At 37.0% G+C, this 494,664-nt stretch overlaps 1 protein-coding gene, 1 long non-coding RNA gene and 1 pseudogene across 4 annotated transcripts; 2 read left to right on the top strand and 1 right to left on the bottom strand.

Moving 5' to 3' along the window:
• The first annotated feature begins 12,035 nt into the window (after window positions 1-12,035).
• PPP3CA (protein phosphatase 3 catalytic subunit alpha) lies at window positions 12,036-326,663 on the top strand. 3 transcript variants are annotated; one of them, XM_041759350.1, is made up of 15 exons: window positions 12,036-12,491; window positions 15,328-15,385; window positions 162,164-162,364; window positions 243,357-243,481; window positions 252,187-252,298; window positions 253,822-253,967; window positions 256,829-256,968; window positions 266,506-266,583; window positions 268,508-268,602; window positions 290,136-290,261; window positions 292,402-292,476; window positions 311,196-311,280; window positions 317,951-318,048; window positions 320,867-320,896; window positions 324,048-326,663. In XM_041759350.1, exons 3-15 carry the CDS (start codon window positions 162,256-162,258, stop codon window positions 324,242-324,244), a joined length of 1,416 nt encoding a protein of 471 aa, XP_041615284.1. In that variant the 5' UTR covers window positions 12,036-12,491; window positions 15,328-15,385; window positions 162,164-162,255; the 3' UTR covers window positions 324,245-326,663. The 3 variants fall into 3 exon arrangements, with proteins under 3 accessions (XP_041615284.1, XP_041615282.1, XP_041615283.1); XM_041759348.1 differs by lacking the exon at window positions 15,328-15,385; XM_041759349.1 differs by lacking the exons at window positions 15,328-15,385; window positions 320,867-320,896.
• Window positions 33,464-35,077, bottom strand: LOC121493460 (annotated as a pseudogene).
• Window positions 326,664-398,114: 71,451 nt separating the features above from the next.
• LOC121492780 lies at window positions 398,115-425,412 on the top strand. The gene is made up of 3 exons (XR_005988272.1): window positions 398,115-398,216; window positions 414,559-414,648; window positions 424,847-425,412. It is a non-coding gene; the product is annotated as an uncharacterized LOC121492780 (long non-coding RNA).
• Window positions 425,413-494,664: the final 69,252 nt, after the last annotated feature.

Below are 494,664 nucleotides of genomic sequence, written 5' to 3'. Positions count from 1 at the left end.
GTGGAGGTGGGAAAGGGAGACTAACTTGAAGTGACATAAGAAGAGGTATATATTTTTTAGCTGCATACCTTCAAAGAAGTGATTTGGTTGTTTTCCTAATATCATCCCTCTATCCACATGGCTTATGATCCTGACCAGCAGATTATCCATGTCCACCCATACCTTCTACCAACTTTTTCCAGTTCCATATACAGCAGCCTGCATCTCTGTCCCAGCATTGTCCTTGGACTCCCCAGCACCTTCCCTGAATGTGAAGACTGTTGAAAGTGCCTAGGAATTTGCATCTCCACCACTGACAGCATGGGTAAATACACTCAGCTCCCTGGTCCCTGATGGGAACAGCTTAGGGGTGTGACTTATAGGCCTGCAGAGGTCCCCTGAAGGAGTTAGTCAAATTTTCCATCTCTGGGTCTTGATTTGACATCTTACCCTTGCCTTGTTTACTTCCCTTATCTGTCACTTTCCCTATTTTCCTTTGGTTGTTTCCTTGGGACACTGCTTAATAAATCACTTTTATAAGAATCTTCACCTCACAATCTATATCTAGGTACCCCAGCCTTAGGTAACTGAAAACCCATTAGAATTACATGGAGATTTGGTATACTGGGGAGAATAGAAATTATTTATCCAGGCCATGAGTGAGAAAAGCAAAGTGAATTTTACCCTAGAAAATTAAACCAGAGATTTTATATTTTATTCAATATACAGTGTGTTCCTATGTGATGTGTTGTGTGTGTGTGTTGTGTGTGCACTTTGTGGATGCATGTGTAAGAGACAGAGACAGAGAGACGGAGAGCTATAGATGCATAAATATTAATGACATTTATAATAACTGCTGATCTTGAATCAGAAAAAAATACACATTGTGAGCATCAGTCGAGGTTTGAAACAAAACCTGAAACTATATAGGTATATATAATATACATATGAAATTATATACATGTATATAACTTTATGTGTTACGTGCATATAAAGAGATTTAAAGAATTAGCTCACACTCATAGGCTGGTGAGTCTGAGATGCATATTGGCTGGCTGGAAACTCAGGCAAGAGCCACTGCTGGAGTGCTGAAGGAGAATTCTTTCTTCTCTAGGAGACCTCAATTTTTTCTCTTCAGGCCTTTAACTGATAGGATGAGGCCCATCCACATTATCAAGTCAATTGATTCTAGATATAGACCACGTCTACAAAATACCTCCACAGCAACATCCAGACTAGCATTTGGTTAAATAACTGGGTATTGGGCAGCCCTGGTGGCGCAGCGGTTTAGCGCCGCCTGCAGCCCTGGGTGTGATCCTGGAGACCCTGGGATCGAGTCCCATGTCAGTTTCCCTGCATGGAGCCTGTTTCTCCCCCTGCCTGTGTTTCTGCCTCTCTCTTTCTCTGTGTCTCTATGAATAAATAAATAAAATCTTTAAAAAATAAAATAAAATATTAAAAAAATAACTGGGTATTGTGGTCTAGTCCAGTTGACACAAAAAACTACTCATCACACTGTAGAACTAACAAAGTAAGAAAAAAATGTTTTTTTCACTGTACCAGAACAGTACCAAAACACAGCATTCACAGAAACCGCTTAGCATTTATGCAGTATAATAAATGTGCATAGTATTATTAAACTGATCATATTAACTTTTTACAAAAGGCAGTGACTCCTAAACAACTCTATATATGTTATATATATATATATACATAGATATATTCATATTTCTGAGTAATCTGCACACATCTTTGAAAATCAGAAAAGACCTCAGTGCTTCTAGGTGTGCCTAAGACACATTAGAAGGCATTCTTTCTCAAGTCCAGTTTGTATAATATTAGTAATTATTCATTCTTGTCCAACACTGCCCACCTACAGAGGCACTGGAGTGCAGAGCATGAGGGAGAAACTAAGCCTTGTCCTGAGAGGGAGCTGGTGAGGTTATAAGAAGTGGTGGTAGTGATACCAGGAATCTGCTGTGGGACTGCAGGCTCAAGGAAGATGTAGTAATAACACAACTGGTCGAAGCGGAGTATATCTGATTCGGCCCAGTAGAGGCTATGCAACAGGGATGGAAGAAGAGTTCAACACAAGAAGTGGATCAGGATCCATAGTCATTCCGGAGTATCTTAGCACATGAAACAGAAATAAGACACACGCCTTAGTCACTGGGTGGCACACAATAGAATGGAGGTCCCACAGGGTTAATTGGGTTACTTAGAAATGCTGACTGGTATTATTATTCTTTATAAATATTTGATCTCTCTGTAATATTGGATATGTGGGAGGATCACATACCTCTTGAAATTAGGTGTGACCAAATGAGGAGTTCGGGTCAGTGAAATGTGAGTATAGTCATTTGAGAGAGTCACTTCCAGGCAAAAGCACTTGATTGCTGGAGCCCAACTCCCCAAGGCTCCCTCTCATGCCCCCCACTTTGCCTGTGAAAGCACATGCTGATAGGGGTGCCTCAGACCTGCAGGTGACTTCAAACTTTGTTAAGTTACTGAGATTTTTCCTGTAACCTGCCTGTTGCTGACATGAAAGCAGGCATAGAAAATAATTTAATAGCTCCAAAACGTATCAAGATTCCCCAATCAGTCTCTCTCTCTCTCTCTCTCTTTCTATATATATATATATATATATATATATATATATATATATATATATAGTTTTGCTCTTCCTATTTTTGGCATTGGATGTGCTATGGAAACAACTGGGATGAGCAAGGATGGGAACATATTATAGTTAATTTTTGAATGAAGAGGAGGATTTCTGTAAGCACCAGATTCAGAAGATGTTAACTTTTAAAAACTTACAGAGACATGGAATGACAATTTTAGTTGCTCTTGTATCTTCCATATGCTACAGTGATGGGTCTTTCGGTTGAAAGGAACATAACACTCAAACCAGCTCTAGAAAACGGGGTTGATTTTAAGGACAATGAGGGGTCTCATAATTCCAAAAAAAAAAAAAAAAAAGTGGAAACAACCAGGTCTTAGGAAGGACCAAAAAGAAAACAGATTTAGGATAGTCTCTCTCTCCCCTCCTCTCTTTCCCTCCTCCCCCCACCCTTTCTTTCTACACCCTTGCTGAATCTGACTTAGTCCCTCTGGCCCAAAAGTTGCTTCATGTGTTTATTCACCTGACATATGAGTCATTTGCTAGTCGCCATTTCAGTCCCAGACTATAAGATCTTTCATTCAAACAACCACCACCAACTTTCTTTTTTTAAATCAAGTTCTTCCCAGAGGTTATCGGATTAGCCTAGCTCACTTTTGCCAAATAGGTCAGAGAGGTTAAAGATCATTGGTCCTGAGGTACCTTTCAGTTAGATGTTCAACCATCTGGTCCAATTTTCCATGATGGATAACAGCAGGTGAACCTGTGTCCTGATGATCACTCAGCAGGTACTATGGCTGGGGCATTTTTAAAGATGGATATGGGTAGGACACGTACCCTAAGTCATATCTAGCACAATTTTCCTGACTGTCTAAATTCTTTGGGCTGGACATCAGGGATACCCTGAAAGAGAAAAAAAAAAAAACAGTCTTTTGAGGGACTGCTTCTAAACAATCATAACCCACACCCTGCTCACTTCCTCCCTGAAAATTGCTAATGTCTGCCCTAATTTATCACCAGGGAATAGCGTAGATGATGCAAACAATAGAACTCTTTGTGTATTTGGAGAAAGAGGAGCTGTGAGTAATACTATGCCCTCCTCTGGATTTACAGACATAATTATTCTTGCAGTGGGGACATGTGAGAGACACACCTCATGCTAAACCTAAACTCCTGAATTCCCGTTCCATTTCTCGTCTTCAATGCCTGAGTCAACACTTTACTCCATGAAAATTGATTTTATAACTTAAAAAAAATCTGAACATGAATTTTCATTTTTTCCTATAGATGCTTTGAAATGCTAATTTCTTCTTCTCCCAGTTTTATTCAGATATAATTGACATATAACATGGTATAAATTTAAGGTGTACAGCATCATTTGACGTATGTGCACATTTCACAAAATGATTGCCACAATAAGATTCATTAACATCCATCATTATCACATAGTTAGAATTTTTTCTTTATGATTACAACTTTTGGGATATACTCTTAGTAACTTTCAAATATTCAATACAGTATTCTACACTATAGTCATGATTACATCCCCAGAGCTTATTTATCTTACACATGGAAGTTTGTACCTTTTGACCACCTTCATCGAATTCCCCCATTCCCCACCCTATTGTGATGCTTATTTCAACTACTGAGAAAAGCAGAAAAACTAAGCTTGGGTAATACTACAAATAAATATTCATTCTCTCAACAAACACTTATTAAGCACCTCCGTATGCCAAGCATATGTCAGGCACTGGAAATTCAATGGGGATAAGATAAGACACCTGCTCTCAAGGATCATATCATCCAGAAGCTGCCCCTGTCCATTAGCATTGCTGATCCCTCCTCCTCTTCCCACTCCTTAGCTGAAATAAAGTACTGCTAAATTGCCATGACTTCCAGTTTTATACATCACCAGCCTGGCTCTCTCCTCTCTATAGACTCATATATCCAACTATATACATGTCTTTTCCACCTGCATGTATAATACGCATCTCAAAGTCAACATATCTAAAACTCGTTTTAGATCTTCACCACCAAACATGCTCTTCATTTTCAATGTTCCTTTTCTCAGTAAATGGTAACTCCATCTCCCATTAGCTCAGACCCAAAACCTTAGAGTTCTTGACTCTTTTTTATTTTCTCACATCCCCTATCCAATCTGACAGCGAATCTGGTAACCCAACTTTTATAATATATCTGGAATTGGATACTTTTCACCACTTACTTTTAAACTCTACAATCCCAACCACTTTATTTCTAGCCTGGATTAGGACAACAATCTCTTAGGTTGTGTTCGCATTTCTAGCCGTGCTTCCTTCCCACAACTACACCCAGAATCAGTTCTTACAAAAGAGTGACTGTTTTCTTTAAGCTTAAATCATATCATTTATCTCTTTCCTAACAAATACCTTTTCATTTCACCAGAGTAACATTTGGAATCTTTTCTATGGTCTATAAGGTCTTATACATGATCTGACTCTACATCATCTTTCTGACGTCATCTCATACTACTCTCTTTAGTTTACTGGTGCTGTAGCTCCACTGGCCTTCTTTGACATTTCTTTAAAAATGTCAGACTCTTACTCCAGGACCTTTGCACATGCTTTTCCTTTACCTAGAATATTTATGCCATCAGTTCATTTGAAGTTCCACTGAAATATCACATTCTCAGAGATGAACCCCCTAAACAATCTGCCTGCAGCAGTGAGGAGTACCCCTTCACCCATCACATCTTACAGTGCTCTTACCACTGTACATTATTTTCATGTTTATCATTTAGTCTGCCTACCATGTTGTATGATTGTAGTTGTTTTTAATTGTTCCTTTTTTATCATCTGTTTCTCTTTGTTAGAATGTAAGGTTTAGGAGGGGAGAGATTTATTCATATTATATTTAAATTGCTTGATATGTATAAGTAAGTGTTCAATAAATGTCTGTTGAATATATGCTTTCCAATAACCGTAAATACCAACAGAGTAAAACCTCACTGACTAGAAAAAAATGGAAACATGTCTTGTCTGAGTACAAGATTCCTTTTTTATAAGAGAATATTTCCTCACAAATTCATGAATTTTCAATCAATAATGGGCAAAACTTACCTCCAGTAAAGTTAAATTTCTGCTAGTGTTGATGAGTGAAACTCATTTCTAATACTATATTGATTTTGTATATGCAAATGTACTTTTAAAGGGCTTGATGAACTTTCTCCTAAATTGATTTATTAAGTCTCCTTTAATTTGATTACTAAGCCTTTTGCCATTGCTGTTGACATTGTTTTCAAAGCACTTCAAATATCAACTTTAGCTCATTTCCTTTTTCATTTCATTTCCCTGAAAAAACCTGGAACAGATAGTAACCTTACCAAAGAAGTAAATTACCTCCTCTGTGCCCAGGCTTCAATGACCTCAATGAAACAGATATGACAATGTCTCCAAAACTGAACAGACTGTTGATGAATGAAGGCCCATCAGTAACCAGGTGATTTCAAGCAGGATGTAGTCATCCCAATGATCAGACAACGAAGCAGCTTTTCCAGGTCACGTTTGCATTCTCTCTCCAATGGGGAGACTGAAGCTAAGTAATCTGCCTACAGTCACAAAGCTGGAATGTGCCAAGGATGGCATCTGAGCCCAAGATGTCTTCTTCTAGACAGCGCACTTTTAAACTGCTAAACCACACTACCTCTCTTTGGGGAAAAGTCCTCAGATTTCCCAATCTGGAGGAGCCAGCCACCATGTTGTAGAGATATTCAGGGGCCTTTGGAGAGTCCACATGGGAAGCAGCTGAGGCTTCCTTCCCAACAACCAGAATCAACTCACCAACCATTGAGTGAGCCATTTGGGAGGTGGGTTTTCAGCTGCAGTCAAGCCTTTGGTAGACTGCAGCCCCAGCCTACATCTCAACTCCAGTATCATGTGAGAACCTAAGCCAGAACTATCCAATTAAACCACTCTCAAATTCCTGAACTGCAGAAACAATTAGATAATAAATGTATGTTATTGTTTAAAAAAAATTTTCATTCTGAAATTCTGAGTTTAGAAAAGCCAGAATACATAAAGTTTTATGCCACGAATATCTCTTGGATTTTCAATATAATAGCACACGTGTATCTATTTTAAACATGAACATTTATGACTTGGCACCATTAACCTATTAATGATTTTAAAAATAATAATAATATTAGAATTCAAACTCTCTAGGTGACAAGGCTAATGAGACTTCTTTCCAGTATCTATCTATATAATAGACATATACATAGATATATATAGAGATACATATATATATACATACATATATATATGTACATTAGTAATATTAAAATATCCTTGAGAGCAGATACTGTGGTATTTAGCCTAGGGCTTCACATATTGGATGCCAATACTTTTTAAAATTTCACTCAACAAAATTTGTTGAGCACCTACTCTGTGCCCCAAATTGGGATACGAGATGAAGATACAAAATAAATTTATTTATTTGTAAATAAAACAAATATGAATATATGTTTGTTAAATCCACATAAATATAATCACCTGATGTCAAATTTTATGTAAAATATAGCTGCTCCATATTAAACTTAGCATATAATTCCAGAAGTTATAGTTTGGTCCCTAATAGAAAAAAATAAATTTTTTCCTGAATACATTTGGTATAACAATTTTTTTATGTTCTCAGAGAAGTAACTTTTCTAAAATGAATAAAACTGCCTTCTGAAAAATATAAGGCTCAACAAAATTTTAAGTGCAAATCAGAAGATAAACAATGAAAAGCCCTTTTAATTTAAACCTAAAATAAAATCCATTTTCAATAATAAATTTTCTAGAGTCTCTATCGTGAAGAGGGTAGAAGTTCACACGTTAGAAGTGGAATGTCAGAGGAATTAGCTTTATGATAATAAGTCAAATTCTTGTACACATTCATGGTCCCGACAGGACTGGCTGTGTACGCTGTAAGTTCTTTAGTGCTATGCTTTCCAATGCAGGTGAGAACAGGTCAGACATACTGCTGTCGACCATCAACTACTCAGAATGAAGTATATGCCTCAGAAGAGCCAAAGCCAGAAGATATTATGCAACTCTTAATGTCAAAACGATAGAACACTCGTCCAAGACCGGAAAGGCCAAATTTTCAAAAGCAGGTTATTCTCAAAACAGGATATAAAATACAACATCTTTATTTCTTTTCTTCAAAACAAAAATGCCTCTAGATCTAGCAGAGCACTTAAGAGCAAGCTAAAATATTGTTCATTTACTCTGATTTGCACCAAAGGAGGTAAGCTGTGACATGGAGCACTTGAATGCATGGATTACTCCATATCTTCAATATTTTTTTCCACATATACTTATCTTTGTAATTAATTTAGATGAAGTAAAGAATAAAATTAGTCTGAGTTATTCAATAGTGAGAGGAAGTAGCACCTTATACCTACATGTTTACAAAGATGTGTATAATTCTCATAAGACTTTAAGATCCTTGAATGGACTAAATCTTTGAGATCTTTATATACTTTTGCATCCTCTAGCACAATACTTTGCACAGAATATGTGTTCAAAGCACAACTGGTATATGAATAATTCATTTCCAAAAAATAAAATTTTGATGCTCGTATATTAAAAGAAATAAGAATATTTTTGTTATTCTGGTAGTGCTGTTCTATAACAGGTACACAACAATTCTGGATTTTACTTTTTGAGTTAAACATAAAAAATAAATAATAACTCACTCTTGTGTATTAGTACCCTACCCTAAGTAATATATCCTCAAGTTTCAATGGAGCAATATGATAAAAATTTATTTTTTCTTTTTGTAAAGTCTAAAGCAGATTTTCCTTGTAGGTGGGCAGGATTCCTTAATGTGGTAATTTGGGCATTCAGCTCTGTCCCTAGTGCCCTAGAAGCTTCTGCATTCAGCTAAAGGATGGGAGCTTTTGACTGAAGAATGCATAATTGCTGCTTAACTGCCTTGGCCTGAAACTGTTCAAACACTTTAGGCCTCAATCCATTGGCCAGAACTGGTCACATGTACCCACTCAGATGCAAGCAGATGCAAGCCAGGGAATAAAACCCCTAACTGGGCAGACCCTCCCCAGAGAGTATACTAAGAAAATGGAAATATAATTTTTTAGCAGATTGCAAGTTGTTTTTTGCCAAAATGGGCTTCCCCTTTTTTCTCCTTTCTTTTTCTTCATAAGCAAAGGACATTGTGTACGTGTATCTGTTTGAAGATTTTATTTATTTATTCATGAGAGACACAGAGAGGCAGAGACAACAGGGAGAGGGAGAAGCAGGCTCCCTGTGGGGGCGCCCAGTGTGGGACTCCATCCCAGGACCCCTGGGGTCACCCCCCCTCCCCCCCACCCCACCCCCAAAGACAGACACTCAAGCACTTAGCCACCCCAGGTGCCCCAAGCAAAGGACACTGTTGAAGTAACTTCTTGAAATTGTAAATTCCAAATGTAAGGTAATTTTATGTAAGTGATAATATAATCAAGGACTACTTGGACAATTTAACAGAATCTTTAAAAATGGCAGCAGATCGTAGGACATCTGAAAAAGTATCTCAATACAAAAGATTTGGCTGTTCTGTATGCCAGGTATGCAAACATAACCAGTCCCTAGTTAATTTCTGCTGGGTAGTTTTCCTTTGAATAGGGTCTAATTTGGGATCAGAAGATGTGTTAGTGTTGCAACAGTATGGGACCATACACAAGCATTGAAGGTGAGTGATGATTATAAGAAGTGTTATAAAGTGATTATGATTCATAACTTTTTTTTCCCACACATACCTCAGCTAGGAGGTGCCCCAAACTTGTAGCGGACTAAAGGGTGTGCCTCAAAGGTGTGCCTTTATTTCCTATTTGTATCGTAAAACTTTTCTATGGTGCTGACATTTTCAGTCTTCTGATCTTGGTTCAAAGGTGTTTTTCCTAAACCTGAAAACTGTGTCCAAATAACGGTGGGGACTGCACCTCTGTTTACCACATGTGGGATTAAAACATTGTGGCCTTGGAAGTGAGCATCGCTGGACGTGGTTTCCTGGTCTTTCCTTGGGCAGGCTCTCTTCTTCACCCATAGGTCTTGGCATCTCTGCCTCACTCTGTGCCATCTGGCCAGGAACCAACTTCCCAAATCTGCCTTAGCAACTAGCTCTGCTGGTGCTCCGGAGACTGTTTTCAACAACCACTTCCTGAGGCGATACAGTGGCCTCTCCGAGCTCATATTTTTATGACAGTTTTACTAGACTCTAGGCTTTATTGAGGGCAAGGACCATTTTCAAGTAACCCATCTCCTCCCCCCCGCCCCCACACGGTACACACACACACACACACACACACACACACACACCAATTACCTACCACAGTGTCTCACATATAAAAGGAACACAATGCATATTTAAATGCACTGTCTGCCTAATTACCACACACTATCCTGGGGTTGTGAATTGGGGAGCAGAATCTTGGAGCTGGTGGCAGCCTCCCCGAGTTCCTGGGACACACCCTACAAGGTCTCCTTTTGCTAGAGGCCTCCACGGAGGCTCCCCTGCCTGTTACTATGCCCTCCTATTCCTTGCAGGCTATACTGCTCGTCATACTCCAGAGCCATCAGTCAAGTTCTCAAACTTACTTTCGAGTCTGAACTCCTCTAATCTGTGTCTCCCAAAACACTTTTGGCTCCATTTCCTTAACTCCCCTAAATCTTTTATTAGGCCTTTTCCTGGGCTCATTGTCCAATTCTGGAAATAGGAAAAAAAACCCTGATATTTAAGGAATTAAGCAATGTAGCGGGAAGGAAGGAGGGTGAGAAATTCATCCAGCTCTTTGTTATCCACAAAGAAGCCAGCTCCAGTCCCCTTGCCCCGTTGGCCAGAGAGAGGGGTTGTGCCAGGAAGTGACTTTCGGGCAGAGGGAGATCTTCTCCTCATTCTGGGGCGAGGCAGGCAGGTCAGAACGGAGTGGCAGTGACTGCCACTGTCACTCTGTGTCGTTACTCTCCTTCCAGCGAAGGCACCAGAGTGGGGATGGCCTTGGGCTTCAGGGCCCGCACACAGCGGGAGCACCAGGTGGACGTCGGAGGGCTGGAAGGAGCAGGGAAGGGAGGTGTGGCGCCACCAGTCCCGACCCCTGGCTGCGTGCGCGCGTGACCGGGGAAGGCCAGGCCCCCTCCCTTCTCCCTGGACACCGTCGGGGCAGCCCTGGGTCGCGTGGACGCCCGTCCCCAACCTCCTTGGCGAGCCCGCCCCGCACCCTCCGCCACGTCCCTGACCCCCGCCGCTCGGAAGCGGCCCCCTCCTGAGCAGGTGTGGGTGCAAGGGTGGGGAACCCCGAGGAGCACCACGCCGCCCCCCAAAAAGCCCCAGTAGCAAACACCACCGTACGCCCATCCCAGGCGGAGCCCGTCTCCCCCAGGTAAGTTGTTCACTCGTCGCCGTCCTGGCGATCCTCCCCGACTGTCCGCCGGCCGCGAGCCCCCGCGCTCTCCCCTGCTCCGCCCTCTCTCGGTGCCCCCCCGCCCTTCCCGCCTCTCCCCGCCAACCCCTTGTTGCCCTCTCCAGGGCCACGCACACGCCCGGAGACGCCCGGAGACGCCCTCCGCACCTGGCTGCTCGCACTGCGGCTGAACGCAGCCGACCGGGCTCAGCGGCCAAAGCGGCGCCGGGAGTGCGCGGGGCCAGGGCCGACGCCCCCTGGGGCTGCAGGTGCCGGGCCACGGCCCCTCCCCCCCCTCCCGGGCGCGACCCCCGCCCATCCGCGGCGCCGACTCCCGGCCGGCCGGCCACGGCGACACCTGAGCGGCCTGCGCGGCGGAGGCGGCGGGCCCGCGGGACTGGCGGCCGCGAGAAAACAGAGCGGGGGCGGGGCCCGCGGGGAGGGGCGGGAGGCGGGCCGAGCGCGCAGGCCGCCGCCAGCGGTGAGTGACGCGCACGCCAGCCAATGGGCGCCCGCAGCCCTGACGTCGGGGCGGGAGCGGGGGCCGGCTCCGCGGGGAGGTGGAGGCTGCCGGGGCGCTGGAGGCGGGGGCCGGGAGGAGGAAGGGGAGGAGGCGGAGGCGGGCGCGGTGGCGGAGGCGGAGGCGGAGGCGGCGGCGGCGGAGGGTAGGTTGCGCCCGGGACTGTGTCTGCCGAGCTCCGCGGCGGTGCCTGTGTGAGCGGAGGAGCGACGCGGGGAGGCAGAGGCGAGCGCGGGGGAGCGCAGCGGCGGGACGTCTCCGGCGGCCGCGGATCAGCGGCGGCGTCCGGCGTGGGGAAGCGGCGGCGGCGGCGGCGGCGGCAGCGGCAGCGGCAGCGGCAGCGGCAGCGGCGGCCGCCTCTCCGCCGCCGGGGACGCCGAGGCACGGCTGGCGGCGCTGACATCGGCGGCCCTGCCTCTTCTGTCTCGCCCCCGGCCCTCCCCATGTGATCGGTCTTAATCCCGGCAGAGTGCGCGCGCGGGGCTCCATTCCGCGGTGCCCGGTCTCCTCGCCAGGGTGGGTGCTCGCGTGTGCGCTTCTCCTCCCCATCCCCCTTCCCCCAAGAATAAAAGAAGAACCAAGAGGCGTGCTTAGAAAATAAATAAATAACCGCCACACACGCGCAGCCCGGAGCGGAGCCGGCGGGGCTGGCGGCGGCGGCGGCGGAGTGAAGGCGGCGGCGGCGGCGGCGGCGGAGGAGGAGGAGGAGGAGGAGGAGGGACGCGCGAGAAGGCAGTAACTTTAAAGCCAGCTCAGAGCCCAGACCTCCAGCCGGGCGGCTTGCAGCGCGGCGGCGGCGGCGGCGGCGTTGAGTGTGTGGCCCGCCGGTCCGGTCGGGGCGTGCAGTAGGACGGACGAGCAGCGCGTCGCTGTCCCCCGGCGGCTGGAGATGTCCGAGCCCAAGGCCACTGACCCCAAGTTGTCGACGACCGACAGGGTGGTGAAAGGTAAGCGGCGCGCCGCGGCCGCCCGGTGCACCGTGTGCCGCAGGGACCCGCGCCGCGGGCCTCCCCTCCCCCCGCCTCCGCTTCTCCGCTCGCTGCAGCCGCGGACCTTCTAGGATCTTGTGCAACCCTCGAACCCCCCTCGCTTGCGCGCCCTTCCCCCAAGCCTCCCGCCGGGCCCCGCTTGGGGCGTTTTTATCCACGGGGGCGTCCGTTGGCAAATGGCTGAGCGGCGGGGAGGCGGCGGCGGGGAGGCGGCGGCGGCGGCGGCGGCGGCGGCGGCGGCGGCGGCGGGAGGGGGCGCCGGGGGGTGGCTGCTGGCAGGGTGTAGCTGCTGTGACAGAAATAGGAAGTGGGTGGCTGCTCGCAGGCTTGCATGGGATCGAGTTTATGATTTTCTTTTGCAGAGGGAGGGGTGATTTATGGCTTTTAAAAAATTAATATGGCATTTTTATGTGGCCGTGGCTTCCCACCGACTGCCTCGCTCGGGCTGGGCTCGCTCCGCGCTCCATTGCAGCAATTCCCTCCGCGCCCCCTCCCCCTCCCCTCCCCTCCCCTCCCCCTCCCTCCCCCTGAAAGGGCCTGCACAGGACTCGCGAGAGAGCGGGAGAGCGTGGGGGGAGCCCGGCGCTTCCTTCCGCGCGGGGCGGGGGCGGCCGCGGGGGGGGGTGGCCGAGGGGACGCGCGGGGGCCGCGGGGGCCGCGGGAGGCGGGGACCGACCCTAGAGCGGCGGCTCCGGGATTCCCCCGCAGGCGGGGAGGAGGACGCGCGGAGCTGCCCTGCGGCCCCCCGCCCCCGCCCCCGCCCCCGCCCCCGACCTGTCATTGCGCCCGATCGGTTCCCCGCCGGAGCACACCTCCCCCGTGGTAACCTCAGCCCGCTCGCCCCTCCCGTGCCCCTGGCACCCCCTGGTTAACCGGCTGTTTGACTCCTGTTACCGGCCCCTCTCCTCTGCCCCGGGATCCCGGGCTCCTGCCTCTGGGCTTCTGGCGGGGAGAAGCCGGGATGCGTGGGGCGAGGAAGGGGCCGGGCAGTGGTGGTTCTCGTTGTGTTTGGCGGGGGCGAGGGGGAGGAACGTCCTGTGAACCCTGGAAGGATGGGGCGACAGAGCGGGTCCGCCAGGACCAAGTAGTGTGCCTCGTCCCTGGTGTTAGGATCCGGAGCGGAGCAGGGATGGGGTATGGACCGGGCGCGCAAGGGGCCTCTGAAATGGGAAACAGCAGTTTGGTGTGGGGAGTGTGTGTGTGTGTGAAACTTAGTGTCTGTTGTGGCCGTGCAAGTGGAGTGCAGGGCAGTCAAGTCATTTGCCCCACGAACACTTAGGTGAAGTAACTCAGCAGCACCCAGACCGTGATCCTGAAGTCCTTCTGGGGCGTTAGAACGGTTCATTGCTCCATTCACGTTGGACGTTGGCTCAGTTTCTAAAGTTGAATGTGTGTCTGTGTGTTCGTGGTGATGGAGAGAGTGAAATATCTTTTCTCCTTTTGGTTGTATTAGAATCATTCCTGCGTGAATGCAGTATTTCATAGACTCATCAAAATAAGGAGGAAATTCCTTTGCAAACATGACTCAAAGTAGGACTACAGATGCACAACTGTTCTTTGTGCAGGGATGGTTCCTCATGTAAAAACAGTGAATTCAAATTCATTCAAAAGAGCTATGCTTTGTATTAAGGGGTTTCTGTTGACGTTTTCAAAAATTAAGACCTTCTGCTGAAATATCAGAGTATCTCCCCAATGTGTGAAGTTTAGGTGTAACTCCAGTCTTTACGTTTAGATTGCATGTTCTCAAAACGAGTTTTGTAAAGCTTACAATTCAAATGATAGCCGTAAATGTGTAATGATTTAAAAAACATTCATATGTGCATACGTAAGTTCAGGTTCCCTGTTTTAAATCACAAAGTGTGGACTCTCCCTGTGAATGTAAAATTGTCATGCAGGGAAGAATGTAAAAATAATTGTCCACACATTCTGACTGGTGTCTTTACCAATTAGTGTGAAGGAGCCAATTCAACCATTCCGTGATTATTTTGTCTTGCTTTTTTTCCAGTGTTACAATATTTTTATAAATGGTTCTTTATTATAAGGAGACAACCCTCCCCCATAATTCCAAAAGAAAGATTTACATATTTTTGCAGAACTGAAACGCACATGTGGATAATATAGGAAAATAGGAATGTCTCAAAATAGGAAAAGGTAATTTTGCATTTGTTTTGATAGGGATCTTGATGTGAATTTTGAATGTGAAATTTGTTTATAGGAAAAAAGTTTAATCAACGAATCCTGATCTTAAGATGGGCATGCTATTTTTCTTATGCTTATTTTAGACTTTATTTTGTTGGCTTAAAAGGCTTATGGAAGGGTGGATCCAACATTTTGTCACATATATGATTTTTATGACTAATTATTTGAAATGGTAATCTATTTTGATTATCAGTTCTCTAAGAAGTCTTATTTCCCTATGTACACACGTGCTTAGTGAGTAGAAAGTGCATGTATGATGAATGGAAAACAGATGACCAAATAATTTTTCCTATTTATAAAAATTAGATAAGACATAGTTCATGGAACCATGACTTTAAATTTTGTTAAAACTTCATCTCAGTGGTCTGAGATTGACTCTTTAATGCAGAAAAGGGATTATCCGTAAGCTTTCCCTCCTTTTACAAAGTACAGATAGTGGTATTTAGTTACATACAGAAATAAGAAGTATTTGGATCATTATTACCGTGGCATGCCATGGTGTTGTTTACAGTTATCTGCATTAGTGTCATCTGGCTTTTGTTGTATAACAAATTGCTATTTACAAATAAAGCTGTGCTTGTGGTTTTGTTTGTAGTAATACCATGATGTGACGGCTTTCTTGATTTGTACTTCCAGAGTGCAACTTTAGAAAGGTAGGTTGAGTTTAAGTCTCAACTAACTATGCAATTTTTCAGGTTTGTAGCATCTTTTAGAGTGTGTCCAGAACCCCTGATCAGTTTTCCAAGTCTTAAAAATGAAAAGGAATGGCAGCTTTGGAGATAAAAAGCATTCATTTAGATTACCTCAGAAAAAAAAAAAAATGATACTTTGTTTAGCAAAGCTGGTGCTGTTTCATTTTGACTGTTTTTGGATAAAAACAATGGAAAGTACAAAAACTCATAGAAAAGAGCTTGGTAATGCCATTCATTGGCAGTCAGAATAATTTGATCCATTTACTATTACATTTTTTTAAGGAAACAAAATATATGCCTAACTATATGACGAAAAGATGGAGGTCGGTAAATAGAAGAATAACGACTCTCTCCTCTTTCCCCCAGCATGCCACATAGTCTGGATTTTCTCTGCCGTGGTGCTCCACAAGCCTGGTTCTAAACTTTGGCTTTGTTCATTTCTTCCTTCCTGTTCCTCCTACCTTTAACTCCTTGACTGGCCTTAACATTCCCTACTGGCTATAGGGAAAGTCATACACTTAGAGGAAGTTAAATTTTATGTGATAAATGTCTTGCTTTGTTACATCTCTTTTCTTTTCTTTTCTTTTCTTTTCTTTTCTTTTCTTTTCTTTTCTTTTCTTCTTTTCTTTTTTTCTTTTCTCTTTCTTTTTCATTTCTAAGCATCTTCCAATGGGCCTCTTACGTTAACCCAAACTGATTTTAATGGTAGAAATTCCAGATACCGAGGCAGGTTGATGGGGGGGGTAAATTCCTGGGAAGAGTTTAGGGGAATTTCTCAAAAGTTCTGGGTAGGGAATTCCGTGCTCTATGTCAGGTTACTTTTGGCTGTGAGGAATGCAGAAAAAAAAAAAAAAAAGCTGTCTTTTTCTGTTGTCAGTTTATATACTATTTGTATATAAATTCTGGAAGAATATCTAAGATTGTACAATCAAGAAGCTGGTAGCCGAGCAAAATATTAAGTAAACAGTGTTTCAAGCCACTAGTGTTTCTAGCTGAATGAGATGGTAATATTGCTTAAGAAGAAAATAAAAATATGCTACATTTAGTAATAATCATCATGTTTGGATATTGAAACAAAATATTAAATAATGCCATTTCTTTGTAGTGTGTCAAGAAGAGCAGCTCATTGTGAATTTATTTTACTTAGATTTGTTACCATCAATTCAGTTTCATGTATATTCTATGTATCTGGTTTTCTGTTTGAACATTAAATCCTTATTAATTCAGTGTTATTAGATGTCAGTGTTTGGTGGCTAAAGTTTACACTGGATGTGAAGAAAGGGGTCTGCTGATCTAATTAATATTATAATGACACAATATGGGCATGGCTAACAGATTCTTTTCAGAATCAACTGAATAGCATGTAAATTAATGCTATTAATTACAAATTAGCTTGATCTGTTCATTAGTATTTTCTCTCAGGATTCCCACTATAAAGTAAATCTAACAAAAATGCATTATTTTCAAAACATTTTGTAACTTAAGGCTTAAGGCAACAATTGAGACTGTGATTCAGGGAAATTCCAGTGATTCTAAAATGCCATTAATTATTAGATTAACATTTAAAAGATAATTTTTTTCTGAAACTGGAGGAAAGAACCTCTACTTTAAATGAACAATGTATTTTAAGACATCCAGTTAAAATGTGTGAAACAAGTAACACTAGAATACCGTTAGAGGTTTACTTTGACATTTGTTTATATTAGTTTAAAAATATGTCTTGTGAATCTATTTGTTTCTATAAATATGACCTGTTTTTATTTGTAATCTTAGAAATATGAAATATGACTTCAATACACTATACACTTACAGCTTTTATAATTGGCTTCTTACAATTTTCCTTATCTTTTCTGTGTCAGCCATGTGTAAAGTTGGAACTAATTATGAAACCAAATAAAGAATCCATTTAGAGTGACCTCATTGGAAAACAGCGTTTTTCTAGACATACCCTCCTTTTAGCAAATCCGGTTAAATTACTCTTTTGAAAGTTTTGCGAAAATATTGGACACTCCAGAACTATTGAGAATGATGATTCGTGACCTGAAACTTTCATAAATATTAAAAAATCATTGGTTTTTTTTTTCAGCAACTTTCTTGAAATTCAAGAGAGATATAGTGAGATTTTGAATTCAGTCTTTTTGTAATTGCACTGTTATATTATTTAAGTCACAGAGTGTTTCCCTCATGTGTAAAATTCTATTCATCCCTCACTTGTGTGAACCAAAGGAACCCCTAATGGAATTTGAGAGCTCAGGTGGTCTGACCTGGTCCACTTGCCTAGAAATGGCAATTTGGTCACTGCTGATACAGAATTACAAATGATAACGTGTTAATGTACTTTGAGGGTCACTCAAGAATAGTCAGAACAATTAATATTGGAATCTGAATGCCTTGGGTCTGCAATAGTAGCGTATGGTGGCATTTATTTTATAATTGAAGAAATGGAGACACTAGATAGAATGGTTGGTCACAGGTGGGACTAGAATGCAGGTAAGTGTAAGCACATTATTTCCTTTAGCAGAGATGCTCTTCTCTCTTGAAAATCTATTTGAAACTTTTGGTATATTTAAGCTATCACATTTTATTTCAAATTTTGCTTTACTGAATGACTAGCTACATACAATAGTTGTAATAGGAGAAGAAGTTGTGTATTTAGTAGAGATATAAATTCTGATGATAAATGTTATAATCTGGTTTGGTCTTGACATGAGGTTTACTAAAGGAAAACTCTTAAACGTTATTTTCTGTTCAGGTACATACACAGAAATAGAAATAGCATATTCTCCTGCTCAAAGTTTTACTTTTATTTGGAAGGTTATCAGAAGTGTTTTTGTCTGAACTACAGATGATGGCCCACACAGTTGGTCTGGTTTGAGGATTTTATTAATTTCTAGAGAATGCTCAAATGAAAATACCAGCCGGTGCTTCATAGGTGTTCACTCGGTTTTTAAAAATATAGTCATCAGGTGGGAATGTAGGCACTGAAACATTATTTCAGTTTGTAAACTAAATCGTTAGTAGTCTTGATATTTTCAGTATTTTTAATTCATTTTATTTTTACCATGTTCCCATCTTCTGTTTTCACAGAGGCTATATAATTGATAAGCCATCAGTTATATTCTATATAAGAAGTCAAATAAAATATTTCATATTCCTCTATGGTTAGGTGATCTGAATCATGGCTTAAATCAGATGGACTGTCAGAGGACCCAGACTATGGCTGGGATCTCAAATGCATTTCACAAATATACTTGCAGTAACTAAAACCTTGAAATTAAAAAAAAAAAAACTTAGGAAGCAGTAATCAGTTATTAAAATACTGCATTTTTTGGAATTAGATATATTCTTTATAAGACCGTCGTAGATTGGTCTTTTCTCTTTATCTTATTATTTCCTTGATCCATGCTTTTGCCTCACAGCAAAGTATGATGGTCTATCTGACTTTCTTTTTTTTAAAGATTTTATTTATTTATTCATGAGAGACACACACACACAGAGAGAGAGAGAGAGAGAGAGAGAGGCAGAGACATAGGCAGAGAGAGAGAAACAGGCTCCATGCAGGGAGCCCGATGTGGGACTCGATCCGGGATTCCAGAATCACGCCCTGGGCTGAAGGCAGGCACTCAACCGCTGAGCCACCCAGGCATCCCATCTATCTGACTTTCTATGAACTCTTGGAACTCAAAATTCTGCTAATGTCTGCAGATAGCAAAATGAACAAATAGATACTGGTGATTTTTGTTAATAGCTGCCTCCAGATTATGACATACCTACCACCTTACAGTGTTTATCAGTTTGAGGAACCTTTCTACAGTTATAAAACCAGAAGAATGATGATTGATTTTGAGAGTTTTATTTATATGGAGCTAAATTAAAAAAAAAAACCCATCAGCTCTAAGGTTCTAATAAGACTTAGAGTCTCTGCATATAGTAACTATCTAGATCCACTTTATTTATTTTTTTCATTTTCTGGGGGGAAGAGCTGCTATTCCTGATTTAAAATGTTCAGTTACCGGGGATCCCTGGGTGGCGCAGCGGTTTAGCGCCTACCTTTGGCCCAGGGCGCGATCCTGGAGACCCGGGATCGAATCCCACGTTGGGCTCCTGGTGCATGGAGCCTGCTTCTCCCTCTGCCTATGTCTCTGTCTCTGCCTTTCTCTCTCTATCATAAATAAATAAAAATTAAAAAAAAATTTAAAATGTTCAGTTACCCCTATGTAGCATTTGAATGTTTTGGAGATTCTAGTTATGTTAGTGTCTAAACTGTGCTGCCTAGGATGCTGCATAAGCATAGAAGGTACATAAAGTTTTTGTTAATATGTATATCAGAGTTTTAGTTTGAAAACTATGATCATTGAACGAGTGGTGCCTAGCTCAGTACCCTACTTCTTATGCACTGCATCAGTTCTTGTCAAATGACTTTGGACATTGCACAGTTCTCAAGTATGCCTCCCGAAGCAATAAATGGAGACAAATTATATATTTATTTTGAGTTCATTTTATTAAGTTCTGATCCTTTGTAAATGGTTCTGTACGATGACTGTATGATTAATTGGAATGCTTCCTTCTCCAGCTGTATCAAGGAATATAGTATGAGAGGGAGGTATTAATAAGGTGATATAATTAGATTGAGGGCAGTTTTGTTGTTTGGTCATTTGGACTGGCATTATGCTCGTTGAGTTTAAAAGGCTAAATCCTTTTCACCGTAGCATACTAGCTTAAGCTTGAAAGCTTTCTTTCAATTTTTGTTATATTTCCCCATAAACTGATCAATTTTTGACAGGTAAGAAAAGATATGTTAATCATCAGGGTTGGATGTATTGGGTGATATATATATTTAAAATTATTTAGATTTGAACTTGAAGAGAAAATGACTTGGCAAATTCCATGAAAAAACAAAACCAGAACCAGGAAAAAAACCCTCTTCTTTGTTTACGTCTCAATTTATCATTTTCTGTAATGTTTTTGTAATTCAGAAATGCAGCCTTCTTCAGCATAACCTCCTGCCCTCCTCCTGCCCTCCCCTGGCCCCCAAAATGTCATTGGATTCTATCCAGTGGGAAGATAACACGGGCTATGAGAAGTTAAAAAAATGTGGCACCAACTCTGCTGACTCCTTATATTCTCCTAAGTGGGCTTTAAGCCATTCGTTGACATTTGTTTTTAAACATCCTGTAAGCTGTGCCATTTTATCAAATTAAATTAAAGCACAATATATTCTCTTACAATGATGGAACCTGAGTCAGGACTTCCAAGTTTGTGTTGTTATTAATATTATTTTGCTTTTTACAAAGGAATTAAAATTTTTTTCATCACACCTGGCATTGTTGGTCTGCTCTGCATATTTAATGCTAATAAAGTACATGCATACCTTCTTTGTGTGGGTTTGATTATTGTCATGGTAACACTTGCCATCATTTAATTCTCATCATTCAAGCCTTGGTTCATATGTCACCTTTTCTGGGACCGACATCTCCTGATATCTTCAATTGGAATAAAGGGACTCAGCCTCTTTATTTTCATGGAAGACACCTTGAATAGAGCATGCTCTGTGAAGATTTGTTTACCTATCTGCCTCCTTCCCAGAAGGAGCAGAAGAGTAGGGCCTGGCTTCATTTATCTTTGTATAATTAACCCTAGTACAATGCCTCCTGTAGAATAGACCTTTGATATGTGGTTGATAAATGAACAAAATAACAGATAAGAAGTAAGGGGGATTTAAGTTTTTAAATTATAGGGTTCTTTTCTGTTTTGAAACTTTGTGAATCCTAAATCAGCTCACAAACTTTTGGTGAGTTTCTTGATTCATAAGTGCCAATCACGTAGAAGGGTTTTTTTCACCTGAGTTTTTGAAATACTTTCTTTTGTTAATTGAGGTTATATATTTTTTGCCTAGTAGACAGCCTGCAGAAGCATAACTGTTGGGAGTGGCTTACCCAGGGTGTGCTTGATTTTCAGTGGGTCATTGTCAGTCAAAGGGGTATAGGTTGAGTTTCTCAAAGGTAGGTGACTTTTTGTTTGTTTTTCTTCAGGAGGACTGGTGGTGATGCCAAGTTGAAGGAGAACCACTATGACAAGCCTCTGGGAGGCCCAGATTAGACTTCAGAATTAAATATAATGGCTAAGAAAAATTGCTTGCTTAGAAAAATACACAAACGTGAATGAATAAAGTTAATACATTTAGGAATCAGAACAGAGATGTAGAACATACTGCAGGCCTAGATAAGGGATGTCTGTATAATACTAATAAAAAATCTTTCAGGCACATCACGTGAGTACAGCCAGCTTGTGAGTCAGCTCTCCTGATGGCACGTTTGTGTGCTGAATCTTTTTATAAAAGTTCAGCCCTGGAATCCACATCAACTGGGAGGAAGTATGGTGAGGCACTTGCTGTCAACTTGGTTCTTACAAAGGACCACTGGTCTGCTAGCCTGAACTTACATGCCTCGCCACTAAAGCAGGTTGCCGGGACTTCCAAGCTCCCATTTATGGGCTAGGATTTTATCTGTCTCCCTAATGCAAAACTACTTTTCCTTGAAGGAGTTGAAGGCTAGGGAACTAGTTTCCCACATAAAATCACATCTTTGTCAACTTCTGCCAATTTGCATTCAGCAGTCAGGAGGGATCTCTCTGTTGCCTTCACCTCTGGTCAGAATTCTGCTAGAATATTCTGTCTCATTCACATGGACTTTCAGAAATAGGTGTAGAAAACTTACAGTATCTTAAAAAAGGAAAAGGAAAAGGAAAAAAAAAAAACCCAACAAAATCTTCCTCCCCCTTTCCCAAGTGATTAGAGAACTTAAAATTGTGACAGGAGGGATCCCTGGGTGGCGCAGCGGTTTAGTGCCTGTCTTTGGCCCAGGGCGCGATCCTGGAGACCGGGATCGAATCCCACATCGGGCTCCCGGTGCATGGAGCCTGCTTCTCCCTCTGCCTGTGTCTCTGCCTCTCTCTCTCTCTCTCTCTCTGTGTGACTATCATAAATAAATAAAAATAAAAAAAAATTGTGACAGGAACTGAAAGGTCATTCAGTCTGAATAATAAAAGGTTGAGTGGTAATTTATAGTTTTTAGGTATTAAAAAGTCTCTTTCTCCAGTGGATCACACTCATACATTTTCTAGCACCACTATCACCTGAAGAAGAGAATACACTACTTGGAAGCATCTGGGATTAGGTGACTTTAAAAAATTTTTTTAAATGAGTCATGGACATTTAACACTGGCATGGATTATGGGGGATGTGGTATGGATTATGGGGGATCTTTTGAATGGAGAGAATAAACGATTCTCATTTATTTGGGTTGTAAGTGTGACAAACCTAAAATTGAGAAATTTTGAAGCTGGAAGAGATCTTGGAAATCAACTCCTCATCTGGCCTGGAGCCATTTCCCTGATTCTGTACTAGTGAGAGGGATTGTGAGATGAGCAGGAAACCTTTTCTCTCTTGCACTCACTGTGTCTGAATCAAAGCAAAACAAACCAACCAAACTCATAGAATTGAAAGGTGCAGCAGTGATCCAGCTCAGGCCATCCTCAATGTGGAATGTCCTGTGCAGCCTCTGTGATGGACAGTAACCCCACTGTTTCATGAACACATCTAGTGAGCAGGAGCTCCCTACTTACTAAGACCTGCTCTCACCTGGTTATTTCTGCTTGCCAGAGTGTTTACTTGGGGTTGACATCAGTCTAATGCTCCGGGGTACACAGTCATTATTTCTATGACTATTACAAAGTTCCATAAAATAGGCCTTATCTGCCTTTCACAAGAGAGCTTATTTGATATTAAAAGACAGCTTTCATGTTCTTATGTGTTCTAGCCACTCCCCACATGGCATTTCTGGTTTCTTCCTTGGCCCTGTACCCTTCCTTTAAAACCATGTAGGGGATCCCTGGGTGGCGCAGCGGTTTGGCGCCTGCCTTTGGCCCAGGGCGCGATCCTGGAGACCCGGGATCGAATCCCACGTCGGGCTCCCGGTGCATGGAGCCTGCTTCTCCCTCTACCTGTGTCTCTGCCTCTCTCTCTCTCTCTGTGACTATCATAAATAAATAAATAAAAATTAAAAAAAAAAATAAAACCATGTAGGTTTGTTGAGGTCTTTGGAAAACGGAGAAATGAGTAAAAGTACATCTTGGCTAATCTTTTATTGAACCTCCAGCACTTTTGAGCTTGGTTTCCAAAGCACTTTGCTTTGGCTTTCTGTGTCCTTATGCTGACCCTTAAACTTCTTGAAACTCAAGTTCTTTACTCGTGGACCCAGCCTAGTATCTATCCCATGATGTCCCTTGGCTGGGTGAGGATTGACACTGTCATGATGCTCTTACTCCTTCTTCCCTTCCTGTTGAACTTCCCTTCAATCCCATTTATCAACTCCTGCTACTGCAGCTCTGAGGCAACAAATACCTACCTTGCTCTATATGTAGAGCTTTCCAGAAAACCTGAATAGCAGATGCATTTTAATAGTGACTTTCTGGAGGTGTTGCTTTCATTTTACTTGCTTTTATTGGTAGTATTGGTAGTACAGGTAATAAAGACAGCATGATAACATGACACCATGACGATATTAGCATGGTAACTGAGGACAGGCCAAGTCCCTTGTTTATTTTTCAAATCATACCATGGAGGCAGCTCTGCACCCCACTCGTCTAAAGCCAAACCTGCCTCCTCTGCCAGCCACCCAGTCTTGGAAGGTTGTTGATAAACAGCTCCTAAGGCCATCGAGTTTGGCTAATCCAGTGATTTCTATTGTAATTTGATAACTAGTTTAAGTTTCACTGAGGCCTAAAAGGGGCCAGTGCCTTCCAACTATGGTGTCACAACACATTTCTGTGTTACGCTCAGCTGTGAGGTATTAACAGCTACTGAAAACAACATACAGAAGTTTGCAAATGACTTATTTAAAAATATCTCTATATAAACTGGGGTGGATTAACATTTGGCCTCAAAATATGACTTTTACTTACATTCTGATGTGTTTCTTCATGCAGGAGAGGAAAGGATGGAGCTGCAGATGTCATGGTGGGCATCTTGCATAACCTGCAGTCTTCTTGGTCTTCTGATGGACCTTTTTTTTTTTTTTTCTGATGGACCTTTTAATCACAGTGGAAGTGATACATCATTGTAATCTGTGGCAGTGATTGATGTATTCCAATGAACATTTTTGAGGAGAGTTTACTAGAATTTGGATTCATGCATGCTTGTGTTTTGTGCAAGTGAATATCCTGTGCATCTTGACAGAAAGGTGCAGTTAGAGAGTATACCTTTACTAGCCAGATCTGTAGATGGGTAGATCTTGAAACCCATAGAGAAAACACCTCTGGGGTGATTTCAGAGTGCTCTGTGCAGCTTTTTCTCCTCGAACATCTCCCAGGGGTCATGCCCAAAATTCCATGAGTAGTTATTTAGGATGAGTGTGGCCACCTTTGAAAGAAGTTTCATAAGTAACTGATCTTTAAAAAATACTTTGATGAATTGACTAAATTTTTCTTGGCCTTTGGATAGTATTGAATTCAAGAAAAAAAATCTGCATTTCAGGAGTCTTTCTGAGAGTAAACTTTCATGTGTCTTTTTGAAGAATTCATATCCCATCTTCTTGTGTCACTCAACTTTCTATCTGTTCCCCTCAAATGTGATTTAATTGTAATATCACAGTTGGAAAATAGATTAAATAATCAATTATTGAGTATAAAATGGCTGTTGAAAAACTAATATTTCCTTCACTTATCAGGCCACTCATCTACCCATCCATTCTTCTATCCTGTCCATGCATGTATTATTACTTGCCTGGCTCTCTGCTGTGTGTTGGGGTTTAAAATAAAGTAGGTGGTCTCTGAAGGTTGCTATCCAGTGTGTGTGTGTAGCAAATCAGAATGTAAGTGGTAATTATTTTAATAGCAGAAGATGCAACATGCTGTGGAGTGTGGGGAAGGGAGTGATTATCTTCATAGATTGTATTTTCATTTTTGACAGAAACACATGGAAACTTTTTTTTCTGTATGTATTATATATAAGCACAATGATAGGACATGGGCTTATTTGTAAATGAAGATGGTATAAAAGGAACTACAGAAGGAGTGATGAGTCTTTATATGTGGAATTCTGTAGCTTTTATAGTTCACCTGTGAGCAAGGTGTATCCTGGGTTGTAGAAGGTGGAAGAGGCTTTAAAAGTACACTAGTTCAACTATCTTCCAAAAAAACAAAACAAAACAAAACACCCAAAACAAAAAACACCAACCTTCCTATTAAGTGGTTAATCACCCCCACTGACCCCACCTGTCCCAGGATATTTACAGCAATGAAGAGGCAGCATCAGAGTGTGGAAAGAACAGCTTACAGTTTGACAAAACCTGCGTTTAAATCCTGTTTTCTCTGTGTGCCAGCTGTGTGTCTATGGGGAAACCATGTAACAAACACCCTGAACCCATTTTTCTTACTGAAAAGTGGAAATCATAGTATTAACTTTGCAAGGTTATTGTTACTGTGAGAGGAATTATAGTTGAAATGCCTGGCTTACTGCCTGCTCAAAAAGAGCCCTTAATACATATTAGACATTGTAGGGTTTTTTTTTTTTTTTTAATTGTTGGACAGCTCCTTTGAAATCAAAGCTTTTGCTTCTTGAAGTAACCTGCATTAAAGTATTCCCCATCTCCTACCCATTGTCAAATCCACTTCAGCTTGAGATCCTCTGCCTCTGAGACTGGCAAAGGTCACCAATGACTGTCCAGTTGTTGGCTTCTGTGATATGTGACATAATGGGCCTCGTCTTTCCTCTTAAAATGCTTTCTTCATTGGCTTTCATAGATTTCCTCTTTGACTTGTTTGCCAGCTCCTCTCGACTGAATCCTAAATGTTGATGTTCCTTTTCTTTTTTTACAAGTTCTTCTAGACAATTTCATCTTGTTACACACATAGGATTGACTACTGCTTATATAGGCTGATGAGTAACACATCTATATTTGTAACCTAGTCTTTTCTCTGTGGAGCTTTCTCTCAAACTCTATACAGAACAGTTGCTGTGAATGGGTATGGTGAAAATAAAGTGGGGTGTTTCTTCTGCGTTTCCTAGCCTGGTTGATGTTATCACTATCCATCCAGTTAAATAAACCTGTCATTCAGTTCAGGTCTTCTAAATATTTCACCTAGTGTTGCAGTAGCCTCCCAGTGTTAATCTTTATGCTTTCAAACTTGTCTCTTCTTTTAATTTTCCCATATTGTCACTAGAGGAATCATTTAAATATGAACATCTGAAAAAAATGAAAATGAACATCTGACTATGCTAATTTCATATTTGATTGGTGATCTTTTTCTTACTGGTTTGTAGGAACTCTTTATATATATTATGGAATTTGACCCCTATTGCATGAATTTTGAAAATATCTTTAATACAGCATTTGTCACATTTAAGTCTCTGTGGTTTATTAAAATACAAGTTCTTGAGAGCAGATAGAACATTTTTATTTATATGTGTATTCTGAATGCGTGTTTGGTCTATATAAAGTTGATTGAACTAAACTGAACTACTTAAAAATTCCAATGATACTTTCCATAGCTTTGTATTTGCTTAACCCCAGTACGGAACACTCTTGCTCATTATCCTGTCCTTCTTCTGTATAAAACTTTTCTGATATCCTCAGGCACAGTTGTGTGCCATATTTCTTATATTTTGTGTATACAATATATCATAAACATTCACAACAAAATTTTCTCTTTGTTAAATTATCCAGGACAAGGCTTTATCAGCTTCATCTCCCCTGTGCTTAGCATGATGCCTGGCACATAATTAATCATAGTCTCCCCTCCCCTTTAGCAAATTGACTGGAAGAGATATACCTGTTCATCACAAAGGCATAATGATGTTAGTACTTCTTTTTCTCCCTCTCTAATAATACTTTTTATTAATGTAGTTCAAGTTGGATTATTTTTTCCTAGTACTCTCAACTGAATGGAATACCTGACCTGTTCATCCTCCTCCCCAGGCATGTTCATACAAATCTATTAAGCCAAGTCTCCTTCACTCTGGATTTTGTAGTTGCTTTATACAATTCTAAGCACAACCTTTAAAGGAATACCTTAGTCTGATTTAAATCTTGCTTATCTTGTCCTCTGGTTCTAGCCTTCTTAGATCTTTTATTTAAAAAACATCTGGATTCTTTTACTTCTTCTGTTTAGTTATTTGCCCAAGTTTTTGTCCTTATTAGATTTTTCTAGGCCTTCTACTTAAAACTGGCAACCAAATGCATTTTTGAGGCCAATTTAGATGAATAAGTTTACAAATCTTTATTTAAGGTTCTGGATACATAACATGGGAGAAAGTCCCACTTGTGTTAATAAAAAGCTTATGGCTTCTGTACAAAAAAAAGGGGAGTGCTTGAACAATTGCTTGTCCTTGATCTTTTCCTTACCTAATTAGTGTATTTTTCTATGACCGTACTTTGGAATGATAATTTTTTTTTTTTAAATGTCCAATGCTTTTGCCAACCCTGAGATTTATTTTAAGTTTTTGTCATTTTAGGCAGTAGAAGATTGAATTTTCCAGACATAATAATTAGAGAGTTGGTATACTTATTGCTGGCATATGGTTTGTCATATATTACATTGCAATTATTTTTGAAGAGAATACTTTAACTTGTCAGGTACTTCGCTTCTTCTTCATAGGATCTTCCTCAAAATAAATAAATAATCAAATGCCTTTATATATTTTTGAGATTTCTATTCTAAAAATGTTAATAATATTAATGTATATGCCCTGCACATGCATTATATAGTTTTATCCTTCCAGTCACTCTAAGGCTAGAAGAGATGCAGTACCTTTTGAAGGTCACACAGGAGGTAAGTAGTGTAGCCAGTATTTGGATTCCAACAGTGTTGACTGGAAATCCTGGGCCTTTACCACCATAACAGTATGTTGAATTGCACATAAAGTCAAATTCATTAGGTAGCATCAATGAGTTGATAGAAAATAGACTTTATTAGGGATTTATTTTCATATAAAATATTGTTACTGCTGGCAGTCATTTTAGTATATTATCATTGGCTTTTTCTGTGAGAGAAGAATCTAGCACTTTTGTGGGACATGCATTTCTGCTTCCTTTTTAGAAATGTATATCCAGGGCTCACAAACAGTGGGACTAGATTGTAAACTAGTCTTTACTTGGGATTAATGACTTAATCATGATGTTACAGGACAACCTAATATAAAACATAAGAAGAAATGCTGTGAGTTACATAAAGAAAGTATTTTTATTGGACCTTGAGTTTTTCCTGTAATCAAAACTATGAAAAAGTAGCTATTGTGTATATTGTTGGCCTTTGTTTTAGAGACTTTGCTGCTTTATATTCATTTTCGTATTTTTGTCACTAAAGCAAATAAAGGAAGCCACACATAGCTAAAGTGAAAGCCACTTCAAGGAGACGTCACATGAAACATTTTGAGGAGGGAGTTATGTGGTTTCATTGTGACATTTTAGATGCAAATGCAAATTATTTTGAGATCAGAATTTTTCATTTACCACTTATAACTCTTCTGTACTATGACAAATGCTTGGGACTAGCCTAGTTACACTTTCAAGTGATGTTGTAATTATTTAAAGGAAAGGGTGATGATTCACATTCAGAATTTTGATACTTCTCTGAGGCAGTTGATTAAGTAAATTTATATATTTGTTCACATGATTACTGAACACACATCTTATCCAACTGAACCTGGTTTGACTGATTTTGAGAAGTCCTGCAGCTCAATTAGTTGCAGTTACAGGCTCAGGTGGAATGGAAGATTTAGCACCCTGCCTTGATTCTCTGGGTCTGTAAATTCAGGGAGCTTCAATTTCATTCTGAGGCCTCTCAGAATGGCTGTCCCTTGCTTCATGGCTAATACCTCTATATGTGGGAAAATTTCTTCCCTGCTGGAATCAGTTTGGGTTCGTATTTCCTTTTCCTTTCTTTATTTCCCCCTGTGACATTTCTGTGAACCTTAGACTTCAAATATGACCTTTATTTGGTGGTTTCTTAAAAGAGTTCATTAACACATAGAAGAAAAAAAGTAGGTAACTTTAATTCTTAGATGCCAGTACAACTAGGGCATTTTATTGACAATTCTTGTTTTTATTAATTTATACATATTGAAGTGTAAGGCATTTCGTGGCCTAAAAAAACCAAAATATATATTAAAAATTTTCTGCTATGTATGTTTATTTTAATCCTTGGCCTAGACCTTGCCTGAAATAAGCCTTGCCTTTTAAGGAAACTGGTACTAAGATATGATTATGCCTGGAGTTTATTACTGTACACATAGATAATTTGAATGTTATTAGTATAGGAAAAAGTGTCAGGTAAATCTGTATTTAAAAAGGACTAAGTAAAATAATCAATGACTAAGCATTCCATTTGCGTGAGCAATATGTAAGAAATATGCATTTTAAGTATGGCTTTCATTTGTATCCTAAGAGTGTAATTGTGAAGTAGAAGATTAACTTAGTGCCTTTTTAAAAAAGATACTATTTATTTATTCATGAGAGGCAGATGGAGAGAGGCTCTCTTGTGGGGAGCCCAATGTGGGACTCGATCCCAAGACCCCAAGATCACGACCTGAGCCAAAGGCAGATGTTCAAACACTGAGGTACCCAGGCATCCCAAGAGTGCTTCTTTTGAGGATTTCCCTAGTAAATACAACTTCTGAACTCACCTATTTTTACTCTTTCTTGAATAATGAAGGAGGCTAACATATTTGTAGTACGTTCCAGATTGTAGAATTTTTTCTTATGGAGAAGAGGCATTTCCCTCTGAGTCCCGTTGAATTACAGTATTTGATTACAAGTCAATTGGAATGGACACAAGTGAGACTCAGTATGACATTGCTTCTACATATTCTTAAAAAATGGAAATGTGCTTAAGTTGTTTTTAGTATACTATTTTTAATAATTTTCCTTTCACTTTTATGCTAAACTGTGTTTTATGAAATTGTGTACTTCTGTACAAAGTTTCCAGCTCTGAGGTTTTATGAATGATTTCTTTCTGGAATCATGGAATTATCTTCAATAATGGATATTTTTAAATGATTGTATAATCATGTTGTAATTACATTACAGGTAATAAAGGTACCATCTGCTCTTATTTGAACTTCTGTCCTATGAGGAGATAGCACCAGAAGTGATATTTTGCTTTTGATTATTTGGCATGTATTCAAGACATTACTTTCTTCCTGCACTGCTATCCCCAGCTACTGTTCAGAGATTTTCATAAATGAAGGGAGTGAGTAGGAGGAAAAGCCATGTTACTTGTAGTCAGGGCAATAGTGAAGCAGTTAGAAGTGGTGTCTGTCTATAGGTCATCCTTACTTGATTTGTGTTTTCAGGAAGGAAACCTTTTTATGCATTTCTCTCAGGATATGCATTCTGGAGAATTCACTATATGCTACTTGTTGCTCGCCCTTTCTTTCTTGTTCGTCTTCTTTTTTTTTTTTTAAGTCTTATTTATTTAAGTAATGTCTATACCCAACGTGGGACTTGAACTCACATCCCTGAGATCAAGAGTTGCACACTCCTCCAACTGAGCCAGCCAGGCACACCATACTTCTTGCTATTTCTGATGGAATCTGGTCTAGAATGTTAAGAAAGAGGTAATGAAAAGCACTAGGATGGTAGGGTGATGGCACACCCTCTTCTGTCTTCACAGCCCTGCTTGTTTCCATTTTAGAAACATAATGCCATTCTTTTTACTCCTCTTTAAATTGATCTATTGGGTTAAATTAAATTTATCTTTATGATGTGACCTGCTTGATATTTATTTATTTATTTATTTATTTATTTATTTATTTATTTATTTATTTTTAATGCTGTTTCCTTTAATCCCTGTAGTTACCCTTATAAGGTAATTAATATGGTGATTAATATGGCATCCTCTTCTGAAGAGGAGACTGTGGGTCAGGGAAGTTACTTGTTCATCATCACAGAGCTAATCAGTGGTGAAGCTGAGATCCAAAAACAGAACATTTAAAAATTATTTTGAAGGATATGTGAGCATTCATAGAAGGTGAAAGAAGAGCAGTTCACGCCGTATACAGGTTAATAAGCACTGACATACCAAATTTCACTATATTTGGTTTCCCTATCCTTTTTTTCTTTTCTTTTTCTTCACTGAAGTGTTTTAAAGCTGCTCCCAGATACCATGGTATCAATAATGCAGATTTCAGCTCTAGAGCAAATGTTTTATCTCTGTACCAAATCTTAAGTATAAGAGAGAATTACATAATATGAAGACTGAACAAGTAGAAGCCATATTTTTCCAGAATACAAGTTATGTATCTGCGATGAGTGTTTTTTTTTTTTTTTTTTAAGATTTTATATATTTATTCATGAGCGACAGAGAGAGAGAGAGAGAGAGAGAGAGAGAGGCAGAGACACAGGCAGAGGGAGAAGCAGGCTCCATGCAGGGAGCCTGATGTGGGACTTGATCCCGGGTCTCCAGGATCATGCCCTGGGCTGCAGGCGGCACCAAACCGCTGTGCCACTGGGGCTGCCCCAAGCGATGAGTGTTTTTGATATGGGTGGTCGTCATTTGCTGCTCATTTATGAATAAGATAGTAATAAAACAGATAATACTTATTGAGTACTGATTCTGGGCTAGGAACAGCCCCTTATGCTTCATGCATATAAGTTCACTTAGTTCACAGGAACCCTGTGTTATATAATCATTTCTTGTGGGTTCAAGTTACTTTTTAAAAATAATTATCTTTTTACATAGAAGTAAAATATACAAATTACCTTAAATTGTAATATCCCTTCTACCCCTTTTCACCTTTCATACTAGTAAGTTACTAATGGAGGAATGGAAGGTTGATGCTCAAAGTGTGGTCCATAGGCCAGCAGTATCTGCATGGCCTGGGAGCATGGGAGAATTACAATCTCAGGCCAAATCCTAGAACTTTTGAGTTAGAATCTGCATTTTAAGTAAGATCCTTAGGTGATGTGTGGGCATATTAAAGTTTGACAAGCCCTCAGTAGCATTTAAATGGTGCCTGCCAAGTGTAGCTGCACATTCCAGTCACCTGGGAAATTTTTAAAGCTACTAATGCTCAGACCTATCCCTGACCAATTGAATTAGGCTCTTCAGGTGAGGCCCCAGCATTATTTTTAAAAGTAAGTCTCCCAGATGATGCTTATGTTGAGCCATGCACTGGTTTAATAAGACTGGAGTATGTGTCCATTCTGTTTCAGCTACTCTGAACAAAGAATCTCATTTCACAAATCATATTGAAAATGATGCCATCAGTATAAATGAGAATTGAATATGAAAGAAATTCTAGGCTTACACTTACTTTGGTGATGGTAATTAATTGATGACTCTACAGAAAATAATTCCTTTTGATGCAGGACTGAACTTCACTGTTCTTGGCACTAGGGGATGAAAAAAGAAAAATTTCTTGTCTATATTTGTTGCATTTTTTTTCCTTCAGGTGAAGAATTACACAGAGGGAGGCAGGGAGATATGAAGAACAAAATGTATAAAAACTGGACCAAGATCATTAAATAAATTCATGAGGTTATTCTAAATGAGATTCTAAGTATTTTAATTTTCTTTTCCTGTGTGTACATGGATGTTTGCTTTTCCTTAAGTCAGTATCTCCAGTTCCAGGCACAAATTTTGTTCATTTAGCTGTATTGAGTGCTTAGTAAATGCAGCCAAACGAAGTAGCAGAAGGAAACTGAACAGTGGAAAGAGATGGGTATTTTTGTGCTCCTTACCCTGACTTGCATATGGTGGAGTGGTTGAGAGCATGGGCTCTGAAGCCAAACTACCAGCATTGCATGCTACCTCTGCTGCTTATGTACTGTGACCAGGGGCAAGTTAATTATATGCCTCAGTAGTTCATTTTTCTAATCGTGAAACAGGGTAATAATAGCACCTACCTGTAGAGTTGTTGAGATGATTAAATGGATCGATATATTCATAAACACTTGGAAGAATGTCTGGCACCTAGTAAGCACTATGTGAGTTTTTGCTGATGACAGTACTGTTGTAAATATTTCCATACCTCAAGTAAAGGTGGCCTATAAGTGAAAGCATAGACCCTTATCGTAACGGTTTTACCATTTGAGAGATTCTTTGGGGTTAAAATGGGATTTTTTGTTCAGGAACACTGTATCCCTAATTTAGATCAGGGATACAAGCTGTTCAGGCATATATTCTGACTCCATTTCTTCCTTATTATGGTGGGTAAGTGGGTTAATCAGTCCACCCTTGACTGAAAGAGGGAGGGCAGTTAACACTTAACATACAGACACAACCTGAGTTTGTTGAAGTACTTTATTTTTTTCTCACTTGAAAATATTACTGGTCAAGGAGAAAGGAAGTCAGGCAGCCCCCCAGCTTCCCACCCAGGGTTCCATAAGCTCTCACTGCTTCCCGTTGCCATTGATGCTCTGGGGGAGGCCAGGAATGCCTTGAGCTTGGGTCTGGCACTGAGGCATACCACATAGGCTGAGAGCAGGGGGAAGGAGTCCAGGCAGCTGTGGGCCAGGACCTGTTGAATCAGCAGCAAGTCCAGCAGGTTGTAGTCTGTGAAGGAGATCTGGTTGACCACGATGAAGCCGTGGCCCCCCTCATTCTGGGACAGCAGCGTTTCAAAAGGCTTCAGGTAACCTGGTAGTGCCTTCACATACTCCTCCTTTCCTGCTTCATAGTTAGTGTAGATGAGGATGATGTATTTGCAGCGGAGATCCTCTACAACATCGTTCACTACATCCAGCAAGGCCGCCTCCTGCTGGCCCTTCCCGTAAAGCCCAAGGGAGTAGCCCAGGTGTCCTAGGATGGCATTGGACTGGTACAGGGTGAGGTTTCTGTCCTGGAACTTGGGGAGCTGCCCATACAGACAGAAGGCCTTGAGTGAGTCCTTCATCCCAGTCTCCATGGTCACCACCTCCCCCTTTCAGCTCTGGCCCTGGTCAGCCAGCAGCATATGCATGGCCTTGCAGCGCCTTTGAACAGGGAAGAAGATGGTGGTATAGGGTAGCATAGTTGCAGTGCAGGTGGTGGTGGCAGTAGCTGTGGCGGTGATGGCAGCAGAGCTCTGTTGAAGTACTTTAAATTCCTTAAATAAGAGGACTGAAAAAATTCACATTTTTGTCTTTAAAATAATTGCTTTCCCCAAAGCCCTGTAGTAGCATGTTTGAGTATTTTTAAAGCTATTCATTAGATTAGTAGCAGTTTATGGTTTGGCTTCATTTGAGCAATGATTGTAGACATGGAGGAAATCTGGCAGACAGATTAGAAGGCTGGCACAATAGACCTGGGGTCACTGGAATATTAGAATCATCAAAGGTGGATACCGCAAGGGAGCTCAAGGTGACATTTTAGCCCAATACCTTTATTTCACAGATGACCAAAGTGTGGTGGAAGTGTGAGCTTAATGGTCTTAGGGAGAACTGCATGTTCTCCTTTCACTCATTTTTGATACTTTTTTCATTAATCAAATACTTTGTATGCATATATGGTGCATACATATGACAGATGTAGCAAAAATCAGGTAATAGCAACATTGAAATTTTCTGCAGTAATATGTTTTTGTGTCTTTTAATGTCTCCCTCTTCAAAGTTGTGATATCAACTAAATATGTTACTTCTTTGTTGCATGCATTTGGAATAGACTGTGCTATCTATTTTTTTTTTTTTATGGGCAAGATTAGGCATGTTTTTGTTGGCCTAGGAAAAGTTGCTATGTGAAGAGAGTGACTATTACATTATTTATTTAACATTTAACCTGAAAGTCAAAATGTGTTCAAAAGAGCTCATTTGACAAGGGTTCTGAGTCAGAAGTATTAAAGGACAAATGAAACAAGGATTTCTTATTCTTAATCAGGTTTGGTGGAGAGGGCCAAGCTTCTGCAGGGGAAATGACTATAAATGGTCTTTGCATTTAAGACATCCTCTGTTGCAACAGCTGCCTTTCTGGTTGGCCTGGTTTTCCCCTTTCTTCACAGAGTATTGCTGCTAAAAACACCTTTCTCTTGGCACTTGAACTCTACCATTTGACTCTTCAATTTTCTGTTTCCTGCATAAAATTAAAGTTTCTTCCTTTAATTTTGAAGCTTTGTGCAGCCTTGGTGCCAAGCTGCTTGCCTTTGTTTTCATTGTGATATTCCCATCTTGGGGGCTAGTTCACACTGGTACTTGGTATCTTTGGAAGGAGTCCCTCGTTTTCCTGCCAGATGACAACAACAAATGATCCCAGCTCCTTGGTCCTTTTATAGTTAGCTTCTTTGGGAAGAAAATTTAGAGAAAGAAAATTAAAAATAAATTGTATTCAACACTGAAGATGGAATGACATTCCTCCCACTGATGGACTTTTTGGTCCCTGCTGATATTTTTAAGCCTGTAGGGTAAGAATTGCTTTTTCTTGCTTTGGTGATGTTATAATGCTGCCAAAGGAACACCTAGCTCTAATTCACCTGTGAAATACTCTTGTGTTTGTTTTCTCAAATAAATATATGTAGTTTCTGAACTCTTGTTGTTATTGTTTTTTTTTTTTTTTTTAGGTGTCAGTTGTACCAATAGATTTGTGTTTCTACTTTTTAATTCTGAGTTATAAATGTACAAGAATAATATGTATGAACATGTTTATTTCTGTAGCTGTGCTGTCCTGGAGTTTGCTTGTAAGCATTATCATTTGTGACATATAGGTGAGAAAATGGAATCTTTTTGATCACACAGATCACTGATGGACGTAAAAGCACAAATCATATCCACTGTAGAAGAGTTTTTTGATAGAAAATAGCATAAATCTCATGAAAAATAGCATTTATTGGAATTGGAATTCCTTACCCCTCTGGGATGCTTTCCTCTTCTCTGGCTTTTAAATCATGCAGGCTTTATTTATGTTGGAGGAAAGATACCCACCAGCAAATCTAGACTTAAATGGTCTTTCACTAGAGGTCTCAGAATAGGCCTCACCCATATATATCAAAATTCATATGATCCCTCTAAAAAGATTTTGATTAGATCTTATGCCTATTCCCCCTTGGACCAGTCTTTATATCCAGGTCTGCCTATTGACAAAGTAATGACAGCCTAATTACAAATTAGGATATTGCTTGTTGAACTAAAGCTTAAAATGAAGGAATAGCTGTGATGTGTCATGTTTTGGTCAAACTCTTGTAGTCTGAAACTTGTCCTTTTTCTACTACAAGTAATTTCCTTCCTAAAACCATGACCAATCATCTGGAATCTGAACCGTCTCCACTGCAGGAAACACATTGAAATATTATATCTTTTTTTTAATATACCATTGAAAATATTCTATGGCCATGCTGATTTGTTTTCAGAACACCTTCCTTTAGCACCTATACTGTCTTAATTTCAATAAACTGTGTAATTTGACAAATAAATTTCACTTGATTATGATTCAAGGTAGCTGCTTTTGGGTAGCTTATAGGGAATGCCTCCCTAATGCTAATATCTAATCTCAAATGTAAACTCTTTTAATCACATTTAGGATAAGTTACTTCTGGATTTTTTTTTTTTAATGTACTACAAATTTGTATTTGTAAATTCTCAGTGGTTTCTGTAAGACAAAATCCTATTTCCTGATCTTGTTCTTAAATTTGATGATTGTTGTGTACTTTTGAATACTAAGACTTGTAGTTGGTCTAGAGATTTGTTGAAATTAATGAACACATAACAGATGTTCATGGGTGTGAGTTACTCTTCCACTAATTAGTAGCCTTTTCTTGGAGTCATGCCTAACAGCTAAATATCAGTAGACCATAACCTTAGTCACGTTTTAAATAACATACCACGAGCTTTTAAAAATAATAATGTAATTTGTTCCTCATTCTTTTTGGGGGCCACCCATTATTGAAGGAGGATAAGATAATTTTCTCTTCTGTTCTTCCTTTTTAAGCCAGGCAGCTTTTTTCAATCTGATGTAATTCTGAGAGAGAATTCTTTGCTTTCAAAAGCTGAGCAGCTCATAAGAAATTTTCTCAATGTGTGCTTGCTTTTAAAATATTTTTTCTCGGGCAGCCTGGGTGGCTAAGCGGTTTAGTGCCACCTTCAGCCCAGGGCATGATCCTGGAGTCCCGGGATCGAGTCCCACGTCCGGCTCCCTGCCTGGAGCCTACTTCTCCCTCTGCCTGTGTCTCTGCCTCTCTCTCTCTCTCTCTCTCTCTCTCATGAATAAATAAATACAATCTTTAAAAAATATTTTTTCTCTTTATTATATTCTCATTTGCTATTTATTTATTTATTTATTTATTTATTACTTTTTAGTCAAGAGGTTGCTAGTCAAGCAGAAATGCACCTAGTATACCTTGAGAGCTGTAGAAGCCTGTGTGGAAAAATTTAGCAATATAGAGAGTTTGGAAAAAGAATCTCCAAATTATCGTTGTGCATTTGTTAGATTTTAGGTCCTTTTGTGCAAAGTTGTGTGCAAGTAGTAATATATAGTGGGCAGAACTTTGGACTATGAGGATTCTTTTGGAATTTATAGTGGATTTTATATTCACATTAAAAACAAAATGCTGGGATCCCTGGGTGGCGCAGCGGTTTGGCGCCTGCCTTTGGCCCAGGGCGCGATCCTGAAGACCCGGGATCGAATCCCACGTCGGGCTCCCGGTGCATGGAGCCTGCTTCTCCCTCTGCCTGTGTCTCTGCCTCTCTCTCTCTCTCTGTGACTGTCATAAATAAATAAAAATTTTTAAAAAAATGCTATTAACTTATATTCAAGCATAAGGTTGTAGACCATAACTTTAAGAGAACTATCAAATCTTAAACTATCTTTTAATGACTCTGTTGCTGGAAGACATCTCTTATATTTCCTTTCTTGGCATCTACTTCATATCCTTATTTTAGTGCTGTGTACTGATATACAAAAAGAGCAATTATTGCAGTACTGTGTGTGTGTGTGTGTGTGTGTGTGTATACATACATATATATCTCCCCAAAAATACAATATTTAAAAATAAACCTGGGCAGCCCTGGTGGTGCAGTGGTTTAACACCGCCTGCAGCCCAGGGCGTGATCCTGGAGACCCTGGATCGAGTCCCATGTCGGGCTCCCTAGGTTGCATGGAGCCTGCTTCTCCCCCTGCCTATGTCTCTGTCTCTCTTTCTCTTTCTGTATCTCTATGAATAAATAAATAAAATCTTAAATAAAATAAAAATAAACCTAATAATTTTAATAAAGTTCCAAGATTAATAGTTTATTTTAAGATTGGATAGGTGAATATGATGCCTACCTCTTATCAAGTTGACCCAAATCTAAGTACATAATTAATAAAGCCTGTTTGCTTACCACTTCCATGATTTCTTTAAAAAATATTTCATAATTTTAGGATTTTTTTTCACGAAATATTATTTTTACTTAAAAATATTTAATAGTTGAAGTTCCTTTTGTTCAGTGTGCTATAAACTTATTTAAGAGAATAATTTAGTTGGTACTGGTATTTTGTGAGGCCAGGCCTTTTATAAACAAATGTTCAGAGGTTATTTCAGTAGTTGAACTTTTTTCATACCATTCAGTGGTTTACGTTTTACAGATCCATTTCTTTAAAATACAGATTCAATATTTATTCTAAAACATGCATGTATGCTATTACTTTTAGTGGGTGATTTATATCCCAAAGTGGCTTTAATGTATTATTTACTACAATAAACTTTTGTTAGACAGTGAGAAGTAGCAATAGAGAACACTTGTTTAATAGTTATATGTATTAGGTATTATTCCAAATTGTTTTTCATGTCTTAACTTATTTAATTTTCAGAACAATTCCAAGAGGTAGGTAATAATATTATCCCCATTTTACAGATAAAGAAACTGAGTCACGGAGGAAATAACTTGCTCAATATCACACAGTTTATAAATGTTGACATGGCGATCTCAACCTATAGACTGTGGTTCTGAAGTCTACTGTTATACATTATGCCTCCCTAGAGTGTAAGAATACTGGGCTGTCCCCAGGTGGATCATCAGGTGGACCTAAATCCACAAAAATGCAGTCTGTTAAATAGGATCCTCTGATTTTGTTAAAAGGGCGCTGATAATATTGCCAGTATCCAAATATTATGTGATATGATAAGTAATACTATTATATCATGTATATTTTGATATGACATTATTTCTACATTAAATTTTGAGCCACAATCCTTAGAAATCTAATATAAAGAATGACTGAATACACTAATATGCATAGAATGGAACCATATAAAGAGAGCTTGCAGAGGCAGGGAATGTTTAGTCTAGTATTTAAGATCATAGGGAGATAGGGAAATTCATTTGTCCACTAACTTTACAGAAATACATGAAATTTAAGGAAAAACTTTACTATCTTGATTATGGATTGAATTAGTTGAAATTACATCACCTTACAATTAAAGAAATCGCAGGGTTGCATGTGTGAATGTGTGTATGCATGGATGTGTTGGAAATGCTGAGACAAGAAGCCCCAAGACCATGTTTAAGGGACAACGCATGATCTAGTTTTATTTGAGGATTATTTGGCAAGCTTTGTCTCACTGAGTGCAGTTGGATTATATAAAGTTATTGTGGGAAGTTGGGAAGTTTTCTGAGAGGAGGGTAGGGTAAATACCATGAGTGGAATATTAAGGAAAAAAATATTTAAAGACAATTTCAAAGATATTTGTTGTCTGTGAAGTGACTTCTGTCTTCTCAAAAATCTTTTGTAAAAAGTAACTTTTTGGGGGTATCAGTGCTTTTGAAGTTAATGCATGTGTTTTTCTCAAATGCTTCATCATGAAAGAGAAAAGACTGCCTTGTGCATGGCATCAGGGACTAAGGAAGTCTACTGACATTCAAATTACAGATGTGCAAATTTTCTGATAGTGTTTTTAAATACTAATGTAACTAAAACATGTTTGAGGATAGTTGTAAATTCATATAAGTACTTGGGCCTAGATTAATGATTGAAGCACCTTTCAGATTTGATTACTTACCAACATTTGCATTTTCTCCCATCCACCTGTGTTCTCTATTTGGTTATTTGACCTCTGGACATTAGAAGAACTTTAGAACATGGTGGATTGTTTAAATTCAGTGACACCCCCATTGGTAGAATTCATCACCTAATCCAGTGTCCTGTATTCAAAAAGGGAACCTTTTTTCCCTTGTTTCCCCTGAATATTCATTAATACCTTCCATTTCAGTAATAATAAAACTCTGGTTTTTAGTTGAGCACCTTGCTGCCCAGCCAGAGAGCACATTTCCCAGCCCCCTTTATAGCCAGGTGAGTGCGTGTGACTAAGTTCTATGTAGTAGGAAGATATTGGAGTATTGAGTGGTGCTTTGAGATACAGCCTTTAAAAAGAGAGATAACACATCCCTCTACCCCCATTCCTTCATCCTGCTTCCTGGAATGCAGTTATAATGGCTGGAGCTCTGACAGCCATTTGGGGTGAGAATCATACACTAGAGAATAGGAAGTAGTCAGCTAAAAGGAGTCTGAGTCCTTGATGACTTTGTGGAATTGCCATACTAAATCTGGATTACCCTGTTTGATTTATTTTCTATGAGAGAGGCTTCAACTTCTATCTTATTTAAGCCATTGTTATTTTGGGTTTGTCATATGCAGCTGAATCTAATTCTAGCAGATGTAATTCCTTTTCCATACAAAAAAGTCAGTGAATAGGATCTTTTTTGGATACTTTATTTATTGGCTTTATTCTCATGGGCATATTTCTGCATCCTAAATGAGGGACTCGGATTCCCACATGTAAATGTTAGTGCATAATCAGAAACAGCAAAGTACATATAGGAAGAAGAGCATGAACTTGACTTCAAATTCTACTAATTATGTGATCTTGGATTATTTAAACCACACTGAGTCTCAATTTTTTTTTTTTTTTTTTTTTTTTGCAAAACTAAGATTGTAGTGTTTTCTGAAGATTATTGTGGAAGAAAATATAAACACTTGGCTCAGTGTTTAACACTTACTAAGTTCAGAATTTACATTTGTTAATTCCTGTTATTCCATTATATTGAAGGATCTGAGATCATGTCAAATGGCATAGTCCTCTCATGGCTTTGAGGAAATAAAGAAGGCAGAAAAATGGACCATTTGAGGCATTGGCGGAAAAAAAAAAAAAGTGAAGGAATCTTATGCCAGGTAGGAGGGCCTCCACTAAAGGACAGTCCTAGAAGACTACCAACAAAAAGGTGGATAGCAATTCATTGAGATGTGAAATGAAAAGTGGGTTTTGAGGACTTAGTATTTATGTCTTAAGGCTAGTTTTAGGATTTTATATACAGAGAACAGACAATGATGTAAGTTCGTAATCCTCTCACTAAATAGGACTGTGATGCTTAAATGAAAAATCATTTGAATCAAGAACTCGTTGTTTCTAATTATTTTGAAAAAATACAAATAAAATATAGTTGGCCTGTGAACAATGCAGGCGTTAGGAGTGCTGACCCACCATGCAGTGAAAAATCTGCATACAACTTTTGACTCCCCCAAAACTTAACTGCTAATAGCCTACTTTTGACCAGAATTCTTACCAATAATGTAAATAGTAGATTAACACATATTTTGTGTGTCATATGACTAGAATTCTTACCAATAATGTAAATAGTAGATTAACACATATTTTGTGTGTCATATGTATTGTATACTGTATTATCACAATACAGTAAGCTAGGGAAAAGAAAATGTTAAGAAAATCATAAGGAAGAGAAAACACATTTGTAGTCCTGTACTGTATTTATTGAAAAAAAAAAACCCATGTATAAGTGGATCTATACAGTTTAAACTATGTTGTTCAAGGGTCAACTGTATATTGTCCTGCTGCAGATCAGTTTTTATGAGAAGAGAATAAGCAATGACTCTTTTTTTTATTATTATTTATTTATGATAGTCATACAGAGAGAGAGAGAGAGGCAGAGACACAGGCAGAGGGAGAAGCAGGCTCCATACACCGGGAGCCCGACGCGGGCCTCGATCCCGGGCCTCCAGGATCGCGCCCTGGGCCAAAGGCAGGCGCCAAACCACTGCGCCACCCAGGGATCCCCAGCAATGACTCTTATAATGAAGGAACATGGTCATTCAGATAATTTGAAGAAATAGTTTGGAGGAATTTTTTTTTTATTGTATTTTGCTTCTAATCTCTTTGTGGTTCAAATGAAAAAGTAGAAAGCATCTCATAGGGATTTTTTTTTATTCCTTTAAAATATATTGAGTTAGGTATTTTTTATTAAATTATTTAAAATGATAAATGGTGACAGGGGTGTTATAATGCCATGTAGTTTTCACCGAAGAGCAACAAGCAACTCAAGGTTTACCATTTTGAAAATTAAATCTTTTGGTTACTTGGCTGGTAATATCTTCCTAATTAAAATGTAATATATTAGAAGCCTAATTCCAAAAGTTATTCTATAAAATCAACATATGTTGAAATATGTACAGTAATGTTGCCAGTACAATTGTTAGATAGTGTAGGGCAAACATATTTTAGCAAATATCTGATTCCCTTCAGTTTCTGGATTGTGTCCCAATTTTAAATGTAGGGTAGGCAATGAAATTGCTGGGCATTAAATGCACTTAAAAATTGCAAATTCAAAAAAAGAATTGCAAATTCATTCTATTTTCTCTCACAATTTCTTGACAACCTCTCTTTTTTCTTGTTGTACAGTAATGACTCTATTCTCCTAGTGTTTGTCCGTCAAGTGAAGTGCTTCTTAGAATAGGATCAGTTTCCTCCTTTTTCCTGGGTTCATTAATCACTTCTGGTTGACATTTAATTATTCCAACCTTCATATTCACAGCCATTTAAAAATTAAGTTTAATAGAGTTTTAAAAAATCCAAACAAGGTGTATCTTACATAATTTTATTCTCACTTAAAATTCAGTTACTAAAAAACCCAGCATGGCCATTTGCTGATAATAAATCATGCCTTCTTCCAGGAATTTTAAAAGTCTGTTTAATGGGACTCTTGAGTAGACAGCTGTGCAGTCTGAGTTGCCTTAGACTCAATACATTTCAGATGTAAGGTTCTACCAACATGTGCTGATCTCCACACATACTGCTAGAAGTGGATTGGGAAAGTTAGGGCTGGCATGGTCTCTTGCAACACAAAACAACATAAACTGAAATTAAGACAATATTGTATAACATCTCCATGTCTACCATATTTGCAGATGTCAGCTGTACAAATGAGAGCATTAATTTGAAACTTTAGAAAGTGACCCTTCTAAAATGAAGTACATCTGAGACAGGAAGGTGACTCTCCAATTGCTTTACATCAGAATTTCATTGGTTTGGCCCAGAGATTAATTCCAAATATCGAATTCTCTAAGAACTCACAATTTCTTGGTATTAGAGACTAAAAGAGAGGTGTTTATAATAGAAAAAGTGCATCTCCAATTGATTTTTTTTGTAATGAAGAATGATGTAGCTTCAGGAAGATGCAAGAATTTGGAAGGTCTAGGACAAAGGATTTGATTAGATAGGAAAAAAAAGGAAATAAACTTTTGAAAATGTATTAGAATGCTCTTAATAACTTGCCTTATTTTTTGGTTTACATTTTCAAGGTTCTTTTTATATTTCATTTGTCTTAATAACTTGCCTTATTTTTTGGTTTACATTTTCAAGGTTCTTTTTATATTTCATTTGTCTTTCTTTGTCCAAAATGTTGGTATGTCAAAGACGTTGGTTTTGCCTCTGAATACTTTTTAAATATCTGTATTGTTGTTGCCTGGTGCGCTATACTCATTTTGTTACATGTTTTTATGCATTCTTTTCTTTGTTATTTGTCCCTGTAGTACTAATTTACACAGTTTCTTTTAAAAAAATCTAATTAGGGATTTCTAGAAATTTTTTCAGAAAAGAATTATACGGCTTAACTTTCCAAACAAAATTTTACTAAAGAGCTATTTTAATTTTTTTCATTTTAAACACTGAGTGAATGGTCTTCATCCAATATTACAACTACAGTAATTCATGAATTTTAGTTTTATAATAATGTAAAAATTGGGTTGTAGATACCTTATTTCAGACATTTGATTTTTCTTCTTAGATAAAATCTCTTCTCCAAGGTGAATTCTTCTATAAACTATTTATTCACAAAATAATATTTGGTAAGTTTTAGATTTCTTTTGTATGTCTCATATACCATAAATTTAAGTTATAATTGTATACTCAAAATGAGTATGGAATTGATTATAAAGATCCATGTTACATAATTGCAATATTTGCATCAAACAATAAGTATGCCATATAGATGTTTATCTCCTTTATCATGTATTTAATTCAGGAAGAGTATATAGTTTAAATCAAAATTATATGTGATCTTTTTATATTCTTCTCATTCACTTCTGATTATCTTTTTGCATATAGATTAAATGAGGTAGCTGTGTGATCCACCTAAAATGATGCTTGGCAGTTAAACATTCATTAAATGTCAACTATTTTAATATTTTAATGACATGTGTATATATATACATATATATCCACACACATGCGCATACACACAAGGATATGTAGTAATATATATATTACTACATATACATATGTATATATGTGTGTGGATATATATGTGTGTGTGTATATATATATATACACACACACACACACACACACAGAAGAAGAGGGAGAAGAAGAGGGCAGAAGAAGAGGGAGAGAGTCTTAAGCAGACTCCCCGCCCTGAGAGCAGAGCCCCATACAGGGCTTGATCTTACCACCCTGAGTTGAAACCAAGAGTGTGACAATTGACCAACTTCACCCAGGTACCCCATGAATGGATTTTTTACATATCTCTATACCTACATTGAGTGGAAAGAGATTAACTTAAAAATATATAATAAATTGATTTGCTTATGCAAGTTGCTAATGTACATGTTTGTTCAGAACTTGAGCTTTACCAACAGAAAAAATGCAACAACATTCTGAAAGATGATACCACAGTGTTTAGTACTATCTTATAATATAGAAATGGACCATGGCTTGGGGATCAGAACACCTAATAGATAGCCGTGTGGCCTCAGATAACTTATTCAATCTTTATGATTTCTAAATTTCTGGTTAGAGAAGTAGGATTAATACCAGTAAATTGATAGGGCTAGTTGTAAAGACTAAATGGGATAACTTAGGTAAAAAAAAAAAAAAAAAAAGGCATGGTGCAAACTTTTTACTTCTCTTTCACCTAGGCAGAGAAGAAAAAAATGGCAGGAATGTATTAGAGCAAAACTGAATACATAGCACTGTATTTTCATAATTTTTGAAAAACATACACTGACCTCTTAGAATTTTAGCTATAGTTGGGCTCGTTGGCAAGTAAGAAAGCCAGAAATGATAGATTATCTGTTCCTTTTCTATGATTTATTTAACGTAGTGAGAATTGACTAATTCTTAAGTTTTAAATGAGTCTCCTTTCATAAAACTTAATTTTTTTGTGTTTTTATTCTTTGCTTAAAAAAAGATTTTAGCACTTCTCACTATTCCATTTAGTTTTATTAAATTTTCTACTCCTATCTTTAGGATGATGAATTTCAAGTAATCTATTCCATCTCAAATATATTAATATAAATTGTATCTTGCCAAGTAAATCTGTAATTTTTATTTAATTTGAACAAGATCCTTGGATCAAAAAATGTTTATGTATGTGTTAACTCTGCTAAAATTTGTCATGGATTTTATGTATTATTCCCAAGTAATTTTGTTTGATTAAGGCAAATAATGTTAATTTATGAAATCAGACATAAATCCTTCTTTTTCTTATAAAATAGAGTTCTGTAGTTACATTCCTTATTATTCTTGCAGGACAAGTATCACTTTTTGAAAAGGTTTAATGGCTTGTATGATTACATTAATAATTCCATAAGCTAAGTTGATCAGCATAAAATAGAGCTTAATAATTGTCATTATGGGTTACTGAGAATTTGTTTTTAAAAAACATTTAACCCTATTTACATTTTTGTAGATTTGTATTAATTGTGAGAGATTTAAAAAATCTTGGCAGTGAAAAACAAACTATGTAGAAAAACAGGAAGTTAATCAGTGACGGCTTTTCTTTTTACTTATACAAATACAATTATCAGTAACACTGCAGTTAAAGAAAGTGCAACCGGCATACTTTAAACTGAGTAGATATAGGTAGGTAACTTGATAATTCATTGAGTTTTCATAATTGTACTTGGCTTAACAAATCTTTATATATTGATCTTTTCATATAAGACACAGGATATAGAATTAAAGTGTTTGGGTCTATTGAATCATTGCGATAAGTTGATAGATACATGCTTTTAAAATAGAGTAATATGAAAAAAAAATAAAATAGAGTAATATGTAACATACCCTTAACAATTATTTTTTCTTAGTGGATCAGTGTGTGTGTGTGTATGTGTGCGTGTGTGCGCACGTGCATGTGCATGTATGTCTTTATTTTATTTTTAGGCAAGGCCACATTTCTTTCTTTGTAGTTAGTGTCTCAGTTTGCCATATTTAAGAAAGTTTTCCCTGAGCCCTAGAGCAAGATGAAGTTTATGGGACTGTGAAGTGTCTTCCCTTTGCTACCCAGTATTTTGCCTTTTGGGTTTCAAGTGTATATATGAAACCTATATCAGAACATAACTACTTCAGAGCTTGGATGTACCTACTTCAGAAGGACTATGCTTCTTATATTCTATTATTTATGCATTATTGTCAAGTAGAAAGCTTTCTTATTTTATAATCTCCCCAGGAATAAAGCCCCTTACAACTGAAAGCCACAGGAAGTACCAAAATAACACCTGGTGTGTACTCTCTTTTTTCCTTTCTGTTCCCTTAACTTTTATAAATCATAGATGACAAAGACTTTGGTCTCCAAGTACAGAAAGGGAATGGCGGAGGAAAGTGGGGCCGAGGCTGAGAGAGCTCTTTATTATAATATCCTGGATTCCTTTTTCTAGGAAATAACTTCCTCTCATTATTATAAAAGTTTCAATCTCATGTGTATTTGTGTACAAAAGTTCACATTTTCAGGAAGTAGGCTTTAATTGAATAATGAAGTGTTTTGTGAATCTAAGATTTTTTTACTAGTAGTTTTTTTTTGTTAAAAATGATTCTGAAATATTGCATTCAAGGGGATCTTGTGAACAGTCCATATGCCAGGTCTCAGGATAACAACACTAAGTAAGTACACTGTATATATTGTGCGATGATAAGAACACAAAAAACATTGGGCTTCTATAGAGGAGTTTTCCCTTTCTAGTTTTAAAATCTAGATAGAGAGGCACCTGGGTGGCTCAGTGGTTGAGTGTCTGTCTGCTTTTGGCTCAGGTCATGATCCCAGGGCCCTGGATCGAGTCCCGCATCAGGCTCCTCGCAGGGAATCTGCTTCTCCCTCTGCCTATGTCTTGTCTCTCTCTCTGTGTGTCTCTCATTAATGAAGAAATAAAATCTTTAAAAAAAATAATAAAATCTAGATAGAAATACTTTGGCTCAGGTAAAGTCATCTTGGAAGAAAATACTTTTTAAAAATTCCATGTGCAGAGCACGAAGAACTTTTGAAGGTGAAAAATACATAAAAATGTTGATAAATTACTTTTACTTTCTCATTCCAGGCCAGAATTCAAGTATAGGAATCTTTAAGAGCATAAATAAGAGTCCTTGTAATTGTAGACATGAGTCATTACAAGATGTATTGTTAAGTTATTTGGGACACACCCAATAGATGAAAAGGCTAAAAAATGTGTAAGATGTAATTAGGAAATTCTCCCTTGATTACTCAGTTACCATTGTGCTTTCTTAATCATTAATTATTTCTGGATAACAGATTCAATAGATTTATAGTAAGAATTCATATTATGAAGTGACAGTTTGTGTTTTTTAATATAAACAAACTTATCATAGAATGGAGTACAAATCAGAATTAGAGTATATATCAGAATTAGAGTATATATCAATAAGATTTTTAAAGAAGAGAAGTATACCTTTTAAAAAGCAGTATGAATACTTCAGTTATAACCTCATTGGTTACTGTGGTCTGGGAAAAAACACTGAGCATAGTATTTGCTCCAAAGAAAGATTGCACATGCCAGGCACTGAGTGTCCAAGTGTCAGCCACAAGGTACATCTGGTAGATTTAAAAACATAGAGGAAATTCCAACCAAAAAATGTCACGTAGTTGACCGTGTTTTAACACTGGATCAGTTATAACTACATTTTGTAATCAAGACAGTAACCATTTGTCATATAATCTAGACAAGCCATTTGTTAGGACAAAACTCTTTTAGGGTGTTAGCCTTTCTCTCTGTGGCCATTAGAACTGGACTAAAGGAGGTTCATTGTCAGCTGATAAGTCAGCTAACCATGGTGGCCTAGCTGGTTTCCTAGGTTGGTGCTGCCAAACTGCATTCTCAGAATTGTTTTGCAGAGGTAGAAGCTCCAAAACACTGGAAATATGGCAATTATTCATCCTCATTTCAACATACTCCTTGTTCAGGTTCCCACGGGGCAGGAAAAGTGAAGCTGTAATCACAACATTGACTGGGGCAAAAGTTTACAAGGCAGAATGCTACCCTCAGACATTCTTGTTTTTCACATAATGTGGCATCATTTGCATAAATACAAACAATGCCAACAAAATCTGGTTTTCTTAATTTAAAATGAAATTAGGGGAGTGATTTCTTTAAGCTCTACTTTGGATTCTTGGAGTGTACACCTTGGTCTAAGTTTAAGTGTGTTTGCTGGGGAGAATTCTTTGGTCATTTGGTAGAGCTGTGATACCTGCAAATGCCACCTGCATTGTCAGTACTTCAGAGAAGGTCAGAAAAGGTAGTGTATTGACTGAGATATTGAACAAAAGCTTATGGAGTGGAGGTGTTCCAGGAAGGCTAAGAGTTCTGTCCTTTAACTCATGTTCCTGGTCTAGCTCTGAGACCTTGAATGCTCTGTTTTTGTCTTGCTTATCTGTGCCATAAGTCTCACATGTTAAACTAAAGGAGACAACAATACCACAACAAAACAAAACAAAACAAGAATGAAAATGTGAGTACACCTTCACAAAACAAGCAGTCTATATGAAGTAAGGGATTTGGTCTTAGAATCAATAATTCTATGATGCTTGACACATCCACTTAAGAATTACAGTAAAACTTAAGAGCAAAAAGAATGAAATCTGTAGCTCAGCCTGTTGACTTTAAAATTTTTTTCCAGTTTTATTCAGAAATAATTGACATGTATCACTGTATAAGTTTAAGGCACACAGCATGGTGCCTATCATATATACACATATATTTCACATATATTGTGAAATGATTACTACATTAGGTTCAGTTAGCATCCATCTTCTCATATAGATACAATAAAAAGAAAAGAAAGAAAAAAATTTCCTTGTGATGAAAACTCATAGGATTTACTCTCTTAACAACTTTTTATATATCATGCGGTAGTGTTAGCTATAGTTGACATGTGGTACATTATAGCCCTCATACTTAGTTATCTTATAACTGTATAATTGTATCTTTGACCACCTTCCTGCAATTCCTCCTCTCCTGCTTTTCCCCATTTGTAACCACGAATTTGATCTCTTTTTCTATGAGTTCAGGAATTTTGTTTGCTTTTAGGTTCCATATTTAAATGAGATCATACAGTATTTGTATTTCTTTGTCTTTTGTTGCTTGTATTTTAGGTTTTATATTAAAAAAAATCATTGTAAGACCCACATCAAAGAACTTTATTTCTGTGTTTTCTTCTAGAAGTTTTGTGGTTTATGATCTTACATTTAGGTCTTTAATCCATTTGGGGTTATTTACATGAGTTGTATAAGATATGGGTCCATTTCATTCTTTTACATGTGAATACTTAATTATCCCAGCACCATTTATTGAAAAGACTGTCCTTCCTCCACTGAGTATTTTTTGGCTCTCTTGTCAGATATTAGTTGACTATATCTGCTTGGGTTTCTTTTGATTCTATTCCACTGGCCTATTTGTCTGTTTTTATGCCAGTACTATACTGTCTTGATGACTCTAGCTTTATGGTACTGCTTGAAATCAGGAAGTATGATGCCTTCTGCTTCATTCTTATTTCTCAACATTTCTTTATATCTTTGGAGTCTTTTGTGGTTCTGTACACATTTTAGGAGTATTTTCTCTACTTCTGTAAAAGAAAAAAAAATGCCATTGGAATCTTGGTAAGGATTGCATTGAATCAATAGATGGCTTTTGGTAGTATTGACATTTTAACAGTATTAGTTTTCCCAGTCCATGAACATAGAATATCTTTCTGTTTATTTGTGTCTTCTTCAATTTCTTTCATCAGTGTTTTTTAGTTTTTGGAATAGAAATCTTTCACCTCCTTAGTTCAATTTATTCCTAAGATTATTGTTATTGATGAAATTTTAAATGGGGTTGATTTATTTCTCAGAAAATGTGTTGTTAATGTATCTTGTTTACTATTTGATTTACTCTTGCTGAATATCTTTTCCTTTGGGGTCAGAATATGAGTCTTTTGGTGTTCTCTCAGTTTCCTGAGAAGTGAAGATTGTAATGGTATATAGTCCATATTTGTTTGCTTTTTATATAGCTCCATGTATCAATCATTACTGCTGACTTCTTAGTGGAAATTTTTCTTTCAACCTCATTTTGGCTTTACCTCCAAATGCCTTCTACTGTTGGCTGAAATTTAGCACTGTAATTTGTGGCTTTCCGGAGAGGGAACCTCCGTGGTCAGGTGGAGGAGGAAGGCTGCATCCCAACAGTGGAATAGTAGGTGTTCCAGACAGAGCGCTGATTCTGGAGTGAGTAGGGGTGCAGGGTGAAAGTTGGCTACTAATTCAAGCCTTACCTGAGGCAATATTTTTTAAATAGAAAAGTGCCCTCTCTAATTAGCTGGCCCACTATGTAATTAGATTAATGACAGCCAACTGCGTTAGAAACTTCTTCCAGAGTAAGCTCACCAAACAATAGATGTTCCAAGGATATGACAAAGAGCTAATTTTCCTGCAGTAAAGAGTTTGTAGCTTTACCTCTTGTGTTTGTGGTGGACTGCCTCATCACCTTATGAAGATAAATTGAATTCTCATTTTTGGGAGGTAGGCATAAAGCTTTTCTTCAGAGGATGTCGTGTTGGATGAAAGAAATCTATTTCTTAAATGTACGTTTTTTGGTAAATCCTGTGCTCTCAAAGCATTGTATAAAGCTGAAATTAACTAGTTTGTGCATAAAGTTCTTAGATACTAGGAATGGGTGTATTTCCATCATTTAAGATTCAGTGAATTTATAATCACTTTTGTGAGCCATGAAAAACACATAGAAAACTAGTTTTAGGCTAGATGTATTTTAATGATAATTATACGTTCTTAAAACTATTGTTATATTATTAGATGCTAAAATATACAACATCATTGATTTTTCTAAACGGGCCCCCAATACCTTTCATAACCGGCTTTTAAAGTAGGAAAGTTATGAGAAATGATTTCTTTCTGAAGTTGCACTTGAGTAAAAAGTTTTCATATTACTAATCTCATTTTATTTCTATTCGCAGAATATAGTCATCTTTTACTTCTTAATGGGAAGAAAAGGATGGTTGTTACCACTTTCCGTCCATACTTGCACTCTAAAAGAAGTATGTTCTAGGCTTTCTCATCAGTTAGCCTGGCCCCAAATTAAATCATGAAAACAGATTGTTATAACTCTCGTTCTAAATATTTGTTGGTTTGCTAGTAAACTTAATTATGATTAAAGTAGCCATTTAAGTTCATTTCACTGTTCTTGAGATATGAAATACTAATTCTGTAAATGCATTTTCATAAACCATAATTCATGGGTGCAGACTACAGTACTTCCAAAGTTATGTAGAAAGTATTCTTTATTTCTTTTGATCACCTCTTAAAAGTAGGACTAAAAAAATCACAGATGACAAAAAGACAGAATAATGCCTTTTGTAGTCTTAAATGGTTTAGTTTTCAAACATGAGCTTTTATGGTCCACATGAGCAAAAGAGTTCCTACAAAGCAGTTAAACTGCTTGAAAACCAGGCAGTTTTTCTTGCCTAGATGCTGAGAAACATTTTTGAGCCATTCCAAACCACTGGGATCATTTACTCTGATTTCAGATAAGCAAAATAAAATAAACAAACTCTTGCCCATGTGGGAACTGGTTCTGCTGTCTCTTGTTCTAACTCTGCAAAGCCTAAATGTCTCCCCAGTATCTTTGAATGGGTCTCATTGTTTATTTATTGTGCTTTTCACAAGTGCTTGTAACTTCACCCTTGTTTTACTAATAGCTTTCTTCTAAAGTGGGTTGACATTTCAGTTAATTTTCAATGGCCTCAATGTTTTTCTGTAAATTAGGCCAGACTGATGGGTCTGTTTAAAGTGCAACAGTCTCATAGAAGTTATAAAATATAAAAAATAAGGAATGTTTATTAGAGATTTGTTTTCCTACTTAAAAAAATATAAGGTCAAAGACTATTTTTCTCATATTCTTTAATTAATTGTATTGGTAAATTAAATAAATGGATATAGAGTTTAGAACATGTAGAAATTGTAACTTTTTATATTAAAAAGTAAATGTAATATATTAAAAATATAATGTATTAAAATGTAAATACTGTACATTTTTACTTATTTTTGAATATAATACTTAAAAAATCTTTACACTGGGAATTCAGAAGATAGAGTAACGGCTTCCATTATTACCTAGATGATCAAATTTGAACTCTTCATAATATTTTATGTTTAGATTTTTATTGTATTAATTTTCAAAACCATAAGAAAACTTTTTCATCTGTAGAAATGAAACTAAAAGTGAAACTACAGGAGAATACGGTCTATACCAAGAATTAAAACTTAAAACTACATAGCAGTATTAGCACAGAAATGGGCATCATTAGGCAAAATCTTGAAACAAGTTCTAATACATAGTAAAACTTACTTAAATGATAAAATGGCATTTCAATTAAAAAGAAAAAGCATGGAATATTCAAAAAAGTATATGGCATAGCTTTTAGCCTTATTTGATTTTAGTTTTCGTTTTTTTTTTTTAATTGAAATTCAATTAGTCAGCGTATAGTACATCATTAGTTTCAGCCTTATTTGATTTTATATATAAAAATAAATTCCAGGGGCTCCTGGCTCAGTCTGTAGAGCATGCAGTCTCAGGGTTTGAGCCCCACAGTGGATAGAGAGATTACTAAATAAATAAATAAATAAACAAACAAATTCCAAGTATACTAACAACATAAATAAAACCAAAAAGCAATTTAAGTAAAAATATTGGGAGAAAACATAGTATAGGAAGAAAATATCTTGGTGAAAATGATCGTCATAAGCTTTTTAACAAACTTTGATCCAAAAAGCAAATATTGACAGGTTTGGTTACATAAAAAGTAATATATTCTCATTTGCAAAGGCACCATGAACAAAGGCAGAAAAATCTTTTCAAAAAATGGTAGAAAATTAACATACTTATTATGTAAAGGGTTTTTAGCACCTTAATAAAAAAAAAACAGTTTGGAAAGGGTATGAACCATAAGCAACATGCAGATAAGACCAGTGATGATTTATAAATGTACTTACTCTCAAGAGTAGTCAGGATAATACAAATGAAAACAATAAGATGCTATTTTAACCCATCAGATTGGTTAATTTAAACCGACCAACTTGTAATATCTAATGCCAGTAAGGATATGGGGAAATTACCATTTTTACATCCTGTCCATAAGACTGGGAATTTTTAACACCCAAAAACACTTACTCTTTGCCTTACTGACCCTATTATTCTAGGAATCCATCCTTCAGAAAAGACCAATACATAGGGATAAAGTGTATGATGTCTGTTGTTACTAAGACCTGTATGTCGTAATCTAATTGTTAAAATGTATTATCAGCAATTAAAAACCCAGTGAAAATGTCTTGAAGCAAATATATGTTCAAACTATAAGTAGAATGTAGCTATATTAAAAAGAACTGGTAGATAGGCGTATTCTTGGGAAAGTGTCCATGATCTTTTTTAAGGGAATAAAGGAAACTGTATATAGGTCTGTATATGTAACTATAGGATCATATATCTTATATCATTTTTGTTAATAAAATATCCTATTAAATGTATACATATGTATATCTTTGTGTACACATAGTGAAAATATGGATATTTCCCTGGACGGAAGGGGTGGTTACTGAAATTGTTAGAGAAGTAGCCGTAAAAGAAATACAATTACCCTGCATCTGTAATGTTAGAAGCATTCAGAATAAATTTAATGGCCACTTCTAAGTTTTAACTGAGACGTAAATTTGCCTTAACCTTTTCAACTTGATTCCTGCCCTTAGTTTATAACTGCTTTAGAATGATTAGATACTGTGATAACTCCCAAAAGGTAGAGGTTGAGAGCCCGGAACTTTTGACTGGTCATGTCAGGCTCTGCCTTGCTGACACAGAGCTAGATTATTACCACGGCCCAGACTCAGTTTTTCCTTTTGTCAAATGGGAATGATAGTATTGAGAATTAATCAAAAGTTAGTACTTTTAGGTTATTTGGAGCTCCGTATAAAAACATATTAGGTAATGGCAGACTTGGAGATGGCATGTTCTATTACTTATCTTCTTAGTAGATGTTATAGAGCAAGCTGATATTATAGAGCAAGAGTTATTTATTACTTTGTGGCAGTAAACTAACTTAGAAAGATTTGTCCTTGATTATGGGATTATGTAATACTAAGATATTTATGATGATATACCACTGCAGCTTGATCTTCTCCTAGTGGTAGAGTCAGAAGGGATCTTGAAGATGGAGACGACTACTACATTTTAAAGATGATCAACTGAGGTGAATTCCTTGTCCATGGTCACACAGCTGGGACAGAGTGAGACTTCATCCTAGAAACATGCTGGGGACTATTTCTGGCATGCATGAATTAATAAAGTCATTCTTTACTCTCAGTCTGGGGCATTTTCTCCAGCATTTATACATTTTACTTAATGTTTCCTCATTATAATACGTCGAATGAACATTATAAAGAAATCTAAGTGATCTCTACCAGTGAGATTGCTATCTAAAAGAAAAGGATGTGGGATCCCTGGGTGGCTTAGCAGTTGAGTGCCTGCCTTCCGCCCAGAGTGTGATCCTGGAGTCCCAGGATCGAGTCCCACATCGGGCTCCCTGCATGAAGTCTGCTTCTCCCTCTGCCTGTGTCTCTGCCTCTCTCTGTCTCTCATGAATAAATAAATAAATAAATAAATAAATAAATAAATAAATAACAGAAAAAAAAGGAGAAAAGGATGTACCCTGTTAGAAACTAGGTAGCTTTGCTTTCAGTTTTACTTTTTTTTTTCCTTTCAAATTGAGATTTCTTTAGGATATTTTATAAACTATACTAAATGGATTAATTGTTGCAGGAAACACATAGATAATGTTTAATTATTTACATGTTTTATTTTAATTGGGCCATTATTTGGTGTTTTTTTTTTTTCTGAATTCATGTGTGATTTAAAAGTATATATAAATTTATTTATTTATTTATTTATTTTATTCATGAGAGAGAGAGGCAGAGGCATAGGCAAAGGGAGAAGCAGGCTATTGCGGGGAGCCTCATGCAGAACTCGATCCCAAGACTCCCGGGATCACGACATGAGTCAAAGGCAGTTAAAAAATCCTGTTCTTTGAAGTAAGTGCCATACTATTAATTATGTACAAAAGTAAAAGGTAATTTTAAAAATATGTAAACGAATCTTCACAAACCTAAGCAGGATTACTTTTCCTAGAAGCAAGCATGGTTGTTGCATCACTTGAGTGAAAAATGATCAAGGGAATTAGGTGACACACACTAATTTCATTGGAAATATTTGGGATCCCGGGTGGCTCAGTGGATTAGCCCCTGCCTCCTGCCCAGGGCATGATCCTGGAGTCCCGGGATTGAGTCCACATCAGGCACTCTGCATGGAGCCTGCTTCTCCCTATGCCTGTGTCTCTGTCTCTCTTCTCTCTCTCTGTGTCTCTAATGAATAAATAAAATCTTAAAAAAATAAAAGAAATACTTAAGCAGGGAGGGCCTAATATGTAAGAATCAGTGTATCTTGTTTTCAGTATTAAATGAGTTGAGTTTTGTAGTCTCAATAAGTTTTGGACATTTGAGGACATGAATGCTTGCTTTATATGTCATTAGAGTTTGTGTGTGTGCATACTCAAAGAAGGGAGAGAGTTTTATATATAAATGTATAAATATATATAAATTTTTAGATAGAATGTGTATGCATTTGTTTACTATGTTGGCCTTTTACTTATTTTTATTTATTTATTTATTTATTTAAAGATTTTATTTATTCACTTGACACAGAGAGAGCGAGTGACCGCACAAGTGGGGGTGAGAAGCAGAGGGGAGGGAGAAGCAGGCTCCCCACTGCGTAGGGAGCCCAATGCGGGGCTGGATCCCAGAACCCTGAGATCATGACCTGAGCCACCTAGGCACCCCCTGTATTATTAGCCTTTTACATGATTCTTTTTGTGATGAATGATGGTGACTTCTGTTAAGGACCTTTGAAGTGGTCTAAGATAAAATCCTACATCTTAAATTATTTGGTAAGATTGAGATACATTTTTAGTTTAATGCTTTCCTCCCCTTCTCCTTTTATCTCTAAATTATTCATGAATAGTAATAGAAACAATGATATTTTTAAGGTGGAGAGAACTTAGAATTTCTCAGATACATTACTTTTGGGGAAGTGAATATACAATATAGTCTGGGATAACATCTAAGACCTCTGCATGAAATATTATCTTTTGTGGCATAAAGAGATTTAAAATATTAACTTAAAAAGTAGTAACAAAAATTGTTTCATCACTATGGTAACCCTAATGCCTTTTCCCTAGTAAATTGTCATCACAGTTTATGTTTTTGATCTGATCTTTGTTCTTTTTGTGTCAAGAAAACCAAGCCAAGATGTGTGACTTTGCCAATCTTTTATTCAAACAGGTTTTCTGACTAAACATGTTTTATGATGTTATTATGATTCACATCTTCTGGATACAAAGTGTTTATATGGGTGGTTTGACTTGACAGCTTGAAATGTTTATTTAATACATATGTGCACTAATTTTATTAGTTTATCTCTGTTAAATAAAGCTGCTAATATTTTAGTTTATTTATCCTTATGACCCAAATTATTTGTCTGTCTGAAATAGTAGTTTGTATGTTAGTCTATTATTTGTCTTTTTTACTTTACATTTTTTCCTCCTTCTTAGTAGACTATCTTTCTGGAGGGCAAAGATCATTTAATCAACTTTATAAACCTAGTGGCAGGCTTAGAGCTGGGCACGTACAGGTATTTGGTAAAAGTGTGTTGAAAGAATGCCTTTTTAAAGTAGCTGTCAGAACGTGTAGGATGCCAGTCCTTGATGATAATGAGAGATAGTAGTATAAATGTGTCTCTACCTACTATTGCCTATGCCTTGATGAAAATAAGTTCGACATTTTGTAATAGGAATTATAAATCATTTACTTAGTATCATTTATTGATGCTTACTACATGTTTGTTGCAGTGGGGTATTAAGATTTAAAAAAAAAGCAAGCCTCTTATTCTGTAGCATTTCAGAGATATAAAGAACAAAATTAAAAAGTCTGGCATATAACATTTATTAAAAAAAAAAAAAAACAATAAAATGTCCCTTGTAGGTGTAGGTATTGACGGCCAGTTTTTAGGTGACCATGAATGAAGGTTTATTTGTGTTAGTCTGGTTTGGAAGGGAACGTGAGTCTTTGTGGAGCTGAATGACTGGATTGCACCTTAGGGACTATTGAATTTATCTGAGGGAGTGCTTTCTTGTGAAGCTGGCATAGAAGGAGCGGTGAGACCTGCTGGCTTGAGCTGATTCTAAGACTTATAGGGGAAGATTTTTGGAACTGAGAGGAAGCTCTGGAGTCTTTCATTAGAGTTGGCCTATACCTGCTGAGAATGCCCACAGTTAGGTCTGCAGAGCCAGTCCCTTTATTTTTTATTTATTTTTTAAAAAGATTTTATTTATTTATTCATGAGAGACAGAGACATAGGCAGAGGGAGAAGCAGGCTTCCTGCAGGGAGCTTCCTGCAGGGAACACATCAGTGAGGGATTTGATCCCAGGACCCCAGGATCACGACCTGAGCTGGTGACAATTGCTCAACCACTGAGCCACCCAGGTGCCCCAGAGCCAGTGCCTTTAAGAGGAGGTTCTCTGATTGCTGATCCAATCACTTTGCAACAGCAGTGGTGGAGATAAAAGTAAAAATAGCTGAGAATTCAAACAAAAGGAGCTGTAATCAAAACATTATGTTAAGGCATGAAAACCAATCATCAAAACTACCTTCATGGATTTAATTAAAAATGACTTAAACAGTATGCAGTAGACCTTTGGTATCTGAGATTTAGGGCAGCGGATCCTCATCACCAAGGCCACTATTCCTGCACAGAACAACAGGAGGAACAAACTGTACAAGTTTCTGTTATGCTGTATTCTGAGTTTTCTGCAAACATCTGACTATGTATGTGGGGGCCGGCATGGCTGGTCCTTTTCCAGGATGGGTCACCCAGTGGATTCCCCTTCCTGGCGACATGTAATTGACCAGGACATTCTCTGCATAGTCAAGTTATATGGTTCTAAAAGACCTTGGGCCAGCTTCAATCACCTTATATCCATCTGCTGATGTTAATCTGGTTAAGTTAAACAGTAATTTGTATTATGAAGCCAATTCATAGTGTCCATATAATAATTACTTAGGACATGGTAAATGAGTGTGATGATGATCGTTTTGCTCCATGCCTTTTGAAATGGAAGCTTATAGTTACTCTTGATCTGACTGTTAGGTACTGTGTTAAAATAGGTAGTATTTATGATCTGTAATAAATCCCATTGCAGCTCTAAAAGAAATAATTCAGAAAAGATTAAGAAGGGACCGTTAAGAAAAAAAAAAAAAAGAAGGGACCGTTAAAGAAACATTAAATAGTGTGGCATTGTTTTGCTCTGAGTCATTAACTTCAACTATAATTTTAAGTCTCTTAATTTAGATCTATACTTGTTTACTTTATCGGTGGTAGTCCCGTATGCATAAATGGAAATTTTTGCACATATTTGCAATAATAATCTTCAGAAAAACTATCCCTTATTAAAAAAAAGTTATTGGGAAACAAAAACAGAGAAATCTCTTTGAAACCCTCAGAAAAATAGGTCTGTCACTAAAACCTTTAAATAAAATGACATAGTCACCAGAATCTATGGGAATAATGAGGACATGTGGGATTTGATCTTTAAAGAGCAAATATATACATTCTCCTAATTACCTCCTGATTATTTTTGAGGAAGTTAATTAAAAAAAAAAAACAAACTCAAAAACCAAAACAAACAAACAAAAAAAAACCTGCTTTGTCAAAACCAAGATTGTAATGAAAGTAGTTCATTCAACTTATCTTTATTCTTCCTTAGCTTTTTCACACAGCTATGAAGGAGCAGTAAAATGAACAAAAATAAGCACTTGGAGAAATGTGGACTATGTTAGACTCTAGATGAATAATAAAGGTAAAAATTTGCATATATATAATACCTATACTTATTGTAGAAACAAACATACTAGTCTATAAATAAGTTAACTCTTACGCTATGAATGAGACAAATAGAATTAAAAATGATTTAAAGGTTACTTTAATTGAAATCAGTTGAATTTTTTTTTAATAAATTACCCACACTTTAACAAGGTTGGAAATTCTCATGCTACCATGTAAATATATCTTTAAAGTGTATAATTTTATTTTTCTAAGGTTAAGTGACAATGTGTTTCTACACATGACACATTTTCTTGAAAAACATAGAATATTCCTTAAGAAATAAAAAAAAAAGACTTTGCCAGTTTTAAAAGGAAAACTCAATAACAAAAAACGTTCCTCGAGGCCTTCCAATTGCAACAAATTTTATCTAATATTCATAAGATGTTGGGTCTGGTCCATCCAAGTGAAAGATCACACTCTCCAGTGTGAGACCTGCAGAATTCAAATGTTTTTCTTTTTATACCTTCCTCTGGAATTTAGAACCAGCTAAGAGGACTCCTGGAAAGAGGTATAAACATCTAAATCATTAGAGTAGGTAGTGCCTAGATAGCAAACAGTCACTGTAGATTTGCTAATTTCTTGTTAAATTTATTCATGTTGACAGCAAAAAACCATAATTTAGATCCCAAAGAGAAAAGTTTGAAGCAAAATAAGAGTATCAAGAGAATTGCCAAATCTCCATTTTGTTTTTCTATTCTAGACATAGAATAGACATGGCCTTAAACCATGAGATCTACAATGAGATTTTGAATGAGGGTGTCCAGTTTTCCAAAAGGAAAGTTCCAGAAATGTTATTTAGAATTCCTTGATAGTCATAGAATGTACATGTGCTCATCTTTGAGGTTTTCCACCTGTGTATACTTTATGCACAAACTAGAAAATAGATGCCTATTTTGATATAACTCATATCTCATTATTCATAAAGTCTTTAAGGTACTAACACATGAGCAAGTATTTTTTTTTTCCCAGATAAGTTGCTTTTTCTCTTAAGTAATTGCCTGTTGGTACCATAATGGATGTCTATAATGGATGTTTTGGATTCTGAGATTCTAGATAATTAAATTATTTTAATGTTATTCCCTGAGTGGTTCCCAATGTGGTAGGGGTTTGGGGTAGAGGGTGTTGGCAATGTCTGGAGACATTTTTTACTGTTGTAACTAGAGATAGGGATCAGGCACTAATATTTAGTGGGCAGAAGTCAAGGATGCTCCTAAATATCCTCTAATGCACAGGACAATTTCCCACAACAAAGAGTCATCCAATCTAGGATGTCGATAGTGCTGAGGTTTAGAAATCCTACTCTAGATGGAAAGGTTTCTCTTTCTTGCCATATGAAATGTATTTATTTTTTTCATTATTTTTTTAATTTTTTTTAATTTTTTATTTATTTATGATAGTCACACAGAGAGAGAGAGAGAGAGAGAGAGAGAGAGGCACAGAGACACAGGCAGAGGGAGAAGCAGGCTCCATGCACTGGGAGCCTGACGTGGGATTCGATCCCGGGTCTCCAGGATCGTGCCCTGGGCCAAAGGCAGGTGCCAAACCACTGCGCCACCCACGGATCCCCTATTTTTTTCATTATTAAAACTCACAAAAAATACTCCTAGAATGTAGTAGTTTTAGGGACTAAAATTTAGTCCTTAATGAAATAGATCATTAAATTCGCTATGTATAGGGAATAAACTTATAGCACCTGGTTAATGTGTGGATATGAAATTATAATATTGAAGTACAGATAAGCAATAAAAGTGAAGTAGGAGTATGCAAAAATGAGAACAAAAATATTGAGCAGCAAGGGGCCTACCAAACACTTGGATCATCTGAGAACCAAGCAGTTGAAGTGACTTGAACAAGGTCACCTAATGACATGTTGAGGTGGAGATTGGAAGGAGAGCATGGATGTCTACTCACAGTACTGCTCTCACACTCTGCTAGTAGACATGTAGGGTGGGAACAGGGGCATCTTCTAACTCTGGAAAAATACAATGGAATGTACTGGAGTAGGAGTAGGTACTTCAAAGAGAAAGTGACCAGCCCTTCTTCCTTTCTTAAGAGGACACAACCACGGTTGGGTGGTGAACAAAGAGTTCCCGAGTTTGTCTCCTCCTTTGTACTCAGCTCTGGGCAGTCGGTAGCTGTCCAGATTGTCTCTTCGAAAGGGGAAGCATGGAAAGGTGGAAAAGGCGGATTGTAATATTGCCTTGGATGGAGCCAGGAAGTAAGGGAGGAGGACACAAAAGGCTAGTGGGATTAGATTGGAGAGAAGTCAAGAATATATTTTCCATGCTGTTTACCCTTTCCTACCCTTGAGCTTCAAAATGCACTTGCCCATAGGCCACATTATAAATCTGCATTTTGTTTCTAGACCAGCCTCCTATAGCCTACTTCACCTATAATGTGTTTTAGCTATAGCACTAATAGCACTATAATACCAACATTTTAGTATAACATTTTGAAATGGCAGACATGATTTGGGCAATATGGCTAGCAAGTTGATTTATTAAATGTATAAATGAGAGCCTACAAATGACCACACAGATTTGGAAAAAGGATTTTTAAAATAGTTAAATTTTATGATCTGATATGTGAGATTATCATATGGAAAAACACTTCAGTACAAACTAGATTCACTCTTTACCATATGAGAAAAACATTTTCTCTTCCCCTTTGAATCATATCAGCTCTTAAGAATGCATAAAATTTTGTTCAGGAACATGCTGTGCCCTCCCCTTCCCCCACCCCTCATTTTTTGGTTAATTGTTGTTTGCTCTATTGTAAATACTAAAAGCTGTACTTAGTTCCACTTAGTTCATCATTCTTTACTTTTTTTTTTTTTTCTAAATTGAGAACAGCCTGATTAAGGAGTACCGTGGCAGTAAAAATTCTCTAATTCATTGCCACAGGATTGTGGCTCCTGTGTACAGTGCTCAAAAACAAAATGCTCCAAAGTAATCCTCTCCTTGGCTACTGAGAGAACTCCTGTTAATGAAAGCGAAGCAGGAAGTTATTTGAACCCTCAAAGAGGCTGATTTAGGAGCCACGTGGAGATGCCATGGGAAGAGGCGGCACCTGTACTGGTGGAATTTAGGATGAGCAATTCTGATAAGCTTTCAGCTGTCAAAACAGGTAAGAGGAAATTAGTAGTCTGTCAAAAAGCAAAGCTTAACGAGGGCTACATATAGCATTGATGGTCCTTTTCAAAAGTTTGAGTACAAAACACCCATATTTGAATTAATAAATACTTATTGGTGATTTGTTCTGTATTATATGCCGGAAAGTTGGGAAGATAGAAAAGAAGGATTGGACATTGTTCCTGGCTTCAAGGACCTTTTAAAGAAGAGAGGACTCTCATGTTGGGGGCCATGTGTATAAAGAACAGGAAATTGAAACCGTCAGTGGGCTCAGAGGAGGTGAGAGAAGTTATGGGCCATCCAAAAATACATATTTGATCCCCTCACCCTTTACACTGCCATTGTCTCCTACACATGATTCTGGTTAATTAGTCTGCATTTGCTTTTGTAGGTGTTATTCAAATATTTCCCTTCCTTTTTGAGATGTCCTTGAGAATGAGGACTGTGTCTTATTAGTCGTCTTCTTCTAGTGCCTGTCAGTGCCTGCCAACGTATGTTAGTTTTAATGAGTGGATGAATAATGGATGGGTTAATAGGTGAAGCTTTGTGAAAGAGATAAGGAAGTAGGGTATGGCTATCTATGGACTGATGGAGAGTTGAGGCTGGGAATGGAAAGTAGAGGAAATATTCCAAATTCAAACAAGGTCATACTGATGAGCATGAGGTGCTGAGAAGGTAATTTATGTTAGATTTATATGATACATTGGAATGCATGTCGGTACAGACTCCTTAGATTGCAAGTAGTAGGAACCCCAGCTCAGAGGAGATTAGACAACACCACATCAGTAACTGACTTTCAGATGAGGAAATGGTCCATAAGAGAACTGCTGTTAGTGAAGCAAAGCAGGAATTATTTTGCTGCACACAGAATGCTGATTTAGTGGATACAGAGGCTCTTACTGCCCTCCATAACTGAAGAGCCCGGTCAGGGGGCAAATCTTCAGATATCATTTGAACTAATCAAATGCTGTAGCCAGTGCTGGTTGTTTTGCTCTCCTGGGCTCTGCCTTCCTACCTACATGGTTTTATTTTTATGACTGCAAAATGGCTGTAGTAGCTCCAAATATAATGGTCTTGCTTGCTGTAATGTCTCTTGCATCTGACTGTGATCTTGTTAGCTGCACATCTCAAAACCAATCACTGTTTCCAGGGAATTGGGATATGCTGTTTAGCTTTTAGCAGTCTGGCCTTATCCCATGAATCAGTATTTATCTATTGGCTGTATGTTCTTTTTCGTGCTGGGGATGGTGTTTAAACTCTAACTATACACCTCTACCCTCTCCTTGGCACTCTCTGTATCCCTTGTTTTGTTTTTCTCTACAACACACATTACCTTCTAATACACTACATATTTTACTCCATGGTGGACTGTTTATCTCTTCTTATTGGAATGTAAGCTTCACCAGGGAGCACATTTTTTCGCTTGTTTTGCTCACTACTCTATCCCCTTTGTCCAGAATATGAAGGAGCTCAATTAATATTCATCGACATGAATGAAATTATGGAGAGACGATGCTCTTACTTTCTTAAGCCTACATTCTTGTGGAGGAGGACATATGTTAAATAATTAAGTAAACAAAAAAATACCACATAGTGATAAGGATTGTTAAAAATAAAATCTGTCAGAGGTGCCTGGGTGGTTGAGTGGGTTAAGCATCTTTCTTTGGCTCAGGTCGTGATCTCAGGGTCCTGGGATCAAGTTCCACAGATGGCTCCATGCTCAGCAGAGAGTCTGCTTTTCCATCTCCCTCTGCCCCTCTCCTGTGCTTGTGCTCTCTCTCTGTCTCTCAAATAATAAGTAAAATCTAAAAAAAAAGTCTATTGATGGAACAGCCAATGCAGGAGAGGTGGTTTAATTTGGTTGGCAATTCTGCCTTGATTGTATAGCTGATAACAGGAGAGGCATGGGACTTCTACGGACATTCCAGAAAGAGTCAAGCTGATACAGAGATAACAAACATGATGTTCTTTATAGAGACTGTCATGTGATTCAATCAAATTAGGAATACAGTTATACCCTTTAGAGAAACCACTATTCCATGATTTTTGCTAGCTTCTTTCTGGCAGTTGTCATGAACTTTTGTCAACTTTTAACTTGGTGTCATTCATTTCCTTTGAAACTGTAGGTGACTTTTGCGCTTGCCTTAATTAGTAAAGTTTTGGCATTATACACTCTTAGTTATCCAAATATGTGTGATACATTTCTGATGCCAGATTAGCTTCTTTCCTAAACACTTCCTTGTATCATCCTAGCACCAAGATAATAAATACCATTTTATTATGGTATGCTAGCCCATTTTAGTAGTGGTCTTAAATATAACTAGGAAAGTAACTCTGACACACACGCATAGACGCATATACACACACCAGTGTTTAAAGTAATTTGAGGTTTATTTTCTGTTTTAGGTTTATGAGTGGCAGTTAACCATAAACTGGTACGGTGCTTGTGATATTTCTCAATGTGTTACTGGAACCAAGTGATATTTGAATGAGGAAGAATCATATTATTAAAGTCATGATATGAAGTCATAGAAGTCATATGATGAGCTCATTATTGAAGATAGGGAGAGATTTTGTGTTGTAAAATGAAGATAAAGTTTAGAAATCTTTTTTTTTTTTTTTAGGATTTTATTTATTTATTCATGAGAGAGACACACACAGAGAGAGAGGCAGAGACACAGACAGAGGAGAAGCAGGCTCCATGCAGGAAGCCCGATGTAGGACTTGATCCCGGGACTTCAGGATCACACCCTGGGCCAAAGGCAGGCGCCAAACCGCTGAGCCACCCAGGGATCCCCAAAGTTTAGAAATCTTATATGTATACGTATATGCTTCTATATACAGAAGAAAAAAAATGTGAAAATATATGTACCAAATTGTTAACAGTGCTTAAATCCGAGAGTAAGTTTTAGGAGTTGGGTGACTATTGATTTTACTTTAGACTCTTGCAGACACATTCTTGAAGTTTATCTAGAAGCGTTCATTATTTATTTAATTCTAAAAATTAAAAGATAAACTTACGAGCATTTAGAAAATTGACCCTGGAGTGGTTTTAATACTTAAAATAATTACTGGATAATTTGTTTTACTTTACTACTCCTGATATTATAAATGGGTATGAACATTTTATAAAACAATGAGGCATTATAGTTATTAAGAAAATTGGTTACAGACTTTGACTCCTTCAAAGAAATAATTCAACTGAGAAAGGAAGCTATATTACATGAAGTTGCTCATTGCAAGTTTAGTTACAATGGGAGAAAAAAAATACTAGAAACACTGTAAGTGTCCAACAAAAGAGTAATGCAAATAATAATTGTCAACCTGAAAAGATAGTGATTGCACTGTAAGTCCATTCTGTAAGAAGGCAGGGTAGAAGTAAGTAAGGAAGTGACTAAATAGCTTATTAAATTTTTGGAATATTAAGGAATTCCTAATGGAATCATAACTGGAAATACGGGGGGCATATGGGAATGTTATGATGAAATGTTAAGTGAAAATGCAGAATGGAAAATTATAAGGGAACCATGATTGCAACTATGCAACCAAAATGTATTCTGATACATAAAGATGAAGAAAATATGCAAAATAAAAATGCATATTTTAGTTGGGCTATTTTAGTTTGGAGCTATTTTGTTTTACTTTATAAGTATATTTTAATGTAGATTCATTTTTAATATAAAATCAGTCTGGCATGAACTCTGTCATGGTGGTTTATAAAAGATAGCATTCCCATGTCATTTTTTTATAATTGAAACCATAAAGAAAGGGCATTTTTTTTCTTTTATCATGTACAGTTGGAGTGACATAATTGTTGGTGACCCTCACTTTCAGGATTTCCTTTTTGTAGCCAAGTTGAGAGGAAATGCCTCAAATCAAAAAGGGGAAGGAGGAAGGGACACAAGGCACTGCATTGTGTGTGATTTGTGTGTGTGTGTGTGTGTGTGTGTGTATGTGGTGTGTTCCAGTGATTTAAAACATTGCCTCAACTTGGATTATTTCTATCCTTAGACCAGTGCATAAACATTTTTTGGAAAAAAAAAGCTAAAATGTTTAGACAGCTGCTTCCTTTATTTTTTTTAATATACAGATAATATTTTTACTACCTCCCAGACATTATCATGCCTTTGTAACTAGCATGATTTCAACTCCTGTAAACTCCTTAACTTTATTTCTGAATTTGGGAGCACTATTTTGATATCAATCTCCTCCTCCTCCATCTTCCTTTTAAAAAATTATTGTTATCTATGAATTTGTTTGACCTTGGGGTACCTGCAAATTGAAATGACATGAGTAATTAATTCCGTGTTTTGTATGCTGTATTGTTATTAATTTCATATTTAGTTTTCTGTATTGACAGCCTTGCAATCTTCTTTGGGGGGTGTAGCCATTATTTTACCTCAGTGAAATAAATAGCTCTTATGTATGAACTAAGGTATGTAAAAAAGTAGAAGATTAATGTCTTTTACCTGTGACTCTGCAACACCAAATAGTCCACTTACTTTAGTTTTTTCAGCCTAACATCTGGATGTTTTAGTGATTTATTAATTTAACTGATTAATGTGGTAGGAGAGGTTGGTTCTATTGCTCATTTAGATACAGCCTTAATCTTCTATCACCTCTTTTGCATTGTTGGCCATGTGACCCTTTGGCCTTTAATGTGCTTTGCTTTCCCTGAATTCCTTAGGCTCCTATTTTTATATCAGATTCTACTTTGGTTGCTGGCATGATTTTAACCTGGCAGGGCAAAGGACTTTCTTGAAGGTGACCTCAACCTGTCTGACTTGAGCAGTCTGAGGAAGGAGGGGAAAAAACACTATAAGGCAGCAGGAACTGGGTTGTTGGAAACTGTTGTGTTCATTTGGATTTTCTGAGATTGCATAAAGCTTAAGTTACCAACCATTGATTAACAAAATAACTTTAAAGTTTGTCTTTGGACAAATTTACTGAAAAGACATTTAGGAATTTTGTCCACATTCATTAATAAAGAGAGGCTAGTTAATAGACAACTAGCTACTATTATGTTTCCTTTTTTTATGTCACATGATGCATAGATCTTGAAAGGCAAAAAAATAATAATAATTCTGTGTATGTCTTATTGGAATGGTGCACACCTTTCCTGCCCTGTATGTAGAATGATGTGGGTTCTTTAAACAGAAGCTTGTGCACTTGAATAGAAGGCTGCAGAGGGCATCTGAGCTTCATACTCCCAATACTGAAAACTAGACTGTGTATCTAAGAAAATTAATTTGCTGCTGTTTTGATCAGAACCTTGTGTTTCTATGCAGAATATTTTCAAAACAAGATCTCTGTCATGAAGCAAAAGTTAATGTCAGTTCTTTCCAAAGATTCTTCTATTTCTTTTGGTGGTACAGTGCTAAACGTATATATTAAAAGGAATTTAGATAAATGTGACTTTTCAATTGCATTTCTAATGCTTAAGTATATTTAAATATGTTTGGAAGAATCAAAAGATGTACAGCTGATGGCTATTCCAAAACTTTTAAACTTTGTTATAACAAGATAAATTAGCTAAGGTATTTTTGGTAGTAGCTATTTTTTTTCCCCCTGGAATTGCTGGGTTTGAGAAATGAAATACACATTTGAGATCATCTTTTTGTTTAATCTTTAAACATTAAGTGTTTAGTAAACATAGCTTTAAAGTACTTTTTTCCCTTATTTTAAAACAAAAGATATATTAATATTATACACACACACACACACACACACACACACACTTTTTTCCTCAATGTGTACAACCTAAAATCTCCTGGAAAAAATATATATGCTTTCCACTAGGAAAAAAAATTACTAACAACTTTTAAAAGCCTACAGATTCAAGTTTGAGCTGTCAAAAACTGATCCTGGGCTGCTGCAGCTAATACATTCTCTTTAGGCCGAACCCAGACACAGGTGACAGTGGATCCACTAACTCAAACCTTGTCAAAGGACCAAGTTCTTCCAACTTCTCTCTAGATGGCCTGTCATCACCAGCCAGGGCTGCTGCTGCTGAATCTCTGATACTTATTTATTTATTTTTTTTATAGCTTTAGTGTAACCAGTCAGTATGGGAATAATGGTTAAAATGAACCTTTGTCAAAATTCTGACATATAGAGCAGCCTGTAAGAGTATTTAGAGTTCCATTTCAAAATGAGGATAGGGCTCCTGAATGCTAAGAGTTTGATTATAAGAGCCCTTTCCACTGTGTAAGGAGGTTTTTGTTTTTTAATGAGAGGTTTGACTTTCATTAAAATAACTCCATAACTTTCATTCATAATCCATCATGACTTTTCTATCTTCTTGGTAATTTATTAGTATAGTAAATATTATCAGGTGCTTTATGACCTAATTAATTTGTGATCCCCTCCATGATGTATGCAAATGTTTCAAAGGAGTCAGATGTCTCTGTAAAAGCCATGCCAAGATTGTGGTTGACATTTGTGCTCAATTGCTTTAAGATATATTTATATGCTTTTACTCTGAAGAATAGACACTTTAACCATGCAATTTAGGGTTGGAGTTTATGCTGTTTTGCTTTTTTGTTTTTGTTGTATAATGTATCTGCCAAAACCTTTGTGGAAGGAGTACAAGTTCTTAGTCTGTGTTCTCTGGACTGCTTTTTAATGATTCACACTACCATTGATTAATGGCATGTTTCAAAGCAGCAGCCACTAAGTTCAGGAGTCCCTTTGTTGACTTTGTGGGTCATGCTTGGTAATCTTGGGAGAGGTGTTTCCTCAAGATAGGAATGGCCAACACCCTGTGTATTAGAAAACTTTGTGGAATGTGTCTGTGTGTGTATGCTTATATATGTATGTATATATACATATACATGTATATATATGTGTTTGAAAGGGAAGGGAAAAGGAAATAGACTTGGTTAATTCTTTGAAATGTATATCATTGTTTTGGAAATTTTAGAAAATTGGTTTATGTGATGTGATAGGAACAGGGGTAAATCTTTGTTCATTTACACTTAAGGAAAAGACATACAAAAATAGGAGTCTGTAATGATGTATTATATGCAGGGATCATCACCATTTTGCTCCATTTTCTTACAAACCAGTCATATTAGATTCAAATCTGTATAGGGGAAAACATATAAGTTGTTTATTTTTAATAGAAGTGATGGTTGGGAATTCATAAACTCCCCTAATGCTTGACAGCATTTGACTTCAGAGAAGAATACAGTATACGGATTGTTTAAAAATAATTCTTTATGTCAAAATTAATATTGCATAAATATTGCATTCTATATTTAGCTGAAAACAACCTGCAAATTCTTTATTAGGTGGACAATCAGATTTCACCACAGTTAGGTATGAGTCAGTGCATATGACAGAGGGTTAGAATCCTTTTTTATTGTATTCGGATTTATGTTATAAACGTTTATTTTTATGGTTAAAGATAGCACATTGCTTTATGAAGATAGCAAGTTTAAATCCATTGATGCATAGGTATGACATTTTAATCCACATTTAAAAAAAATTATTTATTTATTTATTTATTTATTTATTTATTTATTTATTTATTTATGATAGACATAGAGAGAGAGAGAGGCAGAGACACAGGAGGAGGGAGAAGCAGGCTCCATGCCGGGAGCCTGACCTGGGACTCGATCCTGGGACTCCAGGATCATGCTGTGGACCAAAGGCAGGCGCTAAACCACTGAGCCACTCAGGGATCCCCCTAATCCACATATTTTAAATGATGTTTGGTTACTATTTGTTTAAAAGCAATGGAATAAAAACATTTCTCGCTATCCAGATTCTAATCTGTACAGATGACTAATCATGTAGCAGATCTGAACATAAAGGTTCTAGTGAAAAAATAAAAATTACAATAAAAGTGTATTTGCTCCCTGATTTGAAAGTACAGAATGTTTTCTGTGCCTTTTAGATATGGGGAACTCTGACACTCAAAACAATGGTAACCATGGCAAAAGTACCTTACAAAATAAATGAAAAAAAAAAGAGAGAGAGAGAGAGAGAGATGTGGGGAAAGAGTAGGAAGCAGTTGGTGTAGTAACAGGCTGGTGAGTAAATAAATATTTAAACTTCATGCCTGGTTACTTGGGTAATCATGAGATTTGCAGAGTTATGTTGCATATTACATTTTACTTGATACTTTATATATCTTGTCTTGATTTATACTTGATTAAGCCAAATTTAGTACTGTTCAGAAACAAATGTTAAAAACTTCTTGAGTCTTAATTTTTCTACGTGTAAAAACCAAGAAATAAAATTAGATAATTGATAAAGTTTTCCCAAATTCTTAAATTCTACAATTCTGTGACCCAGGAGTCCAGGAGTGGTATGAGTAAACTTTAAGTTTTGAAGGGACATTAACTCTAAGACTTAGAATCCTTGAGAGTACCCAGAAATCCCATTAGGGATTAATTTTTTGGAAATCCCATTAGGGATTATATCATACCTCCTGTTAACCTCATGTTAAGACTCTGTCTACTAGGTGAGAGTATAAAAACATACAAACAAAACACACACACACACACACACACACACACACGCAAATCCTGATCCTAGCAGCTTAAGAAAAGAGGAAGTTTATTAGAAGTGTCCAGGGCAGCATTATTCAAAACAACTTTCTTTAATGTTGGAAATGTACTCTAAACCTGGGCTGTCCCATGTGGTAGCCAGTAGACATACATGACGTTTGAGTGCTTGAAATATGACTAGTCAAACTGAGGAGCTGGATTTTTAATTTTATTTAGTGTTAATTTAGATATATATATTTTTTCAATATTTAAAGGAATCCTGAGAATAATTTAGCCATCAGCCTTGATAAAATTAAGAAGCCAAGGTGGCCCTAGGGACACAGGACTGCTTTGGGATCTTTAGAGAAGCAAGGGTGGTGGACTCTTCAGAGTTATGGTAACTATTTACCATGACCCAGATATTAGTGACTCCCAGCCTGTGTTTATAAATCAAAACCACAACTTCCAGGAAGTGACAACCTGATTGTCTAAGTTTGGGCCTGACGTCGACCCCCAAATCAATCAACTGTGGGTTGGGTTGCAGAATTAGTGTTCATATGGGAGTGCTGATGACAGTTCTCAGGGGAAGAGGAAGTGTTTTCCAGGCAGCAATCTCCAGAATTGTCTACCATATTACTTAAACCTTTTTTCCTTGCAAGCACTGATTTTTCTAAATTTAAAATACTCTGAGTTTGTTAATTCATTTGTATTGCACCTGGCATATTTAGCTTTTCATTGCAAATTAAAATAGTTATGCTATTTGTTGATAAAACCTTAGGAACCTGAGAGACTAATAATTTATAATATTGTGTGGAAGGAAATCATATGTATTACAACTAAAGGCAACAATATGAGTCATAGGAGTCAGTGGTCTTTTTTTATAGATGAAGGAACCAAGGCTTAGATGTGTTCCCTCAAGTTACAAAATTAGTTGCCACATTAAGGCCAGATGCTTACTTTCATCTGAACCTATGCTGTGGACCAGTGAAACAGTAAAACCAACTGTTTGAAGAGCATCTTGCTGAAATTTGGGTGTTTCCTGTACATTATTTTTTGGTAAAATGGTAATGTGAAAAAAATTTGTGAGAAAGCAAGAGTCAATGCACATTTTGAATTTTTGTAGTTTTTTTTTTTTAAAGCACGAAGGAAGTTTTGATTAAAATGAGATGTTTGTGTCATGTGAACTTACAAAATCATCTCTTCTCACTTAATACATTTGAACCAGATATTATTTGTCCCAGGTAAGTTAGGAACAACTAGAAAGAAAAGGTACCCACTTACTATGATTGCTGATTTCTTGGAAGTTAAGAGTTTGAATAGCTGTTTAAAAACCTATGATACATGTGTTGAGGACATCCCTGGGAAGAGATTGTCCTCTCTATGCTTCAACCAGAGAGTATAAGGGGTTTGAGAGCCTGGCTTTGCTTCCTGCACCTTCTTAGGCTCAGGAACTGAAACTTGCTAAGGTACTAAGCACCTACATCTGTTGTATTAAATTATGTTAACTGCAGTCAGTGGACATCTCTTGACAGTAGAATTATTTGGGATACAAAATTAACAGATGAATAGAGCAGAGAAGAAATGAGATTTAATGGCATAGAATCCAGAGCAAGTGTGTCAGACATCAGCTTTCAAGTGGGTTCTAGAAGCTCAGGGGTCAATGCACTCACAGAGAATATGCTACTTACCTTCCCATGTGCACCAGGACATGGGCCTGATATTCCATGTGTTTCTATCAAATCAAAGCAATCATCTAGAGAACTCTAGATGCATACCTCAGAGCTTTAAATCCTCTCTTGATCTCCACTGAGGCCAATCCATCACATTTCTCCCATCCTAATCTCCTTTGCCATCTTCTGGGTTTCACAGATAGGATAGAAAAGCTGATTTTTGTTATTGTTGTTTTTTCAGCCACCTCCTCGTGCTGGCTTTGCTGCCACCAGTTGGGTGTGAACTGGTCATCCGTGCTTAGACTGTCAAAAACACCCTCACTCAAAATAGGTTTTAGCCGTTAAGACAGATCTAAATTATATTGGTAGTGGTATTATCTGTGCTCATATAGAATAACTGCAAACCACATTTAAACTATTCTTTAAAATACTGTTATCTGGAGTAGCTCTTCCCAGGAAAAGATATGTGGTGAGGGCTATCAAACTTAAATGTCAATTATTGTAGACATGGAAAGTCCCATGAAAATGTACTTATAGGCTGATATTTGAGAGTGTATTGAGTGCAAATTCTTCTCCTGTGGTTATCCTGCTCCTGGTTTGTTATTTGTCACTTGGGAACCTAGTTAACTAGCAAGCCTGCCTTTGTTATATTAAGTCAAGCATTTTCACTAACTTAGAAGAAGATTATTATTTTATGCATAAGAGGAAGAGTAAAGGAAAAGAAATTTAAATACAGACAGCAGTTTGTTTTACTGAGTTGGACACTATGTGTTTCACCACATTCCGATTATTACATTTGATTCATTTAAAACTCAGCCGGGTATAGCCTAAATAGCTTAAGAACTTCAGACAGTCGTGGCAAGATCTTTTTGACCCAGTCTCATTAATAGCTAACATAATTTCATTAAAAAACAAAAAACAAAAACAAAAAACTAAACAAACCAAATAACCTTGGAACCTGCACACATTCAATTTCACTGAGGCCAGGGAAGGGCCAAGCCTTCTTCACTAGATCTCACTCCCCATTGCCTATATGAGGGCATTGCCCCAGCAAGTCCCTTTCTTTTCTGTATCATTGTTTTCCCTACTTACTGGATCATTCCCATTAGCAGAAAAACATGCTGTAACTTTTTGGTCCTATAATCAACCATCTCCTGAGGCCACATTCTTACCCAGCTACTAGCAGAACTTCTTGAAAGAGTTGTGTACATTCGCTGTCTTTGGAAGGTTGCCTCCTCCTATTTTCTAGATCCTCCTCAAATGCTTTTCCTCTCTCTCTGCTCTGCTCAGAGCCTGATCTTGTTCTACTAGATTTCTACTAACATCCGTGTTGTCAAGGCCAGTGGTAGGCCCATCTAACTTGATGTGGCAGCAGCCTTATTATACAATTAATCCTATCATCTCGGGCAGCCTGGGTGGCTCAGCGGTTTAGCACCGCCTTCAGCCCAGGGAGTGATCCCGGAGACCCGGGATCCAGTCCCATGTCAGGCTCCCTGTATGGAGCCTGCTTCTCCCCCTCTGCCTGTCTCTGCCTCTGTCTCTGTCTCTGTCTCTCTCTCTCTCTCTCTCTCCTTCTGTGTCTATCATGAATAAATAAATGTTTTTAAAAAATCCTATCATCTCCCAGGGAGCACTTTTTTTTTTTTTTTTTTTTTGCTAGAGTATCAAGGCATCAAACTCTCCTGCTTTTCCTCCTACCTTCTAGACTATTCTCTCTTTTTTTCCTGGTTCATCCTTTGTTCAACCTCCATTGGGATGTCCCTCTTCTCTTCTCCATCTATATGCACCGGTGGGGTGGGGTCTCTGTTGCACATCATCTATACACCCATGGTTCCTAATTTTTGTCTACCATTTGACTCTTTTCCCAGAGTCTCTGGTCTCATGTGTCCAAATACCTGCTTGACACCTTTGCTTGCATTCTGAATTAACTTGTTCACAAAGTCTTGCTTCCCTTTGTTCTTTCTGACTGGTAGCACTGGCCTTCTTGGTGTTCCTCAAACATAGAAAACACACTCCCAGATCTAGGCCTCTGTACATACTGTCACCTTTGCCTGCCATGCTTTTCTCCCAGACTTGCACACAGCTCGTATCCCCACCTCCATTGTCTATGCCCATGCACCACCATTGGTGCCACCATTTTCTCTTCTTCATTGTTTCCTGTAATCCTTATTTGACATGGTGTATATTTGTCCTTTTATTAGTTTTCATTCCATGATCTGTGAAGCAGTGACTTTTGTCCATTTTATTCACGATCATATTCCTATTTTCTACAGCAGTTCCTGATCCATAGGTGTTCAATTAATATATGTTGAGTGAGAGACTACATGATGAATACTATTACCATGATAATGTTGCATCTACTTCATTTCCAGGAACTGAAAATCTGAAATAGCTTAAATCCATTTCTCCTTTGAGTCTTTGCTTTAGATAACATTTGTCTTCGGGAGACAGCAGCCCCTTGCTCTTAAGGGGAAATTTCCATCGTGCGCCTTTTTCTTCTGCAGCTGTCTCTGAGCAAATTGCTCATCCTAGCTCCTTCTTGGAATGAATCTCTTCCTCTGAACTTCACTTGGCTCTTCCCTCTTCCATCTTGGCTTCTGTTCACGGAGCTTAGTTCTGCTTCCTGACCTCACAGAGCTTGCCCTTTTTATAGTAAAAAGCCTGTGGTGATGTCATGGGCTCAGCTGGTTTCAATCAGGTTTCAGGCTGAGCACAGTTGAAGCTGGTGAATGACTCTGCAAGTTATCTTTTGCTGGGCCAGACTAATTCTGACACAAAACATCACATTATATGCAGCACTAACCATTTAGCAATCATCACACACCAGTCATGGGAAAGGATTTCTTCACCCATTACTAATGGAAATTGTAAATGATTGTGGGTTTTTTGTACAAATGCAGGATTCTCAAGTATCTGATGCTGCTGGTCATCTGCTTATGGCCTCCCTCTGCTTCTGCCCCTCTAGTACCTCCTAACACATGTGTGTTGCCCTGACTTTTGCTTTCTAAATCTCATTCCTCAGACCCTTAATTAAGCTACCCCAAGCTCGTTTCCCACCTTGTTCTTACTCATCACTCTGTTGCTTCTGGATTTTTTTTTTTTTTTTTGGCCTTGTCATCTGTAAAATGAAATTGAATTGTGTGTTTTGTGGCCAGACTATTTCCTTTTTAAAAATTGACTTGAATTCTAGGTGCTCATCTTTACTATTAAGCTTGGATCCCTGACAACAATTCCAATTTTCACTTTAGAACATTGAGCAAATTTATCTTGGTGAGAAGGTGATTGGCTTGAGATTCTTTTTTTTTTTTTTTAAGATTTTGTTTATTTATTTATTCATTAGAGAGAGAGAGAGAGAGAGGCAGAGACATTAGGCATCAAGAGAAGCAGGCTCCCCAGGGGGAGCCTGATGTGGGACAAGTTCCTGGGACTCCAGGATCACACCCTGAGCCGAAGGTAGACACTCAACCACTGAGCCACCCAGGCATCTGTAGTTTGAGATTCTTCTATTCAAGAAGAGTATCATACTCCTAAGTCTGATGCAAGACCTTTTAGTTGCCTTTTTTTTTTTTTTTTTTTTTTGGGACAAATGCTTTATTAGGAAACTACTCAGGTTTCTTAAAACAAATATGTCATATTTAAAAACAGTCTTACATAGAATATAGTGTGTATGAAAAATAGTATTTGCAGAATTCTTGTACTCAGAGCTATGGAAGTTTTGATAGCCAGTGGCATGAAGGGGCTAGGTGTCAACAGAGTGTTTGTTTACAGGGATGGTAGGGAATATGTAAAGTGAATGGGTGGGGGAGGGAATGCTTATGGCCAGCGTAATCACATAATTTGTTGTCTAAATCAGGATGCTTTGAAGATGCAAGTACTACAGGCAAAAACTGGGACTGCCTTATATAAACTCTACTGTGACATTGCTAACACATGTCAAATTATGGGTAGCCCTGGGTGACCTGTAAGATCTCAGGACTCAGTGGAGCTGATATCCTACCTTTATGGCATTCATGATCTACCTTATAACAAATAGAGAGACCCAGGAGGCATGCAGTTCAAGAGCCCCTAGGTTAGCATGGAGAAATCTGTTTCTGAGTAGGTCTTATTTTTAAACCACAGCAGATGGGAACATGGTGGAGGGAGTGCATCTAGTTTCTCATTGGGTAGTTAATGGATCTAATTCTGAGAGCTAGCAAGAGATAAAATTTGGAGTAATGGGGTAATAGTGAAAGTTTGACAATTGGTAGGAGACAAAGTAACTTTTAAATGAAATAAAATATGAAAATATGCTGACCATAAGATTATAATTTTAAAAAAATTGTATAGGATAAAATAAATTCAGTGTTAAATTTTTCTGAATCATTGAATTTTAAAGTCGTAGTTAAAAGAACTGTTCTTAATTTTTCCATAATGGCTTTTACTTATTATTCATTTTTTATGTTTGTTGCCGTATTAGAATAAAGAAGTGGCTCTCTCTGCATATTAAAAAAAAAAAGCCCTTTCTCTATATTGGCAGGTTCCACATTGTGACTTAGGAAAAATTCCTGGCTAACTTAGGCTTTAAGAAAAATCAAGATGGATCCTAAAAAGATTAAGAAGAGAACTTAAAAGACTGCAATAAAGTCTCTATCTTAGTATTATAACTAACTGCTTCATTTCTCATGGAAATTTCTGTTTGGAGGGAGCATTCTGTGTCCTTGAAGTAGACAGAATTGTGAAACACTCTTAAACCATTGAGCAGCAGAAATTAGAGACCAAGTTTGCAGCCAGCCAGTCACTTGCAATAGTAGATACTTAGGAATTTGACAAATATTGTTGGCTTGATTTGTCTGAGGGTTGTCAATGAAAAAAAATTAAGCCAGTGTACATTTACCAATCCATTTTAATTTTTGATGAACATTTTGGCAAGGATGTACATACATCTCTATAGAAAAAAGTCAAGGTTAATTTTTGTTTTTGTTCTAATAAGAATTGTGTGCATGTGTGAATTGGATGTGTACCCTCATTCTGACCTAGGTAGTGGATGAATTTCTGAGGAGACAAGAACCATTAGAAACTCTTGCATAATTAGTTATCTAATTTTTTAAAAAGTCTTAGATTTGTTAGTAAAAAAAAAAAAAAATGAAACAAAAAAAAATACAACTGTGCTTCTAGGTATTTACCAAAAGGAGTTGGAAACTTCTGTCCAAGGGCTTCTGGGTGGCTCAGTGGTTGAGCATCTGCCTTTGGCTCAGGGTGTGATCCCAGGGTCCTGGGATTGAGTTCCACATCTGGCTCCCCGTGGGGAGCCTGGTTCTTCCTCTGCCTGTGTTTCTGCCGCTCTCATCATATCAAGCCACACAAAGAAGTGAAGCAACCTTCAATGCTGATTGCAAAGTGAAAGGAGCCAACGTGGAAGGTTTATGTCCTATATGATTCTAACTATACGACTTTCTTGACAAGACAAAACTGTAGAGACAGCAAGAACACCAGTGATCCTCAAGAATTCCAGGAGAGTATGGGAGAGCAGGAGGGAAGAACAGATAAAGCACTGAGTGTTTTCAGGGCATGGAGACTACTCTGTGTGATATTGTAGTGGTGAAAATATGATTATGTATTTGTCAAAATCCACAGAACTATGCAGTACCAAGTGTGAACCCTAAATTACATGTAGACTTATTTAATACTGTATCGATATCAATTCAATTGTAACAAATATGTCACACTAATGCAGGATGTTAATAACAGGAAAACTGGAGGGGAGTCAGGAGGTAGACGGAAACCAGGTGATAATGGATGTGAAAGTACCATATAAATTATAAACGACTTCACAAATGTGAAGAAAAAGAAAAAAAATTAAAAAAAGAATATGATCATGAAAAAACTTCAGTGCAAAAGATTGAGATGGCATAGAGGAATTAAAATTTGAATTAAAGACAAACTATTTTTAAAAGATCAATCTTCAGAAAAAAATAATGAGTACAGTTTCCTTTAGATAAAGGGTGATAGCGATGCTTCTACATTGGGTGAATTAGAGGCCCCCTCATGAATCGAGATGATGCTTCTATCCTTTGGTTGTGTTCTAGGGATTTCAGGTTACAAATTTCAGAGGGGGCACTTCTCTGGAGGTATTTTTAAATTTTCTTCTGTGTTTCATGTGGTCAAGTTTCCGTAACCGTATGATACAAAACCTTGATAAGACATAAATGTGACCTCTTTACATAATCAGCTTCTCTCAAAGAAGGTTGAAAGGGAACTAAAAGAAATAGGTGGATTCTCATTTGCATCATATTTTATAATTTTGGGTCTTTGGTCTATAGAAAGCTTATAACATCTTTTGTTAAGTTCTGCATACATTTTGGAAAGACCCTGTTTTTTTTTTTTTTTTTACTTTTATCTTTGATAATATTAAGTGCAAAAATGTTGAAGGTGGGCTGCTATTTTTCCTCTAATGAGCCTTTTGTTTTGTTGGAAAATAATTGTGGAAGGAGCTTTGTAATGATTTCTTATTGATAAAAGTGTATTTTCCCCAGCCTTAGGTCATCTTTGCAGTGGTCTAGAGGCATGAGGGGGGTGAAAGGTGGTACCGTGTTACCAATCACATTTCTGCAGGGTTGGCTGTGAAAGGCGGTATAACTTTCTGTAGGCTATTACAGGGTAGAGTAACATGCTGTAGGAGCAGAGGGCAGACACTGACCCCCAGCCCTGAGGCATCAGAAAAGGTGTCCTGTGGGAAGTGACAGCTGAATGGGACCTGAGAGACAGGTGGCAGTTAGCCAGGTGAGGAGCTGCTAAGAGAGGAAGGGCTGCAGGTGAAGGACTAGGCAGCCCGTGCAGAAGCTTCTGTTAGTCAAGGCAGAGGAGCGTTTGCAGAACAGAAAGTTGTGCTTAGTGGCTGGAATACATACCGTTAAGTGAGAGGTTATGAAGAAATAATGAGGCTAATGAGGAAGTGAGGTCGGAGGCTAGGCCTGCCAACCATGTTAGGTAATTAACCTTTGGAGCCCAATCAATGAAAACCATTCAGTTTTATTTTTGAACTTTTGAACATCTTATGATTAAGAAATAAAAACTATGTATTAATGACTGGCTTTTTAAAGGCTTTGAATGCTATTATTCACACATCTTATCTGATACTAATTGTCTTATTGCTTGAAATGGCTTGGAATATAATAAATCACCTGTTAGATTTATAATAATCTAAATGAACCTTCACTTTAACTTGATTAAAGTGTTTTATGAAGCGAAACATTAAATAAATTATATAGACTAGACTTGTGGAAAAGCAGGCTTTCTCTAAAGGCTGAAAAAATGCTGAAGATTTTACAAATGTGGAAAATGCTCCAGGTATTCTTTTTATATAATCCACGACCTTCATGCCATAATACAGTAAATGAAAAGATTAAGTTATAGAGGCATGTTTATGAACTGGAAGTGTCTCCTTTCTTTAGAGAAGTTGGGAAATCAGAAATTAATGTTGGGTAAGCATTCATGCAGAATAAATTTTGTTCTAAATTACTAAATAATTCAACAGATCTTCAGTATCATTAGTTGAATTAAAGTAATTGAAGAGTTTGGAAGTTGTAGCAAAATGATAGCTGGGATTTTTTTTAATAATAATTGGGTAATGATTATAAAACACTGAAATTTAAATATATTTTTCATCTATAATGTTTTCTTTTAATCTACTCTATGTTATTTAGGGGGTTATTCTATAGTTTCTTTATATAAAGCTTTTATATAAAGCTTTTTCAGGTGTTTATTTGCTTAAATACATTTTTAAAAACTTAGGTTATGATAGCTTTCTATTGCTTTTTGATCCAGCATGTTTTCCTGTTTCATCTTTTTTTTTTTTTTTGCTTTTAGTCTGCAAATACTGTCATTCCTCTAGAAGTGGAATTCCTCTAGTAGAAGCCGCCTTAGCCATCTTTCTGAAATAATTCCTCCACTCCATTCCTTCATCCATTCTGACCCTAGAGGTTCAATATATATTGAAGCTTATTTTTAAATAGAAGGGAAGTAAAACTACTTACATCTGAGATTCAGGCTTATAAATATATATGAGTTGTCTTAATAAAATGAGTGGTTTTAATTATTTTTTTAAAATTCTTTTTAAAAAATATTTATTTATTCATGAGAGACACAGAGAGAGGCAGAGACACAGGCAGAGGGAGAAGCAGGCTCCATGCAGGGAGCCTGACATGGGACTCTATCTGGGGACTCCAGGATCATGCTCTGGGATGAAGGCAGGTGCTAAACTGCTGAGCCACCCAGGGATCCCCCAAGTTTTAATTATTATTATTCTCTATTAGAAATAGAATCTAAGAGTGAAGAAATTATGCTCATTAATTCAAGAGTAATAGATATCCTTGTGTGTTGGGAAGTTGCAAACTAACCTTGATTTAGGAAGTAACACATACCAGTTTGTGTTTTCAAAATATTAACTAATATATACCACTCTTAAATTGATAATTATGCCACCAATTGGAGGATCATAATCAAAACTTTTAAAATTCATCCTACTTTGAAGTAGGGATGCTCTTAAGGTCTGATGCTACTTCAAATGATTTAAAATCAACCTGGAAAAAATTATTTTGAAGAAGGTCTGAAGCCATTTTAGTTTCTCTTCTGTTGTCTTTTCACCCCAGCTGCTAGCTCTTCATTCCTACCTGGGAACAGTTTGCTCATTGTCTACCTTGTCAACTAGTGCCCTTGCCCTAAGGGAATGTTTAAAAGTATTTGTGTTACAAGGTGTTTCTCTATAAATAAAGTACATGTTGTGCTGTCAACAGAGTTTGCCATTGAGCAGATTTGATACAGTCTACCCATGGAGAGTACTTTTGTTTAACAAATGCTTACCTAGTCCTTGACTCTGCCAGGTACTATTTCAGGTACTTTACAAATACCAACTTATTTAGTCTTTTTTTTTTTTCAACTTATTTAGTCTTATGAAGTAAATTGGTGTTATTATTAACCAAATTGTGCAGGTGGGGAAACTGAGGCACAGGTTTTTGGACTGTATGTGCTTCTTCTTGCGTTGCCTTTAAGTAGAAGTATCAGTACAAAAGAGAAATATGCTAATGGTCTGTAATGTTGGAAACCTCTTTCTTAGGTAAGTTTGTATTGAATAGATAAATGAGTCTTGATATGATTACCTTATTATATTATATAGTACCCTGTACTTCTTGTGCATGATAGGATGAGACAGTCCATCTCTGGAAGGTACCCAACAACTGGGTTTAAATTCTGACTACTGCTTAGTTATAATTCATATTATAATTCATATAAATTCTTTAATGGGTAGATGTCTTGAATATAAAATGGAACTAAATGTTCCATAAAGTAGTTATGGTTTTAAATGAGATAATGAATGTAACAGGCCAACTCTACTGAAGGTATTCACTAAATGGTATATACCATTATTAAATGCTATATAACCAGAATAACAGAACTAGAAGACGTAGAGTGGAGGAGAAAAATATAAAGCAGAGTTTCAATGGGACTAGGGATGTTGAATGAAGTATTCCAAGCAAGTGTCAAATTACTTAACCTAACTTGCAGGTATAGGGAGTGGGGTGTCAGGGAAGTCTTTTTTTTTTTTTTTTTTTTTTTTCAGGGAAGTCTTTTTGAAGCAAACTAGGCCTAACTACTAATTTAAAACATGGTATTATTCCCAGTTATTAAGTGAATTAAAATAGTTAAATCATTACATTATTGTTAAGAGTGACAAAGATAGTTGCAGTATGTTATATTTTAAATTTTGTTTTAAGAAGATGAATTGCATCAAAGTGACATTGACATTTGTTTAGCGAAGGCATTTTTGTTATTGTGTGTGTGTGTATGTGTGTGTGTTTAATCCCCCCCATGTTTTTGGATGTATCTTTTATCCTTGTTTGTGACTTAGCTACATTGTATCATTTCATAAGGGGAAGACTTTTTGCCTCTTAATAAACAGCAGGAAGCTGTCCATTTCCGGTGGTGCTGACTCATGCAGTAACAGGAAGAAAAATAGTGTCTGAAGATGAGAGGGGGAGGGATAAGATCCCCTCCCCCAAAAGGAGACAAATTCAATCCAGAATTAAAAGCAACATGGGTGATAGATAAACAAGGCATAGGTCAGAAGTTTTATCCTTATTTATTGCATTTTTATTTGTGTTTGATTCGTATTCCACTGGCTCATCAATGAGTAAACAATTGCCAATGCTTTCTGCCTTTTAAATTTATGGTTGCTTTGTCCAATTAGAAGGCGAAAAGAGAATATCATATTTATACATAAAACATTAACTTCTGCTTCTAATTGATGATACACACACACACACACACACACACATAATAGAGACTAGCACTTACCAATTACACTTGGCACCAATAAATTATTATTGGTTGAATGAAAAAGGATTTGTTGAGTGGATTTAATTATATAATTGTCTAGCTAAATGCATAAATTGTTAGTATTTCTAATGAATTTATTGTTGACTAAATGCTACTTTTTACTTAAGGTGGTTTAGAAAACATATGGAGTCCTATAAAGAGAAACCCAGAGGACTTGAAAGGGTGGGTGGGGAGCACCTATATTTGGAAACCAGTGTCTGTATGACATTAGGACCCTGAGGAGCACATATATGAAGTGGTAGGTATATTTGTCGGTAGCTAAAACTAGTGACCATCCCTAATCCTCACAGAATCACCACTCTCTGCATACCTTTCAGGTAAAGAATTTCTTCTGTTTTCTTTGTTTGATATTTATAATGTAATGCATATTAATTACATTTTATAAGTTTGGCTACAAAGTAATGTCTTTTAGAGGGAAGTGTGACTTGACGTAGGTAAAATGAGTAAGTTTTATAGTAGCTTTGATAGGATCACAGGTCTGGCTTGTTTTGGAAGCCAGAAACTTGGCATTCCATGTAATATGGGAGACTAACAAAAAATTATTTAAATGATTTCCACACGTAGATTATGGAACTATTCCTAAATATTCATAGAATCACACTAAACTTAACCTATTTTGGAGTAAAAAATGCCAAAAAGGACTTCTATACCATGATTTACTTGAATGCAAATGATGATACTGGTAATTAAAAATGGATCTTATCCAGTTGCTAAAGCTTATGTAGGGAATCAGGGTCTGGACCAGCCAACCTGTAAATTAATAAGTTAAAACCAATCAATTTAAACAAAGCGAGTATAAAACAAGTTGGATGGGTCCTTTTTGTCAGTATACCAATGTGCCATTTCTAGGAGATATTCCTTAGTATAACTATTTAAATAGACCAATAAGGTCTACTTGAAAACAGTTTTTGGTACCTCATTTCCTATAGCTTAGTGCATCTCAAATAATTGGTAAGCCATTGTTTTGTTTCTCTAAACATACTTTTAGGAACTTACAGTATTTATACAGTGAGCCTTTCCTTTGTATCTCAGAGTTTGAAGTCAGCTTAGTTTGAACATCCTTATCTGGCACCTGAAGTTAGACATTCCTCTATCCTGTGATGGAATAATAGTCTGAGATACACATTTACAACTAATGAAACGTACTTCTAGAACGTGTGTTCACATGGGCACATATGCACGTGTGAGTGGACTGTGTCTTTCATGGATCTCATCGATACTTCTTTTTATGCAGTAGCTATAGCCATTTTATTTTATTTTTTTTTAAAGATTTTATTTATTTATTTATTCATGAGAGACAGAGAGAGAGAGGCAGAGAGAGAGAAGCAGGCTCCATTGCAGGGAGCCTGACGTGGGACTTGATCCCAGGTCTCCAGGAACAAGCCCTGGGCTGAAGGCAGCGAGCACTAAACCACTGAGCCACCGGGGCTGCCCGCTATAGCCATTTTAAAAGTTACTGATGTTAGAAAATAAAATTGCTATAAACTCAGCACCTTCTTTTTCATTTTGTACTCTTGGACATTGCTGCCTTTATGTAATATTCTCAAGAACCTGATCTCGACGTAGCACACTCTGAAGCACATGAAGTGTATTCTCATTACATACTACTCATATGTTATGTGCCTTTAAGTCCATTTATTAGGTACACTTCCTAACATTTAGTGAAATCCTCTGTAACCCATCTATGCCACAGAGATTACCATAGGAAAAATGAAAATTTACGAAATGTTAGCATGTTCCAGGAGAGATGTAGGCCAGCTTATGGAGGCTGGCTACGTAAAAGCCTTCCTTCTGCTAATACTACATTTCTGGAGTACTGCCACATTTGGTCTCTTATCTTACAAATACTTGTGTGTTATCTTTCTTATGATGTTCGTGTTTAAGAGCTTAATTATGACAGCAGTACACTTTCTGTGCTTCACAGCTGTAAAACAAAGTGGATAGCACCATGGTACACTTATGTTTCCAACAATCTAACTTAATGAGTGCTTGTTTGTTTTATAATTTATTTAAAAAAAATTTAATGAGTGCCTGTTAATACCAGCAGGTATTCTGGAATATGGGGATGTAGCAGTTAAATACACACACCAATTCCCTCTTTGAGGCTTAGATTCTTTTTTTTTTTCTTTTGAGTAGACTGTTAATTCAATGGATAGCCCATTGAATGATTATTATTCAACAGTTTTTCGAATAATGACGCTTCTGTGTATGATAGGAGGTAAGAAAATTAAATAGCATTTTATCCCTGCCTTCATGGATGGGAACAAACAACTTAATGTTGTTTACTTGAATTCTAGAATATGAGTTAGAGAAAAGTAGATTTCATAGAGACAGTTTGGGCCCATACTGTGCAAAGCCCTGAGTAACAAGCTAAAATGATTGCATTTAATTCACTTGTGAATATGGAGCTGGTAAAGGTTTAGAACGAAAGTGGCATGATTGCGGTTGGGCTTTGGAAGAATATTCTATAATCAGGGTATATAGGAGTTTATAGTCTAAATTGTAAGTAAAACATGGTCTGGTATATGTCTGGGAAGATTTATTATAGCCCGTGGTAAGCAATGGATTGATAAAAGTGGATAGACCAGTTAGGGAGGTGTCACCATGTTTTAGGTGGAAGTAAAAATTACCTAAAGCAATATATTGGCCCTGAGAGATATATTTGAGACAAATGATAGAAATACCAACTAAATAGGAGACGTTGGTAACTGACTGCATGCATGAGGTGACAACTGAATGGGTCTTGGGTGACCCCAAATTTTTATTTAGTAGTTAGAGTAATCGGCATGTAATAAAATACGGATGCCAGGAGTTGGGAGAAGGTTTTAAGAAAACTGGTATACAAGGAGGTGGGCAGGAAGAGAGGAGAGGAATCAGCAGGCTGGGGCAGTCCGCATTTTCAAGACATTCCTATGGGAGGATAAGTGATCACAATGGTATTACGTCAGAGGGAACAGGATCAGAGGACAGGCTTTACCCTCCCTCCTTCCTTCTCTGTCTCTTTCTCCCTTCCATCCTCCCTCTTTTTCTTTCTTTCTTTCTTTCTTTCTTTCTTTCTTTCTTTCTTTCTTTCTTTCTTTCTACTTTCTTTCTTCTTTCTTTCTCTTACATAGAAGGGGCTTGAGAATTTTTGTACAAAGAGTGAAAAAGAGTCAATCCCCAGGGAGAATCTGAAGTTGTAGGATAACTATTCTACATAATTGATAAAAGAATGGTCTAGACTGGGCAAAGAAGCACTTTCAAGCAAATGAATGAAAGATTCCCTTGGCAAAGAGGAGGGATGCTTGGAACTCAGAGAAAAGAGTGAAGGGAGAGGGAATGAGAGAGCAGATGGTGTTTGAATTGGTGAGGACAGGATGAGTTGGTGAGGACAGAACGGAGTCTGTGGAATCTCAGTGAGGGGGGATCTGCTCAATGGTCTTGGCAAAGCTTTTTTAAAGGCAGAATCCAGCATTGATAAAAACTAACAGCAAAAATGAAAAATGCTGACTCATTTGGTAGTAATAGACATAATAAGTGAAGTTGGTGACTGCATTCTATAATTTTTATAGAAGTGGACTGAACAAATAATGTTTATGAACTTTGGGCAGCTGATATTTAATGCAAGTCCCACGAACCAACTGAGTTAAAAGAATCAAGTGCCAAGATCAAGTTCATGAACATGACATAGTAATCAAATCATGATAATGTCCTTGGCTTTTTCCCCAAAGCTGCTAAGGAAGATACTTTGGATACAAACAAGTCTCAGATTTGGTTCACAGGTATGTTACTTGCCTGTGGTGCTAATGAGTTAGTCCTAGTGTGTCTCAGCACATTCATGTACATGATATGCTCTGTGGGATTTGAGTCTTCCTTAACTTTGTTTAGTTATGGAGGGGAGGTAAAGGTGAAATTGTATCTTAGGTTCACCAGGAGTTAAATGACTACAGTGTTACTTTGTGTTGTGGACTCTGACCTGCCGCTCTTTCTAGTGATTCTGACTTATCCAGGATGCTGTTCTAGATGAAGATAGTTTTATGTGTTCTGGTTGAGTCTAGCCTTGTGGTCGAATTGCACTGGAGCCAGAGAAAGAACCGAGAGATCAGAATTCTCCCCTGCAGTTGTTGAAATTCCACTTTGTCAGTATGGACCAACTGAAGAATGTGATCAGTAGAATGTGACAGACTTTTGCTTCCTTGTCTCAGATTTCTTCCACTGATGATTAACTGTGTGCAGATATTTTTGTAGAAAAGGAGTAATGTCTCTTTCCCATTTGCGTTAGTTGAAAATAATTATAAGAATATATAGATTGTTCTCCATATTGTTTTTAATCCAGGCCATTTAGAGTATCCCTGAAAAAGAGGAAAGTATTTATTTAAACTGAGAAAGTTAACAAGAACCTTAAAAATTCCCTTATATAATTCAGGTGTCCCCTACACACTTGTCTGCAGACATGGCACGTTTTCTCACTTGTTACTGTTCAGTTTATAATATTTCAGTTGTTTCTCATTAGTGGCTGAATTAAATTGAAGCATTTAATCTCTCTTTCCACCTTATCATTTTTCTATGCTAAGGTTTTTTGTTTTTTGTTTTTTGTTTTTTGTTTTTTTTTTTCTGAGACTGAAATCCTGTTACACTTAGAAGGAGGCTTAGTTATTTGCTTTCCGGAGCATGCCACGTCCTTTCCCGTGTCCTTCTTTCTGTGCTTTTGCTTATCCTGACTGCCCACCCTATCCCAGTACTCAAAGATGTTGGCTTTTCTTCTTCAAAGCACACTTCCACCTTCAGAATATATTGTGTCAATTAACTACAACAGATGGGAGTAGGATTTTAAAAAATTATGTGTCATCTAATTCTAGATGTTGCATGGATCTGTTAAGCCAGTGTTTAATGTAAAGGCAAATTTTGAGGCAGCTCAGTAGTTGAATTATGCCATTTAGAAGTAGCCTCATGTATTATTACTTTGCTTAAAGTCTTTTGATGGTTTCTCTACTAAAGGACAAAATCTAAGCTCCCACTATTATGGAATCTTTGTTGCTTCTCCACCAGGCCTGCTGTTGCTTCAGAGGCTTGGCACACGGTCATGCATATGCCTGGAACACACTTCCGTCCACTTGTTTGCCAGAATAGGTGTCCCCTCCTTTAGAAACCATTCTTCCTTATACTTTTCTCTTCCAGTCTTAGTCTAGTGTGGGCTTCAAGTATTGCTATTACTAAACCTTAGGCTTATAACCTTCAAAGCAGATGTCATAGTACCATTTCTGTACTGTAATTTTTTGATTACTTGTCATTCCCACTAGAGTATAAGCACCTGGCATTGTAATCCCAAGTATATAACACAACTTTTAGCAATTCATCCACCCTGAATAAATATTGGTTGGAAAAAAAAAACCCTTTATTCGCATTTATGGATAATTCATACATATTATGTATTATATTGATTTACGAAAACTTTTTAATTTAATGGAAGAATTTTATTCAACTTTTAAATGAATCATTAATTTATCCTGTATTTAATGTATATTCTGTTCAGTACATGAATTATCTACTAATATATTTTTTTTTCTAACAATTAGGCAACTGAGTTTCATTTTATAGAGTCCTCACTCAGAATGAGGGTGTGGAAATCTATACATACATATTATTTCATCTCTAGGTAACCGATGAAGCCCCAGGGGAGAGTCAGACTGGTGAAAAGATGTTTATCTCACCATGTCATAGCCCTATCAGTTGTTTGAAAAAGATAGCCAGGGTGGTAATCTGGTACAGGGGTGCCTCATGCTCTTAGAGTATTTGGCTTGTTTATAGACAAGAATTAGTTGGTTAGATACTATAGATGGGAGAGGACAATAGTACTCAACAATTATTGAGCACTTATTATATGTTCTCTCCTTTGAGAATATTGTACAAATAACCCTTAATTGAAAATGCTTTCAGGAGTTGAAGTCAGGTTCAGTTGGGAGATTTCAGCGTGGACTATACTCTTATGTATCATCATATTGTCTCTGAGTCTGTCAGTGTGAAGATAGTGTCTTCATGTTGGTCCCAACCTTGACTTCTCTTTGAAATTGTAGTAGTAATTCTTGGTTATAGGTTTTAAATTTTGTTTTTAAGCTGTGGTTGGTGTAGACTGGGTAAATAATACCATGATTTTAAATGAGAGGTATTGGATATAATAAACTGATTTTTATAATTTATTAGCAGCCATCACATAGCCAGTTCAATATCTGAATTAAATAACCTCATTGAAATAGTATATTTACTTTAAATTGTATTTACTTGTTTATACTTTTGATACTGCATATAAATCATAAAAGCATAAGGATGTGTATAGCCATTCTTTTTTAAAATTTTCAGTAGTTTGTCCATCTTGACAGAGTTTAGGAAAAGAGTAATATGCATGTGGGGTAAATGAAAGAAAATGTAGAGTTTTGGTAAAAAGTAGAGTAGATGGGAGGAGGAAAGAGGCTTTAAAAACAGCGTGGAATTATTGTGATTCTGTCTAAAGCACTGGATAAGAAAGTAGGTTTGTTGAAGTATAGCATCATTCTACTTTCTGTTTGTATAAGTAAACATAATTTTTCCATCAGCAGAGATAACACATAAATTCCACATTTCCTCTAGCATGATGTCACAAATACATTTGTAAAAATAGAATACTTTTTCCAGGTAGAACATATAAACAGCATTACTGTAGAAACATTTGTCTACACACCTTTCTTTGATTTATTTACCTGTGTTATGTAATTAAGTCCTCTATCTTGTGAGTGAATGATCAGTGCAGTTTGTCAGTTCAGTTTTACGCATTTGGAATCATGGTAAATGTGTTATGTTTGATTTGAGGCAATGTTTGTTGTTACTCTTGTATGATTTTTATTTCGCTTATGATTTTACTTTGGGATTTAGTCACTCCTTACCTTTCATTCAGCTTCTTTCAAGCCAGATGTTGATAAAAAAACAGAGAGAGAGAGCATGAGGAGCAAAAACTCACTGTTTATATTTATTCATGTTTCTAAGTGATTCGTGTACAGTTATCCATTGCCTGAATCACCATTCATAAAAAAAGGGGTTCACTCTTCTTTTTGTCCATATTATTTGTCTATATTTATTAGAACATTCTTCAGGGTTCAGGCCAAACTAGTTAGGAAAACTCAAGATGAAATACTTGAATATCTTAAAGAGGCAGACTGTAATGCATTGGCAAATGGTTTGACAAACTCGACTGTGAGCAGTATTTATGGAAATCGGTGGTAATGTGAAATTTTTCTGATCTGTTCCTGAATTGCCTTTCTTTTGATAACCTAGATCAGAGATGAAGGCTGCCTCCCAGCTCAGATAGAATTATTTGGCCTACAAAGAGATTTATATAGTTTACATTAGTCTCAGCATGCAGGATTCAGAAGTTTTCACAACAAATCTGATTTTTCATGGCTGCCTCCTCTAATTAGAGCATGTGTGGCCAGAACCTTGCTTTACCATCTTTATGTCCTCTTCCCTCCATGTACACATTCAGTTACACTGCTCCTCTGGCTCCCATAGGTATGTGAGTTTGCTACCCTTTCTTGGGTGGCTAAATGAGATAATTGTTTAATGATATTTTTGAATTTGACAAAATGCTGTGAGAAATGAAGAGTCATTGGCCTGCTGGCCTGTGCAACTGGGCATTTAGAATGTAGATTAACTCTGAGAATGAGAGACCAGGGTTAGCACAATAAACTGAATTTTATGAGGATTTGTACCATGTGCATTTTTCCAACTGTTAGAGTAACTGCTTTCTGATTTCCAAAAAAGTAGTTCATAAAGAAGATTCAAGAGGAAAATTTTTGCTTTCCTTAATAGCCCTCAAAAGTCATTTCAGTTTTTGTTTTAAAGATTTAAAAAACCCAATTCCTATTAAAATGTAAAACTCCAAAAATTCAAATGTAATTGTTAAGTATATTACCATAGTAATATATATATACTATTACTATAGTAGCTTCTTATTAGCTAATTAAGTGCTGGGTCATTATGAAAAAAAAAAAAGCGAGATAAACAAACAGTACCTCCCTTGCAGGAATTTATGTGGACCAAAAATATGGAAATATATTTATGCTTTATTTGATTAAATATGAATGAAATACTTTAAGTAAAGGAATAGTACTTTTTTTCTGCCAGGTTCAGAGTCTATATTTAAGGGGAAATTTGCGATTTAGTATGAGAATCAATGCATTAAGACAATCTGGTGGAAAGATAGAGACTTAGCAATTATGATATATACCAAGTAAAGACGCTTGTCACCATTGTGTCAACCCAAATGGCCTCACTTAGTAATTTGGTAAAGTGAGAAGAGTGATCAAAAGAAGACAGTATAGCAGATCTAAATTTCTGTTCCACTCTAATAAAACTCTTGAATGGTACCTTCCTGGGCATGATATACAGTAAAACCCATATGGATTAGATGATAATGTGGTTGAACAGATTTTTCCCTGCTCGAACGGAGGAAAAGCCCATTTAATTAATGGATCATCGTCAGTCTGGAAAGGTGCTTCTAGTGGTGAACAGAGGGCACTGACGTTTTTGTGTGCATGGGGTGGGAGGTTTGAAATTTTGGCATTAATGTAACAACAACAAAAAAACCCAAAAACCTTAGGGTGGTATGAACGTAGAAATATAAAGTTGACAATGGAAGGTAATAACCCAGAATTTTAGAAAGCTCTCCTCCTTTCAGGTAAGAAACACATCTTATCTGTCTTCTTCTTATTATTTTTATATTCTTGATTGACCATCATCTTGTCCTCCATGAATGAGGCATTCAAAAACATTCGTTTGTTGATTAATCACTGAATGAGCTGTAATATTTATTTCTGGGTACTTGGGACAGGAATGGCACCTAGGCCAAGGCCCCACTCTTAGAAATTCTGATGTCATTGATCTCTGATGGGCATTAGCATTGGCATTGGCATTTTGTAGAAGCTCTTCAGATAACTTGAATGCTCAACTGGGGTTAAGGACTAACAGTTAAGTCATTTATAAGTCTAAAATCTTCTGAGATGGACAGAAGTTTGCATATTCTCATGAACTCTGCTATAGCAATTGCTTAGTGGTATATATTTGCCCTAGGACTTTGCTTGTTGAAATTGAGAGCTGAGAAAATGAAACTATCCCTGTGAATATGTGATATAAGCTTCAACTTAAATGTATTTTCTCAAGTACATACACACAACATACCTGGGTGTATGTACGCATGGGGCATCATAAGTGTGTTAACTTCATGTGTGCTGTGAATTGGAGTGGTTTTTGGCCTTGTTTCTCTCTTCAGTTGCTTGCTCTCTGGCATCCCTTCCTCCCTCAGGCTCCTTTGAGCCCCCCCTGCCTAAGAGAGCATACCAGGGCTACAGGGTCAACCATGGGCATAGAGTTTAATGCAAATTTTCTTCTCAGCAAAGTAGCTGGCCCACTAACTATGGGAGTAAGGTGGTCAGGTGGATAGTTACAGCTAACAACAGCCTGATTTGCATTTTTCTAATTATTCTTAGAAGGCAATATATATAGTTGAAAGTTATGGAGCATGATATTGTCCCAGGTAATTAAAACCATGAGAGTCAGGAGACCTGCATCATAGCCTCAGATGTGTAGGGGCCACCTAACTTTGTGACTTTCACTTACCTGCCTTTGTGTCAGTTTCCTTTTTGTAAAATGAGAAGCACAAATTAAGCAATCACTAAGGTTTTTGCTTAAAACCTTATAAAAGTTTTATATATAATGGCTTTTAAATAATATAAAATTCTGGCTTTTAAAATATAAAATTCTTTTATTATTAACTTAAGAAAACATAAGTATCCAGTTGTAGCTAAATACTATTTACCAACCTAAAAAAAAAATTTCAAGCTCAATAAAGCAGTGTGGTGAATGATGCTGATAATGCATGTGTGGGGACAGGGAACTTATAAGACACCTTTGTATCTTTTCATTTTTTCTGTGAATCTAAAACTGCTCTAGAAAAATAAAATCTTTAAAAGACCCCAACAAACAAAAACTAAATAAAAATTAATGACTTCAACAATTTATGTAATTTCATGCATACCCTTAAGTTTGGGATATTTTAATTTAACTATATCTCACTGTTATAAATTAAGACTACACCAGTCTAGAACATTTTTAGAATCTGGAAGAAGATGAGGGCCATGGGGATATGTGTGTATTACTATTATTGACTTCACTTAAAGTGCTTCTATAAAATGTAAATGACATTGACTTTGCCTATTTGCAGAGTGGTTATTAGTAAAGGGAGGGGCTTGGTGAGTTCCTCCTATTCTATGAACCATGAGAGGTTAACCACCTCCTATTCTACTAAAGAAAAAACAATTTATTTATTTATTTTTAAAGATTTATTTATTTATTTATTTATTTATTTATTTATTTATTTAGAGGCACAGAGACACAGGCAGAGGGGGAGAAGCAGGCTCCATGCCAGAAGCCTGACGCAGAACTCCATCCTGGGTCTCCAGGGTCACACCCCAGGCTGTAGGCGGCGCTAAACCACTGCGCCACCGGGGCTGCCCAAGAAAAACAATTTAATATAAAAATTGTTATGTTAAAAAGTCAGTCTGTATATTCAACCTTAGCCCATGGTCAATATTTAATTCACTGAATGATTCTTTTTTTTTTTTTTAATTTTATTTATTCATGAGAGACAGAGAGAGAGAGAGAGAGAGGCAGAGACACAGGCAGAGGGAGAAGCAGGCTCCATGCAGGGAGCCAGATGTGGGACTCGATCCGAGGGTCTCCAGGATCAGGCCCTGGACCAAAGGCAGCGCTAAACCACTGAGCCTCCTGGGCTGCCTTCACTGAATGATTCTTAGGAAAATCTTTGCAAATCTTTTTTTATTATTATTATATAGCAAGATACTATCCCTGAATATCTCCTACTGTAATCCTATAAAGAAATAGAAATAGATTAAGTAATTCAAAGGAGAATAAGCACTCATACTTGATTCTTTTTTTGATAGTTTTTTGGGGGGTTTACCCACACACATATAGTTCAAGTATTTTTAAAATGAGATCTTTAGAAGAATGTGTATGAAAAGTCATGATGATTCTGTAATTAACTTGCAGAGGAAGGAATTTGCAGAGTTGATGATTAATTACATATTTCTAAACTAATATGTAAATCTTTGGCCAGTGTTTTGCAATGGGATCATCCATTTGATACCTGTGAAGAAAATAGAATTCTGATTTTTTTAAATCAGAATTCTGATTTTTTTAAGTGAAAAAATTGTACTACATCAGTAATTTATAAAGAATCGTGCATGCTTTTTTCAGACCGATGTACTAAAAGCAATTACTTAGGTGTTGTTTGCAAATGCTTTGAAAGAACTAGAGATCTTTGAGACATGCCTTTAAAGAGTTTGGAACAGGGATGCTTGGGTGGCTCAGTGGTTGAGCATCTGCCTTCTGCTCAGGTTGTGATCCTGGGGTCCTGGGATCGAGTCCCACATCGGGCTCCCTGCAGGGAGCCTGCTTCTCCCTCTGCCTCGGTCTCTGCCTCTTTCTCTGTGTCTCCCATGAATGAATAAGTAAAATCTTTTAAAAAATAGTTTGGAACAGTTAAAAGAATTATGGAATGATCATGTTACATTAAGATAGAATATTTTGTTATGAAAATACTAAAGAGTAAAGAAAGTTCTACTGTGGTTTCAAATGTAAGGATTTGGTTCTGGAGTGCTCAAGGTTAATTATGTACATTGCTGTTTCCTTGTACGGAATTTTCTATAATATCTTTTCATCATGACTGAAAATGGTCTATAGAACTTTTCTCATTCTTGAAGAAGCATACTCATATGCTGTGGGAGGGCCTTGACTTTGACACTTTTACCTGTTTTGATCTTGGCTAAGTAACTTGAGTTGCCAGACCTCAGCTTCCTTACCTCTAAATTGGAGATATTCTCTATAACTTACATAGTTTCCTGAAAATTAAGTAAAACAATGCATATAAAGTGTTTACCTGGAGACTGCTCTATAGTAAATACTCAGTAAAAGTAAGTGAGAATGTTGTTGTTATCTTGCCTGTGAGCTAAAAATTATTAGTTCCTTTGTTTTAGTGGCTGGTGTTCTCTCTCTGAAAATGATGCCTCTAACCTTTTTCTTTCTTATTCCTTCTTTTAAGAGCTCCTGTATCCCTGCGACACTGAAAGTAATTAAGTGGTTTACTTTAATGGATCTTCCCTTCTAGCTTATTCTAGATGGGAATAATCAAAAAGTAGGTGACAATGTTAATTAGAAACAGAAATTAACATCTTTTATGAGGATAATTCACCTGATGATAATAATTGAGACGTGATTGTAGGATTGTCAGTAGTTTATAGGATGAATCACTTTAGATGAACAGAGGTTGTTTCAGAGGAAGAGGCAGAAAGTTTGGACTTAAATTTTAAGAGAGAGATAGAGAGTTACAGTATGTTGCTGGCATTTATTTATTTATTTATTTATTTATTTTTTTAAATTTTTTTTTTAATTTTTATTTATTTATGATAGTCACAGAGAGATAGAGAGAGAGGCAGAGACACAGGCAGAGGGAGAAGCAGGCTCCACGCACCGGGAGCCCGACGTGGGATTCGATCCCAGGGTCTCCAGGATCGCGCCCTGGGCCAAAGGCAGGCGCCAAACCGCTGCGCCACCCAGGGATCCCTGGCATTTATTTTTTAATTAGTAATTTGGCTCACCAGAGTCATACCTAAAGGTTGAAACAGAGTTTGCCTCTATTGAAAAGCCGCTTGAAAGCTCTATATAAAAGTTTTTTTAAATGACATATTCATCATTCTAGAAAGATCTTGGGTAGTCATATATGGAACAGAATAGTACTAGGAAAGTAAAAATTCTTGTTAAGTCAGAAATGCTATTTTGAGAAATGGGTTTATTAGGTCATTTAAATTTTGTGTTAAACTTCAAATTCTTTTTTTTTTAGGGGCAGGAGTTATGAAATGCTTTGTAAAACCATAGAGGAGGCCAACATGTTAAGAGAGTTCTAAGTTATTACATCCCTAATCTTGCACGCACACACATAGGCACACACACACACACATACACACCACAATTTCTATGTCATTTCAGAATTATTGAAGAGAATGTTGAAATGAGACAGTATGAAATCCCATGATGTCAAGATCTTTATTAAAATAGAAATGTTGCACCTTTCTTGTTGGTATAATTTGCTGTGTCTTCAGAAGTCTGCTGCTGAAGATGAGTCATTAAGAGAAACCGGTATCCATGAAACTGCATTTTTACAGTCATGCTTTCTAAACTGGTCATCTAGTTAAAACTGGATGAATCTGAAAACAGCAATTTCTGCCTTGCAAGGAGACTAATTAGTATTAAAATTGGTCAGGAAGTTTCTTATGTTCTGTGTTCTGACAGTTTTTAGCATTTTATTAGCATATATTTCAGAGATGGATTGTGTGGATCCTAAAGAGAATCCTAGGGACGTAAGACTACACAGGATGCAGTGGTCTCAGAGAAGGGAGCATGTGACAGAAAATTCACATTCTTATTTCAATTTAGCACTCTAGATCTATTGCCCTGAGAAGAAGTCAACATCTTTTAGGATGGTGTGATAGTTTTTACACGAGCAATTCAAAACACCTTTCAGAATTTATAAGTTGAACATAATGATTTCAGTGTAGCACTGTGAATAAATCTGGTTTTATAGTGATGTGCTTAATAATTCTAACCAAGTAACTTTTTACACAGCAGGTACGCTCCAATGAGTACATTTGTTAAGCTAGTACTGAGATACATCAATTTTAGCTCCCATGAAAGAAAATTCTTAGCTGTTATAACAAAGCCTAGGCTGTAAGTTATGCTCTATACTGTAGGGATGGTCTGTGGCAGTGGAGAAGGGATGGAAGTTGCTGGAATTTATTGATATCTCTGATGATCTTGGTCAGAATGGCATCCAAGCTCATTGTGGATGTTTGTCGAATGAATGATTGCCCACTTGTAGACTGAGAGAAAGAAGGATGGTATGAAATCGTAAAGAAAATGTTCCGCAGTGAAATTTGTAACGGTTGAGGTCATGACCCATATTCTGATGAGTTTCCAAAGTTGAATTTATCTCAAGGACACATGAGAGGAAATAGTTGGCATGTGGGGTGATGGAGAACGATGATAGAGGAGGAGGAAAGTACTTGTAGTGTTGTTTTCTTCGGAGTAAAAGAGAAGGAAGTGTTCAGAGTAATAAAAATACTTAAATATAAACTGAAGAAAACCTCTGGTTCCTGTTTCTGGTAGATGGGGAAATCCAGAAGAGATTAAAAGGTATAATCTTACCTCTCGATGTAGTCGACTAAAGTTTCAAAAATGGAAGCCAGGTCTTCTGACTCCAGCATAATGGATACTTCCTTCGGCACTGTGAAAACCTTGGTAGAAATTCTAAATTGGAGTGGTTTGTTGGATTTCCAGAATCAATAGCATGCTTGTCTGGTTTCTTTTCAGAGACTTAATTTTTCAGAGATTGACTTTCTTTCAAGAAAGAAAACTGAAGAATACCTTGCCAAGCTTGAGAGAAGGGGCAAGTTTTCTCCTTTCTGAGTTTTATTGAAGGAAGACTCATTAGAACCCTGGGGAAGAGACAAGCAGGAGACCTGGAAATAAGTGGTGGCAGAAAAATGTTTTTAGCCCTACAGTAAGCAAATAAGAAAGAGATTTCAAAGGAATGGACAGATTCCCAGAGAGAGATATTTATGGCTTTGTGACAAAATCAGACATTTCCCACCAAAGTGGAGGAATTTAGATGGTATTGGCTGTTTCCGCCTTGGAAGTTAGTGTCTGAAACACTGACAGATTTGAAAGATCATAGAGATTACTTTCTTATCCAAGAGGAAGACTTATGTGCTGACAAAAGGCAGCAGCCCTCCTCTTCGATATTATTTTCTCTTTCTTTTGCTTGCTAGTGGTTCGTTGGTTCATTAGAATTTTTTTTTTTTAAGATTTTGTTTTTTTATTCATTAGAGACAAATAGAAGATAGAGGAAAAAAAAGTTGAAGATTTTCCTGGATATGTTCTAAATACAAGTAATCCATAATCAGTAATTAATGTTTTTAGACCAATTTTAAACAAATAAATAAAAGATATGTTTGTGGGTAAGCATGAATCCTTTCACACAGCCATTAATATTGTCTGTCAGGAATTATGTAATATTCTGTATGTTTCATGGGTGAAGGGGCAAACTATCCAACATAATAAAAATAAATAGCACTTTACAGAGCATACTGCATGCCAGACACTGATCTAAGTATTTTACATATATTGCTTCATTTAATGATTAGACCAGCCTTGTGAGATAAATATGGTTTATATATTGAAGGGATAGTCCTTGATTTGCACACTGTAGGTAAGGTAAACACAGCCCACAAAACAATAAATATTGGTGTCTTTTTTTTTTTAAGTGAAAGTCCACTCTTCCATTTTATTTTTTTTTTTTAAGATTTTATTTATTTATTCATAGACACAGAGAGAGAGAGGCAGAGACACAAGCAGAGGGAGAAGCAGGCTCCATGCAGGGAGCCCGATGTGGGACTCGATCCTGGGTCTCCAGGATCACACCTCAGGCTACAGGCAGCGCCAAACCGTTGTGCCACCAGGGCTGCCCAAATATTGGTGTCTTTACAACAAATTGATAACAAATTCTAAATGTCAAATAAAATGATGATTCAGTCACTGAATCTGAAGACTGACAAAATGTCTTTGGTAAAGAGATGGAAACTCCTAACTCTCTAACTTAGGAGGAAGGTAACTCACCCACTCATTTCTTTAATGATTTTCCCTTTGAAACAATAATACACCTTATCTCTATTAAGCAAACTTCCCTTAGCACTTATAAAGGAATAAGAAAAGACAACAAAATGAAAAAAAAATCAGGAGTAAATAACATGGAAGCAGCGTTAGAGCTCATTGTATAGATGTGGTAACAGTCTCAGAAGGATAAAGTGACCTGTGAAAGGGCACACAGCAGGGCAGGGGTGGGTTCCGTAATGAGAAATATCTAGATCCAGGGGTGCCTGGATGGCTCAGTCGTTGTACATCTGCCACCGGCTCAGGTCATGATCCCAGAGTCCTGGGATCAAGTCCCGCATCAGGCTCCCTGCAGGGAGCCTGCTTCTCCCTTTGCCCATGTCTCTGCCTTTCTCTCTCTGTCTCTCATTAATAAATAAAATCTTAAAAAAAGAACGAAGTATTTAGATCAATATTGTACTCCTTTCCCCATGTGAGTGACCCTGGCAAAATTAATCTTCCACAGCTTCTGTTTATTCATGTATAAAAAACATGGCAATGGTTAAAATTTCAACATTAACGAGAGTACTAAAATTCATATGCTTGAAGGTATCTAGTTCAAGCTTTAGTTCATAGTAGGTGCACAGTAAATGCCAATTTTCCTTTGTCTCTCTCACTCTGCGTGAGTAACTGCTACCCTAGGATACAACTCTGAGATTACCATGCTGCTTATGGAACCAGACAATCCCACTGGCAGACGTTCCCAACACACACAGCTGTTTTATATCAGGTCTATTGACGCCTTCCATCATTAAAATTCTGCAATCATCATATCTCAGTTTAACTTCATCAGACTTGTTAACAGTCATTTAAATGGAAATTTCTGTTGTGGATATGGTTTATTTGATATCAGTGAAAACTAACACTAGTGAACAGGCAGCCTTGCTAACCAAATATTTGCCTTTGGAGTCAGCCAGTGATCGTGATTGCTCTACTTTTACAGCTCATGTAGTTACACTTCTAGCAGGTGGACATTTGAAATTTCTAGCAATGTTTATGTGCTATCATATAATTAGTAACCTGTTGTAAATCATCCAGCCACTGGTGATTTGCCAGAGTGAACAATAGCTGAGATTGTGCATTGCTGACTTTAATATTGTAACCTGAAAGATAACATCCTTTTTCCTGGTTGGTTTCAAACTCTTCTGACAGTAGATGATTTTTTAAAAGTTAACTCTATCAATTCTGACTGTTGTTTGATAGCAAAGTAATACAGTAGCTATACTGAGCTAATAACAAATCTCTATTAAGAAGCCATGCCTGTATTTGTTACCATTTGTAACACGTTTTCAATAATACTACTACTATAGCAAGAGTAGTAAGTAGAAGATAAATGCCAGATCCAAAGGCAAAAAAGAATATAAATTGTTAGACATATTGCTAATTTACCAATTATCTTAACCATTCAGTGACCATAGTGTAGACAACAACAACAAAAAAGACAAGAAAATGATTTAAAAGGATTCATTATCCTACTTAAAAAGCAAAAGAGGTGGAAGAAAAAGGTAAACATAGGTTTGAGGGTTATTTTATGATTTCCTTATGAAAAAGTAACATTAACAGAGTACCAACAATGATGAGAGTAACAAAACAAAGGCTGGGCTAAACATACCTGTCATGTGTTGGTACACTTTAGAACAAATAATTTATTTTTATGAATATATTTTATTTTGTTTTAGTCCTTTTTTAAAAAGTGTTTCTAAAAGATTTTATTTATTTATTCATGGGAGACACAGCGAGAGAGGCAGAGACATAGGTAGACGGAGAAGTAGGCTCCCTGTGAGGAACTGGATGCAGGACTTGATCCTATGACTCCAGTGTAATGACCTGAGCCAAAGGCAGACTCCCAACCACTGAGCCACCTAGGTGCCACATTTTTAGTTTAAATTTATGTTTTGTAATGAAGTCAGATGGGACAATGAAACATACTGGAGTCTTAGAGCCTTGGCTCATATGTGGTTCCATCTGCTACTACCTCCTCATTTCTCTGGAGGGGTTCTGGCTTGCCCCTTCTCCTGCGTCCACTGCCTCCTTTTGCCTTCAGTGGGGCCTCGGCTCAGGGTCCAGCAGAGTCAGATCAGCCAGTGATCAGCCAGCAGTGATGTCTCTGTATCAGAGACCAGAGAGGGCCCAGGCACCAGTGAAGATCTGCTTTTTCCCTGCAAACATCTCATGATAGGTTGAAAGAATGGAAGAAAGGAAAGAGCTCTTGTATTGCAGTTTTAACAATACGCCATACATTTTCATTTTGCCTTGGGGTCTACAAATTATGTAACCAACTCTGGATAGGGTGTTTGGAGGACTGAATAACTAATAGATGTAAAGCAATCAGAACTGTGCCTGGCATACAGGAGGCACTGAAGATGGATTTGCTGTTCTCATGATCTAGCATATTTACATGTCTAGCATATCATCTGGTTAATTTACAGGTGCTACATATATATATTATAATACATTTATACAACATGATTTTATAAAAGGAGGTAATTAGTATACTTTTCTTGTACATGTTGCCATGAATAATATTTATGGCATTCACATGGACATAGATTTTAAAAGAAAGGATAGCCTGTAATTGGTCTTAAATATATGAGGTCTCCTATGTAGCACAGATTTCATTTTTGGAAATTTCAGGACAATAACTGTGAAAAATAATTGTGAGATAAAAGTTATATGATGGTGCAGAATCTGCCCCCCTTTTGTACTACAGTTGGCTATGAAGCCAGCATACTGCAAAAATTTTCCTTCATTAACACACTTCATGTTTTTTAGCAGCAAACCAAAACCAAACTCAGCAAGAGTATTTATGCTTTGCTGTTTTTCTTGTTATGTATCCTCCTGAAGTATATGCAATTTATTTTCTTTATCCTTTTTTTTAAATTATGAGTTTTTAAGGATCTGTTACTCTTTCTTGACCAGAAAATATCTATGAGGGACTTTAGAAATAAATGTTTTTATCTAGATTTTATTTAATAAAGTTAAATTAAAACAGATTTTCTGTGTCACAGATAAGTTGTTACCCTGCAAGTACTTGGTATATATATATATATATATATACTGCAAATGTTGGGAGAACTCAAGGAAGGAGACTACCTTTGGTTTCAACAATATCATTGTCTTTCTTTACTCTTTATATAACACTCTGAACTTGACTAGCAATACAAAGAGCAGATGGTGGAATGGTGCCAAGCTGACATTCACCATCTGCTTCTCACATATATAATGTGTGCTGAAAAAATAATATAGCAGGGGTCTTCTGTTTAGTCGTTGTTGGTTAGAGAAGCTGTACCGTTTGGGACGATCCTATTTCTACACAAAATAACTTCATTAAATAAACATAAGCAAAAAAACTTTCCGTGATCAATCTCAGTGTGTGGTTTGATCTATTATTTGCATGTATCAGGCTTTGTTATTGTTTTCAATCAAAACTTGATATGGGGCCAGGAATCTTAGAAAAGTATGTTTGACAGTTGAATTAGACCAAATGACAGATTAAAAAGTGTCTTTGCTTTAAACTAGTAACAAGTATGGTTTTTTCCAGGCTTAATTTAAGCTGAGATGGAAGGAAAGATGATTTTTCACCAAGCAACTTAATTCTTATACATAACATGTAATAGAACAGTAGAAGTTTCAGAACAAATGAGAATTGATCAGGAACGAACCCAGGCCATCCTATTAGAGGAAAAGTGGGGATGAGAGGGGAACTTGGGTTCACTCTGGGACCCCACTAGCTTAATCTGAATTGGTTTCCTAGTCTCTGTTAAATTTCTCAGAGTCCTTTTCTCTTTGTGTGGGAGCCACAGGCCTTAGCAAGAGGCAAACTCCTGGAGTCAGCTGCAGGTCTGAGCCTGGCTCCTGCTCGGTTTTGCCTCCTCAGATCTTGAATGTACTCTTAGCAATAGAGTGAGACAGCAAATGTCTGTCAATCAAGAGAAATAATTGTCAAGAAATACCTCCAGGGAGGGGAAGAAAAAGGCCTACGTGGTTGAACCTCTGAGCCAGACTATCCATTTATAAAGAATGAGTTAACAATAAAAATAATTGGCTTTGGACTTTCAGGTACCCATAAAACTGGGTTATATGTGGACCTGGATAGAGCCAATGAATGGTCTTCAGAGGGTTAGGAACTCCAAAATTCCATGGAGCATTTTTTTTTTTTGTTATAGGTGCACATAGTTAAACACAACTGCCATAAAGTTACAAATATGAGTAGAGGGATTTTCACCAAACCATTTCTTTCATGGGTTCTACACTGATATGTCTTAGTTTTCATTGTTGAGTTATCACCAACTTAGGGAAAAAATAATGCATAAGTCAGAAAATAAAAGGTGAGAAGAATTGTATTTTATTTATTTATTTTTTTAAAGGTTTTATTTATTCATGAGAGACACACAGAGAGAGAGAGACAGGCAGAAGGAGAAGAAGGCTCTATGCAGGAACCTGGATGTGGGACCAGATCCTGGAACTCCGGGATCACATCCTCAGCCAAAGGCAGATGCTCAACCGCTGAGCCACCCAGGCATCCCAGAGTTATATTTTAATTGAGTGGATTTATCAACATCCCTGTAGTAATTCTCTGCTGTGTTTACAGCCCTACCAAAGTCTGCATTTAGTCATACAGAGAAGTAATTCATGCTTCTTTAATCTTTTGACACAATGGCAGAAAAATAAAAAAAAGTTTACAATATCCATATACTGATAACATGGAGACTGGTAAGGTAATTTTAACTAAGGGTAAGGACTGAAGAGTCGATGTCTGGATTTTGGGTCTGGGTTCTGCTGCATATTACTGGTTGTTACTGGACATGTAGGTAGTTACTTCAAAATTGGACATAGAGGCACTGTCCTTATTTGAAATTTGAGGGTAATAATGTTGCATGTTCAAAACTGATTTTATCTTAAAACCATAGCTTCGGGAATGAGAAATGAGGGCTATGGCTGTCTACCTTTTTAGCTTGTGTGACTTTCTAAAATGAGGACCTTTCTTGCAGGAAAATCTGATTCTGAGTTTTAAAGGGATACCTATTTAATCCTTTGATCAAGGAAGTGGCATATTGGCTTATGACTATACTGTAACCTTCACAGATGCTACCGTTGGTATTTATATTCATGATTTTTTTATAGGCAGAGAATGAGATCCTATTTTGCTTTTTGCTTTTGGGAATGGTAAACGTTTCTTCCAGCTGGCTAAAATCGATGTACACTTCATCTTTGAACCTCTTGGGAAAGGAAAGAAAGAGGGTGTTAAAATGTACTTTCCTAGAAGTGGCTCTTCTTATTGTACACCTTTAGTTCTTCTGGGACTCACACATTGCTTTTAATCTCTACAACATTTTGTTTTCTATTATTCAGGAAGAGCATTAGAGAATCCCCGTGGTTATCAATTACAGGGCATTTAACAAATGGTCTGATTCTAGAGGGCAATATGTCAGTGCACTCTGTTCCAAAGGAATCGTTGTTATGGCATCCAATTTAGTTTTTGTCCTGTGTAACTTAGTGGATATTTCCATTTACTTATAGCCACTAGAGATACGGTGTCAGTCACATTTCACACAGTAGAAAAGTCTCTGGAATTGAGTTTTGTGGCTCGCAAAACATAAGTAACAATGTCTAAGATCGTTTATCTGTAGATACTATTTATAATTAAAGAAATTTGTGGAGAAACATAGGGAGAAGTAAAAAATATATATGTATGTGTATACACATGTATGTATAGAGGTACATTCTTTTTCTCTGATAATGAAACAGTAAAGAACTTTCTTCAGTTCTCCGCTGTCATTTTCTTCTCACCATGACACATTTTTTTTCTCTGTAGAGACATAACTTTATGATACTTTGAAAACTAAGAAAGTCCTTGCTGGTGTTCTTCCTTATAAATTAATATTAATGCATAATAGAAAATTTAAAGGTAAGTAATAGGAAATTTTTCTTTAAGTGAAAATACATTTTCTTTTATAAAATTGAGAGCATTCTTCTCTTTTAGGCTGTAGTTAGGCATACTTTATTTGAAAGAAGGAACAGTTTTTGTTTTTATTTTCCTTTTTAATCATTGCACTAAAATAATTTTTTCAGAAAAAAGACTGCTTGGTAATCACAGTCAAGATATTTTACTTGACTTAAAATTTTTAATTCCCCCTTAGGATAAAGGTTAGCAATCCCTTGTATTTACAAAGAGAGTTATACTCAGTAATTAACCCTATTAAAATTTTTGCAGATGGAAAAAAATATTAACCTCACTTAGGGAGAAAAAGGCAGAGGCTAATGAATGGAAAAGCTTTGTTAAAGTCCCTTCAGATTAGCTAATTATGCTAATTTAATATGTAGATGGGAAAAGGTACAGTTTTAATTTTATGAGATTCACATAGTTGGGATGAGTTTAAAAACTATATAGGAAAAATATGTATTTTGAATTTTAAGCAAGTCCTAAGCTATGTAGAATATCATCTTCGTGAGTTATAGATAAGAAGGCAAGAGAAACCTAGATTGTATGTAGTTATTTTTTAAATAAGGATAGAAGTTCACGTGGGTTTAATGTCCTTGTAGGTACCATGATAATACTCTTCAATTTCATCTTCATGGAAACGTGCTGATTACGTCTTTTTTACAGATGCAGAAACTCAGGCCTTCAGAGATACAGTAGGAGTGCCTGGGTGGCTCAGTCAGTTAAGGGCCAGCTCTTGATTTCTGCTCAGGTCATAGTCTTGGAGTCCTGGGATCTAGCCCAGTGTGAGGCTCCTTGTTTAGTGGGGAGTCTACTTGAGGATTCTTTCTCTTCCTTTTCCTCCGCACCTTCCCCCACCTGCATGCAGGCTCTCTAATATAAATAAATAAAATTTCAACTGAAAGATACAGTAACATGCACACTGTAACACAGTAAGGGAGTGGAGCTTGGATCAGTATCCAGGTGTGACTAAATTCTAGGTCTTCTCACTACACTGCACTGTGTGATCTTGACCAAGGGGCTTACTTATTTGGGAACTGTTTCTTCATCTATAAGAGAAGATTTAGACTAAATCTAAATCAGGACTCTCATTGCCTCTCAAATTCTGATAATTCAGTTTTGTTTTTTCTTGTTTTTAAAACCGGGAACATAAAGTATTACAGAAGTTACATGTGAAATAACATATTCATTAAACTGTTACCATGATACTTACATAGCATTTCACAATCCCAGTGTGTATTCATCCCAAATTGAATGTTCGAAGATTCTTTACTTGCATTTTAGCACTGAGAAAGTTAGAGAAACAGTAATATGCTGTATAATTTATTTAAAAAATTAACTAGAAAATTAGTTTGTTTCTATTTTGTATTATGTTGAAAATGTATTGAGAAGGAATCCTCTTCAAAATGTAATATAATATTTATGTGTTATTTTGCTTTATGGTAATTTAGTTTTGTCATGTATAAACTGTGCTTGTTAGTGCAGGATACAGTTAAACAGAGGAAGTTGATAATAGGTCATCTTTCTCCTACATTAAAAATAAAGCAAATAAGTTGTAAAAATTCTAAAGATCTATCTCCATAAAATGAAATTAAAACTGAATGTCTGCTGCAAGGTCTCTGTCATATTCGTAAAACTCAATTAGTTGTGATAACTGAAATGAATATATCAAGAAATTGGAATGTTAACAATTGCCCTCTCACAAAATAATAATATTAACTCCTTAACTTCTGTGCTTTCTCTTTTCTGTGTTTAATTTTGGTATTTCAGTGGGACAAGTGCTATAAAAAAAGACAGTCATCTTTCCTCTTGCAATGGGTGAAACATTTCTAACAATCTTCAAGAGAATTTGTTATGCTTTTTAATGAATGGCTCAGCATAAAGATAGATGGCAAGAAATGCATTATTTAAAAAGTATTTTATATTATATAACAAAGTAAAAATATAGCTAAATATATTTGCCTTGTTTTTATTAACAGTGTATTAAAGTGGACAAAGTATCTATAAAATAGAAAAATGAGATCATCTAAGTTTGTAGTAATGTGTGCATTCTTTTAAAATATACTAAATTCTAAAAAGCAATTAGTATTTTTTTTTCCTGTTAACCATTACTTAACACTTAAGACTCTCTGACAGATGTCTTGAGGGATCTTTCAATTCAGGTTTGAATCGCAAAGATAGTTACTAATGAGGAACAGATAGATGAAAGTAAATAGAATCTCACTAATTAGAAGTTTCATAATTTTGTCAGCATCTAGCCATCGGACATCCAGATCTGCATCAAAGGTACTAATAGTACCTTTGGGGGAAATGTGCAGAGTATACTTTGAAATGCGAATAGATAATCCAACACGTATCTTTGTCATATCAACGTTATCGATTCAGTTAATCTTCTGGGTTGATCAGTCAGTATAGGTGGTGATGGCAGAACCCCTCCCCCAGAACAGTTTCCTGTCCTCCTCTGGGCAGTACCCAGGCAAGTCGCATATAGAGAGTAGCCCTCCATGCATATTGATTAGCGTATTGCTACTGTTTTGTGTCTCTGTTCCTTCAGTGTTTTGCTCCTATGGGCCCTGCAACAAATATAACAATTCCTTACTTTAAATTTCTTTTGTTGACATACTTACTATGATTTCTAGTTCCCGCACTGTAACCTAACACAAAATAAATGACAAACTGTGTAAGCAATATTAAATATATATGGGAAAGCTATTAAACTGGCTTGCTTAAAATTTTTGATTTCTTGGCTCATGACAGAGAAATGATGCTCATGCTGTGCTTGGTGCGAAAGGCAGGATACTATAGTATGACATAGAAAGGGTCGACGAGGAAGGATGGCCAGTGCCAGCAAGAGGCAGACATATGTGGAGACCATACATTTTTACCATCACCTAAGAAGGACAGTACCACATGTCTTTATAAATTAGGCTTTAAAAATATGTAATATCCAGTTTTCCACAAGTTGACTTTATAGTAACGAGTGCTGTATTCTAGCTAGTGAGTTTTTATGTGATTTCCATTTGAATGCAAACTGATTTTTTTTTTTTTCTCTCTAAAGGAAGCACATATACTGTCCTCATTATATACAGTGTTTTTCTGGTAAAGTTGGTGGATTTTTCTCTTTCCATTATTTTGTAAGATAGCTGGAAGACCAAGGTGAGGGTTATAGGAGAAGGCTAAAAATTCAAAAGTAAGCCAGTTGGCTTAGGAGAAGTTCCCATTTTCACTCTTGCCTCATTAGCACCACAATTTAACTAAATGTATTTATAAATAACAACTGACAAAGCCCTTTATACATATAGCAAGAGACCTCAAGATGACCACATATATGTTTGTATATGTACGTATACACACACATACACATGCACAATTACTGTCTACACTGATTTAACTTGTAGTTGTTTTATACTTAGAGTGATGTATAGGGTTTATTTTTTGTTTAAATAAAGAAAGATAAGAAAGAAATCTCTTAACCCTAAATAACCTAAATAATTTGTAATTTATTACTAGTTAGTTAAGATTTGATTATTTTTTGACCAGAAAATAGTTATCTTGCTTGTTTTAAAAAATTCTTGGTCTTGCATGTGCTTTTCACTCTCTTAATGCAAAATGACCTAAAGCTTTGTTTTCACATCATTTTGAGTTTCCATGTTTCTTAGACCTTATTGGTTGAACAGGATCATAATAAAAAGTAGTATCTCCCTGGCTTATTCCTTCCTTAAAAACATAACCAGTATTAGAGTATGGATTGCAGTTGGTATCTCACTCTAGTTAGTCTAGTTAGCCATTTCTTTGTGCCAGATAATAAAAAATATGGCTGACAACCCAAACTCCTTCAGTCCCTACCATGCATAGTTTACAAACATACAAACAAACAAACAAACAAACAGACAACCTAGAGGATGTGGTGGTGAATGGAATTAAATACAGGGATGGTTAAAGTATGTGGTGTATAGTGATCGAATATAGTGCTTGTCACTATTAGTGATAAAAAGGTGAAAAATCAGAAGCCAGTCTTGGGTGTGTCATTCGAGGAGATGGCAGATATGGTGGCACCACTAACAAGACTAACTAGCAGGGAAGTGGGGCTAGTGTTCTATGGAAGAAGGTGATGAGTTTAATATGAAGTAAGCTAGTGCAGTTGGTTCGTGAGACTGGGAGGGGACTGGGCAGCTCAGGGTTGGAGATTGTCCTTTGCAGCCTGCGAGCCTTTTCTTTTGTGTAGTCAGATTCCATTGCTTTCTCTTCTTCTTAAAAGCCTTGATAGGAAGCCATTTTTAAAAAATCTATTCAAACAAGTGTAGAGAAACTCCTCACCAATCTTGTTAAATTTCATTAGATTTCTTTGAAATACATGCAGGCTGACAGCTATGATAGTCCAATTTCATAGCTAGAGTCAATTTTTCTCCCTTTTCTTTTTTATCAGCAACATGTGCAAACACATGACATACCTTGGAAACGGTTTCCTTCTTACGGAGCTGTGTATTCGCCATCTCTACACATTTTGTAGGCAGGCAATGTGGTGCAGAATAGAGAGCTTTGATTTGTGTCGATTTGACTTGAAATTCTGTGTTAACTGATTCCATACTTAACTGGATGGTACAACTTCAAGGAGCAACTTTAAACTCTAAACTCTTGTCACCTCAGACAACAGAATCTATTCCTCCAGAATCTATTCTCTATTTCCTGTGTAACTCTAGTGTGTGCCTGTCTAGTGTGTATGTGAGCCGTTGTCTCTCTCATCTGCCTGGGGACAGCATACTCTTTATTGTGGTGTTAGTCCTCATTAGCACTATGGTGAGGAAATGATTTCTCACTTCCTCTTATTTCGTGGACGTGATTAAAATCAGCACGTTATGTGTTCTTCGTAGAATACTCCATGTGCTGACTTTTTCATATGCTGTTTCCGAGTTGTTCAGCTGGCAGACTGAAGAAGTTAATTCTATTTCCATTTTTCTCTCGTTCATTTTATAGAAAGTGATTAAGAAAAAGCAGATCCTGTAGGAGTGTGTAGACCTCAACTTACTTTTGTCAGGTAATGAGGAGACATTGTCTGGTGGAGAATGAAGAAATGCATTATTACTGGACATTGGTCCTGGTCTGACTTTTCTACAAAAGGTATTTTGAGAAAAAAAAAAAAACTTATATACAGGAAACATGCTTTAAAAGAACACATTAGAACTGAAAATCAGGTAGTTTAGAAGCAGAGTGACTGATGAATTCCTCTAATGTTTCCAATGTTACCAATATTTGGAAAATGTAATCTTGCCTTTTGCATGGGGAAGCCGGTATGCTACTCAGTAAGAAACTATGATCCAACCATTACGAGATAGAACATTTTTGATCCTATGAAAAAAGATACAAAAACTTCATCATATAAATCAAAGCTATTCTGTCTCCCTTTGAATTCACATTTACTCTTTTAAGAATTAAGAGTTTTGAACTAGAAAGTGTATTAACTTTTTCTTCATTCAGGATCCAGTAAATGAGGAAAGTGAGGGTCGGAAACATTAAATAGCCACCCAAGACCACATAGACCTGAGGAGAACTGGGCTTTGATTCAGGATGTCTGACTCCTGGCCAGAGCTTATTAACCACCTATTTATTTTTACAGCCCTGCTCTATAACTTGGTGTGTTATTTCTCAGCCTAGAGCCTATAGCTGACTGAGAATGGATAGTATTTTCTTAGGTATACCATAAGAGCATGTACTGTGTCTATGAGGATGTGTGTGCTTGCATGCACAGATTTGTGTGTGTACGTGCATTATATGGTGTAAGGGAGTCAGCTGCCTGACAGATTGATAGGGGTGGAAATTGGGCAGTTTTAGGAAGATGAACAGAAGGGGAAAAAAAAGGAGGATTCTTCTAGTTTGGAGATTGTGAAAGCTGGGATATAAGAGAAAATGGTTTTGTTCTAAATGTCTTCCAAATTTTTGAACCACTCCTGATTTAGAGCCACTGCAATGCTCACCATCAGCCTTTCTGCTCATTTTAACCCAGTAATATTCTACTGCACAGGTGGCTGCCATATTAGCAGGCTGTTATATAGACTATAGATTCAGCAGCAGCAGAAGGCCTTGTTTAAGGGCTCGGAAACACCAATTTCTTAATTTAATTCTAGTAATGACACTTACAGATAGCCTGGAAGTCATGTGAATCCATGATGTGGGAAATGGGTGGAGAATCCAGTTTGTTTTTTAAAGATTTTTATTTATTTCTGTGAGAGAGAGAGAGAATGCCCAAATAGGGGGAGAAGGAGACGAAGAGGGTGAAGCAGACTCCCCGCCGAGCAGAGCTGTTCAACAAGGACATGAGGCTTGATGCCAGGACCCTGAGATCATGATCTGAGCCAGAGGCAGACACTTAACCTACTGAGCCACCCAGGTACCCAGGAGAATCTAGTTTTACTATTATTTCTTAAGCTTATATTTTTCATACTGAACAATCTCAAACACCTATATTTAATTTCTATTCTCTGGAACTTAGTTCCCCAGAATTTGCCCTTTCTTATTTCTCTCCAGAACTTTTTTATTCAACTAGTATCCTATCTGTTTTCAGTTGGAGATAGTGGTTTTGTTTTGTTTTTGTTTTTGTTTTTGTTTTTTTTTAATGTAATTTCTGGGGCAGCCCGGGTGGCTCAGTGGTTTAGTGCTGCCTTCAGCCCAGGGCCTGATCCTGGAGACCCAGGATCGAGTCCCACATCGGGCCCCCTGCATGGAGCCTGCTTCTCCCTCTGCCTGTGTCTCTGCCTCTCTCTCTCTCTCTGTCTCTCATGAATAAATAAATAAAATCTTTGAAAAAAATAAAATAAAAATGTAATTTCTGGGCTTTCTGGCATAAGTTTTGTGCCTTAATTAGATTTTTTAAAATCATTGATTAAGGTTGTATCTTTAATTGCTAGTCTGTTCCCACTCAGTACCTAATACAATGTTTATTGCAGTCAGTAGTAAATATATTGTTAATGAACTGATGACTATCTGTAAATATCCACGTAGTCCAGGTGTTTCTACCAGGATTCTTTAAGAATCTCTCATGTTTAAACATTTTCACATCTGTACAATACTACTTAAGATATGCAATTATGAGTATATCTGGGGATAGATGAAGGAAATATTTTGAAGGCAGAGCAATGCTTCCCATGCCAGGGAAGCCATGTAATTGATATAATGCCGTTGAGTTAGCTCCAAAATATAAAAGAACTATGACTGTGTAGCATAATTAACAATGATCCCGAATTAATTTGATCTAAAAATACTATTTTGGTTATGCACTGTAATATTTATACAGATATACTTAACGATTTACCACTGAGTATATGTGTTAATGAATTCATTTTAGTTTAAAAGCATAGTTACTAGAGCCAGATTTTTTTTTTAGATTTGAATTGAATCCTCCACTTACAGAGTGTGCTTTTTGGTAAATTATTTAAATCTGTATTTTGGGTTAGGTATTTTTCTTCACATGTAAATAAGGATTTGTAGATTAGGTAGATTCTAATAGTAGATTCAAGCTCTTGGAGTTCTTGTCACATTATATTTCTAAAGTCTTTAGAACCGGGTCTGGCAAATAGTAAGCACTGGGTTAATATTGGCAATTATTATAGAAAACTGGAACATCGCAGAATAGAATGTCAATCTCATGTTATGTATTGGCATCATTTAGTGATTTAGCTCTAGGTTTTAAAAATTATTTTAACATGTTTGTCCTTTCATTGAACAAATGTTTCCTGAGCACTTGCTTTGTGTTAGAGATAGCAACAATACCAACTCTCCTATCAACACTACCTTTTATCTGTTTCATGCACTAACATTTACAGAGCCCTCCAAGTATTATCTCACGTGTCTTTCCTGTCAAAATGAGGAGGTAGTTAAGATAAAGGATATTGCCAGTTTATAGATGAGGTAACTTTTAGATGTAAAAATTTGCCTTATTATCACAAGTAAGGCTTATTAGGCCATTGGTCTCTTCACTCTGCCTCACCATCTCAGCAGAGACAGTGCTTGCCCACACTCCCATGGAGCTTACTGTTGTTGCCTGTGCAGATTTCTTTGTGGATCACGTGGACCTAGGGCATGGATCCACATTGGTTTGGTTCTTCTAAGTTTGGATCACAGTAATTCTGCCCTTCGGCTTAATCTGTTTTTTTTTTTTTTTTTTAACTTTTTGGAAGATTTTATGAATATCGTGGAATTTTGCACTTTTAAAATAAATAGAAAATATTTGATTTATTCACAAACTATTTTAACATTTCTGACATATCTTTTTATCCTTTTGTGTCTTTGGCTTATCTGAATCCTAGTTTTCTTTTAAAATTTTTCCTTCTTTGCTATCTGACTTCCCAGCCCTCCAGATTTAAATTCAAAGATCAACCTGTTTATTTTTCTTTCAACAAAGAAATTGGAATAAGGAAGTGAAAAAAAGTACAACTGCCCATCAGACATGTAATGGGCCTCTCTAATAGACCTGATTGAATTGATTACTCTAGCAGTTCACCCACTGGAATAAAAAGAATAAGGCACTCATCATTTAGTTATAAATTTATTCCTTGTGAAGAGCCACATCCCATTAATTTTATGTAATTTGGTTATTCTCAGTAGCTGTTGGTTTTATGTGGTGGTGTTCTCTTGAGAGAGAAGAACCATATGGTGTGCATAAACTTTAAAGGGCCAAAAGATTTTCATAGTGTCCATAATCTTAACTGTTGCTTTGATCCTATTTGTAATCTCTCTCAGAAATGCTTTCCTCTTCAGTATTTCTGGATAGAAGTAGGTATAGAAGCATAGAGTAAAATGATGTGCAAACCAGCTACTGTGTTCCAGTGGCTTGCTCTAGCCTCCTTTTACCCTAAGTCTCCTTAATCAAAATCATTCTAGATTAAATTCACTTAAGATATAGCTGATGTCGGTGTATAGTAAAATGTGTGTGAATCCACCAGGACCAGGACTTCCACCACCACCACCACCACCACCACAGGGGAGCCACATTTTAACTATTATTATGCTGAAGAGTGAGCTTTTGGCTTGACTGGACATGCATATAGAATTCCTGATGCACCTGAATCCCTAAAGGAGCAATGACTTTGAGAAGTCAGTTCTAACTAGTGTTGGCATATCAACTTCTCATACTAGGTACCTATTCTATATTCAAGGGCCATGGCAGCCCTAATATGCCTTCATTTTTATCTTAACAGTATGATTGGAGAAGAGTTGGAAAGCAGAGATGAATCATTAACATGATCATCATTTTCAACATTTTCTGATTTTCTCGTGAATTTGTATTTAACCATTATTCTCACGTTTACTACCTATTTGCTTTTCTCTGTTGCTGCTTCTTGCTTCCAAATTGTGATAATTAAATATGCTGACTCTCTCACTCTCTCTTTTTTCTTTTCTTTTTTTTTCACTCTCTCTTTTCTGAGGAGAAATGTTTTCTCCTGGAATTGCTTTTCTTCTGTTTGTAATGACACTTTTATTTATTTACTTATTTTTTAAGATTTATTTATTTATGATAGACATAGAGAGAGAGAGAGAGAAAGAGGCAGAGACACAGGAGGAGGGAGAAACAGACTCCATGCCGGGAGCCCCACGAGGGACTCCATCCTGGGAATCCAGGATCGCTTCCTGGGCCAAAGGCAGGCGTCAAACCCCCGAGCCACACAGGGATCCCCTGTAATGACACTTTTAAATTTATTTTTTGCTTGATATATTTGCTTTAAATGAGACTATTGAGATTTTGACATTACTTTGAGAAAGAGAAAGGGAGGTGTCAACAGTGACAATACTCAAAAGTGATTTAGTGCTTTAAGGAATAATACTGAACACCACGTATAAGTTTTATTGTGAAGTAGAATTCAGTGATACTATGACATTTTAAGAAAATTTTTTGTTTATTTGCTTCTGACGAGAGGGAGATGTTTCTGTTTGCATAGAATAAGGTGCCAGGGAGAGCAGAGCAATCTAAGTTACATATGTAACCTCTTGCTGTTATTGTTTTAAGTTCTGCTTATGGGATTCAGTAACTTCTCACAATCTGTTTCCTGACCTTCACTAAACTTTCTTTGAATAATAGCGTTAGTTGATAGAGGAAGTGAATTTAATTGTCAGCAATAGACGTGTATGTTTCAGTTATACTAGGGTAGACTGGCAAATGGGAGGATGGTTACTAACGTTAGAGTTTTGATCCTAAAAATAATTATGAGTCATCAAAGTGCCAGTAAAGCAATAATTGTGTGAGACATTCAAAACATCTTAGGTCAGAGAGAGAATTCAGTCTCAGAAGGCTAGTTGAGGGATAGGTGATAGGATATATTTGAGAACATAGTTCTAGTTTCTGGTGAACAGAGTACATTCTTTTTTTTTTACATCCATTAAAATTGAAGAGCTTCCCACCAAAACAATTAAAATTCTAGCTTGTGGTCAGAGATAAATATTGATTTTTGAAGTAGAAAAACTATGATTTTTGAATCCCACTTTTAAACTATGTACTTTAAGACTGTAAATAGCCCTAGGGGGAGTTTAGTATTTTATATGGAGGAAAATAAGCTCAATGTATTTCCCTCATCTCCATTTTTAGTATTTTTCTTTATTTGTTGATCTTCAAGCTAAAACTTTTTATTCCAATGTATTCATTTTTTTCACTTTATATAATAAAACTAGAATTACACTCAAGAGTTTATAAATGAGTCCTTTAATTTAAAAATAATGCCTTAATTTCTCTTAAAGAAACTGAGTTCTCTATTTCTTGAATTAAATCATATTTACCTGTAAGTAAATATGAAATCCATTCTTCTGGAAAAAAGTCATTAGGTGTGCAAGTTTAAAAGAAATGGACTGGTCCAAGACATCTATTTTAACCATTTATTCTTTTCTCCATTAAAAATAATAACTTTTTAAAGGTCCTTATGGAATTAATATCATCAGCCTTTTATAATTGGCTTGTAGTCTCAGAGTAAAGGACAAGATATTAAATCAGGTAGTAAATATTTACTTATTTTTTTGGGGGAGTAGTAATTATTTTTGTTTGACAAGTTAACATTAAATAAGTAGTGAACTGAAATAATATGCCTATTTTTAAAGCTTATTCATGGGATGCCTGGGTGGCTCAGTGGTTGAGTATCTGCCATTGGTTCAGGGCATTGTCCCTGAGTCCAGGGATCGAGTCCCACATTGGGCTCCCTACATGGAACTTACTTCTCCCTCTGCCTCTGTCTCTGCCCTCTCTCTCTCTGTGTCTCTCATGAATAAATAAATAAAATCTTAAAAAAAAAAAGAAGCTTATTCACATATTTTGGATATCAGTGTAACTGTTGGCTTATGCTTTGAGGATATTTTCCTTTTGAGAGAAGGTGTATATGGATCTCATGGCAAAGTCATCCGTGTATTCTACAAGCACTTGTTAGATGAGTTGCTGGGTAAGTCTGAGAATTATTGTAGCAGGTGTTCTGGTGAGCACCTTCAGGACCAACACCCATGGGATCTGATGGCAGTGAAGATGGAACTGTGATGCACTTGTGGCAGTGGTGTGAACTGGTCCCACAGTGAGCCCCACAGTTGGGATGGCCTTTCACAGTTGTCCTCAGTGCTAGCAAGGGGATTGGGCCTTGACTCTCCTGCATTGACCAGGGAAGTGATGTGACCCAGGAGAGGTGCATTTATGTGCAGCCAGCAGCCAGCAGCCAGCGCTCCTGGAAGAGGTGGAGGGGGAGGGGGAAGATGAGCCTTGATCCTGAAAAGGAGTCCTGACCTGAGGATCTGGATGGTGCATTGTAGCATCTACTACAGTTGCCCACTAATAATCTGACTTTGATATAGGTAATGGGGACACCATGTTGAGCAAAAGCAGACATTGCTCTGTTCTTCCAAGAAGTTGATGTCTAATAGGGAAGAGACATGATTCAAAAAACGACACAAACGGGATCCCTGGGTGGCGCAGTGGTTTGGCGCTTGCCTTTGGCCCAGGGCGCGATCCTGGAGACCCGGGATCGAATCCCACATCAGGCTCCCGGTGCATGGAGCCTGCTTCTCCCTCTGCCTATGTCTCTGCCTCTCTCTCTCTCTCTGTGACTATCATAAATAAATAAAAAAAACAAACAAAACAAAACAAAAAAAAGAACGACACAAACAAAAGCAGACTTGTGGTCGTTATAGATGCTAATACATGGTATTAAAAAAGCCTATATTAAAAAACTAAAACTCTGTTTAGAAACTACAGGTAAAATACTTTAAAATATTTTTTGAAGGTTTATTCATTTATTGGTGGGGGGGGGGGAGAGAGAGAGAGCACGCAAGCGAGCTTGGGGGAGAGGGAGTGCAGAGAGGAAACCAACTCCCTGCTGAGTGGGGTTTGATTTCCCCACTGGGAGTTCATGACCTGAGCTGAAACCAAGAGTCCATGACTTAACCGACTGAGCCACCCAGGTATTTCACCCCAGATAAAATACTTCTCAAATGTATATTGATGGTGGTCAACCTAACCCTTATGCATGTTTATTATTGGTTTGCTTTCCCTACAGTAAGCTTATCCTGTATTATATCTTCATGTTATTTTGTGGAAACATTGTTTAACTACTCAGTAACTGAAACTCCACATGAACACCCAAGCTCTCTACTCCTCAGAATGCTGGGTGAATCTAATTCAGATGATTCAGCTGACACAAGGATAATGTTGCATTCACCCATTCACGGGGAAGTGTTTCTGTATACATGTTAGACTTGAGGAGTTGGGAAGTCACAATTGCAGTTGAGATATTTTCTGCTGGACCTAAGGTTTCAGGAGAAATTGTATTTTCAACTGAATAGAAAACATATAGCTGAGGTTGCTGCTTTTTAATAATAATTAAAATTATAATTAAAATAATAATCATTACTTCTGATTGTAGTCATTTAGTTGCTAAGTGCTTTATATGGATTATGATATTTAATTCTTATTAGGCTAGTGTTCTAAGAGGTTTACACAGATTATGTGATATAATCTCCATAACATCTCTAGGAAATAAGTTTGATTATTTATAGTGAGGAATTTATATTCCTCACTTTATAGATGAGGACAACTAAAACTAGAGTCTTCACAAAACTAGTAAGCAGAAGAGCAAAGAGTTTTTTTTGTTTTGTTTTTGTTTTTGTTCTTTTTTAATGGCTATCTGAGTCCAAAGCTTTTCTTAGGGACGTAATATGTTGACATGAAATAACCTTTTGGTAGTAGAAAATTCAGGGATGGTTGAAAAATAGATGTCAGGAATTTGGAGGAAAATAAACCATTTTAGAAAGTGCTCCCTTGCCCTATACATATGTTGAAATTTAATAAGTGTATCAAGGTAAGGCTTTGGCCATTCTCAGTTTTTATATTTGCTCCCCACTATCATTTTCCACATGGCAAAGAGAGATTTTCTATTGAATCTTGTTACTCCCCTACATAAATCCCATATGGCTTCCTATATACTTGCATATATATTCTTTGGTGCCAGCTCATTCCACCACAGATGGTGTCCCCACTCCTACCCCCTTCAACTTTGCCCAAGTCAAGAAGGATTCTTTCAGTTCTTCTAAATGCTAAGCTCTTTCCCACCTCAGGCTTTTGCTCTTGCTGTTCTTCTATGCCTAGAATGTGCTTCTGCTTTTCACATGACTGAGTTTTACTCATTCTTCAGATCTTGACTCAAATGTCACTTCCTCAGCAGAACCTGTCCTGGCCATATTATTTTAAAGTTGGTTTCCCCTTGTACTCTTTATCTTTGCATTCCATTTCCTTTGTAGTACTTTCCATACTGGTGATTATTTTATTTGTTCCTTTGGTTATTTGTTATCTGGGTCCTCTACAATGCTACAAACTCTGGGAGTACTTCGCTCGTGTCTGTTTTTTTCCTTTGTCTTTTCAGACCGTGGCAGGGTTGGTGTTCTGTGTTGTTTGAATGACTCATCCGTGGTAATGTAATGGTCTTTCTAGTCAAGCCATGGTGAATTTGACTTTTGTACTTTCTCTTCCTTTTTTTAGATCCTTTCAAGATAGAACATAGATTTAAATTTAAATATAGAAAATATTGTCAATCTTATTGGACAGTCAAGTGGGCCCTGTGCAATGTAAAGGGCATGTTACTATTAAAAGAGTTAATACTCCTTTTAGTTAAAAGTATATGTATAACCTTCTGTAAGGTTATAACATAACTGATGCAGGAAGCATATTTCTGAATATGAGGTAAAACAATTTTAGATAGATTGGCTGTCGAATGATTATATATGTTGTTTTGAGTCAAATATTATTATATGAGAAATTGCAGCCATAAAAAAGTCTGATTCTTTCAATTACTTATGAAATAAAGTTCTAAAATGTTTACCATTCTTTTCTAAAAGATAAGATTTCAATGATTATAATATGTTATATTAATGAAACATGTTTACTGAGCAGCTACTGTGTGTCTGGGCCCTTTTCTAGGTTGTAAGGATATGGTAGAGAAACATAAGCAAACCCTGTCCTCACGAAGTTTATAATTTAGGGAGGAGAGGAATGTTTTAACAAATAATCATTTTCCATCTTACATAATTTTATATCAGTGCTAACACTGATGCAAATGTATATACCCATATTGTGTGTGTGTGCATAGGTGTGTATGTGTATATAGAATACCAGTATGGTTTATTATCTGCATATTAGTCTGGTAACCTTTTCGAAAGTCTGAGGTTACATGATTGAAGCTGATTGATGGGGAGAATACTCCACCTCAGTAATGTTCTTTGAGTCCTGAATGAGAAGCCTTAGGAAATTATTTTCATTTACATTTTCTTCTAAGGCAATTCAGCCCCCACCCGCAATGGTAGACAGACTTAACTTGTAAAAAGGGTTTGATTTCATTGACATATCCTCCCAATAAGATGACCAAACACTTCATTTTCCCTTTCTCATGATATCACATTCATTCTTTTTTTTTCTTTCCAAGTTTTTATTTAAATTCTAGTTAACATACAATGTAGTATTAGTTTCAGGTGTACGATGCAGTGATTCAGCACTTCCATACAATACCTGGTGCTCATCATGACAAGTGCCCTCCTTAATCCCTGTCACCTGTTTAGTCCATCCCCCTACCTACCTCCCCTCTGGTAACCATCAGATTATTCTTTATAGTTAGGAGTCTTGGTTTGTTCTCTTTTTTTTTCCCCCATGCTGTTGCCTCTGCCGGCTCTGGACAGCAGTCTGCCAGTACAGAAGGGCTCAGGGGTCTCCGGCCGCCCGAGATGAGGCTGAACTGGTCGGCTTAGGCCAGGGGACAGAGGGAGCGAAGAGCTGACATCCTTCTTAAGATTTCTGTTAACATATACCCGAATTCCACTAAGTTTACATACGGAAAACCCCGTTATTTAAGAGTTCGAAGTTTTAAAGAATTGCTGAAATGGGATGAGCTTTTTAAATCTCTTACCAACATGTCTTAAAGGTGAGTAGAACTTACGTATTGTGAGAACAGTGGCTGAACTCTAATTTGACATCCCAGAATATTATGGAATCTTTTAAACAAATTTCAATATATACCCTAAAGTAACAGGCTGGGCCTCACTGTTTTAGACCATAGCTTACTATAAACTGGCATTGTACTTAAGAATATGCCTTGTATTTAATGTTTGATATGAATGTAAATAGAAAACTATTAAGAAAATAGCTTTGTATTTAATGTATAAATGAAGAAAACTAAGTTATTTGGCCTTTGAAATGATTATGGTCTTATTTAAAAATGGCATTGTTGGGGCACCTAGCTGGCTCAGCTGATGGAGCATTCGAGTCTTGATCTCAGAGTTGGGAGTTTGAGCCCCATGTTGGGTGTAGAGATTACTTAAAAATAAAATCCTTAAAAAAAAAAAAAAAAAAAAAAATGCATAAAAATGACGTAAAACCTTTGAACCAGTAAAGGACACACCACTATTTCGATGATAGTTTTCAGAACTGCCTCAATAAACACAATGAAAATAAAAGGCTCATCCAAAACCGGTTCCATAATCTGCCGCACATCTAAATATAGTCCTTGTGAGGGTATTTACTCTTTCTGGAGGTCTTCGCCCACGTCACACAAGGCCAAGTGGCTACTCTTCTGGTAGCTAGCAGGTAGCCCCTGCTAGCAATGTCTCCCACACCGTGGTCCTGCGCCCGCTCAAGGCTGGCTATTTCAACTTTACTTCGGCTACTGTTACTTACCTGGCTCAGGAGGATGGGCCTGTCGTGATTGGCTTTACCAGCGCCCCTGGACAGGGAGGGATCCTGGCCCAGCGGGAGTTTGATAGGAGATTCTCCCCGCATTTTCTGGACTGGGCAGCCTTCGGAGTCATGACCCTGCCCTCCATCGGCATCCCCCTGCTGCTGTGGTACTCCAGCAAGAGGAAGTATGACACTCCCAAGTCCAAGAAGAACTGAGGGGCTTCCGAGGCCGCTGCCTAGGAGATCCAGGTGCTTTCCAGACTCTGGAGGGCCTCTGGAGTGCAGTCTCTCATCCCCAGCCCCTGCCACCTTCTCCAGGATCCTGCCTGCTCTCAACCAGAGTCGGGGACCAGGCCTCAGTGTCTGTGAAAGCCTCCTCCTTCCGTCCCAAAGCCATATGAGCAGGAACGAGCAGGAATGCCTCCAGCAACAAGCCTCGGGCCCTCATCTGTGTGCCTTGTGGTGCTGCAGTGTGAACTGAGGGGCCCAGGAGGGGGCACTAAGGAGACTGCCTGACTCTACCCCCATCCCCTGCTCTCCCCTCTCGGAAGAGGGTGGAAGATCAGATGAAGGCCAAGTGACTCGGAGGCTACCCAATCTCTGTTCTGGGTCAGGGGAGCTGACCAAATGGGTTTTTCTAATAAAAACAGATGCCACAAAAAAAAAAAAAAAAAAAAAAAAAAAAAAAAAAGACTTTTTCTTTCTTTCTTTTGTTTTCTTTCTTAAATTTCACAGGTGAGTGAAATTCTATGGTATTAGCCTTTCTCTAACTTATTTTGCTTTCTTTTGTTTTCTTTCTTAAATTTCACAGGTGAGTGAAATTCTATGGTATTAGCCTTTCTCTAACTTATTTTGCTTGTATCTAGTTCCATTCATGTCTTTGTAGATGGCAAGATTTCATTCTTTTTTATGGCTGAATAATGTTCCACTGTAGATATAAATTACCACTTCTTTTTTTATCCATTCATCAGTCAATGGACACTTGGGATCTTTCCATAATTTGGGTACTGTTGGTAATGTTAGTATAAACATCAGGACATCACCTTCATTCTTATAGCCTATCTAGTAAAGGTTAACTCAGTAAGTCTAGGGGACTTTTACCTTCCAAGGAAAGGTCTAGCCCTTGACTGGATCCTGGAAGAGAACATCTAAGCCCTTAAAATATTTTACCTGATAAAAATGTTTTGTATATGTGGAGGCCTGTCAGATAAACTACCAGATGGTTTATACTGACCGTGTGATTTATGGTAAGGGACCTGGGCTATACCAAATCAGTTTGACTTCTAAAAGGGCTGGAGTTTGAAGTTACTAAGATCAGCTGTGTAAGCTTTCCATGCCCACATGACTGCCCTCACAACAATAAGAACACTGGACACCAAGGCTTGGGTGAGCTTTCATGGTGGGGTGGGGAGTAGCCCCAAATGTGTTGTCAGACATTCTTTCTGGGAAAATTAGATGCTGTCTGTACAACTCCACTGGAAGAGAACTGTTGGAAATCTGTGCCTATTCTTTACTGGATTCTAGTCTATATACATTTTGCTTTTGCTAGTTTTAATTCACTGTAATAAACTGTAGCTTTGAGCATTAAAAAAAAAAAAAAAAAACCTAAACCAAAAAGCAAGGTTTAGTTTCTTATCCTATAAAAATTACCTATAATTGGGGCAGTTTCAATTCAGGTATATAATTTTTTTGAAAGTTTTATTATTTTGAAATAGTATCTCAAATAGTATCTTTCATGCATTAATAATTTATGTTAAGAAACCAACTAAATACCCATGCTGTGTTTTATGGTTGAAATGTATACATATGATTGTAAAGTCTGTTGTAAAAAAAAGCCTGTTTGCAGTAGTTATTTCTGAATAACTCTATTGAAGGCTTCTCATTTCTTTTAAGTAGATTAGTCTTTTGGTTCTCTAGTAATTTTAGAATAATACTCAAACTGCATGGTCATGGTTAGAAAATGAACAAGAGAATTTCACTTTCAGGCAAAAAGCTATGATTCAGTAAAAGGTAATCATGCCACACTAATATTTATCTTTGCATATTTTTCACTTGAACATGTACATTTCTCACTGTGTTAACTCACATTAAAATGGCTGGGCTTTCTATTTTAATAATTTGTCAAGCTAATTAATACCACTTTGTGATATAAGAAATAAACATTGATTAGTGAGTACTTAACTAAAGCATTTAATAAGAGACTTGAAAATTCCTAGGTTGAGGCTTTTTTTTTTTTTTAGGATTTATTTATTTATTTATGATAGAGAGAGAGAGGCAGAGACATAGGAGGAGGGAGAAGCAGGCTCCATGCCGGGAGCCCGACGCGGGACTCGATCCCGGGACTCCAGGATCGCGCCATGGGCCAAAGGCAGGCGCTAAACCGCTGAGCCACCCAGGGATCCCCTAGGTTGAGGCTTTTGAAAGTTTTTGAGTTAAATACTTAATATTTTATTTATTTGTTTTTATTGCATTACTTTTAGATTCACAAAAAAGGCCAGTTAACTTGATAATAGAAAGTAAAAGGTACACATTGTTCACTAAATTCTCTAATTTACAGAGTAGATGTTCAAAAACCTTTTAGGGTCAATTTACGTTTTTCCTTAAAATACAAACAAAACAACCACTATTCTGAAATGTTATAAAAATCAAATTGTTAAAAACATATATTTTCCCTCTAAAATGTTTATGAATTCCTTTCAGTTCACTGTTTTGTAAAGAGAAACTGAAGATCTCAGTTTCAGCTGGCTATGTCAGGTAGGAAGACCAACTGGTCCCAGTGTGCTGGAAACTTTTCTGACTTTATCACTGAATCACTAGTATCAGGGACAACTCCTTTTTTTTTTTTTTTTTTTTTTTTAGTTATTTATGATAGTCACACACACACACAGAGAAAGAGAGAGAGGCAGAGAGGCAGAGACACAGGCAGAGGGAGAAGCAGGCTCCATGCACCGGGAGCCCGATGTGGGATTCGATCCCGGGTCTCCAGGATTGCACCCTAGGCCAAAGACAGGCGCCAAACCACTGCACCACCCAGGGATCCCCTCAGGGACAATTCCTCCAGTTTCAGGCAGATTAGGATGATTGGCTACTCTAATGTCAAGTTTAAAATCCTTCTTTATTTATATACTGTTCCGTTCATGTCTGTATATTTAAAAATTCTAATACAACTTTTCAGAGACTCATTTATACTTTAAGCATGGTGTCTTCTTCAAGTTTACTTATTAGGAAAATGGCATTTACTTGGAAAGGTAGGCACATATTAAAAAAAAAGAATAGAAATCAAAACAAAATCTTATTTGTGTAACTCACATTAAGTGTAGATCATTTATCTTGAGAGAGGGCAGACTAATGTGTGAAAGTGACAAATAAAGAAAATGAGAGATGAAGGAGGCAGTAGTGGATCGAAAAGTGTCATAGTGATGACCTTGCATGGAAGCCTGGCATCAGCTCCTGCTGAAATCCTTTAAATGAATATGAAGGGAACTCACTGGTGCATTTAAAGTACTTTAATAAACATTAGTATATGTGAGTAGCATGAGAATATTTTTCATTCATTCCTCAGGATTTCTTTTCTGTTGTTGGAGTAGCAGACTATACACTATTGAAAACGGAATAATGTATTCTTAAAACTGGTATTTTCATTATAATGAACAAAAATAACAATGGTACTTTTCTTTAAGGTCATGAAACTAGTTCAAGAATGTTAGGAAGGAGGTTCTATATAAAAATTGGAAAGCAGTGAGATATTTCTTTTTTTTTATGAAGCGGATCTGTGGTAGGACCAGTAAGCAATTGAGAGGAAAACATGTACTATTCAACTCATGAGTATTTGGTTTACATGTAGTCAGTCATGAGACATTGAGATCAAAAACTGACTCAAGTATGAAAGAATTAGAGATGGTCAGAAAGTCTAATGGCTCCCAACAAGAGATGAAGTGTTGCTTCTGCATATGCCCTTGGTTACTTTATTTTGCTTTTTATATTGTCACTTAGAGTAAAATAGCTACAACTTTTTTTTTTTAAAGAAAAACATTGTCAACCCTACTCGGTGACCAAAAATTGTATCTTAGGTCCTGGCAGCCTATATAAAAAAATGTGTGCCACTGGTCCCAAGAGGAACTGAATGGCTCAGTCAGCACAATTCATCATTAGTACTGGAAAAAATAACTCAGCATGCCTGCCCTGCTCATGGTGAGTCAGTGGCATCATATTCATATACTGACAGCACTTTTTTCTTTTTAGGAATTACCCTCTCTATCCTGAGCCAAAGCACATAGCAGTAAGATTAAATTAGGTATCAGTGTTCTGAAGAGCAAAGGCTGATAGATTTATTTTAAATAAATAATTCACTCAAAAATGTTGAGTCAGGTGCTGAGGTATCTGGCAGAGGTCAATCTGATATGGGTCTTAACCTTGGGGAGCTTTTCATCTTCTAGAAAATGTGAAATATACTAGAGTGATTTTTTTTCTAAACTATGGATTGCTGAATGAGTTACAGGTAGTATGCAGTGGGAGTTCAGAGAGAGAGTGAGTGCTTCTGGTTGGGAGGGCTTTTGTTTATTCAACAATGTGACTGCTACTGTGTTCTAATAGGAATTTTTAACAAGGAGATCTGTTTGTAGCCCTGATCCAATAACCCATCAAAAATTTATTGAAAAGCTAGAATAAAAGAGATAGTTAAGGGAATAAGAGATAACTAACATATAGTTTGAGTTTTTCTAAGTCATAGTCCAGTGGAGGGGGACAGACATATATATATAGAACACAATTATTTACAGCAAGATATGAAAAGTACTATGATGTATCTGTGAAAGATATAAAAATTCTTGTTTCTGCTATGTTATATATATGCTTTAAATATTTATCTGTCTATATAGTTTTTGGCCAAGACTACAATATAGTTTGAATTGGAAAATGTCCACATTACCTAATAAGAAAAGCTAGTCTTTATTTGTCAAACTAATAGGCCGAATCAGATTTAACTTTTGGTAAGAAAAAGTATGACTTGATTTTTTAGTTTAAAGAAACTACCCTTTCCCCAAGCATCTCATTTCTGATTTCTGATTCTAAGATAGATGGACCAATAGATGAACAGTCGATAAAGATACACAGTCTGGCCATGAGTTAGTGGCCAGATGAACGAAGATGCTACCTTCTGTAGTTCTTGCTTGGTTCTTAAAAGACTCTCCCTCCAGCCTAGAGTTCTGAGTTGTCTCTAGTTGCTTGGTACTCTGGAGGTTTTCAACCTGGTAATGCATCATCGTAAGATTTGTAAGGTGGAGAAGAACATTTATGAAAGACAAGGTGTGTGTGTTGGGGTAGGGGGGGAGGCGGTGGCGGGAGAGTTTGTTCTCAAGGAGTTAGTTCTAAGAAAGAGGAGACTTGGGAATTGAAGTTCTGGAAATTGATTCTTAGAGAATTATTCATACCCATGTGCACTCTGAAATGACTTTGTGCTTTAAAAATGCTTCATAAATAACAGGTTATGAAGTATGAAGATGACTGATCTTATTGGAGAAAGTGGGGGTGGCATCAGTTCATGGAAAGGAATGGTGAATATAATACTTAAAAAGTCTTCAAAAGAGCATTTTGTACTTATGGAAAGTAGAGATCCTCATTGTGGCTTTAGAATTGAGCAGGTTCAGTCTATGAAAAGCTGTGCATGCTATTAATATTGAGTTTAGCTTTTACTTGTGCAGGCAGAAGGGAGACACAGTGGTTTTTTAGCAGGACAGTGCTACTGCCTGCAGATAAATCACATGGCAGAGTGAGGGATAGTGGGGAAGTTGGGAGATGAGATAGGTGTCAGACAGCCAGTTGGAGATTTCATCCATTCTGAAATGAACATTCTTCCTCTCCCCACCCCTGCCTTTTCTGAATTGGGGTGCATCTTACAATTAATGGAAGTTATACTTGTCAGTATTTCTTTCTTAGAGATACATAATATAATGATATATTTTTAAAGTTAATGAAAACTGTTACTCAGGTAGAGATGATGTTGGTCTTACAAGTAAGACTTGCAGGTGGGGATAGAACTTAAGATCCATTTCTGTAAAAATAAAAAAGTCCATTTTTGTAAAAGAAAAGTCTGACTGGTACAGTACACTTGTTTTTTGATGTATGATAAAAGGTTTTAAAGGTCATTAGGATTTAAGAATTGTTAAGAATTCTTAGGTAGAATTCTTGTTAAAAACAATTCTTAACACGAATTGTTAAGGTACTTTGATTAAAGTCTTTTATATCTCAAATCTGTATGATTTCATGGGAGTTTGATTGTTTTCAAAAATAATTTTTGATGGCATAGGAGATATAGTCAATAATACTGTAATAATGTATGGTGAGAGATGGTAGCTACATTTATTGTGGTGAGCACTGAGTAATGTATGGAATTGTTGATTCACTATGTTGCACACTTGAAATAAATAAGACATTGTCTATCAACTATACTTCAATAATAAATCAATTTTGTGGCTAAAAATTTTAATGGAGAGAGAATATATATAATATATAATAAGATGTATGTAAACATACACACACATGCAAGACTAGTGACAAATGGTTTCAAATATAAACTTTTCCCCTTGAATATCTTTGAATGTTTTTCTCTCCTTTTTCCCATTTCTTGGAATTTTTCTTCCATCCTTTCCTAATTCTCTATTTATCTTCTCTTTTTTTTTTTCTTGTGCTATTTTGCTGGAAAGAAAACCCTACAATAACAACTAGTATCACTCCTAGTGAAAAGCACTGTCTACATTTCATTCCCTTCTTTTCAACCTCTCCCTTTCCCTGCTGCCCTTTTTTACATGCTGCTTTGTGGACAACCCTGGGAATAATATATAATACTGAAGGGAGCAATTATCTCAACATTTGGCTCAGGGATGATAGTAGACACTGACTAGCTGGTGATTAAGTCCTAAGGGCTCAATTTGTATTAATGCTGCCTTTAGATTCATTTTTTCTCCCTGATAGCATACTACTCAAGTCAAGGTTTACTTTTCCAAAGAATAAGTAGATCAAAATAGGAAACAAATACATTTCTTGAAAAGTCTCTGTTAGGGAGAATCTATCATAGAAACACAGTTTTGCTAGACTACATTTCTGTTTCTCATACTCTTGGAAACGGAATCCTGAAGAATGATTAGTGTTTTGGCACAGAGGAATCTGCAGAGGCAAGACCCTTGCATAGATAGCTGGCTTCCTAGAACTAGCCTAGAAGCTCTAGCTTTGGGACTGTGTATTTGCAATTCCATTCAAAGCTGAAAGGCACTGTCTCCCAAAAGTATTGTTTTTGTGTATGTGTAAATAATGTAAAGACGATAATGGATAAAAATCTTAATTCTGAAAATTATATTACCCTTTTACCATTTCAAAGTATTGCTTCTCTGTTATTTATTTCTTAGATTGTGTTTATTTTTAGTTGGTCCCTAGAATATATTCTGTGTTTTATACCACTCTGCAGCACATATTTGGAGAGAGCGTGATTAGACTCAGTTTATCATTGTATTTTATACATTAGCCATTTGCAAGCCAATATAATATTACTGTAAAAACAGCTTATTATTTCAGTGCTGTTAAGTGGAGTGTTAAGAGCTTACATGCTAGATGTCCAAGCAAAAAGAAATCCTCAAAAGAATCTCTCCCACTTTGTTAATTGGAAAATCAAAACTAATATCTAATGGGACCGCACCCACAGGACCTTCCAGGAGAAGTTGTCTTTGTAGAGTGTATATCTATTTCCAGATCTTTTCTAATTAAATGGCTCTTTTTCGCAGTATTTTGTCATTGCCTCTTGTTCCCTGGCAATTAATAAAAGAGAGTATTTTACCACAAAATAGATTTCACTTCTGCTAGATTTGTCTGACCCTATCCTAGTTCCAAAGTTTAAATCTGTAATAGTTGGTTCTTTGTGTATTTCAGCAAGTGCTTTTAATTCACAAAAAGCATCTTTGGGAAAACAGTCCCTTGGCCTGAAGATTTTTTTTTTTTTCCAGATATGCCTGGAGAGATTTTGTTTTGATTTTGTATGAACCAAATGAAAGAGTTCTAAATTAAAGCAGTTTGAAAAGATAAAATGTAACACTCCTTATTGTGTACTGTTTTTAGTCAGGGCTTTTTAATGTTATTTAAGTGTTTGGTTTTTAAGATTGAAATGGTTTTTATTCAAAATAAATTCCATTACTTTGTAAAAATTTCTACAGACACTGTGGATGCTATCCGTTCATAATTTTAGATTGTGATTTAATCCTCATAAGACTTTCCACATATTAGCATTTCAACAGTTTTCACTCAGAACTTGAGATTTTTATAGTTCTTTAGCAGAATCTCTGGAGATATGTCTTGAAAGAGTAGTCTCATGGCGATGTCAAAGAGAATTCCCTATTTAGGTGACTAGAGAATTCTTGTCATAAAAAAGAACTGTGTAGGTTCTGGCTCCCTTGAAACACAAGTATTTTGTCCTTCAGTCAGACTGCATAAAAGGAGATTGCATTTATCTAAATTTATTTATCATATAAAATCTTAGGTCTTATACCATCTTACATTTATTTGGTCAAGTATAGCTTGAATCACTGATGAAAGTATCCCCTGAAAAGGCCTGTTGGATCATTAAAGGGATCTGGCTTTACTGTTTTTGGAGCATCAGTAGTATGATTGAAAGATGAGAATGAGAACTTAGGATTAAATATTTATTTATCTTTCATTTATTCACTTAGTTCATCCAGTAAGTACTTATTGAGTGGCCTTCCACTTGCTAGGTACTAAGTTAAATATTCCATGATAGATAATAAATTATTTCTTGCCTTTTCAACAGTTACATTGTAGAATGAGAGAAAAACTGATGAATAATAGTAGCATTATACATGATAATGCTACACAGTCTTGTGTATAAAACAATAGCAGAGAATTTCCAAAGGAGGAGAAATGGGGTCAGACTTCAGGGAAATATTTACTTGGATTTTGAATTATACAGTGAATGTTTAAGAAATCTATTGAGTGTTTATTTTCCCTAAAGGGAATTTAAGTATGAGGTGTGAGCTTCATTTCCTCTTACAAGTTTATTATTTATTAAATAATATAATTTATGTGTGTATAATATATAAGTAAGTGTGTGTGTGTGTGTGTGTGTGTGCTTGTGTATGAATACAGAAACCTGGGTACCAGTTCCCAATAGCATCTGTATTCTCAACACTGGACTCACCAATAAGACCATATTTATTTTATTTTTGGAATGCTTATTTACGGTAGATCCTGTTTAATTGTAAAGAAAATGTAAACGGACACCTCGGTGGTTCAGCAGGTTAGGTCTCTGACTCTTGATTTCAGCTCAGTTCATGATCTTGTGTTGGGCTCTGTGCTCAATGTGGAGTCTGCTTGTCTGTGCTTCTCATGCTGCTCCCCTCCCTCAAATAAATAAATAAATAAATAAATAAATAAATAAATAAGACTTTAACAAAATTAAACATTTTTATCTTTGATACTCTGCACTATCATCATATAAAATATAATCCTGGGCAGCCCGGGTAGCTCAGTGGTTTAGCGCTGCCTTCAGCCCAGGGCGTGATCCTGGAGACCTGGGATTGAGTCCCACATCGGGCTCCCTGCATGGAGCCTGCTTCTCCCTCTGCCTGTGTCTCTGCCTCCCTCTCTCTCTGTGTGTGTTTCTCATGAATGAATAAATAAAATTAAAAAAATAATAATCTTACTGAACCATAGACAGACTTGTGATTTTAAGTGTGTTTTCTTTTCCCTACTTAAAGTAATGATGTTTCATGATATCGATATTTCTCAAACTTTTCTGTCAGAAGACATCATGACTAGAGGTGAATGATTGTGTTCTTCTGGGTCACATGAGAGATACAGCTCTGAAAGGCCTTGTAGTAGGAACATATGCTGAAGTCTTAGGTTGTGTATGAAAAAATTATGCAAGCATTTCATTTTCCTCCAAATATAGGTGTTTGTTTTAATGCATAAAAAGGGCTTTACCTGTTAAGCCTTTGAGTAAAACCGATGGTTAAAAGATGTGCCCAGTAATAATTATTTCCTAATAACTGTAGTGCAAGAAACACTTCCGTGCATTTGGAACTTCAGTTCAGTGGTATTCTAATTTAGTTGATACTCTGGTGAGTTCACTGAGTTAGAATTTGTTTTGCTTTTGACAGTTGTTGAAAGAGTCCTTAGAGAGACCCATTCATCTTCCCAGTATCAATCATCTGCTGCCTCTGACTTTGGTCATTATGTTCCAAATGTGCACCATCTATCTCAGGGAAGCCTGGGTAATCGACACCAGTGCGTATTTCCCACCTACTGTTTCAGGATGTCAGGAGGCCCTAAGTTTTTAATTTTGTCACCTCTTTTCGAGAATTTTGCCTAGGGGTTGGAAGTAATAACAACAAGGGTGGAGAAAGGAAGGAGGCTCCGTGTATACGCATGAGCCCGATTGTGAGGAGCCTGGATTATCAGAAAATTCACATCTCAGGTCTTGGCAGAGTGTCTCAGCACAGAGCTATTCACCACCTACATTAAAACCCTTCCAAGCTCAAGTCCCATGTTTATAAGTTTTTTTTCGCATTGAAAGAAGAGTATTATCCGTTAAAATGTCAAAATTTCAGGTATTTCAGCATCACTATAATGACAATACTATATAGCACACTTTATTACTCACAAGTATTTTCTATGCAAAGCAGACAGTTTTGCAGTTGCACATCACCATTTTTTCTTATTCTTCATACTCACATACAAATGTTCATTTTAATGGAGAAAACTGAAAACTTAATTGTCAGTGTTTCCAGTGTCAGTATTTGCACTTTAATGTAGTTTGACACACAGTGCTCCCTATTAAATCTGCATCCATTCCAGATTCTTTAGTGATGAAAAAGGACAATCTTTGTTTATCTCTTAGTATTTTATATATAAGTTTCTGTATTTTTATGTATAAGATAAACGAAGGAACCTTTATTTTTCTGCTTTAAATTCTTAACTGTTGGCATGCCTCGGTGGCCTAGCAGTCAAACATCTGCCTTTGGCTCAGGGTGTGATCCTGGAATCCCAGGATTGAATCCCACATCGAACTCCCTGCTTGGAGCCTGCTTCTTCCTCTGCCTGTGTCTCTGCCCCTCTCTCTCTCTCTGTCTCTCATGAATAAATAAGTAAAATCTTAAAAAAACATAAATTCTTAACTGTCATAAAATGTATATGTCTAATATTGCTTTAAAAATATACTTAGATACATAATAAAATTCTAATTTGTTGTACTTGTTACTGATAACAATATAGAACCGATAAATTCTATAAAATCCACAGAATTCTGGATCTCAGAGACACCCAAAGGGACACTTGGAAAATGGCCAACATTTTAACTATGAATTTTAAATCATCTTTAAGCAACCAAGGAGGATTTGTGACCAGTGTGCCTGATTGCCCACCATTTTGGCAAGCTTAGTGCACTTCAGGGCTACATTTTTTATATTATTAGTATATTTATTCAACAGATTTTTGTTGAGCCATTTTTATGGCATTTTGTAGGCACTAGAGACAATAATAATGAGTAGATTAGACAAAACATCTTTGTCCTCACGAAGCTTGCATTCTAGGGGGAACATGACAGAAAAAAAAAAGTAAAATGTAAAATGTATGAGAACATCATGACTAGAGGTGATTGATTGTGTTCTCTGGGTCACATGAGAGATACAGCTCTGAAAGGCCTTGTAGTAGGAACATATGCTGAAGTCTTAGTTGTGTATGAAAAAATTATGCAAGCATTTCGATTTTCCTCCAAATATAGGTGTTTGTTTTAATGCATAAAAAGGGCTTTACCTGTTAAGCCTTTGAGTAAACCGATGGTTAAAAGATGTGCCCAGTAATAATTATTTCCTAATAACGTAGGTGCAAAGAAACACTTCCGTGCATTTGGAACTTCAGTTCAGTGGTATTCTAATTTAGTTGATACTCTGGTGAGTTCACTGAGTTAGAATTTGTTTTGCTTTTGACAGTTGTTGAAAGAGTCCTTAGAGGGACCCATCATCTTCCCAGTATCAATCATCTACTGCCTCTGACTTTGGTCATTATGTTCCAAATGTGCACCATCTATCTCAGGGAAGCCTGGGTAATCGACACCAGTGCGTATTTCCCACCTACTGTTGTCCCAATAAGCGCCCTTTCATTCTCCAGTGCCTCTAATTTATGTGATAAATTATGTGGTCATCCAACATATAAGTCCATAACTATGTGTGCTTTACATCTTTTGTTTTATTTAAAATCATTTCAGTTTTTGATATTTTCATAATCTAATTTGATTTGGGGTGTTATTAGTGTTCATTGGTTCAATATTTTGTTTATTCTTTAAATTATTTTCCTCCATGGGAATAGTTTTGTAGATTTGTGCCTAAAGAGATTGGAGATTGCCGACTTTCTAGGCAATCAAGAAAATTTTTTTGAAAAATTTTCATAACATTTTTGAGAGACTATTTCAGATTCAAAATTACATGTAGTGTTGCTATTAAAATAATATTAACTCATATATTAAAATTGTTATGTGTTTTTTTTTTAAGATTTTATTTACTAATTCATGAGAGACACAGAGAGAGAGGCAGAGACTCAGGCAGAGGGAGAAGCAGGGAGGGAGCCCGATGTGAGACTCAATCCCAGGATCTTGATTATGCCCTGAGCCAAAGGCAGACGCTCAACCGCTGAGCCACCCAGGTGTCCCTGTGATGTGTTATATATTATTTAAAAGCATTAGAATTTTGGTTTGTGGAAGGAGATTGAAGAGAAAAAGAAAGGTTTCATTTTAAAGGGAATTTTCTGGAATGGATGCTGTATATGTGTGTCAGATTTACTTTGCTAATACATAATCTCGGTTAGAAACATTGCTACACTATAAATATTGGGGTAACATTCTAATGGACGTGGCATTGTGGAGTGAGGAGAAAAGGAACAAACTAAGAGTTCAAAACCTTGAATTTGAGTTTTGTTTCATCTAGGAAGTGGCATGATTTTGCGATATAATTTACCCTGTCTCTGCCTTAGGGCTCTCTGACTTGAACTAAGTCATGGGCTATAGTGTGGAGCCAAGGAGCTAATATATTTAAAAGAATTTTATAAATTATCATTTCTATCTAAATTTGCGATTGCATTAGATCTGCAGCAAAAAGGAAAGTCCTTTTAAGTGAGACAGTTACATTTCTTTCCTAAGGAAGTTCTGAACCAGTAAGTTAATTACCTCTTTCCCCTGGGGAATGAATCAGCTAATTATAAAGAGAGAGCCAAGGTCAAATTTAAGCCAATCTTTCCATTAGTCTAGGAGACTACTTAGTTCATCCCTTGAATGGAGGGAATGCAGGAGCCAATGTGAACAGTCTGACAGGCTTGGAAACCTGGGCAAATAGATTTGCAGAGGTGTTTCAGAATGACTTCATTATTTTACTGAAAATAATTTGCATTAATAGGCTATCAGAGGCACCCAAATGTCATGTTTCACATACATATACTTTTTGGATTATGTGCACCAGTGACCTGTACAGTTGGCATAGATAATTACATTTTAACTGTACCTTTGCAGCTAATCTAGCTTGATAATCTGTGTTTTAGTGTAGGACAGAGCTTTTATCATTGACAATGGACCAAGAATGACTATGTTTAAATAGGTTTAAGTATATTCCCTTTTAATAATGTTCATTCATATTTTTATCATTTAAGAATAGATCCTCTTACAATTGGCCTATCTTTGATATAAATAAATTTTTATGAACCACATTTTCATCAGTGCCATGAATCATCCATTCCTGGATACCTGCCAGTAGATAGTCATGACCTCGGGATAAAATAACCAATTGGGAAAAATAGATTTCCATATATAATGTTGGGTAATGTAAAGAGTATAAGGGGTGCCCTTTCCTTAGTGCAAACTTACTGAAACACACAGAAATGAAGGACAACTGAAGTTAATTTTTTGTGTGCTATTATTTTTAAGAACTGGAAGAACAATGAAAAGAGCAATTATGGTGTGCCACTGTTATTGAGTATATTTTTAATGTATGTTTGGAGTGGGGTTGGGGGTCGAAAATTTTATAAACTTGGGTATCTGATACAGTGTGAAAGTGAATTCTGTTCATTTATATTTTAATGTGTTTCTCATATCAATTTTTTGAAATCCAGTGGCTCTCCTATACTAAAAGGAGAGGAGAGGAGAGGAGAAGTGAGGAGAAGGAGGGGAAAGGAAGGGAAGGGGGAGGGAAAGAGGGGAGGAAAGGGAGGGCTGGAGAGGGGAGATGAGGAAGAAGGAAGGAAGGGAGAGAGAGGAAGGGAGGAAAGGAGAGAGAAAAAGAAAAAGAGGATGGAGGGAGGGGAGAGAGGAAGGAAGGAGAAAGACAAAAGGAAGGAAAAAAGGAAGGAAAGAAAAGGAAAAAAGTAAGGAAGAAAGGGAAAAAATGAACAGAAAACACCTGAATAATCCCTGGGATTAGTTTTTGGTATAGTTTGTTCTGGGCTTGGTTTTTGTTTTACTGGTCCTGGTGGTGGTGGTGCTTACAATGATCATGAGAAAGGATGTATTTAGATTTAAACAGGATGTATCAGTATAAATAAATACAGATTTTAACACGGAAGACTTCAATAGGTCAAGATTTTGTAATTCTCAAATATTCATCCTTAATTTCATTGAACCAAGTGACAGGAATCCATACACAGATTGCAAGAAAGCATTGTCTGAAATGTATATTGAATTAAGAAAATTAAAAACCTGGTTAAAAACATTAAGCAATTTATATATTGTGAAGTTTAGAAAAATTTTTAATTTGCCTCACAATATTATTTCTCAGCTGATAATAATTTTTATGGAAATATTCCAGGGATGTTCATTTTTTTTCCCTGTGCTATTCAGAAAATGATCCTCTGAAAGTAGATCTCTATTATATTGAGTCTAATTGATTTCAGGTATCTGTGCTGTCTCTTTTAGAAAAAGGGTTTGTCAGGTTTTCTTATTTTCAGCTTTACCTAATAAAATTGGCATGAGAATCTAATTAGATAATGTGTGTTGAAGCATCCAGCATTGTAGCCAGCTGGTTAGCCTAGTAATGTTGGGCCTTCCTTTTATCTTTGACTCTCAGTGCAAATGCCTCGCTGAATTCTTCGGGTTCTGAAAGTGTACTTGCCACAGGGTACCACTGTTTACTTCAAGTGACTTGTGAAGTGATACACACTAACAGAACAATGGTTTTCCAAGTGGTTTAAAATGTTTGATAAGTGTTTATGATATTTTTAAGAATTTCAGAATTCATTTATAATCCGGACTCCTAAATTTAAATACAGGTTATTTTATATCTAATGAGAAGGAATGAGAAAAATCCAGTAGGATAGATTTTGGAAGAAAACAGAAACAAATTAAAGATTAGTAGGATTGCTCCTCTTGGTTGGATATCTCCTATTTTTAAATGTGTTTTGATAGTGTTAAAACATAGTCTAGAAGAGTGACCATGTGTGAACTTTATATTATCTTAGCTACTCATTTGCAGCCAAGACATGAACTTGCTTTCAGAGGGAAGTGTGTTTTATTCCTAGAGCAGTTTAAAAAGTTACTAGTTGCTACTGATGTATATTATTTTTGTGCAGTAAATATATTCAGACTTGTAGATCTTACCATATACTACAGTGTGTCCAATCTGATGAAATGCAGTCATCCCTAAAGGTTGGCAATCAGGAACCAGGAATATGCTTTAGATTTCTAGCTATGGTCCTGTTGCTGATGTTGGATTTGATTTTATAATATGTTTTTTTCAAAAATAATCTGTTTGAAATAATTTCTCATACGTTCACATGATTTTTTAAGCAAAATGAGCATACAATATGATTTATCTTTAAAGCAAACTTTTAACATACCAGATCTGACAAAATTAGGAATCATTTACGTTGATGTAAAATGTTATTTTTCTGAGCATGTTAATATGAACAGACTTATTTAATTTATTATATATAACAACCACAGAGGCAGCTGTGTATTTCATATAATACCATGTGAAGCCCTTATAAGAGGCACTATAGTATGATTTTTTTTTTTCTATCATAGCACTCTTCATTTTACAGAATGTACCGTTGGAATTAGTACTTTCTACCACTTAGCAACTAATAGAAAATACAGATGCAACCTTGAATCTATAGAAGCAAGTCATTTCATAAGAAGACTTCCATCCGGCTTTCTTTCACCAAATTATAATATAAATGATTTTTTGCTTAGAATTCCTGAATTCTGTTTGACATAATTTTTGATAGTAAAAAAATCTCTGTTCACTGAAATTTCTGATACAAGACTGGTGTGGAGTGATTTAGAACAAAATTCTTGAGTTTTTTAATAGTGTAATTCTGATAGGACAAAGTGTCACAATGGAATCATAGGAGGAATTTAAGGAAAAGGGGGCCATTTGGGTTTAGCCAATGTTTTATATTGCAGATCTTGAGGTAAAGCTGTAAATTTACCAAGCATACTTAATTTACTAGCATATGGGCCATAATTTCATATGAATGGATAGTTTAACCTGTGAATATGTGAGAGTGTATGTGAGTTACTGATAATGCACAATAGGGTCACTAAGTCACAGGCAATATCCTCATGTGAATAGGGGCAATTGGAGAGGTAAAATAAACAAAGTGTTTCATTTGCATATAGTAGGTATGCAAAAAAAGGAAGAGAAAGAAAGAAAAGCTCTTTTCATAGTGCCAGTTGCATCCAGACAAGTATATTTTTCCTTGAATATCAGAAAAGCTAGATCTTTTTATTAAAACCTATTAATTTCCAGTTGAGAAAGCATCACTAATTCTGTTAAATAAAATTTAATATCAGTACTGTCTAAGATATTATATTTTAGTTTGGTTATTAAAAATTAGGGGATGAAAGTAGAAGTAGAAATGTTTCTGGTGAAAACTAATAGGGTAATTTTCCCTTTCTCATTCGACTATTACTCTAGCAAAGAAAAGAAACAAAACAAAAGGGAAAAACTGCAAAACATGCTGCCAAGTAATTGTGAAAAGCAAAGCATTGGGTATACATAGTATTATTTTAAGAATGTATTCCTTCACCTAATCTCAAAGGATTTGAAATTTTAAATCTGCTGTAAAAATTAGTATGCTAAATAATCTGATTTCCTTTATGATGAAAATATTCATACGTATTTATAATCTTAACTAAGTGGCAGTGAAACATGTTTTCTTCCTAAGTGTGATCATCTGTTTTATATTTAATTGGAGAAAATTTCTTCCAGTTTTCTGATTATAATGATAACATGGCATGCAAGAAACCAGAGCATGTTAATCAAACCTCATGATTATAAGTATTTAACTTCATGGAAAATGATCATTATGGATGTTCAATAGCATTCATTTGGCTACATTTCATGTAAAGTTAGTTCCATTCTTAATGCTATAAAGTTATGCATTTGTATATCTTGTTAATGAGGGATATTTAGGGATCCGATCTGGAGTTTGAATTCTCTCATTTCATTTTGCAACTTACACAATACATTTAGAAATCAGCCCACATTGTTAGGTGGAATACAATTTGTTAAGTGGCCTTTCCCAAGATGACAGTTCTGAAATCTGCCATGTGTATTGAATATTCATTTCATTCTAGGTGTTGACTACTTTTAAGATTGCTCTAAAATAAAAAAAAAAAAGAGCTTCTAGGAATAAGAGTTTTATTGTTCACCATGGATGATTCAGAATAATATGATTTAAGTTCTCTTTTGAGGTAACTTATAAATGGCATTTCCTGATAGGCTGGTCTACCAAAAGCTTAGATGAAAAAGAATATACGTTTGGCTTAATGGTGAGATTTTATTATCACAATTAATTATTTTTAAGAAGAGATTAATTCTCTTCTGTCTTTGCCTCCATGTGAGTATTATTACTATTAAGATTTGATTTAGAAGCTGTCTTTTGAACATGATATACTAGGGCTTTACTTTTAAATGTATTTCAAATTATTTGCAGTGTTTATAATAATGTAGAATACTTTTTAAGGGGATTAAAGATTTTATTAAAATTTCACGCATATTTTGTTTATTGTTGGGTGGTCTCTCTCTCTTTTTTTTTTTTAAGATTTTATTTATTTATTCATGAGAGAAACAGAGAGAGAGAGGGAGAGGCAGAGACACAGGCAGAGAAGCAGGCTCTGTGCAAGAAGCCCGAGTGGGACTTGATCCCAGGTCTCCAGGATCCTGCCCTGGGCTCAAGGCAGCGCTAAACTGCTGATCCACAAGGCTGCCCTGGGTGGTCTCTTTTATATGTAGAAGAATCTGCATATAAAATATTGATCATTAAGGAAGTGTGAGTTTTAAATGTCACAGATATATCTAATGACCACCATTGAGGCAAATATTTTTCTAATGGAAATAATATCAACAATATTCTGTGTATTTATTTCACTGCCAACTTTACTTTAGATTCTTTTTTAAGTGATTTTAAGTATCTCTGTGCTTTTCTATCAAGAGCTCACTTGTCACTGCTGTGTATGAGGATATTTGTCACTAACTCAGGCGTCTTTGAAATTTTTTTTACTGTGGCACTTCACTAATTTATTTTTTCTTATTACATGAGCCCACATTATTGATAGATTGCAAATTTAATATTATATATTATATAATTTATATATCATTAATGTTATAATATTAAAATGTCTCATTTAAATATTATACTTTCTAGATGTTTGTGTTTGACACATGAGATTTAACAAAAGGCATTTAACCAAAGCCATTTACATGCATGAGTAAACTCAGGTCTTTAGCAGATGTTCTCAAAAAGACTATTTTTGATACGAAGGAGCATACGGATATCCACTGAAAACTATGGAGGAGAAATAGAGAACATTTTTCGTTGGTTGGTAATTGCTTATTTCTGGTTTGGGACTTAAAAAATAAAATCTAGAGTTCTGCTCATTTCAGCCTTTCAAATCTGTCAGTTTTCCCTTCGCATCCATTTACTCCATTAGTTCTGTTTCTTTTTCCCAGAGAACAGTTTGTTTTAGAGTTTATCCTCATCACTGAAATATTCTTATTATTTGTGTTCCTATCTTATCTGGATGTTGGATGAACTGTATTTTCCATTGTTCACATGATTTTTCCTTTGTTTTCTCTAAATGAATTGTTTCTAGAAATAAATCTAAACCATGGATAATTATTATTCAGCCTTGCTAGTATTTGTGAAAGCAAAAATTGACCTTATACAGTGAGGAGCTATGGGAAAACTTGGGTGGAACAAAAATTGTTTTTGAAAGTGAGAGGAAAATATTCAACAGTGAAGGTAAGAGAGAGTATGCTTTAGTTTTTAATTTGAAAGGGGAGGGGAAGTTGTTCATTAAAATACTGCAGTTTTTAAGGAATTTTTCTCAGAGTAGTTGATGGCTCTCTTACTCCTTTTTTCTTTCCCCTTCCACTTAACACTCTTTTTTTTTTTTTTTTTTCATTTTCTCACTCCCATCACCCCCCTCTCCTTGCCCCAGTATTCATCAAGAGTTTTCTCCTTGATGGACTTTTCTGCAAAATAAAGGGGTTCATCCTCAAGCTCCAGAAAGTGGAAAGGAGTAAATAGGACCATTGATATTTTTTTCTTGTTCCCCTTGATAAGACAAACAAATCCTTTATTGAAATGTAGATCCCTTTAGCATCACTTGGGGACTCTTGCTGCCCTTATCCACTCTTACAGGAAGTAGGAAAGATAAGGGTTTGACTCATCCTGTGGGGACAGCATTTGGGCCTTCAGTTTCTGACTCCTTCAGACACTTTTTGTGCAGTAGCCACACCAGACAATGGAACACATAGGTGGTCCTTATGCTGCTTTCTGTTTTCTGTTTTTGATGGTGTTCCTTCCAAAACCGTAGCTCTGGGGAATGTCCCTGGGATTTGTTAGGCAGGTAAAATGATAATGTATTCAGTGGTTATATATCAGAAACCACTATGTGGCTTCTATTTTCAAAATGGAAAGGGATCTGGAGCCTACTGGTATTATTTCCTCCCTTTACAAACAAGGAAACAGCAATTGCATAGTGAAGTTATGTAGCCAGTGACAGTCTGCCTGAATCTGTCTGCTAACTTCACGACCAGTAAACGTAATACCATATTGTTTCACTTACTCAGCAGAGAGACAAAATTATATTTAATAGTTAAAAATTGACTATGTCTCTGAAGGTTATTTGGCATACCAATTTGATTTGATATTAAATTAGGTAGTTTAGCATGGTACACAGTGTGAAGAATTGAAAACAGATTAACCTGGTTGGGCATCCAAACTCTGCCACTTTAATATTAAGTGGACTTGGACAGAGTGGACTTGGACAGTATATTTAACCTCCTTTTCTTAATCTGTGAAATGAGGGCAATAAACACTTACTTTACATGGCTATGGTAAAGCCAGATTTCAAATCCAAGTATTCAAACCTCTTGACACCAGGATAAAATGCTATAGGCATAAATGATATCCATATAGAATATCTAGCCTCAGTTTATCCACTAGCATAGCTCATTTTTGCAACAAATTTTAAAATCTTTTCTAAAACCTTTACTTATATATTTTTTGGAACATTTCTATTTTCCCTGGTCATTGAAGGCATATTGTTGATATTTGAATAATAACCTAGGGAAGGGATTTTTCAGAACTTTTTCATTCAAAATGGTTTCTGATATAATTTACCACAGATACATGTGTTGACTTTATTTAATCCTAAATTGGCTGTTAAAATCATCAGAACATTTTTGTAGCAATTGAACAGCTCTAGAAAATAGTTTTGAAGGACTCACTTTTTGGAATGCAGGGTCCCAATCTGGTGATCAGCTGAGGAAAATAGGGTTCATAGCACCATGACTAGCAACAGTAAAGTGAATTCAGGATTCAAAAAAAGGATAATTGTACTTGTTATCACTGTTAATTCCTTAATTTGAGACAGTGCCATTCATTCTGCAAATGAGAGAAAAATACTTTATATAATTGAGGTTCATTTGAGGACCGTATTACTATTTTCCCTCACATGGTACAATGGCTAAATAATGTTTCCAAATGAGAAGTCATATATAATGCCATGTATTTATGTGTTTATTTCATTTAGAGAGAGCAGGGGCGGGGAGGGACCGTTGGGCAGAGGGAGAGGGAGAGAGAATCATAAGCAGGCTTCATGCTTAGCACAGAGCCCCACACAGGGCTTGATATCACTACCCTGAGATCATGACCTGAGCTGAAACCAAGAGTTGGAGGTTTAACAACTGAGCCACCCAGGCACCCCTATAATTTATTGATAGTGAAATATCTTTGCTTTGCATTCATATGTAGGTCAGCGAAAAACTACCTCCAAAACACCTTCATTCTTAGATTTTTAGATATTCATTGTTGCCACAAAGGTTCAAGACTTAGGGACTTTTTTCTTTTAATTAAGCTAGATATTCATTTAATAAAAGATTCTCTAAATTTGGTGAGAATACAGTCTGCTATATACTGAATATATCTTATATTTCTCTGCTACTTAAGTGCTATTTTTATTGAGCTTTGGTAATACAACTGTAATCTTAAACCAATCATGTTATATTTCTAAATTTTTGCTAAATGGCAAGCATTTTTAATACTATATAGTTAAGTATATTGCACATTTTAAATAGATTAGCAGTGTTTTAGAATAAATTCAGTCTATCAGCAATATGAAGTATATTCTAGAACAAATTGAATTAGCTTTATTAAATTAAGGTTTTTTAAAAATGGCTAAATGAAAACAACTGAAGGTAGTTTTACTTAGTTAAAAGGGACATTTGGATTAGAATGGTGAACAACTCCTTGTTTCTGAAACACATAAGTGAGCTTTTTCCCCCTTTCACTGTTGTTTACTTTTCTTTACTGGGAAGGAAATGCTTGCACTGTAACAAATTAAGAAGAAATTATATTTTGCTTAATAGGTAACTGTATGGTTAATAGTTAATTAGGTACAAAGGATAATTGAGAAAACTTGATTTCTTTTCTCATATTAGAAATGAGGAATTTGAGAGAAATCAATATAGTGCATTAATTAAAACCATTCAGTATTTTGTTAATAACAGTCTTTATTTACATGTAAGTGTTCCTTAGGAAGAGAAATCTACTTATAGTCCTTTATATTTTGCTTAATATCTCTTGGTTAGATGAATAGTTATTTTTTTCTTTAATTTTAGAGTAATTTGCATTTATTTTTAAAATTTTTGAGATAATTTTCTCTTGGCATGAAGGCACATATTTTATTTGGTGCTGTAATATTATATTTTATATTATATTTTACCTCATTATAAATATTGTCATTGTAAATTACAATGTAATGTAAATGTAAATGTAAATATTTTGTTGGGTAAAATGACATTCCTTCAATGCAAACTCAAGTCAATGAACATACAGGTTAAAATCTAATGAAAGGACATGAGAATTTTCTTAGCATAGAAGTACACAGTTATGCAGTTACACCATAAGAATGAAAGCACTTGCTTTCATTATTGCTTTTAGAGTGAGTAGACTGGGTTCTCTAACATTTTCTCTTGGATTTTAGCTAAGGAATTCTATTAATTTAAATGAAAATAAAGGAAATGACTAGGAGGAAAATTGCTATGGCTAACTTTAGGCATGTGCCTGATCTGTGTGCCAATGGTTTGGCTTTCTTTCTTTCTTGCTTGCTTTCTTGCTTTCTTGCTTTCTGCTTTTTTGGAGGGTGAGGTGGGGGAAGGGCATTTGCAGGTTAATGTGAGCTTTGGTGGGGAGAGCATGGGACTTTGAGTCTAGACTCCAAGATTACATCCTGGCCCCACATACTACCTGTGTTATCTTTGTCATGCAATGTAAACACATTTTTCTTATTCCCTTGTTCTATAAAATAATGAACATTGTATCTATCACAAAGGGTTATCATGAAGATTGAATGGAATTGTATAGATGAAAATGTTCAAATATGTTAAATATGTATAGATAATTGTTTTAATGTTTAGGACTTGACTTAGAGTTGAAAATCTTCTATTCATAAAATAGTTCTTTGTTCCAATAATATCTCTGCCTAATAGAGCAGTCAGATGAAGATAGCTTGAGTGATTTTGAAACGAGGTGAAATACAAAGAGTTTACTCATTTTTGATTTGATAATAGCATTTAGTATCTTCACATCATATTGAACTTAATCCAATATTATAGAGCTGTATTCATATATCATAAAGTAAACACAATGTGCATTATAGAGTAAAAAATGTTAACTTTTGTTGCCTGATAGTACATTTTTTAGTACAATGCCTATATGAATAAGGAGAAATCAGAAATAAGCAGGTTTTCCCCTTTTGTTTTTGAAATTGACAGACACATGTTCCTCAGCTTAAACAAACTAACATGTTTATGATTTTGATTAAAATTTCTGCCCAATTTTACTGACCCTCTGTGTTGGATATTTATGTCTGTGTGAACTGATTTACTTTATAAAAATAATTGAATTGGTTTTTTGTGTATTTTCACAAAATATGGTGTGTCAGGAAGACTGAGTTTTATAGGAAAAAAGTTGTGATGATTGCTCTCCCTCCTAGATAGTCATAAGATACAATAACATATTCAAGGCTCTAAGAAAACTTGCCATAATTAAGCCCATTTAACCGTATTTTACATAGAGGTTCTAGAGCTTTTTTTCTCTCCCAGAATTTTTTTTTTTTAAATAATACATCTATTGGCCTAGAACTGTTGTATACATAAAATCTGATGGTCTTGAATAACCCAGTCATCTCTGGGCTATCATATGTATTCCTTTGCTGATCTTTCCACTAAGGTCACATTATACTAATAGAAAGAATTTCATATTTTCCCATAATGATGAATACAGTCCTTGATTAGACAGCAATTTTGGATCATACTTAATGTCATTTCTTCCTGTTAGGTCACATATATTATACATACATTTATATAATAATACTTGGGGTTTTTTGAGGCATAAATATTCCAAGTGTAAATGAGAGTTTTCAGGTGATACAATGAAATGCTGGTAAATGGAACAAGAGTAATCCTGTGGGAATTCCCTGAAGCACAATAGTAATAAGTAATACATTTTTATACTTAGTAAATTTGAATTCATATTTCATACCAAGTATTGCACTAAGTGCTTTTATAAATTCATTCTCATTTAATCCTTTTAACAGCCTCTTGAGGTAAATATCTCCATTTTACAGGGGTGGAAACTGGTTTCTCAAGAATTTCTTAGGGATACAAAGCTGTTAAAGCCAGAATGTGAAGATAGTTGATTAGGGACTTCATAACTCAGAACCACTACATTGTATAACATTGAGAGCTCAGATCCTGCTCTGTATCACTGGTAATTGTCAATGGCAGCAGACTAACCAGGCTTTCTAAGGAACAAATGTTGGGGAGGCACACTTTAACCAAAATCACAGACTACCCTGAAAGGTGGCCAGCAGTCATTAATGGGAAACTTTAGGCTTTGGATAGAACCTGAGTTCAGCAGTCATGTATGGAAATACTTTGGAGGTTCATCCATCAGAAACCAAATTACAACAGAGACATTGTACTTTTTACCAGTTGAGTACTGAACCAATTATTCCTTGTAATATTCTGGTCTCTTTCAAGACTGGGAGCAATTAAATAAGAAGACAGGAAAACCAAATAAGATGTTCAAGGAACAAACTGCATTTGGGATAAATATTACTGCATTTAGAGAATTAGGTGGTGAGATGTGAATGGTCGGTCTATCCATAAATCATTGGATGAATGTTTTTTGAATGTTTGCTATGGCCATCTCTTTGAGTAGGGAATGGTGAACTCCTAAGGAAAGAGTGTCACCAGGGAATCCAGAGAACTATGTGTGTACTTCAGGCTTTGCTATTAATTACCTCTGGATCCCCTCTTATTTATAGAGGCAAAGTCACAAGGATTGAAAACACAACTCTAGAGCCAAAGGACCTATTTTGAACCCTGGCTTCCTTTATTTACTTGCTGCAGTGTGAACCTGGTAAATTTATTTAATTTCTTTGTGCCTGTGTTCTTGCATATAAAAATAGAATAACTGCATCTGCATCATGGGATTGTTATGAAGACTTAGTGAGTTAACACATATATTATGTAGAACTGTCTGAGAATAGTAAGTACCATAGATGTGATTGTTGTTATTTTTTATTATTATCATTGCTACTCTTACTCTCTTTGAGCCTTAGTTTCTTCCGAGAGAAAATTGAAGGCTGAAATTAAATGGTATGTAAGAACCTAGTTTCAGTTTTGTGCACATTTGTAACTTAGCCTACACCCCTTCAAATGATTGGTGGGTGTCTTATGAGTATTAAAGGATGAACATTAATACAGGCAGCACGTGCTCTGTGTTTTCAGAGCAAAGAGATCAACACAAACACAAAGTAAAGAAAGCTTGGTATCTTGTTGATCCAAGGACATTTTATTAAGTAATCGATAGTTAAGGATTGGGGATTCAGATAGAAAGCACACTTTGAATAGGCATGATCTGGAGGTTGTATGCCTAAGGAACTCAGCTAGGCATTTGTTAGTCATAAGGAATACTTAATGACGTATTTGCTATGCTAATAATGTTCCCAGCACTTTACAAATATTAGTTAGTTTAATCCTCAATTAACAGATCTGAACACTTTTGCATAGAGAAGTTAAATAACTCACCCAGGATGATATAATTTGGTGAAGTTGGGGTGTAAACCCAGGTGTTCTGGCTTCTGAGTTTGTACCTTTAGCCCCTTTGCCTTATTATTTCTGAAAGGCTTGAGGAAGAGTAAAGAATTATATGGAATACTTGGGGTATTGAGTAATGGGGTATGACCAGACCATAGGGTTTGGGGATTAGGTGGCTAGAGGAAAGATTACTGGGGGCTTGGAGAAATCATCTGACCATTATTTTAATAATCTAGATGAGAGTGTCATTGAGCAACTAGACTAGAACGGGTGTCATAGTAATGGTGAGGAAGCTGTGATGAAGGGAGGCTTAGCCCCTTTAGCTCAAGGACCATTTTGAGAGTCTGTTAAACTGTAGATTTTCTCCCCAGAAATGTGTGCAACACACAGCATTGCCACAGAATTTCAGAGTTTCACAAAACTTTTAATTTATTTGATGCTTTATCTAGCTTGGTTTTTCTCCCTTGTAATAGTTGTGTATTTTCAGAAGTCTACAGTTTTTCTTCTATTTATTTGGTGTTCTATATTTTCTTTCAGTAGTCCTATTTTTTAATATTTCCTTTAGATACCTGTTTTTTGGTTATTAAGTCTTACAAAATCTAACTTAAGTGAGCTCTTGATAACTTAATCAACTTTGTCTCCCCACTGTATGAGTATATATAAATAATTGCAGTGAAATTTTCCTATAGCTGTTTTCCTTTGTTGCTTGAGTACCAAATGATGGTAGACCTTGTGGAGAGCAGATGGACTCTACCAGGATCCACATTATTCGAATGTGTTTTTTCGTGAACAGTTTGTTATTTGAATAGTTATATCCAGGATGGGGAAATTATTTGCATTAAAAAGAGGAAGATGAATCCTATTTCCAATGCAACTGCAATGGCTTCTTATAGAGAATCAGATCCAAGATTCTGTCCTTGCTTCTAGGACACACTTTATGGTCCCTGAAGCATGAAATCCTTTGGGTAATTAGAGTCTAGAGGTAAGGAGTTCAGAAAAGATTGGGTGACTGATTATCATTTGTTTTGTTTATCATTTGGTGTAATAATTGGGTCCCCTTTGGCTAGGTGGGGAGTAAGCAATGCTGATACCTATGGGAAATTGTTCTAATAAAATTCACATGCTATTTAGGATTTGGCTTTTCTTTTCTTTACTTAAGTGGGGGAGGGTCAGAGGGAGAGAGAGAATCTTAAGCAGGCTCCATGCCCAGTGCAGAGTCTGATCCCACAACCTTGAGATCCTGACCAGAGCTGAAATCAAGAATTGGACACTTAACTGACTGAGCCAATCAGGCACCTCATTTTTTAAAATACAATCTAATTTGGCAATTTAGCGAACTGAAGTCAAACTTATCATCCTGAAGTGATGAAAACCAATTTGGCCTTTCTCCTTCTCCTTTAATTTTCCTTGAACTTCTACTGAACTTTGAACTCTTTAATTCTCCATTATAAAAGTAGAAGTTATTTCTTTGCAAAATTATAACTTTGTACAAATATAAATAACCTCAAAAATGATGATGTTATTGACAGTTAGTTTTGAGCTGGATATTTTTTACAAAACAACTTCAAAGGTTTCTGTATTTTCTCAGACTTTAGGCTCATAAAGGAAAGTTGCTTTTAGTTAATTTGCATGTAAGTAATGGAGAGAAGCTTCATGACATTTTACTTTTTCCAGTACTTACTGAATGCATATCATTTTAAAAAATACAGCTGCTTTGTGTAGAGTATTAGCAAATCGAAGACTATTTTGAGTTTCATTATGAATGATTGGATGCACTCTTTTCCTGATTCTAATTACATTAAAAAATTGATTATATATATATAAGTCTTCACTTATGTGTTTCTATCACAGAGGGGAACATTTCATTGGAAGTGAAAGTATCCCATAACTGAGCCATACCTCTTTTAAATATTACATCATTTAAAATTCCCTCTTTGTAACAATGTGTTTTCTAGTAATCTGGAATAAGAGATATTTATGAACTGTGGAATGTGTAGTTGACCCTTAAACAACATGGGTTTGAACTGCACGGATCTACTTAAATGTGGATTTTAAAAATAAATATAATATAGGAATGTAAATGTATTTCCTTTTTTTTTTTTTTTTTTTTTTTTGAGAATCTTAAGCAAGCTCCACACCCAGCACAGAGCCTAATGTGGGGCTCGATCTCATGACCCTAAGATCATGACGTAAGCTGAAATCAAAAGTTGGATGCTTAACCCAATGAGCCACCCAGGCATCCCACTTCCTTATGATTTTCATAATAAAGTTTTCTGTCCTCTACCTTCCTTTAAGAATATGGCATATAATACATATAATATACAAAGTATGTGTTAATTGATCGTTTATGTTATTGGTAGGCCTTCTACTCAATAGTGAGCTAGTGGCAGTTAATTGTTATATGCAGATTTTTTGGAGTCAAAGTTATACGCAGATTTGCAGACACATGGGGTGTTGATGCCCCTAATCCTTAGGTTGTTCAAGGATCAACTGTATACCATCATGAGTATTTATAGAAGTACCCTGATAACTCCAAGGGCTGTTGTAAAATATGGAACTGAACACACATCCTCAATTTTGCTGGGCCATCATTCTTTTCTATTTATGTAGTGAGAATGGCTCCATTCCTTTCCTATGAAATAACAGGCACAGATTTTGTGGTGAGTGATCAATTTTCGATTACCTCTGGGTGTGTGACTTTACTGTGGCTGGTTAAGAAGTGGAGCATTGTCAAGGGCCTTATAAAAAATATACACAATCATGTTGTTAAATTGACACACACTGTATGACACCATTTGATTTGTGGTATGTGTGTGTGCGCACGTGTACATATGTGTTTAATTTTCACTGGACATGTCCTGTATCTTACATTTGTGTTAATCTGCTAGTAGTTCTACTTTTCATCCTAATTACTTTTGGGGTGGTAATTTGAGGCAAGGAATGACTTTAAATGATGGGGTAATAAAAAATATTCTATTTCTTGTCTGCCACTTGTGAATTCTGCACATGTAACTCTAAGAAAAGCAATCTCAGTTCTGCCTGCATGGCTCACTGTCATGCCTACTTGGATAGTGAATAATATATGGAAGTGAAGCTTTTTGGATGTCTTTGGGAACCATAACCCAAGGTCATATGTCATGGGAATCATATTGTTCTATAATTCTGTACATGCTTAGAAGGAGTTAGATAAGTGAGGTTTTAGCTATTTTCAACAACTGCATTTCACAATATATTTTTTATTTGTGTCTGGTAGTAAGATTTGGATTCCTTCTGAATAGTAGTGATAGTCATTTAGCAAGTAGTTAAAAGCAGGCAAAAGAGGACTCTGTCCTCCTGAACTACTGTCATTTAGGGATGCTGAGAAAGTGTTAGTCTAATAAATCTCAGATATTCCAAATCTGAAAATTAAAACGAGTTTTTTATTTTACTGATGCGTACTTCAATAAATATATACTACTAGCATTTTTTAAACTAAAAAAAATGTTCTTTTTAAAGGAAATATTTGAGCTGCTTTCTGAAATTTCACAGGATAGTGCTTTATGAGTTTAAAAGCACTGAAGCACTTTTGTCCCCAGATGGTACTATTTTTATTGTTATTGGGTCAATTTTACATCACAAATCACTACAGATTTTATCTATGATCTTGTATTCACATATGGAATTAAAAACATTTAGCATTTTTTTTTTCTATTGCTCACTTTTGACTGTGTCTGTTTCATCTTGAAGTGTGGCCTCTACCTCCACCTCACCACCTGGCATCCATGGTCTCTTTCCTGTAATGAGTACTTCAAAAGAGACGTTTACTAAATGAAGGTTTCAGTTTCTGAGTTATTTTGGTTGTTGACTATCTTTTCATAATTACATACTTTTAGACCTGAACAAGGCATTTTTTTTCCTCTCTTCATAAACTAATACTATTATCACAGAAAATTTCCCCAAATTCTCAGCAAGGAGGAAAAAAATCCATTCATTGTTTTCATTCATTCAGAAATACATTGATTGAATATCTATTAATGCCAAGGCACCTGTTTTGCTGAAGCAAATTATGCTCAGAGAGTGAGATTGTCTTTGCCAGTAATTTATTTAACACAGGCTCACTGCGGGAAATATAATTTATAATGGTAATATTTCACAAGCCGATAGCATATGGGATAATGTCCCTTAATAAGCCAATAAAGAAATAACACACTCTAAACCAATGACGGATTAATTACACTATTGTTCCAGGTTAAGGGGAGATGAAAGAAATAAAATCCAGATTTAGTTGACGTATGACTGTCTAGGAGTTGGTTCTCTGAAGAGTTGGCTTAGCTAACCAAGAGCTGACGTCCAGCTGCCAGGGTAAAGCAGAAGTCCCTTGTTGCTAGAGCATGTTGCTAGGAAATGAAGGTGTTGGTGTTGGCGGCCAAGATGATCTCCTTCAGAGGGCCCCTGCATGGTTTTTACCACTCCACCAAAGAGTCACCTTGCCATGGCAGAAGCTAACCCCCAAAATCATTGTATAAGCGCTGCCAAAGCGAGCACTGCCCAAGGTCTGTGGAGAGCTATTTAGATCAGCAAAGGGTACCCTTGCCCAAACTGAATACTCTTGCTAAGTCCTCACAAATTCTTGGTATTTAATGTTTAAATGTCCATTACATCATAGCAGCTCTTCCCTGTGCTCTCATTGATAAGCCCCCAGTGGCACCCATCAGCAGATGAGCTACTTAGTGTTTACTGACGCCAACAGATGTTGATGACGACATTCTAACAGTTTCCTCAATGTGAACAAATTCATCCTTAATTCAAAACAACTTCAATTAAGCCATAGACAAGTGGATTTGAAATCATAACAACCAATATGCAACAGTACTGGACTAGACTTTCAGTGGAAATTATTGTTAATCTTTCTACTTAATTATTCTGATGTTTCTTGAGTAGTCATGATTGATTGATTTCTTTAAAGAGATTTGGTGTTAAATGTAAATTTGAAATTGACATAATTTTTTTTAATTTTTATTTATTATAGTCACAGAGAGAGAGAGAGAGAGAGAGGCAGAGACACAGGCAGAGGGAGAAGCAGGCTCCATGCACCGGGAGCCCGACACGGGACTCGATCCCGGGTCTCCAGGATCGCGCCCTGGGCCAAAGGCAGGCGCTAAACCGCTGTACCACCCAGGGTTCCCTGAAATTGACATAATTAATCTGTTTCCGTAATTATTTGAGAATTTCTCTTATGTGTACAAGATATTTAAGAGTAGAAAATCTCCCTTAAGTGTGGCTCTTTATTAAGGAAGGGAATGCAGTCTGTGGCAGTTTTATTATGAAATTAGCAATTTTCCATTTGATAGATTAAGAAATGCATGTTTAATTTAACATCAAAATTGATAAGTACATTTTAAAGATAAATGAAACAAATGAAAATGAAGTTTCAGAGGATATAATTGTCAGTGGTAGTTACTAAAACATTCCAGTTTTTAAATAGATGTGTGAAGATTATGATTTGGAGAGCACACATTTGAGTTACTAAGAACTGGGTTCTACTGTATGCTTCTGTATTATTTGTGGGAGTGAGTGTTTCTTAGAAATGGTGGACCAGAAAGAGTGGATGAGAGCAGGTCTGGTCATCAGACTGAAGCAAATAGTGTAATTTGGTGTAAGCATTACTGAAACACGGAGAGGCCCAAAGGACCTGATATTTCACTATTGAGCCGATAGGGAGTAGGGAGCACAGAGCCAGGTCAGGGGGGAATTAAATACAAACCTGAGATTTTAGCTCCCACCCTTGGCTCTCTAGAGGGTGACTCTGAGGCAAAATATTGATCTCTGCTTTGCTGCAGCAGACAGATACAAGGCTGTATGCCAGATTTATCATTTTAAACCAATCATCCTTTATGTGCAAAAAGTGGTAACTCAGTAATATCCTTAAATTGTCACTTAGATTTACATTATTCGATATTTGGGACATAGATTTGCCATTTCCTCAAGACCTTTTAGAGAAGAGAAAGCCTATTCATTAAAAAAAAAAATTATTCTGATGCCTGTAGGTGTTTTAACCACAGGGATGGGGACCGTGGGTGGGCATGTGGGCATAGAAAATGTGTGGGCATCTAGAGCTGAATGATGAATTTGAAAGAATTGTGTGTGGGCATAGATTGATTTATCATATCAACTCCAAGTTTAATTGAAAGCTAAGTTTTGCTATTTTTAATACAGAGTTTTCTGAAGTTTACATTTATTAAAAAATTTCTAATCAAATAGTTTAGCTCCAGTATAGGTAAGGTCCTTGCTTATAGTTCCTGTCTTAGGCCATTGAGTTGAGGATTTCTGAATGATAAAGTATAACTTGGGTTAAATAAAGTTTTATAATCCCTAGATACTTTTCATTTCTCAGGGAAAATTACCATGTTCAAAGGGACCTACCTGCTCACTTGGGAAATAAATTCAAATTGTCTTATAGTATCTTGTTTGTTTCTTGATTTTAATCTCCTCCTGTGACATAGTTCTCTCGAGAAAAAGAAAATGTTCAAGGCAAAAGCAAAAAAAGTAAATAAATAAAAAGCCCTCTGCTTAAATTTATCTCAATGAATAGAATTTTATTCATTACTGTAAGTTTGCTTTTAGATTAGAGATTTTAGATTTAGAGATTACTGTAAATACTGTTTGCTAAAAATATTGCTGTAGTCACTTCATCTAATACTGAGATCCAATACATATAGTTGGGAAACCTGCTAGTATAACTGAGTATGACTGATTATATATATTTTTTCTAAAATATTTTATTTATTATAAATAATTATTAATTATATTTATATTTATATATAAATATATAAATAATATATATTTATAAATATTTATAATAATTATTAATTATTATTTATTCACGAGAGATAGAGAGAGAGAGAAGCAGGCCCCATGCAGGGAGCCCGATGTGGGACTCGATCCTGGGTCTCCAGGATCACGCCCTGGGCTGAAGGCAGGCGCTAAACCTCTGAGCCACCCAGGGATCCCCTGATTATATATTTTTTAATTAAAAAAATTATATAGAGTACACTCTTATAAAATGACACATCTTCAATTTTATTTTTTAAAATTTTCAAGTAATTTAACTTAATATTTAAATTAAAATATTTAATATTAAATTAGAATTTGTAATTTAATCTTGATAGTCAATATCATATATTAAAACCCAGCAAGTATAATTTTGTTTTAATCATGTATATGTATAAAGTAATTTTTGATTGGCATGGCCACCATGTTAAGCACTGGACTTGGGCATTTAACTTTTTTATTTTAACAACAAAAAAATCAGATTTTATTTAAGCTTTTCCGTAATGCTGAACTGTTTTGAAATTCTTAAAATATAACTTCCGTCAAATCGTTTCTCATGTTGAATCATTATTACATAATTTATTATGTAAGCCAGTTGCAATTTTTCTAGTAATTAAATGAACTAACCAGAATATCAAAACTTCAAAGGAGTTTTGTGATAGAATTATCATACATGTGGAAGGGTAATAGAATGTCACCCATCCCTGTGTCCTTGAGTCCTTAGACTTAAGAATGCAGTGTCCAGAGAACAAGAATAACTGTACATAGGAAGGATAAAGAGTAGCTATGTATCAATAAGCCTATTTAAATGGAAAGTATTTTGAAATTCAAGTAATAAAAAAAGGTCTGAACTGTTAAGGTACTCATTTTCACTAATTAATTATTAAATCTCTTGGAGTTAGAACAATAAATCTTTCAATTAATTAGTGTCCAATCTTTATTAAAGAATTGCTTGTAGCACATTTCAGATTTAACTTCAAAAATGCTATGTATAATAAAAATTATGTAAGCCAGTGGAGAAAAAGATGGGTTATTTTAATAAATTCTTCGAGTATCATACCGCCCTTTTCTTAACACTTTGGGGATGTTATATAAAATACCAGTGTGTTATATTTGCATGGAAACATTCAGGAAAACCAAATGGAGTATTCAATTTGCTAGTGAAATGATCAGGACACATCCTGTGTCTAAAACTGAATATATTTTAAGGCTCAAAATCTGGGTGGTAGTTTCAGAGGAGGAGGGTAGGAGGTCTTTGCTCTAAAGATGGAGGAGCTCATCATAACTGTAGGGAAAAAAAATGAGTAATAAATTGGGGTTTTATTTACAGATTTAGATTTACTGTGAATATTTTTTCTTTTTCTTTTTTTTAGTTTAAATGCGATCGAATGTTTCTATTTACAAGATTAATATTCAACCACACTTGATATGGGCAAGCATATTTTAATTTGACAGACATTAATGTCTAAAATGAAAGCCAGATATTTTCAAACAAACAAGTGATGAATGTCCACAGGAGTAGCATAAGTAGGGCCCTAGTAAATAAATTCCTACAGTGTTTCTTAGAGGCTAGCTGTGGTTAATTTTTAAGCTGTCTCTCCTAGACAACATGGTTTGTATGTCTTTGCATATAGACATTATGTGCATGGATGAACATATATCCCTGTACTGAAAGAATTTTTTAAACCCATAAGAATATAAGCCAAACCTAATTGTCCAATGTTAGAACCCAAGTAGAATTTAGTGAAAAGTCAACAGTACTTCCATTCACTTATCTCTTCACTGTTTATTCAGAAGCAGGATCAGTTTTCAGAATAATTTTATTTACTGACATAGGAATTACTTTTGTGTAGCTGGCATATAGTATCTTAAAATTAGCATATTATATTTTTCATTACTTACCTTAAAGGCAGAACATCATCTTCTGGAGTCACCTAAAAAATTGAGATATTTATTATATACTTTAGATGGCAGAAAGGTGTGTTTGTACCTAAAGCTTTTTTATAGAGGAATCCAAGCATGAGCTTTAAGTAGATAGACATTTTTTTCCCCTTACTAATTGCATTGTCTTCCATTTTCTTTAAATTTTGCTATTCAGAGTTGCAGTTTCATGCTTTTCCAGGTATTTCAAGCAAAGACTAATTGTATATATATTATATACATATATATCACATGGTAATCTCCTCAGAGTCTAGATCTGTTAATATTTGTTTTCTCTTGCGCACTTCTTCGTGGTCCTCCTCACTGCCTCACATTTAATACAATGCATAGTGGGTGCTTTCTAGGTGCATGATGATTGATTGATTGGTTGATTGGTTGAATGATATGGTTTGATTAGAATAGTAGTTAGTGACATATACAAATGTCCATGAGGGAAAAATGAAGTGCCAGCTTATGGAAGTCACTCAGAATGTATTTTAAATTATGTGTGTGTTTTAATTTTTTTTTTTTTTTATTAATTTATTTGGCAGAGAGAGTGAGAGAGAAAGAGAGCACAAACAGAGAGAGTGGTAGAAGCAGAGGGAAAAGCAGACTCTGCTGTGCAGGGAGGCTGATGTGAGGCTTAGTCCCAGGACCCTGGGATCATGAGCTGAGCCGAAGGCAGATGCTTAACCCACTGAGCCACCCAGATGCCCCTTAAGTTGATTTATGATGTAATATCCTTAAGATGTTCTCTTAACATGCACCAACGTAAGTATCTTAGACAGCCTTGGTGTAGACAGTGTCAACATGAAATATGGGACAAGCACTGTTTCTGTACACATTCTGATTACAGAGAAGGATGGGATAAACGTGTCTGGACTTGCAAAGACAATGCATCTGCTATGGTTGATTGACATTGTGGAACATGTTTAGGGAGTGGGAATTAAGTTGCCTGGTATTTTATATGTCCTTCCTTATGGTATAGATTAGCGAATCTTAATTTGGACTTCACATCAATTTATTCTGGGTTTTAAAAGTGTGCCACTGCCCTGATCCTTTCCTAGACAAGTTAGATCAGAATTTCTAGAGGTTGCACCTCAGCATTATTTATCTTTAAAAGGGATTCTAACGTGCTGTCAGTTTTGAGACATCTTTGTATGCCTGTTTTGTATCTTTCAAGTTTTTTGTAGAAGCTGAAGATGAAAAAGAAGAAAGATTCCAGAATATACTTTCTACTCTCCCTATTCTCATTTCCTTTTTGAGAAGGATGCATCATGGTCCAGTAATAATCTAGTACAAACTATTTATGAAATTTTAAATGTTCTAGTATCCATTTTAAAAAATAAAGAGGAATAGGTGAAATTAATTTTAATAAATCTTATTTAGCCCAATATATCCTAAATCTTATTTCAATATGTAATCAACATAAAAAGATTAATGAGATATTTTGATTTTTTTTTCTTGTATCAAATGTTCTAAGTCCATTGTACATTGTAGGCTTGCAGCCCATCTCAGTTTGGACCACCCACTTTTCAAGTGTTCAGCAGTCCTATGTTGCTAGTCAATTGGACAGAGCAGATTTAGAGGGTAAGATGCTCAAATACAAACCAGGAGACCTAAAATTTAATGTTGGTTTTGCCAATGACTTAATCCTGTGATCCTGAACAATCCATTTATCTTCTCCCTGGACTTCAGTTCCTTCTTATTTAATATGAGAGTGTCAGGAGTCTAAATTGAGAGAGTTCTAATTTTCTCCCGAAGAACCCCAGGATTTTGTGAGCATGCTCTGACATTCATCATAGGGAAGAAGAGAGGCAAGTGAGCTGCTTTCGGATCTTTTTTCTTTGGATATACTTGAGGTGCAAATTTTTTTTCTTTCTGAGTAAAAAAAAATTAAAGCAAAACAAAGGTTTGCAAAAAACCCCCTAGGCTAAGTGTTTTCTTCATTCGTGCTTCTTTTTTTGTCAGCATTCATAAGACTATTCCAGAAAGAGGTCAGGCAGCAGGTATGCTCAGATTTGAGGAATCTTTAGATTCCTCTGATCTACCTAGATTCCTAGATCTACCTCTGAGTAAAAGCAGATGACTTTTGGCTATTGAGGCACATAGCGGTCATTTAAAACTGATTTAGCCCAAATCACAGGAGGAGACCCCTTGACTCATTCAGAGGTATGGTCCCCATTGTCAGCCAGAACCCGGAGCCAGGGAATCCCTGGGTGGCTCAGCGGTTTAGCGCCTGCCTTCGGCCCAGGGCGTGATCCTGGAGTCTGGGGATTGAGTCCCATATCGGGCTCCCTGCATGGAGCCTGCTTCTCCCTCTGCCTGTGTCTCTGCCTCTCTCTCTCTCTCTGTATCTCTCATGAATAAATAAATAAAATCTAAAAAAAAAAAAAAAAGAAAGAAATAAAAGAAAAAAACAGAACCCAAAGCTAGAATTACTCTGGCTCCTGGGCTTTTCTGACTTGGAATGTGTTTCTCTCTGATGGATGAGTAATTGACAACTTCAGTAATCATTATATAGATGCCAATATCGGATACATGTGATTTTAGTTCCCAGATTAGTAACCTTTCTCTGTATCAAGTAGATGAACTCTCTGGTGGTGTCAACAAATAGTAAATAAAAACACAAGGTCTTATCTTATTCATTGGAAATCCGTCTCTGCCAGATTTCCACAGTCAATGACATGGGAACTCTATCCTGGTCCAGTATATTGCCTTTAGAGCTGTCAGTATGATTTATGTTTGTAGTAAGTTGAGGACATATTTATCCAAAATTTTAGCTACTTTGAGGAAAAAAGAGTGACATTGAATGACAGTTGTAAAGTGGAGAAAGCTGAGAGGGTTTATCTCTACTTTCAGGTTATTTCTAAGTACATTATTACAACACCATAGTCCATACTTAGGAGGCAATTATAAGAAAATTGTTTTTGGAAGAGTCAGCCAAATACCAACAGATATTTCTAAATTTTATTAGCATGCACAATCTTAACTACTTCAGTCCTGGCATGCTCATGTAGCAATGAAAGCAGCTTGTAATACTTAAAGCAATGGAGGGGAGGGAAAATCCAATTTCATTATATCAAATGTAGCCATTTTTACGAGTTAATGAAAGACATGTTTTCTATGTACATTGTATTTTCGCTCCATATTTGGCACACGTCTGCATGTAGAATTCTAGGTGAGCAGAGGAAGCAAATAAATGTGACCTCTGTAAGGCTTATGAAGCCAGAGGGTAGGGTGCACAGGCACACAAATATTAGCCCACTCTTATTTTTGTCCCAGAAAACTTTTCTCTGGCTTACAGCATCTGTGCATTCCAACTTCGGCATCATCACTTGCGCATCTTGGTTCCCTGGGGGCCTTACCATCTGTTTAACCGGTTAAAGGGCCCCATCTCACCAGTGTCCCTATCATCCAGCTGGAACTAGAGCCTTCTGGTTGGCCTTTTTCCTCTCTTTTTGCTTCTGTTTATTTGGAACCAACTCCTCTATGTCAGAGCAGGTGGCTTCACCTTAGCCAGTTACCTAGGATTAGCAATTACTGGAAGGTAAAAGATTGGCATCAAAGAGGAAACATCTGTTACTGCAGTGATCTTGGCGTTGGAGAGAGCCTAGGGACTGGGAGAAAGTATAATTCATGAAGGTAATGCCTCTCTGGGTGCTCTCCTTTTGCCTCTTAACCTTCTTAAATGCTTTAGGTCTTTCAGGTTTAACCCTTTGACCTTTCCTTTTTTTTTTTTCTTAAGATTTTATTTATTTATTCATCAGAGACACAGAGAGAGAGAGGCAGAGACATAGGCAGAGGGAGAAGCAGGCTCCCTGCAGGGAACCTGATGCAAGACTCTATTCCAGGACCCCAGGATCACAACCCAAACCAAAGGCAGACTCAACCATTGAGCCACCCAGGAGCTCCCTTTGATCTTTCCTAAGTTTAATGAGGCCATCTAGTTCATGGATGGCAGAGACCCCTACTTTTATATGCCTGACAGTAAACCAGCCTTCTACCCTCTGTGCTCCTATGATTCTTGCCTGACAGTTTTTCAGAGTCACTTAAACGTTCACAGTTGTCCAACTCTCATCTCATCTTAGGAAATCACCAAAAAAAAAAAAAAAAAAAAATCAGATCTTTGCCCTACCTTCCTTTAGAAGTTTCTTCCTTTCCCTTCCCCAACCTGTGTCTGGGGGATTTTGAGAAGTTACCAGGTAAGATATTTTCTAATTTCAAACCAAACATAAAGACCCATGTAAAAAAAAAAAAAATGTGGCCAAAATGAACAAAATTATGCCCAAATGCCTAACGACCTAAATTCCTCTTTTTTCCTGCTTCTTGTTTAATTCTTGCACTTGCTCTTATAGTACTCTGCTTTGGCATTACATCTTTTGTGTTTTTATTTACATCATGGTTTTGTATTATCTATCTGTTCTACTAAAAGCTGCCCAAAGTAATTTTTGAAAGTAAAAGCAGTCTTTGTAAGAAACACCTCTCAGTATTTGTTAGAATTGCAGTTCTAAAAAATGATCTGCTCATGACTTTACAGTTATTAGACACTGTCTTAAGTACTTTTTGAGAAGCAGTGTAGTATAGTTGTTGACACAGGGCATCGCACTGCTGGAGTTTATACTTGCTGGGTCAACATATAAATTGATAGGTGATTGTCTTGGGCAAAGTGCTTAATAAGTTTAAGCTTCATGTTTCTCCCCCACAGTTGTGCTGTGAGGACTAAGAACATTGATATGTAAACACATGTACATATGTCTTACTCATCTTACAGCTTTACTGTTGTGTCTGACTTTATTACCCAAACAATACTTGGCATAAAGTAAACACTCTATAAATGTTAATTACAGATATTACTATGTACTTTAGTTATTATAACAGTGCTCAGATAGATGTAATCCCCAATCTACAGGTGAGGTAACTGAAACCAAAAGAGGTTATTTGACTTGCCCAAGGTCATAAAACTGGTGAGCATACAAAGCCAGGCTTGCACCCTGGCTCATCTGACCACAAAAGCCTCATGCCACTTCATTTTGGCAGCAGAGTTAAATAGACATGCTGGGGGTATTAAGATAATCAAGTTGCATCCATTAGCATAGGTTCACTTCTTGATTTTTCTTTTCTTTTCTTTTAAGTACTTATGATTTCTCTTGGATAGCAATCTATGCTATTAGATTACACAGAATTTCTTGCTATAGCTCTACTGTAAATCTTGCTTCTTTGAGAGACACTTTTAGCAAGTTAGGGGGCTAGGTTTATTCCTTAAAATTAAGTGTTCTTAAAAAAGGAACTGTCATATGGAGATGTTCTTATGCATATGGCATAATGCACATGGCAAATGAAAATTTCATGAAACTGTGTATGGTCCTTCTAGATATTTCTGATAGATATGAGTTGTTCCATTATTCCAGTAATGAATCTTTGTGTAAAATAGATAATGACTTACCCTCACTTATGGGGCTTATGGTCCATTTATCAGAAATTTGACCTTTATGATACCATCTCTAACCATGGACCTTTGGATATCTTGGCACATTGTAGAAGTTCAGTGAATGTCCTTCAGCTGAATGAGTGAACAAATGTACTCACAAATGTAAAGAATGATGGTAGCTACAAGAGAGCTTCTTACTGTTAAATTATTAGGGTGTGGGTGAAAGAAAGAATGGTTGGTTCTGGTTCTGAGTGGTAAGTTGAGTTTGTCATATCATACTCCTAAATATCTTTGTCTCTTCCCTGACACCATATTGTCCTTTACTGTTCTCAGGATGTTCCTTTGTTATATGTACACACGAATCCTGATTTCTGTTTAATATTCAGTGTATTTTTGCCTTTTTTGCTCTCAGATTCCTGCTGTCTTCTTAAACAGTGAGTCCGTCAGTTTACTCAGAGGTGTGACTTTAGTTAAAGGAGTAAATCTGGTCTGGCAGACCTTTTTCCAGTGGAGAAACATCTTCTCGCGAGTTAGTTATGGTTGGATGTATACAAACTGTTTTCTTTTGTTGAATTGATTATTGCCTAACAAATATCTCTCTCTCTCTTTTTTCTTTATTCTCTTAATCAGGATCTTCTAGATGTAAGAGACAGGTACTGGGTGAATAAGAAACGTAAATTTCCTTTCAGCAATCAAATTACATCTAGAATCAAAGAAAGAAGGCAGTCTTTACTTCTGGATAGCCCTTGATTTTATTTTAATGTGGGAACTTTTAAAATACTAGGTCATTAGTGATAGAGATATTTAGTGATTATTATTCAGTTTTAGTTGGATTTGGCTAATGTAGTGATTTGACTTTTCCTTTTTCAGCTGTCCCATTTCCTCCAAGTCACCGGCTTACAGCAAAAGAAGTGTTTGATAACGATGGGAAACCTCGTGTGGATATCTTAAAGGCACATCTCATGAAGGAGGGCAGGCTGGAAGAGAGTGTTGCATTGAGAATAATAACAGAGGGGGCTTCAATTCTCCGACAGGAAAAAAATTTGCTGGATATTGATGCACCGGTCACAGGTAAGTCCTGAGGATGGAGATTCCCACTTGTACCCATGCTTTGTTGTTAACATCAAATCAGAAATTCCTAGATACCAGTGAGTCTTCAAATACTTTTTTCATCTTACTCTTTCACTGTCAAATCTGTACATTAAGGACTCTAAAACTATTATACACATATAATAATATTTTTTATTTCATATATTGAATATCTATAAGATTGTGATGCAGTAAAAAGTGTACAACTCTGAGGTGATGAAGATACTCTGAAGTAATACTTTGCTTTGGAAGTGATCGTGTTTGTTGGTAGAAATACTAACTGGCACAGAGGACACAAAACATTCATTGTGGGGAGGATTGGACAAGTTACACTGAGACTTTCACAGTGGTTAAGTGACTGAGGTAAAGCAGTGGTTCTCAAAATGTCCCCAGACTAGCTTTATCATCTCATTCTTTGGAAATTTGTTAAAATGTAAATTCTTAGCCCTTCCCTGAATGACTGAATCATGTTCCCTGGGAAGAGGCCACGTCTGTTTCATCAAGTCCTCTAGGAGATTCCAATGCACATTCAGGTTTGTGAACCATTGAAGTTTAGTTAGAGGCCAAATTTCTGCCTTCCTATAGTATTTTGTGCCTAGAAAATGTCTTCACTTTGAGGTTTTTTCCTCTGTTACTTCTTATAGGTGGATAAATATTTCACATAAGTGTAACTTCTCTTAGTCCATCAAAATTTAATCTTGTCCAAGAAAAATGTTGTAGAGGGTCAAATATTAGAGACTTTTGATCTATCCTTTGTGCAGTTTGCTAAACTTGTAGGTTTTCATTTTTTTGAGAAGCTGAAAAACATTTCTTTTCTCCTTTATTATTATCATTCTGGTAAAGGAAAAAGAATCAACAAAGAATATTGTCCTTTTCAAAATAAAGGGGATATTTTAAAATATTTCACATATGCTACTGATTGCTTCTGTCTTGTTACTTACATGATTGGCCTTCAAAGGTATATTTGAGTGTTACTATTAAGAGAAAAAGCAGCTCTCTAGAATACCAGACCAGACCTTCCTTGGTCAAAATATCTCTAAATATCTTCTTATTCCAAAGAAATTGACCTTCTTGATGTTTTATTTTTGGTTGGCAATACAATTTTTCTTGTTTGTAATTCAGTAAATAATAATAATTATAATGAATGTGTTTGGGCCCAGGCAGCAGGAGAAATTAGCTCTAGTGGTGTTAACTCAGTTTTGGCCAGTGGTAAGCAAGTCAAGCCATGGATTTACTCTGTATATATCACTGTGAACCCCATTTTCCATGTGTTAAAATGAAGTCATGCTTTATTATCTCCAACTCATAGATACTGTGAAAAAAACAAGACAAAACACATGTGAACATGCTTTAGTTTCTTAGATAATAAAATACTAAATATTTTTAGTATTTAAATACTACTTTGGAAGCCACCAGCAAAAAACAAGCAAACAAACAAAACAAAACAAAAAACCTATTTTAGTGATGCCTGGGTGGCTCAGCAGTTGAGTGTCTGCCTTTGGCTCAGGGTGTGATCCTGGAGTCCTAGGATTGAGTCCCACATCGGGGGAACAGGGGGAAACAGAACCTGCTTCTACCCTCTGCCTATGTCTCTGCCTCTTTCTCTCTGTCTCCCTCTTTCTCTGTCTCTGTGTCTCTCATGAATAAATAAATAAAATCTTAAAAAAACAAAACAAAAACCTACTTTAACAATTGACTATAAATTCCATTTATAAATTAATGGTAAAATACTAGATTTAAATGACATCTTTATCATTAAGCTTATTTGTTTTTGTTAAGAATGAATGGCTTGATATTTTGAGTTTTTCTTTACTTCACATGATAATGTGTGACTTGCAATGAAGAATTCATGGTAAGTTCACTAATGAGCCCAGTAGGTGGTAATGGAGGTGATAATTATAACTTAAAGAGACATGTAAAATATATATTTAGGGCAATGTATTTCCTGGGATGCAGTCAGCTCCTCTGTTTGATTGTTCTTCTCTAAGAACACATAGAAAAGATTCTGAAAGAGTCAGGCTTAGGATGTTTTACCCCAGAAATCTGGAGTCCATGGACTAATTGCCCCCATGTTCAATACTGATCACACTTGGTTCTTTCTAATGAGATACCAGCTGACAGTTTGGCAAAGTTTGGGATGTGGCTCTGAAGAGACTTTGGAAATCAGGACCCAATTATGCATAGCTTTCCTGGTGGAGAAAAACCCAAAGCCTTTTAGATAGTGACAGAAGCAGCTATGGAGACATCACAGAATATGTAGCACTAGTGAAATATAATCCAAGCAGGAAAAACCTTTCTTTAGAGGAGTGTTTATATTTCATAACAAAGGCAGGATCCCAACGAACCTCTAGTAGATTCCATTGTAGTGATCTCTTTTCCTCTTTTCTGGGAATATAGGGGTATGGAATCATAGTGACAAAGGGGATAGAAAAAAACTATTTTAACATTTGAGTAAAAGGGAAAAAGAAAAAACTTTTTGCATCTAATTCAGCAGAAAGTTAAATTTATAGCTTCATATCCCAATTCATGAGTTTCTAAGCAAAAGCTGAAACATGCAGAAATGGAAAATGAAAGCAGTATACACTGATCAGAGCATATTACAATTCCTTTTATTTCAGGATACTTCCTATAAGAATCTGAACCAGCAGTGTCATGTGTATGTGTATGTATGTATATATGTATGTATTTATTTATTTATTTTGAGAGAGAGAGAGAGAGAGAGAGAGAGAGAGACACCAGGCAGGGAGGGGGGGAGAAGGAGAGAGACAATCCCAAGCAGACTCCCTGCTGAGTATGGAGCCTGACAGGATCCAGGGCTCCATCTCACAACCCTGACATCATGACCTGAGCCAAAATCAAGAGTTGGAGGCTTAACCAACTGAGCAACACAGTGCCCCATGGATTTTTAAATTTAAAATATCTGCTGCTTAAATGACTGAATCAGTAAGGTTGTACTTTTATTACTGGTACTGGGATATGCGATAAAAGGTATAGTTTACACTTAAAAATCTTCAGCATAGAGTATTCTTTATGTAGTTCAGAAATCCACAGTTAGGAAAGATGGAAAACTTAATTCAGAGGAGAAGGAAGAAGAGGAAGAAGAAAGAAGTAGAAGAAGAAGGGGAGAAGAAAAATAATACAGATATTATTTTACATAATATTCAAATTATATATATATAAATATACAAATGAGAATAATGGGTATAATATACAAATGCGAACCTGTGAAAAAGACTAAGAGGAAAGAAGCAAGGACTTTTAATGTAGCAGGAAAAGCCTGAAGCCTGACAACATGGTGGTATTCAAGTGGTATTAGAAATATGTGAGATGGACGACTAGGTGGCTCAGTGCTTGAGTGTCTGTGTTTGGCTCAAGTTGTGATCCCGGGGTCTTGGAATCGAGTTCTGCATCAGGCTCCTTGCGGGGAGCCTGCTTCTCCCTTTGCCTGCATCTCTGCCTCTCTCTCTGTGTCTCTCATGAATAATAAATAAATAAAATCTTAAAAAAAGAAGAAAAAGTAAAGAAATACGTGAGATTTCTGAAAATGGTGAAGCGAGTGAGTCCTGGCAGAAACTGACCAGCAACTTATGTGGAATTCACCTTTAAGAGAAATAGATATATAAACTTTCAGAATGAAACAAATGGCAAATATTTTGTAATTGTATACAAAAGCCTTCCCCTCCTTTCCCTCTAGTCTTCCCCACTCCTAATTTTTATTCATAAAAATGTTTCACTCACAAATGTTTAGAAAAAATTCATCCTAACATCAGTTCTATGGTTTGCCCCCACATTGAGAAAAAACCTAGAAATTAGTATTCTAGTTTTCTGAAATCTGGACATCATCGCATTCCTTTAGCAGGTCTTTAATGTTTAAATGTACAAAGCTGCTCAAATCACCTTCCCCAGCTAAAGTGTTTATAAAGTAGTAAAAGGTTTATATTTTTTAGGATCTTCTTTGCCCTTCAAATTCGGTACATTTTATTTTGGGGAAGAAGAACCAGGAAGCTGTCTAGTCCCAACCTGGCCCTTTGAATGTGTCCCTGTGGAGGAGATTAAGGACTGTGCACCATGTCCTCCTGGAGGTGTGTTTAGGTAAACCAGTAACCGTCTCCAGGAGAGTAGAGGTGAAAATTGTGGAAAATGTTCCACAATCAAAACAATGGAGGTATGAGGCATATTTTGCCCTTTTCTGTAAAGTAATTTGCCTGATTAGAATAGTGGCTCTTGGGCAGCCCCGGTGGCTCAGCGATTTAGTGCCGCCTTTGGCCCAGGGCATGATCCTGGAGACCTGGGATCAAGTCCCATGTTGGGCTCCCGGCATGGAGCCTGCTTCTCCCTCTGCCTGTGTCTCTGCCTCTCTCTCTCTCTCTCTTTCTCTCTCTCTATGTGTCTCTCATGAATAAATAAAAAAAAAAAAAAAAAAAAAAAAGAATAGTGGCTCTTCCAGAGATTTGATGTGAAAAATGTGTTTCTTTGTTGAAGGAAAGTATTTTCCTCCTTTGATTCTTTTTTGGAAATCAGTTGAATTTATCTTTGTTTACTTATAACATACAAAGGAACATTAAAACATGCAGCCAGATATCAATGTAGCAACTTGCTATGGACTGAATATTCGTGCCCCCCTAACCCACCCCAATATTCAAGTGTGGATGCACTAATCCCCTATATGACGGCATTTGGAGGTGGGCCTTGGAGAAGTAACTAGGTTTAGATGAGTTTTTGAGAGTGGAGCCCCAAAAATGGGATTAGTGCCATGTGAATAGAAAAAGAAATGAGAGCTCTCTCTCCATCCTCCACCTGAGGGTACAGTAAGAAGGTGGCCATCCAAAAACTGAAATAGAGTCCTCATCAAACACTGAATATATGCCAGAACCTTGATCTTCGACTTTCCAGCCTCCAGAACTGTGAGAAATGTTTGTTAAATGTACTCATCTATAGCATTCTGTTGAAGCAGCCAGAACTAAGATACAGTTCCTTTTGGGAAATCAATGTAATGAATACTTATTAACATTTACCTTGTACAGGTGGTGTGGGTTATACACAGATGAATAAGATCTGGTCTCTGCTCTCTGAAGCCTCAGAAAAGAATAAGGACAACAGATATTTTGGCCAAAGAGATGTACATCAAACTATTGATTAAGGGGACGCTTGAGTGGCTCAGTGGTTGAGTGTCTGCCTTCCGCTCAGGGTGTGATCCTGAGGTCCTGGGATGGAATCCCATCCGTATCAGGCGCCCTTCAGGGAGCCTGCTTCTCCCTCTGCCTATGTCTCTGTCTCTCTCTGTGTCTTTCATAAATAAATAAATAAAATCTTAAAAACCTATTGATTAAATTACAAGGTATAATCTAGATTTATTCAAGCAAATTAAGAAGTATCCAAATAGCTATATCGAATTTAAACCCAAAAGCTTTCCTATCTTCTAAATGGCTAAGATTTTCCTGACAGTGCTCACTGATCATTATTTTCTATCTTTGAGTGAAAAAAACTATTAAATAGCTGAGATCGTAGCTGTCTATATTAGGGGTTGAGAACCCCTTTAGAAGTTTAGGAACTGTGGATGATAAGCACAAAGGTGGAGTCCTTGGCCAGAATACTCAAGGTCTAGTCAGAGAGTCAGACACAAAAACAGATCATTACTATATAATTTGTTAAGAACTGTAATGAAGGCACCTATGAACTTAGTGTGGGAACTCAGAAAAAGGAATGCAGGGAAGCCAAGAAAGTTTTGACAGATTTCGTGGTATTTGAACTGGATCCCATCTGAGAAGTAAAATTTTACTATGTGAAGGATATTCTCAGCAGAGACAACAGCATGTTAAAGGCACCATTGTTTTTTGTTTTCGTTTTTGTTTTTGTAAAGTGGTAAGACATGGTTTTGGAGGTTTGCTGTGGGAAGCCAGGGTCTCAGAAGGGTGTGAGGGGCGAGGGGGTGAGGGGTGAGTCTCATTACATTGAGACTGAGGTTGGAAGGTCCGGGTTGGATTGGAGTCTTTCACAGGCAGCACTGAAATATTCCCATATTGTTCTACAGCCACTGGAGAGTCTAAGGGTCTTTGATCAGGGAGTTACATAATCAAGTCTGTGACTAGAATCACATCCTGGAAGAGCTGAGTGGAATGGAATGGGAAGGAATTCTTGGAAGACACTTTGGTTAGGAACGTCTCACACTCTCCCAAGGAAGCCAAGATGATGCCTTTGGCAGGATAGGAGATTTGGATATGGTTTTGATTACAGGTCTTTTAAAAAATGACAGTTAATACTAATCTTAAGCCATCCGATAGTTGATACATTTAAAAATCAGTGTCTACTAAAGACTTTTTGAATAGGGTAGTTTATGCAAGGACCTGATTTACTCCGTTTTTCCTTGAAGTTTTCATACTTTCCTGTTTTCTCTTTGACTTAGCAGAGAACGTTCTCCTCATTTATAAAGCAAAAGCAGACCAGAAGCTTAGGGTTTTGAATAGAGTGATTTAAAACTCATTTTCTGCTCTCTGGACGGAGGGGATCGGCCAGCATCAGTTGGGCAAACTGCTAATCTCTCGAGTTTGTCTGTTTCCTGCAGGGGGGGATTTGTCCCTGGGGCAGCAAAGGATTCCCTCAGTGGCTGTGCCTGCCATTTAGCATGTCAGGCAGTTGCCAGGAGAACCCTCTGGCTTTGTTCCTGGATGTGAGAGTGGACCAGTAGCCAAGTTTAAGGTCATGGCATTCCTTCCCTTACAGCAGCTGACGTCAATTAGGAGAATTCCCCATGCCTTTACTCTGGGGAGAGTTAAGTGGGAATAAGAATCCAGTGTCTTTGAGACCTAAAAGATCAGTGTTTATTCTCCTCATACTATCGTTTGTCACTATCAAAGCCTAACGTGGCCTTCGTTTATATGGGAATAAAATATTACCTCTGGGGCATTTTGCCCACTTAGATGGCAGTGGCCAAATCTCGAGGGCCTTCCCTTCAGCCAGAGGCCTATTTTGGTGCCCAGCCCACTGCTGGCAGTAAGCACATTTCAGCCCCAGCCTGTGGCAGTAGCACATCATTTTGAAGTCCTTATTCCCCTTAATTTTGACCCTTGATTTAAAAAAAAAAAAAAGTATAATATTGATAAAATGTCACTGCATGAGAGCCAGAGTTCTTTCCCGTGAAGTATTTACCTCTCTGGTTTTGCGAGGTTGGTTTTAGGAAAACCATCTTAAACCAGAGAAAAGGGAGTCTCAGCCATTTGAGTCAGTGTTTCTCAAAATTGAGCATGGATCCGAATCACCTGAAGGACTTTATAAAACACAGATTGCTGCATCTCACCCCCAGAGTTTCTGGTTTAATAGGTCTGGAGGTGGACCTGAGAATTTGAATTTCTAACAGCTTCCCAGGTGCCAATGATCCCCTTGATCTGGGACCACATTGTGAGAACCACTGGCTTCAGTGACTGGTTTGAGGTGTCCTAGCTAGCCAGTAAGCTGAAAACCTTGTTTGGAACATGCATCTACATAACTGATGCTTCCCTATAATACTCCATTATACACACTATTCTGCCTCTGTAAGATTTTTAAAAATCAGGCATTTTCACTTCATTTCATTAGAACTTGTTCTTGCTTATTACTGGGAAAAAACATGCTAAGAATGCTATTTAGGATGCTCAAGAAATAGAAAAAAATAAATTATTTTGGTTGCTGATTATATAATTGGTCATATTTTAAATCAAAATGTATTGCTATAATACAAGAGGGCAAGACAGAACAATAGTGCTTAGCATATTCGGGGCACAGAATTTATATAGTTTTTTTCTCAGTGAAAACAGTGAAAAACCTTCACAATATTTTTCTTTTATAAGCTAAGAGTTGACCATATAAAAAGCTATGGCTGGGACAGTTTAAAAAGGAAAAAATATGAAGACTGAGATCAAAAGTCTCTTTAAGTGAATTGTTTGGTAATGAATAGAGTGTGATATTAAAGAAGAGCTAAGCCATACCTTCAGCCCTTGAGTGTAATGCCAAGTCAGTAATAATCTATTGACATCAATAAACATGTAACACCATCCAGAGGAAACATTTGACAATCATTACAATTACATCATAATTACTATGAACAGATATTTTGCTTTAAGATTCAGAGTACTCGGTCCTTTTCAGTTTGCCATAAATGGGTACTTTTCACAAATAGTGTTTAGGCACCACTAGTAAGGAAATGCCTGTCGTCGTTTTCATAGAAAGAAAAAAGTCTCTAAAACTATTATCCTTAAAATCTGAAAGTTACCACTTGGAGTGATAAATATTCTGATTGTTTTGGAAAAGGTTGAAATATATTAATATAATCAATATTACCATGGCTTGAAGAGAAGTAGTGTTTCAAATAATACTAGAATATCTCCCAGGAAAACTAAAGAACATCCTTCCTAGGTATCTCCAGAGAAAAATGTAGATGCTCTTCCTTATGTCTAGCCAGATTACATCCAGGTATCCAATCTCATCTCATGTTACATTTTCCCATTGAAGCATCCTTAATAATTTCAAACTCCATTGATTTTCTTTTCTTCTAAGTCAGTAATGTTTATAGGTTTTATTCCATTTTATTTTTAAAAATTTTATTTATTTATTCATGAGAGACACAGAGAGAGACAGAGACACAGGCAGAGGCAGGAGAAGCAGGCTCCTTGAAGGAGCCTGATGCAGAACTCAATCCTGGAACTCCAGGATCATGTCCTGAGCCGAAGGCAGACGCTCAACCACTGAACCACCCAAGCATCCCTGTTTATAGGTTTTAAAGGACATTGCCAAATACTGGTCATAGACTGGTTCTGGTTTATGATGAAGTTTTTGTTGATCCAGAATGAAATTATATTTTTCAATTTAGTAAGAATGCTTTCTTTTTGTATATGAAACTATGAAACTACTATATATGATAGTAGATAGTAATTTTTTACAGCTTTTTGGTGAATGAATTAATGACTTATTTTGTTGTAAGGCTAATATTTATATTCTTGTTTTTTCCCAGTTACTGTCATAAACACTGTACTTTCTCTTAGTTTTTACATAACCCTGTGAAGGAAGTACTTTTATCAGCTCCATTTTACAAATGAAGAAACTAAAGCTCAGTGGAGTGTCAAATCTAAGTATACCCATCTAGGAGGTGCCAGAAGTGGCATTAAAGCCCAGACAGTCAACTGTGTCTATTTCTACTTTACTTGGGGACAGAAGCAGACTTCACAGGTCCATGGAATCATTAATTCTGGGAGTAATCATATAGCATGGCATTTAACGATATTGTCCTGATTTTTTTTAATTGTTTCATACTGCCATCCTATTAAATGTTAACATCTGAGGATATAGATTTTGTGTTTTGGTTTTGTGGATGTTCTTTTGTTTCAAAATAAATTTAATGTAAATACACTGCTGATTTGCATATAGTAGCAAATTATGAAAATAATATAATGGAAGCATACAGGCACCTCTAAAACAGAATGTATCATGTATGTGTGTGGTTATGTGTGTTTCCATGTGTGTCAGCATAATCATTTAAATGATCAGTTATGTTTTTATTCTGCTCTTTTCTCCTGAATAGCTATTTGCTTATTTGTGTCTTAAGTGGAGGATTTTAGACATACAAGACTGGATAAATAAAATAGATGAACTTATCAGAAGTAGCTTCTTGCAGAAAAATCTGTGGTTTAATTAGTGGATGAGTAAGGGAAAAATAATATTAAATTTTGAGGCAGCAGCTTGCCACTATTTAAAATTATTATCTTGGCATATAAAATGTATTATTTAAAATATTAAATACTTTCCTGCACACATTCTTGACAATGTTAAGACATATTCCCAGAGAAGATCTTTAGATAGTTCAGTCTTGGCATGGCTTTTGTCTAAGAGCTAGATAGCTTATCCTTCTACTATTTTGATCAGCTCTCCACCAATGTCACTGAGAAAGCATTGTCTCATGAAATAATGGGAAAGTCCATGGAGAGGTTTGGGACATGAATCTATCTGTTGAAGAGGTAAGCCCCCCCCCCACAAAAAAAAACCCACAAATAAACCCACACAAAATACCCAAGAACTATCAAAAGTTCAATGCTCATTTTTAAATATTAAGCACTGAAAAGGAAATGTTATATATATGTTTATTATTAAATGTCACATAGGTATTTTACTTATAAATATATAATATTTATACTATGTGTATATATATATCTCCGAGAATAAATTACAAACTAGTAATAAGTCTCCTTTATGTTGTTTTTGTCACATGAAAATAATATTTCTCATAAAATGGGGATTGTAGAAATAGGATTTTGCAGATTATATGACAATAGAAAAAAACCCCAACAAATCAACCCCATATCCAGGGGGTAATCAAATCTTTTTCAGAGATTTTTATGAACATCGTGTTTAGTATTCTGAACAAAATTTAAATTCCTCCTATCATTTGGTCACTTTTTTTACTTTAGTTTGATATGTAATATGCTTCTCTGTAATTTCTGTTCATAGTTGATATTGTGGTCCATGTATTCGTTAGTTTTAGATATAGCAGAATTGTTTCATTCTTTTTTTTTTTTAATTTTTTTTTAATTTTTTATTTATTTATGATAGTCACAGAGAGAGAGAGAGAGAGGCAGAGACACAGGCGGAGGGAGAAGCAGGCTCCATGCACCGGGAGCCTGATGTGGGATTCGATCCGGGGTCTCCAGGATCGCGCCCTGGGCCAAAGGCAGGCGCCAAACCGCTGCGCCACCCAGGGATCCCGAATTGTTTCATTCTGTTCCTTAAGATATTTGTTTGTTTGTTTTAAAGATTTTATATAATTATTCATGAGAGACAGAGAGAAAAATAGAGGCAGAGGGAGAAGCAGGCTCCATGCCGGGAGGCCGATGTGGGACTCAATTCCGAGACTCGATTCCAGGATCATGCCCTGGGCCAAAGACAGGCGCTAAACCGCTGAGCCACCCGGGTGACCCAAGATATTTAAGGTTTGAACACCAAGGCTTTTGAACTTCAACTTAATAAGGGTCATATGTAGCCAAAAGAAACTTGACCTCTTTTGCTCTTTCTTTAAGCCTTTCTTAATTTTTTTTTAAAGATTTTATTTATTTATTCATGAGAGACAGAGAGAGAGTGAGAGAGAGAGAGAGAGGCAGAGACACAGGCAGAGGGAGAAGCAGGCTCCATGCAGGGAGCCCAACATGGGACTCCATCCCCGGTCTCCAGGATCAGGCCCTGGGCTGAGGCAGCACTAAACCGCTGAGCCACCTGGGATGCCCTTAATTTCTTTTCTAATGCTGTCTTCTGAATTGTCCTCTTTCTTGTTTATAATGAACAAAGCCCTGTGAAAGAGTACAATTGGGGTTAATGGGTAGGACAATTGTAGATAAAAATTAATAAAATTATTAACCAAACTTTCTTTTTCTGTTATGGCTCTATTTGTAGTGTTTTGTTTTAATAAAAATTGATGTCAAGATCACTGTTTTATTTACAGTGTCTTTCTTTTCAGATTCAAATTCTTATATTCATGACAGTATTATTGTTGTGTTCTTTGGATTTTATGATTAATGACAGAGATTTTGATATTAAAAAATTGATTTGAAATGCATGAATTTGATTCCATTTCAGAAATGCAGTTGACAGTCACAATCTCTGCATGTGCTATTTGATTTGAGATGCCATCTGGTGGTATGCATTCGATACATCTAGTTGTGCTTTTCACTGCCATCAAAATCTTTATCCTTCCTTGTTTATGAAGGCGAATATTTGTTGAAATGACTTGCAAAGACGTTTGTTTCCATTTCAAACTAGGGGTTTTGTGCCTTACTTTCTGTTTTCTCAAACTAATATGCCTGTTTGCTTTGATCTTTATTAGCATAATCCGATTCTTTCTTAAAAAAACATTGACTTCAAAAATCAGGCTCCAGTTTCAGGAACTCCGTTTAGTTCACAGAAGTGTGTAGATATTCAGCATCTCCTTTAAGATCATGATTACATATATCTTTTTCATTTTATTTTTAAATGCTAAGTCTGATTGGGTATTTGGGTTTCATATGATGAATAGTAGATTATCAGATAATCATAAACATGAAACAAACTATTCATTTAAAATTCTCCTCCTCATGTTTTAAACATTAAAGGCCAATTCCTTCAAAGGTGGACCTTAAGTTAATTTTAACTACTGCTTTCTTTGCCTTCTTCAAGAGATAAGCTGTTAATACTTATTAAATATATATCAAAGCTAGGTGACAATTTAGAAAGTTAATTGTCTGCATTATTGATATAAAATATCCATTCCACTTGAAAACCTGAAAAATATGAGTTTATAGTTGGTTTGGTTGGTTGGTTCTTTTGTTTTTTTGGGCTTTTCCAAATTATTTGTGGCTGGTTAGCTTAGCTTATTGAGGGTATAGCAGCAGTGAGGTGATTTATAGATTCTTTTCTCTCTGTGGGCTTCAGCATTCTCGGATTATATTCAAACTTCTGGTTCAGCCAGTTTATCTGGTGAAAAAGAGAGAGAGAGAAAATAAAAAGAATGGAATGAAAAGAGGTGAGAAAAGGAAGTGTGATTTAACCTCTGCTGTGCCAGTCACCTGAGGTACATCTAATGACAGTGCCATTGCCTAATGACCTTGAGGCAATAACTTTACTTTGACCCTGTGTGGTATCAGGGTTAAAAATCATGGATCCCTAGATTCATATTTTGGATCTACAGTTTTCTAGGTATGTACCATTGGGCAGCTTGTTTCACATCTCTAAACCTCAGCTTCCTGATCTTTGAAGGCGTGAGGTGTTAATCTCATGCCTGTCACTCCTATAAAGTGAAATGCTGCAACCACAGCACTCAGACAGAGTTCCCAATTAATAGTAGCTGTGTTGTTATTATTGCTTTAACCGTTTTTGTCATGGCTGTTATTATTGTTATGTAGCTAATATTCCAGTCATCAATTCTCTTCCATTGTTTGGTGATTAGAAGTACAGAGAGCTTTTAACTGTGCACCTAAATATTATAGCAGACATCACACTTCTCCTTTTATGGATAAGTAAATACTGAGAGGCTGTGGAATGAATGAGGGAGCAAACAGGTCCTCATGCTGATGGCTTTCCACCACTCATCCTTTCTAAATTGCAAATGAGGCTTAATTTTAATTAAAGAAAAATAAATTTTGTATTCATGGACATTTTTCATGCAGTCAGTACCCCAGTTAGAAAGAGAGAATGATGGACCTGGCTGGCTCGGTCGGAAGAGCATGTGACTCTTGGTCTCAGGGTTATGATTTTGAGCCCCACATTGGCTGTAGAGATTACTAAAGAAATAAATAAACCTTATTAAAAAAAGAGAGAATGAAATTTAAAAAAACTGTGAAATGTAAGCTATTAAGATATCTTTTAAAATTGGAAGTAATTCAAATGTGGAAGGGGTGGGTCTTGCTCAGGCATCCCGTGTCGAGTGATAATTCTCCATATTTTGCAGCTGAATATCATTCTGATGCAAACCCATTTTCATTTCAAATTTGACTGGTTGAATTTTTAAATAATAGTTCATGGAACTACCAACAAATTATCTAGATTTTACATTTCCTAAGTAATGTGCAACTGTAGCTTGCTCTCTGACATTTATGTCAGTAAAATATGACTGGGATTGTCAGTGATATTCTTGTTTTCTTCCATTGGCCACCCTAGAGCCAAAAATCACTGACAAATGGTATTTGTCTTATGTATAAGACAATGTATGCTACACATAAGACAAATACCATACATTGACATATTAAGATGGCTCAAATGTTTTTAAGGTTTTCATTTATTGGACATTTGCCCTGGTACAAACGCTGTGCTAGATACATACATACATACAGTGATGTCCAATTACCAGGCATCAGGTTGCAAATCCTAAGATGGTTTAGAAAGTCTTGAGTGTTCCAATGTCTATAAATGTCTTTAGTACCCTCTAATACCTGTTTCCCTCATGATCTCTTTATTTTCTGTGACCTGTCTACAATGGCATTCTTTCTGTTCAGCACCTTTCAAGTCCTTGAACATGGCCACCTTCCTTTTCAATAAGAGAGTTGGCACATGCTGTTCCTTCTTTCTAGACTATCTCTCACCCCCATACATGCATCCAATAATCGTGAATAGTCAGATTTCAGCTTAAATGTCTCTTCATTAGTCTTCAGGGAAGCCTTCCCTGACTAGCCTGGATAGTACCATGTACTTTTGATTCAAAATACTTATCATAGCAATAATAATATTATTTGTGTGATCATTGGACAGGAGCTTTTTCTTTCTCACTAGACAATCAATTTCACACAGGCTGACCCCTTGTCTGCTATTGGCCACCATTTTATCCTTATCACATAGCAGAGTGACAACCTCATGGTAGACATTCATTAATATGTGTTAAATGAAATGATGCATGCGTTACCTCAGTTTATAACGTTTATCATATTTCTTGTGACCACACATACCATGTGTTGATAAACATGTGTCAAAGAGAACCAGAGACAGACATCAATTAAAGTGGAAAAACAAAAAAACAACAGATTTTATTACTAAATAATTGCAAAGGGGAAAAGAGACCAGTAGAGAGCTGAACTCAGTTCAGAATACAAGGACAAATGGGAATTCATAGCCAAACTGTGGGGCAGGGAGGTCTGTGGATGGAAAATGACTAAGAAGAGATATTAAGGGTAGGGAGATTCTTGCTACCACTGGACAGGCAAACTCAAGATGGTCCAAAGGATGGAGCCTGGAGGAAAATAAGTCTCAGAGGAGCCCTTCTGAAGTTTGGCCCAAGAGAGACTCTTTGTCAGTCCCTTCTCTTATTCCAGAAGACTCATTCTTTTTCTCTCTCAACAACATAAGTCCATTTTGCATTCGGTCACCTTTTGTTCATTAAGGACCAACTAAATCATCTGTTGAGACTTGTTGACAGTTGCTTTACTTTGTAACCTGGAGACATTTAGTAAGAAAGATACCTATGAAAGTAAACAAAAAGGCAGAGATTAGAGGCTAAATCAACTATAGGCCCAGCTTCACAGGCCTTCATGGATTCACAAGAAGTCCTAGAACCTGCCATATTTCCTCAGTGGTGTCAGCACTATGGCAGGAATGCAAGAAATTTCTTCATTTGCCTCTGGAACCTTCCTGGTTATGACAAAGACATAAGTTAGCTTAGTGGGACAAAGTGCAGGCAGTCAGTTCCCTCCATATCCAGAATGATGCAGTCATAGAGGACCGTGTACTGAGTTTCTCATAATTAGATTCAAGGCCAGTAGTGATGTCCAGGAACAAGGTGAACTGCTTCAACAGTGAATAAGATGACTCTGATATTGAATCAAATTTCTTTAACCAGGCAAATGGATTCTTTCAGATGGTATCCAAAAGGTGACAAACCTTTTCCAGAAAAGTGCTGAGGTCATGGATGGAATTTAGGCCCAATTCTGTAGCTGTATTTTCTGAATCACCTCCCCAAGAACTGAGTTCACCTACAAGGAACCTGTGATGTCCTGGGCACCTCTTTGGTTTCCACAGTGAGAGAAGGGTGAGCTGGAAGGCGTGGGTCATCATTTTAGAGATAGTTCAAGTGGGCGGGTGTTGGAGGGGAATGGGTGACGGGCACTGAGGTGGACACTTGACGGGATGAGCACTGGGTGTTTTTCTGTATGTTGGTAAATTGAACACCAATAAAAATTAATTAAAAAAAATAAAAAAAAAAGATTCTGTTGATGCTGTGGAAGGAATAAAGGGGTGAATGGGATCTAGGGAGAGCACTGGGGTTAGCAAGGGTTTCCTTTGGAATAGTATGGGGCAGGGGGACTTGAACTAAGAGGGTGACATTTGAGTAAAATTTGATAGTACTGGAGTCGGGGAAACCAAAAGGAAGAGCAAGAACAAATGAGTAAGCTCTAGTATCATTAGTTTGGAACATTGTACTTTTATTAAAAATTTTATTTCTTCCAATCCTGTTTCTTTAGAAACTGTATTGTAATTGTTAATTTTTAAATCATGTGCATTTCTAAATATATCCTTTTTTACTGACAAAAAAAAAAAAAGAGATAGTTCAAGAAAAGAAGAAAATCATGGAGGATTAACTATGATGAAGAGATTGGGAAAACTGGTAGGTTAGCGAGATCCAGTCCAGTTGGCTAGTGGCAGCCAATAGTGTTGGTTTCCACAGACAGAGTAAGGTAGGAACTAGTCAGGAGTCATAGAAATAATTATTAGCTGAGGGCAACTAGAAAATGCAAATTTTGAGGGTGGGGAAATGATTTGTCAGAGATGGTTCTGTATAGTTAGTTGGGTTGAGTCTGAATAATCAGGCCAGGAAGGCTAATGGGGACCTTTCCATTGAGATGAGGGATATTGGAGGGACCGGTAGCAGCTCGGGAGCCTTGTGATGCATTTAGTGATGGCTAGGTAACTGTAATGACAAATGTCCATTTCAAGAAAGGGACCGGTTGTAAAATCACGATGGAAACAGACATCACCCTTGCAAAGGGCGACTGGAATAGTTTTGGGAATTGACTCATGATGGATAATTGTCCATTTTAGAATGATGGAAAGAAAGGGAAGAAGGTTTATAACAGAGAAAGCATTATGATTGATCAAAGGCATCTGGGAAGAGTCAGATGTGCCCACTGGAAGGGGAGCAGCATACCAACAGTCTGTCCAGTAGAGGTCAATAGGACACCGTGTGACTGTAGGTATCTGGTAGGATACACTATTTTAAGGGTCAGTAATCATCACGATTTTAAATAAAGTTTTGAAATATAAACATTAGGTTTCTTTTTGAGAAGATTTTGATTTTTCTCTTGAAGTAGGGCCTATTGGTAAAGCCATACTACTGGCAAAAATTAAAATATGAACATTTGTGTAGAAAGTAAAACTGAAATATAGCATGGATGTGTTCACCCTTGTGTTCCAGGTTTTTTTTTTTTTTTTTCAAGTAACATCTACATTCTGTATGTAAGGAGAATGCTGTCAGGATGAGGCTCTGCTGCCTGGTAAAAGATCATCTTTAAAATCAACCAGACAGGGATCCCTGGGTGGCGCAGCGGTTTGGCGCCTGCCTTTGGCCCAGGGCGCGATCCTGGAGACCCGGGATCGAATCCCACATCAGGCTCCCAGTGCATGGAGCCTGCTTCTCCCTCCGCCTGTGTCTCTGCCTCTCTCTCTCTCTCTGTGACTATCATAAATAAAAAAAAAAAAAAAAAAAAAAAAAAAATTTAAAAAAAAAAAAAAATAAAAAAAAAAATAAAATCAACCAGACATAATAAATTTTAATCCTCCTGACAAGTTACCTAACATATCCCTCTGCTTTTACTCATCTTGCAGATGATTAAAACAATTTCTGCCTTACACTGCTGTGAAATTTGAGGCAGTGTATGAAAAGTTCCTCACATGATACCTGAGATGTGGTAGGATCTCGGTGAATGAAATTTATCGTTTATTACCATTAACATTGATGCTTATATACTCATACCCCCAGACCTACTGTACATGGGTGGATTACTATGCTTATCTTTAGTAAAAAAAGAAAAACTGTATTTTTCTGTATGTAGCATCCTACACTGGACAATGATAGTCACTGTTGTAGGGACTGTGTTATTTTGTCTACAAAATTCAACAATCATTTTTGCTAAGAAACATCAAACATTTGCTGATTTATTCAGCGCTTATTTCATATATGCCCTTTTGGTACAAATTGGAATTCATTAAAATAATTCATGATTGAAAATTCAAAAATTCCACTCAGAGAATCTACATAAACTCTTTCCTTGTTTTGTTTGCTGTGTTTTCTTTCCCTTTGAATTCCACCTTTCATCTGACTCACATATGAGTTACCTGACATTTGTTTGTTTTGGTTCCAAGTAGAAGGATAGTTGTTTTGTTGAGGATCTTCTTGCCATTATACTAAAAGAATACCTTTTTTTTTCTCAGCATAACAGGAAAAGGAAGATAAAAATAATGATACTGGTGAACACTATTGTCTAAAAGCAGTGAGAAAGAGTACAGGACCCTGAGTCAGGAATCCAGGGAGATGGTGCCAGTTCTGACAATTTCTTCCTGCAATTCATGAGAAGATTATTTGCAGTGATCTCAAAGCCCTTTTTAGTGTTGATTCTATGAGTATATTTCTTACTCAAAGTACTATTACGTGACTTCAAAGTGAGTATCTTGATTAGATACTTCATTAACCTTATCAGGGCTTCCTCCTGCCACCCTTTCAAAACATCTCTGTGTCAAAGCAACAGATAACCTCCACTTGTGTTATTGTGTGATTTCGCTTCCCACCATATGAGGGTTTCCTGAACATTTCAGAACCAATGGTTTTATTATTGTGAGTTCTTCAATATCCAGAATGACTTCTGTCATTAATAAAATCATCTGTGTTATTATAGCTGACGCTTCCCTGCCCTTCTCCATATGGCGTTTCTTTTTTCTTTAAAATGTAGAAGGCCTATTTCACCAAAATACATTTTATTCTTTAAGCATATGATCTTTTTATACTTTTCTAATATAAAAAACAAGTAGATTAGTTGCTTTTTAATTGATTTTAGGGTAGCTATATTTTTAAAAAAGCATCGTGAAAAGGGAAGGGATTTGTGAATTTTAAGTAATATATTCTGATAAATCACCATGACATAATGAGAAATATATATATGGATCCCACCCCCAGTTTCTGACACAGAGCTCCTAAAACCCGTATAACTTCCTGAAGCAGGAAGTAGTTATGGTAGTTATAGGAGTGTCTCACTCAACACTACTAAGTACCTTGGAGATTCCTGGGTGATAGAAGCATCTTTTGCTCTAATGAGGCCACTCTGACCTGGAGGGCTTCGGGGTGGGGTGCGTCACCAGAAAGACCAAGCCATGATTAGAAGCTTGGTACTTTCAGTTCAATCTCCATCTTCCAGGGAGAGGGAAGGGGCAGGAGATTGAGTTAATAATCTTATCATGCCTGTAATGAGCCTCCATAAAAATGTCTGAATTATGGGGTTTGGAGTTTTGGGGTTTGTGAGTACAACCACATGTCAAGAAGGCAGTGCATCCCAGCTCTACAAGAACAGAAGCTCCTGCACTTGGGATCCTTCCTTACCTTGTCATGTGCCTCTTCATCTGGCTATTCATCTGTATCCTTTATAATATTTATTATGATAAACCAGTAAATATAAGTAAATGTTCCTCTGACAGTGTGCCCAGCAAATTATTGAGTGGGATGGGAGGGAGGGAGTTGAGGGAACTCCCAACTTTGTAACCAAGTCTGGCAAAAATGTGGTATCCTGGGGTTAGAAATTGGTTGGTGTGTAAGGGCAGCCCGGGTGACTCAGCGGTTTAGCGCCACCTTCAGTCCAGGGTGTGAACCTGGAGACCGGGGATGGAGTCCCATATTATATTGGGCTTCCTGCATGGAACCTGTTTCTCCCTCTGCCTGTGTCTCTGCCTCTCTCTCTCTCTCTCTCTGTGTCTCTCATGAATAAATAAATAAAATCTTAAAAAAAAAAAAAAGAAAGAAATTGGTTGGTGTGGGAGAAAAGCCTAAGAAATTGCTTGGTGTGGGAGAAAAGCCTAAGACATATGGTGCCAGAAGTTATGTAAATAGAGAAACAGTGCTCCTTTAATCATAAGCTATTGATGATTTTATTGGATGTTGACCTCTTTTACTGAGTTTTTTTGTTTGTTTGTTTTTTCGGTTTTGTTTTTTTTTTGAGGGGTGGAGGGATTTTTATAGTGGTTGCATATTAGTAATAGTAATAACATAATAACTTAATGAACACTTCCTTTATTCCTCTAAGGGTTAAATATTTGCTCATATATCTAATTGTTGGCCATATCAATCTCTATTATTAAATTCTTATGTTTGAGAAATATTTGAATTTTCTTCCTGTGATTATTGTCCTGCAGTGAACAGTCATCTTAATTTTGTTTTTGGAAGAGATTTAGAGATAACTTCAGCCACCAGTCTCACAGATCAGGAAACAGAAGGGCACTTGGTCTGGCAAGGCCACTCACTGCTACTTAGTGCCCTATTAGACCCAGAACCCTGGTCCCCTCCTCAATGGCCCACCACTCACCTTTGTTCTGTCACCTGTTTGCTTCTGAACTATGGAGAACATTGACGATTTTACTTCTGCAGCATGTTCAGTGCTACTTTCATATACATTTAGCGGATTTTAAGAGTTATTCTTTAGTGATAGACTTGAGTTTTTCTGCTCTTACCTGGCCTGTAGATCACATTATTAACTCACTTTTTCCTACTGATCTTTATTTTATTTATTTTTTTAAAGATTTTATTTATTTATTCATGAGACACAGAGAGAGAGAGGCAGAGACATAGACAGAGGGAGAAGCAGGCTCCCTGTGGGGAGCCCCATGTAGGACTCGATCCTAGGACCCCAGGATCACTACCTGAGCTGAAGACAGACACTCAATGGCTGAGCCACCCAGGTGCCCCTCCTACTAACCTTTAAATAGAGTAAGCCCTTCATGTCCTTCTCATTTTGTCCTTGACCTGGAATTTTCTTCTGATTCTTACATCATAGTTGGCAGCCGGGCACAGGTAATGACCTGTGGGGCGTGATGTTTGTCCATTCCATGACTATCCCTATTTAACTGCTGGAAATGTTTCCCTCATCTTCCCCCATAATTACCTTTAAATGTCTTCAGACTTGAGAAAGTTGGGTTTTGTGGAGACCACATAATGCTAATGGAAGTCTACCACAGATCTCATTCTCCATTTCCTGTGGAAAACAGAACAAAATAGAATGTTTTAGTCTCCCAAACTTACTCCACGGTGTGGTAAAATCAGCCTTATTCATTTTATTTGTGCCTAAAGAGCCAACAACATTCTGCCCCTCTCCTGCTGAGGTTTCTTTCTGGCTGACTCTCTCAATTTGCAAATAGAGAGTGGAAGATGCTTCATACACCCAAAGACTGTTACTTTCTGGTTTCTTCCTTCTTGTCTGGCATTTGGGACAGATTCAGGCACTTGCATCTTTTAATATAGTGTACGGCTGCAGAATTATAAGGTACTCCGTGTGTGTGTGTGTGTGTGTGTGTGTGCATGCGCGCGCACCATGGACAGCTTTAACTTCCTGTGGGCTCCTCAGATACTCCTTTCTTAGCAAATACTCAAATAGAAGCACAACAAAGGGGGGCACCTGGGTGGCTCAGTTGATTGACTGTCTGCCTTCCACTTGGGTCATGATCTCGGGAGTCCCACGATGGAATCGAGTCTCGTATCGGGCTCCCTGTTCAGGGGGAGTCTGCTTCTCCCTTTCCTGCCCCGTCTTGTACTTTCTCTCTCAAATAAATAAATAAAATATTTAAAAAAAAAGAATTCTAAAAAAGTAGTAACTCTGGAGGAACATCACAGATAAAAACAATGCAAGCAGTATAGTGGGAAGTGTGGTGCACTGCTCCCTAATCAGCTGGGATAACCTTGGAGCCACTTGACTCACCCACTGTGTGTCAGTTTTCTCTTGAGAAAATGAGCCAGACAGCAAGGTGCAAGAATTACCTGGACATCACTTCTTTTATTCACTGAAAATTGGTTGTTACCGTTTCCCAGGAGTCTACCACAGACTACTGGCTCCTACATCCCCATTTCAGCTATCACCTTGAAGGCTCCCATTACTACTCTGAAGGAAGGCTTTTGTCCTCTGTAGGCCCCTGCTGATTTATACAACTTCAAAAACGAGTAGTCTCAGGCCAGCTTCTTCTAGAATTCTTTATTCCTGTCTTCAGGCTGTGTTTTAATCTTCTCTTCCAGGGCATTCCCATATTTTTTTCTTCCACCATTATGGATTTCTTAGATCTTTTTCATGTCTTCCAGTGTTTTTCAGGGCTTTGACTCTTACCCTAGCCCTCCACTCCAATTTCACAAATAACACCCTTTCGCAAGCCACAGGGTGCCTGATTCAAATGCCAGCTCTGTCACCTCCCAATCCTTCGGTCTCTCAGCACTGTGCCCCTTCAGGCTACTTACACTCTCTGTGCTTCAGTGTTGAGATCAAAGAATTGTTGTGGTGATTAAGTGATTAATACCCTCAAAGCTCCTAAAGCATTGTCTGGCACTGTGATGTTATGTGATTGCCAGCTATTGTAATGTGACTGCAGGAGATGTCCCCTCCTCCCACCTCACTATTCTTCTTGGCCAGCTGAGGATCTCATCTTACCCATACTTAGAATGCATGTCTGTTTATATTATTCTAGATAAAGAAGGAGACCTCAGCTGGTGCCCACTGGCTTCTCTTACATACTTCAAATTATGTTTAATCTCAGATTTAGATTTGAGCACACATTCTTTCTGTTCCTCTAGTCCTAAAAGTCATTCTTATAATTAATACCTGTGGTTTTCACATGTTGTTGAAAGGAAATGCTGTACTTAATTCAAGAAAATGCTTTAGAAAAGATTTAAGCCAGAGTACAACAATGCATAAATACCAAAGGATATTTAAGTTTATTTTTAGAAAATAGAAGACACCTAAACACTTGACTCTTCTGTGACTCAGTCCCCAACCCTAACTAATTTTGCGGTATCTTAATGGAAAAAGTTAATCCATCAGCTAGTTTGGTTACTTCACTTTCTTGAAAAGAAATCTTTCTGGTTCATGTTTTAAGAGTTAATATTAAACAAGTCATGCTGCAAGAAGCCAGCCTTGTTAATGAAAACATAATAAGTATTTACTAGAGCTATAAAATATCAAATGAGCTTAAAAACTTAGAGATCCTTTGGATCACCTGGGCTGCTCAGTGGTTGAGTGTCTGCCTTTGGCTAAGGTTGTGATCCCCGGGTCCTGGGATGGAGTCCCACCTCAGGCTACCTACAGGGAGCCTGCTTCTCCCTCTGCCTATGTCTCTGCCTCTCTCTGTGTGTGTCTCATGAATATAACAACAACAACAAGCTTAGAGATCACTCAATTCAGTGATTTCCAAACTGTTTATTAACAACCCAAGTCTTTTAATAATGAACTATGATCCAAAACTTAAAATATACAACAGAGAGGCCCTGGTTAACAAAATGATAATTGCCTACCTTCCCTGTGACCAAAGACCATACAGAAACAGAGTTGAGAAATACCAGCTCAGGTAAACTTCTCCCTCAACCTTGGAAAAAAAAAAAAACCAAAACAAAACTGAGGCTCAGAAAGATTTGTTCCATTACAGGGACATTCAGCTAGTTCACAGATGAACTGGAGGTAGAAGTCAGCGGCCTTAACTGCTACATAAGCATAATTTCCCTATTTCATTTCACTTCTACCCTAAGAAATTATTGTTACAGTTATTTATAATATTCTAGAGTATTATGTTTGGAATATGTTTTACAGCTGGGACTTTGGGGTGGGACTGGTCTAGGTACAAATTCTGGATCTGCCCATTTTGTTACTTAAATGGCTTAAAGCCTCTGCACCTTGTGTTACAGATAAGATTTTCTTTCTCTGAAGTAAGAATGATACTAATGGATACCTCCCTGGGTTTTTATAATGCTATCACATCAATAAATGCTATCTTATTACTAGCATTGACATGGTTGTAATTATTATTATATTCAGTTAGCATATTAATCAGAAATGACTTTGAAAAATAAAAATAAAGCTTAATTAAATTAAGTTAAATTAGGTTGAATGAAAGTCCTCTTCAAATTGTTTAAAACTTATACTCAGAAAGGGTTGTCATCTTCATATGTATATCTATAATTGTATTTGTATCTATATTTGTATCTCTATCTGTAGCTATATCTTTATAAGTTCTGACATCACTGCCTTTCCTGGTGCATAAGAATAAGTGTGTGGTGTAAATATAACAATGTTGTTTTTCAGCTGTTGATAAAAATGTAGACTGTTGAAGCTGTATATAACTGTGGAAATCACTTAGTGTTTCATTTTACTGTTGCAAAAAATAAGCCCGCTAAAATTTGGATTTTTTCCCTTAGCACATCGGGTTTGCAAAATCTTGTACTGCCAAGCACTGCCTTCTCCCTCCTACCACAGGCTAAATAAACACTCTGCCCACCACACATCCATGTATTACTCATAGCAATGTAACTGGGCCTATAGGACGTTTTCCACATAACACCTACCATCACCCCACCACCCCCTGTAAAAAAGTAACACCCAATGAAGAAAAGCACAGTTTCTTCAATCTCGAAAAGCCAGTGTCAGGGCCCAGGAGCCATCCTCAACGTCTCAGCCATGTTGCACTGGCCGGATGGCTCTGCTCCTATACTAAGGAGGCAGGCATGTTGGTAGAGAGGAGTCTGGCGGGAAAGTGGATGTATGGAGCTCATGTGTGTATGGAATGTCACAGATCTTGGGATGCTGATTTTAAATGTCCAGGTAACGATGCCTTAGCACGAAGAAATCTAATGTGTAACTATGCAGTGGGTTGATTTTATTCATCTGAATGGTGATAATGAAGCAGTGGTGCAATTTCGGAAACCTTTTTTATAGGATCATTGTGAAATGTATTAAAGTGATGCCATGGTTTTTACAAAGAAGGAAACTTAGATACATACGTTTAATATGCCTTAAGGGAATGAGAAAGTAAATGAATTCTTGGTGTAAGTTAGAGTCTGTCCTGATTTAGAGATTGAGTCCATTCCCCTTTGCATTAGTGAACTAGTTGATTTCATGGAAGTAGGTCTAAACTTCCTAAGATTCACTGTGGAAGGGGTCACATGGCTCAGAAAGAAGTTGAAATGTGGAAGGGAGATGGCCCCTTTAAAGATTTTAAAGGGAAAGGGAAGTGGGAATAACATTTTAGGGACATTTAGTCACAAGGGAACTGTGATGAACAGAGCGTTAGTCACAATGCTAGGCACTCTCATACATGTTTCTTTAAGGCGTTCAATGGCACTGCTATTGGACAATAAATTTAGTGCCAACTCCATGGCAGGCACTGTTCTAAGTGTCTGGGATATACCTGTGAATAAAAGGCAAGATCAGTATATATCTCTCTTTATAAATGAGAGAGCCAAAGCTCAAGGATGTTAAGCAGCTTGCCGAAAGCCGCAGGTAGGAGTGTCAGGAATGGGATTTGAATGCAGGTTTCTGACTCCAAGTTCAAGTTTGGGAAATATAGCATGAATTACCAGGCACACTCTTGTCAAGCGTTTTTGCCTTCAAAACATAATTGCTAAAACCTCTGCTGCCTTCTTCTGGGCCAGTTGTGAGAATTGAGTGGTCTTCTGGATGTGCTGGGTTTTACTCTCTCTTTCTGTCACCCACTGCTCTCTAGGGCATTATTAACATTCTGGGTTAAGTCTATGTCCAAATGTGACTCCTCCAGTGGAAAATGCACATCAGCCTTCTATAGACTGTCATTCATTCATGCAGTCACTTGGTCAACAAGTATTTATGGAGTGCTGCCATGCATCAGGGACTATGCTAAATATGGGGGGTCCCAGGGTCAATGAGAGACATGTTTATTTTCATGTGATCCTTATATCCTAGCAGAGATGGGTATCACACAAATTATTATAATTGTTTATATTTGTGCTAAGTATTACAGAAGAAAAATGGAGACATGCCTGTCTTCCTTAAACCTATACCTAATTCACTTACTAAGTGAATTAGTAAATCAATGAATGGTTAGAATAAATTCCTCTAGAGTGGCAACTGAGCACAGGCACTTGAGTGTCATCATGCCAGGATTCAGAACCCAATCCTGCTGCTTACAGAGCTTTGGGACCTTACCCAAGTTACTCAGCCTCCCTGTGTTCCAATTTCCTGTAGAATAGAAATAATAATGGTTGTTGTAAGAGCTGAATGAAGGTATACCAGGAAATAATTTAGAAGTATGCAAGACAAACAGTAAGTGCAAAGCTTGAGTGATCATTATTATTATTATTACTATTGTCATGTTGTAGAACTTCTCAGGAAATTCTTTTACCCACAGTGTTTGCCTATGCTGTTAACCTTCTAAGAGTTTGTTAAAAGGATTGTTCTATAGTTGACATCAGAACCAACCGTAAGGCTTTAAAGAATCCATGTATTCAGCTCTGTTGTGGAATATTCTTATTCAGTAAGTCTGGATATAGCTCTACACTTCAAAAGCTTCACAGATGACCCTGATTCACACCCCACGATAAAAACTGATCATTTTAAAATGACTCAGAAAGGAGATTACACACATGGCAGAGCAGGAGTGTCAACTCCTGACAGCCACCCAAGGACTTTGCTTTATGTACCTGTCCTTTAGTGAGTATTGAAAAATGTGATCAGTAAATAAAAGAGAGAAACAATTAAGAATTCCTGTAGACTCTAGTTAATTCTTTTTTCCAGTTGGCACTTGATTTTTAACATTTTTTCAAAATACCAAAATAATTTATCAATTGCCCAGATAAGTTTGACTAGCCTAGAATGTGAACTCTTGGGGAATAGGAATTTTTGTCAGTGTCATTAATGTACCAATGTATTGGCATTTAGTAGATGCTCAATAAATAAGAGTTTAAATGAATTTAAATGGTTCAGAGACAGAGCTGCTAGGTATGAGGTTGATTTGAGTATGGTGGACTTTTTTGCCAAATACAAAATTCTCATTTTTCTCACACCTCTCACCTCACCCCCTGTTGCTCTTTCTCAGATTTTAGCTGCTTTCCAATTAGCTAGCTTCTATTTAATTATTTGAATTAGCAAATAAAAAAAAATTATTGCTTTTGTTTTTAAATTCTGTCTAATGTTCTGTGTTTGTTACATGGCTGAATGTGGCTTGACAACTCTTGGGAAGAATTATAGCCCTGAGGGTCAAGGAGATTAAAGCTGAACATCTCAGGTACTTTGCACTGGGTTCTGGCTTTTGATCTCCTTGGGCGATTTTCAGTAAGAAGTAGGAGGATTTTTTTTTTTTTTTTTCTGTTTTTCTATGTGGTTTTTTATAATCAAGGGGAAAATAATGTCTCGAGGCTTTAAATAACAGAGATTTTGCGTGATTTGTTTTAAGGTCACTATTCTCTTGTGATTTCAGTTGGTAATCCAGAAATCTTACATTTTTGTCTGTGGCTTTAAAGTATCTTGTGGTATCCTACGTTATGGCCCTTAACTGGGCTGTGATGAGGACGATGCAGGTAAGATGATAGAAAATAAATTCTAGATTTTACAAGGAAAATGATAGAAATGTGGGAAATGAGCCAAATACTTTAGGGCTGCCTTATAATACACTGCCTCAATTTAAAACGTGCTGCATGACACTCACTGTAAAATGAACATTTTAGTCATTCAGAATCAACAATGACTCCCCAAATTTTAAAGGATAGAAATCACCAGCATGGCCTGTAAACATGGCTTGTAAATAAATGGTTTCTGGATCAGCAATTTTTAAAGGTGCTTTTTATGGATTGCTTTAGTGTTGCAAAGTCATCACATATGAGAGTCAGCATTAAAAAAGGTATTTCTTGTTTCTGGTATGTAGCATTTGTATGATCAATCCCTGCTCTCTTTATAAGCAAATGCCAAAAACAGGATATTCACGTTTAACGAGGTAAAAATCATCAAATCCACATGTAGGCATTTGGTAACTCACTCTTCCTGCATGACACATCTTTGTAAGCCTGTTTTCAGTTTACATTGACCTCAAGGGTTAGTTAGCATATGCATGCCATTACCATGATTGTTTTTCAACTACAGTATAAAAGTCAGAAGCTGATTGACACTCCCTAGGGCTACCATGTGGTCAGGTATGCAAGTCATGATGAGGCAGCCCAGTGAACAGCACCCTCTGCAGTAGTGTAGGGCCCAATCGCATTTGTAGTAGCTCTGGGCATGAACGCCATTCATTCTCCTCTTTACTGCTTATTGAGCACCTTCTCTAGGCACTGTGCTGAATCTGTATAGAAAGGATGAATATAAATTTCTCCCAAAAGCTCTGTTTGGATTTGGATAAAATATTCAGTTTCCTAAATTGCCTATACACGATTACCATACTATACTAGACACTCCATTTCATCTTCCGTGAACCAGCAAGCCTGGCTGTTGACCCTTGTGTTTAGATATCATTGTTTAGGTACTTATCTGTAGCTCCTTATTGTAGTTAGTATCCTTGTGGAAGAGTCAGTATATCAGTTTCTTGTTTGCAGTTCTCTTGAAGTCTACCGGGTAGCTTTATCATTGTTTCATTTAATGCTTATTATCAATCACCCAGCAAATAAGTGTAAAAGGGAAGATAGAATTATCAAGAATTAGTTCCCAGAGTTTATCATTGCTTTATCAGGCTAAGGTGGTAGATTTGATGTGGATGTGGATCGTTGTACCTGTAAAAGCAGATGTAGCAATATAGAAGACTTGATGTAAATATCTAATATAGTATTAAAAGATTTTACTTGCTAGACATACAGATAGGATGATGTAGCTCCTAAAAATCAATTTCCAAAGAGTAGTATCTGTGGTCTTATAAATAAGATTCAGTTTTCTAGTTCTGGAGCATATTTTTTGCCATCATCCAAATTTTAGTCCTCTTTCATTGGACTTCTTGGCAAGTTGACACTCTCGCCTCCTTCCAGTACTTTCTTCACTTGGTTTTCAGGATTCCACATACTCCTATTTCTCCCTTATGTCCTAGCCACTTTTTCTTTTTCATCTTGGTGCTTCTTCCTCCTCTTAGAACATCCCAGGGTTTAGTCGTCCAACTGCTTCTCTTTATGTGCACTCTCTTTGGACATCACGTTTGTACTCTTGCTTTCAAAACCATCCTCAGTCTGATGCTAACTGCATCTCTGGCCCAGTCCTTTCCTCTAGGTCTGGGCTCCCATTTCTCACTACTTAATTCCCTCCATTTGTCTCCGTAAGCGGCATCTCAAGTCTAAACATGTCCAGAACCATCCTCCTGACTGTCCCTCTTACATCTGCTCTCTCTACTGTCCTTTCTCATGGTATACAGCAACTATACATTTAGTGTCTCTCTGTCTTTCATATCCTGTACGGATTGTCTCTGAAAATCCTTATGGCTCTGCCTTAAAGTGTGCCCAGAATTTGTACACATCTTATCCTTTCTGCCTCTGCCCAGGCCTGAGCTTCCTTGCCAAATTGTTGTAGTGGCCTGCATGTAAGTGTTCTCCAGCTTCTCTCTTGCCACATATTCTCAACCCAGCAGTCAGTGTGATCCTGGTAAAACATAGGTAGGATTATATAACTCTTCTGCTCAATCCCTCAAGTGGCTTCCCTTCCTGCTGCAGAAGAGGACAAGTGCTTGCCTTCATCATTAAGGCCTTACAGACTGAGTTCCCCCCCACTTCTGTTCATATATCTCTTTCATTACATCTCCTGTTCCCTCCACCCTCCTTCGTTGACTTCAGCCTCACCTGGCCACCTTTCTGTTCCGCACACATGCTCTGTACTTGCTGGAGAGCTGATCACTCACATATCTGTACAACCTTCACCTCCCCTGTGTCTTTGTTCAGAAGTCATCTTAACCTCAATGAGGACTTCCCTCACCACATTATAGAAAGCAGTGGTCCTCTCTCCTGACCCTCACTGCTTCTCGGGTATTTGCTGTCACGCACTCTTATTTTATTTTCTTCTGTTGCACTTACCATCCAGTGATACACTTTGTAGCTCATTTTTTCTAAAAAATTATCTGTCTTACTAGAATGTAAACTCGCAGAAAGCAGTAATATTTATTTTTCTCATTGCTCTACTTTCAGTGTCTAGTAAAGCATCTAGAATATATTTGGCACTTGGTAAAATACTTGTTCAGTCAATTAAAAATGATTTACATATTTGCTAAGCCCTTTTTAGATGTTTTATACTATAGCTGTCTACCTGAATAAAACTTTGTCCTATAACCCCATGGCTGAGCTGTATCCCAAAAAACATGTTGTTCTATGTGCATCCAGAAACAACTTGATCCTAAGTTACCTTAACCAAGACCCACTACAGAGATAGTATGAATCATTATCCCTACTGTCCAGTAAAGACCATGACTTCTCAGGCTATCATGGCCACTCATAGAGTGCCACTCAAATTTTTCCTTCTACAAAGACATACTTCAGTATTTGTGCCACTTCCTTCAATTAATGAAACTAAATGGCATATTCAGGTGAAAACATAGGATTTTGGGATTTGACTTGAGGCAAATCATTCGTTGCCTAATTTTCTCCTGAATTCAGGTTAAAATGTTCAATTGCAAGTATAATTAAAAAGGAGAGACAGGAAAAAGTGAGAGACTGGCCATGTGTTATTATTTCAGTTTTTAAAATAGTCTTATTGTTCTCTAATAATCTAGGTCTTATTAAAATCAAAAGTACAGAGCAAATAAGTCATACTGCTTTGGCTTGGACACAGTGTTACAGGCTCTCAGATGTATTAATGTACCCTAAGGAAATATAAAATGTAAATAGCAGTCGGTAAATGTGTTTGTATTATTGTTGCTTAGGAATCCATAGAGGTATGATCTTTTTTATCCATCTTTTTTCTTTTAATCCATCTTTTAATTGATGGGTTAGGTACTTCTAGATGATTGGCTTAATAGAAGGGAATATGAGCCCATATGGAAATCCAAAATAACAGAAGATAGTCTCCACAGAAATAAACTGCCCAGTGGAGACTTACAGTGGCACGGCATGACACATGGTGTGCCACATAGCATGCTACTTGCAGATGACTTCGGCACTGAGAAACCAAATTCTGGAAATGTTCTTTTCTTTTCTTTTTTAGCTCTTCTTTGGAGGAGGGAGAGTGTCTAGGGGAGAATAGCCTTAGGAAGCAAAAGGAATTGGCTAACAGAAATAAACATGGAATGTCTGTATCAAGACTGAATTTTGCATAATGGAAATCTTTGTTGGGTGGGGACTGTACTGCTCTAGCCGAATGACTGTCCACTGTTTTGGCACGAAAATGGGTTATGAGACACCATTGGATTGTGTAGTTCAAGAAGGCTGAGGTAACAATTGGTTAAGGTGAAAGGAAAATCTAACTGATGAAACTTGAGTGTTGAAGACAACATGCTGGTGTTTGATTGCCTGTAGGAAGAAGAATTTCTTTGCCTGGGAGTACTTTGTTGAGTTGTCAACAGTGGTTGTTGCATATGCCTCATCCTTAAACACTTATAAATCAGAACATGCATGCAAATTCAAGTTAATTTTTTTAATCTACTAAATGGACTACGTGTTCCAGCTTCTACCTATTTGAGTCTTGAAATTTTACTTCACCAATTTATCAAGTCTGCAGTGTTCTATCATTGCTCATTTTATCATAATACCATCCATCTGCCTTTCTCTTAACCAGGTGAGGTGAGTCCCATTTAACATAAAAGTCATTTTGTTATTACTGTTATATAGAAATTTTTATGTGTCTGTGGTCTGGTTATCACCACCATCAAACTAATGTCAATTTGAGTATATCTCAGTAATGTAGCTTGATGCATTCCTTTTATTTCAATTTTTAAATGCCCACTATCTCATAAAAGACTGTTTGTTTATGGATGGTAATTCTGAGATTAGGTAAATTTTGTTGATGTAACAAGTAAGTTTTGTAATATTTGGACAGTGTTTTGTCCTGTGTCAAAATGAGTTTCAGTGGACATTTCTAGGTAGAGAGAATGATGGACCAGAAGGGGAATTACAAAAAGCAATGGTCAGTACCTATGAGCTTTTACCAGGGAACATGAGAGAAATCTCTTTATTATGATAAGTAGATAAGTAGCTACTAGCTAAGCCTTTAGCTCTGATCCTCAGCATAGCCTGCAGAAGTGCTTAGGTTGAGCCAAGTGGAGAATTCTTTCCTGATGTCCTAAGGTAGACTTAAAAACAATGCAAGATCTGCTTTACCTATCTCCATTCCTAAATTCATCCAGAATCTTTAAGTTATGGTATACTTACCCAGAGACAAACCAGAACAAGGAAGAGAGGAGAATGGAGAACACAATGGGTATCCCAACACCCCATGCCCTGCTTCCACAATGCAGGCGTCTTACAAGCTCAAGGACTAGTAGGAGAGAAGAAGAGGAAGCATGATAATAAGAAGAGATGCATCTTTTCCAGAAGGTCTGTTTTAAGTCTTGCAGAAGGGGTGGGGATAAGAAAGGATGAGAGAATAATGTTGTGTCTTCTTTAAAACCTTCACCGAACAGTTTCAGGGTTCACACATGCTTCTGTTCTGTGCTTTTGTGAGTCTCTCTGAAAACCCCACAACCTTGACTTGTGGATTGAGAAACATCCTACAGTTTGATAGATCCAAATTACTAGTTTTTGTTTTTTGTTTTTTGTTTTGTTTTTTTTTTGAGAAAGATTCAGGGCAGGAATCGGAAATATGAGATATTTCATACCAAAAAAGAATTTAAAATAATTAAGTACCTGCAAAATTGTAAGAAGGGGGAGAGTGTCAGTGGTTTTTTTTGTTTGTTTGTTTTTGTTGTTCCTTATACTGCATACTATGAACAAATGTCCAGGAAATTATTGCCACCCCTCACAAATAAGGAAAACCCCAACAAAGCTATAACTTCTCACTGCCCCTAGGTTGGCTCCTGGTAGTAAAATGTGGAATTGGCTGTCATGAACAAGCATTTGCCAAAGCCTACAGTCCATAACATGTCAGGTGCTAGGGTAAGTAAGGATCACTTTGACTTTCCTTCACTTTTGCACATCCCATGAGTACACTTCACTGGCAGAATTTAAGCCTTATCCAGAACCTTCGTGGCAGGAGAATGGGAGAAATGTAGCTGTTAGCCTTCCAGCCCCTGTTATGCAGGGAGAGTACAGAAGGGAGTGGTATGAGTACTGGCTAACAAAAGGTGTGTCAAAGGTGTGCCCATCTGCAAAAGGAAGAAGGGGAAGCCAAGTGGAAATTTTCACAGGGAGAGGAAGAGTCAGATTTGCTAGTGAGAAATTTTAATCCAGGTACAAGATATTATAAACTGTATATATAGTGGTGTGCATGCTTGTGCGCCTAAGACTGCTTCTCTTTGGGTGGATTGATTGCCAAAAAATAATTTTCAGGAGTTAAGGAGGTAGTCCCATTTATTTTCTACAAAAAAAAAAAAAAAAAAATCAAAGGAATAGAAATCAGTTGTTTAGCTACCTGCTATATGTCAGGGTTTTTTTTGTTCATTTGTTTATTGTTGTTTTTGTTGTTTTTAAGGAGCACAGACTGGAAAGATAGAATTTTCCTACAGTATGCATGTATAGCCACATCACTTAAAGACTTCTGCCTGGGAAAAGAGAAATCAGCTTGCCTGCCTCAGAGCAACTCCTACTATGGTGTGCTGGTGAAGACACTGGCCTCCCTTATTGAGTTTTCTCTTATAAACCAACTCCCATCTGTCCCTTTCTTAGATTCTTCAGAAATCTGCAACTGTCGTTGAATTTGTTCAGAATCCCTTTATCAACTATTGTGGGAACTGCACAGCTCTCACCTTTATGTGTTAAAAGAGATTTTAGGATTGTGTAACCAAATTGTCAGTTGAATATTTTTCCTTAATGTCTATATTTAAAAGATTCTTGGGACTGCCAGTCTTCTAGAGCTAATGAATTCTTTCCCATTTGGCAGCAGATAGCTTACTGCCAGCCCCTTTCCTTCTGATAAATGTTCCCATAGCAACACTAAGGCAATCTGTTTGGTTTCATTAAATACCAAATTACAGCCTGAGAAAACGTATAATGTATTATACCATATTATAGCACCTAGTGAAAGGACTCATGGGTGATTGAATTCATTGTGATTGTGGGGCGGCGGTGGGGGTGTGTGTTCAAATAATCAATAAAGAGATTACATTTCTTTTTGTGAAAGAGAAAAAGAAACTCTTGAAATCTGAGTCATTATTTTGAACTTCAACAAGGATTCACATTTGCTCTTGATGGTAGCATATCTGAATTTCCTGAGCTCATTTTTCTCTGTAGTCCTAAAACCTGTCCCCTTGTCATCCATTTGGATACTTTCACTTACACAAATATTCTGAAGAATACCTTAATTTTTCTGCTTTTAATCATACTTTTAAAGAACAGATAACGTCTGAGTATACAAAAAGCAGAGATGTCTATTGATTTATGAAAATCGAAAGTGTGCCATCCTCTTTTTTTGCAGCAGAGTAGTTTAAAGACATTTGCAGCCTGAGAGAGTTGATGTAACTATTTTAAGCAACCCAAAAGGAAAACCTGGCTTTTTGGAAACAAACAGGAAAAGGTAATAATCATCTTGCAAGGCATATTTTGCTTCTAAAAAATTCACCATAGTCATTGTGAAATTTCTGTTTGCATTTAACATTAATTGGACTCTTCATTTATATGTAAGCTGGGGAATATTATTTTTTGACCAGGTCAATGATATTTAAGTTTGAAGAGACTAAAGAAATCGTGTTAGCTATTCACCTGCTTCTCGAGATGAAAATCTGGGTTAACATGTTGCACCACTTAAATAATTACAATTTTTATTTGGCACTTACACCTCAAAAAATGTGTATGTCGTGTGTTGGGGGCGGGGTGGGGAGGAACTTTAAAAAACAAAAAACTTGTGGCAAAAGAATAAGTTATTTGTCTAAGATGAACCAAACCTTGTTTGTAAGTATTAGAAATATTTACTACTCATGATCTTTGCCAGTGGGTTTTCCATGGAGAACTAAATACAGGGACTCCTGAAGTTTGGTGGCCACTTTATCATTGCAATTGCTGTATAGGTTTCTACTTACCACATCATAAAATTATATGGCACATGGCAGTTTGGAATAGAGTGTGGAATGTAGCAGACATGCACCAACCATACTTTTCTTCTTCCAATTTTGTGGGTTTTTTTTTTTTTTTACCACTTTCTGAAGGTAGTTGTCACTTTATCATGTCATGATTTTTGTAATGATTCATGCATGAATATTTATTTCTATTAGGCTATTTTCAATAAGAACTGGACAGAATATTTTGTAGAGCTCCAATTTTTGTATCTCTATGAATAATACTGCCCCTAGCAGTGGCCCCATTACTGTGTATAGACAGTTTTGATGTATATATTTCAAGTATCTGGAGCAATGCAGAAAAAGGCAGTCCTGGTTGATACCTATTTTAGAATTAGCCCTACATCCATCCATAAATGTATATTTTTGAAAGATTTATTTCTGGAATTATGCAGTCCTACAATAAGATTAAGTTTTGTTCTGTGAATTTTTAAACTGGTGACAATACAGAGCATAGTTTAAGAATAATTTTAAGATACAGGCATGGTGAGGTTTTTTTTTTTTTTATTCCATTTTACTTAATCAAAAATACAGGTTCATGTAAACCATTATAGAACACCAATTTAAAAAACTGCCTTTCTGTTGACATTAGAAAAAAGTCAGTCTTATTCACGGACTCTTAAAAAAAAATTCTGGTAAAAAAGCTATCATAAATTAAACCTGTCTCTTTTGAGGGAAGAGTTGAATTATTATAAAATCCCTGATCTCTTCTGATTTAATAGATCTGGATTAAGTCTGGGGCAGGGCCCCTGTTCTTATCCTGGGTGGGAGGGGTAGGTCAGGGTGGTGAGTGGGAAGAACGGACTCCTGAATCAGAATGCCTATATTCTAGCTTGTTTTCCCCCTCCGCATGAGTTAATACATGGGCCCTGGGGCCAGACTGGCAGGACTAATCCATATCTCAATCTGCTGTATGTACTTGCTATCCTTAGGAACTCAGGCCACTTACCTAAAACTCTCTGTGCCTTTGTTTCCTCATTGACATAATGGAGTTAATATCATACCTTCCTTAGGGAGCTGTGGGGGTTAAATGAGCCAAACCCCAGAGTGAGCCAAACCAGCTCTTAGGATCATTGTTTAAATTTCTTAACCATATTGAGCCTAAGTTTCTCTCATTCATAAAATGGAATCTTAGGAATAGCATGAAGATTAAATAAAATGGATGATAATGAAGACAAGTACTTAGTAAATATTACTAAATATGAAATAACTTTTAGCTAATAAAAATGCTTTGACTAACTTTCATTCTCCATTGCATCAAACATTTGAGTAATAAAACTTTAACTCTGTCTGGTAAATTGCAATTTATTTAGAGAGCAACAGGTTTTGCTATTTAGTTATTTTGTTGAGGTATAATTGATATGTAATATTGTATTAGTTTCAGGTATATAACAGAGAAATTTGACATTTGTATACATTGTGAAATGATCACCACAATAAAGTATAATAATACTAATTACCATCTGTCACCATACAAAGTTAATACGGTATTATTAATTATATTCCCCATGCAGTATATTACATCTCCATGACTAACTTATTTTATAACTGAAGTTTATGTTTCTTGAATACCTTCACCTGTTTTGTTCCCCGAACTCCCTGTCCTCTCTGACAACCACCAGTTTCTTCTCTGTATCTGTGAATCTGGGTCTTGTTCTATTTGTTGTTTTTCAGATTTTATATATAAATGAAATCTTGCAGCCTTTCTCTTGTCTGATTAATGCCACTTGGCATAATATGCTCAAGGTCCATCAGTATTTCTGCAGATAGCAACATTTCATTTTAGATGGCTGAGTAGTATTCTGTTATATATATGAAACACATCTTCTGTATTAAGTTATTGAGGGACAGAAGTTATTTCCATATTTTGGCTATTATAATTAATGCTGCAATGGGACATAGGGATGCCCATGTCTTTTTGAACTAGTGTTTTGTTTTTGTTTTTGTTTTTTTCCCAATAGATACCCAGCAGTAGATTGCTGGATCATAATGTAGTTCTATTTTTAATTTTTTTGTGAAACTTCCATACCATTTTCCATAGTGTCTGCACCAATTTACATTCCCACCAACAGAGCACAAGGGTTCTTTTTTCTCCACATCCTCTCCAACACTTGTTATTTTTGTCTCATTTTGTTGATAGCCATTCTAATAGGTGTCAGGTGATACCTCATTATGGTTTTGATTTGTATTCGCTTGATGATTAAACATCTTTTCATGTGGCTGTTGTGCATTTGTAGGTCTTCTTTGGAAATATGTATACTCAGATTCTCTGCCCATGTTTTACTTGGATTGTTTGTTTTGGTTTGTTTTCGATATGTATGAGTTCCTTATAAATTTTGAGTATTAGCCCCTTATTGAAAAATAGGATTCTCAAAATCTTCTCCCATTCAATAGTTTGCATTTTTGTTTTCTTGATGGTTTCTTTCCTTAACTGCACAGAAGCTTTTTAGTGTGATGTAGTCCCATTTATTTTTGCTTCTGTTTCCCTTGCCTTTGCAGTCAGTTGCAAAAATATATCACTAAGACCAATGTCAAGGAGCTTATTACCTATGTTCTCTTCTGGGAGTTTTATGGTTTTAGGTCTTCCATTCAATTTTTTAATCTATTTTGAGTTAGTTTTTATATATGGTGTAAGATATATAAGTTTCATTCTTTGGCATGTAGCTGACCAGTTTTCTCAACACCTTTTATTAAAGAGACTCTCTTTTTCCCCATTGTGTATTCTTGCCTCCTTTATCATAAATTAATTGACTGTATTTGCTTGGATTTGCTTTGGGGCTCTCTATTCTGTTCTATTGACCTGCATGTCTATTTTTATGCTAGTATCATATTATTTTCATTACTGTAGCTTTGTAGTATAGTTTGACAGATTGATACCTCTGACTTGGTTCTTTCTCAAGATTGTTTTGGCTATTCAAATTTTAGAATTATTTGTTGTAGTTCTATGAAAAATGTCATCAGAATCTTCATAGGGATTGCTTTGAGTAGTATGACATTTTAACAATATCCATTCTTTTGATCCACGAACATGGAACGTCTTTCCATTTATTTGTGTCTTCACTTTCTTTCATCAATGTCTTATAGTTTTCTGGGTACCCAGTTTTTTACCTCCGTGGTTAAAATAATTCTTAAGTATTTTATTTTTTGGTTGCAATTATTAATGAGATTTTAGTCTTGATTTCTCTTTCTTATAGTTTAGTTTTAGTGTACAGAAATGCAAAGAGTTTTGTATATTATTTTTGTATCCTGCAACTTTACTGAATTAATTTATTTGTTCTAATAGTTTTTGGTGGGATCTATAGGATTTCCTACATGTAGTGTCATGTCATCTGCAAATAGTGACAGTTTTGCTTCTTCCTTTCCAATTTGATGTCTTTTTATTTCTTTTTCTTGCCTAATTGCATTGGCTACTACTTCTAATATTATGTTGCATAAAAGTGGGGAAAGTGAGCATTCTTACCGTATTCCTGAAAATGTTTGAGCTTTTCACCATTGAGTATGATATTAGCTGTGAGTTTGTTTTATATATCCTTTATTATGTTGAAGTATGTTCCTTCTCTACTCATTTAATTGAGAGTCTTTATCATATATAGATACTGAATTCTGTCAAGTGCTTTTTAAGCATCTATTAAGGTAATCATATGATTTTTATCTTACATTTTGTTAATATGGCTTATCACACTGATTTGTGGATGTTGAGCATCCTTACCTTCTTGGAATAAATCCCACTTGATCATGGTGTATGATCATTTTAATCAATTATTGAATTCAATTTACATGTGTTTTCTTGAAGATTTTTGCATCAGTGTTCATCAGGGATATTAGCTTTTAATCAATCTTTCTTTTTTCCTTCCTTCCTCCCTTCATTCCTATCTTCCTTCCTTCCCTCCCTCTCTCCCTCCTTTCTTGTCTTCCTGTCTTTATTTCTTATGGTGTCTTTTTTTAGTTTTAGTGTCACAATAATGCTACCCTCATAGAATAAGTTTGGAAATAGTCCTTTCTCTTCAAATTTTTGGAAGAGTTTGAGAAATATAGATATTATATCATCTTTGAATTTTTGGTAGAATTTGCCATAAAGTTGTCTGGTCCTAGAGTATTTTTTTGTTGGGAGTTTTTTCATTACTGATTCAGTGTTGGAAGACTAAGTTTCTAGGAATTTATCCAATTCTTCTATGTTGTCCAGTTTGTTGATACATAATTGTTCATAGTAGTCTTTTATGAGCCTTTGTATTTCTATGATATCAGTTGTAATTTCATCTCTTTTATTTCTGATTTTATTTATTTGAGCTCTTTATTTTTCTCTTGGTGAGCCTAGCTCAAGATTTATCTTTTTTGTTTTTTTTAGTCTTTTCAAAGTCAGCTCTTCATCTCATAGATCTTTTCTATTCTTTTTTAGTTTTTATTTCATGTATTTCCATTCTGATCTTTACCATATACTTCTGTTAACTTTGGGCTTCATTTGTTCTTCTCTAGGTGTAAAGATAAATTCTGTATTTGAGATTTTTTTTTTATTTCTTGAGGTAGGCCTATATTGCCATGAACAACTCTCTTAGAAGCATGTTTGGTGGATCTAATAGGTTTTGGCGTCTTGTATTTCCATTTTCGTTGGCCTGTTGGTATTTTTTTATTTCTTCTTTGTTTTTTTTTCTATGAACCTATAGTCTTTCAGTAATATGTTTTTTTTTTAAGTTTTTATGTATTTGTAGTTTCTCTAGTTTTCTTTTCTTTTCTTTTTTTTTTTTTTTTAAGATTTTGCTTATTTATTCATGAGAGACAGAGAAAGAGAGGCAGAGACATAGGCAGAGGGAGGAGCAGGCTCTCTGCAGGAGCCTGATGTGGGGCTCAATCCCAGGCCCTAGGATCATGCCCTGAGTCAAAGGCAGATGCTCAACTGCTGAGCCACCCAGGCATCCCGACTAGTTAGTTTTCTTTTTGTAATTGATTTCTAGTTTCATACCTTTGTGGTTGGAGATAAATTCTTGAATTTATTGAGACTTGTTTTGTGGCTTAACATATGATCCTTTGTGGAGAATGTTTGATGTGCACTTGAGAAAAAATGTGTATTCTCTGCTTTTGGGTGGGATGCTCAGTATACATCTATTATGTCCATTTGATCTAATTTGACATTTAAGGCTGATGTTACCTTATTGATTTTTTGGCTTTGTGATCTATCCTTGATGTAAGTGGAATGTTAAAGTTACTATTGTTGTATTGCTGTCAGTTTCTTCCTTTAGGTCTGTTAATGTTTGCTTTATGTATTTTGTTGTTCCCACAGTTGCTGTGTAAATCTTTCTTTACTGCTAAATTTAGATTCATTTTCTTTTGTGTATCTACTCTAAGTTTTTGTTTTGTGGTTACTGTGAGAGGTTCACAAATATCATCCTGTGTAAAAAGAAGTATATTTTAAGTAGATAGCAACTTAAATTTGAAGACATTCCAAAACTCTTCATCCCTCCACATGTTTATGTTTTTAATGTCACATTTTGCATCTGATTTTATGTGTCTCTTAACTAATTATCATAATTTTACTTAATTTTACTACTTTTGTCCTTTAATCTTTTAGTAGCCTCATAAATGATTAATACACTACCTTTACCATATATTTATCTTTTCCAATGAGATTTTATTTTATTTTTTTATATTTTCTTGTTAGTACTTTTTCTTTTCAGATTAAAGAAGTATTTTTAACATTTCTTATCAGCCAGTTTAGTAGTGATGGACTTTTTTTTAGCTTTTGCTTGTCTGGAAAATGATTTGTTTTCTTCAATCCTGAATGATAACCTTGCTGACAAGAGTATTCTTCATTGGATTTTTTTTCTTCTTTTGTCACTTTAAATATATTGTGACATTCTCTTCTAGCCTACAGAGTTTCTGCTGAGAAATCAGCCAGTAGTGTTATGGGGTTTTCCCTGTACCTAATAATTTGGTTTTCTTTCTTACTGCTTTTGAGCTTCTCTTTGTACCTTTACCTTTTGACATTTTAATTATGTGTCTTGGTGTGGCTCTCTTTGAGTTATCTTCTTTGGAACTCCCTGCTTCTTTGACCTAGGTGCTTTATTCCTTCTCTAGGTTAGGGAAGTTTTCAGTCATTGTTTCTTCAAATAAATTTTCTTTTTTTTTTTTTTTCTTCAAATAAATTTTCAACCTCTTTTTCCTCTCTTCTCTTTCTGAGACCCCTATAATGCAAATCTTCTGCTCAATATTGTGCATAGGTCCCTTAAGTTATCTTCATTTTATAAATTCTTTCTTTCTTTTTGCTGGTTTTTCTGGGCTTGTTCTGTGGCTCTGAGAGTTCCCCATCACTAATTCATTCTTCTACTTAATACAGTTTGCTGTTGAACCCCTCTAGTGTATTTTTCAGTTCTGTTATTGCATTCTTCATCTCTGTGACTTCTGTTTAGTATATTCTTGTATTTTTTCTTTGTTGAAGTTCTCTCTGTGTTCATCCATTCTTCTCCTGAATTCCATAAGCATCTTTATGACCCTATTTTGAACTCTTTTATCAGGTAGATTACTTATCTCCATTTCATTTGATCTTTTACTGAGGTTTTGTTTTTCCATTCAGATCATATTTCTCTGTTTCCTCATGTTGCTTGATTCTCTGTGTTTGTTTCTATGTAGGTAAAAACAACTACCTCTCTCAGTCTGGAAGGAGTGGCCCTGAGTAGGTGAGGAATCTTGTCTTTTAACCTTGTCCTAGCTCTCAGTTGGCCTCTTGAATCTTTGTGATTATCTAAACTGCCTGATTTATTCTTGGTACATTGCCATTGTTGAGAGTGTGCTGAAACCTGTCAGTGTTGCAAGTGGAGGAATCACATTCAGCACCTAGTTTCAGGCTGATTGGAAGCCAGACCCTCAGGCAGCAGTTTTTAATGTGTGCAAATATATACAGTGCTGTGGGGCTGCATTTGTAATCCTTGCTGGCTTCCAAAACAGGTCTGGAGGTGTCGCTTTGACAAAAGTTGCAAAAATTGGAGCTCCAGTTGAATGTATAAGCTCCTTTTGGAGAGACCTTGTCTATGAAGCCAGTGTGCAAGGATGGTATCTCACTGCTTACATTCCCTGGGAACACCTCCCTAGCCTCTGGATGTGTGGGAAACCTAAAGCCTGTCCTTCAGATTGAAGCTCCAGGCAAAATAAATAGGTTTTTTTTCACAGGAAGTCTGGGGTTCTATTCCAGTCTGCTGTCTGCAGTGCTGGAAGGTGGGGCGAGGGAGTAGGATTGGCTTGCCAACAACTGTCTTTCCTATTGTTACATTCCCACATGGTGCTCAGGATCTCCAGCCCCCTTGGTCAGGAGTGCTAAGTAGTCAAGGAGCATGCCCTGTGTGGATTGCTGGCTTTAGCTATAGAATGAAGCATATAGGGACACTTTTACTGGCTTCAGAAAGGCTATGGGAAAGTATGCCCACAGGCTTTAAGAATGCATCATGAGAGTGCCTTGTCTGTGCATGCACAACAGCTTTTGTCTGGGAGCAAGAGAATTGCTGTGACCATTCACATTCACCTGCCCCAGTCAGGGATCAGGGGTGAGCTGTAACCACTGGCACTCTCCAGCTACAGCAAGACAGTGAAATAGTACATTGACCACTTGCCCTAGCAAGGCACAGCAGGTTTCCACATCTCAGCTCTTCCATCTGTGCTACCAGGGAAGGTAGATAGAACACAAATGGTGTCCACTGGCATTTCTGACTCCACAGAGAGTTTCAGCTGCCCCCTGCCTTTCCATCCTTCCATCTGATGCTTTCACATTAGCAAACGTATCTCTTTCATGTATAGCCTAGACATCTTTCAAACTGTGTTTTGTTTTTTTTAACTGGGTTTCAGGGTGAGTAATATTACATGTGAGCCCTCCAAGAGGGGAATTTCAGTTTCCTATAGCACTTAGGGTTCCTTGGACTTCATTCCAGTTGGTTTTCGAAGCCAGACATTTCAGGGACTCTTCTCTCCCAGGTAGATCCCAGGAATGGAAGTGCCCAATGTTGGGGCACCAACCTCTTGCTTGTCTAGCAGAAGTTGGACTGGTGAGATTCCTCCCTATTATTTGCTACCATGCCAGTGGTGGGGTTTGGAGCATGATCTTATCTCTGCCTCTCCTCCCATCTTAATGTGGTCTTTCTATCTTAAGGAGAACAGTTCATTTAGTTTTTCAGATATATTTCAGAGGGATATGATTCATCTGAAGCTATAAAGTTGATGTGTCTGTGGGAGGAGATGAGTTCAGGATCTCCCCTCATCACCATCTTGTGGAGGTCCCCTGATATCTTTGGCTTTAATTGTATCCTGCTGATATCTAGAGCAGAGTACAAAAAGAACAGCCAATATGAAGCTGTAGAATGATGTCTTTATAAGCACTTTATCCTTATTTCCCTGCAAGTGTTAACACAAATATTTGCCATTCTCTGCTTCCTTCTCTTTTTCTCATCTTCATTTTCCTTCTTTACACCTTTTTCCCCTTACTTCCTCCTTACTTCCTTTTCTTTTTTCTTCCCCCTTTCTTTCCGTATTTAGTTATTGACCATTATAATTGACTGCTTCATTCAGAGATCAGTTATTGAGCACTGGCTAAAGGAAATCATAGTAAAGGTGGCAGGTATAGTCATGGGAGCCCAGAGAATCTTGACTTGTCGTGTGACTGCTTGTTTTAACTATTGTTATGATTTCTCCCCATTTTATTTAATAATGATATGCTGCAGAGGCCCAAAGCCCCAAATATTGAAAGTGAGAGGATAGCTCATTTAATGCATTGTAGCTTTCAACACCCATTTTTTCATTCGAACCTCCATATTTTTAAAATGAAGAAAAATCCCTCTAGTCTTAAGTAGGGCTTTTTAAAGTGTTCTTGTTGCACAGAACTCCAGCTTTTCTCTTCTCACCAGGCTCCCATTTGTGATCCATCTGAAATAACTATTTCCACATAGCACATTCTCTGTTCACTGCTGATCTTCCCTAGAGCTGCCTCTGCTTCCCGTGGGGAATATAGATGAGGCTGGTGATGTACCAGGAGCTAGCCAGGGAACACTGAGATAATGACTCTTTGTCATTGTGAATAATTCTCTCAGTTTGAATTCTCAGCAATTAACCAGGTTTCTGGTGGTGCTTTTTTTTTTTTTTTCCTTCTTGGTATATATCTAGCTTTAATTGTTTCACAGAATGTTTGTCACCCTGAAGCTTTTCCTGCAAAACAGAGACAAAGAAATTAACAAAGTTATTTCACTAGTCGCCTTTCTCTCTGCATGATAATATAGACCAATATCATTATTTAAATGCCCAGCCCAGAAGTTTAAGTTCAGGCAGTTGTAGCTCCTACATACTGGTTGAAAATGGAACTATTTGGATTTGGAAAGATTCATAAATGTTTTCTGAAATAAGAGGTAGAACTATAGACAATTTTGACATGAAAAATCAAGAAATTAGAGTACCCCAATCAATGACATTAAAAGAGCAGAAGAGAAAATATGTGGAATAAATTTCACTTGCTCCAGGACAGGTTTCAGTGAAGGCTGCAATTACTGAAGTTGCTTCTCTTCGTCCAGATGAGACTTTACTTAAATCAGCCTTTAAGATCTTTACTCAGTGTGCGCAGACACCTGTCATGTTTTCCTAGGTGCAAGGTTCTCTCTAGCATTTATTTCTACTCAAGGCACTAACATGCTCACTGTCTCCTAGGCTTGAAACCAAAGAGCCTGTCTTGCTTTCTTCTTAGCCTCCTCCTTCTCTGTAGGCTGCTGCTAAGTCCTGCCATTCATTTCTTTCTGATGTTTTCTTGCAACCCTTTCTCCTTGCCCATTTCTGTTGCCTTCTTCCTGACATAGTATCTGGAGTGGGCAAGTACAAAATGGCTTCACTTTCCCAAGCAATGAAATGTATAGAACTTCCATAGTTTAGTCCTCAAGCTCGTTGCTGAAGCTCGCTGTTGGTTTCTATACCTGTTGCAGTTTCCTGGAGGCAATTTGCATAAAGAAAGGTATGTAATTAGTGAGATAAACTGAATATAGGACTCTGGTTTGGGGGGGAGGGACCCAAAATCTCACAGAGAAGAAGTACAGTACCAGCTAACTACCTGCTTTTACAAATTGACCTCATAACTCTGTGCCCTAGAAAAATTAGAAATGAGAACATCTGCAGATCACTTGGGAAAAGTTGAAATTGTGAATGTTAAATCTGTGATTGCCAAGGGGCGATGGCATTTCCTGCCTATTTTGCCAGTAGTTTGCCTCTTTCTCTTCTAATTCATTTTTTTAAAGTCTGTTAGATTCATTTGGCTAAAATACCGTTTTGTATTCCTCATCTCCTATTTAAAAACCTGCAGTGACTCACCATTAGTTAGAGAAATCAATTCAAAGGCCTTCATAAAGAAGCTGGTGCTAGGCCTCCCACAATCTGGCCCATACCCACCTATCTCCTATTCTCCTCATAAACCTTTCAAATCTCATCAAATTGATTTATTCTTCATCTTTGGAGTATACATTTTCCTATCTCTGCCATTTTCTGAATTGTCGTTAGAATAGCTCTGAAATCTGCTTCTCTTTCTTTAATCTCTGCTGTCTCCAGGCGTGGCCTGGAAAGACCTGAGTGTTTGGGAAGGCCACGCTTGTTGAAATGTGGGAGAATTCCATGACATAAGCAAATGTCATTACTTCCATCATTAATGTGTGTCGATACAGAGAGTAAATTGAATTAGGACCGAGGACTGACCACACACTGAAAAGAACCACTCAATAGTTCCATAATTGGAACCATTCCATAATTGCTTATCTTTGGTAATCCTCTTGCTGTCGTCAGGGAGGCTTTGTATATTCATATGAAAAGCCATCGTTGGAGTTTAGGGCAACACTAGCATCAGGTTGTCTGCGTGTGAAACCTCATTCACTCCTACCTGTTAATCTTGGGCATAAGACTGGGTATAATAATGGTACTTACCTACCTAAATGGGTGTATTAATGGGGCATAATAGGGATATAATAATGGTACTCCAAATGAGTATAATAATGATACTTACCTATCTCATAGGGTAGTGCAAAGGTGAGAACAGTGTTTGGCACATGATAAGAACTCAAGAAATACTAGCTGATGCCAATTGTATTAGTAGTAGTAGTAGTATATTAATAATTATTATTAATATGAGCTGTTTTCTGACCAATTTTATATTTTTTCTTTCACCATTTACTTGACCACAATTAATTTTGAGTTAACAGCTATTTCCTGCTTTGAAAATGAAATCTATATCAAGTTAAGATAAAAATTTATCTAATGTTCCCTTATGTAATAATGAGGCATTTAGTGTACTAAAGTATTTATGTGCTTCCCAAAGTGAGAACTTACAACAAAGAAATCATTTAAGCTTAACAATTCCTTATATTAGTCATGTAATTATCCCTTCTCTTAGAAGCCTAGGGCCAAATGGATCTGTTCCTAGGAGAAAGAAAGTATTTCTCCTGGCTGAACAAAGATTTGAGTATAAAAACTATCCACCCTCTGATTTATTGCTACCTCCCTGAATCTTGGAATGTCTGGCTCTCCCATGAGGAGTCTGAGGCAGCAAAAGCAGAAGGGACCTTGTCTCCTTCTTGAAGTCAAGCTGAAACCTAACATATAGAAAAAAAAATGCCTACCTGATCTCTTCAAGGGTAAAAGAGCCTGATGGAGGTATTCTGCATGTGTGAACTTGCTCATTCATTCATTCATTCATTCATTCAGATATCCATCCACTCTTTTATTATCCATTTAGTTCATCAACCATGTACTGAACATATACATGGTGAGAAGCACTATGCTAGGTATTAGACATTCAGAAGAAAAGAATGAGATTTATTCTCTGCTTGAGATTAGAGAGGTGTGTGTGTGTGTGTGTGTGTGTTTTATCATAGCAAGTAAGATTAAATCTTAAAATATTTCTTCTGGAAATGAATACTTTCTGAAATGGATTTACATTTGTTAAACTCAATGTCAAATGGAAGAAATGCAATGCATATTTAAATATCAAAAAGCTGAAGCATTCAAACAGTTGAAGAATCTCTTTTTGAGGCAAAGAAACCCAGCCAGAGAAACCCAACCCATCCATGATGACAGTAACTCTGAGGTAGCCCCTCACCAGCAACTTTTAAAATCCAGTCACTCTGCATCTCTCTGTGGTAAGATGTTGGAAGTTAAATGTTATTACTAGGCCATATGATTGTTAGATGTATAGAAAATATTTTTATTGTCCATAGCATAGCTTTAGAGTATTTCTGCCATTCTACTGGCCTGAGAAAAGAACTATTTCTAAATTCCTGTGCATTAGAAGCCACATTCTGCTTGATTTGGGGGACTAATTTAAGCCTTGATCCTTTCTATAAGTTTTCTAGTTGGAGTTATGTTACTGAGTATGTTACTTTGAGTTTGAAAATTTTCTTTTGTTTACCCAGTGGTAAAGTCTCTGAAGTGTATACAGAACTGCAAACACTATTTCAACATTGTAAACTTTTCCTTACTAACTGGTTGGACCATTTACAGTACTTAAAGTACTCTGACCCTGAAATAATTTGGAGAGAAGGAAAGAACTATTTCTTCTTCAAAACTGGTAGGCAAGCAGCGTTCATGATGCAGATGAAATTACACAAGTAAATATGGTATTTCATAAAAGATGGCGTTAGTCTCATTGTTAGGTAGAAAGTTTCCTTTTTGTGACTTGCAATTTTTTTTCTCTTAAAAGTGGCCATGAAAAAAAAAATAAAAAAAATAAAAGTGGCCATGAGCTTTATTTAATAGTTTCTACCAAAGAACAGCAGACAGGGCCATGCATTGCCCAAACTGTTCTAGTGTTAAAAATGAACTGTAATGATAACTTGGAGGCATGCCTGAGCACACAGTTGAGGATCTCTTCAGTGTGTTCTGAGAATATGATTCTGAGAATATACTTGTCTTTGTTCATTTAAGCCAATCAGGAGGAGGTCATCATAAAGGTAAAACATTCCTTTTTGTTAGCTTCGATGTGAGGTGTGGGTATTGTTTGGTTCTTCCAAATCAGGAAGAATCGAGAGCTAATAGGATCCTTAGTTTGGTTTTCTAATTGGAAGCCCTAATTAAGCCCTAACAAGATCTCTCTCTGTTGATGTTTTGACACTCTCTGTTGACCTGACTCTTTGTTCAGAGATCCTTTAGCAGCTAAACAAACAAACGTGGGGTGATGACTAGAACTTATATTCCATGTGCCCAAGATATAATTGTTATGCCACTAATGGGCTATATCTGCAGATCTTTTGCTGTATGTGTGATGTCGAAATGAATGGTCTTTTTTTTTTTTAAAGAAACATAATATCTTATTTCCCACTAATAGTTGATTGAACTTAATAGGGATGCTCCTTTAATTGGTACAATAACATGCTTTGTTTAGGTTCCATATTGAGGAGAAGCCTGAATTCCTTTTTTCACATAATGCCTGCCTCCCTCAGACCCACGCACAGAGTTCTGCACACACACGTCAGTCCCCTGCTCCTGCACAAAACCCTTCCATAGCTTAGCTTTGTCCTTTGGATAGAATCCAAACTCCTTACAGCCCCGAATGCCTAGAGGGCTGCTTTCTTCTCCAGCCTCCTCAGAGCTTTTCCCCCTTACTCTCCTTGTCCTCGCCTTACTAGATACTTTATATTACACAGAATTTGTTAAGCTCCCCTTAAACCCAGATAAGGCTTAAATGTCACTCCTGCGGGAACTCTTTCCTTATCCACAGAAGCATGCAATCTTCTGACGTCACACCTTCCCTTTGGTGAGACCAGTGCACTTGAATGTACTTTTAATAAAGTGTTCGGTGCCTATTATCGGTGTTTCCTTCTAGACTTTATGTTTATTCATTGCAAGGAAAGACTGTATCCATCTTTCTTTGTATCTCTCCCCAGTGTGTAATACTGTGCCTGCCTGTGGTCAGTTATTTTAAATATTTGCCGATCGATTGATAAAAAGTTGTTTAAGTACTTACTACGTGATGGAGAAACTGTTTCTAGTAGAAGTTAACTCTTGAGCTACATTTATGCAATTTATTTTATTTTCTGTTACATAATCTGGATTCACAATTCCTTCTTTCTTTAAATGATAAGTAGTATTTACAATAGTATAGTAGTAGTGTGATGGTCTCTGATTTATGAAGTAAAATAATTTCATTAAGCACCTACTACATTAGAATGTTACCATTAGACAGTCTGAGCTAACAATTTTTAAAGATCTGTCATGAAAGGAAAAATCCTTTGTAAGCACCCGACAGCATTATAGATACATTATTTTACTTTTCAACAATTGTGCTGGTAATTCTCAGTTATTCTTATCTATTCCTTATACAGCTCCACAACAACCTCTACTAATATATCCCATCCTAGATCAAAGTATCATATGTATTTTTCTAAGTATCTAATTGTATTTTTAAGTTCCCAATTGATCATATTAATGCATATTTATGAAGAAATATACAATATTATCTCTAACTTCCAGAAATACTTGAAAAATATTTTTAAGGTTCAAATTTTCAATAATTCAAATGTGCTGCATTCTGCTGGTTATGCTGGATAAGTTTTTGCTATATTGTATTTCCTGAATACTAGAATATTTGAATATGTGTAGAAAAATGTAAAACTTCGGCTTAGCTAAAGTTTAGGAGTAGTCTATGTCTCCTTCCTTGGTATCGAAAATTGAGAGTAAACATTTCTGTGTAGAAATGCGCCTGTTGAACCACATTAAGATAAGTGGGATAGAAGAGTATTTGGTCTGAACAGTATTGTCCAACCTTTGTATTCAAATCCTAACTAAAGATCTAAAGTGATGGTGCAAGGGTAAACAGTGAGGTAGCACTCCATAGAAAGCTACTAATGTTAAAAATAAAGTCACATTATTTCAGAATCTTCTTATGAATTTAATGTTGTGGTATTAAAGATAGTTATAAGTATGTCAGACTTTAATTGTAGATCTCTCTGTGTCTCTCTCTCTCTCCTTTTCTCTCTCTCTCTTTTAAAACAAACCTTTGTTGACTACTCATGGCATATAGCATAATAGGCTAGGTCTGGAAGAGATACAAATATAAAAGGCATAATAACTCTTCCTAAGGACTGGGCTCCTAGGGAACCTAAATGTTTCCCCAAATACTATGTTGTGTGCCATGATAAAGTCTAAAAATTTAATGAAAAAGAAAATATTGTGAGAATTGTAAAGAAGATGTGGTTAATGTGAATTTATAGAATCAGAGAATGCTCTGAGACAATATCTATATCTATATCTATATCTTCAGAGAAGATAGATGATAGTTGAAGGTTGAATACTATTTTAACAAACAGGTCATGGGAGACATAATACTCCGGGTAGAATAAAACCACTGGAGCAAATTACAGTGTTGTGTTTAAGTAATGGGACCATCAAGTGATAACAAAACAAATTACAGGAGGGGCAAGTATGAGAAGAGAGTTGAAGTTTACCTCCAGCAGAAATTCTTATCATTTAACTCCTGAAACATGAGATTATACTCATGTTTTCTTTCTTTGTTTTTGACTTTAAACAAACTATTTTTAATTTTTTTCCAGCACTTTGGTGAAACTAAATTGATTTATTGTCTTTACTTATCTACACTTATTCAGTTTATGGTAACTATACTTTCTATATTTTGCTGCTTTACTGCTTTATTAGTTATTCTACACTGTATAGCATACACAGTGCTTTACTTATTGGTATCTTAACTTCTGTAAAGAAGTATTTTGGTTCTAGTGAACTAGTAAAAAAAATGATAACTCTCAACTGCTCTATCAATCTTTAGCATCATACTCTAATAGTGATATTAGTTAAAGAGCTGTATTCTCAAAGTAATTTAATACATGTTCTTTTAATAACTAAATGAGAAACAACAGGATAGGAGTTCACTTCATTTAGTGAATGAGACACATGGAGGTTAGAGGTATTAAGTTGGTAAAGAGCAAAACCAGCCTTAAGCTTGTCTTGTCTCCCTGTTGAGCTCTTGTCACATTATACAATGCTGCCTAGAACTTCCAAAATTTTGAAGCACATAGAAAACTCAACAGCTATCAGGATAATACAAACACAGAAGTTGTCCATATCTCCAGACCATCAGACCTGAAGAAGAACTCATTAACTTCTAGAACTGGCTGCGAAGTGTAATATTTTGACCTTCATATGTAAATAATTATGGGCCTATTCTGAATCTTTTTACTTCCCATAAAGTTATCATTATCTTATTCTTTCTATTCCAGTCTTTGTATAGTGCAGTTATGGTGAAAGTATGTACATTATTACTCTACCCAAAATAATAATATAAATAGTATAGGCTAGAGGTCAAGAATACAGACTCTGGATTCAGATGGCCTACTCTCAAATCCTGGCTCCCCTGTGAATATTGTGACTCTGAGACCACTACACTACCTCTCCTAAATTTAGTTTACTCACCTTTAAACTGAGTTTAGAGTTGTATGTGGGTAATAAGGTTATTGTGAAGTTGAAATATGGTGATCTATGCATAAACCTTAGTATAGGGTTTTTGCACATTGCAAACTTAGTAACCTAGCCATTGTTAGAAAGTATCTAATGAGATAGCTGAGATCTTAGGAGTACTGCTAATACTGCCATCACAAGATACGCAAGTTCTAAACTATGCTTTAGTAGCTGGACCTGATAATTCGTCAGTGTTCGATATGCTTGAGGACTGTTTGAGGAATAAAAAGGTTTGTGAAATAAATATATTAGGATTCAGTTTGCTCTGCTCCATTCTTAACTATTGATCAGAGAAAATCAAGTCAGTTGAGGTATGGAGAAACACATGATTGCTTGGATTTTTAATATCTAACAGTTAAACAATATGAAAGACACAAAGGAAAGCAAGACAAAACAAGCATTGCTGTTGTGTTGGTTCTGATACCAATCTTGTAACTTCTAGCAAAAATCTTTCATTTTGGTTAATGTTTGACTTTCTCTGAGGTTGCATTAACACAGGATTTCCAATGCTAATCTTTTAGTTACACAAGCTAAAGAATGGAACCAATTCCTTTTTTTTTTTTTTTTAAGATTTTATTTATTTATTCATGAGAGACACAGAGAGAGAGGCAGAGACACAGGCAGAGGGAGAAGCAGGCTCCATGCTGGGAGCCTGATGTGGGACTTGATCTCGGGTCTCCAGGATCACACCCTGGGCCAAAGGCAGGCACTAAACCACTGAGCCACCCAGGGATCCCCAACACCTTTTTTAAAAGAATTTCTGTTTAATACATGATTGGTCGGTTTATAACCTGGGTACATTGGTGTAATATATTGGAAAAAGCAGTATTTCCTAGGACAGATAAATAATTTAAGAAAGTGTGTGAAGCCAAAGTCACTGTTCAGCCAGCATATTATGCAGCTTCTTCCAGTTACCAGTGCTGCTTTAAATGTATATTGCAACACAGTAAAAGTAGATAGTGCCTTATACATACTAAGTGTTCAAAAATCGTTTTTCCTAATTTAATTTTATCTATTTTTGTTTTAAATAACCTTCAGAAATTTTAACAATTTATATGTGCTTGTGGTTTCAAAGATACAAAATTGTAGCAGTTTCAATAGCAATATTTTCAAAAGGACCAATTTCTGAAAATCAAGTTTTTCATCATTTATTAAAATATAATAAGATACTCAGCAAGAGACACATTTAAAATTTTTTGTATTTGTTCAGCAAGGGGATGTATTAGTGAAGAAAATAAGAAGCATTGCTCTCATAGATTGCCTTAGAAAAATCTGAATAGGGACACCTGAGTGGTTCAGTGGTTGAGCATCTGCCTTTGGCTCAGGGCGTGATCCCGGGGTCCTGGAATCAAGTCCCACATTAGGCTCCTTGCAGGAAGCCTGCTTCTCCCTCTGCCTATGTCTCTGCCTCTCTTTCTATATCTCTCATGAGTAAATAAATAAAATCTTTAAAAAAATAAAAATTTAAAAAATCTGATATATTATGCTTAAATTTTTTTCAAATTTTGAATTTCATAACAGAATATCCTGAAGAAGACACCAGCTTTACCTTTTAACAAATATACAAAATTTGAACAGTAATATGACATCTTCGTAAGAGTCTTCCATTTTTACCCCTCAGAGAGACTTATCCTCTTTGTCTTTTTATTGGTCTGATGATGCATTTACCATCTGAGATGGAAGACATGCTCAGGCACCAGGCTCCCTGGAACCATATAAAGTGTCATCAAAATCCAAACAGGTGACGACGGTCCAACTGCTTGTTATCTTTAAAGATTTTATTTTATTTTTTATTTTTTCATGAGAGACACAGAGAGAGAGAGAGAGGCAGAGACACAGGCAGAGAGAGAGGCAGGCTCCATGCAGGGAGCCCGATGAAGGACTGGATCCTGGGACTCCAAGACCACGCCCTGGGTCAAAGGTGGCACTAAACCACTGAGCCATCCAGGAATCCCCTGCTTGTTACCTTTAAAATATGTATTCTAATTTGATTGGAATTCAGTCAACAAAACTAAATTACAAATTCTTCCTTATGAACAGGATATCAAGAGATTAATAGCTCTCAGGAAGCCATTATTTGTAAATAGAAAAAATAAATTATGGTAATATTTCTTCCCATGCCATTGGAAATTCCTGTTTGGAAAGATAGATTAGCTTTCACAATCAAGACATTTAATAAATTAACAAACAGAGTAAGTAGTGCAACTGAGTTAAAGTTTAGAAATAATTCCACATGAAAAAGAAAAAAACTCTTCTTGAGAAACAATAATGTGACTAATTGTGTTATGGAGTGAATGTTTGTATCCCCTGCCTTCCCAAATCTATATGCTCGATCTGTAAGGCCCAAAGGAGATACCTTGAGAGGTAAATAGATTTAGATGAGATCATGAAGGTGGGGCCCTTGTGATGAGATTAGTGGCCTTGTAAGTAGAAATGAGAGGTACCAATTTAGCTGGTAACTTTATCTTGGACTATCAGCTTCCAGAGTTGTGAAAAATAAATCTCTGTGTTTGAGCCATCCAGTCTATAGTATTTTATTATGGAAACCCATGCTGAGTAAGACAAATTGTAAATGGGAATATATACACTGATAAAGTTATTAAAAACTTTGCATTTAATTTAAGGAGGCTGGTTTCATAAATCATATTCATGTTTTAAGCCCTTATTTCTGTTTCATTTCTAGCTCAAAGGGAACTTTTTTTCCAGCTGTGTTTTAAAAATTCTATATCACCTATGTTTTTGGTATCATGATAAGATTTAATTAACTCAGTACTTCAATAGTAATACTGCTTTTGATTTTTTCCAGGGAAAAATGTTGTTCTTTTGTTTATATCTTGGATGATGGAGTTGAGGTAAACATTTTAAGAAGGGGGTTTTGTTGCCTGCAATGTACCCAGAATCACTGAAATTACCTGATTGTGTCTATTTGAGCCAAAAATATGGAGCTTAGTAGAAGACACCAAGTTATGTAACTGATTAGATTTGGAAGTGTCCATCTACCCTCATAAAGACTAAAGACCTGTGACCACTTGGAAGGATAATTCAGTTACTTTTAATCTTGTAGTTTTTAAAATGAGAAATACGAGCTGTTTTATGGTACATGCTGTTATTAGCCACAGTGGGAAAAGAGCACAATATGTGGATGTGTGATTTGAATCTGTAAATTTGTATGTGTGTGTGCGTGCATGTAGGTGCTTATATAGGGTGCAAATGAAGTGTAGGAGAGTACCAAGAGGAAAAGCGGGCAGTTTTAACAGATGAATTGAGTGTATTACAGTTTTAAAAGAATAGCTCTTGGAAAGAATCCAGATTGGTCCAGCTTCAAGAAGCCAAAGTAATAATATCTGTGAATTACCTGTATGCCAACATTCTTGTATTATATTTCAATGGACTCAGCTTTTTCTCCTCAGTGTAATAGGAACTCTGTGTCTTTTTTTAGTTAGCGGCCTTTGATATTCTCAGATAAAAGACATCCTTCTGAATTCTTTGATCATATGCTATAGCATACCAGTAAACTCTCACTCGTGGCATCTTTGAATAGTACTCCTATTTTCCAAATTCATCTTAAATCATTTAATTCCACAATAATATTTTTACGGTGTAAAGGAAATTAAGCCAGAATTTAATTACATGCTCTAAAGAAAAATTGAGGAATTGAGAATTGTTGGCCAGAAAAGAAAAACTCTGAATTCAAAAATCCAGCACCTAATCAGTTTTTGACTACTCACCGTATCTATTTAATTGCAAAGAGTCCAATGGGGATAGCCTGACTTTGGGAGAAATCTGGGTTCAAGCCTTAGTTCTGCTACCTGTTAGCTGTATGCTCTGCACCAATTATTTAGCCTTTATTGGTGTCATTTATTTATTTACTTAGAGAGAGAGAGAGAGAGAGAGAGAGAGAGAGAAAGAGCACATGCTGGAGGAGGGACAGAGGGAGAGAAGCAGACTCCCCGCTGAGTGTGGAGCCCATTGCAGGGCTCCAAGTGGGGCTTGATCTCAGGACCTCAAGATGATGACCTGAATCGAAATAAAGAATTGATGATTAACCAACTGAGCTACACAGGTGACCCTTATTACTATACTTTTTTAACTGTATTTTGAATCACATTTCTCAGTTCATCCTTTGTAAACAGAGGATAACACTGACCTTTGGGATTGTTGTGAGGATTATAAATGACACGAATTATCTTGCACATTGCCTGACCTCCAGAGACACTTGGTAAATGGTGGCTATACAGAAGAGCTCTTAGCCAATCTCAACTACTCTTTGAGGTGTTTTTGGATAACTCAGAGAGGATAGATTTCATTATTTTAGGAATTTTGAAGAGTAGCAAAGTCTAAGCACAGAAAACACATGTATATAGGTGAGAATATCCCAGTTTTAAATATGAGAGGAAAAAAATCTCACAAATTTGAACTCTCCTAAATTTAGATTCCTGATACTTAGATCTGGATGAGGTCAAGTGTTAAACATAGTTCGAAAGGATATGATTAGCATTAACATAATATATTTTTATGAATTTAAGTTCATAGCTTATAAGCAAAATGCTTTTATATAGATTTATTATCGCCAGGATCATCACATATTTTAATAGCTTATAGCAGTTTGTGAACTTCAAAGAAGTAGCATATTATTTCTTTTTAAATATTTCATAATTTTTCTACTTATTTATATGGATATTCCTATCTTTTGGACAATGATAAATGTTTTCCAGTAACATTTATAGTTAAATGTTAAGAGAAATGCTTAACAATTCAGTAATTTAATTTCCTTAAGGTAAGTTTTTTTTCCCATAATACTCTTTATACAGCAGTGTTTTTCAGAGTGTATGTCACAATCTATAAGACATGAAAGCAATTTTTGTTATCAACCCAATCTTTTTGTAATTTAATACAAAAGATGAGAATAAAGAAAATGCCAGTTTATCATACAAAATAAGAGAAAGTATTTATAAGATGCTTGTTTATTTGTATATATATGTATATTTAATAATGGTTTATGTTGTCAAATATATTTCTAACCTTGGTTTGTAATCAAACGATTTTAGAAAACACTGCCTACAGCACAAGACCTTGACAGAATTCCAATTGTTTGGAGAGATATGCCATAGGAAATACTATATGAAAAAGCTTTCCTTAAGCATGGATAGTCAACTTTGGGACTCTCTAGAAGTAGATTAAAGTAGACTAAATAAAATATTCATTCTTCTATTTAGTTGGGAAATATTTACTGAGCATTTACATTTCTAGGATAAGCACAAAGTTTATAAATATATGGTGTATGCCCATAAAAATGTCATAATCTACTAGAAGAGTCATACATTTAAATAACTCTGTTATAAAACATATGGTAAGCATAGAAGAAAAACTATTTGCAAAGGATTGAGGTTGCACAGCGAGTTGCTTTATGGATACAGGTCACAAGGCGGTGAGTTCTGACCCAGGTATTGAAGGACAACTAGAGCTTACTGGGCATGTAAGAGGTTGATGGAGAGGGCATTCCAGGCAAAGGAATAATGAGGTCGAAGGAGGAGAGATGTTTTAGCTTGGTATGTCTGGAAAACTATTAGGGCTATGGGCAGATGCCAGAAATGAGATTGGAGAGTTTGGCAGTGGAAAGTCTAGTATGCTAGGGATGAATAGTTTAAACTCCATTACGTACAGATACTCCAAAGGGTATTTAGTCAGGGAAATACTTGCTTAAATATGGTGTGTGTTACTATTATGTTAATTCACTTGGACATCACTCTGAAGACAGTACCAGAGGGAGTGATACTACTGGCAGAAATCCCAATTAAACTGAGATAATAGGGACACCTGGGTGGCTCAGTGGTTGAGTGTCTGCCTTTGTTTCAGGACATGGTCCCAGAGTCCCAGGATTGAGTCCCACATCGGGCTCCCTGCATGGAGCCTGCTTCAACCTCTGCCTCTGTCTCTGCCTCTCTCTTTCTGTATCTCTCATGAATACGTACATACATACATACATACATACATAAATTTTTTAAAAATAACATAAACAGATAATAATGGTCAGACAAGGACCTGGATCAAAACAGAGGCAGTGAGTGGCACAGGCAGTGGAGGTTGAGAGGATGGGAGTTAGTTGATACTAAGTTAGTTGATACTAAGTTGGTATCAGAAGAAGGAAGTGATGGTTAGAAAGAGAAGACTGGGATGCTTTTCAGCTTTCTGGTTTACATGACTAGATAGACAGTGATGCCCCAGACAAAATAGAATGTGTGTAGAAGGTGATGGATTCATTTGTGTGAGAATACAGTGGTTCCTTTTAAGAGAACATTTTATGTGATACTCAAGCAGAGTTAGCTGCTGTGTATATGTTTCTCTGGAAGTCAGCTGAGAGATCTGGATTAGAGATACTACCCTGGAGTTATCCATATACAGACAGTGGTAAGATCATGAAAATGGATAGATTACTAAGGGAAAGCTAGTAGAGGGATATTAACAAAGCTGCGAATAATGCCTACATTTAAGGAATGGTGGAAAGAAGAGTCATAGAGAAGTTTGAAAAGTATGGCTAGAAAAGTAAGTAGAAAACTATAAACTGGATGTTTGTGTTCCACCACCCCCAAATTCCTATGTTGAAACTTTCTCCATGATGATGGTGTTTGGAAGTGGAGCCTTGGGAGGTAATTATGCCATGAGAGTGGGGCCCTCATGAGTGGGATTAGTGCCTTTATAAAAGAGATGTCAGAAGTCTCTCTTGCCCCTTCTCCTATGTGAAGACCCAGATGGCTGTCTTTTTGAGCCAAGGAATGGGCCCTCACCAGATACCAAATCTGCTAATGGTTTAAATCTGTGGGTGTCTTGATCTTAGATTTCTCATCCTTTAGAACTGTGAAAAGTAAGTTTGTGTTATTTGCAAGTCACTCAGTTTTTATGACTGTGTAACAACCATAACAGACTCAGACAAAAACCACGGATGATAACCCTGGAATTTGAGGAGGGAAGGAAAAGAATGTCTGTTGGCTTTGACAGTTGGGAAATAACTAGCACTCTCCATAGAAATGGAATAGAGTGGCTGGGGACAAGGACATTCCTGTTACAGTGAATTAAGAGGGACTAGGGGTGGAGGAAGGGAACACATTCGTGCAGACTAGGTCAGTTAGCTTGACTGAGGATACAAATGTACAGCAGGAGGATGAGAGAATCACAGGGACAAGGAGAGGCTTTTCAACCACCAAAGAGACTCAGGTGTTTATAGATAAAATGAAGGAAACCAATGGAAAAAAGTGAAGTCAGAAATAAAAGAAGCAGAGTAAATAATTGATGGAGCATGATCCCTGTGAAATTAGGCGTGGAAACATGGTGGACTGATTAGCTTTAGGTAGAAGGAAAGACCTAAGGCCAGAGGGAGAGGAAATGGTATGGATGAAGAAGGAAGGAGTCGGGAGCCAGAGAACGTGGTTGCCTACTGGCTTTCTCTCTTCACTTGTGAGGTAGACATTGAGTTATATGCTGAGAGTGAAGACTTAACGGAAGTCAAGAAAGCAGGAGATGGTATAGAAATGTCTGGATGGTATACCTGCATGGCTCAGTCAGTTATACCAGCTCAGGTCATGATCTCAGGGTCCTGGAATCGAGTCCCATTTTGGGCTCCCTGCTCAGCAGGAAGCCTGCTTCTCCCTTTCCCTCTGCCCCTCTCCCTGCTCATTCTCATTCTCTCTCTCTCTCTCTCTCTCTCTCTTTCTCTGTCTCTAATAAATAAATAAAACCTGTTAAAGAAAAAGAAATGTCTGGTTGGGATGGCTGGGAAAGAGAAATAAATAGAGACAAGGTAAAAAAGTATAACCAGATCAGTAATGGGACCAAGGTATATAGTCAAAGACGTCTTGCACAGCCCAGAGCAGGGGCTGCCATGCTTCTCCAACTGGGTACTGTGGCCACCCTGATCATTAAATATTAGCAAGGTGCTCCCCAGCTGCCTTTCTGTACAAAAATGATTTTTATGGGCTTATTCTAAGGTTATTTCTAATGTAAATTTGCTTACCTGAATGCATTATAAAAGTGTTTCTTAAAGGTCTTATCTTGATTTTTAAAAGGTAGGGGGTGGGTAGTGGTTGTGGGGCTTGCAATTCATGGACGTGATAAGTGTTGATTGATTTGTACCGTGTCAGTCTTGGAATGGATGCTCAGAGTATCCTTTCCTTACAGAGGTGTTCAGGTAGTTAAATCCTGTCATTCAGATATATTTTGTTCCTATGCTGATTTTTTTGATCAATGCCTTCTTTAAATGACTAGATAATTTATAGTCAACTGCAGTAAATTCTAGAGGGGTTTTGTGGGTTTTTTTTTCCTTTGGTTACCCTCAAATGATCTAAAATAATTGGCATTTAATGCTTTTCCATATTAAATTCCATTGGTATATTAACGTTAAGTATTATGTACTACAATTAGGTGAAATCTATGAGATTATATTCTACTTTGTGCTATAATTGCATATTCAACTTCCATATGACCCATCCTCTAAATTCACTCATTCAGTAAATGTTCTGAGCTAGTTACCAAGCGATATGTTGGGATACAGCAGTGAATAAAAGCCTCTGTTCTCAGGAAGCTGCATTCTAGTGGAGGAGACAAACAAACTGAAACGTAAGTTTAAAAAAATATATAACATATGAGGTCGTAACAACTGCTATGAAGAAGACTGAAGAAGGCTAAAGGATGAAACATGTCCAGAAGGGAATGTAAAATGGAGGATCAGGAAAGGTTTTTCCAAGAAGATAACATGCCAGCAGGTACTAAATGAAGTGAAAGAGTAGAGCACATGTTAAGAAATTCTCCAGGGACAGGGCACCTGGGTGGCTCAGTTGGTTAAGCATCTGCCTTTGGCTTAGATCATGATCTCAGGGCCCTGGGATGGAGCCCCACATTGGGCTCCCTACTCAGTGGGGAAGTGCTTCTCCCAAACCACCTGCTCTGCCTGCCCCCACTTGTGTTCTCACAGACTCTGCTCTCTCTCCCTCTCTCTCTCTCTCTCAGATAAATAAATTTTAAAAAATTTAGAAGGGAAATTCTCCAGAGAGTAATAGCAAGTGCAAAGGTCCTGAGGTGGGGGTTGGCCTGATGTCCTTAGGAAAGCAGTACTAGTGTGGTTGAAGCCAAGAAAGTGCCCGGGGTGGAGGAGAAGCAGAGGTTTAAAAAGGAGCTGAGGAGCCAGACAGAACAGTTAGGGCTTTGGCTATTACGCAATGCAGATAGGATGCCACAGAGTTTTGAGCAAAGAAGTAAAATATCAGTCTTATGACATCCTGAGATTATATTATTTCTGTCCTCATTATGTTGTAGCCTCTTTTCTGGATCATGAGCAACTAATTAAAATTGCTGAGTAATCCACAAAAATGTTCTGCTAGGGAATGATGTCTCATAGATAGTTTAAGGTCAAATCTCTAAATCTACACACTTTTATTTACTTCATGTGAATAGAATGCTACAAGCAAATAACATTGTTTCCATCAAATTTAATCATATGTTTTAAAGAAAGGAATGTCTCTGGATAAAGACATAACCAGACCGGAAACTCCAGTGCTATGTGGACTTAACTGGAATATTTTAGGAACTACAAACTATCTGTGTGATGATGTTGGCATCATTTCTCTTTGTCCATAATACAGTGTTTATGGTGCTCAAGATTCATTTGACTTTTACTGAAAGTGACTTTCAAGAAAAAGGCAACTTGATTTTTTTCTTCCCAAATTAGAGTACAAGTTATAGCAGATTTTTTCAAAACATTATTTAGAATCACATGGTTAATGCATCTTATCCAGAGAAGCATCTTACCAGAGAAGATTACACTGCAAACAGAAAGAAGAGAGAAAAGGAAAGTATCCTCAGTATCTACTAATGCATGGTTTATGTTCTAAGTACTACTGCAGAGAGCTAGTCCAGTCTGCCAACACATGCCTGTCATTAATGTGACCAGGTATCTGCATGGGACATGTATTTGTCTGTTGAGATCTACATCTTGAAAAGGTAGTATTTTGCAGAATGAGAATATTAGTAAGTAATTATTGCTGAATTCTGCCCTCAGAACTCAGCATGGATATACACTAAATCAAAATTAATTTGAAAACTAAATTGCAAAGAGAAATATAGTGTGAGTTCTACTTTGCTAAAGACAAATGAACATTTTTACAAGTAATCTCCTTCAGCAAACAGAGATAAAATAACATTTGGATAATTATCAATCATCTTTTTAAAAAACTGTGTAAATAAATGAGCTAGAAAGGGGAATTTTAGTAAAAAATACGTTAGTAAAATATGAAAGTACTATGCAAAATTCATTGGAAAATTAATGCGAGGACATAATTTGTGGCAAAAACCTAGTATTATATATAATGTCACATTGCTAGAAAGCTTAAAAATACCGTAAAAGGAAACACAATTTTAAAGACTTTGAATTAATTGTATTGTCCTATATACATTAATTATTTTTCCCAGCAATAAGAGTTGTTGAAACAAACTTAAAAATCAAGACAGAATGAAGTTTCTCAAAGCTTTTTATTTTATTTGTTCAGTAGTTATAGGACAAAAACAAACAAACAAAAAAAACAAAAATCTGCTTTGGGTAGAGAATCCATTGCATTTCTGTTTAAAAACATCAGGACTTTATTGAGGTTCACTATTTCTTGGTTTATACCTAAAGCACTGTTTATATATTTGCCATAATCTTTGTAGGGATTAAGCAAAATATTAGTGAGCTCCCACAATGAGCAGACACAAGGAGCAATATTGGATACGGTAGAGAACACTTAAAGAGTATATTTGTCCTCTAGTTGTATTTGTCCCTAAATTTGAAATGTGTGTACACTGCTGTACTAGGAATTAGGAATCCTGAGCCTGACCCTGTCCTTAACCAGTGAAATCTCTTCTAACAGGCCATCTAAATCTAAGACTGATTTTCTACCTTCCAAGATACTTCGACTGTAAAAAGCTTTCTTTAAAAGTGTTTTGTCATATGTCAGATATCCATATCATTTCATATCATATATGAATTATATCATTTATTATTTCAATATTCAGTCATATTATTGATAATATGAAATTACTAATCTATATGGTTATGTATTTAACCTTATGTATATGTAACCTTTTACAAAAGTAACCTTATTAACTGTGTACAAAGTTGAGTATATAATGTTATATGTAACTCTATAAAAATATGTATACATTTCCTACAAGTATATATATAGAATGATTAGTAGAAAGAACAAGCCTAATAAGATTTCAAATCAAGTGGTATGTTTTTGTTATAGCAATAGCTACATTTATATACACTTACTATATGTCAGTGTGGGTGGTGACTAAAATTCTCACACAATAAGCCAGTGAGTAGATGTCTTTTCTCTGGTTTGTTGAAGTAGTTAGTTGTCCAAAAATTACACATTCGATGGCAGTAATGCCAAGATTTGAATTAAGTCAGATAAACACTGGAGCTCATAGACCCAACCACAACACCAAACACTTCTCCAACGATTGATGGAGATGAGCCTGAAGAGGTGGAATATGGAACCAGACTGTCATGAAAGGAGAGGGTTCAGTGATGTCATGATAGGAAATGTAGAATTTTTTTTTGAGGCAAAAGACAATTATTGATTATTTCTGCCCAGAGAAGTGTCATGGTAAAAGCCACATTTTAACATTAGTAAGATCTCAGATGAACAGAAGTGGAAATACAGTTGCTCATTGATTAATGACCTGTTTTATATAACACAGAATAATGAAGACAGAGTCCTTGCTGGGTTGAGTTTTTGATTTGTTTTGTTTTGTGGGAGGTTATTTTTTTTTCTTTGAGAACTGACAGCTGTGAGTTATAATGAGCTTCCCAAATTTATACATGCCTACTCTCAGCCCATGGAGAGTAGTAAATTGCTCTTGTTCTCATGACACATTTAGATTAGAAGTAGAAAGAGGGGGGCAGCACTGCATCAACTAATTAAAGCTAATGTGGGATGATGAGCCTCTGAAAAGAATAAGATCAGCACCAAGAAAAGAAAAAAATAGCACACAGGCAGGAACCTAAACCAGGGACAGTGGTGACTCAGCTCCTCCAGAGGGTTTCAGCTTTCCCCTGCTTAGAAGGCCTAATCTTTGGTCTGGTGGGGTGGGGAAGGGAGTGTGATAGTGAGGTGGTCCACAGAGAGCTATGGAAATGGCAGCACTCCCAAAGGCATACCTGGGAGAGCTCAGACACGTTCCTGTGCCTTCTCACAGTGGCCTGCCAACTGCACGCCATTCCTCAGCTACAGAGACAACCAGCTTTGTAATTCCTTATTTAATGTGTTCTTATAGTTGCATTTCAAGGCATGCTTTCATTCAGATCACCCATCCCTCCCCTCATCTTGTCTTCTTAATTGCTTTGGGATGAGATAATCATAGGTTCAAAAAGTAATTTAGCACTCCTCTATTCTAGATAATGGAAGAAAATCCCCCCCCCCCCGTAGGAGCCTTTACTCCATTACACAAGTATTTATTGAGCCCCTCTTTTATGTAAATATAGGGGGACCTATTAAGATAGACATTTCCTTACAGTTGAGGAAAATAATATTATATTTCACCAATTCTGAAATGTACTTTTTTCATATTTTACCTTCTCTGAAACTTGCTTGAGTCTTAGAATCACTGTTGGTCAAACACTAGTCATGATATAGCTGCCATTGTACGCTTGGGCATAAGCTCAGAGCCATTTATTTTGTCTCGATCAGTTATGCACAGTGCCGAAACTGCATGAGTGAAGTTTAATTGCTGTTTACGGAGTCTTCAAAAATATTATTTGGCATTGAAACTAAATGCTATTGTGTAGAAAGGCAGAAAAACATGGCAGTGAGGTACACACATTTAATAGAGAGAAGAAAAAATTCACTAATTGAACAACTGTCTGCAATTACCTATTTTTACGCTAAGCAAAAACCATATGCTTTACAGGACCTGAGAAAATAACAACCTCCACAAGCCAATGCAGCCCATCACATTTTCTTACTAACATGAAAGCAAAGGATTGCCTACCATACACCGAACAAGAAAGTTCAGCAACAAAATCCTGGTTATAATTCTTCAGTGTTCCTTTAAAATACACTGCATCCTGAGTACTTTTGATAGAATAGACAATGACATTTGTGAAAAAACAGCGATGATTCCGATATGAAAAAGGATTCTAATGAGTCAAACTCAGTGAGAGGAAGGTTTAGAAATATATTATTCAATATTTCTCTGATAAGGTATAAAGTAATGATTTTCAAGTGGTAAGAAAACATTTCATTATTTGTTTAACTTCTATTTAATACATAAAATATTAGTGTATCTTAGGATCGGTAGTTTTAAGGTCATCGAAATATGGCAGTGACAGTCAAAATGCAATGCTTTTTAAACCTCAGCTGTGCAAGATATTATCATTTCAGTTTTATAAAGAGAATAGAGAGGTGACTAGTTCAATATCTTAAGAAACTAATAGCTGGTTAATGGTAGTTGCCACTTAAAGCAGGATTCAAACTGTTCACCCAAAATAAGTTGCCCCAAGTGAAGAGAATCCTTAATCAAAAAAAAGAAAATGAAAGGATATAAGGAAATAGCAATAGCGCCTTGGTGCCTCACCCTTGACATAAATATTTCTTGTGTAGGTGAGCTCATTAGAGTGCAATACTAAGCCATTCCATTCTGCTTGTTTTCTTGTTATTTAGGAGTCTTTTTTTATACTGTAGAAAAAGGCTCCCTTTTAACTTTCACTCATTTGCCTTTATTCTATCTTCCTGAAAAACGGAAAATAAGCCTAATGTTTCATCCATAAAAGCCTCTCAAATACTTGAGAACAGTTAGTTATTATGTTGCCATCTATTTTTTTTCTTTCTGGACTGAGTACCCCTGTTTTTCTTCTAAACCATGTTTTCAAGGTCCAAAATAATGTTTATTGTATTCCCTTAGGGCATTCTATTTTGTTGTTGTGTGCTTAAAAATAAGGAGTTCAGAATGAGCTGTTGCATTAGGAGTTTTAGCACAGACCTGGCACACATTGAATCTGCAGTCAACAAAAGCTTCCAGGACCCTGTCATGGTCATGAACCTAGGCTCCTCACATTTGTTCTTTTTTCAGATTTTTGTCATCTCTCAAGGTATATATCCTAACCTTACTGGCAAAGAACAATTTGGAAAAGGTTGCAGCCCACATGTCTGCATGAGGAGGATGGTTCACCATGGAGACACATGCCATGGTGGCGGGAAGGTCTGTTCATGGGGCAGAGATATGGTGGCTGACATGAATAGTCCTCCTCAGTTGCATGGGCCCCAGAGTGACATGGCCTAGGTTTGAATCTCACCTTTGCTGCTTACCAGCTTAGGTGAATAGCTTATGCTTTCTCAAATCCCCATCTGGAAAATGATGACGTATAGTAATACCTACCTCCTATGGTGATTTCAGGATTAATTGAACTGAAGTATTTAAAATGCTTAGAAACACTGCTTGGCATATTTTAAGAACTTAAAACGTGTTTGTGGTGTGTGTGAGTCAAAATCAAATAATTGAGTAACAAACCTAGTCTATTAGTTTCCTAGGGCTGCCATAACAAAGTTCTACTAACCGAGCTGCTTAAAACAACAGAAATTTATTGTCTCACAGTTCTGGAGGCTAGAAGTCTGAAATCAGGATGTTGGCAAGGCTGTGTTTGTTCTGAAACCTCTAGGGGATATCCTTCCCAGCCTCTTCCAGCTTTGGTAGCCCCAGGGCTTCCTTTGCTTCTAGCAGCCGGACTCCAATCTCTGTCTCTGTCTTTACATGGCCTCGTGTCCCTGGGTCTAAATTTTTCTCTTCCTATAAGGACACCAGTCATACAGCAGGGCCCATCCTCATGGAGTATGATCTCATGTTTTGTTTTGTTTTTTAAAAATTTTATTTATTCATAGAGACAGAGAAAGAGAGAGAGAGAGAGAGAGAGAGAGAGAGAGAGAGGCAGAGACACACAGGCAGAGGGAGAAGCAGGCTCCATGCAGGGAGCCTGATTTGGGACTTGATCCCAGGTCTCCAGGATCACACCTTGGACTGAAGGTGGCACTAAACCGCTGAGCCACCCAGGCTGCCCGAGTGTGATCTCATGTTAACCTGCAAAGAGACCCTGTCTCCAAATAAAATTACATTCATAGGTACCAGGGGTTAGAACTTCAACAGATCTTTTTGGGGGATACAGTAACAGAGAAGTTCAAAACAGAGGAACTGTATATCCAGAAGCCAGCAGATGTCACCATTAGCGACCTGGGGGAGATCTAAGAAACAGGTGATGTTTTGAGATTTAACTAATGAATAGGCATTAGGGTCTTCTGTAAATAAGTAATATAACCCAAACCAAGCCCCTGGGCTAACATAAGGAAGAACAAGATTTCAGGTCCCCATGGGAACAAATCTGGACCCAAATCCTAGAAGACCTACAGTACTGAACAGGTTACTAAGATAAGAGTTCTAAACCCAAGACTGGTGCTAAGGATCCTGTTCACTTTTGGAAGTGCCTCTCCTCAAATATGTAATAAATAGCATTTTGGCAAGCCTGAAGTAATTGGTATAGTTTTAACAGCCTTCATGGAAGCATCATTGTAGATTTTGATTGCATGGCCAATTTCCAGCACAGATAGATGTTGCTTATGTAAGATGTGTTTGAAGTCTCCTAGGGAAGAGAATGTGTTTATTTTCTGAGTGGAACACTTAACTAAGAATGTGCTCTGTATAGCCATTAGACACTGTCTGCTCTTGAGAACTTTAGTGGTGGGTAAGCAGGAGTTTGTTAGGTCTATAAAGTGTTTAAAAATATGAAGAAAAAGTGCATCACACATAGAGGCTTGTTATAATCCATGTGTTTGTACCATCAGTATTTCCAGAGTCACCAGTCTTGATTTCCCACATAGAAGACCCTGACTGCAAGTAAGAAGCAATATGGCTGAAATACTAAGAAACTCATCTCTTTTGTGTTTTAGTCAAAAAAGTCTTTTGTAAATACCACATTAATGACAACTGTGGAAAGAGAAATATGGAAAGTGTGCTTAACGTAGAATTTTCTAATCCTTACAGGAATTGGAATCAACGAAGATTAGATCATCCCCTAAGTGGGTTTTTATATAGTTGTTTCGTTTCCAGTTTTCCATGCCTTTCCAACACTTGATCTTTGTATGAAAACTGCTGCCATCTTCAGAGACATGAGTCATGGTACTTAAAATGTTTTCACCATATTTTAGACATCACAGGATACAGTAGGAGAAGAGTAGAGTCTTGGCATCCACAATTTTTTACATTCTAAGACTTGACCTTTCACAGTGGTTCATTACATGTTTAATTTAGCTCATGCACTAGGCTAGCAGATCCTTCAGTGTCTGAATTTCATTTCAGCCTCTTTCTTTTTTTAAGTACAGTGTATATGTTCACCTGTATATCTGTGTGTGGGTATGTGTATGATATATGTGTATATTTTCCTGGAAAAAAAGAAGTCCATAAAAAGAGCCAATTCCATTGGCAGTGGGAAGGGATGAGGTGATGACTATAACCAGAAAGAAAGGCTTTAGATAAACTAAAGAGTGGAATGTCTTCTTCAGCGATTTGGGTCTGTAATATAAATGACTCCGTCACAAGTTCTGTGCAGATTCTAGACAAACTGAATATTAAGCCATTTCAGTGAGTTGTCCAGTTCTTGCCAACATTGCTCAAATAAGGACTTCAAACTCTAGCAAAGGCTGCTGAAATGATCTTTAAGGTAAACAGAAGTAGAAGAATTTCAACCTTTTTTTTTTTTTTTTAAGACAAACTTATTTTTGTGTTTGCCTGGAATTCTTTTCCCATTCCCATTCCTTTTATATGACAGACTTCACCTTCCCCCACTAGCAAGTTGGGGTGGGCACATGACCCAGGACTGGCCCATTGCCATGCACAGCTCCCTGGACATGAAGATTAAGTCATGAGTGAATAGAGGAGATTCAAGGAGGCAGTTATCCCGTTATTTAATTGGGCTAGAATTGGTGAATCTACCTCTTAACTCTGCATACTGGCAGGATGTGATTTGGAGAATACTTGGAATAAGTCTACCTGGTAGGAGAAAACAGACTAGTGTGTGGAGACTAAATAGTTTGGGAGGCTATGTATCCGCCCAGATCCATCCATGCCTGAAACCATTGCTCACGCTTAGCTGCATCTCATGGGGGAATAATATGCTTATAACATTCCTGGGTTATAAGATTTTTCAAAGATCTTGGGAATGGGTCCTTTATGGGCTTAAGGTTCCATGGTATATTTTCTCACCTGTATGTAAACAAGCATTTACACTTCATTGTTTCTTTGAGGCTTTCATGATTTCTGATTCTCTGCGCTTTAAGACACGTGGAGACTCTTTGCTTCCTTTTAAATACATTATATTTACAAATAGTGGAAAGCATTGTGTACATCAGTCAGTAATTCAGAAACCTGCCTATGTCCAATTACTTTGGTCATGAATATCAGTCACGGGACTTTATAAGTGATGGGATTTAAAAGTGTTGTAACAAAAATGTGCTAATCAACACAAAAATTGTAATTCCTATATAATCTATTCATGTGTAATTTCTATTTTAAATATTCTGCACTTGTTTTGTTCCGATTCACTCATATTGCACAAAGTGAGGTGAATAAGAAGGCAAAAGTCACCTTGCTTGCACTTTGCATCTATAGGTGTAACATTGGGACGATCACCCTTTACCTAGCATTAAACAAAAAGAAGGCAAAATATTACCATAATATATACAAAACTCTTTATCTGGACTAAAGCTAGTGATATTTTAACATTGAAATATTATTGTAATCACTTATTAAGGGGGGGCAGCTCCAATCAAGTGGAGCAGATGAGAGCTCTGGTATTGTAGAGATAGGAAGCTTATCTGGTAGTGAGTTACTAACCCATGCCAGTTACTACATCATTATCAGATTTAATCTTCACAGCTGCTGTGTGTGATAGCTGCTACTGTCCTTATTCTACACACTGGCAACTTGAGGTTTAGAGAAATAGAGTGACTTACCAGGGCTAAGATAGAGTCTTTCTCCTGCTCGAATTCCTTTCATGGCCCCTCTTTAGATGAAGTTCCAACTTCCTAACTTGAATGCAAACATCCTTGTTCTCTGGCCCATGGTAATCTTTACAGCTTTGTCTCTTTTCATTGCATCCCTAGACTCCAAATTCACAGATCTCCTTTCACTTCCTAAATTATGTCACAAGTTTTTCTTCTGCTGTGAACCATATTCCCTGTCCCTGTCCCAACCAATTCTGTAACTAACTCCTCTTAATTATTCAGATTTCAGCCTAAGTACCACCTCCTCCGGGAAACTTTACCAAGTTTACCATTCCCATTGCATTGCTCATTCATTCATTCATTTGTTCATTCAGTGAATATTTATTGAGGATTCCCTACGTGCCAGGCACTATCCTGAGCACTTAGTATATAACAGTCAACAAAGAAGAAAAGAAATCTCTGCCTTCAAAGCTTGTACTCTAGTATTATTACTTATTTTAGTTCATTGTCCTTCATTACATGCTAACTTTATGAGACTATTAGTTATGTCTAAGTTCTGTTATATTCCTAGGGTCTTACACAATGAGATGCTGTAGGAATGTTGTAGGCATTTATTTTTTGAATCAGGGCTCACATGAATGACTTCATTTATTATATAACTTTTAATGGTCATCTAGAAGTATAAAAATATTAGGCCCCTTAGATCTTTTCGTGTTGCTACCAATGTAATATCAGACCTCATTATTTTTGTGACTTCATGATTGCAACGAACCTCTTATTGAAAACAACCTGGCTTTCAATTTTTACATACCATTGCATTCTCCCTAGAGCTTCCAGATTTATCTTCTTTCATTACTGGGATTGTGCTCCTTCTCCTGAAAACATAACATACAAGAATCCAAACCTTCATAATCTAATCTCTCCTTTCTAATCTATCTCCTCTATTTCACATATACCCTCTGATCAATACATTTTGTTTTTCTTTTTGCAGTCTATTTATACTAGTTCATTTGCACCTTCCTACCTAAAGATCCCTTCCTCTTATTCACAACTTATTACAAATTTTTATCAACACTGCAAGTCACTTCCCTTTGGTTAAGTCTTCTTTGATAATGTCAACCCACCTTCATTTCCAGATTTCTAATTTTCTGTAAGACTTCTGTCTGTATCAGTAATATTTATAAACAAATTTTAAACAGCAAAAGAGTCTAGCACTTCACCCTTTCCCCCAACACAATGCATACCCACACACACAAAGAAACCTTCCGTGGAACTAACTCCCAAGTATGAAAAATGATGAAAGTATGCCATTATTGTTGTAATGACCCCTAACACTCCTTATATACCCTTTTAGCTCTGCAGAACACATTGAAAGCCAAAATGTGACCTCAGCCACACTGGTCTTTGCTTGCTCTTACTGTTAGGGAGGGAAAGGTCAAAAGCAGTCAGGATGACTTAGCATTGCAGAGAGGAAAATTACTTATTCATGAAACAGAAGGAAAGGATCATACCAGCCACAACACACAAGGCAAGGACTGTGTGTTTGGCTTCTTACTACTTCCCAGGAAACAGCTGTAGGACGCAGAGAATAAAATTGATTTTATCCTGTCTCTAGTTCTGAGTCGTTTGAAACGTTAAGGAGCCTCTTGACTAGACCCCTCTGGAACTGTTTTAGCCGTCTACATTTCACAAGTGTAGGAGCCACAGAGCAACGATCATGATAATGGTCAGTGTTTTCTTACCGATGAAAGGTCGGATCAATAGCAGTTTTGCAGCCGAGAATCCTGTCTGGTCCCTCTCTTCATATGTGCCTTATATCCCAAGCATGCTCTGTGTTTCTTAAGGGAATTGATTGTTCTTACATTCTTCTACTATAAAATTACATATTATCCTTGAATTATTTCATATTTATATAAACTTGTCTTCCCATAATTGAAAGTGACTTTGTAAATTTTCTATAACATCTGTCACATGGGAGGTATTTAATAACTCTACCTGATAATTAAGACTGAATAAAATATCCTACTTTATGTTGTTAGCTATTATTTGGGATTTTGGACAGTTTGTCCACTCTGACATGTAAACTCTCTTGTAAAATATCAAAACATCACAGGAGAAATCCAGTGTTCTTTTGAAAAATATATTTGTGACGTGACTAATAACAAAGAGACATAATATTTTTAAATTAGCTTCATATGTATTAAGAACATTTAAACTTTTTGTTTAAAATACCTTAAAAAAAAATAAAAAAAATAAATAAAATACCTTAAATAATGAATATAGATGGTGGAAAGAGTTCTGGCAACTTAATTAAGCAGATTTATGAGGAAATGTAACTTGAAATTATATGATTTTGCAAAATAACCTATTCCCTATTAAAAATCAGGTTAATAACTCACCAAACACATCATGAAAATTTTTTACTTTCAACCTTTTTATATTTGGGGAGAGGAAAAGAGTTGATTGACAATCTTGATTGATCTTCCTAGAAATTCAAATATATAAGAAACATTCATCATTTTTAACAATGAAAAAAGAAGCTAAGTTTGAAAATGATTACTAATGAATCACAAGTTATGATGAATTATTGGCAGTGGTTTTATGTTTTCTAAACACCTGCATTGATTTGCCCTGATCCCTTAGTTTATATGCCATGTATATCATTACACACACACACACACACACACACACACAAGGACATTCATATATATATTCATATATATATATATATAAGGACATTCTATATATATATATACACACACACACATATATATATATATATTCATAAAGATTTAAAAAGGTGATGATTTGTACCACTGTGGAATGTAATCAGCTCCACAATAGGAATCTTCAATTGAATGAATATTAGTCGTGACATAGAAATTTGAAATTAATTAGTACAAGTTGTAAAACTTTTAAATTGATACCTCCTTTGGATAAACAATGCAATCTTATCCTTTCTTGATGTAACTTGAAATTTCAAAATAAAAACATAAAAACATATATGTAAAGTATTTTTAACTTGACATTTATTTTTAGAGAAACTATCCTTCTGTGTCTGTTAAGAAGTTTGACAGATGGCTGAGAGGCAATGAAATGATTCACTTATATAAATGTTTATGGGAGAACTAACTCTTAAACCCATATTTCTTGACCATAAGAGAATGCTCAGAAGTTTCAGAATGGAGAGGCAAATACTTGGATGCCAGGAAAACAACACTTTTCAGTACCATTTGGTAGGAAACCAACACTTTTCAGTACCATGCGGCATGTGTGTGTTTTCTCAAGTACACTCTAAAGTTCTTGAGACCTGATTCTATACCTTTTATTTCTTTATTGTCCCAGGATATTCTAACACAAATAAATCATCAATCTTTGGTGGTATTTATGCATCCTTTTATTGCAGTTTATTTAGTAAACATTACACATTTCAGTGGTTTATTTTTTTCAGATGTTTTTAAAGAGTTTTTCCAAAATTTTTATTTGAGAGAGAGAGTGAGTGAGATAGAGAGCACAAGGAGAGGGGGTAGAGGGGAGAGGCAGAGGAGAGGGAGAAGCAGACTGCCAAGGCAGGGCAAGATCCCAGGACCTTGAGATCATGACCTGAACCTAAGCAGAAGGCAGACATTTAACCAACGAGCCATGCAGGGGCCCCTATTTTTTCAGATATTTAATTGAATAAATAATTCTGGAATATCTGAATGAAAGATAGATGAGGAATTGATAGATTAAGGAAAACTGGGCAGAATTAAGAATAGGCTCATTGCCTTTGTCAGAATTCTTTTCTGGAAAATACATTTTCTTAACTAATTTTCAGATGAATGTGTTCTAACATGTCTCAGGTGTTCATATATTGTTAATAATTGGTCAGTTAAGAGTTAAAAGTTCCATTTCCAAATATGCTTCATATAACAAGCCTATATATTTTTACTGAAGAAATTTAATACTTCTTTCTATTAAGTCATTTTAAGTACTGTCTTTTAGGAATAACACTTACTACCTTGTTCACTTACTAGTAGGCATAAATAGAACTGCCTACTTGAAAGTCAGTGCTAGATAAAAAGTTCTTTACTGATAAACCTACTGCCTCTAATTGCCAATATTATGATAAATAAGTGGACCTTAAAATTAAATATATGTAACCTGCTTTCCTTGAGTTTTTAAAATATTAGAAACAAAATCATATTTAAGTTGTCCAAATTTGAGGAGTATCATAATAATAAGTGATTCACTTATTCCCCACTTTGAAGATTTTTCTTAGAGTTTTCCAGAAATCTAAGGAGAATTGTTTTGTTTTATTTTGTTTTCTAATCCATTTGGTAAAATACTTTACATTCCTTCTGTTTACTGTGTTACTTTCAGCTTTTAAAACATTACTACCATTACACAGCTATGAAACAGAGTGGTCTTATAAATGAGTTTTGCTACAAAAGAAAATGAGACTAACTGGAAACTCACCATGGTGCTGCTACTTGCTAAAGATTGGTAATATCACTAAAGCCATTTGGAAATATTTCCACTCTCATAAAATGGAAATTGTGGAGCATGGGGCCTAGTCTATTTGATTTCAGCCTTAACAGCTTTCAATATATGATAGCATAGATTAGGATAAGAAGTGGGAAAAAATAGAACTTTTTATATATATTATTTATGGCTACTTTGAGAACAGATACTTAGATCATCGATGTAAATCTGAAAAAACATTCAAGATATCTCTTAGGCAGACAACATCTGGAATAGCTGCCATGCCTATTTCATATTGTGTCAGTACATTCAGTGGGCCATAGCCTGCTAAGCTTTTTCCTCACTTATATTACTTTAGTAATGAAAGAAAACATATAGAATGAGGTCTAGTGTGAAACCCCCTACAGTTGAGGCATCTGAGACCTCCTACAAATATTAAATATCTTTTCCTAGTCACATAGGTGGCATTTTCCAGAACAAAATGACGAAAGCATAAGGAAAAGTAGTGAAAAGAGTCTGAATATATACATAAAGGAGGAAATTGGGGAAAGCAAATTGGAAGAATCCACACCTTCAATAGATAGTAAAGCTGATTCAGGGAGAATGAAGACAATAATTAACTAAGAAGCCATGGTTTGTTGTCTCAGGTCCGTCGGGAGGAATACACATACAAACCAAAAAAACTAACAAAGAGCAGGTATAAAACCAGGCAGTCTAGCTTTGTAGTCTGTCTACTTACCCATTGCACTATCCTGCCTCTTCTCAAGGATGAAATAATCCATCTAGGAAAAAAGCAAAAAGCCAGCACTGAAAGAATACTGTGACCACAGCTACCAAATAGTTGAACAAAACAAAACAAAACAAAATACAACATTCCAGAAATATACAGGTGGAGATGCTAAGGCATAGATCTATAACCCCCGGATCTGCTTATAGTAATGAAAGCCCATGTTTCAGGATCCTGGAAGGAGTTCACTGGGTTCTGAAACCTGGGACCAGTATTTTGAAAAGTGAAAAGAACAATCATTCATTTATTAATGATATATCTAAGTACTTAAGTCATCATATTTACTTGTATTTGACAAAATTACATCAACTCCTAGTGTTTATCCAATACTCTTGATTGGTGATGACCATCAAGGGCTTGGTGAACTACATAATGTAAATAATTCTACATATCACATAACTGATAATTTTTGGGTCTGACCAAACTTGGACACATGAATAGAGGGATGACCAAATTTAATTAAATAATCTTGTAAGTATTATACATCCTTATTACTATTATTAGTCAATAGTGTCGCAACCATGACCATGACTTATATAATTCTGTAACATTATTATGAATTTTTAATAATTCTGCCTTTTGTTATAATATGGATTGATGCAGAAATGGAAAATTGGTGGTAACAGTTGAAACAAATACATTCTTGTTTAATAAATTAAATTCTTCCAGTAAACAAAATCTTGTGAAGCATTCAACCCAGGAAGGAAAGAAAAAAACAATAATTTTCATGGTTAAAGCACCTATTTTTAGGAAAAAAACAAATTTCAATAATTTATTATTCTATTGATTTGAATACACTGTGTACATACCAAGGTGTTGTATTTGTTTGGTCCTTCTATAACATAGCTTAAAAATGTAGGCTATTCTAGTTTCTTTCCATTGGATTATAATTAGAAGCTGACATTTTTAAATATATCTTTTACTAGTTAGTTTATTTTTACAGTTGATAAAGAATTTTAGAAATAATACTATAATAAAACTCCCTTTTATCTCAGGAATTTCCAGATTTCAGAAGTTTACACATTCTGCTAATTAACTATATGTATTCAGGCTGGCTGGTTTGTACTTGAACTTATCCTTCACGAAGGGTGCCCTAAGCCTGGATTATCAACAGGGGGAAGCACATATGTACTTGTGGTACCCACTGTATTTACCCTATAGCAAAACTTCTAAATGTAAGACCTTTCTTTGCAAAATTGTAAATTTTGGAAAAGAGTAAGTGATAGCTGCCAGAAGATTCAGAAATCAAACTAATAAATGTAACAGATTAATCCTCTCATGCTGAGAATTAGACATGTTAGTTCCTTAACATTAGAAATTTTATTGTCTTGGGAAATGTGGCTATTATGGAAAAAATATTGGGTGGAAATCAGTGAAGCTGAAAGGACAGTGGAACTCTAATGGTGCAAATTGCTGGGTGATTCAGTAATGTCTTTTCTAAAAGAAAAATTACAAACTGTTAGTTTAGTATGAACTGGAAAAACTTGTATAAGAAGTTATTCTACTTCATGCAAGTCTTCCAAGATGATAAAAGCCAGTGTTTTGGAGGAACTAAAAGGTCTTTATAGAAAAATAGTGAGTCAAGAATCCAAAGCACTTGACTTCTAAATCATGATATGGATGCGATTTTGGAATGCTGGTCCATTAAAAATCTATTTTTCCCCTGCAATTGATCGTTTCATAGGGGTTTTTTTGTCTGTTTCTCTTTAACAGCTCACTCCTCTGTCCTCAGGCATTCTTAATTTGTGTAAGCTTTCTTTAACCTGGAATGCTATGACATTAAAGAAGTTTTGCTTAGTGTCAGTAAGAAGTCAATGCAGTGATGTTCTTTAATGGATTTTTTTTATATAGGCAAGAAACAGGACCAAATGCGTGAGTGTGAGCATTAGTTCAAAACTATTTTAAGTAGTTTTACATGAAAGTATATATTTTATATTCTGTTTGTTAATATGAGCTTTATTCAGGATGGCAGTTTTTGTCAGAGTCCTTTTCAAATGATCGGTTGTATAGCAGTTGTACGGGGACCTCATCCTACTGTGTTTACTGTACTGTCTACTGTTTACATTCTTTAAAGTTGTAATTTAATTGCCAATGTGAACTTAGAAACAATGGAATTCTTTGAAAAAATAATTAAATTATAATATGAACATACTTATTTGCTGATTCACTCAAGTAATCACGACGTGCATACCTAATTGTATGTATAATATGTGCATGATTCTTGTACTGAATATCTTTCCCTTCTAGATAAAGTTAGCAGCTTATCTCCAGTCAGGAGATGCAATGCAAAGGCTTGGTCCTGGGAATGATTATCTTTCCAGCTTGTCCTCCTTCCTCTGCCTGAGATTGTTTTCTCAAGAGCCTGTTTGTCCTCAATATCCTGGCCATTATCTTCTCTACTTAGCAGTGTGGTGGTTCTCGGGGCTCAGACTTGCCCTGTGACTGATTCATTGTCCAGTTTGTAGATTACAAGAACTTACGCAGTAACTACAAAGAGTCCCTTGTTACAGCCCCAGCTGTTTATTGCTCTTTCTCTTTAGCACTACTTTGCTGTAATATACAGTGAGTAAAGTCTTGAACTTGTTTAATGACTCCCTAACAGCTATGCTGACCACTAATCTCCAAATAATTCCTTCTTTGTGGTGTGTGGTTTTACACACACATATCTGTGCATGGACATACAGACACAACATTTCTATTTGTATTTATGTATACTTGAACCTCCAAACCTGTGTTTTCAAAGCTTAATGACTAGCTATCCAGAAAAGATACTAGAAATAAAAGCTATTTCCTTCCTTAAGAAATAAAGACATATCCTTTCTGTGTGTTGTTTTCAGTTTTCTACTTTCAGATTCTGTACTCTCCTTCGGAAGACTTAGATCAGACATTGGTGCCACTCTGTGAGAATCATTTCCAATAAAGTTTTATTTGTAGTATACTGAGAGTCATTCTGGGCCGGGAAGCAATATTAAAAAGCAATTATTTAAAAGTAATTGTTTACTTAGGTATTATTTAGCACTCGGTTATTTAGACATAATATATGTATTTCATGATAACAGAAGAGAGTAAAGTAATAAATATGGAAGCATCACAGGATGTTGGTCACTGTTGCACCATTTGGTTGTACTGAGAATGTTAGAATAGCCACATTCAAAATCACTTAGTTGAGTACTTCGGTGGCTTAGCAGTTGAGCATATATGCTTTTGGCTCAGGTCGTGATCTCGGGGTCCTGGAATCGAGTTCCACATCAGGCTCCCTGCCTATATCTCTGCCTCTCTCTCTCTCTCTCTGTCTCTCATGAATAAATAAATAAAATATTTTTTAAAAAATCACTTAGTCATCTGACTTATAGATTTAACTTCTTGGTATACCTGAACAATATAAAAACTAATGGAGTTCTTACATATCCAGCATAAAAACAAAAGTAGGACCATAGCTCATAGGGAAAATAACCATCATGTTGTGACGCATCTGATTACTCAAGGATAAGGGTATCAGTGGTACAGGAAAAAAAAAAAAAACTTATGTTCTATTTCATTATCTTTGGTGTGTTCATTTCATTAATGCCATAACTCTCTACATTTCTGATGGAAATATGCACAATTCTCCCTAATAATCTATTGAAGACCTAATATATATTTTTGGAGAATGTTTAGTCAGGTGAATGGCTGTTTTCATAGAGGTGAGGAGTGCTTTTATTACCTATATTGTGTTTCTGTATTTTTGGAGCCTTTTCAAGATAATCAGCCTTTCCGTGCTGGCTCCTAGATGAGTACTCTGTCCATCAGCAGTGTTCCATTGGGAATGAGAAGCAACTAATGAGAAGCTAGGGGAATGTGGAAAACAAGGTTATGCCGATGAAGCAAGAGCTTACCTTGAAGGTATAATAGAACATGTCAAAGCCTCGTTGTTTGGGAAGTGGGGTTAAAACCAAATGATGTTGAAGATGAAAGGAACTAGCCTCGTGGAGAATTGGGAAACTGTGAGCAAATAAGAAGACAGCTTGCCTCATTAGCTGGCATTTTTATTCTGCTCAGATGGGCCCAAGAGGATGGAAGGTGGGGGCCACAGCATCATTTGGGGGGGAAAGCTACCTGGCTATACCTTTTTCTTACCATCACATAGAGGTATCCTTCCTCTGTGTGGGGCCATGGCACCCTCCCGATATCCTCTTGAGTACCTAAGCGTGGCAATCACTTTCATCCTGAAGTTTGATATCAAAATAGTGAATGTTCCCAGATATTTGGGATAAATCTTTTATCTTAAAACTGAAATGTGCAAGGCATAAGCAATAGCTACATTCAAAAGCCCAGAGAAATTTTGCTCTTTATTATCTCTTTTCTTAGGTTCATCTCTTTCTCCTAGACTTGCTCAAGCAATTCCTTTAGTATTATCCTTTCATATAATAGGAAATCCTATTCTGACACCAACCTGGAATTAACATTGAAGAAGTTGCCTTTCAAACATGTATTTCCCCATTTAATCCCTGTGAGGGGAACCACACAGCATGCAGAATGAGGGCTGGGGTGTGCCCACAAAGGCTCAAAAATGTAGGTCTATTTAGTCTTACTGACTAGGTAAAACTCATCTAAGAGCTGATTATAAATCTGCATCTCTGGGGATTCTGATTCAGGGCCCTGGGGTCTAGTCTCCAAACCTTCTCATGTGTTTCCGATGTAGAACCAGGTAAGGAAACCACCATTAGATACTTGGAGGTCCCACATTCTACCCCAGTCTGGCTGAACACTGTTTTGAAAAATGTGACTTAAAAGCTTAAAATAAGATCTCAGACAAGTTGAAGGCTTTGAGCTTGCACCAGAACAAACTCTACAGACCTGTCATCCAACATTATCAATCCCAAAGGCATCTCAAAATCTCTGACTTCTTAGTTAGTGGATTTCCAAATTAAACACAGTGCAGGCCCAGTGGAAGAATCCTAAGGTAGCACATGTTTCTCGTGTTCTTACTGGGTGGGAGGTGCTATTCTCTGCACTGACAAGTTATACAACCACACAGAGGTTATATTTTAGTGGGAAAGATCAGAAAAGAAACAGCACGCAAATTAATGAGCGAGATAGCTCCTGATAGTGATAAGTATTGTGAAGAAAGTAAAACAAATTAATGGGATGGAGAATGATTTTGGAATAAGGTGGCTCCTTTAATATGGAGTGCTCTAGAAAGACCCCTTTGCACCTGTGACTGGTGGCTAAAAAGAAGTCAACCTGTGGAAATCCAAGGAAGAAAGAATTTGGATTGTTTAAGACAATGAAGGGGATCCCTGGGTGTCTCAGCAGTTTAGTGCTGGCCTTCAGCCCGGGGTGTAATCCTGAAGTCCCGGGATCGAGTCCCACGTCGGGCTCCCTGCATGGAGCCTGTTTCTCCCTCTGCCTGTGTCTCTGCCTCTCCCTCTCTCTCTGTGTCTCTCATGAATAAATAAATAAAATCTTAAAAAAAAAAAAAAAAAGACAAGATCCACATCTAGTGTACCAAGAGGGGGAATGAGATGAAGGTGGACTAAAATGATTTTATCGCAAAATGATTGCAGCAGAGAATGGGTTAAGATAGCATGCGTGGGGCTCCTGATTTCCTCTTTGTTGACGTATTCATTCCATGAGCCTCATAGTGTTTAAGAAATAACCACATCATGTTCATCATTTAAGCATGAAATTATTTTAAAATATTAAATACATAGACATAGAAAAACATATAAAATATGTAAGATGTTATGAGAGTTGGCAGCAAAAGCTCTGAATTAAGCAAATCTGAATTTAAACTCTGGATCATCCATATAGAATCATGCTTAGCCCCATAACCTGTCTTAGTAACTATTTCCTCATCTGTATAATGGAGATAGTTTTTTTTTTTTTTTAGGGCTTTGGAAGTAGTAAATGAAATGATAAGTCCTGAACAAGTAGTTTCTAAAAAGAAAGGCTGCATGGCTTTTACAAGAATTTTGGTTTAAAAGAGAAAGTGAGAAAGTTAAGAAATACTATTTCCCAGTGATTTGGGGGGTACTATGTTATAGGGTTTTTTTTAATTCAACAATTTTTTTGTCATTTTAACACCTGATATTATTTAAAAAGTATTCTTTTATAATTCAAATTGGAGGGGTTTTTTTCTTTCTTAGTGGTACATAAACTAATGATGTGCTTTATCATTGATGACATTTTAGAGTCAGTGAAATACAGTTTTTATGATACATAAAAAGCAGTATTTATTTATTCAGACCTCAGTTACATGGAGATAATGCCAAATTTCTGAACCTCTCTTTGCCTTATCTCTTATCTGCAAAGTGAAAATTCAGCCCATGACATTGTTAGTATTAAATCAGAAAATGTGCATCTATTTCTTAGCACAGTGCGTGGTGTAGCATTGTTTAATGCACAGCAGCAATACTTGGTATTACCTTTATTTTTACAGTTAATCTGTGAATTGGTAGATTTGGGTACTAGAGCCAGGTCTGCCACTAATTAACTTTGAAACCTCTGTCTCACTTTCCTGTTTTGCAAAATAATGTTTTGGCTAAGATGAGCTCTAAATTCCTTCTGGCTCTAAAATTTTATAATATTTTAGTCTAATTCAGTATCATAATGTGACCATAAAATGAATTTTCTTTGTTTCTTTCAGTTTGTGGGGACATCCATGGACAATTCTTTGATTTGATGAAGCTTTTTGAAGTGGGGGGATCTCCTGCCAACACTCGCTACCTCTTCTTAGGGGACTATGTTGACAGAGGGTACTTCAGTATCGAAGTAAGTCCGCATCATTTCCTAGCTATTCTGGAATGGATCAACAATATCTTAGCAAACTATAAGTTGTAAATGTTATTGTCTTAAGGAAATTCCTCGTCTGTCATAAAACTGTAAGACACTCCATTCTCAGGATATTATGTATTCTATTTTCATTTGGTTCCCATATGCTTTTTAATGTTTAGAGATGCCAAGGAAATGGCTATTATTGAGACTTTCCTTATATACCTTTTATATATTTGAAACTTTGCAAAAATTACATCATATTTTATGTTAGATAATTCTTTTTCCTGTTGACAGAACTAATCAGAGTTGATTAAATAAGCAGGAATGTATTTGCATGGTTATGCCTTATAATTGTGAGGCAAAAACTGATCTTTGTAAATTGATAGCCGGGTGCATGTGTGCCTGTGGCTGTGTCCTTGTTTTTGTGTGTATGTGTGAGTACACTTACAGCTGCTGTATTTTGTCTTTTTTTGGCATCTGTCATCTAACTTGGGTAATTTGTCAAACTAATTAATTAAAACAAAACAGATAACCTTTGAGTAGATGTTCTTCCTCAGCCCTCCACCTGCATCTGCTTCAGGTAAGTAGGAATTACATTCAAATTAAAGGCAAAGACCTTGCTTCATTCACTTGTTTGTGTTTCCTGATGCTTAACATGGTGTCTCAAACATAAAAAGGGTTCACCAGATATTTATTAAAAGAAATGATTTAATGGGATGCCTGGGTGGCTCAGTTGATTAGGTGTCCTATGCTTGATTTTGGTTCTGTCATGATCTCAGGGTCCTGGGATCAACCCTGCATTGAGGTGGCAGGGGAAGGTAGGGGGCGGCGGGGGGGTCCACACACAGCAGGGAGCCTGCATGAGAATTCTACTTCTGCCCCTTCCCCTCCTGCACCTTGTGGATGCACATAAACTCTCTGCCTCACTCACTAATAAATAAATAAATTTTTTTTAATAAAAGGAAATGATTTGAAATTGAGTGTTAAAGAAGCAGAGTTCATGGTGTAGTACTTGACATTATATGTGCTCTCAGATAAAGGGCATTTAAAAGGAAAAAAGTTATTCTTAAGAGAGAAATCAACTTTATAGAAGTTTCACACCAACATCATATAGTCATAGTATTCATATGAAAATATTTTAAGTTTTCACCATAATATTTTATTTATTATAGGAATATTTAATGTTGAAGAACATGCCATGCTCTTAAATAATTTGCTTTTGTTTTCAAAACAATCATACCAATTTTATTTTTTTTGGTTCAATTTACCTTCAGTCATTGAGTCTATATATGTGTGTGTGTGTGTGTGTGTGTGTGTGTGTGTATCTCAAATATATACATATTTGAGATATATATATTTGAGAGAGATAGAAACGATAGTCATTGGCTATATATATTAAATATATAATATTTTCACCAATATATTAAGCCTTTCTGTATTTGAGGACCATACATTTCTTAATTATTCATGATGATGAGGGAAAGAGGGATGGTTTTGATATATATATCCAAAAGGAGAAAGTAAAGTTTGGGCTTTCTTCCACTTGGTGAACAAGTACTGTATTATTGAACACATACAATGTAAACTCACTATGATCAGAACTATAGAGAATTTGTAGAAATGTGTATCCTTGCTCTCCAGAAACCTAAATCTATGTGGGAAAATATAATAACTATAAAAAGTTACATAGGATCAGAAGCCTAGAATAGGTGGTCATCTAGGATTCAATTATTTGAATTATTAAAACTTTGTGATAAAAGCAGTACAAAAAATGATTGGCATTGGAAAATAGAAAAGTAGGACAATTTTAAGAGCAGACATGACTGAGGAAGACTGAATCAAAGAAGTGAGATTAGCAAGGAAGGAAATTGAAACAAGAAGAGCACAGGGGAAGAAATTAATAAACTATACATCTCATTCATGGGTTGACTTGACCAACTTGGTAGGGAAGGACAATTGAATCGAGATTTTGTAAGATGTTTGTATCACATTAGCATCGATACCTGCCAAGAGAAAACAACAACAAATCTGTGAAATGGTGATTTGAACAAGATAGAAATTTATTTCTCTTTCCAGTAAAAGCTCACAGATGGGAATACCCAGCTGGTGTAACCCAGGATGGTGACAGGGCCCAGGCTCTTTCTACCCTGTTGCTCTGATGGGCATAGGGTGCATGGCTCATTCCAAAGGCTATCTTGTGACTCAAGACAACTATACCAACTTCAACCATTATGTCCTGTGTTACATTCAGCTAGAAGGAAAAGGAAAAAGAGAAGGGCATGGCCTCTCATTTATGCATGTTTTCCATAAGTGGCACACTTACTTCAACATGCATACCATAGCCAGAATTTGTTGCTATAGGCTATAGGCATAGGTGATTTCAGTATGTAGCCAGGTTGGAGAAAGACTGCAATAGACAGAAAACAGAAATGGGACTTAAAAGTGTTTCTGCTATTCCCCTTAAATTAGGATTGTGTGGAACCTAAGTAAATACTTTAGAAAATTATTTTATTATTCTTAAATTCATCTTATTCCTTTAACATGCAAAGTGCTCCTAGGTAAGATTCTGAGGATGAAAGAAATAGGTGTTCTACTTTCCTGGAAGCTTACCTTCTTAGGGAAAACGCAAGACTATCCTATTGGGATTGATTATTTTTATTGGCCGAATGATGGAGTGCTATGTAGGAAATATTTTTAACATCATAATATTTGTGATTTTTAACGACTTAATTTTCCATCTTTTTAATCTATTCAAAGAAATAGATTAAAGGCTATTTCCTATTAATTTACTGATGAAGACAAAGCACTAAGTCATGTGTTGCTTGAGTGGTGGTTGGCACATTTGGACTTCTTTGTCTCACCAGCTCCATCTTTGGATAATATTCTTTCTTAATCTTGTTGGTGTTTATTTACCTTTGAATTTTTACTCCAAGAGTTCAGGCTTCTGAATCACTGGGCTCAAATTACTTGAGATTTCCTAAACTCTCTCTAATTAGGAGCTTTTTAGAACTTTACTTCCTTAAATTAAAGAACTTGAGAAGCTATAATCACTAACTTGCTCTTCAGCAGATTTCTTTTTAGTCTACAATTAATCTAGATATTTGAACTATGAAAGTTGGAATATTCTGTGTAATATGCACCTTTTGAAATTCATGCAAAGGAATCAAAGTAGAGCCCAGATTTTAGTGACAGCAAATGTAAATATCGGGACATTTGAAAGTTCTGAGATGCATATATCAGAGTTCCCATCTTCACAAACAGCTCTTTAATTAAACTCTAAGTGTCTGAGAGTACAGCTCCAGGGACTTGCCACATGCGTACAGAAATAACACAAATGTGAAGGTCTCATCTATGAAAATGATCCATTTTGATTAGACTGGGACCTTCAAAGGGCTTTGGGATGGCTCAGTGATATCATCATGTTTAAAATAGAACAGACATTTCTATAAAATATATTTACTGAGAATATTTCGGGCCTCTTAATTTTGGATTAAGGAAGCTTATATTGTTTGCATGCTGAAATGCTGTTGTTTGCCTGGTATACATGATCTCAGTTATTCCTAAAAGATTTGAAAGGAACATGCAAATCTCTTCCTTTTGTGCTTGTGAAACTCAAAGCTCAGAGAGTCACACTCATAGTAAATGACAGTGCTGGGATTCAAAGTCTGTGTTCTTTCCACTACACCCGAGGCCTTGGCCATATTCACTAGGCAAACTGCAAAAAAAAAAAAAAAAAAATGCACACAAGTGTTGTGGAAACTGATACACACTTTTATATTTACTCATGTATGTGCAAATGTGCACACAGAACCTTCTCCCCCACCTCTGTAATATGAAGGTTCAGCATTGAATATAAAATATTCTCTTTGAGAAAGATACTGTTGGTTTAAGAGAACTCCTAAAATCAGAGTCAGTTTTCCAGTGTGTACTATTCTAACAGCTTTCAAAGGTTCTTGATTCTTCTCAATAATTCAGGGCTCCCCTGCAGGTATTTCTTCTTTGACTGTCCTCTGGGCAAAGAGGAGCCACTTATGTTTAATTTTACCAAATCAGCTTTGAAGAGTAGGTTCAGATTTCATACAGTCTCTACTGGGTAGTATTTCCAGGCACTAGGTAATGTGCTGTGGGCAATCCATGGAGTTCGTTTTCTGCACCCCTTCCTGCCCCCTCTCATTCTGCCAAGATTAGAAATCATTCCCCACAAAGTTAGCCCAAATAAAACAAGTAAGCTTTTGAATAGTGATGAAAGAGGTAATTCTGTTTGGAGTAATAATTTGTCTCACACCAAATACCATCCTTGTTCTGATGATTGCATTTTGCTACCTAATCTCTTTAATCAAGCATACGGGTATATAGAAGCCCAACGTCTGAGTGTGTTCCCCGAGAAGGCAGAGAAAAACAGAATTGCAAACGGAGGCATGCCCAGCTATTTCCTTCTGTTCACTTGTTCATGTTCCTTTTCTAGCCATTCTGCACTGCTGGGCATGGCAGTGGGCTTAGCAGCAAGGGAGCCCCTCCCGTTGTACTTACATACAGGTCTCAGCCCAGGCCTCAAACACATTTAAGCATGAAGAGTTGCTGTGTTTATTTGCTGTGGACTAAATGACTAAAATGAACCACAGCAAGTCAGGCAACGTTCCGTGCTTCTGCCTGAGAATAACAAGCAAACGGTACAGCAAGCCATGTTAGGTGACAGAGTGATGCCACAGACATGAGGAAGAAATTGTCTGCTGTCTTCCGGCCACCGGTTGTCTTTGTAGTGCATTGCTATTGCTCTGCTGCTTCTCTGCACGCTTGTCAGACCAAGCAAAGAATGTCTGAGAGGAGCTGCATTTGACATTTCGGGAGTTTGGATCTTTTCCCAACCAATGTACATCCTTCACTTAATTGTCCTATGACTGAGAGGCATCCCTTTTGATTGGAATGTATCACAGCTTGGAGAGTTATTTTAGAAGGCTGGTTGATGCATATCTGAAGCTGTGTACTTTCTCTTTACCTTCCTCCATCTTTTACATCTTTCTTTACTCCCCTATGCAAGTTTTCAAGATTACTCATCCTTAAAAGGTGTAAATTACAAAATAAATCATTACTTTACTATTGAACCAATACAATATCCTTCACAAAATTATATTCTTAGTGCTGCTTCATTGGAAAAGACTGATAGATCAAATAGGAGAAAACCACGACTGTGATGGAAATTAATAAAAACATAGAGGATGCTCAGTTTTTCATATCTTAAAACTCATTTTAAGTTGTAAATATTTGTATAGTTATTTAGAGTAACACTGGAAAGACAGTCAAGATCCAGTTGAAAATCAGTAGCATGAGGAATTTACATCTAGCCATGCAAAAGGGCCAAAGTAACCTGCATCTGTTTCTACCTTAACCAATTAATTCAGGGAAAATCTTATTCAAATAAGATTTCATACCACATAGGTGAAAATACCCGGTTATTGAACTGATTTGCGTTTCATTGCTTATTGATTGTGATACCTTTTTCACGAGAGACTTTCCTTTTTAAAAATAATGTCAGGTTATGATTTTGTTTCAGATTGACAGGTCTTTAGAACATTAGAACTTTAGATGGCAGAATTTAGTTGCCAGCAAGAGAGTAGTGTTGTATTTGGCAGCTCTCTCCCACCAGATGTTGAGGGTGAAGGCTGGCAGGGCTCCACTCTCCAATCCACTCTGGCCCTTTCATTTACCATGCCACTTCTTCCATATTGGCTGCGTTTGTGGTTTGATTCAGCGTTTGGGAAGAGATTCTATTCTTGCCACAGGGGAGAAGGAAATAAAATGTGAAAACAGGACTCTTATTTGGAGGGCATGCTGAGCCAAGAATTTGGAAATTATGTTTTCTTTCTCTCTTTTTCCTTCTCCTTTTCGTTTCCTTTTTTTTTTTCTTTTCTTTCTCTCCCCCTCTCCTTCCCTCCCTTCTGTGTTCCTGTCTTCCTTCTTGTTTATAGGAAAGAGCTAATATTAAACTCCTACTACATAGTAGGTGCTTTACATCCTTTAAGTAATAAGGGGCATTGAATGTGTATTGAATCACTGAAAAGGTAAATAAAGATGATAAGCGTATCATAAAATTTTTCTGCATCACTCTTTGAGGTTTCAGTTATGAAAAAAGCTACAGAAATTAAAACTAGGGGCAATAAAGCCATGTGCTAATGTCAAAACAGGATCTTTTATAGATAGCAAAAGAGAAACTATAGGTCCTAAAAAGTGATTCCTCTAGCATTTAACTGGGGTTAGAAAATTGCATTTTAGATTTTAGTTGGAGAGATAATAGCCCTGCTTTAAGATTCTTACAGACAAAGCTAATCTGGAAGAGTTTAGAATTGTGGTTACATTTCCAAAACGATATTGATTGGGAGAGGAGGCACAAGGGAGCCTTCTGTGTGCTGAAATGTAACTGGATTTGGTTAGTAGTTTCATGAGAATATACATATGGACAAACTCATTGGCATATTTAAAATATTTGCACTTCATCATACATAAGTTACACTCTAGTAAAAACAACAAGAAAATCTTTTTTAAAAGCAGCTACAGGATAGCCAAAACATATATTCTTTCTCAATATAAAAATAGAATACATTAGCTATAGCAATTTCAGTAAGTAAATATAATTCTTAAAAGACTTTACATTCCCATTTTATTCCAAACTAAACATCCAAAGTTAGAAACGAGTATGGAAATGTGTGTGTGTTTGTGTGTGTGTATTTCCTTAGTAGTAAGGTACAACCTTGTAAGGTTTTAAGTAGTAATAGTTCTCTCATTGACATTAATGATGGTTTATAAATATCCTCTCTGATATTTGAGATAAGTTTGAGTAATAATCCTTTTATGAAAGCATGTAAGTAAGTATACCCCCAAAACCAGATACACAGAATTTAGAGATTCATTGAGCCACCATACTACCCACTAGAATAACAGGGAATATGCACCATTGTTGGATGATAATGCCTTAAGGATCACTTGTATAGACCATTCGGTCAGTTGTTCAGAAATAGTTATATCATTTGTCACAGGAACTTTAGCTAATAACTATAATCAGAAAATGATAATTAGAAAATTAATGAAAGTAACATGTATATAAATTTTTATGTCAACCCGTTATTTTTGTTTACTTCAATTATAATTACATAGTTGGAGACAATATCTTACTTGGAAAACACAATAATACATACTTGCTTTGATAATTAGTATTTTCTCAAAGACTTGGACTGTGTATTCAAACATAACTATTTTTATTCATTTAATAAATTATCATATAAACTAACAGAGGCAGTTATTCTTCACAGGTTATCACAACAAATGAATCACCAATAGCTTGTCCAATAGTGGACATTATCAAGCATATTTACTATATTTTGGAAACTTCTTTACAAAAATGTAAATATGGTGTGATTTTTGGTTTCAGATTTCAGTGACCAGAATCAGACTTATCTCTATTTTTGTGGTTCTATATCTTCTTAACCTCGCTTGTAGAACATAAACTTTTTTTCTTTTTTTAAGATTTCCTTTATTTACTCATGAGAGACACAGAGAGAGAGGCAGAAACATAGGCAGAGGGAGAAGCAGGCTTCCTGCAGGGAGCCTGATGCAGGACTTGATCCCAGAACCCCAGGATCATGCCCGGAGTTGAAGGCAGATGCTCAACCACTGAGCCACCCAGGTTCCCCTAGAACATGATGAGGAAAAAAGAGCATACTGGTTTTCAAAAAGAGGTTTTCTCTTCCCTGTGGATTCCTGAGTAATGTCAGTGGAGGATAATGAAATTGATGTTAGTACTTGAGTATCTCAGTTATCTTAATGCACACTCCAGGATCACTGTATCAGTAGGCTTATTCCAAACCTGGTGACTTCAAAGTGGACCTTCATTTTTACACATACTGCCATACCCAAGTAACTGTTTAAAAGTCTTAAGGTATATGAAATGTTTTAGTTATTAGCAGCATGTGTACTGAGGTTCCCTGGCCTTCAGTTTAATTATATGTTAAACAAACATTCTTAAGGCTTTATATACCAAAGGCACTGAAATAAAAGACAAAGTGATAAGAGGGAGAAGAAGGCCAGTGAAGGAGAGAACATAATAGAAAATAGAAACATGGGGTGCCTGGCTGGCTCAGTCAATATAGCACGTGACTCTAGATCTCAGGGTTGTAAATTTGAGCCCCACATTGGGTGTAGAGATTATTTTAAAAATAATTAGAAATTTAAAAAAAAGAAGAAAGATAGTCTCTCAGTCTGCCTGAGCCTGGCATTGTTTGCTTCCAAATTTTGTCTTGCTTTTCCTTCACAATTCTTCTATTTCTATTACTTCTTTTTCAGGTTTGTTTTATATAAAGAGAGGTGTCTTTATTAATTGCTAATCACATTTATTCTCATACTTTTACGCCAGTATATTCTGAGTATATCTTCATTCAGGCTTCTTCCAGTAGATCCTGTTAAATCTTTTGTTTTCGTGTTTCTTGTGGTACATATATCCTGAGTGCATGTATATATTTTAGATATAGATGAACCTTGGTTTTGTATTAGTGTTTTCTGTTTGATTTTTGATATCCCCCATAATAAGGCTTAGCCTTTTGGGAACTTTAGGTTACAATAGCATGCTAGTTCATGTCTTCCTGATGTGAGCAATGGGATCCTCAAGTATAATGGAAAAATATTTAATTTTATGTTATTTTTATTTTTTTCAGTGTGTGCTGTATTTGTGGGCCTTGAAAATTCTTTACCCCAAAACACTGTTTTTACTTCGTGGAAATCATGAATGTAGACATCTAACAGAGTATTTCACTTTTAAACAAGAATGTAAGTACACTTCAGGCTTCTCCATTTAAACACCGTATGTGCTAGTCATTTTAATCCATGCTAAGAGCACATGATAATATTCATTGCTTAAAAGCCAAAAACTTAAAAAATGATACTATCTTATTTTATGTCCTTCCATAATTCTTTCTAAGCATGGACAATGAAGAGAATTCAGAATTTCTTTTTTAAATTATAAATTCTTTATAAAATGATCCCTAAAAATTGGAATTAACATTTGATGTAATTTGCCCTAAGAAACAACAATTAACTTCTTTTTTAAAAATAGCTAGAATACTACTATTCAGGGGAATAGTTTTATCCTTTCATCTCAAACCACTCAAGAAAAGGAGATGGAGGGCAAATTTAACTGTGCCTGTTTGGAAACAATAGTTTTACTAGCCTCTAGTGGATTTTGCAAAATTAAAGATGATGTCTTCCTTTAGACATAAATACTAGGAGTGGGGGGTACTTCATATAAATTTCATTTCTCTCCTCTCTTGATTTTCCCTATTGTCCACTGAAACAATATTCAATGGAGTACAGAGACTTTTCTCAAAACATTAGATGTAAGTTGGTAAGGAAAAGCAATGGGCAGTGATACAGAAACAACTTTAGAAACTTTCTTGCCATCTCCTCTCTACAAGATCATTTAGGAAAATTAGCCAGCTTTATGGCCATGTTTCTGTTGGTCTCCTGGTTGTTTGTATACATAATTTTTTAGATATATATGCAGATAAATAGCAAGGATATATTCAAAAGTTTTCTCCTCTGCTATATAAAAAGTTACTAAAAACTGTAAAATACAGATGAACAACAAAAGTATAAGACAGTGGATATAAAGAATAATACAAGTATTCCCTGCCATTTCAAGAGTGTCTTATGTCACTTTACTTTTATGAGAACCTACATGGGTACTTGTTACTGCTAACCAAAAGAAATCCAAAGGGAATTTTTGCTTTTAGGAAGAAAGGTGAAAAGCAAAAATAGTGTTTAGTGTTAAATTTGCAGTGAGCACTTAGAGGAAGCGCTCACCCTGAGCAATAAGTATCTCCTCCCACCTCCACCAAGTCCCTTCCCTGGGAACTATACTCACCATCAAGCTGCCATAGCTTGGAACTTTGTGAGCCTCAGTGCTTTATCTCCATTTATTTTGTGCATCTGTTATAAGTAGAGTCTTAAGATAACAGAAAAGCCTAAGAGTTTATTTTTTGGATCTGTGACTGCTCCCCTGCCCCAATTTTTCCATATAGATTAATGATAATTGCTTCTTTGCTTCACACCATTTCGGCTTACAAAAGGTTTCAAAGGAACACTACTACACTTTTAGATGGGGCGAAACCTGTGATACATATCTCTTCAAAATATCTTATTTAATCATGTTTTGGAACTTCGTGGTATGTAGTTATATGCTAATAATATGATTCTTGGAATAAAACATTTTTAAAAAAGACTATTTCAATGAAATGATCATAGCTCTTAAATCATGAGAACCAATTATTTGTTTTTAAATCATGTTTTAAAAGGTAAAATAAAGTATTCAGAACGTGTATATGATGCCTGTATGGATGCCTTTGACTGCCTGCCCCTGGCTGCCCTGATGAACCAGCAGTTCCTGTGTGTGCACGGTGGTTTGTCTCCAGAGATTAACACTTTAGATGATATCAGAAAAGTAAGTTCTGTTATTTCTAAGTCTCATCATACTGTGTGCTTCATTAATAAATAGAAGACATTAATTTCCCTGTCTTTTTCACTGACTTTATCCTTTTGAATTAAAAGGATTTAAATTTGTCATGAATCTCTTCTTTGTATTCACTTTTATTCAGAAAGAAAAATATATTTATACTTGGAAGAGTTTTTATCTTGAAAACCTCAGGGTTCATTTTACCATGTGACATGTGTCATTGAAATGTATAATATTTGATTACAAAAAAATATATGCCTTTTCATTTCCCTGTGGCTGGCTTTAAGCAACCCATTGTATATTCATAGTCTATTATAGTGAGAAAATGTTGCTTTGCTCTTGGAAAAATATCACAACTCGACCTTTAAAATGTGTCTGTATTATAATTTTTAACAATATCTATTATATTCACAGATTAACACTTTAAAGTAACAATCTGACAAAAACAATGGTGATATTCTGTTGACTATATTGGAGTGGCTAAGTGAAAGTTGATTTTTTTTTTGAGGTATTTTTTTACTTAATTTAACAGTGGCTAGTAATAGTTGTTGTAGCCAGTGAAAAGATGAGTTAGAGTGAACAGGGAAATAAATGTCTTTTTCTTGAGAATATGTAATAATATAAGATAATTTTATGTAGTAGAAGAGATGATTATATATGTTTGTTTGTTTGTTTATTTATTTATTTATTTATTGGTTTGCTCAATATTCTTTGAAAAGTTCCTGGGCTTTTAAAGAAAAACTGTTATTTAGGAAAATAAAACAGTCAAATTCTACCTTAATACTCTATCATTAGGTCCAAGTTTTCAAGTGTAAAAATAATACTGTATTTAGTTTCCTATTAGAAAGGCAATGCATGATTTTTATTTTTAAAATCAAACAGAAGTACATTAAATAAATCTTTGCTTCCTGCAAAATGTTTTTGTCTTTTTAAATAAGACATCATCACCCATCTGCTTCTGGAGTTCTGCAGCACACAGAGCATTGGTATTTGCTCTCTGTTTAAAGTATGAGAAAGACATGACACTGAATTGTAGTCATGGAGTTAAAGGCGAGACTGGTTCACTCTCTGTATGAACTCTATAATCTGATGGACTTTAGCATTATTAACTGAACTTCTTATCATAAATTAAGAAAAATTTAAAACTATCACCCACTATCCCCAGAACTTATTTTCTGACATGTTTCAGATATTCTGTTCAATTTTCACATATGTCATATTAAGCATGAATGTTAGCCATAGAATGATTTTTAGGTTTGCATTTTGCCTATGTCAGTTAGAGTTTCCACCACACTTACTTTATTTAATTAATTTTGTAGTTATTTATTCTTCCTGATGATGGTATTAATTTTAGAATGCATTTTATAACTTTTCCAGAATAAGTTCTATATTCTGGTTGCCTTAACAGATCTTTAGCTGGATATTCATAGTAATCAGAAAGACTCTTCTCCTTTGCTATTCTACTCCTAATAATAAGTTCTTCTTTCTTAGAAAGAAATTCTGTGTTTTTATGAACAAGCATTATTTTTCTTGGATGAATTATTCTAAAAGCATAAATTATTTAAGTCTCTTTACCAAGTCTAAGTTTGCAATGAATATTTTATGGATAACATAATGGTTGAAATATAGAGGGTCTTGGCTTATTGAAGTTTTTCATTGAGTGTTGAAAGTGTGAGATATTGCTTCATTCTTATTAAATATTAGTAAAAAATGGTGTGTAGCAAAACCATTATTTATGTCACCTTTTATGTCTCAGGAAAAAGAATTTGATCGGCTGCCAGGCTTATATATTCACCTTTCCCAATGGATTTTTGAAAAATATTAAAGTATTGAATATGAAGAGTATCAGTTCTTAATAGGTTTTCATAGCTGTTTTATGCTTTTTTTTTTTTGAGAGACTATATAACGTCTGCTAACTTCACCAAAGATTCTTTAATTACAGCTAAATCAGGATAAACTACAGGAAAGTGATAGTGTTATAAAATTGTTGGTGAAATGTCATTTCCAGTTATTATATTGCTCTTGCTTTTCTAAATACACCTTTTTAAGTTGAAATATGACCTTGCTAAACATTTATAGCTGGAAAATGGATTTCATATGAGGGTTTTGGTAAAAGTATAAAGCTTAGAACTGTGAGCTGAAGAATGACCAGCTGAATTGGGGTTTATTTTACTGCTTATCATTCCTTTTGGTTTGTAATGACTAAGATAAACTACACCAGGCTTGTACTCTAATTCGAAACTTAGATACCCTCTAATAGTGAATATCCAAAATGCCATACAATTGGATGCTCTTAAAATGAAAGCCATTTATTCTCAAAGTCATTGTTGTTCAATATAAACACCACACGTTGTTCTCCATCCAAATTTCTAAATCTCAGTTTAATGGAGGCAGTGATAGATATTTCCCTAAAGATAAAACAATAGAAAAGCTCCTCCTCAAGAAATGAAACACAGAATCACATCAATTGGTAATGACTAAAATACTTAGATCACATAAGTAAGGAGGAGAGAAAGAAAAGATAAAAAGTAAACTAGGAGACAGGAAAAAAGGATCAAAGGGTAGGTATGAAAGAAACAAGAGGAAGGTAAAGAGCGAGACGACAAATAAGGAACAGGCTCATCCAGAGGAAGGAAGGAGGAGAAATTGGAGAGAGATAGAGAGAGAGAGGGCGTGGATGAATAGGGAGAAAGGAAGGCAGAGGAGAGCCAAACCAACAGGAAGAGGGGAAGAGGGCTGCCCTCACTGGGACTGTGCTGAGGACATTAGGGACTGCAGCAACTTCTACTTTCTGGATTCCAAAGCTTCCAAAGATTAGTATTTTGCTCTCTGTCTTCTATTTTTCTTAGTTAGACCGATTCAAAGAACCACCTGCTTATGGACCTATGTGTGATATCCTGTGGTCAGACCCCCTGGAGGACTTTGGAAATGAGAAGACTCAGGAACATTTCACTCACAACACAGTCAGGGGGTGTTCGTACTTCTACAGGTGAGGACGGACAGCTCGCCTTCGGGAGCACATTTGGTTCATAAATGTTCTAAGTTATCAGTGCATGTCTTGCTCGATGTGTTTGTGATGTTTACTAGACTTCTGTGGGAAACAAGGGCAAATGAAAGATTCACTTTGCAAGCCTGCCTCAAATGGGCTCTTAGCACTTGCAAAAGGAAAAGGTAAATAAAACATTTACATGAATACACAGATATAATAGAAGAATAGAAAAGTCATAAAAGAGGCATGTGATATCAGCGTGGTGAAGCAGCCAGAAAAGATAATGGAATTTAGTAGAAAATGTGTTCTGTTTCAAGAACTGTAGAAAAAAAATACAATGCCAGCCTTGATTTTTTTTTATACAATTATACAATCACTTAAGACATTTTTTACCCATTTTCATAACTTAAATCAGAAAAACAATTTTAAGTCTGTTAATTAAATGATATTGAAGTTTCTCCTAAACTTTCTTAAGTTTGTTACACTTCCTGGATAAATTAAAATTAGCAGCAGCTCAGTACATAGGGACCATAGTAAATTGATTTTTAGCACTTTGACAAGCCGCTTTCCAAAACTGTTACAGTAATTTTTATATTTGCCAGTATAGGGGAATCTGCCCATTCCATAACGTTTCAGAGCACCTCAGAAAGAAATCCACAATACAGTTGTGTCTTTGCCTCCTCACGATTTTCCTGATGTCTCAACTCAGGTGTTGCCCCTGCATTTGATTATACTGTTTCACTAGGTTCTCTTAGCATCAGACACACAGTTTAAAACAAAGCTTTGTGGAGGGAGAGGGTAACTGGGTGACGGGCACTAAGGAGGGCACTTGATGGGATGAGCACTGGGTATTATACTATATGTTAGCAAATTGAATTTAAATTAAAAAAAAAAGAGACACAAAGTTTATGTGACAATGGCCAAAGTGACAGGAGAAAGAAGTTGTGGAGAAATCGAGAATGTTCAATTCTATTGATACATAGTCTTTAAACAAAAGAAAACAAAACAAAACTTACACACCAAATGTGATGTACACTGAAGTTTATGCCCAATTCCAGCCCCGTCAAGGAAGAAACTGGGAGGGCAAGGGGAGCTCAGACGTGGCACACATCTTCCCTAAGTGTAAGAGTAAGCAGCTCTCACTCAGCCTTCTATATAACATCTATCAGGGGAAACATTTTGTTCCATACTTTAAGTTTTCCTTACAGGGGGAAAAAGCTTCCTTTTATACATCTGTTGAAGTGATTGAGGAATTAGTTTGTGAACAGAAAGTCTTATATACTGTAAAGCATCCTTCAAAGAATACTTTTTGTTATAAATATTGATAATGAGGTTTGCTCTCAGCTTATCAGAAAGGTTACAATTCATTTCTATGTTTTGGAAATTTGAGCACCAGGTCTCGTGACTCCATTTTGGATGAAATGAAGAAACATGGTAAAAATATTTCTACAAAGCCTGACGCTTCTTTTCAGTAATTAATTTGGAGGTAATCTGTTATTAAATATGCTAAAAGTTTTTATGAAAAGATAAATATTATTGATATACATCAAAGTGAAGTTTTCCGTTTTTAAAATTTAGTTTTAAATCCCTGGTCATAGCATGGGTGTATAAATTACCTACTCAATGCCACTGGGTTGTGCCTCAGTACTACAATAGCAAAAAGCCAAACCTCTTGATTGTGATATTGAGGCACATTGCATTGATCTTTCTTTTTATTCATAATATAACATTCTTCTGTTAGTTTTCTGAGTCAGCTGTTCAAATAAATCGTATTCTAAATGAGGTTCTGTACTGAACTTACATAAAGTTATGGTATTTTTGTTTTATCAATATAGACACAGATGTGTTTACATCAGAGATAAAGTCCATCTACTAGATAATTAGAGGATTATGCTTGTTTTCACACTTTTGTTCTCTACAAAATGGTTATTTAACTCCTCTCATTAGAGGTTCTTTAGTATCTGTAGCCATGACAGATGCTGAATATCTAAATGCACAGCCTATAGGCTCTGATGAATGGCAAAGGAATCTGGATTCTGTTTTATCTAAGGAGGAGAAAAGGGACTCTTTCCTTCCAGAGCTTTTAGATTCTTTTGTCTTTAGTTCCCTCAGAGGTGGCAAGGCAACCTCTGTGGCTGCACTTCATAAAGCTGATCTAGAGAGACACAGGGAGAGCAGTAAAACTAGTGGCAGAGAAACTCGGTGACAATTACCTGTTTGAGTTATTGGCAGTTATTTTGATTGACAACTCCCAGTTTTATTTTACAGGTTTATAGAGAGTCTGCAAATTTAATTTGCTGTGCCACCCTATCCTCATCTGACATGTTGTCTGGGCCGTGATTTAAATAAAATGAAGTTTTACAGAAAAATCCATCAGTAAAAATGCATGAATGCCGCGATGCGTTAGGGAAGAGAGGCACTGTGACCTAGGGGAGGGGATCCTCTGCTTTTGCCCTGGTGCTACCATTATCCTTGTAACCTTAGACTGGAGTTTGCAAACTCAAATGCCTGTGATGTCTAGAAAGGTACTTGAGAATCGTGAAACAGGCCTAGACTTACACTGTAAAAATTTGTGAGGATCCTGACAAAGCAGAGGTAAGAATTTCATTTTCATGTAGACCAAACAAAAACTGTTGGCTGGATTTGGTGCTTGGGTTGGCAGTTTGTGTGTCTGCCTTGGATGAATCACGTAAGCTTTGTGTTCTAAGCTTAGCTTACTTCAAAAGGAGTGAGTTAAATCAGATATTCTGAAGTTTCCTCTAAACTCTGAGACTTAAAGAACATCTTTACAGTCATTTTAAAAGTGTTTTTGAAGCTGCAAATTGTGGCTCACTCAAATCACTGCTGATCTCTTAATCACAGATCAGCGGTGTGTCAGCTCTTCACACGCAGCCCACCTTCCCTTCTGCAGTTGACACTCTTCCCAACCCCTTCCACCTGGAAATCTTCTGGTTCCTCCTTACCACGTATCCTGATTCTCCTCTAAGTTATCGTGCAGATCCCTGCCTTTTGAGCTGCTCTTTCTTGGTCATCCTTCTGCTTTCAACATTTTTTTCTTCCCCTGGAGCCTCACCTATTCCATTAGCTTCACTGTAAACTGTCAACTCTGGGTTTGATTGCCAGATCTAGCCCCTTCATCTATTTCTCCTTTCCTGAGCTGGACTTCTCTATTTCTAAAGTAGCTGCTGGAAGTTCTTATCTTATATGTCCCATTGTCACCTTAACCTAAACTCACCTTGCCTGAAAGGGCCTATTATTTACTTCCCCACTGGAGCTTCCTCCTGGTTAGCCTGTTTCTATTAACAGTTCTATGAATGGTCATGCACTCTAGAAAATATCTTCACTTTTTCTTTTTGCACTGAAATCACCATCAGTCATCACATTTTACTGACCCTTTCTTAAAAATATCACCGGCATGTAGACTATTCTGCCTTCCTTTGTTCCTACTCTGAGTTCAAGACTTTCATTTTTAGTTTGTTGAAATCACACATAAATTTCACAATGTCCTTCCCACTCACTCCCCCAAGCCGTATGGTTTCCTTAATGGGTGTCCTTTTGAGAATTCACTCACTCATTCAATTATTTAACAAACATTAGTTGAACTCCTATTATATGTGCCTTCTGTGAGGCTTTACAGATACTCAGAATACCTGTCTTTGAGGGAGAGTGCCTTTGAGTGGCAAAGACCCAAAACTATGACAAAATTCAAGGTGAGAAATGCTGTGAGAAATGTGGAAATTATCATACACGCACACGTGTACACAGATGTACGCACAGTTGGGGGGCCTACCCCACAGAGGAGTGAATTGGAGTTTAAATGACAATGTGTGGTAGAAGTGTTACTAGATCTGAGTTTTAAAGGATGAATAGGACCTATCCAACCAGAGTCATTTGGGAAGGCTCTTTGAAGACAGAAAAAGGAGTGTTTATGAAAATATGGAAGAGAGTACATCTAGAACACCGCTAGAAAGATGACCATCTGAATGGTCCCATTCTACCTCTCATTCCAAATTATAGTCAGCTGCTTTAGGATACACTAAAGCTGAACATCCATATAGCTAAATTATTCTACTTTTATTTTTATATTCACTAGAAATGTGTACATGTTTGCACCCAAAAGATTGCTCATAGCAACAACATCTGTAATAGCCAAGAAATGGAAGCAACCCAAATATCTATTTAATAGAATGAATAATAAGTTGTGGTATATCTACACACCTAAATACAGCAGATGAGAAGGGGTTAACCAAACTGCATATAACAACATGGGTGAATGCCACAAATAGAGTGATGAGCAGAAGCCAGATTACTAGAAGCACATGTTGATGATAGCGTTGAAATGAGAGTTTAACAATACAGAAAGCTAATCTATAATGTTCAAAGCCAAAGTGGCAGTTACCTGTAGTGGGGAGGTGATAGTGACTCAAAGGAGTTGGGGAAGAGTGCCTGGGGTTCAGGTAATGAGTGTTCTGTGTCTTGATCTAAATGTTAGTTATGAGGGGAAGATAGATGATCAATTTGTAATCTGATTTGAGGCAGTTTTCTGTATAAATGCTAAGCTTCAATAAAATGTTTGTCTTAAATAAAAATTGCTCACTGCTCCTAAGGCAGCCTGCAGCCAGGTGCAAGTGAGGACTTAAGCTCTGGTGGGAAGAGTTGGAGCCCTTCCAGACTTGATACGTAGTGGGCAAAGTGAAATTAGTTGGTAGAACCCTGGGGCAAAGGGGAAAAAAAAAGCAGCCAGCCTTGGGAAGAGATATGCCTGACAGCATCCAGGTGATGCCAAGACACCCCAAGGCTTAAAACCCATTACCCAGCCCCCAGAAACAGAAGAGGAACTTGGCAGTTGGGCAGTCCTCCCTTACTACTGGGCTGAAAGAAGGTAAGGACACCAAGGAGGCAATGAGAGGCTTCCTCCTGGCCCGTAAGCAGGCGTTGTGGGCTGCCTGCCTCTGCTTTGCTGAACCTGATGAGGGAGAGAAACTCTTTGCCTCTCTCACTTGCTGGACTGCTCTGTTGGGGCCACTCCAGCAATTGAGTGTAAACTCCCATAATCTGACAGATTGCAGCTAAGGATTTAGGGTATGAAAACAAAGGCAATAATGTCCATCTCTTAAGGCATTCACCATTGCTGGAGAGCAGATATATAAACATAATTTACAGCACAACCTGATGAATGCTATCTGAAAAAATGTTATGGGAGCATGGTGGGTGCAGCAGTTCTGTACACCTCAGGGTGAGTAGATTTGGGGGGAAGGGTTTATAGGTGATAATTCAGCGAAGGTTTGGCAGAAGGGTAGGCTTTTTCAGAAGGAAAAAATACTCAACTATATCTAAAAAGACAAACCTGGGAGGCTTAATTAGTTTAATTTAAACTAATTAAACATAGTTTAATATAGGAAAGAATGAAAGTAAGAGAGTAAACAGAGTGAGTCTAATAATAGCTGTTTTCTTTAATGCCAGAACAGTTTTTCTACCATTTCTACCTTCCTTACCTGTTCATGCTCAGTCTGCATCTCTCTCTCTCTGTCATTCGAACTCCTTTCCTGTCTAGTGTTCCCCATACATCATTACCTTTATGATCTAACATGAGTCACAACTAATACATTTAGCAGTGTTAAAAAAAAAAATCAACAGATTAAACTTTAAGATCTAATTGGCTTTATTAAACGATTCATGACCTGGGCAGTGTCCCTGCTAGCAAGTAGAGGGGCTCTGAGGAACCATACAGAACGGAAAGTCTTTATAGGGAAGAGGGTGGGGCGAGGGGTTATTTAGAAAAGAAAAGAAAGTCTTGTTTCAGGCCAGTGACTTTGCTGTGGGGGAGGGGCAGAGGGTCTCACACAGATGACCTCATCTGCACTTGGTGGAGGCAGAGGGCCCATGTGACGGATTACCTCACTAGTGCTGATCAGAACATTCCTGACTTGACTGACCAGTTAAGATTTACTTTTCTGGGGAAGGCTGAAACTTCCATTAAGTTAGGTATGAAACCCCAGTTGATGATTTGGTCTAAGTGATGCCATTTGGGGCATGTAGATTTCTTTTTCACAACTACTACTAGAATCTGAGATTGCTGAATCACTTCTATGCTGTGTTGTTTCTTCCACACCATAGTGGTGGAGAGAAAATTAGGAATTGTTAAATGTCTACCACTTTCAGTCGGGCCCCAGACTAGGGGTTTACATATATTGCTAACTCATTTAATCTTTATCTCGTGTCTATGATATAAATGCTACTGCCTACATTTGTACCAGTGAGGTAATTCAGGCTCAAAGAGGTTAAGCGGTTTTCCAGAATTTACACGGGAAATTGGAATAAAACCCAGATCTAAGTATTCCCACTATTCATGGAAATTTCCACCTCCTTTTCTACCCAGAGAAATGCATTCTCTAGTGCTTCAAGAATAATCATGTTCCAAGAGGCAAAAAAAGCATTTTCAGAGAGTACAGCTCTTTCTCCAAACACAGTAGCGCATGCTGGTAAAAATGAATATCACAAAGCTGAAAGTATCGGTGGTCTTCACTGATATTTGCGTTGAGTCTTATTTCAAGTCATGTCCAGGACATTGGGTTCAAACAAAACCATCCTAAGGTTGGTTGCCTGACAAGAGTGTCCACGGAAGGGTGTGAGTAGAATTGAGATCCAGCCAGCCCTGTGCTCAGAAGGAGGCCGTAGGCCCTATACTTGGGCTGACTGGCCCTGAGGAAGAGAATCTCTTTTGCTTTCATGGGCACAGAACATAGAAGCTTCACATCATTAATGCAAAGAAAATAAAAAAAGAAAACAAAAGATCTAACATGGGAAAGATTTTTTTTTAAAGCTTCCTCAGACCAATGTGCTTTCTTTGTTTCATAATATCTCAAGAAATGCTTTACTTTCTTTCCTACCTGAATAATAAATAGCCCTCAACACAGAAAAACTATACACTTATCATACCACCCCTCCCTATGCCTAATATAGCCTTCTAGCAGATGGAACAAATCACCAGAGAGTCTTTGACAAATTATTGGTGAATAAATGATTTTCCACCTCTCCCTGTGGTGTTAGAGGTTCTGAAGCCTGCTTTCTCTATCATTCTACATATATCTTCTTTAGTGCCTTGTAACTTGAACACTATTTGGTTTACCATCATTTCCACTTATGGCATAAAAATGTTGTGAAACTGTTTGTTTTTTTCTGTCACCTAATATTATTAAAGACTTTAATGTATCCCAGGCAGGTGGTTGACCAATAATGGGAATCTAGATGGTATTCAAGTGTTTTCTAAATTTATTTTTTAAATGTTTGTAATTTCTAGAGAGTTTGAGCATTTGATTATGTATGTGTTTAAATTTCTAAGGATTTTCTTCTAAATGAGTTCCTTCCAAGTAATAATACAAATGTTCCTCACTTAATGCTATTAACCTAGCAGATTGCTGCAAGGTTAATTTTATTTTCTTTAGAATGCTGTTAAAAATCAGATATATACTTCCATGAGGGAAAACTTTAACACAAAACAGTATCAAGCTTAGCATGAAGAAAATGTATTAAAATTATGCTTTCATAAAACTAGTGTAGATTCTAACAAAAGGAAAGCATAAATTTAAAAAATGCTGCCAGGCCATTTGCTCAAGGACAAAAAGTGACAAACCTAGACAAACAACCTCTATCTTACAGTAGTACAACAAGACAGTAAACTATCTTTCTAAAGAAGTATTTCAAAGGCAGAAGAAATAAACAACTGAAGGCGATAGGCACCCTACTCTGTAATCCCTTGGCTGAGTACTTTATGGCTAAATATGTACAAACGTGCTATTTTTTAAAAAACAAACCAGTGTCTCAGCAATTAAGCTTTCTTTAGTTGACACACACTGATCTGGGAAGGTCATATACTCCCCTTTTCCTAGGGTAGAACACAAGTCTTAGAAGACACCGTTGGTCAACTCTTGACCTAGGTAATGTATGGACACATTTCCATGGATACCCTCTGGGCCATGTTCTGCAATTTGTAGGTTACACTAATGTTCATCGGTTACATGGTCCTTTTACTGGGCTGACTTGTGACAACTAGGAAGTAAAGGCCTCATGAAGGTCTCGTCTTTTTCTCTCCTTAGCAAATTGCTAGAATATTCCAGAACACACATGCATATACACACAAATGCACATAAAAGTGTGCATGTGCGGAGAGACTATTTTTGATTTCAGATTCCATTTTTGCAAAGAGCTGAATCCTTTTTATAATCAACGTCTCTCCTGTGATGTGCCATATTAATATTTTTTCCCTTTTAATCAGGGAATTCTTACAAAACCTGTAATAGAGAAACTATTTTCATTTTCTCTTATATAATAAATTGAGTGACATGTACTATTTAGCATTTATTTAAAGTGCTAGTTTTATAATTGCTGAATTGTTTCTTATACCACATATAGTTTGTTTATATTAAAATGAGCATTGAAAAAATGAGCATTGGTTTGCTGTCTCTTTATTTGAAAGATCTAAAATTTATTCCTTTTTATGACATACGTTTATCTAATGAGAATTCTTAGAGCAGACACAAAGAGACTGCCAGTGATTTTACAAGTTAAGTTTGTAATTTGAATTTCATTTTTAATGTTCTTATCTTTGGTTTTGAGACTTCCTTCACAGACAAAGTCATCTTGATTATATGTTTAATATTTTATTAAGTCAAGGTAAAGAATAAGTCGTAAGATGCAGTTCTGTTGATCATATTTAAAGTACACAGTTTAGGGATCCCTGGGTGGCACAGCGGTTTGGCGCCTGCCTTTGGCCCAGGGCGTGATCCTGGAGACCCAGGATCGAATCCCACGTTGGGCTCCCGGTGCATGGAGCCTGCTTCTCCTTCTGCCTGTGTCTCTGCCTCTCTCTTTCTCTCTCTGTGTGTGACTATCATAAATTAAAAAAATAAAAATAAAAATAAAAAAATAAAGTACACAGTTTAAAACCTGTGAATTCCATAATCCTGTTTAGACTTTGATATAACAGTTAATATCCTCATAACTAAGTTGGTAATTTGGTTTCCAGAGGACTTAGTCTCTCCCACTCCATAACTGAGTACACTGTAGAGCACTCAGGCATTTATGTGTACCCAAATACAAATAGTCCTATATTTGAGAAAATGGAGGTTTATATTTTAAATTCCATTCTCGTGTTATATTGATGCTGCTGTTCACTTGTGTTTAAATGTAGACTTGATCATACTGATTTTCTCTATGAGTGGACATTTTTCTAGTGGTGTTATATAATGGCCTACTTTCTTTGTCCAATTCACACATCTCCAACCCTTTCTGATTATGTAAAAAAGTAGAGCTGCAGGTGCTTTTACTACCACAGGGGGATTAAAAACAAACAAAAAAAACAAAAACAAAAACAAAAACAAAAAACCTGTCCTGAGAGCCAAGAGGTTTGTTTCATGAATGATGTATGCTTGATTATGCTTGATCAAATCACATAGGTTGGGATGTTACAGATAAATGTGCTACTCTTGACGATTTCGTAACAGATGCTTCTTTCTCTTCTCTTTTTGTCTCTGGCAGTTACCCAGCTGTATGTGAATTCTTACAGCACAATAACTTGTTATCTATACTCCGAGCCCATGAAGCCCAAGATGCAGGGTGAGCAGTTTTTTGGGTTTATGGAAACCATGCGTTGCCCCTGGGTCAAGGTTCCTCACTTTGTTCAGGCTGTGAAGGATCCCTTCTGCTGCTGCGCTCTTTCCCTAAAGAAATTATATCTTGAATTGTCTTCTGATGATGCAGATATGGCAGGGTCTTGGGGAATGTGTGGTTGCAAAGGTGTTGTAAAGTCCCCTTTAAAGTGCCTCCATTTTTAGCTGGAACAAGTAAAATTTTCAGCTGGCTTTTCTAAGAATTCATAAGGATCCCTCTGATTTCTTTCCATTCCTGCTCTTCCCACTGTCCAGTAAGTGACTAAATTATCGGCATCTTTTCAGCCTTGGTTGGCAATGTGAATGAGAATCACACATAAATATTTAACAGATAGCACATGGTGTACTCGTTTAAAGAATATCCTCCCTGACCCCTGTGAAGTTTTAAAGGACAAAAGCAGAAGCATTTAAATGAGGGAGAAAATCCTATATTCTAACTAATAAATGCATAACAGGATTTTGTAATACCCAGTACATTTTAAAATTTAGGGACCAGAGTTAGTGGATTAATTAGTAGTATAATTGGTAGGCCAATTATACAGGCTTAGAAAACTAAGAAACATCAGATATGCAGTTTGTGCATTAAATCTGTATTAGGGAGAAAAAAGCATAATGAATCTAGGATTTAAAGTCCAGTACCCTTTTCAAGAGGTTCTACTGAAAGGTATTGTTTGCCTTCAAATGCTTAAACTCGTTTCTTCATATTCTGAATTTCCTGAAAGGGAAGAACACTTAATATTATAATCTGTATGCTGAAATTAGGACTAGAGATGACTGCATTCTGAAGTAAGCCTATGTCTAATGATCTTAAGTCAAGGCAGATCCTACGTTCCTTTCAAAATAATTTTTTTTCAAGCAATGATCAACAGGTATGAACTGATCCAATACTGTGTTTTCAGTGTGTCATGGCTGACCTTTGAAATAACCTGTTGATATGCCCAATAAGGTCCTCACATAATTTCTTTTTTTCTTTTTTCTTTTTTTCCACTTTTCAGGGCAGTGGTGTCACCATGCTTTTTTGACTAACTGTCCCAACTGAATACTTTTTTTTAAAGATGTTATTTATTTATTCATGAGAGAGAGAGAGAGAGAGAGAGAGAGGCAGACATAGGCAGAGAGGAGCAGGGTCCATGCAGGGAACCTGATGTGGGACTCAGTCCCAGCACTCCGGGATCATGCCCTGGGCTAAAGGCAGACGCTTAACCACTGAGCCACCCAGGTGTCCCCAGCTGAATAGTTTAAGCAGCTTTATATTAATCCCGCTACAGACCTGAAATCATCTGCTCATTCAAAAATATTTTAAGTTCATCAGTTAAAATCAATTAGCATATTTGTTTGAAATAAGCATTTGATTGATTAATTGGGGAAAATTGAGATTATGTCATCTAGTTTCTTTGTTTTTATTTGTTGTGAAGTAGGCATAGCCAATCACATTTTATAATGTCAAGGTACTAAGATTGAGAGTGTCAACTACCTTTCACATTCTGATTTTTTTCCCACCAGAAATGTTCAGTCCAATATGCAGAATAAATACTTCTAGAACATTTCAAAAGATCTTTAAGAAGATATTTTCCTCTGGGAAGTGTGGATTATGATTTTGCGTTAAATTACATCCTCCCCTAGGTCTCTTAAATTTAGGAAAGACTTCTTTGGAAATTGTACATGTGATTGTATGTTTTCATTGTCAACCTTGAGAGGAATTCATGTCTGTATATAACAGATTTTAGAGAGAAAATTTTGTTTTATGTTATGTAATTGAGTTCTCTTAGAGTGATAAAAATGTAACTTGAATATTCTGTTTTAAATCTGTAATTTGATATCATCTTTTCTCACATAGTAGCCTTATTGTAACTCATCTTTGTTGTTTTTAGGTATCGCATGTACAGGAAAAGCCAAACGACAGGCTTCCCTTCTCTAATTACAATTTTCTCAGCACCAAATTACTTAGATGTATACAATAACAAAGGTAAGTGGCTTTAGATCCCTCTTACACTCTTGCATACCATGTGCAATAATTCCTAAGCTGTTTGGTCTTAATGAAGCATTTTTAGCCGTTCTTTTTCCCCTTGCTTTTTCATTTATTGTTGAATGCAAATTTTGTGATAGTCTTCAGAGTTAACAAATTCAACTGCCAGACATGGAGCCCAGGCACTGTCACTTTTTAACTGTTCTCCAGGAGATTCGAATGTATAACAGGGTTTACAGTGAACTGTTTTGGTAGATACAGGTTTTAAAGATTTTATTTATCTATTGGACAGAGAGGGAGAGAGCACAAGCAGGGGGAGAGGCAGGCAGAGGGAGAGGGAGAAGCAGGTGCCCCACTGAGCAAGGAGCCCAACACAGGGCTCTATTCCAGGACCCTGAGATCATGACCCGATCCAAAGGCAGACCCTGACTGAGCCACCTAGGCGTCCCATAGATACAGGTTTTAAAAGAAAAAATAATTGAAAGTAATCCAAAATCATGATTCTTAAAAAGGATGTGGATTTCAGTAAGAACAGTGTGATTGTACATGTAAGAGATTAAGAAAAGTAAAAGAAGTTATTGCTTCAAATTCACAAATTGTGTTTATTGAGTACTTACCATTGAGTTGGATCCTTTGCTAAGCAGACACATGTTCATTTTTTAAAACTTGAATTAAACTTCAAATCATTAGCCCCCACCGCCTTTTGATATTCAGAGTGAGTCTCTATGGCTAATTGCTTTGCCCCAGGTCCACTCAGGTAGTAACTAACTAGAATCAAATCCACATCTTCTGGTTTAGTGTCCTGTACTTCCTTTTTGAAACTCCAAACTTGTGTGCCTACAAAAGACCAGAAAATGAGGGTATTATTTCCATAGGGACTATAGGGAAGAGAGAAGGAGCAAGGAACACATTATCTTCTTTTATAATTTCTTTAAATAATTTCTTTATTTGAAAATGACAGGGAGTGTTACAGTATCACAGGTGTGACAGAATGGGTGATAAAATGTGAAAAAGCAAGGGCAGCCCAGGAGGCTCAGCGGTTTAGCGCTGCCTTCAGCCCAGGGCATGATCCTGGAGACCCAGGATCAGGTCCCACATCAGGTTCCCTGCATGGAGCCTGCTTCTCCCTCTGCTTGTGTCTCTGCCTCCCTCTCTCTCTCTTTCTCTATCTCTATCTCTATCTCTATCTCTATCTCAATGTGTCTCTCATGAATAAATAAAATCTTTTAAAAAAATGAAAAAGCCATTAACTTTAGCTGGCATTGGTCTAGATAATATTTATGCAGCATATCTGAATGTGGCTTTCTGAGATCCTTGCCTCTCCCCTCACACACATGCACATGCACATCTGTGCTGTCCTCTAGATTCAGCACATGACTTTTCCCACCCATGCTTCCACCCCCGTGGCCCAGAGAGACATGCCTGCTGGGTGGGATGGGTGCACCAGTCTCATCCACTGCCATTTTGACTGTGGTGGGCCCTCCTCTGTGGCTCTGGGGTAAAGTTATCAGAAGGGGCTGTGAAGTTTCTGTCACAACGATGGATGGTAGGGGGTAAGGGAGAGTCATTCCCTGTTTCCTATTTGTCTAATTTCTAGAAAAGAGGAGCTGTCTTTAGGACTCTGTGGCAAGAAGCCTACAAAATAAAACATATTCTCAGCCATATGTCAAGTGCTTATAAAGCCAAAGACATTTGGGTAATTTAATACACGTATGTCATTAAGTAAAACTAACAGAGTTAAACACAGTGCATTGGGCAAGGACTGATATTCTGGTATGGTGAGAGAAGACCTTGTTTAAGGTAAAATGTGACCTGGGCATTAAAGAATGGTTGAGCATTTATTAGAAATATTAAAATAAAATAAAACAAAGTCAAGAGCAGTGTTTTTGAAACGTTTTATTTTTAAGCAGCACTTTTTTTTTTTTGCCAGGCAAAATCTCAATCTTGAAGCCTTTTGTATAAAACCAGTAGGACTGAATTCCCTTGGATTGGATATGGGTTCTCATTCAGAGACTTCCCCTGATACCTGTAAGAAATGCAAGGACTCAGTAGGTCACCTTGCATGTCCCATCATGATCCTACTATTTCCCCAAAATATATACAGTATGAACACGAGCTCCTTATTTCTTTATGGTATTAAAACTATTTTTTTTTCTATTTCACCTAGGGAAAGCAGAGCCCAAACAAGTAATTTTCTTAACAGAGACTAAGTAGCATGGACTATACATACAAGTTTTTTAACAATTAAAAAAAGTCAAAACAGTAAGAAAAAAAAAAGAAGAAAATTGGGATTTCACTCCATAAAAACAGACTTAGACTTTTTCCACTTGCCATAATACTGGGTAGCAGTTTTGCTTGAGACCATTGGCTATTTCTGCTACAGGGTATGCATTGCTTCTTTGTCTATGATTCTGATTTAACAAGGTACTAACTTAAAAAATAATAATAATGATAATAGCAGTGGATTGTGATCTTTGAGGTTCCGTAGTTCTTTCACTGTGTTCTCTTGTTTAGTGTAGATCACAATCACTCAGGAAGGGGAGGGAAGCATTTCATTTTGGAACCTTTTCATAAAAGAAAAAAATTCTCCTGAGAGAAAAAGATAAACTGATAGGAAGAAGAAAGATATATTATTCAGGTTGAGCATAATTTCAAAAGACTTTTGTGTAAAATCTCTGAAGCACTTTAAAACTATTATGCTAACACTGTGTACAGTATGTGGGAGTGGGAGTCAGTTTTTCACGGCTGAAGTGAGGATTACTGTATTTGAATAAAATAAATGTTAATGAGAATGGTAAAAGACAGTGCAAGAAAACTGGGTCACAGGCACCTTTGAAACATAATCAATGGAAAGACAGCAGTGAAGAATCTCCAAGTTAACCATTTGATTCTTAGAGACAAATGACCAGAAAAGGCTCTGGAGTTATATCTAACCCAGTAGTTAAAATATGATCTGTTTTATAAGGGCCTGCAAGTCAAGGCGGCAGTGATAGCTTTTCAGCAAATGAAGCAGTGAGGAAAATGGGTTTATTTGGCCATCTTAAAACCAGTATGATCAGCTTCATTTTTAAATGTCTGTTAGTTCCAATCAGTAGTTCATCCTTGCCTGCAATGAAAAGCAGCTTTCTAAAAGTTAGGAGGACTGTAAGTGGCCCATCCTGGGTATAGCCTGTACTACTTCAGGCAGTTCTTACCCTTTTCAACCTGCACCACCACAGGCAGATAACTCGCCCATCCCCTGGCCTCTGTGTCCTCACTTGACAATTCGTGCCTTCTTCCACAACATGCTGGGGCAGAAGGTATAGATTGGAATCACAGCTCTGCTATTAAATAGCTATCTCATTTACATTTATTGACGTGCAGTGACATTTCTGCAAAATGGGGGAAAAAATTTTCTTCTGTGAATAATAGATGTAATTACTTTGAAACAAAATGCTGTGCAGTATTAGGATATTATCATCATTGAATATTTTATGCTGCTATCATTATGCCACCTGTCATCGGCTACAGGAAAACTGACAGAAAATACCCCATTCTCCCCAGCCTCTTACTGATAGTTTCACTTTCTGGCTCAATCTGCCTTTATAACCCATGTCTCTACTTCTCTCTGGGGGAACCCTTTACCTTAGCTTAATTGTTCTACTTGTTGCCCTGAACAAACGTTGGCTGTCCCTCTCGCCACATCTTTGCCCATGTAACTTTTTTTCCTATTTTGAATGCTTGTACCCCTCTTCTCTGCCCATATGAATGGCCTGGACCCCCTCCAGTCTGTTTCTATGAGGACTTTGGTTGATAGTCATTCTCTGAATGCCTGAAATACCAATCATTTGCCCTTGTACTTACCATTTATTTTTTTTTCTAGTTAGCTTTTCCTATAGTTAGCATTCCTATAGCTTCCCAGATTATAATTAGTTTGAAGCAGGGGCTTTTTGATAACACACTGAAAAGCCAAGTAGCATGCATGGTAGGCCATCAACACATGCATTAATTGAAGCATTTTCTTTCTGGAAGTTAAATAGCAAGGCAGTGTCCTGAAGTACCCGACCGATATTGACCCACAGGGCTTCAGCTCACTTTAGGTTACTGTTGTAACCAGTTCTGATACCCTTTCCAAATTGGAGTTAAACATTTGCAGAGCACTTTGCACGTTTGAATTGTTTTTCTCCTGTGAATCTGTAGCCCTAAGGGTAAAGCCATTTCTTAATTACCCAAACACACCAAACGGAAGAAAACTGCAGTAATAACACATGCACCTTGCTTCTTCTTCTTCTTCTTCAAATAATATGCCACTTGAAAGAATGACGTTAACTTCATTCACATCCGATGCAGCAGTTACTGAGAACTTACTATATACTAAGCACTGTGCTAGGTGCTGCGGGTATAAAATAAACAAGATGGACATTGTCTTCACCCTAGTGAGGTTTATAATTTGGTAGTGGGATAGACATTAAATAATGCCATCAATAATGATTCAGATATACTTGGAAAATATTACAAAGAAAAGAGTCATATTAACTAAGAGTGGAAACTAATCCACCAAAACCAAATAATACTAATAATAAGCTTAGCTGTCAAAGTGACATTAAAGCAATCCTAGGGTAAAACCTCTCACTATCTAGAAACACCATTTATCACCAGTGACAAATGTGAACTCTGCCTTAAACAAGTCAGTTTGGCCAAAAATTATAACCAGTTTCTGGAAAAATATGATTTTTTTAAAATTATATTTATTTACTCCTGAGAGACACAGAGAAAGAGGCAGAGATACAGGCAGAGGGAGAAGCAGACTCCCCACGGGGAGCCCAATGCAGGACTCAATCCCAGGACCCTGGAATCATGACCAAAGCCAAAGGCAGATAGATGCTCAACCACTGAGCCATCAAGGTACCCTGGAAAAATATGTTTTGAACCTTGATGTAAACAGTTAAGTCCTTTATCTCTCCAGTGATACACCTGTGCTTCAGAAAGATCTAAAGTAAATTACATGAGGCTACCATGTGGTGCCAATTCTTTGTAGTTTAGATGAGTTGTCATATGGGTGGGGGGAGCGAATGGGTAGATGAATATAGAGGAATACAGATCTACATACCAGGGTATATAACTTAGTTCCAGGAAAAGCTACTGACAGTAAAATTAAGTAATTAAATGAAATTTATTAAATGAAATATATTTTGGATTTGAGAAGAAAAATCTACCAAACTAATTTAGTAATTAAAACCAGAGCTTAAAAATGATGAGGAAGAAGATCAATTCAGTATTAATGTTGGTTAAGGAAGAAAGAGATGCAAAATTGAGTTTTGAAGATAAGAACAGCATCATTTGCTAAAATCCTAACATGCAAAAGTCTACCCTTTTTGATCAAGGGGAAAAAAAAAAAGTATTATGATGGTTTGGACTTTTAAACTAGGCAAATTGATAGAATCGCTTTTAAAAAGCATTTCAGGGGCAGCCCCGGCAGCTTAGTGGTTTCTTGCCACCTTCCTGCGGTCGAGTCCCGCGTCAGGTTCCCTGCATGGAGCCTGCTTCCCCCTCTGCCTGTTTCTCTCTCTCTCTCTCTCTTTGGCTCTGGGGTAAAGTTATCAGAAGGGGCTGTGAAGTTTCTGTCACAACGATGGATGGTAGGGGGTAAGGGAGAGTCATTCCCTGTTTCCTATTTGTCTAATTTCTAGAAAAGAGGAGCTGTCTTTAGGACTCTGTGGCAAGAAGCCTACAAAATAAAACATATTCTCAGCCATATGTCAAGTGCTTATAAAGCCAAAGACATTTGGGTAATTTAATACACGTATGTCATTAAGTAAAACTAACAGAGTTAAACACAGTGCATTGGGCAAGGACTGATATTCTGGTATGGTCAGAGAAGACCTTGTTTAAGGTAAAATGTGACCTGGGCATTAAAGAATGGTTGAGCATTTATTAGAAATATTAAAATAAAATAAAACAAAGTCAAGAGCAGTGTTTTTGAAACGTTTTATTTTTAAGCAGCACTTTTTTTTTTTGCCAGGCAAAATCTCAATCTTGAAGCCTTTTGTATAAAACCAGTAGGACTGAATTCCCTTGGATTGGATATGGGTTCTCATTCAGAGACTTCCCCTGATACCTGTAAGAAATGCAAGGACTCAGTAGGTCACCTTGCATGTCCCATCATGATCCTACTATTTCCCCAAAATATATACAGTATGAACACGAGCTCCTTATTTCTTTATGGTATTAAAACTATTTTTTTTTCTATTTCACCTAGGGAAAGCAGAGCCCAAACAAGTAATTTTCTTAACAGAGACTAAGTAGCATGGACTATACATACAAGTTTTTTAACAATTAAAAAAAGTCAAAACAGTAAGAAAAAAAAAAGAAGAAAATTGGGATTTCACTCCATAAAAACAGACTTAGACTTTTTCCACTTGCCATAATACTGGGTAGCAGTTTTGCTTGAGACCATTGGCTATTTCTGCTACAGGGTATGCATTGCTTCTTTGTCTATGATTCTGATTTAACAAGGTACTAACTTAAAAAATAATAATAATGATAATAGCAGTGGATTGTGATCTTTGAGGTTCTGTAGTTCTTTCACTGTGTTCTCTTGTTTAGTGTAGATCACAATCACTCAGGAAGGGGAGGGAAGCATTTCATTTTGGAACCTTTTCATAAAAGAAAAAAATTCTCCTGAGAGAAAAAGATAAACTGATAGGAAGAAGAAAGATATATTATTCAGGTTGAGCATAATTTCAAAAGACTTTTGTGTAAAATCTCTGAAGCACTTTAAAACTATTATGCTAACACTGTGTACAGTATGTGGGAGTGGGAGTCAGTTTTTCACGGCTGAAGTGAGGATTACTGTATTTGAATAAAATAAATGTTAATGAGAATGGTAAAAGACAGTGCAAGAAAACTGGGTCACAGGCACCTTTGAAACATAATCAATGGAAAGACAGCAGTGAAGAATCTCCAAGTTAACCATTTGATTCTTAGAGACAAATGACCAGAAAAGGCTCTGGAGTTATATCTAACCCAGTAGTTAAAATATGATCTGTTTTATAAGGGCCTGCAAGTCAAGGCGGCAGTGATAGCTTTTCAGCAAATGAAGCAGTGAGGAAAATGGGTTTATTTGGCCATCTTAAAACCAGTATGATCAGCTTCATTTTTAAATGTCTGTTAGTTCCAATCAGTAGTTCATCCTTGCCTGCAATGAAAAGCAGCTTTCTAAAAGTTAGGAGGACTGTAAGTGGCCCATCCTGGGTATAGCCTGTACTACTTCAGGCAGTTCTTACCCTTTTCAACCTGCACCACCACAGGCAGATAACTCACCCATCCCCTGGCCTCTGTGTCCTCACTTGACAATTCGTGCCTTCTTCTACAACATGCTGGGGCAGAAGGTATAGATTGGAATCACAGCTCTGCCATTAAATAGCTATCTCATTTACATTTATTGACGTGCAGTGACATTTCTGCAAAATGGGGGAAAAATTTTTCTTCTGTGAATAATAGATGTAATTACTTTGAAACAAAATGCTGTGCAGTATTAGGATATTATCATCATTGAATATTTTATGCTGCTATCAATATGCCACCTGTCATCGGCTACAGGAAAACTGACAGAAAATACCCCATTCTCCCCAGCCTCTTACTGATAGTTTCACTTTCTGGCTCAATCTGCCTTTATAACCCATGTCTCTACTTCTCTCTGGGGGAACCCTTTACCTTAGCTTAATTGTTCTACTTGTTGCCCTGAACAAACGTTGGCTGTCCCTCTCGCCACATCTTTGCCCATGTAACTTTTTTTCCTATTTTGAATGCTTGTACCCCTCTTCTCTGCCCATATGAATGGCCTGGACCCCCTCCAGTCTGTTTCTATGAGGACTTTGGTTGATAGTCATTCTCTGAATGCCTGAAATACCAATCATTTGCCCTTGTACTTACCATTTATTTTTTTTTCTAGTTAGCTTTTCCTATAGTTAGCATTCCTATAGCTTCCCAGATTATAATTAGTTTGAAGCAGGGGCTTTTTGATAACACACTGAAAAGCCAAGTAGCATGCATGGTAGGCCATCAACACATGCATTAATTGAAGCATTTTCTTTCTGGAAGTTAAATAGCAAGGCAGTGTCCTGAAGTACCCGACCGATATTGACCCAAAGGGCTTCAGCTCACTTTAGGTTACTGTTGTAACCAGTTCTGATACCCTTTCCAAATTGGAGTTAAACATTTGCAGAGCACTTTGCACGTTTGAATTGTTTTTCTCCTGTGAATCTGTAGCCCTAAGGGTAAAGCCATTTCTTAATTACCCAAACACACCAAACGGAAGAAAACTGCAGTAATAACACATGCACCTTGCTTCTTCTTCTTCTTCAAATAATATGCCACTTGAAAGAATGACGTTAACTTCATTCACATCCGATGCAGCAGTTACTGAGAACTTACTATATACTAAGCACTGTGCTAGGTGCTGCGGGTATAAAATAAACAAGATGGACATTGTCTTCACCCTAGTGAGGTTTATAATTTGGCAGTGGGATAGACATTAAATAATGCCATCAATAATGATTCAGATATACTTGGAAAATATTACAAAGAAAAGAGTCATATTAACTAAGAGTGGAAACTAATCCACCAAAACCAAATAATACTAATAATAAGCTTAGCTGTCAAAGTGACATTAAAGCAATCCTAGGGTAAAACCTCTCATTATCTAGAAACACCATTTATCACCAGTGACAAATGTGAACTCTGCCTTAAACAAGTCAGTTTGGCCAAAAATTATAACCAGTTTCTGGAAAAATATGATTTTTTTAAAATTATATTTATTTACTCCTGAGAGACACAGAGAAAGAGGCAGAGATACAGGCAGAGGGAGAAGCAGACTCCCCACGGGGAGCCCAATGCAGGACTCAATCCCAGGACCCTGGAATCATGACCAAAGCCAAAGGCAGATAGATGCTCAACCACTGAGCCACCAAGGTACCCTGGAAAAATATGTTTTGAACCTTGATGTAAACAGTTAAGTCCTTTATCTCTCCAGTGATTACACCTGTGCTTCAGAAAGATCTAAAGTAAATTACATGAGGCTACCATGTGGTGCCAATTCTTTGTAGTTTAGATGAGTTGTCATATGGGTGGGGGGAGCGAATGGGTAGATGAATATAGAGGAATACAGATCTACATACCAGGGTATATAACTTAGTTCCAGGAAAAGCTACTGACAGTAAAATTAAGTAATTAAATGAAATTTATTAAATGAAATATATTTTGGATTTGAGAAGAAAAATCTACCAAACTAATTTAGTAATTAAAACCAGAGCTTAAAAATGATGAGGAAGAAGATCAATTCAGTATTAATGTTGGTTAAGGAAGAAAGAGATGCAAAATTGAGTTTTGAAGATAAGAACAGCATCATTTGCTAAAATCCTAACATGCAAAAGTCTACCCTTTTTGATCAAGGGGAAAAAAAAAAAGTATTATGATGGTTTGGACTTTTAAACTAGGCAAATTGATAGAATCGCTTTTAAAAAGCATTTCAGGGGCAGCCCCGGCAGCTTAGTGGTTTCTTGCCACCTTCCTGCGGTCGAGTCCCGCGTCAGGTTCCCTGCATGGAGCCTGCTTCCCCCTCTGCCTGTTTCTCTCTCTCTCTCTCTCTCTCTATGTCTTAAATAAATAAATAAATAAATAAATAAATAAATAAATAAATAAATAAATAAAATTTTTAAGCATTTTAGCCCTATCAAAACTTGACAGTCAACATCCTCAAATATTTCCCTTCAAAAAGTAGTCATGGACCTCAGAAGGATACTATACAAAGATAATTTACAGCTTGATATACCATTGTAGAGGGAGGATTGAATTGCTAATAGAAGAAACCAAGGTAAGACTCTAATTGGCAGTCATGATGTGGATAGGCGGAGATGCAACATATCTGAAGCCAGCTTGCCTTGGTCCTCTGCCATCAAGTGGGAGCACTCAGCCCTCAGTGACACCATCAGCACCTGGGCTGCCAGGCCTGAGAACCTCACTTCATATTCACAGTACAGTTCTTTCACACCAGGACCTTGCCTCAGCATTCAGGAATTGCATTCACAAGCTTAGTGATATGTGGCACCTGCCTAGTTCAGGAGCCAAATGTGGAACCAAGTAGATCAGATCCTTATCCTGGGTGGAAAAAAGATTATTGGGGTGTGTGGGGAACGGTCTCTAGAAGGGAGTAGAATTCATGCCTAGGTAACCCTAAGGTAGCGTCTTAGCCTCTTCCTCTACAGCATGCCAGAAAGCTGACTTCCCTACAAAATTGCCCACATTTTCTAAGCAGAAAGCCATTTCTGTAGAGTTTAAGGCCTATTTTAACCACAGGAATAAACTTTAGCTTGACATAAACATTTTTAAATCATGTTTTGGGACTTTACAACCACAGGCATAAAAATGATCACTAGTGCTAGACAAGCTAGATAAAATTAATCCAGAGATTTTGTCTAGTGGCAACAATTTCCCCAGCTCTTGCTTTTTTCCTGCAAATCAAATCAGGAAGATGCTCTTAATTGGTCTTGAGCAACCGTTTGCCAACATCACTTTTTTTTCAATATAAGAAATGTAAATACACATTCATGGTAGCATTTTGTTATTTGATATTTGCTAACAAATTGTAGGCTAAGTGTTTTTATTATTAGTAAAGCAAAACAATAACTAAAATAAGTCCTACCAAAAATTAGTAATTCCTTCATTTATTTAGTAAGCTTTTTATTCTAAAAAATGAACATACTTAATCATTACCTCAGTGAATATTGTTTTACACATACGGGAAAGATAATTTCTTTATAATTATTGATTATTAAACCTAGGACGGTCTACCAAAAAATGGTATGGAATCTATGACTTTATAAATGAACAAAGAAACCATGAAGAAAACTCTCAGCATTAACTTTTTGTATTATCACTCTGAGGTGGTAGAAGAGAAATTTATGTAGACATTTAAGGCAAAAGAGAACTTTCAGTTAGGAAGTTTTGATTGGTTTTCAGAGAAATCACCTCTCTGAAATGAATGGAGTGAGAGATTTTAGCAGAATGTCCCTTTTCACTGCTTTTTATATCCAGGACTCTAATATATAAAATTAATCTAACTATAATTATAATTTATTATTCTCTTACTATCATGGTCACCTTGACTGCTACAACTTGATATATTTCCTTAAAATCATAGGTTGGTAATAATATATTTATTAAATGCAAATATATCCCTTCAGTTGGGATTACATGTACACAAATGTTATTTGCTTTAATCATACATGTAGTATGTAATAATAATAATAATTACCTTGTGCCAGAAACTGCTCTAAGTTTCCATGTGTAAATGCATTTAATCTCTCAATACTCCATGAATTATATTCTAATTTTGATTTTACTGTGGAAAAACTAGGGCACAGAGGGGTTGCATACTTTCCCCAAGGTTCACACAATCGGTCAGGGAATAGCACAGAGACTGAAACACGGCAGACTGACTCTGGGGCTCGTAAGTTATCCTCTCTCTGTGGTCTTCTAGGTCAGCTTTATTATCTGAAAGCTTTCAGGGCAGTGTTTGTATTGATTCCCTGTTCAACCCATAGCTCCATTATGTGGAGGTGACTAACTGTTCTTCAATGTGAAAAGCTTTTGAAATGAAAAGTCATTTGTTAGACCTTTAAAACCACATGAATGTTATACATTCAGATATATACATTATTATAAGAATGGGGTACTCTCATATTCTTCTAAAAATAAATAATTAATTTCTTTCTTTAAAAAGTGTCCCTGAGGCACTTACACTTTTCCTTTGTTCTTTCAGCTCCACTGTGAAAGTGTCATTGCTGGAAGCCACTTTCTAAATAGATTAGTTTTCGTTCAGTCGTCCAATGGCTTACGTTAATGAGACAGAGGGTAAAATAGAAAATCCATCAAGATTTAATATTTAAGAATTAGGGGATCCCTGGGTGGCGCAGCGGTTTAGCGCCTGCCTTTGACCCAGGGTGCGATCCTGGAGACCCGGGATCAAATCCCACATCGGGCTCCCGGTGCACGGAGCCTGCTTCTCCCTCTGCCTGTGTCTCTGCCTCTCTCTCTCTCTCTCTCTCTGTGACAATCATACATAAATAAAAAAATAAAAATTAAAAAAAAATAAAAATAATATTTAAGAATTATCCTGAGTATATATTTTAATTGAATGCATGCTCAGTATCTTTGCTATGACAAAGGAACTTCTTGATTCCATAACCATCTACTACTACATAATTATCAATTTTGCTGGTGAAGTAATTGTGGAACTTCCCTTATAAGTAAGTAATAACTCAGTGAGTGAGGTAATCCTTGCTTTTCTCAAAGTGTTGCCCATAGAAATACAGGATTTAGCTCTCAAAGTTATACAAGATCTTAAATGAGGATGAAGACAGGATCTGGAGCAATGCTAAATCCTCCATACAGGTTCATTGGCAGTACTCTCCTGCTGCCAGTTGAACAAGATCAGCTGGGAGATGCATCCTGAGGTGCTGTATTCCGTTTTCTGACAGATGGTTAGAAGATTCTTAGATTTAACTGAAACCTATTTCTCTAGAAATCTAATTCTCTTTAAAGCATTTAGTAGAAGGAAAAATGGGGACAATCTACATGATGTAAAGACACAAATCACTTGCTTATCAATTGCTGAGGTCTAGAAATTCTAGGTCTGCAAGAGACTTTACTGTAACAATGTCAAAAAATCTGCAGTGATACTACTTTCCACAGAAAATATCAAGTATATGGGCTTTAATATTAACTCAGTGCCAACAGTATCTTGAAGTTAGCAACTTAGAACCATTGCAGGCTGGATACAGCTCAGGGCTTGATACAGAGTGCAACCTTGAAGGTGAAAAGGGTGTTTTATATGATTGCATACAGATATCACCAGTTGTCAAAGTACCTCTCACCAGGGTACCCTTGTGCACTTGGAGCTGGAAAGTATCAACCACATGAAATGAGAGCAAAGCATGAGCACAGTGTTTACTATGCCTGTGCCAACTTCTCCAAAGCTTTAGCTAAACTTCTCTCTCTCTCATTTACTACTGTTGCTTAAACCTTATTTTAATGTTGTATCGGTGAGGATTACAACTTAGAGCTAAAACTGGTAAAGAATTCATAACCTGTTCTTTCCTGTTGACTAGCAAAAATATATTTAATATTCTCTATGTGAAATTGTAATGTTAGAAAAATTCACAGCATTTCACTGGACTTGAGCTGATTGCAAGGATCAGCTTTTGGCCCAGACTCTCTGGATGTTAGTATTTAGATGTGGCACTTTAGGTGAGAATTACAAAATGGCAAAGTGTTAAACCTAGATAGCCATTCCCTTCTTGAAGAATTTGAAACTGCATCATGATACTTTGTATTTTTCGGGTGCTAAATATTTTATCTGATCATATATATTATCATGGATATTAATCACATATCTTATTTTATTTGATCTTCATACTTTGAAAATAACAGAACAGGTCATAGTTATTCTGATTTTATGAGTTTAGAAAGTAAAGTTCAAATAAGGAGAAATATTTGTCTAAGTTCACACAGTTACTATGTGACAGAGCCAATGTAATTTCCGTTCTTATCTATTTTAAAGACTTTGACAATTTTATTTAATTTTGTTTTTAAAAAGATTTTATTTATTTACTCATGAGAGACACAGAGAGAGAGAGGCAGAGACATAGGCAGAGGGAGAAGCAGGTTCCCTGCAGGGAGCCTGTTGCGGGACTCCATCCCAGGACCCTAGGATCCCTATCTGAGCCAAAGGCAGATGGTCAACCACTGAGCCACCCACATACCCCAAGACTTTGACAATTTTAAAATAGAGCTTAGCCTCTAAAGTGACATACTATCTTTCTCTTAAATTCCAACATGTACCCCTTCAGACTGTTCATATGTAGTTAGTTACATTTTTAGCAGCCTGAGAAGTTATGTGTGTTGTGTTTGTGAGGTTTTTTATTTTTATTTTTCTTTGCCTGTTCTTTTTCTGTCATTCCTGTCTTTCTCCATCTTGTCCTTCCTTTCTCTATTTCCTTTCCTTAGATTTTTTTCTTCAACCAACATTATTGAACACCAACCATGTGCCAGGTATGGTACAAAGCACTATAAAAGAAAAAAAGAGATCTTTGCCTTCATCCCTTGCATCATTTCCTTTTATTGACTTCACCCAAAATTCTACATTTGGACAATGAGCTAGTCCAAAGTTTACTAATACAGTATTAAAAAGAGAAACATATAACACACCCACACATACACACATTAGGACACACATAATCATAAAATTGGCTCATATTATTTTCTGGATATATCTGGTATAGTCTCTTTCCTTCGTGTAAGTAAGACACTATCATCCAAATTCTATGTAGGACTTGTAGCAGTGTAACAAGGTGCCATGAAGGATGCATGTGCAAGGTGGGAGGAGCAGGCAAGGACTACATATGTGCATAAGAGGATTATATATAGTAGCACAAACGTTTGTGTCTTGATAATACAAAATCATTAGCTCACAGCTTGAAGGAAATTATACACACACACACACACACACACACACACACTTGCTGTTTGTGTTTACAAATGACAAAATATTGCAGGTTGCTTGGAATTCAGTCATTACATAGAACTTACTGAGAATTTACCTGTGAGAGACACTTTATGAAGTGCAGAGTTTAAACATTACATTTCTCAAGAAACCCAGACTGAAGAACATCATTTTAACAAAATGACCTAAAAATAAAGCCTTGAAATCTGCCTCCATAAATGGCTTGAACACCTACCTTGTGCACAGTCATATGAACTATAGAGTAAAAGTGAGTTATAAGTGTAGTCTTTGCTTATCAAGTATAGTGATCCTCATGAATTAATAAATTTTCCTCAACTTACATCATTAGTAATAATAACAGAAAGAATCTTTTAAGAGTGGAATACATCAGGCAAGTACAGGACAGTGATGGAAAAACAAAAAGGAGATAAGTGTTAGAAGTCAGGTCTCAATATGGAAGGAATCATAGAGATTATGTTTATAGATGCTATAATATATACTACAAAAACTATACATATATGTCTTCAAAAAATCCTAAAAGAAAATTACACCTTAAAAAAGTAATCTCTATGGGAAAACACAGAGTTTTAAAAATGTATAGCATCTCTCCCAGAATAAAAAAATTTTAAAAATTAAAAAAAAAAAAAAACCTTCCATGCAATGTACAGCATAATCTTAAAATATTGGCAAAGGACATTTTGAGTATATAGGTTATATCTCAAGAATTATATCCATCAAGCCATCATGTCTCCATGTGGTGGTAGGACTTTTCCAAAAGAACACGCTGATGCTAGTTTTCTTGCTAAGGTATCTATAGTCTACAGGTGGCAGAACTAAAAGGAAAAAAAAGAAATCCCTGGGTCTATTATGCTTTTTTTCTTCTATTTCTGGATGGTTTATAATGATTCTGGAGTGCCACCATTTGCTTTCTTCTCATCCTTGTTTCTTTTCTGTCCCTCTGTCCCATCTTTTGAAGATGAGAGTGGATGGTCAATTAGAGTTAAGGAGATGAAAAATGTTATTAGAATTAATTATTTCCATTCTTTTGACCTCTCCCCTCCTCTACTGAAAATAGCTGTAGTAGTATTGAAAAAGCCTGAGGTATGTTGGGAGCATTACATTACTAATGTAAAGGCTTTCAGAAAAGAAGCTTTGTATTCCTTTTGAAATCCACTTGAAATGTGTTGAGCCCATGGTATGGTGAGCCACTTAATGCCTCTTGCTAACAATATGTTGATAACTTCTCTTAAATTAGAAGCTCTGTTTGGATGTTTTCATTTTTTTCACTAATGCCGTGTCATCATCCTGCCTGGTGATGGCATTGTAAAGAAGATGTTGAGAAATGTTACCAAGTTCTTATTAGAAATACTGTTTTCTTGTGTCTCATCAAAATCTCAAATTTTAAAGTAGGGGAGACCTCTTTAATTTACATATTTGAATACGGTCTAGCATTTTAGTCATGATGTGATAGAGGAATGGAATTCTGTTCCTTGGGCTTCACTATATTCGGGGCACCTAGTTGTGTCATTAAAATAATAGAGGTCCAGTGGCCCTTCCCTATTTTCAAGTAGGAGCTGTTCCGTGATTGCTGATTTTATATCTTATACATGGCATGTCCTACATATTTATATAGCGTTCTACAGATGCAATAAAATGATTAGACCAAGTAATTACATAACTTTAAGACCCTAATTTTGACATCTGAGAAAAAAACTAGCAATTAGGCCTTCAGATTAATACTGATTAGTATTGTTTCCGTTATATAATTTTTTTTTTCTGGCTATTCTTCACAAGTGCATGTACAACGGAAGAACATATTTTTTCTATGCTGTTTGGTCTGCTCATAATTTGGTTAATAATGTAAGGTCCATATATATATCATAATCCCTCTCCAGGTCTCTGATGGAATTGTTAAATGACAGGAGGTCATGTATAATTGCCACTGGAATAATGGGATTTCTTGATGGTAGACTTTGTTCTTTCTCTGTTTCTCAGACAAGGTCTCAGGAGTTGGTCTTGAGTGATTCTTGAAGTACAACCATTTGTATTATTTATACTACACTGGAGATAAATGTCTTTCAAGTACTTCAGAGAACAGCACACTGTTAGGGCTCTTGTTGAGTTTTGTAATCCCAGTGACAGTTAGAGGCAGGTGGCAGGGGCGGATGTGGGAGGTGGAAGATGAAATGTTAACTGTGAATTTCGTGACTATAGATATATGGGACTGTTTTGGTTTAAAGGGTTTTTTTTTTCCATGTATTTTGTGATATATATTTGTTATACAAAAACATAAAAATTCACGAGTACCTCATTAATGTGAGGTTATTTGGGAAGTATTTTTGCATGAATACTTTATGTTGCTGAAGAAAAAAGAATACATATTGGTATATTTGCATTTTTAAGTTAGAGTTATTCTTTTTTAACCTATAGAAAAGTAGAAAAAAAATGTTCTATAAATAGTCTGTAGAATTACTGAGAATATTAATCAATAATTGTATTAATGATGAGGTCTTTATTCCACAAGTTTGTTATCAATTAGATCTAAAAGTGGTCATATAACTTTTCTAGATAAATCCATGAAGTTAGATGAGGTAACTGAGACCTCAAGACAGTAAGAGATGTCAGGTTTTGCAAGTTTTTTTTTTTTTTTTAACTTTTATTTATTTATGATAGTCACAGAGAGAGAGAGAGAGAGAGAGAGAGGCAGAGACACAGGCAGAGGGAGAAGCAGGCTCCATGCACCGGGAGCCCGGCGTGGGATTCGATCCCGGGTCTCCAGGATCGCGCCCTGGGCCAAAGGCAGGCGCCAAACCGCTGCGCCACCCAGGGATCCCCGGTTTTGCAAGTTTTTAATGAGAGAACCGATCTAGCAGTCAGGGCTCCTGGCCTTCCATTCCAGTGCTCTTTTTTACAAAGAATAAATGTGGGAAGGAGAATCTGTGTCCAAAACTTGGCAGACACTGAATGATCTATGCACTTAGGGTGAGAATATCATGGAATTCTAGAAAGATCAGGGACTTTAGATTTAGGCCAGAACTGAATTTAACTGCCTCTCAAGTCTGACCTTGGGTGAATAACCTCTCTGTCTGCTTATTTTCAAGATGCAAATGATTAAGAACTACTTTTGAGGGATATTGTGAAGATTTGTGATTATGCTTTGTGAAAGACCAAATGTAGTGCCTGACATATAGCAGTTGCTTAGTAAATGTAGCCACTGTTAAAATGTATTATTTCTGGTGTTAATAAACAAAAAATGAAATCTGGAAAAAAATTCTGCTTTGTCAGGCACTCCAATAAATTGTGTTGAGTCAATGTTGAATGAATAAGTGCTTTATCTCACCAGCTACAAAACAGAACTTCTATTTTATCTTGTTGAGCAAGCCATACCCTCAGTTGTAAATTTGCATCATATTTCATTTTTCTCAATTATGTATTTTGGCAAGAGCTAAAACTTCTTTAATTATGAATACGATGTTCAAGGTTAAATTAGTATAGCTAGGACTAGAATTCATCCATTTATAATTTACAGGAGACAGAGGGAATGGTAGAAAGGGGATTCATTTGATGTCAATAAAAGATGAATTAAATATGAATCAGATGATCCAGTTACGGGTTGCATGATCTTGAACAAGTCACTTCATTTCTCAACCTCAGTTCCTTGGATTATAATATAAAGGCAGTTACACCTGCCTCTCAGATTTCTTTTTTTCTTTTTCTTTTTTCTCTCAGATTTCTAGTAAGGATTAAATAACATATTTTATAGAGCCTCTCTCTTTCCTCCAGGGCACTGTTAGTTACAACACCTACTTTCCTTCCTCCTGCTGTATCAACCTAATGATACAAATAAAAATTGGGGGAAACTTAGAGGAGAAATTAGTCTTCAAAGAGACAATATAGAACCTTAAAGATCCTTTTGAAGCTATAACGATACACTCCTGCTATGAGTGTATCCATATCCAAAGTACTATCCAAAAATAGTGAAGACCTTTTAAATGGAGCTGGTATTCAGGTAGTACTTAGCAAAGGTGGGAAATACTTCACCTTTTCCATCTGGTGGATCAGAAGTATAGGTATGGCAATTTGCCATGATTTTCTTTCATTTTGCATTGCCTTTAATTCATTCATATATGAATGTATCCTTAGGCCATGTGTCATATGGCATAAATGATAACTTAAAGAACAATGGGTATACAGAAATATATGAAGTATTCGGTATTTTGTGGGGAGAAGAGAATAATTCCCTTCATATCAATGTTAACTGCACTGTCTGTGTTTCTTGCCCCCAAACTGTGGTAGTTCTGTTCCCTGGAACCATGCTGTTGAGCCAGAAATATGATTCAAAGCAAAGACCATACTGTTCTCAAGTGTGATTTTAGTTAACTGCAAGCTGCTGAAAACATCAACATATTATTAGGCTGCAATATGATATATATAGTATCCAGATTACAGAAGAAACTGTATATCCTCCTCATAGTCTGCATTGATTAAACCCACCAAAAAGATTATATTCTTTCTGGGCCACACTTTCTCAGGGCCATTGCCAATGTGGCATGTATCCAGAATAAGGATGAGCAGTATGAAGACAAAACACTAAAAGCCATCTCATCTGAAGAAAAGCCAAAGGGATTAGGAAAAAATTTTCCTGAAAAATAATTGTAAGAGAAATGCCAAGATGTATCCTTAGCCTCTGTTATTTATTTAAAATTATTTAAAAATTATTTATTTAAAAGGTGGTTATTTATTTATTATATATTATTATTTATTTAAAATGAATAATCTGTTTAAAATTTATTATTATTATATATTATTATTTATTATATGTTATTTATTTATTTGGTTATGTGAAGCACAAAGAAATATAAAACCTATTGTATGATATTTGTCCTTAAAGACATAGAAGTTAAACATAGACATATATACATTGAATGGCTATGCTCAAATTCGAATAATAAATGCAATAAAGAGGTGTAAGTCAGGGGCTTTTGGAATTCAGAGGAAGGTTGAGATTATATCCACTAAAAGAAATAAGAAAATATTTCACTAAAGGGATAGAGTCTGGACAGGGCACATTATGATGGAAAAATTGGGATATTTAGAGGTTTCTAAGAAAATACTCCAGGGCGGGGAGCCTGGGTGGCTCAGTCAGTTAAGCATCCACAACTTAATCTCAGTTCAGGCCTTGATCTCAGGGTGGTGAGTTCAGGCCCTGCAGTGGGCTCTGCACTGGGCGTGGAGCCTATGAGCATACTTAAATATATATGTGTGTGTGTAAGAACAAACACAGTTATGAAAGCAATGCTATATTAAAGGTATTAGTAAGCAAGAATTTAATGTAAAGACTCAAACCCAGTAAACTTTTGGTAGCTTTTTAAAAAATAGATTTTGAAGGGCTATCTTTTTTTTTTTTTTTTTTGAAGGGCTATCTTTGATCTATTATCTGTAATCACATGCTACAATGTAAACAAGTGATGAAAGGATTGCTTTTTCTATGTTACAAAACCCTAAACAAAACAAGAAAAAAAAAACGTTTAATATTATCTAGGATTTCTTCACTACTTTCCACTAATATAATGCTAATCATGCCATGAGAAGATAATAAAAGTTAAATCTTACCAGAGCTCGAGAAGGGATGATATGAGAGTATTGTTCTTCATATTAAAAAGGTTGTCATTTAGAATCAGAAATATACTTTTTCTGTATTTTTCCAGAAGGCAGAATTAGGATCAGTAAATGGTAAAGAAGTTTCAAACTCAACTTGAGAATTTCCCACAACTTAAAATTGTCTATCCATAGAACAGATGATGCCATTAAAACAGGTAGCTTTTCCTAAATTCAAAGTACTCACAGGGAGGCACCTGGCTGGCTCAGTTGGCAGAACATGCAACTCCTGATCTTGAGGTTTTAAGTTCAAGCCCCATGTTAGGTGTAGAGACTACTCAAAAATGAAATAAGAAAGAGGGATGCTTGGGTGGCTCAGTGGTTGAGCATCTGCCTTTGGCTCAGGTCGTGATCCTGTGAACCCAGGGCCTGGGGATTGAGTCCCGCATCTGGCTCCCCACAGGGAACCTGCTTCTCCGTCTACCTGTGTCTCTGCCTCTCTCTCTCTGTGTCTCTCATAAACAAATAAATAAAATCTTTAAAAAGAGAGAGAGAAAGGAAAGAAGGAAGGAAGGAAGGAAGGAAGGAAGGAAGGAAGGAAGGAAGGAAGGAAGGAAGGAAGGAACGGACTCACAGGGACCTTCAAAGTTGTATCAGGATTGTTAAAGGATGAATTTCTGAATCTCTTTAGAAGTGAGACTAGCAATGCTCTTAGGATTTCTACAATCATAACTTTCTATGTACTGTGTATCTAACCCATAGACACCATCCAAAGCAGAGTGAAAGGGGCAGATTCATTTTCCTAAGTTATGGATGGTGCATCCTTTTCAGAAGTCAATGGTGAAGTCAGATACCAGTATATTATTTTATGCAGGATTCAATCCAGACATTTTATTTTATTAAGTCAAGAATGCAGTCTGATTTAAACTGCTGTGTGTACAACTATTGTTGAGTTCTACTGGAAAATATGTGGGTTTTTTTTAAACATAGAAATAATTTCTGTTCAGATATTTGAGGAGATTATTAAATTGTCAAACTAATTTAGCTATACCACTTTTATGAGGGTCATTAGATATTAACTAAGATTAGAATGTTCTTGGCTGTGAGAGCAGCGTGACCAATTCCTGACAGACATTTGATTAACTATTTTATATAAATATTTGCCAAATTGTAATGCCACTTCATATTAGCATTCATATATTGTGCAGTTACATATTACACTGAATGTAGTTTAATTTCTAAGTAGTGTAGACATTTGTGACTGATGAAGCTACTTGCCTTGATATTTGGGAACTTAAGTCACAGAGTTGAATTTTCTTGATCAACTAAAGCCAGGTGGAGAAGGAGAAATCTGTGCACATGTACATAATGTCCTTATTTTTGTTGTTTTCAGCTGCAGTATTGAAGTATGAGAACAATGTCATGAATATCAGGCAATTCAACTGTTCTCCTCACCCATACTGGCTTCCAAATTTCATGGATGTTTTCACTTGGTCCCTGCCATTTGTTGGGGAAAAAGGTGTGTTGTGTTGGGGAATCCTGGGATGTTCTTAATGCAATGGTACAAGAAGGAAGGGGAGGAGATGTGGAAACAAAGAAATACTTTGGCCTACCCAATAAAATTCACAAGTTGCAACATGAGAGAAGTGATTTGAAAGTGTGTCACTGTGTACCCTGTTAACAAAATGCAATGAGTGAACTAGAAGGAAACAAAAGCAATGAGAAACATTAGGAACATTCATATAATCTGATTGGGATAATACAACTCTTTTAAAAATAACAGATACATAGTTTTAACTGGCTTCAAGCTATAATAGCTACTTTTTCTCCTTACCCCTTGTATTAATTCAAAAATGCTATTTTATTTTACAAACTCCTTGTCAAATTAAAAGGTTAAGATGTTTATGCTTTTCTCACATTTCTGATGTTGATAATAATCATCGTATGATAGTTATTAATGGCTATAATAATTTGAAAGACAGTACATACAACAATAAAATAGTTCATTACAAATGAAGTGACCATTAATGTGTTACAAGGTTAGACAAACTTATATTTAAAAAGTTAACTATTAGCTTGTCCCAGTTTTTCAAAAGAATTGGCTTGTCTTTCCTTCCTTTCTTCTCCCTTTGTTTTGTTTTATATTTTGACCTAAACCTCAACAAAAAATTCAAGGAAAGGCCTGTACCTCTGAGTTTGAGTGTTTAGTTCAGGAGGCCAAATGGGGACATACCCGGTCATTCCTCAAGGATCATATCACACATCACCAGAGCAGGTAAATAGGTATCAGAATAAAGGTAAGAGTTTGCACACATTTCAGAATCCCCATAGGAGGGTTTTAGAGAAAAGCTACAAGTTTTCTTAAATATTTATTTATATCCATAAATGTGTGTAATGTATTAATTTAATATTTATTTTCCAATAATACTTGTGGGTTTTTTTTCTTTAAATGCCCTAAAATGATTCAGTCAGGAAGTTATGATTTATCAGTGAAGAAATCTTTCTTTTGGATACCAAAAGGAGTCAAAAGTAAATTTTGATAGTCTCTATTAAGTGTTTGCTGCACTACCCCATGTCACCACATTCCTACCCTGATCAGAACTAGGCAGTTACTGTCCTTTGTTGGCTTCTCTAGAAACAGAAGCAATGTAATCCTGACCACTGCTAGGCACCCTAGGGATACCTTTCAGTTGGGTTGTTTCCATAAATGTTCAGGTCTTAAACATCTATTATAAAAGGATCTATTAATATATTTGAGTACATAATTCACTTTTGATAATTAAACTGAAGCTATGTATTAATGTTGGCAACACTGATGTTTTACTCTCTATTGTGTGTCTTCTCTAAAAGAACATTGATTTTTTAAAAGTAGCTCCTGAAGAAATTGTAGGCAAGTTTATTTTCACCTTTATGATAGAATCCAACCTAACTTTAGAAACTGGTAAATGTGTGTAACATGCCCCTTAGCATAAAAGTGATGCAGTACTAATTTCCATGATATTTATATACAATCTTATTATAATCAATTTACTCAACAGAATTTCTTAGTAAACTTACCTAAGCTTCATTTTTAAAGCCTTTCTGAAAGTAAAATTTTGTGTATATCAACTCATTTTTTTTAATTGTATCCTCAGAACTATTTCAAATATATTATTTCGGCAATCAACAATTTTTACTAAACACTAACCACATGCCTATAATTGTGTTGGGTTCTCTGGGGGATTAAAAAACTTAAAAAAGATATAGCATTCATTTAGCCCCTGCAAAACATAAAGTCACAATGTGGTTTAGATCTAGTAGTATCATTGTACAAACAAATAAAAATTCAAAAGTAGCCATTTCCTCCTTCATAGATGTATAGTATATTCACCACCACATATTTGATTTGTCCACTGTCTATTGACCTATAGCTAGTTAAATGCTACCATCTGATTTCATAGATATGAGCTAATACTTTTATAAACATAAAGTCTGTGTAGAATCACAAAGCCAGTTACCTTTTATGATCTGAATTTTATAGAAACTACTTTGCAGGAGATTCTATATACAATATAGGTAAGAAGTGTAATTGCTAAGCTTGCTCATTAGTAATTCCAGAGTAATAATTAAGATTGTAATAGAAATCTAGACATTTTTGTTTGTATTCTTTTCCTTTTTAGTGACTGAGATGCTGGTAAATGTCCTCAACATCTGTTCAGATGATGAACTAGGATCAGAAGAAGATGGATTTGATGGTAAGAGGCTTGAGCCTTTGTGCTAATGCTATTTGCCAGGTAATTACTTGGCATCTCATAGGTAACCCAAAGAATAAGTTTCTAAGATTAGAACTATATGTTAAATTATAACATATTATTGAGAATAGCAGATATTATATTTTCCATTTACTTTGAAGAAATACACACACACACACACACACACACCATGAAAGAATTTTCCCATTACATTGAAAACACTGTTGAAGTAGTAAACTATTTTAATAACTATCTTTCAACAGCTCACATTGCTAAGTGACTTTTTTGACTCCTTAATAGAAAACAAAAAATGTAATCCTGTAACAAACGTTATTACCATTTTCTAAGTAACTTCTAATCATGCCTTTAGTGATATTATTCCTGTTAGTTATTCATATTTTGATGTTTATGAAAAGGGGGATATTTACACATTGATATGTTGGTATTCATGTCAATACCAATATATTTTTCCTATCCGTAATAATAAGTAATGAATAAGCTACACAGCTTTCACTTTGTTGTTTAAGATATTGTTTGGTATTCAGTTGCCCTTGAAGAGTATGCTTACTCTCCTAGAGATGAAGATTCATCAGGTAAAAGATGGAGAGAAAAAAATCACTGTGGATCTTATAGCAGCACCCCAAAATGAATGGAAACTAACCATAATATAGTTGGAGAAAGAGTGCAAGAGTAGATTGTACTTCTGTAAACGTGGAATAAGGACCTAATCTATGTAGGGCACTCAGAATTCCAAGATCCCAGAGAGACTGGGACTTGATGGAGTCCCAGTCTAGATAGAGAGACTGATGATCATGTCAATAGAATGAAATATTATAAATTGAAAAGTGAAGGTGGCAGCGGAAACCAGATATTGTGGAAGTTTAAACTGTTAACATGTTTCCTTTTAAAAACTGCACTTAAGTCAAATGAAAGGTGAATGTGGCTCTTTCTGAGAGTTAGAATCTAAACAGCATGATGTAATGTTTACTTGGATTTAATGCAGGTCACATCTAAAAATGCAAAATAGGTAATCCTGCAGGTAAAAGTAAAATAAAGGTATTCATGCACTCATATGAACAGAGTCTATATCCTTAGGTAAATTTGAAGTGTTCAATTATGCCTGTCATCTCCTAGTTTTTTTTTTTTTCCTTTCTATAACTTCTCCCAGCTTCATTACTTGTCTCCATAGCCTATTCTTTAGTCATGAATCACATTGCAAGGGTATGTATAATATAAGGAAGGAGAGAAAATTATATATATTTATATAATTTTATATACATATATATAAACATACATGTGTACATTTACTAGGTTAGAACTAGCTAAAGAGTAGCTTAAAGAATTTATTTCAGGAACTATATTCATATATTTGAAATATTGAGGAGTTCAGTGGGTATTTTATGCTTCATCCAGATTTTAGATATTTCATATGTTATAGCCACAGTTTGCTACTAGTAGCTTTTCCAGGACTTAAATATCATTTAAGAGATATTTTCATCAGGACAGAGGCATTTTTTCTAAAGGAAGAATACCACCCTGGTGGAATCTAAATCTTAAAAGTCAACCAACATTTTTCCTTATTTCATTTTATTCCTGAAAAGAAATATTAGTTAACATTAATACAGTGATATGCATCTGTTAACAAATCTCTGTTATAGTCAAATTCATTGGCCAATGTTTATAATACAGACAATACAATAAAAAGGTAACATATAGAATAAATGGGCTTAGTAGACCTGTAATAATGTGTTAATAATAAGTAGATCTGTAATTATATATTAATCCATTCACCCAGCAAATCTATATTGAGCACCTACTATGTGCTAGGTAATATAGCCAAAATGCCTATACATTTCAACAGTACAGGTGTTTCCTACAGTTAAACATTACCAAAACTAACTCAGTGTTTACTTCAGAAATAGTGAATTCTCTTTATCCACCCTCTCAGTTACTTACATGAAAGGATATATTTTTGTGACTTACTCTGTTTTAAAATAATTACTTCCAATCATCATTCAGTTACTCCTTAGCAATTGTTTTCAAGCCTCCTAATTTCAATTATGGAGTGCATGTCTTTCAAGGAATTTGGAGAATTTTTTTTTTTGTTTATAAGCAGACCTTTGAATTCTCACCCTACCATGCTTAAATCTTTGGTCAGTCCTGCATAGAAATAGCTGTGACCCCTAAATGTGATCTTTTAGCTCAAATCTCGTAAATAGGCCCTCTAAGGAAAACATAAAGAAAACAGAAATAAAAGTATTAATTAAAAGTATGTTTAACTTAGGACACTATACATTTTGAAGTAAACAGTAAGAAATATTCTTTAGTGCTTTATGTACCATGATGCAAAAACTATGAATTTCTTCAAAGGTGCTCAAAGAATAACTTGTAAAACTTGCTAGAACTCTCTGACTCTCTGAGACTACAGTTTATTGAGAATGCATATTGAAGGTTTTTGTTTTTGTTTTTGTTTTGTTTTGTTTTTTTTTGGAGTGAGGAGGGCAATATTATTTTATTATTTTCAACCTGAGGATAAAGTTTCCAATTACTCCCAGTCCCTCCTGTATGCAGCCTGCAGTCTGTGTCTCTCGGGGGTCTGGCCCTCTGCTCTGCCTACCAGGCTCCTGGGCTTGTTGGCTACAGAGGGGGGAAAGCAGGAGTCAGAATACATCAAAGAATGCAACAGCCTTAAATGGCTACTTATTCTGAGGGTGGGGGTAGAAGGATGTGGAATCTCTTCATGGGTTATTTATCAAGGTCTCCATATTTTGTTCCATATTCAATGTCAACTGAAATATCAAAGGCAGTAATGATACCTCTACACTTCATGACTTCTTTTTATCTTATCAAGGTGACTTCGTAGTGTCTCTAAGGTCTATAGCAAATAGGGATTCTTCTCATTTCATAGAGGAAAGAAAGGTATGGGCCTGATTTTACTTTCCCTTCAGATTCTGTCAGCAACCCTTTACATTTAATGATGACAATGCCAGCATCTAACACTGTGTGTCAGACGTCATTACAAGTTTTTTACATGTATTAACTCTTTACTGATTTTATTTTTGTCCAACAAAAATGTATAATTATTAGCTCTCATTCATTTTAAGTATGTATATACACACACATTTACTAAGTGATTTATATTATCTCCTCTTCAAAACAGCCTGTTGATATAGATGCTATGATTATCGCTACATCACTTTTGAAGTGTTTGAGGCTGGATGGGGTGAAGTTAAAGCCTAGGGTCACACAGCTAGTGAAGCAATCGACCCTGATTCAAATTAATGTCTCTTGTTCTCAGACTCTTGAACTTTCTACAAACTGTGATTGCAAAGCTTGAAATTTTTTTCTTTGAAACAGCATGATGGCTTTTTGTTTTTGGCAAACAACATTTAAACATAATATAGTTTGTTCTGTTTAAATATACTATAAAATAAGGAAGTAGATTTTTTGCACTTATTTGGCCATAAAAGTCAAATAAACTGCAAAAGGAAACAGTTTTATTCGATTCCTTTAATCTTAGTTTACTCCAATAAGTTACATGTTTCATCGCATTAAGAGTTTTGTTGTATCTGAGCAGACATTAAGCCTTTGGGCTCATCTAGTAGATGAGCAGAAATCATGTCACGAATCTCTCCTCTTTAGCTTCTGCCTTACAAATAAAGGAATTTAATAGCCTATTCAGAACAAGGTTGCTATTTTAAATTGGTCTGTGGTTCTTTTATGTTGAGAATAAAAGACAAATTTCTATTATCTTGTAAAGTTTTGAAACAGTTTAATACCACTGAATGTCTTTTGAGGATCTAATTTATATATATTGGGGTCTTTGTTTCCTGTTTCTGCTTCTGATTTTGGATGATAAAATTATAGTCTGGTTTCAATTTTGGGTTGTTATTCACCAGAACATTTTAGAAAAGGAAGAAATCCAAATAGATGTATTTCATTTGGGTAGTTAATTTTCATTAATGAAGAAGGCTCATTTCCAACCAGGGATTAGAAAGTGATCCCAAAATGAGGGGAAAAGCTGACAGAAATCAAGCAGTCTGCAGCATTTCAAAGGTTTCTTTATTCATTATTACAACAAGGATAGCTGGAATATTGATAAGCACTAGAAACCTAATGACAATTTCATGAGTTAGAAATATTTATTTATTTGGAACTTTCTTTTAGGTTCTAAAAAGAGATCTTAAACTCTTAGATCTTAGAGTTCTAAAAGACCTTAGATTCAGATCACACACACGTGTGCATATATTTTATATATACATATATATATACACACACATACACAAGTTATGTTTGAGACTATGCTATGTGGCAAGTCTGGCTAACACGGAAAAATAGTGAAGGTGAAACTCAAATCCTGTAGAATAAGAAAGGAAAGAAAAGAATAAAAAAAACTAAGGCATTTCAGCCAAATTTACTTTCAGGCTGCACTGGAAAGACTTAATATTGAATTAGAATTTATGCCTCTGTTTTCATCTAAAGAGCAAACCACATGGTGGAACTCTTATCCTTTATCCACATGTTTGCCTTATCCTAATGTTAACCACAGGCCAGTCATTGAATATGGAATCAGAGTGGTTTTTTGCATGCCTTTACAAAACCATCTAAATTGTATACAAGAAAATTATCTCCCTTCATCTGCTTTGAATTATTTGGTAATTTTTGATATGTAATATTGTGAGTTCCAGAGTGTCTCCCGTCTTCTTCTTGCCTAACTTTAAAAAGCCATACCCATCCTTTTAAAGTGTGAAGTTGAGAATTAGTGGGACTAATGTGGCATTTGATTGGTTCCCGAGAATACCTCTATAAAGGTTTGGTTATATTATTTTCTATTAAAACTGTATTTAATCGCTATGATGAACGTTTGACACAAATCTCATCTTAAAAACTCCCCTCTGTTTTGTGCATCTGGAAGCAGCACATATACTAAGAGCCATTAACTTAGAGCTTTTCTTGTGGCTGCAATGTTGTCATTTCCATGCATCTCATCGTATCATTATATATTTCAGGTTCCCAATTTGAAGAAAAAAAAAATGTTCTATGTCTGTTTGGGAGAGGGGCATATTAAGTTTTAATATAAAAGGTGGAAATATTTAAAATTTATTTATTTGAGAGAGAGAGAGGAAAAAAATAAAATAGGGGAGGGAAAAGGATAGAGAGACTCTTCAAGCAGACTCTCTATGGAGTGTGGAGCCCAGTGCAGAGCTCCATCCCAGGACCCTGAGATCATGATCTGAGCCAAAACCAAGGGCAGGCCGCTTAGCCAACTGCACCACCCAGGCACCCCAGGAAAAAGAAACATTTAGACATATTAAATAAATAGCTCCAAGGAACACAGTGGTGATGTGATTCTTGTTCTGTCAACATTTACACATAACCTGAAGTTGGTAAGCTTGGAAAAATGCTTGCAAAATGAACAAAGGATGAGTAGGAGTATAAATTAGGAACTTCATAATGTATCTGAAAGTTAAGGTAACCATATCTGAACGATGATAATGTTAAGAATAAAACATAATTGGAATTAAAAGTCATAATCGGAATCTATTGAGTGAAAATGTCTCCCAAGTTGCTGATGTGAAAGGAAATATCAGAAAATTGAAATCTGATCCTTAAAAGTAACCCTTGATAAAGCTGGGGAGAAAAGACAAGGGGGCAACCAAGTAGAAAGGACCAGGACTGTATAGCAGTTGAGGCACCAACTCTTAAAAAATATTTGAACCAAATGCAGAAAAATTACTGTGAGATGTAAATCTGGCCAAAAAAATGAAATATCAGGACATCACTACAGTTGTCAGATATCAGATTATTGAAGAGACGTTTATGTTAGCTGTAGTATTTATAATAGCTAAAAAGAAAATAGAAATCCTTGGCAGAGGACCAAAAAATAAATGCAGAGTATCTCAATTTTCATATCGTGTTATATTTTTATTTTATTTTATATATTTTCAGTTCTCTGTAAAAATATTTCTTCATGGAGTATCTCTGTGTATTCAATGGCAGGCAAACACATGGTTTTGCTTCCATTGAACTGAGAGGCTTAGGCAGCAGGAAACCAATTTTAAATATGTTGTCTTATAGAGGCTTGAAAGGGTTGATGAAGGCAGCATGAATTAGGACAAAATATTTGATTACTAAAGGAGAAAACTTAGAGGACATCTTTTTTGTCTTCTGACAAGGGAAAGGAAAACACTTTATGTATTTAACTGCATTAGGAGGTACGGCCATGTGAGAAATCCATGTAGGTTTTCCAGGAAATGATATGCAAAGGATGGATATTCATTTGCCAGTGTTAAGTTCCCTTATCTTTTTTTATAATATTTGAGTTTGAGTGAGGTAATTGGAGAAATAAAAGACATATATAGAAAGAAAAATTATTCAATATTTTGTAAAAGCTCTTGTCATGTCTTCTCAGGATTTTGTTAATTACCTTCCAGTTTAGTGTTGATTTTTTTCAATTAATACTTTGGTCTGCAATTTAGAATGTAAATCATTTTTGTTACTATAAATATATCCTTTGTACTATGACCATTTATATTACAGGTTTTTTTTTTTAAATCATGGTTATGCCATAAAAAGAAAGTGAATGCTATATCCAGTATATCATTAAAATTGAAACATCATAAAATTGAAACAGTATATCATTGAAAATAAAACATATCTAAAAAATACACAGGGATTTACTAGGTAGTAGGATAGAAAATCCCATCATACCATGGCTATTGAAGTTTTGGGGTCTTGACTATCATACAAGATACCTGGTTAGCCATCATATTGTCATCAGTATCATCAAGTCTAGCTTATCATATTTGATTGTAATAACCAAAATCCATTTAAATTGCTAATTAAAATGATAGAGCAACACAAACATCGAAAGTACTACTGCTTTCTCTTCATATTGTACTACCATGCTTTTGCACAAATGTGTTTCCTTATTACCTAGCAGGATTTTCACATTATGTAGAAGCACAGACTTTGCAGAACAAAGTAGATGTGAAAAAACAGTCATATGCTTGTTATAGGTAATTGGTTGGATAATGTCCACCATTGGCTAGAATATTATGTTCACAGTAATATAATATTCTAGAATTTTATGCTGTATTTCCACAGACACATGCATTTTACACATGTATAGTATTTTTACACAGATTTAAAAATCATTAATTTTTGTAGTATTTGAACCTTCCTCCAACTAATGGTGACATTGGCCAACTTACACTAAACATTAGCTATTGCATACCTAAAGCATACACTTCAACTGAATGTATTTGAGAAAGAAATCCATGTTGCATTATAAGAAAGGAAATAAGCCCCCCCCCCCAAAAAAAGAAAGGAAATAAGCATGTGCTCCATAAACCTGAATATATCCTTTATTTGAAAGGTATTGAAGTAGAGAGCTCTTTTTCCTCAATGAAGGCAAACATTTTGTGTATATGTATGTCTATATTTTAGAAAAACATCACTTCTCACAAATAAAGTTGGGGTTGTGGCGTGTGAAAGAGGCATTCTTCACAGAAAGGACTGGTGTAATGTAAGCTTGCTGAAAAGTGATACCATAAGAAAAGATCACTTTTACTGTGTTTTTGGCAGAGCTTTAATGATTATTTTTGTACTAAGGCATTTTATAGGCCCAGGTTGTCTACCTGAAGATTGTCCTTATATGAGAATAATTATTAGTTAATTGAACAATGGAGACAGTTGTTGTGAGTCTAGCATTTATAAAACATTCTCTTGATGGTAATTTTTTGATCTCTGGTGAGGAGTTGAAGGGCTCAATGAAAAAGTTAAGTAAGTACTCAAAAAAAATCTAGATTTAAAAAATATTTTTCTATGAGTATAGTCTGTTTTTGCTCTCCCTCTTATATGAGAAGCTATCAAACTTTTCTCCCATTTCTCAGCATAGAAATAGAAATCTTGATTCTGTTTGGTCATCCCACCTTTTTGGAGTGTTTCTTTTTATTTTCTTTCTTTTTTTTTCTCTCTGAACAATGAAACCAGCAGCGTCCTCGCTGCCAACATTTCCCCCTTGTAAATATGCCATCATCTGGGCCCCAGTCTTTAGCCTGGTTGGCACAAAAACTAATGGAGGTCCCAACTAGGGAGCTTGATATTAATGAAGATCACACAATCGATCTTTTAATCCACAGTAAGAAGTGCAAGTGTTAGAAGAACTGGAATATATCCACCTCTATGCAAGCATTTCCTTCTTAATAATAAGAGCAAACCTTTTTGAGTACTTCTCATGTACCAAAGATCTGTGCTAAGTGCTTTAGCAGGTAACACAGTATCTGGCATGCGTGTTTGTTGAATATTAAGAGCAAGTGGACACATTACTTATTTTATTCTTCTACCCACCTTTGAAGTAGGTCAGTCAACCTGCTACTGTGATGAATTTTGGCTCTGGGTCAGTGCTTTTCAGCTCTTGACTTTAGGCAAACAAATTACTGTTTCTGTTCCCTAGAATCATCTTGGAGACTGTGGAGATTAATAATATTTCCTTAGGTGGTTGTTGTGAAGGTTATGTGAACTAATGCAAATAAAGCACATTAATCATTCCTCACTTTATAGATGAAGAATATGGACATGAGAAGACCTAGTAATCTATCCAAGACAGCACAGCTAGGGAATGAAGGAGCTGAAACTCCATCCCGGGTCTTTTACTCTCAACCGGAAGTTCCTTACCATTGTTCCATTCTGCCTCCCACATGCCAGTTTCTTCAGGTCTTCAAAGCAGTCACAAAAGGAGCCAGCTATTTTGATCTGAAGCCTTGCCCTAGGGCCAGAACACTTGAAGGCCTTTGCCCCCTGGACAACACTCCCCTGGACATTTCAGATATTTGCCTCAGCTTTTCTTCTGTACTCTGCCTCTGTGGCCCACCAGTACATTTTTGATTGGCATAATCCCTTCCTCTGATAAGATAATATCTTTAGGTGTTATTTAAGTCTCATTTAAGTTGCCTATCCATGCAACTTAAATGATCATTGGCCACAACCTAATGTTCATTTATTTATTCTCCTTCTTGAGTAAAAAAACATCAGGGCATCCCCCATATGCTGACAAAACATCCTGCTAGGTCTTGAAAAGCATCAGAAGACATTTGAGTGGCTTGTGCCTCAAGGGCCTCCACTGACCACCAAGGAGTTGCCTTCCTTCTCTCAGCCTGCTTCTTTATTCTGTCAGATGGTGTTCAGTTAATTTTCTAACTAGTGTGTGACACATAGGACAATGAAACATAATGTTTTACTCTATTTGTCCATTCTCCCCCTTAATTGGATCATTTCAGAGATAACATTTAAATATAGTTCTAGCATTTGATAAACGTATAAATCCATCAGGGTCGAGAATTAAGTTCTAGTGCATGCATCCTTTTGACATTTAGCATGCTTGCCCAATTGGGTCTTTAATAAATACCTTTTTGAACTGTTACATCCTCACCTATACTGAGAGTAATCCTTGGTAGATTAAACATCCAGACATGATTGTTTCTCCTATAGACAATAAGTCTAAATTTTTAACTTGATATTTATTATTTCATTTCATTTTCCTTTTATGCTCACTTGCTATTTACAAAATTGATGTATTTCTGTCATAATAAAGAGGACAATCTGACTAGGATTTCACATGCCATTAGTTTCTACTTTGGTAAATATAAACCAACTGAAACGTTCTTTGTAAGACATGGTTTGAATATGCGATGGTTTTTCAAAAAAATCAGCAAAAGTTCTCTAATCTATTTTAAGGTCTTTAATTTTTGCCCAAGTTAGAATTATGCTTATAGCCAAATTCTATGATTCTACTGAGGAGTCCCTGAACAGATGGGACAAAATGTCTCAGAGAACAAAAGTCTATGGAATCAAATTAAAGCCTGTAAACAGAAGTAACTTTTAATTACGTAGCATAACCAAATAATGACAGTTATTTGACATTTGGGAGTAGTCTGTATATTTTTAAGATTTCCTATCCAAATAACTCATTTATATTTTCTGTCAGGAAAAGTGAAAGAAACCCAATCTAGGCTGTACTGGCCTTTCTTAGAATCTGTTACACAGGAGAAGCTTTTTATTTAAAAATACATATTTTAAAGGCTCTTCTGCTTTCAAACTGAGAATATAAGACAGAATTGTCTTATGCCAAATATCACACTATTGCAGGGTCTATTATGTGCTGTGCTGAGATTTTAGTTGAACTAAAACATATATGACAAAAAATTCAGAATATGTGGCTTGGGGTGAATTTGGAGTGAATAGCCATTATATCTGAATTTTATTACCTATGGATATGTAATATGGTAGAATGAAAATCAAAATTAAAAAGTTATTCCAAACATTTTAGATTATAATCTTCCAAACGATGAAATTTTACAAGAATTTTAAAATTCTGTGATCCTGAGGGTATTTTCCTGCCTCACAGAATAACCTATGTGTGCATAGGTACAGCTATTTGGTGAGGGTCATCACCTAACAATCTCTTTGGACTAGATCTAACTAGCACCGATGTCAAGTGGATGAGCAATGCAGATCTGTTATGGCTAGTCAAGGAGTTCTTCAGCAACTATCAACTCTAGAAACTGTGAGCGATCTCATTCTTGATAGAGCAGCAGTCTTCATACTAGAACATTTGTCCTACTGGGGTGACCAGAGGATGTTTCAAAGGGGAGTTTCAAGGGAATCCATTTTCATATACTCAACTCTCAGATGTCCTCCTTCCTAAAACTCACCTGAACTGGAGGGTGTGGACCACACTGGGGCTTCTCTTTTCAACCTCTTTTTTCTCAATTGCCCTTCTCTCATTTAGAAAGGCATAGGTCTCCCAAGACATCACATTGTGAACCTTGCCTTGAGATGTTTAGTACTGAAATACCAACAGAGAGATGCTGGAAAACTCAGTATCTAGGAAGCCCCTTAATCAAGGCAATGTGCCCCCCTCCCATCCTTGTCACTAAGGGATGCATTCCAATAAAACTTTATTTCTGTGCTTTTTAAATATTTATCATAGATTTGTGCTATCTAGCTCAATTATGTACTATTACTAACAATTGTGATCTTTATTACATGGGAATTTTTAAACACTTAGGGCTTCATCATGTCAGGAAATTTTTAAAAAATACATTTAACTGAGGGGCTCCTGGGTAACTCATTGGGCTAAGGGTCTGCCTTCAGCTCAGGTCATGATCTCAGGGTCCTGGGATCATGCTCTACATCAGGCTCCATGCTCAGTGGGGAGTCTACTTCTCCCTCTCCCTCTGCCTGACACTCCCCCCTGCTTGTGCTCACTCTCAAAAGCAAACAATTAAAATCTTAAAAAAAAAAAAAAAATACATTTAACTTAGATTCTGAAACATATTTTTGATGAGAAAGTACAATGTAGTTATAAAACCATTTTTTAAAAGATTTTATTTATTTATTCACGAGAATACACAGAGAGGAGAAAGAGAGGCAGAGACACAGGCAGAGGGAGAAACAGGCTCCATGCAGGGAGCCTGACATGGGACTCGATCCCTGTTCTCCAGGATCAGGCCCTGGGCTGAAGGTGGCGCTAAACCGCTGAGCCACCCGGGCTGCCCTATAAAACCATTTTAAAGTATGAATAGATAATTCACTAGAGCAAAATCAGGGAAATGGAAATACAATTTCAAAGGAAAAAAAGGACATGTAAGATTTCTAAGTATCAATGAGTATCTTGTTCATGGATTTTTTTTTTCTTTAAATGGATGATGGTGGGATGAAATTGCTGTGATATTTATATGCCACTAGTAAAAAAAATGTAATATAGTCATTTCATTTTAAAATAGCAATGTCTATGATATTATATTCTTTACAACTATTTAAATTTGGAAGTGGAATAGTATACTTTGGAGGATAGTCGTTGGTAGATGCATGAGTAAAAAACTTAAAAGCTACAGGTTTTGGCTCTGGTTTTTTGGTTTTTTTTTTTTTTAAAGCTACAGTTTTAAAGTCAGTCCATCAATGTAAATACAGTTACTCATTGTTTATGGTACTATCCCTAAATCCAAGGACTCAAATTCCTGATGGTATAGGCAAACGTAGTAAAACACATGTCACATTCATTGCCAAGGGCAAAGCCAAGTGGATGTCTAAGTAACTTATAGATAGCATCACTTTGTTGGCATGTACAAGCTCAAGATTTGCTATTGCTAAACTAGGTCAGAGAAGGAAAAAACAAAAAAAGAACAAGGTTTAGGGATTTTAGCACATGTTTTGGCTTCTTATGGGACCAATTTGGGACATGAGTTCTCCTAATAAATAAATTAGCCTGTATACTTATAATTTCACCATCCCCTGTAAGAAGACCAATTATAAAAGGGTTCTAGAGGTATCTGAAGACTCTTCATTGTATGCTATCTTGTATTTCAAAGGTGCTAATTTTGGATGGAAATCTAATTTTTGTCTTTAACACAACAAAAGATATTTTTTGTCTCATCACCTATGCTTCATTCCATCATAGCCTTTATTCAAATTCAATAATTACAGTATTTGATGAAAAATAAAATCTGGGGGTACATCTAAACTCTGCTTAATTATAATGAACTATGATAAAATCTTACTTTCAAATAGAATAGGTTTCCTACTTATTCTAGAGATAAATTTTGTAACGTTTAATAAATGTGGAAAACTGGTGAGTTTTCTCTATTAGTTTCCTAGATTCTTAAATAAAAAGTTAGAGATTTGAAGCCTATCAGCAATATATAGTTCTCAAAATATCTTTCCTTTTCCTTTGAAAAAAGTGTGGAATGTTAATGCACACTGTTGTATGGAAAATATGTATTTAAAAATATGAAAATACTTGTATTAAAAGGCCTTTAGGGACACTTAGGTGGTTCAGTGGTTGAGCATCTGCCTTCAGTGCAGAACATGATCTTGGGGTCCCAGGATCAAGTCCTGCATCAGGCTCCGCACAGGGAGCCTGCTTCTCCCTCTGCCTATGTCTCTGCCTCTCTCTGTGTCTTTTATGAATAAATAAATAATCTTTTAAAAATTAACAAATAAAAAGCCTTTAAAAAATAAATGAGAGAATAACCTCCCAAAAAAGAAAGAAGCCTAAATAATAGCATAAATTGAGGCCAATAAATAATGAGATGGACAATTTCTGCTACTCTTTACATTCAAGGGTAAATAAATATCTCACTTTCCTCTGCTTTTTTAGAAAGGGGCTCTTCCACATTCTGATAATATGAAAATATTCCTATTTTATAAGATATCTGAGTATAAAATGTTTATGTAGCTCATCATCTTCATTTCTTACAATTACAAAAAGGTATTGAAAGCAATTAGAATCCATCGAATTGGGCATATAAAACAAAACCCTACGGGGCCAGTTTTCTCCTGGAGCTGGTTGAAGGAGGGGAAGAGTCCATGTTAGCTGCGCCGAGAACTTTTCTTTTCTGCTTCCTTCGGCCAGCTCACGCATCCCCCATTCAACACAAAGGGAGAGATGAGGACACTTCTCAACGCCACTCTCTTTACCCTCAAAACTAAGCTTCTTCCAAATATAGTTTGGTTTTTTGACATTTTATTATTAAAATGTTTTAAACATACAAAAATGTTGAAACAGTTGGACAGTCAACATCCATGTACCCATCACTTACGTCTACAATTAACATTTGACTATAGTTTCTTTGTCACATACCTACCTCTGTACCCATCCATCAATTCATCTCTTTCTTTTTTGGGGATATAAGTGACAAAGTATGTTCTGTTAATCTCTACTATGAGTTTACTAATACAGAAACTTCTTGCCTGCATATACCATGATGCTCATGCCTATACAGGTTAGCCAGGCAGCTCCTGCTTCTCCTCACCCTTCCTCACCCCAGCATGCCATCTCCATCCACACCAGACTTCTCACCCACCACTGAACATAACACGAATTCTTATGGCCTCCAAAAGTTTGAGAATTTTCTACCTTCTATGGAGAATACCTATTGTCCTTATTCTTTCAATCTTACTTATCCTTCAGGATCCTTTAACTATTACGATTTCAGTGAAGTTTTTTTTCATGCCTCCAGGCAATCAACATCTGCTCTCAGTGGCATGCAGGTGTCCATTTAACAACCCATTCTTCAGGGGAAAATGGCCCTAGTCTCTGTGGCATTTGCAGATTTCCATAGTATAAATTCTCTTCCGTACCACTGACATCAGGCTGCCAACGAGATGTGCTCAGGGGCGCCTGGGTGGCTCAGTTGGTTAAGTGTCTGACTCTTGATTTTGGCTCAGGTTATGATCTCAGTGTCATGGGATTGAGCCCACATTGGGCTCTGTGCTCAGCAGGAAGTCTGCTGGAGATTCTCTCTCCCTCTCCCTCTGCCCCTCCCCTGCTCACGTGCATACTTGCGCTCATACATACACTCTCTCTCAAACAAACAAATAAATCTTAAAAGAGAGAAATGCACTCAGTCTACTCTCTCTTTCACTAGTGGACACAACCCAGCTTGGGCACACTACTACTACTAACACTCTATTTGTCACACTCTATTGCTGTCATTCACATGATTTCCTAAACTGGAGATCATGCTTTATTAATATGTCTGTTGCTGGCAGTTAGCACATATCAGGCTATATGGGATAAGATTCCCAAGAACACTTAATGAATAGATGATTTGGGTAATAACTTGTATTCTATCTAGCTCTTCCCACATACTCAAATTCAGTTAGCATTGAGGAATTTGCAGTAGTAGCTCAACGGGTTGGAGCTGTGAGGTGAATGCAGAGCATCTATGATGTGTGGCCTGTAGCCCATGTGGTAAGAATCTCTCTTCACCCTAGCAGTTGGCCCCTCCATGCAGTGATGCTGCTGCACTTTCCCACTTCCCTTCGTGGCTGAAATCCACCCCGCAGAGATGCAGCACTCAACTCAGCAAGCCACTTGGCATGCATACCTTTAAAACTTCATGGGAAGTCAGCAAGGGGCTAAGTTAAGGGCAGAAAGGACACATGTTAAAAGCAAATCTTTAAAGATTCCCTTGGTCTGTACATTTAGCCTCTTCCACTTTGAGGAAAATTGAGTGTGCAAGATTACCTAGATTCTGGATATAGTAGCATAATACTCCAGGCATAAAAGAAGATTAGGACTTAAAAGATGAAGAAAGAGGGACTCAAAAAAAGAAGTGATGATTATTGGAATGTTAATGCTAAATGAAATTTTATTTAATTATTTTTTTAAAGATATGAAATGTTGCCTTTCAGTTTTGGACTTTCAGGTTCTGTTCAGTGAAAAATAGTTACTTTGGTTTTAATGTAAAATATATTTTATGTGCCTTCATTCTTTAATATACTAGATTTAAATTTGAGCTACTGTGATCATTTCCGTAACTTAAAGAAAACAAGTATGTTGAATGTGACATTGTATTTGTATACAGTAACTAGTAAAATTCTGAAAAAAAAAATGTGCCTTTTCTTGATCTTTCTATAGAATATGGACTGTGAGGGCATGCAGTAGAACATAATTATTTGAAAAGGAGTTTTATGATCTCTAGAAAATACCAAAAATCAGGAATAACAATACTAAATATACATGGACCTTTGTATCTTAAACCTACTCCACTATTCTTCAGCTCCTTTATGTTCAATTTCATATTAACTCACTATTTTATTTGAGTATTTCAGATATCTGTGAGGTTATTAAAGTGTGGCATTAGCTTGATTTTGATTTTGAAATATTTGGAAAATAATGAAGGCAATCCCCAGAATAACACTTTAAGAGATATTTATTCATCACACTGTTTATGATTAGGTTGTTTTTTATTTTTTGAGTAAATGTGTCTTAATTTTATAAAAGGAGCAGTAAAACTTTTTATCTGTGTTATTGAGAAATTTAAAAAGAGACAGGAGTTCTTCTTAAGAACATGTAATATGACGTGAATCTTCATTTATTAGGAGTACACCTATGAATACGTAGAGTAGAATAATCTGTAACCTACTCTTCCGTAAGTCATTTGATCTGAAAAAAAAATTCCTTATTTTGTCATTCCTTATGACAAACAGGCTCTATCAGAATGTTGATTTTACATTTGAAATTCAGAGTTTATTTGAGCATTTTTTTTGAGAATCAGCTAATACTGAACTGAAAGGCATAACTCTATGTAATTTCTTTCCCTCTCTTTCCAACTTAGTTTCTTACCTTTCTTTGCTCTGGTTATGGTTTTTGCAAGGCCATTATAGAAAATTTTCTGGGAGAGTATCCTTCTTACATTTTTTTCACTTATTTTATGTTTTCTCTTTTTTCATTTCTGTTAAATATATACAATTTTATTTCTAGCTACTCCTTTCTTGCCGCTTTTCTTACTGCACTTCTAAATCTAATTGCCACTTTCAGAGCTCACTCACATTTTACATTCTTTGTATCTGTTGGATGGTTTTATGATCTGGCCATATTCTGTGTTGGAGAGGGTCAGAATCTCTTCCCTCATTTAGCACCTCATGACCTCTGAGTGGGCGGGGTCAAACAGACTGGAACTATTCCATACAGAGTAGGAATAGCACGGTGTTAGGCTGAAAGCAGAATTTAACAAATAACTAAAATACATATAAAATAAAAAAAGTTAAGGAGACTAATTGCCATCCCACTGTTTTTTCTTTTCTTAACAAATGTTCTTTCGTAGTCTCTTGCCCACAACTTACCTAAAATGCAAGCATAGAAACATTAGACTTTTAAATGGGCTCTAGGACAGGATTTATTGCATAAAGAACCTAGGTAACTATTTATTGTTAGAAAACAATATTGTTAGAGACACAGGATAGAGTTCGAGGCAGGGATCCAGCATGCACACTATTTTCTCAAATGTTGTGGCCAACAGTGTGTAATTCAAGGAGTCTAGCAAATGAGAATCCTTGGTTCCGCTCAATCATGAGAAAAACTGGCTAGAAGAGTGGTTTTCTCTCATGAATTTAAACTTACTCTACTTACCTGCAGGCAGAATAGCTGGCAATAGTAAGTCCTGCCAGTCAGTATGTTGGGAGATACCTGCCATGGTGTGATTGCCACAAGAAAGAAATGGCCAAAAATATGGGTTGTTTTCAGGTCAGGGAGACAAGTTGAAGAAGCAAGCTCGCTGGTACGCACCTTCTGGGGAACACCTGTGGGTATGAGATGGGTGTGCTCTACAAGCACTTCTGTCAAGTGAACCCACTCAGGAAAAGAAAGTGTCCCATTATGTTTTCATTTTCCTTGCGGGGAAAGAAAAGCAGAGGTTTTTCCTCCAGACAGTTCAAAATTGTGTGAGTGTCGATGTGAGTTTTCTTTCTTATAGAAATGTTAGGGTGGTGATTAATTGGTTGACTCTCATCAAACATGAAAACAATGAAAAAGACTAAATCACATTCTTAAAAGTCCCCAAGAGGAAAAGCCAAATTTCCTTCCTAAAACATCAGAAAGCTTGTCCTTGTCACAGATTAAAAGACCAAAACTTATACCAATTATCACTCATGTCTGCAGTCTCTGAACAAATAAACTATCTGGCTTAAATTGTTCATATGTATTAGGGACATTTCTGATACTACCTGAGAACAATATTGTGTTGTATTTCTGTTAGAGGCAATAGAACTAGAAAAACAATCTTCTTGTGTTAACACTTTCTACAAAGCCCCATATAATGTATAACAATGATATCTTATCTCCTTTACCTTTGATTATAAAAAATCTTAAAAAGAGAGATGTTTTCCTGTGACTTACACTTCTCCAAAGATGCTTTGAGAATTTAACAAAAAAGAAAACTGATTAACTAAAGATCATATAGTATTATTTTAAAAGTATGCTAAAAATGTTTACAGTAACAATAACCTGCATAGATTGATTTTTTTGTCTCATTTGGAAAAATACAGTAAGTGGTAGATATTACTCACACAGACCTCAGTGTAACTTTTTTTACACAAGCCCTAAAATACAAATCATGCCACCGTCTCTCACTAAATCCAATGCAGTAGTTTTCCATTTTCCCCTCTAGAACTTGTGAACCAGCAGAAGATGAAAGAGTATCAAGTGCAAAAACAAAAGTTTTATGGCCATTAAATAACATACATGATGTTTCAGGGAACTTAGAGAGTTGAGACTAAGTTTGATAACTTCAAGGGAGAACTTTCGAAAGAAACTGTTTCCTAAAGTAGGCTTCTCAGCATGGAGCCCGGAAATGAGTAGAAAATCCTGGTGACTCACTTGATGCTTCTTGCCAATGCACACTCTCTCTGTATAAATGAAAGAGAAGAGAAGGGAACTTAGTTAGAAGAGATGAGTAGGAACCTACCCAGTCAGCTCCATCATTTTTCTCTGTACCTGTCTCCCCCTGGAAGTCTTGAAAGTTGCCCTTTGGCATTTTGGGGACCTCTCAAGAGCCACTTCCCAAGTATTAATGACCAGATGCATAGGTTTTTAAAGTTAATCCAGAGATAAATCCACTGGGGTGGGAGGATGGTTTTGCTTACTAGAGTCGGTTATATATTTAAGTCTGTAAAATAGGGATGCCTGGGTGGCTCAGTGATTGAGCATCTATCTGCCTTTGGCTCTGATCTTGGTCCCAGGGTCTAGAGATCGAGTCCCACATTGGGATTCCCACAGGGAGCCTGCTTTTCCCTCTGCCTATGTCTCTGCCTCTCTCTCTGTGTCTCTCATGAATAAATAAATCTTAAAAATTTAATAAATAAATAAATCTGTAAAATAATTACATTTTTACAAAAGATCACTGACTCCCTAACTCTTCTGTTTTAAAATATAGGAGCAACAGCCGCAGCCCGGAAGGAGGTGATAAGGAACAAGATCCGAGCGATAGGCAAAATGGCCCGAGTATTCTCAGTTCTCAGGTGGGATCCTTGTTCTGGGATTTCTGTTTTAAATGTGGTTAGGTGTTACCTGATAACCATTTTAATATTGTAATCTGGTAACTTAAATATCTTACTAGAAAATATTTGCTTTTTATTATTTTTTTAAAATAGAATTGTTCATTCCTCACTATCTTAGTCAAATTGAAATATACTAAATTATTTCTGTAGAGAAAACTTCTAAATGGACTATTTCATGTTTTATCATTATTTGCTGCTGGACTTTAAAACATTTATTTCACAATAGGTTGAATTTGTAATGAAATAGAAAAGCTGTTATAATTTATTTTATTTTTCACTCTGGCTCTGTGGTAAAAGATGAATTTATCAGGTGCATTTCACTAGATCTCTAGGAAATAAACATTGAGTTTGTTTATGTGAATCAATATTGTTCTAATAAGTCATTGAGAGAAAAATAGTTATTTAATGTTTCAATTCCCATGCAGTAGTTATTTTTTAAGTAGATCATGAATCATGTTACTATAAATCCTGCATTGTGAAAACAAATATTTTCTTGAAGAGAACTATGGTTTTCTTTATTTAAATTCTGTTATCTCTTCTTAGGTAAGATAAGGTAACTTATATTTCTCCTACAAAAATTGATTTGAAATATAACATTTATATGTGAGAGGTATATGGTCAATTCACAATTACTCACTAACAAGGATAAATGGGCATACTTTGTGAAAGAGACCATTTCCATATTGTATGATTCATAACCTAATTTTGGCCAAATTCTTGTCTCAACTCTTCCTCCTAGAGTCGCTACACAGGCTCCTTTGATCTCTCCTCTTGCTATTTCTAGTCTACTCCTGGTAGAGTCACTAAAGAATAACTAAGTAGCTTGATGCCAAAAGCAGAGAGCTGTGAGACAGATGAAAGGCAATATCATCCTTTCTTAAAGACACCAAATCAAAGTCAATAATAGCTCTGCATTGGCCAGCCAAATCCTGAAAAGTCATGTTAAAGCTGAAAATAGAGCATCCTTGCTCCTTACAGCCTAATGGATGAGGCTTCCTGTGCTCTAATGCTTTATATCCCTGACTGAATTTTCGGGACTCAGTCACTCAACCATTCAGTAATAAATACAATAAAACTTACAGCACTGATTATGTACCATGAAGAAAAAAACAATACAGGGGGATAGCAAGTGGGACATGAGGCACTTATTTTAGTATGTGGCCTACAAAGAACATTCTGAATGATAGCATTTGCATAGTAAGTGTGGGGGTGACCTTCAGGAAGATACAGAGTTAAGAGTATTTAAGGCAAAGGGAATAGCAAGTGCAAAGATTCTTAGGTTAAAGAAACCAGTTCAGCAGTTTTGAGGGCCAGCAAGGAAGCCTGTGTGGCTGAAAAAAATGTTCTGTGTGGGCAAGAGACCATGTAAAAATCATAAACTCAACTGGTACCTCTGCAGAATCACTTGCTTATTCATCATGCCTCAGATTTACCAATAAACACTCTGTATTTTTTTTCTATCTTAAGCTTCTGTGAGGAGAAGTAAAAATAGCTCCAAAATTTCTAAGTAGATGTATATTTAAGGAAAAAGGGGAAGACTTTCTTAATATAAGAATTTTTTTCCCATCTCTGCTAGTCTTCAAACCACATGAAGGTGGTAGGGGCAATGCTATAGAATCAGGTAGGTCTTAAAATTGGAAAGTCCCTCCAGTCCCCTGCCTGAGGGTACATAAGATGTAATTATTCCCAGCTGAGAAATCATCCATTTGCACCCAGTGATGATCAGTGACTTGATTAAGATTGCACAAATTGATGGAAAATAAAAACAATATATATATTACTGCTTTCCTATAGTAAAAGTGTCTATACTAAACCGGGAGAATGCAGGGATGTCTAGCCTGAGAAAAGTCAGTTAAGCCTAGTAAGTAATGATTGAGTATTGAACGTGAACAATATATGAGTCAGGCGCATTGAATACCAAAGAGGAATGACAGGCGTGTAGACAATAAACTATAATATGAGACAATGAAATGTGTGCTAAATACTTTAAGAGATGCCCTGCTGTGGAAGAGAATGGGGCTCTGTGGAGCTCTTCTCTTTCCTGAAAAAAATGTTCCTGAAGAGGCTGACATGGAGGAGTGCTCTGAAGGATAGGCTGGATTCCATTAGGTGATGAATTGTGGTAAAGGCATACTGGGGAGCTGAGAAGTCATCGAGAACACAGTCACATGGTCCTAAGAGCAATGCTTTCTAGGCTCTTGCTAAGTGCTCAGTGCTATGCCTCGTGATGTATGCATTTGACAGTAATCCACACACAAACTTCCAAACTCAATGTGTCGCACTAGTGAGTAATCTAGTGGAAAGAGAAGCTGAAAATGCATTTAAGTCCAGATCCTTGACAGTCTTGAATAGCACGTTAAAGTACTTCATTTTTTTGCATGTAGGCAGTAAGAGTCACAGGATGGTTTTCGTAGGGCGAGAGGCATGCTGTAACCCATGTTTAGATACCATATGTTAGTGGTAGCATGAAGACTGGATAACAAGATGACTCATTTGATGACAGGGAGGACATTTTGGGAGCTATTGAACTAATCCAAGCAAATTAGGCTATAAGAGGAAAGTTACAAAGAAGAAACAAATAAGAGAAATTTGTGAAGCTGGAAATTTTAGGATGTCATGAATGAATGTGCATGGTGGTATAAATTTGTCAGATATAGCTGTACGGCATAGCCCTCACATTTTGATAATTTGCCACATTATAAGGGAACCAGAAAGCTGTCTTTCAGCAATCTTGGCAGGAAAGGTATTTGCAGTGTGCCTGCGATCCACCAATCAAATGAATGCACATAAAGTTTCTGTTTGGAAATGAGCATCCTGAAGAGGCAGGAAGTGGGGAAGGTGATTCTTCTGTCAGGTGTGATATCTGAGGGGCCAGCACAAGAACTTCTTTCTCAGCATTTGGGGGGCTAACTACACAGCATTCGCGTGAGCTTAGATGTTGGCTCTGAACAGTAGTGGCAGCATTTCGCAGAGCAGATTCCACAATGTAGATGGGCACTGGTGCTTTTCTGAGCTGCAGGGCATTCAAGTCTGGCTCTCTGGATCTATGAGCTCTCTCATATCCTTTAGTACATCTCTCTGCTGTCAAAATTAGCCAAAGTAGGTTCTGTCATTTGCTCTAAGAATTCTGACCTATGCAGGGGGTGATGAGGAAAAAGAAATGTTCTAAGAATATTCCATATGAGTTCTAGACTATGCGATGGATAAGGACGGTAGTGCTGTTATCTAAAAAAGAGAAAGTATTTCTCCAATTCAATATCTTACAGGTATTTGGGGGGAAGACTATGCTAAATTGAATTGGGCATACTTTGCTCTAGGATGCTGGTGGAATATTTGTTCAGAGTCAGGAAATCTGCCCTAGAGCTTCAGAGAGAGGATAGTAGGAAAAGCAGTCATGAGAGGGGACACAAGACTAAAGCAGCATTAGTGGGGTAGTCTCACTATGAAAGAGAGTGAACATAGTAGAAAAAGACAAGAATCCTCTAGAACAGTGCTTTCCAGTAGAAATGTAACATGAGCCACATCTGTAATTTACATTTTCTAGAAGCCACAGTAAAGGAATTGAAAGAAATGTGTGAAATTAATTTTAAGAATGTCTTCTACATAACACATGCATTGAGGATTTTATTTCTTCAATGTATAGTCAGTATAAAACCTCTGAAGGTGATGTTTTACATTCCTTATTTTTGTACAAAGTTTATGAAACCCAATGTGCATTTCATACTTACAGCACATCTCAAGTTAGGTTTCAAGTGGGTAAGAGCCACACATGGCTGGAAGCTTCCATTTGAGAAAGAACAGGTGTGGAGCCAGAGGAAAAAGATCATCCAAGGGACTGAGAAGGGGATGCCAGAGGAGGAGAACCAGCAAAGAAAGTGTTTACAGAGCTGGGCAAAGAGTCTTTCCAGAATAGGGACGTGGCCATCCATGCAAAGTATGGCAGAGGTGCCTGTTTAAGTGAGAAGTCATTGAAGGTGTTTGGAAATGACAGGGAAGCTGCCAGAAACCATGAGACCTCAGGTTTTGTGCACAGCAGGAGCAGAAATCAGAATATAGGGAGATGAGGAATATCTATTGTTCAGTGCAAAAGGAAAATGGAGCAAGGAAGCCTAATTTTGAAAATTAATGCAAAGAAAAAGATACGTTCATTTCTTTAGAGGTACTCACAATTTCCAAATCCATATATTAGTATTGAAGATGTTTCTTCTTTTTTTTTTTTTAAGCTTTTACTTATTTATTCATGAGAGACACAGGGGGAGAGAGAGAGAGAGAGAGGCAGAGACCTAGGCAGAGGGAGAAGCAGGCTCCATGCAGGGAGCCCAACGTGGAACTCAATCCTGGGTCTCCAGGATCACGCCCTGGGCCGAAGGCAGCACTAAACTGCTGAGCCACCCGAGCTGCCCTGATGTTTCTTCTTTATGTGACCTCTACTGGTTTGATAACAGAAGCCTGAAGAGGTTGCAATACCTATATGAGGGCAAACCATGATTAATGACCATCTCAAACCTAACATTCTGAATGAAGTCAGCTGCAGTAAAGACTACAGAAATCTCAAATGTGAATAACACTGTCATTCTCCATTCCATTTCTCTTTTACTCATTCTTTTAGAAAATTTGTTTTGAATGTAGATTATATACCAGGTGCTGTTCGGTCTAGATACTTAAAAAAAACAATAGAGGAGAAAATAAAACCTACTTTTTCAAGGGAAATAAATGCTTTAGGTAAAAATACAATCAGCAAGGGGAGATAGGGAGTATATAAATAGCCTTCTCAAGGAAGTCCTCACTTAGAGGGCTATACTTGAGCCGAGATTGGAAGACAGGGAAGTAGCGAACCGTGCAGATAATGGAGGGAGAGTGTGCCAAGCAAGGGCTGAGCCCTGAGGCAACCTGTACCACAAGTGTTGGAGGTACACTAAGGGAAGTGGACACTGGTAGGAAATGGAATCTGACTGATGAGTGAGGTTAGGAGAGCGTGGGTTCAGAGTTAGTTTTCAAAGGCTGTGGTCAAACCTAAAGATTGTGCCTTTCACCCTTACTGAGAGGAGAAGCCTTTGGAAAGCTTTAAATAGGAAGGGACAGGGTCTGCATATGTATTAAAAAGCCCAGCCTGTCTGCTACACTGAGAACAGGCAGGGATGGAGAGAGAGTGTGTGATGAGGATGGAGCAGGGAGACCAGTAAAGAAGCTGCTGGAACAAGCCAGGTAAGAGATTCTTGTGGGAAGCAAAAGAAGTCAGCCATGAAAGGCTACATGTTGTATGACTTTGCTTATATGAAACATCCAGAAGAAGCAAGTGTACAGGAAGTAGATTAGAAGTTATATAAGGCTGAAAGAAATGGAGAGCCACTCCAGTGGACACCGGACTTCTTTTGGGGCGATGAAAATATTTTAAAATTGATTAAGGTGATTGTTTCACTACTCTGTGAACACACACACATTGACTAAATCACATAATTTAAATGGATGAATTATATAGGATGCTAATTATACACAATAAAGCTGTTTTAAAAAGAGAAGTGGTAGCATTGTGAGAAGTGGCAAGCTGCTGGAAATATTTTGAGGGTAGAGCCCTCAAGGTTTGCTAATTGAACGAAGGTGCAAGCAAGTGCAGAGAGATGATAGGAATTGAAGGGGTGATTCTTTAAGCTTAATTAAAAGATGAAGTTGAAGAAAGGTTGTGGAAGTAGCTGGGTTTTGGGGGGATAGTTTAAGAATTCTGTTTGGGTCATGTTAGATATCTTCATAAAAACCTGGCTTTGGTAGTTCTACATATTGTAAATGTGATATATATGTATGATAAACATTTTTTCTGGTTACGTAGAATTACAGTGTCTGCCATGTGGAAAGAGATGAGCTTATTCCTACTTCATGGTTATTTAATCATTATTATTTATTAATAAATCAAAGTGATTAATAGTGCTGTAACCAATAAATGTCATTGAAATGATGATTTACATGAGTCTGTAAAACAATTGTCACAATGAGTAATACAATAATGTGATTTTAGCAAATCAGTGGGGGGAAGCACTGCTGAAAAGAAAAGATGGGAAATGTGACTAGTTGCTTTCCTGGCTGGTTGTCATCATTTGTCTTCTTATTATGTGATGTCAAAATTACTTAAGAGTCCCCCCCCCAATGTAACTTCTAGCTCCCTAATCCATAAACCTTGCAGTTTTCTTTTTTCTTATTTTTTTTTTACATCTCTCATACATACTCTTTGGTTTTCTCTCCCAAGAGAAATAAGTTCCACTTATTTCTACTGTGCCTTGGCTGGAAAACTTACATCAGCACTCTCCAGGGCTCATTTTTAACATATTTATCGGTGTCACAGAGGATGCCCACCAAAGACTCTGTATGGCAATGCCTCCTTACAAAATATGAATTGTTTTCTGTATCTTCGGGACTCAGAAGAGGCTGACCCTGCACAAGTGTGTCAGTGGACACAGTCGTGGCAGCTATTCATCGACATATTAGTTTTCTATGAATGTATAAGAGCACATTATGTTTTAAGTAAAATAAAATCCAGAGAGCCTCAACAGAGGTAAATGTGAGTTCTGATACACATTTTTTCCCCTTTTTTGGAAAGAACCTAAAAGCCACTGTCATCCCTTCCCTTGTGCCTTTCCAGAGAAGAGAGTGAGAGTGTGCTGACACTGAAAGGCTTGACCCCCACGGGTATGCTCCCCAGCGGAGTACTTTCTGGAGGGAAGCAGACACTGCAGAGCGGTAAGCAGACCTGGGGATATGACTGTGTGCCGGGGGCGGGGGGGGGGGGTGCAGCTCAGGCCCAGGTGGCTGTAGGGCACTGACTTGGTCTTCTGCTCTGCTCAGTAGGAAGCAGGGCTGAAACCCCACATCAGTTCGACAAAATATGCCCTCCTCACTGGACTGCAGTCTCCACCCACTGCCCTCCCTGCCAATCTCCCCCCATTAACTGCCTACTCAGGCCTGGCCATGAGACAACTCACCTAGGATGGACATACCCATGATAGCTTTAACAGCTTGGAGCCATTCTGTTGCTAAAAATGACTTTTTAATTACATTTTTGCTCAATGTTCTGGTTATCTATTTGATTGAAAAAATAAACACACACGGAAATATGCTTCCGTTAAGTCTAGATTTTAGTGGAGAATGGAGAGCGTAAAAAGAGTGACTTCATGATCTACTTGAATAGAAATTGGGAGTCCTATGTGTCTTTTCTCTGATTCCTCCATCCAGAAAATAAAAGACTGAGTAGAACCATTTCATTTTTGAAAAAGAATGAAAACATTTCCGTTAAAGATTTTTTTTTTTTTAATTCAAATGTGTAGCTTTCTGGACAGGTGCTATCTATTAGAATTTTTTGTGATGATGGAAGTTTCTGTATCTGTAGAGAGGCCACTGGCAACATCTGGCTATCTAGCACTTGATTTTATATTGCTATTTTAACTAATACTATCATTAATTAGAGACCAATTTTAATAATACATTATGAAAATTTGCTATTAGATTAGACTTTAACTAAATCAATGAATAAAAATCAAGAAAACAAAAATCCTCTATAAATTTTGAAAACTAATCACAGCCTCTTGCTTATTTTCCCATATCTTTCCCTGAATCTTTTTTGTGTTCTTTTTGCCTTCTCTATCCCTCAATCTAGAAGATTCTAACATTCTTATGGTTACATGATTTATATACACCTATGTAGAGAATCATGCTCAACATCACTATAATTTTCCTATGAATTTATCCCCAAGTTAATGTCTCTGGCTTCCACAAAAAGACACAAATTTGTAAATGATGATAGGAATATACTTAGAGGTAAATTTCTCCTTGAATTTATAGCTAAAAATTATTTTAACAACTTCAAAAAACAAAATTTCCCCCACCAAAATAAACATGCTCTCTAAAAAATTAACATAAATGGATCATTTATATGCAGAAAATGCACAACTACCTAATTGACTGCAACCTGCATAGTTTCTGATAAGCATTTTAAGGTACAGTGAGTGTATTATCAGAAACTATGGGCCACATTTGCTTTGGAAGGATAAATTTAATAATGGGCAGTGCATATTTCTGACTCATTGGTGCTGGTGTGGTTCCAGATTGTTGCTTTACTTTTGAACTTCAGTTATTTAAGTTCTTGAAATTCTTTGTTTTGTTTCTAAATTTTCACCTGTATCTTAAGTTATTCGTTTCCTTTTGTGTTATTTTATGTTAAATCCATTGCTTTGTGTTATTCTGTGTTGAACTCTCACACACATAAATGCATACACGCGTAACAGATGTAAGGGTTGGAACTTGAAAACTCAGGATATATTTTAAACCACATACATTAAAACAATTTCAAAATCCACTGTCTGGATTTCAAATTGTCAAAAGGAAGAAACTGCTTAAACTTTACTGTTGAGCTTTTCTCCACGGTAGTAAACATTTTACATTTTTATCATAAGGAATTTAGAATGCACTGTAAGGAAATTATAGTGCACATTTGGCAGTTGCTCTAGTTTTAAAACCTTAAATTATAAGAAATATGCAAATTAGAGTCAAGGGGTAGAATTTTAGTATTAAACATTTTGGAGTTACAGAGAAGTTTTACATTTTAGGCCTTAATTAGGGAAATATCAGCTAGCCTTAATAACATGGAAAGACTTGTACACCTGTATTACTGAGACTATAGACCCTAACCTTATTATAAAATTTGCTGAGAAAGCAATGGGCTTTTAAAGTGATGCCTCTGAATTATGCTGAGGTTTCAATATTTAGACTGCCTCTTCTTTAAAATGCTGATAGAATTATCACTGCAACTGACATGTTACCACTTGATTATAGCATTTCAAGAATTTCCTTTCCACAGATGATGTTCCAGTAAGAAGAACTGACTTTAAATTGGGTTGCCTGGCAAAGGAAGTCCAGACTATACATGCAATTGCCCATCTTTTCCGCTTGTCCCTCACCACTCCAGACAAGCTTTGTGTTTGTCTTTAAAGAGTTACATGCACTATCAACTCAGACGCATTGATTTTATTCTTCCTCTGGACTTGCACACAAATACACACACTCCACTTTTCCACTGCACTAGGAATCACACTATTTAATATTTAACAGTGTGAATTATCCCATTGACATTACACCACTGCCTCAAGTTCTTGCCATTTTGTCTGGCATTTTAAAATCAGCAATCGCCAGGCATAGTGGTGGTTGTATTATCTTGTCTGTGTCAGGTATACATTTTAGATGGACCTATTCTCATTGATTCAATCAAAATAAAAGAAAACTCTCCTGTTTTCATAAAGAGTTGACCATTTTGTCATTTCTGTCATGAACAAAAACTAGTTCACTCAGGTGTGTCCAGCTCATGAAATAAACTTCTCATTTTTGTTGTTTCTTTTTTCCCCTTTGTTGCCTTTTACCATTTCTGTTTTATTGTCTGTGCCAGAATCCAGCACTTACAGGAACATTAATTCTCTGAGCTCCCTTGATCGTCACTGATTTGTTCTTAGAGTTAAAAATCCTCTGCTCATTTTTCTCATTCATTTTGCACCCCCTTTCTTCTCTTCAGCTACTGTTGAGGCTATTGAGGCTGATGAAGGTAAATTGGCCAGTCCCCTTTCTGTTGTACCTGCAACAGATAAGGGCTCTGCTGGGTGTATTCATATTTTTTATTTTTATTTATTTATTTATTTTTTGCTGTAGCTTGTACAGAGTGTGTGGGTGTTGGGCTAACAGTTGTGGCTCAGTATTAACCAAAATGTTCTTGCTTTAAAGGGGAAAATGTCCTTTTATGGTTTGTTTGTTTGTATTTTTTTTCCCTTAAAGCTATGTTTGACTTTGTACACAGCGAACCTAGGATAGTCACAGAAAACCAAAGGATTATATATCTTGAACGATGTGGGGTGGGGGTAATGGCAGCTGTTTTGACAAATATCACGTAAAGTAATATTCTTTGAGCTGAACCATGTCCCTCCCTCAAATCATTTTCAGTCAGCACTGAAGAGAAGAGAAGAAAAATAGCTTTATTAATTATAGTCTTCAGAAGTTTCTAGCAAAAAAAAAGCGTTCATTTGAATAGTGCTTTGTTGTAGTTCAACATTAATTTATGTCTCTAAAAAATATTCTAATATGAGGACAGCTGTGTATGAGATAAACAGTTACGCTAGTCTTACAAATTTTAATCTACTGGTATTTGTAGGACAGTTAGCACCAGCAAGATAATATAAAGAGTTCAGAAATACCCAGTGGCTGTGACAGTGGCCATTACAAGAACAGTGAATATCCAGTCCTCACTTGATTAATGGTTCACAGAGTGTCTGCTTTGCATCAGGCACTGTGCTAGGTGCTATAGGCGGAATCAAGAACTCCACCTCATCCACTGTGCCCTAGCACTGCTCAAGGAAAAGAGCGTTGACCCTCCAGAAATTACTTTAGAATCAAGTGCTTGAACAATATATAGTTATGAGAGGACTGCCTATCAAAATAGTTTTTAATATTATCCATAACATGCCCTCTGGAAATTTTAAAAAGAATAATTTGAAATTCCCCTTTAAAACAAAATTCTTCAGTTGTATTTTGTTCTTGCAAGATCACTTTTTTTTTATTTTTCCCTAAATTGTGTGCATATGGTCCTTCGATAAGATGTAAAAGTGCCACTTTAGACTGTTGAATTTGCATATGATTTGGATACGGTAGGGGAAACGATAGCACTGTAAGAGAAAATACAACTGCTTCCTAAATAGCAGTGAATAAACTGCTATTTATGTGGGAATTCTCTATTCCTCTTGGCAAATTCTAATCTGCAGTGTGCATTCTTGTTGATAGTTTGGCTGTTTTCTGTGGTTTCTGTGACTCTGTGTTGTGTTAAGTATACTACCAATGTAAATTGCTAATACCCATTGTCTGACCAGCAACTACAGCAGAGCACATTCTTCCAGACCAGGGTTAGCGAATTGATTAGAGATGGAGCCCCATTCCGGACATATCCATTGTTCCAGCTAGAGTTTGAATTTCTATGCTCTCACCCTATTGGCTTTTAAAACCTAGAGCTGCCTCTTTTACCATTTAAATGAGTAAAATCACTTCATAAATTATCATGTTGACAAACTTCTGCATTTATTCATTATGATGAAATGATACAATGGTTTAGAATAAGAATAGAACACCACTCTTTGCCATTATTTTGTCCCTCAAAATAATTGAGTGTTCAGGGTGGGTGCTCATTAGACAGCTCTATTATTTTGCAATATATTACCAAATTAGAGAAGAATTAAGAAGCTTTGCTTTGGGCCTTGGTCTTTCCCCATTTCCCCATCTTCTTCCTCTCACAACTAACTAATCACCATTTTGCTAACTTTTACAGTGCAGAGGGGTAACAAACTGTCTCGCCATTTAATGAGTTTGGAAGCAACGGTGTAAATCTTTTAAGAATCTCATCCATGCTAATGAAAGTCACCACACATTTGGGTAGAACTGGCTGACAAAGTTTCAGCTTGATACTGCTTTCCTTCCCCCGCCCCCAAATAAGGTGGGGAGGATAAAGGTACTATGAAATTGTCCCTAATCAGCCATGGAGATGCAGCTCAGTTCAGCACTGGGGATTGGCCCTTCAGTATCTGGCTTGCACATCACAGGAAGTAAAGCCAACTGCTGTCATTGGTTCCCTATTATGTACTTTGTTTTCAGCTCCCTCGTTGGTGCATCCACTGAAGAAGTCATTAAGTTTCTTACACAAATGCCTGCTCTATCCCTGCAGCATGCTAAGGGTTAACGAAAAAGATCAAATATCCATATGCCCCCTTGAGAATGCCATGGTTTCCCTGAATAGGGCCCAAACCAATCCTATCATTTTGGCTGAAAGTTGTGAAAGGCATTTTCCCCTTATTCTTGAAGCACCACTTACATCTGTACCAATCAACGAAGAAAGAGTTTTGCTTTGATTTAGGCAGTAATGGATACCAGATGAACATCAGTTTGGCCTGTTTTGCTGCAGAAGGGCAAACAATGTTTTTCTACTTAGTGATCAGATCTTGATTTTTCTGAATTTCTCTTACCTTGTCACCCACTCCACATGCTTCCAAAGTTGAGTTAGCGAAGCAGGAGTTTATAATTTCTTTTTTTTTCTTCTTCATGCAACCGTTGAGTTGTTTGCCAAGAAAGTCTTTCTGGGATTCTGAGATGGCATGGAAATGCCCACAAAGTTCATTCCTTTTAGAGCTCCTTTAAGCTTCTGCTCTAAAGCTCTCTCCTACACTTTAAGGCATACCTTGCCTGACTAGTGAATTTGCCATTACTAGCACAGTGGAATAGCAAAAAGGAGGCTATATTATGGTGTGTCTAGTTTAGGAAGTATGATGCAGTAATTATGCTAATGGTATGGCCAGCTGATGCTAAGTCTAGATACCAGTCCCTGGTAGCAACTTTCCTCTTGATATACCCACTTTGGATTTCATTGATCTAAACTCTCATGAAGAACCAGGGAGATGTTTACATCCTACCAACTTGAAGAGGACATTTTGGTTGGCAAGAGACATTGGCTGTTTTCAAACCTTTTGGTTATCTTCGGGTATGGTAAGGAGTCTGTTGTGTTGTGTTCAGGTCCGTCATTCTGTTCTCTACTAAAGGATTCCCTCACTCACTGCGAAATCTCTAACCTCACCTGATGCAACAGCTATGCCCTTTGTTTTCCCTCTGGCTAACCTAGTTTTTCTTTCTTTTTTTTTTTTTTTTTTTAATGATTTTCTGTCTAGCTATCAAAGGATTTTCACCCCAACATAAGATCACTAGCTTCGAGGAGGCCAAGGGCTTAGACCGAATTAACGAGAGGATGCCACCTCGCAGAGATGCCATGCCCTCTGATGCCAACCTTAACTCCATCAACAAGGCTCTCACCTCAGAGACTAACGGCACGGACAGCAATGGCAGTAATAGCAGCAATATCCAGTGACCACTTCCTGTTCACTTTTTTTTTTTTTTTTTGAGCTGCAGGGCATGATGGGGATTGCTGCATATCAGCAGTTGGATATTCTTGCCTCTGATGGTAGCTTATTTGCTCTGGGGGCCAGGAATTGGATTCAGTTTACACTATCATTAAAAAAGAGGGAGAGAGATAATAGACTATATTTTGGTGGGGGTGGTGATTAGACACCTCTTTTGGATATGCCTTTTAAAAATGCTTATAGGAAAAAAAAATTTAAAAGAAAGCTAATGCTAGTATATACTGCAATGTTAGGGGAATGAACATGTTTTCCTACTGCATTGGGGACTTCTAGATAGGTTAATGAAAGGTCTTTTATTATGTTACTGGACACGAAAACTTTGTCTAATTTCTTACTCTATTGTACGTTTACAGTCGCAGCACTAAAAATGGATGACATCAAACATTTTTAACAAAATGATGTACAAACTAAATAAGGACTATTTATTGATAATGTTTTGCTACTCTTGTCAGACAATGGCTATAAAATGAATTAGGCAGTCTTAAAAAAAACAGAAAAAGAAAAAAAAAAGAATGTTGCAAATTTGTTAAAATGCCAAAAAGGACAGTTTAATTTTGTACAGATTATGCTTACCTCAGGTTTCTTTAGTGTGCTTGAATGCCCTTCTTTCCGTATAACACTTATCTTATTAATTTAGCAATGAATATCTTTTCTTTAAGTTTTAAAAAAAAACTGGAATAATTACATCTATCTTTTTTTTTGCTGTTTGTATTTAGGGTTTTTTTTTTGTTGATAAATCAAGTCTTGGTTGTGGCTTGCTGAATTAAATATTTATGAGTGGTGCATTTTTAAGTATAGTGAACAAGACACCATATTAAGTACAGTGATAAAGCATCTATATTCTGTAAAAAAAAAAAATCTGCCTATGCATGTTTTTTAAGAAAAAAAAAATGGCTGTATCGGCCTGTATGGGACTGTAATGCGCTTAGTGGTCTGACATATACTGGAAATGTATGTATACTGGCGTACTTTATATTCTCTAAAATGCTTAATGCCTTTGAAATTTTGTAATCAAAAAAGCTTTGAAAAAATCTAAAGGGGAGAGTATTCTTAAAAGTTTTTAACATAAGCTTGTCAGTGCACATATAGATGGTTAGCATGTTTAGCAAACCTTGTGAACTTTAAATAAGTTTGTAGTTACATGTGAAACTCTAAATGCATGGTAACTGTTAATGTCATAATGGTTTAGTTATTTTGTTCTGTTTTGTCATGTGCCACAAAATATGTACTTTTTTCACTTTTTTCCCTTTGTATATCAGTTACGGGTTACAACTGGTTCATTCTGAAAACAACAACAAAAGTCCATTCATATTTTTTAACAATTGTATAAGTGCCCAAGTAATTCACTACAGCCTAAAGCCTTGCCTTTGTAATTTGACTTCTGAAATGTTGGCAATCAAAGCATGCACTTGTAACAATGACAAAGAAAAAGCATTTTATATTACTACTCAATAAAATGTGCATGAACTTAAAGAACTCTCATCCTTTCACTTGAGTCTGCTGAAGGGATTTCTGTGCACAACCACCACGCTGTCTTCTAGGTGCTGGGCCCACCCCATGCATCACAGATTTACTTATTTCACAGGCTTCTCTGAGGGCCTGGTGATCTGAGGTGTGGCGCCTACTTCCGCTGTAAGAATCTTGGTGGATCTGTGTCTCAAATCAGACAAGAGAAATCAATTTAAAGAGCAAATGCCATCTTCTGGCTCCCTCAAATGTGGGAGCCAGTTAAGAAACCAGAGCATTCCTTTTTATTGAAAAAAAAATTGTTATCAGGTTGTTTCAGTTGTATCAGATGCCCTATCTGCTCAAGCAAAAAGAACTAAGCTACTAAGTGCATTTTCATCCCAGAAGAGAGTTGCATTTGTATTGATATGGAAATTTGTATACCAGCGCTTCCTTCGGCTAGTATCTTATCACCCGAAGATTTAAGATACACCAAATTCCAGTTTGTTTCTAACATTGTTCATTTTCAGTGCACTTTGTTTTATGTAATAAAGTATGCCTGTTATATTAAATAATAAAAATATGGCAATTAGTGATATAGTGTACCAAAACAAAGATGTTCTAGATGTATTCTCTGGCAAAGACGATCCCAAATTTATTTTCATGAATACAAACATTTTTTTTCCTGTGAATATTTTTCCATCCTTAAAAAATGACATCCAAGGAAAATATTTAGATGCAACTTATTAGAATGGTGTGGAAGAAATGGTAATTCTTGATACCAAGGTGTTTCTTTTCGTTCTTATAACTGCGGAGAAAATATCCTGACCAAAAAAAAAATTCATTTTTGGGGATTCCTTTCTTTTACAAATTGTGCTGAGGCAACTATGGCATAGAAATAAACATTTGACATTAAAATAAGCAATTGATGTGAGTATGGCTTGGTCTTTCTGGTCAATAATTAGGAAAGTAATACTGTATATTTTTTGCCTAATTGTTCAGTCTATCGAAGAAATCAACGTAGAACTGAAGCTATTTCTCCAGAAGGGATAACACTGCCAGATCATCAGTTATTAGAGCTTTCTCTTTCACTTTTAATGAAACTATTGAATTCTTGAGTTATTTATGCCAGTGAATCTTTGGCTATACCCACAAGTATACACACACACACACACACACACACACACACACACAGAAACTGCCTCCTGTCCCCTTCTTCACCCACCCTTGAGATGACTTCCCTCTTACAAGGTTCAGAGTCCATGCTGAGTGGTCATCTAGCTTTTGAAGGAGTAAAAGCTAGATTTGACTGACCCTTAACAATATTTCTTATCCAAAGAATCATCTGCTTTTATTCTTTTAAAATATTTTTTTTTTTTAAGAAAAAGAAAAGTCTTCAGAGACTAAACTTGTATGATGAGGGAAACAAAGTGGAAGGGTGGGGACATCCATCAACAATGGCACGCCTTAGGGTAGAGTGTCAAAGTGGAAGTATCCTATGGTATCAACCCAGATATTGTCATGTTGATGCTAAAGCCCCCAGAGTGATCTTGTCCTGAAACATTTCTTCTCCTCCCACCCACCACATTCATGTGAAGTAGTAAACTTTAGTACACATCCATCTTTCTGCCTAGAACCCAGGGCCCGGACATGAAGGCAGCACTACAGGAGGGACAGTGGGAATGGCCTTCCTAAAATGTCTTACCCTTTTCCTTGACCACTTCTTATCGCAGTCACTGGATCCCCCTTGTCACACTCTGTTAAGAAGCAGGGGCCTTTGGGTGCACCCTGGCTGAGTGCCTACATTTCTTCAAGACTGGAGACCCGTTGGGTTAGACAAATCTGAGATCCCCAAAGTAAAGATACGTCCATTTTTCTCTTCTTATGTGGCTTTCCACATAATTCATTCAACAAACATTAAGCCTTTGCTGTGTTCTCTCACTGTTTTTCTAGGTTCTTATTTTTTATACATACACACACAAAAGGTGGCAATCATGGCTACATAACCACTTTTCACTGTGATGTTAAATGTTAACATATTGAGTCAACGTCTGGCTGAAACTGCTTTTCAATGCCATTTTTACTCTGTTTCATGGATATTCCCTTTTGATATATTTTATGGTAATGTTAACCAGAAAAGTCCCTGATGAGGCCCTTTCATGATAAATTCACTTTTTTAGAAATGCACGTGTAGTGACAGGAGGCAAGAAGTAGGGAAAGAATTGTTGTACCTATTTCTGGTGATCACATTTTCAAGAGGCAACACTGACAAATTGGAAGACATATAGGAGAGTAGAAATCCAGCAGGGAAGAGAGTTGTTTTAAACAAAGATTGCGGAAGCCTAAAAAGTGAACAGAAGTTGACATGGTAGCTATAATGTTAAGTTGGTTGTTCCAATAGACTTTGCTTAAATCAGAAAGATGCCTACTTGTCATAAAGTAGAAGCTGCTAATGAATGAGCCTGTTTAACAGAGAGTAAACTACAGGAGAATGTGGGTGCCTCCCCTTCCCTGGAAATGTTTAAACCTGGGCAGACTGAATGATGCTGCATTGAAGGAACTATACTAGACATAGTGAAGGGGTTCTCTGCAAAGATAATATCAAAGTTATCCTTCAACAGTAGGAGCCTAAATATCCAATTATTCAGTCTCCTGATAGCATAGACTCTGATTTGCAAACTGTGCCCTAGAACCCCATGTTTACAGGGATCCTGCCATGGGACTGAAAATTCTGCATCAACCAAAGCATATTTAGACAAGGTGTTCCCTCCTCTCTAGATGCATAGGACCCTGCACTACCTCTATTTTAGCATGTAACACACTGTGTAAAATTGTCTATTGTCATTGTGTGACTCTTCAGTGAAAATTGTTACCTTTTTTTTTTCCTCAGCATTTAATGGTACCTGGCATAATGTTCTTTGGGCAAAGGACAGGTAGGGAAAGAGAAGAAAAATATTTTTCCAGCATGATCTCACAAAATGGGTTATCCCAGAACCCCAAGTATCAAATCTTTATTGAAGAACAGCTGAAACACTTGTCCCAGTTCAGTATGTCTGACTTATTCTCAGTAAGTATCTTCTGGAGCTTGAAAGTCTAGAGTGAAGTCTAGATTATAAGAAGTATCCACCAAAATTTTTATGACCAAAAAAGTTGGAGAAACCATGTCTTAGTTTATTTCTATAGTAAATTTAAAATTCAGTCCTATATTTCCAATTCAATAGATGATCTAATGTGAACAAATATTTTACTGCTTACCATTGTTACTACACAGAATTGTGCCTAATGAATTTGATTTTCATTTACAGTTGCTAAATGAATAGAATTTAGCTGAAAACGTGGGAGTTATTTAAGTATTTAGGTAAACCTTAACATTTGCTACTGGCCAGATTATGGGGAGAAGGCAGTGGCATTTTTAGATTTATATTTCACCCAGAAGAGGAGATTAGGATGGTAAAGTATCTGGGTACTTCTCTGTGAAGAATCGATAAAAAAAAAAAAAAAACCTCATGTGTCTTGAAGAGAATGAAATGCTTTCATATTGAAAAGACTGCTTCTTTCATACCACCCCTCCCACTGTAACAACCAGCTTGCCAAAATTTGTTCAAAAAATGCTTCCTGGGTGTGTATTCAACACTGTTTACCTTCAAGAATCTCATGATGTACTTGAAGCTTTACTGCAAGAGAGACATTTCTTTGGGTCAACCGCACTTTCTCCAAAAGTCCGTAATTTACATTAGAGAAGGAAACCACAACCATTGTCAGTTGCTAATATCTGTGTGAGAATTAATTTATCACAGTTCTGCAGGGGCTGGCCAAAGACTAACAAGGATAGGCGTGTTTGTAGGGAAGGGATGGCCACAGTTGGAGCCTGGGGTAGTGCTGGCAGTAAGCAGGTGGGAGCCCTGGCCCTCAGAGAGGATGACTGCCCTTTGATCAACTGGCGCATGAGAGGACAGTCTCTCCTCTCATGATTTGCAGTAGCAGTCAAAATAAAGCAATGCTTTGTGCCGCATGTGCTCACTTCTGTGTAATGCTCTCTACACCAGTTCCAGTTTGGAGTTAGACCTAGATTGGAATTTTTATAGCTCTGCTACTTAGTGGCTGTCTGTGTGACCTTGAGAAACTTACTAAGCTTCTTTAAACCTGATTTGTTTTTTGGTAAAATGAAGGCAATGAGAGTAATTAATTTGTAAACTTTCCACAGAGACTAAGAAGGACAAAGCAGAAAATAAATAAATAAATGCCTATCATGGTGACTGGCACAAAATAAGTACTTGATAAACTTCAGGATTCGTTGTGGCATTCAGCAACATGCTGCATTGCATGAGTACTTCCAATAAATAAAGATTTTATGTATCTGAACATGTATGTGTGAATGTGGTTGGAATTGGGAAGGTATGTGTAGTCAGAAGATATCTCCTGAGAAAGTGGCATGTGGTTGGAACCTTCCTATGAAGGTGGATTGGTAAAGGAAGGAAGTTTAGGAACAGAAAGCACTCCAGCCAGGGAGAAAAAATAAGAGCAAAGGAGAGGATCCAGAAACATAGTGACCTGTCAACCACTGTGGTCAAAGCATAAGAGGGGTGGGTGCACAAGGAGAATGGTAGACCACATGAGTTACTTAGGAGGTCCTTCAGCTGCAAGTATGAAGGTTTTTTTGGTTAAGGTGTATCTTTCATATACACCTTAACCAAAGGTAAAGTATACACACACACACATATTTTTATTGGAGTTCAATTTGTCAACATATAGTATAGCACCCAGTGCTCATCCCGTCAAGTGCCCCCCTCAGTGCCTGTCACCCAGTCACCCCATCCCCCCACCCACCTCCCCTTCCACTACCCCTCGTTCGTTTCCCAGAGTTAGGAGTCTCTCATGTTTTGTCACCCTCTCTAATTTTTCCCACTCGTTTTCTCTCCTTTCCCCTAAAATCCCTTTCACTATTTTTTTATATTCCCCATATGAGTGAAACCATATAATGATTGTCCTTCTCTGATTGACTTACTTCACTCAGCATAATACCCTCCAGTTCCATCACATCGAAGCAAATGGTGGGTATTTGTCATTTCTAATGGATGAGCAATATTCCATTGTATACATAGACCACACCTTCTTTATCCATTCATCTTTCGATGGACACCGAGGCTCCTTCCACAGTTTGGCTATTGTGGACATTGCTGCTATAAATATTGGAGTGCAGGTGTCTTGGCTTTACACTACATCTGTATCTTTGGGGTCAATCCCCAGTAGTGCAATTGCTGGGTCGTAGAGCAGATCTATTTTTAACTCTTTGAGGAAACGCCACACAGCTTTCCAGAGTGGCTGTACCATTTGACATTCCCACCAACAATGCAAGTAAGGTGTATCTTTCTATGCAGGAACCTAATAAGGATTGGACAAAGACTTAATAATTTATGATTGGTAGAAGAAGCAAGAGGAAATTTACTAAGTGAATTTTAAAGAGTAGTAATAAATATTTGAGTTAAAGTAATAGACTTTTTTGGTATTTTAAGTTATTTAAGATATGCATGACAACTGAAAGCAAAAATCATAAAACTATCAGATGCTGTTGAAGTAAATCAAAGAAGATATAAATAAATGGAGAGACATGCTGAGTCTGTGGATTGGAAAACTCAATATATTTAAGATATCAGTTCTTCTCAAATCAATCTATAGATTTAATGTAATCCAATCAAACCATAGCAAGGTTTTCTTGTAAATATAGAGAAGTTGATTTTAAAATTTATATTGAAAAGACAATAATCTAGAATAACCAAGTTTGGGCAATGTAAAGGTTGGAGGGCTTATATCACTCAATTTTTAAATATACTATAAACCTACAGTAATCAAAATAGTATGGTATTGATGAAAGAATAGAAATATAAATCTATGAAACAAAATAGAGTCCAGAAATAGACCCACACAAATTGTCAATTAAGAATAGTCAATTTAACTGAGAAAGGGTAACTTTTTCAGCAAATGATGTTGGAATAATTGGAGTTCCACTTGCAAAATAAGCAAATAAATTCAACTTTACACCTTATGCAAAGTTAACTCAAGATGGATCATAGATTCAAATTTAAAACACAAGATACAAAATCTTTATGTGAAAGCACAAAAGAATATTTTTGTGACATTGACTTTGGTGAAGATTTCACACATATGACATCAAAAAGCACAAGCTATATAAGAAAAGGAAAATGATAAATTGAACTTCATCAAAATTAAGTGTTTTTACTTAACAAAGGGCATTATTAAGAAAATGTGACAAAGCGTAACCCATAATCTGGGAGAAATCGTGTTCAAATTACATTTCTATCAAGCGACTTGTGTACAGAATTATACAAATATCTCCAAATACAACAACAAAACTCTTCAAATACAAACTAACTAAAAAATAAGCAAAATATGTGAACAATCACTCCAAACAAGTTAAACGGGTGTCAGATACACACATAAGTGTGCTCAACATCATTAGTCGCTAGGGACATATAATTTAAAGTCATAATGGGATAGCACTATCTGGCTTTTTTTTTTTTTTAAGATTTATTGATTTATTTATTTATTTATTTATTTATGATAGACATAGAGAGAGAGGCAGAGACACAGGAGGAGGGAGAAGCAGGCTCCATGCCGGGAGCCTGACGTGGGACTCGATCCCGGGACTCCAGGATCACGCCCTGTGCCAAAGGCAGGCGCCAAACCGCTGAGCCACCCAGGGATCCCCCTATCTGGCTATTTAAATGGTAACATAGACACATGCACATCCACAGGGCCAAAGTTTTTTAAATGATAGTATCAGCTTCTCCTGAGGATGTGGAACACCTGGAACTCTCACACACTGCTGAAGGACATCTAAAATGTTATGGCCACTCTGGAAAACAGTTTCTTAAAAAGTTAAACAATTTCAGATAAAGTCATCATGTGATCCAGCAATTTAATTCCTAGATATTTGCAAATGCTTATAATAACATCACTCACAATTACCACAACCTAGAAACAACCTCAATGTCCTTCAGCAGGCAAACAGATAAACAAATAGTGGCACATTCATGATTAGCGGAATAGTACTCAGCAATAAAAAGACTCAAACTATTTGTTATAGGTTAAATCATGTCTCCTCGCCCAAAGGATGTATTGAAGTCCTCATACTTAGTACCTAAGAAAGTGATCCTATTTAGAAATAGGATTGTTGCAGATATAATTAATTAAGATGAGGTCATATTAAAGTAGAATGGCCCCATAACCCAATGTGACTGGTGCCCATATAAGAGAATGGCAATATGAAGACAGAGACACACAGGGAGAATGCCATATGATGACTAGGACAGAGATTAAAGTATGCAGCGGCAAGCCAAGGAACTCTACAGATTGCTGGCAAACCACTAGCAGCTAGGAAGAAGAAAGGAAGAATTCCTCTAGGAGTTTCAGGGGGAACATGGTCTTGCTGACACCTTGACTTCAGACTTCTAGCCTCAAGAACTGAGAGATCAGGGCACCTGGGTGGCTCAGGAGGTTAAGTGTTTGCCTTCAGCTCAGGCTGTGATCTCAAGGTCCTGGAATCCAGCCCCATACCTGGCTCCCTGCTCCATGGGAAGCCTGCTTCTCCCTCTCCCTCTGCCGCTCCCCCTGCTTGTGCTCTCTTGCTCTCTCTCTGTCAAATAAATAAATAAATAAATAAAATCTTAAAAAAAAAAACTGAGAGAAAATAAATTTCTATTGTTTTAAGCCCCCCAGTTCGTGGTACTTTGGTATGGCAGCCCTAGGAAGTTAATGCCCTACTGATACACATAACAACATAATAATCCAAATGTATCATGCCAAATGGAAGGAGCATCAAAAATTGTGAAGCGTCTGAGGTCTTAGCCTACATGCAACCTAACAATTCAACCTGCCACAGTTTCATAGCTGAGAACAGAAGACAGGAGACTCCTAGATAAGAGACAAAGACCTTTATTACCCACAGCACAGCACAGCAACCAGCATAGGCTGCATGTTCAAATCAGTTCTTCCAGGTCCTAACCCATGGATGCACAGACAGGTCCAGGTTAAAAAAAAAAAAAAAAAAAAAAAAAAGAGGGGAGAGCATGGATTTTTGTCACAGTTTAAAAAACCCAGTCTTATAAAGGAAGCTTAAGCAGTCCTACCCAAGTTTGCCTTATAATCATTACAATCCTGGTCAGTAAATGAACTTGCCCTCTCCCTCAGAGAGAATAGCTATCTCCATTTTAGCAAACAGCCTTGAAATGATCGTAGCAAAGGACCTCAAAAATAGTCTGGAATAAAAGCTGTCACAAGATGTGTAAAAATGCAGTGAAGAATTGACCCCCCCCACAGAAGCCAGTCTCCAAAAATTACATGCAGTGTGATTCTATTCATGTGACATTCTGGAGAAGGCCAAGCTGCTGTGACAGGTTACAGCTAGATCAGTGGTTGTCAGAGGTTAGAGTTTGGGTAAGAACAGGCTCAAGATGAGGGGATTTTTTTTTTTTTTTTTTTTTTGGTGTGTTAGAGCTGTTTTTTGACTTGATTGTGGTGGTACTTATGTGAATCTATATGTGTACTAAGACTCAGAACTGTACATCAAAACTGTAAAACTATTTTACTGTATGTAAAATAATTTTTTAAATGAACAAAACCTTCATTTTTTTTCATGGAGATATCATTGACATTCAACGTTGCATTTTAGTGTACAACATAATAATTTGATGTAAGCATATATATAAAATGATCACCACAATAAGTTACCAACCATTACTACACAGAGTTACAATCTTCACCCCACATAGTTACAATTTTTTAAAATAAATAAGATGAATAATATTTTAAAATGTATAAAACCTGAGGATTTAATGTGCAACATGGGGACTACAGTTCATAACACTGTATTATAAAATTGAAAATTTGTAAAAGAGTAGGACTTAAATGTTCACACACACAAGAAAAAATAAATTTGTAAGGTAATGAGTGTATTAATTAACTAGATGGGGGAATCATTTTACTACATATATATAGTATATATCAATTCATCACGATGCACATTTTAAATATATTATAGTATATTTATCTATTATACCTCAATAAAGCCAAAACAGAAATAATAGTACAAACATATTATTTATGAATATGGAGATGTATACCAGAATAAACAGCTATGAGTTGAAAACAGTTATCTGTAAGGAGTAGGTATTGAGGGCTGGGAGATAAACAGAGTGGCAATGCTGCTTATGTTGAAAGCATTTTAGCAGTATTTGAATTTTTAAAGCCCTGTACATATTTTAATTAGATATTTAAAAGAGAAAGATCAAAACTCAAAAATAACAAAATCCTTTTATTTCCCCCAAAACATTGTTAATGTCATAATTAGTGATATTTTTCTGAAAATCTCAAGATGGTACCTATGCAAATATTCTTCATTGACCATTCCATCACCCATATGTAGATATAATTTTTTTAACCTAAGAAAAAAATGGGACTGGAAGAGATTAAGACCCTTATTTGTGTTATGCTTAATGTGTTTGTTTAAAAAAATTAACAAAAGTCGAATACTAAGACACAAAGAATACTTGTTATATAAAAAGGGTGTCGGGTCTGAAAGAGTTACAAATCACTGTTCTAACCATTCCTCCTATTTCAAGTCCACTAATAATTTCTGAAATGCTGCTTCCATTTAAGGGATCAGTGGTCTGAGGCTGCCTGGTATGAACCGTTTACATAAACCTAGAAAAGTTCGTGTACACAAGTCCACAGGAAACACACACAATAAAGTCTTTGAGAATTAGAAGACAAACATTAGCCTTTTAATGCCTGGTTCTGACATTTGCTCAATTTAAAAGGGGTGAGTCTTCTGGGGAAATGGTTCTCCAATTGTGCCAACTTTCAATTACTTTCAACAACCAATTACATGATCTATTTCTTTAAAAGATAAAGTTTTGACCTGACCTCCTTGGCTGAATCAGAAGAACAGACTTTTTCTGCCAATATGTAGGTATTTTTCATCTTTGAAATGAAATGGAATGCTATATTACTCCTGACCTCTTTTCCCATTACAAACCAGGCCATCTGTGCCAAAACTCTTCTTTTCCCTCACTTTTAATTCCTTTTCCAATATTTTTTTTTCTCTTGTAGGGAACATTACCACTTTAAACCCTCCCAGACCCCAAGGCAAACCCTCTCAAGCCCTAAGGCAAAACTGATGCTTTGGGAAACAGCTTAGAAGGTAGTTAATTATATTCAAAACAAAAGTTTTTAACTTCCTTTGCCAAGACTTTTCCCAAGGAGTGCTATTGTGTGTAAATTAAGACACTTGGGTCAACAGATACACCACCTGAAAAAAATGGTGGGATGTTGCTGTGTTTAATTTAGCACATAAATCTAATTTCTCCTCTGTGACTTGTTTTACAACCAGAGATTAAGGCAATTTCCTCAAGCTTGTTGGTTCTTAAAAAAAGGAATGAAAAAAAAAAAAAAATCAATGCCCTTACTGCACTTAGGAAGTCACCTGAAAACAGTGTTAATTGTTCCTATTCCTATATGCTTCTCCCATATCTAATGTTGTTATTTCCTCCTAGGTTCTCCATTGAGCTCCTCAGCTTCCTTGGGCTGCTTCCATGCACTCTTTCCCATGACTCGGCCACGTCCAGTCTTTACAGGTCACATACCCTCCAGACTCACACCTTCTATATGTTACCTGTTTGCAGCCTTGAAGCTGCCATAATATTGTGTTCTTTTGTCATTCCAGTTTTTGAGTTCTTTATAATATTCATAAATCCATACCTACATTTCTGCTATTAAACATAGCTCAACGTTTTGCCTACAGTAGTATCAGGTACAATCACAAACTCAAGTCCCTTAAGAAGGCAGACTGGCTCACACAACTGTGATGAGCCCCATTCAAATTCTAAGAAAAGTTTGCCGTCTCAGTTATCTGAAGATACTCAAAGCAATAATGAAAATGAGACTCTAGCTCTAAGACTCAAAGTCTAAGTCAAAATGGGACTCTAGCTCTAAGACTTTGCCATTTAATCTCACCCTTCTGAGGAAGATACTGGGGCAAGCAAATACTGGAAGCAAGGTAGAGTACTTCCTTGGAAACTGAAATGGGAAGAGTAGTGAGTGAATTCTTGGCAGATTTCTAGCAAAGTCAGAAGCCACATTTCTTTCTCATAATAATTTAATTTATTTATTATTTATGTGTGTATCTATTTATTTATTTATTTGGTGGGAGGGAAGAGAGAGAGAGAGAGAGAGATCACGTGTGCATGCGCACACACGGAGCAGGTGGAGGGACAGAGGGAGAAGGAGAAAGACAGTCCTAAGCAGAGTCCATGCTGAGTGTGGAGCTTGACCCAAGGCTCGATCTCACCACCCTGGGATTATGACCTTCTGATTTTACAAGAAAAGTTACCCAGAGACTTTGCCTTCTGAGTTCAATGAAAAATAAGCACAGTTGAATCTTTAGCCTAATACCTGAGAAAAGAATCTGTAGGATGTCTATGGTTCTTGCAAGTAAGCAACAGGTGAGGCTAGGAGGGAGAGACTGATACGGGGCTATGTGATCAGGCTCACAGAAATCCCCAAAATGCTGAGGTGTAGGGAAACCAAAGAGAAGGGAACAAACCAGACAAGGTGGTCTTATCCACCAGATAAGACCACCAGATAAGGTGGTCTTATCCAGACCACCTTGCCGTGTCTTTTTTATGACAGTCGTCTGTGACCAAGAAAGAATAACCATACCCAAAAACAAGCCATCAAAGATATCACCAGTCCTTACTCAAACCAACACACTACCAAAATGATAAAGCCACAAGCTCCCTGGTCAGTTCTAAATAAAAGATTGTCAATGGAGGCCCACGTTGACAACCCTGTCAGCACCCACCTCACTCCTGAGAGCTTTTTTCTGTATCCTTGCTTAATAAACTTCTATCACTTGACTCACTCTTTTGTCCACGAGATTAATTTTTCAACTCCGTGAGATAAGAACCAAGCTCTCCCACTTCACTTGGACCAAAACTGAAGCAATAGTCAAGAGCCCTCAGGACATTTTAAATGGAAGGGAATGGGAGACAACGGAGGAAAGAATGTCTTCATCAGAGTTTAGGAAAAACTAGGTTAGACATGGAAGATGATATGGTCCGGACATTAACTAGCTCATAGTGATTTCTGGGTTAGGATTGGGAATTGCCTCACGAACCCTCCAACTAACTGGTTTAGCAAAATTATGTTTTCTGAACCAAAATGAAAATACACTGTTTTACATTCTTGTGGTGTAAAACAGAGAACAGAACAGAAATATTTCCACAGATATATTTATAAATATAAGTGAGATGTCTATGTAAACATACTAAGCATACTAGCTAAATATTCAGGCTGTAGGCAAAGCAAGGAGGCAGTTAAAGGCTTATTAAGACATCTTCATGCATACACTCTACCTATTCTTAAAAATAATGATTTTGTTCAGTTTTGAGAATAGTTTCCTTTAGCTCAGAGAAAATTTTCTATGTCACATTCATATTCAGCAGTGATATGCAGATATTGCTCAATGACAGGCTACTCTCCACTAATCTTCTTCACTCCCTGTCCCTACCTTTCCCCTTCGCTGCCCTCTGGTCCCCTCCTCTCCCTCCACTCCTGACCTCTCCTCTGCCACCCTTTTTCTACCCTCTCTTTCCCCTTCGTCCCCTCCCTTCCTCTCTGCTCCTCTCCCACTCCATTCTCCCATCTTATCCTGTCCTCCATCAGGAGCAGAGAAAGAAAAGTGAGTAACAATTTTGATCTACCAAGTTCCAGGGCTGGATCCAAGCTCCCTGGGCCACGGAGTAAAGAATTTCACCATAGTGCCCATCCTCAGAGTACATATCGTTTAACAGGGAGGCAGACAACAAAGTGAGACAAAATGTGTATTGCCTGGCATGACTGGTATTCCAATAGGACCAGCCATCAAGGGATCCCAGAGTAAGAGCACTTCACCTAAGCTACGGTGTCTCCAATGCAGTTTCTATGCAGACATAGCGGGATATGATCTTACTAAATGTCTTAAAAGACTCTAAGCATAAAGGAACTATTAGATTTTAATGAGTTTTAATGAATATTTAATGGATCATCTGACAAATTGCTCCCGGCTATTGATTTTTTTTTTTTTTAGTCTTGCGGATAGTTATAAAACCAAACAAAGAATCCAAGAAAGGATTCTTGAGTGCTATTTATGCAATTCCAAAAGCAGTATATGATTTTTAAAAAAATTACGAAGAAGGAATGAATTTACTTCTGCCTCCTTTTAACGAATTTAGTTTTTTTTTTGCCAGGGATTTCTGGACTCAAGTGATCATGCTGAGCTCTGGGGATAAAGTGGTGGGCGAAATAGGCATTGTTTTTGCTGTTAGGGACATTTAGTAAAACAAGCAGAGTTAAGTCCAGTTGCCTTCAATAAATATATCAAAGAAGTAAGTGGGGCTTTAGGTTAGATTTCCCAAAAGCAGAGCCTGAGATAAAGCTTAGGGTTCTGGTAGTTTAACTTGGGCACAGGAATGAGGGAGCAGAGAGAGAGGGACTGAAAGGTCCCTAACATGGACCAGGCTCGCTTGATCCTACAAAGTCGCACATGAGAAGTGCACAACGCCTCCAAGAGCGGCCTCCCTGAGAGCCCAGAGCTGGGAGTACTCATCCACCACTCCCACTGTGTGAGGGCTGCTCCCCAGGGCCTGGACTTTCCCCATACACTTGCTGTGTGTTTGCATATGGGCCAAAGGAGTTGGTGCTCTGTCTAAGAAGGACATGGGGCAAAATGCGGAGGCCTGTTCGCTTGGGGGCTGACACTCAGGTGAATCTACGAGCAACAGGAACTGTCCAGTAAACTGCTGGAAGCAGAAAAGCAGGGTTGACGGGCTGTGAGTGAGGGCCAAGGGTGTCAACTACAAATGGCATCTAATATTGCCCTTCCTGATGCTGAACAAAAAGCATCATGATTCAAGTCTCCAAGAGAGAAAAAAATCAGCAGAATGTAAATCTGCTCAACTGATCTTATAAAATTGTTCTGAGGATGAGATCCAACACCCAAATCACTTCTCTCCATTAGTCATTCCCAACTTGGATAATACCCTGGCAACATCCAAATCAAATATTCTGGTCCTTATGGCTTTCTTTTCTCCCTGCTTTAGCCCCACAGTCCCATGGCTTATGTTGTTTGAAGACGAATTGACACTATGATAAAGAAAACACATAGGCAGGATCTTCAAATAGAAGCAAACAGACGGACTTTGCCAAAGGAATATGCAGGGATTGTTTTTATCTACAGGAGTTATGCTTCGATTTGTATTTGAGTAGTGCATTCGAACTCCTCACCGGCACAGCATAACGCCATTCTCCCCCTGAATCCTAGTGATGAGTTTATTTTCATCATTCCATGCGTTACCCTGGATGCTTTCTAGCCAGTAACAAGTATTTGCCGTTGAGTGGTGTTAGATGAGGGTAATATTCACCCTCATACATCTGAGCCCAAGTTCACAGATACATGATATCTTATATATAAGGGCCAGTGTGGTTAAAGTTTTTGAAAATAATGTTTACAACTTAACAAAATGTTATGAACTTGTCAATGAGGGAGGGGAAGGCTATTTGGGAGTCTATTATTTTTACAACTTTTCTGTAAGTTTAAGATATTTCTTTCAAAATTAAATGCCAGCAAACATTACATTATATATAACTACATGAAAATGTAGGATTGATGAAATCAGTTAGGAAGTGTGAATAAATGTGATTTAAAAAATAAATCAAGAAATATTAAAGCCCAGAAAAGATAAGCAGGTTTAACTATATAACCTTCTAGATTTTTCTATGACCCACAGAGAGGAATCAATCAGTTGAAACAAATATAGAACTGCCACAGCATTAGCTGACGAAGTCACTAACAAAGTTGTTACAATTGTATTTCAAATGACGAGGTCAATATGCACACATCCTTGAGAGTGTGAATGTCTTCTTAAACTTTGTGCCCAGACACATCTCACATCTGACTCTAGTTCTGGTCCTGGTTCCAGATGTTCGAAAGTGAAGTTGAGACATTGAAGACGTAAATAAAAAAAGACTCAAATCAAAGCTCAAATGGCAACGCAGTGTGTGAGATGAAAAAAATATATATACTGAATGGAATTAGTAGCAGATGACATATTACAGAAGAAAAGATTAGTTATATTGAAGTCATAATAATAGAAACTACCCCAAATTAAATAACTTGGAAAAGAAAATGCAAAAATAATCTGTGAACTGTAGGATAACTCAAGAGACTCAACATATACATAATTAGAGTCTACAAGGAATGGAGAACAATAAAAATATTTTAAGAAGAATGGTTTAAAAAATCAAACTGTGATGAAAATTACAAATCTGTATATGTAAGAAGCTTAATCTGAAGCATAAAAGTCATAAAGAAAATTACACCAAGGGCGCCTGGGGTGGCTCAGCAGTTGAGCATCTGCCTTTGGCTCAGGTCGTGACCCTGAGGTCTTGGGATCCAGTCCTACATGGGGTTCCCCACAGGGAGTCTGCTTCTCCCTCTGCTTATGTCTCTGCCTCTTTCTGTGTGTCTCTTATGAAAAAATATATGTAACATATACATATATATGTATAAAATCTTAAAAAAGAGAGAAGAAAACTACATCAAGCTACATCATAAGTAAATTGCTCATAACCAATGATAAAGTGAAAATCTTAAAAGCAGCCAAAGGGAAAAAAGACACATTATGCATAGAAAAAAGATAATAACAAAAGTCTCATAGGAAACAATACAAGCAAGAGTGGAAGAAAGTTTTTAAAGTGCTGACGTTTAAAGAAAGAAAACTGCCTCCCTAAAATTCAATAATCAGCAAATAGATGATTCAGAAATGAAGGCAGAATGGTTTTCCAAACATACAAAAGCTGAAAGAATTCATTACGTGTAGCCCCACACTCCAAGAAATATTAAAGGAAATCCTTCAAGCAGAAGGAAAATGATACCAGATGAAAATCTGGATCTGTATAAAGGAAAGAAGAGCTTCCCAGAAGTAGAATTATCAAGAACTATAAATGGCCTGAAATGTTACCCTATTTGTAAGCTTATGTTAGCCTTCCACCACGTCAGGAGGACTGTTGGGAGATACGGGACTCCTGCGTCTAAGACAAAGAACTTTATTACTCGGACGCTTGGGTGGCTCAGTGCTTGAGTGTCTGCCTTCAGCTAAGGTCCTGATCCCAGGGTCCTGGGATCGAGTCCTGCCTCGAGCTCCCTGCATGGAGCCTGCTTCTCCCTCTGCCTGTGTCTCTGCCTCTCTCTCTCTCTGTCTCTCATTCTCTCATGAATCAACAAATAAAATCTGTTTTGTATTTTTGTTTTGTTTTGTATTTTGTTGAGCCTTGTCTAACAGAAGAGGGAAAACACAAATAATGTAATCCTTGCTTTCCTATTTCTCGTCTAGTCTGGTCTATCCTCTGAACTTCACTCCTGTGTCATATCTGGACCACAGAGAATACAATGCTCCAACCACATGTACGGAGGTCTCCCTTCACTTCTCTTTGTTGCGTTTATAACAGTGCTAAAGTATTTTTGAAAATCATTCAAGAAAGAACAATGACTTTTGTAACAAGTGCAGCTGGGCCATGGCATAGAGCCAGCTGGAAAACGTCCTCTCCTCAAGAGTTTTGCCAATCATTCCTGGCAGGAGGCATCACTGTCTGCTCGACTCCCCTGGAAAGCCTCACACGCGGTTCACAGAGAAGCTATTAGGGCTTTGGGAGCAGAGAAATTGTTCCGTCTGTGAAAACTACTTGCAGATCTTTGGGGGTTCAGACTGGGAACACAATAGAAATGGTTCTAGAGTCCAAGAGGTTTGGAGTGTGCCTTGTGAGGACACCGCAGGGTCAGTTAAGGGATGTGCTACTGACAAGTCTCAGACCAGGAGGCTCCATTAGGGAAAGTGAGGTGAGGAGGGAAAAAAACCGAAAGGTTTACTGCTGGGTTAGTCTCACTCTAGCCACCCTTTTCTCTGAGTTGGCTTTCTTTTTGGGAGAAATTTTTATAATGGAACATTTTAGATACATACAATTATAGAGAGAAGACAGTACCCTAAGGTAACACACCAGCTCAAACAACAGGGAATCACATTTTATTAAGCCTGAGCTTCTCAAAAGTCAAAGAGCGTAAGAATTGACCTATCAAAATGCAGTTTTTTATCATGTATACTTAGGCCTGAGATTGTCCATTTCTTTTTCTTTTTTAGGACTTTATTTTATTTGAGAGAGATAGAACATGAGAGAGAGAAAGAGAGACCAGGAGTGGAGGGAGAGGTAGAGGGAGAAGCCAACTCTCCCCTGAGCAGGACACCCAATGTGGGACTCGATCCCAGGACCCAGGGACCATGACCTGAGCTGAAGGCAGACACTTAGCTGACTGAGCCACCCAGGCACCCAAGGATTGTCCTTTTTTTATAAGTTCCTAGAAGATGTGGATTTTGCTAGCCAGTGAATTACTTTTATAGTAGCAGAGTTCTTCACCCCTACCTACCTTCACCTTTATCTACTTGTTATCCAGATATCCTGTCATTTCATCCATTAATATTTCAGCAAGTATCCCTACAATAGCAGTTTATTTTAAAACGACAGCCATGATACCAGTGCTCTCTTTTAAAAACTAGTAATTCCTTAATAACATTAAACTTTCAGTCACTGTTCAAAACTTGATTGTCTTAGAGTGGTTTTACTTTTTTCCTTCAGAGCTTGTTAGAATCAGAATTGAAATAAGGTCTGTACGTTGCAATTGACTGATTTTTCTCCTTTCTCCTCCCCCACCCCTTTTTTTCTTTTTGAAAGAGAGCACATAATGGGGACAGGGGAGAAAAGGGGCAGAGGGAGAGGGGGAGAGAGAATCTCAGGCAGACTCCACACCCATTGCAGAGCGTGATGCAGAGCTCAACCCCATGACCCTGAGACCACAATCTGAGTGGAAATCAAGAACCAGATATCCAACTGACTGAGTCACCCAGGCACCCCGGATTTATTTTTCTTGGGTCTCTTTTAATCTATAGATGTTCTTTCTCTCCCTTTGCTTTCTTTATGCCCACTTCCCATTTATATTTCTTTGCAACAATTTTTGAAGAAATTGCAGAATTTGTTCTGTAGTGTCCCACAGTTGAAATTTTGCTGATTGCATGGTTTTTGTTAATATTCAGTACCCCTCCTCATTCACGGTTTCACTTTCCACAGTTTCACTTACCTCCTGGTCAACTGCAGGGCTGGAAGCAGATGATCTTTCTTCTGACATACCTTCAGGTCAATAGTAGCCTAACACTGCATCATGTCTCCATCATTCCCTTACTTCACCTCATCATGTAGGCATTTGATCATCTCACATCATCACAAGAAGGGTGAGTACAGCACAATAGATATTTTGAGAGAGAAAAATCCACACTCACATGATTTTTATTCCAGTCTTTTATTGTAATTGTTCTAGTTTATTATTAGTTTATTATTAGTTATTATTATTACTATATTATTATTAGTTATTATTATCTAGTTTATTATTAGTTATTGTTAATCTCTTATTATTAGTTATTGTTGTTATTAGTTATTAGTTATTGTGCCTTATTTATAAATTAAACTTTATTTTTTTATTTTTTATTTTTGATAAATTAAACTTTATCATAGGTATGTATGTATAGGAAAAACATATATATAGGGTTGAGTATTATCCACTGTTTCAGGCATCCACTGGGGGTCTTGGAACGTATCCCTGAGGATAAGCAGGAACTACTGGATTCCTTTTTACATTGTTTTCCCTGTAAAATGGTAGTTATAGCTATAGAGGCTAATTTGAGGGGTGAGGGTATGGGGGTGAAGGAAGCAAAACTATTTCATGGGTGATGTTTTGTAGTTAAGCAAATGTCTGGTTCTCTCCCATTTGGTCATGTTAGTAGACATTATTGTTCATTGCCAGAATTTGCTCATTAATTAGGGATTATAAAGGGTTATGATCTATCATTCTTTGATCATATATCATCTGGCATAGATTTATAGAAAAAAATCTATCAACTATCAACTCTATGTTTACCCTGTATATTTTGTATAAAAAAGACAAAATAAATGCTTTGTCCTTTCCCTGTCTTTACCAGCTTTCAAAAAAGAAGTTTGATTACCTATTACCCATGCTTTGAAATGATCAGCTTAATTCTGATGTGTATGTCTGGGGGTGATACCATTATAAACACAGATTTAATTATATTTGATATTTTTCACTCTATTGCAGTTACTATTCTTAGCGATGCTCAGATGTTCTTTCCTTGTCCATAGTAACCTCTTTGAGTTGACCCTTATAGTGTTGTGCTGGCAAAGAAGACCTCAAGAAAAAAAAAATAAATAAAGGCTATAATATGTAGCTTTGTGCCAATTCTCCCAATATGGCTGATTGCAAATTACCACTATTTTAACAACATAGAAAATTCTGGATATTTCACAATCAGCTCTAATGATCTCATATATCCTTTGTCCAGTCTACTACTGCTCTTGGATACCTGTTGGTACAATCATTGAAGCCTGGGAGTGAGTCCTTGCTACCTTGTACGACAAGCCATTGCAGAGTTGCCTCGTACATTTTCTGCCCCATGCCTGGAATAGTCCTTTTCTCTAAGCATCCCTGTTTCTCTTTAGTGGGATAAGAGAATATTCACAATATGAGATAAGCTCCTGTTTTTAGATCTACTTAGTGAATATGCCTAGAAAAACTGCTTCTTTTCAAAAGATAACCTATTTATAGGTTTCTATAATAATTTCCATTTCAGTTAAACTACAGTGTTTTTACTAAACTCTGTCATCTGCTCCTCTTTTCTCCCACACAGAAAATCCCATTTCCCAATGAACCAACAGAATTACTCAGACTTATCCCACAATTCATGTGCAATAATCTTAGATAACAATACGTATAGTATCTCCAACAATGTGGTTACTAAAAATATTTTAAGATTTGTTATTTATTTCCTGTAATTCTTTTTGTCTTATGACATATCCTATTAGGAACATATGACCAGTTTGTTCTGTTGTAAAGTTGATTGAACTTTCCATGCAGTTATGTCATCCATTTGATAAATACTTAAGTTTGTTTCAATATTGTTTTTGACATTCAGGCTTTGCTTTTCTAAAATTTAATTTGGTGTTATAATTATGCAAAAATTCCAAAGTCAGATTCCGAGTATATTCAGAGAAGTCTATATCTATCTTTGTTCCTTCACCCTGCTTCCTCTCTCCCACAACAGATGGTATTTTTAATAAAATGGTTTCTGGTTTATCTTTCCATTTAAAAAATATGAATATGTATATACATTCATATTCATACCCTTCCTACATGAACTATACTATGCTCATTTTTTTCACCACATTTTTTTAAACTTTATATGTTATGGAAATAAATCCACTGCACTATATGGAAATACTATTCATGCTTTGTTTATAGCTTTGTAATATTCCACAATATGGACAAACTATTGTTTATTCAACTAGTGCCTCAAGGTTTTAGTTTGGTTTTAGTCTTTTATTATAGACATGTTATGTCTATATTTTGTTTTGTTTTGTTTTGTTTTGTTTCAAGTAGGCCTCATACCCAGATGGAGCCCAACGTGGGGCATGAACTCACAACCCTGAGATCAAGACCTGAGCTGAGATCAAAAGTCAGATACTTGATTAACTGAGTCGCACAAGTATCCCACTATGTCTGTATTTTTGCCATCATATCTTAAGGATAGGTTCTTTGAAGTGGCTTTGCTAGGTAAAAAATAAATATATACTATAATTTTACTAAATATTTTTTTCTGAATTATTGACCACCTTTGAATGCAAAATACAGAGAATAATAGAAATCTTGAAGCTCAAGGTCACCAATCACTGGTTACTGGTTTCTGAGTTTTCAGTCAGTCTCCCTGACTTCAGTAAACTCTTGGTACTGCTCTAAGAAATCTTCCTTTTGTTTGTTTTTCATGACAACTCCATTCTCTTTTCTAGAAGCATCAAATGTTTCCAGGAATTTTTAACATGATTTGATTTACCCTAAAGACAATATGTATGCAATTATAACACAAAAATATAAGCTTTATAAAATTTTAAAGTTGGAGTGGAGATTTTGAAAATATTTTCCTTTATTAAAAATGGAGGAATATATATATTAAACAAAGTAAGACTAAAGAGTTTATTACTGGCAAAGGCAAGATTAGAATCCAGGCTTCACTGTATGGGTTCAAGACTCTTTCAGCTACATCTGAGATTCTCAAACTTGTATGCCAGAAGACACACGATTCCATAAGGAAAACATGATGTTTCTTTTTGGAACTTGATTCCAAGAAGCGATACGATTCCATGGTAAGTCAATATTATTCCATGGTAAGTTATATAGAATATTTTTGTATTTAAACATGTAATTGGAATAAGGTTTAAAAAAATCGTGATTTTTTAGTGATAAAATATAAAACATTGAAAACCTCTCCAGCTTGTAGCATCCCAGATAGCATGTTACATCCCTAGACTTCCAGGGTGTTAGTTCATTCTCCTCTTCCTGAAAGCACTTGATGGGAAAGTTTGAGGAGCATTATCCATCACTTCCCTTTGAGCTGGTAGGATATTTTCCTCTGGTCTAGTAGTTAGCATGTATACATCCTACCTGAAGTGGGCTAGATACGTGAATGAAGAGGAGAAAGAAAATGAGGAAGCTGCTGGTTTATCCTGTCCCCACTGATCAGGTGGCCTCATTTGATCCACACACAGGTAAAAGATAAAGGGAAGAGTTCCCTGGCCTCCTTACCCAAGACAGCTGAGAAGCCTTAGAACCTCCTCTGCTGCCCATCATGTTTAAACTATCACAACGTGAGGAGGCATTGGGCTGAGTAGGAGTTGCTATAAAAACAATAACAGCAAATCCACAATTCTCCTCACTGTATTCAGAGGAATAAGTAGTCCAAATGGCTGTCATGTAAATATCTGAAGCTAGAACATCACATACTAAACAAACACTAATTATGAAGAAAAGCTACTCATGGCCTAGCACTGTGGTTCAGTCTGAATGCTTTTTAATTCCCTCAAGGATCCATTACCTCATTTCTTTACAGGGATCACAGGGATCAATCTCTAAAATCAATGCAGAAAGTCAAAACAAAGTATGGAAAGAAGTACCATCGTAAATCCCTTAACTCTAGTAGGAAGCAGGCTGAGTGTACACAGTTCTACACACAAAACCCTACACAGTGATACCTTTGCAAATCCAGAATTTGAACAAAGGCAAGAACAAAAGCAAGAGCTAAGTGCAGATGTCTGGGTTTTCAATCCATTTTTTTGTTTTGTTTTGAAGTTACCTATCAAATCCCTAGGAATTAATAATAGATAAAAAGAAAATTCTAAAGTTGTCTTATTTACTGGGCTTATACCTTTCTGACTCAGCGTTAAGCCAATCCTTAGGTATGCAAACTACTATTTAGATGGTACAAAGAAATAAGCAGAGACCACTTATTACAAAGTCTGTTTTGATTGATTGGTGCTTATGTATGGTTATATTTGTTAAATATATGATTGTAGGAATCAAATGAGATGCAGAAGTTGATATATGTACAACATATTGGGTACTTCATGTTACTGGTCACAGGAAATGATGTTTATATTTTATAGTATTATTTCCCCTCTGAAAAAGCACCTTTGCATATCTTGGTCATCTGAAGTTACTATAATCCAAACTGCATGCCAACAAGGCAAAATGTGACTAAATCAAATTAATTGGGCTGGCAATGAAGCCCTAGGAGCTTGTTCAGCTAATTAGGATCAAAGGTTCTAAGGACTGTCCATAATGGATGATTTTAAAGACAGCCTGTCATCTTGTGTGCAACTTCCTGTTAAAAGTTTGGATGTTTGTGCTCCGTGGAACAGTGGTAGCTCTGAGTTGGAAAGTTGTTTAAGCCCTCACGCAACTGAAAAGCAGAGTTAGTGGCTTACAAGCAGTGGAAAAATAAAACTGGCTGAGAAATGTTTGGGGATGTTTTTAATGCTTTTGGATCTTTTGCCACAATATGCTTTTAGTTTATTTGATCACCAAATGTGCACCCTTCCAAAATATGTCTTTTTTTTTCCATTGAAAGATTTGCATAAAATAACTGCTTGACTGGACTAACTAGTCAGAGAGTCTGCAGCATAGAAAAAGCCCTGAGTAGTGAACTATAAGCACACCAACCAAGGAAGTGACAAGGCCATTTGTCACACTCCAAGGTGTAATATTGATTCAAAAGCCTTTAGTGAGATCAGGAATTGAGAGATCCATTTGGGGAAACTTGTAAAAGCTTGGGAATTGAGGGCAATAACCTAGTGATACCATAGTCACTTCAAACCCTGTAAATCCATAGCCATGGTGGCCAGTGCATGCTGTCCTGAAACGTTCACACTGTGTGACATAGTGGCTACCGCCGTGGGAGCACATAGAGCTCTCAGGGGTTGTCACCTCTCACCACTACCCCTTCTCCCCTACCATGCAGCCTATCAAAGCTTTTCTCCCAACCAACACACAGCACTCATCCTGAGAAGAATGATAGTAATTGATTTCATTTTCTTATATTTGCTGTAATGTTTAATACCTTCAATACACAGCCTCTTGGAAGGGGCCCAGCCAGTTTCTGCTTAGGGTTTGAAGCAGGACCTGGGTCAATCAGAACACAGTTCTGAGTCCAGCTCTCTGCCACAGACAAGTAACGCGCCATCGAACAACTCACTGAACGTCTACCAGCCTTCATTTTCTTTTCTGTAAATCGAGGCTAATCACAAAACCACCTAATAGAATTGTCGAGCACCCTAAAAATGAAACTTCCTGCACAAGTCATTTTACACAGTGTTGAATACATAAGAAGCACTCTGTGCATGTTAACTAAGCATATATATTCCTCAAAATCTTAAGAAGGGGGTTGAAACTTAGAGATGAAATTCAAAGGGGCCTTGTTCATTTCACAGGTCCTGTGGCTCCGTCATTTTAAAATCAGTTCGGTACTGGAGTGAATTAAATATAATTGTTGTATCAGACAGGTTTTGCTCTATAGCAACAGCAGTTTTGGACGTTTAATCTAAAGTTATTGTGTCTAAAGAGGAAGTATAGATAAAGGATAAACCTGATGATTAAGAATTTTGCAAGAGGGTGATTCTGTGCAGACTGTTACTATGCACTGTCCCCCCCCCCCTTATCTCTCAGTTGCTTCTAGATCTGGCTTGAGATGGAGGTGATTACTGAAAGCTCTTTCTATAAACTACACTAGACTACAAGTTCTTTAAAAGACCATTCCTGTGCCTTGCTGTATTTGTTCCTGGAAATGAAACCTCCTTGACATGAGAAGCTCAATATCATATAAAGTATAAAAATTCTCTTGGGAGAATTCTTAGGAGAATTCCGAAAAGGAAAAGGGGAAAGGAAAGGAAAAGAAAAATATTGCTCCTTCCTTGTGCTCAGCTTTGCCTTTATATGTCCCTGTGGTTTTCCTAAGCAGGAATGAACAGGTCACCACCTATGTTGGAAAATAACTTCATTTTCAGCATATTGTTTGTTTTCTAAAACTCTTTCCACTGGGAAGAAAAGAAAAGGAGTGTGTGCTGTGTCTTCTACGCTAGCGTCAGAAGGCAAGAACCTTGGAATACACACCAAGCATCTCATTTAGAGCCTTTGGGCAAGAATCACAAAGCAGTCGTACTTGTGGCAAAAGCCAAAATGAAAGTCAGTTGTTTCTTCTTCTTTTGCCAATTCCAGTGGCAGGCTCTGGCCTGCAGAGCTCAGGGTTTTTAAATGTCTTTCCAGCACAAAACTGCTTTCATGTTTGTATCCTTATTGCTAAATCTGGACCTCTTCTCCCAGCGTCCTTCTTGCATTGTGTCCAGGAGCCGTTTTTTGTTTGGAAGTGTTCTGAGTTTTCTCTTCACGGAAACCAACGCCCCAGTTTGCACTGATGTAAATGTCCTTCCTGCCTCCTACACTGCGAAGCAAGCAAGCCTTGCCAAGATGCATTAAAAAGCGAATCCATTTGAGTAAAGGCCGTGAAATCAAACTGTTTATGAGCCTTCATTTCTTGATTGAATACTTCAGGATTCCATTTTTAAATCTTTCAATATGGAAGCCATCAAGAAGCTCTCACCCAGTTGCAAGCAACAGAGAGTAACAAACTCCTAGTGTTACCGATGTCCTGAAGTAGTGGTGATGCCCTGATCTTCCAGATGTCTTTCTTCTTCATTCACTTTATTGTGTCCTAAAATTAGGATGCCTGTAAAATTTTTGTAAACAGAAGATTGTTTGCTTTCTGGCAGTTGGAAGAAGAGCTTGAGAATTGAGTCCAAGCTTGGTATTGGTGTGCATCTGTTCTCCTTCCTCTGTAGACACTGAGGATGCAAAGACAAATGAAACGCTATTTCTGTCCAGAAGGATTTCTCATCCAGTTTATGAGGAAATGAGAGACATCAAGGATCAGGATGCAAGCACGCAAGGGTTGTCTTAGGGAAAATGGAGAGGTTCCATGGGGAGGTGACCAAAGGGTTGTAGGAGAAGATATTTTACCACATTTCAAGCCCAGGAAAAAGCAAGTGTGAAAGCATAGACAGTGGTTGTTTTAGTTCAGGCTACTGTAACAAAATCCTATAAATGGGGTGGCTTATAAGCAGAGAAATGTATTTCTCACAGTTCTGGAGGCTCGTAGTCTGAGATCAGGGTACCAACACAGTCAACTTCTGGTGAGAGCCCTCTCCTGGGCTGTAGACTGCCAACTTCTCACTGTGACCTAACGTGATGGAAAGAGAGTTAGAAATTCTCTGGGGCCTCTTTTATAAGATACTAATCTCACCCATGAGGCCTCTACGCTCATGACCTAGTCACCTCCTATAGGCCCCACCTCCTAAAACCATCACATTGGGGGGGTCAGGATTTTAATACATGAATTCTGGGAAGACAGTCACAAGCAATCAGTCCAAAACAGTGGTAAAATGCCCTGGTTCTCAAACTTGTGATGACAAGACAAATTTTAAAAGATACTTACGCTTGAGTTTCATCCTTGGAAATTTCAGTTGAACTGGTATAGGATTCTGTCCGGGCATTGGGATTTTTTAGAAGCCCCCTTGGGGATTAAAATGTGCTGTTCATGTTGAGAACCACTGTTGGGACTTATCTTCTATCTGAACTGTAGAGCTTGTAGGGGATTAGTAGAGAAGAGACTTATAAAGCAGGTGGGGTTCACTGTATGATGCTCAGACTTAAAATAAGGATAATAAGAGTAGTCCTCAAGGATTTTACACAGGTGATTAGCAAAATCAAATTTGTGGATTAGAGTAAGACCTTAGCTAGGTGGCAGTTGAATGGATTGAGGACATGACATGGTGAGTATATTTTGAGTGGGGTGGGAGAAGGCATAATCCTGGGGTGGGGGGACTAGACTTCTCAGAGGGTGTCGATGACTGGGGGTCAGGAAGGACTTGATGACAGGCAGCACGAAGGTGGTGCTAGGGCTCCACAGCCATTGCAGCCTAATCGAGCAGGGACAGATGAGCATGGGAGTTCTTATCAGGGCAATCCCATGTATACACCCACATGTTTCCAGGACTTCAAGATAAGGGAAAGTCTTTTTCTGGTTTATCTGGATAACTGTCCTCTGTGCTTTCCTCCATTTTGCTTGTAAAGAATAATCCTCAGGGAACTGCTATAGAGCTTAAAGTTAATCAGAGCAGTAAGCATCTTTTATAAAGAAAATGAGGTAATTCGATGGGCCTTTCCTTCCTTCCTTCCTTCCTTCCTTCCTTCCTTCCTTCCTTCCTTCCTTCCTTCCTTTTTGCAAGCCAGGGCACATTGCTTAGTTTTTACTATCCTCACTCCTCTGAAAAAGCAGCAACAATTTTTAAAAGGTCATTTGCCTGAGTTCTCAGAGATTGTCTTAGTTTCTTGCTGAAAATACTACCAACCAATAGGGTTGGAACCAATTCACCAGTACCCCACCAGCTACTTTGGCCTAGAGGTGATTTCTCTCATTACACAGAACTACTTTGCTTCTGGTACAGTCCTTAAGCAGCTGAAGAGCTTGCAAGTGCCCTATCAGAAGAATTGTGGCCAGAAGAGATGTAGCAATGGTTCCTGGCTAATTGGCAGGGTGAGCTCTGGCTTATGTAATGGTTACCTCTGGCAATTTGTCCCAACACCCCTTTTGGCAGCAATGCTGTGGTATTTTTAATGGTAAGAGCTTGGCCAGCATTCAGCCAATCAGCTCATTCGTTTTGTTGGCTGCAATTAGAGTTACTGTTTCTTTCACCTTGTTTCCAGCCAGACCTGGTTCTGTAAATATGTCACTGGGGGTTTGGATGGAGCTGTGTTCTGCCTCAGTACCTTAAATCCATTATTTCAGTTCAAAAGTCATTTTACCTTTACACAAAGAGGTCCCCTGATGTATCTGACCTTAATCCCAGGTGTCACTAGGACTCTTGGTGAAGGAGTTAGATGTTCCAGATTATAATGATACTTTACAATTTGCAAAGAGGATTTGAGGATTGTCAACAGAGAGGAAAGCAGCCTGGCTCTCTGGTGGGGTGGATTCATTAGGAGCTGCCTTCTGTCCCTCATGCCAGTCATCACCTGGTTGTAGTCAGCTGCTAGAAAAGAGATATAATGTCTCTTGATAGAGCACAGAAAGGGGAAAGGAGATTCCATTTTCCAGAATTTGGTATCTCCTCTTTGCCTTTAACACCCCTGCCCTGGCAAACTCCAGTTTGTCCTGGAGTTGCCAGTATCGACTATGGATAAAGGACAGATCTTCTTTATTTACCTTTAGTGAAACTGTGAGCTTTCTTGAAAATGAATTTCAAATCCAAGGGGAAACCTGGATGTATTACTTAAGAAATACACTTAAAAATTTACAAATACTGTTCTCCCCAGAGAGGAAATTAAGCCTTTTTTCATCTTAATTTCTCTGAGGGACTGAGGCAAAGACAGTAGGGTGAACTCTTTAGAGAAGCGTGAAAAGACACTCTCCCTGCCCCCAAAGGAGGCAGGCAGCTCTGCTTTGTATTCTCTCTCCAACCAATTCCCTTACATTGAGAGGCCTGCAAGGTCACTTCTAAACTGTCCTCTACAATATAAATTCCCCCTAAATAACCTTATTGCCTAGGGGAATGTTTGGGGCAAAATAAAATAAAGTAACTATTTATATTACCACAGGTAATTTGGACCACATGAACAGAAGAATGTCATGGATAAATTTTGAATGAATATGCTTTTCCTTTCCAAAATAATAATAAGCAGTGTATCCACCAATCTCCGTAATGCCCCTCTCTCTTTTTTTTATGTATTATTACTATTTTGATGATATCATTGTTTGTTGTTGTTGTTGTTGTTGTTTTTTCAATTAGGTAGTAATGAACTCCATAAAACCTGCTAATCTCCTTTGTAAGGGAGGATGTCCAGATATTCCTCCCATGGCATCAGAGACAATTCTGGGGATTGGGAAAAGAGAATAATGAGAGGGCCTTGGGACCAAACGAAAGGAAATCTCTTACCTTAACTCTCCTCTATCTTTAACCTTGCCCAACCAGGTTAATGGACTAGTCAGCAGCACCACTCGAATTACTTGGCAAAGTAAATTGATCCAAATCCTGTTGAAGTAGTCAGCATTCTCATCAAGCAGGAATTAAAAAAGAAATCTAGTTGGCATCAACCTAAATGGGTGTTTTTTCTGGCACACATGTGCAGGCAAAGTAAGCTGAAATTATAAAAGTAAATAATTCATGAGCATGCCTAATGCTTTCTCTGGAAGCAATGATTATTTTATTATCCAAATTTTAACCCTTTAACATGCATCTCCAGAGGTAGATTGGCTAGGAAAATCTCAAAGGAAAATTGAATGCAGTATGAATTTTGTCATATGCTGATTTATTTTTCCAACACTGAGTTTTCTTTGGCCAGTAGAAAAAAATTAATCAGTGACTTCGCACAAAGTTTACTGCTGTGAATTACCACAAAATGAAGATATATGTGCATGCCGTCCAGATAAAGAAATAGAACATTTCCCGAACCTCAGAACTTGGAACTGGAGGTCCCAACTTTACAGTAAAGAAAGAAAAATAAGCAAAATGTAAAAGGTTTTAAAAATAAATAAAATAATTTTCATCACGATAGTATTGTATATGTAGAAAATCCGAAGTTATCTACAAAGAAAGGATTACTAAGCAAATTTTGCAAGGTCACAGAATACAAAGTCAATATGCACAAATCAACTATATTTCCACATATACATAGAAAATAATTAGACAATGAAATTTTATAAAATATTACTATTTATAGTAGCATAAAAGAAAAATCAAATCTCTAAGGTAGTAGTTTTCAAGGTGTGGTCCAAGGAGCCCTGGGGATTCTTAAATTCCATTCAGATGACTTTTTTTTACTCTCCTTCTTTTATGAGTGAACAGTGGAGTTTTCCAGGGGTACTTGGTGTGTGATAATACATCAAATTGAATGAAGAAGTAGATCTGAGAAACTAGCTGTTTTCTATTACAGAAAGCTTTAAAGGGATTCGCAAAAATGTAAAACAATACCAGGCTTTTATGTCTGATTATACTACCAGTTAATAGGAGATGTGTGTTAAAATTTTCCATAGAATTGTGGATTTGTAGATTTCTCCTTTTAGGTTTTGATAAGATTTCTCCTTTTAGTTTCAGATTTGCTTTATAGATTTTACTTTAGAATTGCTTCATCTTCTTAGTGAAATCATTATGAAATGTCCCTCTCTACCTTTATTACAGATTTTTGCCTTAAAGGATATTTCATCTGGCATTAATATAGTTACAATTATTCATTTTTTGTTAGTGTTTTCATTATATCTTTTTTTTAATCCTCTTTCAGTATTTCTGTATCCTAATAGAGAAATGTTTCTTTTATAAGCAACATATGTTTTGATTTTATCATTTATTTATTTATTTTCAAAGATTTTTATTTATTTATTCATGACAGACATAGAGAGTGAGAGGCAGAGACATAGGCAAAGAGAGAAGCAGACTCCATGCAGGAAGCCCAATATGAGACTTGATCCTGAGGCTCCAGGATCACACCCTGGGCTGAAGGCAAAGGCTCAACGGCTGAGCCACCCAGGTGTCCCTTGATTTTATTTTTTTGTAGCCAGTCTGAAAACTTTGACTTCAAAATTTGAATGCTTAGTCCATTTACATTTAATGTAATTATTCTTATATCTGCATTTATATCCATAATCTTACTATTTGTTCACTAGTTGTCAGCTTCCTCTATTTTTCTTTTTCTCTCATTTCTTATCTCTTGATTAATTGGTTTTTTGTTATTTCATTTTCCCCTCTATGCATTACTTCCTTGCTTCCACAGATATTACATTAATCTTTAACTTATCAGAGTCTAATGCCAATGAACTTTACCCATTGTCTTACAATGTAAGTATATCTTTTGCTGTGATATTTATATCACATATTTAAATTTTACATGTAAGCTTAACAAACATTGCTATCGAATTAATAGTTTTTATTTATATTTACTCGCATATTTATTCTTTTTGTTGCCTCATATTCCCCCTTGCATCTCCATTTCCTTCTGGGACTGTTTTCCTTATGTCTAAGTAACTCTGCATGTCTTTCTTTTAGTGTGGGTCTACCAACCATGATCTCTCAGTTTGGGCTGGCTGAATTTATTGCCTTTGTTCGTGAAGAATATTGTTCCTGGGTATGGAATTCTTGGTTGCTGATTATTTTTTTTCAGCATTCTGAAGATACCATTCTATTGTCATCTGGCCTCAGACTTTCTGTGAAAAAGTCAGTTCTCAGTCCTTCTGCTGTTCCTATAAATGTGATAAGTCTTTGTTATCAATTTTAAATTTTATGTTTGACAAAAAAATATCTTTATCACTTATGGATCTGTTTTAGTTATCTGTTTTCCTTTTGAGTTTTAATCAATCAATTCTATGTTCTGGTATGCTATGTAATTTTTTTTAACAATTTTATTTATTTATTCATGAGAGACACAGAGAGAGAGGCAGAGACACAGGCAGAGGGAGAAGCAGGGAGCCTGACATGGGACTTGATCCAGGGTCTCCAGGATCATGCCCTGAGCCAAAGGTGGTGCTAAACTGCTGAGGCACCGGGGCTTCGGACTGCTAGATATTGAAGACATTCTGAATGCTTTTCCTTTAGATACTATAATTCTTTTTTTGAGATGTAATCTGATAAGGGGAATGATAGGTAATCTAGTCCAGGATTAAGCTGATCAAATATGAATTTAATTCTGTGATATTTGATCTTTTTCCAGTTCACCTTTACTTCTATTGCAGTTTTTCAGGAATCCCCATAGAACGTTTATGATGTTTACTAGTTCTGCTTCATTTTGGTGGGTATTGAACTCTGTGTTTCTCTAGTATTCATGACAGTGTCAGCCACCCTGTTTAGCTTCTCTGTACTTTCTGTTTGGCTTCTGAGGCCCTTGGCTCCAGTCTACTTATGAATGATAAATACATTTAGGGGCAGAGTAATGAGAGTACTTGATTCACCTTAATGCACTTTGCTTTTCTCTGGGACTTTGAATACCTCAAGTCCTGGTTTCTGAGTAGCTCTCTAATGTCTTCAAATAAAGTGTTTCTGTTTTTTTTTTTTTTTAATTCAGATTTTCTTCTGGTTTTTGATGTACTTTGGGTTTGATGTTGGCTAATCTAGAAGTAAAGTCCCTAGAGATCATCATTTTCTCTCTCATTCTTTTGATCTATTCATTTACCAAATTCTGAAACTCTACATGTGATCTCTAAAATCTGACCCTTCCCCTTCATTTTGAGTGCCACACACTTGAGTTCAGGACCTAATCTTCTACTACCTGAATTATTACCAAAGGTCAGCTAGTAAATATGTCTGGCTCAATTATTTTGCATTCACCTTAGGTATTATTTCCAGGATGAACCATAACTTCCCATATTAAACCTATCCTGGTATTTATATAACCTATAAAATAAAAGTCCAACTTGTATAGGAGGTGTATGGGCATTGCAGTAGATAGATGCCAGTACATAATTAAAAGTTACAGAATTTTTTAATGGATAAAGAATAAAAAACTGAGTAAGATAATTGCACAAACAGGAAATAAACCAGTGTTCTCCCAGAGGTTGGTTCAGGCTTTTCAGGTCTACCAAAGTGCCCTCTGGAAATGTACAGTTGATGCTGATTCTACTGATAAGTGAAGACACAGGATGGGTGAAAAATTCTCCTCAGTCTTTTTTCAATTTTTTTTTCATTATTTTGTGCAGACTTACTCTTAACCCCTGACTCATGGGTCTGCTGGTTCCAGGACTGACTTTTCATCAGCTGCAAATCACAGATAACTATATATATATATATATATATATATATATATATATATATATATATATATATAAATTCTCACTGTTTACTCTGAGACTATGTGAATCAAAGGACACTTTTCCAAGGATAGTATCTCTTAGTAGGTATAGATTTCAGGACTGTGTCTTCATATTTTATTGCTTCCTACATTCTACATTCTGTTTCACCAAAACATTTGCCTTTCTTCTCATTTTTGTATATTCACATATATTGTGGATTTACATATATTGTTTCTGGAGTACCCTTCTCCACTTTTCTCTCTGGAAAATTCCTCATTACCACTCATGAATTAACTCAAGTGCTGCATCTTCTAGGAAGATTGCTTGAACCATCTTTGCCTTACATTAAAATTAGATCCTTTCCCTTCTCTGTTTTCATATTTTGCAGAGTACCTCTACTAGGGCATTTATCTCTTTGTGATTATCAGTTTATTAATGTCTTCCTGATAAGAATGTAAGCTTTACAAGGACAGGTATCCAAATCATTTCTTTGCAAACCTATGACCAACACAGTGTTTAGAATATAAAAGGAACTCAGTAAAGATTAGTAGAGGAATAAGTTTTTCGATATTATTGAATCAGCACAGCAACAAGTCATTTCCTTTATCTGGGTGAGATATCTGGTAAAAAGGGGTATTCAGTTAATATTTGTTCAACTGATGAATCATATTAACTATTGGGCAAAAGTGGTACTTGATTCTGAAGATGTAGTTTTTTTAAAATTAGAATTCTGAAAGAATAAAAAGTTTGGATGAAAGTTTAGAGGCTTATAGTTGGAGAAAATACTTTGGGAATCATTTCTTTGGAAATTAAACCTAAATTCTTTTTCATAAAACCAAGATTAATTAAGGATGAAATCACTGAGGCATAGATAATTTGAGAAAAATCGGTTAGCTAAGGCCCTAAGAAAAATATGTCAAATGTCACTATACACAATTTATCTTAGATTTTTGACTTGTGAGCCATGAAAAGCATATTTTGTAAATGTTTAAAAATTAAAGAATGCCATGTCTATTTCATACTGCTCTTACAATCTGTGAAACCTGCAAACTGCACAGGCAAGGCTCAATTGCCGTGGGGCTATATATGGACACTTAATCCCTAGGGATTTGAAGGAACAGGTTTTGCTCAATGAAAAATCATTGGCTGAACTTCTGGGACATATTTTTATGCACATAAAAATTAGTTTCAGAGATATATAATTGTGAGTTCTTATTACAGAATCTGCAGGCCAAATTGTATTTTACAGAAGGTTCTGTGAGTTTTTAAATCCAGGCAAATGCAAAAGATTGCTTTTTCTGCTAATGAAGCTTATGGTAGCTTCTTTCCAGGTACTGAAATCAGAGCATTTGGTTGACTCCTTCACATACTTTTCAATTTCTTCATGTGCAAGAAAGATGAAATACATATGTTATGTATGTGGACCACACTTACACACTCCACTTGACCTTCTGTATGAAGGTAATTTCTGAGTTCACAGTATTTTTTGTTGATCCCACAGCTGACATAATAAAAGGGAAAACATATCAAATTTGAATTATAATTAGAAACTTTGACATAGATGATTGTATGTTCTGCAAACATCTACTCAGTCACAAGTTAATGTAAAACATATTGTGTTTGAAGTCTCTTTGACATTAGTTACTTATAAATTCTTTTTTATAATTTTTTATATTCTTTTAGTTACTTATAGTATTCTTTTATATTATTTATTTATATATTGTTTGAAAAGTCTTTTTGACATTAGTTACTTATAATACTCTTTTTTATAATACTATAAACAGTTATTGCTTGGCCAGATCAGCATTTGAAAACTTATTTAGCTCACGCGACTGAAAAATTACACATTTATAATGAAAGGTAATACAAAAAACCTAACTGCTTGGGGATCCCTGGGTGGCTCAGCAGTTTAGCGCCTGCATTCAGCCCAAGGCGTGATCCCGAAGTCTGGAATCGAGTCCCGCATCAAGGCTTCCTGCAGGGAGCCTGCTTCTCCCTCTGCCTATGTCTCTGTCTCTCTCTCTCTCTCTCTCTGTCTCTCATGAATAAATAAATAAAATATTTAAAAAAACCCCTAACTGCCACACTAGGAATTAAACAAAGTTAATTTAATAAAAAATTTAATTCATTTTTATTATTAAAAATAGATTCTTGAAAAAAATATAAAACATAGTAACAGAAATGCAAAGCTTTGTGAGGATTTGTTAAAGAATTTCTGGAACTGTTAAGGGAATTTATATTTTGAGAGTGTCAGTTTTTTATTGCTTCCCATTTTGCGTGACAAATCTGGGAATTTTTGATAGAGATCCAACTCTGCTCAATGTTTACACCAGACAGAGTTGATATTTGGGTTGATATTTGGTTCCCTAATGGAAAAGAAATAAAAATAAATAAGAAAAGTAAGATTTTCGAAAGTAGCCAGCATAGAAAATGATAAAACATTTCAGAAAGAGATTAGTGAAGAGTTAGTGATGTACAGGTATGACTAGGAGCTCAGAAGGTGCAAAATCTTACCAGAAAGAGAGAAAGAAAGAAGGAGCTATTTACATGAGCATTTCATGCTTATAAGCCAGAAAGACAATGGCCATCTATAGAATCTTCTCTTGGTTATTATCAAGGAGAATATCTCAGTTGTGCTCAGCTCCTGGAAAATCTTGATTTTAAATGTATTGCATTTACCTTCTCTGCCCAGCTGCTAGATGATAAATGTCCCTACTGATGTGGCCTGTAATTTTATATGTTTTATTGACGTTTTAAGGTCTTTTGTGTGTTATGCAGAGAAGAATCTTTGAAACACTTCCTTTTCTTAGGACTGTTTTTTTATAAATTAAAGATACAAATCCATAATATCTCTAAGTAAGTGAATTATTAGCTTGAATTAGGTTACCCTCTAAAAAGACAGATATCAGTAAATTGAACAGCTTTCCAACTTATTTGCTGTGTGGGGCATATCCATAAAGATGAAGGGTAGGGGTGGGCAGAGTTGACCTTATGCTACAGATGATAGTATTTCTGGTCATGGCACTGGACTTAAGAGAGAGCACCAAGCTTTATGAAGCATAAATGGAAACTAGTTACTGCTGGGATTATGGGCTTGGGTTGGGAAGTTGTCAGGGATTTCTTGTCCCTGAAGCATACAGTAGCTCTATATGAAGACTTGTCTAATCATTTCTGCTGCCTCTTTCAAAAAATTCCATCTTCCACATGTACTACTTGCTTGTTCCTGTTCTTGAATCTTGATCAGAATTATTTTTCTGCTGAGTTGTCTGGAATAGGGTGGAGAGTAGAGCATGGATGATGAGGTTCCACCCAGACACACATCTTCCTATAGAAGGAGGTAAAGAAGGGTAGTGGCATAGAGATCCATTCCTCTTTGCCTGCCAGCAGCTCTGGGAGGTGGCGGACTCAAAGTTCATACTATCTTGATGGTGATAACCTACTAGGAGTCATACAAGTGCTGCATACAATCTTTTATTTTTTTTAAGATTTTATTTATTTATTCATGAGAGACAGAGAGAGACAGAGAGAGACAGAGGCAGAGGGAGAAGCAGGCTCCATGCAGGGAGCCCGATGTGGGACTCGATCCCAGGTCTCCAGGATCAGGCCCTGGGCTGAAGGCAGGCGCTAAACTGTTGAGCCACCCGGGCGGGCTGCCCAATCTTTTCTTTTATATGGTCCCAACTAGTACTCTCTTTACTCTCTTATTTGCTTTGAACTGAATACAAACATATTAAACACACCTATATTCAAATAGAAATATTTGCATGGAAACATATTTCAAGCCAAAAATAAAGAAATTTTGAATAGTCAAATCACTTTGAATTATCTTCAGTATATCCCCTTCCTCAGGATAAATGGATATTTGGATATATGTATTATATGCATGTGTCTATTTTTATGTACCTTCTTTTTCTCTGATTCTGGCGAAAACTCTCAAAATATTGCTTTTGAGTTGTTCTTTTGATTTTATCCCCAGAGCATTTATTCAAGAGAATAAATTTGGCCATTTTCAAACTGTGAGAATATGGAATGCATAAATTTTCCTGCTATAAAATACGTTTTTGGTGTATTTATGTAACTCAAAACAGATGCATCTACAAAGTTTACACATAGAAACAGATTACTGAAGAAAAAGAGTCAGGGCTGGCTAGGAGAAGAGTTTGGTATTTTTACTTTACAAACGTTTCCAATGTATAAAATTGGTACTAGGGACTTGGTTCCAATGGCTGCGTTCTGGGAAGATTTCTGTAAAATGGCTCAAGATGAGCATCTGACTACAGAACATTCCAGCTTTAGGTCTACAGTCTGAAGTATAATTATGTTTATTTTTATATTGACCCAGAGAGAACTCAAAGGTTGTTTCTGCAAAATTTTCTAAATAGTGGTAGCATGGTCTAGTATGAAATCACACCAAGCTTAAAAGTTGAATTTTTCTGGCAGTTGATCAAATCAACAATATGGTAATTTGAATTGGTTGCTAAAATGAAAATGAGACTTTTAAAAATGGTTTTTGGAGTCCAGAATTTATTATGCAAGCCACAAACTCAATGGTATAGTTACTTAAATGAGGTCTCAGTGTTGGCCCCCGGACTGAGGCATCTAGGTGAATGAGTTTCTTTCCTAGAGCAGGCATATGACTAAAAGTATTAATGGGTTCTACTAGCAGTATTTAATTACTTTAAATAAGGTTCTTATCTGTTTGCCTTCTGAAAAGGGAGAAGTCCAGCAAACACATGGGAATGTGGACAGGGACTGGTGGATGTTTTGACTCCAGCAATATCAGGAAATTATTATGTATATGGTTACTGTTAAGGCTAATATAATACATCAAACCCTTTATGGTTCATCCCCCAAATCTTTGTTCCATTCTTCATTAAAGAAATGGTCACATTGTGCACCTAGATCTTCAGTGGATTAAAAATTTAAAACAGGTCTGGTCTCATTCTTTCATTTAATAGATACCTGTTAAAAAATTACTTTATTGCAGACACACATCAGTATTTCCCAAGGGTTTGTGTGTGTGCATGTGCCTTTTCCCCCCTTCAAATTAATAGGACTGAAAATATTAATTTCTTTCATTAAAGTCTCATTTTTCTATTCAAAGTCTGATAAATTGAAGCAACCACTTTTAAGGAGCTCTAATTTTTTTTTTATCATTTATACTTGGAAGATATTTAACTCATTTAACTATTTCAACAATATGACCAACCAAAACTTACAAAGGACTTAAGAAATTTTTACTGCAGCTCGACTAATGCTGCAAATAGTTTATCATAAGTATGTGATAAAAATAATTTTATACTTTTCATCTTAAAATCACAAGTGTAAGTTAGTAATTAGATATTTCAAATTATAGTCACAACTCTAATATGCCAAGTTCTCTTAAACATTACAAATATATTAAATAGATAATGTGTAAAGGTTATTTCTTATTTTAATGCATTAATACTATGGATTTAATTTACTTCATTATTTCTTTTTTTAGAAAAAGACTTTATTTATTCATTCATGAGAGACACAGAGAGAACATAGGCAGAGGGAGAGGGAGAAGCAGGCTCCCCAAGGGGAGCCTGATGTGGGACTCGATCCCAGGACCCCAGGATCATGCCCTGAGCCAAAGGCTGATGCTCAACCACTGAGCCACCCAGGCCTCCCTACTTCATGATTTCTAACCTTAAACCTCAGTCTTCTCAGAGTTAAAGACATTTTTACCCACTGATTAATTTTTCCATACCCAAGCAATTTGCCTTTCATTCCAAGCAAATTTGTGTTACCTTTTCAAGGAGTGAAGAATTTGGCTAGGAAATGAGATCTATAGCACCTAACATTCTCATGATCATGAGAGACAGACAGGTCCAATTCCTCCAAATGGTAGATCAGATTTGGGAATGGGTACCAGTAATATGAAATTTTTGGTGTGAGCAGTTGGGCAGAGAGTAGTACCATTTCAAAACTAAGAAAGATGGAAGAAAAGCAGATCTTAGGGAGAAAATGTAAAGCTGAGTCTTAAATTTCCTAAGTTTTGGGGGCCAGTGGACATTGAAATGCATTTGTTAAAAGGCTGGCCAGAAATCTCTAGTGAGAAGGTTAGGTTGGAAATTTAGCTTTGAAAATAACAGTGGTAGATATTCTTTAAATCTATGGATTTTAAGGAAAGAATGTCAGGGAGAGAAAATAAGTCAGAAGACTGAGCAAAATTCTGTGAAGGTCTAGGAGTTCAAGGGAAAGGGAAAGCACTAGAAAAGAACAGTGACAGGGTGCCTGAGTGGTTCAGTCAGTTAAGGATCAACTCTTAATTTCAGCTCAAGTCATGATCTCAGGGTAGTGAGATCAAGCCTCACATGGAGCTCCATGCTCGGGGTGGGGAGGGGTCTGCTTGAGATTCTCTCTCCCTCTGCCCCACTCCCCTTGCTCTCTCTCTCTCTCAAAAAATTACATAAATCTTTTTAAAAAGGGGAAAAAACAGTGAGAAGGAATGATGATGCAGGAAGAAAACATAAACCAGCAGTGAGAGGTAGCATGAAAACCAAGAGAAAAGAATGATTCATGGAGGAAACATTTCAAGAGGGAAATGGAAGAGAAAAAATTTACAGAGTTGAAAGCCATATTCAAACAATTAGAATAAGGCAGACTGGGTGGCTCAGTGGTTTATTGACTGCCTTCAGCCCAGGGTGTGATCCTGGAGACCCAGTATCGAGTCCTACGTCAGGCTCCCTGCATGGAGCCTGCTTCTCCCTCTGCCTGTCTCTGCCTCTCTCTCTGTGTCTCTCATGAATAAATAAATAAAAATCTTAAAAAAAAACAGAATAAAAGCAAATAGAAATGGGAGAATCTGTAGGTAGACTTAGGGAAATAGTACATAATGAAAGAGAAAAGTCCACAAATACATAGTAATAATTTCAAAGAAAGAAACAGATGTGGATGACATATAGGGGCAGAACATAAAGAGAGAAAAAGAGTTCAGCAATATGAACTAACAATAGAAATGTCTAAAAATATGAATGATAAACAATTTCTGAAATAAAATCCAACTTGAATCTATAGATGACTCTGGAAAATTGATACAGAGCCAATAACAGAAATTTATATCCTAGTCAAACAATGGAAATTATTGAAATAAGGGGAGTGAAAGAACCCAGATAAGGTTGTTGTGAGTATAAATTGTGTGAGGCATGAAGATTTATGCCTGGAACATATTAAGCACTCAATAAATGTGGCTGCCACTCTAGTTACCCTCTTTCTCATCCTATATTCATGCATTATTATTGTTGCTAGTGTGATTATTAGTTGTCACCTATTTCACTAGTGAATATTGATACTGTTCAAGCCTGGGTCTTAGACCCTTCTATCTTGTCTGTGCTCTCTCTTTTCAGATAATCTAGTCTCTACACACAATTTCAGTAATCCTCTGTTCACTGATGACTCTTGCCATTATATCTCTATTCGGATGTCACAAAGCACTTCAAACTCAAAAGCCCAAGATGTGTCCCATGGTCTCCTCCCCATCAGTGATTCTTCTGCTGTCTGTCCAGAAAGCTCAGGCCTCTCACAGTATTGCTGATCTACACAAATTATACCACTCTTCCCCAGGTCTAAGGGTCACGTGCTGAGGGCTCATCCTTGATCTCTCCTTCCACCTACATCATGACAGCATCTGCTCCTGCCCCCACAGTGTGTTCCTCACACTGTGGCCAGAATGACTTATATAAGCCAGACTATGAAATTCTCCTGAAAAAAATCTCCCAGTACCTTTCAGTGTCACACAGAGTAGTGGTCTATGGCTCCTACTATTCTCTGGCTTCATTTTCAATGTTCTCATCCTTGCTCATTCCACAGACACTAGAATGATATTTTCTCTTTTTCTCACATGCAGCAAGTAGGCTATCACTTCAGGTAACCAGCTGATTAGCTACTTGGAAAGCTCTGTCCACAGCTACCCACATGCTTCCATCCATGAGTTTCTGCTCAAATGTTATTCTATCCTCTGATTTCTCTCTGTTCCTCTTCTATATTTCTCTTCTAAAAACCTAACCTTCTATCTGATGTATTTCATTTCTATTTGTCTCCTTTTTTCTGTCTTGTACTCTAAATTCAGCCATAGTTTCTTATTTAATTACTCACTTTTACCACAGGGCATTTGCACATGATATTTGCTTTACTTGAAACATGTTTTTCAACGTCTTCCCCTGCCATTTTACCTAGTTAATTCCTTCAACTATTTTAATTTTACTTTGGATGTCATTTCATCAGGGATGACCCTATTCCTAACTCTTGTCAGTAGCCTTAATTTATGATTGTATTAAACTATTTTCCCTTAGATTTGTAGGACTCATTTATATGTTACCAGAGACTTAATTGTATGCATGATTATTTTGCCATCACTCTCACTAGTTTTTTTGTCTAACATTATGATGTCATCTGTGTTTAGCACATTCAAGAAATCAAAATATTTGACAAATAAATGAACCATTGTAGCAGTCTTTCTTTTTTGATTATTGACTTGACATCACACCAATAAGCTACTTTGTAATAGTTAACTCTAATTTCTCTTCCTTCAACCTCCCTTATATTATTTCCAAATTAATGTTATTAAAACATATCTCAAATCACATCCCAACAGTGGCCTTCCATTCCTTTGAAAAGAAAATGAAAACCTCCCAACTCCAAGCCCCTCTCTCCTTCTCTGCATGGAAATTTTTTTTAAAGATTTTATTTATTGGGGATCCCTGGGTGGCGCAGCGGTTTGGCGCCTGCCTTTGGCCCAGGGCGCGATCCTGGAGACCCGGGATCGAATCCCACATCAGGCTCCCGGTGCATGGAGCCTGCTTCTCCCTCCGCCTGTGTCTCTGCCTCTCTCTCTCTCTCTCTGTGACTATCATAAATAAAAATAAAAAAAAAAAAAATTAAAAAAAAAAAAAGATTTTATTTATTTATTTACTTGGCAGATAAAGGGAGAGAAAGAGATAGAGAGCACAAGCAGGGGGAGTGGCAGGCAGAGGGAGAAGGAGCAGCAGGTTCCCTTCAGAGCAGGAAGCCTAATGTGGGGCTTGATCCCAGGACCCTGGGATCATGACCTGAGCAGAAGGCAGATGCTTAACCAACTGACCCACCTATGCTCCCCTTCTCTGTATGGATAATTTAAGTGTAAATTTTATTAATAAAGGATTTGTTTCATTACACTGGTGACCACATCTGCTCAAGGAACAAAAATAATGTTGGGGGTATGGTACAGCTTATATAATCTTGAGAAAGACACTCAGGCTTGACATTGTGTCATTTCTTAAAACATCACTAGCAAGATTGACAGCATTAATACTGTACATTGCAGAGAGAGGCTATTAGTTGAGTATCCTTGCTTTGTTGTACTGTGATTTTGTTTTTAGAGCCTTTCTCTTATTTCAGTATTTACTTTCATTATGACCCATGATTGAGGAGAAAATTATTTTCTTACTCAATGAATTGAACATTTTGTCCTTTGTTTTATGGTTTATTTTTTGTTTCTAGGTTTTAAACCTAATGGTTCTGGTATGACCTGGTATCTTGCAGGTACTTTGATAACTGGCTCCTTCTATGAAACAGGAACCAAGCTTTGTTTTGGAACCAAGTTTTGTTTGCTGATGGGGTCAGAATGAGAGAATGCCTCTCCCCATGGTGTCACCTGATGATTAAAAATTTAGAAACAGTTTGTCCTATTTAAAAGCTGTCGCTTTTCTTATTTGTTTTTTTTTAGATTCTTTTTTTATAAATATTTTATTTTATTTTTTTTGATGTTTTGAAATTCCTATCTTTTTTTAAAATAAATTTATTTTTTATTGGTGTTCAATTTGTCAACATACAGAATAACATCTAGTGCTCATCCCATCAAGTGCCCACCTCAGTGCCCACCACCCAGTCATTTCCACCCCCCGCCCCCCTCCGCTTCCACCACCCCTAGTTCATTTCCCAGAGTTAGGAGTCTTTCATGTTCTGTCTCTCTTTCTGATATTTACCACTTATTTTTTCTCCTTTCCCCTTTATTCCCCTTCACTATTTTTTATATTCCCCAAATGAATGAGACCATATAATTTTTGTCCTTCTCCAATTGACTTATTTCACTCAGCATAATACCCTCACTTTTCTTATTTGAAACAAAATAAACATTATTGAAAAATTTTAAACTGCCATATATATTTATAGAGTGATTATCATACTCTTTCATTTTTTATAAAACTTTACAATGTACAAAACACTGACATGCAAAACTTATTTTCAGATATCTCTTAAAATGCCCATACAGCCTCTGTTTTACCCTATTTTATAGGTAAGAACCCCGAAGCTCAGAGAGGTTGTAGATGAACCAGGTCCTTTGTCCTGAGTGTTTTTGCATTGTACCACAACAGCTCTCTATACAGTGGAATCCTGCAAATCGATGAGTTTTTTTTTTTTAATTTTTTTTTTTCAGTTCTAAGTCCTTTTGTCATTTTGACGACCTCTGTTAAAAGCACAGGGAGAATAAAAATGTAGAAATATAGAGATTTTCAAATATGTAGGTCTAATTTTTCATCTCTCCTCTCTTTGGTTTTTAACTTGGTGAAGCTGTTCAGACAAAACCTAGGGTTTTTTTTTGTTTGTTTGTTTCGTTTTGTTTTGTTTTGGCACGGGTCTATTCAAAAGATCCTTCTCTAATGAGAGGATTCACAGAACTAATGATTAACCTGAGCTACCTCTAGCCCATCTGGCACCTTTTTTCCTCTGGACCAATAAAGAGTTGAGTTGAACACATGGCCTGGTGAGTAAGGTCTAGGATGTGATCATCCCAAACCTACCTTCTCTCCCAATGCCATTGTGCAGGCTCACTCCAATTCAACTCAGAAATACTGGGTCTACCTTTAGGCAAAGGTAAACGGTGGGGAGGGAGGAAGGTGAACTTATCAGGCTAGGTTGCGCCCTGAGAACTTAGTGCTATTAAATCCCAGAGGGTCACTCAAGAGTAAACTTAATATTTTCATCATATACAACATTGCTCAAGTGCCAGAGCTGTTCTATCCATGGAGTCATGTGAACTTGCATCTACGCAGGCCTATTTTTAGAAATCTTCATGGATGTTGAAGAAATTGCTTGAAAGTTACCTGGCTATTTTAACCATACTGCTGTTTTCTGGATAGCTAAGGGAGTCATAGATAACCAACTGACTACATCAACAGAGCCTCAGATAATTGATTATGGAAATTCTGCCCAGAGTACCCAGTATGGGTATAAGTAGAATTAACACCTGTCTGGGTTCCTGTGAGCAGCTATGGGAAGTTTGTCTGCATGCAGGCAAAGGAACTTCTCAGGAAAATTCACGTCAAGGGAAAAAAGCCCCAAGCAGAAGTTTAGGTCTGTTTTTTGGTTGTTTGTTTGTTTTGTTTTGTTTTGTTTTGTTTTGTTGTTGTTGTCGCTGTTAACAAGGAAGCACTTGTCACCTGGTTGGTAGTGGTGGTCTGAGTTTGATTTACTGGCAGTCAGTTAAATCTATCTTGGGCTAACTTCTGAAAAAGTGTCTGATCCCTAGGCAGAAATGGAATGACGAGTAAAATTAAAAGAGTACTCCATTAAAGATTGTATACTTTGGGGTTGTAGGTTCAAGCATCTCAAAGAGGGGGTTCTTTTGATAAAATATGAAATGGAGGGGAAAAGGCATTGAGACGCCCATGTTTTAATACCCTATCTTAAATGTTTCTCTAGGCTAAGAGGCAGCTTAAAGATGAGATTATGCTTCTTTTCACAACTATGAGCACACATATGCACAAATAAGTGCTTATCAAGTCCTTTTAGATGAAGATGTTAGGTATTAGAGAGAGGCATCAGTGCTTCTCTGCTTAGCAAGTCAGTTAGTTTGGGGAGGAGATAAAATTGCCTTTGCTAGCTACAAATACTGTTGTCTCATCCCAGGAATCTGAAGCTGATTTCCAGTCTCATGTAGTCAATTTATGCTTCTAATATAAGCGTATTAAATGCAAGACGTTTGCACTTTTTTTTCTCCACGTATGCAACCATGGGAAATATGGCTGATCCTCCATAAAACTGTTTCCTAGAGCCCAAACATGGCCTGAATAGTTTTCTCAACACAGTACTCCAGGAAGTGACTAGAAACTAATTTGCAACCCCTGTTTTAATATGTTTTGGAACAAAAATATGGTAAGCTCCTGCTATCTGGGAACATAAGCTTCTTTATTAGAAAGAAAAGTCCCAGAGCACCCTCTATTCATGAAAATGACATGTTTAAGGTAGTTGTTATTGACTAACAGATAATCCTTGTAAGAGGAAGAGTCTTGCCTGAGGCTGAAGTCTCTATCTAAGAAAATTGAAAGGTCCTAGCCTGAGTGTTCAGATTGTATTCTGAAGCACTTGAAATGCTGAAAGCTTCTTTTAGCCTGTGGTTGCCATGTATGTATGTCAGCTCACCTTTGGTTTCAAAAACATATTGAATAAAAGAAATTCAGTATAATACAATATGTCAAATACAATACAGATATAAATACATGACTTTGCTGCTCTTTCTTAGATTCATAGAAGAGTTTCCATTTCTGATCCAACAAACCTGTGTGTGTCTCAGAATACAGCCAGCTGAAAAGAAGTGGGTCCCTGTTTGTTGAGAGGCAATAAACTTCTTTCTCCAAGTGAATGGCTTTAAAATAGTGGGGTTCTTTTAGTAATCTCCTTAGTGTGGAGGATAGTTTCTACTGTATCATTCAAAGAGGCCACAACCAATGGCTGGTCAGAATAGATACTGAACTCATATGTCTATTAGTTATTGAAAAAGATAGAAAATTGTGTTTGAATAGCATTACAAGTGAGCAAAGAGAGCAGGCAGCCAGGAAGTAGGTGGAAACAGCAGGTAAAGTGATTTATTGATTAAGTGATTTCTCAGCCAGGTGAGATAACATATGAAGGGCACGGGATTTGGGCATTAGGATGAGTGGCACATTGATAAAAAGGATAAGGGAAAAAGGTTCCAAAATAAATGCATATTTTGAAAAAAATATGAAGGTCTTGTCACATTTTTGATCCTCAGGTCAACTGGTTTCCCTGATAACTAGAGCCCACTTCATTTAGGTGTGTAATCTATAGCAAATGTAGGTTACTCTTGGATTATACTCAGGTCTTGTCACTCTCAACTCAAAATTCCACTCATCTATGTGCTGTATTTTTTATATTCCCCCATATGACAGTGCAGATGATACGATGTATGCAGTGGTACAGAAGAGAAACCGAGCAGCACAGGATATATTTAGGAGCATAAGACCAAAATCAGATACCTGGGCACAATTAGTGCAGTGACACTGTAGTTTCAGTTTCCTCTTTAGTAAAGTGGGATAATAAAAATAAGAAAAACTACTTTATGATACTGTTGTGGGAATGAAACACACATTTTCTGTATGTCTTAGAGTGGCCAGGTACCATACAGAACATTAATTACATTAGAATTTGGGTAAATTTTCTTTTTTTTAGTATATTGCATGCAATATTTAGGACATGTTTCCAGGAAACATTTATTTGTTACATCTCTGTATTTTTATTTGCTAAATCTGACTTAGAGGATGGGTAGACACAGAGCTTTTACTCTCAATGGGATTGGTACAGTCTGCTTTGGTGGGCAAAAGCTGCAAGATAGTGCCCTATCCTGTAGGAGTGGTGGTGAGTTGTGAGTTGTCTTTATGGGACCTTTAAGATTGTAATGGCTGTGGCAGCAGATACACAGATAGGGATCTAAAAGTAGAGTGAGAGAGTAGAACCATGGCGGCATCTGTCTAATAGCTCAACATGCTATTGATGAGATGCTCTCTGGGGGCTTCCAAGATTGAGAGGCTGAAAAAGGAATGGAGATTGCATAATCAATTCAAGAGCCCAAGGTAAGAGAATATACTATTTATAAATTTAAAAAAATCCCCAGGCAATGATGTAGTCTGAAGAAACATGGGTATGCTGGACCTAGGACAAAAGAACATGGCAAAATCAGTGTTGAGTAAATAGTTATAATGGAAATGCATAGCAACCCTGAGTTCCAATGTGATTTAAAATTGTTAATCTATTGTTTCTCCCTGCTGAAGAGGTAAGATTTAATAATTAGTCTGTAGGCTGCTATTTTCCCTGGTGCTGTCCTGGTGGAAAGCGGTCAGCAGCACGGCTCCCTCCTGGGTAATGTTTGAATTTAATTACGTTCCGGGACTACATGGAATGCATCAATTCATTAACCTTGTTTACTTCAAGATACTAAATTGATGCACTTATTCAAAGAGGGTGGTTTCATATACTCATCCTAGGCCTCTTACTTGCAAAAGAAAAATGTCATCTTTAGCAAGTCATTATAGCGCAAAAGACCATAACCAGGAAACAAAGCTTTATAAAAGAAACACTGACGATTCCATTAGCAACCTGTCCTGGGAGACACCAAGTACCTGGCTGACACGTTTTGAGTAAGGTGATCAACTGTAGCCCTGGATCGATATGGCCCACACTTGCCAGCTAGCACCTAGAGACACACATGGCTGAGATTTTTCAAAACTCTAATTTCTGTTCCTGAGAGATGGACCATCAGCCCGATCGACTTCTAACATATTTTTTTTGGGGGGGGGGAGCAAAGGAACTGTCTTCCAACAATCACTATGGAAAAAATTACATCCACATGAGGTATTATTTTTCTGTAATAATGCCTGTTGCTCCAGAAAAACCTCAAAGTGCATAAAATCTCTAATTCCATGCTCTTATGACCACAATCACTTTAGGGAGGTTTTCCAAGTCTTATCTCTTTCTCATTCTTTCTCTGTAAAAGCCCATCTTGTAATTGGTTTCCTGGACCCAGAAAGAATTCTGGAGCATCTAAACCTTACAGCCAGTCAGCTAGACACTTGGCTGCTCTGAATCCACTAACTCTAGGCCCCTGGGATTTCTTGAAAAAAAATTGGCTCAGATCATATTTTTCTGAATAGTTTACTTTCAAATGAACTTTGTCCCAACACCAAGGTTACTCCAGGAGTTTATGATGTCCCTAAGAAGACTCCAACCTGCTGCCTGATAGCTGCATCGTTGAATGAGTGCTAGGGATAGCAGGTGACAACTGCCCAACATCGCCAACCAAATTGCCCCCTCCTCTACTTCTGTGTGAACTTTTTCTCCTGCTTTGTCTTCTTCTAAATTGACACTGTCCCCAATCTATTGCAGTAGCTGTTGGGGGCTCTATAAACAGTCAGTTCTCTACTCTGCAGTGAGAAAAGATGACCCACGATGGCTAAAACATCAGGCACAAAATTGGAGCTCAGTATATGAATCCCCTTTTCCTAACAGCTACCTTGCCCAGCACAGAGACAGTCTATACCTGACATTCGTGCCACCACTCTAACCACATCTCCATCCCTACACTCGTGATAGTTTTTCCTGTTGAGAAGCTTCCCAGATTTTTCTCCTCATAGTACTCCGAACATCCACCAGCAAACAGAATTTCCCTGCTAGATAAAACCAGCTGTATTACCAGAATAAAATCCTCCCTGCCTGGGAAAATCACTCAAGTCACTTCACTCTAACTCTGAATCCTGATTTCCAGGTCCAGTAACAATGAAAACAACAAGAATACACAATAATAATGTCAGACGTATGGCATATGCATCCCACATATTCTCTCGAAGGCTCAAAATAGCTCGGCAGGCATTTCCAAACAGGAACGTGAGGCCCATGAACACTAAACAACTTGGTCGAAGGCATAACACAATCAGGAATCAGCAGTGCTTGATTCATACTCAGAAATGTTATGTGTCTGAAGTTGATGCTTCATCTTCTTCTTTTTTAATACAAAGTTTACAATTTTTTAAAAAAATTATTTATTTATTCACAGGAGACACACACAGAGAGAGGCAGAGACACAGGCAGAGGGAGAAGCAGGCTCCCTGTGGGAGAGTCCAATGCGGGACTCTATCCCAGGGCCCCGGGATCACAACCAGAGCCGAAGGCAGGCGCTCAACCACTGAGCCACCCAGGCGCCCCTGATGCTTGATCTTCTAAAATATTCTGTTGCACTCAATTCTGGAAACTTGTCTTAGGAAAACTTTGCACATTCATTTGCAAAAGAGAGGTTATTCTGGTTTTAATTCCTACCCATATGAAGAACTGTGAGGTTGGTTCATGCCTCAGTCAAGTATCTTTTCAGTCCTCTGCCTGAATCAGTGCTTCCTGCTTTGAGCTAATAGTATAAAAATTACTCTCCTTAACATATAATTTTGTTTCCTTTGGCCCTTAGCCCACGTCCCTTTCTTGATAGAGCACTCATCCAACTGGGCCTTTGAATCTCTTTCTAATAAAGGAGGCAGATATTGCAGCTTTTCTATTAAAGAGAAAATAAAAGGCAGGTTGTCTGTCATTGATTTGTCTCAAGGCACGAGACAGCAAGACACCTGGTAGAGCGAAGGTGTAGACCTCGGGCTACTGCCTTGAGTGTCATTTCTTCTGATGTCCACCCTATTGGCAGGCTTCCAGAACTGGCCTTTGATATTGCCGAATGTCAGGGACATAACTATCTGTACTATGGAAAGGAATATGCTCCAACAACCAGCTCATTGCTGAAGAAAGAGGTATCATATAAGAGATCACGTCTCAGTCTCAGTTTCCTCATTTATAAAGCAGTCTGCAACACTTTTAGATTTCTTTTATAAAATAAAATCTTATGCAGAACCCCTGAAACTGATAGAACTGGAAACAGCCTGCCTAAAACACAAAGTTGGGAAGCACCACCAGGAGGCTCACCTGGAGTCTTCCCTAGTCCAACCGTTTGATTGCCTTTAGGGCATCTGTCCAAGAAGCTCTCCAAGACACAGCAGGTAAACCACTGGATGAGAATTTCTTGAGGCTTGTCTCCAACTCTGGGGTTCAAGGATTTTCTTCCTACATGCATCTGTCACATCAATGGCACGGGCAGGTATTCTTGTCCCTTCCTGTAGCCCTTGATCCCTTCAGCCCACTCTCGAGAGGCTCCTACAATTCGGGAAAGCTGATGTTAGCTTCTCCCCCACTCCCGCACTTCTGGGCCTTGTGAGTTCAGAGCACCGGCCTGTCCCACTGCCTTTATTTTCCCAGGGCACTACTATTACTGACTTGCTCTCAGAAACTTCTGCCGAACAGCTGTCTTGCTTCTTCTCATGGCACACGAAGGTCAGGACATTTCACGTTCTTAAATAGTTTTCAAGAAATATTTCAGGTCATTTGAGTCTGGATGGTCTTGGAAAGGAAGAAAAGGGTTACATATTCACTTCCTTGTAGAGATAGAGACCCCAGCTCAAAGCAAGCCAATGGTGAGGACTTGAAGGTGGGATGTTGGGTTCAGGCTACTACTGCCTCCCAGTGGTCCTCTGGGGGATCGCAGTAATGATGCTCCAACAGAGCGAGGAGAGCTCTAATGAAAACAACAAAACAAAACAACAAAACCAAAACCCAGCCCGTCCAACTTAATCCAATGCAAATGAGCCCTTATCTTCTGTTTCTTAGTGGTAGCACCATTAGAAGTGGGTTGAGTATCTTCTGAGTGAATTGAGCCCCAATTGAATGGTAGCTATTTTCCTTTAAATGAAAGGGACGCTGGACAAACGGTGAATACATCCTCAACCAAAAGCAGAAATATGATTTCACTGGTGTTCATTAGGAGAAATATGATTAATTTTCCCTCTTTTCGGACAAATATTCACTAACACTACAGACATTATGCCATTTTAGTACAAAAATCAGAGTGGTCTTGAAAATTGTAAAACAGCCAATGATGTAATTTCCCCCAAAGTGTATCGTATTTAGTTCTCTTCTCAGAAAATAAGAGCAAGAGAAGAAGAAGAAGAAGAAGAAGAAGAAGAAGAAGAAGAAGAAGAAGAAGAAAACAGAAATAGAGGCTTGACAAGTAAAAAAGAATCACATGCTTTTAACAGTGCCATGTAATGGAGTTCAATCAATAAATTATTTTTCCTTTCTTCTAGATAAATCTTGAAGGAAAAATCATGAGAAGAATGCTGGGGTTATTTCTTGGTTTGGATACCAGGTTGTGGCAACTTCCTTTCCTTTTAAAATTTCTTTCAATTTGCTTTAAGTTGTTTTCTTAGCAATTTTATCATAAGGAGGAGTCGGTGGGGGTGGTAATGCTATTTGGGGATAATCTTTCAAGAAAAATGATCCAAAATACTCCTCAAGGACGAGCCAAATAAAATAGCATTTGAAAGGTAAGACGCTCAAGTGGTAGGTTTTGCCATCCATCTTCTACACACTAAGAACTTACTGACAAAAGCTGGCACAGATTTTTCTTTTCACGTGTTGATTATCCGCTGAAATTGTGTCTGTAATGTTGCTTCCAGGATCATAACAGCTGAGTGATCAGAGGCACACTACCTAGAAAGGAAAGTTTTAAAGAAAGAGCATTTACAAACCTGAACTCAAATACCCCATTCCAGAAAAATGTAAGGGATAGGCGGATGTTATATAAGCTCCGGGAATATTGTGTGTGTGTGTGTCTTCTGTAGCTAATTTGGACTGCGTACATGCAGAGCTATGTTTAAGCAAAACCAGTTGCCATGGTGACACAGTACCCATCTGAATGCAGTGTGTGATATCTAATTCTGTGTGTGTGTGTTAACTGTTTAGCTGAAAACTGGGCAGCATCTGAGAAGCCTGACAGACTGATCCAGAGTACTCTCTAGGTTTCTTTATTTTTGCCCTATCTCTGTCCTGATCAGTCTCTTCTGCCATTTGACCAAATATTAAGTTTTCTTTTCTACATGGTTATGGGTGAATACTTAGTTTTTCTTCTAAACCTGACTGTATAACTTCAGAAGATAATCCAGAAAGGCTGGTTATTTTTCCTGTTCAGCTAGGACAGAACCTGCTAAACAAGTCAATTCATTTTTAGAGAATCTCTTTGTTAATTCTCATTAGAGATGGCATTTTCGAAATAAATCCCTAATATTAGAGCTTGTTAGTCTCTCTAATTTTAGTCTTTTCCCTCCCACATCCAGTCACGAGTTCTTCATTTTCAAGTCATGCTCTCTGGCTGAAGTACGAGGAAGCTGTTTTATAGAAAAAAAATGGAACACAAGTACAGGTTGAAATAAACAAGAATATATAAATTCCAATCTTTTTGAAATCATTTTCTTAAAAATTAATGTCTGATACGAGCTCTTTCAATATTTATAAGAACAAATTATACCCATTTGTCTTGACTTTGTAGTTAGGCACTTGCTTTTAGGTTGGCTCAATGGCAGGGACAATTCCAGGTGAAACTTTGAAAGAAGCTTTAGAGGCCGGTGAGTCCCTGACAAGAGCTAGATCTTGGGTATCTAAATCCTGGCCCCAGCATCTGGGGGAAGGAATCACATGGGGCATGAATGAAACACATCTCTAGTCAACCTTCCTATAAAGTTATTTAGAAGAACCAAATCTATTAGTTGAGTTTTTACCTCTTCTCCTTTTTCCACATTGTAGTAGATGTCCCAATAAACAAAGCTTCCAAAAAAAAAAAAAAAGTGAGCAGAAGAATTGAAATATTACACTTGATCAGTGAACAAATGAAAAAATTATGGCCAGAAAGCCCAAGGAAGACCAGTGACTGTTGCCTCTGTGTGATGGATTTAATTTTCATTGACTGAAGTGGGTGTCAGTTCTTGGTAATGCACTCTACTTAGTGCTATAGGAAATTAAATAAAAAAAAAAGACTGCATCTGGACTTCTGAGCATTTGCAATCTAGTGTAGAAATAGGAATGTGGAGTTTTGTAGCTAGTTATTAAGTGGTAATCTTTGTGACTTTAACGTCCATAGCCTTGAGAGTCCACTTATGTAAAAGGAGTAATTTGTGCTATCAGACTATAAGCTGAGAGTCTTTGAATACCATAGATAATCACAGAATTTATTTTAAAAGAACTCAAATTATTTAAATTAGATGGTAATGGTACAAATTCTTGTGCTGCATGGATGAATAGAGCTAATCTATAGAGTGTTGGATGTGGAAGTTGTGCTGTGTGATATCTCCTTTTCCTCTTTGTGTTAGTGATCGTGAAAACTTATGATATGCCTGTTTCATCTGTTTGCACAGCTAAATATCATTTCCAAGAGGGTAGAACGATTGCTTTTCCCGGAAGGAAGATTTCAGATCCATTTTATTCCAAATTTAGCGGCAACTCTAATGATAGATGCACCATCCCTAGAAAAGTCAATCTGACATTAGGATCTCTTTCTCCTGCTTAGGCCTAGTTAATGTACAAGCGAGCTGCAGTTTGGTTGAGCTCTTTTTAAAAATACCTCTTCATTTTTAAATCATGAGACGTAATTGCAGTAAACTGTGCAGACAATGCAGAAGCCTATGAAGTCACCTCCCTTTGTATCTCCATTCCCTTAGGATCAGCATCTCACTATCTCTTCCCTTTCCTCCACCAAAATGCAACCATTTACTCCACAAGAACCATCACTGCTAGCGGCTTGGTTTTTATCGTAAGACTTTTTTTGCATGTGCATTTATATATGTGAACATACACATTCTACTACTTCATTGTACCAGGAGCATCTGGGAGTGTGGACCCATATTGATACACTTACCTCTGGAGTACCCAGGGTGAAGCAAAGCATTTCCTTTAATTTGTACCACCTGTTAGTTCAGACAGATCCCAGCTGGGACATTATCAGAGAGATCGCATCCCTCTCATTCTTCTTCTTCTCCTCCACAAGCCCCTGGTCATACTTAACTACTCTCATTGAAAACTTTGACACTCAGATGCCTGGATGTTACCAAGAGAAGAGGATAGGGCCCACCCTTTTGTTCCTGACCTCTACAGAGCCAGAGAAACTAGGAGTGTCTTCCAGTCTCCAGAGTGAAATATCCATAAGCCAAACCAATACTTTCTGGCTAGTAGTGATGGTTTCTGCTGGCAAATGTTTGTTTATTACACTACAAAAATCTTTTTATTATGTCTCACCCAGGACCACTACCCATTAATAAGACATGACGAGAGCAGAGAGAGAAAAAGCAACGGAAGTTTAGGCCCCCAAGTGCCATCTAGAAATATTTGCTCCCCCCATTCATTTATATATTTTAAAAATGGAATCATCTTGTGTAGATTATTCCATGTTTTATACCTATTTCTTATTTAACAGTATAATATGGAGATATTTAAAGGTCAGGATATTTTTGATATGGTATATAAAGTTCAATTGTGTGATGTATTATTTATTTATTTAACCAATCTCCTATTTTGGGACATTTAGTGTCATTTTTTTAGTATCTTGAAAAATGTTGCAAAGAAAATCTTTGTATGCATAGCACACATACTTGCATGAGTGCATCTGTAGGATAAATTTCTAGAAATGTAATTGTTGGCTCAAAGTCATGCACATTTTAAACTGTTATATGTATTGCCAAGGTGATAAATGATGCTGAGAGAGTCTAGTAGTATGCTTGATGGAGCATTGGGGACACTTACTCTAATTATTAATTATCAAATGACTTTCTAAAGATGTTTATTAATCTGGAAAAGAGGAGAAGATTAAATAGGGAGGCAGGAAATAAATAAACCTTCGCAAGAAATCCTAGATTCTTAGGTATAATCTTGCTTTGCAGATAATCATCCTGTTGACCTTACTCTGAAAGCACTCTTCTTTTGATCTTGATGCCACTTATTTTCAGTACTATCTCTTCTTTATCTGCCAAGTAGTCCATCCATTCATGCATCCATACATCCATACATCCACCCATCCAACATTAATTATGCTTTCTGCTTGGCTCTGTATTTTACAAGCAAATATAATCACTTGGGAACAAGATACACTTGGTTTTAACATTCAAGAAGCTTATTATCTTACAGATGGAAATAATAAATAAATAAATAAATAAATAAATAAATAAATAAATTGTAGCTTAGATGAGTGACACAAAGGAAAAATACTAGGTGCTATAAGAGCATATAATAGAGGAATCTAACTGAAGAGCACTTCTTTGACAGTCATCTAATGACTTCACATTTCCACATTTTTAATAGCTTTAGCACTTGACTCCTATCTTCTTTCATTATTCTTGTTGTATTCAATGCCTACCACCTTGAGTCACAGCTTCTTGACTTCTACCCTCCTCTATTCCATCAACTTATTTTCAGAAACTCATCACAATAGCCTCATTGTAAAACTTCAAAATCCAGAATAGTTTTATAACAACGTTTTCAAATTCTGACACTTTAACTATGACTGCCTTATTTTCTCATCCTTACTGAACATATTCTTTATCCTTGTTGGAACTGCACAATTTGAATGATTATTTACAATGTAAGTGTTTTACATGCAACTGTCTCATGTAATCTTCCCCCAAATCCAATGAAAGAGTCAGTACTATATCTCATTCAATGAGTATAGATGCATTGGAGAGTTTAGACTTACCCAATGCCATCTAGGAAATTGGATGACTTGAAATATGTCTATTTGACCCCAGACCTGGGGCTTGTAGCCCATATGACATTCTAAATCAATATCAGGGAAGGGAGAAGAAATGTGTGGGAAATATCAGAAAGGGAGACAGAACATAAAGACTCCTAACTCTGGGAAACGAACTAGGGGTGGTGGAAGGGGAGGAGGCGGGGGATGGGGGTGAGTGGGTGACGGGCACTGAGGGGGGCACTTGATGGGATGATCACTGGCTGTTATTCTGTATGTTGGCAAATTGAACACCAATAAAAAATAAATTTATTATAAAAAAATAAAGATAACACAAAAGTGGAAAAAAATAAAAATGCTGCTTTTAAAAAAATTATCATTTCAGATCAGGCATTTATAAATTAAACTGATGAGGATGAAAAGGGAAGTATAGCAGATTGCAAAGTCAGGGGCAACATTTTCACAGTGTAGCCTTCTGAGATTTGATATGTTTTTAAAGATTTATTTATTTTGGGGGAGGGAGCAGAGGAAGAGAGAGAATCTTCAAGTCTACTTCCTGCTGAGTGTGGAGGCTGATGCAGGGCTCATTCCCAGGACCCTGAGATCATGACCTGAGCCAAAAGCAAGAGCTTGCCGCTTAACTGTCGGAGCCCCCCAGGCACCCCTAGCCTTCTGAGATTTAACAAAAGGTCTGACAATGTTAACTGGACTTACAACCTTTACTTCATCTCTGGGAGTTCAGGGCTGTGAGCAATTGTACTGAAAGCTGACAAACCCAAGTCAGCGTGTCTGTTGCCTCCCATGTACTTTGTCAAACTAACCATGGGTGATGTGAAAGCTATTGATACAGGGACCCATCAATAAGTATTGCCAGTACAACACTTTTTCCTTTTTAAATGCAGATATAATATGCCAAGTACTTTTGTCTCTATCAAGCATGTTACAGCATAGCAGCCTATTTTAATTTTCCTAATGAATCTACCTGCCCCCCCTATTTATTTAGTTGTCTTATTTTAGTTTTGTTTCTGTTTGGCTGTATTGCATTTTAAAAAATATTTCTTGTTTTTATATTTTTTCATAGCAATAAACTCTGGGAACAGGGGCTTTGACTCTGTCTTCTGTTTCTTACCTAGCATCTCAACAGTACCTGTGGAATGACATGGAAACTAGGATCTGGTAGTTAACAAAACCAAGTTTTAAAAGTATTCATTTGTCCATTTGCCATACTTTATTATTATTATTGCATTCATCTCACAAATGTATTTCTTGAATCTTGACCATGGGCCAGGCCCTGTGTTAGGCACCAGGAAAGTAAAGATAAATTAGACACAGCTTTGTCCTGGTGGTCTCACAAAAAGACATTGAGTGACAGAAAACTAGAGAGAACAAAATGTTATATTGCACTAAGGAAAAGTAGTTCGTAAGAATCTTGTTGAAACTCCAGGGGAGATAAACACTGAAAAAACTATAACAAAAAAGAAAATCTATAAGTCAGTTATTTCTAATTTAAGATGTGTAAAATTTCATGTCTGTCTGTGTTTTCTGCTTTATTTGTTCAGTGCCTATTGGTTTTTGTTAATGGATATTATGAACATATTCTTGCATAAGATCTCAAAGATGTCAAAATTTACTTTTCTAAGCATTTTATTATTGAAGAATGGAATAAAATGTGGTAAAAAAAATAAAGGGGAAGGGCACATTGGCTCAAAACCAACCGCATTTTATGTCTGGCTCATATATGGAATGAAGGTAAAGTTCTTGATCAGCTAACATTTCTCCTCTACAGGGTCACCCAGGGAAGTAGTTTCCTTCTTTTGGCTTCACCATTCCTCAGAACAAGCATTCAGACCACTGGCTCTCTGAGTGTGGTTCCAGGACTAGTGTGTGTGTAGGGGTGTGTGGCTAGCATCATCTAGGACCTTATTAGAAATGCAAATTTTCTAATTATACCGAATTAGAAACTATAGGGGTGAATTCCCATGATTACCATTTTTAAAAGCCCTCTGGATGATTCTGATGCATGATAAAATTTAAGAAAAATTTGAGGCTCCAGGTGTGTAGCCCCGCACTGTTTGCACCTAGTAGGTGGATGGGGAAAAGGAACACCTGCTTCATAGAAGTCTTGACCAAAAAATGTCACACATTAGTGACTTCCTCCACATTTCATTGTCTAGAAATAAAATAATGATATAGCCATAGAGTCTCTTCTGCAGAATCTTAAATGCAAACTCATGTACTATGTAGGAGAATTGTGCCTTGAGGGGAGAGGTATTGTTGTGGTGGGGTGTTTTGGAACATGATACTGAGGACTGGGTCACAGACTATCTGTGTGTTGTGTGGTGGCCCTAATACAATTTATTAGGTACTGGCAAGATTTGGGGACAGAAAAAACTTTTTTTTTTGCAGACTGATAATCACTAGTGGGAGAGTATATCTATTTGAATAATATTGTGTAAAGTGGCAAATGGAAAAGATAACGCCACAGTAAAGAATAATTTAAAAAGTAATGGGGCAGAGACTTGCAGCTGCTGAAGAAGAAACCAAGCCGGCTATTTGTTCAGAATGGGTGGAAGAGGATGTGGAACTGAGGGAAACAAGTTAAATGTAAGCATGCCAATTCCTCTAGAGGACTTCTTAAAACACAGATTCCCTGGCCCCAGACCCAGAGTTTCTGAGTGGTCCGGGGTAGAACAGGGGATTTTGCATTTTTAAGTTCTCCAATGATGCTGCTGTTGCTGGTCAGGGACACGCCTGGAGCATCACTCATTAAGGATTGTAGAAGGAGCCTTTCAGATGAAACCTGGGTTTGGGGAAAATCCTCCTTGCCCTGGGGCTTTCTGGCAGGTGTTCGTAAGAAACTCAGGCCGGAGTAGCTTGCTTTTATGCTGGCACAGTCGGATGTGTGCTCCCGACTTCAGGGCCGGAGAAGAGATGTTGGCTCCTCTCCAGAGGAAAAAAAAATCAACAACTTTGCACCTTTAGGGAATATTTATTAATCCTCATTATACCAGCCATTCTTATTGTAGTGGGAATAAGGAGCTAAAGGTGTAACGCATTTTGTTAATTAGATCATCTTTTCGGTCACAAGGTATTTTATTACTCTTTCTTCTTTTCTCGCCATACACATCAGTACTTCTGAATATTTTCAAATACACATACATAGGCGTACACACACACACACACTTCCAGTCCTTTTCACCTTCAGAAGGAAGTTTGGCTTCCTGTAGCTACTAAGAGATCAACCTGCAACCTTCACTGTAGTCAAGTGAAGGAACACATGGCATTAGGAACACGGAGTTGTCTTGCTAACCGCAGTTTTCTACTACAGGATAGCTTGCCTAATAAGTGTGGTTTTTCCTACAGTTTAGGTTGAGTCTGTAAATTTATAGAATCCAATTGCTCTTGCTGCCTTCTGATCTCTCTTTTCTTTGTTGATTCTGAATTAAAATTCTGTGCTAGCTACAGCCAGGTATTTCTGCAAACTGAAGGAGGTGTGCATTTTTCTTGTGTGTTATTGTTATTATGATATTAATTATACTCTACACTCAACTGAATGTCAGCAGCATCCCAGGAATTGTACTGAGCAAAGATTTTGACAAGGTCCCAGCCTAGGGATTATGTAAAAGCCATTCAAGTAGAATTGAATTAACATATGACTTACTTTAGTGTGGCTGAACTTGAATATTGATTGATTCTTTGGATGAGAAGTGAGTTTGTGGGAGAGCAAAAGAAATGAACTCTAGAAATTTTAGGATCCATTTTTCTGTAACTTCCCAAGGTTTGAAATAAGAACTCAGTTGCATCCACAGTGGATGATTTTTATCATTTTATTTCTTGGATTGAAATAGTAGGATGCATGGACTCAAACTGGCAATAGAAGAGTAGGAATGATGTCTGATGTCTTCATCACACCTTTTTACAGACCAACTGTGCTCTGGCTTCCTAGCTTTACATTCTTCATTCTGTTTTTGTGTTTCAGGTGGATGAGAGGTAGCATTTTGTTTCATGTTAAAAAAGGTTTGAAAGTTTTTCTATTTTCCTGGGCCACTCTTCCCACCTTGTTTAAACATTTTTTTTTTTTATTGAAGTTTATCATATGTGAGTGAAGTACATAAAGTACACTAATTATAAATGCATGGGTTGATCTATTTTTTCCTATCTAGACACCCATTTAATACTCAGCTCAGGAAAGAATATTCCCATACCATAGAATTTTCCTCATTTTTCAGTCAATACCTCCTCCTAAAACAACCACTACTCTGATTTCTACATCTAACATCTTGAATTAGATTTGTATGTTCTTGAACTTAATATAAATATCATCATACAGTGTATTTTTTTGTTTCTGGTTTATTTTGATCACTATAATATCTGGGAGAATATGTGGTTGCATGTCTGTGGTTGTAATCTATTCTTTATTTCTGTGTAGTATTCTAATTTATGAGCACACACAACTCATTTACTCATTTTCTTATTATTAGATATGGGTTGTTTCTAGTTTGGGCTGCTATGACTAAATCTGTTATCAGTATTTTTATACATTTTTTTTTTTTGGTGGCCACATGAACTAATTATTCTTGAATCATGAAATCAGCATGTGATTAACTATAACTGTAATGGCCATATTTCAAATTATTTTATTAATTTATACTTCCTCCAGCAATGTGTCAGAGCTCCAGTTGCTCCATGCTCTCATCAGTGTTTGGTATTGTAAGTTTTCAAAATGTCAGCTACTCTTGTGGGCATGTATTAGTATCTCATTGCCTATCTAGTTTTTTCTAATCAATTAATGAAGCTTCTAGATTAAATGAAAAAGAATTTTTAAGGTTGTTTAGAAAATGTCAGCTTAATCAGCTGTCAATATTTTAAAGCCATAAGAGACATCTACACAGCTATTAACTAGTCAGTTCTGTAACAACTGGTGAGCTGGGATTCACATAAGAAATTATTATTATTGTTGCTAAATATGTGCTAGGTAACAAGTAATTTGCTAAAGTATTTATTTGTTGTGACTCACTTAAGGTGTCACATTTTAAATCTGACAGTGCTATCATTGCTTCTAAACATTCCACAGTTTGGTCTGCTTTCAGCCACTAATGTAATCCAGATGTCCTCACCTGCTCGAAGTACACTTCTTTAAAACAGTGAATCCACAGTCTTTTTAGCCCCAAGCATTCACTTTGACAACAGTCACAAACTAAACAAGATTTTTTATTTCTGAAAAGCTGCTATCAACATTTTTGCACATTTTTTGGTGATCATACACTCTTGAGACATTGACTTTTTTCAAGTAATTTATATTTAGAAAATTTGCCTTTGTTTTTTTTTTTTTTTGAAAATTTGTCTTTGTACCAAAGTAGGAAAGTCAAAGGATGAGGTGTTTTTCTGTTTTAATTGCTTTTGGGGAAAAAGCTGTTCTGTGGTCTCCATTGGACCTTTGGGCCTTTTACAGCTTACTTTTTTTCTGGGTGTGAGAGTATAGGCTAGTCCAGAGACTTTGCAATCTCACTTTTAAAGAGTGGTGTTTGGAAAACAAGATTTCTGTGTTGGATTAGAGGCAAACAAGACTTGAAGGGAGGGAATCACATCTCAGCTCGGGCAGTTCTGTAGTTTCTTTGTTCAAGTCTCCTGACAACTTGTTTTGATCAACAAATACTGAGTAGGGAAGAGTAATAGAACAATGAATGAAAGAACAATGGAATACTTCAAAGTGGCTTTTAAAACATCCTTGGCAATTGTCAGAATGACTTCTATCTATGCTTGAACCCAAATGCTGAGGCCAGAGAAGAAAGGGAATCACGGACACAGAAGAGGAAACTGCTTTAGCAGTATGTGATGTTGATGAGGTCCAACACAGCAGTGTAATATAATTAGTAAGTATCAAGACAATTCAATGGGGAAAGAATAGTCATTTCAAAAAAAGGGGACACTGGGTATCCACACACAAATGAATGCAATTGTACTCCTACCTCACAACATATTCAAAAATTAGCTGAAACTGGATCAAAGACCTAAACGTAAGAGCTAAAACTATAAAGCTCTTAGAATAAAACATAGCTCTAAATCTTTATGACTCTGCCTTATGCAGTGATTTCTTAGATTTGACACAAAAAGCACAAGCAACCAAAATAAAAATAGATAAATTGGACTTCATCAAACTTTAAAACTTTTGTATTTCAAAGGACTCTATTAAAAAAGTGGAAGACAACCCAAAGAATGGGAAAAGGTGTTTATAAACATACATATCTATAAGGGACTAGTATCCAGGATGTATAATGACTCAGCTCAATGACTAAAATACAAATAACCTAATTTTTTTAAATGGGTGAAGGATTTGAATAGACATTTTCCAAAGAAGATAAACAGATGCCCAACAAACACATGAAAGAATGATCAATCCTTAGTCATTAGAAAACTACAAATCAAGATCACAGTGAGATACTATTTCACACCTATTACAATGGCTAGAACTAAAAAGCCTAATAATAGCAAGCGTTGGCAAGAATGTAGATAAATAGGGACCCTCTCTCACATTACTGATGGAAATGTAAAATGATCTAGTCACTTTGGAAAACCAGTTTGGCAGTTCCTCAAAAAAAGTTAAACATAGAGTTTTTATATGACACAGCAATTTAATTTCTAGTTATATACCCAAGATAGCTGAGCATATATACATACAAAAACTTATACATGATGTTCATAGCAGCAATATTCATAATAGCTGAAGAGTATAGACCAAATGTCCATCAACTAACTGATGAATGAATAAAAAAGGGGATATATCCATGAAATGGAATATTATTCAGCCACAAAAATAAAAAAATTCTAGTATATGCTATAGCACGTATGATCTTTGAAAACATGCTTAGTGAAAGAAACTACATGCAAAAGACCATATTTTGATTCCTTTTATATGAAATATCCAGAATAAACAAATCCACAGAGACAGAAAGTAGATTGATGATTGCCAGAGAAGAATGAGGAGTGATTGCTATTGGATATAGCACTTGGGATAGGGGAAGTGATGGAAGTATTCTGGAATTAAAGAGTAATGATGTTTATGTGACTTTGCAAATATATGAAAAACCACTGAATTGTACAGTTTAAATGAGTTTATTATATGGTATGTGAATTATATCTCAGTTAAAATATTGTCTAAGAAAAAAATAATTAAAATGAAATTTGTTTCCTGAATATGCAACATCTTTGTATTCTTGTAAATCTTGTATTTAATATTTTAATATTATTTATTACTGTCTGGAACTATATGACATTGGATTAGTTTTTCAATCTTCATAGTTTTTAGTTTTCCATATAAAATAATGAGTCAAAACAAAAACAATGGGTCAAAATCTAAATAAGAAACTACCAGTTTTCAAATATTCTATGTTGAAATATTATGTGCAAGAAATATGAAATATTTGAACAGCAATTTCATTCCTATAGATTGTTTTTTATGAAAAAATATGTAAAACTTAAAAAATTAAAATGAGTAGTATGTTCTCTTGACAAACTTTTCATTTTATTTCCTTTTGTTCTTGGATGGTGAAGTAGAAAATTCTAAGCATACAATCAGATGTAAAGATTTTCTCCAAGAAGCAGCCAACTGTCCCTGAACAGTGTCTGTGGGGATGAATAAAGAAGATGTAATGTGTGTGTATATAATAAGCATATGGATATAATATACACATATATGTGTAACACAATATTATTCAGCCATGAGAAAGGAGGAAATCCTGCTATTTAGAAGTGAATTAATTATGAATATGACCAGTGTTAAAGCCAATACACTGATTTTTGTTTTATTCTTTTCTAACAGTACAATTGAAGTTGTCATTTTCCTGTGCATTTTTAGTACACTGAGGCCTATGCATAAATATTGTATAATATACAGTTAAGGTGATTTTTGTAAGACTTAGAATGTTATTTGACAAGCATATTTTGATAAAAGGTTTATTCTTATTATATTTTTGTTTCTGTGATACACCATGGGGCATATATATGATTTCTTTGGATTCTATATAAGAAATAAAGCCTCAGACATCTAAAGCAAAATGCGGTTTCCTTTTAACCTGATTTCCAGGAAAGTATTGGATGGAATTGAAATGAAATGAAATAAACATGAAATTAGGATCAATCCAAGTGCAGGCAGGCCCCTGCTTTTAGATCCTGGAAGTTCCTGGGACCAAACTTCATGTACCAGGAGGAGAGATGCTAGACATCCGTGTGTAGATGCTGGATGTGCAGGTGCTGGCACTCTGTGCCGTTGGGCTTCAAGAGAAACCGTGAGCATGTCATGAGAAGAACAGAGTTTTTAGTTTGGAGTTAAGTGATTAAAACAAAATGATCTCTCTCTATATTAATGACTTCCTGATTTGAAAATCCAATTGGCCTTGTGAAATTTAATTGCCATTATTAATTACCAACAACTTTGGAGGAAGACTTGTTATTTTCACATTTTAATGACTGATCACTTTTACTGGGAAGAGGGTTTGGAGCTGCAAGTCTAGAACTGTTCTGTTTTACTGCCATAATGAGTGTTGGAGTGTGATTCATCTCCATGCAAAGGTCCCTTTATTGGAAGTTTCCTAATTTCTTTGCTAGAACAATGTCCCATCTGCATTACGGGTAATCAGATATGTATCATTATGTTTCCAAGAGTGTAAATCAATGTAAACCTAATGGTTCACAATGTTTCCCAAATCTTTCTGGAATATACTTTTATGAAGGACACAAAAGATATTGTTGACTTATTTTCTTTAAAAAAAATATTAGTGACTGCATTCTCTTGATTTCTTTTTTTTTAAGATTTTATTTATTTATTCATGAGAGACACAGAGAGAGGCACAGAGACACAGGTGGAGGGAAAAGCAGGCTCCATTCAGGGACCCATCCCGGGTCTCCAGAATCGTGCCCTGGACTAAAGGCGGCACTAAACCGGTGAGCCACCCAGGCTGCCCTCTTGATTTCTTTTTTAATGATTCTTAAATGTCCTGAATACTTTCCTGGCCTTGAAATGATGTGACTATTTTAAGTACTGGTAAAGGCGGATAACACAAGCAACATGACAGCTGAGCAGCCATAGGAGGGGCTGGGGCTGGAGCTTCAGAGCATCTTCAGACAAAGGTTCACAAACCCAGTGGCTGAACCCAACAAAAATATTTGTAAGCATGTGTTACCAAAGTGGTAAACATAATAGCATCACTTAGGAAACATATTTGTTTTCACCTTCATACTTTATTTTGTTCATACAGTTTCTATCCTCTAGGTAATATACAGAACCCAGAGAATATTGTCTTAAAAATGTACAAAATGATGTATGTTTATTTTTAAATACTAAGATATAATTAATTAAAAAATAATGGTATGGGAAAAAATAATGGTATGGGAAAAAATAATGGGATGGGGAAGAAAAGAACTAACCTAAGAAATTTTGGAAAATAATATTTTTAAAGCAAAGACCAAAAGAATTGTATATTCATGCTCTCTTTTCATTAGTAATTTTTTTTCTCATAGCAATATGGTTAGCAACTCTGAGACTGCTTTTTGGATATACTAGAATTGCGTAAATAAAACATATTGTATTTAATTAAAACCACATTTCTTATGGTCAGAGAAAAATGTTACAAATAAGGAATAGGAAAAGGCTAAAATGAACCTTGTGGTATTGAAATTGGAGACATCAATATGAACCTGTGGTTTTTAATATATTTTTACAGATAGTGACAGAGATAAATATAGATGTGTGTGTATATGAGGTTGACTGTACGTACACATATTTTTAATCTGTTCACTGAGTGGGCCTAGAAGAAAGACAAGCCCAGTAGCAATGAGCATACCTAGTGTGCAGACCTTGGTTTCTAAATACCATTCTCCACTAAAAGAAACCAGACTTTGGAGACACAGTTGATTCCCATACTGGATTAGGGAAGATACAAGATCTTAGAACATTTTTTGTAGCAGAAAATAAAGAAGTGTTTGAAAAAAGAATGGGTTATGTTGAAAGATCACAAGAACCACAATAAAAGAGCTCCTGGCGGCCAAGCATGGAACAAAATAGATGAGAGTATTGAATTATAACCAATAGAATAAAATGAATATCCACAAGCCCACATTGATATAAATAATCAAACAGAAAAATGGGGGAGAAGAAAGATAACTCTTTCTTACAGAAGAATTCCATTTCATCAATGTAGAAGAGGTGAAGGAAATACAAACTTTATTAGGTAAACCCCACAGTAATAATTGCAGGCACATTCCAAGGATGCTTGCTAAGTTAGTGGGTAAAAGTTTTAGGAGAAACAGGGCAAGTGTATATCTCAAAAGGTCTTACACAATGTATTTGTTAACTATAAAGGGAAAACACAGAGAAACTTAGCAAACATCAACTTAAAGTTATTAGTGTTAATATCATAATAATTAAAAAGTATCAACATCATGTATACTCTACTGATACAGAGGATATCAATTCTGTGATAATCTTGCCAAAAATGCATAACTTCAGCTTAACTATAAGAAAACACTAGTTAAACCCAAACAAACATTCTTCTGAACCTTTACCAGAAGTCTTCAAAATTGACAAGGTCATGAAAGATAAGACTGCGGAACTGTCACAGATTAGAGAAAATGAAGAAAACATGATGATTAAATGCAATGTGGGATCTGGTTTGGGTCCTGGAACACAAAAAGGAGATTGGTAGAAAAACTGGTGAAATTTGGATAAGGTCTGTACTTTCACTAATAGGAGGTACCAATATTAATTCCCTGGTTTCAAAAATTGTGCTTTGATTATGTAGCATATTAATCAGGGGAAGCATGGTCTATATAGTAGTTTTTTAACAACATTTCTGTAAATTTAAAATTATTTCATAATAAAAAATTAAAAATACAATAAAAACCATGTGAAATCCCATCACTGAAAAATGCTAATATGACCCTTCATGACTTTTTTCTACATGTGTACGTAATTTAAACAAGATCAACAGGGGCACCTGGGTGGCTCAGTTGGTTAAGCATCTGCCTTCAGTTCAGGTCATGATCCCTGGGTCCTGGGATGGAGCCTCACATCATTGCTGTTGTCCTTAGGCTTTCTCTCAGTGGTGAGCCTGCTTCTTCCTCTCCCTCTGCCTGCTGCTCCCCCAGCTTGTGCTGTCTCTCTCACTCTGTCAAATAAATAAAATCTTTAGTAAAATAAATAAACAACAACAAAAAGTATTCCTTGGTGGTTAAGAGGACAGTTTCCAGAATAAGAATCCCAGTTCTCCTACATATTAGCTTTGCTACCTTGGAAAATTGTCTTTCTTTGCATCTGTAGCTTATTGGAACAAGAGGAAGAGTAATGATAGTAGTGCTCTTACAGGCCATTGTGAGGATTACGTGAGTTAATACATTTAAAGCACTTAACACTATGAGTAGCACATAGTAAGTTCTCAATGAATGCTAGTCATTGCAAAGATGGCTTACTGTTTGGTAACCCCAGACTGGGTAAGCATTTAAGGACACTAAGTGTTTAATGGCATGCGTGAGATACTGAGTAGGGAAGAAATATTCCTGGACCAAAGGAAGTAAAATCCTAATTGCAAAATTCTAGGATTACACAATGTAACGTTAATGTGATTACCTTGCCTTTTGCCTACAGGGCAAGTATTGAGGTTGAACCTCTTCCGTGTTATCAGTTCAGGCTCTAAAGTGTAACTATATAACCACAATTGATTTGTGCTTATTTTCTTCTTTAATAAGATGAGCATTGTCTTAAAAATATACAAAATAATATGTTTATTGTTACATACAAAGAGATACAATTAATAAAAAATAATGGGATGGCGAAGAAAAGAACTAACCTAATAAATTTCGGAAAAGAGTATTTTTTTAGAGCAAAAGACCAAAAGAATTGTATACACATGCTCTCTTCTCATTAGTAATTATTTTTTTTCTCATAGCAATATGGGTTAGTAATTGAGACTAATTGTATTTAAATAATTATAGAGCAAGATTATATGGAAACGGTATAATAAAAACCAAATACGTTGGACTCCCACTGACTTGCTTTCTGAAGGTTCAGAGACAACAGGGAGTCAAAACAGAAGCAGAGGGGTAAGGCTTTCTAGTGCCAGCAGCACCCGTTGCCAGAAGCCATAATCCAACACGTTTGGAACCCCTTTGCCTCCATGTGACATGCTGAATGAGCTGGCCCCACAGGTCAGCATCTCTAGTAAGCTGAGTAGATTTTGAGAATCCTGTCAGCATTCTTGGAAGTTATTGAACCCCGAGCCAATGCTGGTACCCTGTCCAATGACCTTTCCCAAATCTTCAGGGGAACAGTGGCACATCAGAAGGAGAAAAAAGCAGCGTCACTTCCTGTCTGGGAAAAGACTCATAGTCCATTCTGTGAGTTAAGATTATTGGGGACATTGAGACCCTCATATTTAAGCTTAGTAAAGATTAAAACAGCAGCAACATCATATTGTTGTCCTTTTCCCTTGTCATCCATCCCATCCATATTGTTCAGGCTAAAACATTATTGAACAGATGGGCAATGTCCTGATTATAGGAAAATATAATAATAACAAGTCAGTGGAAGACCAAATTGGTAGAGAAACAAATTTCAAAGGTATCACTATGTGTTGAAAACTCCCTGCCTTGAGAGAGAATTTCTCTCTAAAGCCCACTGGCATTTTGGGAACACAGTAGCCAGTTTTATCGAACTAGTTCTTCAAGGAAATATAAAAGGGTAAGCTCATAGCTAATTAAGTAAATATAGACTTATCCATAATTAACATAAGATCATGTAATTTTTGTCACAATAAATTGTTTTCTGTTTTTCTTTCCCCATTTGCTCTTCTATAAGTCCATAGAATCCCAATATTGGAGACAGTTGTATCACTAAATTTTACTTTTAATTCGTGTCACAGAAACCTGGTTAAACCACCTTGACTGTTTTTAATCAATCTCTCCACAGTACCAAGAGTGTGTCGAGTCCAGCTCTGAAATCCCTAGCTCTGTCTGCTTGGTTCTACTCTCTCCTTTCCCACTGTCCTTATTTTTTCTCCTCTGCACTATGCAATGCTCTCAAGTCTTCCTTCTTTTATTCCCTTCCCTACTGTGAGCTGCTTTTAAGTTCATAAATAATTATGTCCTTTCTCTGGATTGAATTTTTGATAGGTCCCCGTTTCTTACAGATTAAAATCCAACTTCTTAGAATGACTTACAAGGATTTTCACAATCTCGTCACAACTGTCTTTCCAGTCTTGCCTACCAAAATTATATTTCATCTCCTGTGCTACTTGACACACACACACACCATATCCTTTAATGTCTCCATGCCTGTGTGCTGCTCATTCAATCCAACCGAATTACCTTTTCCCTTGCATCCACAATGGTAATTTGCTGGTGTTCAAATCATCCTTTCTCTCCCAGCTTGAATATATTTTCTCTGATGCTCTCCTCTCCATTCTCACCCAGTTTGAATTAATCACTGTCTTCTTGCTCTATTTATGCAACTCCTACAGAACATATCATAGAACATCATGTTTAATTGTGCATATAGATTATGAGTTCCCCGAAAGCAAGTTCCATGTATTACTCATGTTGTTTTATCCCAGCTTTTCAATACTGAGCAGGAATTTAATAAATGTATGTGTGGGTAAATGAATAGGCAAATAATTGACCCAGGGCCTCAGATACTCCTCAGATTTGGGTCAATTTAGACTAAACTGATTGACATCTGGATAACACTATTCTTCAGTCTATGGGACCATCCTGTAAATGGTGCTCTGCAGGTGCATGACAATCTAAAACACAGCCACACATTGCTCCCTACCTCCCATAAAGGTGGTACTTTCCTTGTTGTAAACTATTGCTGGCTTGGCCCTTTTACTCTGCTTATAAGAAATCCCAACAGACTTGTGATCTTACGAGGAAAGAGCAGGGGAGCAGAATATCATACATTGCACCAGCTTCTCCCAGCTCACTGGTGACACCTCTCCATTTTTTCCCCCAAATTTCACACTTCCAACACTCGATCCTTCTTCTGACTTTTGTTCTATAGGAAGTGTTATCCAGTCCTTTTCATGCTAATTCTTTTTCTTAGGTGGTCTGTCTTCTCTTCCCTGACATTCTGTTGAAAATCTTTTTGTTGTATTATTATTATTTTTTTAATTAACTTTTATTGGTGTTTAATTTACCAACATACAGAAAAACACCCAGTGCTCATCCCGTCAAGTGTCCACCTCAGTGCCCGTCACCCATTCCCCTCCAACACCCGCCCTCCTCCCCTTCCACCACCCCCAGTTCGTTTCCCCGAGTTAGGAGTCTTTATGTTCTGTCTCCCTTCCTGATATTTCCCAACATTTCTTTTCCCTTCCTTTATATTCCCTTTCACTATTATTCATATTCCCCAAATGAATGAGAACATACACTGTTTGTCCTTCTCCGATTGACTTACTTCACTCAGCATAATACCCTCCAGTTCCATCCACGTTGAAGCAAATGGTGGGTATTTGTCGTTTCTAATTGCTGAGTAATAGTCCATTGTATACATAAACCACATCTTCTTTATCCATTCATCTTTCGATGGACACCGAGGCTCCTTCCACAGTTTGGCTATTGTGGCCATTGCTGATAGAAACATCGGGGTGCAGGTGTCCCGACGTTTCATTGCATCTGAATCTTTGGGGTAAATCCCCAACAGTGCAATTGCTGGGTCGTAGGGCAGGTCTATTTTTAACTCTTTGAGGAACCTCCACACAGTTTTCCAGAGTGGCTGCACCAGTTCACATTCCCACCAACAGTGTAAGAGGGTTCCCTTTTCTCCGTTGTATTATTAAAGCAAATACTACATATTATGCTAATAATCAAATCATAGTTCTAAATTTCCTGTAGGCATTCTCAAATATTCCTTTCCCAGGAACTGGGAAAGCTCATCCTCTATAGGGGCCTATTATGAACGGAACATTTGTGCCCTCTGGCATCCTCCTCAAATTCATTCATTCCTAATGCCCAGTGTGGCTATAGTTGGAGATAGTTCTTTTAAGGAACTAATTAGGGTTAAGTGGGGCTATGGGGTAGGCCCTGGTCAGCAGGATTTGTGCCTTTACAAGAAAAGACACCTATGTTTGCTCCCTCTTTTCCTCTCTCGGGGTACACACCAAGGAAAGGCTATGGGAACATGCAGCTAGAGGGTAGCTTTGAATGAGCCAAGAGAAGAGGTCTCAGAATGAAGCCTGTGTTGTCTCTTTTCCTGTTAATAGAGCATGTGGTACCATGAGCAGCAAAGTCTCCTATGACACGCTGTATAAAGCAGTGTGGGAAGTCCTGCAATGGCAACCAGGGCCAGCACCGGAAGTTTTTGCAGACAGTGAAGCTGCAAATCGGCATGAAGAACTATGAGGCTCAGAAGGACAACTGCTTCTTCAGACACCATCAGGCTTATGTCCACTCCCCACCCCAAGTTCTCCATATGTCTTGAGAGAACAACAGCACTGTGGTGAAGCCAAGGCTGTGGATATTCCCTACATGGACATCCAGGAGCCAAAAAAAAAAAAAAACCGCAGCAAGATTAAAAAATTAGTCAAGAAGTTGGCCAAGAAGTATGATGCCTTTTTGGCTTCAGAATCTCTGATTAAGCAAATCCCAGGAATGCTGGGGCCAGGCCTAGATAGGGCTGGCAAGTTCCCTTCCTTGCCTGACCCACAGTGAGAACATGGTGGCCAATGTGGATGAAGTGAAGCGGTGATCAAAGCCCAGTGGGAGAAGGTGCTGTGCCTGGCCGTGGCTGTTGGTACATGAAGATGACAGATGGCAGCTTGTGTACAACACCCACTTAGCTGCCAAGCTCCTGGTCATTGCTCAAGAATTGGCAGAACATCCAAGTTTTCCACATCAAGAGCACCACGGGCAAGGCCAGCGCTTGTGCTAAGGCACAGCTCAGCAACCCCTTGCGCCATCATTACCTGTGCGCCGGCGACCAGGGACAGGAAGGCGCTTGGCGAGCTGACCTTGCGAGCCATAGCACTGTGCCAACGGGCGCACTTCCTGGCACCCAGTGTTGGGTGGCCAGTTTTTCCATACTGCAAACCCAGAAGTGCATTCTATCTACCTTCAAAACCATGCAGTCTTTTTTATTATTTAGATCTCTTGGACGCTTAGAACATGCGACCGTAAGGCTGCTAACCAGGAGTGAAGCTTTTCTGAACCTGGAGTGAGGCAGGTCTAGGCTAGGACTATGGCCTGTAGTGCTCCCACCGCTCACTAGTGGAAAGCGGGGCAGGACCTTCAGATTGAGGACGTTGACTCAGCCCTTGGCAGCATGTTTAACTTATGGTATGCAGCTGCTTCTCTTGATGCCATGGCTTCTTTCTGTGGGCTTTTTGTTTTGTTTTATTCCTCTAAATCGTGCGTCTTGGCTCTTGGTCTGCAGGAATCACACGGAATGTTCCAAATGGAAATTGGGTCCCTAGATTCTTCAGATGGGAGTGGTCTGAAACCCTGATTGGTCTAGAATTTGCTTGTCTCACCTCAAATTGCATGCTTTCTACTCAGGGTAGTAATTTACTGTGTGAGATGGTTAGGAAGACACAAGTAGGAGACCTATACAATATCATAATTCATCAACCCTGTTTTCTAGGGGACCTTAGCAAAGCGGTAGAATCAGGCTGAGGCAACTCCCAGGGCCTTTGCCCTTCCTGACCAGAGGCATTTCCTTGTTGGAGTTCTTGTCTCCAGCGTCCAGTACTGGACAGTAAGTCTTTAGAGTGGTGGGAAATACCTCTGCCTTAAACTTGGACTTGACTCTGCTTCATTTAACTTTGGTAAAGTAACAAGTTCATCCCTCCATGCTTTAATATAGTTGAAAGGCTAATCCAAAGCATAAATAAGAAAAGCTTCCCAAAATGAGCCTGAACTATGAAGAATATAAGGTTTTCATGCACACACACACACACACACACACACACACACACAATGAAACCATGTTGCTGGCATCTTGATTTTGGACTTCTAGCTTCCAGAACTGTGAGAAAGTAAATTTCAATTGTTTCAGTCAGTGGTATTTTGTTATGGCAGCCCAAGCAAAGCACTACGGGGCCTTGCCTTATTCCTCTGTGTTAGACTTGAGAGGGCCAACTGGTTAACTTCTGAATTAACTTCTGCTAATTAGAATGCAATAGTACAGAAACCCAAATCACCTTCCTTCTTACCTAAGCTCTGCCCATGGGGCCCTAATCTCATGCCCTAGGCTTCCCTGTAAGTCACTGCTTGGTGCATGTTATTGTTCTGTTTCATGTCTGTCTGTCCTCAGCTGAGTGTTCTCGTATTGATTGTTTCCTGCCTCACAAGTTGTGCTGAGTCTTGGTTTACATGACCTGAGATTGGGACTGCAGAATCCTTGTTCCTACAGGCATTTTTCCACCTTTCTGCTCATCTCCTTCCTAAGTCACACATGAGGGCTTGATGGGAGTTGGTACAGTGAAATAGAAAAAGTAAAAGCCTGGTTTCAAAGAGTGTTGCTGCGATGGGTTCTCAATGACTGCTGCTTTGGCTAAGAGGAACTCAGTGTATTGAGGAATGTACCCAGCACCAGCCAGTGAGTGATCCCACGTGGATCCCTTGGATGAATGCCCACTGCATAAGAACTTCAGTGTGTTGACACAGGGAAAAGCTGCAAGTGACCTGGAAACTGCAAGGTGGGAAGTCATGAAGGTAAGATGAGAAAGTCTGGGGGAAGGAAGGCTATGGCACAGGCTGTGCTTCAAGGAAGAAAATGTGATTAAAAAGCTGCATGAACTCTTTTTCAGTAGGGCACTCTGATGACTAAGAAAGGGAACAACATTTTGGACAGGCTTAGAAGAACCAGGGAGCCTTGATTGCCAGTTCCCTAGTAATGTGCTCGTGTCATCAGTGGTGGGTCACAAAAACTTGGTCAAGGGTCCTGATAATGATAGTGCAAATCAAAGACCCTTGTGGATGATCAGGAACAGAAACCCATTCTCACCGTGTTTTAGTACGCTAGGGCTGCACTAACATTGTCATCGACTGGGTGGCTTGAACAACAAAATGCCATTTCTTGCAATTCTGAGAAGTTCAAGATCAAGTTGCAGGCAGACCCATGTCTCACCCATGTGGGTGAGAACCCACATCCTGGTTTGCAGATGGCTTCTCTTGCTGTGTCCTCACATGGCCAAGAAAGAGAGGAAGTAAGCACTCTTGTGGCTCTTCTTATAAGAGCACTAATCTTAAAACGAGGGCCCCACCTTGTGACCTATGATGTGTCAACTTGATTGGGCTAAGGGATGCTCAGATATCTGGCAAAAAATTATTTCTCAGTGCATCTGTGAGGATGTTTCTGGAAGAGACCAGCATGTAAATTGGTAGATTGAGTGAGTAAAGAAGAGTAATCTCACCAATGCCAGTGAACATCATCAAATCTCTTAAGGGTCTGAACACAACAAAAAGGCTGAGAAAGGTTAAATTCCCTCTCCACCTGAACTGAGATGTCCATCCTCTGCCCTCAGATCTTAGTGCTCCTGATTCTTAGGCCCTTGAACTCAGACTGAATTATACCACAGGCTCCCCTGGTTTTCCAGACAGCAGATTATGGACTTGGCCTCCAAGATCATGTGAGCCATTTCCTGTAATGAATGTGTCTCTCTTTCCATTTCTCTCTCTCTTTAATCTTTTTGTTCTGTTTCTCTAGAAAACTCTAATACATAACTTGTTCACGTTCCAAAGGCCACATCTCCTCTTACCTTCCTAGTGGGGGTAAGGGATGCAATGTGTGAATTTGTGGAGGACATGAACATGTAGTCCACAACACCACACTAGGCTTGCCCAGAAAAGCTACGCTAAGAAAGCAGACATAATTGGCAATGAGGCCACAGTAGTGCACACATGTAACTTCTGGATGAGCAGGTGTTTGGGGACAGCATGGACCCAGATTGCTACCACCCCCATGAGGGAGATGGAAGTATGGTGGAGCTGGATGAAATATTTTGACCTCACATAAACAAAGCCCCAGTGACTGCGTATTTTGTACGACGTGCTACAGCAGGTGGGGCACTCATCTCCTTGTCTGTTGGCTAACCTCCTGCAGTGCTGGCCCTGGGTTCTTCTCAGACTACCTGGGGAAAGATACCAACCTCTATAAATCCATCCACATTTCTCTCACTTCCTTATATGTTTCCACTGGGAGGCCTATATCTGATCTTTCTTGCTGCCTGCTGGATTTTTTTCATCTCAGAAGAGAAAGGCTCTGACATGATCTTAACCTGAAAGTGGACTTAGATATGTTGGCAGCCTGAAATCTTTAGATACTCTAACCCACTTTGATAATTCTCATGCCTCACTGTGCTAGCAAACCACATCTCTTCCCAACCTAGGAATTCTGCTCAATCTCCTTCATTGCCATGGAACTTTCCCAGGTGGACTCCACCCTGCTTAACACATGTCAGTCACTTGACAATCTTTTCAGTGCTAATGTCTAAATATAGCTTGTTTATGTCCTTAACTATGCTTCTGCCTTTATTTCCCTTTCCTGTAGTCCTCTTCCTTTCCACCCTTTAACAGCAGCAGCAACAGTGACAATGACAACAGTACTGTCATTTGTGGGGTCTAACTCTGTGATTGTCCCTGTGTTTCACACCTCAGGAACAAACATTATTCTGTTGAAACCTCATGATAATCCTCTGAGCTAGATATTTTAAGATGTGTTTTCTTTGAGAAGTAATATATTAAACATGTGCATATTGCAAAATATTTAAAGAAACAGAACTGTTTATAATAAAACTGAAAGCTCTCCTCCCGTTCCCATCTCCATGGTTACCATTAATAGCGCTAGAATGTGTTTCCAGATCCTATGTGCGTGTGACTGTGTATATGTGTGTGTACATATGTTCGCACAAAAGCTTGGATGCAGACTTTTATTATAAATGGAGTCATAGAATAAATATAATTTTGTGATTTTCTTTTTCATTTGAACAATATATCTTAGAACTAGAATGAGAGAAGAATAACTGTCCCCATTTATAGGCATGGAAATGGAGGTTTGGGGAGATTAAACAGCTTGATCCTATTAGGTAGGAGTTTCCATTACATGATAGGTTCCTTGAAAACAGCATAATCTCTGTTTTATGCAGAGTTCCAATTCCTTGTACTCCAGTATTTATAGTTGTCTGATTCCAGGAGTTTGGTGTTTCCCTTCTGTTCCCATTCTCGAAACCGGATCCTTATTTCCCTCTATGTGCCGGGGTCTCAGCCTACCTGATACCTGTAATTTGAGTCATGCTTTGCTTCTACTCTGCCTCACCTAGGTAGTGCATTCTCCACCTGAAGGAATTCGAGCAACTTCCATCAGCTGGCAGACTTCCTGATGCTGCCTGCTTGCCTAGGGAATTCCCCTTCATTACCTGAACCTGCTGATAACTACACTTTCAGGCTTGACATTGACTGGCACTATCTACCTGCTCATCGTCTTTCCCGCCATCTACTGGGCTGTTAGGCTAGGCTTCCTGCCAGTGCCTGCCACTGAATCTCTTTTCCTCACCTCTCTCTCAGACCGCCGTATCTGTCCTCCATCACAGGATGGTCCCATTCCAAGTCCCTGGCAGCATGCTTGATCCTACTGAACTCCTGCCTGCCTCATGTTGAGATGAAATGCAACTTACCATTACTTTAGCAGAGTATCAGATTCATACTCAACATAAGATGAGATTACAGTGTATCCCATTGAGAGAAAAACAAATATATAGTCAAGACTTTGACATAAAGTAAAGCAAATAGAGTGAACCAGTGGTCTACATTTTTATTTCTCATTTCTTTAACATTTATGAAATGTTTAAACTCTTTAGGCTAATTGGCAACATTTCCTCTGGCCATTCTGAGCTTATTGGTTTCTTTTATAAAATGTAATACTGCTTTTTGTTTGAAGAATTGGCTCAGTCAGTTAAGTGTCAGACTTCATTTTGACTCAGGTCATGATCTCAGGGTCGTGAGATGGAGACTCTTATGGGGCTCCATGCTTGTCATGGTGCTTGCTTGAGATTCTCTCTCTCCCTCTTCCTCTACCCCTCCCTCTCCACGCAGGTGCATGCACACACACTCTCTCTAGTTAGCTAAATAAATAAATAATTATAAAAATTAATCATCTAAAGATTGAAGGATTTTTTTATAGACCTTTGAAATTCTTACTCATAAGATTTTTCTATTTTAGCAAATAGTTCTTAATTTCTCATCATTCTGTCTTATTCCTCTCATTTCTTTATCAGTAATAATATGATTTTTTAGTCACCCAGAATGGATACATAGGAATCATCATGTATCTTCTTTCTCCTCTATTGCTACTGCCTGTGCCCCAGTCACATGCTCAGAACTATATTCTTGTTGATCTTCCAAACTCCAGTTTGACCCTTTCTTCACTGCTCCTCACCTGCATGCTGTGATATGCTTTTCCCAAAAGCATTATTTTTATTACATCATTCCCCCCCATGCTCTCTCTCTCTCTTAAATAAATAATCTTTTTTAAAAAGTAAATATGCACATTTTTTTACTAAATCCAAGTTGCCATTAATTGCGAGATACATCATTATTCTATTTACCAGTAAAAAAGAAGAAAAAACACTGAAAATTGAACTCAGATTTAAATTTTTATTTTAAATTTATTGAAAAATCATTTTTACATTGATTTTATATGATTTTGGTTATACAGCACTCTTATACATATATAAAATAGAACATATAAGCCAAATATATTAGTTAAAATGTTCCTTTATCTTCCTGAATCATCTTATGGCTCACTTGTCAATGCTTATGCTTTCCCACAGTGTAGTTCTCTGTGCTATTAAGAGCAATGTTGATGTAGCAGTTCTTTTGAGAGCACTTCATTGTTGTTTGGAGGATTTTCATCAAGCTTCACATACTCGTCTTGCAAGTTTTGATGCTGTGTATTTCTTGATATTACCAGATAAAGTCAATAAACTCAACAACTAAGTCTTCTATTAATTCCTCAAAAGTTCTTACAGAGCTTTTTCAGTCAAATGTCAAGGGGTTGTAGTTGTCCAGTTATGCCACCAGAGCATCAACCAAGTTTAGGTATGAATAGGTAATGACATTTAACATCTTTACTGACACCAGGCAGCTTACAGAAGCATTAAGATACCATTGCCTCTAAGACTCATCACTATTTTGAGGTATTAAAAAGTGGAAAATTGTGTTTTAGTATAGATGAAATATAAGAGTAATTGTTCAGTTAACTTACCTCCATGGGTTGAAAGTGAATATTTTTCTAAGTGAGAAAAGTCATATGTATGAGGCAGCACAGTTATGTAGAGAAATTATTGGACACATATTATAAGGACTGTGGTCCAGATTTTATCATTAAATCATTTATGACATCTCAATCTCACCTATCTGGATTTCAGTGTCATTGTTTAAAAAATGAAGGCATTGACCTAAAAGATCTCTAAAAGTTTTCCAACACTAAGAGTCATGGCACCTGAAAGCAATGAGATTGAAATTTGAAATCACTAGCCCAGATTCTTGTCCAACAGAAAAATCCCTTGGACTACAATTCTGGCGAGATCTGAATTTGTCTGATGAAATTTGGCATAAGCCATGTGTGGCAAAGGCTGGACTTATTGGGGATGATAGAATGCAATCCTTATCCATCTGAGGAGAAATTGTCCATATGTAAACTCTCCTGGTGGAGGTGGTGGAGGTAGGGAGAAGAAAGTAATCAAGAAGATTAACCTGAGAGTTCATCTATGGAGAGCGTTAAACCCTTAGAGATCTCTTTTTTTTTTTTTTTTCCACCCGAATATTGACAAAGGACCAGAGGCATTCTGCTGGAAGGAAATTAGATTGCAAAATGGTTAATCCTCCCCAAATGGAAATCTGGTCAAGAATTTATGCGTGGAGCCTGAAATATACACAGCAGAGCCAAGTGACTCAGTCAATTTAGAAAAGATCACATTTTAATTAAATGCAATGGGAGAGAGAAAAGTGGAGAAATGTTACCCTGCTTTTTAAAGATACATAGAATCTCTGTAAATATGATAGGTAAGTAATGTTATTTAATAGCTTTTTTTATTCTGCAGTCAAACCATAAAATACGAACATAAGGATATTTCACTTTATTATCATGACCCGTTAGTTCCTTTCCTTTGTAGTTAGTTCTCAAAATGCTACCACTGTTTTTTTAATTGAATAAATTACACACAAGAAAAGGTGACTTAAAATGAAGTATAGTTGCTAAGAGGATTTAATGTCTTGTTAATTTTTTTCTGACATGTTAAACAAATAAACAATTGCAGTGTTTAGGTGGGACCGTGCCCTGGTAAGAACATCTTTGTGCCATCTAGAGTTACATATTGGGACTATCTTTTATGAATCTACAGATTAGGATTTGTAATTGCATATAGTCTACTTCCATCAGACCTAAGGAAAAAAAAGTAAATTTCAGGGAATATTACAATGTTTTTGACATTTTCAGGTTTTTATTTTTTTAATTTATTTTTAATTTTTATTTTGTAAAGATTTTACTTATTTACTTGAGAGACAGAGCACCAGGGAGAGGGAGAAGCAGATTCCCCGCCTAGCAGGGAACACAACACTGGGCTCAGTCTCAGGACCCTGAGATCATGACCTGAGCCGAAAGCACACACTTAACTGATTGAGCTACCCAGGTGCCCCTGAAATTTTTGGTTACTTAAAATAGGCATTTGATTGATCTCCCTAAATTTGAGTCTTGTAAGTGAGAATCTTTAATTGCCGCACTTTATTATATCCAGAATCAGGAATTTTAGCATCTCATACCTTCAACAGTTTAATAAGAAATATGCAATGGAAAGAACATGGGTTTCAAATTTAGGCAAAACTAAGTTCATATTCCATGTCAGTCTCTTACAGGTAATGTGACCTCAGTGAGGTTCCTTAAGCCCTCTAAATCTCAGTTTACTCACCAATAGAATAACTGGTACCCAACCCAAAGACTTGTTTTTTTATGGCTTCAATATAATAGATGAGAAATAAATCCTAAGCACACTGAAAACCTTCTATAACTGGTAGCTATTCTAATAAAAAAAAACGCATTTGGAATATTGGAACCCAGTATTGGAATTGTGAAGGAGAGTAAAAAAAGGGAAGTGGACAGATAGATCTTGATTACCAGGCATTCTGACAAGCAGTAGTTATATGGGTTTCTAGTCAAAAAACAAAAACAAAAAACAAAAACAAACAAAAAAAACAAAACAAAAACAAAATGCCAAGACATAGATATCAAAATATCTCTCAGCATCATGCACCTCATTCAATTCATATAGGGCACACATTATGTCAAAATGCTGTTTGAGCAATTTTTAAAACATGAGTAATCTGACATCATGTAGTCAGGCACAAAAGTATGGCTGAGGCCAGCTTGACTGAGGCACAAACTAGTTTGTTGAAGTAGACATTCCTGCCCTCAAAACAGGAGCTATCTACTCCTTTTTGGTTAAGTTCCCTCTATACAGAGAGCTTTGGTTTCCTCTTGAGGGTTCTAAATTGAGGAAAAGAAAGCCACTTTGGAAATTAGTACTTAGTCTCAAACTTTGGACAGTACCTGAAACCATTTAATAGAGTTTTTGCCACTGATCTTATAGGTACTACCACTAAGAAATCTGTTATTCAACCTAGATCTTTTTTTTTTCCTTTTTTAAAGATTTTATTTATCCATTCATGAGACACACACACACACACACACAGAGAGAGAGAGAGAGAGAGAGAGGCAGAGACATAGAGGGAGAAGCAGTGCTGCAGGGAGCCTGAAGTGCTACTTGATCCCAAGACCCCGGAATCACACCCTGAGCCAAAGGCAGATGCTCAACTGCTGAGCCACCCAGGTGTCCCTCAACCTAGGTCTTGAAACGACTGAAATCTGAGAGTTTGAGAGCACTGTAGAACCTGACCTGCTATTTTCCTTTCCCTTTGCCTTGTGGCTGGTTCTCTGCTATTAGAAGAAAACTGTATTTGAGAAAATCCTTTCCAGCTTTAACTCATTTGTGATTCTCATTTCAGTTTTAAATGTCTCTGTTTTCAGGCTATTGAAGAGCTCAGATGCCATTTATAATATATTTACTAGAAGATTTCTGAAAAACAAGTCATTAGTCAGCTACTTTGATATGATTCTCCTAATCAAAGATTTATTGGGACAGTTTAGAAGAGTCAGATAAATGTTCTCCCTACCTGGGAGATGGGAGATGTAAGCAGTGCTCTGTGGAAGATTTATGCTGAATTGCTCTATGCCATCTTGCATTTGATTAACTTTTATCAACCAGAACAAAAACCCTTTCTCAATGCATCATTTATATGAACCTTATAAATGAACCATCTTTCTATTGCCAGCATAATTCACCATGATATAGCCATTTAAAAAGCCTCCAAGGGATAAGCAATTAACACAAGACATGTTTGAATGATAATTCTGCAAAAATTTTATTTTGAAAAACCTGAGTGTATTATTCTGCAATCTGAAACTATAAAGGATTGCCACCAAGTTTTCCAGACTTTTTTTAAAAAAATAGGCTCTATGCCCAACATGGGGCTTGAACTCATGACCCCACGATGAAGAGTTGCATGCTGTACGGACTGAGCTCCTCAGGCACTCTGGATTGATACTAAGTTTTAAGCATTTCTAAAAATGCTTAAGAAAGTAAATGGTCCCAACCTACAACCTTCTTGATGCCACAAATTGTTTTTGATCAGAATATATTGAGTCAAAAGTAGAATAAAACAATTAGCTTATGAAGTATGAAGTATAAACTGTGAGTTCCCTAGGATCTGGAAGGCAGTATATAGGTTTACTCTGTCTTTGTGTAGATTATACTTCCTCAACCTGAGATTTCAAACAAATAGGACAGTGGCATTTTTAAATCTGAATGACAAGACCTAGGTGAATTGGTCTGAGTGCTCAAAGATGACACTTTGAATTGATTTTTAATTCTATCAAGAAAGACACTCTTTAATAAATTAAAAGATCCTTCCTGGTGAATGTGAAAAAATGTAAGGTCTTCTGGGAATACAATACCTATTGAATCCTGTTGTCATTTTACTTCATTAGCTATGTCTTCTTAATGAAAAATTACTAACATAGACATTTCTTTTGTAGTTAAAAAGTGAAAAAGAACAATTAAGGTAAAGGGTTTATGAACACATTAAAAGTAGAAATGGTTTCACAAAATGGTTTTGACTGTCCTCAAATGATTGATTGACATTTTCAATCTCGTTGACATTTCTGTGACTGCAGATTTTTTTTACATGCTTACGTAAAATTTGGTATAGTATTTCTTCTCCTTTCTCCTTCAGATTCACTGTCTAATTTTCTCTTTTTCATGTCCCAGGAGGCTGACTTCTATGGATTCCTTTTCCCTCTGGCTTTTGCTGGGTTTGGTCAGTGAGAAACCCCAATGGAAGGTTAGAGATTCAGGGCAGAGATCAGAGGTGTGGGGGGTGTTCATTCTTCTGCTCTCTCCTAGACAGGAATTAATTGTGTTCTCCTACATCCACAGATGCTGTTGGTGGGCTTTTCTTCTATGGCTATAGCTCTTGCTGTAGAGGTCTGTACTTTTGTTTTAACTCCATGGTCCTAAAGCTGCTATGAGATTCCCACAATTTCAGTCACTACATCCTATTGGTTTTCTTGACCTTGTATACATCTCTGTGAATGCTCTTCTTACTAGATTCTTTTTGATAAAGTTCTTTTAGCTCTGTAAACTTTTAGTTCTGTCTGCTTCATATTGGGACCCTGACATAATGTACTTAGCATTTTACGCAGGTAGATGTGCAGCCTGCTAATAACATAGTACAGACACAATTGCAGTGAAAAGAGCATTGCTGTAGAAGGAAAAGTAGCACTGGAAATTCATCCCAGGATTCCTTCCCAGCCCTGCCAATAACCAGCTGTGGTACCTTGACAATGTCATTTAACTTTTATGAGTCATTTTCTGTATTTGTAAAACAGGGGATTAGGTAGTTAGTGTTCAACTTTCTATGATCTAAATTTGTACAGTGATGTTGCAAAATGAATCTTTCATCTGAAGCCATAGAAAGCAGGGATTATTGAGTTCTTCACAATGTTTAGCTCAGAACTTTAAGTACATTGACACTGAGGACTTGATGAAAAATATTATTCTGAGTATGTTAAGTTACTTGGAAACAGTTTGATCCTTTCAAGTCTTGCTTTTGAGCTTTTAAGTTATGTTACCCAAAGCTTTAGAGCAAGACTCTAAGGGATCACATTGGCTCATACATTTCTAACTTACTTCTATTCCAGAACAGAGCTCAAGGATATCTATGGGGACACAAATATATCAACCCCCCAAGAAGACAAAATTCACAGTTTATTTTTAATGAAAATTCTCCAGATATGCAAAGAAACAGGAAAATACAACCCATATATGGAGAAAAATTAATCAATAGTAACTGACCTAGAAATGACACAGATGATAGAATTAGTAGAAAAAAATATGAAGACTGTTATTTTAAGTATATTATCTATGTTCAGGAAGCTAGGATGATTGAACATGTTAAATAAAGGAATGAAAGATATAAAAAATTCCCAAATCAAACTTTAGAGATGGAAACTTCAAGTAGATGAAATTGTGTCTGAGATGAAGAATACAGTTGATTCTTATTATTTTGGTAGTTAGGATCTATATAGTTGTTATAAACACTGAATTAGTAAGTAATTAACAGCTGCTTCTAGGGAAAGCATAGGATTGAGTTCCTATGAGTCTCTGGTCATAAAACTTTCATTGACCAATCACAGTGAATTCAAGGCCATCAGCACCATATGTCATGTCTGAATGAAGCTCATCTATCACATATATTTTCTCTGTAAGGCACAGCACAACATTTTTGTGCTTAGGAACACTGGAAAGCACTTCAGGACTATTCTTGGGGGCATTTTTAACGCTAGAATCACCAACAAAAAGTGCGAAAATGTAAGAAGTATGGCATTAGGTGAACTGGAAAAAAAATACTTGTTTGCAGTATGAGACCTGAAAAAAGAAGGAGTGAATGCACTCATTGAAAAACTTTTTTTTTTTTTTCTGTTCTGCTCATGTTCAAGAATGACCATGGAAGTGCAATGAGAATTGATTTTGAGGTTCAGATAAATTTTAGTGACTAGTGAGTTTGCAAATACAGAATCCATGGATAATGAGAATTGACTGTACTCTGATGGTATTAATGGAAGATGAGAGTTTACTGAAGAAAAAGATTAGTAAACTTGAAAAAGCAGAAGTAGAAACCATCTAAAATAAAGCACTAAAGAAAAGATGAGCAACTTCAAGTGGTCTAGAATACATGTGATTGGCATTCTCAAAGTGGGAAGCAGAAAAAGTATTTGAGAAAATAATGACTGAAAACTTCCATATTTGATGAAAACTGTAAGTCAATAGGCACATGAAGCTAAAAACAAAACAAACAAAACAACACAAAAACACCCCGAGGAAAAGAAAAAAACAAATTTCAAAACAAGAAGTATGGATAAAAATCATTATAATCAAAACCAATGATAAAGATAAAGTCTTAAATGCAACCCCACCCCTCTAAATTATGTACAGAAGGAAAAAACAAGCATGACAGTAGGTTTCTTATCAGAAACAATTCGAACAGGGGCACTTGGGTGGCTCAGTGGTTGAGCATCTGCCTTTGGTTCAGGTTGTGATCCCAGAATCCTGGGATTGAGTCCCACCTCAGGCTCCTGGTAGGGAGCCTGCTTCTGCCTCTGCCTATGTCTCTGCCTCTCTCTCTGTGTTTCTCATGATTAAATAAATAAAATCTTAAAAAAAAAAAAAAAAAAGAAACAATTTGAACCAGAAGAGAGTGGAGCAAGATCTTTAAAGTAGTAAAAGAAGAAAACCATTAACCTAGAATTCTGTACTCAGAAATAACCTCTCTAAAAAATGAAGGTAAAATAACATCTTAGATATACAAATGTTGAAAGAATTCATCACCAGCAGGTGTGCATTAATATCAGAGTAGATTTCAGACAAAATGACATGGCTTTTGATAAAAAGCCCATTTCATAATGATCAATTCCATAATGGTCAATCCATCAAAAAGGCTTTACCATCTTAAGTGTTTATACATTAATAAAAGAGTTTTAACATTTGGGGTGTCTGGGTGGCTTAATCAGTTAAGCATCTGACTCTTGATCTCAGCTCAGTTCTTGGTCTCAGGGTTGTGAATTCCAGCCCAGTGTTGGGCTCCATGCTGGGCATGGAGCCTACTTTAAAAAAAACAAAAAAACAAAAAACAAAAAACAAACTTAATTAAAAAAATAAATTAAATCTACCAAACAGTATCTGGTAGAATTGCAAATAGAAATAATAGTTATATTCTCAATGATAATCAGAGAATTCTATATCCCTCTCTCAATAATTGATAAAACCAGTAAGGATACAAAAGACGTAAACAATACTGTCAACCTACTTGACCTACCAGGTATTTTTTAGAATATTCCACTCAACAATGACAGAATATACATTCTTTTCAAATGTACGGGGAATATTCACTAAGATAGGTCATATTTGGACCATAAACAAGTCTTAATAAAGTTAAAAGGATTCAAGTGATACAAAGTATCTTATTTGACTAAAACTAAGTCTCCTTAGAACTTGCAGCCCACTGATAAACCCCAGTGAACTAAAGAATATGACATTCCTCAAGGAACTCATGGCTGCCTTACTGCTGATGTTTCATTAAAGACTAAAAGCAACCCTTACAATCCCAGTGTGGCTCTTTCTGCCCACAGGTCCTGGCCCCATGGTATAATAAAAGCATTTTTTTTTTGCACTGAAAAAAAAAATAAAATCAGTAATACAAAGGTGTCTAAAAATCCCCCAAATATCTAAAAATGTAATAAAATAATTCTAAATAAACTGCAGGTCAAAGAAAGATTAGAGCCGAAATTAGAGCATATGGAGTGAAAGGAAATAAAAATTGAAACAGAGGATATCAATATATTTGCAATGCTGCATTACTCAGTGGGAAATTTATAGAACATAATGCCTGTTTTAAAAAAAAAAAACTCTCAATCTTGTTTCCACTTTAAGAAAGTAGTGAGAGAAGAAAAGAGCAAATGCAACCCAAAGGTGGCAGAAAGGAAAAGTAAAAATCAGAGTAGAAACCAATGAAATAGAAAACAAAGACAACCGAGAAAATCAATGAAACCAAAATCTGGCTTTTTGAGAAGATCCATAAAATTGATAAATCTCTTGCCGCTAATCAGAAAAAGAAAAAAATACAAAGAATATGAGAGTCACCAATATCATGAATGAGAGAGGTGACATCATACAGGTTTTACAGATACTTGGTAGATGATAGGGAATCATATAAACAACTTTATTTCTGTACATTCTATGATTTATAGAAAATGGATAAATTCCTTGACAGATGTGAACTACCAAGGCTTACTGAAAAATAAATATGTAATACAAATATCCCTGTGTCTATTTAATAATTTTAAATTTAAGTTAAAAACTTTGACAGAAAGACCCGCACCAAGATATCTTCAATGGTGAATTCTATCAAACATTTGTGGAAGAAATAATACTGATTATATATGCCTTCTTTTAGAAAATTAAAGAGGAAATATTTTCTAACTCATTCTCTGGAGCTTGAATTATTTTGATACCCAAACCAGAAAAATGCATTGTAAGAAAAGTAAAACACTATATTTCAAAAGATGCAAAAATTTTTAGCAAAATTTAGTAAATCAAATCCAATAATATATAAAAGTGGTAATACATTATAACTAACAGAGGTTTATCCCAGAGATGCAAGGTTAGCTTAATATTTGAAAATCAATGCAGTTCACCATACTAACAGGTACACAAACATCTCAATAGATACAGGAAAAGTAGTTGCTAGAATAAAAAATCTCATCAAATTAATAGTAGAAAGGAAATTCCTCCATCTTATAAGGGATAGCTTAAGAAAAACGCATATCTAACATTCTACACAAGGAGAAGCCTGCTACTATTTCTTTCTAAGGATGTCTCTTCTCATTCTTCATATGTAATCTTGCACTGGAAGTTCAATCCAATAAATGCAGGTAAAAGAAATAAAAGACATTCATATTAGATATGAGGAAACAAAATTAGCTTTTGTCAAAGACTTCATAATCTTCAACGTAGAAAATCCAACATAATCTACAAAAAATAAATGTAGAGTTTTCCGTGATATAAGATGAATATTCAAAAGGCAGTTGTGTTTCTGTTGACATTTGCAAGAACAATCAGAAATTAAAATATTAGGGGCACCTGGGTGGCTCAGTCGGTTAAGCTTCTGACCTCTTGATTTTGGCTCAGGTTGTGATCTCAGGTCATGAGATAGAGCTTTCCCTTGGACTCTGCACTAGGCATGGAGCCTGCTTAAGATTCTCTCTCTCCCTCTCCCTTTGCCCTCCTATTCCTCACTTGCACTTGTGCTTGTTCTCTCTCTCACTCTCTAAACAAAGAAGGAAATTAAAATTTAAAACATCATTTATTGTAGGATTAAAATATGAAATACCTAGGAAAAAATGTGACAAAAAATGTGCAAGCTCTATACAGCAAAAAGTAATAAAAAATTGTTGAGAGAAATGAATGCAGTCTTAATTAAAAAGAGAGATGTATTGTGTTCTTGGATCTTAAGACTCAATATTAAAATGTCAATCCCCCTCAAAGCAATATATAGATTCAATGCAATCACAATCAAAATACCAAAACAATATTATATAATGCCCTTCTATAAGCTGATTCTAAAATTCATATAGAAATGCAAAGAACTAGAGTAGCCAAACAAATTAAAATGAATAAAATTGGAAGACTTATAATATTGGATTCCAAGACGTATTATAATGCTGTAGTAATCAAGACAATGTGCTACTTATGTGAAGATAGACAAATAGGTCATTGGAACAGAATGGTGAGTCCAGAGGATCCAAAAGATCCACACATATGCATTCAATTGATTTCAACAAAGGTATAAAGATATTTCTATAGGGAAAAGTTACTCTTTTCAACATATGAAGCTGGAAAAATTGGATATTCACATGCCAAATAAGAAACAAACCTTCAATTCCTCCTTCACATAATATATAAAAATTAGCTCAAAAATGGATCATAAACTTAAATATAAATCCTAAAACTAGGGATCCCTGGGTGGCGCAGGGGTTTAGCGCCTGCCTTTGGCCCAGGGCGTGATCCTGGAGACCTGGGATCGAGTCCCACATCGGGCTCCCGGTGCATGGAGCCTGCTTCTCCCTCTGCCTATGTCTCTGCCTCTCTCTCTCTCTCTCTGTGTGACTATCATAAATAAATAAAAATTAAAAAAAATAAAAAAAGCCATTAAATCTTTAAAAAAAAATAAATCCTAAAACTAAAAAATATCTAGTGGAAAACATAGGAGAAAAATCTTTGTGACCTTTGGTTTGGTACAGTTTTCTTAGATACAATGCCCAAATAATAACCCTTGAAAAAATAAAAACCACAACCCAATAAATCAGACTTCATCAAAATTAAGAACTGTTACTTTTAGAAAGACACCATTAAGTGGATGAAAAAAAAAAAAACAAGTCACAAACATCAAGAAAATATTCGTATATCATATATGTAATAAAGGATTTGACCCAGAATATATTAACATGGAAAGGTCACAATAAGAAATCAAACAACCCAATAAAGAGCTAGTGGAAGATTTACATAGACACTTCACCCAAGAAAATATTTCGATAGCAAATAAGTTTATAAAAATATGCTCAACGTCAGTAGTCAGTAGAGAAATGCAAACAAAGTGACAGTATCTAAAATTAAAAATCTAAAATGTATAAAATTTAAAAATCTGAACATACCAAGTATTGTTGAGCAGGAGATGGAGCAACTGGAAGGGTCCTGCACTGATGGTAGAAATGTAAAATGGTATAGCTACTTTGGAAAGCAGTTTGTAGCTTCTTGAAAAGATAAACATACACCTACCATCTGACCCAGACATTTCACTCCACTCCATTTCATTCCAAGCAACACGAAGGCGCACATCCACACAAATACCTAGATACCTCTGTTCATAACAGCTTTATTATAATAGCCCAAATTTGGAGACAATCCAAATGAACATCCTGGGTATACAAACTATGGTATAACCATATGGCTGAATAATACTCAGCAATGAAAAGGTATGAACCACAGCATGCATGAATATCAAAACTATTTCTCTGAGTAGAAGAAGCCAGAAAGAAAAGGATATATATTTTATAGGTTGTTTACACAAAATTCTAAAAACACAAAATAATCCACAGTGATGGAAAGCAAATCAATGGTTGTCCGGTGATACCAAGGGGACAGGAAGGACATATTACATGTGGGCAAAAAGAAGCTTTTAGGGGTGATAGATATGCTCATTAATCTTTATAGTAGTGATGGTTTCGTGAGTGTATACATATTTTAAGGGTCATCAGTAGTACACTTTAAATATGTGCCATTTATTGCATGTTGCTATATCTCAAAAAGGCTGTATGTGTGTACAGGTAGGTAGATGGGAAAGAGAGATAGGAGATCGAAATGTCTAGACACTGAATATATTCTTACTGAAGTAATTAATTTTCATTCCTGAAGTGACCTTGGTCCAAAATCCTGTGATTTGGGCATAATTGTGCACATTTTATAGATTGGTTGTCTGGGGGCATTGAACACAAGGTCTAAGAGGATTGGAAACCAGGTATCTCTTGCTCTACAGCACATACTTATTTTATTGCCCCAAACCCACCTCAGGAATCAGTTGGTTCATGACAAGGTGTTTCAATGTCCACTTTCCCTTAATACCTCTCGCAGTCCAATGAAACTTCTGTTTTTAAAACCCTTTAAATAAATATGAATGCAAAAATGCACAGTTAGGCTGCCATCTTTGCTCAGTGAAAATAGGCCCTAAAAATGTTGTTTTGCCAAGGGAACAGGCTGGAGTCATTGGCATTTCTGGTACCAGCAGAGGAGTTTTTCTATTGTGTGAGATAAGATTTCCATTCTGCCTACAGGAAGAATGCAGCCACACTTCCAGATATTGACACCTGCTGGTCAAGAGCATGAACACCCCCAAACGAACTTGAAGCAGAGGCGTCTAGTGGGTAAGAATAGTCAGAAATCACTGCCAGTCTTTTGGGATTTCAGATCTTTATCGTAAATACCTTTAAGTCCTTAACTATAACGTATGTATATTTATATATTATATAGAAGTAGTAGTTTATATATTCTAAAATATTTCAAAAATGCATTTTAAGTATAAAGATGGAATAAACATTAATTTTAAAAGAATATACTTTATTAATGGTACCAAAAACAGTATTTTGAAAGCAATGTGAATGAATAGCTTTAACTATTAAAAAATCTTGGTTTAATTCGTTGTGTGTTTTTTTTTTAAGATTTTATTTATTTATTCATAAGAGACACAGAGAGAAAGAGAGGCAGAGACACAGGCAGAGGGAGAAGCAGGCTCCATGCAAGAAGCCTGATGTGGGACTAGATCCCAGGTCTCCAGGATCACATCCCGGGCAGAAGGCAGGGGCTAACCTGCTGAGCCACCTGTAATTAGTTGTGTTTTACAAAAGTGATTATTTGGCTTAGTTTGTTTAAAATTTAAATGGTTAGATGATTAAAATCATTCAAATGGCTTTCATAGCTAACAATGTTACTGCAGAAAGAAACCATAAACACAAATAAAAGTGATGTATGCTGGTTGTGTTTACTTAAGTCAGGGCTTCCACTCAAAAATTTTTTTGTCTTGTTTTGTTTTTGTGAAATTCTGTTGTTTTAAAACAATTCCTGTAGTAAATTTCCATCTCCCAGATGTAAATCAATTATTCTTTCAAGTTAATTGTAAGAGGTGTTGCATTAAAAAAAAATTAACAAACGAATTCAAAACCTTTCAAGGGTGCCTGGGTGGCTCAGTCCGTTAAGCAGCCAACTCTTGATTTTGGCTCAGGTCATGATCTCAGGGTCATGAGATTGAGACTGAGCCCTGCATGCATCAGGCTTCATGCTCAGCAGGGAGTTTAAGATTCTCCCTCTCCCTCTGCCCCTCACCACACTCACACATGCACGCTTTCTCTCTCTCTAAAACAAAACAAAACCTTGCAAAAGTTCAGAACTTTGGAAAGTTCTGTTACCAGATTTTTAAAATGTAGATGGATTTTTTTTATATGATGCTCATTGTTTTCAGCAAAAGAAATGGTGAGAGAAATAACTTCAATTATTTATTTCAAATGTTCTCTAATACCTGTTATCCTTTGTGAAATAGCTACTTCCTTATTCCTTGTAAAAATGTCACCTTTACCTATGAAGGACAGGTTACACCTGTTTGTTTTCAGGATCTGCCTTACAACAGTCTCCATATCGCAGAAGGAAAGCAAATTTGGAACACTTTTCTCTTTCTGAGAAGTAAAATATGTAAGCTGTCTTGAAGTTCTGTCACTCTGATATGTGCTTTGTCACATGATGACAAGTAAACTCTGTGAAACAAAGGATTTTCACAGCCATTCCTAAAGTCATTATATCTACCGTGTAGATACCTTTAAATTTAAAGGTCCCATTGGAAACAAACAAACAAACTTAATCTGATATTGAGATTGCAGCACTTTGGGCATCTTTGGCATCATTTATTTGTTGCAATGGCTTTCCCGTGAAGGATGCAGTGATTGAATTGCAGATGTTTGGCCATTTCTGAGACCTAGATTTCTTCTTAGAACACCAAAGTGTCTACTATAGCAGGGGTTAATAAATACCATATTTTTGTTACTGTTCTTCAAATGATGGTGATATAAGATACTTACTATTGAGAAAATATCCTCTGTAGTTCATCTGTCCTTTAATGGCTCACAAGTTGTAATTTTTTAAATAAATTTATTTTTTGTGTGTTTTTTTTTTTTTTAATTTTTACTTATTTATGATAGTCACAGAGAGAGAGAGAGAGGCAGAGACACAGGCGGAGGGAGAAGCAGGCTCCATGCACCGGGAGCCTGATGTGGGATTCGATCCCGGGTCTCCAGGATCGCGCCCTCGGCCAAAGGCAGGCGCCAAACCGCTGCGCCACCCAGGGATCCCATAAATTTATTTTTTATTGGTGTTCAATTTGCCAACATATAGAATAACACTCAGTGCTCATCCCATCAAGTGCCCCCCTCAGTGCCCACCACCCAGTCACCACCCCCACACACCTCCCTTTCTATCACCCCTAGTTCGTTTTCCAGAGTTAGAAGTCTCTCTTGTTCTCTCTCCCTTTCTGATATTTCCCACTCATTTTCTCTCCTTTCCCCTTTATTCCCTTTCACTATTTTTTATATTCCCCAAATGAATGAGACCATATAATGTTTGTCCTTCTCCGATTGACTTATTTCACTCAGCATAATACCCTCCAGTTCCATCCACGTCGAAGCAAATGGTGGGTATTTGTCATTTCTAATGGCTGAGTAATATTCCATTGTATACATAGACCACATCTTCTTTATCCATTCATCTTTCGATGGACACCGAGGCTCCTTCCACAGTTTGGCTATTGTGGACTTTGCTGATAGAAACATCGGGGTGCAGGTGTCCCGACGTTTCATTGCATCTGAATCTTTGGGGTAAATCCCCAACAGTGCAATTGCTGGGTCGTAGGGCAGGTCTATTTTTAACTCTTTGAGGAACCTCCACACAGTTTTCCAGAGTGGCCGCACCAGTTCACATTCCCACCAACAGTGCAAGAGGGTTCCCCTTTTCTCCACATCCTCTCCAACATTTGTGGTTTTCTGCCTTGTTAATTTTCCCCATTCTCACTGGTGTGAGGTGGTATCTCATTGTGGTTTTGTTTTGTATTTCCCTGATGGCAAGTGATACGGAGCATTTTCTCATGTGCATGTTGGCCATGTCTAGGTCTTCCTCTGTGAGATTTCTCTTCATGTCTTTTGCCCATTTCATGATTGGATTGTTTGTTTCTTTGCTGTTGAGTTTAATAAGTTCTTTATAGATCTTGGATACTAGCCCTTTATTTGATATGTCATTTGCAAATATCTTCTCCCATTCTGTAGGTTGTCTTTTAGTTTTGTTGACTGTATCCTTTGCTGTGCAAAAGCTTCTTATCTTGATGAAGTCCCAATAGTTCATTTTTGCTTTTCTTTCTTTTGCCTTCGTGGATGTATCTTGCAAGAAGTTACTGTGGCTGAGTTCAAAAAGGGTGTTGCCTGTGTTCTTCTCTAGGATTTTGATGGAGTCTTGTCTCACATTTAGATCTTTCATCAATTTTGAGTTTATCTTTGTGTAGGTGCAAGAGAGTGGTCTAGTTTCATTCTTCTGCATGTGCGTGTCCAATTTTCCCAACACCATTTATTGAAAAGACTGTCTTTTTTCCAGTGGATAGTTTTTCCTCCTTTGTCGAATATTAGTTGACCATAAGGTTGAGGGTCCACTTCTGGATTCTCTCTTCTGTTCCATTGATCTATGTGTCTGTTTTTGTGCCAGTACCACACTGTCTTGATGACCACTGCTTTGTAGTCCAACCTGAAATCTGGCATTGTGATGCCCCCAGCTATGGTTTTCTTTTTTAATATTCCCCTGGCTATTCGGGGTCTTTTCTGATTCCACACAAATCTTAAAATAATTTGTTCCAACTGTCTGAAGAAAGTCCATGGTATTTTGATAGGGATTGCATTAAACGTGTAAATTGCCCTGGGTAACATTGACATTTTCACAATATTAATTCTGCCAATCCATGAGCATGGAGTATTTTCCCATCTCTTTGTGTCTTCCTCAATTTCTTTCAGAAGTGTTCTGTAGTTTTTAGGGTATAGATCCTTTACCTCTTTGGTTAGGTTTATTCCTAGGTATCTTATGCTTTTGGGTGCAATTGTAAATGGGATTGACTCCTTAATTTCTCTTTCTTTAGTTTCATTGTTAGTGTATAGAAATGCCACTGATTTCTGGGCATTGATTTTGTATCCTGCCACACTGCCAAATTGCTGTATGTGTTCTAGCAATATTGGGGTGGAGTCTTTTGGGTTTTCTATGTAGAGTATCATGTCATCAGCGAAGAGGGAGAGTTTGACTTCTTCTTTGCCAGTTTGAATGCCTTTTATTTCATTTTTGTTGTCTGATTGCTGAGGCTAGGACTTCCAGTACTATGTTGAATAGCAGTGGTGAGAGTGGACATCCCTGTCTTGTTCCTGATCTTAGGAGAAAGGCTCCCAATGTTTCCCCATTGAGAATGATATTTGCTGTGGGTCACAAATTGTAATTTTATGTGTATTTTGTCATTGAAAGAGAATCTAGCAAATACAATAAGCTGAGCATAGTAGGGATGTCTATTTCTTTAAGTCTATAACATTATTTCTCTTCATCTTTAAACAGTATGTGCTAACAGTGGAAAGAACAATGATTTATCATCATATTGATTTATTTATATTGTTCTGGTCATTTTTGGCATCACAGAAAGACATTCCTCAAAGTTATAATGAATTTTGTGCTTTGATAATAAGCAAGGAAGCTCAGAAGATGTATTTCAAGCTTTTTCATTATAGCAGGTGAATATTTATTAATTAAGGTTGGGTATTGCATGATTTCAAATATTGCTAAAAAATGTGGAGATGTGTTTCATGTCAGGTAAGTTGTGCTAGCATTCTCTTCAATTAGCTGTTTCTTTGCAAGAATCTTTCTAAAGCACTTATCATCTATTGTGTGAGGATTAGCTTAGTTTAAAGTAGGCGTGGCCTCTAAATGTATGGGTGTGTGTTCCTACCATTGGACTCTAGGGAGCACTCCCCATACTCACCTCAAGGCACTGCTACTTTCTGTATTGTCTTCTGCACTAAATGAGGGGCTTGTGTCACTAGTGCTAAATGTACTACATTATTTAAAAAAAACGAAATACAAATAAAATTCCTAGTTTTTGTACTTCAGGCATCATTATGTGTACCACATCAGGTGTATATAGATCACTTTTGAGACTGTTCTTGCAGAGCAACCATTGTGTGAATTAGACTACAGGAAAAAAAAGTTAGGATTTATGGCCTTTGGAATGAATGAGTGCACCTTAAATGTTAAAGTACAGAGAAATACTGCACTCTGACAAGCAAGAAAAATGTTGAGATACTGAAGGACAATTTGCACCTCTGGAGTAGACAATAGATTATAAAGATTTCTAGAAGCTGCCTGGTTTTTGCTCAGCCTCCTTCATTTACCTCTGAGATAATCAATTTGAAATTTTTCATATTTAGACAATTTAGGAAAATTTAGGGAAATTGCTGAGCTGTTTATAGACTACCTCTCCTGGGAGAAAAATCTTTGAATTAAAAGAATATTTGCACACTAATAATTAAAAAGTGGTAGTGTTTTCAACTGTCAAACTACTCCATCTAAATGGTCTAATAAGAGTAGAACAATATGAAGTAGATTGGGAGGGATGACAACTTTGTTTTACATCTCCTGAAGGCTGAGATTTGTAGGAGTTTGATCAAATGGAATATTCAGCTTCTTCTTGGAGACAGCAGTTTGTATATCAGAAAGTCAATACAATTTTAAAATGAGGGACATGGGATCCCTGGGTGGCGCAGCGGTTTGGCGCCTGCCTTTGGCCCAGGGCGCGAACCTGGAGACCCGGGATCGAATCCCACGTCGGGCTCCCAGTGCATGGAGCCTGCTTCTCCCTCTGCCTGTGTCTCTGCCTCTCTCTCTCTCTCTGTGTGACTATCATATGTAAATAAAAAATAAAATAAAATAAAATGAGGGACATATAAAACATATATTGTGAATGTCATCAATGAAATGTAAGAAGATGCACATCATGTTTTCAACTGCCTGTCAGAGAATTAAACAGTTTAATTTGGTTATAGATTGAGTTTTTTTATGAAATGGAGGAAGCCTTCCAGCAAAAAGTGAGAAAGCTACAATGGTCTTTTTCAGCTCCCATGTAATACACATTTTGGTCAGATAACCCCAGGAAGTCCCAGGGCACCCGTCTCCATTAGGAGGGTAAAGTGTGAACTGGGTATTGTAAATACTTAGGATAGAGACCAATAATTCACCTTTGAACACTGTTGCATTCCTAGGATTTACTTAAGCAAGCTTTAGAAGAATGTTTTGTTTTGTTTTGTTTTGTTTTAAAGGAGGATGAAATTTTGTATGAAACACTGGGACTAAAAAAAAAAAAAAAGAAAAAAAAAAAGAAACACTGGGACTAGACAAATTCATTTTCTCTTCCTGCATCAGACTCTCCTAATGCCAGTCACCATATGTATGATGCCCCCCAATCCTGTACATCATTATCTGTGTCTCTCTGTGCTGATCTATGGTTCCAATTGCAGCAAATTGAGATATGGATTTTGTCTTTTAAAAAGGTTTTAATTCTGCTTAGGACCTTGTGTGTATAGTGCTTCAATGTTTGTACCAAAAATAGTTTACGTTTTTGAACATTACTTATCCTCCATTTCTCTGTTACTTCTTCTGGAAGTCAATTGGATGTCTACGGAACTTCTTCTGTCCTTCTTGTCTATTAACAACTATTTATTTATTTTAAAGATTTTATTTATTATTCATGAGAGACACACAGAGAGAGAGGCAGAGACAAAAGCAGAGAGAGAAGCAGGCTCCCTGCAAGGAGTCTAATGCAGGACTTGATCCCAGGTCCCCAGGATCGCAACCTGAGCAGAAGGCAGATGCTCAACCCCTGAGCCACCCAGGCATCCCTATTAACTCCCCTTTAATACCTTTTATCTCTTGATCCTTCTCTGATGCATTCAAAATGATTTCTCCAAATCTAGCGTCCAATTCACTAAATCCTTCTACTATACCTAGTAAGCTTTTAACCTAAATTTGACTTGTTATTTTTAATTTTGATACTCATATTTTCATTTCAAGATTTCCATTTAGTTCTACTTAACTGAAGCCTGCCTGTTCATTTTCCATTTTATCTTACTCTTGCTTAGATTTGTTACCATTGTTATCTTTTTTGACCACTTTAAACATAGTTATTTGAGGATTTGTCCATGTTTTTCTATTATTTGTTGTTTCTGTGGTATGAATTTTCTGGCGTATTGCATTTGTCATATGCTTTGTGGTAATTTGTGCCTTCAAGGTTTTTTTTTTTTTTTTCTTTTGGTAAGTTTGTGAACTCATCTTTTGAAAAAAATTGTTCCTATGGAAGTCCTGTCTGTCTCATGTGAGGTTATCTCTGGGGGATAGTTTCCTGGTCACCTGTGCCTGAGCTCTATGTTTTGCCAGTACTGAAATAGTTTTGTGTTAATTTTTCGAATTGGAATTGCCTAGCCTTACACACTGAAGGATTGGGTTTCTGATTTCTCAGCTCCCTTGTCCCACCCACCGCCTGTAAGAGTGTGCCTTCTAGGCACGTCCCTCAGTATGCACAGGTCAGGGATTCTGTAATCTTTTCAAGAAGGGGTCACTCCTTCTTGGTTCAGACTTTTTGTAAAGAGCTAAGAAACAGCACTTTGCCCTGGGACTGTGGCTGTAATTCTTGTATCCACGAAGCATGTCCTGTATCCTGTTAGGCACAATGCCTGGTTCTGATACCCACATGGAGGAAAAGAGACACATGATGCTTACTTATTGGTCTGGTTTTGAGTTCTGTATTTCTAGCGCTGAGAAGTTTTCTTAATTTTGAATGTATTTTAAAATGTTTTATTATCATTTATCTTGCATTTATGTCACTTAAAAGAGACTTACTTTATTTTTTATTTAGGTATAATTAACATATAATGTTATATTAGTTTCAGGTATTCAACATAGTGATGTGACACATCTGTATATTACGCACTGTTCACCACAATAAGTGTTGTCACCATATGTTATTATAGTATTATTGACTATATTCCTTATGCTGTACTTTTCATCCCCATGACTTATTTATTTTATAATTGAAAGTTTGTACCTCTTAATCTCCTTTATCTATTTTGCCCATCCCCCACCCTTCTGGCAACCAGTTTGTTCTCTGTATTTATAAGTCTGTTTTGGGTTTTTTTCCCCTAGATTCCACATACAGGTGAAATCATATGGTATTGTCTTTCTCTGACTGACTTACTTCACTTACCCTCTAGGTTTATCCATGCTGTTGCAAATGGCAAGATCTCATTCTTTTTATGGCTGAGTAATATCCTGTTATATATATATATACACGCACACATATATATACATATATGTCACATCTTCTTTATCCATTCATCTATCAGTGGACACTTGGGTTGCTTTCATATCTTGGCTATTGCAAATAATACTGCAATAAACAGGGTTATATGTATCTTTTTTGAATTAATGTTTTCATTTTCTTTCGGTCATATCTAGCATCTGTTATAACTTGAGTGAAAGAGTCCTATATTAGCTCAATCTATTATACAGAATACAAGTTTGGACTTCTTTTTATTACACTCTTTTGTGTTTGAGTTGTAAAATTTGTTGGAGAAGAGAACTCTTGAAAGTCAGTGGGAATCTTTTCTATGGGGTGCAATCTAGATTCTAGGTAACTGCTTACAAAACGAAAATGAAATCCCCCTTCCTCCAATGTTTCTGTCATGGAAGAGGAATGAAAATAAAGCTTTCGAAAATAGAGTCAACTGTAGATAAGTCGCTGCACTCTGTGTCTCTAACCAAATTCTTGACCACACTTTCTCACTTTTGTTTTATTCTTGTTTATTTAATTGGATATTGTACTATCTGGAAAAATATGCAAATAAAATGCCTTTTTAAAAAGTTGATACATTGAATGATTGGATTAAAATAGTCGAATGACATCAAAAAATTAGTGGGGGAGTCTGACCCACAAAGCTTTAAGATGTGAATGCTGTTCAGAACCATCAAAGTCCCTTATCCAAGACTGAGGGAATTTCCTTCAGCTGTTGAGAATGTCATGGCCACAACTCAACTGTTAGCCCTCTCTAGGAATTGCCTAGTGCAGAGAACCACTTTTTCTAAATCTAAGCCCTCTCTCTGAGGCAGTGCACCCAAGATTTTATCCCTATGCAAGCTCTACATCTTGTTTTCTGACATCTTGTGCTTTCCTCACAGCCCACTCTCCTCAGTTTTCTTCTCCTCTACAGCTCATGTTGATCCTAAGAGAACTATGCAATATCTTCCTGGGCACTAATTTCCATCTTGGAATCTGCTTCCCAGGGCACCCAACCTGTGGGCATGACACCCACCACCTGTCTTTAAGTACAAAAGTGCAGGGAAAAGAACACTGAACCTAGTTTTTGTTTTTAACCCTAGGTATAAATCTCAATTTTTCCATGAGCTAGCAGCATGGTCTTGGGCAATTTATTTTGTATTTCCGATTATTCATTTCCTCATTTGTAAAATGGAAGTGACTGTATTAACATCAAGCCACTCTAGAAGTAAATATGATACTGGATGTGAAATTTTCTAGAGATAGACTTGGTAAAGAGTAAGTGTTCACCAAAACCTGGATGAAATTGGATAGAAGACATGAGTATTTTCTGAAAATTGGGTTTATATATATTTATCCAAACATCAGGAGGGAAGTTTTTTCAGATGCCATATAAGGACATTATATCACATTTTTTGATACAGGGTGTTATTAGGCTTAGTGGAGAAAGGAAAGGCTGGGCAGAGGATCAGAAACACTGGCAGATGGAAAAGCAATGTGTCCTTCATGGCTTTTATAGTCAGATGGTTCCTTTGTATTGGCATTTGAACAAGATTATACATTTATTAAAGGCCAGAAACCTAGCTTCTCCTTTTTAAAATTTGTTTTTAGTTTAGGGTTTAGTTAAGTGGCCTTGAAAGCAGTAGCTACTCAATAAATCCTTCTTATATAATGAATTAAATTTCTTCCTACAGAGGTCAAAGAATTTCACAGAGAGACACAGAAACCTGCATAATCCATTTTTTTTTTCATTTTTCTTTCCTCAGAAAGATTCTAAATCCTTGAACTTGTTCTGGAAAAGAAAATATGAATACATGTTATGAATAGTTTATACACTTCATAATTGCATGATAAATGATGCTATTAGAAAATGTGTTATAAGAAAAATATTCAAGAAACATAGCTCCATTGCAGTTAGAAACATCTTGATAGGAAACACATTTGTGACCCTTTCATCTTAACATGACAACAAGGCCATAGCCAATGAAAGAGCTAAAAGCTTAGACCCTCTAGTCTCTTGTTTTCTCAAGTTTACAGTTAATTTTCCATCTTCTCCTTTTTTTCCCCAACCCATCCTGAATAAATATTGTGATATCTTATGATACTCGATTTTGTGTGTGTGTGGCAATGATTCCATAAAGAAACTCATTCATTTTTTAAATCTCATTTTTATTCTTAAACAGAATGCACTTACTTTTTGTTGGTGAACTTCTGGTTCTTGGGGAGGAAACCTAGAAGATTGATGACAACCTGAGTTTTCAAGTCAAATGGATCTGCATTTCCTTGCTTCTTACTGACGAATCATAGAACTATGAGAGGGAACAAAATCTCTACAGTCTCCCTTCCCACATCTAGGAAGGTATTGCCTCACAGAGCTGTGGTAAAATTAAATGAGCTTGTGAATGTGAACCACTCAGAGCAAAGTAGACAACCTTTGTGTTTATATAATTATTTGTAAATTCTGCAGAGCCTCTTGATTTTGAGTCAATGGCAGCATTTGCAGAAAGAACCATTCCTCTTCCAGAGAAGAATCTTTGGTTCCATTGACAGCTACAAAGTCATCTTTCAGAGATTTTTCTCTAACACTTACCTTTGTATGCTTTATCATTCATCCAGTCTCCTCTCCAAATTATAGTCATTAAACTCAACCCCAAAGGCTTTGTACTTCCCATGTTGTAATTGCTTACTTCTTTGATTGGTAAAGAAATCCTCTTTCCACTTCAGGACCTAGGTCCACTGACTGATATTTCTATCACTGGCTCTAAATAAAGTTAGCAAAATAAAATTCAAAAGGAGTAATTACTATTTATTTAAAAATCATCATGTGGAGGCACCTGGGTGGCTCAGTGGTTGAGTATCTGCCTTTGGCTCTGGGGATGATCTTGGGGTTCTGGAATCGAGTCCTACATCAGGATTCCCGCTGGGAGCCTGCTTCTTCCTCTGCCTATGTCTCTGCTCTCTGTCTGTGTCTCTCATGAATAAATAAATAAAAATCTTTAAAAAAATCATCATGTGCTAATTACATGCTTTTATTTATTTTCAGCAATCTTATGATATAGGTTTTTAAAAAAACCCATTTTACTGATAAAACTATGGTTTAATGAGCTTGAGTTGGGTGCCTGCATCACACAACATGTTCAGATTAAAAGATATCAAAACTAGATCTCACTGATGCCAAAGCTGCAGCAGTTCACCCTGGGGCAGTCTGTTTCTTTACTTTTTTGACCTTCTTTCTGATGGTGACTAAGATGTTGAACACTCTCGTGCCTTTGTGTCCCCTCTTTTAAATGAATGTGAAGGATCAACTGCTCAAGCTTTATAGGGTATAGTGAAAATCAATATAGATAGAAATCTCTTATAGGAAACAAGCTGGAACTCTTAAACCTAAAACCTATTAATGCAAAGAGAGCAGAGAAATGGTTTTTGAATGTCCATTTTATATATTTGGTGACATTGCATATGGTTAATAACAGATTTGAAAAATGTGTTAATTCTTCTGTACATAATTCCAATCTTATTTTAAGCATTTTGATAGAAAAGGGCAGGTTAATAATTGCTGGCCAATTTGTTGGCTTTTAAACAGGTGGCTGCATAGTATGTTTCTGTGGCCTCCGAAAAGGGCCAGCTCCCTGTCAGGAACAGTAGGCTCACTTGTCTTCCTGTAATAATGGAACCGAATGTGCTCAGTTAAATCAGTACCAAGTGCATAGAGTCCTGGTGATTGTCTTTGTTTGGCAAAAAGTGAGACTTTGCTCCGTACCACAAAACAAATGCAATGTAACATGAAACAGGAATGCTGTCGTCTCAATTGCTGTTTATGAGCTCTGTGTTTTCAATAGCCAAATACACTCCAAATTTTACTTTTCCAACTAGCTTTTCATTAAAGCCATTACACATTATTTTTACTGTATTTCCCAAGCCACATGAAGCTTTGTTTACCTATATGAAATACAAAGAAGGGCAGGAGGAGAAATGAATACTGTGCAATAATCATGATTTCTGAAAGAGGTGGAGTGTTCCATTACAGTCCCAGGGCTAGTTTGGGTATGATATCAGCCAAGTCATGAGAGGCTAGGATTAGGATAGGCTATACTATCTGAGGCAATCTGCCAAGGAGAGAATCAGAATTTAGACCAAAATCTTTTAGACAGAGCCGAGAAGCTAACCCCAGTGAGACCAATTATAGACACCAAGCGTAAATTACCAGAGGTGGGATCAGACACGGCCCATGGAGCCAAGAGATTAGGGTCAAATGGGGATGGAGCAAGATTAAGGACAGGTCATAAACACAAGGTCCAGGGAAATTTTCAAAAATATCCTTAGAACTTTCATATACATTTATATGCCTCAGTCTGTGCATGACATATGAGATGTCTGTCTGGCTGAAAGCACATCTTGATGCATAAATTGTTCATTTCTCTCTAGAAAAGCTGTATACAAGCAACTGCTTGTAAGAAATGTCTGAAAGAACATGTGGTCAGAGGTGTCATGTTTTCTTAAGGACCCTTCCAGCACAACACAACAACGAATTCTTTTTCCCCAATGTTCTTACTGCAGTGTTAGATATAAAATTGTTACTCAATAAGTATCCCCTGATGAACTAAATGTATCTTTAGATTAAGTAAAGCCCCTTGAAATAGGTTTGGCATATATATATATATATATATATATATATATATATATATATATATTCTATAACTTAAAGGCATTGTCCTAACACACAGGAAGAATATTTAGTCCTCAAAGACTAGTGAGACTAGTGAGACTAGGACTAAATGTAACTCAAAGGTGAGCCTCTAGAAGAATTGACTGAGTAGGGCAATGCACCTTCTGACATCCTAATTTATACCTAATGTTCTTATTGTGGTGTTAGAAAGATTCAAACCAAGTGAATTTGGTTCAGTCAAACCACCACACATTTTTTTTTTCTCTAATACATTGTCAAGGCTGATTATTTAATGTGGAAAGTGCCCTTGGAGAAAATATTGATAAGATAAATTATGAATGTTAAAAATGTCACTTGAACTAAAACCTAAGTGGTTTATTGGTAAATGGGAAGTTAACTTGAGCCAGGTACTTTAAAGACAAGCAAATAGGCTGAAGAGTAGTACTTGAGTTTTATACTATTCTAAATCCATGAAGGAATGATTAATTATTACAATTTATTATATTTTGTATCTGTGGCTATTAATTTGCAATGATACTTCATTGGCCATTGGGAGTTTTTATTTTATGCCTTGTATTCATCAGTAAACATTGATTTGTCCCACTTTAGGCTACAGAAACTAGAGATGTTAACAGGATGACAAAATGCCTCAAAATAATGACTATGGGTATTCTAGATTTTTCCTTTTATCCTATCTGAATTTCTTTTCTTTATTTTTTTAAAGATTTTATTTATTTATTTTTGAGAGAGAGAGTTAATAAGGGAGATCTTGAGCAGAGGGGAGGGGCAGCGGGAAAGGAGAAGTAGGCTCACCACTGAACAGGGAGCTTGACGCAGGGCTTGATCCCAGGACCCTGGGATCATGACCTGAGCCAAAGGCAGACACTTAACCAACTGAACCACCTAAGCACACCTATCTTATCTGGATTTACATAACCAAAACAAAACTAGATGCTATAAAAATATTACTTTGCAAGGGAAATGAGAAATAATTTAGAATCTAAGTTAAAGTATCAGTCAATCTTTGTTAGGTTATGGTAACAACTTCAACATCGCAGTGGTTTACCAAGAAGAAGTTGTTTTTTTTTTTTCTTTTTTCTCATGCAAGGGGGACCAAATAATACTCTGTGTCACTATTATTCACATTTAGCAGTTTAGCATTTTAGCTTGCTTTAATCTTATAGTATTTTCATATTAACTGCTGAGTCTGCAATTTGCCAAGATTGAAAAGATTAGAGAGTTATATTTTAAATAATTCTACCTGAAAATGCACATATGAGTTCTACTAACATTACACTGGTCAAAGCAAGAAAATAGGTAAATATAATTCTCCATGTGCCCAGAAGGAGAGGGAAACTGGAAATAATGAGGAGGTACCAAATTCTACTACAGACTGCTCTTCTCACCACCAAATGTTAGCCTCACTGTCTTTCCTGAATGTCAAATATACCTACTCTTTCCCCAGAGGTGGCTAATTCAAAGATCTCCTCCAATAATATCATTGAATTGAAAATTCAGGCCCTTTTGGTAATACGTGGTAGTTTCCTCATTAGAGTATAATGTGTAATAGTTTTTATATCATGTCCGGATGTGGTAGCTCTTGATCTTCTGTTCCATACCAACATATAGTGGTGGAACAGGGACAGAATGATTACAACAAGCATTTTCATTCTGAAAGAGGAAGAGTGAGGGACTTCTAGAAGTCACTCGCCATAGTGATGCTGATTATCCTGAGAATATATTTCAAGAGTCCCCTCTTTTGAGGACTTAAATAAGTCTACTCCCTGGGAAGTCTTCCTCAATGCATTTTCCTTGCCATCCATAGTTGTGTCCTCTGAGAGGTTCTTTCATTTATTCTATATCGTCCTTGGCCAAATCTGTAAGATCAGTAAAAGATTGGATTTTGTACTGGATTCTAAATACTGCATTGCCCAGGAAAATCACACGGTGATTCAAGCAGGCAGAAACATGCAATATTTTCCTGTGTCTAAAAGAGAATTAAAAAGTGAGTGAGAAGCACTAATATTCTACCACAGATGATGCTATCTTTTATTAGAGAAAACTTTTATTTATATTCATAGCTCACAGGGTTGTGAATAATCTGGGGTCACTTTAATCTAGTTTCTGAAACAGAGATTTTCTGGGCCACTCAGATGAGGTAATAGAGCTGCAGTCTTTTTGAAGCTTGGTTAATTAATTCCAGTTCACCTTCCATCCTTAGGTACAATTCTTTGGTTTTCCAAACCAATATATGGGACTTTAATTTTTTATCTTCCCCATTATTGGACCTGTTAAAAGCACTTCTCAGCTTCTCACCTAGCTCTCTAGAATTGGCAAGTGCCACAAGTGCAAAAGTAGCCCCAAATGTTAGCATGTGTCTCTGGAGTTCATTTTCTCCCACATCTTGCTCTGGAAAATTTCCCATACTTTGTAAGTTCCCTAGTAATTTTCAGTCAGCTGTTGTAAGAAGCAGAAGTCACTTTTACCAAGGCTTTTCTCTTCCCTTTTTTTTTTTTCTATTTAGTTGATTAGAATCATCATTTAGATGCCTTGTTGTTGGAAGTAAGTGCACAGCTTATCCATTGATTTCCAGGGATATTGGATGAAAGTTATAAAGCACGCTATGTTAGAATCTGGTTGTAATTTTTTAGGCATTATAATTTTTATATAGGTAGCTATTACCTAGTAGATGGTTATGATCTTTAACATAGTATGAAGCCATGACTCATTCCTATTCTTATGGTAGCGAGTGAGGACCAAGTTGATGTGGACCTGGGGCAGGGGTACAGGTCTGGAAGAGTCAAGCATGATAAGGACATCTGAGTAGGGAATAAACAAAAAATTCAGATAGGCTTGGTCTTAGAATAGGATTAGTCCCAGTGGAGTTAAGACTTTGAGATCAAGGAACTGCCTGGGAAAAGGGTGTCTCCCACAACTAAGATGGAAGGTAAATTATCTAAATAAGCTTGGCCCTCTTAACAACTTTCTCCTTTACAATGAGTTTCATTATAACTACTTCATAGCTGCTACTCTTCCCTGCTGCCTTATCTTGTGGATTATATTGTTTTTTGCTCCATTTTTCCCCATTATTTTCTCCTTCTTCTCTTGAACTTTATGCTTTATATGTGCACTTAGCAAGCTGACACAGGACTTGAACTTTGGCTACCATTTTGCCATATTGACTAGCCCCACTCATTACCATATCTAGTCCTGGCCCCAGAACCTGAGTTCAAGATGAATCGCTCTTTCTCCATGTCTATTCCAGAGGGGATGTCAGATATAAGATAGATCTCATCCATCAGAACCTAACAGTGGGTTAAAAGACTGAATCTAGAAGGCAAGGCTGAGCAACACACCAGTGCAGGCAATGAATTGGGAAAAGGGATTCAGAATATCAGCAGAGAGAAAGATGGCGATATCACACCAAAGGCTACCAGGCCACATCTAGGGACACTGTCTTGCTTTTCTGTATGATTCTGTTTCTTTTTTTTCAGCCATACCAGAAGGAAAGGGTATGCTTTACAAAAAATTAAAAGCTGTATCATTGAGAGTCCTCTAGGCTCAGGGTTGACAGTTAAAATATGAATACCCAGTAAAATTTGAATTATAGATAAGTAGCAAATAAACAAATATGTCCTATGCAATATAGGGGCTGTACTTATCATTAAAAACAACTTGTTGTTTACCCGCGATTCAAATTTAAATTAGTGCTTTGTATTTCTATTTGCTGAACCTAGCACTGTAAGTCTTGGAAAAAAAGTTGCTGGAGGGGATGACTCAATGGTGTGAATATTTGAAAGTCATTTTTAAGATTAGGAAGATCATATGCTATTCAGAAAATGGAAGAGTTTCAACTTGTCTGGAGTTTAGTTTGAACAGGAGGAAGTATAGTGACAAGGAAGAAGTCAGGTTGGTAGGGAGAATATCCTATTGTAATTCCATCCAGACTAAAAATTTAGATGTTGTAATTACTCAAAAATTGGCATAAGTGACAAATTAATTAAGAGTTAAAGGGAGGCAAAAAGTTTTCAAGGATAGAAATGACCAAATAAGGATTGATTATTTAGCACTACAGGCTTTGTTGCTTGGTATGATGTAAAATTATGGCTCCATGAATGTTTAAGTTGAAGTGTTCCAATTGCCAAACAACATTATAATACCTTTATCATGTCACTTTTCAGCACATTATTAACAATATGACTGTATTACTTTAACTATGGTTTCCAAGAGAACCAAGATGCTTCTTATATTTGATTTATGTAGTACTCATAGAAAACACAAAATTATGATAGCTAAATTGGGATAGCTAAACAAATCTCTGATATGGGGACAATTAGACAATTATATAAACATAAATAGACATTGTTGAATTAAAACTGAGATATTTGAAATTCAAAAACTAGATATGAAAAAAAGGTCTCTAGATTGGATTGGAAGTTCTCAATTATTCCACTTTAATCTAGAATTACTCTTGGGGTCTTTTTCACCTCTTGCCAGCTGTCTCCTGTGGCCCGTGCCCTTCTCAAAACATTCATCAAGTTTGCACATGGCTACTTGCACTTAAGCACTTTTCAAATTTAGTAAAAGTAGACCATTTGTAGAGGGAAAATTCTTTTTTTCTTTCCATATCAATGTAAATAATGAATTAATCCATATCAATTAAAATAATGAAAGTGTCCCTTAAACATACTCAAATATGAGCTGATACCTTATAAAAGTAGAAAATTTTAGCTTATAAACAAAGTTTTAAAATAATATATTTAAAATTAGCACCGTTAATATGCTAAAGTGTATTGTTTTGATGGCAATGCTGTAACTGTACTTGCAAGATAAATATGGTAAAGATAGTAAGACATGAACCCTGTAATATGGAAGGTATGGTTTTCTCATAGCTATCATTTTCTCATCCAGTTTCCTCTTTTCAAACTAGTGCAAAACTTCTACTTGTTTAGGGCATTGTAATTACATTTGTACTTCACCTGGCACAAATGCAACATTATATATGATCTCTAGGTCTGTTTTATGTATTTATTTTGTCCTTCCCTCATTAGCTCACAATTAAAGCACAACTCTTCAGTGGTACAATGAGAAGAAATTGGACATAAAAATCACATGAAGGGCAGCCCTGAAGGCCCAATGGTTTGGTGCCGCCTTCAGCCTGGGGTATGATCCTGGAGACCCGGGATCGAGTTCCACATTGGGCTCCCTGCATGGAGCCTGCTTCTCCCTCTGCCTGTGTCTCTGCCTCTCTCTCTCTCTCTCTGTGTGTCCGTCATGAATAAATAAATAAAATCTTAAAAAAAAATCACATGAATAGCACCTAGCCTAAGGTGGTCATACAACAATCCAGTATATGTTATGCAAACATTTAATATGTATTCATTAAAATAAAAATAAAGTAAAATATAATAAAAACCCTACATAGTCGTTTAACAAAGGTGTTGAAATTTTCAAAAAGGTAATCAATTAACTCTAAGATAATTGAAATTATTCTGTTATTTAAATAACCTCTCAAAGAAAAAAACCTCTCAATGAATACGTAAGCTGAGAGTGTTGCCTATACACAACACAAGTTAAACTATTGTCTTCATTTTTGCAACTTTGGGGATCCTGTAGCAGGTAGCACTTGCTCCCTGAAACACTCTACTTTTCACTCTTACCTCCAAACCCTCAAAAACTTGTCTCACCATTCAGCCCACCTAATTTTTCTTTTTTCAAAAGATTTTATTTATTTATTTGAGAGAAGGAATGAGAGAGAGAGAGAGAGCAGGAGAGCATGCACGTGACATGAGCGGGGGAAGGATAGAGGGAGAGGGAGAAGCAGACAATCCTCCCAGAGGAGAATCCGAGCAAGCACTAAAGGAGAGAAGGGAGGAAGGGCAAAATAGGAAACATTCAACATCTCAAGGCTCTGTTGAACATCTCTCTTGAGTTTTAAGCCTACATCTCAATTTAGCCAGGTATTTAAACTCATTATAACCAATATGGAGCCCATTATATTTCCAAAAATCTATGCACAATCTAAATTCTGAATCTCAGACAAGATGGTGACAAGCACTCCTCTCTCGGACCATGGATGACAAGGTGTCTGCAATCTGCTTCTAGTCCTGACCCCAGTCTCCTCTTGGTGGGGTTCACCAGGCTAGTGGAAAACCCAAGGGCTAAGTGGGACTTCAAACTAACCAAAATTAATAAGACTAGAAGACGAAAAGCTGATAGGAAGTAAAGATAATAAAATTTTATTTGTGTACCTTGAAATGATTATATTTTCCCAAGTCTCTGCCTTTAACAACTCTCCATCCTTCCCATGGTCCAGCCATTGGCTTTTCTGGGGACCATTTTGTAAGAGATGATCATTGCTCTGACTCCCAAATCCACATGGGCTTCTTACCTTGTTTCTGATTGCAATTTGGTGTATTTCTTCTTGCTTGTGTTCAGCTTTTTGGAATTCTCTTTTTTCCCCTAAATATGGTTCACCCAAGATATCAATATTACTTTTCCCAGTCCTCAAATCCCTAGACTCCACTGTCTGCTGTGGGAAAGCCCACTGTCTCTCACAGTTGTCTTAGCTCTTGAGATATTGGTCCTATTTAGAAATCCATGGTCTCTGATTCTGGCTTGCCTGAATTAAGTAATTCTATATTCAAGACTACTAGGCTCCAAAGTAAACCATCAGCTTCCTCTTCCAAATCTCCAGAGCCATTATTTCACATCTATCTTTGATCTTGGCTAGTGGTGTTAATATACACTTAATTCAAGTTGGAGACTGATCTTTTTCTTTTCTTTCCCTTATGATAAACATTTAAAGCCATTTTTTTTTCTGCTTGCTGTTATAGCAAATCTCCTACAAGAAATTGCCTATGCTCGCTCTCTGTTTTACTTTCATGATTCTTTTGAAAGTGCCTTTTCCTCTGTAACCCATAGCCTTTTTGCTGACCAGCACTCATGCATTTAAGGTTTTGAGGGTGCCACTAATCTCTGCCATTCCTCACATGAATAGTAATATTTTCCAATTACTGTCTTGCCTGGAGGAGAGGTAAAGAGACTGTGACTTGTGACTTGACTTCCCTCATTATGATAGCTCTCTTGCCACAAGACCACAACCCAATGTGACTGTTCTGCTAAGTAAATCAAGCACTCCAATTACACTTTCAGAGACCAGGGATATGAACGTCAGGGGTTGTCTATGGATTCTGTGAACCCACTCTAAGCCAGAATCATTTATTCCATTTACTATAGGCTTCCACTGTGCACTCCTCTAAAAGGAGTCCATGGCATCATTTTATGTCTCTAAGTATTGTTAGTTTGGACTCCGTGTTCATCAATCCATGATAGGTCCAGGTTTGTTCTTTTTCCTAGTGCATGATTTCCTAAATAAATAGCTGTAGGTCTCTTTGGTGGTGAAAATAGGAGAATTACTACTATCTAAGCTTGCTGAGGTGTCTCTCTGGTGTCCTTTTCTCACCTACCTTCTCCTTCATTTAGGGTTCAGGGTCTGGGAAAGGGCCATATCTAAAAACTAGGCAAGGGATCATGACTCTTCCTTGGAGTAATTGTCTTCAGCATCATGATCATCTATTTGGATCTTTTTTGATTATATAAATCAGGGAATTCCTTATTGGATGTCCACACATCTTGCCTCTAGGATCACGGTGGTCCATTTGCCATCACAATGGTACTTTTGTGTGCTAGTACTCCTGGTGGCCACTCTGACCTTGCTATTATTCATTGCTTCTGATTGATAAGTGCCACTGCTTGGTCTCTATTTTTCTGGGTCCTATGACCCTCCTCCCTATCAGATAAACCTGTCCTTCACTGGCATCTCCCAGCATAACTACTGGCCTAAACATAACAGCCACAGTGAGCTTCTCAGGGATGCTAGTGCCCCTCTCGCCAGCAGATTCCTTACATGTTTTGGTGTCCTTCAGGATCTTCTAAAGAATATAGGTATCTGGTAGGTTTTCCAGTTGAGTATGTCATTTTTCTGAGCCTTTGGATTCCTTACTCCATGAACTGCCATAGTAATTCTGGCATTTCTACTTTATTTAGAAGCTTAGGAAAAGTGATGGTTACTGACAAGTCTTATCTTTGCTGCATACCCACACTTTCTCCTGAGGTCCTTGCCAGGGTGTTATCATTAGAGAGTACCCCCATCATGTAAACTCTCCCTTACATAGTTTTCTTTTCAGCCAGCATTAGTAGAGTCCAGTTCATGTCCAGTATCCAGCACCCTTGCAGGATATAGTATTTCAGTCCATGGCATTGTTTATGCTAGATTCTTGCGGTTCTTTTTCTCCCATAGCAGGAGCAGCACATCCATATTTGATTTGACCCCATTTAGTCTAATTGTCAGTAGGGGGTATGGATCCTGAGTGGAAGAAGCAGTGTTTTATAAGTCACCTGACTCATCTGAAGCTTTTGCATGATCTTCAAGCAAGAAGGGGCCACTGAGTGAGTGGCCAACAAGGGTGAGCGAGCTCTGGCTGCAGGCCCAGTGGGTTCAGGAGATCATGGTTGTTCAATATTCTCCACTGCATTCTTAGAGATATTCCCATTCTAAATTGTAATGTTTTATGCTTTCTGTAATAGCACCTTGGCCTTGGAGTAAAAGACCTTTTGTTGCTGAGAATCCTTCCTTGGCTGAAACTCTGCTACACTTTGATTAAGTTCCAGCACCCATACTTCAGCTCTCTTCCACCTCCAGCTTCAGCAAGTCAGGAACTTTAAATGCACACGAATTTAGCATTTTGTCTTAAAGGGATGATTAATCATCCTGACCCTGTCATTATCACTTTCCAGTGAATCAATGGTATTCAGCAACAGCCACCTAATTCCATTGTTTTTATAGTGTTTGTCTCATACTTCTTAAGTACTACAGACACATTATCAGCTAGTGTGCCCTCTTCTACCTGTGTCTCATGCCAGATCACCACTGGTAATGGTTTTTAAATTACACCACTACAGCAAGCCAGGGCCTATCCATACACAATCTACCACTAGCAATGAGATTCTTATTTCCAGATTCTGGCAAATTATCCCTTTCCTAAATTCTACTTCTGAGTTGGCTTCCTAAGACCACTTCTTCAATTGGGTTCCCCAGAAATAGACTTCAGGGTGAAGAATTATGTAAAGATTATTTATTGGTGATTGAAAGGTACATGTGTAAAGGAGTTAAGAAGACACGACTGGGCAAAGAGAGAAACTGACTTGGAATGTGGTTTCAGTGGAGACTTTGGCTGGTCCTATGGGAGCTCTGGAGCTTTAGCATTGTTCTCAATTGAAGGAACTGGAGAGGGCTGGGCTTTTGTATCCTTTTATCAGCTAATCTTAAACTGTAGTCTTCCTCTGGGAGAGGCTTTAACCTCAGGTGAGGCAGAGCAGAAGGAGGGCCCTATTTACAAGGCACCAGCAATTCATATTCTGTGCAGCTGGGATTTGGATGGGTAGGCCTGAAGAGTGGAGCTAAGAGCATCACCATCCACTTCCTCTTTCTACTCCATGAGATTATGAGTTCCACATGAGTGGGAAACTTTGTCAGTGTTGTTCTCCATTTTATCCTAGAACAATGCCTGGCATATAGTCAAAAAAATCTTTCAGTCATCAAATCCTGGCTGTTCTCTCCCTTTAAATATCTTCCAAACTTGTATGTATTTTCTATTGCTACTATTGCATTAGCACATATCCCCATTACTTACTGATTGATTTAATGCCTAACTAGTCTTCCTTTTAAGCTACTTTCTAAACTAAACCATTCAACACAATGATCATCTTTCAAAACCTTAATTCTGATACTATTAAAAGCCTTGATGGCTCCTAATTACCCACAGGATAAAAGCCAGGCTTCTTGGTGTGACACACAAAGTCCTTCACAATTTGGCCTAGGGTCAATTTACCGGAATGTTTTTCTGTTATTCTTCTCTCACACACTATTTTGCACAAGGAACTCCCGGAAGTGCATGAGCCTGAAAAACTCCTTACTAGGGTCACTGAGTATGTTGTTTCCTTGGTCTGTTAGATCTTTCTTCTCATTCTTTCCTAACTGGTAAATGTCAGTTATTCTTTAGGATCAAGTTCTTATCTTCTTTGGGTATGTTTTCCAGTTGTTTAGGTAGAAATGGAGTTTTCCTTTTCTTTCTTTCTTTCTTCTTTCTTTCTTTCTTTCTTTCTTTCTTTCTTTCTTTCTTTCTTTCTTTTTCTTTCTTTCTTTCTTTCTTTCTTTCTTTCTTCTTTCTTTTTCTTTCTTTCTTTCTTTCTTTCTTTCTTTCTTTCTTTCTTTCTTTCTTTCTTTCTTTCTCTTTCTTTCTTTCTCACATTTTGTTTTTCTTTCTTCTTTCTTATTCATGAAAGATAGAGAGACAGAGACATAGGCAGAGGGAGAAGCAGACTCCCTGCAGGGACCCTGATGTGAGATTTGATCCCAGGTGCCCTGTGGTGGTTCATTTCTTAAGTGCTCCCACAGCAGTCAAGACCTGTCTCTATTATGGAAGGTTATCCTGATTGCTTACTTTCATATTTCCTCCTTTGCCCTGTGCTCTCTCACTAAGTGGTGGTAGCTCATCTGGCTCTCCCTGTGTCTATACCAGAGTCAATGTTTGTTAAATGAATGACTGGAGGATTTAGTGTCTGTTGATGACGGGCCAACTACATGCTGGATACTACACTAAAAACCAGGTATAAAACAGAGAAGAAGAATAACATGTACCCACCTTCATGGAGCCTCATTTTGGGTGATGAGTATTATTATGGATTGAGAAAATGAAGGTGGGGAGTTTCTAATGTCTGGCAGCCCAGGAACTGATTCAAAGACTCACATTTGGTTGACCTGATCACAACTTGTCAGAGAAAATTTCTGAGTGAACTGATTTGTTATTTTTGTGAAATAAGGCTGGTAGGGCTCAAAGTGAAACCACCTTCTATTCATATTTCCCATTCTGACTTTCTTCTGTGTTGCCACCACATGTACCTAACCCATTTAGAACAGAACACCATATTCTCACATGACAAAAATGATTATCCTTCCAGTTGTCTCTGAGATCATAAGAGTGACTGAAACAGATGTTGCATATATCATTTTTGTGCATAGTATTTTCTCTTCATGGTCTCCTGAAAATAAGGTACAGACAGTTCACGGTGATAGTTTGAGATAATGGCTCACTTTTCAACACAATGGTTTATGTTTTACACAACCTGATCAAATATTTAATGCTTAGCTGCAAATTCATCCTCCTGGAATACAAAATTGGTGACATTATAGGAGGTTAATGTGAATAGAATATGGCTCCAGTGGTCAGATTATCCAGGGATAGTTACAGGGAAGAATTAGATTTTGGAAGAAAAGTGTTAGATTGATGTGAGGTTTGTATGTGGTTATATTTTATACATGAGCTCAGATACTGATGTATATATATATATAGTATTAAGTTGTGATTTACAGTAAAACAAAACAAAATGAAAATAAGCAAAGAAAATATATGGGCACAAAAAGCCTGATGTCAAGTATGACCTTGATGCTTTGTGGGAAGGAAGTCCACATCTCCATTGTATATAGGCTTAATTTACCTGAGTTCACAGCAAAGTGGTACATGAGAAGATCATCTATGTGATGCAGCTTTATCAGCCAACTGTACCATATCTACTTTTTAGTGAAAGGCAAGCCAGAGCATGTTAATAATTAAGAAATACAAGAAGCCGAACTGATACAGGATTAGATGCGAAGTTTCTTAAAGGAGCAATTTCAAAGGTAGTAGTTAGAGTTGTATTTTGAGATGGCACTTGGTTCCCATCTTCTAACTCAACTTCTAGCTTTTTACTAAAGTTTGAAAAATTTACACCACTCAAAACTAAAACTGACTAACAACCTTTTGTCAGAATCTTGGAGAAAATTTCTATAAAAAATAAAGGCAATTCATTAGGATGGAGAAAAATCATGAAATAAAACATTCCTCTTTATTGAAAGAAAATAGCAGGACGCGTTGTGCTTCTCTGGTGGCTTACCTTTCACTGAGTGACCTGGCCCATGTCCATCCAGAAAACAAGGAGATCTGCCTTCTCCTGAGAATGTGCTCTTCCTTCTTAATATTTTTGGTATTTATTTGGATTTTTTAAAAAGATTTTATTTATTTATTCATGAGAGATACACAAAGAGAGAGGCAGAGGGAGAAGCAGGCTCCCAGTGGGACCCCAGTGTGGGACTCTATCCCAGAACCCGGGGATCATGACCTGAGCCAAAGACAGTTGCTTAACCACTGGTGCACCCAAGTGCCTCTTTATTTGGATTTTATAACTTTCAAAAACAAGTATAAAAGTCCTAGAAGAAAGTAGGGTATACTGGGGATATAGATGTTTTTTCATTATAAGAAAAATTTTAAGAGTAGTTTTAGGTTTTAAAGACTAGTTTTAGGTTCACAACGAAATTGTGTGGAAGATATATGGAGATTTCCCATATATTCCACGCTCCCACTTGCCTAGTCTCCCCCTTTACCAACATCACCAACAGAGTGGCACATGTGTTGCAACTGATGAACCTACACTGATACATTATTGTGACCCAAAGTCTGTAGTTTAGGCTGGGATTCACTCTTGATGTTATACATTCTATGGATTTGGACAAATGTATAATGACAAGTATCCATCATTGTAGTTTCATACAAAGTATTTTCATTGACCTAAAAATGCTCTATCCTCCACCTATTCACTCCTCTTTCCTTCTAACCCCTGGTAATCACCATTTTTTTCCTGTCTTCATAGTTTTGCCTGAGTGTCATATAGTTGGAATCATACTACATGCAGACTTTTCAGATTGTTCTTTCACTTTGTAACATGCATTTAAGCTCCTTCCATGTCTTTCCACAGTTTGATACTTCATTTCTTTTTAGAGTTAATAATATTCCATTGACTGGATGTGCCACAATTTATTTAGCCACTCATCTATTGGAGAACATCTTGGTTGCTTCCAAAATTTGGCAACTATGAATGAAGCTGCTATGAACGTCTGTGTGCAGGTTTTGTGTGGTCAAATGTTTTTGACTTCTTTGGGTAAATACCAAGGAGCAGGAAAGCTGGATCATATGGTACGAGTGTGTTTAGTTTTTTAAGAAACTGACAAACTGCCTTTTAAAGTGGCTGTACCATTTCATATTCCCATCAGCAATGAATGAGAGGCTTGTTTTGCTCCATATCCTGACCAAACTTTGCCCCTCATTGTTTTGATTTTGGCCATTCCAATAGGTGTGTAATGGTATCTCATTTTAATTTGTATCCCTCTGATGACACAGGACTTGAAGCATCTTTTCATATGCTCATTTACCACCTGCATTTCTTCTCTCGTGAGGTATCCATTTAGATATTTGGCCCATTTGCTAATTGTGTCGTTTTTTTTTCTTATTGTTGAGATTTAAGAGTCCTTTGTATGTTTTAGATACAAGTTCTTTATCATATGTGTCTTTTGCAAATATTTTCTCCCAGTCTGTGGTTTATCTTTTCATTCTCAAGGTGGTATCTTTTACAGAAAAGAACACAGTTTTAATGTATACCTTTTTTTTTCTAGAAGATCAGGTGGTCGACATAGAAGATTCTTAGTATGGGCGGCCACTAAAAATGAGAAATTAATGGTAATACATAACAACTCTCCCTCCAGATTTGATCAAAGGAGTTGAACTATCTCCACATGGAGAGGTGGTATAATAAAGAATTTGTCTGGTCTTTGTCTCTGGCTTCTGGAAGGGATGTGAAATTCTTCTAATTTCTTGAGTATAGGAGCTCTTTTTTATTCATAATGGGCCTTAATATTGTTTGCTAATGAGTGACTTATAATGGGGCATATGCCAAACCAGAAAGACCAAGCAGTGATGAGAAGGTTAGAGTTTTGAGCCTTGTGGTATCAGTTAACTTCTCAACCTCCAAAGAGGGGCAGAGGGATGGAAAATGAATTCAATCATAGGGCAAATGAGTCAGTCATGTCTACATAATGAAACTCTGATAAAAAACACTCTGGACACTAAAGTTCAGTGGAGAACACATTGGTGTGCCAGGAGAGCTACATGCCCCAAGTCCACAGGAAAGTGTATGGGAGCTCTGCACTTCCTTCCAGACATTGTCCTATGTGTATCTTTCATATTAAAACTGCAGTCGTAAGTATAGCACTTGACTGAGCTCTGTAAGTCATTTTAGTGAATTATTGAACCTGAGGGGGTTATAGAAACTCTGGAATTTATAGCCAGTTAGAAGTGCAGGTGGCCAAGGGACTCCTGAAATCTGTCTGGCATCTGAAATAAGTGCAGTCTTATGGAAGTATGTTAGTCAGCTTGTGATGCCATAAAAAAATACCACTATCTGGGTGGCTTAAACAACAGAAATTTATTTCTCATAATTCTGGAGGCTAGAAAATCTAAGATCAAGGTGCTGACAAGTAGCTTTCTTTCTGGGGACTCTTGTCTTGGTTTGTAAAAGGCTGCCATCTTACTGTGTGATCACATGATCTCCTTTTCATGTGTTTATAGGGAGACAGAGGCAAGGAGGAAGCGAGATGGGGAGAAAGAAGGAGCAAGGGAGAGAGAGAGGAAGAGAAAGAGAGAGGGAGGGAGAGAAAGTGAGTATGGGCTCTTGTGGTGCCTCTTCTTATAAGGACACTGATCCTATTGGATCAGGGCCCCACCCTTATGATCTCATTTAACCTTAATAACTTTCTTAGAGATCCTATCTCTAAATATTGCCTCCCTGGAGGTTAGGGCTTCAACACATTAATTATGGGGGGAGGGGGACATAAATGTCAGTCTATAGGATACAGAGCCTTTAACTATGTGGAGTCTGATGCTAGCTTCCAATACTTCTCATCAGAATTATACTGCTGTACATACACTTAGGGGTGAAACAGAACAAGAGGTAAAGAGAACAAAGAGACATCCATACTTCCTGCAATTTGGGTAAAAAAAAGTGACTTGTTGTACCAGACCCTGCATGCCATGTTCCCCAGGATTTAACACTTCAGTGGCCTCTGACAAGTCTCCAACACATTTCTTTACCTGGCAGCTTTCACTCAAGCTGTGGAAGAGAAGTCTACCCAGAAGTGTGACAGCAGCCCACTGAAGGTCATTCAGAGCTCCCTGGCCCCACAGGTGGAATGATCCTCAGATGTGAATTGTGCACAGGTTCCCAGAGTTTTCCCATAGATTTACTCACAGCTGTGGCTGTTTCAACAGTGCACCCTTTATTAACGTCTTCCCTTTCCTTTTTATGTTCCCCTTTTCTATCAGTGCTTTTCACATGTTCTCCCAAAACTACCTACATTAGGTTATTTTTCCCAGGATCAACTTCTGTGAAATACAAAAATAAGAGAATCCTTTTGGTTGAGAATGAGTGAGAGAGCAAGTTAACTCAGGGCTCCTGGAAAAAAAAAAAGAAAGATTATATTACACTGAAATGAAAACATCTTCAATAGGTAATGAATGAGCATAGTTTTGAAAAATGTTTTACTATAGAAACCCAAAGTGAATCTGGAATCTGTTTGATAGCTTCAATGCTGTCAAATGTAATTAAAGCTATGTAATGTAGACTGTGTAGCTATGTAGATAAAAAGGATATACCAACTAAGAGGGTATGGATAAAATGAAAGTGAAATTTAGTAAAGATGAATGTTTAATAAAAATCCTGTACCGGTCGGGAGCTTGGAAGGCACCGTTGTTTAAGCCTCCAACTCATGGTTTCAGCTCAGGTCATAATCTCAGGGTCCTGGGATTGAGCCGGCATTGGGCTCCACATTCACCAGGGAGTCTGCTTGAAATTCTCTCTCTCCTTCTGCCCCTCCCTTTCTCTAAAATAAATAAACAAATCTTTAAAAAGATCTGTACCAGAAAACTAAGTCAGTGATATAGAACTCAAATATATTTACTTATTTATTTAGATAGTTTTTATTTGAATTCCAGTTAACCTATAGTGTAATATTAGTTTCAGATATACAATATAGTGATTCAACACTGACATACAATACCCAGTGCTCATCACAACAAGTGCATTCCTTAATCCTGATCACCTGTTTAACCCATCCCGCTACTCATCTCCTCTCTGGTGACCCTCAGTTTGTTCTCTATAGTTAAGAGTCTGTTTCTTTACCTCTCTCTCTTTTTTCTTTTTCTCACTTGTTTTGCTTTTTAAATTCCATATATGAGTGAAATAAAGTGGTATTTTCTTTCTTTGACTAACATTTCACTTAGCATTATGCTCTCTAGCTTCATTCATGTCATTGTAAATTGCAAGATTTCATTTTTTTAAAAAAAACTTTATTTATTTATTATTTATTTATTTATTTATTTATTTATTTATTTATTTTATTTAGAGAGAGTGAGGGGAGAGACAGAGAGAAAGAATCTCAAGCAGACTCTCAGGTGAGTGTGAAACCATGACAAGAGCCAAAATCAAGAGTTAGAACTTCAACCAACTGAACCACGCATGTGCCCCAATTTCATTCTTTTTTTTATGCCCAAGTAATATTTCATTGTATATATATTCCACCTCTTCTTTATCCATTTATCAGCTGTTGGACACCTGGGCCCTTTTCATAATTTGTCTATTGTAAATAATGCTGCCATAAATATTGAGTGAATGTTTCCCTTTGAATTAGTACTTTTGTATTTGTTGGATAAATAACTAGTAGTGCAATTACTGGATTATAGAGTAGTTGTATTTTTAACTTCCTTTCTGAGGAAGTTAAAGGAAAGGAACTGAAGGAAAGTTAAAGGCAGTTAAAGGAAAGGAACTTAAGGAAAACCTTAAGTTTTAAAAGATTATTTAAAAAAACAGAAAAAGAAACAGAAAAAAATAACAAAGACAGAAAAGTCATGTCAGATGAAATCTTAAAAGCATGATGGTTTGCAAATATGCATTTCAGCTTTGGCATCTCTTGAGTTTAAAAGCCATATAAGCAACTTTCCACTGGACATTTACTTGCTTTCAGTTTTCACATTCAATCTCTAAATTCTGAATCCATCCATTTTCTTTTTTTTTTTAACTTTTTTTTTATTTTATTTTATTTTTATTTTATTTATTTATGATAGGCACACAGTGAGAGAGAGAGAGAGAGGCAGAGACACAGGCAGAGGGAGAAGCAGGCTCCATGCACCGGGAGCCCGACGTGGGATTCGATCCCGGGTCTCCAGGATCGCGCCCTGGGCCAAAGGCAGGCGCTAAACCACTGCGCCACCCAGGGATCCCTGAATCCATCCATTTTCTTTCAGTACTTCATGTCTAAATTTGGCTAGAAACAGAAACCAAGTTATCTTTAACATCTCCATAATCATCCAACATCCTGCCCGAAGGCTTCCACTCTGAATTTAGCAATCCAAATTCTTTGAAACTTCCTGCTAACCATGTCTCAAGTTTGTCCACTTTTGCTTATATCCACCACCACTAACTTAACTAATCTAGCCTTTTATCCATTCAAGTCTGGGTCACTACAACATCTCCTAATAGACTTTCTGATGTAAATCTTTCTATCCTCTAGCCACACTACAGCCAAATTATATCATTAAACCTCTAAAACCTAACTGTATCATCTCCATGCTTAGAAGCTTTGATGTCCTTCTATTGTCTTTGAGATAGTATCTACAGTGCATAAGTGGCCTGAGCTGACCCTCTAGTGACCCAGCCACTGTTCTGCCATTGTCTTCACCAGTAGACACAGCATGAATTTGTGAAATTCCACACTCAATTTCTTTTACCTTCAAGGCCTTTGGCATTCTGCTTCCTGTCTCTGGAACTTTTTTTACCTCTTTTACTAATATCTGATGCTAATGCTTTTTTTTTTTTTTTGACTAACTGACTTAATTTGGGCCCTCTGGATTTATTGTTCTCTGGTACTCATTATCCATCCTAGTATATGATAGCTTACTGGAACTGTAATCCTTCCTTTTTTTAAGATAATAAAATAGGCAATGTATATTTTTCTTACCACTGTATCCTTTGTGCCTGGAATGGTTCCTGATACTACTTAGTAAATATATATGTTGACTGGATGCTTGAATGTGTGAGTGAGAGAGGTTAGAGCTTTAGCTTTGGTAATTTAGTTATTCCTGAAAAGGGAAAAGAAATAATTGGAATAGAACATTGGTCCTACTTCCTGTGGTAATAGTAAAACACAAAATTTCCTGGGGTAAAGAAAGAAAATCAGTGCATGCTGATATTACAAGATAATATAAAGCGTGGAATAGCAGCTTTCCTGTTGTTTGGAAATCAGCTACTGAAGCCTTAACTAAGAACAAGAGACAAGCTCTTGGAGGCTAGCCATTAACCAACAGGGCATAAGGAGGGATTCATTTCATATATTTATCAAATATTCAATAAAACTTTGGGAGTGCATACATTGTTCCCTGTCTTAACACTTGTCTGTAAGGGCCAGGTCACCAAATGGGGCTAATATTGCTGGAACCTTGAAAAAGAGGCGGAGAAGAAATGGCACAGTTGAGGAATGAGCACAAGAGAGGAGATAGGCCTGCATTCCCACTCTTTGGTATGGAAATCTCTGAGGTAGACAACATAGATTTCTGATGATTCTCATGATACCAGTTTTACACAAGCTCTTCTGGAAAATTGAATATACTTGCTGTCGCCATTACTATTCACCATTGAACAGGATATTCTATCAAATGCAATAAGGCAAGAATAAGAAATCAAAAGCATCTAAATTGGAAAGGTAAAATTAAAACTATTTTCATTTGCAGATAACATAACTATTTGTGTAGAATATCTGATGTAATTGACAAAAAACTCTGCTAGAACTAATAAGTTAAAATAAATGAGTTTGGTAAGGTTGGAGGTTACAACCTCAATATGCAAAATCAATGCCTTTTCTATATACTAGCAATAAGCAATCACATTTAAACATTTTTAGAAGTACCATTTATAACAACAGTACTAAAATGTGAATATTTTAGGTATAAATTTGACAGAAGATATGTATCTACACTACAACTTCAAAACACTCCAGAGAGATATTAAAAAAACCTAAATAACTGAAAAGATTTATCCATTCACGTGTCATAAGACTCAATGCTGTTAAGATGACAATTTTCTCCATTGGATGTACAGATTCAGCGTAATACCAATCAAATTCCCAGCAGGCTTTTGTTTCATAACTAGCCGATTTATAATATTTGTATAAAAGTGCAAAGGATCTAGAATATCTGGAACAACCTTAACAAAGAAGAAACAAATTGGAGGACTTCCGCTACCCAATTTTGAGATTTATTGTAAAGCAGTTATAATCAAGATAGTGTAGTGTTAGCATAAAGAGAGAAAAAAAATAGATCAATGGGATAGAACAGAGAGTTCAGAGATAGACTCACATCATAAATTGATTTTTACTGAACTGCTAAGAGACAAAAAGATAATCTTTTTTTTTTTTTTTTTTTTACAAATGGTGCTAGAACATTTGGATAGTCATTTAGAAAACTGAAGTTTTTTTATTTTCCTTATATGATATATAAACATTAACTTTAAATGAATCATAGATGTTAATGTAAGAGATAAAACAATAAAAGTGCCAGAAGAAAATCTTCATAACTTTTGTTTAAGCAAAGATTTTTTTCAGCACAGCAAACAAGACAGGAAATATAAAAAGAAAAAAAAACAACAAATTAGGCTTCATCAAAATTAAGAACTTTTGCCCTTCAAAAGACACTGTAAAGAAAATGAAAAGGAAGATGTATTTTGGGAGGAATATTTGTAGAATATGTATCTGGCCAAGAATTTGTTTCTTAATATTAAAATCTCTCACAACTCAATAATATAACAAAACTCATAAAGTGAGCAAAAAGATTTGAACAGACATTTTACAACACAGGACAAATAGATATCAGATAAGTATTTTAAAAGATGTTCATCATTATTCTTTATCAGGAAAATGCAAATTAAAACCACAGTGATATATCTATCACCACTTAGTACAATGGTTAAAAATAAAAAGATGAGCACACTTCATTTTGTAAGCATGTGAAGCAATGGAATTTTTACACACTACTTCTGGTAAAGTAAAATGGAAGAATGACTTCAGAAAAAGGTTTGGCAGTTTAGTAAAAATGTAAACATACACGTCTCATATGATCTAGCCCTTCTAACACTAGATATGTACCCAAGAGAAATGAAAGCATATGTTCACAAAATGTACAAAAATGTTTATGGCAGCTCTATTTATAATACCCAAAAAAGTAGAAAAAACACAAATGACCATCAATAGGTGAATGGGAAACAATTTTAAAAATATATTTCCTTTAAATGAAAAAATATTCAGGTTTATTATAATTATTTAGAATTTAACCTTCTATTCAATGGCATTTTTCACTCATCAGCAGTCTTTATGACTTCATCATTCTGGAGCCTTTAATATTAATATATGGCTTGGTCTGTTGGAGTAGTTTTTAAGATAAATTCACAAGGATGTTTCATGAATAATGCATTTTCTGATCCCCACCCCCAACATGTGGAAATTTTTCTGCTGCCTCTTTGTTTGACATTCATCTTAGCTGCATACAGAATTATTGGATTTTGAAACCATGCCCTCAAAATGAGAAACAAAATTTGTTTTATATTCCTGCATAAAAGTTAGAAGCAAGCCTGGATTTGTTATTTTGTGCATAACTCTGGGGGAGGAGAGGGGGGGAAGAGAGAAGATTAAACTCTTGTATTCATAGGCTGCTTGTTTTGATTCATGTTATTTAAAATGTTTGAAAGAATGTGTCTAGTGTAAGTATCCAAAATAACTTTGAATGAAATTTGTGAAGCACTTTCAATCTATTTGACTGGTTTACTATAGTCTCAATGTGTTGAAGGCATAAGCATGAAAAGCTTTCATTTGGTCCAGTGGTTGGTACTTTCCACATTCAATGATACTTCATCTTCTACTGGGTACCTGGTTCCCTAACTGGCATCTCAGTTTGACTCAATAAAATCTCACTTATTTTAGCAAGTCTCATTTCAGTTATTCAGAGCCAAACACGTTCTTTTTAATTTGTTATCCCCTATTCAGTTCAAACTTTACCTCCACTTAGTCTACTTCCTTCCCTCAGGCTATGCTTGTGGTTCTAGGGTTTGAAATGGAGAGGTTTGGAGTGAAACAGGATTCTACTCAAATCCACCTTTAGTGAAAGTTTTCTTTTGTGTTGATGTGGTTGGAAAACAGGGAAAGACTTTTTTTTTTTAAAAAAAGATTTTATTTATTTATTCATCAGAGACACAGAGAGAGGCAGAGACATAGGCAGAGGGAGAAGCAGGCTCCCTGCAGGGAGCCCGATGTGGGACTGGATCCCAGGACCCCAGGATCATGCCCTGGGCCAAAGACAGATGCTCAACTGCTGACCCTCCCAGGCATTCCAGGAAAAACACATCCTGACATTACTAACACTTGATTGGTAACTGCTTTCTCTATGTACTACCTAATCTTGTTCATATTCTATCACACACACACACACACACACACACACACACACACCATTGTATTATCTGAAAAAAAATATCTGGGGAAAATGGGACAGAGTTTAGGGTTTTTGCATGACTTGGAGAAAACTTTTATTATGAAGAAACAAAGTATGAAGTATTGAGAATATATTAAATATTGAATTTGCTTAACCTCATGTAAATCTATGCCAAGGTAAAAAGAGAAAGGGGAAGTCCCAGAGATGAGAACCATCTTTTTCCATATTCCTCTTCCTGAAGAGTGAGAATCTTTCCAGGATGTTCTCTAGAAGACAACCTTTAGGCTTTGTTGACCAGAAATGTTTCACATGGTCATCTCCTGTGTCACATAGCCATCCCATACATGTCACATGCCCAACCTAGGAATGTTTGCAAGTTCTGGCTACTCCAGAATATGTCACACTGCGACCCCAAGACTGTGTCCTTAGCCAACAGAGACCTATGTCACATTGCCACCCAAGTACTATACCACACGGCTACCCGAAAATAGTGTCACATGCCTTTACCAGAAATATTTCACTTTGCCATCCAAACACTTTGTGGTATGGCCACTCCAGAAATGTGTCACATCATCACAGTGCTACTGCAGGACTGTCACATTGTACCCCACAACTGTGTCACACTATCACTCTGGGAATCTGTCACATGGCCACGCAAAAATTGTGTCATATCACCACCTCTAGCAGCAAGAAACTAGAAATACTGTTAACTGACATTTTAGGTTCTCTTGTGAGAGGCAATCTGCCATAGCAAAGAAGAAAGGAAGGGAAATGGCCAAGTATTGGGTAGGCAACCAACCCAATTTTGTAGCCCCTAAAATGCATGTATAAATGGGGTGGTGTGTGTGTGTGTGTGTGTGTGTGTGTGTGTGTGTGTATTAGGAGCAAGAGCTAGAGAGAGAAAGTGAGTTACTTTGAGATTCAGGGAATTTGTCCCATTACAAATTGGATTGAATTATGGAATGCACAAAGGCTAAATCATTATTATGAGGAAAAAAGAGTGAATTTACTGAAAGAGAAGAGAAAGGCAACTAATGGAATAAGGCAGCAAACAGATGCCTGTCAACTTTATTTTTCATGTTCTAGTCTCTTTTCTCAGATGAACTTCCAGTACCATCAGGAAAAGTTCCTTTGGGTTGTTCCCACCCCAGGACACAACCCTAGGAGTTAAATCCAGGATCTAGGCTTCCTTCTTTCTACCAGGGTGGCAACAAGATTCCATTAATTTATCTAGCATGGAGCATGTCAAATGGAAGAGGGGTAGGCTTACCCAGCTCAAACCACTCTCATTGCTAATACACAAAGATACAGATTCTTCTTCGTCTTTTATGGGGGATGTGGTGTTGAGGACTAGGATTTTAGCACAGAACTCAGAAATGTTATCCAGATGAGGGACCATCCTTCCAGAGGGTGGGAGCTGAGGAACTCAGCTTGTTATCAGTGTATCATCTCCATGGCAACCTGGCAACCCAAAGGCAACACTCAGGCCATATCATTCTGCTTGACTGAAGCTGGCCCGACACTGGCAATTGCCTTCCTTAAAAAAAAAAAAAAAAAAAAGTAATTTCTGTGGTGCTTTAAGAGCTTGACTTTAAATATGACCCGACTGGTATTTTGACAAGTTAATTTAAAAATGTTTAAAAGTTTTCAGCTTTTTTCCTTCTTCACTGACTGAGCTTTTAGTATCTATACCAAATCTTGAGGATTATTTGCTATTAGAATTTTCTGATTGTGAAATAAACACTTTGAAGTAGCTACACACACAACAATGGAGACCCATGTTCCAGAGGCTACTGCTCAGAGGGCATGATGCATTTGTGTTGGTTGTGTTACCTAAGGCAGGGTATCTGTGAAGGGGCCCCAGGGAACTCTGAATGCAAATGGTGGGGGACAGTGTGCAGGTAGTAGGGGAGGCTAAGATGTTGCCTGAAGCCTCCCAAGATCCAGGGTTTTTGCAAACAGCTGAGCACAGCCATTTGAGAAAATTGCAGAGCAATGTTCCTGTGAGAAGAAGGAAGCAGCCCTCCCTCCCACGGCCTAATTCCAGGCTACAGCGCCCACCGTGTTCTCCTTCGTTTCTCAACGACAACCTGACTCTCAAAAGTGTCACTAATAAGCCAGTTCCCAATTAGCTGTGGAGGTTTTTCAGAGCTCTTGGCAACATTCCCGTAGCTTCTGGAGGCTGTTGCTGCCTACAAACTGAGGATGGTGTCTGCTTTGTGCGATTCAAAGGCAAGAGCTGTGGGGAAGGCAGCACTCTCGTTTCATTATTCCTTGCTAGCAGGAGAACAGAATACATTGTTTTTAATGCTCAAATCTGTCATTTGAGGAAAAAAGCATACAAGTCCTCCTTCCTAAGCCAGCTCTCCATTACTTATTTGTGTAAGTACATGTGTTCATCTAGCAGCCCACGATGTTCTCATGGTCAAGTCCTCAGAAAATCCTGCACAGCAATTTAGGACCTGCAGGGTATAATAAAGGGAGCCCAAGCTGATGGTTTGGAATGAGACTGTAAAGCAGCAACACCATCTGCCATTTAGCTTCCGTGAAACCTCACTCTCAAGGTGCCTTTGAGTTTGATTTGGGCTCCCAAGTGGGAAGATGACCTCCATTTGGGTGTTTAAACAGGTGCCGTGGCAGGTTGCCCTAGTCTTCCTCTAGGAGCCACTTTTCTGGTCAAAAGGTAATCATTGCTTTGCTTCTGTACTTAGACTGTGCTTAGGACAAAGGGGAAGAATACTCCATTATCCTTGCCAGGTATCAGTTCAGGCTGGTTTGGCATCTATGACCTTTAAAAATAGAATTGAATCTTGTTTGTCCTCAAAGGACAGCTCAAGAATCCCAGTCCTCCCTGCCAGTGGTCCTCATTGGTCCTTTTGTATGGACCCACGTCTCAGGCTCCTAGAAGGGATACACAGGAAATATGATAATTTCCATTTCACAGATGATTTAAGTTTGTATGCTCAATTACTGGGAGAGCCTAGACTTACATACAAGTCTAGTGAAGCCTGACTCTCATGATATAGTAATATCATCTGTCATAAACCAGGAATTGAGCTTATAGAGACTCCACATAGGGCAGGTAGTGAGGAAAATAAGAGGAGATATTGTGACCACTAGTTAGACTTTGGCCCTTTGGTATGCCCTGCTTTTCTTAATTTCATCTCATTTTGTAGTTTGTGGAAGTGAATGAGAGAATAGAAAAGGAGGAAGTTTATTTACTTGATCAACATGAGCAAGTAAGCAAGCAAGATGAGGCACATATTCTAGATGAGGCACTGTGGCCTCTAAGGGATTAATATCTAGTGGAGGATGTTGGATACAGTCATCATAATTATGGTGCCATCCTGAAGCTGCAACTACTAAAGTATTCCAAAGATGATAATGACAGTGATGGTGGTGGTGGTGATAACAATGATGGTGATGATGTTGGTGATAGTGGTGGTGGTGATGATAGTGGTGTTGACGATGGTGATGATGATGGTTGTGTTGGTGATGGTGACAAGCGGTGGTGGTGTTCATGATGCTGATGCTGATGACCGTGATGATGGTTGTATTGGTGATGGTGGTGGTGATAGTGGTGGTGATGGTGGTGTTCATGATAATGGTGATGATGAAGATGATGATGATGACAGTGATGATCATGATGATGTGGGGTGGTGGTGATGATGATAATGATAGTGATGATGATGATGATGATGGTGATGGTGGTGGTGGTGATGATTGTGGTGTTGATATGATGATGGTGGTGATGAAAATGATGATGAGAGAGAAAAAAAGAGGGAGAGAAGTAGATGGTCAGAAAGAGAAATAGAGAATTTCCACTTGCAGAGATTTGAACATTTTCATGAAGAAAGTGGCACTGAGATCAACCCTTAAGGATTGGTAAGTCTATGAGGGAGAAAAACTATTTTGAGGAAGAAAAAATCTAATTTGTTGATGCTAAGGAATTCAAAGGAATTGATGTTCTTAAAGAGGAAGAATCAAAAGGATCAATGTAAGGTAATACAACCGATCTACACAGGCATTAGAACATGGGGCCTTTGATGCCAGGCTGAGGAGTCTGTTGGCCTTGTAAATCCAGGAAAAGTTTTTACATCAGCGTATCTGTTTGGGGAGGTGAGTACAATGGCCTGGAGGAGGGAAAGATGACTATGCGGGAGATCACACACTAGGTTCCTCTTTTAGTTGTTGACCTATCAGAGATAGATCAGTGAGTGTGAAGGAAAGTGAGTTGATGTCAGAAAGGTTTTAAAGATGAGGAATGTTGAATACACACCAAAAAGCAGAGAAGAGGACTGGAGAAAAGTTTATAAGCTTATCCAGAAGTGTGTCTCCTCACATTGGATATAAGGTCTCATTAATTTCTCCTACTGCTACTCCCTTCCAAATGTGTGCCAGCTGGAAGTTGTAGGGGCTGGGAATGCACAGCCACAGCCACTACAGTGTGCAGGGCCAGAGAGGGAAAAGCCTGGGGAGATAAGCCAGGAGAGGAGAAGGTGGCTAGTGTCAAAAGAATTTTCTCTCATGTGGGAAAATCAACACAAAAAATCCATTATGTTTGATTCCAAAAACTGAGTATGTGGCAATAGTGAAACAAATATGGCTTTTAGGGTAACATTACCATTTGAGAGTGAAATTTCTTTTATTTACTCTTTTATATTTAAGCTTCTTATCTGAGTAATATAAACTAGATAATTATCCTTCTTCACAATTAGCTAGGCATATATGACACTTCAGTCTTCTATTGATTATTTTCCACTTCTCTGATTTTCATTTTGTTTGTCCTCTCCCCTATGTACATTCCATCTGTAAACAGAAACAAATAAGTCAAACAAAGGACATTTAACTTGTTAAATTTAGCTATTTTTTGCTGCAGGACTGCCTACTTAAAGATTTTTTTTTAACCCTAGTCAATGATAAGTTGTTACTGAAATCCAAAATGAACATTATGTGGGGTACATAATTATATTGGACTGTTATTGAGGGAAATTGCCAGATCTTCTTCAAGTAATTTCAAAGCTAATAAGGTTATTAAGTGCAGAGGGCTGCACTTAATAAAATATAAATAAAATAAAATATTATAATAATATTATAATAATATTATAATATTAATAAATAATAATAATAATATAATAAAATAAAATATTTTCATTTTGAATGCAGGTGGCATGCAGTTTTGTGGAAAAGTCAAGATTCCATTAATAGGTCAGGAAAAATCCTGGATTCATGCAATTCTTTTCTCTAAGGAAAAGTATTTTTCAGACTTTATGAATCCTTCTGCCATCTCAGTGAGGATTGTGTAAGCAAGGATTTTCTGTGTTTACAAATGGGGCAGTTAAGGCACTGAGTGATTAGGGTGTGACTTTACTAAAAAAATAATGAATTTCTCAGTGCAACTTGGAAATTATATTTTATTTCTCATTTATGCCAAGTCCCATAGCCTTAGAAACAGGGACAGGTGTGAAGAATGTTCACATTTAGTTGGCTACATAATTCACTAGAGGGAGTGAATTTTCCATTCCTAATGGTATGCAACAGAGACTGGGAAGCTGGTATGTACTCATTTCTGAGCCACCATCTCTCACTTCGCCTAAGCCCGCCCTGGTGTCTTCTATGTGTTTCTCTTCTGAGAATTTCTTCAAAGTTAGAGAAAGAGTTTCTTTGCCTTTCCTCTCCCCTATGTACATTCCATCTGTAAACAGAAACAAATAAGTCAAACAAAGGACATTTAACTTGTTAAATTTAGCTATTTTTTGCTGCAGGACTGCCTACTTAAAGATTTTTTTTTAACCCTAGTCAATGATAAGTTGTTACTGAAATCCAAAACCCAATTGATCTAAATCTCATGAGGTTGATGCCCTAGACTACCAGGAACTTTGACAACAAAATTTGTGTTCTGTTATTACCTTGGAGGGGACACTGTTCTGTTTGTATGTTCAGTGAGATTGAATTAATATGGGCTCCTAGGGAACCTCATCAAGCACCCAAAATATCACTGTTTGTTGCCATCCATTTGATAGCTTGCCGGCAAATTTTAAAGCCAATTCAGATAAATTGAATGAAGTCTTAAAGTATTGTTTTGTGAGATTGTCACCAAAGGTGGCCAGTGGTCAAAAACAATGAGTGAGTTAATCAGAAATTTTTATTCATAAACCCCTTAAACTATTTCTCAAACTTAGACTATGGTGAAAGTGATAGTGTTGTACTTTTGTCCTCCATATTAAGTCTGTATCTTATTTGAAATGAGAATTTATTTCAATAGGTTATGTTTTTCAGAAAACAATACTTCTTATATTTTTGATGAATTAATATAATTCCTCCAATTTTGTAACATCTTATTTAAAGTTCACTTTTTCTGTCCCTTCTATCATTCAAAACTTTAGAAATATAATTTAAAAATATCAATAATTTGGAAAGATCTCTCCTGTACCCAAGCTGTTGTCACGTCCACTCTTTCCTATTTGCATTATATTTCCTTATTGGAGGATTTCACAGCTCCTTTCTTTATTCTTCGTTTATAATTACAATCTTAATCCTCTCTCTATGTAGTATGTTTAAATTTTCCTTTCTTTTTATACGATTTTGGAATTCAGGTTAGCACATGGTGACTTCCACAAAATCCTGGGTATGCCCAAGAACAACAGCCCTTCCTTCCTGTGTTCTTCCCCATCTCTAGTTCTGTCCTTAAAAACACACATATGGATGTCATCCTCCTTGTCCTACATTGGGAAAGAGAATAAATCACCTATGTTCATATATTAAATATCAACTTCACTTTATTTATCATTATCCTCCATTTGGTTAAAGTCTCTATCAGTAAACACTTATGTATCAGTTTATTCTTTTAACCTAGTGAGAATTCTTTGATTCTCTGTAGCAAAAAGTAAATCATCCAAGACTACATGATTTCACAGGAATGATGGATGGAGACCAAATCTTAGAGATAGGTAGACCTCGTGCACCCCTATGAGCTGGGTGTCAAGATCCATAACAATACTCTTTTGCAGGAGCATCCTATTCTTGAAAGCCCTGGGTGAGCTGGAACCTGGGTGACCTAGTCCCTCTACTGGAGTTGGATTTCATGAAAAGAACTCTCTGTTGACTGACCTTGGGTCATGAACCTACTCCTCTGGCTGAGATGATGAGCCCCTCCCATTATAGTCCTATCAAACTGAACCAATGGGGAGGAATTATTCATTCACAGGGATGTTATTAGGAAGTGAAAATTGATATTAGGTGGTCAGAAACAACTACCACTGGACTAAGTATCTCCAAACAGAAGCCTCATTTCCATTTTGGGGAAATTTGAGATCTTGGATATTCAGAATTATTCTGAATACAAGTACAATGTCCTTATGCCTTAGAGAAGCCCTGGGAATTTTTTTTTTTAAGATTTTATTTATTTACTCATCAGAGACACATAGAGAGAGGCAGAGACATAGGCAGAGGGAGAAGCAGACTCCCTATGGGGAACCCGATGCAGGACTTGATCCCAGGACTCTGGAATCATGATCTGAGCCAAAGGCATACGCTCAACCACTGAGGCACCCAGGCAACCTGAAGTCCGGGGATCTAAGAAAATAATGGGGGCTTGGGGATACATGAATGAAAAGGAGAGGCACAAGTGTCTAATCACTGTTCTCAGTACAGATCCCTAAGGGCTTTGTGTGGGTAAAGGTGGCATGGAGACCACTGTCTCTCACCAAGTATTGGATTCTGTACAGAGCTGGACTCAGCAATATGGTACCATGTGTGATTCGGCAAAGTCCTAAATTCCTCGATCTTCAAGTTAGTGAGGTCAGGTGAATGCACAGAGACCGTAGTTTATTGCAGAAGTCAATCCACTCGTTGTCAATGGTATTAATTACTCAGAAGTTGTAGGATTAGAAAACAGCTTCCCATGATCAAAAGGTAGCTAGTTCATTCTGAAGGATTTGGATGCTGGATCGCTAGATTATATTGTTTTGTTTGTTTGTTTTCACTATGAAGAAGTTACACAGTCCAAAAAGCTACTGATAAAATTTTGATTCTAAGCTATATTTTTCTCATATTTAATCTACAGTAAATAATTTGTTATATAAATATTCATTAAGCAATGGCTGTGCTCATTTAACAAACACTTTTGCTTTTAAAAGTTAGCTTGTATAAACATAATTGAAGCATATGAAAAAAAAAACAGACAGAAAGAGGGATTCAGACAAAAGAAAGTGTATCTGCAGCTGTATTTTTTTTCTTATGTTGGACCTGCTGCTCAGAGGAAGCAACTTTAACTGTCTGGGCAGCTTCTTCTTCTTCTTCTTCTTCTTCTTCTTCTTCGTCTTCTTCTTCTTCTTCTTCTTCTTCTCCTTCGTCTTCTTCTTCTTCGTCTTCACCTTCACCTTCTTCTTCTTCTTCTTCTTCTTCTTCTTCTTCTTCTTCTTCTCCTTCTTTTCTTCTTTTTCTAAAGATTTTATTTATTTACTTATTTTTTTGAGAGAGAGAAAGGGGGAGCAGGACTGGAGGAAGAAACAATCTCCAGCAGATTCAGCGCTGAGCACTGAGCCCTACACACATCTCCCTGTGGGGCTGGATCTCATAATTGGACTTGAGCCAATCCAAGCACCAGGCACTTAATTGACTGAGCCACCCAGAAGCCTTAGTTCTGGTTCTTCTGATCATCATTTCCACCTTTGTAATAAAATAAAAGCAGCACATTTTGCTGCTTTTTCATTCTACAATTCAGACTTCTTGTTCTGGTAAATGAGGATTTGCCTCCTTTATCATACCACCATCCTAGCTCCCCTTCCTTATTCTAACAGAGTTACACAACTAGTTTTGAGATTTTTCTCATTGATTATTGCATAACTTTGAGTAATTTAATAATTCTATTATCTCTGATTCTGTCAAATTGTTTAAGGCTCTCCTAAATTCCTCCTAGCAGTTTACTATTATTGTCCATAATATTTCCTCCAGCTCATCTCTCTTTTTTCCACTTGTAGACTTTTGACCTAATATTTTTATGTTGTCAAGGTTGAAAATATCCACATTCTATAATTCACATGGATGTTTTCCATCATTATCTAGAGATTATTCCTAATATAAATTGATATAAAGTGTTTGCATTATTTAACTATTTCAGAGTCTAGCTAGAAAATGTGCTTTAATTACATTTATTATATGTAATACCTAATTTCCATTTTTAGTTCTTGTAAAATTTGAATTTATCACAGCCTCCATGTTTTCAATTCTGTATTCCCGGCAGGCATTCTACTAACTCACTCTTGTTTCTTTTTCTCTCTGGAAGGTTTCACCTACCCTTTCTCTGATCTGGGCTTATTTCTCCCTGGAACAGCTGCTTGGCTTTCCTGGGTTGGTGCCAATATTTCTTGGGTTCCAAGTTTTCTTTATCTTGGTTCATTTCAGTTTTTTTGCTTCAGTGCATCCTTAAGTAACTTTTTAGGAAAAAGTGTATGTAAGGTAAAATATCTGAATCCTTGCATGTCTGAAAATTTCTTTATTTTTCCCTTCCCATTGAAAAGGAACAAGTCCCATCAGCTGGTGGCAGGCCTGGTAACAGTGAGGCTCTCTGGTAACATAAACAATTTTGCAGAACACAGACATCAGACAAAGTAACCCTGTGACCATCATGAAACAAACTGAAAACACAGGACCTAAAGGGACAAAGGGTAGCTATACTTGTGGTGGACATAGTATAACTTATCAAATTACTAATCAAATTACTAATATTATTACCTGAACCTAACATAACACTGTGTGTCAAGTATACCCCAAAAATCAATAAAATAAAATTTTAAATTAAAAAAAATAAAGCCATTCTGTAATCATGTCTGGGAACATAAAAAAACAAGAACATGGAGCCAGCCATACAAATGTCCAGCCTCTTCTCTCTTCTCTCCTAGCTCATATGAATGACTGTTGCTTTCATATCAAATAAGTTTTAGACCTTACTGTTCATTTCTCCTGGCTTCTAGATGAGAATTAGTAAGGTACCTAATCATAGGACCTCCTGACAGCACCTAATCAAAGCTAATCCCACTTCTTTGCATTCTTTCCAACACCACTCATCACAAGCCTAAATCCTAAAATGAAACTGTCCTGACACCTACTTACAGAGATGTCCATGCTTCCCTGTGGGGTGAGGCTTTCCCTTCGTAAATAAGAATCAATAAACTCAATCTTATTCAATTACATGTGAGTTCCTGATGGTTTTTTGATTGGTGGGCATTGACATTTGTTATTTATAAATTTGTCCAGATATACAATTTTAGGCTTAAATTCTCCTTGTCTCCAAATTTTGGAAGTATTGCTTACTGTCTATTAGCCTCAATCATTCTGATGAAAATTCTGGTGCCACTCTACTTTTTGTTCTTTTGTAAATGATGTATATTCGGTTTCTCTGAAAGCTTTAGGGGAAAATATAACATTAGGTAATACTTAGTGAGTACTCATCATGTTTCAGACATTAAACAATGCATTCTTCATGCCTTAGCTTATTTAATCCTCACAAAAGCCAAATGAGAGAGCTACTACCTGAGGTTAATATAAATGAAGCAACTGGCTCAAGGTCACACTGCTAGTTAGTGGCAGAGCTGGACCTCAGCCCAGATCTGTCCTACTCTTAATCCCTAAGGCTGCACAATTATGCTAATGATACTTCAGGATTCTCTCATGAGCATTCTGGCATAAAGTGAAAAATTTGAAACTTCTGATTAAAATCAGGATTTGAGATTACATATGGCTTTTATTGGCAGGCAATTCCCAATTTACAAATGGGCTTAGCTTTAAAACTTCTTCATCTTTACTGAATGTAATACAACCTTGAGGAAAAGAAAGTCAGCACCAGGTCCAAAGAGAATAGAATAAGATGAACTTCTACACACACACACACACACACACACACACACACACGTTGGAACAATTCTGAAACATGACATTCCTGACTAGCATAGGGGACCAGATAAGAAATTTGCATTATAAAAACCTGGAAATGTCATTTAGAAAGATTTAAGAACTTCTGTGTTTCTCTCTCTCTCTCTATTGGTATTTGAAATACAAATATTTAGTTATAACAAATAAGATTGCAAAGCTATCAAAGAAATCAATGTTGATAACTTACAATTAAAATATAAGGGATCCACGTAACTGAAGGTGGAGTAGGACAATGTCTTCCAGAACTGCATCCTTGATGAAATCCTTGCATCTGAAGCTCTCTCATCAGGGTCTCCACACAATCTGTTAGATCATACTCAAACTGAAAAGCTATTCAGTTCTCATGAAAGTCTTAACAACCTTAGTTGTTTTCACATTCCAAGTTTCTTGTCTTGATTCTAGTTTTCTGGGTATTCATGGAAAAGGAAGAGCAAGAGATCAGGGCTAGTTTTGGTGACTCGATATTGCCACCATTTTTAGCGAGAAGAAGGTGCCCAAAGCACTCAGAGTTTGAAGATGGAATGACTTTCCAGAAGAGATGAATAGTGCTATATGGTGGCTTTCCTGTGGCCAAACAGGAAGAATATAGGTTTGGAATATGAGTCATGGCACAAAGAACATGGAACTACTCATTGGCTTAGAGCACAGCTCATCTCTTAAGAGTCATTTGTTAGAAACTGTAGAGCAATTATTCCTTCTTATCACTTCTCGTCTCTGAGGGGCTCTTTCAATGATATGATAACTCTTGTTGGTCTCCACTGTTGCAGAAGAGTGTGTGTGTGTGTGTGTGTGTGTGTGTGTGTGTGTGTGTATGTGCACATGTGCCCGTGCATGCAGTAGATGTGAAGGTGAGGATCAGGCATTTTTTTTTTTTGAGCATGGATTTGCCAAGTTCCCTAATGACTGTGGAAGCTCAGCTTCAATACTAATAAAGCTAGCTATTTCTGCTAATTCTCAACAGAGTGTACACAGTGATTAGTAAAACAAAGTTACAAACTCCGGCAACCATTAGTGGCTGGACAATTGACCTCCAATTACGTAACACACACTTTAGTAGGGATACCAAGTCGCTGGAGAAGTCAAGGAAAAAGAGAGTGGAAAGCCTGAATGCCACACCATTCTCTTGTAGGCGGAAAACACACAAGAATTTCCCCCTTTCCCTGACCACCCCTCCCCCGAAGTGGGTGGAGGGGAGCATCCTTATTATCATGTCTACTAGGTCTTTTAGGTCTCTGTGTTTGCAGGTTTTCTTTTGCTCTCCTGAAGGCATCTTGTGAGGCAGAAGACAGAAAACAGTTTCTTTGAGAGCCAAGTCTCTGGATATTCCTAATGTGATACAGCTCAATTTTAGTAGCAGTTTCTGATGCAATATGATTAGAGCTGAGTATATTTAGATCCAGTGGCCCAGTCATCCCCTCCAGCAATTTAGTGGTGCCAGAGAGAGAAAGAAATAAAGAGAAGGAATAGGAATCGGTTCTTGGGAGAGGAAAATTCTCTTTAGTTTCTGCTGACAAAAATGCTGATATGCCCAAAAGGAACAAACAAAACAAAAAAGAACAACAGGCACAAAGCTGCATATCCTACTATTGATTAAACTTCAGACTTTTTCTATTTTTATCTGCTATTATCAACATGACTTCTCTTGACTAAAATCACAACAAAAAAGACAACAACAATAAAAAACTGACAAAATGTGAAATATTCCATGCTCTCAAGGGATACTTAAGCCTTTTTGCAAAATCAAAAAATAATTGTTATTGCTCTGAATGAATTTATATAAGCTAAAATATCACTCCAATATTTATTTCTGTTGTTGATGCCCAACAGTCAAGGTGAAGAGACAGTTACTTCATTATGTGCTATGCATCAAGAATACTGTTAGCAAAAGATGGTTTAGTTTGGTCAATTTTTGGCTGAACTAATGGTATGTGATTTTCCACAAATTCCTGGAAAACTTTTTTGGATTTAACTGTGACCCAAGATAAGATGCCACCAGTAATCTTCCTTCACTGTCTTTATATAATTTCTCTTTTTGATGTGGATGATTTATAACAAACTACTACTAGTAGAGTAGCAAGGTGTTCAATGTCAGGTTCAGGAAAATCAGCTGTTAACAGTTCATTTCTGAGGTCAAAATCAAGCTTTGCTACAAAGTAGCTGTCTGACCACACTCTTAATTTTCATTATCTTCAAAGCAGGGATGTTAATTATATTTAACTCATGGGGTTATTGTGGAAGTTTGGTGAGGTTATATAACGTGGTCAAATTGTGTCTGATGTGAATTAAATGCCAAACAAGGGAACTGAGGTTCACTCCCAATTGGGGTGAGTGAACTCTAGATCCAATACACAGAACCAGTTGAGACTTCACTCTGGGCTTAAATAAATTCAGATTTTATGAACTCTCAACCTTAGTGAAACCTACAGCAGAACCTCGATGCAGCCCATATCTCTGGGTAATTAACTGTGGAGGCTCTGGAAAGCCAACCACTTCCTAAACCTGGGGTCTAAATCATGGTGTTCTGGGTGCCTGGGTGGCTCAGTTGGTTAAGTGTGTGCCTTCAGCTCAGGTCATGATCTTAGCATCCTGAGATGGAGTCCTGCATCAGGCTTCCTGCTCAGCAGGGAATCTGATTCTTCTTTTTTCTTTGCCCCTCTCCCCTCCCTCTGCTCATGCTCTCTCTCTCAAATAAATAAATGCAATCTTTTAAAAAAAATTAAACATAGTGCCCTAACCTATAAAACTTTTCTTTCTGAACAGAGATTCCTATTTTACTAGGGAGATTGAAGTTTTTCCAAGGTCTTCTCATATTTAAAATGTGATTGACATTCTATTAATAACAAACACAATAGCAACAACAGTAACTCCCATATACATCCAAGGAATTGAAGAAGTCTTTGTGGGCTGTGGCTCTAGCTATGGCAGCTGGTTGCAGAATGAGCCACTGAAATACCTCAATGACTATAGACAATCGTCTTTGTGTTTGATTTTCTTCCCCAGGTTAAATCTTTTGCAGGTTTTCAAATTCCATGTCTCTAGGTAGTGCAGGGTGACTTCAAGATATGAAGGCCCAACACACAGTAAGTACCTATTAAATATTCGCTGTAACCTTGAACCTTTGTGAATCTTTTCATGTCTTCCTACAAGAGAATTTCCAATCTCACATAACATATCACCATATCACCCTAGTGAAATCCCCCTTTATGCTGTATTGAAATCTCCCTTTACTACTGTTCAATCCTTGCTATAAAATATTATTCCAGTCTGCCAGCAAATCCCTGACTGTTGTGCTTCCGCAAAACCCAGAAGGTTTAGACATGAGGACATGTAAAACTACTGGTAACATAATTTTCTACAAATCATTAGAAGTCTGAGAGGTTTTGCCTCAGTGATTAGAATTCACTGGAAGCAGACAAGATAAAAGTACATTTGCAAGTAACAAAAAACTCCTCAATATTGCAGAGTGTGAAAAGCATTGTCTTTTATAGATGGGGTTGGAATCTAGGCATTGCAGTAAGAGTGCCTCCTTGCCACCGAGTGAAACCTATAAGAAAAAATTGGATTTCATTGAAGGATGAGGTGTTCCAAACACTCATTGCTTCAGTCTCACTTGAAAAACAGCTCCCTCAGTGCTCAGAGATATATTAATATCCCTCCGCTGTCAGTTCCTTAGGTTGCATCTAGGCCAAGAATGAAATTCACTGGAAGTTGTAAGTAACAGAGAATCTTTGTCATAAATGTCAGAAAATTATTATGGGGAAAAGTTACATTTCATCAGCATTTTTCAAAGTTTGTTTTTTTCATATTTTTTCCACTAACATGAAAAGAACTTCATTTCTAGACTGCAGTAAGTCATGTGCCCCGGCTGGGTGTTGAGCGAAAAAGTTTACAAAAATCTTGAAACTTTGTACCTGGAGGTAACTTCCGAATGATTTGAGATTTAGGGATGTCATATACTAACAGACTATGATTTTATGGCTTTGGGGGTTTACATTGCTTTGTCACACTTCAAGTAGTGATGCCTTTCAAAATGTCCAGAATTATGATGTTTATATTTCCATGAGTAAACATCTGCAAGGGATACAGTCTGCTTCTTTTTTTCCCCCCAAATTCTCAATTGCTCCTGATACTTGTGTAGCATTTTCTTGCTATCTTTAGTTGCCACATTTTACATTTTATTTGCACTAAATGCATCTGGGGGAAGAAAGTGACAGAAAGTGAATAAGGACTTACACAATCTTTTTTTTTTTGTTTTGTTTTGTTTTTGGACTTACACAATCTTTAACAATGTTAAGGTTATTGATTTAAATATGACAGAGTCAGAAAAGGCTGTGTTTTCATTGTAAAACTGACCCTGTTGTTCATGTGTTTCTACATTAAGGCAGTCAAGTTAATATTAAATTTGGTTCTTTACAAATAATGGAGGAGAATGGATTCATGACTATTATTTAGCTTACAACTTAATTCTTACAAGTCTCATGTACTCCTGAAGTGTAATGAAGAAGGTAATAATTTATAATACAGTTTTAGGAAGGCTTGTATAATTGTGTAGGAATGTAAGTGTGGGTATGCAGATGAGTACTTATTCTGGCAACACAAAGTAAGCGTAATCCAGTTGTCCTGATATGAGCATTGTCCTTCACTTTGGGAAGGAAAGTGACCATGTCCTCCCAAAAATTTGGTTAAATTCTTTGCATATGATTTTATCAAACAGTAACAACAATTCAACAACTCAAGTTGGACTCATTAAATGTTGTATCTGAGAAGAGAATTCTACAATATACCTAGGAAACAAAAATATTTTTTTAGTAAATATTAATACTTTGTTAATCACTGTTAAGACCTACTGACACCATGTGTGTTACGTAGATTAAGTTCCCTACCATTTATTGTTTTTTCTTATCACTATCAGGTGACTTAGTTCTGCTTTTCCCAGCTGGAGAATTCAAGGTCACCTTACAGTTCAGTAAAACTTGTTGATTCTTTCTTCTTAAGATTTTCTACCTAAATTCTTTTCTTCCCAGGAGCACCTGGGTGGCTCAGTGGTTGAGTATCTGCCTTCGGCTCAGGGCCTAATCCCAGGGTCCTGGGATTGAGTCCCACATCAGTTTCCCCACAGGAAGCCTGCTTCTCCCTGTGCCTATGTCTCTGCCTCTCTTTTTGTCTCTCATTAACAAATAAATAAAATCTTAAACAAATTCTTTTCTTTCCATTTCTATTATCTAGGGTTCTTTTTTAAGATTTATCTATTTATTTTAGAGAGAGAGCCCAAGCAGGAGGGGCAGAAGGAGAGGGAGAGAGAATCTTGAGTGGACTCCACACTGAACACAGAGCTTATGCCAGACTCCATCCCAGGACCCTGAGATCACAACCTGAGCTGAAACTAATAGTCCAGCACTTAAGTGACTGTGCCACCCAGGTGCCACTTACTGTCTAGGTTTTTGATACCTCAATCCATGTCTATTTTATAACCTTCCATCTGATTTCCACAACTCTGGCCCTTTTTCTAATCTATTCTCTAAAATTATGTGTAGTCAAATTCATCTTCCTGAAAGGCTGCATCCATTATAACACTCTTGGCAAACAATAGATAAGAGCCAAATCTCTTCAGTGACTTCTTATGCCTGGAGGATAAAGTTCAGATTTCTCCAAAGTTCTGTCAAAATATACCTACGTTGATTTTTATAACTTATCCCTTTGGGTCATGAACTCTCTAATCAATCCAGAGAGATGTGCTCACTCATTCCCCAATTTGTCTAGCATATCAAAATTTGTAGGTCTTTACCTGTTTCCTGTCCTCTGGTTTCATCAAACAATTATCAGGATGTTCTGCAGGGCTTGTTCCTAGAGGGGCCATGGAACCATTACTGATAGCACAGAGAGTAAATGAGATTTTTTTTTTTTAATAAAAGCATAAAGGAAAAAGGAACATCATTTCCTGTACAAAGAGGCTGAAGTTGTGGTGCACTCAGGAAGAAATGGTGACCAATCAGATGAACGAATACAGTGACTTACCAGACAAAGAACACGCAGAGCAAAGCTAGGAGCTATTAGTTTTCTAGGGCTGTCTTAAACAAGATGCCACAAACTGAGTGGCTTAAACAACAGAAATTTATTGTCTCATAGTTCTAGAAGCTAGAAGTCCAAGGTCAAGTTGTCAGCAGACTGTTCCTTCTGAGGCCAGTGAGGGAAGGGTCTGTCCTGGGCCTCTCCCCTTGACTTGTAAATGTTTGTTTTCTCTCTATGTCTCTTCACATTGTCTTCTCTCTATGCATGTCTGTTTCTCTTATCAAATGTCTACTTTTCTAGGACACCAATCATCTTAGTTTGGAGCCTATCCTAATTATCTCATCTTAACTTGATCATCTCTATAAAAACTCTATCTCCAAATTAGGTCATATTCTGTGGTATGTGGGGGAAATATGTCATGAATTAAAACTGATAGATAGATAAAGGGTTGCCTTGCTTACCCTAAACAATTTATATGTTTTTTTTTTTTTTGTCGTTTTAACCTCTTATCTTCCATGCTGATTTATGATAACAACCATTGTTGCAAATGGCAATTACTTTAGACATTTTCTGCTTCTGGAAATTTAACCAAAATAGCTTACACCACTTTGTTTTCCAGAGCAATGGAAGTAGACAAGCCCTGAATATTGGACATGGAGATGGAGATAGAGGGAGTACTTCTAGGATCCTGATGAGTGGTATTCTTGGCCTACCTTGCAGCCACAAACAGCTGCATATGTGTAATGCATATGTATAATATGGAGGAAATGGGGCAGGAAGAGTATCCACCCATGCTTACCATGAACATCACTTTTTACTGCTTGGGGTAATATAAATATCATTCTTGCCACTGATTTTCTTTTCACAGATACACAAAGTGGAAAAAGGGAGGTCCTGAAAACATAGTGAATCAGGTTATAGGCATAACCTGACTGGATAAAACATAACATAGGATGGAATATTCCAAGGCTGTGCCAAACCTCTAGAAATTCTATAGTTTGAAAATAGTGATAATAAAATATATCACTACAAAATAGTGATAATAAAATATGTAAACACTATGTTAAGTGCTATATAATACCATCTTGAAAACAAAACTTGGCAGCGGTAGGGGAGAGAGTAGATTATTTTTTTGCTTCATAACAAATAACCACAAATTTAGTATTTTAAAATAATACCCATTTATTATTTCACATTTTATGGAGATCAGAAAGTTTGTCACTACACTGATGGAGGTCTTCTGGTCAGAGTCTTACTAGCCTAGAAAATCAAGGTTTCCTTTGGGCTGTGTTCTCATCCAGAGATCAGGGTGCATTCTGAGGTTATGTGGGTTGTTGGCAGAATGTGATTCCTTGTGGCTGTCGGACTGAGGTTTCTGTTTTCTTGCTGGTTGTTGGCCAGGGATGGCTCTCAGTTTCTAAGAGTTGCCCTCAGGTCTTAGCCATCTGACCTTTTCAAAACACAGTAGCTTCCATCTTCAAAGCAGTAAGAGAATCTCTCTAGCCTGCTGTGACTAAGTCTTGGTATAGTGTAACATAATCGTGGGAGTGACTATCATGTTCATAGGTTCTGCCCACATTCAAGGGGAAAGAATTATCATACACTGTGTGTACAATGGTTGGTGGAAATATTGAGGGACAACTTAAAATTCTGTGTACCATAAGAGTTTATAAAAGGAAATATTGAGATGTCATTAAAAGGCCAGATTAACAAAACAGCATGAGATATTGTTTTCTAAACTCCCTCCATATACCAAAATATTTTGGGGGGCCTAAATACTATAAATCCTTGAAAGCTATATGGTATTGTGAGAGGAGAGGGTTGAGAGTACCTGAAGGCAGAAGGAAAGTGAAAAATAGGTGTAATTATGGGCATAATTAAAATTCCCTTTTCTCTTCTAATTTACATTTTATTTTTGCATCTGCCATTCAAGGGCTGGCCCTGAATTTTGCCAATAATAACATTTCTGTAGAAGTTTAATTTTAAATAGAAAAAATTGGGTGAAGTATGGAGAAATGAGACATGATATGAAGTACCCCCCTGCAGGCGCCTTCTCTAAAGACATGGCCCTAGAGCCACATCAGCAGAGCACCATTTACTCCATCCCTGGCAGTGCATACTTCTGACTGTCTTGAGATTATATTCTTTCTTTCCAAGTAAATAGCAAAGTCAGTTTCATATGAAGATAGAACAAGAAAAATCCCCCCTCTTCCCCAGGAGTAGGTTTAGTTGTATATGTCCTGCTGATGAGGAAGATAGTCATTTTCTGGAGACGAATTCCACACTATAACTATGTTCCGTGGCATCCTGTGTAGTGGGACCACTTCTAATTCCAGCAGGGTTGTTTCTCTGAGATCTACCCTGAAAAGTCTAGATGAAGCAGCTATGTTCATCTTCAAGTGTGAAGGATTTTCCTGTTTTATTTTCTCTCCGAGTAATGACAAATGCTTAATGTCCATAGCCTCCCACCTCATTAACATCCTATTTTCATTTTCCCTTAAATTAGTTCACCTGGTGGTTACTGCCAGCTTAGGTAGGTTTTCCTCCCCCTATGCTCTCATTCTCTCTCTCTCTCTCTCTCTCTCTCTCTCTCTCTCTCTCTCTCACACACACACACACACACACACACACACACACGCATGCTCTAGCTCCAAACCCCCGGTATTCCTGGTCTGTCACTTTCATGTTACCTGCCCACCAAAAGGTGTCCTAACACTTCTCATCCCCCAGGGGTCACACTCCACTTTCCAAAGGCTCTAATAAATTCACCTCCAATGAAATTCAGCTTTTTAAGTTATAACAGATGAAGATACAGGCGCTGATGTCTGCCAAGAAATAAGTTCCTCCATTAAATGAGGTAATGTGTCCAGGTTTGTGGTGAAATTCATTATTATTGGGCTAAAAAGACTCTCTTTAAGTATGATTTCATTGTCTGAAAATATGAAATGATTTCTTCTTAAGAAATGTAAAAAGTTTGAGATTTACACGTATTTTCAAACCCTCAGATGTGGTATGTAGTTGACTGGCATTCCTGTTTGCTATATTAAGAGCATTTTAGCTCGAAAAGATTAGTGACGATGTAAATGTAATATATATATGTATATTGTATTGATATATTTATGTATATATTTATGTATATTGGCTTGAATTTGGTCTTTTACTGGTCTAAATACCTATTTTCTTTGTTGCTCTAGCAGTGGCACTGTTTTGGTCACCTGTTCATGTATAACAAACCATGCTACTAAAATGGAAGAAGCAACTTAAGTCACTTAAAACAATAACAATGTTTACTTTGCTGGTGAGTCTGTAATTTGGACAGGGTTTGACCGGGACAGTTTGTTTCTGTCTCTTTGGGCATCGGCAGGGATGGCTCACCGGCTGGGGGTTGGAATCATGTGAAGTTCGATTCACTTTGCATTTCAGGTACCTGGGTTGGGAAGCCTCAAACAACTCGGGGCTGGAACAGCTAGGAGTCCCCAGGCATCTGTGTGAATGTAGTCTTTCCACAGGGATTTTCTAGCATAGTTGCATCAGCGTACTGCACATCTTGTCACCTTGGGCCACTGGGTGCATGTCCAAAGGGAGAGAGAGACAGAGATAGAGACAGAGGAAGCTGTATGGCCATTCACCACGTAGCCTGGGCAACCCTAAGGCATTGCTTCTGCCACATTCTCTGTTGATCCAGGTACAAGAGTGGGGGAGGGGATGGCAGGAGGCTTCACATCTCCGTGGGAGAGTGGCAAGTGTGCCTGGAAATATCATTGTGACCATTTTTGTGAAATCCGATCAGCCACTCTCATTATTGGATTTAGGCAGGTGTGAAAATAGAAAGCTCCTGAAGGAGAGGATTAGAGGTGAGGACTGGAATGCAAGTCACAAGCTGAGAAATGGCATGGGCGTGAATTCGTGGGAAGTATGCTGAATTCAGAGTCCAAAGATCTGAGTTTGAAGCACAGTTCCATAATGTACTCAATGTGAGACCATAAGTTACCAAACCTCAATGAGCCTGGGGTTTCCCATCTACGAGGTAATAATGATTACTGCTCAGCATTGATATAGAGATAAACTCATGCACACAGGAAAGTGGCTATTAGAGTATAAAGTACTAAAAAAAGGTTAGCATAATCCAAATGTCAGACATTTGATATCGCTAGTCTTCCAGAATTTGAGGGAAATGCTCGTCTGAAAATATTTGAAAACTGTCTTAAGTTCTGTGCAGAAAAAAGCTGGCAAGCCGGCTTGAGACTGCTGTCCCAGGAAAGGCCACATATCCTGCCTGGCAGGAGTCTGGTAACTGGGGGAATGCTGAATCCTGAGGCCCTCTAGCAAAGCACTGGACCTAGGCAGTCGACCTGTGTATCCTGACAAAAGCACCTAGCCCACGGTTACTGAGAATTCAATTTGTATTTTCTGCCTGGACTGCCCTCTTTTCGATTTATTTTATTTTTTTATCCAAAGGAGACCCAGCTGTAAAATGGAGCTCTGTGTTCTTTTAATTATTCCTATACAGCACCCACCATCAGAAGGCAGTGGTGGAACAGACCTTTTCTAAAGGCTACAGACAATGAGGGAGGATTACTGCTGTCAAAAGTACAGAAGAAACAGAAGTAAAACCAATGAATCACCGAAGTAATAATTAGTAAAAGTGTACTGTGCACAAATCCAAAAAATAGTTTGCAAACTGGGAGAACTCAAACCAAAACATGGAATGAGGCTCGGGAGGGGCATGTTATTATAGCACAGCCTATAAAGTAGAAAGGCAGTGACTATTTATTCTTCGCAGGGATTGGCTATAAAACAGTTTTCTTAAATGATAGGGACTTGGTCAGGGTTACCTCATGCTAACCTTGGGAAACAGTCGAAATTTTGCTCCTGATTTCCAGAGGCAGAAGCAAGAAATGACCCAGGTCAAGTTAGTCTTGCAAAATAAGCTAAATTAAGCTTTGTTTGTATGACTAAACTGGTTTTGTCTGCTCAGGGAATTGTCAAGGCTGGTCTCCATTTGTTTTTGATTTTAACACTATGCACCCCAGCACACGGCTTCACATGTGCTGTCAGACATGCCAGACCTTAAGAGTCTTTCAGTCAAACGTTCTTCACAGACATTACCTTGTAGCGCCCCCAACCCCTACCCCCCAGTCCCCTAATTAGGTGTGCGGTGCGCCCTAGCTTCCCTGGGGACCATAGCGAGGGCCGCACACTGGTATACCACCAACATAGCTAACCGAGACAGGTTTTCCTAAACAACAAAAGTTGAAGTAAGGATTTTATTATTTCTCCTACTGCACCGATTTGTGGTGTTTCTCTTAGCGGGTTTTTATGATTTACCTATTGGTATTCTAGATCTATGAATTTTTCACAATGACGTGAACTCATAGCGGGTAATGGTAATTAATATCACCTGGTGTACATAGCCCCTGCTCTTTTCCCACCTTTTCTTGTAACTTGCGGTCACTTCCATCACTTGAAGGAGTGTGAGAGTCAGTCCTGCTGTGAACTGATGGGGATCTCTGAGAATTTAGATCCAGGGAGTTGGAATAGTTTGTGATGGAGTTGGAGTTAGGCGACCATGTCTATAGAATCCAAGCAAAGAAAGCTATAATGAATTACACAGTGTTTCCCTTTTTCATTTGAAGAAGCCTTGAGGAGCAGGAACTTTTTTTCTATTACTCTCTTGTTTTCCATATCAGAATTTTGACCTACCTTTGGCCAGAATTCACAATGCCTTTCTGTCCTGCATTCTGGTCTTCCTACTTTCTTTGTCTTTATTCTACTTATTTCTTGATTCTACCACCTAGAGTGCAGAGTGAAGGGGGAACCCTTGTTTGTTGAACTCCTGTTATATATTGGGCATTATTCCAGGCACTGTTTGTGTCACTTCATTTAATGTCCAACAGCCCAAGAAAAATGGGTATTATCCCCCATGTTACATAGATGGGAACCAAGATTGGGAAATTAATAAATGTGGTCATCACCATGTTTGGAGGGGGACAGAGGGATTTAAATTTCAAGGCTTCTGGACTCTAGAGTACCTACTCTTTCCACAAATCCATGCTGAGAGGAAAGGACACAGAATAGTCTTTTATTTTCTTTTAAAATTGATCAAGTATGATTAATCAATATCGTGAGATATTCTCATCTACAAATCAGAGCAGCTCTTTTTTCTTTAAAAATGATCCTTGCACAGGTTTTCATAAGGTGTTAAATCTCCATTTGGGGTTTTATTTTCTGTGTGAGAAATTCAAGTCTTATGCATTAATGAACATTTTCCTCCACTGCACTTATGTTCAATTGGGGCAATTAACTCATCAGGACATGACTTGTTGCCTATAATGTTGGCACTGTCTCTACCATGGGTGTTACCGGTGTGCTCAGCCTTCTCTCAGAAGTGCTGAATTTGGCTCAGGTATTTTTAGCCTATTTTCGGATGTTTTTCCAACTGTTTACTGTGGTAAGGTGGGAAAACAGATTCACAGTTCATAATGAGCCTTTTGGAAATAACAAACCCGATGCTTCCCTTTGTAGTGTGTAAAAATATTCTTGGAATATGCCTTGGAGGAGGGTTGCAGAGCAGGGGAAACCATCCTGCCTTCTGCCAAAGTTCTTTCACCTGCTTTTGCCAGGCTGAGGCCTGAGTAGAAGGGACAAGCTTAGTCTTTGAGAGAGTTCTGCTTCCTGACTCTGGAACTAGACAAATGAATTACATGAGCTGTATAAAATTATCTACTTAAGCTAGGGAAATGGTAAGACAAAGCAGTGGCTCCTGACAGATCTGGGGGGTTTGAGTCTGGCAGGGGTAGGCCAATGGTGCTAAGCAGACAGGGAGAAGGGCAGGGATGATGATGCCAGAACAGATCCTCACTCATAGGTCATATTGTCTTGTGTCTGGGTCAGCTTCCATCACTTGAAAGAGTATGAGAATCCGCCCTTCTGATTTTTATTTGTGCAAGCTGATGGGGATCTCTGAGAATTTAGATACAGGGAGTTGGAATAGTTAGTGATGGATTTGGAATTAGGAGGCCAATATTTATACCTTCTTTAATTATGCTCTTGGCAAGTCATCCAACATAGGAATCTCATCAATAAAATGGAGACCGTCTCAATGCCTACTGACACTTGACAGAGCTTTGTTATTGTATGTGCCATGCAAGGGTTGCTGTTGTTATCACAGATGTTGTTTTTCTGCTTGACTATAGAGCTTCTGTTCCACCAAGTGGACTTATGCCTGCCCTGATTCTTTAAGGCTCTGGTAGGGAGAAGGCCTTGCGGGCATTCTGAATAAACAGCTATCACCATGAACACGCACATTGAGAATATTCCCTGGGGTCTAGACAATTTCAAGTCTGATTCTCAATTAGAGATGTGAGAACTCCATGGAGAGTTTATAAGACCATTACTAACCTCATTTAGAGGCTCCAAACATACACGTCACCAGTTCAGTACCCCATGGAGAGAGAAGTGAAACTGACAACAGATTTCAGAAAATCAATGACAGGTTCTTAAGGCAAAATTGTTTTCCTAATAAATTGGCATTGCTTGAGACCATCTGATGACAGCTATGGGAAATTCCCAGGGCTCATGAATTCGCTGATTTATGCACTGGCTTCTGAAAACAACCCAGCTCAGGTGTTTTCTAGATTTCAGAACCATTCCCTTCTAGTGTTGTTCACTATTTGAAATAATTTGGTAGGGTGCTAAAATCAAACCACTCTTTGGCTTTCAGGTAAAACTTGATGACATTTGAGTTTAATGAACGAGAACACAAGCTTTGGGATTTAACTGACCTAAAATTCCTGGTCCCCAATTATAAATTGTAGTCCTTAAGTAGACTGACTACTTAATCTCCTGGATGAATTAAAGTCAGAGTGGCTGTTGTAACAAATACATGCTAGAGACTCACAGTAGGAGTTTATTTCTCATTAACATAAAATAAAAAAAGTTATTTTCTCACCCCTGGTGTCTTTCCTCCAAGAGGCAGTGAAGAACCCAGGCTCCTTCCATCTTGCAACTCTTTCAGCTCCACCCTATACTTTTTGAGGTTGCCACGGCAGAGGAAAAGTACAGGGATGGCACATGGTAGGTTTTAGTGGGCCAAGCCTGGAAGTAGAATAATCTTCGACTCGTTCATTCCACTCGACTCAGTTACGTGGCCATACTTGGGTATAAGGGTGGCTACCCATCTAGTCTCTAGTTACGTGCCCAGGAACAGAGGAAATAGGTTTGGTAATTTAGTGAAAGAGAAAGATGAAAAGGAACTGCCTCACAAGAGTTAGGGGAACTATACATGATAATGTATGAGAATGTGGCACATTGTTAATGCCCAATAAATATATGATCAGCATAATGATAATTCCAACTCAGATTTTTTAATATAAAAAACTTTAAACACTAGAGTCTAGATTGAAATCCCTCATAATTTTCTAGTTGCCATAGGTGAATATTAACATTTTGTGGGTAATTCTAAAGTAATAAGAGAAGCTTGACTTTTTAGGCATACCATATGCCAGATAGTATGTTAACACTGACATGAATTTTCTCATTTAATCTTATAAGAACTTTTTGAGGTAGGTATAATATGATTATACACTTTCATAAGAAGAAGGTTAGAGAGATTAAAAGGCTTATCCAGAGCCACTCAGGTAGGAAGTGATAGGGTTGTGCATCAGTGCTCACATTGCTAACCGCTAGACCAGACGGCCTCCCCTATGCTCAGAGTGTAAGGAAATGAGCTCATTTTATAACTGAGTCATCTCAAAACCAGGGATATATTAAGTCCATCATAATTTTCCACAAACATTTCTCACATGGATTCAAAGCAGAAAGCAGATATAGGCTTTAGTTTCTAGAAATCTATGAACAACAATGACATGGTCAGAAACACAGTATTGAGAATGTACTTCAAACAAATGAATCATATATATCTGGGAGAATACTTTTTTGATAAAATAATTATGTCTCTCCCTACCCTACCACCCCTCTTTACTCCTTTCTTTTGTCCTAATCCCAGCAGGTAGTTGGTTCTTTTTTCTTTAGAGATTTTATTTATTTATTCATGAGAGAGAGAGAGAGAGAGAGAGAGAGAGAGAGAGAGGCAGAGACATAGGCAGAGGGAGAAGTAGGCTCCATGCATGCGTCTCGATCCAGGGTCTCCGGGATCACACCCTGAGCCAAAGACAGATGCTCAACCACTGAGCCACCCAGGCGTCCCACAGACAGTTGCTTCTATTTGACTGCCTTAGCTCAGAGTTGAGGCAAGATAGAATTCAGAAATAGAATCATAGTGTGTTAGGCTCTTCTGCTTCAGAAGCAGGTAAGGTCTTAGTTAACCTAAATGAAGATAGATAAAATGTTCTTGGTGAATAATAGAAAGAGGGTAGTGTCCCACTAAGACTAGAAAAAAAAAAAAAGCTGCTGGTGTTTGAAAGAGGAGATGGGAGCAGGTGATGAGGAAAGGGGGCTTGATGGTTTCCCAAGGAACAGAACCCTGGGTTCTGTTTTCTAGGTAGATTCTGGGGAGGCAATTAGAATGACAGATTGTGAGGAGGTCCAGGCAGAAAAGACTACGGAGAGCTCTTGTTCAGTAGATTCGAAGTGGAGCCTGGGATTCTGCATTTCTACCAAGCTCCTGGGTAATACCAAAACTGCACACTTAGAATGGCAATGGCATAGAGCATTACTGGATTTGAATGGCAGGAATGAGACCCCCAGAAGTTGTGTGTGAGCTGAATCATCCTCTGCAGACTTCAAACGTCATCTGAGCAAGTACCATCCATCACCCACCTCATCCAAGAGTCCAGCGAAAATTACCTTACCCTTTTTTCACTCTTCCCTTTGTCAGCAGTCAGCACCTCAACCAGTGACATCCCACAGAGGTTAAGGCCATTAGAATCCCAAGGTTTTGCTCTATTCTCACAGGATGTATCCCATACGGACACCATTAAGGCATCCTATGATACCCTTAAACTCAAGCAAAGGAACACAGAACCTTGGAAACCCAGTGAGATGGTCATGACAGAGAAGTCCTCACACTCATACTTGTGAATCCATCCCCAAACCACAGTAGTTAATATGTTCTTAATGAACAACGAGAATAAAACATTGACTCTGGAGCTCAACAAACCACAGTTTGCATTATGGCTTTACCAACTCGCTAGGAAAATTAAAGATATTCCTTAAAAATATCTTACAGGGGACCGATTATAAGTCTTCCTTCTCCATCAGTGATTCATTAGTGACTTATCGTACTTCTGCCTTTAGGCCATTTATCTGTAAAACAAATTCATTTTTTATTTTAAATGGTTCAAAGCCAAGGCTATTTCTCTTAGTTGTTTTGATCTCAAAGGAAGTGATAACGTGATATCAAGGCTCTCTTATGATTCAGATTTAAACAAATCAGATTTAGAGAAAGACAATAAATAATGTTTCTGGAAGCTCTGGAACCAATTTCCTCTATCTTGATCCTTCTCTGTTTCTGGACATGAAGCATTTTGTTCAAGAAATTCTGTCACATTTGTTTTAGGGAAGGTAAACCTTGCTATAGATACATAATCACTGGCATTTAAAAATATTTAATAATTCTATGATTACATAATTAGGTTAAAAGGGTAGCTATGGGATTAGAGGAACAACCAAGATGGCCATAGTGGAAGGAAACACCCAGTGTTTCTGAGGAAGTACTACCACGCCTCCCTTTCTAAGGGAGTAGAAGGCACTTGCAACAACAAAATTAGTGACAAGGCAAAATAAACTTTCCTATGCTGAACTAGAGATGGAAGCACTTTACATATTTTCCTTTATGACAGAAGCAGCTGTATCAACAACTAGTGCTGAGTGATGGTAATCATCACTTGAGAAAGCCAGGGGCATAGTTTTATGAAAAAGGGATGAGAAAGACATCCCTGGGAGAACAGAGAAAGGAGAATGTGTGCCCAAACTCAGAAACTGGACTTAGCATCAGAGACAATAAGCAAGTTTGCTTGACACGAATGATGCGTTCAGATGAGAATAAGTGATGAGGAAGCCCAACTGAGAATGGATGGGTTCATAGGCAGATTTCTCATCATTATTAAGAATTTGAATAAGCAAGGAATTATTGAAGTCTCCTGCAGGTGTTTAGGCAGAGAAGCAGTATCACTGCAATATATTTAAGGAAGATGGTTTCTGTGGTAGTGTGCAACATAGATTGATGAAGGTAGAGATATCAGGTTTTTGTGATAGACCAAAAAGCAAAGTGATTACCATCTTTGCCGCCATTGTGTCTTTAAAGCTAAAATGATTATGCCTGAGATGTGTTTCAGGCATAAACCTTCCTCGGATTAGTTATTGGGTATGAAAAGCAGATAGGGCTTTCTCAGCCATCATATAAAATCAGTACTTTGTTGTTTAAGAAATGATGGAGAGAATATACCCTTCAGTGAGGGTTATAGGAGGAATAGGAGGGGAGCCATTCGACCTGTGACGGATCACAAAACTGATGTGCTTGAAAGGTGGAATCTGGCCTATTTACAGGTTTTGTTTGCATAGCACAGTGTTGAATTAAATTCAGTGACTGAAGTCAATCCACCAGAGACCCCACTACTCTTGTCTTATGTGTAGCCATATAACAGCATCATTTTACCTACCTGGACTCAAAATGCATTTAAATTGTGACCTCTGTCAAGTATATTCTTTGAGGTCCTGTTTCTGCAGTTTTACAATGCTGTGCTTCTAAATGGCAGCAGACTTACAAAACTTGCCTTTGCCTTTCATCCTGTGGCAGCATGGTTACACAGCTCCCACACACAGATCTTGCAATTATGCAAACTTTCGGGAGTCAAAAAATAATGTTTTTCTATCAGTGTGTGGGTAACAGGAAGAACATGAGGATTCTCTTGAAATGCAAGCTAGAAAGGAAGAGGCAGAAAGTAATAAATCTTTTTTTAAAAATGATTTTGTTTATTTATTCATGAGAGACACAGAGAGAGAGAGGCAGAGACACAGGCAGAGGGAGAAGCAGGCCCCCTGTGGGGAGCCCAGTGCGGGACTGGATTCCAGGACCCCAGGATCATGCCTTGAGCCAAAGGCAGATGTTCAACCACTGAGCCACCCAGGTCCCCCAGAAATCAATAAATCTTTGGCCATGAGGTTTTAGTCAAAAGCAATTTTTAAAGAAAATCCATTCCAGTAAACAGAGTGACACAAGGAAAGGTAGAATCAGAGGACATGATCGGATATGGTTTTAGTGAGAAAGGGGTCACATACATGACCGGCTATGGTGTTTGGAGGTCTCTCCGGCAAACTCAGTAAGGGGCTGGAGGAGAAACCTAATGTTCAGGAGAGGGCGAAATCACAATTTTTTCTTTTGTGTTGGCTCAAATCTTTCAATTTTATGGTCCTGTCTTGCTCAATTGAAATGACGGGGAGGAAGCTGCTGAATGGCTTAAAAATCTGGAAGATATGAAGACTCTTAGCCAGATTGAGGAAAGGTACAGAGCAAACCAACATGAATGTTTAGCCGACTCAAAAAATATTTCTGGCCAATCAAAGGAGCATGGCCAACATTTTCTCTTGGAACAAAATAAAGTTTTTTAAAAAGGCTTAATTTGTTAAAATACATCTTCACTGGAAGGAGTCTTGAATGGGTAGTGTGTGCATCCTTTCTCTATAATCAGTAGAAGAGTACCTTTTTTTTTTGTTTTCTAAAAAAGCAAGTCTAAAGCCACTATTTGCTTTCAGATAAAACCCTGGAACGTCCTTAAGTGGATTTTGTAGAGTTTAAGCACTGCCTTCCCTTTGTACTACATTACTGGCTATTGCATGGGATTTGAATCCTTTATTTTAACCATTGCTTTTGTTATCAAGGGTACAGAGTGAAACCACATTTCATAATATCAGGCTCTATCTGCCGGGACTCTGCAGCTTCAGAAATCTGGGTTGGTACAAGGAAACCTGTGTTCAAAAGAGTATAATTATTTTGTACCAAGGCAAGAAGATGGGAGTACACAATGTAATCAAAATTCTTTCAAAGTACCCTATTTAGATGCTCAACTTTCTAATACTCTAAATGCTTAAGTATTACAGCTTCAGTATTGCCTAAGGATCAAGGAAATTTTATGGGGAGTCAAATTATAGCTTTCTTTCTAGGACAACACACGCACAATTTAGCCAAGAAGAAAGGGGGAATGCATGAGAACTTTCATTTGAAGATGATTTTAGATGATAGCATCTTAATTTGTGGATCTTGTACACTCTTATTTTGAAATAAAATCAACACATATTGAGTACCTACAATATATCCAATACCATGATTAGTGTTTTGGCTTATACAGTGTAATTATTCTCTCCATGTCCTGGAGGGTAGATATCACTGGGAGCATTCTCATTTTAAAGATGAAAAACACTGATGCAAAAGGAATTTGCTGAAGTTTACACAGTTAACAAGTGGCAGAATGGGAATTTCAACTCCAACACTGACATTTATTCTGCGACATACAGAGATACCATTGTTCAAAATGTTTGTATTTGGGGAGAATTTTCTAGCATTTTTAAATAGTTGAATAATTTCAGTGTACTAGATTTCTAACAGCTTTACTAGTTTTTTCCAGTTGTGTATGCTTGTGTGTGTGTGCACCAGTATTGCAGAGTTTGGGGAATATGCTGTTTTGTTTCACAAAACATTAACTATTTTTGGGAAACATTTTCTTAATTGTCATCTACCCCTGACTTAAGTGTGGGATCTGGATAAATGAAATACCTTCTAAATTCAAGTAAGGTATCCCCTTTTATTTCCAAATAGAATGTAACCCCTGTAGTCTGCCTCATGTACTATTGCAAAAGCTTTCTGACTAGTTTATTTACATCTCTTTTTTCCTAATGCAGTTTGAATGCTGCCATATTAATATTTATAAAGCTGTGTTGTTTGAATTTTCCTCCTTACTCAAAAATTTTAGTGATAAAAAAAATCCCACATGAGAGTTCCAGCTTTCCTCCATTTCCTTACCTACTTAAAGGTAAGGAAATGTCTTTTTTTTTGTCTTTTCTTGTTTAGTTTCTTGTTCTTCATCCTCTAAGGAAAGAAATCTTAACTTGGCCTTCAGGAGATCGTCTACGTGGCATGATGAAGCCACCCTCATTGTTTTCACTAACTTCTAAATAGAAATAGAAATCATAGATATTTATACATCAAATTAGGTAATTGTGTATCGTATTTTAGTTGGTGCTGATATCTTAAAACATCACTTAAGCTAATCACCACTTTGTACATGGTAGCTATTAATCCTATCACTAGATCTTGTTATTTAATGTATGGATAAAAGACATATTTTACTATAATGTAGCATTAAAATTTTTTTTGCAATGTTTCAACATATTTGGTTTCATTTGTAGTCCAATGCATGTGATTTTAGGCATTTAGAAAGACTTTGTTGAGATAAGGTCCGTTATGAGACTGCTGTGAGTTCAACTGCATAAAAACAGTTATGAGCTCCTGCTATAAAGAGAATCCAATCTTTTCTAGGGTCTCCAAGACTACATCAAACAGAATTTATGTATTGATGGAGGGGGAGGCACAGGAAATGGGAAGGAGGGAGAAGAGGGGAGGAATGTAGGAAGGTAAAGGGGATAAATAGCCAATGTGGTATGCATCGGGGGGGGGGAAGTGGAGGATGAAAGGGGGTTAATATGGAAGGTAAGAAAATAGAAGAGGGAAGGAAAGAGGATTTTTATAATTGGTTTTATTATAAATGGGATCCCTTTTAATGTTCCTAGGAAAATAAAGGAAGAATTTCTTTAATTTTTGTTTGCTTTTTTCTGAACTGCTCTTCTTTTCCTGACTCTATTCAAAATTGTATGATGATGGCACTGAGATTTATTGCAGTTATACCTTTAGTGGAGTGCCAATGAAGTTCTTCAGAGAACATTCAAGTTGATTGACCTGAACTAAAAGTCCCCCAAATTGTGCCAGCCTTCCATAATTATATTCATTCAGTTCCCACAATGGGTCCTCTGTTTGGGTCAAGCAAGCTACATCTTTTCTTGTCCCTTGACCATCCTCAAACATATTTTAAGGATGTACCTCTGATCTTTCTAGATTTTTCTACCCAAATTGTCTCTTTTCATTGCTTTATACATTCTTCCCAAGGACACAGGCCCAGCTCTTCTCCCCCCATAAAAACTTCCACAGTGATTACAGACCTAGTCTTAATCTGGAAAGGACCAAATAGTGAATATTTTAGATGCCTAAACAAGTCTCTGTAGCAACCACTCACCTCTGCCCATCTCTCACAAAAATATCCATGGAAAATATGCAAATAGGTGAGTGTGGCTGTGTTCTAATAAAGTTTTATTTATAAAACCAGGTGGTGGGTGCACCAGGATGGCTCAGTGGATGAACATCTGCTTTTGGCTCAGGTCGTGATTCCAACGTCCTGGGATGGAGTCCTACATCTGGATCCTCGTAGGGAGCCTGCTTCTCTCTCTGCCTATGTCTCTGCCTCTTTCTCCGTGTCTCTCACAAGTAAATAAATAAAATCTTAAAAACAACAACAACAACAACAACAACAACAGGTGGTGGGCCAGGTTTGGCCTACAGGTGATAGTTTGCTGACCTTGGCTCCAGATGGTCATGATTTCTTCCTTTCTCTGAACTCTGTTAGCAGCTATTTTCATAACTTCCCATTTGGTTCTAGTTTACAGCCTCTTAAAATCTTAGTTATATTTCTCTACTAGAAGCTTTTCCAGAGATTAATTTGACACTGCAGATCCTATTGTTGAAGAAAGAGATTAATAACATATTGCATGTCAGTGAGATAGAATATGTTAGATGTACATGTTTGTATAAATATTTCTAGTCCCCTGTGTCTGTCAATAATGCAGCTTCAATTACATGTAATTGCCAATTTAGGCAAAACAATCACCTAACAAGAAACATTTTTTAAAGCTTTTAAAAAATACTGATATTATTGACTTGCACCTCAGAGAAGAGTTAACAATCTTTTTTCCTGCAATGAATTTTTTCCTGATCTTACCTGATTGAAAAACTCATTAAAGTTAAATTATTTGTTTCACTAATATGTTTTAGTGAATTATACTGGATGGCTTATTAGAGTTGCTATAAATGCTGTTATTTCCCAGAAAGATGGAGTTTAGAATTAAAAAGCCTAAATCTGAGACCCAGCTTCATCAATTAACTTTGTGATGTTAGGTAATCATTTCATATTTCGGATCTGTACTTTATTTTCCATAATGACAGGACAATATATGTATTTACTTAAAACAGACAATGAATGTGAAAGTGCTTTGTAATGTGTAAAATAATATAGTTGTCACATATTGTTGATGATACTATTATAGCATTGGGGATTCTTTCCTTCAGTGTATTTTTTTAAGAACTAGGCCTAGAAAAGAGGTAAGGGAAGTGCTCGGTCCATTGGTTTGGCATTCTGGCCACACCTGGTCCAGAGCCCAAGTGAAAGGAACTTGTTGAAGATAAATGAAAAAAATTAAGGTCAAATCAAGAACCCTCCCCTTGCCCCTGAATATTTATTTTCATTTTTTTATTTTTATTTTTTGAATATTTAGATAGACTTAAGAGAGTGAAAAAACCAACCATAGTCTATGACAGTACCTAAGTGGGTCTAGATTAGGCAGGCTTGATGGGAAATATTACACTAGAAATATGGAAAAGATGTACTTGACTGTTGGGTAGAGAACTTGAACTGATTCAGGAGAACCATTCTGAGAGCAATCAGAAAACCTGAAAACAGGACTCAACTCGGCAGGAATAAAGGATGGGGGGCCAACCATAAGTAGAAAAAAATTAATCCCAGAACCAGGCTTTTCTGGTGCATCAGATTTGCAGAGGGCAATCTTGGATGGGCAAAACCTGGTCAGAAGCCCATTATTTGATGATGTGGGAGGCTGCAGCTTGATTCTTCCTTGTTTGGATAGAGATGGTATGGTTTAGAGGAGAGAGTGGAGCTCTGGAGCCAGACACTTTGTTTGAATCTCATATTTGTCCTTTTATTATCTGTGTGATGACAATTTTTCCTAAACTTCCTGGTTTTCATCTGTCGGATACTGTGAAAAAGTACCTAATTCAGGGCCTGGCATGCAGATTGCAGGAAATAAATACTAGTTCTCTTTAAGACAATCTGCATCTGGATTTAAGATACTAAAATATTATTTCCAAGTAACTTTCTGGTTTTATGAATGTTCCTCAGATTTTTTTAGACCGGCGTGTCATTTTTGAGCAGACTTCAAGTGGCTAGCTGAGTATTATGGGTAGCTAGGAGGAATTAGATGGAATAAGAACATTTAGATTTTAGAAAGGTTTTATTTTTAAAAAAATTTTTGTCTTTAATTATAGCTTGAACAAGACTGATTTCCTGTTTTAGATAGGTACACCTACTGGAAAATGTGTTAATTTATGCATTTCAACTGCAATATATCAAATTTTCTTCACACACTTCACATAATGGCTTTGCTGTGGAAGCCATTTTCTGAATTCAATGTAAATTGAAAATTTGAAAGCCCAGTGTGAGTATTCTTGTTATGCAACAATTTTCCATCTGTTAACATAGAGTTATATACAGAAATTTCCTTTCCATTTTTCTTTTTTTTTGTCTCCTAGACACTGACTATAAATAGACTTATTAGGATTAACTTCTATATTCATTTCCTGCAGTTTCTGAAGTTTATTTCCTCTGTGGCATTCTCTTACATTCCTTGAGCTGAATTATTAAGTGAAAACTTATTAGATTATTTGTTTACAAGCATCTCTGTGTGATATTTTCATGTTTTGAAGCAGATAGGTTGTTTCATATGTAACAATGTATGTAGGTAGAAATGTTAAGTCAGTATATTATTATCATGTTTTGTCACTATGTATTAATCAGACTCTGAACTGTTTTAGAGGACAATAATAGTTCTTGCTAATTTGTTTTTTTCATTTTAAAAAATATTTTTATTTATATATTTGAGAAAGAGTATGAGAGAGAGAGAGTTGCGGAGAGGCAGCACGAACAGGAGAGAGAGAGTGTGGGGGAGAGGAAGAGGCAGCCTCCGCACTGAACAGGGAGCCCAGCATGAGGCTGGATCCCAGGACTACAGGGTCATGACCTGAGCCAAGGGCAAACAACCTACTGAGCCACCTAGGTGCCCCAGCTCTTGCACTTTAAACAGAATGGTAATTAATTAGAGACTATTACGAAGCTCAGAGAACCATGGAGAGATCTGGAGAAACAGGTCCTAAGGTTTCAGGAGCAACATTAGAACCTCACTTGTAATCTCGGTAGTGATTGTTGCTGCCACTGTCAACCTCAAAACAATAACACTACTCCAGAAAAACTGTTGCCTGGCTGCCTGCTTTTAGTAGCTCAGCAGGTACATCTGGTTGATGTAATATATGGCACATGTCTTGACCTTAAGTGTAAAGAAACCTAGAAAATATTTTTTCTTAAAATTTTAACTTGAGAGGGTAGGATTCAAATTATAGGAACTTATAAAAAGTATGGAGAGACAATCAAAGTTTTTGAGAGAGCTTTGAATGACATTAGTTCACTGTACTCTGCTTGGTCTTCTCAGTGACAGTGGAGAACACTCTTTTAAAAGTTCTTTTGAGGGGCAGCCCTGGTAGCCCAGCGGTTTAGCACCACCTTCAGCCCAGGGTGTGATTCTGGAGACCTGGGATTGAGTCCCACATCAGGCTCCCTGTGTGGAGCCTGCTTCTCCTTCTGCCTGTGTCTCTGCCTCTCTCTCTCTCTCTCTGTCTCTAATGAATAAGTAAATAAGATCCTTTCTTTTTTAAAGTTCTTTTGAAAGACAAAAAACTCTCTTACTTCTATTATTTTATTTCCATTTTAGGACTCATATGAACACTGTTTATGTAAACATGTACAGAATTGAATTTCTCATTATTTTTTTTTAAAGATTTCATTTACTTATTCATGAGAGACACACATAGAGAGGTGGAGACATAGGCAGAGGGAGAAGCAGGCTCCCTGTAGAGTGCCTGATGTGGGACTCAATCTCAAGACCCCAGGATCATGACCTGAGTTGATGGCAGACACTCAACCACTGAGCCACCTAGGCGTCCTGAATTTCTCCTTCTTGCCTGCACATCACCCAACTAGTCCCTCATCATTGCTCCTTCTGACAGTAGATGGTGTCATTACTCATTGAGCCTTTCTTGCTTTCTCTTTCTCACCCTTCCATCCATCACAAAGTCTTACTGGTTCAAATTTTGAAATATGTATCAAATGCATTCATTTCTGTTCAACTGAGCTGTCACAACCCTTGCCCAATTCAACATTATCTCTTTCAGACTATTGCACTAGTTTCTTAATTATCTCCCTTCATTCCCTTATTTTATTAAGATTAACCCTTCACCAGAGAACATGCTATATACTTCACATCCCCCATATTTTTCCATATAGTACTTTTTAAATTATATTTTTCTACACTTTTAATTTAATAATCATTTTTGTAGGTTATAAAATGTGTGTCTTTCCCACCAGATTGTAAGCTTCTTTTTTTAAAGATTTTATTTATTTATTTATGAGAGAGAGAGAGACAGAGAGAAAGAGGCAGAGACACAGGCAGAGGGAGAAGCAGGCTCCATGCTGGGAGCCTGATGCGGAACTTGATCCCAGGACGCCGGGATCATGCCCCAGGCCAAAGGCAGGCGCTAAACCACTGAGCCACCCAGGGATCCCCCAGACTGTAACCTTCTTGAGAGCAGGTGCTATGATTGTTCATTGATTGGCTTCTTAAATACCACACAGACACCTAATAAATATGGTTTAAGATGTATGAATGAGATTAACATTACATACCACTTTGGAGAGATTACATCAATTTTTCTGAGTCTTCTCTCCATGGCTTGGAAAGTCTTAAAAAATCTTTATGCAATGCTGAATCATCTGAGAACACTATTTTTTTTATTTTATTTTATTTTTTTACTTGAAAATTGTTTTTTTTTATGAATTTATTTTTTATTGGTGTTCAATTTGCCAACATATAGAATAACACCCAGTGCTCATCCCGTCAAGTGCCCACCTCAGTGCCCGTCACCCAGTCACCCCCACCCCCCGCCCACCTCTCCTTCCACCACCCCTATTCGTTTCCCAGAGTTAGGAGTCTTTCATGTTCTGTCTCCCTTTCTGATATTTCCACTCATTTTTTCTCCTTTCCCCTTTATTTCCTTTTACTATTTTTTATATTCCCCAAATGAATGAGACCATATAATGTTTGTTCTTCTCCGACTGACTTACTTCACTCAGCATAATACCCTCCAGTTCCATCCACATCGAAGCAAATGGTGGGTATTCATCGTTTCTAATGGCTGAGTAATATTCCATTGCATATATAGACCACATCTTCTTTATCCATTCATCTTTCGATGGACACCGAGGCTCCTTCCACAGTTTGGCTATTGCGGACATTGCTGCTAGAAACATCGGGGTGCAGGGAGAACACTACTTTTTAATATGAACGTCTGTCTTTAAGCAAGTAACCAGGAAGAAAAGTTATTCATTCTAGTCAGACCAGCATATGTTTTTTGTTCATGAATGTGCCTCCATGATTACTTAAACCAGAGTTACCTACCATTTTATTCTTTTTTGTTTGTTTACACATTGAGTATTTACTATGTATCCAAAGCTAGGGATGAATATGTAATTTGGATATCTCACTTTGCTCACAACCTATTGGAATACCTTTAACAACCACTTTATAGGATTATCTAATACATAATCTATTTCTAATAAAAAATAAATAAAAGACTTCATAATGGAGTAGTTAATTTTGCTGGCACAAACTAGGAAAAATGTAAAGGAAAAAGATATTTCAGACAGGGGTAATAGAAGGTGTACAAGTAGGAGAACTCCACTGAGTAAATGTGGTTGTGTCTCCTAATTAATAACAGACAATTTTAAAAAAAGATACCAGATATTCCTTTAGGCCAGATGAAGAATAGTTTGAACACTCTGCATTGTAGTGTAGTCCTACAGAGAATTTTCTTCTAATAGCAATTGGTTCTGTGCTTTGGGTTAGTTTTCCATTAGTGTTGACAGTTTGATATTTCTCTGTCCATTCTTGCTGACCACATTCCCTTTATGATAGTCTATAGAAATATTAATTGGTTGGGCAAGAGGAAGATGCCATCTGCAGTCATTAAACACAAGTTGCCTTCTTTGGGCAAGACCTCTCCCCACTCCTCAGCCTCTTCAGGGACACACATTATAAGTCTCCATTTAAGACCAGAACAATATGGAGTCATTTTAATCTTGTTTCCTTTTCTTCTCAAGTCAATTACTAGCACTTGTCCATAGGAAAAACACCATAGAGTTAGATTGACCCCAGTAGAAATCCTGGGTTGGCTACTTCTGACTAAGAATGTTACTTATTTCTCTCAGATGACTTCCTCAACCAGAGAGTGAAATGGGATTACATCCTTACACAGCTGGCATCATGATCCTAGGAAACTGCACAAACAAAAAGTGGCAGTTGGTGCACAATTTTTATGTTCGCATTTCCCTTTACTTTTATAGTAATGCATTTGTAATTGAAGCAATCCATGTGATAAACTAACCCTATCCTAAAGCTATTGCTACTACCCATTAGATTAAGACATTCTTAGTGGCCCTTTAACACTTACCACAACTTCAGTAATCTTATGTTAATTTGACCTCTGAAATCCAGGGGGTAGTGACCTGACAACTATAGTCTTAGGTCCCTGCGGACACCCGATTTTTCAATCAGGAACATGAACTCTAAATCAAGAGATTAAGTCAACTTTATGTTCCTCCACCGGGCTACAGACATGTGGCTTATGTGAAATAGATGCTGAATTCCTGTTATAAAATAACTTTTATATACCCATCTTCCTTCTCCAACCCTAAGCAGGTGACAGCCTGTGGCTGGGAATTGCTATAAGGCACCAACTCTCTCCAATACAATGAACGTGTAAAAACAAATGAAGGAAGGTTGTGTTTATTCTCATCAGCACTTATGCCAGCAGATTACTCTCTCCTTTCTTCCCTACACTGTGTCTCTCCCCATCTTCCCTTCTGTATTTAAGAGGAATGAAAGCTAGACCCTGCCGATTTCTTTTGAGTTTTATTATTCTGACTGCTAGGCACCTGCTTTCTGCTTCTCCTTTTGGGTAGAAAGCATTAAGCCTCTCTTCCATTTGCTTTAAGATGCTTTAACAGTCATGTCAGTAGGATGTAATTAAAAAAGACAAGAACAGCAGGGAAAATGCCAGACAATTACTGGGAGACAGTGGGTAAAAACAAGGTAGAGACAAACCAGTTTGTATCAAAAGGAATTCTGATTACCGCCATAGTTATTATTGGTATTTAACATTTACTGAGCACCAACATGGCGTTACACACTGTACAGAACATAGAATTAGACCCTTTTCTAGCCAGAAAGTATATTTAAAGAGCTGTGAACTACTTCCAAAGCTGCTAGTCACAGACGATATTCTCTTGTGAGGAGGATTGGAGGTTTGAGTTTTTAAAAGGAAATAAATGAGATAATAAAGTAAAAAATGCTTTTAGTGAGCACCCAATACAGATTAGTTATACTAGGGGGAAGGGAGGCTAATAATTCACAACGGCATTCGGTCTCCAAGTGGAGGTGCTGGCCTCCTTCTTATATAAAAAGCCGAATTCTTCAAAATGTGCCTTCCTTTCATGAAAATGCCCTGCAAAATACTGTGCTAGTTTTTCCTGAGAAAATGTTGAATCATCTTTCAAAGCACTCAAACAATGTTACCAAATGTAAATATTTAACCCTAGATAGGCCAGATAATTTTGGAAGTCCCTTGACTTGGCAAAAGTGTATCTTTTTTTCTCTCTGTGGATCCTATACCTGGAAGAGTATCTGGAAAATAATAGGTGGTGATAGAATGAGTTAGGAATAAATAAATGAAAATATTTTTAAATAATCGAACTAATCAAAACCTTGTGCTCTAAATGTTCCACACGGAAAGCTATTTAAAACACATACACATTTTAGCCAGCCATACCAAGCCTCGACAGTGCCATGAAATGTGATACATGCATGTGGGAGTGATATGACATGTGAGAGCCAAGAAATCTTCTTTCTGTTATGTTTGCTATTAACCCCACTCTTGTTTAAATCTGGTTAGTTTGCATTTATCTGGTTACTTTGAGACATGAACTCATTCTTATAAGTGTATTTTCAGACAAATAAAACTCTCTAAAGTCTTGAAACTATTTTGGATGGCTATCTTTCCAAAATATGTATACATTGCCTTTCTTTCAGAGGCATATTCTGTTCAGTTTTGATCTGCACATTCTTGGAGAAATGTTGGAAAATTGGAGCAGATTTAGAAAATAACTTTCCACAAGCTTCACAGCCCAGGCCACAGATCCTGAGCTTGTTACCTTCCCAGCCTGCAACTCTGAGACACTGGAAATTCAAAATTCCAATCTGGTATTCCAGGTGGTTTATAGGATGTTTGTCTAGGTAAGAAGATAGAATGTATTTTATTTAATGAGTGTTTTTTTTTTTTTAAAGAAAACTTGATTTATATATTTTAAATAATTTTGGCTCTGTCAATATTCTTGTCCTAGAATCTGCAAGATAGGCTAGGCCTGTACTTGTCAACATGAGCTATCCTCAAAACAACAGAGAAGAAAAGAGTGTGATTATAAACTCCGTCATTACAAGTGAACTTCTTTCTCTCCATTTCCTTTAGTAAGTCAACAGTGACTGAAAAAACTGGAGATTAACCTAGCACAGATGTTATTCTTTATACTGGACATATTTGTACTGAAACGGAACTCACGAATACTACAATGTCTGATTCTCTAGAGGATTTTCTGTTGGCTATGATAGCATAACTTTTGGACAATAATCATTAAGAAAGGCAAGTCTTAGAAAAAACAATTTGTCAGGGTAAAATCTGTATTACTGTAAATCATGAAGATTTCTGAGAATATTTGCCAGTTATTTTTTAAGTTAAACTTGGATATCTATGATTGCTCTTCCCTTAAAAACAGGATAAATTGACTATTTTCTTTCTCTGCTCGTCCATAAATATGAAGAGGTAGTTGGGGCACTCAGGTGGCTCAGTTTGTTAAGTGTCCAACTCTTGATTTTGGCTCAGATCATGATCTCAGGGTCGTGGGATAGAGCCTCACATCGGGCTCTGCACTGAGCTGGAGCCTGCTTAAGATTCTCTCCTCCCTCTCCCTCTGGGCCTCCCTGCTCCTCTCCCCTCAATCTCTGTCTCTCACTAAAAATAAAAATAAAATAAAAAATTAAGAGATAGCTCTGATTTTGTAAGCTAATTAAGTAGATAGAAGTGAATGCCTAGAGTGGTTTTTATGACATATTTTTCCCGGAGTTCCACCCTGCGTTTGCTTCCCACACTCACTGAAGCACTCACTGTTAGTCAAATATAAACATAGATTATGGAAAGAAAAACTGCATCTTTCTCCCATTCAATAGCTCAGCTGAATGATATGTGCTCTTTAAAGAGTCCTCAAACTTAAATTCAGGCCCCACAATCCACTACTTTAATCAGAAGTCCCTCTCAAAATGGAGGGCCGACTTTCCCAATTGGTTTTCTAAAGCTGAGTCATAGGTGAGGTTCCTCTTTTGCAAATTGGAAACTTTCAAAACCAAGTGTTGTTCCCAAGTGACTCCCGTTACTTTTCAACAACACCTTCTTGGATTATTATTTGCCAATGATGTAATATTATGGGACAGAAAATATACTGCTTTGAATACAGTTTGGTGGAGATTAAACATTTTCTAATGAACTGTAAAGTAAACACTTAGGACGGGAATTGGAAGAACAATTTTCACAGAAAATGAAAATGTGTGAAAATTATTTTTACTGCATTAGTTCCCACTCCTCCAGTATTTTGAATATTTGCCAAACTGTGTGAATAATTAGTCTGGTTTTAAAAGCCAAATATGTTCATTCGGTTGTGTGTGAGAAATAAATTTATTCTGCATCGCTTATTTCTTCTTATATTCTTACACAAAGTAAACATTGCCCAACTGGCTGGAATACTGTTATGTGATCTACCATGAGGTGGTCCTAGACTCGTAGGATCATAGATTATGCTTAGCTTTTCAATCCCTAACAAAGCTGAGAATCACAGGTGGTAGATTTGAAAAAAAAAAAAAAGCCAATTTAAAAGAAACTCTGCATTTGATACAAGTGGGGCATACATAGGGATTTTTTTTTTCCCTTGCTTTGACAAACGTGGAAGTACTATTGGTTTTAGACTCACACCTATGATTATTACAAAGATCATTCGGAAGTCCCAGGCATTGCTATTGACTGTCCCATTATCATATTGTGCTCACTTGTGAACTGTTTAGTATTCTTTCAGTTAGATTACAAAAATGAGCACTCCTATAGGGAAGCTATAAGGTATACTTGTCCATGATTGATTCTCAAAGAAGCCTGTTCAACATAGCAAAAAAAAAACCCAAAACAGCAAAAATCCTGAGTGCTCCCATGGTCCATGTTCTGAGCATGCACACTTTCCATTTACTTGTCCATAGTTTTCATTCAGCCATGAAAATGAGCTTTGAAATAAGGAATTCTTTTACAGGGTCAGCCCTGTAATTTTAATCAAGATACTTCAGAGGCATGAATGACCTTACACTCCTTTTTTTTTCCCTTCAGATAATTCTGTGTTGGAAATAAATTTTAGGAAAACATAAAGCAAATGTAGTATAAGGATGGAACTTGAAAGGTGAAAAGGATGATTGTGTTATCATCGGAAGTAATATGCTCTGATTTAGAGATTGATGTGAGATTCAAAGATCAGTGCTATGTTTTGGATATAATGGTGTTGGTATAGGCCAGACCTGTGCTTATAACTGGTTCTGTGCTTGAACCCTAGTGTCTTCAGTATGCACAATAATATGTATGTAATAACACTAACCAGGCAGATTTACTCCCAGGATTAAATGAAATAAGGTCCAGTACCCAGGATATACAAGGTTCTCAGCAAGCAAAATGTTTTTTTTTTTTTCATTTATATTGAAAGTAGTGATAAAGAAAACAAACCTGTTTTCTTTATCAAAAAGAAAAATTGGAATTGGAATTTATTCCAAAATTGGACTAAATCTCTTCCCCCTAAATCTAAGAAGGCTGTTTATACTGATTCAGAATAAATAGAAAATATCTATTATATCTCTGATGAAACCATCATATTTCAATGTTTAGATCATTACAGGTAGTCTCATGGGAGGGCAATCCACTTTGAGATTCAGTTTAGTTACAAGTTATTTCTGTGGATATTTTAATCTTTTATGTTGTTAATCATCTCTGTAGACTGAGAGCCTGTTAGAAATTTATTATCATAATGGATGTGCTTTGCTTATTCTGGCATTCTGGGGCAGTTTTAGTGAACAATGAAATTTTGGAAATCATGAAAATTATAAAATATAGATAAACTGGAGCTGCAGTGAGTAAACTTTAATAACAATCTGAGCAACAGCCTGCAAACCAAGCTTGAAATCCTGTCATAGAGCAGAGGACATGAGCTCTAGCTCTCATTTTCTTTGTAACTCAGCCAAAAGCATTATTTGTGATTCTCATGTGAGTAAGTGCATCACTGTGACTTTTACTAGCTTCGCATTGACAATATCTTTCATGTTTATCTTTTTTTTCCTTCGATATTGGTGTATCTTCCATATATCTTCCCCTTCAGAGTCTTCCCTATCCATGAATAGCCTTAATTTTCCTTTCTGCATCTAGCTCCAACTCTTCTCTTCCATTGTCATCTATGAAAGCCCATTTCACTGTGTGATCAGCAAGTACTTGAAGTCGGGGTTTGAGATTTTAGATTCCATGGTAAATATCCTGTTTCATCCAGCAATAATCTATTACACTGAACTCTAGAAGGAAAAAGATTGACTGATATTCACATCCTAACTCTCTATAGGATTATTTACTGGTGGTTATCTCAATATCTTTTAAATACACAGAGAGGACCGGATGACACAATCAAAGCTATCTTGCCATTATCCTCTCAAGGAGTTGATGATGGAGGGCCTAGAAGAATAAAAGCACTACTCTAGCAAATCACAAAATATCTGCCCGACGTTTACTTTCATGCAACATGTTCATAAATATATTTCTAGAAAAGGCAAAGCTCTAGGCCTTTTAGCACCTCTAGATGCTTTTCTGGTCTTGGTGAATACTCAACTTCTCTAAATTTTGGTTGATTGTTAGAATTATTAGCCTGAGAAGCACAAACTTGCTAATGACTTCCCTGTGATCACACAGAACAAGGCAGAAGGTGTTAGGAATAGAACTGAGGACTCTTGATGTTTCGTTTCTTGCACTAATTATTAAGCACATCTCCTTCCTCTCTATTAGCTGTACAAAAGGTGTCGCTGGTAACCATATGTTTATCAGGCAGAAAATGTGCAGCATGGTCTCTCTCCTCACTGTCAGTGAGCACAGCGTTTAAAAAGCACAGTTTTGGAACAGTAGAGATTCAGAATGCCATGAGGCTGTTGCAGCTACACCAGGCTCAGAGCCCCGAAGGTGGAAGAGATGCAACTGCTATGATTATGTGAGCTTCCTAACCAGCACAAGCCAATACTTCACCACCTGTATGGTGGTGAATCCTACAGAAATAAGGATTGACCTGGACATGCAGATAATTTAAAAATATGTATATTTTCATGATTGATTTTATAAAGCTGTCACCCATTTCCCATTCACCTCATCCCTTTAAGCTAAAATAAAATACTTGTGGCAGCGAGGCTGTGAAAAGCCAGTGATTATAGGCTACTTTAACAATAATGCCCCAGTTAGAGTCTGGTGGTTTGTTAGAACAGGGAACACCCTCAGCTTTGCTTTGAGCTATTAATTAACCAACCGGTCATTAACTGCAGCTAACAATTGATTTAGAAGGAATTATTGCTTAAATAGCAGGAGGTATTTAAGAGGAAAATAAATTAAAACAAAGAACTGCTGGATCCTGAGAAAAAAATAGGAGTTCTTGAAATATAGAGAATAGTTGCAAGGGCTCTGTAATTATCAAGTGATAAACAGTCATTGAGAAGCACATTCCTTTATGTTTTTCCAGAAATAGTGACACTGTCTTATAATCAAGGACCCCACTGTCTTTACTAATTGAATGATCCAAAATGAACGATGTTATGAAAAGCATAACTGAAGTAGTAAATTGTCATTTTAGTGGATACCAAAACACTTACATGAATCACAACCACACTGTCTTGGCGATGTATTATGAAAGTTTAGTTTAGACACAAAATTTTGAAGTAAACAAAACAGCACCGTATCTATCGCCCATTAGCTGAATCACATGGTGCCCTTCCTGTATGACTTCAAGGACATTGTTTCCACCCTCTATCTGTCCTTTGCCTAGTTTATTTTAAAGGCAATAGTGTCTCTTGATAATTCTCCTGTTCCTATTACCTTGAGAATCAGGTTTACAAGGGTTATTAGTTTTGATACAAAGCAGCAATGAGAAAACTAAGAGGAACCAAAGAAACTACAGAAAATTTGCAATTTTGAGTGAATGATTTCCCCTTTCACTAAAGTCAGCTTTAAGAATTACTGTAACCAATAATGTGGTTTGCATGGCACCATGTTAATTGAAACCTGTGCATACTGGAACCGAGGCCCCACTCCACGCAATTCTGGAACGCAGTATCGGTTAACATAGTACGGTGTAGAGCAAGGGCTACCTGTAATGAAAGAGACTTGAGAACTTGAGATTCCTTAACGGACTGACTTAGAATTAGCATTATTAAATGCATAAAAGAATAAAATATAGAAATATCACAAAATTTCATTAATAGAGTCTATTTTAAAAATTGTTTTTCTTCCATCACAAACTCTTCGAATATTAAAGTCGATGATAAGAAATATGAAAGTAAATCAAAATAACTTATTTATTTATTTATTTATTTATTATTA

Source organism: Vulpes lagopus, chromosome 6 (assembly GCF_018345385.1).
Source record: "Vulpes lagopus strain Blue_001 chromosome 6, ASM1834538v1, whole genome shotgun sequence".
NCBI lineage: Eukaryota > Metazoa > Chordata > Mammalia > Carnivora > Canidae > Vulpes > Vulpes lagopus.
Note: the sequence above shows the minus strand (reverse complement) of the source record. Positions and strands in the feature narration are given on the sequence as shown.

What these genes read in the sequence shown, in the direction of transcription:
- PPP3CA (XM_041759348.1), top strand. Translation starts at nt 12,434, where the DNA reads ATGTCCGAGCCCAAGGCCACTGACCCCAAGTTGTCGACGACCGACAGG. An exon ending in TATTGATGCACCGGTCACAG is followed by an intron (nt 162,365 to 243,356) that starts GTAAGTCCTGAG and finishes TGTTTCTTTCAG; the next exon opens with TTTGTGGGGACATCCATGGA. An exon ending in GGGTGTTCGTACTTCTACAG is followed by an intron (nt 256,969 to 266,505) that starts GTGAGGACGGAC and finishes TGTCTCTGGCAG; the next exon opens with TTACCCAGCTGTATGTGAAT.